Genomic DNA, 489,916 nt, shown 5'->3' with positions numbered 1-489,916 from the left:
AATCTCCTATGATAAACGCATAGTATAGTTATCATTGCCTTCTATGCCTTTTGAGACAGCACCTATCACTGTCTTCAAGTTAGCGCTGAAGAAACAAGCCAAATCCCTTGCTTAGACTCCCACAGAGAGTAACTGCTCTCCGACGTTCCATACCAGGCCTGTCTGAGTCCAGAGCTGGAGCTCTCCTATAACCCTCCACCCAACTGCCGGTTTCTGGTCCTCCTCCCTTTGCTGCTCCTCTAATGGATCTGAAGAGCGATGCGCCCTTGGAGTCCTCAGCGTTTCAGGGTCCAGGGGATGGGTCCAGAGAGCAGAGATGACGGAAAGATAGGGTTCCAGCCCAGGTGGAAAGAAATGAAATATATTTTAAAATGGAAATATCGGGGTTCAGGCTGAGAACTAGTTTTCTACTGTTGCATAACACACTTAATGGCCTAAAGTAACAAATTTATTATCTCACTGTTCTGTATTTCAAAAGTCCAACATGAGTCACGCTGGGCTAAAATCAGGGTGTTGGCCGGTTTGGTTCCTTTCTGGAGGCTTTAGAAGAGAATCCATTTCCTTGCCTTTTTCAGCCTCTAGAGAAAATTACACACATTTCTTGATTCATGCCCCCACCCCATCTTGACCCTCCTTCCCTCATCACAACTCTGTCTCCTCTGCCTTCCACTTTTAAAGGTTCTAACGATTACATTGGTCCCACACAGAGAATCCAGGAAAATCTCCCTGTTTTAAGGTCAGCTGACTAGCAATCTTACTATCATCTACAACCTTAATTCTTCTTTGCTGTGTAACAACATATTCACAGGTTCCAGAGAGTTAGGACGTGGACATCTTGGCCAGGGTTCGGGGGGGTGTGCATTACTCTGCCTACCACAGACCTGGAATTCTGAAACAGGAGCTGAGCTTGCTACTTGCTCTACCTTATATCTATTCTCCACGTTCAGGATTCCTCTGGCCTCCACACCAGGTTAGCCATACCTCCTTCCTACCCACCCCCAGCCCCTTATCACTGTACTGTCACAGCCCTGTACTGTTCTTTAGTGGAACTTATATAGTTTTCTGCAATTATGAGTGGCTTTGCAGACAAAGCCTAGAAGCCTAGCTCTCTTGCAAGCTTCCCTCCCTACCTACCAAAATGGCCACTCCCCATAAAGTTTCTGTCACTTGTCTCCCTGGGCCATTTTTAGCAATGGCAGTGTCCATTTCCAGGCTGGACCTCAAGTTCAGAGAAACGAGATGTTGAGCATCTGCTATGTGGCCAGCTCTGCTCAGAGTACTGTCACTTAATTCAGCTTTAATGAGTCATAACCGGAAACCTGTGAGGTAGGCATATTATTATGATCCCATTTTACAGGGGAAGAAACTAAGGCTCCAAAAAGGTAATCTGCCTGATCCATGGTCACTTATTTAGTAAGTATCAAAGCTAGATTTTGAATTCAAATCCATGTGCTACACAAGAGCTGACTCCCTTGTCATGCATTGTGATTCAGAAGCCACACCAGCTATTCCATGTCAATTCCGTGATCTCCAAACCAAAAGTGACCTTAGTAACAGGAAAAAGGAGTGTAGAGATTGCTGGTTGCACACCCAATATCTGCTGTCCATAGTAACAGAATCACAATTTTATTTGGAGGCAGCAATGTGCCCCATTGACAGGCTCCATTCCCCAACCTCTGTTGCAACTTAGAGGATGCTGATAAGATGTAACTGGAAGTCATTAGCTGGGGCATCCAAAAAAGTTCTCTATAGTGGGCTTAATTCTGCTGCCAGATATCCCTTTTGCCTTTCTCTCTCTCTTTTAGTGCCTTCTTGGAATGTGAATGGATGGATGGCGATCCGACAACCATTTTAGATTTTGAGGTGACCACATGAATGGAAGCCACACACTAAGGGTAGCAGAGAAAAAGATGGGCAGAATCTGATTCCCTACAGACCACGGATGGAGCTTCCATACAAAATTCAGGGTTCCCACCTTCGAATTCTTTTACATGAAAGAGAAATAAATATATCTCTGTCTTGCTAGAGCCATGATAATTTGCATATTCTGCTGTATGTAACCAAACCTAATTCTTTACTGATAGGGGAATGGAAGCTAACATTTACTGAGCATCAACTATAATTCATGAACTTTCTTATGCTATCTCAGTTAAATCCTCACAATAATTCTGAATCACAGATATTATTGCCACTTCAGACAAAAAGAAACTAAGATTCAAAGATGTTAGATAGTTTTTTCAGGGTCATTCAGTAGTTAGTATAACTGATTCAAACCCAACTCAGTCTAAACCCAAAGTCCATGGTCTTTCCATGGCATAATGACATTAGATGACTTCAGAGAGCAAATTAAAACTACTTCCTGAGGACACTTGGGTGCTCTCAAGTGAGGGGTCCCCCTTGAGTCCTTGGCAAGTCAAGTCTCACACAGATGGTACCTTCATTTGTGCATGAAAGCATATCTTGCACGTTTTCTACTTCTTCCTTCTGAGGTGCTGAAGCAGAAAGTTTAGGCAGCTGTGATTAAAAAGTTTAGGGCTTGACCTCATATGCTTTTAGAATGTTAAAGCTGGAAGAGACCCTAAGAGGTCATTATTGGACACAAGTGAAAACTAAGGCCAAGAAAGGCAAAGTGACCTTTCTAATATCACACATTGAGTTGGAGGCAGAACCAGGATTAGAATCCTAGTCTTGATTCTTAGTCTGGTGTTTTTTAGCTATATCCAACCACTTATTTTTTTCCCTATTAGTAAAAGAAAGCAGCTGTAGAAAATTCTTTCCTTAAGCTGATGTTTCAACTTTGTAGTTCTTTCCTATAAATCTACCACAAGCTCCTAGAGGGTTAAACCAACCTTGAATGCCTGGGATAAGCCCCACTTGGTCATGATGTATCATCCTTTTTATATGTTGCCAACTTACTGATACTTTGTTAAGGATTTTTGCATCTGTGTTCATGGAGGACATTGGTCTGTGATGTTCTTTTTTGTAATGTCTTTTGTTAGTTTTTGGTATCAGGATTAATCTGGCCTCATAAAACAAGATTGGAAGTATTCTTTTCGTATCTATTTTCTAATAGAGAACAATTGGTATTATTTCTTTCTTAAACGTTTAATAAAATTAACCACTAAAACTATCCAAGCCTAAATTTTCTTTTGTGGGGTTTTGTTAGCCAGTTCAGTTTCTTCAAAAGACATAGGGCTATTTAGCTTTCACATTTCATCTCATGCCAGTATTGGTAAGTTGTATTTTTCAAAGAATTTGTCCATTTAATCTAAGGTTTTTAAATTTATTGATATGAAATCAGTCATAATATTTCCTTATTATCCTTATAATGTCTGTAGGATTCGTAATGACAGCCCCTCTTTTATTTCTGATATTGGTCATTTGTGTCTTCTCCCTTTCTTTATCTCTCTCAATCTCTCAATCTTGCTCTCTCAATCTCTATCAGTCTAAATAGATGTTTATCAATTTTATTCATCTTTCCAAAGAACCAGCTTTTGGTTTTGTTAATTTTTCTGTCATTTGTTTTCTAGTTCATTGGTTTGGGCTCACTATTATTTCCTTCTTCCATTTACCTTGGGTTCAGTTTGCTCTTATCTAGCTTCCTAAGGTTCAACATTTGGCCATTGTTTTTATTCCATTCTTCTTTAAAAAAAAAAAAAAATACACACACACACATTTGGTCACACCAGGTCTTAGATGCAGCATGTAGCCTCCTTAGTTGAGGCATGTGGGATCTAGTTCCCTGACCAGGGATTGAATGCAGGCCCCCTGCATTGGAAGCATGGAGTCTTAGCCACTGCATAACCAGGGAAGTCCCTCATTCATCTTTTTTTTTTTTTTTTGGCACATGGGCTTAGTTGCTCTGCGGCATGTGGGATCTTCCTGGAGCTGGGATCGAACCCGTGACCTCTGCATTGTCAGGCGGATTCTTAACCACTGCGCCACCTAGGAAGCCCTCCCCCATTCATCTTTTATAATATAAACATTTAAAGCTATAAATTTCCCCCATTCAATGCTTTAGCTGTATCTCCCAAATTTTTATGTGTTCTACCTTCATTATAATTTAGCACAAAATATTTTCTAATGTCCCCTGTAATTTTTACTTTGAGCCATGGGTAATTTAAAAATGAGTTCTTCTCCAAATATTTGGTTGTTTTTTTTTTAAGATATCTTATTGTTGATTCCTAATTTAGATCCATTATGGTCAGAAAGCAGACTCTGCTTGTGACTATACATATTATAAACACGTGGATGTAATCTATATGACAACTGTAGCATAAAGTAAGGGGCTGGGGGAGAGCAGATGGTTCTAAATAGTGGCAAATTTCTTAAATTCTATGAGAAGAAGTAAAATATTAACTCTAAGTAGGCTGTAAAAAATTAAGAACGCACAGTATATTTTTATCCCTAGAACAGCCACTAAAAGTTAATTTTAAAACTTACAGCTTGGGCTTCCCTGGTGGCACAGTGGTTAAGAATCTGCCTGTGATTGCAGGGGACAGGCGTTCAAGCCCTGGTCGGGGAAGATCCCACATGCCATGGAGCAATTAAGCCTATGTGCCACAACTACTGAGCCTGCACTCTAGAGCCTGTGAGCCACAACTGTTGAGCCCATGTGCCAAAACTACTGAAGCCTGCACACCTAGAGCCCTGCTCCACAACAAGAGAAGCCACCTCAATGAGAAGCCTGCGCACCGCAAGGAAGAGTAGCCTCTGCTCCCCGCAACTAACTAAAGAAAGCCTGCGCAGCAGCATGGAAGACCCAACACAGCCAATAAATTAATTAATTAATTAATTATTTTTAAAAAGATCGTTTTTAAAAAAACATGGCTAAATAGTCAATAAATAAATTAAAATGGAATTCTTAAGGATAGCCAATAAATACAAGTAGTTGGGAAAGGAGGAACAGAAGAGCAAAATACAGAGGGGACAAACAGTAAATAAATAGTAAAATGGTAGAACTACATGTTAATAATTGCATGACTATTAATTCCATATTAATAATTACATTAAATAATTACACTTTTCCTCTTTATCTTTGGTTTTCAGCAGCTTGACTACAATAAACTCAGGTGTGGTTTTCTTTGTATTTATTCTGCTTGAGGTCAACTAAGCTTTTTGAGTCTGTGACTTTATGTGTCTCACCATAAAAAAAATCATCTGGGGAAATTTCAGCCGTGATTTCTTTAAATATTTTTTCCGCATCATTCTTTTTTTCTTCTCTTCTAGGATTCCAGTAACACGTGTTAGACCTGTTGATACTATCTCATAGACACTTAAGCCTCTGTTCTTTTTTCTTTTTTTTCCAGTATTTTTTCTTTCTGTTCTTCAGAATGAATAATTCCTATTGATCTATATTCAGTTCACTAACTTTCCGCTGTTGTCACCAAAATGCTTTTAAGTCCAACCAATGAATTTTTCAGTTCTAGAATTTCCATTTGGTTCTTTATTAAAATTTCCATTTCTCTGCTGATAGTTTCTCTTTCTTCAATCACTTTAAGTGTACCTTTCTTTACATCCTTGAATATAATTTTAATAGCTGGTCGAAAACTCCTATCTGCTAATTCCAACATGTAGTATACCTTGGGATTGGCCTTCACCGACTACCTTTTCTCTCCTTTTTTTTTTAAATTTATTTATTGGCTGCATTGGGTCTTCGTTGCTGTGCGGGGGCTTTCTCTAGTTGTGGTGAGTGGGGGCTACTGTTCATTGTGGTGCGTGGTCTCTGTGGTGGCTTCTCTTGTTGCAGAGCACAGGCTCTAGGCGTGTGGGCTTCAGTAGTTGTGTCATGTGGGCTCAATAGTTGTGGCTCACAGGCTCTAGAGCACAGGCTCAATAGTTGTAGCATGTGGGCTTAGTTTCTCCTCAGCATGTGGGATCTTCCTGGAGCAGGAATCGAACCTGTGTCCCCTGCATTGGCAGGTGGATTCTTAAGCACTGCGCCACCTAGGAAGTTCCTAACTACCTTTTCTCTTGATGTGGATCCCATTTTCCTATTTCTTCATGTTCCAAATGATACTGAATGGTACCCTAGACATTGTAAATGATACTTGTAGAGGCTCTGAGTTCCACTCTGCCTTTGGAAAGTGTTTTTCTAAAGCCGGCAGTTATTTTGGCTGGACTCAAACTGCCAGCTCTGTCTTCTCCACTGTGGTGAGCAGCAGCAGAACTCTCTGTCCAGTTCTTTTAGCATTAGCTGGTCTGCACAGACTGCCATATATAGGTATACTTCAAGAGTTAGCAGAACATATCACCCTTCCTGAAATACTCAAGACTGTCGGGTGACTGAGAAGAATCATACCACGAATAGAGAGAGACTGAGCAATGCACCTAAATTTTGTGTTTTCTGGATCAGGACAATTTTTTTATTTCCAACTTTTTAATTTTACCAAGCAAGGACATTGAAAAAAAACCAAAATCTATTAATATTATCACTATCATTTCACAAGAAAGGAAGGGGATTTTAAACACCAAAAATTAGAAACAGTATGATTTAAAAAAAAAAAAACAGTATGATTTCTTTTTAAAAAAGAAATATTAAAAAAATATATTTTAAACTGAATATATGTGGTATTATTAAAAATTCACCACATTATATTATTTTTCTCCCTTTTGTATGACTTGATGAAAACTCCATCCCAGGTGTGTCCCCAACCTAGGAAGGGAAGTTGAGAATTTTTGTGATAAGAGCACAAAGATCTCAGTGTTTGCAAAAACCATTGCTTTAAAGTAAGTTTCAAAATAGAAGTATCAGGACAGTGTTTCCCAAATTTCAATCATGTGAAAACACCATCACAAATATTGTCATGGCTGCATTTCACCTGCTTTATTTACTTTTAATGCTTTATTTGAGTCATTTGTTTACTTAAATAAGTCTATTTGAAAATGAAAGCCTTATATGAATACCATAAATGAAAAACCAGTATCCCTTGCTATAAAATCAAGAAAACACAAATGCTGGAAGGCCCTTCGCCTGCAGCCAACTCTCTGTTGCAAAGGGAGATTAGCAGATATTAGGGGTTCAAGTCACACGCGCACCAGAATGAAACTTTCACTTTGATTTAACTTCAAGGGTGAAAAGAGAATTGAAGGGAATAATTTTCTCATTACATAATTAAATGTCATTTAATGTCATGCCCATGTACTATCTAAAATCATCTCTTGTGCCAACTAATATTGTCTTGGTAGATAGTCTATAGAATCAGAGATGTCATCACATAGTAATTAAGAGCATTGGCTAAATTAAAAAAAAAGTCAGCAGAGGTTTGAGCAGAGTTTGGAGCTTTCCTCTCTTGCTCTTTCCTTTCTGAGATAACCCCCTCCCTTTCCAGCTGCTGTATTCTTCAAAACAGTTCAGCTGTACCTCTACTACCAAATATCAATGAGCTCTATTATGTAGATACTGTTTATTAACAGGCAATTGAAACTGTTGGTATATACTGTACTTATTGATGTAGGTAAGAATTTGAGCTCTTATTTAACAGCAATCTGCCAGTACTTTAATCCATTTCACATACATGCACGATTTGTGACTCTATCCTTAAATATTAAAGCTCTATTTTTAGTACACTTTTCTAAATATTTAATATTCTATCTGAAATCATATCATGGCATTTCTGTTCCCTGATTTTTTATTCTTGACCGGAAGCAGATAGCAAAATATTTGCTACTTATTTAATTCTACTACTAATAAAGCCCATAACTACCCATGACTCCTATAAGGGCTTCTCATAAACAAGTGCTACATAACAGATAAACCAATGCATGCTTGCATCCACCAAAAAGAAGTTGATAGATGAAATAAACTTGTGAATACAGAGCAAGAGTGAAATGCTGCAAACATATTAGCTTAGCTTGTTGATTTGAGGAAAATTAAACAGTCATTTATGCCTATTAAATTAAGCCTATCTAAGCCTCCTTGTAACCATATCTATTATAAATTTTTTTAACTTTATTAAAAAGAAAAACAACAACAGTTCAACTGTGTCCAATCTACCTGAATTTTAGCTGCCTCACAGGGCACAGATTGGGGCCGGCCCTCTAGCAGAAAGCCATAAAACAGAGAGACCCAGTGCTGTTCCCTTCTAACTGTTGACTCCCCTTAGTGTCTGCCTGCTTCTTGCTACTCTCTACAGCATTTAGGTACTTCCTGTTCCTATTTGTTTTGTCCAGAGTTTATTGTGCTACCTGTGGGAGGATTGGTCCAATAGAGATACTCTTCCATTGTCAGATCTAAAATCACTAGCATCTTGGGCCCAATAAAGAGACAAATCAGCTGGACAATTGCCTGAGGTGCCACTCTGTAAGAAATGATAAAACATCACAGGAATAAGTCAGAAATATGGTAAAAGAATGAAATAATGCCACTTGTAGCAACACAGATGGATGTAGAGTTTATCATATTAAGTAAGCCAAACAAAGACAAATATCATATGATATCACTTATATGAGGAATCTAAAAAATGATACAAATGAACTTATTCACAAAACAGGAATAGACTCGCAGACATAGAAAACAAACTTATGATTACCAATGGGGATAGTGGGAAGTTGGGGGGGAGAGACAGATTAGGAGTTTGTGATTAACATATACTCACTACTATATATAAAATGGGTAAACAACAAGGACCTACTACATAGCACAGGGAACTATACTCAATATCTTGTAACAACCTACAATGGAAAAGAATCTGAAAAAGAATGTATATATAAATATATATATATACACACGTATGTATAACTGAATCACTTTTCTGTACACTTGAAACTAACACATTGTAAATTATATTTCAATTTTAAAAGTGAGAAAAAAAAGAACTATGGTGCCAATTAACTCAAGTTTCCACGTTGCTCCTTATGTAATAGATGAAATACAAATTGTTTCTTTTGTTGCTTAAGTAAACACAGTCCTCAAGTAGACATTTAAGAACCTGAAAAGGCCATTGATTGAGATATGCCTCTAGAGTAATACACATATCTAACTCATTCTTTTAAAAGTTGCATAATACTCCATAGTGCTGTAATACATCAGCTCTCTTCTACTGATGGAGTTCATGGTAAGTTCTTATTTTTCTTCAGGTAAAGTGCATCTTTTTGCCTCTACAAAGCCAGGCTACAATAAATTTCCTTGACTGCTAGCTTCAGCAGCACACATACTAAAATTGGAAAGATACAGGGAAGATTAGCATGGCCCCTGCGCAAGAATGACATGCAAATTCATGAAGCGTTCCATATTTTAAAATAAGTAAATAAATTTCCTTTAACACATTTCTTTATGTACTGGTGTTATTCCTTCTGTAGGATAGATTACAAAAAATAGGATTGCTGGGCTGAGGGATATGTGCATTTAAAAATACATATTGTTATAATAATTTCCAGAGAGGCTGTAGAAATTAGCATTACACATCCATATTGATAGTCTCACCACTTTTTTAATTTTGACAATCTAATGGATCAAAATGCTATAGTCTTTATTATACTAATTTGAATTTCTTGGAACACCATTGAGATTGAGAACCTTTTCATACTGCTGATGATTTACACTGTTTTTTTCTGGAATTGCCTGTTGAATGCTTTGTCAAATTTTAATTGGATTGATTGTCTTCTTTCAGTTGGTTTGTAGGAGCCAAGGTACATTAGCAACATTTGTCCTTTGTCATCTGTATTTTAAGTATTTAGTCTACAATTTGTCTTTTGATTTTGTTTATAGTTTCTTTTGCTATACAAAAATATGTTCACTTTTAAGAGGTAATGTATGACTATTGTTTTCAGGTGGTGACCCTTAGGGTTTCTGGATTTTAACTTTTCCTTCAGAAGGTCTCCTTTACTTTGTGATCTTATAAATAATTCCTCACATTTGTATCTAATATTTTTATATTTCACATTTAGACTTTTAATCCATCTGGAGTTTATTTTTGCATATGATGTGGGGTAGAAGTGTAACCATGTTTTCTTCCAGATGGATAGTCAGTTCTGCCAGCACCATATATTAAGTAAACCATCTTTCCCCCTCTAAACAAAATGTCATCTTTATTTATATTGAGTCCCCACTTGAATTTGTTTCTGGACTCTTTATTAGGTTCCACTTGTATTATTTATTCCTATGCTATGTATGGTTTTATTATAATAGCATTACAGTAAGTTATCTTGTATATATGGCAGGAATTGTGCTTAGCTAGTAACGTAGATACAAATAACAGAAGCTTAAACAAGAAATAAGTTTATTTCTTTCATGTAACAGAAGTCTGGTATAATAGGCCAGGGTTGGCATGGTAGCACCATGTTCATCAAGAATCCAGTCTCTTTCTATTACTCTGCTCAGCCATCCTTAGTAGTGGCTTTCCCCCATAGGATTGCCTCATGCTCCAAGATGGCTGCTGAAGCTCCAGCCATATATAGCTTATTCTAGTCAGGAAGCAAGCAGAGAGGGGAAGGGCAAAAAGAGCACATTCAGCTATCTGACTCTTTTTTAGGAGGTTTCTGGAAGTCCCACCTAACAATTTATTTATACCCCTATCTGAAAGGGAAGAAATGAAATCTTCTAGTAGCTGGATATTAAGTGTGAACCTAATTAGTCTCAGCCCTCCCTCCTCCCATATCCTTTTAAATTTTTAAAAATCGTTCTGACATTTATGTTTTTTAGGTAATAGACTTTATTTTTAGAACAGTTTTAGATTTACAGAAAAATTGGGGAGGTGGTACAGAGAGTATGCATATATCCTCTTCCCTTATACTCTACCCTTCTCTCACCACACACACACACACATGCACACAGAATTTCTATTATTAATATCTTGCATTAATATGGTACATTTGTTACAACTAATGAACCAATAGTGATAACATTATCATCAACCAAAGTCCATAGTTTATATTAAAATTCTCTGTGTTGTACATTTCTAAGAGTTTTGGCAAATGCATTATGCCATGTGTCCACCGTTACAATATCACACAGAATCATTTTACCATATTAAAAATCCACTGTGCTCCACTTATTCATTCCTCCCCCAACACCCCTGAACTCATGGCAATCACTTATCTTTTTACAGTCTCTATAGTTGCCTTTTCCCAAATGTCATACCGTATACAGCCTTTTCAGAATGGCTTCTTTAACAGCAATATGCACTTAACTTTCCATCATGTCTTTTTGTGGTTGAGATCTCATTTGTTTTTATCACTAAATAATATTATATTGTATTATATGGATATATCACAATTTATTTATCCATTCATATATTGAAGGACATCTTGGTTGCTTCCAGAATTTAGCAATTATGGTTTAAGTTATAATAAACTTTTGTGTGCATGTTTTTATGTGGACATAATCTCAACTCAATTGGGGAAATATCTAGGAGCACAATTGGACTATATGGTAAGATTATGTTTAGCTTTGTGAGAAACTGCCAAACTGTCTTCAAAGTGGCTGTACCACTTTGCATTCCTATCAGCAACGAATGAGAGTTCCCATTGCCCTGCATCCTCTCTGGTAATAGGTATTGTCAATGTTTGGATTCTAGCCATTCTCATTGTTTTGTGATGGTATTTCATTGTTGCTTTAATTTGCAGTTTCCTAATGACATATGACATTGAATATCTCTTCATATGTTTATTTGCCATCTGTGTATCTCCTTTGGTGAAGTGTTTGTTCAGATCTTTAACCCACTTTTTCAATCAGATTGTTCTCTTATTGTTGGGTTTTAAGAGTCTTTATGTATTTTATATTTTGTATACAAGTTTTTATCAGATATGTGTTTTAAAATATTTTCTCCCCGTCTGTGCCTTGTTTTTTTTTTATTCTCTGAAGTGTCTTTTGCAGAATGTAAGTTTTATTTTAATAGTTTCTGTTATCAATTTTTTTATTTTGTGTATTATGCTTTTGGTGTTGGATCTAAGAAATAATAGCCAATCCTGTGATGACCTAGGTTTTCTCCTATTATTGCCTAGAAATTTTATAGATTTTTATTTTACAGTTAGATCCATGATCCATTTTGAGTTACTTTCTGTGAAATGTGTAAGATCTGTGTCTAAATTCATTTTTTTGCACATGGATGTCCAATTTTCCAGCACAATTTGTTGAAAAGACTATCCTTTTTCCATTGAATTGCCTCTTCCCCTTTGTCAAAGATCAATCGACTATATTTGTGTGAGTCTATGTTTGGACTCTCTAGTCTGTTCTTTTGATCTATTTGTCTTTTCTTTTGTCAATACCACACCATCTTGATTCCGGCAGTATTATAATAAGGCTTGTCAGTTCTCCAACTTTGTTCTTTATCAGCATTGAGTTGGCTATTCTCAGGCTTTTGCCTTTCTATATAAACTTTAAAATAAATTTGTTGATATCCGCAAAAAAAACTTGCTGGGATTTTGATTGGGATTAAATTGAATCTATAGATCAAGTTGGGAAGAATTTATACCTTAACAACATTAAGTCTTCCTATTCATGGAGTATTTCTCCATTTTTAAGCTCTTCTCTGAGTTCTTTCATCAGAGTTTTATAGTTTTCCTCATATAGATTCTGTATATTTTTTGTTAGATTTATACCTAAGAATTTCTCTCTTTTTTTTTAGTACTAAGATAAATGGTATTGTGTTTTTAATTTCAAATTCCAGTTGTTCATTGCTGATATGCAGGAAAGCAACTGACCTTTCATTTTGCAATCTTGCTATCATAGCTTATTAGTTCTAGGAGTTTTTGTGTCAATTCTGTGGGACTTTCTACATAGACAATCACGTCATCTGTGAGTAAAAATAGTTTTATTTCTTCCTTACCAAAGTGTATACCTTTTATTTCCTTTTGTTATCTTTTTGTATTACCTAGGACTTCCAGTAAAATGTTGAATAGGAGTAGTAAGAGGGAACATCCTTGCCTTGTTCCTGGTCATAGAAGGAAAGCATCTATTTTCTCATCATTAAGAATGATGCTAGCTTGGGAATTCCCTGGTAGTCCAGTGGTTAGGACTCTGGGCTCTCACTGCCATGGCCCCAGGGTTAAATCCCTGGTCAGGGAACTAAGATCCTGCAAGCCCCACGGCATAGCCAAAAAAAAAGAAAAAGAATGCTGTAAGTTTCTGTAGATGTTCTTTATTAAGTTGAGGAAGTTCTCCTCTAGTCTCAGTTTGCTGAGAGTTTTTATAATGAATGAGAATTAGATTTTGTTAAATTCTGTTTCTTCTTTAATTGATATGGGCATATGGTTTTTCTTCTTTAGCCTATTGACGTGATGTGTTACATTAATTGATTTTTTTTAAATGTTGAACCAGCCTGATATACTTGGAATAAATCTCACTGTGTTGTGATGTATAATTTTTTATACATTGTTGAGTTTGATTTGCTAATATTTTGTTGAGGACTTTTCCATCTACATTCATAAAAGATATTAGTCCATAATTTTATTTTAATATATTTATCTGGTTTTGGTATTAGGGTTATGCTGGAATCTTAGAATGAGTTAAGAAGTGTCCCCTCTGCTTCTGTTTTATGGAAGAGATTATATAAAAATGGTATCATTTATTTTTTAAATACTTGGTAGAATTCAGCCGTGAACCCATCTGGGTCTGGTGCTTTCTGTTTTGCAAGGTTACTAATTATTAATTCAATTTCTTTAATAGGTATAGGTCTATTTAGATTATCTATTTCTCCTTGTATGAATTTTAGTAGTTTCTGTCTCTCAAAGAATTAGTCCATTTCATCTAAGGTAGCAAATTTGTGAGTACAGAGTTTGTTCATAATATTCTTTTTTTATCCTTTTGATGTTTAGTAGAGATGACTCCTCTTCCATTTCTGATATGTGTTGTTTGTGTCTTCTCTCTTTTTTTTAATTTAACTTGGCAAGAGGTTTATTATTTTTATTGATTTTATTTCAAAGAACCAGATTTTCATTTCATTGATTTTTCTCTATTGTTTTTCTGTCTTCAATTTCATTGATACTAGCTTTAATTTTTTATTTCTTTTTTTCTGGTTGCTTTAGGCTATTATTTCTTTACTTTCTCTAATTTCGTAAAGTGGAAGCTTAGATTATTTGTAGATCTTTCTTCTTTTCTAATATAAACATACAATTTCCCTCTAAGCACTCTTTTTGCTATATTTCACAAATTTTGATAAGTTGCCTTTTCATTCTCATTTAGTTCAAAATGTTTTTTAAATTTCTCCTGAGATTTCTTCTTTGACCCATGTATTATTTAGGAGTATGTTCTTTAATCTCCAAATATTCTTGAATTTTCCAACTACCTTTCTGTTACTGAGTTCTAGTTTAAGTCCATTGTGGTCTGAGAGCATACTTATATATGATTTCTATTCTTTTAAATTTATTAAAAGGTATTTTATAGCCCAGAAATTTATTTTTATTACTAACTTTCCAATCCCTTTGTCCAGTGTACTTTTTTTTCAGATGAAACAAGATTGGCAAAATGTTGATATATGTTAGGTCTGTGCATAAGTGAAAATTTCCAGCATAGAAAGCTTTTTAAAAATGACTTAGAGAAGAAAGATGGCAGCGAAGTAGAAGGAAGTGGAATACATCTCTCTCCACAGATGCATCAGGAATACACCAAAAGATGCAATAATTCCCACAGAGAAGCAGCTGAACACCAGCAAACGATCCTGGACATCAGAAAGGACTGCAAAGATCCCGACATAACTTGGTAGGACAGAGAGAAAAAAAAAAAAACAACAATGGAGAAAGAGGGGGAGAGGAAAGGAAAGGGATGGATCTCACACCCTGGAGTGGGGGGGATCTGAAACAGAGGGGGGATTGCCGAATTCGGGAAACATCCCTTATCTGACTGGGAAACCCATTCTCCAACAGGGAATTTCCCTGGGTCAGAAGAGAGGCATTTGGGACTGTTCAAAGAGGGTGAAGCAGCTGATCTGTGGCAGATGGGAAACAGTGAGAAACACACGGAGGGTCTGCACCACGGCTCAGCGTGTCCTGATTGAGACATTGGTTCACAGCTGAAAAGGGGGTCTGGGAGCTGAAATGTGGGAACCAGAGAACTGGTTTAGGGTGAGAAATGTTGGCAGTGGGGAAACGGACTGAGAGGACAAGAGGGAAGAAATCCGCAGCAGAGAAAGCCTACCATGGAATGCTGGGCAGCAGTGGAAGCAGCTCGATACTGCTCACTCACAAGCAGAGGGGAGGAGCTGTGGGTGTAGCCTCTCTCTCAGCACCTGCAACGGACAAAGGAAGGAACCCTCTGGGCCTGGCTAATGCACTCAGGGATAACAAAGGCCCCTGAGCAGGGCTGGCCTAGAGTGCCTGCAGCCGAGAGCCAAAAGTCCGCAGAGTGGCCCAGCACTGGAGACATTCTGTTTACACCTGAGCCACCAGTGTCCCTCTGCAACAGGCACCACCCAAGCTGCCCGAGCTGCTGCGACTCAGGCAGGGCACCACTGCTCACTCACCCCCAGGGGAAGGAGCCACTATTGTACCCTCTCTCTCCCCACAAACCAGCACTTACAGACGAACAATAAAGGAAGTTCTGCTGGTCACAGAGTAATACAAAAAACCCAAGGTGGGTAGAAGAACACTTATAGCTGAGACCTCAAGGAAACAGAAATATTATTATAAATTCTATTGATCTGGTCTATTCTGGGGACAAGCAACCTCTGAAGTCTGGACTACTCCATGAGAAGTCAAGTAGGAGCCTCTGGGGAGGGAGCACTGAATCCAGGATGCTAGACTACTAGGGAGTCCTCAGACACAGGGACAATTAACTGCAGAGAACTCTCACAGAGCCCTGTATCAAAGTCTAAGACTTGGCTTTGTCCAACTGCCAGTGCTGGACACCTCACACCAAACTAAAACAAGACAGGAACACAAACCTACCCATCAGCACACAGACTACCTAAAGCCATATTAACCTCACAGATACCCTAAAACACACCACCTGACATGGCCTTGTGCATCAGAGAGAAAAGACACAGAGCCACACACTGGAAAGCAGACACAAGTCCCCCCCACCAGGAAGCCTACTCAAGACACTGGACAAACCCCACCACAGGGAGCAGAGGGCAGAAACAAGAGGAATTACTACTAGGCAGCATAGGGAAAGGAGACAGAGAATCCTATAAATTAGACAAAATGAGAAAACAAAGAAACACCATGCAGGCAAAGGAGCAGGAAAAAAACCCACAAGACCAAATAAATGAAGAGGAAATAGGAAAACTGCTTGAAAAAGAATTCAGAATAATGACAGTAAAGATGATCCAACATCTCAATAACAAAATATAGAAAATACAAGAAACAGTTAATAAGGACTCAGAAGAACTAAAGAGCAAACAAACATTAATGGACAACAAAAGAACCAAAATTAAAAATATTCTAGATGGTATAAACAGCAGAATAACTGAGGCAGAAGAACGAATAAGTGAGTTGGAAGATAGAATGGGGGAAATAACTGCCACAGAGCAGGAAAGAGAAAAAAGAATAAAAAGAATGGAAGACAGTCTCAGAGACCTTGGTGACAACATTAAGTGCACCAACATTCGAATCATAGGCATCCCAGAAGAAGAAGGAAAAAAGAAAGGATCTGAGAATATATTTGAAGAGGTTATAGTGGAAAACTTCCCCAGCATGGGAAAGGAAATAATTAATCAAGTTCAAGAATAAACCCAAGGAGAAATACACTGAGGCACATATTAATCAAACTAATGAAAATTAAACACAAAGAAAAATATTAAAAGCAGCAAAGGAAAAGCAACAAATAGCATATAAGGGAAAACCCATAAGGATAACAGCTTTTCTTTCTGTAGGAACGCTGCAGGCCAGAAGGGAATGGCAGGATATACTGACAGTCCTGAAAGAGAAAAACCTATAGCAAAGAATACTCTATCCAGCAAGAATCTCATTCAGATTTGATGGAGAAATCAAAAGCTTTACAGACAAGCAAAAGTTAAGAGAATTCAGCACCACCACACCAGCCTTACAACAATTGCTTAGGGAACTTTTCTAAGTAGGAAACACAAGAGAAGGAAAAGACCTACAAAAACAAACCCAAAACAATTAAGAAAATGGTAATAGGAACACACATGTCAACAATCACCTTAAATGTAAATGGATTAAATGCTCCAACCAAAAGACACAGACTGGCTGAATGGATACAAAAACAAGACCCTTCTATATGCTGCCTACAAGAAACCCACTTCAGACCAAGGGACACATATGGACTGAAAGTAAGGGGGATGGAAAAAGATATTCCATGCAAATGGAAGTCAAAAGAGAGCTGGAGTAGCAATACTCATATCAGACAAATCAGACTTTAAAGTAAAGACTATTACAAGAGACAAGGAAGGACACTACATAATGATCATGGGATCGATCCAAGAAGAACATGTAACAATTGTAAATACCTATGCACCCAACATAGGAGCACCTCAATACATAAGGCAAATGCTAACAGCCATAAAAGGGGAAATCAACAGTAACACAATAATAGTAGGAGACTTGAACACCCCACTTACATCAACGGACAGATCATCCAAACAGAAAATAAATAAGGACACACAAGCTTTAAATGACACATTAGACCATCTCAACTTAATTGATATTTATAGGACATTCCATCCACAAACTACAGAATACACTTTCTTCTCAAGTGCACACAGAACATTCTCCAGGAGAGATGACATTTTGGGTCACAAATCAAGCCTTGGTAAATTCAGGAAAATTGAAATCATATCAAGCATCTTCTCTGACCACAACACCATGAGACTAGATATCAATTACAGGAAAAAAACTGTAAAAAATACAAACACATAGAGACTAAACAATATGCTATTAAACAACCAAGAAATCACTAAGGAAATCAAAGAGGAAATCAAAAAATATCTAGGAACAAATGACAATGAAAACACAACAACCCAAAACTTATGGGACACAGCAAAAGCAGCTCTAAGAGGGAAGTTTACAGCAATACAGTCCTACCTCAAGAAACAAGAAAAATATTGAATAAACAACCTAACCTTACACCTGAAACAATTAGAGAAAGAAGAACAAAAAAAAACCCAAAGTGAGCAGAAGGAAAGAAATCATAAAGATCAGATCAGAAATAAATGAAAAAGAAATGAAGGAAACAATAGCAAAGATCAATGAAACTAAAAGCTGGTTCTTTGAGAAGATAAACAAAATTGATAAACCATTAGCCACTCATCAGGAAAAAAAGGGAGAAGATGCAAATCAACAGAATTACAAATGAAAAAGGAGAAGTAACAACGGACACCGCAGAAATACAAAAGATCATGAGAGACTACTACAAGCAACTATATGCCAATCAATTGGATAACCTGGAAGAAATGGATAAATTCTTAGAAAAATACAATCTTCCAAGACTGAACCAGGAAGAAATAGAAAATATGAACAGACCAATCAGAAGTACGGAAATTGAGACTGTGATTAAAAATCTCCCAACAAGGGCTTCCTAGGTGGCGCAGTGGTTGGGAATCCGCCTGCCAATGCAGGGGACATACGTTCAACCCCTGCTCCAGGAAGATCTCACATGCCACGGAGCAACTAAGCCCGTGCGCCAAAAAAAAAAAAAAAAAAAAAAAAATCTCCTAACAAACAAAAGCCCAGGGTCAGATGGCTTCACAGGTGAATTCTATGAAACATTTCGAGAAGAGCTAACACCTACCCTTCTCAAACTCTTCCAAAATATAGCAGAAGGAGGAACATTCCCAAACTCATTCTACGAGGCCACCATCACCCTGATACCAAAACCAGGCAAAGATGTCACAAAAAAAGAAAATTAAAGGCCAATATCACTGATGAATATAGATGCAAAAATCCTCAACAAAATACTAGCTAACAGAATCCAACAGCACATTAAAAAAATCATACACCATGATCAAGTGGGGTTTATCCCTGGGATGCAAGGATTCTTCAATATACGCAAATCAATCAACAAGATACATCATATCAACAAATTGAAGGATAAAAACCATATGATAATCTCAATAGATGCAGAAACTTTTGACAAAATTCAACATCCATTTCTGATAAAAACTCTCCAGAAAATGGGCATAGAAGGAAATTACCTCAACATAATAAAAGCCATATATGAGAAACCAAAAGCCAACATCGTTCTAAATGGGGAAAAACTGAAAGAATTCCCTTTAAGAACAGGAACAAGACAAGGGTGTCCACTCTCACCATTATAATTCAACATAGTTTTGGAAGTTTGAGCCACAGCAATCAGAGAAGAAAAAGAAATAAAAGGAATACAAATTGGAAAAGAAGAAGTAAAACTGTCACTCTTTGCAGATGACATGATATTATATATAGAAAACCCTAAAGACTCTACCAGAAAACTGCTAGCACTAATTGATGAATTTAGTAAAGTAGCAGGATACAAAATTAATGCACAGAAATCTCTTGCATTCCTATACACTAACAATGAAAAAGCAGAAAGAGAAATTAAGGAAACTCTCCCATTTACCATTGCAACAAAAAGAATAAAATAACTAGGAATAAACCTGCCTAAGGAGGCAAAAGACCTGTATACAGAAAACTATAAGACACTGATAAAAGAAATCAAAGATGACACAAACAGATGGAGGGACATACCATGTTCTTGGATTGGAAGAATCAACACTGTGAAAATGACTGTACTACCCAAAGCAATTTACAGATTCAACGCAATCCCTATCAAATTACCAATGGCATTTTTCACAGAACTAGAACAAGAAATCTTACGATTTGTATGGAAACACAAAAGACCCCAAAGACCCAAAGCAATCTTGAGAAGGAAAGATGGAGTTGGTGGAATCAGGCTTCCTGACTTCAAACTATACTACAAGGCCATAGTGATGAAGACAGTACGGTACTGGCACTAAAATAGAAAGGAAAAACAATGGAACAGAATAGAGAACCCGGAGGTAAACCCATGCACTTATGGGCACCTTATCTTTGACAAAGGAGGCAAGAACATACAATGGAAAAAAGACAGCCTCTTCAATAAGTGATGCTGGGAAAATTGGACAGCAACATGTAAAAGAATGAAATTAGAACACTTCCTAACACCATACACAAAAATAAACTCAAAATGGATTAAAGACCTACATGTAAGGCCAGACACTATAAAACTCCTCGAGGAAAACATAGGCAGAACACTCTATGACATCCATCAAAGCAAGATCCTTTTTGACCCACCTCCTAGAATCAGTGAAATAAAATCAAGAATAAACAAATGGGACCTCATGAAACTTAAAAGCTTTTGCACAGCGAAAGAAACCATAAACAAGACTAGAAGACAACCCTCAGAATGGGAGAAAATACTTGCCAATGAAGCAACGGACAAAGGATTAATCTTCAAAATATACAAGCAGCTCATGCAGCTTCATACCAAAAAAGCAAATAACCCAATCCACAAATGGGTGGAAGACCTAAATAGACATTTCTCCAAAGAAGACATACAGATGGCCAACAAACACATGAAAAGATGCTCAACATCACTAATCATTAGAGAAATGCAAGTCAAAGCCACAATGAGGTATCACCTCACACCAGTCAGAATGGCCATCATCATAAAATCTGGAAACAACAAATGTTGGAGAGGGTGTAGAGAAAAGGGAACTCTCCTGCACTGTTGGTGGGAATGTAAGTTGGTACAGCCACCATGGAAAACAGTTTGGAGGTTCCCTAAAAAACTAAAAATAGAACTACCATATGATCCAGTAATCCCACTCCTGGGCATATACCCAGAGAAAACCATAATCCCAAAAGAAACATGTACCATAATGTTCATTGCAGCACTATTTACAATAGCCAGGACATGGAAGCAACCTAAATGCCCATCAACAAATGAATGGATAAAGAAGATGTGGCATATATATATACAATGGAATATTACTCAGCCATAAAAAGGAATGAAATGGAAAAAAAAAAAAAAAAGGAATGAAATGGAGCTATATGTAATGAGGTGGATGGAGCTAGAGTCTGTCATACAGAGTGAAGTAAGCCAGAAAGAGAAAAACAAATACTGTATGCTAACTCATATATATGGAATATAAAAAAAAAAAATGGTACTGATGAACCCAGTGACAGGGCAAGAATAAGGATGCAGATGCAGAGAATGCACTGGAGGACACGGGGTTGGGGGGTGGTGGGCGAAGGGGAAGCTGGGATGAAGTGAGAGTAGCACAGACATAGATACACTACCAACTGTAAAATAGATAGCTAGTGGGAAGTTGCTGTATAACAAAGGCAGATCAACTTGATGACAGGTGATTCCTTAGAGGGCAAGGACAGAGAGAGTGGGAGGGAGTCATGGGAGGGAGGGGATATGGGGATATATGTATAAATACAGCCAACTCACTTTGGTGTACCTCATAAGCTGGTACAAGAGTGTAAACAATTATATTCCAATAAAAGCTTAAAAAAAAAACACAGGAGAGAAAAAAAAACAGATGTGGTATATATACATGGTGGAATATTAGCCATAAAAAAGTGAAATTTTGCCATTTGTAACAACATGAATGGGCCTAGAGAGTATTATGCTTCCTGAAATAAGTCTGACAGAGAAAGACAAATACTCTATATTATTACTTATATGTGAAATCTAAAAAATAAAACAAATGGTGAATATAGCAAAACAGAAACAAACTCATAGATAAAGAGAAGAAACTAGTCCTTAGTAGTAGGATAGGGGGAAGGAGAGGGGCAAGATAGGAGTAGGGGATTAAGAGGTATCAACTGCTAGGTATAAAATAAAGGATGTAATGTACAGCCCAGGGACTATAGTCAACATTTTATAATAACTTGAAATGGAGTATAATCTGTAAAATATTGAATCACTATATTGCACACTTGAAACTAATATAACATTGTAAATTAGTTATACATCAATTTAAATAAAGAAGTGAATTTTTTTTTTAAAATGACTTAAAAACCATAACAAAGTTTCTGACACATAGTGAGGGATAAGCCATTGGGATAAGCCATCATCATCATTACCATCATTATCAAACAAGTGTGGGTCTTTGTGTCTCCTCCATCTTCAAATTCTTCCTCTCCAGACACCACTCTGTCCCTTTTTTTTTTTTTTTTTTTTGACCATGTCTTTCAGGATCTTAGTTCCCTGACCAGCGATTGAACCAACACCCTCGGCAGTGAAAGCACAGAGTCCTAACCACCAGACCTCCAGGGAATTCCCCACTCTGTCCCATTACTATTTAAACATGCTCATCTCCCTCCAGCTCTCTCTTCCACTTCATAGTTTAGTCATATTTGACTCTACTGATTGATAACTTCTTGTGTCTCTCTCTCCCTATGGCTCGTGGGCCACCATCTCTCCTGGTTTTCCTCCAATATCTCTGATCTCCCATTCTATCTCCAATGTGGACAGTTTTCCTCAGCCTGCTCCATATATATTGGTATTTTCCAGAATCTCATGTCTGCTTCTCTTTCAGTTTTTATTCTGTCATTGGATGATCTCTTCCAGGCAGTCCAAGTTCAATTACCAACCAGATCTAGCTGGCTCCGAAATCTATAACCCCAGTCCAGTTTTCTCTCATATGTTCTGAGACATATCTCCAACTGCTGGCTAGATACTTAAAACCTATGTTTCCAAAACTGAAATTTATAAATTTATAAAAAATTTATAAAGATATAGTGTATATCTTAGCTAAAAATGTAGGCTCCACAGTCAGATCTAGGTTTGAATCCCAGCTTCTTACTTGCTACTGTGTGGCCTTGGACAAATTACTTCTGTGTTCCTCAGTTTCTTTTATCATTAAATAAGAATAAAAGTTTCTGCCTCATAGGGTTATTATGAAAATTGTATGCTTTAATCTTTCTAAAGAACAGTGGTTGGCCCTGGTAAGCAGTCAAGAAATAGTAATTAAATAATATAGTTAAAGCTTTGTTATTAATATAATATTAATAATGTTAACTATTAGTATTAATATATTATAATATACATTATTTTATAATATATATGACATAATATATATTTTATTTATTATTTATTATATAATACATTGTAATTAAATCATTATTGATAATAATTAACTTGTTATTTATAAATCCATCCAATTATACTTTTAAGTATATTATTGATCAGTCTATCCACAGGAAAAGAGCCTGGAAGGAAATATATCTAAATATGTAGAGTTGAGATTATGGATTATTTTTCTTCTTTTAATTTTTCTGATGAAAAAATGTTAATTTTATCATGAGAAATAAGTAATATTTTTTAAAAGAGACCTCATTCTATCTGCAAATGCAGAAGAACGCTGTTTGAACTGTAGATCACCTTGGCCCAGGGTTTCTCACGGCCTAGTTTAAGAATCACTGCTGCTGTGATGCTCCTTACTCGGGCTTGCCCCTTACTCGGGCTTGCCCCTCACGTAGTATGAGGCCATGAAGGGCTGGCCATCCCAGCAGGCCCAGATTCTCAAGTGAGTTATGGTTGGTAACTGGGTAAGAAATCTGCGTGCCCTGTCCTGGGCAGTCTGCAGACTTCGCTGGTAGGGCTGGGGTGGAGATCCTCTGAGAGCTGTGAGAGGGCTGTTGCCTCCTGGAGCTTTCTCTGGAGGGAGGGTCTTCTTCCTCTGAGACTGGTGCTCCTCTCCCTCCCGCCACCAGCAGTTGGACCTGGGTCCTCAGAGCAGGGCTCAGGTCAGGTAGCTTGGGGCCATTAGTTTTGTGGGTACATGATGGCCTCCTCAACTGGCACTTTCTACGGTTCGATGTCTTTGAGGTCTGCGCCATGACTTGCCTGATCAAAAGCTCTGTTTCTGCAAGTCCTTTGCATCCCTCTTCTTCTGTGATTTCCATTGGCTTAGTGCCACTTCCCTTTCCAAGTCTGGCCAAACTTCTGACAGAAGTCCCTCTACAGTCAGCAATCCAATCTTATCATATAATATTATATATTATATAGAAATGATACATATTTAAAATCATATACATATATCTTTTTTCATATTCCTACATTTTCATTCTAAGAAATTCTCAGCCAGTAGGAAATTCTACTTACATTCAATGATTTTGTAATTTCCCTTCTCAAAGTGTTCAAGCGCCCAAGTTGCTGAACAGAAAAGGGCCCCCAGTTCCGCTGCCTGTAGGGCTCAGCAGGGCCTCTGCAGACCTTTTGACATGGACACTTCCCCTTGGGACCTGCCCTCTCCTCAGCTGCAAAGTCAGCCTCCAGCAGCTGCCTCGCCCCACTTCACTCGACCACAGCTTTGCTCAACTACCTACGTCTCCTTCCTGGCTCTTGAAACAGTTTACTCTCCTCTGCTGCTCACTTGCAGTCCCTCTACCTGTTTCCTTGCTCCACTGAACCCCCTCCCACTCCCTTCCTCACCAGGCAGGGAAGAGAACTCTGCCTCACCAGTTCCTTTTTCCTTCCTTCCATCGAAGCTGTCCATACAGACTTCCCCCCTTCCCCCACCCCCACATTCTCATGATTTCTTTTCCAGTTTGTTGTTGCTGTTGCTGTTACTGTTTTTTTACTTTTTAATATATAACAAATACATACTTAGCAGAAGAGAGTAGGTAAGCCCTAGTTAAGTTAAGGTTCTGGAGGGCTTGATGTTCCTAGATATTGACTGTTGGCTGGGACTGGCTTTAAAAAAGAGGATTTGAAAAATCTACCCCATGTCCTGAAGTGTCCCACTTTCACCAGAAAAAATATTTTATTAAGGGCAAAGATGAGAATTGTGAACCTGGTGCTGACTAAGATCCTTTTGAGATCAATGGAGCAATGCATCATTCCTTCTGTATTAAATTTCAAACAGCAACAGCATCATCACAATGCATTGCTTTCAAGCTTTCCTGGTGTGTATGTAGAACATAGGCCCACAGTCCCTCACCAGAATTCCAGAAAGTAAAAGTCTCAGGAAACATGAGGCTGTTTTTGTTTTTGCTTTTGTTTTCTAAGTTTGCAGCAAATTTATTTGGCTGTGCAATCTGATCCAAACTGATGTGATGCTATTTTAGTCTTTAGTTATCCCACTTAGTGTGAATAGTCATGTTTCACAGCAGAAATTTTAATGGGTTTGGTTGTGAATTGCTGCCTCAGACACACTGAATGTGTTCATAATTAGGCACCTCTGTAAAATTTGAAAAATTCTGAATTCCAAAACACCCCAGGGGTCAGAATTATGGACCTGAAAACTTAAAAGAAGTGCTAATGATAATAATCACCTTGTTGTATGACATCTACCCACTTCAGGTACTACCAAGCACTTTGCATATATTAACTAATTAAATTCTTTTTTTTTGGCACACGGGCTTAGTTGCTCCGTGGCATGTGGGATCTTCCTGGAGCTGGGATCAAACCCGTGACCTCTGCATTGGCAGGTGGATTTTTAACCACTGCGTCACCTAGGAAGCCCACTAATTAAATTCTTATAACACCCCCACAACGTGGGTACTATTATCTTCATGTCCATGTTACGCATGAGAAAAGAGATTATATTGTACCTACTGTTTTATCGCTTGCTTTCTGCGCTTATTAATATGTCTTGAACATTTTTCATTTCAGTGACTATTAATCTGCAGCCTTATCTTTAGTGACTGCATTGCGTCCCATTGTGTGACTGTGCTGTCACTTAGCCAGTCCTCTGGTGTTGGACACTTAGGTTGTTTTCACACCCTTTCTTTTAGATGTATTTCTCTGTGAGATCCTTCACTAGAGACCAGTCAGTTGTTTCTCTCAAGCCTTTGAGGAAATCACATGTCGGTACTCACTGGCTCCTTGAAAGGAAGCCCTTCCTGCCTCTTGACTATCTTCTGCTATCTTTTTTATTTTTTATTATTCTAACAGAAGCATGCTCACATCTCTGTATGCCCCTGTCCAATTTCCCCATATTTGGAAAATCCATTCTGCCATCATTGGGGCAGGATTTGAAATGGTGTGTCTCTCACTTCATGAAACACGTCCTCTTCTGTTTTCTGCGCTTAACTCCTGGCAGTTCTGCTGAACTACTTCCTTCTTCATGTGACTTTGTTTCAGAAGGTCAACATGTCATCTACATGAAGTCTGAATCCTATTGCCTAAAGCTAAATATTTCATCAAATGGGTCCTTTTATAGGTGTCTTTTAATCTTGATAATTTTCCCGGAGTTGGCACTAAAACCTTCTCGTGCACTTGGATGTTTTTCTGTGGCTGCTGTGGCAAATCACCCCAAACTGGGGAGCTCAACTCAACAGGAATTTATTCTCAGCATTCAGGAGGCCAAAAGTCCAAAATCAAGGGGTGGGCAGGGTCTGAAATCGAGGTTTTGGCAGAGCTGTGCTCCCCCTGCAGGGCTAGGGGAGAATCCTGCCTCTTCCGACTCCCTGGTGGTTCCACGAGTTGCGTGTTGGCTCTGTCTTCACGTGGACGTTTTGTCCCCATGTCTCTCTTCCATGTCTCTTGTGAGGACACTTAAGATTGGATTTAGGGTCCACTGGATAATCCAAGATGATCTCAACTTGACATTACATCTGCAAAACCCTTTTTCCAAATTAGATCACATTCACAGTCTCCAGGGATCAAGACCTAGGCATACATTTTGGGGGTCGCCATTAGATCCACCACAGCACCACTCTTCCCAAATCCAGAGATTGATTTTTTTGCCTTTGCACTTTTCAGGTGGGATCTTTTGTTCTCCCAGTTCCCATCCAAGGTAGCCTGCCCCCCTTGGAGATCTTTCATTCATGTGGAGTTCGTGGGGTTTAAACAATGGTCATGAGAAAAGTGGTTCCTTTCTTCTGCTGATCCACAAAAGAATTCCAGACCAGTCCTTTGACATACATTAAATATATTTTCTTTAGCAAATTAAGTGTTGTTACTTATGCTAAAACTATGGCCAGTTTTTCTTTACCCTAAGGACCAAAGTTTACATCCCAAGGAGGAGGAAATTATTTCTTGAGTGCCTACAATATATTAAGTGCTATTTAACTCTCATAACAACCCTGAGTCTTACAGTCCATTTTCTCTGCTTTAGAGAATGAAAAACTGAGGTTAAGTAACTTGTTTAAAAATCACATAGTAACTAGCAGGACTCAGCTCTGTCAAACCCAATAGCCCTTAGATCTCATCTCTACACCAAACTGCCTTTTGGATTTTTATAGATAAGTGCAGCACAGAGACAGTAAATGACTCAGAGGTCACTAATGACAGCAGCAAGACTAGAACCCTGGTCTCAACTGCCAGTTCATTGTTCTTTCCATCACACCACACTGTCCACTCAGAATAGAGGGTGTCATCTGAGCTGACAAAAGGACCTGCAGCCTGACTGAGCTCAGAAAGTGCCTGAACTTTGGTGTCAGAGCCTGAGTCTATTCTGTCTCCACTGCTTGGTGACAGATGCTCCTGGACCAGTCATTTGGCACCCTTGCAGCTCAGCTTCCTCATCTGTTAAATGGCATGATAATGACCCCCACCTCTCTGCACTGTTGTGAGGATTAGAGAAGGCATGCTAAGTACAGGGTGTGAAGGTGTTCCCCAAGCCGTAGTTATGACAGCTCTGTATATTGCAATCCGATGTCTCTTTAAAATTAAAGATTTTTTTAATTATAAAAGAAAAAGTAATTCACATTTATAGTAAAGAGTATAAAGTAACACCTCCCCACTCCCCAAAGATCCCAGTCCTTGTCCTTGGAGGTAGCTATTGTTAATAGTATCTTTGGTATGGTTCCACAAATTTTCTATGCATTTGGAAGTGTATGTTCATTTATTCCACAAATAGGTTCATACAAATTCACACCTTACTTTTTACTAAATCATTGTCCCAGATGTGTTCTCCAGGAAGCAGACTCTGAGACAGACTTTAATGTGCAGAATTCTTACCAGGAAGTGCCTCGGAAGTAACATCTGTGGACGAGAAGGAAGGCAGGAGCAAGAGTGGACAGAAGGCGAAGTCAAGATCTTGGACAGCCTCAGCTAAATCCACTGGAGCTCCAGAATTAACTAGACCATCAGAATGGTCCCATGGCATGTTGGTCCCAAAGGCCTGGGCTTCAGCACCACCCCCCACTATCAGTGGGCCAGCCTGGGAAGGCATGCCCTTGAACAAGGCAGCTCTCTGCCACTGAGGCCATCTGTGAGGGGGATGACAGCTGAAGCTGCTGCTGACAGCACTCCCTGCAGCTGGACGAGTCCTTCTGAAGGCGGCTCTGTCAGCACATCCTGGTGTCCACTTCAGTAACATTGAGATGACTTAGCAAGACAGAGCCCACAGCTGCCCACAATGCCACAGGAAAACTGATGAAATAATGGTATACAACTGCCCTGGCCTCCTTGTCTAACAACTGGAAGACCCACATCCTGTAGACCCAGTGACTGTAGCTGCATGGGCTGGGTTAGCTTGAAATTCGTTTTATGTGTGTTTTTACTCTCTGGAGACAGTCACCTCACCTTGTCTTCCCCTTTCAACAGCAGACCTTTGGGTTCCTTTTTGGCTGGGAATATGGTGAAGGGCTGGGGGAGGGGACGCAATCAAGTCTTAAGGTGCATTTCTCCGACAGTGAAAAAGAAAGTGGCTGAGGATTCCCGTTCTATAAAAGACAAGCACAAAGGGCCATTCACATACACAACATTGGGCTCTTTCTATCGACTTCCCCTTTCCACATCCTTTTAATATTTATCTTTGTTCAGCACTTGCTGAATAAAGTGCCACAGTGAGAATCTGGAGCCAGTGCCACATTGTCTGCGAAGATAGATGCCCAGGCTATGCCCACAAATAGGAGTGCTGTGTAACTTGGCATATCCAAATGGTGTCCCCACACCTTCCCCTCCCTTCCCTCCTCCTTCCTCCCTCAATTTTAGGCATCTGCTCATCCATAGAAAGGCAAAGATTGGGAGAGGGTAGACTAGGCTCCACCCTAGGGATGGAGACCTGCTTGAAAGCAAGAGTTCAGCTTTAATCAGTATTACTGGTGGGAATATACCATAGCAAACCATTTTGAAAAACAGTTTAACCGTTTCTGATAAAGTTAACCACCACAGGAGTCAACCATTCTAATCATAGATAAATGAAAAGTCATATTCACATTGGGATTTGTACACGAAAGTTTATAGCAGCTTTATTCATAACAGCTCAATCTGGAGACAACCCAAATGTCCATCAGATAAAAAATTGTGGAATATTAATCATCAGTAGAAAGGAATAAACTATTTATATACACAAAACATGAATGAACCTCAGAAACATGCTGAATGAAAGAAGTCAGACGTAGGGATATATACTGTATGATTCCATTTATTTGAGACTCTAAGAAATCAATTTAATCTATACTGACAGAAAGCAGATCCATAGTCGTCTGGGGCTAAAGGTAGAGGGAAACTGACTATGAAAGGACATAAGGGGAATGATGGAAACATTTTATATACAAACTACGGTGGTGATTACGTGGGTGTGTTAAGTTCGTCAAAATTCATTGAACTGCATACTTTATATAAATGGATTTCATTGTATGCAAATTATACCTCAAAAAGTTGATTTAAAAACATAGTATGTAGTCAAGTATATTAAAGAAAAATATAAAAACTAAATGAAACCAGGGAGTTTTAACTTCCAGCTATTTTAACATATTATAATTTATATTAAAACCATGGGATAGATAATACAAAAGCTGTTAATATAAATCATTCTATTCATAAAGGAGTATAACCCCAAGATCATCTCAATAGGCACTAAGAAAGTATTTAACAAAAGTTAAAACTCACACTCTAGAAGCAAAAAAATGAGTAAAAGCTAGTAATAGAAAACTTCCTTGACCTGATAAAGATTATCCATCAGGAACTAAGATGTAATGGTGAAGCAAGTATTTCAATTACAAGGGCCATTGTATTAGAGGATCATTCTAAAGTCGTCACTGGGACTCAACAAAGGAGGTACATCCATCCTAGGAGACGTGCGGGAAGAATGTGAAAGCATGTTTGATTAACGTAATGATTGAGGGTACAATAATGGTAAACATTGGGTAGGGGCCAAAGATGCTAGATATTTGCAGTACAAGGACAGTTCTATAGACCAAAGAATTGCGCCACGTTCCACACAACTTTCTAATGTCCTACTATTCTGCTTCACATATATATATAAACACAAGAGATGTTTTGCAAGGACTTAACATATAATGAAAATTTTTCCAGGAATAAAACTACAACATAACTCGATGGAGTACTGTACTTTTTTTTCCCCAAATTTTACTGAGTTGACTATTTAGAACAATCTTGTCACCTGTGGCACCACTGTAGATATTTGAACATGACACATCTGTATTAGTCTAAATGTATAATTGTCACGTTCCCAGTGATAATGTTCACAGATAGAGGCATCTGCAACTTTGTTATGATTGTGGGTATGTTTGTGCGGCAAACATTTATGTATTGAAGTAATACTATCTTATTATAAAATACTTTTCCTTTATTTCTCCTTACATTATGGCACTGATGCTTAAAAATCATGAGATTAAGTAGTTTATATTACCTATGAGTTTCATTTTGGATTAGTAAAGATCCAGTTACACAGTTTTTGTTATAAGTATGGTGGAATTGAGAACCATTGTTCTAGTGCAAAGAGCAAAGTGACTGAGGGAAAATATAGGAAAAGAAAATGAGAAGCTGTTTATCAGAGATACAATTGTATTTTTAGAAAACTCAAGAGAGTCAATTAAAATCTATTAGAATTGGTAAGAGAGATTACTACGGTAGCTTTTACGAGATAACTGTGAAAGGTCTGATCGACTGTGATATTATAAATATGCAATGGTTTTATTTTTCTTGATAAATATCATCTTTGCTTTGCAAGCCCCACTCCCTACCCTAACCCGACACTAGCAGGTGTAGGGTGAAGGGTGGTGATGAAGACTAAGCATTGCCCACGAATATCTCTTCTTCTATATGCAATGATTTCACTCCAAGTGGTGTTTATTTCCTATAGAGGTGCAGAGAGGAGCTTGTGAGTGGGGAAGAATGAGGTTCAGGTCCTCCCTCTCATCCTCTCCCTCCTTTGTTCCCTGAACCAAAGCTCTCTGCAAAAGAGGACTAGCCCACAATAACAGATGGCCTTGCAGGGAAGGCTTTGTCCCTGATCCCTGGTTATTCCTCTGTTGAGTCCTCTCCCATTCTTGTTAAAGAAAAGGAGCCAGGGGAAAGGAAAGGAGAAAGAAAAATTTTTAAAAGAGAGAAAAGAAAGTAAGAGAAGAATATTAAAACAAAGAAGAAAAAGAGGTATCTACGTTTAGAAAAAAGAAGGATACGATAGCAAATATTAAAGCACTTGGCTCACTTGGAAGGTGGAGGTGGTTGGGGGGGCATCACAGATGACTTTCACTTTATACAACTCTATATTACAAAAACTTTACAATATCATCCAGCAACTCTACTCTTAGGTATCTTCCCAAGACAAATGAAAACATATGTCCACACACAAAAAAATCCACATATGTTCATAGCAGTATTACTTATAATAGCCAAGAAGTAAGTCAAAGACAAATATCATATGATATAGCTTATATGTGGAATCTAAAAAAAAAATGATGCAAATGAACTTATTTACAAAACACAAATAGAGTCACGGATGCAGAAAACAAACTTATCGTTACCAAGGTGGAAAGTAGGGGAGGATAAATTGGGATATTGGGATTGACATATACACACTACTATATGTATAACATAACTAATAAGAACCTACTGTATAGCACAGAGAACTCTACTCAATACTCTATAATGACCTACACAGGAATAGAATCTAAAAAAGAAGGGATATATGTATACGTATAGATCTGTAGCAGATTGGTAACTTTCTCAACTCTAAATGCAATAAAAAAGTATCATTAAAGCCAGGTATTCCAATACATAATTTTTTTTCATTTTTAAACCTTGACAATTAAACAAATTAAGATTAAAAGGCCATTAGATTTATTTATACACTTATATAGATAAAAATATTTATTACTTATATGGCAAAGGATTAATAGAAAGGTCTCACTCTAGCTATTTAAAGAAAAGAAAAAAAAAAAAACCCCAGTTGGTAAGTAGACAAAGGAAAAGAAGAGATAATTTGTATTAGGGGAATTAATAGTAAATAGACATAAAGAACAAGGCTCATAATTGCCAGCAATCAAAGAAATGCAAATTAAAGCAACTGGATTCTGAACGCTGGCACTACTGTACCAACCTATGTGGTTGCCTTGGATTCTGGACTCTTACTTACTTCAGCAAATAGACCTGCTTTCCCCTTCTCTCACTTTTGCAGAGCTAAATTAGTGCTCAAATACAATAACCTCATGGTCTACATAAGGTTGAAATTACCTCCCATTTTTTTCTCTTTTCCCCACCTTTGCACCCCATATATTTTCTGGGAAAAAAAAGTTATCGAACATGTATACACGTATAAAAACACACTGCCTCCAATTCTCCTCCCCCACCTCCTCTTCTGTCTCCACCTTCTCCTTCTCTTTCTCTCCTTTCCCTTTCCCTTGCCCTTCTCCTTCTCATTCTTCTTCTCTTTCTTTTTGAGTATAAAGTTATAAATCTAGAAAGCATACATAAGTGAACTTTTTAACCTGTGAGCTACCAGATGTCTCATGATCCCTTCAGACTGGCTTTGTTGGGTCTATCAGGTGGCTCCCAACCCTTGTCTTGCACTCTTTCCAAAATCCCTGCGCCTGCTCAGCATCACTCCTCAAACCCTTTCTCCTTCCCTCAACTGTGTGCTTTTCACAAATTTGCCTCTCACAACACGGGCAGTGCCTCTCTGCAAGAGACCTCTCAAGACTCTCATTTGACTCACCTGCAAATTCCCCCTCCCTTTTATATTTAAAAAAAAAGAGGTATTCATTGTTTTGTTTTTTAAGTGATACTGTTAACCAAAAAGCAAAAATAATTTAATTATAATATTTGATGCTAGCACTCTGGTACAATTACATGCTCTTAATGGAAGTAGAAAATGATACAAAGCCATAAAATTATGCATTATTTTTATTCTGTGAACGTGTGTGTATGTGGGAAGATATTCATTATAGTAACATTTGTACTGGCAAAAAAAAATGGTACTTTTCAAATGTACAGCAACAGGGTAAGAGTTACATTGTGAGCCCGCCCTCTTTCAAAGACTGATTGGAATATGGACAGACACCTGACACAATCCATCAATGTGCCAGTGACCTATCATTTGTGTGACATGGTTTTAAAAAAAGATATACTGAGCCTATTAGAGTTTCTCTCTTTTAAATTAAGCAACAACTATTGCCCATTGAGTGTAGGTATTAGAGGTGGAATATCGCCTAGACCAGTGGTTCTCTAACTTTAATGTGCCTGAGAATCTCCCGAAGGGCTTATTAAAATACAGACTGCAGAGCTTCTGATTGACTGGGTCTGGAGTGGGGCCCAAGAATTTGCATTTGTAATAAGCTCCAAGCAATTCTGATGCTGCGGGATCAAGGACCACACTTTTGAGGACCACTGATGAAGACATTGCCAAGGTGCAACTATTTCTGGACCATGGGCAAACATATGTGCAGAAGGGAGAAGGATGGAGAAGACCACAGAGGGAAGCAGAGACCAGCCGTGGTTCCTGACTACTTTCCAGTTCCCATGAGCCCAGCTGTATCTGAGTTCCTGATTTTAGATTCTATTGGACCTTCCTATAATCCTTATACTAAAATCCTCTTCATTTGGCTGAAGTAAGTCTCTTTGCATCATAAAAAGTTTCCCTAGAACACAGTTGAAAGAATATTGTGTCCTCCAATAGAGACAACGTGCATTATCCGCAACTCCATTCCAACCCACTCCCTGGGTTACCAAGGTAACAGGTTGGTATGTATCTTTCCACATCTTTCTCTAGGCTCCATATACACCTATATGCAAAGATTTTACTATTTATTTTACAAAAATTAAATTGTTTCGAGTTAGGATTTGATTCTGCTCCTGTAATAGACCAACATATTTGTGACTTAAACAAGATGGACATTTACTACTCTCTCATAACAGTCCCAAGATGGGTGGTCCAAAACTGGCCAGGTGGTTCTGTTCTCTGAAGTCATCTTGGAATCCAAGCTTCTTCCATCTTGTAGTACCACAATCCTTGGAGGTTGCTTCAACCACATTCTCCAGGATGGTTCACACCATGTCTGTATTCCAGGCAATAGGAAGGGGAAAGGTGGGGGCAGGGAGGGTATTCCTTTCCTTTAAGAACAGATTCTCAAAGATGCAAAGATCGCTTCTAATCATTTCCTCCTGGCCATAATTTGAACCCATGCACACAACTAACTGCAAAGGAGACTTAGAAATAGAGTCTTTAGCTTGTTAGTCATGTGTGTGGTTAAAATTTAGAGATTCTGTTACCAAAGGAAAAGGAAGGGAAAGAATGGGGAACATTTAGCAATCTCTGCCACACAGACTATAAGATAATGCTCTGCAACTTGTTTATTTCATAATGTCCCTCCAAGTCAATAAATATAGAGCCAACTTGCTTTGATAGCTATGAATTTAATATCTCAGTGTACAGTTATAATGTACCATGTTCAACTACTCCTGTATTGGTGGGCCTTCAAGTTAAATCCATTTTTTTGTACCCAGAAAGTTTCTTCAATAAACATACTTGTTCATAGACCTTTGCTTCCTACAGCTTTTGTGTCTGTAAGACGAATTCCCCAAAATGTCAAAGGATATGTGAGATTTTAATCTTTATACATATTGCCAAATTACTCCCCCCAAAGTCTGACTGCTAAATTGTACATTCACCAGCAATGAATGAGTCTTCATTCCCTCATGTTATCGTTAATGATCGTATTTTTTGCCCATGTCACTTAAATTTGAATTTCTCTGAGTATGAGTGAGGTTGCGGGTATTGCAACATCTTTATTGATGATTTTCATTTCCTCTTCTGTGTATTACTGGTTTACATCTGTATCTATTAGGATCGTGGCAGGAAACAGAATTCACCCCAGATGGTTCAGATGAAGGGGTTGTAATGAAGGCACTACTTATAGAGCTGGGGGCAGGACTAAGGGAGTACATAAAAGATGAAGACCTGGTGAGGTACCCAGAAATGAAACAGCGAGAAGCTGTTGCTCCTTCCAAAGCTGAAAGGACAAGGCAGAGAACTGGTGTCACCCAGTAAGCCCAGTGAGTGCTGAACCATGGAGAAAAAGCTGTCCTGTAGAAGCTGCTGAGGTGGAAGCACTTTGCTTCTGCCAGAAACATATCACCAGAAAAGGGAAACATCCCAACTTTTCTCTCCTGAAGCCTTTAAATTTCCTGCTGCTTCTGCCCATTGGCAGAGGGTGGAGAACAGATCTGAGGACCAAACAGAAAATCCAACATAGTGTCCTTTGCCCCTTTTTCTACATGGTGTGTGTCTTCTCCCTATCAATTGATGAGAACTTGTCAAACACCAGGGATGTTAATCATTTGCCTATAATATGTGTGCAAATAATCTCCCCAGTCCATCACCATCTGCTGACTCTTGTCTATAGTTTATTTTTTCATATAAACCATTTTTTATGGTTTTGGATTCTATTTTGCTTAAGACAATTTCCACCATCACCTGTAAGTTTTGATAAATCGTCTCTTATCTTCAAGTTTTCTTTTTTTGACTTTTGCATTTTCAGTCTCTTTAAATTTATTTTTGTATAGAACATGAAGTAGAGAGTCTAGCTTTGTTTTCTTCCAGATGAAGAGCCAATTATGCCAGCCATGTTCATGCTTTCTCCACTGATATAAAGTAACCACTTTGTCTTATAAGCATGGAATATATACTTTACATTCATTTCTGAACTTGCTGTACCACTCCACTGATTTGAGCAGGTGGTGTGATGGGGAATAAGGAATAAAAGCATTTAAGAACATATAAGGAAGAACCAAAGTCTGTAAAGTGAACGAATGGCTAAGAAATTCATGAAAAAAGTATTTAGTAGATTTGACATACTAGATGCTAAAATTTTCTATAATGCTGTTCTTTTCAAAAGAGTATAGTATTTTCCCAGATGAATACCTAAAATCAATTTGAAAACTTACAGTTATATTCTACTACTCTAATATAGCAGCTGTTTTTAGTTCGTTATCTTATCTTCCATGTTTCATCTGTGTCACCCTAAGGTCAACCTCCTGATTATCTCAAATTTATCTGCTTTCTGGGCACAGGTTTTTGTTTTTTGTTTTTTTTCTTTCTTTCTTGTCTTTCTCTAGCTCCTTCCTGCACTTCTGCCTCGTGGTTGTTCCTAGAACATTTTCATGGGCCATTTCTTCTCCCGAAGTCTCCACCCTCCCATCCTTCTGCATGTCTTCCTTTCTCTGATCTCAGTCTTCATCTCCGCCAGCTTCTCCCCACTCCTGCCTTCCCCCTTCACTCATCCCAGGAAATTAAAAATTCATATTTCTTTATTTTGAGGAGCAATACTGTACTATCTCACTCTAACCCAGGCCACCCCTAAGTTCTAGGTGGCTACAACCATGAGGGTCTATTAGAGTATTTGGCAAAGCAAAGAGAGCTCACATTCTGAGGATTTCTGTCTCCAGCTTTTCAAAGGAACAACTTTTTCTCCCTGTTCCTTATGCATGGTGCTCACAGAGCTGTAATCACAGCTTACGTGCATACAAATTTGAGTTCTATTTTCATTTGATGTTATTTCATCAAATTATATACATACAAATTTGTGTTCTACTTTTTCATTTGATGTTTCATAAGTAGTTTTCTCATCATGAGTCTTATCTTTAAAAACTGTACAATTCCATTCTGTAGAGATGACATAATTGACACTCATTTCTCTAATGTTGAACATTGAAGACATTTCCACTTTTTTTTGCTGGGTAAAATTTGTTATAAAACATTTTTAAACAAAGTTCTTTTTCTATCAAATTATTTTTTTTAATATATTTATTTATTTATTGGCTGAGTTGGGTCTTCGTTGCTGCATGCGGGCTTCCTCTAGTTGCAGTGAGTGGGGGCTACTCTTCTTTATGGTACGTGGGCTTCTCATTGCGGTGGCTTCTCTTGTTGTGGCTCACGGGCTCTAGAGCGCAGGCTCAGTAGTTGTGGCACACGGGCTTAGTTGCTCTGTGGCATGTGGGATCTTCCCAGACCAGGGCTCGAACCCATGTCCCTTGAATTGGTAGGTGGATTCTTAACCACTGCGCCACCAGGGAAGTCCCTATCAAATTATTTTCTGAAAGTAAACCTCTGGGAATATGTGAAATGTGGAAAGAGGAGTTTACATTTTTATTACCCTCAATATATATAGTTAAAATTTACACAATTCAAGCCTACCAATTTACAATGCCACCAGTTATGAAAATTTCTCTATAGCCTCATTTATATTGGATTTTGTTTTCAAAAAAGTGTTCCAAGTTTATTGATACAAATTACACTTAATCATTATTTCTATTTTCATGTCCATGGTCACCGGCACTGTTGAAAAGTTTACCACTTATTTAAAATTTGTATTTTCCCTTCTGTATATTGTCTGTGTCCTTGTCCAGTTGTAATTGACTTCTCGATGCTCTCAGTCACACACTTCATAGAGGACAGATGTTAATACTGTATATCTGCTGTAACTATTTCCTCCAATCTCTTTTCCATCTTTATAGATTTTGTATGTAGATATTCTTAACTTTTACTATATCCTAATAGTTCAACTTTTTCCTTATTATTTATTTATATTAAAAGGTAGAAAAAGATGAGTGTATGAATTCAAATTCCACAACTTCTATTCTTGCTCTGCCACTGAGTGACTAATCAGATTACTTAGTCCCTCAAAGTCCTCTTCCCATCTGCAAGGACCTGATATCACTGGCAATGGCACTGAGCTCACAGAGTCTTATGAGGATTAAATGAGATAAGACATAAAAATGTGTCTAGTGCATAGCAATTGATAAAAGTAGTTCATTACTGTTGTTTTTATCATTCTTTTATTTCTTCAATAATTAGAAAAATGGTTTTTTTACCATAGTTGTGATAAACGACCAACTCTTTTTTATTAGTTTTATTTTTAATCTTAATAATTCATATATAGCCTATTTTGATGTGCTGGGTTGGCCAAAAAGTTTGTTCTGGTTTTTCCATAAGATCTTACAGAAATATATACCCAATATGTATAATGGGTGAGTGTGAAGCAAGAGAGGGAGGTGTGATCCAAGCACAGGCCACATCCATCAGGGACTCTAATGGAGGCAGTCATGAGGGGAATGCGGGGGGTGGATTCCCATGGGAGGAGAGGGCTCATATGCTAAGCCAGAGAGACTAGTTAATAAATAGTTTGTCGAAATTAACACATGGCAATAAACAGGAGCCAAAATGGCAGGTGAGGAGCCACAGATGGCAATGCATCTGTAAACCTAAATGGACAATAGCTCAGCATCTGAGCGACAAAATGAGGAAGTGCAGCATTAACCGAAGTAAGCTGACAACCACAGGCACAGTGAAATGGGCCAACATTTAGCTAGTATTTACCACAATGGCCATACAGCAACACACTGAAACACTTTCGCTCTAGCATGTGTATTTCTGGAATGGAATCAGCTCATTCAAGGAGGGAAAATTACAACCATCATCAGGAAAGCAGGAGGCCCTCAGCTCAGCTGCTGCACTGACTGCATGAGCCTTTCAGCTATACTTTAGGAAAAAAATGAGTACTCACACCCAGAGCCCTTTTCCCCAACTGCAGGCTAGGTTGCACTGCCTCCTGGACCCTCCTAAACAGCACTCAGAGCCCACTGCCATCTGCACTATTTCAGCAGCTGCTTGGCCGCTTCTAATTAAAGTATTGCCAGCATTTCCCCACTCTATCATATTGTACATTTGAAATATCCATTGTGACAGCCTCCAGCCACACCGAGAAGTGTGTCTGGGCATCCAAATTATATCCTTACGTGCAAACTACCATTTTTATTAGCATTCCAGTTAAACATTTGGAGGGATCTGCCTCTAATCCTATTTTGCCCATAAGCCCTAATATTCATACTGCTCAGTTTTGCAGAAAACAAGGTTTTTCAAAAATGTATAAGTGTTGGGTCCTAGTGTGCATGGCCTCATATGCCTTTGGTCACACCTTCGATCCCAGCTATTGTTCGGGGACATAATTCCACTCAGACTTCAGCCTGCCTCTTGTGGCCATAGCTCAGCCCAAGCATACACTGCTCATCTCCCCCTGCCACCTGCAGGGCTTTTCTGATGTGGTGGTGTGGGATGCCTGCATGAGTACACTTGGCACTCACGTGCCACCCAGATGTGCAAGGGCATTACAACTCTTTAGGGCAACTTCTGCCAATGCTGAATGGAAATCGATGGATGAAGACTTACAAACACTTCTCCCTTGCTGGTCAGTTTGAGGCACATTCTGTACGGCTCCTCAGAAGTTCCAGTTGGGATCAAAACCCAGTTGCCCACAGCAGTGACAATGCGACTGGCTTGGCTTTCCCTCCTTCCCCAGCCAGCCTCCCAAGTCCCTCACTCCTGCTCTCTGGAATCACCTTCCACAGTAAACCACCTACACACATGTCCTTGTCTCAGGCTTTTCTCTCTAGGGGAACTAAGACAGCACATACTACATTCAAGTCAAAACACCTTTACTTACAGTTAGTCAGTAATTGCAGCCAATCCTTCCAAGGGCCTTTGTCATCCCTTCCTCAGGACCCCCCGGACCTTTCCATGATGTTCCACCTAAAGGAGTAATGTCTGGCAGGGCAGGGGCTGCCAGCACTCCACTCCAACACTGACAGCATGTGTTCTGACTAATCAGTACACCTGCCAAACCAGTGTTAAATATTGGGTTGGCCAAAAAATTCGTTCGGGTTTTTCCATAAGGTGTAACAGAAAAACTCGAATGAACTTTTTGGCCAACCCAATATCTTAGAATCACCCTGCCAGTGAGATATGGGTATAGACGAATGCCAATCAAGTCCCTATGTTCCTTTTACCTGTGTCTTACGTGGCACATCCAATGAAGTGGAGTCTACTTATAAAGGCAAGGTTAGAACACTGGGTAATTTGGACTACCTGTCCACTTAGGATGACCAGGAAAAGTTGAGTAAAATATTAAAAGTAATAAGAAGTCTAACAAGAAAGTAAAAAATTATGAAGCCAATATCTGAGAGAAGATGGAAATCCAGAGAAGAAGAAAGGGCCATATTTCCCCTGGAGGAAACTGGATGAAAGTAGCATCTTGGGACTTCCCTGATGGTCCAGTGGTTAAGAATCCACCCTCCAATGCAGGGGATGTGGGTTTGATCCCTGGTTGGGGAACTAAGATCCCACATGCCGTGGGGCAACTAAGCCAATATGTAACAACTACTGAGCCTGTGAGATGGAGGCCATGCGCCACAACTAGAGAGAAGCCCTCACACTACAACAAAGATCCCGCATGTCGCAACTAAGACCCAATGCTGCCTAATTAATTAATGTAAAAATAAATAAACTGAAAAAAAAAAGAAAGTAGCATCTTATAGGAAGACAAATGCTGTATGATCTCACTTATATGTGGAATCTGAAACAAAAAAAAACAAACAGGCTCATAGATACAGAGGATAGATTGGTCATTGCCAGAGGTGGGGGATGGAGGGTGGGTAAAACGGGTGAAGAAGTTAAAAGGCAAAAGCTTCCAGTTATTAAATAAATAAGTCACGTGGATATAATGTGCAGCATGGTGGTCATAGTTAATAATATTGTATTACATATTAGAAAGTTACTAAGAGAGTAAATCTTACAAATTCTCATCACAAGAAAAAATTGTTTGGTGATAGATGTCAACTAGACTTATTGTGGTGATGGCTTTGCAATATATACAAATATTCAATCATTAAATTGCACACCTGAAACTAACACACTCTGTATGTCAATTATACCTCAATTAAAAAAAAGTCTTAAAAGAAAAAAAAGGTGTCATAAGAGGCTGAAAAATGAAGCTGTGCTTTTGGATGGTCTTTGGAATTTGGAGGATTAAATTAGAGTCAAATGCATGCAATATACTGGGGCATCCCGGTTACTCCCTCCCTCCCTTGTGTTGGGGTTGGGACCCCAAAATGTTACCTAGGAATAAGAACTATCAGATATAGAACAGACCTTGAAGGAGCAGAAACCGAGCTTTGAATCATTTCAGTCACTGAAATTGGATTAGGGCAATTCTGGACTGGCAGTGCCCCCAGCCCTGCCTCTCTGGCGGAAAATAACATTCTCTTAAGCCTCAAGATGTTTCTATATTATTTCAGGTACAACATCCAGTATTAAAAAAAAAAAAAACTAGACATCTGAAAAGACAACATGAACAAAAACCAAAATAAAAAATAGACAGAAATGGACCTATAGGGGATCCAGAGTTTTCAGATTCAGTTATTTATGAACATAGTTAATATGGTTAAGCCCTTAACATGGTTAATATTGTTAACGAGATAAAGACAAAACTCACAATTTTGCCAAATATTGTAAACAATAAAGAAAGAACCAATGGAAAATGTATATAGCAAAAGCATCATAACAGCTAAAATGAGATACCACTTCACACCTGTTAGGATGGCCATTATCGAAAACATAAAAAACAGCAATGTTGGCAAGGATAGGGAGAAATTTGACCCCTTGTGCATTGCTGGTGGAATATAAAACAGTGTTGCTGCTGTGGAAAACAGTACAATGATTTCTCAAAAATTAGGCAGAATTTCTGTATGACCTAGCAATTCCACTTCTGGGTATGTACACAATTGAAAACAGGGATCCAAAAAGATGTTTGTACACCAGTACAACAATGCTTCACAGAAGCATTATTCATAACAGCCAAAGGGTAGAAACAACTGGTGTCCACTGACAGATGAGCAGTTAAAGTGTTATAGGTATATACAATGGAATATTATTCAGCTTTAAAAAGGAAATAAATTCTGACACATGCTGCCACAGGGATGAACCTTGAAGACACTATGCTAAATGAAACAAGCCAGAAACAAAAAGACAAATATCACATGATTCCACTCACACGAGGGTCCTAGAGTAGTCACATTCATAGAGACAAAAAGAAGAATGGTGATTGGCTGGGGGGAGCAGGAAATGGGGAGTTAGTGTTTAATGGGTACAAAATTTCAGTATGGGAAGATGAAGTGTTCTGGAGATGGATGGTGGTAATGGTTGCACAATAATGTGAATGTACTTAATGTCACTGAACTGTACACTTAAAAATGGTTAAAATGGTAACTTTTATGTTACAGATATTTTCCCACAATAAAAAAGTATAACAACAAAAACTTAAAATTCACTGGATGGGTTTAATAGTTTATTAGATGCAGCTGCCTCAAGCTGTGAATGAAGGATGGGGTCAGAAGAAATTTCCAAAATAAAGGACAAAGAAACAGAAGTTATCCCAAAGAATGATACAGAATGTATGCTGTAGTCTTTAGCACTGCTTTCACTGCATCTCTTCTGGAACTTCTCATAGAAGACTTAACATGAGCTGGAATAAGTGCTCATCCAGAGGAAAAGGGATGCCAGCTTTGAGACAGGCACCTGTGGACATTGTTTCATTTAATTCTCCCCAAAAATCTAAGAGGTGGAAGCTGTAACTCCCGTTTACATGATGGACATTCAAGTCAAGAAGCCTGCCCAAGGCCAGACACCCAAAAGCCAAGATTCAACACAGATCAGTCCAGCTCCAAGCCTGTGTTCTTTACTCTACCAGGAAATCTATCCCTGATAAAGGTGACATTTGAGCAGAAAACCTGAAGGAAATGAGGGTGTGAACCTCATGGATATCTTAAGGAAAAGCTTTTGGAAGCAGAGGAGGAATAAATGCAAAGACTTTGAGGAGGTAGCATCCTTGAAGTATTTGAGAAATCAGGGTTGGGGGAGAGTATGGGTACAGGTGGGAGAGGGAGTAGAAATAGATGGAAATAAAGTCAGAGATATGATGTCTTTCTTTTACAAAAGGGCAGCCCATTATCCTAAGATTATGTCCTTTATACTTTTTTAAATTGTTGTTAAAGTTCCTTTTTTTTAATGTAAAGTGATTGTGATAGTAAAGGTTAATTTCTTATTAATCCCTACTTGGCAAACTTGAAATGACTAAATTTATAACAGTTTCTCAGTTTTAAAAATATGTGTTTCTTTTTTTTCCATTAAAAAAAATTATCTTGGGAATCCTCACCCCCTCCCCCCAAAAAAGGAAAAAAGAAAGAAAACTAAAAGGAATGAAACAAAAAATCCTCAAACCTAAAAACCCCTTAATCTCTTGAGGATGGAACTCACATAGCATCGTCAATGGCTGGCTCTTTAATAATTTGGAAATAAAAGGTTCTTTTACTATGTATTTCTTTGGTAGTCATCACTACAAAGTTTTCAGTGTTGGTTACCTATAAGACAATTACCAGATAGACGATCAAGTTACACAGAAATATTTCTTCTGTATTGGTAAGATAAAAATAGTGAGCTCTCAGAGCACAAGTTACCATGCTTTTTCTTGCCTTATTGGGCAAAGTTCATGTCTACCTAACAAAGGGCGATACGTAAAAACACGTGTTTCTTTTAATTTACTGTTCTGTGAAATCCCAAAGTTTGAGTCTAAATGACCTAGATTTTAGGATACAAAGCATGCAGAGAACTCAAAGACAAGATCAGGTGCGCGTGCGTACACACACGAGTCAAAGCCTAAGAAGGGAACGTCCAGGGGAAATCACAAGCCTCAGTAGTGATCTCACTTCTGCCCATCCAAGCTCATCTTGAATGTGACAAGGAGGGAAAAGCTGAGACTCACAAAGCTAGTGTTTACCCCACAGTTTTACTGAACCCTGAAGCACAGTTAAGGGTTAAAGCTGTGAGAGTCCATCCCCGTTTGTGGATTCAGCTCTCAGGATGGAGGAGCCACTTCTGATCAGACACTGGGGTAGATGCTAAAAACTTGGCTCCTTCTGACATCAAACAAAAGGTTCCAAATGGAAGTTATATTCTTCAGTCTGGTTTACTCTGGTAAATGAACAAATGATGGCCTAGGTAATAGAAAACAGGTGAAAAGGGCACCATTGAACTTGAAAATTGGTGCTTAGCTTTAATTAGCACAGTGATGGTCTTATTTGTCTTAACACAATGGCCCCTTTGTACTGCAAGTTTATTGTGCAAATTTGCAAAAAAAGAAAAAAAATCGGCAAACAAGTCTCCTAAGTGTAAAGAAGGTGACTCTGGAGGCTTTTTTGAATTCTTCAAATTCCTAAGATTAGGATACTATTTTGTAAATTACTGCTTTGATTGTCCACTATACCAACAGTCAAAGTAACCCCCCAATGCTTGCATGATCCAATGGCAAAATTCGACATCACGTGTGTCCAATAATCCACTCCAAAGGTAGAATTTAAGTGCAAATCAATCTTCTTGCATTCTAGAAAACATTTCTGGACATGTTTCCAGAAAAGGCTATCAGTTAAAAGCTGTTTAATTTGCCACTAACTAGTAAACTGACATTGATTGTGTAGGATTTAACAGTATATATGACAGCAGTGGTTCTCAAACTAAAGCCTACTTCAGAATCACCTGGAGGAATCATGAAACCACAAAATGATGGGCCCTATCCTCAGAGTTTTGGATTCAGTAGGTCTAGGATGCTATATGAGAACTAGCATTTCCCAGTTGATGCTGAGACTCCTGGGGCACCACACTCTGGCTATATCACAGAGATGTGAAAATACTGGCTGTGAGGCTAACTATAAAGTGAACGTAAATTCTATTTTATTCAGGGACAAAAGCGGCTCAAAATTTAGTTCTGGCCTGGAAAACAACCCAAAGTTATCTATCGGGTCTGCTAAGTTTTGACATACAGGTACACCTGTGAAATCATCACCACAATCAATATAATGAACAGAATCATCACCCACTAAGAGTTTCTTTGTGCCTCGTTTTATTCCCTCCATCCTGTCCCTCTAATTATGAACCCACCCCAATCCCCAGGCAGTCACTGGTTTGCTTTCTGTCACTATGTATTAGTATGCATTTCCTACAATTTTATATAAATTAAATGTATGTACTCTTTTGTCTAGATTAAGTCAGCATAATTATTTAGAGATTCATTCATGAAATAGCGTATATTAATCACTCATACTAAGTAGTATTCCATTGTATGGATATGTCACAGTCTCTCCATATATTTACCTATTGATAGACATTTGGATTGTTTTCAAGTCTTGGCTGTTTCAAATAAAGCTGTATAAACAATCATGTGCAAGTCTGTATGGACATAAGCTTTCATTTGCTTGGGTAAATACCTAGTGACTATTGACAGCACAAGGGCATTCTAAGTTGCTCCACATCCTCATCAAATCTTAGTTTGGTCAGTCTTTTTTAATTTTGGCTATTCTAATGAGAGTATAGTAGTATCTTCCTGTGATTATAACTTGCATTTCCCTGATGACTAATGATGTTGCTCATCTTTTCATGTATTTATTTGTCATCTGTATATCTTCTTTGGGGAAATGTCTTTTACTCTTTTTTAAAATTGAGTTTATTTTTTTATTGACTTTAGAGAGTTCTTTATATATTCTGAACATAAGCCCTTTATCAGATATTTACTTGAAAATATTTCTTCCTAATCTGTGGATTATGTTTTAATTCTCTATCTCTTACTAAGAGCAGAGATTTTATACTTTGATCAAGTCCAGCTTTATCAGTTTGTTCTTTTATGACTTGTGCTTTTGGTGTCATGTCTAAGAAATCTTTGTCTATTCCCAATATTACAAATATTTCTCCTTAGAAATTTTAAAAATAATATAAATTTAAAAAATAAAAAATTTTAAAAACCCAAATATTTCTCCTATTTTTTCTAGAAGTTTAATAGCTGTAGGTTTTACATTTTGATCTAGGATACATTTTGAGTTAATTTTTATCTGGTATGAAATATAATTTGAAGTTCATTTTTTTAAATGTGGATATCCAAGTTGTCCCAGCATCGTTTGTTGGAAAGACTACCCTTTCTCCAGTGAATTGCTTTTGCACCTTTGTCAGTTATTCACATATGTGGAACTCTATTTCTATATTTTCTAGTCTATATTATTAATTTTCTATCTTTAAGCCAATGTCACATTGTCTTTATTACTATAGCTTTATAAGTCAAAATCAGATATGTTACTAGAATCATATTGTGTAAAATTTAACAATATATTTCAAGGCAATAAAAATGTAAATTCCTCTTCCCCATTCTGCACATTTTAGGGAGTTTATTTTCAGGAAAATAATTTGAAAGAAAAATAACTGTATATATTTTAACTTTTCCTCATTCTGCATACTCCCAGGGGTTTACTTTCAGAAAATAATTTGATAGAAAGAGAACTTTATTTTTTTTAATAATTTTATTTTATTTTTATTTTTTAATTAATTAATTAATTAATTTTTTGGCCGTGTTGGATTTTCATTGTTGCATGTGGGCTTTCTCTAGTTGCCTCAAGCGGGGGCTACTCTTTGTTGTGGTGCACAGGCTTTTCATTGCAGTAGTTTCTCTTGTTGCAGAGCACAGGCTCTAGGCACGTGGGCTTCAGTAGTTGTGGGTCGTGGACTCTAGAGCACAGGCTCAGTAGTTGTGGTGCTCAGGCTTAGTTGCTCTGCGGCATGTGGGTTCTTCCAGGACCAGGAACGAACCCGTGTCCCCTGCATTGGCAGGCAGATTCTTAACCACTGCACCACCAGGGAAGGTCCCAGAGACGTTTAATTCTTTAAAAAATGTTTTATAATAAACTTTACCCAGCAAAAAAGTGGAAATGTCTTCAACTTTCAACACTAGAGAAATGAGTGTCAATTATGTCATCTCTACATGATGGAATTATACAGATTTTAAAGATAAGACTTGACAAAACTACTTATGAAACATCAAATGAAAGTAGAACACAAATTTATATGCACATAAACTGTGATTACAGCTCTGTGAGCACCATGCATAAGCAGGGAGAAAAAGTTGTTCCTTTGAAAAGCTGGAGACAGAAATCCTCAGAATGTGAGCTCTCTTTGCTTTGCCAAATACTCTAATAGACCCTCATGGTTGTAGCCACCTAGAACTTAGGGGTGGCCTGGATTAGAGTGAAATAATACAGTATTGCTCCTCAAAATACAGAAATATGAATTTTTAATTTCCTGGGATGAGTGAAGGGGGAAGGCAGAAGTGGGGAGAAGCTGGCGGAGATGAAGACTGAGATCAGAGAAAGGAAGACATGCAGAAGGATGAGAGGGTGGAGACTTTGGGAGAAGAAATGGCCTGTGAAAATGTTCTAGGAACAACCATGAGGCAGAAGTGCAGGAGGGAGCTAGAGAAAGACAAGAAAGAAAAAAAACAAAAAACCAAAAACCTGTGCCCAGAAAGCAGATAAATTTGATATTTCCAGAAGACTGACTTCTGTGTTAAACAGGTAAAGACCAGAAGATAATAAACGAAAATAACTGCTATAATAGAGGAGTGGAACATGACTGAAGACAGCTTTCAAATTGGAGTTGCATCTATTTATTCATCTGTTCCTGGAACCATACCATACTCTGTTGATTAGAACAGCTTCACAGAAATTTTTAGCATCTAGTATATGTCCATTCACAATCTTTTTCATAAATTTATTGGCTATTCTCTGATTTCTCAGACTTTGTTTCTTCCATACAGATTTCTGAATGACTTAATCTAGTTTCCTTTAGTATATCCTCCCAAAGCAAGGAATGAATGGTTTTGCAACATGAAAAACAAATAGAAGCATATATTCTAAAGTTGATGAGAAGTTGGTATTTTAATTCAGTAGAGAAAGTATGGTTTACATGGTTGGCATCACTGGCTCTTCATCTGGAAGAAAGCAAAACTAGACTCCTTACTTCATGCTCCAGGGTTCAAGCCCTGGACCAGAAGGATCCCACATGACTCGGAGAAATTAAGCCCATGCACCACAACTACTGAGCCTGTGCTCTAGAGCCTATAAGCCACAACTACTGAGCCTGGGTGCCACAACTACTGAAGCTTACACACCTAGAAGCCCATGCTCCATAACAAGAGAAGCCACCACAATGAGAAGCCCATGGACCACAATGAAGAGTAGCCCCCGCTTGCTGCAACTAGAGAAAAGCCTGCACACAGCAACAAAGACCCAATACAGCTAATAAATAAATAAAAATAAATAAATAAATAAATTTTAAAAATAAAGACTTGAATGGAAAAATAAACCACAGAAAAAGAATAGATACTTAAGAAAAAATTTAACAAAAGAAGTATAAAACTTACTATGAAAACTATAGAACATTGCTGAAAGAAATTAAAGACCTAAATAAATGGAAAGGAACATGTTCACAGATCAGTTAGAACACAATATTGTGAAGATGGCAATAATCTCCAAATTGATCTGTAGATCTAATGCAATATCCAAGTCCCACCTGGCTTCTTTTTGCAGAAATTAACAAGCTGATCCTAAAATCCATATGAAATTTCAAGAGTCCCCCCTCCTACTTTTTTTCAATATTGAAAAAACAAAGAACAAATTGTGCAGACTCATCCTTTCTGATTTCAAACCTACTACAAAGCTACTATAATCAAGACTGTGTGGTACAGGCATAAGGGTAGCCATATAAATCAAGGGAATAAAATTGGGAGTCCAGAAGAACCCTCACATCTAGGAACAACTGATTTTCAACAAGGGTGCCAAGACCATTCGCTGAGTGCCAAGACCATTCACTGAGGAAAGAACAGTCTTTTCAACAAATGGTGCTGAGACAACTGGACATCCATCAGCAAAAGAATACAGTTAGATCTGTACCTCACATCATATACAAAAATTAACTCAAGGTGGATCAAAAATATAAATGTAAAGTTACAAAACTCTTAGAAGAAAATACAAGTATAAATTTTCATGACTTTGTATTAGGTGATGATTTCTTAGATATGATACCAAGAGCATAAGCAATCAAAGAAAAAATAAATTCACCATCAGAATTGAAAATGTTTGTGCTTCAAAGGAAATCATCATGAAAGTAAAAAGATAACCCACAGAATGGGAGAAAATATTTGAAAATCATACAACTGAAAAGGGTCTAGTATCTGGAATATGTATATATAATTTTGTGAGCATATAGAATACAGTTATAGTAACTGCCTTAATGTCCTTTCTGTTAATTCTAACACCTGTTGCAGTTTGGGTCAGTTTTGACTGATTGATTTATCTCCTCATTATAGGTTGTAACTTCCATGTTTTTTGCATGTCTGGCAACATTTCTGGATGCCAGACACTGTATATTTTACCTTGTTGGGTGCTGAATATTTTTGTATTCCTGTAATTTTTGAGTTTTGTTCTTAGGCACACCTGAATTACCTGGAAATACTTCAGTCCTTTCAGATTTTGCTTTTAAGATTTGTTAGGCATGTCTGGAACACTGCTCAGTCTAGAGCACGGTAGTGTTCCCACTGCTAAGGCAAGACTTCTATGTATACTACTCATGGCACCGTAAATCTTAATGTCCAGTCTGGCTGGTAGAAACAGGCACTATTCCTGGCCTGTGTGATCACCAGTCACTCATTCCTCTAATTGTTTCAGGTTGTTCTTTCGTGGTCTCAGGTAGGAAGGTAGTTTCCTCGACTGTATGCACTGATTAGTATCAACTGAATATTCAAAAGGCCCAGAGCCTGCATTTGCTCAGTTTTCCCTCTGTTTGCAGCTCTTTCCTCCCCAGTACTCTGCTCGTTAGACTCTAGTTGCCTTGGTCTCCCCAGACTCTCAATATCATCTCCTCAACTCAGAGAGTTTGGTGCACTTGTATTCCCCTCCCCATGCGCAATATGGAAATTCTCTCAAAGGTATAAGCTGGGGCACTGGTAGGGCTCATCTCATTTGCTTCTTGTTTCTCAGGGATCACTGTCTTTCATTGCCTGATGTCTTGCAAAATGTTGTTTCCTATCTTTTCACAGTTGAGTATGATGTTAGCTGTGGATTTTTCAAATATAGCCTATATTATGTTGAAGTGCTTTCCTTCCATTCCTACATTCCTAGTTTGTTGGGAGTTTTTATCATGAAACGGTATTGAATTTTATCAAATGCTCTTTCTGCATCTATTGAGATGACCATGTGATTTTTATCTGTTATTATATTAATGTGGTATATCATTAATTTATCTTATGTTGAAACTTTCTTGCATCTCAGGGGTAAATCCTACTTGGTCACGGTGTATGATTCTTTTAATGTGCTGTTAGATTCAGTTTGCTAATATTTTGTTGAGGATTTTTACATCTATGTTCATTAGGGCTATTGGCCTATAGTTTTCTTTTCTTGTGGTATCTTTGTATGGCTTCGGTATCAGGGTAAAGCTGGCTCATAAAATGAGTTTAGAAGTGTTCCCTCCAATTCTATTTTTTGGACGAGATTGAGAAGAATTGGCGTTAATTCTTCTTTAAACATTTGGTAGGATTCATCAGTGAAGTTAACCTGGTACTGAACTTTTCTTTGTTGGGAGGATTTTGATTTCTAATTCAATCTCCATGCTTGTTATAGACCTGTGCATACTTTTTGTTTCTTCATGATTCAGTCTTGCATGTTTCTAGGAATGTATCCATTGCTTCTAGGTTATCCACTCTGTTGGTATATAATTGTTCATATTATGATCCTTTTATTCCTCTGGCATGAGTTGTAACATCTCCTCTTTCATTTCTTATTTTATATATTTGAACCATCTCTCCTTCTTAGTCTAGCTAAGGGGTTGAAAATTTTAATTTTCCTTTAAAAAAATTAATTCTTGGATTTGTTGGGGTTTTTTATCTTAAAGGGTGTGTGCATTTTAAACTTAAGTAGCTCTGGCCAGATTGTTTTCCAGGAGGGCTGTGGCAATTTATACTCTGTCTGGAAAAGGTGGTGGACAATATGATTCTTTATCTGGAAGAAAATTGTTAGAATCTTGCTTCGCACTATAAATAACAATAAATTCCATAGAAAGTAAAGATACAAATGCAAAAAAGAACTATTAAAATAGGAGAAAATAAAAGGTAACATTTGTTTAACCTCCAGATGGGAGTCGGTCCTTTTAAGAAAGACTGAGGACTTTCCTGGTGGCGCAGTGGTTAAGAATCCCCCTGCCAATGCAGGGCACGTGGGATCAATCCCTGGTCCAGGAAGATCCCATATGCCTCAGAGCAACTAAGCCCAAGCGCCACAACTACTGAGCCTGTGCTCTAGAGCCTGCGAGCCACAACTACTAAGCCTGCATGCTGCAACTACTAAGCCCATGTGCCTAGAGCCCATGCTCCGCAATAAGAGAAGCCACCACACTGAGAAGCCCGTGCACTGCAACAAAGAGTAGCCTCTGCTCGCCACAACTAGAGAAAGCCCGTGCACAGCAATGAAGACCCAACAAAGCCAAAAATTAAAAAAGATAAAAAAGTCAGTTAACTTATGAAATGTTCATCCTCAGAGGTAGTACAAGAAAGGCATCCTCAAGCACTAGTTATCACTATTGCCTATGAGATAGGCAAAATGCAAAATATTGCTAATATTTAATGCTGTTGAATAATAGGCACTCTTGGTCACTCCGACAAAGAAAACCATTTTAAGTAATCAATCAGGCAATTGCACTTCCATACCTTACTTTTTCTTTTGCTTGATTGACTATATTTCCTAGCAAATGGTATATCACCAGCTGCCGAAGGTAACACCTGAATGAGGTGTGAAACAACATGAATCAAAAGCTGTAGCACGTAGAAGCCCACTCACAGTGCTGAGTGACAGAAGTGAATCTCCTCCACTTTGCAAATTTTTAATGTGGTTTTCACAATTCAGGAACAAAAATTAGCAAGAAAAAAAATAATGTTCTTATATTCTTTCCTAAGTATGCTGCTTGTTTCGGAACCTCACTACGCAGTTGGTATGCATTTCACTTCTGCCAAATGAATCTTATATCTAAGCGCTCTCTAATAGCATGAACAAAATTCTCATTTCAAAATAAAACGTTTCACTTTATTTTCTCTTTTACCTACAAGTAGGAAAAGAGGAAGTATCAGGGGATGAGTTAGGATGGGATTTTGATCCACACAGAAAAACACGGTCCGGGACTTCCCTGGTGGTCCAGTGGTAAAGAATCCACCTTCCAATCCAGGGCATGTGGGTTCAATCTCTGGTCGGGGAACTAAGATTCCACATGCGGAGGGGAACTAAGCCTGCGCGCCACAACTACTGAGCTCATGTGCCTCAATGAGAGAGCGTGCATGCTGCAAACGACAGAGCCCACGTGCTCCGGAGCCCATGCAACACAGAGACAGAGCTATGCGCCACAACGGAACATCTCGCATGCCTCAAGGAAGATCTCGCGAGCTGTAACTAAGACCTGGCATAGCCAAAAAATAAATAAGTAAGTAAATAAATAAATAAATAAAATATTTAAAAGAAAAAGGATTGTTAAAAAAAAAAGAAACAGTTCAGAAGGGGACTACAGTTAAATTCACTTGGTTGCCCTTATTGTATAGAAGAGGACAGTGTAAGCTAAGGGAGGCAAGACCTCAAAAAACAGAGAGGAGGTAGTCCAGTTGCTGCTGGACTCTGTTATAGATCATTCCAAAGAGGTTTTTACACTCTTGTGATCCAGCCCTCTCGTGACTCTGTGGTCACAGACCTTGCAGAAGGAAGAGCCTTCTGGTGGAGGCTGACCACTAGGTGGCACTGTGCACTGCTAAGCTAGTTCTGGTAAACCATCCCCAGCCCGGCTCCAGACAGGGCTTCAATTTCTATGCACAGGTCCTTCACAGGCCTGCTAAATCATAATTCTTCTTCAAAATCCATAAACTCAGTCAATTTTCAGAACCATCTCATTTTTATCAGAAAAGAAAGAATTTTGGTTTGTGATGTGGAAGGGCCTTCCACTTTAAATAGTTTTTGGAATAAGTCCTTTCCTAATTTGTTCACGTAAAACTTGTCCAGGCTCCGGGACTTCTCAAGGTGCCCTGCAACAGGTGAGCTATGAACTGCAGCTGCAGAACAAGTATGGAGAGTGCATAGTGCATGGAAATGCTTCAAGAGAACTAAGAAAAAACGAAAGCCTCCAGAACAAACCACGTCAAACACCCCAGCCCTTGCTAAACCAGCTCCTCATGAACAACTTGGCTATGGAGCAAGGAACTGCGGTCAGAAGTATTAGAATCTCCAGACATAACTCACCAGAGGTAAGTCTTTGAGACTGTAAGAAACATCAACTCAGTCATCAAGCAGCAGGCCCTGACCTCTTCATCTTGAACCTCCCAGACTCCAAGCAGCCCTCAGGTGGGAATCCTGTCATGTCCAGCTGATCGTCAGCCCATCACCTCCCATCCAACTTCCATGGGAGTGGCCACAGCAGTGTTATCACTGACAATGGTAGCATCCTGAAAACAAGTCTTCCTATATGGGAAATGAGGACCAGAATTTTAAGACAAGAACCCCAGGCATACCTGGGTTCCACAACTTGGAAACCATCCTGAGGAGGCTGTCTGTTTACCAGGAGAATTACCTTTTGGAGAGGAGGTTCTTTGGGCAGGAGCAGGAAATCTAAATCTGGGATCTCGTGGAGAAGGCAAAGCTGCACTGCAATGCTCCAGAAAGCATCCTATGCTTTGGCACACAATCCCATGTCTCTGAAATCACTGATTCTCTGGCATGTCCTTTAGCAGCCTGTTGTCCAACCTGTCTAAAAAATTCCAGAATGTGAAGCCACTGGAAAGTTCTGCTGCCCTCCACCCCTAACAGCAGAGGCCAGCCTCACCTCAGGTCATCCTGGACCTTCATTTAGGTGTGGTCACCAAGGGCTTCTGGAAGCTAAATATTGACCCGGGCCAAACATCCATCCTTTGAAGATGACTGTGCGGTTGAAAACACGAAAAAGCAGCATAGGCGACTACATTGCTCTCCTGAGCCTAGCTTCCTCTGTGCCAGTTTAGCATCCAGAGACATCTGATGAGAGATGCTGGGCTCAGGCAGAAGTTACCTGAGCTGGCCTCAGACTTTCACAAAGGAGATGCAGGAGCCATTGGCTGCCACAGATAAAGATGGTGGTGTGAGGGGTCTTATAAGAGAACCACATCATGTTCCGTAAACCTAGAACCTTCGAGGAGGGTTTTCCAAGATGTGATCCCTAGACTTTCAAGATCAGCATCCTCTGAGAACTTGTTAGAAATGTTAGAAATTGTCAGGCCCTACCCAAAACCTGCTGAATGAGAAACTCTTGGGATTGCCCCCACCCCATGAACTGTTTTAACAAGTCTTTCAGGTGATTCTGATACAAAAGTTCTGAAACACTGCTTTACACAATGCATAATTAAAGGCAGTCTCATCTCCATCCTAGAGGCTATTTGTCTAGCCTGTGGGGATGATGCTTAAAAGAATACTCATTGTCTGGTTTTATTTTTTTATTTTTCTGTGTATAGCATGCAACTCACCCTGGGCATCAGATAGAATACACAATTAGCCACAGCCATCATTGTTCAAGATTGTTGTTATTGCCGTAAAGCCCAGCACACAATAGATACTCAGGGAATATTTGTGGTCAGCAATAAAGCATTTTATATATACAGTGCTATATACATTGAACCTCATGTACATAATATTGAGTGAAAGAATCCAGATACAAAAGATCACATACTCCATGATATCGTCTATATCAGGGGTCCCCAACCCCTGGGCTGTGGACCAGTACCGGTCCACGGCCTGTTAGGAACAAGGCCAAGAAGCAGGAGGTGAGTGGCGGGCAAGCGAGCGAAGCTTCATCTGCTACTCTCCATCGCTCGCTAATATTATCGCCTGAACCATTCCCCCCCAACCCCCGTCTGTGGAAAAATTGTTTTCCACAAAACCCGTGCCCTTTATGAATACCAAGAAAGGGCAAAATTAACAAGGATACAAGTCAGAAAAGTGGTTACCTTTGAAGGGAGAGTACTGACTAACAGAGTGCCTGGGATGCTGGAACATGACCTGGGTGATGGTTACATGGGTGCACGTGTATAAAAAGTCATCAGGTACTACAGTTAAGAAAAGAAGGAAAGAAAAGTAAACACCTGAGATGAGAGCCCAGCTGGCAAGGAAGGCTGGAAAGCAACTGTGAAAATGAAAATAAGATAAAGAAAGAAGAAAAAAGGGGAGAGGTAGAAACAGAAAACGTGCAAAGAACAGTCATTTATATAATTGGAGTCTCAAAGAAGAAAACAAAGCGATAGAACAGAACTAACATTTAAAACTATAATCCAAGAAAAATTGTCAGAAACAAAGAAGACCTCAATCTACATATTGAAAATTACCAAATACCTGAGAAAATTAACCCAGAATGATTAACTCTGAGACACATTTTGGAAAAACGATTAGATTTTAAAGATAAAGAAAAAAGTCCTCAAAGTCTCCAGGCAAAAAAGGACATAAAATTTGCAAGAGCAGAAGAATGAGATTAGCATCAGACTTCTCAAAAGCAACATACCAAGCAAGGCAAAAATGGAGCAGCATTTTCTAGAAAATGAATGAAAAAAAGTGTGATCCAAGCCAGCCAAACTGATACTTTCAAGTATCAAGAAAAACATTTTTTCAGCTTATAAGAACTTAGGACCTTTCTTATAGAATCTCTTAGAGGTAAAGCTTCATCCAACCAAGAGATGACTTGGAAAATATTAGCAAAAGAATGATTGTAAGTATTTTAACATAAATAATTGTAGATCAAAGACTAAAACAAAGGTAAGAATGAGGGTAGAAGACCAATGTACAAATGTAATATGTTGTGACAAAATAGAAATAATGCAACTGAAAAATGGGAGAAAAAAGGAAAGGGGAAAAGGACAGTAGAGAAAGTTGACTTCTTGTTGCATAGGCAACAGGTAGGAGGTAAAGGATGCCATTAAAACTGATGCTCTTACGGATATATGTTAAACTTTTATATGTTACACCTTCTCGTGCATTCAAAAACATTCTTAAAAATTGATCATATATTAGGTCATTAGAAAAACTTTAGTAAGTTCTATCAGGTGGACATTTTGCAAACAATGCTTTCTGATTACAATGCAATAAAACTAGAAATTATTAATTTAAAAATTGTAAAGGATCCTTACACCTGGAAATTTAAAAACTTCGTATTAAACAACTTCTCAGTTTCTGAGGAAATGCAACAGCAAAAAAATTTTGTATCTGTGTGTGGTGATGGATGTTAACAAAACTTATTATGTTGATCATTTCTCAATACATACATATATCAAATCATTATGCAATACACCTAAAACTAATGCAAAGTTATAGGTCAATTATATTTCAATTTTAAAAAAGAGGAAATGCAAACTTAAATTACAGAATCTCTAAAACATAATGATTAATGAAAACACTACATGTCAGAATCAATGGGATACATTTAAACAATATTCAAAGAAAAATTCATAATACTAAATACTTTTGTCAGTTAAAAACAAAAGAATGAAAATAAGTTAATTAAATTCCTAGCTCAAAAAACTAGGGAAACAATAGGAAAAGAACAACAAAGTAAACAAAAAGAAAGCCCAAGGTAGGAAATAATAAAGATATGTGGAAAATTAAGGAAGCAAGGAATATAAAAGCAGAAAATCTGATTAATAAATCATAATCCTGGTTTCCTGAAAAAATTAACAAAACAGACAAAGCACTCAATAACTTGTTCACAAAACAAAGGAGACAGCACAAATACACAAAATAAAAAATGACAAGAGACATAACCATGGAAACAGAAGAAATTTTGTAAATCATGAGATTAATTTGCACAACTCTATGCAAATAAGTTTGAAAACGTAGGTTAAATGTACACTTTCATAGGAAATACAGATTAAATACAGATTTAAATGTTCACATTCCTAGGGAAATACAAAACTGACTAGAAGTATGAAGCTTAAAGTGATCAATTTTAATTGAAATAGAGACAAGTATTGAGGAACTAGCCCCACAAAATGCACCAGACTCAACATTCTGTAAATTTTTTCAGAGCATTGAAAATAAGGAAAACCTCCTAATTCTTATTATGGTGTAAGTATAATCCTGATACCTAAACCTGATACTTAAAGTACAAAAACAGAAAGCTACAAACTGGTATCACTTATGAATACTGACACAAAAGTGCTAAATAAAATACTAGGAAACAGAATCCATCACTACATTAAGAAAATAATGCACCATGACCAAATGGGGATTTATTCCTGGAATGAAAGGTAAGTTCAGTATCAATAAATCCATTAATATCATTTACCATAGTAACAGATCTAAGGGAGAAAGGTCATATGATTATTTCCACAGATGCTAAAACTACTGACAAATTTCAATATCTATTCCTGATAAAAAGGGAGCCAAGAAAATAGAACTGATGGATGTCTTTTAATAGTCCTAAAGGCAGCATCATACTTAGCGGATAAACACCAGAGGCATTTCCACTAAGATTTGGAACAAAGCAATAATGCCTACTATTTCTACTACATTCAACATTGTGTTAGAGGTATTAACCAAAGCAATTAGACAAGAAAAAGTTAATTAGAGACATAAGAATTGGTAAAGAAAAGATACATATGCAGATAATATGATAGCATATGGGTAAACCCTTGAGAATCAATGATAAAACTAACTCAAACAGTAAAAGAATTCTGAAAGATAGCAAGATATAAAATTAACACTCAGAAATTAATAGCCTTCAAATGCATTAACAATAACCTGTTAGAGGATATGATGGTAAAGAAAATACCACTGACAATAGTAACAAATAAGATTAAGTATGTAGAGGTAAATTTAACAACAAATGTAAAAAACAAATGTAAGTAGAACTTTAAAATATTTTTAAAAGATACAAAATAGATGCAATCAAACAAAGACATCCTCTATTTTTGCATAGGACAACTCATCAAAAAGATGTCAGTTCTCCCTAAGTTAATTTGTAAAGTTAAGATAATCCCAATAAAAATACCACCAGTTGATACTAAAATTCATACAGAAAAACAAACATGCAAAAACAGCACCCCCCACAAAAAACCCTGAAAAAGAAATACAATGGGGACATAAACCCACCAGACATTAAAACATGCAATAAAGTCTCTATAATTAAAGCAATTGGTACTATGTGTAAATAGACTGAGAACAGAATTAAATAGAAATTCCAGAAAGAGACCCTAGTAGATGTGGAAACTTGTTTGTATACAACTAAAGTGGCATCTGAAATGACTGGGATAAATAAATGATACTGAGGAAACCCAGCAGCCTTTTGGAAAAATAAAATTTCATCCATACTTCATTTGATGCACAAGAAGAAACTCCAACCTGATCAAAGATCTAAATGAAAAAAAGAAAAAGAAACCCTTTAACTACTAGAAAAAAAAAAAGTTATATTTCTTTTTAACCTGAGTATAGGGGAAAGCTGTCAAACTGTGATTCAAGATCCAAGATTAATAAAAGAAAAGACTGATATATTTGACTACATAAAAATGAACTTCTGAATGGAAAAAAACCCCATAATCAAAGTAAAAAGATAACTGAAGAACTGGGAGAAAATGTTTGCAATATACATTACAGACAAAGGGCTAATATAACCAATATTTTTTAAAACTCTAAAATTGAGGAATAAAGGACCAAAAACTCAATAGAAAAAAATGGAGGGAAAAAGATATGAATAGACAGTTCACAAAAAGATATGAAAATGGTCTTTAAAGTATGTAAAGATGTTCAATCTCACTTATAAATAGAGAAATGCAAATTGAAGCTACACTGAAATACCATTTGTCACCTATTAGACCGGGAAAAATTGGGAAAAAAAAAAACAAACAGAAAAAGACAGCACATTCTGTTGGTAAGGCTGTGGGGAAACTGGTACTCTCATACATCACTGATAGAAATCAAAATTGGTAAAATCCTTTTAGAGGGGAATTTGCCAGTATCTGACAAAATACATGTGTACTTACCTTTTGTCCCAGCAATGCCACTCTAGGAATCTACCCTGAATTTATGTCTCCACCAATATGAAAAAACATGTGGATAATGTTGTTCACTGCAGTATTGTTTGTAATGGCAAGGTATTGGAAACAACCTAAATTCCCCTACATAAGAGAGTATTTGAATAAACTATGATACATCCACACAGTGAAGAACTTTGCCATTGTAAAAAGAATGAGGAAGAACTGATGTGAAGTGATTTCCAGGATATTTCATTAAATGATATAAGCAAAATGCAAAGGAGCATTTATTGAAAAACACTTTTAGAATGGTGGGATGAGGATCTCTGAGGACTTCCTACAAAACAATCATAACTGGTAAAAATCAGCAAAAACAAACACATTTAATTTCTCTGGAAATCACCCTAAGATCATAAAGCAAATGAAAAAACATCCACTAAATGTTGGTAAGATCAGCAAGAGCGTGTGGCACTTGAGTCACAACCCACTCCTTCTCCTGACCAGCTCAGCGTGATGGAAGCTCCTCTCCCTTCCAGCTCCTAGGAAAAAACAAAACTATAGCATTTCTCCAGGAAAAGCAGGTCATCAGCATTTCTTATCTTTCCCAGCAATGTGTTACAAAGGATAAACTCTGGGCAGAGGAGTGTGGATAAGAGATTGGGGATTCTCTTCTTATATCTAGCCCCTACTCACAGGGGTTGGAGGCTCTACCTCAGGGCAGCAAGCTAAGAATACTGGGACTCTGATTGCCCTCACCCCCACAGCTAGTAGGGTGCAGGTTCTACAAGAAGCCAAGGAAACAGAGTCCCTCCTCTGTGTGGGATATATATATCCCACCATCCTTGGAAAGGATTTGCCAAGCAAAAGAGCAATGGAATGTCTCACCACTGAAGAGTTGAATAGATCTGATTATATAAAAATTTAAATCATATACGTTAAAAGGATCTTAAAACCATAACATCATTAAAAATTAAAGATAAACAACCAGATGTGAAAAGAATTTGCAACAAATGCAGTGTGGAAATAAAGACCTATTCAAATAAGGACTCGGAGCTTACTGAGCAAAGGAGTCACCACCATCACATGCTTTTGGCAGAGATTCAAAGTCTATCTGGGGAGTGGGAAAGCCTTATGGTAGAAAAAATAGAAAGCTTAAGGTCTGCTTTGACTGGAGATTTTTAGCACAGAGAAGCTGGAGGCAGACTAAGTAGAAGCAGGGCATCTTATAAGATTAGTTTGGAGAGCATATTTGGCTTTCTCTGGTTGGTCCTGAGTTGGAAATTGGAAAGAGGGAACAACAACAACAACAAAAAAAAATAGGAAAACTAACAGTCATTGACCAAGTCCTGATGGTTCTGGGCCAGTTTCTTCCGAGGTTCTGCTTTGGTGGCCTGGACTGGCTGCTGCAGAGATTGTGGGACAGAATTCTGTTGTCCTACATGGTCTGGCTATGGTCTTATACTGAGAGACTTATACTCAGTCTCACAGTACTTAAAGTGTATAATATGTGAAACACACGAAAGAAATGAGAAAAACTTAGAAGTCCTTAAATTAAATGGTCAGAAGATATAAACATACAATTTCTAGATTTGGAATTAGAATTAACAAATTCAGTAGATTCAAATTATGGTTAAGTTTGATTTATGGAAGTCTGATTGTAAATGCTTAAGAAAAAAGAGAGGAAGGTGATTCCGTTCTATAATACCCCACAAGGAGTGTATGTCACAGGCAATGCAGACCATTATTCAGATGGTCTTACAAAGTGGGTTCGGATGACTCTGTCTTCAATTGGGCTGGCAGAATTAATTATGACCCACAGAGAAACACTGATAAAGAATTAGAGGGGGACTTCCTAGGTGGCACGGTGGCCCATGTGCTGCAACAACTGAAGCCCACGTGCCTAGAGCCCGTGCTCAGCAATAGAACAGAAAGGAATATTGCTTTTTCACATTAGCATGTAACTTTTAGAACCCAACTTTTGGGTAAAATGTTACTCCAGTGTAAACATTAAAATAATTCAACTTCACAGTAGAAGTAAATAGAGATAAAACAAGATACCATTTGTTTTGGGACTACATCAAACTTAAAATTTCTGTGCGCCAAAGGATACAGTCAACAAAGTGAAAAGGCAACCTACAGATTGGGAGAAAATATTTGCAAATCATACATCTGATAAAGTGTTAGTATCCAGAATATAAACAGAACTCCTATAACTCAACAACAGCAACACCAAAAAAACAAATAACCCAACTTTAAAAATGGGCAAAGGACTTGAATAGACATTTCTCCAAAGATGATATACAAATGGTTATCACACATATGAAAAATGCTCAAAATTGCTAATTATTAGAGAAATGCAACTCAAAATCCTCCCCCCCCCCCAAAAAAAAAAAAAACCCAAAAAACAAATTAACAAGCATTGGCAGGGATATGGAGAAACTGAATCTCCTGTGCACTGTTGATAGGATTATAAAATTGTACAGCCACTATGGAAAACAGTTTAATGGTTCCTCAGAAATTTTTTTGAAAAAGAACTACCATTTGATCCAGCAATCCCAGTTCTGGGTATATATCCAAAAAAATTGAAAGTAAGATTCCAAACAGGTGTTTATATACCCATGTTGATAGCAGCATTATTCACAATAGTCCAGAGATAGAAGCAATCCAAATATTCATTGATGGATGAAGGGATAAACAAACTGTGGTATGTATATGCAACAGAATACTGTTCAGGCTTAAAAGGAAAGGAAATCTTCGCATATGCTACAATACCAATGACCCTTAAGGATATTACGCTAAGTGAAATAGGCCAATCACAAAAGGACAAATATTGTACGATTCCACTTTATGAAATATCTAAAGTAGCCAAATTCATAGTAGCAGAAAGTGGAATGATGGTTGCCAGGGGCTGAGAAAGAGGGGAAAATGAGCAGTTGTTGTTCAGTGGGTATAGAGTTTCAGATAACAAGATAAAAAAGGAGATCTGTTGCACAACAACGTGAATATACTTAACTCAGCTGAACTGTACACTTAAAAATGATTAAGATAGTAAATTTTATGTGTTTTTTAACACAATTAAAAATAAATATAAAATAATTATTTTAAACTAAAGCAATATACCATTTGTTATTACCCTCCTAAAGCTTTTAAATGATAATGCTAAATGTTGGTGAGAGTTTAATGAGAAGAATAGTCTCACCATTGCTGGTAGAAGCATCTCTTACCAGAAAGCAGTTTGGCAGCATCTTTCAAGAGACTTAAAAATATTAATACCCTTCAACTCAGTAGTTCTATTCATAGAAATCTATCCTAAGGAAAAAATTTTAAATGTGGCACAAAGGAACATTCTGGTTTTTTTTAAGGGAAAAATCATAAATAATGTAAATATTGAACACATGGAGAATAATACATATAAGAACATTTGAACAGTAGAAAATGAATGATTAAAATGGCATGACAGCATGTCATAGAGCCATATATTCATGAGTTAATTCAGGAATAATTTTTAAAGGAGAAATGTGTATGATATAATGTTAGTTGTGCTAAAGGATAATTTTTTAGAAAGAAAATCATGATTCTCACACAAATATAAAGTGCAACTATACCTCAAGTGAACACCCATCAAAGAGTTAACTCATTAATTAATGAGGCAATCAGTAAGGTATCATAACCAGTTCAAAAGAGAATTCAAATAATCCCACAGGAATATTGATTCTTGATTGATTCAGTCAATCAAGAATACTTTAAAGAATTTACAAATAGATACAAAACTGACTGTATCTACTTGGGAATTTCAGTCATTTGTCCCTCTAACCAACAGAAATAATTTGCATGTCTATGGACCAGAGTCATTTGCCTTGCTACTGGTTAGCAGAGACTTGTGGTAAACAGGACATTAAGTGATCACTTTTTCTTTTCCTTTTTTCCCCCATTTCAAAGTCTTTTACAACTTCTCCTGACTGTTGAACTAATCAGAATATAAAATTAAATATATAGCATTGTCTCAATCAAGGGAAAAAAAAGAAAAAACATATCCCTAATATTAAGTGTGGGTTTTTTCTTAATGGTAGATTTAGTGGTTTAGTTTCTTCCTTAATCTTTTCTATCTTTTCCAAGTTTTCTACAATAAGAACATAGTCCTTTTAGAATAAAAAATAAATTTTTAAAACTATAATTGTAGGTAAAGACAGTTTACTGGAGGCAAAAAGACCTAAACAAATGTACCTGTAAAATTCAATAATAAGCAGGAAAATTTATATCTTGAAATCTAAAGTTAAGAGATTCAATATAAAATGTCTGGGATTAGCTACTTGTGGAAATACTCTCCAAAAGTAATCTTCCTCTAAACAAATTTAAGTGTAAATGTTTTTGAGGAATCAAAATGTTTTCAAATTCCCTAGGGATATCACAATCTGGTTCTAAAATGAAAATAATTAAGGTGAGTATGTTTTGATTAATTGTAACATGAATTAATACTAAGGATGAGATTTAGTAAAGATGGATTTTGGTCTGCACAAATAGTGAGGAAAAGATCTAGACATAAATGATTTGCCAGTGTTTTCTCCATAGTTTTCAGAGGAAAGAATATACTGACTTAGGATGGCTGGTCCTAAATATTTCAGTAAAAAAAATTTGGGGGGGGGGGGGGTGTCATGAAGGACAATTTATCTGTTTACTAAGTTTAGGAGAAATACTTCTAAAAGAACACACTACTCCTTCTGTTCTGTTAAAGTACAATAAAAAATGGAGACCAAATGAAAATTCCCTGAGCCATGTAAGCAAAAGTAAATCTAGCTTGCTTCATTAACATAAGTGAAACATAGGTTATTTCTTGTAAATGTCTTTGATAATCATAATAGAAACAAATCATCTTCCTAAAAATGGTATAAAATAATTACTTTTAACCAATGCCTTACCATTTGGAAACTCCCCGATTGTAGTAACCAATCATTGTAAAGGTTAAGTAAGGTACTTCCTCATTTTCACTTCATAAGCCATCCTGTAAGGTCATGCCTCTGAGCTTCATATCAGTTTTCTATTTAAAAGTTCCTAGTCCGCAAACTTGTTACATGAGCAATAGACTCTTATCAAAAACTATTTTACTGATCTGCTGGTTTTAATTTTACTATTTCTGGATTTTTGAGAGTTCTTATTCTATCTTTACCTTTATGATTTGGTCTCATGTACTCATACTCACTAGAATGATGTCTTAAAGACATGTAATCTCCTATTATAAATACTAACAATTGGCCCCAGGCATGTTGGTCGGTAGAGTCCCCCTTAGAATTTCATTCTGAACTTGCAGTGTCTTTACAAAGAGGTTCAGTCAATCTCGGCAGCACCTACAACAGTGAGATTCTGGGAGGCCAGTGCTCAGAGGGCACCCAGGGGTATAGGTAGTTCTGTATGGGAGAATTGCTTTCTCACTTATTGGGCTTGGGGTTCCTATCAGGTAGCCAAGCCTCCCTCAAGGGACAGCAATTCCTATCAGACCCCTAAGGATGTTTTGGGTAAATTAACCAGAAAAGGAAAACGAATTAAAGGGTAAGAATTCGGGAATCAAGGTTCTTAAGTCATGGTGGTCATTTTTATCTACGACTAGACTTTGATCTACCATCAGACAAATGGCACTGTAAAATAGTTTCTTTCTTTGGATTTATGAGATTATACTGTTGTTTGCATTATTTACATAGTGAAGATTCTTCTTCAAAGCACTCTCACCTTGTCTCAGAGACAATAAAAGGAAAGGGGTTTCTCTGACCTCCCCCAACCTTTTTGAATGTTGAGAAGGACCAGGTATTCCTTTGGCACAATAGTTCTCAGACTTCAGTGACTTTAAGGATCTACTGTATTTATAAACCTTGTCCCCCCAAATGTACACAGGCTCAAAATAATTATATATGATCTTGGAGAGCATGCCCCCAAAGTCTGTTCATGGACCTCCTAAGGGCTCATGGACCCCAGGGTAAGAACCCCTGATTTAATTGAAGCTTTGGAAGTAGATCCAAGGGGATTTCCTGGTGAGAAGCAGAAGTGACACAGCTTCCTCTGAATTGTTCCCTTCCTCCCCATTACCCACTCACTACTTACCCTTGTCCACACCCTTGGTCCACTGTTTTCTAGTCTAGAGAGCACCGGCTCTCATTTATCTTTCTACTCTCCTTCCCTAAAACCTCTGAAGCTTTCTGCCTTCCTCCTTGGGACTTTCATTCTAGCCAAAATTGGGAGGTATGGAATAAAAAGAGTTTATTTAAAAAATATACAACATGGGCTTCCCTGGTCGTGCGCAGTGGTTAAGAATCCGTCTGCCAATGCAGGGGACACAGGTTCGATCCCTGGTCTGGAAAGATAACACATGCTGCAGAGCAACTAAGCCCAAGAGCCACAACTATTGAGCCCACGTGCCACAACTACTGAAGCCTGCAGGCCTAGAGCCCATGCACCACAACAAGAGAAGCCACAGCAATGAGAAGCCCGCACACTGCAACGAAGAGTAGCCCCGCCCCAGCCACAACTAGAGAAAACCTGCACGCAGCAATGAAGACCCAATGCAGCCAATAAATAAATAAATGAAATTTTAAAATAAATAAATAATATACAACATGGATGAACCTTGAAGCCATTAAGTGAAATAAGCCAGACACAAAAATACAAATATTGTGCAGTTTCACTTATATGGGGTACTACATTAGTCAAATTCACAGAGACAGAAAGTACAATAGAATGGTAGTTATTAGGGGCTGGGGAATGGGAGAAAAGGAGTTATAATTTAATGTGTTCAAAGTTTCAGCTTGGGATGATGTGCAATTTGTGGAGATGAAGAGTGGTGATAGATACTCAATAATGTGAATATACTTAATGCCATTGAACTGTACACTGAAAAATGGTTCAAGTGGTAAATGTTATGTATGTTTTACCACAATAAATAAAAATAGTACACAAACATTTACCAAAACAGTTTTCTAAACAGTGTGATAGGTGCTTGACTAAGGAGGTAGATAAGGAAACAAGACAGATATACAACCTCAAAGAGCTCATGATCTTACTGGAAGATAATCCATATGTCAGATGATTAAAATAACACTCTGTAGCTCACTCTAGTTTGGAGGAACAGTCCCTGATACTTTCTTATGTCAGGCCTGTGAGATTGGCAAGGGTGGGAGTATCACTAGCCCTCCCTCACCACATCGTTAACCCATCTAATAGATGAAGAGCCTAGTCCAAAATCAATAATTGATGGTGTGGCCAACAAAGTTCAACTTTACAAATGACTGGTGAAAATTTTTTTCCAGATATTTACATTTCTGAAGAAGAATGAATGGATGGAACTGTGAGCAGCAATAACCTGAGAAGTGTATTTTCTGCTGCTACCCCAAATTTCCTTATTTGATGAGTCTGCAGAACTTTGGGTTGAGCCCACTGACTTATTACTGAGTCCAAAAGGTGCCTTTCAATACCTGTTTTACAAGCTGTTTGTGATTCTTTGGACTGTGTCAGCTCTTAAACTTCCTTGGGATGTAAATATATATATATATATTATATATATATATCAATATATATACATTTTTTCCCCCAACTCAGTCTTTCTTAACTGTTTCACTTTGGTGCCACCACTGCTAACAGGTGGAAGGGGGGGATGCACCTTTACTCATGTCATGAACCCTAGAGCACCCCTCTCAGAAAAGCGAATAAATCCAGTTACAGAACTTACATGGCAGTCGGGAGGGCTGGAAAAGGGGCACAATATATACAAAGACTGAGGGGGATGTTAGAGAAAGTTCTTCAGCAATAGGGCATGGTGGTGCTGAAGAGGGAAAATATAAAATTGTAGTCAATGTAACTAATGCCTTAGGGCTAATTGCTCAGCCACATGAAGATTGAATTTTTTTATATTTAAAGTGAAAGTCCTAACAATACATACTCCATAGTCTGTCAAGAGCATCAGATGAGAATCTGTATATGAAAGTTCTTTGTAAAGTATAAAAAACTACATTAAGGTTAGCTGGGTGTTTATTTACACATGCTTTTGTATGCACATACTTTGTGAGAGTAATAGGATTTCAGATGATCTTTGTAGAACGGGTAGGAGTTAAACTGGCAGAGAAAATATGAGTTAGTATGTGGGAAAAAACAATATGATATGATAAAGAGCAACTAACCGAAACCAAATACAATTAAAAGGGAAATATGACAGGCGCTCTTTTCAAAATAATGATATCCACTATTAATATTATCATCTACTGCTTTGAAAATTCTTCCTAATGCAGTAAGATATGAAATAGAAATAAGAGGAATCAATATCAAAAGGAAGAAAAAAATCATTATTTGTAGATGATGCAGTTTCAGTACTAGAAAACTAAAAAGAGCTGGTTAAGAGTACTGAAATTAATAAATGTATTTGGTAAAATAGAAATTAATATACAAAGAAGCAACAGGAAATTCCCTGGCAGTCCAGTGGTTAGGACTCCGCACTCTCACAGTCGAGAGAAAAAAAAAAGAAAGAAAGAAAGAAAAGGAATAAGAAGCAATATCATTTCTCTCACCAGTTGGAAAAGATAGTGAAATTTTGCCCACATGTGATTCTGAATACCCTTCCTTTGCCTCCCAGTCAAGTGCATTGTCCAAACCAAGTCTCCTCACGGTCCTTATCCTTCCTTCCTACCACAGTGACACTGCCTTGAGGACAGTCTCATGCATTACATATATTTGTGTTAATTAGTATCAAAGAATACATTTTATCTTGAAGATTCTGTGTTAACAATGTGGGTGGATCAGGATTCTCTAAGAAGTGTGCTTAAGAGAGGCCCTTCATATAATGTTTTTGCTGTTTTTGTTAAGGCTTATCTCCCTTTCAATTTCTTTTAGGTCTTGCTTTCCTTTTGCCCCTCCCAATAACTGTTTGTTGTGAAATATAATAACTTGTAGACTTTGCGATAAGCCTGCCATAAACACCAGTGTCTGTCTGCACATGGAAGTAAGTGATTACTCCTCTCTTGTCTCCACCCATTTATCATCTAGACAAAGGCTCTGGGTAGGGTTAGCAGATTTAGACACTCACAGCCTCTCTCAGCCAGAACATTCCTCCCCCAGTCTATCTGCCCTGTCCACCAACACCTGCTAAGGGTTTTATGGCCACAATCTGACTGTCCGCAGCTCTCTGCAGTTAGATGGGTGAGCACACTCAGGTCCTTGGTTTGGAGAAATCTACCCTCTTTGGCCCCAAGGGGACTTTGGCCCTGAATTTTATTTGAATTTGACAATGTTGTAGGGTTTAGGCTGTGACTGCAAGGGCTGAGTAGCCAGACCAGAATGTGGATGAAGAGGGTGAAAAATGCCCCTCCCTTCACTTTTTCCAGGGTCTTCTTCCTGGGTCAAATTCAGTACCAAAAAAGGTACATGGAGGGGCCTCAGCAAGGGTTTAGTGAGGAAATGAGTCTTCTTTCTCTCTCTGCTTAGCCCTTGTACTTTCATGCTGAGCACTGAAAGACCAGGCAGTGGAGTAAGGAATGTTACCAGGTTTGGTGGTAAAACTACATGTCACTAGTTTTAACTAGTATTAACGGAACTCCCAATTAGATTTCACTAGCCTTTTCCAACTAACGTCCTTTTTGTGTTTCAGCATCCAATCCAAGATAGCACATTGCATTTAAGGGCTAATGTGCTTTTAACCATTGTATAAACCTTCTTAAATGACCATTTCTAGTGCTATCCCTGTACTTTGTTCTAAGATTTTTTATCAAACACAGAGGAGAAAGATCCAAAATCCTAAGATGGTCAGCTCTAAAAGCCATCTCAGAATTTCTCATCAGCATTTCCTGAAGTGAAATTTCCAGAGCAAAAGTATAACAAGAGGCTCTGTTAAAGAAAAGAGGGTTGCTATAGTCAAATGAGTTAAAGAAATGTTAGATGCCACATCCCTTCTTGAAGAGGCAAAATGTCTATCAACATGATAAAAACTCTAAGTCCTGCAACAAATAAGCCAGGTTTTTGTTGTTGTTGTTGTTTGTTTTTTTAGTAAAGCACATGGCCTTTAATAAGTATTCGATAAATGGTAGCCATTATTATTTTTTTCTCATCCACACACATTAAGCCAGTTTTATCTGATTTAACAAAAAACTTTTTTCAAATTTCAGTCATTTGTGTACCATATTCACAGTTTTTGCCACATCAGCAGACAATTTGTACTTGATCTTTTTCTTTAAATCCACTCATCTTTTTAAAAGAACATTCTAAAGCACTTTTGATATCACTACTATACATGGAAAATTAGGATCATTTGCCAAAATTAATTAGAATGAAAAAAATATTAATTTCAACCAAGAACCTCCTAAAGTCAACTCATCTAACACCAGTGGGAAATACTGATTAACAGAGAACTCTTTTTTCTGTATCATCTGTTAACATCCTGGAGAGACACTTTGGGAAATTACGATCTAGTTTTTCCACCTCTAAGGCCCAGATCAGAAAACACGCACAGGGAGCTAGTCAAGCCCAGATGAAAACTGAGGGCCCTATCTCCCTCTAGCGCTCCTCTCACAACCTTATTCAGCCTCTGAGTGTCAGACATTTTCTGAGCACAGCTGAAAGAGGTTCCATGAGGGTCGGAGTTTGTAACACAAGAAGTTCAGATTCCATGTGATCAGGTGGTGATCTCACATTTGGGGTTTTAAACAGATGCCCAAACCCAGCTCTGAAGCCTCCCTGTTTTCCTCCACTTCGAGAGGAGGACTTGGATCTGATTCTTTGTCAAAGTAAACAGGTACAAAGTGTTTTCTGATTCCCGACTATCGTTGCTGACTACACCCAGCCAACTCTCGCTCATACACCAGGTACCTGCACTTTGTACAGTTCTTCCTAAAGTTATGTTATTTTAAAATTTAATTGTGTTTGAGGAAAAGGGTGTGGCAAGAGGGGAGCCTAGTGTTAATCAGTAACAGAGAGTGGCAGATAAACAAGGCGCTTTCAGCTGGACTGGACACTGTTTGGTTCTCAATTCTTCCTAACATTTTGTCCCTGAAATGTGAGTACTTGATTCAACTTACTGTGTTCTTAGCTGTCTTCTTATCCCAAGGGGCTAGACCACAGGTGCCCCTCTCTCCTTCTCCACTTGGCCAATTGCTTAATGCCGTGAGTGGATTTGACAGCGAATGTTCACTAATCCCACCCCAGCTGATTTCCAACATTCAGACCAGACATGAGTGCCACTGGGCTTGATCACCTCTTTTCATTGAAAATATTAGACACCTAAAATAAGCCAGTCTGGACTATGTAATCAGTAATAATAGACAATATTTACAGAGCTCTTGTTTGTATGCTAGTTAGTCCTTGCACATTATGCCACTTAATCTAGGATAATTCTGTGAGGAAGATATTCTTTTTCCCATTTTATGATTAAGTAAACCAGGGCTTAGACAACTTAAATATCTTCCCAAATTTTACATACCAATAGTTAACACATGTCATATCTGAGATTTGAAACCAGGCATATACTTAACAGCAAAGTCTATACTCTTAGCTCCTACTCTTCCATGCCTTGGGAGAAGGCATGGTTTTTACCCTCAAGGAGGTCACATATTTATAGTAGCAGTTTTGAGGTCCTTAAGAAATCTCTGTCATCTCTGGATATGTTTCTATTGTTTGTCTTTCCCCTTGGGGATTTACCAAATTCTCCTCCTTCTCACACCTAGTGATGTTTATTGAATGTTGCACACTGTGGATACAATATTGTAGAGCAGCTGGATTTTGTTGTCTTCCTTTAAAAAATGTTAACTTATTATTTTCTTTTCCTGAAAGTAAGTAAGTTAATTTATTTTGGAGTAGCTTGATTTTGTCACAACTTTGTTTTTTACTTTTTTTAGGACCGGTCTAGAGTTCCTTTATCCTGCAGCTAAAATAGCCCTGTTCCTAAGGCATGTAAGTTTGGGGATCCAAACTGAAGGCCCAGAGTTTACATCAAAGACTCTACTTTCTCCAGTCAGAACTCTGATATCTCCCAGCACTCTGAGACTCCAGGGATCTCTGTTCTTACAACCCATTGGTAGCTGTTTTCTCCCATGCCTTGTGGAAATGTTTTCCTGTGTACATGCAGCTTAGCATTCAGCCAAAGACTGGATTTCCATTAAGGGAACCCGTTTGTATATTTCTGAGCTACTTTTTAAAATGCAGATCTCTCCTCTCTTTTACCCTGCCTCACAAATTACAGCCACTACGATAGTCTGCAACTCTGATCTCTGCCTCCTCAGCTCTGCAAGATCTCTGTGCTCTGCTTCAGCCCCACTTTCCCGCACCATGATTTGCAAAATGTGCCCAGACAGAAAGTTAAATATGGAGATCACCTCATGTGTTTCTGAAATTGTGTCCCTCAGATTGGGACTTTTGCCAGGACTCGAACCCGGCCAAAACTCAAGGTCTTCTGACTGAGATCACACATATGGTTTCAGGATTTAATGAAGCTCAGGTTCTTAATGTCTCATCACAGAAAGAATTCAGTGAGAGACCAAGTAATAGGTAAGAAGTGGATTTATTTAGAGAGAAACCCTTCACAGACAGAGCTGGGGCCATTTCAGAAGGTGAGAAAGGCACCAGGGTATGGGGTTGTCTGTTTTTATAGGGGTGAGTAATTTCATAGGCTAATGAGTGGGAGGAGTGTTCAAGCTATTTTGGGAAGGGGCAGGGATTTCCAGGAACTGGGGCTACTGCCCACTATTTGACCCTTATGCTCAGCCTTGGAACTGTCATGGTGCCTAGAAGTTGACTCCTCTGACTTGGCTGCCATCTTGGATCCATTTGGTTTTAATCAGTTTATGTCATGTCCTCAGGCTATGTCATTCTTTCAAAGGTTGTGCCCTACTTCCTTCTCTCCTGTTTCATTTCCATTTTCTCAAAAATTACAGATAAGCACTTGTCTGTTGTTCAGTGCCTAAAAATAGTTGCTTAATGTATTTTGCCAATTTTATAGTTGTATATGGTGGGAGAGTAAGTCTAATGTCTGTTACTCCATTATAGTCAGACCTGGAAAGCTTGAACATTTCTTTTTTTTTATAATCTGACCATCTCTGAATTTTACCTGGAATTTTAGTCTAATTACATTTATTATGATTTTTGATATATCTAAATTTGTTTCTATTGTCTAACTTTTGGTTGCATATGTTTTGCTTTTTCAATTATTTTCTTTCCTCATTTTTTCCTTTAAAAATCATCAAAATATTTTTTGTTTGTTCTTTTCTCATTTCATTTTACCTCTACGAATTTTTAAGGTCTACATTCTATTTCCTTTCTATTACTAGTTATTCTTGAAAAGCTTAACATGCCTACATACTTACATCAACAATTCTATAGTTCATATCTGCTCCTCTGCTGAACAGTACAAAGTCTTTAGAATACCTCTAAATCCTCTACTCCTAATTCATAATTGTTTTCCACTATTTTCATTTAGTCCTTTAAAAAACACAAATTATGCATTATAACAGTTTTACTGCATATAAATGATGCATATGTAATGTTTACCAATCTCTTTGCTCACTATTACCCTTTGGATCTCAGGTCTTTGTACTGAGAAAATTTTTCTTCCTGCTGAAGTCATTTTTTAGAAGTTCTTTTGGTGAAGGTCTGCTGTTGCAGATTCCCTCAGATATCAATCTCAAGATAGTTTTATTCTGCCCTCATTCTTGAATGATAATTTGATTAGGTACTGTGAAAGAACAAAAATTTGAGTAAATTTGAAGACCTAATTGGTTTTATTAGATGATTCATGAATTAGGCAGCATCCCATCTAGCATGTAGAAAAGCATTGCTAGGAGTCATACAAAATGGAAGGTTTTCAAAGACAGGAAGAAGTGGGACAAACAAATTAAAAGAGTAGATTATTTCAGGCAAGGTTACTTTCCCTTAGGGGGAGGCAGATGGTCTTAGGCAGATGATCTCACTAATGCTAACCAGGAAATTCCATACTGCTTGTTTTAAAAGTCTACTCCTGGGAGATGGTGAAACTACCATTAGGTTAGGTATTAAGTCTTGGGGTTTAGCACAAGTGACTCCATTTTGGGCTCATGGTTTCTTTTGTTGAACATAATTTGAAGTGAACATTTATGTTCTAATTCCAGGTTGACAATTATGTTCTTTCAGCACTTTGAAGATATTATCAATAAATACATTTTCTAACCTGAGTTGTTGTGAAATCTGCAGTCAGTCAAACTGAAACAGGAGGGAAGGGGTCAGGGCACAACCTCTGAAAGAAAGACATAGCCCGAGGACATGACATAAACTGATTACAACCAAATGGATCCAAGATGGCAGACACATCAACTTCCACTAGACCTTGAGCCTCAGTGTACGCTCACTGTAACACATCAGCAAGCTAAATGACACACCTGAAGGAGCCATGACAGTTCCAAGGCCAACCATAAGGATCAAACAGTGGGTAGTGGCCCAATTCCTGAAAATCCCTACTCCTTCCTGAAATAGCTGGAATACTCCTCCCACTCATTAGCCTATGATATTACCTGCCCCTATAAAAACCGACAATCCCATACCCTGCTGCCTTTCTCACCTTCTGAAATGGCCCACACTCTGTCTATGGAGTGTGTTTGTCTCTAAATAAATCCACTTGTTACCTATCACTTGGTCTCTCACTGAATTCTTTCTGTGATGAGACATTAAGAACCTGAGCTTCGTTAAGTCCTGAAACCAGATGTGTGATCTCAGCTGGACGACTTTGGGTTTTGGCCAGGTTTGAGTCCTGGCTGAGTGGGTTCAAGTCCCAGTAGGATTTTGGCTGGGTTTGGGTCCCAGCACGTGGGTTCAAGTGCAGGTTCAAGTCCCAATCTAAGGTGCATGGTTTCAAAATTGTCATTCATCTATAGGTAATTCTTTTCTCTTAAGCCGTTTTTAAAATATTTTAAACTTTATGTTCTGGAGTTTTACTATAAAGTATCTAGGTCTAAATTTCGTTTTATTTATCAAGTTTGCTATAAATCATGTTTTGGGTATTTATGGATTCATATCCTTCATCAGAATTGAAAAATTATCATCCATTAATTCATCAAATCTTTCTTCTCTATTCTCAATAATTTATCCCCTAGAAATCCATAAATATATTTATCTTATTTTCCATGTCTCAAAATCCCACTTTCATAATTTCCATCTCCTTGTTTTCCTGTACTACATTCTGGGTAATTTATTTAGATCCAACTTCCATTATATTTTTCTCATCCATATCAAATCTGCTGTTTAATCCATGGCTTTATGAAGTTTTAAAATGTCAAAAATTATATTTTTAATTTTAAAGTATACTCTTTATTTCATAAATTCCCAGTCTCTTGTGATAGTCTCTTTTTTCTTGATTAGTTTTGTGATTTCATCTTAAAATTTTTACAGTATTTTATACAAAGTTGTTTTATATTTTGATTTTATAATTCCAGTATCTGAAGACCATGGAGGTCTAAATCTGTTGTTTGTTGTTCTGGCTCATAGTCATAGTAGCTTTTTTTTCTCTTACGTTTGTTAATCTCTGATTGTCAGATCATATGTATTTATCTTTGGGGATACTACAGGCCTAAATTGGGGATTTTCTGATGCATCTACTAGGAGCCAACAGGACCTACCATTCTGGGATGGTACTTTAACTTTTTAAAAAATATCATTCCTTATTTAGGAATTTCAGTTTCAAGAATCCTATTTGGAACTAGTCCAAGGCTAGGTCTCTGATCATCTTACACACTGATATACATCTACATTTACCCTTAGGGCAATACCAACTTCCTGGCTCCTTGCTACTCACACTCCCATCCCAGTTTCAGCTTACATTTTATTAGGGATTGCTTGAAGATTTTCTTTATTTATTGCAAGTTCTGTGATATACTAAAAAAATTAACCTCTTCCAGAATCTTCTTGTTTTGGAGTAACAGGGTACCTTATAGTATCTAGTCTTCCATATTGACAGAAGCCACAGTCCTGAAAACTGCTTTTTTCTTTTTTTTGAAAAATTATTCATGTGCATTTCGTGGTAGTAACGTAAATAAGGCAAAATACGCATTTGAATATTGATTCAGATATATAGTCTAAAAACAGTAAAATCACAGTAAACAAAGTACACATCTGAGTAAAGATTCAGCTATAAATTTGAAAAGAAAGCATAACACAGTATCTACCAGTAACAGTGGACTGAAACTAAAACAGGTAAGAGTTGATGGCCTTAGAGGGAGTGCTGAATGACACTGAGGATCTATAGATATTTTTGCCCTGGAGATGCTTACTGATTATAGCTGGAGGCTGAGAATCTAGGGTTGGCCCTGGGACAAAAGGTCCTAGGGCAGGAAACAGGGAAATCAGCAGAGATGTTGGTATATACTCGGGGCTGAAGGAGACAAACTGGGTACTTTGGGAGTCAAATGGAGATATAGAGTCTCTGTAAACCCTTAAGAAATGTGCCAAATTTTGAAGCTGCTTGGTGTGGGAGACAGAATACCCAAGCTGAAAACCTTTTAAGGGTAGAACTTAATTTGTAGAAAACCTCAGAGAAAACAAATAAACTCTTGTTTCTCAATTAAAAGCTCTGGAAAGTCTCCCCTAGGAAAGAGAATAAATCAGAGGTAGGCTGAGTCTAAACAAAACTGTAAACCATTTTCACTACCTTCAACACTCAGTTTCAGATTGAAATGAGGTGATCAGCCCCCTCCTCTATCAGCCCAACAAACGAAAGGATGAATTCTCTAGGATGACAGTATCATTAGAGCACAATATGGTCATGGTCTTTTATACACAATATCTGGCAACCATTTCTGGTCATGTAAAGACAAAAACCATAAGACAAATGGACAAATCCATAATTATAATTAAAGACTTCACTACTCTTTCAGGGTATCTCCCACTTAATTCAATAATTAAATAGATTTAATAATTAAGTAGACAGAAAATAAGCAAAAATATAGCAGACTTCAGCAACACTATGAAACTATTTGACTCCATCCATCCTAACTTCAGAATATACATTCTTCTCAGGAGCACACTGGACATTTACCAAGACTAACTATATTCTGGGCCATAAAACAAGTCTCAATAAATTTAAAGGATTCAAATCATACAATATGTTCTCTGGCTACTACAGAATTAAGTTGGAAATCAACAACAGAAAGATCTATAGAAAAACTGTAATTTTTTGGAAACAAGATAACATGCTTCTGAAATAACCCATGGTCAAAGAAGAAATTCAAAGAGAAATTAGAAAGCACTTTGAACTTAATAAAAGTGAAAATACAACATATCAATCTTTGTGGGAAGCCTCCACAACAAATTTCTGTTGTTTAAGCCACCCAGTGTTGTGACAGTTTGTTATGGCAGACCTAGCAAACTAATGCAAGCCTCAAAATGGAAATAACCTGAATGTCCATCAACAGATAAATGACTAAACAAATTTGGCAAATTTCATCTTAATAAAGTGATCAAGATTAGTATCACCCCATGATAAGTCATATTGATATCATTTACAATTGACATGATGCAATGAGAAGAGCACCTCATCTCTGTGGACCTCGTCCCCAAGTCCAATAGCCGTAGTCTAATCCTGAGAACACATCAGGCGAACCCAAACTAAGGGATATTCTACAAAATACCTGACCAGTATTCTTCAAAAGTTTCAAGGTCATGAGGAGCAAGGAAAGACTGAATAACTGTCCTAGACTAGAGGAGACAAAATGACTAATTTCCCTGTGACATTCTTGATTGGACCCTGGAACAGGAAAAGGACATGAGAGGAAAAACTGCTGAAATCTAAATAAAGCCTATAGTTTAGTTAATAGCATTATTATTTTTTTAAATTTATTTATTTATTTATTGGCTGTGTTGGGTCTTCATTACTGCAACCCAGGCTTTTTCTAGTTGTGGTGAGTGGGGGCTCCTCATTTCAGTGGCTTCTCTTGTTGTGGAGCACGGGCTCCAGGCATGTGGGCTTCAGGAGTTCTGGCACACAGGCTCAGTAGTGGCACACGGGCTTAGTTGCTCCGTGGCATGTGGGATCTTCCTGGAGCAGGGATTGAATCCGTGTCCCCTGCATTGGCCTCTTAACCACTGTGCCACCTAGGAAGTCCCACTAATAGTATTATTTTAATATTAATTTCTTAGTTTTGACAAATGTACCATGGTCATGTTAATATTAAGGTAAGCTGGATGAAGGAAATTATCTCTGCAACTTTTATGTAAATCTAAAATTATTCCAAAACAAAAAGGTTATTTTAAAAAATTGTATGTATGTAAGAACATTAAACAAATAAGATCCCACTTGGAATATTATTAAAAATCAAATACTTAGGAACACATCTAATGAAAGATATGTGAAATTTCAACATTGAAAACTACACAATACTATAGAGATCGATTTTTTTTTAAAAAAGCTCTTTATTGGAATATAATTGCTTTACACTGTTGTGCGAATTTTTGAGGTACATCAAAGTGAATCAACTGTATTTATACATATATCCCCATATCCCCTCCCTCCTCTTGACTCCCTCCTACCCTCCCTATCCTGGCCCTCTAAGTCATCACCCATCAAGAGATCAATTTTTTTAAAGAAGTTTTATTGAGATAAAATTGACGTACAGTAAACTGCATGTATTTAAAGTGTACAATTTGATATTTTTTTCTTATTAGTAATGTATATATGGCAATCCCAATCTCCCAATTCATCCCATCCCAACTCCCCCACCCACCTCCGCTTTCCCCACCTGGTGTAGAGATCGATTTTTAAAGACTCAAATAAATAGAAGGATAGATCATGTTTATGGATTGGAAGACTCAATATTGTTAAAATACCAATATCCTCAATTTAATCTGATAATTCAATGCAATCCTAATCAGAACCCCAGCAGGGACTGTGTGTACGTGCATGTGTGTGTGTGTGTGGGGGTGTGTGTGTGTAAATCAAAAAGCTGATTCTAAAATTCACATAGACTTCAAAGGGCCAAGAATAGCCAAGGCAATCTTGAAGAACAAAAACAGCACCAGACAACTTACACTATCTGACATCAAGACCTATTGTAAAAGTGTAGCAATTAGCACAAGAAAGACAACTTGATCAGTGGAATGTAACTGAGAGACTGGGAACAGACCCACACCTGACTTATGACAAAGATAACACTACAGTGAGGAAAAGATAATATTTCAGTAAATAGTGTCTAGGCAATTGGGTAACAACATGGAAAACAATATGTCTTGATCACTACTTCATTCTAGTCACAAAAATCAATTTCATGTGGATTTCAGATCTACATGTGAAAGATAAAACAATAAAATTCTTAGAAGACATCTCCTTCACCTTGGAGTAGGCAAAACTTTTAAAAACAAGACATAAAAGCACTAACCAGGGACTTCCCTGGTGGTGCAGTGGCTAAGAATCCACCTGCCAATGCAGGGAACATGGGTTCAATCCCTAGTCCGGGAAGATCCCACATGCCACGGAGCAACTAAGCCCGTGTGCCACAACTACTGAGCCCATGCACTGCAACTACTGAAGCCTGCTCACCTAGACCCTGTGCTCCACAACAAGCCACCGCAATGAGAAGCCCATGCACCGAAATGAAGAATAGCCCCTGCTCTCTGCAGCTAGAGAAAGCCCGCACAGCAACAAATATCTAATGCAGCCAAAAATAAATAAATAAGGCAAATTTTTTTAAAACAGCACTAACCAAAAAGAAAAAAAAAATTGATATATTAGACTATGTTAAAATTAAGGGCTTCTGTTCAAAAATAAAATACCATTATGAGAATGAAAAAATGCACAAAATGGGAGAAGATATTCACAATATGTCTATTCTACAGAAAACTCATATTCAGAATATATAAAGAACTTGTATGTAAAAAACAACTCTATACATAAGGGATATATGAAGAAATACAAAGACAACTTAATAGAAAAACAAGCAAAAGATGAATAAGCATCTTACCAAAAAAAGGACAGAAATGACCAATAAATATGTGAAAAGGTACTCAATATCCTTAGTTAACTCCAGGATGGCTACAGTGAAAAAGTGAAAAATGCCAGATGTTGCAGCATCCAAAACACTTCTACACTGATGGTGAGAGTGTGAATTGATGCAACTATTTTTGGAAAACTATTTGGCAATACCCACTAAAACTAAACATGCATACTCTATGAACCAGTAATTCCATTCATAGGTATATATGCAACAAAAATGCACACAGATGTTCACCAAAAGATATGTGCCAGAGTATTCATTGGAACACTGCTTGTAATAGTCAAATACCGGAAACTATCCAAATACCCAACAACAGTGAAACACATACAATTTAATGTTCACACAAGGAACAGTACTTACCAATGAGAATGAATGGACTGAAAACCCATGTAGCAATACAGATGAATCTCACAAGCACAATATTCGGCAAAAGAAGAGCCCCCCCGCCCCAAAGTACATATTGTATAATCATAGCTTTTTAAGTATAAGAACAAGTAAAACTAATCTATGCTGTTAGAAGTTGGGATAATAGCTTTTGTTGTAAGAAGGGATATGCAGGGACTGGGCCCAAGCTTGACCTAGATGTTCGGTGTGTGAACAACTGTGTTCAGTTTGTGAAATCAACACACTGCACTTCTACTGAGGTAAGAAACAATCCCAGAATGTCAATATTTTAAGAACAACACTTGCTCACAGTATCTATTCATTGTAGACTAGGGGAGGGGTTCAGCTCATCAGAATCATTCAGAATCATCTAGAATGCTTCTGATTGCCATCCCACAGAAAAAAAGTGCCAGGAGGGTGTTGCATCAACCCTCAAAGGACCCAGCCTATGTATCACTTCTCACAATTAGTTCATTGACTAGAAGGAGTCTCATGGCCCCACCCAACCACAAGGGGACCAGGACATGCAATGCTACCATGTCCAGAAGTGGAGAGAACCAGAAACATGTGGTAAACATACTGTGCCACATTGTCCGCCGATATTTTTCTGGAAAACATTTTCTAGTAGCTATATGGTAACCTAGCAAAGGCAGTCTCATTACATACATAAGCAATTCCCTTGTTGAACGCTAATTTGGTTCTATTTTTTCTATTAATAATTGAATATTAAAATTTTGTTTTTTGTCTACTGCCTTAAGAGTCTTCACATGGGCTCGAATTTCTGCCATTTTGAGCACCTTGTGAAGATCCTGCAAAAGATTTCTCTGTTTTGGTGGTACAACACATGCTAACTGGATACATAGGATTTATTTTACAATTCCCTTGTTTTGAAAATTATTTTGCTAGGTTTTGTTGCTGTTAATTGTTTTGCATTTCCCGATTGGTGTTACCAATTTAGATGGCTTTAGCCAAGAGGTAGGCATATATTTCCTACATATATGATCTTCTTCCTAGAAAACTTCTAATGCCTTAAACTTTGAATGTTATATTATCAAATATTAATTATATTAATATAAAACCAAATATTAATTACTGTAATATTATATCAAATTTAAATGAATGGGTTCATACAAAGCTGAGTTTACTTATTTTACTTAATATACCATAATATGTATTATTGCAATTTTGCAATTCTTATTTTACACACTGTGGTATTTTGTTAAAATCTACCAATACAAAATCACTTGTTTGAAAATTTCAGGTATTTGACATATGAATCCTAATAACTTAAGTTCTAAAAAAACTTTGGAATACCTAAACCAACCTTCTTTTATAAATGTAGAAAACAACCAGAGGATTCAGTGATTTATTGAAGGTCATAAAGCAAATCAGATATCCAACAAATTTCAAAGGTATAATGAGGACTCTGATTCGCAAATTTCTGGAAGAGTTATAGATCAAAGAACTGACCAGTAGAGTTTTCCAGAATTAATAGTGTCAGACAATATGAAACAGCATTTGTGCAGCAACATCTTTATCTGCTTGGAACACCTAGAGTGTACTGGCATCATTAACGCTGCTTCTAGGAGAGCATCTGTCAAGAAGAATCTGACTGAGAGAATAAAAGCTTTCAGAGAGATGTACAGCGTAATTTTCAAGAAGAGTTGTAAGGGGAAATTTTTTATGCTAAGGTGACATCAACTGCAAGCAACTTGTGGAAATTGTTTTCTTTTCTCAAAAAATAAATGCGAGGGAAAGATCGAGATGTCATTCATCACTTTACTGTACTTAGTCTCTTCCTTCTGAATATGAAATGTCATCCATGCCATGAACAGACGAACTGTTCTTTGTTTTATGTTGTACCAGTTCTTTGTTTTATGTTGTACTGTATCTACAGTACTTCAAGTCTTCCATAGTGTGTGCCTTGGAATTTGTTACTTCTACATTTCAGTTGATTTGGGAAGAACTGTTATTGGATCAATAAGACAATGCTTGAGAAGAAATTATAGACCTGTGCTTCATACAAAATAATGAGTCATAGTGTATGTAGCTGTATAAGTCATTCAGCATACCACAGTTTTAGTGATAAATGACAGTGCTCGAACTTTTGAAAAGGCATTTCAGGGAGAAATCCCAAATAAAAGAATAGTAACAGGAATTTATTTTTGAAAAAGAATTATTAGATATATTCTAATGTTTTTATTGTCTCTCAAAACTAACTGCTATTAGTCAACCAAGAGCTTTCATGCTCTGAAGATACAGAAATTCTAATAAAATGATGTAAAACTTCAAAGACTTAGTGGATAAGTATTTGTTAAATGTCAATAGCACAATGTTTAATTTATAAGGACTAAGTAAAAAGGAAGTTTCACAGCTATCTTTTGATACATACAAAGCAAAGCTAGCATTTACCTTGATCTGTGATGCACTACAATGAAAAAGATAAAAACCATATTATTAGAATCTCTTGAGTTCAAATTCCTTAATATACCTGTTGTATGGATTTGAGTAAGGTATTTAAACTCTGTGTGCTTTAATTTCCCTGTTTCTAAAATGAGATAAAAAAAATAGTACCTAACTTGTAGAATTATTTTAAGTGTTAAATGAAATAAGGCAGGTAAAGTGCTTAGCTCAGGACTTAGCTTGGAGTCCTCACTCAATAAATAGTGAGAACTATTAGTCCTTCTATCATTATTAGTGATAATGTAGCTCCTTTCATTATTCTACAAATTCATATAAGTTACTCTGATTTTTTTCCTAAACTGATAGGTACTTAAGATGTCCGTATTGTCTTTTGGCAGTAATAATTACTGTATTGTCTGCAAGGAACATAACTAAGATTCATCCACAATTATGAAACTACTCTTTTTTTTTTTTGACTGCATTGTGCAGCCAAAATGCAGGATCCCATTTCCCCAACCAGGGATCAAACCCATGGAGTGAAAGCATGGAGTCTTAACCACTGGACCTCCAGGGAAGTCCCGAAACTACTCTTTTTGATAACCTAGTATTATATCATATCATATATATCATATATCATGTCATATCATATACTCTTATAGGTCAGCATCAAAAGACCATTGTAAAAGGAATGAGCAGATGTGAATTCTATGCCCAGTTCTATCTGTTCTGCTTCCATCCTTGAAGCTTATCTAAACCTCTAATGACACTGCACCTGCATCTTCAGACCCATGAAAATGACCTGGCCTAGGAGTCATATGCATCACTTCTGCTCACAGTTAGTTCACTGACCAGAACAAGTCACCCATATGTTTGGGTAGCTGGCACATAGCAGGCTCTGAATAACCAATCTTTTAAAAGATTAAATGAAAAAAAATTAGCATGGTTACTCAGTAATGAGTAGTTTTTGTTAGATGGGAAAATTATCAGATATAAACTTTGAAATGCACATTTTGCTAAAATTCAGCAAGGATATTTAAGTACTTTTGTGATTTTACCAAGCTTTCTTTTTCTTATTTAAATTAAACTTTTCTTTGAGGACTTCCTTTGGTTTTATATACTTTTATTTTGCCTAGCTCAGTTGCATTTTATATCTTTTCAATCTTTAAAAATTGTAACATGGAAACAACCTTTGTTTGCTACCTAGTTATAAATAACTTCTTTCTGATGATTCTTTTTTCTTACAATCACCTAACAAAGACAATAGTGAACTGTTTGCTTTTTCCTGAAAAGCAGATGAACATAGTACTATATGTTTAGGTAACTATAGATTAGCATAGTATATGATTCTGAGGGCTCATGGAAAAAAGGCTTACCCACTCCTTAAAAGAAATAAAACATAATGCTAAAGATATTTAATGTTTATCCCTATATCCTCTTGAAACTGCTTATATCTTAGTCAATTAATTCTATTGTCATTTGGAAAAATACCTCATAAACTTACATTTCCACTCAACATTAGTGGCATACATCACTCATGCCCATATTCTGATAGCCAGAATATTACCTGGTGCAGCAAATACTGTTTTAATGCCCCACTCATATGCTCTTGGACTTTACCTTTTGGTATCCAGCTGTCCAAGACTTGTATATACCAGCACCTGCATTTTTGTATCTGAGGGCTTTCTCTGGCTCCTGGAGCCTGTTCTGCCTGTAAACAGTGTAAGCAGAAGTCTAGGAAATTAATCCTTCCCCTGAACTAAGGGGCTTATGTATCCTCCAGCTCCCTCATCCTTCAGGTAGGTTCATCTGAGGCACTGTGTCTAGACTTCTTCAGAGAGATTTATTCCAGGTGCCCACAGTAGCAATTTAAGAATGCATCCTTAACTGGCTTCCTTACTCTTCTGTCTCACCTCCCCACTCCATACAGATGTTTCTTGGAATAATCTCTGAAACAGACTACTCAAATTTAAATTCTTGTCTCAGGCTCTAAGATCCTGCATCATGGGATCTACAGAGATTTGTGTGCCCCGTGTGTTCTCAGGGTAGTTGCACCCATTCCATTCACCCTCTCACATAGGGCTCCTACTTCTCAATAACATTGACAAATTTCAGATTCATCTCATGGTTTTATGTTTCAGTGATTACTAGTGAAACTTAGTGTTTCTTCATATACCTATGGTCCATATGGTGTTCTTACCTTTGGATTTCCCAATTATGCTCTTTTCCATTTTTTCCATTGGGTTACCTATACCTTTCTTGATTTGAAATATTTCCCTGTGTATTTTAGATATTAATTCCTCCTTGTTGGTTTTAGACGTCGCAAATGTCTTCTTCCAGTCTGTCAAGTATCTGTTAAATTCTTGACATAAGTCTGTATGTATGGTGTCCTTTATAGACTGTTAATTTTGATGTAAAAATACTATATATTTATTATATATTAAAATATATAATCCTTTTGGGGGGGTCTGATTTACAAATTTATTCCCACAGCAAAGCTACAAAGATATTATTCTCCATGATCTCCCTCTTCCTATGCTAGAACCACAGTAATGCTAGAACCACTCTAGCAGAATGACTTTCTCCCTGTCACATGTCAGTATGTCTGGAAGCAGAGCTGAGATGGACTTTAGGATGCAAAATGTTTATTAAAGATTAGCACCTGTGACAGGGAAGGGAAGGAAGCAGAACTGGGCAGAGAAAGTAATTGAACTAAAATGCAGGTTGACAAAGCAACCCAGTGAAGCACTTTGGAACAAATACTATTAATCATCAGAGTGTCCTGCATCAGGGTGAAACGGCCAGACTTTTATAGCCCACTTGCCCTCAGCTGCCATATCCTGGCAGCTCTGGAAGGATGTAACTTTGGGCTGGAGAGTTTCCAGCAGCTGAGGCTGACCCTGAAGCAGCTGAGAGCTGGAGGCTGTGTAGTGACTGCCCTCCCTGCAGGTGCGCAGCAAGTTCTTCCTCACAGAAGGATCTAGGCTATACATCTCTATGTCTAACATACTCTTATTTCTTCTTCTTTTTAAAAATTAACATCATAATTATTCATAGATATTTATTTTTCTTTATAAATTTTGGAAGGTCTTTTTGCATTCCTTTTGAAATTTTAGTTGGAATAGCACAGAATGTATGCCATTCGATGTGGGGAGAATTGACATCCACTGGATAGTGGTGTACCAAGTAGATGACATTTGGGTGGAAGTGCTGGATTGGAATCGACTGCATGAGTAAAAACTCATGGTTTTTAAATATATTTAGTGATGAATTTAGAAAGACATAAATATACGCATATACATACATATATTTCCTAGCTCTGACAGGTGAAAGAACCTAGGTGCCACAATACCCCCATAGCAGTAAACACACTGAGAGCCCAGGTCTTGATTTCTGATTCCAGAGCTGAGGCAGGGAAAACACAAAATGAGCCTAGAACAACTAGTTGTACCAGAAAGTAAGGCAAGGTTTATAGAATGATGGGGATATGCTAACAGGACAAAAAGTAAGCTTGAAGGGACTCTCAATGGCCAAACCAGGGACAATTTGAGCATGAAAATAAATAAATATAGCAAAACATTACAACCTATTGAATGAGATAGGAGGCCAGGACTCCATATTGAAGTAAATAAGTAAATGAATGAATGAATGAATAGATAGATAGATAGATAGAAGGGAAAATTCTTCCTTACATTAGAATGTTAACTAGTAAATACAGAAGAAATGATGGCGTAAGAAAATCTCTATTTGATCATCATCATTGTGGTGAATGATTCAGGCAACAATTAATGGATGTTAAGGCTGGTGAGTGAGGTGAGGAACAGAATATTGGCATAATCTCAGAATATCGCCCTACAGAATATTTATCATGTACAAAGGAAATAATGTGATTTTATGGTGGAAAAGACCAATTGGCCAGATGAGCAAAGTTCTCATCATAGTGGTGTTAAGAGTTGACATCAAAAAAAAAAAGAGTTGACATCATGAGCCCTCAAGGAGATGCGAAGAAGAGCCCAGCCTCATTTCTGTGTTTTTTTTGTAAAAATGTATGGCCTGAGTCTAGTCATGAGGAACAGTAGGTGGACCCAGTTGAGGATCATCCTGTGGAATGAAAGGCCTATTCTTTTTAAAACTGTCAAGGCCATAAAAAACAAGGAAAGACAGAGAAATCGTCCAGATTCAAGGAGACTGAAAATACATGACAATTAAATTCAACTTAAGTTCCCAGATGATGTTTTGGGCCAGAAAATGAAAAAAGACATTGTTGGGACAGAGAGTGAAATTTTAATGGAGTTTGTGTTGTTATCAATGTTGATTTCCTGACTTGGAAGGTTATGTAATGGTTTTGAAGGAGTTCACCTATGTTTTGTGGAAACACACACTGGATGTTTAGGGCTGATAGGGTATCAAGTCTATAGATTTTTATAAGATTATTCATAAAAAGACTCAACCAAAACAATGAGACCATATATACAGATGCAAACAGAGTGAAAGCAGATGTGATAAGATATTAACAGTTAGGGAATCTAAGTGAGGAGGATATGGGAGTTCTTGCAATTTCTTTGTAATTTGAAATTATTTCAAAATACATATTCTTATTTATTTGGCCGTGCTGGATGGTTTGTGGGATCCTAGTTCTCCTACCAGGGATCCAACCTGTGTCCCAGCAGTGAAAGTGCTGAGTCCTAACCACTGGACTGCTAGGGAATTGCCATACATACTCATATTTAAAATAAACATAAAAACATATGTACACACAAACGTTTGTGCACAAATATTCATAGCAGCGTTATCTATAATACCCCAAAAGTGAAAACAATCAAAACATCCATCAACTGGAATGGACAGACAAAGCATTGTGTATTCATACAATGAAATATTATTTGGCAATAAAAAGGAAGTAGGTATTGATACATGCTACAACATGGATGAACCTTGAAAATACTGTGTTCAGTGAAAGCAACCAGTCACAAAAGACCACAAGTTGTGTGATTCCATTTATGTGAAATGTCTACAATAAGAAAATTCATAGAAACAGAAAGTATATTAGTTGTTGCCAGGATTTGAGGAGAGTGGGGGTGGAGGAGATGAGGAGTGACTATTACTTATTTGGGCTTCCAATTCTATACCTCAAATTAGAGAATCTATACCTCATTTTAGAGTTGATCTCTGAAGTCCTAGGATCCTCTTAATCTATATGCTGAGACTCTTAAAGAGATTGTGTTGAGGAAGTAATACCCTTGACTTGATGATTTCTGGAAAATATATTAATTATTAACTCATTTTAGAGTCTCATGTTGTTCATTTATTTGAAACTTTATGAAACACTTCCAAAACCATTGAAACTTGGTTAAAATCTACAAAAGACTCAAACACACCACCTAGCGGTGAAGACAGGAAGTTTCAAGTTGGTGATACAAGGTGTCTTGCCATCACACGTGCAGGACGGCAGTCCGCAGCAATCTTTTATCTTGTATTTGTCTTGTCCCTCATCACTCAGGATAGTTTCAAGTACACAGAGATGCAATACTTCCTGACTTAATAGTTTGTTCATGTTCATCTGACGTACTTTAAAGCCAATGAAATATTGTGGACTTCTAAGAAGTGTGGGAAAATCACTGGTTTTAAGATTTGAGCGGCTGAACGTGCCTTTCTATTCATACATCTCAAACCTCTCCTACCCAATAGGCCCACCCAGTCCATCTCTTTATGAATGGACACGCCACTCCACAAGCGCCTGATTCAGAGAACCAGGACCATAGCCTTTGAAAAGACAAAAATCAATACACCAATGGGATCCTTGATGTCAAGTATTTAACGACTTTGTCTTACCTACTACAGTAATTAAAATTAAGTCTTCACATTTAAATTTAAATATCTAAAAGCAGGAATGCGCCATCCTTAATCTTAAACCCCAGAGGGAGGGAAGAGATCAGAATCCTAGGGTACTGGGCCTATTGGTAAAGAGGGATCTATACTGTTTTTCCTTTTAGTTTTGCATTCCGCTCCCGCTCCCCCCGCCCTTTCTCCTTTCCCTTTCCGTTTCATTCTTTTTCTCTTTTCTCTTTTTCTCCCAAATAACAGTCAAGTAATTAAGATCAGCATCACGTTTAAATGGAACAGGTGATTTAATCCAGGTTTCCACCTGAAAATCCCCTTGGCCATCGAAAATATTTCTCTTCGAGTCCTTTCCTGAAATACTGAGCTATTTTCCAACACTGCTTTAATCATTGTTCTATAAGCCTTCTGTAGAAATATCATTCTCACTTCAGCACAAATTTTTGAAACCCCTTTCCACACAACACAGGAGGGGTTCTGAATATTCCAATGTTAGAATTTTGCCTAACAGAAATCTCCTAATTTTTAAATTTTATTTTAAAACGTTTGATTTCAATTTTTTACTGGCTCTACGAATACCGGCTGCCTTTCAATGACTTAATGAAATGTATCCTTCTCACCTCTGAAAACTTTAGGGCTCAGTGCCTCCACGGGCATCCAGGCATTTATTCTTATTTCTGCTTCTTAAACAGGCTCCTGGGACGAACAGTTTCGACCTAGAAGTTCAGAGAAGCAGTTACCACAGGACTTGCAACAGTTGGTGTCAGGCGATAGGCAGGTTGGAAGTGATAAATGGGGCTGGTTTAAGAAACAAAAAGCCTCGGGAAGGGAAACGAAGACAGCCGTGGCCTTGGGGGATAGCGCGGCGGCGGCGCGGGGCCGGAGGGGCCCAGCTCCGGCCGTGGGAAGGCGCCTTCCTGGGCGGCCAGAGGCGGCGGCGGCGGCGGCCAAGGACCGCGGAGATCGCCCGCCTGCGGGTCGCGCGGCACGGTGTGCGGGGCGGGCGCGCGCCCAAGCGGCCCTGGGGCCACGCCGGGGCCACCGCGAGGTGAAGCCGGCCCTGCCCCCGCGCCGCCCCCGGCGGGAGACGCGACGCCCAGGCCGCGGGTGCGTGCGCGGCCCCGGGCGACGCGGCTGGGCGTGCGCGGGGCCGCGGCGGAGGCAGGGCCGGGCGGGCGGCAGAAGATGGCGAGGGTGTGTAGGCGGCAGCAATGCTCCGTTGAGAGACGCGGCTTTCGGCAAGAACTGGACTCGTGGCGCCACAAGCTCATTCACTGTGTAGGTGAGACGCTCCCCCGGCTGCTTCCGGCTCTCGGGCCGCCCCGCCGCCGGCGGCCCGGGGCGAGGGAGGGAGCCGGGACAGGGCAATTGCCGCTCCGGCCCGCCCGCCCTCTTTGGCTTGGGCGTCCCCCTCCCCCACCCCCCGGAGTGCGGGCGCGCGCGACCTCCGGGCGGGCTCTCCCTGCTCGGGCCTGAGCGCGCGCGGGCGCGCGCCGGCAGCTCCCCTCCGCGCGCCCTCCCCGGGGCGGGCTCTCGGGCGGGAGCGCGTGCCCCTCCTCTCCTCGCTCCCTTCTTCTCTCCCTCCCTGCTCGGCGGCCCGGCGCCGCTGCTGGCTTGTTGTGGAGGCTCGCCCCGCGCTGCTGCCGCTGGAGCGGGCCGCCGGTCCTGCAGAGCCCCTACGCGGGGCTGGGGGCGTGCTGGGCCGCGGCTCGGCTCCCGGCTCCGCTCCGGCCGGCGCCGCTCCGGCCGGCGCCTTCCGCATCCCACGCCGCCCCTCCCCCACGCGCGGTGGCGGCGGCGCGCGCCCCAGTCCCCGCGTGCACGGCCGGCGGGCGGGCGGGCGGGCGCCCGGCGCTCGGGCGTGTGCGAGGCGTGAGGTGGAGTTGGGGGCGGAGGGAGCCGGAGCTGTCACAGGCCCCGGGTCCGCCTGACCGAGCCAAGTGGGGTGTCATGGCCGCGGGGGGCAGCGGCTGCACTTCCTCTGCGGGCGGCGGCGGCGGCAGCGGCCGGGGAGTTAATCCTCGACGCTCGGGTCGGTGTGTGTGTATTTGTGTTCGGTGTGTGCGCGGCGGGGGGAAGGGGGTGGGACCGGGTCCGACCGGGAAGCCGGAGCAGGGGTCGCGCTTGTCCCCTCCTGGGGGATTTTCCGGAGCCGCCGCCTTGCGGGGAGCGTCGTCCGCCGCCCGGACTCCGGGCCGCCTCGGGTGGCTTTTTCCCCGCGGGCAGGAGGGAGTATGGACGGGGTCGCCCCGGGAGGAGCCGGGCGGCCGAGCTGCGCCTCTCACACTGTGTGTTTTGTCTGTTTTTCTCTCCCAAGGTCCCGTTTCCCTCTGTGCGGCGGCCGGCGGGACCATAAGGGCTTAACTCATATATTTAACCCCCCTCCAAAAAGTAAGTGGCCCGTGTGGTGTCTCCGCTCCGCCCGCCGCCCCCTAGCCCCAGTCCGTCCTGTGTCTGACTCTCCTGTCCTCCAGCATTGTTATTTCCCCGTCTTTGCTTCGGTGCTGTTGATGTGTGGGGAAATGCTCTCTCGTCGTCCTGCGCCCCCCACGCCCAGTCCTCGGGGAGGCCCAGAATTCCACCCCCCACCCCACCGTGGGGAATAATCTTAGTCTTCCCAGCAGAATCTAGGAGATTGTATCCGTTCGCTTGGGCCCCTCATCCCCTCCTTCCCGACAGGGTTTCGTTGGAAGGAATTATGCAAATCCTGCTTTCTGGTGTCCATTCAGCGGCAATTTCATGCGGTGAGAAGTTCTCTTTGTTGTGCGAAGGGGAGAACAGACACTGATTTAATAGACATATCTGTTGGGGGGAAGGGTAGAGGGGGTGTGGAGAAGCTCAGTTTGGAAGAATTACAGCACTTGGTTAGCTCAGTGTCTTTGTGTTTGAGCTTTCTGGCTTGACAGGAGGGTATGCCCTTTACAATGTCCCATAAGGGATGTTTTCTATAATAGATTAAAAAACAAAACTAAAACTTTAAACAAGTGAAAAATAAGGTAACCTTCAGTTAGAGAATGTGAACCTTTCCATTTCTGCGGTGTTCCGTTATGAAAATGTGTATGAATTTTGTTAAGGATTTAGTCTGTAATATCAAAATTAATATAGGCAACAATGCTTTAAGGTATCTGATATCACTTTGGTTGTCCGCAGGTTAAAAGTACATTTTAAAACATATATTTGTGTAAATAATAAAGGTATTAGTCCTTTTTTTGGTGTAATTTGTGTAATTTGTCTTGTGGATATATTTTAAAATTTCCCTCCTGCCAATCCAAGCCCAGCTCTGCCCTCCAGGAATCAGCCTTTTGGTTATGTTATCATTTACTCTGGTCTGTCTCTGCTTGTTTTATTCTTTGAAACCTATCATACGTTTCCTAAAATGTTACATCAGCTTTAGCACTTTTTGAGTTATATATTACTTGTAACCATCATATGAGAGACCTTGTAAGGCGTGTAGAGGTTTTGAGAATCATGAAATTAATGAGTTTTCAGAATTGTGCGTTAAGGCAAAATCCTGAAATTGTTTTGAAGAATTTTCAATTCTTGTATTTGTTTTACTTTCTTAATGATTTTTTTTCAGTAGGGCTTTTTAGTTTTTAAAAGATTTTGAAATTGACAACTGTAACCCTGTAGATTTCTTAAATTACTATTGCTTTAGTTTAGATGACTGTTTATCTTACTCTGATTCTGTTTGCTTTGAATCCTTGCCTTTTGCCTTAGGCCCCCTTTTTATCAGTCATTGCTTAGTGTTAGTGGTTAGTTACTGCTGCTTGACAAGGTGTTTTTGTTTTTTTGTTTTTGGCGTTTTCGTTTTTGTTTGTTTACTATTAAAAACCTTCTGTATATATCCGAGTTGAATATCAAATTGTGGGTTCGCTTCTTGAGGGAGGATTTTAATCTGGTAATCAGTTTTCTTTAAAAGCATTCTTTTAACTCCAGATCTCCCCTTTCAATGTAGTAAAAAGTTCAGTAGGTTATTTAGAGTCCAGAGTGCAGATCAGCATTTTAATCTGAGCAGTAATATATAGTTGATAGTCTCCCAACTAAAATCAATTGGGTCTCATATTTTCTCTTTTATTGTATGTAATTTTGCTCTTTAGGAAGAGAGTTCCAAGTCAATAGTAGTGTTAACTTTCTATATATAAGAGGTGGCAATGATTCTTATTTATATACAATTCAAAAGGCAACTCTGTCACTAGCAAATGTAATAATTCCCCTTTTATTTTAATGGGATTTTGGTTCTGAACAGTTAACCTTCTATTTGATTCTCTTGACTGATTATCTTAATACTTTATGGTCATTTGGTTCCTAAGTGATATTTATAGCAGCCTTTGGATTAAAAGTGAATTCTCGCTCATTTCCAAAATCTAATACTCCCTTCTACTTTTTTTTTTTGGAGCGGGGTGAGGATCAGGACTGTGGAGGTGGAAGTAAAGGTGTTGGTGTTTCCATTATTAGGTTTTATTTGAATTGGAGGTTCAGACAGTGATTATGATCAAGATGGATATTTGGTAACCAGGTGATTATTGAGTCCTCTGGGACTCAAGATGATCTTCCATTCTGGGAAGATGGAGGTTCACTCTGCTGCCTAATATGATGTAACCTATTGCTTGGCTGCTCCTCATCCTTGCTATATTCTCGGAAAGCTCTTCCTAATGTAGGGAAAGTTGTGATGACTTTAGCTTAGCTCTAAGCTTGGCCGAAAAAGGATATAGCAGGATGAGTCTCTGGCTTAACAGTTATTTCAAATTGTCCTCATTCCCTCAAATATGCTTATAGCTTGGAGCAGTTCTAGGAAGCATCTGAATAATGCCATTTTTTTAGCCTTATGGGGTTACACAGGATGGCATGGAATTTCTTCCAGAGTGAGAATTAGGTATTCAATTTCTGTAGGGACTTGCCATTTCTGAGTACTTGCCTAATCGCTTAGCTACTTGTACTAGTGCTGTTTTTTAGGACTGAAAGGCAGTTAGGTAAGTACATACTTACTTTATTTAAATATTTATTGAGCATCTGTCTTGTATCAGGCACTGTGGGCAAGCAGAGATATTGGGGAAGCTGCCTTAAACTTCAAGAACTTTTAGTTCTTAGAAAAAATATAGTGTATTCAGTACAAGGCAGAATGTACCATATGATGGTGAAGCAAGTGCTGGGGGTGTTTAGAAGTGAAAGAAATCGCTTGAGATGATGAAGGAAGGCTTCATGAAGAAGGTGGTAGATTTTTGCTTCATTTTGATGAAAATGGAGAAGGCATTCCTATCATGTGAAACAAATAAGCAGAAGTACAAAAGGACAAGAACCAGTTGTCTGTTTAAACTGCAGTCCGTGATTCGTGTAAGGGATGTGTAGGTGATAGGTTTGCAGAAAGAGATTGTTGGATTTTCTAATGCAGGTTAAAAAGTGGAGTCTTTTTTGTTAGGCAGCTTGAGGTTTGCAACACACATCTCTCCTTAGCTCAGGGAAGGTATGTTTCCTTTATTTAAGGATTCCATTGTAAAACTCTAGAATAATGATGTTGGTTGTTTAAGTCACCTTGACAGACAGTATTGTCATCCACAGCAGCGTCTCTTCTAAGTAAGCTTATTTGGAGGCTGTATTTATTCCATGGCAGAAAACTTTTTTTTTGTTTTTAAAGTTGCCTAAAATCAGTGGCATATTCATTCTTTAAGTACGCTTAATTTTGGCAATTTTCATCCTTTAGAGGTTGGATTTGGTATTTGGAAACAGTAAAAGAATGTTTTCTACAACAAATAAAGGTATGTATCAAATGACATTGGGTTTTTTTTCCTGCTTTGCAGACTGTCTCTGAAAGCTCAGCAAAGGGGCTTGATTTGTTTTGATGTGCCTCTGAACTTCTCTCTTGATTCGTATTTCTTTTATGTCCGCCCATCTGCTGAATGGAATCTGGATATTGGGTAGATGTGAATAAACAAAGCTGTTATTTTTCTTAGTTTCAAGTTAAAGACTTACCATCACTGCCCTTCAAATTATCTTTTATTGACTGTCTCTTGTATGCAGGAAGTATCCCAAGTCCAGAGGTCCATACCCTGATTTTTTTCTTTTTTTAATTGAGATATAATTTACATACCATAAAATTCACCCTTTTAATATACAATTTAGTGGTTTTTAGTTTATTCACAAGGTTGTGCAAACATCACTATCTAATTCTTGAACACTTTCATACTGAAAAAAGAAACCCTATACCCATTAGAAGTCATTTCCCCTTTCACCTATGACTCAGTCCTTGGCAACCCCTAATCTACCTTCTGTTTCTGTGCATTTGCCTATTCTGGAAAATTCATATAAATGTAATATTATAATATATGACCTTTTGTGTCTGGCTTCTTAGCATGTTTTCAGAATTCATCCATGTAGTAGCATATATCAGCACTTTATTGCTTTTTATGGGTAAATAATGTTGCATTGTATGGACATACTATATTTTGTATATCCATTCATCAGTTGTCAGACATTTGAGTTGAAGTTTCCACTTTTTGCCTATTATGAATAAGCTGCTGTGAACATTAGCAGCATTATTTGTGTGGACATTTGTTTTCACTTTTGGGTATGTACTTCAGAGTGAAATTACTGGGTCATATAGTAACTTAATTTTGAGGAACTGCCAAACTATTTTCTAAAGTGGCTACAGTATTTTACATTCCCACCAGCAGTGTAGGAGAATTTCAGTGTTTCCACACCCTTGCCAACACTTGTTATTGTCTGTCTTTTTGGTCATAGCCCTCCTAGTGGGTAGGTATGATGTGGTATCTCGTGGTTTTGATTTGCATTTCCCTAAGGACCATTGATGTTGAGCATCTTTTCATGTGTTTGTTGGCCATTTGTATATTTCTGTGGAGAAATGTCTGTTCAGATCCCTAGCCCATTTTTAAGTTGAGTTATTTGTCTTTTTATTGTTGAGTTGTAAGGGTATATTCTGGATAGTAGACCCATATCGTTATATAAGTTGCAAACTTTTTTCTTATCCTACTTTCAGTTTGAGGGTAATTAGATCAGAAGATAATCCACAGCATACGTTGTGACAGGAATAATGGATATAGTAATGCAGTGATCAGAATGAACCAGAGTTACTCAGGAAAGGCTTCCTTAAACATCCTTTTCTATGAATTATTGAAGTTGTTTGATGGAGTTTTGTAATAACACAGGTATACTTTGCTATCCAAATCTTCTAAGCTTTTGCCTTTTTTTAGTGAGGGTTCATATTTCAAGTTCATGTAATGTGGTAAACCATGTTATTTGAATCTATTCTATGCCTGAGTTTTGAGTGGTACATAACCAGGGTCTGGGAGGAGGATATCTTTTCTCTATACAGACATTTTGTCTGTATCTGTTCTGCATCTAGTGTTCATGGTATTACCATCTTATATCTGCATAGTACATTTTATATTTTTTCAGAAAACTTTCACATTATTTTATTGTCTTTATTTAGAAATGTAAAGGGGATATGGGGATATATGTATAAATACAGCTGGTTCACTTTGTTGCACAGCAGAAACAGGCACAACAGTGTAAAGCAATTACACTCCAGTAAAGAGCTTAAAAAAAAAAAAATGTAGAAAACTAAAGATGAGTATTAAAAAACTTTGGTCAGTTGGGAAACATTGAGTAATAACGCTTGTTAAAGTAATAAGGGGATTTCCCTTAGCATAAATGCTTCCCTCTTATCCACAGAAATAATTTTATGATATTTCAGTGTTTGAAATAGTTACGTAACTTCTCAGGTAAAAGTGAAACACAGAACTGTACTTTTCCAGAAGCAGACCTTTTTATTTAATTTGTTTCAATTGCTGTATGAAATTACATAGTAGTTTTCTACCTCTATTAATGATGACACACATCAAGACTAACTTTTTGGGTTAGAAGGTGTGAACACCAGTATTATTTCCCATGAGAATTATTGGAAAAACTGTTTTATGATGAGCATTTTCATTCTTGTTAATATTAGATAGTCTCCGTTATTTGATCTCATGGTTAACTTATTTTTCATAAGATCTGAATCATTTTATTATCATTATTAATAAATGATTATTGTATATTTTTCTCTTATTAGTTGGCTTTTTAGAGATTTCCAGAGGATAAAGGTATGTTCTCCCTCTCCTAAACTCCCAGTATAAAGGGGAAGAAAAACTAATTTTAAAAGGATCTAGAGGTTGAATCTTGCTTGATAAAAGAAAATCCCACATCTGAAAATGCAAGTTAACTACAAAAAATGTATTTCATGTTACAACAGAATTCATCTCTGATTTATTATAAGAAACATGCTCCACTAGTACATTTAGAATTATTATTGGTTTATACAGATTTCAAAAATAAGTGTACCATATGTGTAGAGGAAGGAATTGTTGAATTTGTTAAATTGAGACATGCTTATGTTCAGTTTGATGCTTTCTTGTTTTTCACAAATTTTTTATCGTCCCCAATGCATGGGTATTATGAGCTTTTACCTGAATGCTCCCCTTCCTCTCAGTCAATGTAGGCATATTTTCTAAGTCATTTGTAGGTATTTTCCTCTACACCTACCCACAGGATATTCTCCTGTTCTCTTTTACCTGTCTTTCCATCTTTTAGGTACATGATTTATCAAAAGTAGAGGGGATGCTAGAACTTGTTTTCTTGTCCAACCATTTTAAAGGGAAAAGGAGTTTTTTAAAAAAAGAACTTTCATTTTGGAAAGCATCAAACATACACAAAAGTAGAATAGTATAGTGAACACCCAGCTACATCAACTGATGGCTGTTGTTCATTCTCACTAGATTATTTTGAAGCAGATCCAAGACATCATATTTAGTATTGAATCTTTTTGCAACCTTCTTATATAATATCATCTCCTCTCCCCACCTCCCATCTCCATCAGGTGGTTCATAAATTTAAAGAAGTAAGGTGTTTGCTAAATATGGAGAAGACAGGTTTTTGTTTTGTCTTAATGTTCTTTAAGAGCTACCGTATGTTAAATATTTATTATATGCCAGACAAGAGTCCTTTGATGTTAACATCTATTTTACAGGTGGAAAAAGTGAAATTTGGAAAGATTAAGGATTTCATTTATGTTCACTCAACTAAAGAGTGGTAGACCTGGGTTGGGAATTCAAACGTCTGTGTTATAAAACATTAAAGTGTACGCCTTCTTTTAGGCTTTCTTATTTGGTTCTACCAGGTTGCCCTCTCTTTCCTTGTTTTCCCACTGCTGATGGCTTACTCAGTCTATGTTACATTAAAGAATTCTACTTATAATCTTATAAATGATAATTCTTTCAATACCTGGCCTAGAATGTCTTGTCCTTTTCTCTTTAATGTTATGGTCCAGTTTGTGTATCCTTTTTCTTCTCAAATTTTTAGTTTTGTCAGAGCTAAATAGGTTTGAGTTGAATGCTTCCACTGGCTTAGTTTTCCTTCATATGTTGCTAGACTGGCTTTTCTTCCCCATTGGCCGAGATCTGAACATAGGCTTATTAGAAAGAGGAGAGATAGCAAAGGATGTCCAGTTGATCATGGGCCTTAAGCTTGGTGCGCCTTCCACGTGGACCAGCTTTGATCACAGGGCGCTTTGAAGTTTCTAACAAAAGCCTTATAGTAACAGTGTGTAGGTACCGGGCCTTTCCTTCTGTTCATATCCTTCCCAGAGACCTCAGCTGTGGACAGAGGGGTGAACAGGGTAAAACAGATTGAGGTCAAGATTCAGGATTCCTGGATTTTAGTCAAATGCTTTTTTAGTTCTAACCTTTTGTGACTTCAGTTTGGCTCTTGGCTATAAATGTTTCAAGGTGTGTAATGGAACGGGAGTAGTGTATAATTGCTGAGAAGGGGAAGGAGCAATTTGGCAGATTTTTTAAATGATACGCTATTTTGGTAATTCAGGCATCACCAGTTTTAGACTAATGCTATATCACTAGATACAAGAAGACAGGACAAAGGCAAATGGGAGAAATTCCCATCAAAATAAAATGGGAAGCTCCTTGCCTTCACTAAGAATAAAAAGTGAGAGGAACATAAATGTTTGTGAATGTGTGCCTGTGTTGAAATGTGGCTTTTTCATTGCATGATTAATGATATAAATACTTACTAATCTTGTCATATGTGTTAGGTTATGTGAATTTTCATTCAGCTAGTAAGGAAGCTGACAAAGTTTATCTTGTATAAATGGGCATTGATTTAACTTAGCTGATCACAATAAAATGATACTCTAATTATGGGTGGGCTAAGAAGTCCATAAATCTTTGAGAATAGTTATTGAAAAAAACATTTAAGCTGGTCATTTTTCTGTGAGTGTTTAATGTAATTAATACAGCTTTTTTAAAAATGATTTAGTTAATATATCCCCTACATTCAGCAATCAGTGTGTTAAAAAAAGTTGTTTTAAAGTAACTGGTTTTATTTAATTTTTTTATTTTTTATAAATTTATTTATTTATTTATTTATTGGCTGTGTTGGGTCTTCATTGCTGCACACGGGCTTTCTCTAGTTGCAACAAGTGGGGGCTACTCTTCATTGTGGTGCACGGGCTCCTCATTGTGGTGGCTTCTCTTGTTGCGGAGCATGGGCTCTAGGTGCATGGGCTTCAGTAGTTGTGGCAAATGGGCTCAATAGTTGTGGCTCATGGGCTCTAGAGTACAGGCTCAATAGTTGTGGCACGTGGGCTTTGTTGCTCCGCGGCATGTGGGATCTTCCTGGGGCAGGGATCGAACCTGTGTCCCCTGCATTAGCAGGCGTATTCTTAACCACTGCACCACCTAGCACGTCCCAGTGTGTTAAAATTTTGCTTACTGTTTACTTATTGGAAACTTAGCAGTTATCTTTAGCAATATTTTTATAATACTATGTTAGATACCCTATCTAGATCCGATTTTTGTTCTGGGAAGAGAATACATCAAGATAAAAATAATGAAATAATATGGATTAATTTCTAACAATTTTTTGAGAGGTACTAGAATTTTGCTGTATGATTTTTTCAAAAGAAAAGCAGGTATGATTAAAGTGATAAGGTCGTGTTCCATGTGAGACTTGTACAACCAATATTTACTTGTATGTATATCTATTTTCTATGCATAGCTTTTTACTATGTAGTATTTACTAAAATAGATTTTGGCATGTTAAAATAAATAGACATATACAGAGAGTCAAATCCATATAGTCTCTTGATAACCTTTTCAAGACCCATGTCTTATGGCTACCAGCGTACATACAATCTTATCTAAAAGATAACATTCCCTGTGGCCCCTTTCTCCTTAGGCAAAGAACTTCCATTTAATTTTTATATAGCATATCCAAATCAAAGATTGTTTTATTTTATTGGTGATAGGCAAAGGTAAATTCATAAATGGAGTAAAGATAGAGAAAATAAACTAGAATTTTCCACATTAAGTGAGAAAACTTTAGGTAGGAATTATCAGAAGCTGTAAATGTATTTGGGACTTAATTTTTCTAAGAATAAGTAGGCCACATAAGTGATAGTCCAACCTGAATGAGTTGTTTTGGTCAAGACTATTAGACTATTAACAAGGTTGAATTATCCACAGATTTTGATCTTCTGAAAGCAAGAAATATAGATTAATGAGGAAGAGTATTCTCATATAATTACATAGATGACATTGTGGCTTATTTTTCATCTATGTAACCAGAGATGAAACCAGAGATGTTGATGACCCAGACAATTTTTGTCTTTTTTTTCCTTTTCCTGAGGACTTAAACTTTATTTTGAAAAAAGTGGACAGTTCATTATTGTTAAGTGATTAATAAATATTTATGTATTTATGATACTACTTGATAGGAATTATTTCTTAAAGCTATATGAAGATGTCTAGGTAAAATACCATTAGAAATTACTGTACCTAAGTCAGCCAATCCACATTTTGTCAGATACTCTTTAGCAGGTAGTCCAGAGGAAATCAACTGATTTGAGGAATATGAGTATATATCCAGTTATAAGCAGAAAAGAAGGTAAAGAATAAAGGCTATATTAAGAAACAGGAAGGCTCTGTTGTCAGGTCATGCTGCTGCTAGGGTCTAGTTTCTGTGACTCAAGAACAGAAGCATAAGCAATGATAGTAATGATATTTTTGCTGTCGTATATAACTGGATTATGAAATAAGCAGCACACTTTAAAACTTGTTGCTGAAAGGATACTTGCTCTCAGGTGGCAGGAGCTTCAGATGTTTGGTACAGTAATGTAGTCTAGGATTCTGCCTAGAATATTCTTTCAGGAATGAGTAACTTGCTTTTGCATGATGTAGCATTTCATTCATCTTTCTTCCCTACTCTACATATCTCCATTTTTCTTTATACCCATTTCTTTTTCTTTCTTTTTGTGCGTGTAACGCAAGTTGGTATATGTTTGGAATACATCAAATGAGAAGTAAGCTGAATTAATTTAAAAGATAAATATGTATATATTTTAGGGGAAGCAGACATCTTCAGAAGCCCGTGGAGATAAGAATGACTTCAGAAGTAGAAAAATGGTGGTCATAGTTGAAAGAATAAAATTAACTAGACAGAGATAGGTGATGAAATATATTCAGTAAACTTTTTTTAAAGTGAATATTTTTGGCTCTATTTGCATCATTGTTAATTAAGTTCATAAAAGTTTTATTTTGATATAATGCAAATAGTTTTGTCTCTTCTGTGGCTTTTGTGTATTTATGAATTTTAAAAAACTTGAGGTGCAACCTTTCTTGAAGTTAAGCATTAGTTCTTTTTTTTTTGAAGAAATTATTTTTATTTTTTAACTTTTTTTTTAATTGCATGAAAGATTCTTTTTAAAAAAATTTTTATTGGCGTGTAGTTGCTTTACAATGTTGCATTAGTTTCTACTGTATAGCAAAGTGAATCAGCTATACATATACAGATATCCCCTGGTTTTTGAATTTCCTTCCCATTTAGGTTGCCACAGAGCATTGAGTAGAGTTCCTTGTGCTATCCAGTAGGCTATCATTAGTTATCTATTTTATACATAGTATCAATAGTGTATATATGTCAGTCCCAGTCTCCCAAGTCATCCCACTGCCTCCTCAATGAAAGATTCTTTAAATTCTTTAGTGCTTCATAATTTTCAAAAGTTTCACACACAATTTCATATAGTCCCATAATAACCTTTTTTTTAAATCCCTTACTCCTATATTGCCCCTTTGCTCTCCCCACTGGTTTGTTCTCTTTATCTGTGAGACTGCTTCTTTTTTGTTTTATTCACTAGTTTGTTGTATTTTTTAGATTTCACATGTAAGTGATATCATATGGTATTTGTCTTTCTCTGATTTATTTCACTTAGCATAATGCTCTCCAAGTCCATCCATGCTACAAAATGGCAAAATTGTATTCTTTTTTATGACTAATATTCCATTGTAGATATATGCATCTTCTTTATCCATTCATCTGTTGATGGACTCTCTTTTTTTAATGCCAGGTTGTATGAAGAATATTTGAACTTATAGAGAAGACAATTAATGTTAAAAAATAATTTTAGGGCTTCCTAGGTGGCGCAGTGGTTAAGAATCCGCCTGCCAATGCAGAGGTCACGGGTTCGATCCCAGCTCCAGGAAGATCCCACATGCCACGGAGCAACTAAGCCCGTGTGCTAAAAAAAAAAAAATAATAATAATAATTTTAGACATGAATTTAAGTGCATTTCAAATATTAACCGCAGGACTTCCTAGGTGGTGCAGTGGTAAAGAATCCGCCTGCCAATGCAGGGGACATGGGTTCAAGCCCTGCCCTGGGAAGATTCCACGTGCCACGGAGCAACTAAGCCTGTGCGCCACAACTATTGAGCCTGCGCTTTAGAGCCCGTGAGCCACAACTGCTGAGCCCATGTGCCGCAACTGTTGAAGCCCACGCACCTAGGGCCCGTGCTCCACAAGAGAAGCCACTATAGTGAGGAGCCTGCGCACCACAATGGAGAGTAGCCCCCGCTCGCAGCAACTAGAGAAAGCCCATGTGCAGCAACGAAGACCCAACATAGCCAATAAATAAATAAAATAAATACATTTAATTAAAAAAAAATTAACCACAGCCAGCTAACCCTTTAAAGATTGTCTCTTGATAGGATGGAATAGGTGATTAAATGTACTCTACATTCAGAAGTTTAATTCCTCTCATTAGTTCTCCAACTGTTAACCACGTTCAGGGGCCCATTTTGGAAACACTAGCATATTTAAACAATAATAAAAGGTGGCTTTGAGGCAGGCAGACCTGGGTACAAATTTATCCTCACACATGTATCAGCTATGGGACGTAGAAAGAACTGATTTCAGTTTATTCCTATAGTAAATACTGTGTAGGAGGGTTGTGAGAATTGAGAAAGAGGCAAAGAACTTTGTCTTTGCTTAATAAATAATAGATAAAAAAAACTGTTGAAGCTGATCTATAGCATTTGCTCTTCAGATATACTCTTAAAATAACACAATTTAATTTCTTTTAAATATTTTTTGTAATGTAGAACAAAGATTGTTCTCTCTGGATTTTAAGTTGCACTGTGTTTGGTCTATCCAAAACTTTTACATATTTACAACTTCTCTGTAATGGTTTGGGTGATGACGTTTATATATCATTATTACATTTATTGGTATATTTTATAGGATAGAATAGCAAAAAATACTCAATTTTTGTTTTTTGCCAACTAAGAGAACTACTGCATGTTTTTTCTCAGGTTAAAAAGAAATAATAGGTTTTCTTAGGTTAAAAAATAGTTGGATCTTGGGCAATGGAATGGAGTGGGGAAAGCCATGACTACAGCTGTATGATTTTAAACAAATAACATCACTTAATCTCTCTGCATCTTGGTTTCCTTATTTGTAAAATGAGAAGGTCTTGGAGAGCCTGATTACAAAGTTTTGAGGAAAATTACTATGTTGATTTTCACTCTTCAATAGTTTGGGGATGGTTGAGGTGAAATCCCCTAGGAAATAGAATATTCATATTGTATATAACAAGGCAAGAGAGCTAAACTAAATAATGTGCTCAAATATGTTTGTCTTGTAAAATGCTCATGAGAATAGACTGCTCATCTTTAAGTACAAAGCAGGATGTGTAAGGAATGGGCAACAGCTCCTCAAACTCATGCAAAATACGTAACTAACTTTTCTCACTAAGAATATTAGCTAAAGACTCACAAGGTGAGAGAAACTTAGTCTCATTTAGCTAATAATAGTTACATCTGCATTTCATATAAAATGGTGTAACTACATTGTCTTTTGTTTATTCAATTTATATTTGTAAAGAATTCACCCATCTGCTCCCCCCCCCCCCCCCCAACCACAGTCACCAATCTGTCTGTGAGATTGGTTTGTATGTTTGCTTGGTTGCTTCCTTGTTTGTTTATTTCACATCTAACATCATATGGCATTTGTCTTCTTTCTCTGACTTATTTCATTTAGCATAATGCCATCAAAGTCCATCCATGTTATCACAAATGGCAAGATTTCGCTCTTTTTTATGGCTAAATAATATCCCATTTTGTATGTGTATGTACACACACACAATTTTTTTATCCATTCATGCATTAGTGAAAACTCAGATTCTTTCCATATCTTGGGTATTGTAAGTAATGCTGCAGTGAATGCAGGTGCATACATCCCCCCCGCCCCCCCCCCCCCCCATTTGGCTGCACTGCATTGCTTGTGGGATCTTAGTTCTCTGACCAGGGATCACATGTGGGCCTTCAGCAGTGAAAATGTGGCGTCCTAACCACTGGACTGCCAGGGAATTCCCCACATACATCTTTCTGAATTACCACTTTTATTTTCTTTGGGATATACCCAGCAGTGGAATTGCAGGGTCATATGTTAACTCTCTTTTTAATTTTTTGGAGAACCTTCATACTGTTTTCCACAGTGGCTGTACCAATTTACATTGTCACCAGTAGTGCAGAAGGGTTCTTTTGTTTTGTCTTATTTTTTTAACATCCTCAACAACAATTGTTATTTCTTGTGGTTTTGCTGATAGCCCCTCTAACAAATGTGAGGTGATAGCTTATTGTGATTTTGATTTGCATTTCCCTGATGCTTAATGGTGTAGTGCATCTTTTCATGTCCTGCTGGCCATCTGTAATGTCTTGTTTGGAAAAATGTATTCCCATCTTCTGCCCACTCTTTAATCAAATTGTGGGGTTTCTTTTTTTGTTTGTTTGTTTTTGCTGTTGAGTTGTATGAATTCTTTGTGTATTTTGGATATTAGCCCCTTATCAAATACATGATTTGCAAATATTTTCTCCCAGCTGTTGATCTGTGTGTGTTTTTATACCAATACCACACTGTTTTAATTGTTATAGCTTTGTAATGTAATTAGAAATAAGGAAATGTGATGCCTCCAGCCTTGTTCTCCTTTCTCAAGATTGCTTTGGTTCTTTGGGGTCTTTTATGGTTCCATACAAATTTTAGGATTGTTTGTTTTATGTCTGTGAAAAATGGTATTGGAACTTTTAAAAGGATTGCATTGAATCTGTATATTGCCAACTTCTCTTTCTTAGAGCTTATCATTTGTGTATAGAAACACAACAGATTTTTGTGTATTGATTTTGTATCTTACAACTTTACTGAATTTGTTTATTCTAACAGTCTTTTCTTGGAGTCTTTAGGGTTTTCAGTAGTGTGTAATCTGCAAGTGGTGACAGTTTTACTTCTCCTCCTCCAGTTTGGATGCCTTTTATTTCTTTTTCTTGCCTAATTGCTCTAACCAGGGCTTCCAATACTATATTGAGTGAAAGTGGTGACAGTGGTATCCTTGTCTTGTTCCTGATCTTAGAAGCTTTCATCTTTTCACTGTTAGGTATGATGTTACCTGTGGGCTTGTCGTATATGGCCTCTGTTATGTTGAAGTACATTCTCTCTGTACCTGCTTTGTTGGGTTTTAATCATACATGGATGTTGAATTTTGTCAAATGCTTTTTGTGCATTTGTTGAGATGATCATATGATTTTTATCCTTCATTTTGTTAATGTGGTGTATCACATTGACTGGTGGATGATAAACCATCTTTGTATCTCTTGAAAAAATCCCACTTGATCATGGTGTATGTATTTTTTTTTTAAGAACTTTTATTGAGTTACAGTTAACAGACAATAAACAGCATATATTTAGAGTGTACAATTTGGTATCCCAATCTCCCAATTCATTCCCCCCCAACCCTCCCTGCTTTCCCCACTTGATGTCCATATGTTTGTTCTCTACATCTGTGTCTCTGTTTCTGCCTTGCACACTGGTTGATTTGTACCATTTTTCTATATTCCACATATATGTGTTAATATATAATATTTGTTTTTCTCTTTCTGACTCACTTCACTCTGTATGACAGTCTCTAGGTCCATCCATGTCTCTACTAATGTCCCAGTTTCATTGCTTTTTACAGATGAGTAATATTCCATTGTGTATATGTACCACATCTTTTTTATCCATTCATCTGTTGATGGACATTTAGGTTGCTTCCATGTCCTGGCTATTGTAAATAGTGCTGCAATGAACTTTGGAGTGCGTGTGTCTTTTTGAATGATGGTATTCTCTGGGTATATGCCCAGCAGTGGGATTGCTGGGTCATACGGTAACTCTAGTTTTGCAAGGAACCTCCAATGGTGTATGTATTTTTACATATTGTTGTCTTTTAATGTATTGTTGAATTCATGCTGACATTTTGTTGAGGATATTTGCATCTTTGTTCATCAGGGATATTGGCCTGTAGTTTCTTTTCTTGTGTAATTTTTTTTCTGGTTTTGGTATCAGAATAATGCTGGCCTTGTAAAGATGAGTTTGGAAGAGTTCCCTCCTCTCCTGCTTTTGGGAAGAATTTGAGAAGGATTTTTATTATTATTTGAATGTTTGATAGAATTCACTAGTGAAGCTGTCTGGTCCTGAACTTTTGTATTTTGGGAGGTTTTTTGTTTTTCTGGGTTTTTTTTTTTTATTACTGATTCAGTTTCCTTATAGTAATAGGTCTGTGCAGATTTTATTTTTCATCATGATTTCAGTCTGGGTAGGTTACATGTTTCTTGGGATTTATCCATTTTTTATAGGTTGTGCAGTTTGTCAGCGTATAATTGTTCATAGCAGTCTCTTTGCTCTGTATTTCTGTGGTATTGGTTGTAATATCTCCTTTTTCATTTCTGATTTTATTTAAGCCCTCTCTTTTGTCTTGGTGTGGCTAGATAGAGGTTTGTCAGTTTTGTTTACCTTTTCAGAGATACAGCTGTTGATTTCATTCATCTTTTCTATTGTCTTTTTAGTCTGTAATTCATTTATTTCTGCTGTAATTTTTATTTCCTTTCTTCTGCTTACTTTGAGCTTTGTTTGTTCTTTTCTAGTTCCTCGCATGCCAAGTTGGGTGTTTGAGAATTTTTTTTTGTTTTTCGAGATAGGCATTTATTGCTATGAACTTCCCTTTTAGAACTGCTTTTGCAGCTAATTATCATAATCTTAGTGTTTCTTTTTTTGTCTTTTAACCTTCCTAATAGCTTTATAAGTGATTAATCCACTACCATTTCTATATATATTTACCTTTTCAGTGAGATTCATTTTTTCATGTGTGTTCTTGTTACTAATTAGCACCCTTTCTTTTCAGCTTAAAGAAGTCTCTAACATTTCTTGTAGGGCCAGTTTAGTGGTGATGAAAAATTTAGCTTTTGCTTGTCTGGAAAATTCTTCATCTCTCCTTCACTCTGAATGATAACTTTTCTGGGTAGAGTATGATTAGCTGGAAGGTTTTTTCTTTCAGTGCTTTGAATATATTGTTCCACTCTCTTCTGGCTTGCAAAGTTTCTGCTGAAAAAGCTGCTGATAGGCTTATAGGGGTTTCCTTATATGTAACAAGTTGTTTTTCTCTTGCTGCTTTTAATATTCTCTTTTGGCGTTTTAATTATGTGTCTTGGTGTGGGTCTTTTTGGACTCCTGTTACTTGGAACTCTCTGCCCTTTCTGGATCTGGATGTCTGTTTCCTTCCCTGGTTTAGGAAAGTTTTCAGCCATTATTTCTTCAAATAAGATTTCTGTCCCATCTCTCTTCTTTTTCTGGGAGCTGTATAATGTGAATGTTAGTCCATTTGATGATGTTCCATAAATTCTTTAAGCTATTTTCAGTTTTTTTCATTCTTTTTCCTTTTTTGTTACTCTGATTGGGTGACTTCCACTGACATGTCTGAGTTGACTGATCTTTTATTCTGCTTCATTCAGTCTGCTGTTGAACTCTTCTAGTGTATTTTTCAGTTCAGTTATTGTGTTTTTCAGCTCTGTGACTTCTGTTTGGTACTTTCTTATATTTTCCATGTTTTTATTGAAGTTCTCACTGTGTTCATCCATTCTTCTCACCAGTTCAGCAAGCATCTTTATGACCATTACTTTCAATGTTTTATCAGGTAAATTATATATCTGTTTCATTAAAGTGTTTTTCTGAGATTTTAGCTTGTTTTATCATGTAGTCAACTCTGGATTGCTTAGGCAGCATGGCTGGATTTCATGTCTGGGGATGAGCTGGCTGATCTAGGTTGACATAAATTGGGATGACTGCAGTAGCTAGACTCTGTTCCACCTTTCTCAACCTTTAGTAGGCTACCTTGGGTCTGTTATGGCACGGCAGAAGTATATAAAGCAAGCAGAAATAACGAAGCACTTTTTCAAGCCTCTGGTTGTGTAATGTCTGCTGGTATCTCATTGGCTAAAATGAATCACATGATTGAGCCCAGAGTGATGGTAGGAGGGTATTATAAAATTACATAGCAAAGGGCCTGGATATATGAAGGGATGAAGAATTGAAGCCATTTGTAATCTACCTTTGGAAACATCAGTTTCATTTCTTCATGTAAGTATTCATGACAGTAGGTATTCATCAGGCACACAGTATATGCTTAATATGTCACATTTAATCAGTATAGTCAACCTGCAAAGAGTTTGATAGCTTTTTTTTTTTTTATTTAACTGTGAAGAACAGAGAATTAGAATGATTAAATAATAAATGTGATGGAACTGATGTTTTGAATCTGGGAGTGTCTGACTTCAGAGCCTGTAGGCTTTTACATAATTGTAATCATGTAAATTACATTTTTAGTTTTCCCCCTAGGTTTTTTTCTCCTTTATTTTGGGGAATAAGGATGTGTGTGTTTTATCATGTATTCTGTACTGCATATCTTGTTTTTGTCCTCCTAGAGTCTTTTCCCTTCTCTTTTGGTAGCAGTACCTTGGCTTTCCTTTAGGGAGCCACTTTTCCTAACATTCTTGAGTTCAGTGTGGTTTGGATGAGGCTGACTCACTTCTGTGACTTATGCCTGGCCATTGGTCACAGTGAGTGAGTGGTTCAGGAATCAGCCTTGAGACTGGCTGGTGGCGTTCTTGGGAAAGATCTTTTCTTTTTTTTCTAGAGTAGCTAAGCTACTACTAGTCTATGAACAGGAAGCAGCTACCACGTGGGGAGAGCCTGCCTGTGAGTGAAGTGGTGTGCCTCTATGTAAGACAAACACAGCAGTGGGGAGAGAAATACTGCTATGCATTAGATCCAACAGTTTTCATGAAGGGAGCTTTAAAAAGCCTTCTTGAGTCAATAACTATCTTTTTTTGTCTCAAGCCTCTCTAGTTTGGGTTTACTTGCAACCAGAAGTCCTTACTAACACTTATTTTAAGTTCTAAAAAGACTGTATCTCTCTAAGGGGAATAGAAAATTAATAGCTTACTATGGTAAACAGTGTAAAAACCATATTCGCTAGCCTTATGGAAAGGAGGAGGGATGATTTGACTGGGATGATACTGTACCAGAAAGGAACATAACAGGTACAGCATGGGGAGGATTTAATAAGTTGAGAAAATAGACTCAACTACTGTAAGGCATTCACTTCTTTCATTCTTTCTTAGTGAATTCTTCAGTAACCTTCTTGAGTGCCAAAAACAGTTAGTGCCCATTTGGGTGTTAAAGAGTTTATTTTATTTTATTTTATTTCATTTTATTATTTGGTTATTTCTGTTTTACAACACATTTCTCACTAAGAAACAGTGTTATAATTATTGGTTCATGATACCAGGTCAACCCACAAACATGATTTAAGTAAGTTGAAGGGTTTAAGTAATATATTTGTGAAACAAAAAGAACAGACATCTATTGCCAACGTCATCTCCTATACTTTTTTATTATCTGGAAATGTTGAGATCTTGAATTCCAATATGCCATTATCCCTGCATTTTTACATCTGTTATCACTTGTTATTTAATCTTCATAATAACTTCACTAGGTGGATATCATTTTAATTTTATAGATGGAAAAACAACTGTGTGGATTGATGCTACTACAGATTTACAGTGTCCAGCCTCAGCTGGACTCAGTGCTGGGAATTCTTTTGCGTATTCTTTAGTCAGTGGCTCTCTTTTAGCTCCTGTGCACTCCTGCTTCTCACTCAGCTAATTATTGTGTCACCTACAGAACCATGAAATTTGAGGCTATGAATGTGAATATTCCCCCAACGTTGCCCTCACCCCTAGGACTACTTGGGAAACTTGAGACAAATACCTACCTAAAGCATTGTTTCAAAGTATTGACCACATGAGACATCTGTAAAATTTGGGGTCCTACCTCAGATTTGCTGCATTCAAATCTTCTTAGATGGGGCATTAGCATCTATTTTTAACAGCTATCTCAAGTGAGTCTTTTTGTACACGCTGAAGTTTTGAAAACCACAGGCATTTAGAATAAAGTTACCTTAAGGAGCATGTAAGACCCTCATTAATTATCCCAGCCTACTAACCTCTCTCTGTAGATGCTGCCCCAGTCCCTATTCTCTCATTTCTCAAGTCCTGTGACCACAAAATACAGGTCACTCTTTTTCTAGTGTGCAAGCATTATCGTACTACTTTATTTACCTTCTTACCTTTCTTTCTCCAATTCTACTTCTAATTTGCAAGATCCTTGAAGTCAGCAGCCACATCACGTTTTTCTTTGTATTTTGAGTACTTGGCAAAGTGACTGGCACACAGTGGAGGCCCAGTAAATATTTGTGGAAGGGTAGAAAACAGTACTTTGAAATATTACAAACTACACAAATGAAGGAAATTGAGTAGGAGTAGTGTTCTATTTGTATTGACTCAAGTTATTTAAGGAAAAACCAAATTAGTATGAGAGAGAGGGAGTACAGATATTTTGCACACAATCTGTGGTACCTTCAATGACTTTAGCACAGTGATTTTTTTTTTAAACTCTTTATTGGGATATATTTGCTTTTCACTCTTGTACCCGTCTCTGAGGTACACCAAAGTGAATCAGCTGCATCTACACGCATATCCCCATATCCCCTCCCTCCCGCGACTCCCCCGCCCCCCCATCCTGGCCCTCCAAGGCATCTCCCATGAAGTTGATCTCCTTTTGTTATACAGCAACTTCCCACTAGCTATCTGTTTTACAGCTGGTAGTGTAAATATGTCTATGCTACTCTCTCACCTCATCCCAACTTCCCCTTTGCCCCTCACCCCAGCCCCATGTCCTCATGTCCATTCTCTACTTCTGTATCTCCACTCTTGCCTGTCACTGGTTTCATCAGTACCATTTCTTCAGATTCCATATATATGTGTTAGCATACAGTATTTGTTTTTCTCTTTCTGGCTTACTTCACTCTGTATGACAGACTCTAGGTCTATCCACCTCATGACATATAGTTCAATTTCATTCCTTTTTATGGCAGAGTAATATTCCATTGTATATATGTGCCACATCTTCTTTATCCATTCATCTGTTGATGGGCATCTAGGTTGTTTCCATGTCCTGGCTATTGTAAATAGTGCTGCAATGAACATTATGCTGCTTGTTTCTTTTTGGATCATGGTTTTCTCTGGGTATATGCCCAGTAGTGGGATTACTGGGTCATATGGTAGTTCTGTTTTTAGTTTTTTAAGGAACCTCCAAACTGTTTTCCATAGTGGCTGTACCAGCTTACAATCCCACCAACAGTGCAGGAGAGTTCCCTTTTTTCCACACCCTCTCCAACATTTATTGTTTCTAAATTTTTTGATGATGGCCATTCTGACTGGTGTGAGGTGATACCTCATTGTGGCTTTGACCTGCATTTCTCTAATGATTAGTGATATTGAGCATCTTTTCATGTGTTTGTTGGCCATCTATATGTTTTCTTTGGAGAAATGTCTATTTAGGTCTTCTGCCCATTTGTGGATTGGGTTATTTGCTTTTTTGGTATTAAGCTGTATGAGCTGCTTATATATTTTGGAGATTAATCCTTTGTCCCTTGCTTCGTTGGCAAGTATTTTCTCCCATTCTGAGGGTTGCCTTCTAGTCTTGTTTATGGATTCTTTCGCTGTGCAAAAGCTTTTAAATTTCATGAGGTCCCATTTGTTTATTCTTGATTTTATTTCCCTGATTCTAGGAGGTGGGTCAAAAAGGATCTTGCTTTGATGGATGTCATAGAGTGTTCTGCCTGTGTTTTCCTCCAGGAGTTTTATAGTGTCTGGCCTTACATGTAGGTCTTTAATCCATTTTGAGTTTATTTTTGTAGCACAGTGATTTTTAAGGGCAGTTGGGTGGGTGGAGTTGCCCCTTTGAGAACCACTGTATTAATAGATACTAGGGACTAGTTTTCTGTGCATGTGAATTGTGTGGCAACACAAGTAGAATCCGACCTTTAACAGGAGAAACATTATTCCTTTTTTTTTGTCTTGTTTCAATTCAAAATGTAATCTTTTCCTTTTTTTTCAGAATATGTGTATTACTTTGAGTTTTCTGAAGTATCAGCAAAAGGAATAGGAAAGGGCTGGGCATTTTCCAGAGACAAAGAGGTAAAAGTTGGAGGTGGGCAGCAGATAAAGAAGAATGTTTAGATTGTGTAAGAGTAAAAATATTGATGTTCTTTCCAAAAGTCCAGGAACATTTATTAACATACCATGTGTGTGACACAATTTGCTTGAGATAGAAACAAGTGAACTGTGGACAATGATAGCCACATTAAAGGGCAAGACTATTATGAATGTTCTCAAAGTGATGATATGGCAAGACAGAGATACTTCAATATGACTTTGTTACCACTCTAGCCACCATGTAATGTTTTTGATGCTTCAGGGATGGTGGAGATGTGGGATGTCATTGGAGAGGGAAAGATGTTATGAATGCTTTATTTTTAAATATTGATACTTAGGTTTCTTATAACTCTAGAGAGTTCCTTAATACTGTTTATATTTTGCTATCAGGATTTCAGAGACCCATACTTTAACAAGTATGAATGAGTTTGTAACTTTTAGATTCTAAAATCCTTGTGGCAGATGGTGTGATGGACAGAGAATGGACATGGATACAAGCTGTTCTTTTTCTACTGGCTCTTCCCTTCTCTTTGACAAGTTTGAGAAAATGACTGAAGAAAAGTGAGGCACTGTTTTCAATTGTATGGCAGTATTCTGTCAGTATCTATCAGGACTCTTTTCTATTGCAAGTTCAGAAACCCAATTCAAATTAATTTAAGTCAAAAAGGTCATTTCGTAGGTTTATGAACTGGAAGTTAACAGAGTAAAGCTAAAGCTAGGTTCTAATATGACTGGATCCAGAAGTTTTACTTACGTCACCAGGAATCTCTCCTTATCTCCATCTCTAAGAATTCCTTTCTTTTTTTCATTTCCTTTTTGGGCAGGTGTGATGGTAAAGATGATCAAGTGCAGCTCTAGACTTACGTAATATTTTAAATGCACATGTGTCTCTTTCTGTATAACTCCAGCCAAACTGGGAGGATAGAAGGATTCATGGCCAGGCTTGGGTCGTGTGGCCCATCCCTGAACCAGTCACTAAGGCCCGTGGAGTGTGATACTCTGACCCTGCCAGTAACAGTGCCTAGCTTTGGAAAGAGGCTGAAGTTCAGCCCTCCCTTATGGCTTGAAGGGAGGAGCAGTTTGACTCTTCAAAAGAAAATTGGATGCTATTACCTAAGAAAGGGAAATGGATGCTGGTTAGGTAAAATCAAATATTCCATATATGAATCTAGATGGTCTACTTTTGAAGAAATAGACTAATTTGGATAATGATATGAGTTGAATTGGATCCTCCAGAAAGATAATTGAAGTCCTAACTCCCAGTATCTGTGAATGTGACTTTATTTGGAGATAGGGTCTTTGCAGTTGTAATCAAGTTAACACGAGATCATTCTAGATTAGGCTGGGCCCTAATCCAATAACTGGTGTTCTTATAGGAAAAAGGAAATTTGGATACAGACAGGGAAATTGGCTATGTGAAGACAGAGGCACAGATTGGAGTTATACTGCAACAAGCCAAGGAACACCAAGGGCTTACTGGCAACTACCAGACACTACAGAGGCAAGGAAGGATTCTTCCTTAGACCCTTTGGAGAAAACATAGACCTGCCAACACTTTCTAGTCTCCAGAACTATGAGAGAATACATTTCAGCTCTTTTAAGCCACATTGTTTGTGATAATATGTTACAGCAGCTCTAGGAAAGTAACACAGACCATATTTGCTACATAAAAAGTGATGGTCATAGCTTTCCTAATACATGTCTTTTATATTTAGCAATTTGGGTTGTCTTTGGAATTTATGGGTTTGGCATTTTTAAATATTACAAATTCTAAGTATTATTAATAGTGATAATATTAATGTGACATGATAGTTTGTGATTGATTGTATTTATTGAACTCTACATTTTTCAGAGTCTTGTTATAGTTTAGTTGAAGCCATGGTCCTCGTTGATGAACAACTAAACATTATTTCTCAGTGCGCTTGACTCCCAAATAGCACAGTGCCATGGGAGAACCAGTAGCAGAAATAAAGTGAAAAACCATGTTCCTATATGTGTATGTTCCAGTAGCCTAAATAAGAAAGAGTATGTCACTTGGTGTACCCCCCCAAAAATAATAAATAAATAAATAAAAAAAAAAAAAAAAAAAAAAAGTATGTCTAGGGCAACTGGCACTCGAGGTGGGAACCTTAAGCAAACCTTAAGAGCTGTTTGAGCAGTATTTCTGGGCTTTTGTTCATTTTCTGTGAACTGAGAGTTGGACAGTACCTTCAAGTTTTGGTTAAACTTTGAAAAAAATATGGTGTTAATGAATATTCTTCTATCTTCTAATTTAAGGAAGAGGGTATATTCTCTAGCTACTGTAATTCTTACTCAAACATTTGTGGTATGGAAATTCATTTTTAAGGAACTTAAGTATTTATTGGAAAAATAGCTTGAGGAATCCATGCAAGAACTTTTAAATATACATTCCTCCCCATATTCACTAAAATAAAATAGAAGCAATAAGTAAAGAAATGATCATATCTTACATTAATAATGGTGAGCACAGTACAGTTTTCATTATAAATATTTTTGACAGTGGTACTGTTTTTAAGTTTTGTAATATTTTCTCAATTTAAAACTCAAAGTTTTATTTTTAGTATGTGCAGTGAGAAGTCTTGCTCCCACCCATTCCCCGGCCACTCTAGTTTTACTTTCCTCCTGCAACCATTTTTATTATGTGTTCTTTCAGTGTTTCTTTTAAAAATGAAAGCAGATGTTAATATTTTTCTTACTTTTCCCCCTTTCTCACATATGTTACATACAGAATACTTTCTTCTGTACCTTGCTTTTCTCACTTGGTGTATCTTAGCTATCTTTCCATATCAGTATTTAAAGAGCATTCTCATTCTTTTTCGCAGCTGCATTGTATTCCACTGTGTGGCTGTGTACTATAATATATTAAATTAGGTGGTTGTTGAACATCTGAGTTTTCATTTCTCATTTATCACTGTGCTGCAGTGAATAACGTTATATATGTTATTTTGTATGGACTGGTATCTGTAGGATACATTCCCAGAAATGGTATTAACTGAGTTAAGGGTAAAATGTATTTGTAATTATGCTAGATATTGCCAAATTGCCCACTTCATGGGTGATACAATTTTGTATTCCCTCCATCAATGTAAGAGAGCACTATTAGGAGAATGTCTGTATCCCCACAACCTTACCAATATTGTATTGTGTCTGACTTGTGGATTTTAGCAAATCTGCTATGTAAAAAATATTCTCAGTGTAGTTTTCATTACTTTTCCTTTATCAGAGAGATTGAGCCTCTTATTTTTAAGGACATTTCCATTTACATTTGATCTTGAATTGACTTCCTGCAGGGATGATTGTGATACATTGCCAATGGTGAAAGTAATAATATTTGAATAGGGGAGGAAAGGGAGGAGATGATTATTATTAGAAAAAAGATTTCTGGATCCTCTCCCTTCAACTCATGAATTTTCACATAATTCAGAATTGATTCTGAAAGTTCAAATGCTTTGTTATTGCCTTAGGAGGCCTACAGTGTGTGATTGGCACAGCACAGCCATCCAGGTTTGTCTGAGCATGCCTTTTGTACCCTTTCAGGAAAGCATAGATTGGTGTTATGTGTTCTCTTTAAACTGCTTCAAAGGATTGTAGAAAATTGTTCAAATTTTGCTGAAAGGTCTGGTCTTATATTTACAGTAGTTGTTTGCTAAAGTAGACACTTTATCTAGTTGGTGTAAGTTGATTTCTGTAAATGTTTTTGCTTTCATTTAGTGAGTTCTGCAAAATGCTAGATGCCTTCTTTCATGGTGCTGTTTGTCTCCAACTTGACTATTTTATCTGTTCTTTTTGGCACTGCATTCTTTCTGTGTCAGTTAGCATTCTGTTTACTGAATGTTGGGAGAACAATTTTGAGCTTTTTGGTAGTAATGTCACTTTGTTTGCATTCTGAACTGAAACCCTCTTCCCTAAGCAAGTATGTTTCTGCAGCAATTAATGCCATTAAATATTGTCTTGGCATTAGTTTGTGAACATTATTGCTTAATTTCTTAAAATCCAATATATTAGAAATTATGGGAGAAGCATATAATAGAATATACAACAGAGGTTAAAGATAATAAGAAATGTGTCCAGTTAAGGGAACAATAGGTAGAATAAGGGTAGAAACTGATGATTCAGAGAACAATCTTGTATTCTGAGAACCAAGTTGATAAGGAAGTAGATACTCAGTGACTCATAGATACCGATCCACAATATTCTCTGTCAAATAAAGGTATATTGACTTATAAAGGATTTCTCAAGCAAGGACAGCCTCTTTGCTTTGGGAACAATCTTTGTTTAGATAGTTTGGTTGAATTGCATTTTTAATGTATTCATTGAGCCAAATGTTCTGTGAACATTTATACTGACTACTAAACACTATGCTAGTTGCAGGGATACAGTGATGTACATAGCAGACTATTCTTGCTCATATGGTGCTTAGAGTCTAATGGGAGAAATAGGGCTGTTAATCACATGAGAAACTTATAATAACTAACTGCACAATGAGATAGGAGCTCTACAAGGAGATATTGTTCTCTCTGTGTGTGTAATTGTGTTTGTAGAGGGGGACAGCTTAGAGTAATAGAAATTCAGAAGAATCTCTAAGAAATTTTTATTTGAGAAGTGAAAAATGAATGAGTTAACTAATCGGGGGAAGGAAGAGGAGAAGAGTAGTAAGTGGAGAGAATTCTTTCAGACAGGGTATCAGGATGTTTTTAGAACACAGAAAAAAGAGAATAAGACCATGGTTTCCCTCTTAGGATTCTGATTTATATAAATATTTATATTTCCTTTTCACCACTTGGTGGCACTTAACCATGCTTTAATGAGGCTCAGTTTTGGCTGTGGAATATTTGACTATATTTTTAAAATTAGGAAAACTGATATATGTGAAATTGGGGGCGAGGGGAGCACTGGATAAGTTTATTATTAAAATGTTACAGGGAAGAAAAGGCAGTGTACTCTGGCACTGTATATTTCTGTAAATGGACAGCTATATAGTCACTTCCATTAGGGAAGCATGAAGGCATCATTTGGCAGGCACTCCTGCCATACCCTCTTCTCTTTCCAAGTTCTAATAGGAGTGATTTTTTTTTTTTAACCACCTTTTAAAATTGAGAGGTAATTAAAATGCACAGTTTTTAATTTTTGACAGTTATGTATACCCCTGTGACCTCCATCCAACACAAGGAAAAGAACCTCCTGGAAAGTTTACTCCTGTCCTTTTCCAGCCAGTTATTCACCACCACAATAACTAATTTCTATCACCATAAGTTAATTTTGCCTACATCCTAGATTTCATACAAAAGAATCATACAGTATGTACCTTTTTGTGTCTGGCTTCTTCTGCTTAAACAGATATTTGTGTGTGTTGTTACATTAATAGTTCATTCCTTTTTTAAGTGGATTTATTGAGATATAATTCATATAGCAAATAATTCACCCATTTAATATGTACAAGTCAATGATTTTTACCATAATTATAGAGTTTTGCAACCTTTACCACAATTAGATTTTAGAACATTTTTGTCATCCTGGTAGGTATCATTATATTCAGTTTACAGGTGAGAACCCATACCCATTTAGCAGTCACTCCTTATCCTGTCTCCTTTCTAACCCCCCAGCCATAGACACTTATTTACTCTCTCTATAGATTTGCCTATTCTGGACATTATTCATTCTTTTTTATTGCTGAGTAGTATTCCATTGTATGGATATACCACAGTTTATCTGCTTCATTGCTGGTGGACATCTGGGTTGTTTCCAGTTTGGGTTTACTATAAATAAAGTTACTCCATAGACATTTTTGTATAAATCTTTTTATTTCTTTTGGGTGAATACTGGAATTGGAATTGCTGGGTCATAGCGTACAGATGTATGTTTAACTTCCTAAGAAGCCAAATAGCTCTCTGAAGAAGTTAAATCTCCACTCGTCATTCCCCCAACAATGTATGTAGAGATCAGTTAGTCCACATCCTCACAAATATTTGGTGTTTGTCAGTCTTTCCTATTTTGACCATTTAGTGGTTATGAAGTGGTATCTAACTGTTTTAATGTTTTGATTTCCCTGATGACTAATGATGTTAAACACCTTTTCATGTGCTTATTAGACTTTCACATGTGTTCTTTTTTAAAGTGTCTAAGTTTTTTGCCCACTAAAAAAAAGTCTATCTTTTTGTTGATTGTGAGAATTTTTTATATAATTAACATAATTTTATTTATATACAATTGACATTTGCTCTTAAAAATGTAAAGTAGAAATAGATATCTGTGGAGAGCTACTGTAACATGGAGTTTTTTAGTATCCAAAATATTTTTTTTAAAGAATCAGAATAGAAACAATGTACTTTATTTAGACCTTTCTAAGGAGATTGCCATGGTAGTTGGTTCATTGTTGAACCATGAAATGACTCCCTTTAGGCAGGGAAGAATAACTGCTTTTAGGAGTTTATAACTTATAAAACAACAAATTCAGTTGTTTCAAGTCAGCCGAATTCAGTAACTTTCAAGTCACGATACCTGCTGTTTCATAGAGTTCAAGATAGAATCACGGTTCTCAACTCATCTCCTCCCTAGGAAGTTTTGTCACTTTTGGGAAAGTCCCAAATGGACCCAAGTAGTCTGTGCCACACAGAATCAGTCCTTCTTACCAGTAAGACACCTGAAATGAAAACTGCCCCTAAACTAGCTCTATAGTTTGCCCTCCAGAAGTTGTCTCACAATCTGTAGCTAACTCACATTCTGTGTCTGATAGGCCATAGAGCTGGAGTTAGATGTGAACTCTGTTGTTAGGGCACATGTGGCTTACATCATAACTTAAGTGTCAGTAACAAGTATTGCTGAGCCTGCAGAAATTTCAGAGAGGGTGGGCCAGGGCACCATCACATCAGCAGCCATAATTTAGCTTTTATTACATTATGGACTCTTCAGAAAACCGGGGAACATGGGGCATTTCATGACCCTGAAGGAATTTTGTTGAAAATGGTTTACTTTACTGGATGTGAATCTTTACTAAAATGGAAAGCTTTCCAGATAGTCTAGGAATATTTACTAGTAAGCATATATATCTCCCATGTGATAAAACTGTTAAACATCTGGTCCCTTTTAGTAGTAATCAGTATGCTGACATTTTAGATCTTACAAGAGGCTTGCAAATTTTCCTCACTTTATAAAAGTTTTTATCACTTCTTTATACTCCATCATTGAAAATTCTTTATGATTCTTCCCTATCTGTATTCCATCCAGTCTTTGACTCACACTGCCAATGTAATTTTTCTAAAACGTGCCATTATCCTGTCAGAAATCCTTCAGTGGCTCCCCATCATCTTCAGGATAAAATCCGGACTTTAACATGGCTTTCCAGGAGCATCTTAGCCTACTGCTTGCAGTTTCACCTAATTAATTCCTGCGTCCCAATAATCAGCATGGTAATAGCTAATGTTTTCATAGTACTTTATATACCAGGCACTGGCCTAGGCAGTCATAATTAACTGCCTGTAATTCTACAAATAGATCATGTACTCACCTTTCATACCTTTTGCTCCCTCTGTACTCTGGAGTACTCTATCAGGCTCTTCATCTGTGTAATAATACCTACTTGTCCTTTCAGACTCCATTCAGACGTCACTTCTTAGAAGCTAAATGCCCAGACTCATTTTCTGCACCCCACCCCCACTCCTCATCTCTTAAAATTGTTCTGAGATGTCAGGGCAGTACACAAGTAATAGTTAGCATTAAGCAGAACACAGGGTTTTTCCTCCCTGTGCTACATCTTCTCTTTAGGAGCCTGGTTCAGTAGGACTGACTTGCCCTCGCTTAACGGCAGAGAGAACAGAGTTTGTGATATTCATCATCAGCATCACCTTCTCAAACCCTCTGCTTGCAAACACTTGGGTACAGAAGCAAAATTCTTAGTCTGGTAATAAAATAAGTAAGTTAGTCCTTGCCTTTGAAGATCTCAAATTCTAGTGGGAATAGGCAGACTTATAAACAGCTTATTATATCTAGCTACATCAGAGATTTAAATGTTAAAAAAAGAAAAAAGCCATAAAAGAATGAGAAGCAGCATTGGCAGTTTTTTTCTATCACATTGAATTTGGAAAGGCCTTTAGATCTAAACCGAGAATTATAAAGGAAATGATAGCTGGGGCTTCCTAGGTGGCGCAGTGGTTGAGAATCCGCCTGCCAATGCGGGGGACACGGGTTCGATCCCTGCTCCAGGAAGATCCCACATGCCGTGGAGCAGCTAAGCCCTTGTGCCACAACTATTGAGCCTGTGCTTTAGGGCCCATGAGCCACAACTATTGAGCCCGTGTGCTGCAACTACTGAGGCCCATGTGCCTAGAGCCCATGCTCCGCAACAAGAGAAGCCACGGCAATGAGGAGCCTGTGCACTGCAACGGAGAGTAGCCCCCACTCACTGCAACTAAAAAGAAAGCCCATGCACAGCAAAAAAGACCCAACACAGCCAATAAAATAAATAAATAAATTTATTTAAAAAAAATAAATGATAGCTTTATATAAAAATTAAGTACATTTTATATGACAAAAAATGCTGTAAAATCAAAAAGCAGGTAGAGGAATAAGATTGCCGCTTTTATTAATATATAACCTTTACCATATATTAAAATGAACTAGTAAAACCAGAAAGCAAAAAGGATTAACAGCCCACTAAAAAAATGGATAAGAAAATGAATAGGGATTTCACAGAGAATTCCAAGAGATCAATAAACAGGAAAATTGTTCAAGATAATTATAGTTGAGGAATTGCAAATTTAAACTGCAAGTTCAGATCTTTTGCCTATCATATTAAGTCGTGTCAGAATATCACGAAGCCATCTCAGAGGTGCTACCACTGGCCTAAGATGAAAAACGAATGTTAAAAAAAAGTAAGGACTGCAGTAGATTGAACTATATCAAATGAGTAAAATTTCAAGAGTCCATAATGATATTAAAGAAAAAAAAACTATTGATCACCTTTGGTGATTTCATGGCGGTCAAACTCTATGAAAATTTATGCATAGAAAGAAGCATGTATTTTGTTGCAAAATGTATTTCAAAGTAACCAAATAGTTGATAGCAGAAAGCTCTTCTTTATTGAAGAAATCCAGTTAATAAATAAGGAAGGAATGAAAGTATTAGATCTAGGTAGATTATTGATGTATGCTAAAATTATTAGATAAACGGTGATAAGTCACTTTATAATGGTGGGTTCAAGTTAATATCCTGAGTTCGCTGATCAGGCTTAGCATCACTAAAAGTAGAAGAGGCAGACATCATATGTCTCTTGATTTGATTAAATAGGAAGAGCATAGCACTACTTGTGAAGTATTCTACCCTAAAAAAATTAACCTGAATCTAATCATGAAAAGTGACAGAGGGCAGATAGATCATGTGAGGTATATTAGACTGTTGTTTTGAGGACTTTGGCTTTTTGGTGTGGGTGTGGGATATATCCCTAATGGTCTGTTAGCCCCATAGTTTACTTAATCCTTTGAGTAAAGCTCAGCTGCATTTTAGACAGTTAAGCCTGATTTCATTTCCTTTATTTTTTTAGAGCAGTTTAAGGTTCACAGCAAATTCGAGGGGAAAATAGAACTTTGGCTTTTACTGTGAGTGAAAATCAGGAGCATTCTAGGCTTTTGAGCAGGAGATGGACATGATGATCTGGCTTAGTTTTAACAAACCTGACTGCTATGTTGAAAATAGGCCAGGAGTAGGAGGAGCAGGAATATTGGCACAGATACCAAGTTGGAAGATTTTGCATTAGTCCAGGTGAGAGGTGAAGGTTGCTTGCACTGGATACTAGTAGAGGAAGAGAGAGGTGATTAGGACTATAAATATATTAAATTGGCAGAAGATTGGTTAGGATTAGTAGGGGCAACATAATTTCTGATTGGATTAATGTGGGGCATGAGAGAGGTGAGATAAGGAGGACTATAAAGGTTTTGGTTCAAGCAGTTCAAAGTACAGGGTTGCCTTTAACCAAGGTGGGAGAGACTGTGGGTGGAGCAGGTTTGAAAGAGAAGATAGAGAATTCAGTTTTGAGTGTCTTCCACATAGTAGGTATTCATTGTGAATGTAGTGCTGTTGAATATTAAGAACCAACAATACTTTCATTGCCCCAAAAGGCAGTGTAGCTTTTTAGTTCAGATTCCTCTTTAATAATCTCAATGACAGTTTGAAATGATATAATTTTGCTAAGTGTTTTATATTATTTGTTTTTCCTTGAGGGTATAGTCAGTCTCTACAAGGTGATGATGATGGTGGCTGGCCTTTTTGGGTTAATATTCTTGAGGACTACCAAAGTGTAAAACAGTATATGATGTAATTCTGCTTTTCCTTGTTGGCATTAGTGAGCCATCAGTATAGTTTATGGGGAAAAAAAAGTGCCAGTCCATATTTATCCAGATTAGATGTAACACTTGGTATTTTTGTATTGAATGCAGGTGAACCACTGAACACAGATGGTTATTTGAGTGGCTGTCAGTTCTCCCAAAGATTTCATATAATGGATACCATTCTAGATGCATAGAAGAGAAGTAAATTCATTATGTATAAGGATGCCTTAGGGTATTTGGGCTTATTTCTCTCAGGGTACCTGATTGAGAAGGGTGATCTGGGCTGTGGTCTGTTTTTGTAAGGCTCAAGAGCTAAGGATTTTTTTTAAAGAGTTATTAAAAAAGAACAAAAATAAAACCCAGCAGGGACAGAGACTGTATACGGCCTTTTACAGAAAAGGTTTGTCTAGCTGTCCTCTAAGAGGAGAATACTTAAATTTGAATCCCAGTTTCTCCTTTTTGTAGCTGTTTGACCTCAGTATCTGCCTCTGTAAATGGGAGATGGTAACGATACCTGTCTCAGGATTGTTGGGAAGATTACATAAAATAGTGAATGTCAGGTTTTAGAATACAGCTTTAATGAATGTCAGCTGGCATTATTATAATTTTGTAATGTGGTATAAAAGGATAATGTTTATATATTGCATTTAAGAATATGATGTATAGCAAATATCTTCTGCTCTTCTGTTGGGATGTGAAGCAATGGTAAATTGAGAATATTAGCCGGTATTTTTGGTACCATGCTATTTTGTAGATTCTTATAGTGGAACTGTCCTCTTAAAAACCATTAAGTCTGTTACCCACTAAACATTACCGCATTTCAGTGTTTTTATTTCACTGAAAAAATTCAGTATTTCTCACGGTATTTCTCTCTTCTTTGGATAGCACTAATTTCATTTTTTTTATTTGATAATAGCTTCCTCTTATCACTTGAGTTTTGATATCCTAGAGAAACAGTTTTCAAACCTTTTTGGTCCTGATACCCCTTAAAAATTATTGAGCTCTTTGAAGAGCTCTTGTATAAATAATTTATTTTAAAATAACAGTAATAATAATAGCCAAATAATAATTTGAAAATAACCTATTACATGTTAACATTTTAGTGAAAATCATTGTTTTCCAAAAGAAAATTCTTAAGTGGGAAAAGGGGCATTGTTTTTACATTTTGAAAATTTCTTTAAAGTCTGTGTTATTAGAAGATAGCTGAATCTTTATATCTAATTTTTCATTCAGCTTTGTATACGTTATGTTGGTTGAAGCATTTGAAGAAAATCTAGTCTCATACAGAAACCTTGTTGGAAAAGGGAGAAATATTTTAATAGTCTTGCAAATAATTGTGGGTGTTTTTCTTGGATACAAGACCAAAATTTCATGAGTGATGTTTATTTTTTCTTTTTAATTAATAAACTTTATTTTTTAGAGCAGTTTTAGGTTCACAGCAAATGGAGCAGAAAGTACTAAGAGTTCCCATATGCACGTTAAACTCTCCATTATAAACAGCTGGAACCACAGTGGTACATTTATTACAATTAATGAACCTGCATTGACCCATCATTATCACCCAAAGTCTGTAGTTTACATTAGCATTCACTCTTGATGTTGTACATTCTGTGGGTTTAGACACATGTATCCACCATTGTAGTATCATACAGAATAGTTTTATTGCCCTAAAAATCCTCTGTGCTCTGCATATTCATCCCCTCCTTTGTCCCAGTCCTGGCAACCACTGATCTTTTTACTGTTTCCATAGTTTTGCTTTCTCAAAATATTCAGAATATAGGATGTAGCCTTTTCAGGTTGGCCTCTTTCACTTAGTGGTATGCATTTACGTTTCCTCCATGTCTTTTCATGACTTGATAGCTCATTTGTTTTTAGCGCTGAATAATATTCCATGCCTGGATGTACCACAGTTCATTTATCCACTCACCCTCCTGAAGGACATCTTGGTTTCTTCTAAGTTTTAGAAATTATGAATAAAGCTGCTGGAAACATCTTTGTCCAGGTTTTTTTTTTTTGTGCACATAGATTTTCAGATCATTTGAGTAAATACCAAGGAGTGCAGTTGCTGGATCATATGGTAGGAGTATGTTTCATTTGTAAGAAACTGCCAAGTTGTCTCCCAAAGTGGCTATGCATGAGAATTCCTTTTCTTTCAAATCCTCACCAACATTTGGTGTTCTCAGGTGTTTTTTTATTTTGAGAATTTGGGTTGGTTATGTTCTGCTTAAAGTTATAATATGGGGTATTTTGAAATTTGTTCTACATGTTTGTCAATAAGAATGCCTTGCTCTAATATTTCTTGATATATGTTCCCCTTAATGATTTTAAAGACTGTCATATATTATTCCACTTCTTTATATTTGTTGTCCTTAAACTACACACAGAATTTCAAGGATCAATTCATCACTATATTGTAGGGATACTATTTAGTGTATAATACTCTTCCCAAAGATACCCAGCAGTTCTGGTGTCTTCTCTTCACTGTTATGACTTTTTTAGTAATTGCAGATTCGAAGAAGATGATACAGTAGTGTCTAGTACTTACTGATTACTTAGGGTCAGTCATTGTATAGTTTGAGGTTTTTTTCTTAAATGTATTCATTTGTACTTGTTTACACAAGTACAGAGCCTTCAGAGATTTTACTGGACTGTTTAGTCTTTTGTGCCATCTGCTCCTTCTGCACTCTGCATCTCTTTCTGAGCCCTTGTAATAATCAGACTAAATGCTGAAGTATCCTACTGCTTTCACTTCTCTAGTCAAAAAGTACCCACTGGTTTCCTATTACATGTTAACATTTTAGTGAAACATTTTGTTTCCTATCTTTAAACCAGTACTCTCCATATGACCTTATATTCTGTTCCTCAGCAAACAGAACTAAAGAAATGCCACAGTATTCTGAAAATATATCTATTAATTCCAAGTATAATAAACAGGGTATGAAAATTGTGACAAAGATTGATTTGATCATGCAGTGCTCAAAGTGTGGTTCATGGACACCTCCCCCCCCCCCACCCGTGGTTCCTAAGACCCTTTCAGGGATTTGCAAGGTCAAACCTATTTTCATAATGATACTAAGACGTCATTTTTCCTTTGTGCGGTCACATTTGTATTTATTTTGCAAGAATGTAGTGGTTAAAATTGCTGATTCACAAATCAAGGCAGTGGCACCAGACTGTTATAGTGATCATTGCAGTTTTTCACTGCCACACACTTATATTAAAAAATGCCAGTTTAACCTAAGAATGCCCTTGATGAGACAGTAGGAAATACTGCTTTTATTAAAACTTGACCCTTGAGTGCACATCTTGTTAATAGTATATGTAGTGAAATGGAAAGTAAGCATAAAGCACTCATGTGATTGTTTGAGTTTGACCTAAACTAGATGCTTATTTTCATGGAACACCATTTTACTTGGAAGAATGTCTGACAAACTGTGATTATTCAGACTTAAGTATTTGACATTTTCTCAAAAATGAGTGAAGTGAGCCTGTTACATGGGGTGGACAGAGGTGGAAATAACAGTATTTGTTTGCCAATGATAACAGCCCAGCTTTCAAGAAAAAATTAGTATATTGGAAAACATATTATCTACTACTGTGAGCATGACAACTCCCCTTAAAAAACTTTTGTGATGAGATTAGTGGTGATATTAACAAATGTGATTTTTTTTTGGTGGGATATGGTACAGTGAAATATGTCAACATTGGAAGAGCCACATAACTCAGTGAACTAGTACTTTCCAGATGGCAAGTACCTGACATAACAGATCAAGCACTGGTCATGGATCCCTTCAAAGTGCAAAATAGGCCAATGGATTTTTTTTTGCAGCAAAAATTTTGTTTTTAAATTAACATATAGAAAAATTGATCATTTTTGTGTACAGTTCTAAGAATTTTATAAGTTTGTGTACCCACCACCGCAATCAAGATACAGAATAATTCCATTAACCCAAATAACTCCCATCTGCTCTCCTTTTGTAACTACCCCTCCCCAAACCTCTGGCAACCTCTGATCTGTTCTTCATTACTATAGTCTTGTCATTTTGAGAATGTCATACAAATGGAATCGTATGTAGAATGTAACCATTTGATACTTCCTTCATTCACTCAGCATAATGCCTTTGAGAGTCATCCATGTTGCACCTATCAATATTTATTTCTATTTTAAAAAATTAAAGTTCACCATTTTAATCATTTTAAAGTGTATAGTTCAGTAACTTTTACTGCATTCATAATGTACAGATGTCGCCACTGTCAAATTTTATAGCATTTTCATTACCCCAAAAAGATATCCCATACCCATTATAGTTACTCCCTACTTCCTCTCCCCCATCCACTGACAATCACTAATATCCTTTCTGTCTCTATGGATATGCCTATTCTAGACATTCTATATAGTCATATAATATATGGCCTTTTGTGTCTGGCTTCTTTCATTTAGCATATTATTTTTGAGGTTAATTTGTATTATAATACGTATCAGTATTACATTCCTGTATTATTCAGCTCAGGCTGCCATAGTAAAGTGTTGGATGGCTTAAACTGCAGATATTTATTTTCTCACATCCTGGATAAATGTCCAGCATGATTGGTTTCTTGTGAGTACTCTCTTCCTGGCTTGTAGATGCCCACCTTCTCACTATGCCCTCACATGGCCCTTTCTCTGTACTCAAGTGGGAGTGGGGAGCTCTCTCTGGTATCTATTCTTTTTTTATTTTAATTTTTTTATTGAAGTATAGTTGATTTACAACCTTTTGTGTATACAGCAAAGTGATTCAGTTATACATATATGTATATAAATATGTATTCTTTTTCAGATTCTTTTCCATTATAGGTTATTACAAGTTGTATAGTCCCTTGTGCTACACAGTACGTCTGTTTTGTTTTTTTTAATTTTTTTCTTTTTTTTTAAGCTCTTTATTGGAATATAATTGCTTTACACTCTTGTATCAGTTTTTGAGGTACACCAAAGTGAATCAGCTGTATTTATACATATATCCCCATATCCCCTCCCTCCTGCGACTCCCTCCCCACCCTCCCTGTCCTGGCCCTCTAAAGCATCACCCATCATTGAGTTGATCTCCCCTTGTTATACAGCAACTTCCCACTAGCTATTTTACATTTGGTAGTGTATCTATGTCTATTGCTACTCTCTCACTTCATCCCAGCTTCCCCTTCTCCCCCCCCACCCCAACCCCATGTCCTCAAGTCCATTCTCTACATCTGCATCTCCACTCTTGCCCTGTCACTGGGTTCATCAGTACCATTTCTTCAGATTCCATATATATGAGTTAGCATACGGTATTTGTTTTTCTCTTTCTGGCTTACTTCACTCTGTATGACAGTCTCTAGGTCTATCTACCTCATTACATGTAATTCAGTTTCGTTCCTTTTTGTGGCTGAGTAACATATAGTACTTGTGTATCTATTAATCCCAAGTTCCAAATTTATCCCTACCCCTCCCCTTTCCCCTTTGGTAACCGTAAGTTTGTTTTCTGTCTATGAGTCTGTTTCTGTTTTATAAGTTCATTTGTATCAATTTCTTAGATTCCTCATATAAACAGTATTATATGATATTTGTCTTTCTCTGATTTACTTCACTTAGTGTGATAATTGGTAGCTCTTCTTTTAAGGACACTAATCCTGTCAGATCAGCTCCGATTCCCTCTTACGACCTTACCTTAACCTTAATTAAAATAAAGTTACATTGGGGAATTCCCTGGCTGTCCAGTGGTTAGGACTCCAGAGCGCTTTTACTGCTGTAGCCAGGGTTCAATCCCTGGTTGGGGAACTAAGATACCACAAGCAGGACAGCATGCGCGCCCGCCCCCCCCCCCCCAAAAGTTACTTTGCAAGTTAGGACTTAAGCATATATATGGGGAGATATGAACATTCCGTCCATAACAATTCCTTTTTACAGCTGAGTATTATTACATGGTATGCTTAAACCCTGTTTTGTTTATCCTTCATCAGTTGATGGACATTTGGGTATTTCTGCTTTTTAGCTATTATGAATATTGACACTGTGAACATTCCTGTAACAAGGTTTGTTTGAACGTGTATTTTCATTTTTGTTAGCTATACTCTTGGGTGGAATACTTGGTCACGTGGTAATTCTGTATTTAGCTTTTTGAGGAACTATCAAACTTTTCCACAGCATCTGCACCATTTTACATTCCCATCAGCAGCATGTCGCAGTTTCTTCCACATCCTAGCTAACACTTTTTTTTTTCCTTGTTTTGTTTTTTTGTTTTGTTTTGTTTTAATAACCATCCTAGTGTGTATAAAGTGGTATGTCATGGTTTTGATTTGCATTTCCCTAGTGACTAATGAGCATGTTTTTCATGTGCTTGTTGGCCATTTGTAAATCTTTGGGAAAATTTGAATTTAAGTCTTTTGCCTATTTTAAAATTGGGTTATCTGTTTTTTTGTTGTGTTGTAAAAGTTCTTTTTATATTCTGGATGCTAGACTCTTATCAGATATATGACCTGTAAAAATTTTCTCCTATTTTGTGTTTTTTTTTTTTTCACTTTCTTCATAATATTGTTTGATTCATAGAAGTTTTTAATTTTTATGAAGCTTAGTATTTAAAAATTTTGTTGCTTGTGCTTTTGATGTTATATTTAGGAATCCATTGGTACATCCAAAGATACAGATGTACTCCTGTTTCCCTTTAAGAATTTTATGGTTTTCTCCCTTATGTTTAGATCTTTGATACATTTGGGTTAATTTTTATATGGTGTGAGGTCAAGAATCCAGCTTCATTCTTTTGCACATGGTTATCTGGTAGTCCTAGCATCATTTGTTGAAAAGGCGATTCTTTCCCCACTGAACAGTCTTGACATCCTTGCCAAAAATCAATTGACCATTGATGTATGGATTTACTTCTGGATTCTCAGTTCTGTTCTGTTGGTCTATATGTCTATCCTTGTGCCAGTACCACACTCTTGATTATTGTGGCTTGTAATCGTTTTGTAAATCCTCCAGCTTTGTTCTTCTTTTTGTTCAGTTTTCTTCAAAACATGATTGTTCTGGTTATTTGGGCTCCCTTGCAGTAACATATGAATTTTAGGGCCAGTCTGTCAGTTTCAATTTGGGGAGTATTAACATCTTAACAATATTAAGAATTCTGATCTAGGAACATAGGATGTTTTTCCATTTATTTAGGACTTCTTTAATTTCTTTCAGCATTGTTTTGCAGTTTTTAGTGTGCAAGTCTTCCACCTCCTTGGTTAAATTTATTCCAAAGTATTTTATTCATTTTGATACTGTTGTAAATGGAATTATTTCCTTCATTTCAGATTGTTCATTGCTAGTGTATAGATATTCACTGCTAGTGTACAGAAATACAAATGATTTTTGCATGTTCTTGTATTTGGCAACTTTGCTGAACTTGTTTATTAGATGTAATAGTCTTTCTTCAGGATTTCCTATATATAAGATCATGACATTTGTGAAGAGAGGTACTTTTCCTTTTCAATTTGAATGCCTTTTGTTTCTTTTTATTTCACTTAATTGATCTGGCTAGAACTTCCATACAATGTTGAATAGAAATGGTGAGAGTGAATATCCTTATCTTGTTCCTCATCTTAGTGGGAAACTTTAAATCTTTCACCACTGAGTTTTTCATAGATGCTCGTCATCAGGTTGTAAAAGCTTCTTTCTGTTCCTAGGCTGTTGAGTGTTTTTATCATGAAAAGGTGTTGGAATTAGGCAAATGCCTTTTTTTGTGTCTGTTGAGATGATTGTGTTATTTTTTCCCCTTTCATTCTATTATTAAGGTGTTTGATTTTTTTCAGTTGATTGATTTTCATATGTTGAACCACCCTTGTATTTCTGGGATAAATCTATGGTGCATAGTTCTCTTAATATGCTGCTGAATTTGGTTTGCTAGTATTTTGTTGAGGATTCTTGCATATTTATTCATGAGGGATATTGGTCTGTAGTTTTCTTGTGATGTTTCTGTCTTTGGTATCAAGGTAATACCAACCTCATGGAATGAGTTAGGATGTATTCATTCCTATTCCATTTTTTCAAAGAGTTTGAGAAGAATTAATGTTATTTCTTCTTTAAACGTTTAGTGGGATTCATCAGTGAAGCCACTTGACCTTTGACTTTTGTCAGAAGTTTTTTAAATTACTGTTTTAATCTTTTTACTTTTAATAGATCTATTATATTTTTTATTGTTGAGTCAGTTTTGGTAGTTTATTTCTAGAAATATGCCTATTTCATCTATGTTATCTGTTTGTTGGCATACTCTCACTTGTATTTTTTGTAATGCTTTCTATTTCTGTACAGTCAGTAGTGATGGTCCCACTTCGTTTTTGATTTTAGTAAACTGAGTCTTATCTCTTTGATTTATTGGTCAATCTAACTAAAGGTTTGTCATTATTGTTAATCTTTTCAAAGAAGTTTTAGTTTCACTGATTTTCTCTGTTTTTCTGTTCTCTCACTTTAAAAAAATCTCTGCCCAAATCTTTATTATTTCCTTTCTTGTGCTTGCTTTGCATTTAGTTTCTTCTATTTCTAGTCCCTTTAGGGTGGAAGATTAGGTTCTTGGTTAGTGATACTGTTTTTTAAAACACAGGTGTTTACAGCTGTAAATTCCCCTCTGAGCACTGCTTTTGCTGCATCCCATATATTTTGGTATGTTGGTTTATTTGTTTTTTAATTCTTCTCAAAGTATTTTCTAATTTTCTTTTTTTTTATTTTTTATTTTTATTTTTGACCACACCGTGTGGCTTGTGGAATCTTAGTTCCCTGACCAGGGATCGAACTTGTGCCCCCTGCAGTGGAAGCATGGAGTCCTAACCACTGGACTGCCAGGGAATTCCCAAGTATTTTCTAATTTTCATTGTGATTACTTCTTTTACTTGCTGGTTAAAAATGTGTTGTTTGATTTCTGCATATTTCTGAATTTCTCAGTTTTCCTGTTATTGATCCCAGTTTTATTACATTATTTTTGTAGAAGATATTTTTATGGTTACCAGCTTTTTAAACTTGAGACTTTTTTTGTAGTCTCACATGGTCTACCCTGGAGAGTGTTCCATGTGCACTTGAAAAAAATGTATATTCTGCTCTTGGTGGGCTATGTATGTCTTTTAGATCTATTTGGTTTATAGTATGGTTCAAGTTTTCTCTTTCCTTTTTATCTCTTAGTTGCATCTGTTATTGAAAGTGGGGTGTTGAAGTCTACAACTATTATTACTGAGCTTTTCCTCCCTTCCACTCTTGTCAATTTTGCTTCATATGTTTTGAGGCTCGGTTGTTACGTGCATGTATATTTTTAATTGTTAAATCTTCTTTTTTTAATTGTCATATAGGTGATGTACTGTATGAGTTTAAGGTATATGACAGTGATTCACAATTTTTTAAAGTTATATTTCATTTATAGTTATTGTTAAATCTTCTTGGTAGATTGACTTTTAGCATATATTGTGCTTCTTTGTCTATTGTAATAAGTTTTATCTTAACATCTATTTTGTCTGATACTAGTATATCCACTTCATTTTTCTTTCATTTGCTGTTTTCATGGACTTTTTCTTTTCTTTCATTTTCAACCTCTTTATGTTTTTTAATCTAACGTGAATTTCTTGTACACAGCATATAGTTGGATCATGTTTTTTTTTTAATCAATTCTGCCCATCAATTCTGCCCATGGAGAGTTTAATCCATTTATATTTAATGTAATTACTGATAAGGATCTTTACCATTTTGCCATTTGTTTTCTACATATCTCTTGTCACTTTTGTTCTTTAAGTCTTCTGTTATTGTCTTCTGTGTTACATAAATATTTTCTAGTGTACCATTTTGAGTCCTTTCCCACTTCTTTTACTATACAATTTTTAGTTATTTTCTTAGTGTTTTCCCTGAGGGTGTATAATTAACATCTTAATTAATAGCAACTTAGTTTCAATAGTAGTACAAAATACTTCACTCCTATATAGCTGTGTCCCCCTACTTTAGGTTGTTATTGTATTGTCACAATTACATCTTTATATATTTTATGTCCATCAACATAAACTTACGATTATTTTTGTATGTAGCTGCCTTTTAATCACATAGGGGAAAAAAGGAGTTACAAACCAAAATACAGTCCCTCTCCCTTTCTTCCTTTCTCAAACATTTTATAATATAGTGCTTCTGTTACACTGTCAGCTACTGTTCTAAACAGTTTGCAGTTATTTACTTAATATGTTAGTTTTTTTGAAATCAAAACAATTTTGTAGCCGAGGAAGGTGAGGCATAAAGAAGACAAATAACTTGCCCAAGGCCATAGAACTGTTATAACACACAGAAATTTGAACCCAGGTAATCTGGCTTCAGAATCCATGTTCTTAACTACTAGTCTCTTACTTCCTAGAGTACTAATATTCCTTCTATTATATTACAACATTGAGTGTAAAATTCAGTTGGTTACATAAAACACATGCATTAATGTTGAAAATTCAGTGCAGGTAAAGTGAAGGATACTGGGATTCAGTTGGGAGGAAAGATAACTTTTAAGCTATGTCCTTGAGGACCAAGCCAGATCAAGACTCGATTTGCGAGAAGGACATTTTAGGCAGAAGGAACACCGTGAGGTGAGGGATCAAGATAAACAAAAGCAAGGTGTATTTGAGAAACAGAGAACTTTGAGTGTGCTTGAAGGACATTGGAAGAGGATGTTGAAACGGTTCACTTTAGGAAGGATTTAGAAGCTAGACTTCATAGTTTGGAATTTACTCTGTAGGCATTAGGTAATCATTGAACACTTTTGAGCAGAGAGAAACTATTAAGAATTTATATGTAAAGATGTATATAAATCTGAAGGCTAGCTCAAACTTTAATGTAATTTTAAAATTTCTAAAACATGGCAAAGCTTATTCTAGTGGAGACCAGATTGAAGTTTGATCTTTTGTACTGCCATATGGTAAGGTATGTTGGAGATGTGTTATAAAGTAATGATTTTTTAAGTTTGCAGATTAGATATGTTTAAGGAAGTGTGTTTGGTTTTATCAAATGTGTTTTTAAATTTGCAAATTAGATATGTTTACGGAAATGTGTTTGGTTTGCTTCCTTTCAAAATCATCTCTTGTGTAAGAGATAGGGTGGTGTAATATGCATTTAATTACATGCCGTATACTGTAGTTCAGATCAGCAGTGTTTTTTGAGTCCTTACAAAACCAGCGTAGTTTGCCAGGTGCTGGAAGCATAACCATAAATAAGACCTGATAATATTTTCAGTTTCTTTTTCTTCCTAATTGGTAAACATTGGTATGCTCTAGCATTCAGTCTTCTTCCCTCCTTTCCTTCATATTCTTTTCCTTTATAGTTTATTACAAAATACTGAATGTAGTTCCCTATGCCATACAGTAGGACCTTGTTCATTTATATGTAGTAGTTTGTATCTGCTAACCCAAACTCCTAATTTATCCCTCCCCTACCACCTTTCCCCTTTGGTAACCATAAATTTGCTTTGTGTGTCTGAGTCTATTTCTGTTTTGTAAGTCAGTACATTTGTATCTTTTTTTTGTTTTTTGTTTTTTGTTTTTTAGATTTCACATGTAAGTGATATCACGTGATATTTGTCTTTTACTGTCTGCCTTACTTAATATGATAATCTCTAGTTCCATCCATGTTTCTGCAAATTTCATTCCTTTTTTTAGACAACAGAGAGAACTCTTTATTTTTATTTATTTATTGGCCATGCTGCATGGCATACAGGATCTTGGTTCCCTGACCAGGGATTGAACCCATGCCTCCTGAAGTGGAAGTTCAGAGTCCTAACCACTGGACCACCAAGGAATTCCCCAAATTTCATTCTTTTTTATGTCTGAGTAGTATTCCGTTGTATATATATGCCACATCTTCTTTGTTCATTCATCTGTCAGTAGACATTCAGGTTACTCCCATGTCTTGGCTATTGTAAATAGTGTTGCTGTGCACATTGGGGGGCAGTGCATGTATCTTTTCGAATTAGAGTTTTGTCCAGATATATGCCCAAGAGTGGGATTTCTGGATCACATGGCAACTCTGTTTTTAATTTTTTAAGGAAGCTCCATACTGTTCTCCATAGTGTCTGTACCAGTTTACATTCCCACCAACAGTGTAGGAGGGTTCCCTTTTTTCTACACCGTCTCCAGCATTTATTTGTGGACTTTTTGATGATGGCCATTCTGACCACTGTGAGGTGATACCTCATTGTAGTTTTGATTTGCATTTCTCTAATAATTAGCAGTGTTGAGCATCATTTCATGTGCTTATTGACCATCTGTATGTCTTCTCTGGAGAAATGTCTATTTAGGTCTTCTGCACATTTTTTGATAGGGTTTCTTTTCCTTTTTATCTGTCCTCATTGAGTGGATAAGATCTCATCTAGCTCTAAGGCTTTAAATTCTGTCTGTACTTTGATGATTTCCAGTTTTATATCCCTGATCCCAATGTCGCCTACTTCAGACTCACCTATCCAATGGTTTCCTGTATACATCCACTTTGATTTCCAAGAGACAAGTCAGACTTAATGTGTGCAAAACTGAACTAGGTTTGTCTCTGTCCAACCTCTAGTCTTCTCTTAGAAAGTTACATTACCATTCACCCAGTTCTCAGACCAAAAAAAGCCTAAGTGTCCTTTCCCTCATTCTACATCTAGTGCATCATCAAGGCAGGTTGGTTTAATCTTAAGATATCATCTATATCCTGTCACTATTTTCTACCTCCATCACTGCCACTCCAGTTTAAGCCACCATTTTCTCTTGTCAGGGCAGTTGTAATAATACTCTCCTTATAATACTTTACTCATAATCAGTTATCTGTGCAGCCACCTGATAAACAGTATAAATCTGATAACATTACCGCCACCACTACCCAAATGTAAAACTAGTGGATTTCTATTAAATTCAAACCTCGATCTTTTCAACATAGCCTCCATTATCTTGCTTCTAGAGCTCTGATCGCATCTCTTGTTTTCCGTCTTATTCACTTTACTCAGACCACACCAACTTTCTTGCTGTTTCTCAAATATACCATTTACTGCTTCAGTACTGTTCTCTCTGCTTAAAACATTCCTTTGTCTTGGATATCTACATGGCTTGCTCACTCACTTCATTCAGTGCCCCCAAATTCAGCCTCCTAGAGTCTTTTCCTGACCTCTCTAAAAATTCCCCTCCCTGCTCAGTCTCGCCCCAACATTTTTCAGTGTTATCCATCAGGGTTTTTCAGGGCTTCATTGTTACTCCCCTAGTTGCTGTATTCTTCTTGGACCAGTCCTTCTTTTACTTACCTTCACCACATATCATTCCTTATCATCATCTTTATTTATATCATCTGTCTCCTCTGCCGGAATTAAAGTTCCAAGATACGGACTTTTGTCTGTGTTGTTCACAGCTGCATCTCTAGTGACTAACTCATAGTAGACACTCACTAAATAGAAATAAAATAAATAAATATCTATAGCCCACCAAGGATAAGAGGCTCAGAAACAACAGAACTTTTCAAAAAGGCAAAAGAAGTTGCTGACCTCTCATATAATATTTTTGGTATCTTTGAGAAAATATGTAATGACAAAAGGCTATTATTATGAATTCAGTAATGCTTTTTAAAGAAATAAAGCATTTTGTTCACAGCGAAAAATGCGTTTGGAAAAGTAGTGGCTGTATGTGCAAGCACATTTTTATTTAATTTACAAACAGTGCTCATGTGGATGTACTGACCTTGTAATGACTGAGCTCCTCTAAGGAATTGTGGCCCACAGATTGTGAACTCCTGAGGTAATTGACTTATTCCTAATCAACTTCAGATTTGCATTTAAATGGCTTCTTTTTAGCATAATTACTCTACCCAAGACAGTTTGATTTAACAGAAAAAAAATGAACCAAAACTGCCCTTGGATTTCCAAAGAACTAAATTCATCTGACCTAGTTACTTACTACCTTTGTGATTTTGGTTACTTAACATCTTGGAATCTCATTTATGGCATATTGTATGTAAATATAATTATATGAAATTATTCCAGCAATGTTCCATCTACTCAGTATGTATTCCTTTTCCCTCCTTAATGTATGAATACCACTGTTTTTCAGGACTTCATCTCTCTCAGTTCATTTCTGTCTTTGCTGTGATTACAGTTTTGCACAAAAAAAGTGTCCTGTTGTCTCTGTTCATGGGCCAGCAAAGCAGGCCATTAATTATGTTCTGATTTTAGTTCATGGATGCAGGAACCTTTTTCTATTAGATAGCAATTGCCCTTCTGTTTCATTTACTTCTGTTTCTTTGGGTCTTCAACATGCCAAACATAGAAAATAGAGTCATTGTAAAATCTTAAACCACTTAGGTATATAGAAAGAAACAACAATTAGGAAGGGTGTGATTGTATTCATCCAACAAACACTTAACTGCAGTTAAGAAACAGGCAGGCTGATGTTAAGAAAAAGATGAATAGGCTCCAGTCCATTGTACAAAATCTAGGTGAAATGCCAAAAAATTTTACAAAAATTGAAATATAGTTTACTAGTCACACAACATCAGTGCTGATGAGAATGTTCCTAACTTTGCTTGGGGCTTATGGGCTAAGATAAGGGATGCCTTAAAATTAACTAGATTAAAGGTTTCAGGAGAACATTCTGGGCAGAGGGTTTGCTGTGCTTAAATGGCATGGAGGCATTGACATGTACGTAATGACTTGATAAATCAGTCTGGCCAGAGGATAGCATGTGTAGAAAGAAAAAGGCAGAGCAGACTGAAAAGGTAGTTTGGGACTAGACAGACCCTCAGTGATCCTGCATGCCAGCCAGGAATTTGAAGTCTTCAGTATTGTCAGTGGAAAGCCATCAAAGATTTTTAAAACTGAGAAAAGATGGAAGAAGTTTGGTGGCAGTGTGAAGGATGAATTCTGGTGGACTTGATGACATAGGGGATGTTTTAAATAGTCAGATGAATTAAAGTTGAGATGCTGTTAGTAGCTTGTGTGAAGAAGTGAAAAGCCTGAGCTTTAGAATTACCAGCCTGGTTTTAAACCTAGGTTCTGTGTCTTTGTAGTTGTATGAAAAAAATAGCTGCTTTGATTTTCTATTTTCTTACATGTATTAGGTAGTAATAATACCTGTTTTACAGTGTTCCCCTGAAGATTTATCATAATGGGTTTGAAGTACCTGTTACAGTGCTTGCTTGATACCAGCTAAGGGCTCAATTGTTATCTAGTATTATCAACATGAGTGATATGTACTGTAGTTAGTAAGGTAAGAAATGGTGAAGGCCTGAATTTAGGGGTGGAAAAAAGAGACTAGATTTGGATGGATCTTTGCTAATTAAAAGGAATCGAACTGACTGATCTAGGGGAAGAATGGAATCATGACTGACTGAGATTTGTAATGTGAATGACTTGGGGGAAGGGGTTAGTGATGCCATTTTCCTGGTAAGGAATACAGGAGTCATCACTGGTTGAGATGAAGGAAAAGGAGTAGAATGATTTTGATTTGGATTTTTGGAGGTATTTGGAATATCTTGGTGGTGATATGAAGCAGTCAGTTAGAAATAGGGTCTGGAGCAAGAGGTAAGAGATTGGAGAGTTGTCAGTATATGCATGGTAGCAGAAATGTGTAAATCTTAATGGCAGAGCATATATTTTAAACAGTTCCTCTGTATTCCCACACTGCTGAGCTCTGTATAAAATATTTGATTTGTTCTTGTTATAAGTGTGAGAGTTAGGCTTTGTATATAGAAAAGATAATGCATAGTTACTTTGGTTTCTAATTTAATGTTCACTTTATTTAAATTTATAAATTTAAAACCTCATTCTCCTAAAATATAGATCTTACTCCAAACTAATTTTAACACTTATGGTAAGTATTTTAGTTAACTCTTAAAACATTTTAATCTAAAACTATAAATTTAAAAATTTATATTTTCTCTTTAAATGTTGATTTAGCAAGACCTTCATACTTTGAAAAAATCTTATAAATGTAATGTAAACTTATAAGTGTGATTATTCTTAAGTTGTGTGAGTATTCTAATACAGTATACAAACTTAATAAGATTTCAGCCTACAACCAGGCCTAAATCAGCTATTCAGGTCTACATTTCAAATTAAAATTCCAAAGCTGGCTCTCTAACAGGCCAAATTTTCTTAAAACATTATAAATATTTACCAAATATGCATACTTATTTTAACAGCTTTATTGACATATAATTCATACACCTTACAATTCACCCATTATAAGTATACAATTCACTGATTTTTATTATATTTACAAAATTGTACAGCCATCACCAAAATCTTATGTTAGAATAAATCCATCACCTTGGAAAGAAATGTGTTGTCCTTTTTTCAGTCATTCCCATTTTCACTCCCAGCCCTAGGAAATCACTACTTTCTATTGCTGTAGATTTGTCTTTTCTGGACATTTCATATAAATGGGATCATATAGTATGTGATCTTTTATTTCTGGCCTTTTTCACTTAGCATAATGTTTTGAAGTTCATTCATCCTAATTGTAATAATATTCCATTATATGGATATACCACATTTTATTTATCCTAGATTATTTCTTAGTACAAAATAATCAAGGTTTAATTCTCTTAAATCACTCCTATACTTTGTTTAAAAAAAAAAGAGGAAAACTTGAAAATAAGTGAACTAAGCTTCTGTCATAAATTAGAAGAAGAACAGCAGAATAAACCCAAAGAAAATAGATAATGAAACTTAGAGTGAAAATTAATGAACTGGAAACTTAGAGAAGATCAAGAAAAGTCAGGAGTGAATTGGGAGGAGGGGACTAACAAAGCCTGGTAAGATTTAAAATTATTTATTTATCTATTTATTTATCTTATTGGCCGTGTTGGATCTTTTTTGCTGTGCACGGGCTTTCTCTAGTTGCAGTGAGTGAGGTCTACTCTTCGTTGTGGTGTGTGGGCTCCTCATTGCCGCGGCTTCTCTTGTTGTGGAGCACAGGCTCCAGGCGCATGGGCTTCAGTAGTTGCAGCACATGGGCTCAATAGTTGTGGCTCACGGGCTCTAAAGCGTAGGCTCAATAGTTGTGGCGCACGGGCTTAGTTGCTCCGCAGCATGTGGGGTCTTCCTGGAGCAGGGATCGAACCCTTGTCCCCTGCATTGGCAGGCGGATTTTCAACCACTGCACCACCTAGGAAGCCCAAGCCTGGTAAGATTGATCAAGGAATAAAAGACATAAATAAATATAATTACAAAAATGAAGACTACAGATGAAGAGATTTAAAAGATAAGGGATTTATAGCAGCATTATTTTACAGTAGGCAAAAGGTAGAAGCAACTTGTGTCCGTTGATGTATGAATGGATGAACAGAATATGATCTATGTATCAGTGGAGTATTGTTCAGCCTTAAAAGGACAGAAATCATGTCACATGCTGCAGGATGGATGAACCAGGAGGATATTATGCTAAAATGAAGTAAGCCCGTCACTAAATGTGAAATAGGTACTCTGTTATTCCACTTAGGAGGTACTTGCAGTAGTCACATTTGTACAGACAAAAAGTAGAATGGTGGTTGGCAGGACTGCAAGTAGAAAGAAATAGAGAGTTACTGTTTAATGGGTATAGAGTTTCAGTTTTGCAAGATGAAAGAAGTACTGGAGATGGATGATGGTGCAAACAGTGTTAAATATATGCAATGGTAAAGTTAAAAATCATTAAAATTGTAAATTTTATATTATGTATATTTTATCACAACTTTAAAATAGATAAGGAAAAATACTATCAACCACATGCCAATAATTTTGAAATTAAAGAAAAATATAACTTACCAAAAACTGACTCAAGAAGAAATAAAAAGCATGAATTGTTCTATAACTAAGTAAATTTAATAGTTAAAAACTGTTCTATCAAAGAGAATAAGCTCAGAATGCTTTAAATTTGAGTTCTTCCCAACTCTTAAGCAAGAAAGCATCGCAATTTTCTGTCACCTTTTCCAGAAAGTAGGACAAAAGGAAATATATCTCGATTCTTTGTAGGAGGACAGTTGCCAAACCCAAACATATGTGAGAAAAAAAAGTTATAGGTCAATTTCACTCATGAGATAGATTAGCCCTTTATTTTTATTTTTTTAATGACTTTTTTTTAAATTTTATTTTATTTTATTTTGGCTGCATTGGGTCTTTGTTACTGTGCTCGGGCTTTCTCTAGTTGTGGCAAGCAGGGGCTACTCTTCATTGCAGTGCATGGGCTTCTTGTTGCTGTGGCTCCTCTTGCTGCAGAGTACGGGCTCTGGGTGCATGGGCTTCAGTAGTTGTGGCGCATGGCCTTAGTTGCTCTGCGGCATGTGGGATCTTCCTGGACCAGGGCTCAAACCTGTGTCCCCTGCACTGGCAGGTGGATTCTTAACCACTGTGCTACCAGAGAAGCCCTAGCCCTTTAGTAATAGAAAAATTTTTCACTTTTTTATGTTTTTTTTAAAAAATTTATTGGAGTATAGTTGATTTACAGCATTTTGTTAGTTTCATTTTGTTAGTTTGCAGCAAAGTGAATCAGTTATACGGATCTGTATATCCACATTTTTTTTTTTCTTCTTTTTTTGGTTCTTTTCCCATTTAGGCAATTACAGAGTGCTGCATAGAGTTCCCTGTGCTATACAGTAGGTTCTTATTAGTTATCTATGTTTTATGCTTTTATCTTTGAATAATTTTTTTTCTGATTGTTATTGCCATCTTTATTGCTTTCTGTTCGTTTTCCTTGCCTTTTTTTTACATTTTTCTCTTATCTGTGCCTCCCTCTTTAGTTTCACTATATCTATGTCACTTTGAGTCTGTTATGAACTGCATATTGCTGTGCCCTACTTGACACTTTTTTCCTCTTTTACTTAGTTGATTCAGTTGATTAACGTTTATTGTAACATGTACATACTTGATATTCCTGAAATTATTTTTTGTGTTTCTTGTTTAGCATGCTCACTTTTTGTTTAATTTTTAATTTTATTTACTTTTATAGTTGATCTTTTTTTGTTCTTTATTTCCTCTGGTGATTGGAAATTCTTCAGGTTTATCCATACATTTTAAGCAAATTTATTTTAAACCTACATTTTCTTATCAACATCAAAGAATAATGACTTATAAATTGCTCACTCATCCCACATGCACATTTGATCTTACATACTTTACTTAAGTGTATTTTACTTTCCCTTCTTCACCCAAGATTGTATGGTAATAGTTGGGATATTATTCCTAAATCATTAATTAAAAAAATTATATTGTGTTTATCTATTTAAAGAATCCTTTCTTATCTGTTATATTAAACTGAACACCCCCCCGCATGTTAGTAACAACTGTTTATACTTAACTATTTGTTTTACTGGTATATTGCTTAACATTATTTTTTATATAAACAGTGTTTTCCATTTTTAGGAGGTCTTTGTTCTGAAATTTTTTTTTTATTCAGCTACTTTAAATAACTGTTACTAGTCCCCAGAGTAAATGGCTATCCTACTTTCCAAATCAGAACATATCTAGTAATTGCTTTATTTTACTCATATCTGTGAATAACAGATTGGCTAAAAAAAAGTGGGGTTTTTTTACCCCAAGAATTTTTTAAACATTGGTTTTTAGCATTTACTTTTACTGATGAAATGACTGTCATTCTAAATCTCATTCCTCTTATTTTATATAAAATTAAGTAAAAATTTCCCCTTATTTGGAGCTTTTAAACTTTTATTTTTGAAATCCAGTTATTCTGCCAGGAGAGTTGTACATGTATATACACTTTTTTTTCCCTTGACTATTCTGCCCCAGTATCCTCGGAGCACATTAAATATGAAGACTCAAGACACGGCATTCCACATTAGGAAGTTTTTTTTTTTCTCCTTCTCCTCCTCCCCCTTCACCCTACCTCCATTTCTTAATCTTAATTTTTAAAAAGTTATATTCTTTGCTCTTTCTTGTTCTGGAAATCCTATTTCACAGATATTGAATGTCCTGGCCTCCTCCTCATCTCTGATCTTTTTCACATGATTTCTAGGTCTTCAGATTTACTATGCATTATGAGGACATTTCTTAAATTGGTTTTTTAAATCACTAATTTGATGTGTATTTTTCTACTTAATACCTCTGTTTGATTATTTTGGCGGTTTTGTTTTTCTTTTTTCCCCTCTCCAAATACATACTCTCCACTCGTTTTCCAGAACAGCTTGTTTTTTGTTTTAAATGTTATTCTTGCCTGATTTTGATAGAAATGTTATTTATCATTTTTCTTCAACTTATGGTGTTTTTCTTCATTAATTCTGTTTCAGTTTGGGCTATTAGTTTTGACTAGGTTATTGTTTGTCTTCAGTATGTCTGGTCAGGTTTTTTTCATCAATTCTTGTGCTGGATAATTCTCAGGGTGATAAGTGAGCCAGCAAATGGGCTCCTCACAGAGCATGGGCCGGGAGCAGATGCTCAGAGAGAGAGGAAGAACTCTTAATGAGTGTAGTTGTCCAGCAGGGGTGGATTGCCTAGAGTAATGAGAAGAGGAGCCTGGTTTTTGCTCATTACCTGTAGAAGTTCATCCAGACTTCTTTGGTTGTATGACACACTGAAATAGCTGGAACATCAATAAGAAGGGATTAATTACCTTATATTCCTTTGGATTGAATATAAAAGATTGTGTAATCTGGTGCTCTTTAATTATTCATTTTGGCACTCACTTGTAAGGAAGTGTGGTATTCGCAAGTTAAAACTGAGTTTTAAGCAAAGAACTCCAGATACTATCAGTCTCCTCTTTGTTCATTAAGATATTATTTGGTGATTGTTACCAGCCAGCAGCTTTGAACTGATATTTTATAAAATAATAATACTCTGTTGAAGACTGAGCTCTTTTGTACCCGGCACCAAGTTTTGCAAGCTATCCAAGGGACCTTGATGTGATAATTGTAATTTTCTGATATGCTCCTAGTTTTCCTTCAGCCCCACTTTGTCTCTTAGACTGATAATCTCTGTACTGTTATCTCAGAGATGTTCCCAAGACTCATGAACCTTTTTTTCATTCCATCTATAATATTTTTCTTTATTTCAAAAGTACAGGCTGTTGCTTACCTTAGTTAGCTGTATATTTGATAGGTTCTTATCTTGTTACTTTTCATAACCTGCTTTTCCCATTTTGGTTAGAAATAGTGTAGAGATTATGATTTAGATTGAAGAGGGTACTGTGTGAGAAATTTTAATCCTTTGTCTTTTGCTTTTGAGCAGTAGGTTATTAAAATCAGAAACTAAAAACCAGGCACATAGAGCTCTAGTATAAGAGGAACATTGTGGGCAACAGAAAGACCTTCCTTCCTAGCCTTCTTGGAGCATTAAATCTCCTTGAGGAGAAAAGATATAAACATATGGAAAGAAAAACAAAAGCAGGGTTTACATACCTATGACAAATTTTATATTACAGAATACTTACATAGACAGTGCTTTCATTGTGAAAAAATGAGAAAACATAAGGCAGTTGGCATTTATTTAAAAGGGGGGGAATGATATGTGAATTCTGAGAATGAGAAAACTGGAAACACAGGCTCCGTGAGGGCAGGCACCATGTCTGTTCACCATTGCCTGCCTTCTCAGTGCCTGCCACTGTCACTGATGAGTGGTAGGCTTTCAGTTAATGTATGTTGGATAAGTGAATATCTGTTTGTTGAACAAACTGAAGAATGCCTTGAAGGAGATGATTTATTTGGGCAGAGGTGAAACAAAAAGGCTTGAGAAAATATTAGACGGTAGAAATGACAGATGACTGAACACAGAATACCAGCCTGGCTGCAACTGTGACAACGAACAGGAAAGTTCTGAGAAATAAGGCTGTCAGTGGTAGGTTAGGGTCAAATTATAAATAGTTTTGATTGCTGGACTTAGGAATTTCGGATTTGTGTTTTAAACAAAGTGGGGTTTTTCTGAACAGGTGATCACATCGTTAAAGTAGTGTTTTAGGAATACAATCTGAGCACGCAGTGATTGTCTTCAGGTTGCAATGAGAACAAGATTGGAGACCAGCTTTGATTCCAGTTGCAGTGTTGGATAGGAATTCTTTGGCCAGTAGTCATGCTCAATAAAATTATTAATATTTCTTTACGTGTAATAATATATTACATACAGGTGCTTTTTAAGCCCTGGTGATTGAACAGAATGACATAGCTGTCTTTTTCATTATTTATTTAATTTTCCATGGCATTTTGTTATTGATCTTCATGGCTTTTCTGTGAGATCATGGTATAAATTTTGAATACATTTGTTCTTATTTGCCTTTTGTTAATGTCAAGCATAGCACGAGACATTCCTTGTTGCTATGCAACTGCTAAATTCAATATTTAATATTAATAAAACTGAGTGGCATTAAATTCAGTTAACAGAGGGTAGCAAAATATGACTTAATATCTGATCAGTATTTGTATGGTTTAATGTATTGTTGCAGACATGAGCAAAAGAGAAGTGACTTGTTTACAGTTACTGTTTTGATCAAAATTAGTTGTAATTAAATCTTTGCATTTATGACCACATTTTTTTCTTGTTTGATTCTTTTTGATCTTGCCCTTTCACTGCTCTTTGATAATGTGATTCAGTTTTTGTTAATGTTTGTGTGTTAATTGATGAAGTTCTCTGTTATTCTTTCTGATTCTATTATCGTCTGTAATTTTTAAGATTTTATCTCCCAAGGCTTTTGCTTTTTTCTTTCCTAGTATTATTTTTTACTGTATTTTCATTTTTCCTCTTTAAGAATTTATGCTAAGCATGCACATTTAGAATTTGTTATAATTTCATATAAACCCAGGTGAAAGCATATTAGATTTGCTCTTCAGAATAAGGGCCACCTGTAATCCCCTTTAGTTATTTGCAGTGTGTACTTGGTACTTGCCAGATATTGAAACACTTTCATTAATATTTGTGAAGTCAGAAATCCATTTGGGGGGTAAGAGAGCTTTAGAGGCAGCTATAGGATTTTTTTTTTTTTTTCATGTTAGTTTTGGAAATATCTAGTTTGCAGGCTCAAGTTAGGCAGTATCTAGCAGTTTCTTCTCATTCCCTCATCACCGCCTCCTCACCCTCAAAATCCTTAGCACAACACTTTCTCCTCCCTAGTGTAGAGAAGAGAGGACATAGTAATTTAGTGGACAGTGTTTTAATTATACTGGGCAAATAATAAACAGGATAGGTACCTCCCATTTACTTGAATGGGTAGTTTGGTTTTGCTGATGTCCTTGGAATAATTTTGATGGGAAGAATGAAGGAGAGTTGAAAAACAATTAATCCTTAATGATAAATGAAAAATCTAGAATTTAGAAATCATGAAAATAGTTTAGAAAAATCAACTCTCTAACTACCATGTAGATGATACAAACTCTAGGGATTACCCTATTGAAAATACTAAGGACAAAGAAATCCCTTAAGTTACATTGTTACTCTTACATATATAAAGTACTGTTTCTAGGGATCATCTTTTCTACTCCCTTACCTTCCAAACCCTTTATGGTGATTGTATTTGTGATTAGGAAATGTCCGTTTGTGGACCTCATGCATCCACCTGGCTATAGTATTTTAAATTAGTGGTTCCTTCACTTATGAACATGAGTACTTTTTTAACAATTAAAAAAAATTTTAAACCCTTAGGTGATATAGATTATGTGACAAAATACATAGTGCCCCAGACTACTAGGAATTCAGTAACACTTTATATATTTTCTTAATTACAATAATATTTCTATGCACTTGAAAAGCTTTATGTACACTGAATGCACAAGACCTGTTAATTCTTTCTAAAGGTCTTGCTTAAAGGATATGGATTCCTGGACCTCTTATAATTATTTGAACTCCAAATGAGGTCCATGATACATAGTTTGGGAGCTGCTACACTGATGAATTATTTGTTATGTTGTATAAAGGTACAGTTTGATTCTCTTTTGCATTTTCCTCCTTACTCTTAATAACCGGTAGAAAACAGCAAGATGGCAAAGATATTTTTACATTGTTTCTCACTGAATTAATCAGCAATATTTGAGGTAATAAATTAGAAAAGTTTTTTTGTTTTCATTTTCTGCTTTATACTGATAGAAAGTGATAATAGTTTAAATATCTATGTACAGGTATATTTGAATTCTCTCTGCGCATTCATAAAGGAACCAGTGAGTAGTTATTGTCACAGTGTGAACTAATTACGGAAGTCTTTTTCTTTTATAATATTAAAACAGGTTGTGTGTGTGAGAGAGAGAGATACAGAGGTTGTTTTCAGTGAGGATTTTCCTTCTTAAAAAACTGTTAGATTGAAGAATCTATTATCTCAGTTCATATTCAGAAACATGCTATTTAGATTAACCCAGCACATTGTAGAAATTTTGAAGCAGTTTGACTCTTTCATTGGGGAAGGTGCTTTTTAAAATGAAGTTTGGAAGTTTATGTAAAGAGGTATTTGGAATTTTTTAAGATAGTAAAAGATCTCATGAATTTCCCTTCCTTCATTGGTTATTTGTACTGTTATTTTATATTGTCTTTGAATGAGCTCTGAATTTGTATTGAGTGTTAATCATTGACAAAAATGCAAATTCTCCTTTTAGATTGGTCATTGACATTCTCCTTAGCATCCCGTCAGTAATAATCTGGGGGTCCTTGAGAATTGGAAGAAAACACCATCGTTTTTTCATGCAACAAGGTTAAAATTACTGTAGGGAATATTATTGTAATAATGGATTTTTTTTCATCCTTTCAGGGTTTGAAAGTATTCTTGAAGGGCTGTTTGGACCTGCATTATTAAAAGATCTCAGTTTATTTAAAGGTATTCAAAATCTTTTTTTGGTATTTCAAATTCTTCCTGGTGACATAAATGATACCTTGGTGACTTAAGCCCCAGTCTCCTCCTCCTTTTTATTCAGTTTTGTGGGGGTTGAAGCTATATCCATGTAAGCATCTTTTTGTGTGTAGTTGATAATGCAGATATATGTATGAATAAGGTATAGTGAGCAATTATTGCAAATAAGGAATCTGTCTACTACTTAGTGAGGGGTTTTTTGTTGTTGTTAAATAATATTTTTGAAATTAGTTTCTCATTTGTTTCCTGAAAAATCCTCTTGTGACTGTTAATTTGTTGTTCCTACTGTTTTTGCAGACTGTGAACCCGAAAGCATTTCTGATTGGACTTTTGATGAAAATTGTCTGTTCTGTTGCTTGAGAAGAGATAAAGTAAAGGTAACCAAGAAACTCGTGAAACTTGTCTAATGTGGTATTTTACCGTTTTTATTTTTCCAAAATTTGGTCACTTTGAGGATTTTTAGGAGTACAGATTCCATATTTATTCATAAAGAATTTGATAGTAGCTCGGTTTTGCAATTTAGAATGTTTCTAGTCTGTTGATTAGCCTATTGAGAAATCTGTATCCCAAGATGCATTGCTCTATTTATTTAGTTCACTAAGCAGAATAATTAACTAGGTCTCAAACTGTTGTGTTTATTTTAAATATGAAATGTATGCTAATTCACGTAATGGGAGTCATTTGTACAGTAACATGAATCTGGATCAAGTAGTTATTAATTCTTGTAGATTTATGATGGACTGTGGTTTATGCTCTAGTATGTTTCCTCGTAATATTTGAGCATGGATGCTGTCTGTGTTCAGTTGTAGAAATTGGCTGTACCTTTGGGTTTCTGTTGTTTTATTGCTTTGTGTTAAGCATAAAAAGAATTTTGCTTTAGAAACATTTCAATTGTTGGAAACATTTATTAATAATGGTTTACTGTCTTATGTTTATTTTTATGGTATTTCTGTTCCCTGCTTTAAGGTTTTCGAAACATTTTTAATTCCTTCCTCTCCCTTGTACACTTCTAACTTTGAATCATTGACCAGGTTCTATCAGTTCTTCCTCATATTGAATTTCGTTCTTTTTCTTTCCACAATCATCACCATAGTTCAGACCAGTAGCATTATTTCTGGACTATTAAAATAATAAGGTTGGTGTCTTTTAGTTTTCTTCAGTGTGTTAAACACTGCTACATGGTTAAACCCCTCTCCCTACCTCCGCCTGACCCTCACCCCTCAAATGGTGTGGAAATGTTACCCTGTACTCAGTCTCCAGTGACTTTACACAGTTGTCTTTGGGATACATTAGCCTGAAGCTCAGTGTCTCAGAACCCTCCACGGTTCAATCCACTTCTGTTTCTAATGCTACCCCACTTGTCCTCTATACAAAACTGGTCTGATCAATTGTATCAGACAACATGCTTTTAACATTTGGACTACAGCATTGCATACCCGTTGTTCTTTATAGCTTGAAATTCCCCTTGCTCTTACTCTTCCCTTAACTCCCCTTTCTTATTAATGGTATACTTCTGCTCTTATTGCTGTTTCAACCCTTCACACTGTTGTAGTAAATATTATACCAATTATTCATTTGTCAATTAATATTCTGCATTTTGTTGTTTATCCTTTTCTGTGTTTGAATCTTGTGTTCCTGACTACATTGTCAAGCTCTGAAGACCGTGAACCGTGACATATGCTTCTTTGTACCCCTGCATGTGACCACTCTACCATTATTTACCATTGTTGGAAAGTTGCTTTAAAATCAAAGCCAGTTTAAGAGCTTCTTAATGTTCTTCTTTTGTGGCATCTTTTTCTTGCTTAAGTGCATGAAAAAGTTGTTGCTGTTACTATCCAGGATGGTCTGTTTTTATTGAATTAATGAGTAAAGTGTTTTGAAATTTATTGTGGTTTGAAAAAGACCAGGAAATTAAGCAGCTACCAATGAAGTTCATCATTTTAAACTGTGTGTCTTTGTGTGTGTGTGTGCGCACGCAGGCGCATACATGTTGTGACTGTTTATTGAATGAACAAGTTATTTAATAGGCATTTTGGTAGCATAGAAGGAGCCAACAATTAATTGCCTTTTTTTTCAGAATAGGATTGGGATGAAAGCCTTTCTACATTCAATAATTGAGTACAGTATATTCTTGTAATATGATTGTTTTCCATTGCTATATGAGGATAAAATATTGCATAAATATTTTTAGGAGAAAATACAGAAATAGCAAAGCATGCAACCATGTAGTATTTAACCACGTAGCAGCTGTTCTTACTGTTTGTAGTTCTGTTTTTTTTGTTTTGTTTTGTTTTTTTTAATTTGTTGACTGCCTGGGGTCTTTGTTGCTGCGTGCGGGCTTTCTCTAGTTGTAGTGAATGGGGGGCTACTCTTCATTGAGATGTGAGGGCTTCTCATTGCAGTGGCTTCTCTTGTTGTGGAGCTTCGACTCTAGGCATGGGCTTATTTGCTCCATGGCATGTGGAATCTTCCTGGACCAGGGCTCGAACCTGTGTCCCCTGCATTGGCAGACTGATTCTTAACCATTGCGCCACCAGGGAAATCCTATAGTTCTATAATTTTTAGTTAGTATTCTAATTAGAAAGAATATTTCCATTTGAAAGCCCAGCTAGATCTGGGAAAGCTGGTTTTCTCCATTAGACATTTCACTACCTGTCTTTGGCATTTATTTTTTTCAGAGACAGCCATAGTGTCTGTGGTAAATAGGAAGAGAGAGCCTAGAAAATACAACTTATCAGGTATATAGCTTTAATTGTGTTAGATTTAAAGTGATTGTGTTGAAACTCTTTGCAGGCACTTGGAGCATCTTATCTGAAAAGGACTGGAATCTGGAAATTAAATGTATCCACTGGCTGACTTAAGATTCCAAAAATGAAAGAAATATGTGGAGAGAGGTAACAGCCAAGAGATGGCAGTGTAGAGCACAATAATGAAATCTTGAGTTGAGATTGGCTTGGCAAGATGTCTAGGTAATGTTTGGACAAGCTGTTGGAAGTATCGGTCTGATATTTGGGAATAAGATGAAGGTTATGCATATTTTTTAGTTAATTGGAGTTTCATTGGATACTGACTGTTAGAATGGATAAAGTAAATACATTATTTATATTTACTTTTTAAAATATATAGGTGAAAAATATGAAGTTGCCTCTTTGGAAAATATAACAGATTCACCTAAATATTAGTAAAACAATTGTTCATCTACACTTCAGCGGTTAGAAAATATAATTTGTGAGAGAAAGACAACTAACATTTTTTTGAGCATCTACTATATGTCATTTACTTTTATTTGTTCCCATTTAATCCTTACAACAACCCTATAAAGTTGGTTAGAGACATCCCAGTTTTACAAATAAAGACATGAAAAGGGTCACAGAGACTAAGTTATGGGCAAAGTCACATAGCTGGGATTTGATTCATGTTTTTAGAATTCATGCATTTTGATAACAAAACTAGAAACATGAACATGGAAAGTGGTAGAGTAAGAATTAAGTAGCACTTGAAATTACTCAGTTTGAAAGAGGGAGAGAATAAGAGTATAAATGGGCATGAATATATTTGAAATAGCCAATCTCAGATGTGCTTGGAGTCTGTTAATGAGTGATGGCCTGCCTGCCCTGCTTGGTTTCTTCTTTTCTTCCCTTTCAGTTTGTTGGGCATATAGTAGACACTCTAAAATATTTACTAAGTGAGTAACTAAGAAGAAGTCAGTATGCTTAATAAAGTTGGAAAAGTATAATATTAATGGCTGTTTTGAGTGCTTACATGGGCCAAACATATATACAAAGTTCTCTGTGTGTTATTCACTCATGAGGTTTTTTACTTTTTGTTTCTTTTTGAAATAATTTTAGACATATAAAAAAGTTGCAAAAATAATAAGAATTCCTCTATACCCTTTACCCAGGTTTTCCAAATGTTAACATCTTATGTAACCACAGTACAGTTATAAAAATAAGGAAATTAACACTGATACAATACTATAATCTGCAAACCTTTCAAAATTCACCAGTTACCCCAATAATGTCATTTTTTCTATTCCAGGAGCCAGTCTAGGATCACACTTTCTATTTAGTTGCCATGTCTCCTTAGTCTCCTTTAGTATGGAATATGTTCTCAGTTTTTCTTTGCCTTTCATAACATTGACACTTTTGAAAAATGCTGGCAAGTTGATTTGTAGAATGTCCCTCAGTTTGTTTGTCTGATAATTCCTCATGGTTGAATTCATGGTTGAATTTTTGGAAAGAATTCTATAGAATTGTTGTTGTGTCATCCCGAGTGCACCATATTGGGAAGCACATGGTGATGTTTACTTCGATCATTTGGTTGAGATGGTATCTGTGAGTCTTCTCTACTTTAAGGTTTCTATTTTTTTCCCTTTTGTACTTAATAGGTATCTTGTGGAGACATCCTTTGAGATTTTGTAAATATCTTTCTCTCATCATACATTAATTTTAGCATCAGTTGATGAATCTTGCCTGAAAAAATTACTACTGTGGTGTTTACCAGATGATGATTTTCTATTTCTATTATTTCTTCAACCTCTATTAGCTGGAAACCTACTGTAAGGAAGAGATTTCCTTCCTCTATGTTTTGGCTTTTTACCTATCAATATGGACTTATGGATTCTTATTTTGTTCTTTGAATTATAACTTATTACAATCCTTGTTTGTTTTGTAGTTTGAATTGTTCTAGGCATGGCCATTGAGAGCCCATTCCGGTTGGCTCTTCATCTTTTTTTTTTTTTTTAAACATGTTTCTATCACTCCTTCACTTTTTGACACCAAAAAATGTTCTACACTTATCTTTGCTTTCCCTGTCCCAACCCTGGATTTCTCCAAGGAATCCTAGTTTCTTTTATTTGGAAAATTGTGTAAGAAAGCAAAGTACTAGGTATACTCATTGGTACTAGATCATTGCTTCTAGGCCTCTTCAGTTGTCTGAGCTAGGAAATATGTATGTTTACTTAAATATATGTACACATACCTCTGTATTTCTTTCTTTATCTATTAGAAACCATCTTGTGAGGCTTGTATTAATTGTAGGATTGTGTTGATAGTATGAAGAGCTGATCCAATAATAGTGATAGAGTATTGGAGAGATGGGAAGAATTAAAAATTACTTTCACTATTTCATATCCCTAAAAATGGACTTAATTCTAAGTGATGAATCAGTCTGTAGTAATGGCTGTTCTTGTACATGGCTGAGATAGAGTAGAGATAGCTATTTAGAGGTAACTATTGTAAAGAGCTTGGGTGTTTTAGTAACTAAGGATAATGTAAGATGGGATGTTGTACAAAAATTTAAAATGTTTATGCTCTTAAGTTTATTATAAGACTGTTAGTGAATTCAGTATCTGACTAGCATATTAGGAGAATGTTTTAAGAAGTTAGGACTTGAGCTGCATTTTGGAAGAATACATAGGTCTGGATAGGCAGACACAGGTGGGGCACATCCTGGGTGGAGCAGAGCATTTATTTCTGTAAGTAACCAGTGATAAGACTGGAGTCATTATAGATCTCTTTCAATGCCCATCTTACCCTCAGGAATCACGTAACTAGATAGATTTCATGTTTATCATTAGTCTATCATGTTGCGTTTACTCTGAACATTTCATAATTTCCTGTTTTGTGAGTATACATTAATTAGAAGTTTATATATATCCTTCTAATATTTCAATTTTTATTTCTCTTTTAGCACATTGAAATTTATATTAAGAACAGATGCTAAATCTACTTATTATTTTCTCATATTCTGCAGCATGTGTCTATGTTGAATGTATTAGTTTGGGCATATTCAGTGCTGCTTGATAATGACCTGTCTTGTCATTCTTGACCCAGAGTACCACAACTCAATAAGTATTCATAGTACCTATTATATAGAAGGAACTGTGGGAAAAAATGTATCAGTATAGTGCCTGTCTATCAGGACTGAGAAAGAAGAAACAAACATGAGAAGTTTAAGGGTTATTTACTTATGAGACTTAAATAGATACAGGGTAGAGTTAAATGGATACCACAGATTAGTACATCATTCATTACTTGCTCAGTTAATTGTACAAAACTAAATTGTAAGACCTAACCATGTTGTGTTTCCAGAGGCCTTTTATTATAGATTGTTTTAAAAGTTTAAGGAAAACCACTTGACACAGTGAATCAGTGCTCATCCAAGATTAAATATCAAAGAGTTTTTTTAAGGAGGGGGCAGTGTGTGTGTGTGTGTGTGTGTGTGTGTGTGTGTGTGTGTGTGTGTGTGTGTGTGTGTGTGTGTGTGTGTGTGTGTGTGTGTGTGTGTGTGTGTGTGTGTGTGTGTGTGTTTTTAATATATATTCCCGATCTGTGGACTTTTTCCCCCTAAAACAAACACACAGACTTGGAGAAACCATTAACTGGAGATTAACTCTATCCAGTTTTATGTGGTTAACCAATATAGTAATCATTCTGCACATTTATTAAATGTCTGGTTCTGTGATAAACCAGAGAGTATACCAAAGAAGTAAAAAATGGATCCCTCCTTGCTTATGGAGTGTTGATGAGACCATGGTAGCTAATGGAATTAAAGGAGATTTAAATTAGGGAAATTTAAATCCTCCATCCTGCTTGCCCAGAACCAGAGCTCTGATATTGAGAGCAAAATTCCCTCCTTCATTCTCATATGTAATATTTTTAAAGGTAGTAGGTAACACAAGAGAATATAAGTACTGTGGTCATTGAGAGGTGCAGTAGATGACACTGGAATTTGCTTAATCAAGGAGATGGAATTCAACCTGAACCTTAAAAGGATCTGTGTTTTAGAACAGTTAATTTGATAGTTATTTTTAGGATGTAATGGAGAGAAAATTAGAGAAGGTTCTTGTAATCATCCAGACAATGAGCCTGAATTAGGGTTGTGGCTCTGCAGATGCATAAGGAAAGGGATGTATGCAGAAAATCTAGAATAAAGAACGAAGTTTAATGATTACATAAATATATAGATAAGGGAGAGTGAAGTGATACTGATGTTAGGCATTCTAAGCCAGGTTGACTTAGGATGGTGAATTAACAGAGGTGGTTGAGAAGGGAGACAGGAAAAGGTGTAGTGGCCAATTTTTATGGTGAGGATAATGATGTTATTAGTTGCAAGCAGTTTGCAATGAAAGTAAACATTTAGTTGAAAGTGTTCAGTAGACAGAGCTGCAGAAATTGAGTTGAAATAAGAGGCCTGAGCTGAATACGTATTTGGAGTGTTCCTGAATGAATATGGTGATGGGCTTATTTGAGCAGGTGAAGTCTTTGGTAAGAGGTAAAGCACAAAATAGTGAGAACTGAAGAAAACTTTCATTTTAGGAAGTAGGAAGAATTAGATTGAAAGGAAGATAGAATCATAGAATGAATGGCTTGCCCATCTTGAATCAGACGTCTTCCTGGCCCCATCCTTGGTGATAAGTAGGGAGATGGATTGTTGTGTTTGTTGCTCTCATATGGACTTCTATGCCATTTCCCAAAATGGACCCTAAATGGTTGAGTAAGTACCCCCAAATACTCTGTTGGGCTTTGAGAGAATAGCTTCTCAAGAATACTGGTTGTGGGAGCCAGGCTATAAGGCTGACAGGGTTAATGAGTAAGTGAGTGTTGTGGGAGTTAAGAAATGGATAGACTACTAGTTTGAAAAGTTGTAAGTGTCAGGAATGATGAAGAAAACAGGACCATAGAAAGAATGGGCAGTTGGTTTAAGTAAAGATATTTGGGGGAGTAGGGGGAAACACAATGTTTATACTCTTGAAAGAAAAGAAACTGGAGGAGAGGAGGAAATTAGTTATTAAAAGGAGGGAACAGTTGAAGAAGGCAAGAACCAACAAGAATTAGTTACTGAACAGTGATGAGAGATTCTTATTGAAATTAGAATATAGTCAGTGTAGCTGTAGGTGTTAACAGTTGGGAAGAATTCCGTGAGGCAAGAATGCCTAAGTGTAAGAATCCTGGCTAACTGACTTGCTCACACTGAGGGCAAAGAACAGTGAGGAACTCTGGCTAAGAAGGCAGTGTTTAAAAAAAAATAACAAGGGGAAATAGGCTGTAGTAACTTGACTCCTCTCACTTGAATTGCTACTTGGAGTTTTCTGCTTGTACCAGCAACAACAAAAATAGTTTCAAGAAAATCAAAAAGATTGCTTCATCTAGCAATGCATTTTTTAAACCATTTTTGGTTATTATTCTTTATATTTTTCTAATTGAGATATAATTGAAATATAACTTACTGGTTTCAGGTGTATAACATAATGGTCAATAGTTGTGTATATTGCAAAATGATTATCACAATAAGTGTATTTAACATCCATCACCATACATAGTTACACAATTTTTTTTTCTTGTGATGAGGACTTTTAAGATTTACTCTCTTAGCAACTTGCAGATATATAATACAGTATTATTAACTATGGTCACCATGCTGTACATTATTACATCCCTGAAACTTACAGATTTTGTAACTGGAAGTTTGTACCTTTTGGTTACCCTCACCCATTTCTGTTCTCTGTGAGTTCAGGTGTTTTGTTTTGTTTTTAGATTCCACGTATAAGTGAAATCATACAATATTTGTTTTTGTCTGACTTATTTTATTTAGGGCATTATCCTCAAGGTGCATCCATGTTGTCACAAATGGCAAGATTTCTATAAAAAGCTTAGTATTATACCATTGTGTGTGTATGTGTAAATAGATAGGTAGTTGGAGCGACCACATTTTCTTTCTTCACTCGTATATCTATGGACGCTTAGGTCGCTTCCATATCTTGGCTGTTGTAATTAATGCTGCAGTGAACATGAGGATGCATGTATCTTTTTGAGTTGGTGATTTTGTTTCCTTCAGATAAATACTCAAAAGTGGAATTGCTGGATCATATGGTGGTTCTATTTTTTGGAAGGACCACCAAACCTTTTCTACATTGGTTGCACCATTTTACATTCCCCACCAGCAGTGCATAAGGATTTCAGTTTATCCACATCCTTGCCAACATTTGTTATTTTTTGTTTTTATGTGGCCATTTTAATGGATGGGAAGTGGTATCTCATTATGGTTTTAGTTTGCATTCCTTAATAATTTGTGATGTTGAGCATCTTTTCATGTGTTTGTTGGCTATTTGTTAATCATCTTTACAGAAATGTCTGTCAAGTACCTTCCCCTTTTTAAATCAAGTTTTGTTGTTGTTGAGTTGTAGGGATTCTTTGTGAGTATTTACCCCCGTCAAATATATGATTTGCAAATATTTTCCAGTTTGTGGGTTGCCTTTTCACTCTGTTGATTATGTCATTTGATAAACAGAAGTTTTTAAAAATTTTGATGTAGTCCAGTTCATCTGTTTTAACTTTTGTTGCCTGTTCTTTTGGTGTTGTATCCAAAAAATCATTGCCAAATCCAGTGTTATGAAGCTTTCCCCCCTATGTTTTCTTCAAAGGGTTTTATAGTTATAGGTCTTTATCCATTTTGAATTTATTTTTGTATATGATATAAGGTAAAGATCCAAGCTTATGCTTTTTACATATGGATATTCAGTTTTCCCAACATCGTTTGTCTTTTCTCCCATTGAATGATCTTGACACCCTTATCAAAAATCATTTGGCCATATATGGGAGGGTTTATTTCTGGACTCTCTATTTTATTCCGTTATTATATGTGTCTATCTTTATGCCAGTAGGGCTTTTTTTTTAATTTATTGTTAATTGGTTTGTAACATTATATGTAGTTTTATGTGTGCACATTGTATTTCTACTTATATATACAGTACAGCATGCTTACCACCCAAAATCACCATATAGTTGACACCCTTTACCCGCCTCCTGCCCCCCACTCCCCACTGTTTTTCATAGCTACGTGTTCGGTTTCGTTTGTTCATTATTTTGTTCTTTGGGTTTTGTTTGTTATATTACACTAATGAGTAAAGTCACATGGTATTTGTCTTTCTCCATCTGACTTATTTTGCTTAACATACACCCTCAAGTTTTATCCGTGTTGTCACAAATGGCAAGATTTCATCTTTTTATGGCTGAGTAGTATTCCATTGTGTGTGTGTGTATATATATATATACACACCACATCTTCTTTATCCATTCATTGATATGGAGAAAAGGGAACCCTCATACACAGTTGGTGAGAATGTAAATTGGTGCAGCCACTGTGGAACACAGTGTGGATATTCATCAAAAAATTGAGAATAGAACTACCTTATGATCCAGCTATCCCAATTCTGGGTATTTATACAAAGATTACAAAAACTAATTGGAAAAGATATATGCACCCCATGCTCATTGCAATGTTTATAATTGCTAAGATACAGAAACAACTGAAATATCATATTGTTTTGATTACTGTAGCTTTGTAATAAGTTTTAAAATTAGAAAGTGTGGTACCTCCAACTTTTTTTTCTCTTTTTCAAGGTTGTTTTGGCTGTTTAGAGATTCCGTATGAATATTAGCATGGATTTTTGTATTTCTGCAAAAAACCTTATTGAAATTTTGATAAGGGTACATTAAATATGTAGATGATTTGGAGTAGTATTGACATCTTAGCAGTGTTAAGTCTTTGCCCTTTTATTTCTTAGATTTATTTTTTCTTTTAAAAGATTTCTTCAGTTCCATATTTCTAAATTTAAAATTAACAACTGTATATCTCACACTTACTTTGTCAAAAGGCATCAGCCACTGTGTTTGAAGTAAAGGTACTGTGAGTAATTAAAAGTTTTAGCCATGGATGCTATTTTCAAGAAATCTGTAGTCTAGTGGAGGAGGTAAGAAATATTTATTTATATATAAATAAATATAATGCAGGTTATGTAAAACTAGTGCTGTGAAAGCAAAAGTGCTCTAGGAGTTTAGAAAAAGGCAGGATTACCCTCAGCTAGGCTTTGTAATACTGTTACCTCCAATATGCAGTTGGATATCCTTGTGTTTATACTGGTCTTGGGCATCTAGGGAAACCCACAGTTATTATTGAGAGCAGATTAGAAATTCAAGAAGTCTTTTGATTGAGATTGGATTGTGGATGAGAATTGGGATAGTATAAAGTTTTAATATCCAACTAGTGGAAGGCTATAAGAAACCCTTGTTATTGACTGGGGTGGCTTGCGTTTGTCTCTTAATGTTTTAAAAACTATGCATATGTAATGGAAGAAAAACTATAACAGCAAGTGCTAATTATAAATACTGGTGAATTAAGTATAATGGTAATGATAGTCATTTGCTGCTTGTACTTTAGGCTTAATTTCCGTGTACAGTAATAACAATTAAATATACTGATAAGAGTCATTCGTGTTAAGTTTGTTGTACATTTTTTAATACTTTAACTCGATGTGTATTCAGGCTTCAAACTTTGTTGTTTTCCTATTCTTTAACCTGTTGGTCTGCTTAACGAAATTGAAGGTAGCATTAACATACAGTAAACATTGTATTAATAAGCACAACAATTCATATTTGGTTAATGTAAAAAGCAATAAATTACACGAAGTAAGATTTCTTTTTAGGTAACTGACCTTAAAGAGTATAAGCATTTAAAATGGTCGAGCTGTTTTCCCTAAGACTTGCTGGCATTTAAAATAATAAGACATAGGAGAGTGGCATTTAAATCAATGAGTTGCATCTTGTCAGCTCTTTTTAGCTCATTGCTTGAAATGTCAGTAAGCCATGGGTAGCGGACATGGCTCTAGCTATAGGCCCATGTTCTACTCGCGTAGGCCTTTCTAACATAATTTATTACAAAACCTGCATGCATACATACACTTCTAATTCCCAGGTTTTCTATACTATTTATAGTATGAATTTTTTAAAAATACTATTTAAATTTGGAGAATCCCAATACAGTATGGGAATGACCTTGAATTTAGACAGGAACAGCTCTAAAATGGCACCTCTTCAGTTTTGTATCACACTCCTTAAATCTAGGCCATCTTACCTTTCCCAGGTGAAACTTATTTTTTTCTTTCATTTCCTTTCCTGAGGTGTTATCTCTTAAAAAGAAAATCTGCTGCTATGTAAATGACCTCCCCCATTCTTACTCCCCCAACCCAGACTCAAAGGTGACAAACTTTAGAATTACAAAAGAAACTTAAGAAATGTTAATCTTTTTGTTGTTGTTTAAAGTTTAACTTTATTAACTGTTTATTGCCCTGAGAACTAACTACCATGCTGATATAATTTTGTTGCTTTATTTATTCAGTAATGTCCTTGCTATTTTCAGGGATCAGTAGAGTATTTGTGTAGTTCTTAGAGAAATTTAATAATTCTCACTATCAGGGGTCAAAAAACTACAATCTATTTCCAGATCCAGCCCACAGTCTGTTTTTGTAATGCCTGCAAGCTTAAAGAGTTGGTTTTGGAGGGGGAAAAAAGAGGTGTTACAGAGACTGTATGTGGCCTGCAAGGCCTAAAATACTTAACTCTCTGGCCCTTGACAGGAAATGTTTTATTCTGTTTTGAATATCTTCATCAGATTGTTGAGATGAAGAGAATGCTGAAAGTTATTAACTTCCATATCCTACTTACTATTCTCTTTGTTATTCTTCCTGTAACTGTATATCAGAGCAACAACACAAGCAAATATAATTTAATGGCAAGACAGCTAGGATTATAGAGAAGAGGGTGGGAGAGGAACAAGGGAGATTTGGCGTGTGGAAGAAAAGTAGGGTTCAGCATTGTCTACCCTACTTTTTTAAATTTTTAAATTTTAAATAATTTCATATTTATACAAAAGTTAAAAGAAGAGCACAAAAATTTTCATGTGCCCTCACCTAGATTCACTGTTTAACATTTTGCCACATTTGCCTTATTAATTCATTCTCATTCTCTCTCTCATAGATATGACATATAACACACACATTTTCCTGAACCACATGAGAGTAAGTTATGGACATCATACTTCTCATACCTCTTTACTCCTAAATATTTTCATGTTTATTTCTCTGTTTCCTAAGAATAAGGATACCTACTTACTTAACTACACAGTACAGTTACCAAAAATCAGGAAAGTTACTTTGATGTATTATCTAATCTATGAATCTCATTTAAATTTTACCAGTTGTCCCAATGACTTTATAGTTCTTTTACCCACTCCTTTAATCCAAAATCCAATTTAAGATCACTCACTGAATTTGTTTTCACTATGCTTTAGTCTCCTTTGATCTAGAATGGTTCCTCAGTCCTTTATTTCTTTATTTTTAATGACATTTACATTTTTAAAAATTTATTTATTTTATTTATTTATTCACTGCATTGGGTCTTCGTTGCTGCACACAGGCTTTCTCTAGTTGCTGTGTGTGGGGGCTACTCTTCATTGTGGTGCGCAGGCTCCTCATTGTAGCGGCTTCTCTTGTTGTGGAGCATGGGCCCTAGGCGCATGGGCTTCAGTAGTTGCAGCACATGGGCTCAGTAGTTGTGGCTCACGGGCTCTAGAGCACAGGCTCAATAGTTGTGGCACACGGGCTTAGTTGCTCCATGGCATATGGAGTCTTCCCAGGGCAGGGCTCAAACCCATGTTCCCTGCATTGGCAGGCAGATTCTCTGCCACTGTGCCACCTAGGAAGTCCTGACATTTACATTTTTGAATGCAGGTCATTCATTTTGTAGAATGTCTCTCAATTTAGGTTTTCTGATTGTTTCTTCATGATTAAATTCAGGTCCTTTAGCAGGAATATTAAGTAAGTGATGTGTCCATGTCAGTTCATCACATCAGTGAAATGCACACAATGTTAGTTCAGTAGATGATGTTAAACTTTGGCAAGATTGATGTCCACTGGGTTTCTCCACTGAAATGTTACTGTTTTTCCCCCTGTGATTAATAGGTAATTAGTACACAGATAATTTGAGACAATATAAATATTTTTTCCTCATCAAACTTCCATTTCATTTTTAGTATTGATGGTAGTTTCTTGCTGGAATAAGTTATTTTTCCAATGACTTGAAAATAGTGATCTTTCTAACTCCGTTACTTCTTCTACATTGTTTACTTGGCTTTACACTGTGAGGAAGAGCTTCTCTTTTCGCTCTATCAGTTTGGAGTCAAGTTTCTTACTCTATTCAATAGGAAATCACCTAGTGTCCCAGATCTGGTTAGTGGGAGCCCCTTCAAGCTAACCTCCTATGTCATTTTGACATGTCCCCATCATTTTTTGAACCCTTTCTTACTTTGTAGTTCAGGATATTCTAGGTTCATTTTGTCTTTTCTGTTTTTCAATATTGAATCTCATTTTTGTAGGGTGAATCTGGTTCCTTTGGTGAGGAATTGTTAATGTATACACCTACTTTTTTTGTCCAATCTACATACAGCTTCATTAACAAAGACCAGATGTTGGGCAATAATCAACCTCCTTATCTTCATTTATATCTAAGAATAAAGCAAAAAAAAATCAAAATGCCACCAATTCATGGCCACTGACATATCTATTCAGAATGCTATGCAAAGAAGTGGACGGCAAGTAAAAGACACTGTTTTTTAACTTTTTGTATGCTTGCTTGAGGAGAAAGATATTCATGTGAGTTTTTGAAAATGTGTCTCATTTCTTTGTGACTGAAAATGTAAGTAGAGATCATTTCTTTGATTTCAAGTGGTTAGTTCAAGAGTCACAATTCAGTGATATATTCAGTATCAAGCATCTTTAATACCCTGAATCTATTTTTAATGATTTTTATTGAGGTAATATTTATACGCAATAAAATAAATTCATTTTAGAGTACAGATTAATGGATTTTGGTAATTGTATACAGTTGATAATGGCCAGCACAGTTCAAGGTACAGGACAGTTCCCTCACCTTAAAATGTTTTCTCATGCTCCTTTGTAGTCAGTCCCATTATTGGACCCACAGACCCAGGCAATCACTGTAGTTTTACCTTTTCTAGAATTTTATATAATAGGAATCATAGGTATGTAGTCTTTTTTTTTGTTTTACTTCTTTCGCTTAGCATAATTTTTAAGTATTCATTCCTGATTTTGTATGTGACACGTTGTTCCTTTTTATTGCTGAGTAGGTCTCTGTAGCATGGATATGCCACAATTTGTTTATCCATTCTTTTTTTTTTGTAATAGACTTTGAATTGTTTCCAGATGTTGGCTATTAGGCTTATTTACATGTTAAGTCTTTGGGCATATGTTTTCATTTCTCTGGGATAAATACCTAGAATTGCAATTACCAGGTAGTATTGTGATTGCATATTTAACCTTATAAAATACTATCATATGTTTCACCAAAGTAATTGAAACATTTCGCGTTTCTATCAGCAATGTATGGAAATTCCAGCGTTCCACATTCTGCCAACATTTGATATTGCTGTCTTTTAAACTTTAGCCATTCTGGTGGGTTTGTAGTCATATCTCATTATGATTTTAATTTTTATTTCCCTGATGACTACTGATGTTGAGGATCTTTCTCTATATATATATACATGTGAAACATTGTATTAATCTTTTGGTGTTTTAAAAAACATAATTTATTCTGTATAAAACCCCTTGTCAGTTTTTTCTCTTAAAATTCATGTTTTTATGTCCTGTTCAAGAAATCTTTGCCTAAACCAGTGTTAAACACAAGAAAATATCATATTTTTTTCTAGAAGTTTAATGTTAACTCTTACATTTTGATTTACGATCCATTTCTAATTAATTTTTGTATATGGCCTGTTAGTTAAGTGTTGAGGTTTATTATATTCTGTAAGATAATCCAGTTCTAGCACCATTTGTTGAAAAGACCTCTTCCCCCACTCCAAATTGAATTACTTTGGCATATTTAAGTCAGTTGATCATATACATGTAGGCATATTTCTGAACTCTGTCCTGTGCCATTGAACTGTATGTCTATCCTTACATCAGTACCACAGTGTCTTGATTGCTATATCTTTGTATATTGAAGTCAAGTAGTATGAATCCCCTAACTTTTGCTTGCTTTTTCAAACTTGTTTTGCTAATCTAGATCCTTGACCTTTTATGTAAATTTTAATATCAACTTATGAATTCTTTAAAAAAAAACCTTTTAGAATTTTCATTAGAATTGCAGTGTATCTCTAGATCAATTTGCAGAGAATTTTCACATTAACAATATTGAGCCTTCTGGTTTATGATCATGGTTTATCTTGTCTTTATTCACATCATCTCTAATTTCTCTTAGCAGTGTTTTGTAGTGTCATTTCCCTTCAGCCTGAAGACTTTTCTTTGGCATTTCTAATAGTACAGAGAGATAGTACTTTAAGTTGTAGAGAGAAAAGGTATAGAGTAAACTTATTTGGAAACATCTTTTGGTTGTTTATTTCTTTACCACTCCCCCAAAGTAGTAAAAGATAAAAGAACATATTGTATGCATTATGTAGTTTGAGATAACCAAAAGCTTAATAAAGAATTTGAGGTGTTTTCTGTTGAAGATCTCAACTCATTCCGTGTATCTTTTTTTCTGCTTTGGGCGATGAGTCAGTCATTAGACCACAAAGTGTTGATGGCTTGCTGCAGCTCCCTTTTCCTCTACCTCTCCCTACCACTCTCACAGCTCCCATAAAAGAAATTTCCTTAAAAGGATGTTGGAAAATTGACATAAACTCGCGAGGCTACCAGAGAACAACTGAAGATAGCAGCTGAAGATAGATGAGACCTACACTTTCCCCTGAAAGCTGTATACAGAATTAAGTTTTAAGTTTTACATGCATATACATGCACATTCTTCATTTTGCCAGTGCTAACAGAAAATAAACATTCTTTTCATGACAGTAAAAATGTAAACTAATAAATATGTGGGAACTATATGAATAAACAACAGAATTTTGAGAGCCATTAAATTTTAAGATAAATGTAAAGCAGTTCCTAAAAGAGAAAACTGAATATTTTTAAGGATGTTACTTCTTCCTGAATTACTTTCTAAATATAATGCTATTCATATCAAAACACGTCTGCTTTGGAGAGCTGGTGGTGGTGGGAACAGAATTGACTGAGTGACTTTAACACAGTCTGAAAAATGAAGCTAGAATAGCCGGGACATTTTGGAAAATGTAAATAACAAGTGGGGTTTGCCTTCCCATATACAAAGACTTATTATAAATATGTAATATTTTTAAAGTATGATACTGATGATGCTTTTTTCAGTTCCTTATTAAGGAGAGAGCTTTTTTAAAACATAATGACTACTCCCTACCCCAGAGCTACAGAATCAAAAGCTCTGGGAATATATTCTAGGTATGCATGCTTTTAAGAAGCTCACAGTAGATTCTGATATGACAGAATCACCTCTGGCTGTGAACCAGTCTAGGTAGACCAATTTCTGAATTCTGAAGGAAGCAACTCATAGGTGACATAAATTTCAGTTTTAATCTCAAGCTTTATTCCTGTTTAGTTCTGGGTCAATAACTTGTTTAATAAATAGGGATAATAAATGCAAAGAACAGTGGTTTTTTATTTACTGAGGAATATGTCACATCATTTTGTTGTTTTTTACCACACCATACATAATGATTCCTTTTAGAATTCCTGTATGAGGGAGGGGAAGTGACATGAATTGTTTTAACTTCCTATCTCCTGATTATTGTATTCGCTTTTTTAGCTCTATGTCATAGAACTTTTTCGTTCTTGTTGATTCATTTAATTTTGATATACTTACATACAATGAGGGAAGATGAGCTATATTTTGACTTGGTGGCCAGAAGCACTTGAAAAAAGTATATGATTTTGTGCTATATTTTTCATCTTTGGTTATTATTTGCTTAGGACTGTTTTAATCAAAACAGCTGCTTAACTGGGGAAATTATTTTAAAATAATTATTTAAACTTGTGAAATAATTGTTTTAAGAGCATGCAGTAAATGAAGAATCATTTGTTCAAAAAAAAAAGTCTGCTAAAAGTAAGGACAAGAGTCGGTGACGTTTGAGCCATGACCCACTCCCACCCACTTCCCTGAGCTCAGTTTGAGGGATGCTCTACTCTGAACAGGAAGGGCAGACTGTGGGCATCTTTTATACATTCTAGATTCTTGTTGCAGAAACTTTCATCCAGGTAGGTGAGGTCAAAAGGCCTAGGGCCCCCTTCCCACACTCAGCCTTTACTGTGAGTGGAAATCTACCATAGGCATAACAGGCTGAGAATACTAGGCCCCAGTTGCTGGGCCAGGCCTCATTCATAAGGCAGAAGTTCCATGCCAGGAGGGGCAGGTCATCTGGCACCCCCACTCATAGAACACAGATGTCACTCTGAGAGAAGTGGGTCACTGTCCCAGCCCCCAGTTTCTGTGCAGGGTGGCACAAAGTTTCTTCCAAAGGGAGCAGGCCTTAAGAACAGACAACTCTGTAGCTCTCCCAGGGAGACTGACTTTATTTGGAATAGAACTTGCGAAAAGATGTTGAAAATTATGAAGATCTTTGTGGTGAACAGCTCAAAGGAGGCTGGTAGCTCCATGATATGAATAGCAACAAGTGAAATGGCAGACAAATTAGAAGTCTAAAAGAGAGAAGCAGGAAGAAGAGACAGCAAGGAAGTGCCCTCCTGGGGTTGGAGAAAGCCTCAAAGACTGTCAGTCAACACCCTGCCCCAGCAACGAGGTTCTACTTTTATTGGATCAGACTAAGATGCAATTTATGCCCCAGGGTATGGCAAAAACAGTAGAACAATTAGAAACTAACAGCTGGGTTTGTGATACCAATCTAGGCAGATCAGCCAGAAGCTTATAAAGGAGAGACCCAAGAAAAAACTGCCAAAGAGAACCGAGCTAAACCCATAGTTATTCCTGGTGGACAGAGAGACTGTGCATGTTCAAGATAGCGTCCTCTGAGAAGCCGTATCAGAGGCTGCACACTCCCGAGGAACTAGAGATAAAGAGGGACATTTTCTAATGAGAAAAGTGTCATTCTATAACTAAATATATTCTCTTCTAACAACAGAGCCCCAAAATGCCTGAAGCAAAATGCTACAGAATTGAAGGGGGAAATAGACAATTCAGCAATAATAGTTGGATATATCAGTAGCCCACTTTGAATAATGGATGGAACATCTAGGCAGATCAGCAAAGATGGAAGACTTGAATAACACTATGAATCAACTAAACTTAGCAGACATCTATGGAACACTTCATCCAACAAGAGCAAAATACTCATTCTTCTCAAATGCACATGAAACATTCTCCAAGAGAGACCATATGGTGGGCCATAAAAAAAATAAATTTTAAAGAATTGCAATTATACAAAGTATGTTTTCCGATCACAGTGGAATGAAATTAGAAATAGTTACAGAGGAAATGTGAGGAATTCACAAATATGTGGAAATTAAACAAAGCATTTCTAAATAACCAATGGATCAAAGAAGGAATCACAAAGGAAATTAGAAAATAGTTTGAGATGAATAAAAACAAAACCAAAACATACCAAAATTTATAAGATATAGCTAGAGTGCTTAGATGGTAATTTATAGCTACAAATGCCTACATTAAATGAAAAAGATCTCAAATCAATAACCTAACTGTCTACCTTGGAACTAGAGAAAGAAGAGCAAACAAAACCATAAATAAGCAGCAATAGGGACATGAGTAGAACAGAAATAAAATAATAAAGTTGGTTCTGTGAAAAGATTGATAAAGTTGATAAACTTTTACTAGTGCTGATCAAGATAAAAAGAGAAGATTCAAATTACTAAATCACAAGCAATGTAGGAGAGATCACTACTAACCTTACGACAATAAAAAAGATTATAAAGGGAATACTGTTGATAATATGAATGCCAAAATATTAGATAATTTAGATGAAATAGGTGTAAATGCCTAGAAAGACACAAACTACCAAAACTGGCATGAGGAGAAATAGAAAATCTGATCAGACATATGTTGCAGATTGAACTGTGTCCCCCAACAAGATAATGTTGAGGTTCTAACCCCTGGTAGCTGTGAATATGACCTTATTTGGAAACGGGGTCTTTGCAGATGTAATGAAGTCAACGTGAAGTTATTCTGGATTCAAGTGGGCCCTAAATCCAATGACTGGTATCCTTATAAGGAGAGAGAGTTGGAAACACACACACACACACACACACACGAAAGAAGGCCATGTAAAGATGGAGGAAGAAATTGGAGTTAATGCCATCACAAGCCAAGAAAAATCAAGGATTGCTGGAAACCAGCAGAAGCTAGGAAGAGGCAAGGAAGGACTCTTTCCTAGAGCCTTCGGAAGGAGCAGACCCTGGGAACACCTTGATTTTAGGCTTCTAGACTCCAGAGCTTTGAGAGAGTGCATTTCTGCTGTTTTAAGCCACCCAGTTTGTGACCACCCAGTTTGTGATAATAGTTATAGAAGCCCTAGGAAATTAATACGACCTAGAACAAGTAGAGATTGAATTAGTAATTTTAAAACTTTCAAAAAAGAAAAGCCTATGGCTAGATGTCTTCACTGATGATTTCTACCATATATTTTTAAAAGAATTACTGCCACTTCTTCACAGACTTATCTGAGATATAAAGAAGGAAGATTTCCTCATTCTTTGCGACCACTATTATTTGAAAATCAAAACCAGGCAAAGACATCACAAGGAAACAAAACTGCAGACCAGTATCGATAGTCTGTAAAACTACACACCGGTATCACCACAAAAACTCCGTAACAAAATATTAGCAAACCAAATCCAGCAACATAGAAAAACTATTGTACACCATTATTAAGTGAGATTTATCTCAGGAATGCAAGGTTAGTTTAACACCCAAAAGCAATTAATGTAATACAGTATATTAACAGAGTAAGTGTCAGGAATCACATGGTCATCTTAGTAGATGCCTTCCAAAAAGCACTTCACCAAATTCAACACCTTTTCATCATAAAACACTCAACAAACTAGAATAGCAGGAAACTTCCTCAACCTGACCTACAAAAATACATAGCTAACATCGTACTTAATAGTAAAAGACTGAACAGTTTCACCCTAAAATCAGGAACAGAACAAGGACATCTACTTTCACAACTTTTCTGTTAAGTGTTTTGCAAGAGGTTCTAGCTTTGGACGTTAAGCAATAAAAAGAAACCTAAGTTATCCAGATTGTAAAAGCAGTAAAAGTATCTGTGTTTGCAGATGACATGGTACTGTATATAGAAAATCCTAAGGAATCTGCAAAACACTATTAGATTTAATAAGCAAGTTCAGTAGAGTAGTAAAATTCAGCATTTAAAAAAAAATAGCTGTATCTGTATACATTAACAGTGAACAATCTAAATATGAAATTAAGAAAATTCCATTTACAATAGCATTAAAAAATAAAATATTGGGAATAAGTGTAACAGAAAGTGTAAGACTCATACACTGTAAATGATAAAACAACTGTTGAAAGAAATTAAAGATCTAACGTAATGGAAAGTCCCATGTTCATGGACTGGAAGTCTCAATATTATGAGGACAACATTTTCCCCCAGATAATCTGTGCATTTCCCCATCAAGACCTGAGCTGGTGTCTTGGCAGAAATTGACAAGTTGGTCCTAAAATTCATATGAAAATTCAAGGGACCCTGAATAACCAAAACAATCTTATAAAAGAACAAATTGGCAGGACTCACACTTCCCAATTTCAAAACTTACTACAAAACTATAATGATCCACATAGTGATTTACTGGCATAGGACAGACATATCGAGATCAATGGTCTAGAATTGAGGTCTGAAAGTAAAATTTATGGCCAGTGATTTTTCACAAAGGAAGTTGGACCCCTTGCTTATACCATACAGAAACATTTAGTTGAAATGGATTATTGACCCCAAAGTAAGTCCTAAAACAATAAAAATTAAAAAAACAAACAAGCATAGGAGTAAATCTTCACAACCTTGGGTTAACCACTAGTTTTTTAGCTACAATACCAAAAACACAAATGACAAAAAATAGACAAATTGGAATTCATTAAAATTAAAAACCTTTGTACTGCTAAACAGTGGCATCAATGAAGTGTTAAGAAAGCTCATGAAAGGGAGAAAGTATTTGCAAATTATATTTTGATAATGAACTTGTATCCAGAGTATATCAGGAATTCTTACAGCTCAACAATATAAAGATAAATAGCCCAATTAAAAACTGGGCAAACTGTATGAGTATACATTTCTCTAAAGGGGATATTTGGCCAATAAGCACACAAAAAGATGCTTAACATCAGTAGTCATTAGGGAAGTGCAAATCTAAGTCATGAGATACCACTTCTCATATATTAGGATGGGTGTAATCAAAAAAATAGCAAATGTTCACGAGTATGTGGAAAAATTGGAACGCTCATTGCTGTTGGGAATATAAAGTGGTAGAGTTACTTTGGAACATGGTTTGATACTTCCTCAAAATGGTAACATAGTTACTATATGATCCAGAAATTCCACTCCTAAGTATATATCCAAGAGAAATGAAAATATATATCCAAACAAAAACTTGTACAGAGATATTAAAGGCAGCATTATTCATATCATAATAGACAAAAAGTAGGAACAACCCAAAAGTTCGTCACCTGATGAATGGATAAAATGTTGTATATCCTTGTAATTGAATGTTATCAGGCAGTAAAGAGGAATTAAATACCGATATATGCTACAACTTGGATGACCTTGAAAATATTATTCTAGGAAAAAGAAGTCACCAAAAAACCAAATATTGTATAATTCCATTTATGTGAAATTTCTAGAATAGATAAGTCATAACAGAGACAGAAAATAATACAGTGGTTGACTAAGGTTGGGAGAATGGGGAGTGACTGTTATTGGGTGCAGGGTTCCCTTTTAAGGTACAAAAATGTACTAACATTAGATTATGGTGATGGTTCCACACCTCTAAATATACTAGAAAAGCATTGAATTTTACTTTACTTTAAATGGATGGATTGTATGGTGTGTGTATTATATCTCAGTAAAACTGCTTAAAAAGTGATAGATGTGACTGTGATTATTATGAACCAGTTGAAAGTAAGCTGTATATTTCAGAATACAAGTTGATAAAATTGGTAAGTGTTTGATTCAAGAAAGAACATGTAGCAACTGCTTTACTGAATGCTAGGTTAGTCGCTCTGTGTTGATTTAGATTAGAAAGTAGCCTGAATGCTACATTAAAAGTTTAAGTATAGATATTCTGTTGAAAGTCTGACTACACTGACTGAATGTAGGATTAAGGACTTAAGTAGTTATGCCATGTAATGTCTGATTTTTTTAAAAAATCAATAAACAATGAAATGGCATTAAAGTATAATGCAAATAAGGATTTTATCAAACTAATACCTGTTCTTGATACATTTTAAATGTTAAATCTGTATCAAAATTAGATTATTTGTGATTCATTTTTAAAAGTTACTTTCTTAATAATTTCTTTAATCCATAGAAGAGAATGTTGGCACATACAGCAATTATAGAGGTTTTTGTAATGATTCATAACAAAATATTTTGTTTAAAAAATTTTAAACTAATTATGTGGCACACTTAGTATGTCTTATGGAAATGTGAAGGGATCGTTGTTTTAGTTCGAATGTGCAAGAGAATCCTTTGTAGTGAACTATTTGTTTACAATATATAATTGATGCTAAAGATTGCAAATATCATTGGGTGTATTTAAAATTTTTGAGGAAATCATTTGTGAATTGTAACACGACTTCAGTGTCTTGTTTACTTCCTTTTCATTGTGCCAAGGTAGGTCCCATTTTCTTATTTAGAGCACTTTTAAGTTTTTCATGATATAAGTAATTGCAGTGAAGAAAATTATATGCACTTGAACTCTTAAAAGATGTACTTTGTTTTTCTTCATACTCATTTTCTATCATCATAGTTTCTTGTTTATTGATTAGCTAGAAGGGTGGAAGTAAGTGTAAAAAAGCATTGCCAACCTAGTCCAGTGCTCCTGCAGTCTAAGAGCATATTCTGGGAGTTGTCTAGTGCAGCATTTTGAAAGTTTTTGATCAGGATCCACGTTTTTATATTGCAGACATGTTCAGAACTGAAATATTTACCCTTAAGATACTGAAGTGTTTAACTCTTATAATGTAATGCACTGTATTTTTCAGTTTTTTTCTAGTTCTAGTTTTGACCTATTAATTTCACAACCCACTAAAGATTTGAAAGCTACCATTTGTAAAATAGTACTCTAGGGACAAATTTTGAATTCAAGTACATTATTTTTGAGTTTTCCCTTCTAATGACCCTTTTAAAATGTTTGCTTTGTGTCTCGAGAAGTCTCTCATACTAGGAGGGCAAACATGATTCTCAAATGAGATTTGATGTTTAAGATATCTTTTTGTCTCAGTTGGATTGCCTGTAAACTGTTGCTATAGTGTAATAAGAACCAATGTATTTGAATGCTCAAAGAAATTTTCCCTTTAGTAATTATAGTTTAACTAGAGTTATCCTATAAATTTAAACAAAACTCATAATCAGAAAATGTGGATTAAAACACCCAAAGCATATTGTTACATTCATTTTGCTTTTATACTTTTATGGAGATAAGTATTATCCTGACTTGAAGTTTTAAAACATTTTAATTGTATTAAATTGATTTGTCTTATCTGTTATTAACATTTGTCTTTGATTTTGGATCTGTTCTTTTGATATTGAATGGGGAAAGAGTTTTTTGCAAATATTTCACCAAATATTTTTGCAGGGACACTTAGTCGGTCTGGATGAACCAGCTTCGGGAGCTGGGCAAGAAGCTCTGCTTAAACAAGAGCAAGCAAAAATCATTCGATTCGAGAGACAAGCAGAAGAGTTCCTCAATGCAGTCTTTTGTAGAAAAGGTTGGTTCCAGTGAAGAATGACATTTAGCATCTGCTTGTCTTACCTTAGTCTCCTTAATTTCAATGTCATTTTTTTAAAAACTTACTTTTAAAAAACATTTTTCTTTATTGATAGTATACTTTATAATTCTCTATATTCCTTTGGTCATTAGATTAAGAATAGGATGAGGCATCCCCCACCTCCTTTTTGCTCTGCAGTGATGGTGCCATGTAAGATTTAGTTAATTCTTAAAATTATCATGAAAGTGTGAAAATTGTACGGTCTCAGTAGTTCTGTATTTTGTTAGACAAATTTTCTTACATAAATAGTCACTGTTGGGAGTTCCCTGGTGGCCTAGTGGTTAGGATTCTGGGCTTTCACTGCCGTGGCCCAGGTTCATCCCCTTGTCAGGGAACTGAGATCCTGCAAGCCATGCAGAGAGGCCAAATAATAATAATCATCACTGTGTTAGCCACTGATAATCATAAAACAAACAATGTAAAATTTTAGTAATTCCTCACTGAAATTTCATTTGGAGAAAAGAGTATAAAGTTTTATCTTAAAATTAGATTTGCAAACTTTTTTTCTGCTGCATATAGCCTTCTTTTACTAAAAATTTTTAAGTTATTAACATTAGAGAAAGAAATTCTTTCTAAATGAATTTGTATTCCTTGCTAATGCCATCCCTTTAGTTCCAAGATGGAAGTGACTATGATAGGCTCTAAAGAAGTTTTTTACAAACTTCTGATAATGCTAAATATCCTTATTTAATCTTCAGCAGACTCAGTAATTCCATTTTCTTTAATATTTCTTCATATGTTCTAGTTTACACCTTTCATTCCTTTGGAAATTCCCTTCTTCCCTTCCGAAGTTTGAAGGGTGATTTTTGCCTGTACGCTAGTTAAAAGTCTGATAAGTGTAGATTCTAATGGGTTCGTTACACTTGGAGAGCAGCTGAGCTTCTGTTTAATATGATCAGTATTTTCAAAAGGGAGTATGAAGTGAAGTGACATATGAAATTAAGGAATGCATAAGATTTTTGTTTTCAGAGGCACTTTTTTCCTTCTTCCATCAGATCCCTAGGTAAAATTAAATCTTTCAGTACATCCTCACTTCTCTTTTTAACATCCTCTAGTACCCTCTGATATACAGCTCCTAACTGAGGCTTCCATGCTCCCCATATCATTTCCATAAAGTACCCTGATTCCAAAATTATGTTCAAAATGTTAGTTTTATGAACATTTGATTGTTTTATTAAAGTAACTCACATTTAAAGTATAAATGACTGATAGATCAGTTCTTTCAGTTTACTAACTGAATAAAATATCTCTCCAGCTTCTCTGCTACTCCTCTCCTTTAGGATGTGTACTGAGTCATGGGTCCAGTGCTGCAGGAAAATGCATTATCTGAAAAGAGGAACTCTTCTACCTAATTTGCATGGAGGATCCACTTTTCATCCACTCTTTGCTTACAGGGAGCTAATGAGGTTAATCACAAGCAGATTCCTGAAGAGAATGCTAGCCTGCTTCTCTACTAGTCCCATCCCTTTGTCGTATAGGAATAACTTAGGTTAAAGTTCTTATAAGTTTTCTTATTTAGAAATTTAATTTGGGGGCACATACCCTTTAGGAGAGGAATTCATACCTTGGAATCAGTCTTGAGAGATATGAACCCTCTGAAATTGTATGTAAAGTTAAGTTTGTGTATTTGTATACTGGTATTTGATGCTCAGAAAAAGAACTTTTGCTTTGCAGTTAGAAGCTTCCCCTTTATGTATTAATATTGTTATTTTTAGATATTTTGTTAATTCTCTTGGGAATGTCTCAGAGATGGGCATTAGTCTTCAAATTAATACCAAAAATGCTCAGCATCCAGAGATACAACAGTTTAATCTGAGGAGAATATTTTGTTTTTAATAAATAATTCAGATATTTGGATTTAGTCCTTTGTTTCCAAATATTGTAAATTGTGTGTTTTAAATAACTGAGTATGAACAGGTTATATGTAGCTAGGTAGAAATATTAAATGCAAATAAAGGTAGGCTTTTGTGGTATGGACTCTATAATAAATTCCAGTGTAAGAACAGTATACCTTCTACAACTGTCATAATTGTTTCTTTTCAGCTTGCTTTGTCACTTGTCTCAGAAAATTTGATACTTTCCTAAAAGTTAGGTTTGCATTTTAAAAACATATCAGGTGGCTATGCTGTAGCATTCACATTTTCTGTAGATTTAACTTTGACCTAATTTGTTGTTTTTATTTGACTCAATTGTGCATGTTCCCCTAAGCATGTCTAGGTTTATAGATGTTGTGTTTTAAGTAATTGAAGAATGAAATGTGTTCAAGAAATTTTCAAAAGATGTAGAATTCAAATGGCAGCGGTGTCATCAATTCATAAACATGAATTGTTTCATGATTATATTAGTTATTCAACAGAGCGGCAAAATATGCTGCAGGCATTTAAAGCTCAAAGGTAGCAATTTATGATCTTTATCCTAAAGTCTTTGACTCTTTACAAGTCTCTTTAATTAATATTTATTAATCTGGTTAAACACAGAGACATCTCATAAATTACTTCATTTTGCCTCCTATTTGGAAGCTTTCTTCTTTGTGTATTATATATTCTGCAACTTTTCAGAGGGCAAAAAGATACAGTAACATTAAAATTTGATATTATATAGTCATTCAGAGGATTGTATGCTGTGGAAGAAAAAAAATGGATCTTAAATAGAAAGTTAAGTGACTTTCTACTTAACAAGAAATGTTAATAAGAAAGTCCAGTGTGTGGAGAGATTGAAAAAAAAGCAATAGTTGGCTAAAATATTTATTAAAACATTTAAGCAACCACGGTTAGTGATTTTACAAGGGTGAGTCAGAAATTATCTGCACTCCAGTTATATTAGAACTTCTGTAAATGCTACAGCCAGAGTGTGGATAATTTTTGACTCTCTCATAGTTATTTCTGAACCTCAGCTAGTTGAATGCCTTTGTTCTTAAACCGTCTAGCATACTCATAGTCTCTATTTATAGAGAGGAAGCTTAAGGTTAAAAATACTTAATAGAACAGAAATGTTATTGATAGAGCAAAACCTCGTTTAACTCCAGAGAATTAAATAAATATTCTGACTTTATGACTATCTTATGATCCTGAATATTGTCCTTCAGAAAAAATTGTTCTTGGGAGTCCAATGTGATTTTAATGATGTGTTTGTTTTTTGTAGCGCTTAGATATTAATAGCAATTAGTCAGTTTTGCTGACTAAATCAAAGTTCCTTACAGCTCCAAAATATTATAGGTAAAGTAATTGACCTTCTATGGTTAATCTTTAAAAGAGCTAAGGAACTCAAGTTTTCTGAGACCCATCTTCTAAAGCCTAGGAAGTGTGGGGAGGAAGTATAAAGGCCATGGGTGGAACATTTTAATCATGGATCTGCCACTAACCATCTGTACAAATTTGAAAAGGCCACTTACTCTTTAGATCACATTTATTTCATTTATTGTTTTTTTTAAGAGAACTATTTGTTGATTGATTTAATTGATCCATTTATTACTCAACTAATATGAATGCATACTTTACACCAAGATTAGGTGCTGAGTATACAGGGGTAAACGAACATAATCTCTGCTTTTCTCAAAAAACATTAGTCTCCCTGATAGTGTGTTAATGACAGAGATGTGATGATAATATATTTATACAAAGTATTCTCTGTTTTACTTTCAAGGTCCTTTCCAGTGCTGAGAGTTTTATGAATTAATGAATTCATATGGTCTTTATTTTAAAATTAACATTGATTAGAAATTGGTAACTTAGATGTTTATTTTATTACTTCCCTATCTATTGTGTTCAATGCTTGGTAGAGTGTAAAGAATTTACAAAAAGTACATGGTCTTAGGCATTTGAGATTTGGCATTTAAACTCCTAACCCAGAGGTTCTAAAAATGTGGTCCCCTGAGCAGCAGCATCTAGAAACTTGTTAGAAATGCCGTTTCCTGAGCTCACTCTAGAAACTGCTAAATCAGTAACTCTGGAGCTGGGACCTAGCAATCTGTTTTTACAAGCCCTCAAAGTGATTTGGATGAGTATTAAAGTGTGACAACTATTGCCCTAGCCTATCGTGAATCTTAATATTAAGCATCTCCTTTTATAATCTTGATATGCCTTCAGTCTTTTAGCAGAAAGTAAATTAAGCCTCATGAACTGAGCATTCCATTTTTCAACAATATAGGAAAATACAGTTGAGGAAAGATCTAGGGGAAACCAGATGTGATCTGTAGATGGTAAACAGGGGAGTAATTATTTCATTAAAAAAGGGTTTGGGGATTTCTGTATCAGGTAAGTGATTCTTGCCCTAAGATATACTATTCGTTATTCCTTTATTTGACTTCATAATCAGGGGCGGGGGTGGTGTTTAGAAATAATTTTATTAAAATTTTATTTTTAAAAATCTGCAAGTTTTATAGAGATTAAAATATAACTCTAAGAGGGAATACTATTTTTAGGATATTATATTTTAAGAAAAAAAATAAAATGAAATTTTGTTTGCTTTAAAGCTGTCTCTTTTTAGTACATTGTCCCACTTTAAAAGTAAATAAATCTTTGTTTCCAGACAGTCCCTGGGTCTCCGACCCCAATATTCCCCTAGTGGCCCGTGAGATCATGCAGCGAATGATCCAACAATTTGCTGCTGAATATACCTCAAAAAATAGCTCTACTCAGGACCCCAGCCAGCCCAATAGCACAAAGAACCAAAGCCTGCCGAAAGCATCTCCAGTCACCACCTCTCCCACGGCTGCAACTACTCAGAACCCTGTGCTCAGCAAACTTCTCATGGCTGACCAAGACTCACCTCTGGACCTTACTGTCAGAAAGTCTCAGTCAGAACCTAGCGAACAAGGTATGGTTTGATGTCAAGATCTCCTCTGTCCAATTGGAATATTTTTAATTTGGGGAGAAAAAAAAAAGTATTGGCAAGTAGGGCACCAGTAGCAATAATAGGATAAAATCATGTGATTTTTAAATTATTCCTGACTCTGCAGTGATAGAGAAATATAAACTGGCTTACCTTACCCACCAGTAGTTTGTAGTCATGATTGATGTACCACCCAGGAAAGTTAGGTTGTTACACTTGTTGCTTGATATTTGTAGTAGTATTTCACACTTTCCAAAGCATTGTCATATCCAGTTTTTAAAACCCCTTTGAAAAATTAACTTTCCCCCTTTCCATCAGTGTTTAAGATCAGCAACTATCTGAGAAATAAATAGTCTTATTAGATAGAAGTTATACTCTGCAGATGAGATCATGAGGCAAAAATGTGTGTTACTTGCATTTAAAAAAAAAGAAACTCATAGGGTTAGAAATATTGAGAAAACAGTAGATACAATTCAGGTTGTTAACTGTATTCAGTATTTTATAAACACACACATACATATACTATATTATGAACTAATTAGAGTATTTTCAAAAGGTAATCTGTTGGTAAGAACCCTAATTAAGTGAAGAGGTTAAATAGCATATCAGTTTTGCGTAGCAGATTCTTGAGTCTTTGAAAAGTTACTCTCAAGTAGATTGAATATCCCTGTTGCTTTGTGATCTCATTTTACCTTTAATTTCACAAAGATGAAGTGGGCATTTCAACTCTGCCACTGTTTGAACCACTACAAATTGTAAATTGGTAATATCTGTACTACTGAGATTTTATTGCCATAGAAATCTCATAAAGGTTTGGATTTATTGGTGAGAGCTATTTTGCAAAATAAATAAGTTTTACAAAATAAATAAGTTTAGTTCTAAGAACTTTTTTGAAAGAGCTTTATTTTGCTTATTTTAACTACTTTATGAAGGAATGGCACTTAATGCAATGGCTTTAGTTGCTTGTTAAAGGATATTTTTTTGAATAGCTTTCCTTTGCCTTCTTTCTCTTTCTGTGCAGTGAACAGCAATCAGAATCTCCATGTTCTGAGAGATTTCCTAGCAGGAGACCTCCTAGACCTTCTAGTTGTACCTTTGGTTGCCATGTTTATAAAGTTGTTCTTTCCTATTTTATTGAGGATTATTTTCTTTACCACCTATTGGTAGCTTTCATTAAAAATATGTTTGCTCTAAATATTGCATTACAAAATTCAGGTTTACAATAGGAGAATGACAGCATAGAGGTTGTATCTAAAGTATTAATAATGGATATTAACATACAGAAATACAAATTAGTCTAGTTTCTTATAGCTAGTGTTATACTTGAGAGGTATGTTATGTTGGCAGCATGCTGTTACCAAGAGAAATTTGAACTAAATGATAGGATTATAGTATATAAACTTCAAATGAAACAAAATTTTTAAAATTATATTTCCTGATGAACTTTAATGTGTTTTCACCTTAAATCATAATATTTTCAGTAGTAGATTTAAAATATGTTGCCTATAATATGATTAGACAGACTATGAAAATAATACTGTCTTTGGAAATATTTTAAGCAATGCATTTACTTGTTAGGTTTGGGTTAGATGTCTAAGGGGATACTTGGTTCTATAAGATTACAATTATGTTTTTAGAAATATTAGTGGCTCTGAAGGACAACACTTATTTACTGTGTATGATTTGTGGGCTTTTTTTTTTGGTTTATAAAAACTCAGTTGCATATTTATTTCTAACTGCCTGAAATAGGGAGTTACAGTGTCCTCAGATAACAAGTCCCAAGTGGGTTTTCTATTGGGGAGGTTTTTAACATAACTAGATAGCAGGTCTCTCTGCTGGCCAACTGAAAATCAGAGGCATTGAGTATTATCTTCTCTCTTAATTTTGGACAGAATGGCAGCTTTAAAAGTTTTCCAGACTATGAGTTTTCTTTTTTAGACATGTCTGTGAGGGGAAAAAAAGTCTTTTTGGGAGAATAAGGTCTTCTAATTCTATGTTTTAATAATATGAATTTGTGATTTGGTCTGGCATCAAAAAAAGAAAAAAATGGTTATCCGTGAGGCTCCCATCATTATCAAGACTGTTTCATTCTTCTTTCTTTCCTTAAACTTTGCCCATCAATTTATAATAGCTTATTGATTGAAAAACCTTGTCTTTATGAATATCAGCAAGTAAATTTTGAATCTCTACTGATTTTTCCCAAAAGATTGAATTCACATATACAGGTTTTTGCAGATGTGTCCAAAGAGTGATTAGGATACACACAAATTATAAACAGTTAACAACTGGTTCATCTTACATATTATTTTCTACAGTTATATATGTTTAATATAACCATATAAATTTGTTTTTAAAATGACTTCTGTATTTAAATTTTTCTAAATCTAACTTTTATGTACTCCTGGTGTTTCAGGTAGACTTAGCTCTTGAAAAATTTGGTTCTATAATTTGTATGACATTGTGGCATTAAACTCATGCTTTGATCAAGATAAATTTAGAAAATGACATCTCATAGTTCCATTGCAGAACCTCATTCTGTGTAAACTTATTTCTAATATCTCACTATATCTTTACATCTTTAGTTTTAAGATAACCTTTTCTTTTGCCCTATTAATAAAATATTTAACCCTTGGATATATGAAATATAACAAGCTTTGCTAAATTTGTCACTTCAGGAGGACAAATATCCTGATTCTATTAATGAATTGATTTTGTAACTCAAAATATATGGCTAGTTTTATCTGTTTAGTTGACTGAGCCTACTGCTTTGACATTTTTAGCCTATTCAGTTCATATTTGCTCCCAGTTTTTAATATCCTCAGGTGTTTGTTTGTGTCTCTGCAGACGGTGTACTTGATCTATCCACTAAGAAAAGTCCGTGTGCTGGCAGCACTTCCCTGAGCCAATCTCCAGGCTGCTCCAGTACCCAAGGGAACGGGTAAGGGAAAATATTTGTGGCCTTCCACAGTTTTATAGGGGACAATTTACCAAAGATTGATGCCAGCCTCCCCTGTATGTTTTAAACCTTAATCCTTTAGAGTAACACTCTTATAGGTGGGCGTTTAGTAAAATTACTATTAATGTGTGAATCAAGTAAAGGCACGACCTGTGAAATCTAGAATTGGCAAATATAGATCAGTTTTGCCAGTTTAGTACAAATAGTAAATAATCAGGAACACGGCAAGAATGTCTTTGGACTTTTTGTTGTTGAGTGTTTGGGAGTGTAAAACCCAACCTAAATAATTCCAGAGTTCACGTGTAAAGGCAGTATTTTGTGTGCTGAAGTTGCTGAATAAAACTTGGGCTCCAATATTTAACTTGGTATCTCTAATGGAGTATGGGGGCTGTTCGTTTTTTTCTTGTTTGTTTTGGTTTGGTTTGCTTTGTTGATTTGAACTGCAATTTTAACCCTGTGTGGCAGTTCAGAAAATAATTGTGTGTGTTTTTTGTTTTTAATTAGATAAGACCGGTTGTAGATGTTGGTAGATAACCATCTTATGCTGCCAAGATGTTATTAATGCTCAGTTTTGATAACTATTAGCAGACTAAAGTGAATTTCTAATTTATAGTGTAAGAATTGTCTAATTCCTCCTCTGTGTGTACATAGTAGCCATTTAAAACAGTCAGGTATTAATGAAGATGCTTAGATGCCATGTTGGAAAGGCATTTCCATAAAACTGTTGTGACCAAAAATCAGCTTCATCTAGATATGAAACATAACTTTGGTAAGTTAATATTTAGATTTATTTAACTTTTAGAATATCAACATGGGGAAGATGTTTAGTATCAAGGGAGTAAGTAGACACTAAATAGAATAACCTTTTTCAATTTATTCGTAATTACCTTTAAATTGAAGGATTCCTTTCCTGACTTCTAAAATGCTCCCTTTATTTTCTCTAAAATTCCATCATCTTCCTTTTTCTCTCCTTTATTCAGTCTAAAAATAACATATTAATTTAATCCATTTTGCATAGTTTACTAATCATTTTTTCTTAAGCCCTTTTTTCACTATACTTCATACTAAATATAGATCTAAGTCATCGTGGACCCAAATCATTTGGTTCCATTTATATATCAAAAAACTTGAGTTGCGTAATTAAGGATACACGTAGGAGAAGCCTGAGTGCTGTTTGCATAAATGCATCCCTTGCTTAAGATTCACTTTAAACTTAGCCGCTAGGTCTGTGTATTATATGGTTGAAATTGCTGTGTTTGTCCCTCTGAATGGAAAGTAAATGTTTTCATTGTGGTAGTGTTTTCTGGAAAACAAAAGCACCCGCAGTACTGCCCATCTTTTAGTTGAATTATTATCCATATTATGTTGTTTACTGGTAATGGCAGTGTCCCTGTAGACTTTTGGAGAACATAGCTGGTTTACCATTATTTCTGCAAAGTTCCACTTTTGTGCCTAGTTAATGTAATTATTCCCCTTGGGCATGCTTTACTAATGGCCAGTTTTATCACTGATAATCTTTCTCTATTGTAAAAATGAAAACCTTATGAATTAACTTTGTTGTAAATAGTTGATTTTTTTAAGACATTATTTGAAAGCTATCCACTTAAAATTTCAAAATTGATGTTTGGTATTTTAAGGTTTTTTTTTAACTAAAGAAAATTGGTAAAAAAATTCATTTCTATGTCTCTGACAATAATTACTTTGAGTAGACCTTAAGGAACAAAGTTTTGGGGGAAATAAAGGGCAGTTTCTTTAAAGCTTGGATTATTTCAAATGGAAAATCAGTGGTACTCATGTATCTGCAACTAATAGTGTTTTAAAATGAAGAAGTGTGGTAAGTTATAATTCAGTGGGTATTTTGGTTTGTTTTGATTTGGGGTATTTCCCCCCGCATGGGGCTGGTAGCCATGGTTGTTTTTTTTTTCCCAAGTAAAATAAGAAATGTCATTTGGAGTTTGATTTTTGATAAGAACATCAACTTGTTTGTGGGATAAATAAGCAATTATCTGTGGGTTCCACCAATGTAAATTGTTCCAGTTTTATAGCTGGTTGTCATGATTGTTGAATATGTTGCATTAAAATAAATTATTTGGCTTACTCTTTTATTACTGTACTTGTTTAGTGGTAACGTCACGTTGGTAACACAATTCTTTGTAGATCTACGGAGACTTGATGATTACTTTGTAATTAATTAAGGTGCTATTTTCAGACAGTTGCGCGAAACTTTTTCTCCGAATATTTGTGAACCCAACCAGAGACCAGCTGACAGGTTTAATTTTTCTTTGCCCAAAAGCTCCTGGTTTTTTTTCTTTTTCTTTTTTTGTTTTTTGTTTTTGTTTTTGGTTTTGTTTTTGTGAACAAGTTTAAAACTAACTGCTGAGACCATTTTTTTTTAAATTTTAGAGAAAATAAATAAATAACACAAAGTGATGTTACCCAAGCAAGGCCTTCTAATAAAGGAGTGGTCCCCTCACCCATCCCTCCCTACCTGTGCAAGTCCTGCTCACATCAGTTTCCTTCCATCCAATTAGGCGACCTGGGAGACCCAGCCAGTACCGCCCAGACGGACTTCGGAGTGGTGATGGGGTACCTCCAAGAAGCTTACAGGATGGAACCAGGGAAGGTTTTGGACACTCCACATCACTCAAAGTTCCACTGGCTCGATCCCTGCAGATTAGTGAAGAACTACTGAGCAGAAACCAATTGTCCACAGCTGCCAGCCTTGGGCCATCTGGATTACAGAATCATGGACAACACTTAATATTATCCAGGGAAGCCTCTTGGGCAAAACCACATTATGAGTTCAACCTCAGCCGTATGAAGTTCAGGGGAAATGGTGCACTCAGCAACATCAGTGACCTTCCTTTTCTTGCAGAAAACTCTGCCTTTGCAAAAATGGCACTTCAAGCAAAACAAGATGGGAAAAAGGATGTGAGCCATTCATCTCCTGTAGATTTAAAGATACCACAAGTTCGAGGAATGGATCTTTCTTGGGAATCTCGCATTGGTGATCAGTACAGCTATAGCTCTTTGGTAATGGGTTCACAAACGGAGAGCGCGCTTAGTAAAAAATTAAGGGCTATTCTTCCAAAACAAAATAGAAAAAGCATGTTAGATGCTGGACCCGATTCTTGGGGCTCAGATGCTGAGCAGTCTACCTCTGGACAGCCATATCCCACGTCGGATCAAGAAGGAGATCCTGGCTCCAAGCAGCCTCGGAAGAAAAGAGGGCGTTACAGACAGTACAACAGTGAGATACTGGAGGAAGCAATCTCAGTGGTTATGAGTGGAAAAATGAGTGTTTCCAAAGCTCAGAGTATTTATGGGATTCCCCACAGTACACTGGAGTACAAAGTAAAGGAGAGGCTGGGCACTTTGAAAAACCCTCCAAAGAAAAAGATGAAGTTAATGAGGTCGGAGGGGCCAGATGTTTCTGTAAAGATTGAATTAGATCCCCAGGGAGAGGCAGCACAAAGTGCAAATGAATCAAAAAATGAGTAGGAATACTGTAGAGTGCCAATTACTGTACAAACTGGGTGAGCACTACTGCATTGTTCAGCTGTCATTGCTTGCACCTAACTTCATTTACTGTGACACTTGTTTCTTTGCAGATTTTGCATTGACTCGTGTGTACAGGAGTGAAAGGTGCATTCTGAATGTTGCATATTTTAAGATTTTCATGTGCAGTATGGCTCGGGATATTGTTTGGCCTTTTGCATGTTTCTCTACAAAAGAGAATTGAGTTACCTCACAGAGAACAGATACATGGAAGTGGACTCCTTGCCTGTAGAGCCTGCATGCTTTTCTTTCTTTTTTTCTTAAGTTATATTTGCCTTTATTTAAAGAAAAAAAAAAGCCCCCTTTTAGAAACCACCTCTGTCATATTGGGAGCTTTATCATTGCAAATTGGAAAGCCATCTTATAAAATTATTCACATTTTTTTCTTCTGGATTCAACTAATTTAAGGGTTAAACTAAAGAAACTAAAAACAATGAGCCTTTGAATTTAAGAAATTTCACTATTGAATGATAAATAATTATTTGGATCAGTTAACATTTTATGATTTCCTTCTCACTATTAAGTTTACTTAACAAATTAGCAATCTATTTAGTGCTCACCCAGAGGGGAAGGAGGTGGAAAACGTGCACACACTACCTTCAGAAATGCTTCAGTTAATTACGTTGTAACACTACCTTTGCTGTCATTTCATTTGGGATTTTCTAAGGGTAAAATTTGGTCTCACCAACAAGTGAGGATATAGCCTTATCTCATGGAGGACGAGCTCCGTTCTTACTCAGGAGCAGTCAGGGTACATTACATAAAACAATAGAGGATGCCTCATTTTAGCAGATTAAGTTTCTTTGTATTCTTAAATCCTTCTACAGATTTGATCACGTGCTAACTAACAACTGAATGTCAGTTGCAGCAACTATTTTAAAATATTTAAGATCTGTTTATTGAGGGGATGGGAGAAATGGGGGGAAATGTGTGTGAGTAATTATAATATTGCAAAAGTGGTATCTAGATTTTACAGACTCAGTAATCTGCTCAAATGTCCACATAAGTGAAGAATTAATGTTTGTGGTGAGGAAAAAAACACAACCCCAAGGTAACCTAATATGATGTAGGTTGCATTTCAGTTCTGACAATATTTCAATCAGAAATCAAGCTCCTTAGCAATTCTTTTTTAATTAATTCAGATACTAGTACAAGGGGGGCAGGGTTGTTTTTTAGTTTTGATTTAATTTGTTGCTTTGAGCTTTTTTATTTTTTTCTCTTTTTTTTCCTTCTTTTTTTGGCATCCTACATACCATCCCCTTCTTAACTTTTTCTGATATTTAGCTGATTTTTATGGTTGTTTAGCACACAGTTCAGGACCTTTCAGATTGTGTTTTGTATAAGCACTCCGTAAAGAACATCTAATCTTTTTTTTGAGATGGGCTTTTAAAATTGCAGTGATAAGGTTTGGAACATTTATTTGCTACAACTTTTTTGCAAGAATAACAGGTAAATAAGGCCCATGAAATTTAATTTTGCATTGTGACCAAATTGCAATTACTCCTTGTGCAAAACAAAATCCACCCCACATACACCCTGTATTCTAATCTGCTGAGAAAGGTGGTCAGGCCATTCTGAATGCTTAACCAAAAACAAACCAACAGACAAAAATCATTGGAGTTTTTGTGTAAAATAAAATCAAACTTGGAGTGTTAAATTGAGGTTGATGATTTCTGATGAATACTAACAGTTTGAGGAGTAAGTCCAGATATTCCCAAGGCATAAATTCTTGCCTGGAAACTTTGGAGCAGTTAATTAGGTTAAGGATAGTTTTCCCTCAGCAACCTATGTGTTCAAAGGTTAGGCACACCATTGCTGTTATTAAAATACACACATTCTTGACATAGCCTGGGCTTGGATTCCTCTTTTGGTTTGGTTATTTTGTGTAGGAGTTTAATCGGTGGATGACTGAGCTTGTTTCCTCTTAGCTTTCTAGTCTTCTCAACAGAAAAAGCAGGTTCAGAGCAGTGTATGACTCTGCAGTATTTTCTAGCTTAGCTGGAAGTTGCAATAAAAATACTTAATGAAATGTGTATGGTTTCATCTGCAGTTGAAGGAAGTTGTAGAAATTTTGCTGAAAGCAAAGGACTAAGCTTATGAAGGAGCACCTCCTTTGTTCCACACTCGATTTGTCACACACAATTAATTGCAGCCATGGTGCCTTTTTGCGTGATGTTTGGGGGTATTCGGTAGCCCAAGATTGCTGCAAAAAGGTCCTTTGAGCAATTAATTTGTGCTTGTTCTTATCCCCTCAGAAAGGCATCATTAAAGGCCCATTTAAAAATCTGGCCCTAAAAGTTCAACTTTTGTAGAGTTTTACTATTCAGAGAGGTTTTTAATCCTATGTGGTAGTCTCTAAAGTGATGTATGAGTTGAGTTGTAAATTTTGTCATTGTAGTGTACATGGAGTGATCATTTTACTAACATAAATATTTTCTATGTGTGTTTCAGTGGATGACAATCGAGCAGCAGAAGAATGGTGTGCCTACCCTTTAATGCTGCAGTTTAAATAAGAGAACTTGTATTGTGTCATTTCAGATTGTAGGCTGAGAGTTGTAAATAGTGAAAATTTGAGTACTTCTATTATTTGTTTTGGTTAGAAAGTGAATTTAAAAAACAAACCAAACTCTAAACTTTCTCAGATTAAAAGTCCTGAGACCTGAAGATTGTAATATTCATGTCTGTGAAGCTTTTAAACATTACACTTGAGATCAGTCATGACTTGATATTCAGGTAAATTTTCTTTTCCAAGAAGCTTTTGAATAAGCATATTTCCTCCAAAGGTCGGTCGGTCTCTCTTTTTCTTTTTGAGTGTAGATTATTTTAAAGCACTAATTGCATTACATTGGTAACTGCAATATAAAATAGCCATTATTGTTTTGTGAAGCATGGTTGAAATTAGATAGTGGTCCCTTTTAAATTTCATGAGCCTCTCAAAAAAAAAACTTTAAAAAAATACAAAAGCTGCTGAATATTTCAAAAGATATATATTTTACCTTATTGTAGTTTTTGTAAAGTTAGTTTGTAATATTCAGGTGCACTTTTAATGTTAAATTTTGTGTTCAGAGTTCCATTCTAACCATGTGTTTCTTGGACGTGGCTCATCACATGGCTGGCTGTCAGTCTTGGTGCCGCAGTGATCCCATAATATTTGATTTCCCTCTTGATTTGCCACTATTCTGTATTGGCACTTTCAGTGTAGATATTCTAGTTTGGGGACGTCCTCATAAATGTGTAATAGAGGTTGGTCTATTCGCATGCTTAATTTCTGCTAATCAGAGTTTTGCATAACCCAAACAACAGTTGACCATTTTTATGATATGGGAAAGTATAGTTCACAACTATCTTTGTCACAAAAGCCTTTTCTCCTTTCATTTTCTAGTAAGTGGATGATGACATTACTCAAACTAGTATTAGGAGATAATGTATTTAAAATCAAGTCCTGCATTTTTTATGAGAGAACATAGATATAGGGTAGATAAGCTATGGCACTATAAAATCAAAAACACTAATTCCGTGGAAGGATATCCAGTTGGTATTTTTATCATCAGCTTCCTCATTTCTGAAACAGTCATCAAGCTTGACAGTAATGTATTATATTACTTTGTTTAGTAGGCTTACAAGTGACTCTGAACTGTGTTTGTGATGAGCTATACACTTTTTTCTGTTCCCCAAATCCCGTGAAGGACAAAGTCTCTCTTTCAGGAAAAATAATTTATATTTGTGTATAATACTTTTTAATGTTAAGTTTGTTGTTATTCTGAAGTTTAGATGTTGCTTGATAAACCTTTGCTGCAGCAGATCATGGATATGAGTAAGGCTTTGTGTGATAATAGGGGTCCTTATGTGAAGTTTAATTACTGTTCAGTTCTGGTGAGCAAGCTCAACAAGTGTGAAGCGTGTATTAGCTTTATTTGGTACACTTTTCCTTTACAATATTGAAGTGCTTTTAGAACTCTGGTTATCTTATATAAACCATTACCTCAGTCAATTGGCATTTCCATTCCCCAGCATTTTACCTGAGCTGTATATACGATGAGCTATATGGGATCAGATAGTAAAACAGTAAGGCACAATGTTTAGTTCCCAATTTTCTGGAGAGAACTCTAAATTAGACTAAAAATGACTACCTGCAAAGGCCCGTATCATAACTACCTTCTGTCATTAGGCAGTATGTAGCAACCTTGGAGCTGCTAATGAGCTGCATGTTCTCCCCCACCCCAAGTAAGCACATGGTGCTGCGAGGCTTGGTTCTAAGCCTTTGTGATTCTCTTATATTTCATTGACCTGGAATAGTGAAGCTTGGATTCAGTTAGTTATTTTTATAAAACAAATTATTGAGTCAGCCCAATGTCAGAACCTGAAATTATTTTGAGTAGTTATCGTAGATATGACAGCTCAGTGTCATTTTCTTAACAGCTGTTATCCCTGTAGATTTAATTTTGAAACTACATGTTTTTGCTTTTATAATTATTCTTTCTTTAACTAAATTCCAGAGGTTGTTTTCATGTGAACCATCCTTTTCTATACATTCAGGTTGCTGTCATTGGTGATGGAATATGGCAATAGACTGAATTGTTCCACTTAGTCTTTTATAGGAGACATTAAAAGTTATAGGTTAAATTTTGATCTTCATGAAGATATCAGAGATTGATTTCCTTGTTACCTTTCCATTATAATTAGGTCTTCATTAATACTATGGTCAGGCCAGTGTTATTAAACTTAATGGCTTTAACCAAACAGCCCATTTGGAAATTTTATTAAGCTATGTAGGGATTTTCTTTTTTTAATCTAATTGCTTTCAAGTTCTGCTGAAAAGGAAAAAAGTATAATTGTGGTACAAGGAATGCAGACCTCCAAAGTCTTCTTAGGTTTTTTTTGGATACATTCTGTCCTTGAGACTTGAGTAGGATTTGTGAACATGGTGACTGAAGGGAAAATAGAAGAAATTCTTTGCATATTCTCTGTCTCTCATTCCCAAATAAATTCGCAGTTGCCTTTTAAAGAAGCAGACATTAGCCCTGTAGCTGTGTGCCCTAAGTGTCATGAAGGAGATTGGAGGAAGGAGTTGGAAAGTAGGATGGGGAAAGTATGTAAACTTGAGGAAAGGCTAAAGATTCTGCCCTACGATACTAAAAATGAGTCGCAGGATAGATAACATGGTAAAGTTGGGCCACCTTCATTTGATAGTCAGAAAAATCTTTTAGATTGTTTGAAAAGTGAGAATCAAGGCAAATTAATGTTGGTTTGACAAACAATAAAATATAAGTTAATTCTGCAGCTATTAGGGGGGTAATTTTAAGATTTCCAGTTCATTTAGAGCTATATCAATAAAAACTGAAAAGCAAGCACTTTTAGTTAATCATAGATTTATTGGATGTAGCAAATATTATAATCATAATATTTAATCTTTATTGTTTGAATATGGAAATAAACTCTTTACCTCATCTTGAACTGTCATTGAACACGCTCAAGATGACCTTTTCAACACTGGAAATGACCCTACACACATACCAAAAAAATCTAAAGCAGTAAGACATATTTGAAGATCCATACCTCTTAGACTTTTTAGATTTGTCTTGGAAAAGAATTTATGAACCTGTAACCAGTATTAGTGCAGTCTTGGGTTCCTTGTTCTGCATAATTGCACCCTTTCTCAGGTATGTCCTGAAAACATAAATTTTAAAATAATCTCTTTAGAGATTAGATTCTCAGTGGATAGTGTGTAAGGGGACTGGGGGAGGGGGGAGGGAGGGTTGGACACAGGACACGGACACAGTAGAGCAGGGATTTTTAACATACAATAGCCAAATAGAATTTCAATCTAGAATATTTTTACCCCCTCAGAATGAGTTGAACAACATCTGTTATTTGGTAAATACCCGGTGCTACACTCCTAAAAGTCTTTTGTTTCATCCAGTTGACTTTTTTTCCTGCTTGGTGGAAGGGTATATAGTAGACTTTACTGTCACTAGGAAAGCACTTGTCTGAAATGTTTAAAGTACTAGAAAAGGGATAATTCAGCACTTTTTCTGTTACAACACTAAAGTCTTAATTTATCTTCAGAGTCTTAGGTACTGTAAGTTTTAGGGTGATTATTTAAAAATATAAAAAACATACTACATAATATGGGGTCAGATCACATTTATATAAATAATTCTTGTCTTATGTTTTAAAAAGACAGTAACATTTTGTACCTTTCAGGCAATTCCAAGTGATTGCCTAATTTTCCCCATTTCATTAAGCATTTCAGGCTGAGAATTTGGAATTTGAGAGGAGGTGAGGGGGAAATTCCACAAAATGGAAAATTGTGTCAGACGGTTTTAGAAAAATAAATCACTAGGAAAATGGGTAGGGATTCTCTCTCCCTTTTAAGTCTTCAGGGAATGAGCAGTATTTAGAATCTTTGGCTGAAATTCAAGCCTTTTTACTGTGTAAATTTTTAATATTAATTCACTGACATGCTTTTTACATCAGAGGACTGAAAATGGATCTTAATGTTTTTAAGTTGTGGAAGGGTATATTTCTAAAATGGGGGGGGGATAATTAACTAGGTTAGTATACCAGCATTAGTAAGTTTAAGGAATTTTAGTATGTAATAGCAAAGTGTTTGATTAAAAGTCTAATCCTATATTGCTAGTCGAAATTAGTTACATTCTGATCTAGGAAAGATATAGTCATTGGATATTGATATGCTGTGCTGTCAGAAAACCAGACTAAGAAACCTTTATCTGACTCCCACATGTTGCTTGTTCTGATGGGATGTATATTTTACAGCAGCTTATTGCTGCTTTGAGAAGAAATGTATAAACTATACATTTGGAGTGTTTGCGTATAATTCTTTATAACCTCCACTTTAAACTGTCAGACATTGGTATTTTATCAGTCCACACTGTTAAATAAAGCTAATGTTCGTAGGAATCCAACTTGTACACACTGTTTTAAAACCCTCAGGGACAGTTTACACACTATTCTCACTCAATTCAGGTACTTTGATGCTATTCTTAAACCTAACAGTGACTTGTATTTTTCTGTTTTGCTTTTATTTTGACGTGCTGGTAGCACATCCTTGATGAATGTCAACTTAAAAACTCAGTTCAGGTATCCAGGTATAACTCAGCCAAACAGATTTTAAAGCTGCATATAACTCTCCAGCACACGGTGCCTCACACTCTTATAGTGGCATTCTATATATTCAGTTATTACTACTGAGCAGATAATATGGGGGTTCCTGTTAACAGTGTATTTAAAAAGACAAATGTGCATAAATGTATAGCCAGCACATGCAACACACACACACACAAACTATATGTTTTTAAATGCCACTAATAGCCAGCACAATTAAATGACATTCCTTGCTGCTTCTGTAAACTATAACAGATGCAGTTCTTCCTCAATGTGGCTCTTGCTTCTTCACCATACTACTACTAAATTCAAGCACTGGTCCTTGGGTGTCTGACCTCTACATTCTAGTTTATGCAATGTCTTTAGAGAATTCTGTGCACTGGCCACTGTGATGGAACCGTTGGGCCAGGAGTGCTCTGAGTTTATTAGTAGTGATTCTGCCAAAGTTGGTGTTGTAACATGAGTATGTAAATGTCAAAAAATTAGCAGAGGTCTAGGACTACATATCAGCAGACAATTTTGTCAGTGTATTTTGTAGCCTAGAAATCCTCAATGACAAGTTTATTCTGATGTGAAGTTCTAATTCCAGTGTTTTAGCCCTTTGCATCTCTAATGTTAAGACTTGTCTGTTAGAAGTCTTTATTCTTTAAAACTCCTTTTGTTTTCTGCAGTACTACCTGTGGTTAACAAAACAGATTATTCCTCTGCTTTAATATTTGATATCTTACATCTAAAAGGAATTCTCCATATATAAAACCCATAGCCTTTGAAGATACGGAAAATGGCATCTTTCAGATTTCTAGAAGTTCAAGTGTCATGCAACAAAACAGGAACCCCCTTTACTCTTATGGACCTCATTTCAATATACTGTTTACAGTTTGACGGAATTGTATAATTTAATATTTCTCTTGTACTGTAGTTTATATTTATTTACAGATTTTTTTTTTGTACTGTGTGATTTGAACTTTTTGTTCCTTGCTATGATCAATGTTTATGTAGTAGAGCACTTATGATCACAAATTAAGTTTTTTGGTTTGATTGCACTACATTAAATTTTTTAATGCAGTTCTGATTTTTGACTGGACTAAAATAAGCTGTGTCTTAATGTATGTGATGAGTACTTAAAATTTTAATCCATGTGGTCCCCCTTTTTTTTGCATTGTATGTCAAACGCGCTAGTTCTTTCGTGCATGTGTAAGATTTAATGGTTCCATTGTATTATTTGACCATGACATTTTGGAGAAACATTCCCAGCTGTAATGTTGTGTATGGTAGTTCTCACTGGATGCTAGACTTTTCAAAACCACTATTCTTCTAATAAATTTTGTTGTGAAAACTGTTTTAAAAGCTTGGTTTCTACTTCTTAAGATTATAATGCTTTCTTTAAAAAATCCACAAAAGGGGTAAGATTTCACAGTGCACTATAAATGCACATGGTAATCAAAATTTGTAATTTTTTTGATTAATTATTTCTAGATGAAATCTCTTAGGTAACTAAAAGTTGCTGCTTCAAAATTGTGCTTCAGTATTTGGATTCGGTACTGCCTTGTAACTCTGTCTCTTTACTAATTGGATACTCCTCTACCTCCGTTTTCTTCACTGGGTTATTCACGTTAAATACTTTCATATTTTCATAATGTCTGCTTGCAGGACTTTTTCATAATTTTCTTAGAGTAAAACTTTATTCTGAGATTACTTGCTAAAAAGAATAATAATTTACTCAGTTTTGTTTGCTCTTGAGGCATAAGTATGAAAGCAACACTGTCAATTGGTTAAGGTTATTATAGTAATTCTGATTCTTGGGAGGATGCTGGTATTTCCTTTTACGAGGACAAATAACAGCATATATGTTGCTCAACATGTATATTGTGGTTTTTAGAAACTAAGGGTATAAAAAAAGTTTTGTATTACGAAGTGATTTCTGTTATAAAGTAGTTGGGGGGGAACAGCTGAATTACAGCTAAAGATCAGAAAGGATAAGCAGAATGTTTTAGAAGGCTTTTCAAGTTCATGATATTCGTGTAATACAGGATAGTTGAAGTGATTTCCAGTCATTTCTAATGGCATTTTATATTTTTTTAATGATGTTATTGTTGGTAGTTCGTCTAGATTATCTTTTAGTTATTTAATATTTTTTGTCTCATTTCTTTGGCTGCCTAGCTAGCACTTTCTGCCTTTTGGCCTGATGTTTAATTGGAAATCTTGCTGGTAGTACAGGCTTGTTCGTTGGCTTCACTTGTTCCCCTTACTCCATGTGTCTGTGGAACGTTTTTCTAGAAACCTAAGTATTATTTCTTTATACAGAGCTATAACTATGTGTTTCTTGTCATTATCCATTTTAAACTGGTGGTCAGGTCAGTTGTAGTAGGATTATAATCTAGCATCTCATCAGTGAATTTATTTTAGTGACCCTATCTTCATGTTGCTACTTTAGCTCTTCAGTTATGACCTGATTTTTAAAAAGGGCTTATGTTTTCTAATCCAAAATTTTCTTCTCTGAGTCTGCTGATATTTTGGAATTAATTTGAGAACTCTTAGGAATCAGGGAAATTGCATAAGGGAAATGGAGTGGAAAAAAGTGGAAAATGGTATCTGCTTTCTGAGTTGTGGAGTTATTTTTTCCTCAAGGACTGAATTTCTCTCACCAGACACTTCTATTCAAATGTAAAAACATATACCCAAGTCATGTGTTGTTAGATTTTGTAGCTGAAATGAGTGAAAATCCTTTTTTTAATAAACTATTTATTAACATGAGATAACTAGTCTTGTAATCAGAGTATCTGTTTTATCATTATTTGCTCCCAAATGGTAAGCATTTTAACACAGAATTTTAGTCGTTTTAGTCAACTTGTAAGTTGTCAGACTCTTTGCTGTTGAGGGCAAGGGGTAGTGTCAGTATCAAACTGCATTCATGGCTGGGGTAGACAGGATTGTTTTCAGAGAACATTTCAGAAGATTGATGGGTATGTAATGAATGGTTTAAGTCATGATTTGGTTAGAGCCCAGCTTGGAAATTACGCAAAAATACATCGAAATTCATAAGTATGAAATCTTCTTGAGCCTGGAGCTTTTTATAGGCATGTAAGAATACTGTTGTTTGTTGACTGGTAGTTTTAAAATGTTAATTGTACTTTTTTTTTTTGGCCACACCATGTGGTTTGCGGGGAACCTTAGTTTCCCCAACCAGGGATTGAAACCAGGCCTTCGGCAGTGAAAACACCGTGTCCTAACCACTGGACCGCCAGGGAACTCCCTTAATTGTACTTTTCTTGCCAGCTTTATTTGATCAGCAGTATGGAGTAATACGGATTATTTGATAAATTTCTTGCAACTTGGTATATTAGAAAGATCACTTGTTTTTTTCATCTGTAAAGTAAGAATGTTGTCCTGAATGCTTTTTAGGCCTTATTTCAACTCTGCGTCTATCAAAAATGCAATTTTCTATTAAATGTGAGACAGATACACCAGTCCTTTATTGACTAATAAGGTCTTGTAAACCTTAGGTCTTATCCTTGCATTTGCAGCATTTTCTGAAAGGCGGGGATGGGGGAGGGAAGGTCTGGATGTCATTTTAGCTGCCTTTTATTTAAAACAAGTTCAAGTTCTTGTTATGAACTGTATGAACGTGATGATGGTTTTGTAAAAATTAGACTGAACAGTTACTTTTTATTCTGATTAATTGTAAAGTATGTTATTCATAATTTCTGTTTCTGATGTGTGCAAGCTAGTTCTGGTTTGAATGTTAGAGCACAAAGAGTTCTGGGGATCACTGGATATAATCAGTCTCAATCAATATAGACGCCAGGGTCAGTTTATAAGAGCGCGGCTTGAACATGTTACATGTATTTTCAGATTTTAACGTGGGAGGTGTTTTTGTTTTGCCTTGTTTGTTTGCATTTTTTAAGTTCGTTTATTCAACAATAGATTCTTTTTTTTTTCTAATTGTGTCAAAGGACATAAAATGTACAGCTTTAACCATTTTTAAGTGTATGGTTTAGTACTGTTAAGTATATTCACATTGTTGTGACTATAGTGGGTTTATTAACCCACTGATTAAACAGTGTTGGTCCCATCCTGATCTTTCATTTTTAAAATGAAAAACATGGAACGTGCGGCCTTTAAGGGACTTGCCCACCCTCCTCACATAATGAGTTGCCCTTAATATTTGTGATTCCACACCATTATACTTATCTTTATACCACTTTGGCACTCTTGACTCAGAATGAGGGATTTAATCTTAACAATTTTCTTTTAACTAATTAAATCTTAACTATTAATTAATTTCACCCTTGAATAAACTTACATTGCTTTTTAGGAAGAGAATTAAATCTATATTATGAAATTGCCAATGAAGAATTTATATTTGAGGCATTTAAAACTTCTTTGTTAAATAGAAATCAGTATGATTGACTCAGTGCTGAAAGAGGTGAATCTTGAAGAGTAGGTAGGGCATAGAAGAGTTTCAGAGAATTTGATGGGCCTGGTTCAAAAATCCCAGCCCTTCTCCCTTCTTAGTACCTGGTCTTGGACAAGGAATTGAACCTTTTTGAGCCTCAGTTTTCTTATGTGTAAAAGGATTTACTACCCACCTCAGAGATTTGCTGTGAGGCTTAAATGAGATTCTGTATGTAAAATACTTAGCACTATGCCAGGCTCTTTGCAAGTGCTCAATAAATGAAAACTAGGAGTGAAAGCACCTGGCAGGAGTTACTTTAGGAAAGGAGAGAGTGAGAAAATCAGATTGAAAGTTGTGGAGGAAGCTGTTTATATTGATTAGAACTTTGATTCTAATTACACTTTTATGGAATGGGAGTTCTTTGCATTTCAAACAGATCATAGCACAGTTTAGAGGTGTTCATTTCAGCGTCTTATTAAAATGTCTTGAGATGTTTTTCCCAGGAAAACCTAGTAGTGTAATTTTAGCTGGAGACAGACTAAGAAGAAAATAACCAGGATAACAGACTCGCGTGAGGGACTAGAAATTGTTGAGTCTATGTAGACCAGCTTTGCAAACTTAATTAACCAATTATAACTTACTACTAGCAAGTTATAAGATCAGTTCAGGGGGTTCTAACCAACTTTTTAAGAAGATATTAAAAAGAAAAAAGAATCAGAGTACATAGCATGTAATATGTTTTGTTTCGTTGAGTCATATGTGTGTTTACACACATACAAACTAGGATGTGTGTACTGAGTCCCTTTGTAAAAAGTATTTCTTGTTCTTGCGGTCAAAAATTCTAGTGGCTTCTGAAAGCCATTAAATAAACCATACCTTTCCTTCCTTATTTTTTTTGGTACTAGCGAACCTCCTGTGTGCTTAGAGTTAGGAGCCCATGGTCTTACTGTCTGACCTTCAAAATTCCCTTCCTTTCCCTGCCTCGTTGAACTCATTTTCTTTGAAAGCTTTTTCTTTTCTCCACTGATTATGTGTCAAAATGTTTCCTCTGCCCTTTTCAATTTCCTTGAAAAAGTCTGAGGAAAATTATTTTCACTACATAGTAATTTATTTGGTTAGTTTATTCATCACTTACTTATTCCTAAGGTGAACTAAAGCCCCAATTTTTAGGCAGTGAAACTACCACGTTAAAAAGGCCAAAGTCCTGGACTTTGGTTCACAATCCAATAGAGGAGGTAGCCCTGTCAACTGTTACCATGCAGCATAAGTGCAGTTTATAAAAGATAGACACAAACTATGAGAGTATGGTGAGACATAAATAATACGGCCCACAGGGAGAAGGTGCTAAAGGAGGATGGACTATGAACAGTGGGAAGTTGACTGAAATTTTAGGCAGAAAAAGTGATGAGATCATATTTGGGCTTTAGGAGGATGGCAGTTCTGGGTAATGTGCAGCAAACTAAAATGAGGAGAAATAGTGGCAGGGAGCTTAGAATATAGTGTTCAAGGGAAGTCAGATCAGTATAGGTGAACTGGATAGTAAGTATATTGAAGGCGAGAGGAGTGATGAAACTAGGGATAAGGTTTGAGGTAGAATAAGTACCTAAGTTGAGTGTATGTGTGTGCATGTGTGTGGACATATGCATTTACGTTTGCTTATATTTTGTCTTCCAATATTCCTAAATAAAACCTTGAATATACAGATGATTCTGCTTAATTCCACTCACTCCAGTACCTCTCCAACAGTAGCCTTGAGTGTTTCCAGAGAGAGGTGGGGTAAGGGTTGGTTATAAAGGACTGTTAATTCCAAAAGCACCCCAGAGAGAATGATAGACATAAAAATACTTTTTTTTACTATACTTTAAATTCTAAAATATATATACCTCCTCTAACATTCATGAGGTGAACAAGTGAGAAATAATATTACATCTTGTATAAATACCTTAGAAATCCTTTTAAGTTTTAAATCCTTTTACATTTTACTAAGTGGTCTAGGTCCTTTAAATAATTATAGTTAATACAACTCTTAGGAGTGCTGTCCTTGTGTCAATCTGAAGTGATTTATTAGATAACAACAAAAGTAAAAGTTGCCACTTTTAAGGATTATACCACAGATTTGTATGGTTTCAAGAGTGGAAATTAAGAACCTCAAGAGAACATAAGAAAAGTTAAGATATAGAAGATCCTATAAAAATCACAAAAAACTCAGGACACTATTAGATAACTGCTTATTTGGATATTTAAGTAATCTGCCAGCTTCCCCCTCTCCTTTCACCCAGAAAGAAACTGGGAATATATGTCCAAAAACATACCACTTTATTTCTTGAGAGGGAAAAACACTGGTGTTGCAGGGATCTGTCCTGTGAACTGTTAAATGTTCTTTTGGGTGTTGTTTATGTCAGCTTCCCATTAACACTGCCCTGCAAGGTGGCTGTGTGGGTTTTTGGTTGAGGTTATTGTCATTATTATTATTATTATTATTATTATTAATTACAAAAGAGATACATTCCGATTGTGATGGTAATCGTGTCTGGACTGACTCCTCTCAGTTCCACTTCAGGGAAACTGCACAGTCCTTGGCCACTGCTGGGCCTTGACAGATGTTTCTTCCCCCTCACCCCCTTGAGAAGAGCGTCATGATAATGGTGCATTTTCTCTCACTTGGGGAATGAGTGCCTCTGTATTCTGCCTAAGCAGCGGTATTTTTTAGTCTGTCGTTGTCCTGGTCATTTCAAGGGAATTGAAGAGCAGTTTCCCCTAAAGAACAACATTTTAATCCCCTACCTGACAGATACAAAAACAAAAGAAGTAGGCTAGACTCACTGCTTTCTCTTGAGCTCTCATGTATCCTGACCTAAAATGTCAGCTATGTCTTTAAGATCAGATCACTCTTTAATCTGGTTTCAGGAACTCCGTGAGTCTAGGGACAGACATTTTTTTCAGTTCAAATCAGCCCCGGGCAGAGGTCTGTCCTCTTTGTCTGAAATTACTGTATTATTTTCTAAAGTCTGTTTTACAGTGTTTTTGAGAATTTAGGTTTGTGTTCTCATCACATCAGTAGTTATATCATTTAGGGATATTTCTTCCCCCACTTCCAGGAAGTGTCACTTTTAAGACTTGTGCCGTCTAGTCCAGCATCCCCTGTCTTTCTCTCGCTGCATCCTCCTTCCTTTTGTTTACATTAGTTAACACCAGATGTAACGTATTTGGTCTTGCATAGTCTTACCTGGGATGATAGAAACAAAAATCAGTTTGGTAGAGGGAAAAAAAAACTTTTTTCGGAAATAAATAGTTAGAAGTGTCTGTTTTGTGAGGCTCTTACTTGCCTAGAAAGAAGATGGAGGTATTGGACTGTTGTGCTTGATGACCGCTTGCCCTGACTTCTAACTCACCAAGCAACTTTCTGTTTATGTTTTGGCTTCCCAGGTACACTTGTCTGTAGGGTGAAAATATGTTAAAGAGTGAACATAAGGATCTCCTTGATATTGTATTTTTTATTGTAATTTAATAAATTTGACAATTTAGCTAAATTTATGAGAAATAGAAGAGACAGTGGACAAGCCTTAAACTGCTTCTATCATATTTAGATCTACTATAGATAATAGCCTTTTATTAAACCCTGAGATACAGGAAAGGCAAATTATGGCCTCATGTCCAGTAAGCACCCTCTGAAGCACTTCTCCTTTCCCCCAATTTGCAGTATTAATTCATAATTTTTTGAACCTTTGTTCTGCCCTGTTTTTAGTGAACTTGGTTAAGAATACAGTAAATTTAGAAAGCATCACAAAGGGATTGCATGTCTTTGTTTTAAATCAGTAGTTCTCAGCTATTCTTCCACTCCACACCTGAGCAACATGCCATGGTGCCATCAGCAGGAGTGGCTCACCCAGGACTCTTGCAGGGTGAAGAGATACAGATACACCTTGGATTTGAAGCCACCCCACTCCCCACCCCCAGCAGACACGCCATCCCCCACAATTCTGATCTCTAAGGAGTAATAAATTCTGATCTCTCCTTAACCACAGTTTTGAAATCTTTTTCTGTCTAAATCCATCTAAATTCTATCTGAGTCCAAATTTAGATAATTAGGATTTCGACCAGCTGGAAATCAGATATTAAGCTGCCTGATTTTAAGAAGCCACTTTCTATTCTGTGATCTTACCAACTTTATCTCTCACTTTTCTATGTCACCTTTGCCTACCCTGTTACTGTTTCTCCTAGTTCAGTTCCAGGGAAAGAAAACTTGATTTTTCAGTAGTTTACACATACAACTATACATGGCCTTTTCGAGAGTGAAGAAAAACCTCCATTCCCCATGCTTCTCTTCCACTATACATACACTCACAATTTTGTCATAGCCCTAAAAGTGTTTCTGTGTCCAGGTATGGAAGATACACAGATGTGAAATAGCCAAGGGTAGATGCATTTCCCAGTGAAGAGTGAGGACTTGTCAGCAGACTTATCTAGGCCCTTGAACATACTTAATATTTTCTGTGCTTAAAGGACCAGAAGTAAGGAATTAGGGAACGTAATTTCAGTAATTATTATCTGGCAAAAATTACAACTCTTACTGCCTTTAAGCAGTAAGGGCTTATGATGCATTTTTACATTTCTTGTATTTAAAGAGAAGAATCAAGCCAAGTTAATTTACAACTCTTAACTGTTTGGTCCACTCTGTCTAAAGTAGTGTCTCAAGCTTTCTCTCCCCTTCTGTTTTCCTGGAATTATCTTTTTCTCCTTCTAAGGTTAGCTCTCATCCAAACATCATTCACTCTCTCTATTGATCTTTTCCAGTCAAAAAGAATATATTTTGGTCATCAATGATGTTGCATTTGCCATCAGTAGTTACAGAGCAGATACTGAGAGATTACCTGAATCCATCAGTCCCACATTCTAGACTCTTAAAGTTGTCAGTTCATCTCTCTGCCACATCTCTTCTCTATTTGATCTTTTATCCTAAGAGAACATAGGCATTGACCATCCACCATTTATGTTAACCACAGGAATGCTTTCCTTTGGAAATTTAAGTATTGCAGTATTGACAAAGTAGGCGAGTTCAGCTGTGTCTAACCTCTGATCTAGAAAAACATCATTGAGTAAATCATTAAAGATAGGGTGGTGAAACAACACATCATGCTTAAACTGTGCCTTTCAAAGTTTTTATGAATATTATCTTATCCTTTTACCACGCCCTTAAGAATTAGGCATTGAATTGGGGATAGAAAGACAAAGTGGTCAAGGTCATACAGGCCATTTCTCACCAAGGAGACAAACACAGAACTAATTCGGATAGTTTCCCTCTTCTTCTACAGCCCTTCCTCTCATTTACCAGTCCCTAGGTTCTTACGGCTCCTCAGTGGTGGTGGTGAAGTATTTCTGACTGATAAGCAATCGACTTAACTATTAGAGAGTGTCCTGTTAATTGGATGGAAGAAACATGAAATCAAACAAGTGATTTCAAAATCTGTGATGAGTTATTATTCTTTTGAAGATCTAATATAGTCAGATGTGACGGACATATTATGATGCCAACTATAATCACTGAACTAAAAATAAAACATAGTGCTTCTCTTCTAAGGTGGAGTTGAGTAAGTGGTCTGTGGGACAGAAACTCACCTCTCTCTGGTTTCCCTACTTACTGTCTGAGAGTAAATCAGGACAAATGCTGTATTTAGGCTCTTTTAAGGCCTAGGACTATGGGAAGAATCGAATAACTAGAAGCAAATGTAAAGACCAGCTGTTTAAAACTCAGGCAAAGCTGTCTAGCACCCATTTTTTTAAACATGAACAAAAGAGTAATAGAATTAAACTTCGGAAAGTTGATGTTAATTTTTAAAATTAAGTAGTTGAATGATATGAAATTAAAAATCATATAAACATAGGTCTTATTGAAAAAATTTCCAGAGAAAATCAAATAAGGTAGGAAGCTGGGTAATTTAGAAGCACAGTCAAAAGTAATTTTATTACTATAGTTATAAAGTTAGCTATTATAACAGGGCCCATTTAATGACACTTGGGCAAAGGTTGGTATTAATGTGAAGGTTCTCATATTCAGGCGAAGCTGCTGGTGGGCTCATACCTGTGTGTCCAGTTGTCTACCAGGCATCTCAGATTGAGCATCTTATAAACATCTCAACTCAATGTGTACAGAACAGAATATACCCCAACAGTCACCAGCTGCCAGCTTCATTGTCCATGTTCCTATGTCAGTAAATGGTGATGCTCAGGAGAAGCAAACCCCGGAAGCATCCTTGATGCTCCCTTTCCTTCCCCCTCTTTTTTGCTAAGAGGAAATAGCAAAACATGAAATGTAGCCCCTGCCTACACCCAAGTAGCTTACATCTACTTGGAAAGCTAAGACAAATTGTCAGTAAAAGATACAAATTATAGGGTAAATATGCAAGGCCTCTGATCATTGCCAAAGAATTTTATAAACCACCATTGCTTAGGGTTTCAGGAAAGGATCCAGTCACTCCAGGTTGGTAGTTTTGAGGTGGCCAAGGGTGTAACTGCTGAAGACCCCCCTACCGCTTGCTCTGGTGACCTGTGGTTTACCGGGGCATTGTCCCTGATCCTTTCTACCAGGAGAATACACACAAAACAGCCCTTTGTTGATGTCTCTTTCTCTCAAGTAAGGTTGCCATTTGCAGTTTTAATCTTTTCATCTCCTGAGCTTCTCCAAACCACTGCTGTAGATACCTTTTAAGGTTGGCGTAGTCTGTGCCCGCCTCTGTGATGCTGTTTTTCAGCCTCCAAAAGCTGTACTGCATTGTTCCAGGTCAGAGTTCAGTGGGTACTAACAATGTTTCTTCAGTATGCCTTAGTTGTGAAGACACCGCCTCCTCTTGCCATGATGCTGTGAAATAGATAGTACCTACTGGTGGTTGCTCTGTTTTGTCCTTGGGGACTAGCCATATTGCCACAACCGTTGCTTCAGAGCTGATTGCATGGCCATTTGGGAGATCTTACATTCGTTTTGGCGGTGACTAAAATATTAAATCGCTGTTGAATTATTGAAACATGTGGCACAGCAGCAGATCCAAGTTTCACAACCATAAGGGAAGTTAGGTATCATCTGCGGGTTAATCATTATTCAGTGTTTTGTTCTCTGTGAGCATCACTTTAGAAGAAAGTGCTTCCTCAGTTTTTCTTCAGAGCTCTCTGTACTTTTATTGGGCACACACCTTGACTTCATGAATCTCAAGGCATGTTGCTAATTCAAACATCAAAGTCTGCCTCCAGAGCATAGCCATGGCCTCACAGCCATGAAGCAGTGTCCAGAACGTTTTCATAGACTTTGGTAATGAGTGCACTTCTTGAGTTGGGGAGAACTGTTTATCTCTTCAGTCTTTTCTACAATAAGATGCCATGATACTTCTGAATGCTTCTCGTAGATCTTTGTCGACCTTTTTTTCCCTTTTCTTGTATTGCTAAAATAGAGTATATTTTTTGATGCATTGAAAAGGCAGTAATCTTTCACTTATTTGTAGCCACCTATCTCAGAAACATCAGGAACACATCCAAGAACCAAAAACAGAAATAAAGGGCTCTGAGCAGTTGAAGGTGTTGTCAGAAGATCCATGTGATTTACTCACAAAACTCTTCCTCAAGCTTTCATTCAGAGCTTGTTTATTTTCACTTAACAGTCTAGCACTTGAGATTGGGTTTCAGCTAGTGAGCAGAAGTACACCACTAAAGGTGAAAGTGGGACTCCTAAACACAGCTGCTGTTAGGAAGCCAATAAGAAGAAAGATTTTTAACAAAATGCAGACTGCCACGGTGACTTTGTATTTAGGCAATAGATTTACTTTATTGAGTAGCCCCCAAAACTATCAGTATGTTTCAGTTCAGTGTAGTAAAAACAACAGCCAAGCTTCAATGATAGTATGGATGGTAATGACTCTGAGTCACGGAGAAAGAATAAATAGTGTTCAGAGAAGGGTATAAGTTTTTAAAGACTTCCATCAGAAATACTTAAAATTTTTAACTGTTTGGTACTTGAAGGGTAAACTTTATCTAGAAAATCCCCTTTGAGGGTTTGTAAAAAAGTATTAATGTACATTCCTGCTCTGAGTTATTTTTAATGAAGCATGTTTAATGTGGTTGGCTGACAATAATGGTAACTGGTATTTGTGTAAAGTTTGTAGGTTTTCTTTTGCAGCAATCCTAAGGGGAAGGTGCTCTACTAAACCCACAATGGTTCAGTGTTTTGGCCAAGGTCACACAACTAGTAAAGGGTAAAGGACTCTCCACTGCCTCCCAGTGCTATATACTTATGTTGTTAGTAACACCTGAGGGGCGTAGACACAGGGTACCTCCTGGAGGAGGAAGGAGGTCTCCTGATTTCCCCGTGAGCTACAAAGCCTGCAGCTGCAGGAGGAGTTTAAGTTCCCACTTATATATCGAGTCCAAGAGTTGGAAATGACTTTGCAGTCACTCACCCAAGAGTATCGCTGGTGTCTTCCCTGCTCTAAAGGAAGAGAGGAGCTTCTTCCTGTTGACCTTCCAGATATTTCCTTTCCAAAACGTCTTGCTAAAGGACAGTATACAAACAGACGAATATGCATGTCATGAGTATCCTGTGCAGTGAGGTTTTTTTCCCAGTTGCTCTTGGTCTTTCCTTCTCTTTGTTAGATTTTGGCTGTATAGCCAGCATGTACATGTTCACCATCCCCATGCATCTGTGTTAATACTTCTATAATAATCTTTTTTCTTGGTTTATTCATAATTCAGTGATCAGTTTCGCATTGAGGTAGGCATTTTCTAAGACATTTCTAGTTTTTCTGATCCATCGTCTCATGTAGGCCTTTTCAGATACCCATGGCACTGCTAAAGACAACTGCTCTCTTGCCAGTTGTAAAAATAAAAACACAGTGTAAACTTTTTTCTCGCAAAACAATTTAAACAACAGATTTGGTTAATAGTTTCTTGATTTTATTTTGTTTTGTATTTAGACATATTTCAGCTTTATTCACCACTTGGCCTTAAAAATCTCTATGAGTCAGGAACAGAGAAAGTAAACTTGAGCACCTGCTCTTTTGTGCTTTGTGCTTTATGTAATCTAATAAAACAGTCCTTTGAAATATTGATACTCAGATCAACTTACAGATGAGGAAGCCAAGGTTCAGAGAGGTTAACTGATTTGCTTAAGCTCCTATACCTAGTAAATGGCAGAGCTACAAGTAGAATACCGGTTTTTCATATTCCACAGTCTGTGTTCTTTCCACTAAAAACCCAGGGCTTCAGAGGCCAGAAGAGGGTGGGGAGGTAGGAGGCTGATGTATGCTGTGTAGGATACGCCTTCCTATAAAGGCAGCTCGTGCCTGGGAGATAAAGTCAAAGATTGAAGAAAAAAAATAATTAGCTGGAAGATATTATCAAGCAACATCTGTTCAGCACACATTTATTAAGCTGCCCTTGGTGCTTTGTTATGTTACATAAGGAGTCAGATAATAGTCTCCTAAGGAATTGGGGGAGGGGAATGGGTGCAGAGAAAGAGAGAGAGAGAGAAAGTTGTATAAAGCTCCAGAAAATTGGAACACATCAGCTGCATGGGCTTAGTAAAAATCCCGACATCGAGAAACACAAAGCATCTCTTGAAAACACTTGGCTGTCTAAGCAGAAATTGCCTTTAGGCTGTCCTCAATCTAGTGTCATCCTTTTCCTGCCACCCCCACTGTCCTGATTAAGCTGTAAGAGTTGTCCTAGATAATTTATGGAAATGGTTGAAAGGGGGTCTTGAACGTAGAATTGGCTTCCTGTGGACTGTTGTAAAATGTTTATTGAAGGGCTAGGAGAAGGTAATAGGTGAGGCTTTACAAGCCATAATACTGCTGCTACCTTGCACTGACAGAGCCTTATGGTTTACAGTGTGATTTCATATCTGTGCCCTCATTTAGAGGCTAGAAATTAAGAATCGCTTGTCGTTCATCTTTCAGTGTGTCTGACGTGAAATTATTGATATCTATCCTTCCATGCCCCCAAAGGGTTAGAAGGATTCCTGCATCACTATTTGCAGAATTGTAGAGTCCAGCCAATTGGTCAAGCTGAGAAACCACATTAAAACTATAGTTTCTCTAAGTATTTCTAAACCAAGCCTTGTAATACAGTGTGTCTGAGTTTTTGTCAGTGTTGTGGACCTATGAACTAGTGATTATTTAACAGGAATATTCAGGCCTAAAACAAAAGTGTATATTGACGAACTGGAGTTAATACTGCGGCCAGAAGTTTAATTTTTGAAGAAAAATTTCTTCTCAATGATATTTCTTTTCTATAAGATAAAAATTATTTGTGAATAATCACTTTAAAAATACAAGAGTTGTCACTAAATATTGAGAATATAACAGGGCTGGCTTTATATTTCAGTTAAGTAAATGCTCCTCATTTATTGAAAAAAAAAGTGTTCAGGCACAGTTTTGGCCAGAGTGTCAGTCCTCTGTACAACATGAGTAACAGTGATGAATTTCATAATGTGAAAATGGTTCTTTGGAAAATGACCATACTAATTTCTTCTTTCTCTTTGTCTGTCTAGTGAGAACTCAGCAGAGGCAATAGCAGTAGATTCTAACAATCAGTCGAAGTCCCCACTGGAGAAGTTTATGGTCAAACTGTGCACTCATCATCAGAAGCAGTTCATCCGTGTTCTGAACGACCTGTACACTGAATCTCAGCCAGGCACTGAGGACCTGCGACCTTCTGATTCTGGAGCAATGGATGCCTCCACCTGCAGTGCTGGCTGTGCCCAGCTCGGCACCAAACATAAGGAAAAGGATGCTGTGTGTCTCAGTATGAAGTCTTCTACTTCTGTAGATTTGTTCGTAGACTCATCAGGCTCTCACAGCCCTCAACACTTGATAGAGCAGGCCCTAAAGGAGCCTCCTCCTGAAATAAACTCTGTAGATGGAAGAGAGAATACTTTGACTGTTGTCCAAAAAGATTCCTCTGAACTTCCAACCACTAAACCTAATTCAATGGATAGTTCCACTCTGGGATACCTCACTGCTTCTAATTCTTCCTCATTAAACTTCCACCACATCTCTAAGAGCTTGGAGGGGCAGACCACTGGACAGGAGCAAGACACAGATGTGAAAATATGTGAAGATGGTAAAGACCATGTGCAGAGTTCAGCTTTAGTAGAAAATCTAATTGCAGTAAAAGTGGCAGCTGAGAATAGTGAGGAGAGCAACAGCTGTATTGTTTCTCAAAGAAATTCATTCAAAGCTTTATCAGAAGAGGCTTGGGACTCAGGGTTTATGGGGAATTCACCTAGAACTGCTGACAAAGAGAATGCTTTACAGTGTAGCTCAAAAACACCTTTACGCCAGGACTTAGAGGCAAATGAACAAGATCCAAGGCCAAAGCAAGAGAACCATCTTCACCCACTAGGAAGAAATAAAGTGGGTCACCATTTACAGCCCAGCGAGAAGGGCCAGTTTGATCATTCCAAAGATGGTTGGTTAGCCCCCAGCCCCATGCCACCTGTACACAAAGCATCTAATGGACATTCACGAACCAAGATGATATCAACCTCCATTAAGACAGCTCGGAAAAGTAAAAGGGCATCGGGGTTGAGGATAAACGATTATGATAACCAGTGTGATGTCGTTTATATCAGCCAGCCAATTACAGAATGCCACTTTGAGAATCAAAGATCGATATTATCTTCTCGGAAAACAGCCAGGAAGAGTACGCGAGGATACTTTTTCAACGGTGATTGTTGTGAGCTGCCAACCGTTCGCACACTGGCCAGGAATGTACACACCCAAGAAAAAGAAAGCAGCTCCACACCAGCATCAGAGGCAGTGGTCACTCCCAAGCAGACCCTTAACATTTCAGCACCTCGACCTGCAACAGACGTGCAGCAGCCCAGAGAAGACAACCCTGAAGAACCTAGTAAAGAAATAACCTTCCTCAATGAAGGAGACAGAGATGCATCATCTGAAAAGGAATCTCAAGAGCCTGAAGCCTGCCCCATGACGAATAACACAAACCCAAGCAGCTCCCCTAGATCAAAGCAAACAGCAGCCTCCAGCCCGGTGTGGCCTCTTCCTGCTCACCTTCCTGAAGAGGATCTGCCAGAAAGCATCTCCTTGGTCTCAGCTCCCACAGGAAGCGGGATACCTTCCCCTGAAAGAGACCAACAGCCAGTTGAACTGCTGGATACAAAGGAGATGAGTGTACCCCAAGACTGCCCCCTGCCTCCCTCCACAGAGAGCATTTCCGAGAGAGGCAGTGAAGATGTTGTTCCGAGGCCTCGTTCCCCTCCTGAAACAGTAAGTAGAGAGGAAAGTCCTCTGTGCTCAGAAAATCAAAGTTCCCCAGTGGGCTTGGAGCCTCCCACGAGCCTGGGAGAGGCTGAGGAAGACCAAAGCATCGGTACTGAGGCTGAGTCCGAAGACACTCAGGAGCTAGATACTGACCCACTCTTGAAGGAAAGCAGCACTTTGACTAATGAAAACCCCAGTGAAATTGAGGAAAGTGAGGCAGCAGGTGATACAGGAAAATTCGAGGGAGAGGAAGGTGACATAAAACATCCTTCAGAAAAAGATATGTGCGATCAAAACATTGACTCACCTGAAGAGAATCTGGACAAGAAGAAAAAAGGTAAAAAATTCCCTGAGGCCTCTGATAGGTGCCTGAGAAGTCAGCTCTCAGATGCTTCCTCTGCTAATAGGTGCCTAAGAAATCAAAGTTCAGATTCTTCCTCTGCTTGTGCTGAGATCAAGGTTTCTAAAAATCCTGGTGCAAAACGTTCTAAAAAAGAAGGGTATCCTGGTGGGACAACACCTGAGAGCTTCCCGACTGAAGGTTTCCATACAAAAGCTCTGGAGGACACTGAAAACCCAGAAGTCAACGAAAACCCGTCTGAGAAAGATGCTGGGCAGGAGGGCGAAGGAGGTGGGATGATCACCAGGCAGACTTTTAAAAACATGCTGGCAAAAGAAGTCAAAGGGGAAGAAGGAGGTATTTTCCCCAGCAGTGATCCCTTAGCCACAGTTGGCCAGCCCCTGCCTGGAGAGAAACTGGAAATCTATGTTCAGTCTAAGTTAGGTGAGAACAGTACTCAAGACCCCTCTGAAAGCATTCCTTCTACTCTCCCAGAACAGTCAAAAGAGAAGCCAGGACCTGTTCCTGCACAAGGGACAGAGGAGGTTGTAAATGAGATAGATAGTGCGGACAGCCAGCATAAGGATGATGACAGTGACGTGCCGTCTAGCACACTTGGATTGTCAAGCAGTGGAAGTGGTGATGCTGCTGGGCCCCCAAAATGGGGCCCAAGGCTTACAAGACTGACCTCCTCAACCTACAACCTAAGACATGCTCATTCTCTGGACTCCTTGGATACTGTAAAAGTGACTTCCGAAAAGGAAGCAGCACAAGGAAACCCAACCCCAAAGGAAAATGAAGCTTCAGAGAGTGGAGATCCCTTAGACGAGGATGATGTGGACACAGTGGTAGATGACCGGCCAAAGTTTGTAGAATGGTGTGCTGAGGAGGAGAACCAAGAGCTCATCGCCAACTTCAATGCCCAGTACATGAAAATTCAGAAGAGCTGGATCCAGCTGGAGAAAGAAGCCCAGCCAACACCAAGAGCAAGGAACAAGTCGGATAAGCTGAAGGAGATTTGGAAAAGCAAGAAAAGGTCACGGAAATGTCGGGGTTCACTGGAGGTTCAAAAGTTTTCTCCTGTTCAGATGCTGTTTATGACAAACTTTAAATTATCAAATGTTTGTAAGTGGTTCTTGGAGACCACCGAAACCCGATCTCTGGTGATTGTGAAGAAGCTCAATACTCGTCTTCCAGGAGACCTCCCACCTGTCAAGCATCCTCTTCAGAAGTACCCTCCTTCCAGCCTGTACCCCAGTTCATTACAGGCCGAGCGCTTAAAAAAACACTTGAAGAAATTTCCTGGAGCTACTCCTGCTAAGAACAATTGGAAAATGCAGAAGCTCTGGGCTAAATTTCGAGAGAATCCAGACCAAATGGAGCCGGAAGATGGCAGTGACGTTAGCCTCAGCCCCAATCCTGAAGACAGCATAGAGGAAGTCAGTGAAGGTAGAAATAGCCATCCTCCCACAAACTCACCTACCCCCGCCAGTACCCGGATCCTTAGAAAATATTCCAACATTCGAGGAAAGCTCAGAGCCCAGCAGCGTTTGATCAAGAACGAGAAAGTGGAAAGCCCGTGTGGTCCGGCTGTGGAAAGTAAACAGAGTTGTAAGAGTGTATGCATCAACCCTCTGATGTCCCCCAAGCTCGCCCTGCAAGTAGGTGCAGATGGGTTTCCTGTCAAGCCCAAGAGTACCGACGGAATGAAGGGAAGGAAAGGGAAGCAGATGCCTGAAATCTCGCCGAAAGCCGAAGTTCAGGCTAAACGCAGGAGGACAGAAGGCAGCAGCACTCAGGACAGGAAGGACAAGGGACCTGTGATGAAGGCCAGCAGAGAAAAGCATGTTGATGGACCCACCAGAACCCCTGCTGCTAAGAAGCCAGCCACAAGGGACAGAGTCAGCCAACTGCCCAAAAAGACGACTTTGAAAGAGAATAAAGTGAAGATCCCTAAAAAGTCACCTGGGAAGAGCTGCCCTCCCTCCAGGAAAGAAAAAGAGAATACAAACAAAAGACCTACCCAGCCCTCCGCCTCGGAGATGGTGACAAAACCTGCAAAGCAGAAAGGGGCAGGTGAGTCCTCTTCAAGGCCACAGAAAGCCACAAATAGGAGGCAGAGCGGTGGAAAGACTCGGGCCAGACCCTCGACAAAAATCCCAGAGAACAGTGCAGCCCAGAGAAAGCGAAAGCTGAAGGCAAAGCTGGATGCTTCCCACAGCAAACGGAGGCGGTTGGATGCAAAGTGATTGGCAGGGCAGTAGCCAAGAGTTAAAACTGTTCTATAGAAGTAACCCTTTATTTTGCATTAACTAAATCTGCTTTTATAAGCTTATCAAGCCTTTCAAATCTGCAGTTAATGGAGAACACCACAATTTAAGATGTCAGAAATTGCGTCTCAGATGGAGAAGGGAACTTGCAGAGTCTTTCTCTGAGGCTGAGTAAGGGAAGTTATATATTATATTCTGGTTGTTCCTTGGGTTTTAAACTTGGAACCAAGCAGTTTTAGTTTTTAAAAGTACAGTGCCTTATTTATCCTTTTTGTCTTTAAATTTACAAAAGCTAAAAAGCTGATCTATGTGATTAAAGGCTTGTATTTTATACTTGATGCACAAGCACTTGTACTGTAGCCAAGAAGACCACCATCATGCACATAAAAGTAGCTTTTCAGCAGCCACCCCGCAGTGTCTGTACGTGAGCAGATGCTCCTCTTTGCAAACCCCAGCAGCGAACTTCCCTCTGTCTCGTTTGTTTAAATGATATTTGAAAGCTAAACCAAATCATTTTTATGGTATGTGGAGAATGCAGAGGGAATTTATAATTATTATAAAAGATTAATATTTGTTACCCCTTTTAAAAATTCATATTCATTGGTCACTCATCTCTGATCTTTTGTCATTTGAAGAAGTGTATTCTAAATTATGTGCTCATGGAACAAAAGGTGTGTCACAAGGTGTTAATATTGATTTATGAGCTCTAAAAATTATTCGCATCCCCCAAATTATTTGCATTGCTAACTGTTATCATCCTTTTCATTTTTGGCCTTGCAGGCTTGCTAGCACACTAACGAGGTTTTCATCCTACTTTGGGGGAAAAAAAAAAACCAGGATCTTTTTTCCATCTTGTAGCTGTAATTTGACAATTAGGATAAGAGTGACCGTTCTGATTTTTTTTCTTGCCCTGAGTACTTCCATATTCAGAGAAAACCAAAATGTTATTTTCAGTAATAGAAAAGTTTGAAAAGTGTGTGTGTTTGGGTGCATTTGCATGTGGTTATAAGCCACAAATGTCTCCCAATCCCAGTTTCACAGTAAAATTCTTCTCCATGCAGTGTGATAGGGTGTTCATGAGCTGGGTAATTAGCATAGACCAGGTGGCTCCAGTGTAGCCCTGGGTCTCCATGAGCATCCCCCAGATCACTGTGGCACTAGACTCAGAAAAGTGTAAGCAACACAGAGTCACAAAAAGGTCAGAGCAACCTTGCAGGTGGAGAAAGTAGCATCAGCCTCTCATAGTGTGCCCATACACACTGCTGTCCCAGGAGCTAATGTTCAGCTGGTATTCCAGTGTGAAACGTGCATGTTTAGACTAGGTGCCCTTTCTGATTGGTTAGCACCATACTAGTAGTTAATGCTTGTGGTGTCACGCTGGCCTCTATCATGTCAGGCTCTGTTTCATAGCTCAAAAGTGAGAGCTGCAGTATTTGTAACTGATGTCGTTTGAGGCCGAAGATGGGTACATTGACTTTACCTTTGTGCCTATAACATTGCTCCATTGTAACATAGTGTGTCGTCCACATCTCCATTGGGCCACCCCGCAAATAAGGCTTGGTTGCTTAAGCCTCAACCAGCTTCTATAACATGCTCTATCCCCCAGATAGGCTTGTATGGACAGCTGCTACTCTGTCCTTTTTATTAAAAATTTTTCCATTCATATTGCTTCAGATCTGTTTGGAGTAACTCAGATGTACCTTTTTTCATGCATTAGTTCATTCAAATCATGATAAAACAGGTTTTCTACCCATTCTGTTAAAGTTTTTTGCTGTATATATGAAAAGTTCTGCTGATTGGATAGGACTGGAGAAAAGCATTTGATTCATGGGAAATTGAGAATTGTGTTGAATTTTATAGATAGTGAAGTTCACTATCATCAATGAAGCTTTGATTTTTTTCCTAATGTCTCCTCATCCCATGAGTCTTTTTTTTTTTTTTTTCTTTTTAATATCTTTGGCCATTCAAGAGCTACCTATGTTAATGAAACTGCTGAGTGTGTATGTTGGCAACCTTTCTCAGCATTAAGTTGCACAGAAGCATTAACATGTTTTAAGTAGGTTCATTTAATCTATAAAAGTGGTTTTAAAGTTTTTAAAAAATCTTTTCCTAGAGTCGTCACTGGATGTTGTTTTTGTGGTGACCTAAACGGCAGAGGTTTGCCCAGGTCAGGTGTGCTGACCCCTGTACGTACATTCAAGGTGCCCCCTCAGCTGCATGTAGACTACCTTGTCAGGGTGCTGGGTTAAGTTAGGGAGAGATGTGAGGCTATACGTGGATGGAACTTTTCCAGTTGCAGGCTTATAATTCATTCCATTACTTTTCTAAGTTCTTTTTCATTTTTAAAAAGCTTACTTCAGGATAATAGCCTTCTCTCCCATTCTAGGCAGCGTTTGAGAAAAGGTATCCATGTCTTTATGTATTTATTTTATACACCTAACAATGCAATGGATCATCTTTAAAATCAACTTACACTTTGTAGTAGACTACATTTAAATAGATTGGGATTCTAGATAATTAAGACACTTAAAAGTTTAGAATTACTTTTATATTTGTTGAAACTCATTTTTGCTGATTCAGTGAAGTTTACTAATAGAGGAAAGAAAAAAAGCAAACTTGAGGGTCGACTCTGGAGGGCCCTTCTACACTTACAGCAGATGCTGGCACACCTGTCTCCCAGACACCTGCAAGCTTAGGCTTGGTTTTGACTCAGATTTCCCCTTGTTTTCCCTCTCTTGCAAAGACCTTCCTATAGCCATTGTCACAGTGTGGCTTGCCACTTGATGCAAAGGCAGTCTGTCCCACCTTCTGGATTCCAAATTCAAAAAGAATTCTGCTCCTGGGCCTGTACTCAGTGAAGTGACTGTTGGAGCTGGTGATGACCAGAGAACACTGGTATTTCCTCTGAGCTTCTGGAGGAGCTGGAAGATGCCTGGGAAGTGATCACTGAAGCTCTAGCATAGCTCCCCAGAGCTGGGCCCTCTTCAGGAGACCCATTTCTATCTCCCCGAGGCTCCCTGGGTTTGGGAGGACAACATGGAGACTGTGCCCTCAGTCGGGGTCCAGAGCCTCACGCCTGGTACTTCCTCAGATGTGTGGCCATTCTTACAGTGCAGCAGGAAGGCCAGGAACCTTTGTTCTGCTCTTGAGGCCTCTTATATACAAACGTTGTTGATGTCTGTTAACCCGCACTTGCTCGTCCCTTGGCTCCCTTAGGTCGGCCAGTTCTCTTGTGTCTGTACTTCATTAAAGACTTCTACACAAGCCTTATTTAAAAAATAATCTTAGGCTGTGGGTTTCGTGCCTCATTGTTCCTGCGTAGTGTAGATAGAAGAGGTGTAGTTAGTCATCCTTCACAAATGTGGTGCTTCTAATGGGATCCTCTACACATCGCATACTGTGCAGGTAAATTTCTCACTGTTCAGACAGGTCATCAGTAAAACACATCACTTCAAAACAGTCTTTTTTAATTGAAGTTTGGACTGTTTTCTCCCTTGTGATGAATTCTGTAGTGAAGACTGAAGCTGACACTAGCATTTGTGGGCAGCCTACCTAATGATTTGTGGAGCTAAGAGCCAAGTAAGAAAGGGCAACATGCTGTGTGAGGTAAGCTGGAGATGCTGTAGTGTCACCCTCAGTGAGTCTGGTGTCTTGTCACTGCCTCTGAGACTGGGCTGGAGTTTCCCAGGGTGCTGGCCCAGGGTGCCACACCCGCTCCTTTTGATTTTAGGTCAGCCCCTGCAGGCACTCATTTGGCCCACAGATGATCTTGCATGCGTCTGCAAACTGTGGGGTGGTCATTCTTTCATAAATAAAAGTGTGTTGGAGCACAGCCACGCCCATTTGTTTATCTGTGATCTGTGGCTGCTCTCCAGCAGAGCTGAGTATCTGCAACAGAGACCACATAGCCCACAAAGCCTAAAATACATACTACCTGGACCTTTAAGAAAAAGTTTGCTGACCCATGCTTGCGAAAAGAGTCTTTTTTCAGGAAAAAAAAACTTCCCTGGTTTATCTTCTCCTTTCTTCTACCTCTTCTCCTTTCTGTCCTCTTCTTCTCCTTCCTCCTTATCTTACCTCAATTTTGTTCTTTCTACATGTCTTTATTTTTTTCTTGCTATGAAAGAGACACATTGTATTGCCACCGCACACTGGGTAGCATCTCCTGAAACTTGAGCTACCTTAGCCTCACATCCTGTTAGAATCACCCATCACAGTGGCCAAAGTGAAGCCACTTTTAGCCTCTAGAGTCAGAATCCATGAGCAACTAAGAATTCGGAGTTCTAAAATTATGTGTCCTGGGCCTCTCCTTTCATTCAGTTTTTATCATAGACCTGACTCTGGCTTCACTTCTTGTTTATTACTAAAGTAAGCCAAGATTTTATTTCTTTCAAAATTAGTTGAGACTACTTTAGGTGGATGTTAATTTTTCTGAACCTTACATTTAGATATGGAAGAGTCTTGTCACAGAGAGGAAACAGCATCCAATCACAAACCCAAAGCATTGTGTATTATGTAATATTTTTGGCCAGCCTCTAGGAAAATAAAAATGTATTGGCACTGATATTTTTTTCAGTCACACACTCTCCTTTGAAAATAATTTTATTAAAGGCAAGCCAACAACTGAAAAATAGTCTTGAAGTTCTTTAGAAAGAATAATAGAAAATTGGAGCATATTATAACCTGAGTGTGACTGAGAAGTTATGGGTGATGTCTTTAGATTAAATCCAGTCAACTTCCAAGGTGTTGTCTTCCCCCTCCCCCAAAACTCAAGGATCCGTTTCAACGCTGTTTTTCAAAATGAAGGATAAGTGAAAAAATTTTTGTCAGTGGCTCTAAAACAGTGACTGTTTCATTTGCTTTGAAAGAGATAATTATCACTTTGGATTCTTATCTATGAATTTTTATCTTCTTATGGCCTGATATCCACTGACATATTGGAAGTTTTTCTAAGTATGAAATCATGTCCATGTAAGGCCTCAGCAAGGCAGTCCTCACATCCCAGCAGTGAGTGCTCTACCCCAGGCTTGCTCCCAAGTCCTTTTCAGGGAAAAAGAGAAAATAAAAAGATGATTGTATATAACACAAGCAGAATTATGGGAAGCCTTTTGAGACAGCCTTCAAGATAGTTTATCCCTTGAAACATCAGAACAAACTGCTGTATTCTACAATGGACAGATTGGAAGACATGAAGGTCTGACCTCCTTCCCTTGAAGATAGTAAGTCGCACTCAGGCAGAAACCCAGAACTCTCCGATGCTGCTCCCGGCTCAGGCGTTGCCATGCTCTACTGCAGACCCAGGGAGCCACCTGGGGCACTTTGCAGGCATCCTTGCTCATGCTTTTGCCCTTGGAACTGAGCCAAAGCAGGCCAGTTCTTTGCATTACCTTCCCTTTGATCCTTTTCCCAGAGCCCTCATGGTTTACATCAGTGCTCAGAGGGACAGGTGTGCAGCTACACTTGCTGGCCAGCAAAATGACACAGAGGTTTTCTCACCTGCCTGGGACCATTCCATTTAACACAGGGTGCTCAGTACGCAAGCCACGTGGAAGTAGATTGCTCATTAAAAAAGAACCACTTGCCCATGGTTTTATAATTTGCCAGAGATTGGAGGAATGCATTGTACCTTGTTTTTTTAAGGGTTATGTTTTTTAAAAAAAGAGAGAGAGACCCCATGTTGGCCCACACAGCCTAAAATATAAGCTATTTACTACCTGACCCTTTACAGAAAAGATTTACTGACCCTTGGAATATGTCATTTAAGATCAAATTGTGTGGCCAGTTAGTCGCAAACTTATTTTTTCATGTAGTCCAGCATTGCAACATTTGTTTCCTTTTAGATTTTAATGGTTTCCTGCCTGTTCAATCTTAGCACACAGCTGCTGTTCCACATTATTCCTGAGTAATGCTTGTGTATTAAAGAAAAAAATGTCTCTGTTTGTGGATTGAATATTTGTTGAATCGTGGACATTCAATCTGATCTACTAGGATAACTAGTAAAAGCTAAAAGTACAAAGTCTTTTAAACTGAACGTACTACAGTTGTATTCATGTTTATGAGTCAGGGTAAACTTGATTCTTACGGAGATACTCCTCTACAGCAGTGCTCAACGCAGACGGATTTACTCATGAACTTAAAGCCTAGGGTAGTGTCTCTCCCAGCAGGCACAGGGCATGTTAGTTTCACGCCCAGAAGCTACACAGTATATTTGTGTACAGTATATTTGCAAGTTTATCACTCCCCAAGCTTTGGTCATTACTTGTGAACATAAATGGCTGGTCTTTGCCTGTTTGACCCTCTAACCCAGATCACCCATTGTCAGCTCTTAAAAGTACCAACGTGTCGATGGCACCGGTCAGCACACCAGCAGCTTTAGACCGAAGTTCAGAGCTCTCTGGCCTGGCCAGTGAAGCCTGCTCCTGGTCAGGCCCTACTCGCCTCATTTTGAGATCCACCTCTGGCATCTTGCCTCTTCCCTCTTCTGCTTATGCCCTCAGCCCCCTTCTAGGAGGCGTCTTCTCTGGGAAGTCTCCTACCCTTCAAGTGCTTCACTGAACATATATATGTCATGTTAGAAACATTTCTTTTCAAACTATTTTTCTTCTCATAGTTAGCCATTGGGTCCAAATGCTATTCAACTTACCAACTTTCTCACTCAAATTTTCTCTAATCTACACTTTATGTTGTCTTGTAGCTAAAGCTGTAGAATTTGGGAGCTACTTTGTGGAAGAGATGCTATACAAACAAGATTTGCATAATTTTGTATATTTATACCACAGGTAGGGATTAGTTTTAGAGCCACTATAGTTTAAGGTTATTAGTTTCACCAGTGATTTCTGCATTCTTGATAGTTCTAGGAGACTGTGTGACTATGATTTCAAATACATACATATATGTAACACATATTTATACACACCACTGTGAAATTTATTTCACTGTGTAAATAGTGGTATTTTCCTGTTCGAATGCTTCTATAGAAAGTATTTATTTTAACAAACAAAAAAAAATTAACTGTCAAAAGGGCTTTTCAAAAAAAGTGTTCTTTCTAGAGAACCCATCCTCCCCAGCTATCATGCTCAGCCACTGAACCCCCAAACGACATAGTGTAGGCAGAAGGGTGAGGCCTTGAAGCCCTCACTATTTTGGGGCAGATGCAACTGGATTGGGAACCTGAGCACATCCCCCCACTGTCACCCCGTCCCAGAATAAAGTGGGTCTCCCACAGGCACCATGGCTGTGCCGAGCATGACATCGGGGCTTGCCTCAAGCAGCCCACTTTTTTGCATACACAGTTGGTACATTCAACTGTACATTTCAACAGCCTGTGCAGGGAGACGAGCCTTGGTTGTAACCCCAAGGAAATCCAAACCTATACCTGTGGGATATGGAGAAACCACTGGTTGCCTAAAGAAAGCATTAAGATGTATTTTAGTCTTTCTCACCTTTGTGAAAGACATATTCCCCCTCTCGTTTACGGCAGGAGATAAGCATGCTTCCTCCCGCACCTTGACTGAGTACTGAGCGCCTCAGCTCACTGCCTCCTCCTCCTCCTGCCTGTCTCAGCAAGCATCTGTGCATATGTGGGCCAGCCCCACCTAAAACTGATGGTACTGAGTGAGGCCATCTGCTCTAAGATGTGTGCAGCTTTACTTCTCAGGAGTCCTGGTCAGCAATTCAGCACCCGTAGATGTAATGGAACTGATGCTTTCCCATCATGTTCCTCTTCCCTGTGCCCCATTCCTGGGCACCCCTGTCTGAGTCACGATTCTTATTCTGCCTGGCTGGCTGGACTGAGAACTGCAGCTCCAGGACTGCGGAGAGCTTGGGACTGGACACATGGGGATTTGTGTCATCCGTTTGAACCATAATCTGCATATTTACCTATGGCCTCCCTTTGTCTTTTCTAAACAAATGGGGAGGACACTTGAACAGTAATGCTGGAGAATGTTTTTTTCTAAGATACTATTTGTAAGCAAATCTGATTTTAAGGTGAAATGTGAATGCGTAACTAGGTGTCAGGGAATTTAGCACTGAACTAGACAGTCAAAACTTTTTTAACCTTTGCAGGAAGAAATAAACTTTGCTCTCATCTAAATGTTCACAAGAAATAATGTTGTAAATAGTTTTTTTTAAATATTTATTACATGTGCTGTATACAGATTCATGTTCTGAGTGATGTTGGTTTGCGTTGTAGTATTGTAGAAGAATATATTTTGAGCAGTGGACTTCCTCTCATAACAGTTCACACATGGAGAAAGAACAAAAACCAGCAGGTTGAGAGCTGTTTGGGGCATTTGATCTGTAACGTTACATCAAATCCAAGCTTTAATTGCCCCCTCTTCTCATCTGGTTATGTTATATGTTATATATATATAGACGTATGTATGATAAACTGGTCAGTGGTGATTCCCCAGACCTGCAGAGCAGATTTCCAGGTGTTCTTTCTGATGTGTTGCCAGTAAGCAATAAGATTCTAGGTAATAACATTTATTCTGGGCTCTGCGTTAGCCCTTGTCTCAGAGGATAGGGTGGGGGTAGAACAGCTCTTGCTAAGACCTCTTGCCTTTGCTGGAGAGGTTGCTGTACTTGAATTTTTGCTTCTGTTTGTCTGCACGCTCCTTCACATCATACAACTCTAGCAATGGATGAGAAATCTGCCAGCACCAGACACATCAAAAATTGGGCATAGAGATTGAAAAATTATCAATTTTCCATGAATTTGTAGGGTTTACGGAATCTAGTTGAGGCAAAGCTCATTTGGCTGTAGCATAAATGTAAGACCTTTTCACACTAAAAATGAAGATGGCCAATAAGAAGTCCTTTGACTATATCTGACCTATCTTTAAGAGCTAGCCCATTTCCTATACTCCCCCTCTGTGCCTGGGTTTGAAATGTCCGAAGCCCCCTCCGTGTCTGGGGTTAAACAACTTAGGTTCGTGCAAAGAGGGCAGTTGCTCCTCCGAGTATCCCAGCGTGTCCAGTCCAACAGATCTCTAAGCTGTTTAGCAGCCTCTCCTTGTGACCGCCTGAACTTTATGAAAAATACCCCACACCCAGATAACCATTAATAGAAAAATGTAGTTTTTTAGGCTTTTGGAACATGTCTTCTCTTTTGTATTTATGATGGTGTTTGGAATTTTTCACTAGTGTTTTTTTAGATTGAAGTGGGTGCATTAGGATAAAACTTTCCATTGCTCAGCCTGAAAGCAAGCAAAAGGAAAGAAACAGACCTATGTTGTGTCATTGGGAAGGTGACTACTTCTTGTGGTGGGGGGAGGGCGGGGAGGGGGCGCTGTAGATTACGTGGGGGTAAAATAGAATTCCGGCCTGAGGCTCCCTGAGTCTTATTACCTTGTAATAAATAATCCCTGTATTAGCCTCACTTAATCTCAATAGAAGCCTGCTGTTTACCCTCAGGGAACAAGTAGTTTTCAAAATTGAGCTCCTCCAAGGTCATTGGCCAGTGCCTGTGTGCAGGCATTGGTCATCTTTGTGAACGCATGGCATTATTTTCCCATATGCATTGTGATATTAAGAAATTCAACCCCAACCTGTATGAAAAGCACAGCCCAGGGTCCTACTTTTAGGCTAGAGTTAATGCCTTTGAGAGGCCAGGGGGTCATAGGAGGCCCATGCAATTTAACTGAAGCTCAGGTGCCGTGTTGGGTTTTTATTCTTTTTAGGCCACAACCTTCAGAATGAGTTTAGGGCAAGGCTGCTGATCCGGCCGTGGATCCAGGGAGCTCTAAGATGAATCTCTACCGTTCCTTTAAAGGTCTTTCTGGTTCTTCCCAGTGTTGTCATTGCCGAGGTCAGTCTCGTAGTTGTTCAGATGTGCTCCTTTTTGCTGTCTTGTGAGTCTTAGCCAGCGACCCGGATGCCCGAGGACAGAGTCTCCAGAGGGCCTAGCTCCTCCCGGTACCAAGTGTGTGCTCCTGACCTGTGTGAAGGTGGTCTTGTCAAAAGTAGTGAAATGAGAAATTCTGCAAATGGTAATCCGGATGACCAGCATGTATCCCGTGGGCCTGGATTTCCACTATGTTAGTGAGTGTAGGAAAATACTGTGTCTTTTATGGATGAAAATTCAATGTATGCTGTGAATTTGTTGGTTTGAAACATTGAAAATTTTTCATTAGACAATGTTTACATACCTCACCTGAAGAACCTTTGAGAGTGTATATATGAAATTTAAAATATATTAAGTTGCTTTAAAACAATATGTATAGCTATAAAAGTTGGAGTTATTTTAACTTTGAATATGTACCAAGTCTCTTAAATATTGAAATCTTGTGGACTTTTGTGCTTCTGTGTTTTACTTTCCTATTAGACCATGTAGGAAACTGTGTTCTTGTTATTGGTAAAGGGGCCCTCACTGAAATCCAAGCTTGGAAGGATTTCTTTTCTTGTTTCAGATTTTCTTGTTTGGTTTTGAGGGATGGGGTACGGAGCTAGAGGACGTGTGGGAGGGATTTCTCTAACGTTGACATCTATTCCATGAGCTTTTCCTAGGCGCTTATTTTATTGCAGCGTATTAAACTTCTTTGATATTAAAGTGTGTTCGTGTAGTTCCTGGAGAGGGTGCAGAATGCATTGAAGCCCTGGCGTTCAACTTGTAGCCTACGGCAAAATTGGTACGTTGCCAGAAGGAACCAAAAAGCAACACTTCTTACTACTTTTGCCTCAGCCACCAATGTTGGGACTTAAAGGAACATTGTTTGCTAGGTCTATGGCCATTTTGCGAGTTACGCCTAACTTCAGGGAAGAGGAAACACAATGGATGAGCCTTGGGAATGCCCACGGCCAAGTTGGGAAGGTGTCAGTGCTTCATCCCGAGGTGCAGGGAACAATTGGATCCGTGCTCCTGATTTCAGGTACGCCACTGCTAAATTAGGGGGTGATGTGTACAGCACCCCAGCTCTTTGTAGCCCATGTTGAGGTTTGGCAGAAAGTTAGCAGGAAATCCTTCCATTTATTCGCCTCATGACCCATTTCATTATATTCTTTCAACTCTCCTGGAGATGGGTCTATTAGGGATCTAGTGGGCCAGTGATTCCTGTGGAATCAACCACAATTTCATTAACAAGTTCATCTGACAGTGGCCATTGACACGCAGAACTACACCCGATGGAAATAACCCTGCAGCTGGCAGTCAGGCTGCCCTTCCTGATTTGAATTTGGAGAATTATCTTGTTCCAGATTAGGACTTTTCATTGTTAAAAATAGACCTCTTTTCCTCCAATATTCATCCTGTGGTAGAATAACTGGAGTCTGATGTGAGCGGTGCGGACTGCCTTGGGGTAAGGGGACAGCTCTGAAATTAACTCTGAGGGCTCAGGACATAGGGATGGTAGAGATGCATTATCACCAATGTGGGGGAAATGTGGCGGCTCTAGTTGGAAGCCTGGGCATTCCTTCAGTTGCCCCCACCCTCCAGCCAAGCCCTGCTGCGCCCATTCCCTTGGCTGGGCATTTCCTTGTAACTGTGAAATCTCCCACTTACTTTAACTCAGGTTGCAGACTGGTGGCTGACAGTTGTGTTTTATTTAGCCCAGTGTTTAAAACATGGTATTTTAAAACTGAGCATTTACATAAAAATTGATTTCTGGCTTCTCTTTTAAAAAAAGAATGATTGATAAAATTAGTGTGTGGTAAGAATCAGCTGGAGCTGGGTAGATTGGAAAGTGTGCCCTTCAGGGCATCACAGTAACAGTCTCCCTCAGCTACTGTCTGTCCGTTGCTCCTTACCGTGGGGAACCAGGTCTCTGTCCCTGCTGCTTTATCAGAAGTGGCAGTACAGATGATGGACAGGAGGGCATGTGCCCACTTGACTCAGGTAACCTACTGGCCTCTCCAGACTCTTGAGCTTTCAAGCCTATTTTAACCCATTTTCTCTCCTGTACCTGGTTCATTACATTTCCTCCCAAATCCCTAATTGCTTTGAAGGCACTGCAGTTACCATCACTGCCCACTTTCAAGGTGACAGTGTGCTTTTAAGGTGTGGCTTACGTGACCATCACCACGAGTGGGAAATCAGTTTATGGTCCTGCATGAGAGGAGGGCCAGCCAAGTCCCCTTGGTGTCAAGCACCTTGCCCAGCCTGCCTGCCAGGGCCTGGCCTCACCAAGGCACTCAGGTCACACATCCTACAAAACTGCTGAGCGCAGTGTTGTAGTCTGAAATCGTAGTAGAATCACCATAGCAATATGTTTGCCTCCTTTCTCCGCTGATCCCTAAGAACCACTGTTCTGGCACCTGGCAGGTCAACCTTACAGGACAGTTTGAGAAGCCACACTGCCCTAATCTGTTGCCCTAACACTCTGAAACCTTCAGAGCCAGGTTAAACACGAGCATGGCTCTGTACACAAACTTACAAAACATGGGTGTGAGGATGGACAGCCTCCCCAGATCCGTGTGTGCGGTGCCGCGTCAGGCTCTGTTCTCACACTGCCATCCTCAGGGAGCTATGGCCAAGCCATCCCCCAGACCTCCCCTTCTTCAGGAGGAACAGACCTCCTCTGCCACTTCAGGAAGACTGGAGTTGCAAAGGCAGATACCCTACATGTGCTGCATTCATCCCTGGATTGTGACTGGTGTTTGGGCAGCCCAGAAACCCTCACCCATGCGAGAACCTATGTCAGCAGCCCCGGGCTCATCCTTGGTGTGGAAAAAGAGATCAACAAGGCAGAACCTGAGTGAATCAATGTCATGTTCACATGAAGACAACAGACAATATCCAACATGTTCTAAAACAACACTTCTCAGAAAAGGGCAGGTGTGGCCCCCTCACAAGCTTGTTCTAAACCAGTCTCTTTAAAAGGGTGATCCAAACAAGACTACAGAACCACAACCCCCCACCCCCACACACAAAAAAAATGTCACAACTACATAGCATCTGAAAATCAAAACAGGACACTGGATGTTGACTTTAACATATAAAAATACTATAACAAAATGAAATACAAATATATATTAGAATCTGTTAAGTATTCTGTATAAAGAGATACTTTCATGGTTAGGCTAACAGCAGGCAAAGAGGAGACGAAGTCCAGCCTTTTCCATTTCCTGACACCTGCACAGGGAGCCAAGGCCACTGTCACCTGCAGGGCTGCCAAAGCAGTAGCAACCTCGGGACTTGCCCTGCTGTGTCTCTTCAGTGGAATCAGCTGATGACGATGTCAAAGTGAACTGGAGGTCTTTACCAAAGGGGCGGCAAGGCTTGGAAACGATTTCTCAGATGCTTTCACGGTAGCCTTCTGGGACTCGGTGGGCCCAAACGTGAACAGGCAAGGTGTGTGCTGATCCGGTTCCTTAGCGACTTCCAGGCCGGTGGTTCAGTTGAAGAAACGTTGATCCTGGGGCACATGGGTCTCTCGGTCTGTTGCTGCCCTCACCCTGGTAGTGGACCTCAATCTTCTGGTCGACAGAGGGCGAGTGTGGCGCTGGACTGGGGAGCGGGGCATTGTAGAGGGGTGGGCGGGGATGGCGGCAAGCTCACAGCGTGCTTCCTGCAAACCAGCACGCCGTCCTCTGCCCTCCCAAACCCATGGCACTGGGAGGCCAGGACTCCTGGGAGCCATCACCTGTGTGCAGGTGCCCTTTCCACTTCTGCAGAGTGAAGAGGCCCTGGCAGACAGTGCCCCTCAAGCCCGGGGACCAGCTTCTGCAAGTCAGTGGGGAATGGTGGTGGCCAGGGGAAGGTATGTGTCTCAGGGTTGGTGGGTTCCAGAACCCTCTCTTCTGTGGAAGGGTCAAGCTCGCTACACTCAAGCTTTCCTGCCTCCCCAGCCTGGTGCTGGCTGCTGTCCAGGGTCCCACAGTGGCCCAGAAAGTCTAGGTAAGAGAGGGATGCTGTGCAGACCTAGGAGAAGCCCCTCAAGGCCCAGGCTGCTGCCTGTGAGTGTGAGGGGCACTCTGGCCTTGCTCAAAGTTACAATAAAATAGAGCCTGGCCCGTGGTGAGGGGCAGATCCAGCCTGGAGGACATGTCCCCCAGTGGGCAGGGCAGGGTCCTCTTCCCATTATAGGGGGCCCAGGACTCAAACTCACTGGCCTGAGTCCCAGAGTAGTGGAACACACCAGGCTCCCTCAGTCATAGGAGGCGCCAGGGTACTCATTATCAAGGACTCCACCCACTGCCCACAGGCACAAGGCCACCTCAACCCCATCACAACACACTCCCCTGACCCTGCCTTCTGTTTGCAGATGGGAGGAGCCAGGAAAGGGACATGCTCACCCTCTTTGCCCCCCAGTGTGCCCCAGGGGCACACGCTCTTGGGGAGACACTGGGACAGGAGAGCATGACCAATCTTCCTTCCAGCCAGCTCACTACTTAGGCACAAAGATCATCTATCTGTGTTTTCATTCTGCATGGAAGAGAAGCATTTGTAGCACACAGCCTCCTGTTTGATGACTCTTCAGACACTGAGTCTTTCCTTGCAAACACCTGGAGTGAGCAGCTCTGGCCTGGGCTGGTGTCTGTGGTTGGAGCCCTCACTTGGCTCCGATCTCTTCCTGGTCACTAGTGTGATGTTCTGTGATCAGTTCACATCTGTCCGTGAGGGCAGAACACCCACGGCACCCAGCCCCGGTTAGGCACATAAATACTTGTTGATGTGATTAATGAAAACAGATCTCTAACTCCTCCAGCTTCCCTCCTGAAGCCACAGTGGGAGGGTCCTCATTGCTTGCTCCCACCTCCCCATTTGATAGCTGAGGAGACTGAGGCCTGTGGGGACGTTTGCCCAGAGTGACAGAGCCAGTGGAGGTTTCCTGATATCTGGACCACTGCTCCCTACTGGTCTGCGGCGTGAAGTGATCTGAACGCAGTCTGCACAGAAGAAGACCCCTCACTGGCCAAGCAGCCTAGCCCAAGCCCCCGACACCCCCAAGTCCCCCTGCCAATGGCTAGCTAGCAGCTGATGGTTGGCTAATGGCTGGGGAAGCCCAGGACCAATGCCCCCTTGGTGGCTAGTGTCTGGAGGTGGTGATGTTTATTCAGTTGGAACCAAGAACCCCTCTGTCCTCTTTGGTGAGGTCCCCCCCAAGCAATCCAGGTGGTCATTTACTCCACACGAGCAGCCTCCTTGAAATTACAATGCTCATCCCTTAACTTTAGGATTCAGAGGTCTGGTCCTAAGACCTACCTCCACACTCCCTGGCCCCTTCCCAAGCAGTGGCTGCAGCACGGCCAGTCAGCCCAGGGTGCAGGGCCTGGTCCCTTCCTGGCCAGCAGGAGGGGGCCCTCCCCCTCCGCAGCCTGGCCTATGGCCAGCAGATGCTGCGGCAGCAGAAGCTGCCCCAGGGGAGGCTGAGAGTAGTTTAAGGTTATCTGCAGGGGGCAAGGGGCTTCCGGGGCCCCCGCACGGGCCACAGGCGAGAAAGGCTGGTTTGGGCAGGGGCAGCCCCTTCCTCAGTCCCAGGTAGCAGGCAAGGAGCAGGTGTCACTATTCTGCACTTCTTGGCCTGACCTCACGCACACATTCATTCAACATATATTTATTAAGCGCCTACCTGTGCAAGGCACTTCCGGAGAGAGCGGGCTGCAGCCCGGGCCACGCCCCCCCGCCCCGCCCTCAGCGGTGGTGCCCTCGGCCTTAGAACGGTGGTTCTAGTCCCGCCGCCCACTGGAGGGGCGGTCGCCCAGGCGTCGCCGTGCTGATGGCCCGCACCCCAGCCCAGCTGCCGGCCACTAGGTCTCCGCTGCGGCCGCGCCCCCTCGCCCACCCTCTCCCCTCCCCGGCCACGCCGGGCGCTACGCGCACACGGCACAGCCACACTTGGAGGGCTTCTCCACCTCCTCGGCAAAAGAGCTCCCGTCGCTGCACTCAAAGGTGAACTTCCTCCGCTTCAACCGCAGGCCCTGGCAGCAGCCCTGGCCCGGGCATGAGCCCCGGCACTCCACCCACGACAGCGGGCGCGTGGTCTGGCAGATGGCATAGCCCCTCTGGACCTGGTGAAAGTCCCGGACAGGGTCCCCCCGGCACTCGGACTCTGGATGGGACAGACACCAAGAGAAAACCTCAGGGCACACCCACCCGTGGGCCAGCGCTGCCCCTAGGGAGGCAGGAGGAGGAGGAAGAGGAAGAGGAGGAGGGTGGGGCAGCATCCTTGGACCCCACCTCCATCCCCGCATCCTCCTTGCCCGACATGCACATGCGCACACTTCCTCCTGGGCCCACAGTGAGGTCAGTGGGAAGGAAGAACTTTCTAGCTGCCAAGGACCTCCAAGACAGATGAGGCTGCCAGGGAAAGGTGGGCTCAAGAGGAGTACAAGAGGTGGCTGGAAGCCTGGGAGGTAATGACATGAGAGGAGGAATTGGAGCCAGAGGGTATGGCCTAGGGGACCTGAAGGTGCCTGAGTTCTGGACTTCTCAGGCTCCTCCCTGTCCTCTTCAGCAGAAGTCCCTTGACCATCTTGGTCATGTGGTCCAGAAGGGCCTGAGAAGGGTCCCCAACTCTCAGACTTCCTGCTGCTCTCCAAGTCCCTAAGTGATATGGCCAAGATGCTATTACCCTGGTGGTCTCTTCTGTAAGGAGAGACCCCAGCCAGAAAGGGCACTTAGCCCAGATAAAGGGGCTACAGGGCAAGCTGGGCCAGGGAGAGATGGGACATCTGTCTGGGGCTGGGGTTCAGAGCCCAGAAGTTTGGCGGCACTACAGTCCGATAGCAGCCCAGGGTGCAGGAGGGGAGAGGGGGCGCAGAAGGATTGCTGAGGTTGGGAAAAAGAAAAGTCAAGTCACTAAAGCAAGTTGTGGGGAGGGACCGTGGAGAGGGCATGTCAGGAGGGGGGCCCCTGACCTTGCTCACACAGCTCGCCCGAAAAGCCTGGGTCACACACACAGTGTGTCCCCTTGGTGGCTGAGGCCTGGCAGTGGCCGTGTAGGCACTGCAGGCCCCCACAGGGGTCTGCAGGTGTCCCGGCCTGGTTGCACAGGGCCCCCGAGTACCCATCCTGGCACTGGCAGCTGTAGGAAAGAGCATCTAGAGGCACGCATTTCCCGTGGACACACCTGGAAGGGACAGAGAAAAGGCACTCTGAACACAGGCTGAAGCCAATCCAAGCCCACCCAAGGGGACCCCACACTCCCAGCCTTGGGCTTCACAGGATGCTATTCTGTTCCCAGTACTGAAACAAAGGGAGCAAAATGTGATTCTGTTTGTCCCTAGGGTTCTTTTTCTGTTAATACAAACTGAAGACCAGAAAAAATTAATAAAACCTTGTGTTAGGCCACATGTTCCAATTTGGAGGTTTAAAATACAGTCTTTCCTCACCATGGGGAGGTAGAACTTGCAGGGAAGAGGAGGGAACCTGCAGGTGGCCGGGGGGGAGGGGGTCCCTGAGCCCAGCTCAGGCTCACTTGTGGCCATGGCAGGGGCCGTCGGCTGGCTGGTCGCAGTGCAGGCCCTCCCAGCCGGCCTCACAGTGGCACACGGGCCCTGGGGTGGCATTGGGCTGGCAGATGCCGTGCAGGCAGTAGAGCTTCCGGCAGGGCTCGCAGCCTGGCACCACCCCTGGCTTCATCCGCGTCTTGGTGAAGTCCTGCAACTCGTTGTTGATGTACAGGTTTCGGATGCAACCGTGAAAACTGGTGCCGTTGAGAATCTGCCACAGACGGAAGGCGGCCGAATTCACGTCCACCGGCATCCCTGGGGCGGAGGCGGGGGTGGTGGTGCAGAGCTGAGCTGAGTTAGGCTTAACCCCTGCCTGGCCCCCACCTCTGAGGTCCCCTGGGCATCTCTACAGTGTTCCCTCTTTCCCTCGGCATCTGTCTTTCAGTCTCTGCAACGCTGGGCCAATGTCTTTTGACGCCTTGGAGGGTCTAGACTCCTTTCCCAGGAGAAATGGAAAAGCTGCTTCCTCTGGGATCAGAGCCCAGGGGTGTCAGGCCTGGCAGCAGCCAGCTGACAAGTGATGCTCTCTGGGTGCCTACGTCTGACTGCCTCTGCCCAGGGCTCCTGCCCAGAACACCAGCTTTGACCTCTCAGAGACCAAAACAGCAAAGGACGTGGGCCCTGAACTCATGCGTGTGGCACTTTGCCACCCATTTTTGTGGTCATCACTTCACAGCAACCCTCTAACGTCGGAGCTGCTGAAATCCCTTTGATTTCAGTGCTCAGCGACCTGCCCAAAGTTGCACAGCCAGTAAACAGCAGAGCTGGGGTTGGAATCCAGAGCTCCATCCCCCACACGTGCCAGAAGTCTCGGCAAGGCCCTCCACGGCGCTGAGACGGCCCCGTTGCGTCTGGAAACCTGTCTCGTCTGGACTTAGAAAAGTTCTTGGGTGTTGGATGGGGTCATCCAGCCACAAAGCCTGTAAGGCCAGTTGGGAGGTCCCCAGCTGATGCAGGGAGTCCATGTCTGAGCCTCTGAGGGACCCGAGAATGGACCCTGAACAACTGACAAGCCCCTTCTGGCCCAAAGCCAAGAGGAAAGATGCCTGCTGTGCAAAGGATAGCTGGGAAGGTCCAGGCCCCTCCCATGCCAGGCCTGGGACCCAACCCACATCCCCATCCTTCTTGGTCAGTCTGAGCTGGGGAGAGGGCAGCGAGGGCTCCAGGCAAGGAGGACAGCCCACCAGCAGCTTGGCCATTCACTAGTCCCCTCCCCAGCGGCCAGCTCGGAACATCCCGCACAGGGCAGTTCTGATCCTGGCAAGTCTCAGGCCAGTGAGCAACAGAGGCCCCACCTGGAATGGCTGTCACCACCACCTGATGGAGTGGCCCAGGGAGGACCAGCTGTGGCTCCACCAGGGCCAGGTCCTCACCTCCCACATAGAGGGGGGCCTCGCTGTTCAGTGTGTAGTGTTTGCCGAAGTTGTCCATGGTCATGGGGCTGCCGCCGTCGATGGAAAGATTCACCATCTGGTCAAAGGTAACCAGCTCAACGGTGTGGAACTGCCCATCATTGATCGTCTCGGCACTGGAAGAAGATGAGGTGTCCCCACCCCAGGGAATGGCTTTCAGTGTGACCCATCCCTGCCCAGGCACTTCCCCAGAAAGGCCACAGGTCCAGCAGCTGCTTCCCAAGAAAGCAAATCTCTAAGAGAGGGGACTGTGGGGACTCAGTGGCCTCTGACTTGGTCCCTCCTGCCCCCCTTTGGGGACTCTCTTGGGAAAGCTGAGAAGTTTGGGGCAGCTGTTTCCAACTAAACAGCCTCCCCTCCCCCCTAAGGAGCCCCCTGTGAGGCGGTGGTGGGATGGGGAAGGATGAGACCACTGCTCAGGCCCCAGAGAGCCTCAGACCCAGCGTGGGGCTGGACTTAGTGGTTTGAATGCCCTTTCCACTTGGGCAGCCTAGGTCTCTGGTGGTCCTGACAACCACCTGCTCTTGGCCCAGGAGACCCCTCCCCGGCAGTCCCCCAGCCCTTAAGAGCAGCCGGTGGGCCTGAGGAAGCCCTACCTGTAGATGGCAGAGCTGGGGTAGCTGCCCGGGTCGTAGCTGACGCGTACATGGCCCTGGTACAGCTCCACTGCAATGTGGTCGTTGTCTCCGTTGTACAGCAGGATCCCATTGTCCTCTGCTGTGGAGACCTATGGCAACGGCACTTTCTCTCCCACCCCACCCCACGCAGCAGCAGCACAGGCTGGCGGGTGGGGCAGATGGAGGACCCACGATTAAAAGAGAAACGTGTGCAGAACTATCCTCCCCTGCCAACCCAAGTGACACATCCTCCAGGGGGAGCTGACCTAGGCTGGAAGCCCCATCCCCTCCCCCCCCCCACCTCCCCACCCCCCAGCTCAAATTCCATCCATTGCCTGTCTGGCCAGAGCCAGGCAAGGGAGGGCAGGTGGCCCAGCTGAAGCCTGGAAACTCTGTGCCGGAGGTAAGGGAGCCCCAGAGAGGACAGTTAGACTGGATGTGGGGTAACCTGTTCTGTGGGCCTTGGGGAGCTGCCTTGGGATGAGGATGGGACCTACAGACAGGACAAATTCAAGAAGACTCTCTAACAGCCAGAGGCACCCAAACCGGGAAGGTAGCACCTGTCACGAGCCATGCAAGCAAAAGCTGGAGTTGTGCCTCGGGAGGGAGAGTCCTCTAGGATGCTGTAGGAGTCCTGATCTTTTTTTCCTGCTTTGTTCCTCTTCTGGTAAAGACCCTGAGCCCCTGGTCTGTAGAGCTGGCACATGGCCCAGTCTGGACCAATTGTAGCACCCCATCTCCCTGGACTCAGTGGTTGGTCCAGGGATGGGCATGTGACCTGAGGCAGGTCAATCAGAGATCTTCCCTGAGGTTGTTGGTTGTTGTCCAACTAGAGCTGGTGGGGAAGAGCCAGTGGTGGGGATAGTGGGATAAACTGAGCCTCTCCACAGATGTGCCTGAGGCAATGGCTGGGCAGGGTTTTGGTGAGTTTTGTTTTGTTGAGCAGTTAGGCTAGCTGTGGTCTTGCTGTGTGGACAGTACAAATGGATAGGATTTTGGAGAGGTGATCGGGGAAGGAGAGCAGAGTGAGCATGTTTGAGAGGCTGAAGGGTTCTGAGAAAAAAGGTGGAGAAGAGGACAAATAAAGGAGAGACGAAAGATGTGGCAGTTGGGATAGGGAATGGAATTTGGGGAAAAGAAAGAGATGACTGAAGAGGAGTTTACATTTTTTTCATGGGATGTGCAATGCAATCCACTCTCCCTCCCAAGAAATGTTTAGCAAACAAGGCTGTTGAAGTAGGACTTGCTTCTTTTTCCCTCAACATGATGATGCTCTGAGATGGAATTCAAGACATAAAATAGCAAAAGAAGGGCTCCCAGGGTTAGCTGTGGCCATGTGCCAGCCACAGGGAGAAAGCCTGCCTGCAGCCCTGGAGGCTGAGGCTGAGGAGTCTTTGAGATGAGATGGTAGGAGAGGATGCTGGTGAGTCTGGTTTTCTGGACCCAGTCACCCATGAGACCACCTCCGCCCTGCCCTTCTCTGAGACTGGCTTTGTGACCCAACAACCTTTCCAACTGCGCTTAAACTAGCTCAAGCTGAGACCCCAATACCCACATCCAAAGAGTTCTGACTAACATAGGGTCCTCCCAGATGTCCTGACGATCTGACCTGAGGCCAGGGCCCCCTGCTGCCTGACCACCCTCTGTACCAGGCGCTCTGGGTGCGCACCTGCAGTGTGATGTTGGCCCGTGGCCAGTTCTGCAGGTCAGTGAACTGCAGGTAAGTGTCCCGATCCACGAAGTTGACGCTGAGCAGCTTCTCACACTCAGGGCCGCCAAAGCCCGGGAGGCACTGGCACACGGGCCGGCTGCCCTGGTCCACACAGTTGGCCCCGTTCCGGCACTCAGTCCCCTCGCAGGGGCTCCTGGGAGCAGGCAGGTGGGGAGGGGTCTCACAGAGCTGCCCACTGAGAGGGAAAGGACACGGGTCAGAGAGCAGGGCCAAGGAGCAACGGGTCATCTTCCTCTCCCACAGTCCCGAAGAGGAACTCACCAAACATCCTGGGACTTTAACGCAACACAAGATGCTCCTAATGAACACTTTCCCTAAGAGAACTAAGAGCCGGAGGATGCTGAGAAACAAGGTGAGAAACAAGTGTGGTCCCTGGGCCGGCAGCATCAGCATCCCCTGAGCACTTGTCAGAAATGGAAAGTCTATTGAATCTGGTTTTTAACAAGATCCCAGGTGACTTGTGTGCACATTAGTTTTAAGAAGCACTCAGTGCTCATGTCAGCAAACTCTGCTGGCAAGTTTTACTATACCCATTTTACAGAAAAGAAAACTGAGACTTAAGAGACAAACAAAAGAGAGAAGACTCTGCAGCATCAAATATTCACAACAGCCAAAGAGAGGAAACAACCCAAATGTCTATCAATGATGAATGGATAAACAAATGTGGTATATCCATACAATGGAATATGATTCAGCCATAAAAAGGAATGAGGTTCTGATACCTGCTACCACATGGATGAACCTCTAAAACATGATAAGTGAAAGCCAGTCACAAAGGACCACAGATTGTTTGATTCCATTTATATGAAATATTCAGAATAAGCAAATCTACAGACACAGACATTAGGAGGTTAGTGGTTGTCTACAGCTGGGATGGAGGGAGATTGTGGTGACAGAAAAGAGTGTGGAGTTTCTTTGGGATAATGAACGTGTTCTAAAATTGATTGTTGGTAATGGACATACAACTCTGGCAATACAAAAAGCCACTGAATTATATACACTTTAACTGGGTGAATTATATAGTATATGAATTATATCTCAATAAAATTGTTTTTTAAAAGAAGACACAAGCAGAGCATGGAAGACGGGTGACCAGAGGAGGGCAGGTGCCCTCTCTCCACAGCCTCCCAGAAAGGCCAAGATGAAAAAGTAAATGACCTTTAATGCACGGCATGTCTTCAGGGGTTCGCTGGGCAGGTAAGTGATGGGGCACTGCCCAGGAATCTGTATCCACCTCCCACTCCCTCCACCAGTCAGGATAGGGGCCTCTGCCTATGCTCTGAGCCACTGAGTAACCTTCCCCAGACCACACAGATGGTGACCGGGAGAGCCATGGTTAAAGCTCCCAGGCTCTGCCCTTATTCCTTCCCACCAGCCACGCCTGGGAGCTCCTGCCAGCCCCGGAGCTAACAGCTAAGAGGACTCAGTCACTCGTGGTGCGTTCAGGGGCTGCTCACCTGTAACCCTCGGCACAGAGGCAGGAGTAGCCATTGACTTCATCCACACATTGGGCCCCATTCTGGCAGTGGTGGTCCTTACAGTCATCCTGGTTCTCACTGCAGTTGTCACCTCCATAACCTGGTGCACACTCACACCTGGAGCGGGCAGGGGTGGTAGGCCATCAGCCCCACACGCACTCCAGAGCTCAGCCAGGAGCCTGTGGGACCCTGGGGCTATATGTGTGATAGAGAACCTCGCGGCCCTGTGGGTCTGTGAGGTCTCCCAGGAGGTCACACAGAGCCCTATATGTCAAGATGCCCCCACCCATCCTGGGACCCGTTTCTAGTACAGGAAGAGTGCTTGTGTGGGCTGCAGGCAGGGGAGGGGGCTGCTCTGGGCTGGGAGGGTGGACACCCAATAGCTGGAGGAGATGGACACGTCGTGGAGGGCCCACCCTTAGTACCAACAGCACATCCAAGGTCAACCTTCAGCCCCTTCTCAACCTGCCCAGCTCCCCTTCCCCCGACCCCCCCATGCATGGCTCTGAGCCACAAGGGACTCACCCATCCCTCTTGCCCAGCCTCCCAACTGTACCGGCCCAGCCTCTCGTGCCTCAGATGGCTAGTGCCCACCTCTCCACGACCTCCTGACTCCAGGCCCCAGCTTCCCAACTCACACTGTGGCTCACTGCTCGTCTGAGTCAGTCCATTTCTGCCAACTATTTGCCTATCAAATAAAGAGCATGCTCCTCTACCCCGTTCAGTCACAGCCCTACCAGATGCTCCCCTTCCCGCTCCCCCCATAACAAGTCCCCCCGTGGTCAAACCTGTCTCCACAGGCAGCAACCCCCACCCCGCTACACTTCTCTGCCTTCACACTTGATTCTGGGATACGCTCTTCTCTCTCCCTGCCTTGGTCCAACCAGGCCAATACCTCACCTCTTCCAGGAAGCCTTCGGTGAACACCCCTTGCCGGAAACCCTTTCAGACTACAAAGTGCAGACTCTGTGGCTCAGCCACACAATCTGGCAGGTAGGTGCTCCTGCCTGATTTTTTAACTCATTGCCAGTGTTTTTCAAGTGGTAAGAAAGACCGTTGTACCCAGTAAATACACACACACACACACATACACACACAGCCCTCTGAAACCAGTTTCATGCCACAATACTTATCTTTGCTATATAAAAGGGCCTGATGCTCTCTGATATTTTCTGGGTTTTTTTCATGTTCATCTTGATCCACCCAGCTGATCACAACCTACTATTTGGTCTTAAGCTGCAGTCTGAACAATGTTAAGTAGCTAAGCACCCCCAACTCCTTCACTGACATTCACCCATCCATTCATTCAATGAATGTGTACTGAATACTGGCTAGGCTCCAGGTGCAACACCAGGCACAGCTGAGGGTATGTCAGTACCATCCTTCCTCCAAGACAGGAAATTAAGTGAACGTGCACTATACACCCACTGAGTGCTCCTTCTCTATGGTGTGAAGGACTATCCCAGCTGCATCCAACCGGACAATGTGCAGCCCTGCTTTATTCTACCCTCTGAGGTCCAGCCCCTCTGAGAAGTGTGCACACCACTCGCTCTGCCACTGCTCCTTGGTGTGCGGTGCCAACCCCACCCGGCAGCTCAGCCAGCACTGCACCATGCAAACGGTCTGTCCACCATTTGGATGGAGGCTCCTGTGCGGCCCCTTGATCTAAGACCTGGGCCTCAGTGTCCCCCAGCTCTCCCTTCCTGCCCAGGAGGCTCTGGCAGCTCCTGCTGGACTGAGTCCCTGGGGACTCCACCCCCTGCCTTGGCCCAAGCGGCTGAGGTTGGGTCCCTCAGCCACAGACCTGAGGGAGCCCTGACCGCTGTGCTGCCCTGACTGGTGGAACAGGGCCCCAGAAACAGGATTATATTTGCAAAACTGCAGGTGGGAGCAACATCTTTAAAACCCACGAGCTTCACGTCACGGTCTTCTGGTGACAAAGCACTTCCACATGTGCCAGTAACAATGGTGGTGACAATGGTCACCTGAGGCCAGATAGGTTTTGAAATTCAGAACTTTTTGGACTTGAGAAAGGCAGTACAATGCCTATAACTGCATATTATGTAAGCTGCCAATTAGATCTGAGACAGCCCTTTAATTAAACACGTTCACATTCTGCTGCAAAATCTACACATATTCCCACTACATGGGATGAATGGTGACCACAAGTAACCTCATATCAGTGCGGGTCAGCTTTTGATACAAAATACATTGATCGGATCAGATTTTGCTATTAAATGGGCTTTTGGTTTTCAGAGTTTTGTGCATTTTGTAATTGGTGATGAGAAATTGTGGACCTTATGTAGTTATTTGAAAAGTTTATAGCACTTTTCAAATGTCAGACATGGAGGTAAGTACTTTCCATGCATTTGCTTACCTAATCCTTACAACCACGCCAGGAGGAAGCTACTGGTGCACCCAGTTTGCAGATGAGAAAACTGAGGCTCAGAGTGGTCAAGCCACCCTTCCGGGTCATAATATAAACCCAGGTCTGTTGGACCATAACTACCACCACCCTGCCCCTGGTACTGACTGGCAGGAACTGGATGGCCAAAACCAAACCCACCTGACAGGTAAGGAAACAGGCTGGGGAGGACAGAAGAGAGGTGACGTGGTGGCCCGTGCCCTTCCCTGGCCCTGAAAAAGGGCGACACTGACCTGGGCCCGTCTGGGGTGCCCACACACTGGGCCTCGTGCTGACACGGGTTCAAATCTGGAGAGCAGAAGTCCACCAGCTGCTCACAGGCCCTTCCTGGGGGAAGAACGGGGGCGAAGCAGGAGAGAAGCTGCCCCCCGTGCTCTGCCAGGCAGCCGGCCCAGCAGAAACTTCCTGCAGACACTGAGGCGGGGCCCCAGCCCTTCTGCCAACACAGGCAGGGCTCAGGGCACGTGCACCGGCCCCCCCCGCCGCGGACGCTCGACCCCCACCACACTTACCCGAGTACTGCAGGGGGCACTGGCAGGTGTAGGTGCCCAGGCCATCCACACAGGTGCCCCCGTTGGCACATGAGTGCTCCACACAGTCGTCCGTGTTTACCCCACAGGTCGGTCCTTCAAAGCCGGTGGGGCAGGAGCACCTGTGGGGAGCAGGGGAGGAGGGAGAGGCGGGTGGGCCCACGGCCAGGGTGGCAGCCTTCCTGAGGTACTGGTGGAAGCCTGTGGGCGACACTCAATAGCATCATCCCAGAGTTTTGGTCCCTGTTGGGGTCTGGCTCTTGCTAGGTGCTGGGGGTTAGAATGAACAAGACCAGCCCTGTGCTCATGAGATCACTCACAGTCTAGCAGGGGAGACAATGAGGAGACTGGGGACCAAAGGAGAGACCATGAGTATCAGAATGGTGCGCAACTGAGGATGGGGAGGGTGGACAAAGGGGCAGAGGACACCTAGCTGCTCCACAGGGGGAGTGGTCAGGGCAGGCTTCCTGGAGGAGGTGGTGAGTTAGCCAAGGACTCTGACAGGGGAGGACAGGAAGGGGAGGGAAGGCAGTGGAGGTAAAAGCCTTGGGAGGGGAGAGAGCCTAAATAGTTCAGGACTTGGGGAACACAGAGTTCAGGGATGGGGTGAGAACAGGGCTGGGGGGGTAAGCAGGAGTCAGCCCATGGAGAGCCCTGGAGATCAGTGATCTTCAAACTGGGGTATACTTCCGCGTGGGGCAGCTGTGGTTTTCCAAGGGGTTTGTGGGTCAGAGAGGTTGAGAAATTAATTTCCACATCTTCAGGTTCTGCATGAACTCCTCCCTTAACTGACCTGCCCCAGAGCTCCAGAAGGGCTCACAGGCACCTCGCCCAGCCCTAGGCCAAGGGGAGCTGTGCCTGGAGCCTAAATCCTCAGGTGCCAAATAAAGGGACAATTAGGAATATTGATGTTTCCAAAGTGAATGAACATATGCTTTTGCAAATCAAGAGGTTTCCAGTTCTGTGCATTAAAAAGTAATTGAAGGAAGACCTCATGGAACTGTCAGCTGATAGAGCATTAAAAATAATTTTTGGTGACAGTCCACTCGGGGTTTTTGGCATATAAAATTGGAAGGGTTTCAAGTAATTGAGTGACATGGCTATAATAAAACTCCTAATTCCATTGCTTTATCTATGTGAACAAACTTTCTCAGCTTTTATAGCTATACCCACATACACACATATATATTTAAAGGAATAGATTGGCCACTAAGCCCTCTCACATTCTATAATACTCACCTCTGGACACAAAAATCAGTTAGGAGAAGAAAAGAAAACACTCTCACACACAAGCTCCATCTATCTCATTAAGAAATACAGTCCAATAAAATTTTACTTTTATATGTAATAATTATCAATAAAATTTTGGAATACGGTTATGTTGTTCTGATCCATTGTATATTATTGATCTTTGTAATGGTAACTCAATACAAAAGAAACTTTTAATCAAAGGTTTATGATGACGAAATAAGTAAAAAACTTTAAATTTAAATTTATATACCCATGTTGGTGGCAGGAAACAATGGCAGGGTGCTCAAGGAAAGCCTCTCTAGCATGAAAACAGATTCCATTCGAAGAAAAGTGGGGGTGGGGGGAGTAAAATAGAAATTCTAGTCCGAGGAGAAAAGAGCATGACACAAGATGCTGCAGCTGTTACAGAGGAGCTCCTCTGTGTCATTTTAAAGCGATTTTTCACTGGAGAATGATAAAAGAGTGATTGTTTTATTTTAAAATGTTAATAATATGTACAATATCCTGGAAATGACCTTCTCTGCAATGAAAAATTAACCTACCTTGAAAATTTTTAGCTGTCACTTAAGAATGTGTGAAGTCGTTTGTAGTTTTAAAAACTTGTTTGGGGGAGCACGTATGTGAACAAAAAGGTTTGAAGTATGCTGCAGGGTATATCCTGGAGTTTCATCCCCCCTGCAAGGCTGGTGGGCGGTGGGGGTAACAGAGAGGTTTTAAGACAGTTGAGGGGATCTCAGCTAAGTCCCCTCCCGCAGAGCTGGGGGAATGGATAACCGCAGAGGCCCTTGTACGCCTCAGGGTGGACGGGTAACTCAGGGAGGCAGCCCTTTCTACCAAGAGAGTGCTCCCCACGGCTCCCCCCCAACCCCAATCTGTAGGGATGCCAAGTGTGAGGCGGCTACTCCCAGCTGCACCCCCTCCCTGCCTAGCAGGGGGAGTTTCTGGGGGTGTCCTCTCAGCCCCCCGACTCTCCATAGTCACGCCCCCAGTAGCCTAGCCAATGTGGAGGGGGCTCGGATGGAGCTGCTGCCACGCCCAGAGGAGGAAAGAGCCTATTTTAAGGACACCGTTTCCAAGGTGACACCTGCCGAGAGGCCATTTAGTGTTTTCTTTTTTACATCTGGTAATGTGAGTTTGCGGAGACAGGTTTGGCCATTTCTGCCAGTAGACTCAACATCATTTTCTGAAGAGTCAATGTGCTCAGCTGGCAATTTATTTTCAGCAACTAAATACTATGTGCGCCTCAGAAAAGCTCTGGGTGCAGGAGAGCTCTGGGAAGGTGGGGGGCTCTTTGAGAGGCTGCGGGGGGAGCAGGGTGAGTGGGGGGCTTGCGTGGTGATGTCAGCACGGGGAGGACTTCTGAGATGAGTTGTGGAGGACCTGGGTCCTCCACAGGTCCCGGGCAGAGGGGATGGGGGACCAACGCCCCAATTCACGGAGTGGTGGGGGACTGATACCCATGGTGCGACCAGAGTGACCCATGAGCCGGTGGGAGAGGTCCGGAGGGCGTGACCAGGACTTGCTCCCACCTCTGGGCAGAACTCCCCACCCCTGTCCCGGGGGCTCGGGGTGCAGGTTTGATCCCAAGGAGCTGGCTGAGGGCCCAGCCTTCAGGCAACATTGGCCCAACAAGCAGCTGTTTGGCTCCAATTGGAGGCCTTGGGGGCTAATGGAGATCAGAGGAGTTTAAAATGCCCCCAAACTGCCCCTTGGCACGGCCACTGCATATGCCCTAGGCTATGCACTCCTGGTGCCATCGAAAGCCCCTCCTGGGACCTGGCAAGAGCAGCGCGAAGCCTGGAGCAGGAGCTCTAAGCCCAGCCCCAGCCCCGCCTGCTGTGTGCTTTCCCTGCCTCTGGGCAGTGCCAGCGTGGCCTGGGCGGGTGTGGAGAGGCCTCCGGCTGTGAGGTGGAGTGAGCGCGTGCTCCCCCGTGCCTGTCCCCATCCCCCAGAGCACCAGGGGCCTGGGCCACCCCACTCGGAGGAGGAAGGCTCCGAGGCTCGGGTGCTGGACCCCATCAGCACCTTGCCCACCAGGTCCCAGCCCCCGCAGCAACTCACGTGAAGCTGGCCTCCTCGCCCTCCTGCGAGTGGCAGGTCCCGCCGTTCCCACAGGGGCTGCTGGAACAGCTGTCCAGGGACACTTCGCAGTCTCGGCCCTGGGGAGGAAGTCAGTGATGGGGACCCCAGGGAGACCCAGGGACAGTGAGCCAACAGGGACAGCTGGCCCCTCCGTGGCTCGGCCTGCCTGTCCTGGGAGGTACGTGTTCACTCCTCCACGTGTTAGGTCATGGATGAAACAACTCACTCGGGCACCTGCTCTGAGCCAGGCACTGCCCTGGGCCCTGTGGGCAGAGTGGCCAACGAGACAGCCCCAAGCCTGCCCTACCTGCGCCCCCAAGCAGCCCTCCACCTCCCGCCTCAGCCTCCACTCACCTTATAGCCGCTGGGGCAGGCACACCTGTACACCTCTATGGGGTCGTTACGGCAGGTGCCCTGGTTCTGGCACGGGCTGGACAAGCAGGGGTCACACTTGGCCTGGACAGCCAGGGTGGGGGGACCTGAAGCAAGAGCGTGGGGGTGTTAGTGCAGGGAGGAGGGGGGGGACAGGGCTGGGCACAGAGCCCTATGCCCCCTGCCCTGCCATCCAGTGCCGCAGGGATGGGTGGGGGAAGCCCTCTCCCCAAGGAGACTTTTGCCCCTCCCTGGATTCCCTTGTGCTCACCCTCCTTTCACAGTCCACCTCTCCAGTCTCTGGACCCTCCTCCGTAAAATGGAGTTAAAAACAGCCCTGCGGGACTTCCCTGGTGGGACAGTGGTTAAGAATCCCTGTGCAGGGGACACAGGTTCGATCCCTGGCCCGGGAAGATTCCACATGCCACAGAGCAACTAAGCCGGTGCGCCACAACTACTGAGCCTGTGCTCTAGAGCCCATGAGCCACAACTACTGAGCCCATGTGCTGCAACTACTGAAGCCCGTGCACGTAGGGCCTGTGCTCTGCAACAAGAGAAGCCACCGCAATGAGGAGCCCACACACCACAACAAAGAGTAGCCCCCCGATCTCTGCAACTAGAGAAAGCCCGTGTGCAGCAATGAAGACCCAACGTAGCCAATAAAATAAATAAATAAATAAATAAATAAATAAATAACAAAAAACAGCCCCTGCCTCTTGGGGCTGGAAGGACTAAATGAGATAATTCCAAAATCGTGCTTCATGGGCAGGTGCTGGACACTAAGGAGCCCCCACATGGTGGTCAGGGCAGGACCATCCGTGGGAGAGTGCCATGGTCACGGTTACTGAAATCGGCTGATGTTTCCTCCATCCCCTCATACCTTTCCAAGGCAACCACCCCCAGCCCTGTCACCTGCTGGCCTGGACAGCAAGGGTGGCCGCCCTGGTGGAGAGGCGACTTGGCTCTGAGAGAAGGCCACGCTTAGGACTAAAAAGGTCCATTGCCCTGAACTTGTTTCTCTCCGAGGCTGAACGGGGAAGGACCCCTTCCCATCACCTCTCCGGCGACAGGCAGGACCTTCTCCAGCCCCTCCAGGACTCACTGGTGGCCCTTCCTTGAACTTGGAGGTGGGTGAGGAGCTGGCAGCCAGGCTGCCTGGGGTGCCACCTGGGAGGGGCATTAGGACCTCACAAGAATAAATAGTAAGACCAGCCAGTTAACTCAGGTTTCCACTTAAAACTCCTTCTAGAAGCAGAGAAATGTTGGTTCCACTGAAGAGGCATGAGAATGAATAGAAGGAAAAACACTTTCTAGTACTAACTGGAGAGGAACGCAGGGGAGCCCTCGGGTATAGGTGGGGCTCTGTTTCTTGATCTGGGTGCTGGTTACCTGGATGGGTTCAATTTGTGAAAACTCAGTGAGCCATTCATTTACGATCTGTGGACTTTTCTGTTATGCATGTTATATTCCAATAAAAATTCTAAAACACACACACAAACCTCTCACCAGTACCAATCCCACCACATTAAATACATACGGAGCACGTGTTTCAACATAAATTGGCCTGCTCCCAACAGCCAGCAGCCAAGCCAGAGATGGGCCCCTCTGCAGGGTTACTCCTGTGACAGCATCCTGCACACGGGGTGGCCCAGGGCCTCCTCATCAACTCTGCCTGTCAGTTTCATTTCCGCCGGGGGTCTGCGAGCCCGCAGAGGGCAGGCGCCACGCCCCGTGGCCTCCAGTGCCCTCCCACAGCTGTCCCTCTGCACACAAAGCTGGGCCTCGGGCAGACACTCGGCTGCCTCCCTCGGCTCAGCAGGCTTCCCAGAGCTTGGGCCGTCAGTGCATCAGCCAATCAGTCCCTGAACGAGTATTTACAGATGCCCAGGGTGAGGCGCCTCCGATCACTCTCGGCCCCTGTGTTTCCGCAAATGTCAGGAGAGTGGCAGCTGGGTCCAGTGGCTCAGGGGTTTAAGCTCATTGCTGAGCACAATTCCGACCAAAGCGAGGCCTGAGTGCTTGTGCTGCTGAGAGGCTTGGAGCTTCCAGAAACACTGCTGCTATTTTTATTTTCCTTACATAACCCCAGGGAGGGATGAGGGCCCTTACAGCCTGAGATTTTCTGCCTGGCTTTTTTTGTTTGTTTGTTGTTATGTCAGGACGAGAGGGCAGCCGTGCTAACAGGCAGCAGGGGCCTCATTCCCGCCACCTGTCCCCCACCCAGCAGGCCACCTCGGGGACATGGGAGCGTCTGGAAGGCCCTGCCAGGGTTGGTGGGGGAAGCAGGAGGTGGGAGGAAGCAACCCGGTGCCCACCACCCCCTCCCGTGCTCCTGGGCTCACCTTGGCATTCAAACTTCTTGGCAGGCGTGGTGAGGAGCAGCTTGCCCTCCATGTCCGGGGGCCCAGCACAGCGGGCAATGCCCGGTTCCTTGTAGCCTGTCTTCACCCAGCCAGACAACCAGCGCAGCTGGCAGTCACAATACAGGGGGTTGGCACCAATGGCCCTGGGTCAGAGAGTGGAGAGAAGGAGGCATTACGGCTTCGTGGGGTCCCTTGCCCACCGGTGCCTAGGGTGCCAGGCTTTATGCCAGGAGCTGGCAAAACCCTAACAGCCTCCATTACATGAGCACTTACCGCATAGCCAGTACAGTTTTAAGCACTCCATATCTGTTACCTTGCTTAGTCCTCATCACACCCCACTATCCCCATTTTACATGTTGAAACCGAGACTCAAAATGTGGAGGCACTTGCCCAAGATGTACAGAGAAAGTAGGGAGGTGGGATCTGAACTCGTGCTGTTGAGGCCAGAGCCTCTGACTGCACTGCCTCCAGAGGGCACCAGGGAGAAAGGAACCAAGATTTACTGCTGTGGTGAACCAGCTGCTTCTCCCACGTCAGGGCATCCAACCCTCTCATCAGCCCCACAGTGTAAGTTTTCTCTTCTCCATCTCAAAGATGTGGGAACTGAGCCTCACGTGGAATAAATAATTTTCCTGGGGTCACACAACCAGTGAAGGGCAGGCCCCGGATGCAGACCCAGAGCTGTCTGACACTGAAGCCTATATTCTTTCATTTTTCTTTTCATTTTCAATTAAACAAGAAGCACATGAAGGCATTCGCATTGTAAACCATGTTCAGACCTGGCACACAACAGTCTCCACCTTACATAACATTGTGAATATCCTCAATGCCACCGAACTATACACAGTTAAATGCTTAATTTTATATTCCGTGAATTTCACCCCGATTTTTTTTAAAGGTACATTCCTATGCTACTGATGGGAATGCAAGATGGTATAACTCCCACAGAGGGGGATTTTGTGATATCTATCTAAGCAACGCAGCTGCCTTTTGACCCAGCGATTCTGTGTTTCTGGGAGTTTATCTCAGAGATGTGCCTGCACAAGTGTATAAAGGCATCTGTTCAATGGTATTGATCACGGTGTTGCTTGTAAGAGAAAGACTGGAAACCTCCCATGTTCATCAAAGGGGGAGTGGTTAAGTAAACTACAGCACATCCACATTACAGAAAAGTCTACACCACTGTCCTGCCAACCACAGGACCCATGATCGCATGGTCACCACACTCAGTGTGTAGCCTTCCAATCCTTTCCTATATTTACACATATGGGTCTTCGTGAGGAAGAGATTATATCCATCCAGTACACATCGTTTCTGAGCAGCCTGCTTCTTGTCACTGAACGGCACATCTTGGAGACCCTTTCAGGTCAGCTATACGGATTCACCTCATTTTAACAAACTGCTTGCCTCCCAAAGAATGGACACTACATAGTTTTTGCTGCCAGACATTCTGGTTGTTTCCAACGGCAGTGAACACTCTGTTCATGCCTCTTTGTGAGGAGTGAGCATTTCTCTAGAACAGATGCCTAGAAGGAGGATTCAAGTCGCGGAGGAAGTGCATGTAAAATGTTAACAGCCGCCCTCCAAAACAGGCTGCATCGATTTACACTTGCCCACAGTGTGAGGCTCTGCCTGCTCCCTCACGTGCCCGCCCCGACACTGACACTGTGCACCACCAACCACTTGGGCTTTGACCAATTCTGCGGGCAAGCTCATAACCTTCTCACTAAACTACAGTGAGAGATTCAGAGATGAACTAGGCATGGACTTGGGGGAATGAACGGGCCAGCAGTCCTTTAACTAGCAAATAGAAAAACCAGAGCCTCGTGCCTGAAGTTCATTTATATCAACATTATGGTGAAAATATAAGGCTCTATAATGTTCATGAGAATGGGCACTTTAAGTACCAAATAGATGCACTGCCACTTTCCACCTCGTCTGGGCAATACAGGGGAAGTGGTTCCCCCGGAGATGTGTTGGGTCTGTTGAAAGCAGCAGTGACTCTGAGCAGGAATTCCCCCAAATAGCACAGCTGATGACAGCCAATCTTACAAAGCAGTCTCAACAATCTTGGACTCCAGCCCCCGGCGCAGCTGCTCACTGCCCGGGTGACCTTGAGCGGCTCACTTAACATCTCTGGGGCTCACTTTATGATTCGATAAAGAGTCTGCAATCTGGAAGGGGGAGAAAGACAAGCACATCTAACCTGAAATGGGCGCCGAGGGAATAATGCAGCTTGGAAAAGAAAGCCAGTTCAGCCTCCACGTGTATTTCATTTTTTCTGTCCTGATTTGCTGACAGCATCCATCCTGGCTAATGGAACAGGGAGGACACCTTCCTCTTTTACCCAAACATTGCCAGGGCTTCTCAGAGGTAGAAGAAGCTCAGATACTTTGATTTTTTGAAGCTTCATCGTGTTAAAAAAAAAAGACTTTAAAAAAATAACAGGAATACAAAACAGTGGTATATTTAAAATGTCTGCATTCACCAGACTTGCGTTTTTAACATAAACAGCATGAGGCAATGTAACTATGTTATTCAAAAGATAAATACAGAATATTTGAAAGAATTTTTTGCAGCACACTGCAGGAGTGTGGTCTGCAAATGAGCCACAAGTTGAGAGTTTATTATGAAGGGTTTCTTCTCTCTGTCTTGCAGCTCATTTAGAGAAAATGCCAAAAAAGACTAAATCGGAAGCTGTTGTGAATGTGGAGGCCCTTGACACATCTTAGGATGTCACAATTCCCAATTCCTACATAAATTCCCCCCATAAATGGCAACAAAGTTGCACCTCAAATGTAAGCGTCCCTTTCCGACTCAATATAAAAAATAATAATAGAGAATAACAAAAACTACCAAAGTCACATACAAAGCTATTCAAACTATGCATTCTGGCCTGACCAACACACGCTTCACTTGTTGCCGTATAGAGCAGATGGCGAGTGACTCCTGAATTCAACATCCCAAGCTTTAATTTCTCCGAAGGCCAGCTTTTTGTGGCTACTTTATTAGTTCAAGTAGTTCACTTTCACCTGGAGTCCATTTTCCCCAACAAAAACTGCTGTGAACTCAGTGGGGAGTGGAGAGCCACAGGCCGTGCTGAGACCAGTGGTGGCGACGGCAGCCAGGCTGCTGTCCATCCAAAAGGACTGTGGAGTCAGGTTCACCCCCCAACAAAAGTATAAATAACCCTGTGCTGTTGATCTTTAGTATAACTTGGAAACAGTTGAAACAGTAGCTATTCCGTCTGTTCCTGCCAAGGCCCTACTGGGCTTCTCCTATTAACATAACCAGGACAGAAATAGGTCTCCTGTGGCTGTTTCAGAGGCGCCAACTACAGAGTTCAGCATCTACTAAAACTTCAAAAGCTCTTCACCTGAGCTATTCCTCCTCTGCCCAGCCTCCTCCCAGGCCGTTTATTTGTGTGCATCGCCGTCTCCTTCGACGGGAATGAAGCCTCTTGACAGCAGGCATCATGAATCCCTCACCGTGCCTGACACCAGCAGGCATCCTGCGTTTTGAACGAACACCTGCCTAAAAGCACGAGCAACGCACAAATCTCAGTATGAAAGCAGAAGAACCTCAAAAAGAAACGAATCATCTATCATCCCATAAACATAACTAATTTAATTTTCCTTTATTTCCTTCTAGTTCCTGTGTTCACATATACCCGTCACTGAAATCAGAGTGCACTATCTTCTTTATTCTGCGTTCCCATCAAATAATAAAGTCCAGGGCTATAACTATTATAATCAACTGCTTGCTATTCTGTCATATGGGCATACCAAGATTTACCTAATCCTTCTATATTTACTTTTCACACCGAATTCTTAAAGAATTCAGAGATCTAGTTTTCCAGCACGCAGCAGATGAGGGGCAACAAAATGCTGGATTATAGACATGAAGAACGACATTGGGGAGCCTTGGTGCATAGTAAATACTTGCTGATGGATAGATGGATGGACGATTAGACACATGGATGAAAGATGAGCTAACTCTACAATAAATACGAGAGTAAACAGCAGCAGGGAGATGTGCAGGGTATGGAAGCCCAGGGCAGCGATGAGCGCTCACAATGATCACGGCATGCTAGAACTGTACCAGACCTCGGGGATAACCTGTGCACAGCTGAGGAAAGAACCTAAAGAGATGCGTGAACTGTCTGAGATCCCACGGCAAGGTGACAGCAGGACAAAGACCTAACGCCACATGTCCTGATTCCTAGTCTAAAGTTCGAGGGGTTTAAATATGGTGGACCTCACCCCCCTGCACACACCCTCGGCCCACCCACCCATCCTGCGTACTGCCGCTGAAGAGGAAAGGCCCAGGTCAGAGTCTCAGTAGGAACACAGGGCACCTCTGGGAGCCAGGAACACTGGATGCTGACTCTGGGCCAACCCCTGACTTGTTATAGAGCCATGGGCGCCTCCTTCCCTTCAGACCGCATGTGGCCTTCGTGAAGCCCAGAGGGAATGCGGCGGGTCTACGCTATCCTTGTCCCGTTCCTTGACTCCTTGTAAGTGCTCACGGAATCCTTATGGAAGAGTTGCAGCTCTTCATGCAGAGGAAATAATGGCTACATATGTGCACATGCACGTATATTCCATTGGTATTCCCTGTGCACACACCTGAGTACAAGCACATGCACCTCTCCCAGGCTGCTGCCTAGTTCCACTGGAAACCGTGGGTATAAAGGGAAGAATGTACTCACAAGGTTGCTTCATAATAGTGGAAGATTTCTTCCACAGAGATGCCATTTCACAGAGAAATAGGGCTGAGATGCAATTAACAAACACTTTTAATCACTAATGCTGATGCCCTGTTCCGCAATTACTGCTTAACTAATCTCTACTTATTGTTTGTCTGGAGTTTTTTTCTTACACGTTGGATCTGGCTTCTGGCCTGATGTCACTGTTCTCCTAAAGAAAGTCTGAATTTATAGATGGGATAGGCTCAAAATCTGGTTCTGCAGCTCCAGGATTTTGTTCGTACAAAACATACATTGTTTGTACACTTCCCCCTTGAAAAGCAAAACCTCTAGATTTTGAGCTAGAGACAAGATTAGAACATCCTTGGGTATCATTCAGTTTTCACAGGGAAGCCCAAGCATAAGAGATACACGAAGGGGGTACCCAAAGGAGGGAAAGGTGGATCAGATGTTTGAAAAGGCCTTTCCCGGCAAGGGGGGAGGGCTAGAGCAGACGCTTGGCACGGCCCAGGGGTAAGTCAAGGAGCCGAGAGCAGCGTGGGCCCAGAGCTGCAGCAGACCACACAGAAACTCTCTGGAGAGAAGCATCTCCAGTTCTGGTCCTCAGAATTCCTACCATCAGCCAAAAATGAGCTCAAAACCAAAAATTACTAAACACAGATAGAAGCAAGCCCCAGTGAACGGGCGTCATCAAGAACAGTGACCAATACCGTCCCTGCCTGGGCTTCGTCCAGAGCCACCATCTCCAGCCAGGCTCCCTCCCACCTCCTATCCCATCCCATCCAGCCTCCACGTGTCACCACAGCTTTCCAGGAGTTTTGACAACTTGATTCTTCCTCAATTCTCTTATATCTACAGAACAAAGCCCAACTCCTTAGCGCGGCACAAAGGCCCTTCACAATGGAATTCCAGTGTCCCTTTTCAGATTCCTCTCTTCCCACTCCACACTCCTCACCTAACAAAACCCCCTATAGCCTATGCTGGACAACATAGCATCCCTGAGTATGTCATTCACTTTCTTGCCTCTATGCCTTTGCACATCCTATTCCCTCCTCCTGGAACGTCCTTCCCCATCTTCTCCAAATGGCAGATTCCTAGTGCCTTTCCAATGGCAGCAAAGATGGCACCTCCTCTCTGAAGGTCATCAGACTTCCCCAGCGTTAGTCACTGCTATCTTTGAATTTGTTTTATAACATCCCAGGTGGTCACAGAAGGCAGAAGCCTTGCGTCAGTAAATTCTTTAGCATTTGACTCACTGTGGTTACTCATGACATATTTATTGAGGCAATAAAGAGTAAATAAAAAGCTTTGGAATCAGACACACCTAAGTTCAAATCCTGTCTCTGTCATTTCCTAGCTTTATGACCTAGGGAATCTGCTTAACTGAAACTGGCACTGTAAAATGAAAATAAATCCTGCCACCTAGGACGCAGCCCCTTACCCCTTCCACTCCCATGGCAGACATCACTAATTAATCACCAAACTCTGCCCACTGAGTTCTGGAATCTTCAGTGTGGGCTCAAGAGCGTCCCTGTCTTATTTGTGAAGCTGGCTCACAGCACAAAAGCTACTTCCCATTTTGGTCATGGAGTAAACCACAGATAGTAAAGTACTTGTCCCAAGTTAACTCTCAATGATTGGCACTTATTACTATTTTATTTCCTCAAGTCTAAGACTGTTAGACGCCTGCTGTGGGAAGGGTGGAGAAATGTTACCATATTAAATGCATACAAATCATCTGTAAGATACACTCTGATCTCAGAGATTAAAATGTGGAAATGATGAGTCTTAGAGTTGAGAAAAATCCACTGAGGTTGTTGAGTGAATGAACTTCAAGTAGAGATGCTGGGGACCCTAAAAGTCTCCCTGATCTGAGTTTGCCTACCCACTCAGGCCCTGGGCACTTGGCTGTGAGGCAGAGAGCAGGAAGATGCGGTAACACCCAGGGTCCCGGCTGCAGTCTCTCAGGCCTGAACATGACCTCGACTTGCAGCTGAGACGCTAGGAGAGAATGTGTTCGCTCTGTGTCTGGCCCCACCTTCAGAATTAGGATGACCCTGCCGCAGCCCACTGCTTTCACAGGCCTTCGTTTTTTAAATTGTGGTAATATATATTATTTATTATTATTAATATAATTATATTATTATGGTAATATAATTATATATATATAATTTGCCACTTTGACCATTTTAACTGCACAACTCAGTGGCATCAATTACATCAACAATGTTGTGCAACCATCACCACTATCTGGTTCCAAAACTCTTTTTATCACCTTAAACAGAAACTCTGTACCCATTAAACAAAAATCCCCCTTTCCTCCTCCTTCTAGCACATGGCAACCACCATTCTCCTTTCTGTAGCTATGAATTTGACTATTCTGGGTACTTCATTTCAGTAGAAGTGTACAATATTTGTCCTTTTATGTTATTTCACTTAGCATGTTTTAAAGGTTTGTTCATATCGTAGCATGTGTCAGAACGTCATTCCTTTTTATGACTGAATGATATCCCACTACACCATGTTTTGTTTATCCATTCATCTGTCAATGGACCCTTGGGTTGTTTCTGCCTTATAGCTACTGTGTGAATAATGCTGCTGTGGACATGGGTGTACAAGTATCTGTTTGAGTCCCTGCTTTCAATTCTTTGGGGTATATACTTAGGAGTGAAGTTGCTAGGTCATAAGGTAATTCTATATTCAGCCTTTTGAGGAATCGAGCGTACTGTTTTTTAAGAATCCTCTTGGCACTGCCAGCTAAATGGTTTTGGAAGCAATTCTACATCCAATTATACCAATTATACTTCTTGGGGGTAGTAAATTTTCAGAGCTTATCCCCCACCATATGAAGTCAGAGGCACAATACTGACATCGTGCTTCAGAGCACGGGCTTTTGAAACAGAAGACTCCAGCCCCTACCAGCTATGCAACTTTGAGCGAGCTTGTCACATTTTCTGGAAAATGGGAATAACAGTAGCTATGTTGTAGGAGAGCCATGGGGATTAAATTAGCCGATGCAGGTGCAGTGCTTGGCAATCAATACATGGTCATGACTACTTTTATTATTGCTTCTGAAGAATTGTTCTCCAATTCCGTTGTTGTGAGCGATGGTACACTGAATGTGTAAGAGACTGAAACGGAGAGCATTTTTGAAGTACACAGGCTAAATTAAAAGTAATAATATCAGGAGGAGAGGTCTTTCTTGGAGACCAAGTTCCATTTAAATCCAAAGAGGTGCCGAGGATTGGGCCAGAGTTACTTACAGGTGAGACAGGGAGGTCACATCTGCAAAGATGCCCTCTTGGAGGGTGGCAATGTCATTGCCATGCAGGGACCTGAAAAGAGAAGAGGCTGTCAGGACTCCTCTGAAGACAGAAACTTGGGAACTGATGGAGGGAAGTGCTCTGCTAAGAAGGGCATGTCGTGAGGGAGAGGGTCTCTGACCCAGAGACCCTGCCCTGCTGGCCACAGGCAAGGAGAGGGAGCCCCTAATTATTACAGACCATGCTGTCCCTCCATCCCTCTGGAAGACCCTGTTCGTGCCTTTATAACCAACTCACACGCCATGTCTGTTCACAGGACAAATGGGTGTGTGCAGGTAACGCAGCATGTGCTCTCCCTAACTTGGCCAGGGAGCCTGAGGGGGTAGACTTCTTCCTGGCAAGGAAGCTATTAAGTGAACTCTAGGTTGGGGGTGAAGAATACCTCCCTGCCCCAGGTGGGCTGCCAGAGGACTCAGGGCAAGGATATTCCAGAGGCCGTCATAATGGGCACGGCAAAGGGCTGCGAGCACAGACCAAACCTTGCAGTGGGAATTCTTAGAGAAGGTTCAGCATTCACCATTTGACAGGAGACTCACATGCAAATGAGGGGCTACCGTATCCTGGATGCCCCTGGACCTTGCCCCAGCACACACACCGCAAACACAACTTGGGGCAGACAGCAACCCCCATTTCTCAGATGGTTTCCCATTCATTCCTTGGCCTCTTTTAGGAGCCTGAATGAGAGTGGACTGGCCTCGCACTTTGGACACAGTTGGCCCTGCTGGGGCCCCGGACCTGTGGACATTCCTGCCCACCGGGGGGTAAGAAGGGCCCTCAGTGGGGCAGATTTCTCTGGAGGAATGAAGAGCAGGAGGACTCACAGCAGGCGCAGGGAACGGAGCCCCTGGAAGGCCAGAGAAGGGATGCACTGCAAGGCATTGTAGCTGAGGATCCTGCAGGAAGAAGGAGGGCGGGGGTGGGGAGAGAGTGGGAAGGGATTATTAAGGGGTACCACTTCTGGTGGTAATGGAGGTGGTCACCATCTTGACTGTGGTGATCGTTCCATGGGCATGAACATATATCAAAATATACCAAATTCTACACTTTAAGGATGTACTATTATATATTAATTGTACCTCACTAAAGCTATCTTTTAAATAATAACAAGAGAAATGAGACTTTTTTTTTTTTATCACAGGAAAGGGCTGTTTCCCCTTACAGCTGCCAGGATCCCCAGGCCTGGGATCTCTCAGCCTCGGCACCCCGGACAACGGCGTGTTGAGGGGACTGTCCGATGCGTTACAGGGTGCTGAGCAGCACCCCGGGCCTCTGCCCACGAGATGCCAGTAGCTCCCCCTGCCCTCCTCCAGCTGTGACAACCAGAAACGTCTCACACATTGCCAAATGTTCCCGGGAGGGCAGAACTGCCCCTGGTTGAGAACTACCGCCCAAGCCCATGGCAGCTTCACACAGAGGCTTGTAAAGAAAAAAAATGTTGCCTGCTATTCCAGTTCCACAAGGATCCAGCCATCGGCCATTTCAGGTGCCCATCAACTGTGTGCCCTGAGGGGAACTGAGGATGGAGAAAGACAGGAAACATTCTGTGCTTTGAATATACTGGCCTTTAGATAGTTAAGATGCAAATTTAAGGAAAAATTTCAAATGACCCCAGACTCTTGCATCTTCCCATATGTAGAAAAGCACTAAACTCACGAACTTGAGATATCTGTTCCTTGTGATGAGCAGTATCCTTTTGGTGCTTGACTATATGTTTTTCTTAGGAAAAAAGCTCATATGCATTCTGGCTCCTCCCTTACCCCTTCAGAGCAGTTCCTCAGAGCTACCTGAGAGACTGTCTCCACGCTTAACTCACAACTTTTACGTTGTGCATTTTTCTTTCGGTCAACAGGCTGATGAAGGCTTTGAAATGGGACCCAGTTGACTAGTAGACCCGGGGCTGGTTAAGTGCAGCACTTCATGGCCTCAGGCCCACGTTCTGCTCCTGGGGGTCTGGCTGGGTCAGGATCCTGTCTTTTGGGGCACTGGCTCTACTATGTGACCACAGCAGAACCTAAAGGAAAGTTCTTAAGTTCTTGGCACATCATCTGTAAAATGAGGTGTTGGGAAAGTGAATGAAATACATTCTTAAGCTTCAGGCAAATATAAGTGATGCTTGTTAATACTTTCCAATCAATTGCTTGGAATATAATTAAAGCAATCTTTAAAATATTTTAGAATATTTTAGAAGAGAACCCTCAGCATGGGAAAATATTTGCAAATGAAATAACAGACAAAGGATTAATCTCCAAGATATACAAACAGCTCATGCAGCTCAATATCAAAAAAACAAACAACCCAATCCAAAAACTGGCAGAAGACCTAAATAGACATTTCTCCAAAGAATCATACAGATGGTCAAGAGGCACATGAAAAGATGCTCAACATCACTAACTATTAGAGAAGTGCAAATCAAAACCACAACGAGGTATCACCTCACACCCGTTAGAATGGCCATCACCAAAAAATCTGCAAACAATAAATGCTGGAGAGGGTGTAGAGAAAAGGGAACTCTCTTACACTGTTGGTAGGAATGCAAATTGATACAACCCCTGTGGAGAACAGTAGGGAGGTCCCTTAAAAGCTAAAAATAGGGACTTCCCTGGTGGCACAGTGGTTAAGAATCTGCCTGCCAATGCAGGGGACATGGGTTCAATCTCTGGTCCAGAAAGATCCCACACGCTGTGGAGCAACTAAGCCCGAGGGCCACAACTACTGAGCCTGTGCTCTACGGCCAGCGAGCTGCAGCTATTGAGCCCATGTGCCACAACTACTGAAGCCCACATGCCTAGAGCCCATGCTCCATAACAAGAGAAGCCACCACAATGAGAAGCCTGCACACCTCAAAAAAGAGTAGCCCCTGCTCTCTGCAACTAGGGAAAGCCCACACAGCAACAAAGACCCAACACAGCAAATAAACAACTAAATAAACTTATTTTTAAAAAGCCCCCCAAAAATGTAAAAATAGAACTACCATATGACCCAGCAATCCCACTACTGGGCATACACCCAGAGAAAACCATAATTCAAAAAGACACATGCACCCCAATGTTCATTGCAGCACTATTTACAATAGCCAGGTCGTGGAAGCAACCTAAATGTCCATCAACAGACAAATGGATAAAGAAGATGTGGTACATATAGACAATGGAATATTACTCAGCCATAAAGAGGAATGAAAATGGGTCATCTGTAGAGACATGGATGGAACTAGAGAGACTGTCATACAGAGTGAAGTAAGTCAGAAAGAGAAAAACAAATATATATTAACACATATATGTGGAATCTAGAAAAATGGTACAGATGAACCAGTTTGCAAGGCAGAAATAGAGACACTGATGTAGAGAACAAACATATAGACACCAAGGGGAGAAAGTAGGGTGGGGGATGGGATGAATTGGGAGATTGGGATTGACATATATACACTAATATGTATAAAACAGACAACTAATAAGAAAACAAGTTCAATTGTACACCCTCAATATATGCAGTTTATTGTATGTCAATTATATCTCAACAAAACTTAAAAAAAAAAAGAATAAATAAAGCTTGAATTTAGAAAAAAAAAAAAGATACATGTACCCAAATGTTCATTGCAGCACTATTTATAATAGCCAGGTCATGGAAGCAACCTAAATGTCCATCAACAGACAAATAGATAAAGAAGATGTGGTACATATAGACAATGGAATATTACTCAGCCATAAAAAGGAACAAAATTGAGTCCTTTGTAGAGATGTGGATGGACCTAGAGTCTGTCATACAGAATGAAGTAAGTCAGAAAGAGAAAAACAAATATCGTATATTAACACATATATGTGGAATCTAGAAAAATAGTACAGATGAACCTATTTCCAGGGCAGGAACAGAGATGCAGATGTAAAGAATGGATGTGTGAACACAAGGGGGATGGGGAAGGTGGGATGAATTGGGAGATTAGGTGTGACATAAATACGCTACCCACGTGTAAAATAGTCAGTGGGAACCTGGCTGTATTGAAGAGGGAGATCAGCTTGGTGCTCTGTGATGACTTAGATGGGTGGGATGGAGTAGGGGAGGGAGGTCCAAAAAGGAGGGGGTATAGGTGTACATAGAGCTGATTCACTTCACTGTACAGAAGAAAGTTACACAACATTGTAAAGCAATTACACTCCAGTAAAAAAACAATTTTTTTTTTAAATCCTTCAGGTCCATCCATGTTGCGAATGACAAAATTTAATTCTTTTTAATAGCTGAGTAACATCCCATTGTGTGTGTGTGTGTGTGTGTAAACAAAAATCTTACAATACAGGCACAAAAATTTTCAGAGAGTCACTGTTCACAACAGTCCAAACTGGAAACAACCCAAATATCCATCAATAGCAGAATGGAAGGAAAATACAGATATTTCTACAAAAGAATACCATATAGCAGTGAAAATGAAGAGACCACAGCTTCTCACAAACACAATGATAAATAAAAGAAGCCATACAAGATTATATCCTGCATGATTCAACTTCTATAAGGTCCAAAAGTGGGCAAAAGTAAACTTCATGGTGTAGAAATGCACATGCAGATGGCACTATAAAGACCAAAGAAGTTATCATTGTAAACGTCCAGGTAGGGACTGCCTCGGGTCCAGGGGGAGAGAGGAAGAATAACCAGGAAGGGACCAGGAGACTTTCAGGGTGCTAGCTGTGTTCTATTTTTTGCCTTAGGTATTTACACATGTTCTAGCTTTATGATTAATTGTTAAATTGTGCATTTATGTTTTTTGCACTTTTCCATATTCTGTATTTCACAATAAAAATGTCTCTTAAAAGTCTTTTCGGCCGGCAGCCCTGGCACCCTCCCTGGAGGGTGAGGAAGGCTACGTGGGGTACCTGCCGGTGACGGAGGCTTGGGGAGAGTCTCAGTAGCCATGAGCCCTCCCTCCACCTTCCCCCATGGAACTCACAGAGTGGTCAGCTGGCTCATGTTGGTAAAGGAGGAATTGCTTAAGGAACTGATCTTGTTGTTACTCAGGTCCCTGGAAAAGACAAAAGTATCATTATTTAGAAAGAAAGAACTCCTCCCCTCCTCCACTCTGGCCATGGCCATCCCCCAGCCAGGCAGGCAAAATGGCTCTGACTGGCATTCTGCGGGGAGGGAGGGTGTGGAGGGGGCACTTGGTTCACAATTATTCACAGCCCACTGCTCTGCTCCCTGAACCCCCTCTATGTCCCCAGGGTTTCAGGTCTCCATTTCCTCATCTCTCACCCTGGCTCCCAACGCCCCCCCCCCCACAACGAAATGCTCCCACCAAGGGCATCAGCTGCCTGCCAAATGCCAGGTCTAGGCCGCTCTCTCTCCTTTCTCTCGATAGTACTTTACGCGGGTTTGTTCACTCTCCCTCCCCATACTCCTATGAGGGAGAGAGTAAACCCATTTTACAAAAGAAGGTGCAGGGTCTCAGAGTGATGAAGTGACCCACCCAGGGTCACACAGCTGGGAGGGGGTACAGCCAGAGTCAAACACCGGTCTGTTGGCCCCCAAGCCCCAGATCAGGGCGATGTGCTCTCCGAGTAACCCTGCAGTGTTGGCCCAACCAACCACCCTCTTCTCAAATCTCCTCAGACCACTGTCCTCACGCTCCCCCAGCTCTCTGGTGAATGCTTCTTTCTCACCCACCCCTTAGGCACAGGCATCACTAAGCCTGGTCCTTGTTCTTCTTCTTCCTTTAGTCCTTCTGTCCTCAGGGATGCTCCTAACACCCTCACCATCGTGCGCAGATGGTGCCCTGCTCTACGGCCCCAGCCAGACTTCTCACATGAAGTCCCCTCCAGCGATCTGATGTCCCACAGACTCCAACTCGCATCCACATCTTGTGCTTTCTTCCACCCCCGTGGCCCTTGCTGTGCTCTCCATCGCGGTCAACAGCTCTGACAACCCAGAAACACTGTCCTACCCACACACCTCCCTCCCAGACCCTCTCCTTATTGGCTTGTGCCTCTGTTCATGTGTTCCATCTGCCCCCTCCTCCCAAGTTTCCGTTACATCAAGCCACCATCATCTCTCTCCTGGTTTCTGCCTCATCTCTCACTCACAGCTGTGCCCCCTTTTGATCCATCTTCCACAAGGTGGGCACCACGCAATCTTTCTAAGACACAAATCTGATGAGGTCACTTCTCTACCAACAAACCCACAGTGGCTCCCATTTACCTAAAGTGCAACCTCCGGACTCTTTAGCTTCACCACCTGCCAGGTGCTTCAGAGCATGGTCTCCCTTCTCCCTCACTGCTCCCTGCATGCCTTGCATAAATTTGCTACACTTCTTGAAATTCTCTTGCCCCTGGATATCCTGTTCCCTCTGCACCTGGTGAACTCTGACCTCTCCCAGCTCCTACTCTGAGCCCACCACTCCTTCGTTTGAGCCACAGCCCTAATGTTCATTTACTTTTGTTGGAATGCTCTTCACTCCACACGACTTATGTGCTCCTATTTCTCTCCCTTGCATGCCCCAGACTGTGACATTTAGAGGGAGAGTCCATGACTTAGGGGCCTTTGTATCTGCTCACTTCATGCAGTGCTTGACTCAGCAAACGAAACCATGTGCCCTGCCTTCATTTTCTTGTAGTAAATGTTCCTATAATTAATCTCATTCAAAATCATTCCATTGTTCCTAGAGACACATTTAAATACATGACTGAACTTCAAGTACACTTTGTGGTCCTTCCCCATGATAAGGAGGTGCTGGTATTTCAGCCCCTAACAGGCAGCTTCATAGTAAGAATTGCCTTGACATTAGTCCCCTCTCCCTCCCTTCCTCCTCAAGCATATCCGCACCACTAGTGGAGCCGCCTCAAATTAGACCACAGAAAGGCTGTCTCTCTCTGTCACTCTATCACCAGCCACAAATCACTCTAACCACCACCCCTTACCCCCGCCATTGGAACAGTCAGTCAAAACAAATTGGCTGGATCATTAGCAAAGACAAATTGGAGTCTCAAAATTCTGTAAGCCAATGCTACTCAAAGTAGCCAGTCCTTGAAACGAATGTCCCAAAACAAGGGACTTGTGCCAAAATGCAATCACCTATGACACTAAACACACAACTTGGTTTAGTTAACATTTTTTTTCATAGCAATACTTTTTCAATGAAGGAAGAAGCAATATATTGATAAAAATTCTGGTGCGAGTTCCTTATCTAATTGCAGGCACATTACAAAGAGTTTTCAGGCTGCCATTGGTCCACAGACCACACTTTGAATAGCACTGCTCCAAGGCACTTAAGATGAAATGTTCTCTGGACTTCTTTTTGGTGGAATCTGGCCAATTGGCAGTTAAAGACAATTGAAGTCAGGTGTTAATTAAGCTGGAAGGCTAAGAGGAGCTGAACTTATTCTGAGGCTTACTCTGTATATCTGCATGAAGTAGAAAGGTCAAAGGTGCAAGTAACAGAAAAGTAGATGTTAGCCTAAAGAAAAAGTTAGTTACAGATGTGTATTTGAGGCTGCCATATTTCATATTTGGTTTAAGAGCCAAGGTGCGATCAGGACATTTTCCATAATTCTCCGCTTCTGCTCTAGCTCCTACCTTTGCAAGGATAACCCTCATTAATAATAATTATCAGCCTAGAGGGAGGCTTGGTGAGATGGTGTGGGCAGAAGCAGACAGGGTCCAACCCAAGAGAGCCTGCAACCATGCAATTCCCAAGAATGGCCACTAGGTGGCAAAACAGTTCTGTGCATAGATGTTCCCAAAGCGATGGGGTGAAATGAAAAAATGGAGCAGTACCAAACAGGGAATATAGCCAATACTGCATAATAACCATAAATGGAATACAGCCTTTAAAAGTTGTGAATCACTATACTGTACACCTGTAACTTATATAATATTGTACATCAGCTACACTGCAATTAAAAAACAAAACAAAACAAAACAAAAAAATGCATTGGCCAGCGTGGGGTCTGTAGGGAATTGCAGGAAAGCTGGAGCCACGATGGCTGGATTCTAATGGCCCTCCTGTCCGTTGCGACAGGCCTGGATACTCACACAAGCTGCAGGTACTTGAAGGTGGACAGCTGTCCTGGAACCAGAGTGAACTGATTTCCATCCAGGTAGCTACAGGAGAGAACGCAGCAGTTACCGCAGCCGTCTCGGCCTCCGGCAGAGCTCAGAGCTGGGAGAACCTTCCCCTGCAGCCAGAGCCTACTCACTCATTTCCTCTCCTACCTGTAGACTACACAATGGGCCCTGAGGCGCTCATTGGAGGAGAAAATACGGACATTTCTTAGGCCACTTGGGAAGGTGCCACCAAAAAACTTGGTAAAAGCCACTAAGACATGAAGCCTCTAGTGGCTTCCTTCCCGAGAACCCCACCTCACCCGCTCAGCGTCCTCCCCGTCAGTGGGATCCACAGGCTCAATCCTAGACCCTCTGCCCTTTCCTCTCTGCTCTGCAATCTTCCTGGCCAAATAGGTCTCATCGGCATGTTAATACCCACCTGTCAGACCCTCAGCAGCACCCGGAGTCCCCTCTCTAAGTGCTGGCAAGGTGCCTGAGGTTGGCCCCAACCCAAACACGCCCAAACTGGAACTCGGTGTTTCCACTCCCACGTGGGCTTCCCCTGACTCCATCAGCACCACACTCCATGTGGCTAACCATCCGGGCTCAGGACCCTGACGGTGACTCTCCAACTCTCTCTGCAGCCAGTTCCATGACGGACCTGGCTTCTCCCACCCACTGGTTTCTCATCATTCGCTTTTGTTTCGCGTTCACGTCCCCCCAGTGCACACCAGCCCCCGCTCCTGGGCTCCTGTGGCAGTTTCCTATTCTCCCCACCTGGCCTCCCGTCTGGTTCTCACGACATGCGCTGCCACCCAATCACTGTCCTTAAAGCCTAGCCCACCAAACTCCTCCTCAAGTTTCCCAGGGCTTCCCATGTCTACAGGGCAGATCTTGGGATTCAAGATGCTGTGACCTGCCCTCCCTCCTCCATGGCCACCAGCCATCCTTGCTAAGCTGACCCAAGCACCGGGAGCTGTAGCCCCACGGCCGACAGCAGGCCTCAGGACACCTTGCCCACCCCCCAAAGGTCCAGAGAGCGCCAGTCAGGGCTTCACTGCATCCATCAGTGATTCCCTGCCCGTCTCCTTAAATCCTCTCAGCCTCCCTTGTCAATACACCCAGTAGCCCCATTTTACAGCTGAAGAAACTGAGGCTTAAAGCCTCTGAACTTCAGCATCCTCAGTCAAGGGAGCCAGGTTGTCCTGCCTGTCCCATTATTCCTAGGGTGGTGGCTAGGAGGTACCAAGGAGAGAAGGGGACACACGAGGTTTACAGAAAACTGGGTGGGGGACACGGCAGGAGAGTCACAGGACAAGGACTGCAGTGGCTGGTGTGCGTGTGAAGAAATACCAGCCTTGCAGGTAATGAAAGAAATGCAAATGAGAACCTCAGGTGCTCCCCACAGGAAAAAGAAAAGGTCGGCTACAGAGGCCTGAAGGGACCAATCCCAGGGGCAGGAAGCGTCGGGGCTGCCCAAGGCCTGCCCTTGGGAGGGGTCTGTTGAAGAAGCGCCACTCTCCATCTCGCCGTCTGTCATACACATTTATACCCACACCCCCACATGAGCTCAGATACCAAATCCAAATCAACAAAGATTTAGCACCGCAACTACCAGTGTTGATGGGGGATGCTGGGGGAGGGTGGGCAAGAAGGCTCTTTCCACACACAGCTGGCGGGAGTGAAGAGGAAACAGCTTTTCTGGAAGGTCAGCAAGAGTCCCAGCGGTGCACAGCTCTCCGACTAGCAGTTTCACTTAAGGGATGTTCACCTCGGCACCATGTATGAGAGTAAAACACTGGAAGCTTAAATATCCAACAAAGGGGGATTTGTGATATAGGTCACAGTAGATTAGGGTGATGGAATATTATGTGGCCAATAAAAATAGCTTCTGTGAGAGTTCTCATGAGGGAAATGCTCATGAGAAGATGTGAAGTGGGAAAAGCAATGTAATTTCTTATTTTAAAGGCAGAGCTCAGTTTAAAGGGATGAAGCACTTGCCATGGGGGACCCCTGCCATCAGGGGGCTGCAGAGGGGGTCACAGAGGTGCTCAGACCTCCTTGGAACCCGTGTGTCCTGCAGAGCCCTAACTCTAAGCACCTACCGGCTAATGCCTGCTGTGGGTCACCCTCTCCTCCTGCCACCAGGCGGGGGCTACTCACAGCTCTGTGACATTCTTCGGGATGCCCTTGGGCAGGGCCTGGAGGTGCTTGTTGCTGCATCGAACCACGGTGTCCAGGCAGGCGCACTCCTGGGGGCACTGCAGGCGCGGCAGGCAGCCCCCCTCCTCCTGGCCTGGGGAGGAAGGAGTGAAGCCACGTCAGTGAGGGGACAGGGGACAGGGCTCAGGGCCCCCTGCAGCCAGGGCCACACTCCTGGGAGCCTCTGAACGGAAGGCCCTCACTGACACCACTGTGTGCACCAGTAAGTGTCCTCTCAGCTGCACCCCTCCCCCATCACAGGCAAAGCCCCGTGGACCTGTTTTGAGGTTAAAATACGACTTGGGTCCATCTCTTCCACCTCAGATCTGAGGTGGACGCGCACACAGAAGAGAAGGAGGATGGCGGCCACACCATTTCTTCGGCACCTACTATGTGCCGGATCCTGTATCAAATGTAATCCCTTTAGCGATGCAATAAGGGTGGCCACCATCGCTCCTAGAATGGGAGCATCACAAGGATGGAGACCTTTGTCTCTTTCTTCTTCTCTGTTCACTGACGGAGCCCAGCACTGAGAGCAGGGCCTGGCACACAGCAGCCTCCAAGTAGGTCAGCTGAATGAAGGCATGAAGGAACCTCTACCTTACTGAGCTCTGGAGAGGTTACATAGCTTGCTTGGGTCAGAAGGCTGATCAGAGGCAACTCAGGGTCTATCCCCAGGTCTGGCTAGCACAGAATCTGAGCCCCTTCTACTCCACCATCCTTCACAGATTCACTCGTTTATTTAATAAATAGTACTAAGTGCACTCTGTGTGCCTGCCTTCCTTGCCACTGGCTGTAGGAGGGACGATAAGGACACCACAGTCAGAGCTGCTAGGAAGCAGGTAACAGTGACCGTCGGTTATGGAGGGCAGCCGCGTGCAGGTGCCGCGTGATAAGAATGGACTCACTGAATCCTCAAAACATCTCTCTGGTGGATATGCGACTATCAGCCCATTTTCAAGACGAGGAAACTAAGGACAGAGTGATTAAGTAACTTGCCCAAGGTCCCCCTGCCTGGAAGAGGGGCACCAGGACTGGAATCCAAGCCAGATGCCTCCAAAACCTGCCCTCTTGACCACTATGCCCTATTTCCTCTTGCAGCAACATCTCAAAAATATGCACAACCTTTCACTCCTGGGAAGTTATTCTAAGGGGGAAAGCTGAGTATATGTACAGAGAGTTATCTATCAGGATGTTCCCGGCAGCATGAGACGTAACAGCAGAACTTTGGAAGCACATAAGTGCCATGTGATGCCTCCAGACAGGGGACTGTCACGTTGAGAAGGTGCACAGGCGGTACCGCAAGAACTGTGTGTCGCACAGCTGTGTCATACACATGCACACAAACACACGGCAAAGATCCGGGGCAGGGGAGGGGGCACACGGAGGGCTGACAGGAGTCATCCGGGCGGGGAAGCAGGAGGAGGCACTCATCAGGGACCTTTTTTTCCTCCTTCTAGATTGTCCATTGGTTTTGGTTTTGTTTTTAAGGAAATGAAGATGCCTCACTTTGTAATAAGAAAAATAAAAAGAAACTTTCTTGGAAAAAAATAATGCTTTCAAAAAAATACTTAATGGCAACAGAAAATATTCAAAATATATAGTTCAGTTTAAAAAAAAGAAACTGTGATATAAAATATATATGTGAGAAGTATGGAGTTTTGTTTCGCTTATTTTATTTTTCTTTTAATTTTTATTCATTTTTGGCCACATCATGCGGCTGGCAGGATCTCAGCCCCCTGCCCAGGGATTGAACCCATGCCCCCTGCATTGGAAGCCTGGAGTCTTAACCACTGGACCACTAGGGAGGTCCATTTTGCTTATTTTAAAAGCTAGAAGCAAAACTGTTCTTTGAGAATCCATTGATTTTGTTCAGAAAAATACCCTGTCATTCTTGGTGTGAAAGCTGAAGCTACCCACCAAGTACCTCCCTCACTGGCCTGTATGGGCCAGCCTGAGAGCTGAACTGCCCCCTGGAAGCAGACTGGAGAGAGGACAGGAGGGGCTGAGGAAGGAGGGGAACCAGGGCTGGGCTAAGATACAACCTTGCTCTGTCACCTTTGGTAAAAATCTGCTTCCAACAGCTGCCTGTGTGCGTGATGCTGTGAGGGTGGAGTGAGGGTGGAAGGATGGGCTAGATTCTGCACGTGTCGGGAAAGGAAGAAGTGGCCACAGGAGAGATCGAGGATTCAGGGGAAAGAGGACGTTGGCACAAGAAGCGACCCGCATAGGGAGGACAGGTGCCCCCCCGAAAGTGTCCTGTTGCATTTTACGGACAGGCTGAATCCACTGTCTGGAGCGCTTAGGAATAACCAGGAGGTAGGTCTCTGGATTAGATGTTTTAGTGTAATTACACTAAAACGTTAACTATGATTTTCTCTGAGTGAGGGCTAATTGGTAATGTTTATTCCCTTCTTTTATCCACACTTTCCCATTTTTTAAACAATAAGCACACTATTGCTCTTATAATCACACAAAGACCCCACCAGGCAGAAGCAGGCACAGGACTGAGTGAGTCTCTCTACTCCTCGCCCTCCCCCTCCACGGAGCCTCCCCTCCCCAGGGGACCCCTCCTCTCTGGGGCCTGACCACTCCCCATCCCCCTCCCACCCAGGGGGCCCACGCATTACCTTCCTCACATCTGAAGTCGGGGACGGCCACGTCCTGCAGGGGAATCTGCCGCAAGAAGTCCGGGTTCTGGCATCGAGGGTTCCCCGTCACGATCTTCCTCTTGCGCAGCCAGTCGCCCAGCCAAGCCAGCTGGCAGTTGCAGTTGAAAGGGTTGGCCAGAAGGTTTCTGGAAGAAGTGGGTGGTGTGACCATGAAGACACCCGCCAGACTCAGTTGCCCCAGCAAAGCCGGCTCCTGCTGGCCACATGCTGGCCACACAGCCACCCAACGCTCCTCAGACAACCAACAGCTACCAAGAGGCAGCGTTCTACTGTGTAAGGACCCAAACACCCTGAATCTTTTAAAGTGACCCCTGGAGAAGGCCGTGTCCTAAGCTGCTGGATGGGCAGGGCTCTGGGGTCCGCTTCGGGTGGCTGGTGCCCCAGCCCAGGCCTGCCTGCCCTCCGAGGCACACTTACAGCGTGGAGAGGGCCTGCAGGGTGTCGAAGGCTCCGGGGGAGATGGTGGCGATCTGGTTGTCGTAGAGCGAGAGGAGGCGGACGTTGCGCAGGCCCGTGAAGCTGTCGTTGTGGATGCAGCTGATGCGGTTACTCCTCAGCATCCTGGGGGCCGGGAGAGGAGGCGAGAGCCCATGCTGCGCCCTGTGCTCTGGCCACCAGCGGCCAGGTCACAGGCTCTCCTCTGGGGGCACTGAGCCACAGAAACGGGGGCCACAGCTGCAGGATGCTACCCATCGGGGCTCCCCTCCAGGCCTCCCTGCCTCTGAGATGCCTGCCCCTCCACCCGGCTAGCACGGCTGCCACGCCAATGACCATCACCTCCACCCCTGGGATGCCCAGAGCCTCCAGGCCATGCTCCAGAGCAACACCCGAGACATTCCTAAAACTTACCCCCGGCCATGTTGCTCTCCAGCCTAAAGCCCACAGCAGCCCCTAAACTGTCCACGGAATCATGTTTAAACTCGTCACTGTGACCTGCCTTGTACCTGTCCAACCCAGCCCCAGAGCAGCACCTGCCGGCCCCCCCCACCCCGCCCCCGCCCCCGCCCCCGGGGATGGAAACACCCTCCACTCCTCTGTCCTTTAGGCCTGCTGCCCGGGCCTGAATCCCCACACCTTTCCCCAGCTATGATCTCCTTCCAGAATGACGTTCTTCCTCATTTCTAGCTGCAAAAGTCTCTGTTCATCCTCAAACACCTGGCTCAATTCCCTTCCCCAAGCAAAAACAAAAACCACGCCTGACACAGAATAGGCAATTCACAAAAGAAATTAAAATGGTTTAAATCAAAATGAGTGAACTAGGTGAAGGAGATTGAAAGGTACAAACTTCCTTTACAAAATAAATGTCACAGGCATGAAATGCAAAGAAATAAATATACACACAGCTTATGAACATTCACTGAAAAATGTTCAAATCAAGAACATTTAAGTGATATTGAATCTTTGCCTGCCAATTTACAAAATAATTAAAAATATAATAATAATAATAAAGCCCAGGGTTGGCAAGAGTGTGGGAGGATGGACACTGTCATGCACAGCTGGGAGGAAAACAACTTGGGACCTCCCACAGGTGTGCCTGGTGAGATGCACCAAAATCCCTAAGAGGGCCCTTTGTGCTTTTACCCAGCAGGTCTGCCTTCAGGGATTTACCGTTATGGTAATAATCCCGGACGGGTACAGAATTTCTTGATAAAGATACTAATCACAGCATTGCTTATAATAAAATTAGAAATAGCCTAAATCTCTAATAATTATGTAATACATAATCACTCAAAATGATGTTGTAAAAGAAATCATTAAGTGAACGTAAAGACGCTCACTTTATGTTTGAGGAAAAAACAGATTACCAAATAAAATGAATTCTAGAATTCCATTAAGATATATCTGTATGTTAGTATGCATGTATGTGTACACACGTGTGTGTGTGTGTGTAACTGGAAAGATAGTTGTCTATATCAACAAATAACTGTGGGGACTTCCCTGGTGGTGCAGAATCCACCTGCCAATGCAGGGGACACAGGTTTGAGCCCTGGTCCAGAAGGATCCCACATGCCACAAAACAACTAAGCCCATGCACCACAACTACTAAGCCTGTGCTCTAGAGCCCACAAGCCACAACTACTGAGCCCACATGCTGCAGCTACTGAAGCCTGCGTACCTAGAGCCCGTGCTTCGCAACAAGAGAAGCCACCGCAATGGGAAGCCCACACATCGCAACAAAGAGTAGCTCCCACTTGCCACAACTAGGGAAAGCCTGCACGCAGCAGCAACGAAGACCCAACAGTCAATAAATAAATAAATACATAACAATTAACTGTGGTCAGTGGAGGGGTTATGGGCATTCTTTTTCCTGTGCCTGCACCGTCCCTCACACGCTCCTGCAGGCTCTGTCCCAACACGAGCCCTTCCTGTCTCCTCCGTCCACTCCAAGTCTTCCTCAGAAAGAACCCAAGAGACTGGCCGAATAGCCCACAGCACCCCCTTTCAAGGAATACTAGGCATGTATAAAAATGAATGAGGCAGCCCTCTATGAAGAACCTGTCACACTCTCTTCACAAGTGAAAGAAGCAAGCTGCAAAACACAGTGCATAATAAATACCCTTTTGTAAAACAGACAAACAAAAATCCACAGGGAATCCCTTCGTGAATTTGTTTACCTTACACAAATTCCATGATACGTGCTCAGAACACAAATCTATAGCCTTACTGCGGGCAGGGATTTAAATCCAGGCAGGTAGATTCCAGAGGTGTTGTCCACATAGTAGCCACTAGCCACATGTGGTTATCTAGATTTAAATTAATTACAGTGAAATTAAATTCAAAAGTTAGTGCTTCCATAGCACTGACCACATTTCAAGTGCTCCATGGGCACATGTGGCTACCAGACTGGACAGTACAGATGTGGGACGTTTCTGTCCCTGTGGCACATCGGACGGGACAGCACTGTCTATCGGATGCTCTCAAGGTCTACAGGATCATCTGAAGAGCTAGTGCTGCCTGGACAGACAGAGGGGCTCCCTGCAGCATTCCCGGAGGGGAGGGTGACCCCAGGATCCCACTCAGTCCCGACGTCCGGAGAGCTCTGCCTGGGCTCGGAGTCTTGGTGTCCCAGAATCCCGGGGATGGTGGGAATCCCTCCTCCCCCCCCTACACCCACCTGGGTCACCTCTGTGCGGTCCCTGCCACTGCAGCACCGCTCACTCCTGAACTGAACACACGCACTGTGCTCTTGCAGCCTGACCACAGGGCGATGAGAGGGGACCTCCAGAAGGGCCCCCCTCCCCATTCCTTCACCCGCCATCAACCCCGCACGCCGGGGAACAAGACGGCAGGCCTCGCCACAGTGACCAGCATCTGATGACTTGGTGTGCTGCAGCCAGGAGCCTCCGCCAAGGCCCCCCGACTCCCACAAGGTGGGGCCGGGGAAGGCGACTCCCACCCCCGCTCTTCCCTTCCCTTGAACGCAGACACCCACGCTGTGGCTCGGCTTCCGCCCACCCTGCTCCCCGGCCGCACACTCACAGCGTCCTCAGGCCGTCCAGGCCCCGGAACATGCCGCTCCGGATGGACTCCAGCTGGTTGGCGGTCAGGTGCAGCTCGCTCACCGAGGCTGCGCCCTCGAAGGCCCCATCTTCAATCTCCGACACCTTGTTGTTGCTCAGATTTCTGGGAGAGGATTATGGAGTTCGGGACCCCCCTGCCTGCACCCGATCCTCATGCGTGGGAGCCCTGCCCCCCCCCAGGAGCTACCCCACATCCAGAATTTCCCTTCCCCATCCGGACCAGCATCCTGACGGCGCCTCCCTGCCAATGGGTAACTCACATTTTCTTCAGATGGGTGAGTTTTTTAAACATCCCGGTGGCCTCCAAGATGGAAATCTCATTGTTGTTTAATCGTCTGTAAGAGGCAATGAAGGGAACTTGTACATCCATCAATGACAGACATTAAAGTAACTTCCAAACTGAGACTATCTGGGACTTAGACAAAGGGGACGCCCAGAAGAATCTCTCTGGCAAGGAGAGTTGATCCCATTTCAAAGGAAGGTTGGGCCAAGGGCTGGGGGGGGTGAATGGAGATATTTTTAACATGAAAAATGCCATGAAATTTACATACATAAATGACAGGCGTGTGTAGGTATCCATGGACATGCATATACATGTGCACAAATTTATATTTTCAGAGAAAGAAGAAAAATAAAAGAATGGCTTAGGCTACAACTTGAGCTAAAGGTCCCCACAAAGAAGACAAAAGCATGGCTGAGAGCAGCCGCCCTGGTTCAGGCTGATGACCTGCCCTGGGGACCGGAGACTGCCTGGGGGCTTGTGGGGCTGGGAGTTGGAAACAGAAGGGTCACTTCCTGCCGGAGCCAGCTGCTGGAATGGTCCTGGGGTGGGGTCTCCAGCGGTCCCCAAATAGAGCTGCACCAGAGGAGGACCCAGAGGAGGACCCAGAGGAGGCCCAAGAGGGTCCGTGGGAGCTGGGGGCAGGTGAGGGTGTGGGGCGGCAGGAGGCCCTCACAGCTCCGCTGTGGCCTGGGGGATCCGCTCAGGGATCTTGGTGAGCTTCAGGCTGGAGCACTCCACCATGCTGGCCTCACAGCGGCACTTGTGGGGACAGACTGCCTCGCTGCTGCACTCGCTGTTCAGCGGGTAAGCCTCCGTGCCTGCGGTGAGAGGGCGGGGCCGGAGGCTGAGGGGCCCCAAGCGGCCCTGCCCAGCCCAGAGTCTCCCGGGCCCCCCCGGCCTACCGCCCCAGCCCCCTGCCCACCCCCAGCACCATCGCCCCCAGCCTTGGTCCCCCCTCCTACCTGGAATGAAGTACTGCTCTTTGGCTGCGGAGAGAAGCAGAAACACTATGATGCTGGGACCGTCCAGGACGTGCAGGAACAGCCCAGGCCCCAGCCCAGTGAAGCCACCCCAGGCACAAGGCTATGGTGGCAAGTCAAGGCCCCAGAGCCCACCCACCGAGCCCCTGTGTGAAGGTCTTCCTACGGAACACAGATGTTCCTTGCTCAGGCTGACGTGGCGGACAGCACCACACCCAAGTAAGCCTCCTCCAGGGAGCACCAAAACCACGGGAAGGTTAACATGCAACAGCACAGGTGAGGATGGACCAGGATCCGGGCTCAGAAGCCGGCCCGCACGGTCCCCAGTCAGTTGCCATTTCTGCAGCCCCAGAGCCTGGAGGAGGCAACCAGCTCTCTGAGGAGGGTTCCCAGGCCTCCTGAGTGTCTTAAAAGGCTTGAAAGAGAACTGTCATGGGAGTAGAGGGGCGTGGGTCCTGGCTGGTCCTCCCTGGGGTAGGAATCTGTAGATCCAAGTCTACACTCACTGTGGGCCTACACCCTCCCGGGTGGGTCCAGAGTGGTTCCAAGGCCCCCCTGTTGGAACCATCCAGGAAACATCACAGTGTCCCTGAGCACACGGAAGGCGGGCGGGCGGGCGGGCGGGCAGCTACCTGAGCACCGGAACTTCTTGCTCTTGATCTGCCCGATGCGTTTGTTGGCGAGGCGCCGGGGGCTGGCACAGCGGGCGCCGCTGGTCTCAATGGGGTTGGTGCGCAGGAAGTCTGCCAGCCACTTGAGGTTGCAGTCACAGACGAAAGGGTTCTGCGCCAGGTGCCTGTCCAGAGAGGGCAGACGGGGGGGTCAGAGACAAAGCTTCACACTTGTGCCGACCACCACCTGGACGGGGCCTCACTGCTCACTGACGGCCGGAGCCCGCCGGGCCCTGGGGACACCACCTGGAAGTGGCGCCCGCCGCCAGTGGAGTCCCACCAGAGCCTCGCAGTGGGGATGGACCTCCACAGCTTGGAGCTTCCAGCTGTCCCTCAAGCCTCACCCTGTCCCCCCTCCTTCTACTCACCCGCCCGTCCCTCTGCCCTGTGACGAGCAGGAGTGGAGGCAGGAGCGACCCAGAGACCGGCCAGGGCACCCCCGTCCTTCCAAGGGCGTGGTGACGGAAGGGCCGTTAGGACCCAAGCCCTCAGCACCCAGGGGCCTTTGGCCCCCCCGGTGCCATGTGTCCTGGACTGTCCCCTCCCCGTGGCCTCGGGCAGCAGTAGCCTCTCTCCCACAGCCTCTGTCGAGAAGGGCGTGGGGCCGCGGCGGCAAGTCTGGGCCTGCAGCTGGGGTGGGAGGTCTCAAAGGGCCTCAGCTTTCCGTGGGACCTCTGTCCCCACCCCAGGCCATAGGGGCTGCCTCCCCTTGACCATTTTACAGGCCGTCTCTTGACACAGGCAAACTCAGAAGACATCACCGAGTAGCTACTTACGGGGGAACCACTCATATCTCCTTTCTGGCTCCCGTGTTACCAGCAGGATAGAGGTGGGGAGGGGGCAGCTGACCGATGACACCAGCTGAGGGAACCGGGGTCACTGTAAGCCACCACAAGGGTGCCTTTCCCATTGGCCCCGACTGCCCTGCAGGCTCAGACCAGCCACATCTGAGCCACCCAGCAGCCTGTGTGCCCACCTGTGTCTGGGCCAGTGCAGTACGGCACGCCCTGCTTTCCACACCAAGACAGCCAGGGAAAAGAATCCGGCACCTGTCCTGGCTACGGTACCCAAGAGCCAATGCTTCTGCACGGGCCAGCTCAGAGGACTCACCATGCCATAGCCACTCTCCCTCTACCTAATGCCATTAGTTCAACTCATCTACATATTGGCCTCAGCCCAGGCCCCTGCTAGGGCTGCAGAGCTCTCGAAGCAGAGACAGGAGCCCTGGCCTAGAGTCTGTGCCCAGCTCAGCTCAGACCTTGGTCACTCTCTCTCCATCCACCCCTTCCTGGGCTCTGCCCTCGGGCCACTGGTCGGCATGCTTGGTGATAGCCTTCCCTGCCTGGTTGTCCTTGCCACTCCCCCTTTGCAGCGTCCCCCTCCCCTTGTCCTGCCTAGTCCTGGCTCCTCTCAGCTCCACCGGGTGGGCCAGGCCCCTCCCACCCCTTCCGCTTCCCGTTGGATGGTTTGTTTCCCGATTTAAGCTGCCAAAGTGCACAGAGAAGATGTGTTTGCTGACTCTCCAGGGCAGAGTTTGTAGCTAATCTAAAACACACCAGGATTTGGGGATTGCTCTGGGATCCTTCCAGCTGCCCATCTACATCTGTCTCTGCCTTAGTACCCAGGCTCTGCCTGAACTAACTGCTTCACTGTATCACAATCTTGGCAGGAAACTGTTTAAAATCAACTCAATTATGTTGTTCAGGCATGTATTAAAATGTCCAAGGGGTGAAGAGTAGAATACATCCTTTTTAAGAACAGGATGTTTTTGTCAAAAGCAACCTATAAAACTTGAGTCACCCACCAACGCAAGTGGCTTCTGTATAAACTTAAGTATTTGACATAAAGTAGCATTTTCAGCAGGTGTAAAGAGTGGAGAACTGGGGAGAGAAAATGCTCAAGAGAAAGAAAAAAATCTGTTTGGGAAAAGGCAATCGTGCTAAAGGCACGCCCAGAAATAGGCTGCACACGTGGCCAGAAGTTATCTCCATAGACATTTTTGATAGCAGAAGGTAGCAGGGAAGACTGATTCCCATTCTCTCTGGGAATACACCTTAAGAAGGCACAACTAAAAACCTTTTGGGCAGACGCTCAGCATCATTAGTCAAATTAAACCCACAATGAGCTACCACTTCACACCCACTGTGAGAGCTATAATCAAAAAGAAAATCGATACCAAGGGTGGGCAAGGATGTAGAGAAATTAGAACCTTCACAGCATTGCTGGCGGGAAGGTAAAATGTACAGCACTTTGGAAAACAGTGGCAGTTTCTTAAAAAGTTAAACATAAATTTCCCACGTGACCCAGAAATTCCAAGAGAAATGAAACCCTTTGTTCTCACAAAGATGTATAAGCAAATATTCACAGCGGCATTATTCATATTGGCCCCAAAGTGGGGGTGACCGAAAATGTCCATCAATTAGGAAGGATAAACAAAATGTGTGTACAAGGCAAAATTATTTGGCGATAAAAAGGAACAAGTACTGATACATACTTGCAATATGAAGGAATTTCAGAGACTTCCCTGGTGGCGCGGTGATTAGGAATCCACCTGCCAATGCAGGGGACACGGGTTCCAGCCCTGGTCAAGGAGGGTCCCACATGCTGCGGAGCAACTAAGGCCATTCGCCACAACTACTGAGCCTGTGCTCTAGAGTCCACGAGCCACAACTATTGAGCCCACGTACCACAGCTACGGAAGCCAGCATGCCTAGAGCCTGTGCTCCACAACAAAGAGGAATCACTGCAATGAGGAGCCTGCGCACCGCAATGAAGAGGAGCCCCACTCGCCGCGACTAGAGAAAGCCCGTGTGCAGCAACGAAGACCCAATGCAGTTAATAAATAAATAAATAAATAAATTTCTTTTTTTTAAAAGGAACTTCAAAAACATTAAGCTAAGCAAAAGAAGTCAGTCACAAAAGACGGTATATCGTGAGTCCATTTTCATGAAATATCCAGAAGGGGCAAATCTATAGGGACAGAAATTAGATTAGTGGTTGCCTGGGGATGGGCTGGAAATAGGAATTGATTGCAAATAGTCACAAGGGATTTGGGGAGGTAATGGAAATGTCCTAGAATTGAGTTGTAGTGACACTTGAACAGCTGTAAATTTACTAAAAATCACTGAATTGTACACTCAGAACAGGTGAATTTTACAGTATGTAAGTTATACCTCATTCAAGCTTTAAAAAATTTTTTTCTTTAAATCTCTTGGGGCAAGAAAAACTACAAAATCAATACTGTGATACACGGCACTCAGCCACAGGTCTTGGAGCTGTAGACAAAACAAGCAAGATTTGGTGAGTTTAAATCCGCTTGGTTCAGACATACACCTCGGCCAAGGGTTTAGCTATTCGAGGTTGTAGTAAGAAAATCTGATTGTATCTTGGATTTGCGTTTCTTTTATTCTTGTTCTGAATTGTACTTTAGTTGTTCATAGGTAATATTAACAATAATCAATAATTAACAATAATTAATAATTCCATACTATTCATGGAAGTTCAGCTTTGCTTTACAGCCTTTAACAATGAGGTCTATTTTTAGGCAAAAAGCACAAATTAGGGGCAAGCTAACTAATTTCTCAGCGCCCATGAAGAGATGCTTGAGACAAAAATCCCCGCTCTACCAGACGTTACACGACCTTGGGTGAGTCTGCCTCTGCCTCAGTTTCCTTGTAAGTAGGTAGCGATGATAGAACCTTCCCCCATAGGTCACTGTAAGTATTAAGTAAGATAATACACACAAAGAACAGTGGCCTGGCCTTCAGTAATAAACAGTGGTGACTTTTGTTGTCATCAGTATTACTACTCTTACCAGCTTTCCTATGGGAAACCTTCCTGTTCTAACGCTGTGCTCCAGCTTTATGCCCTACTATCGCCCTGGTGGCGGTGGCCAAGATCTCAGGCACGGTGTCTAGGAGGGCAGAAGCGCTCCTGAAATCCAGCCAGGTAAGCGGACACAGACAGAGGCCGCCCGGGTAAGCACAACCCGTTTGATGTGTTAGCTCCTCTTCCACCTTGAAAGTGAAACAGACCCTCACACGAGATGCTCAGCCGCATTCCCCATCCCCAAGCTTTCCGGTGTGTGTTTCCGGCCCTGAAATCGCCTTAGTGCACTTCTCTCAGATGTTCTGCCAGCTTCGTAAAATAATCCACCTCGCCAACATCTCCCCGTGACCTCTAATTTCACATACTTGGCAAGATTTCCCCATGGTGTTCCCTCCCCCCCTCCCTGGCTATAAGTGAATTAATTAGCAGGAGTGGGCTGCCGATGGTTGTGTGGGCTCTAATGAGTTTGTCTTCGTGGCTCACATCCCTGCTGACGTGCAGGGTCCCCAGGGAGCAGCAGCTGTGCCTTCTACTCGATCTGTTTCACACTCACCCCAGCACTCATGCAGGTCTTAGCTGATGGAGAGCACTGCCCAGTGGGTAAACAGTGACGGCAACAACGGCCGCGATAATATCGATGATAAATGCCCATCGGGCACGCATCACAGGACCCACGGGTCAGCATGTCGGGTCAAACTGCAGGCTCAGAACTAAAATGTGGAATGGAGTGCCTCAGTTTAACTGAATAGTAGAAGAGAAGTTTCCCTATACAGAAGCATTCCAGCTAAAAGATGAGGACTCCTTTAAAGTGTAACTGCAACAGCATTATCAAAGGAAGAAGGAATGTTAGAATTCACATATCACCATTTCAGGATCCCTCATGAGAGAGTGGGTCTAGGCATTGAAATCAATGACTGTGTTTGTTACAAAAAGAAAGAAAACCAGCTATTGTGAGCCTCCTGATGAAAGTACACAAGACTATGAAGTCGTCTTGCCAGAAAAAGAGAGAATATCTGAACTTGATCCAAGCTCCCAGATGAAATTTTCTATTTGCAGGACGTAGAGAACCGAAGAACATGTGAAACTACACCACAGGGCGTTCAATCGCAAATCCAGACTGTGGGGAACTCTACAGAGCCAGTAAGGCACTTCAGCAAATAAGTGCAAGGAGAAAGGAAATGGTGAGGACACCCATAGATTAAACACAACTTAAGTGATACATCATCCAACATCACCCAACTGCATTGCAGAAGCCGTATTTACTTATTTACTTATTTATTTGGAAGGGGATTTAAAAATTTTTTTTTATTTTTTAAAAATTAAAAACAATTTGTATAATTTTAAAAGGTTACTTTCCCTTCACAGTTACTACAAAACATTGGCTACATTCCAATGTTGTATCATATACCTTTGAGCCCATCTAATACCCAATAGTTTGTACCTCCCACTCCCCTACTCCTATATTGCCCCTCCCCCCTCCTCCCCACTGGTCACCACTAGCCTGTGCTCTGTGCCTGTGAGGCTGCTTCTTTTCTGTTATATTCACTAGTCTGTTGCATTCTTTAGAGTCCACTTGTAAGTGACATCATACAATATTTGTCTTTGTCTGACCTTATTAACTGACCTATTTCACTTAGCATAATGTCCTCCAAGTCCACCCATGTTGCTTCAAATGCCAAAATTTCATTCTTTTTTATAGCCGAGTAGTATTCCATTGTATGTGTATGGTATCATCTTTAGCTATTCATGTATTCATGGACACTTAGGTTGCTTCAATATCTTGGCAATTGTAAACAGTGCTGCTATGAAAACAGGGTTGCATGTATCTTTTCGAATTAGTGTTTTTGGTTTTTCTGAATATATACCCAGGAGTGAAATTGCTGGGTCATATGGTAGTTCTAGTTTCAGTTTTTTGAGAAACCTCCATACCGCTCTCCACAGTGGCTGCACCAATTTACATTCCCGCCACAGTGCATGCAAAGGCCTTATTTAACTGATTCAAACAATTTTATTTTTAAAATTGTAAAACATGTAGGAGGCATTTGGAAATGTGAACACTAATTAGATGACGATTTTAAAGAACTGTTACATTTTTAGGTATAATAATAGTGCCGTGTGTTTTTAAAGTCCTTGCCTTTATAAATATGTATGAAGTCTGTGTTGATGATAAATGATGTCTGGGATTTACTTCATGATAGTTTGGGAGGCAGGGAAGAAGGGACGTATAGATGAAACAAGACTGACTGGCCGTGAGTTAAAGCTGGGCGATGAGCACTGGGAGGTCCGCTACTTTCATACGCTTTTAATTGTCTATAATAAAAGATTAAAATAAACTTGTAGAATTGTTGCGCTCTCATTTTTAACTTATAATCATCATTGCTGTCACTGTATTAAGACATTATCAACCACAGGATAATGCACTATTATTTTACGTATTATCAAGAAAGAACAAAATGCCCCAACTAAATATGCCATCAATTGTAACATGCATCCCAATTCCTCAGCCATTAATGTGGAGACAATGCATGTCTTAGAATCAATGGGTAATAATAATAACAACAATAATACTAACTGTAGCCAGCATTTAAGAAGTATTTGCAATGAGCTAAGCTCTGTACAAACATCCTTTTTAATTTCATAACAACCCTATGAAGAAGATGATATCCTCATTTTATAAATGAGTAAACTGAGCCTCAGAGAAGCTAATTAATTTGCCCAGGGCCACACAGCCAATAAGAAGCAGAGCTGGAATTTGAACCCAGGATTGTCTAACCCAGAATCTGTCCTTTACCAGAGGCCATTCCCAGTGAGCCAAAGGCACAGGGCAAGACAGCTGCCTGTACCTGGAGGCTGTGACCTCCCCCAGGTCCACCTGCTGGGGCAGGGGGCAAGGTAGGGCAAGAGGGCACTCACAGGGTCTGGATGGCCCGCAGGGAGGTGAAGGTGCCCTTGGCGAGACTCTGGATCTTGTTGTCGTACAAGGAGAGCAGTGAGAGGTTCTGCAGGTCCTGGAAGGCGTCGGGCCGGATGCAGTTGATCTTGTTGGCATTCAGGAGCCTGTGGGCAGAGCCAGGGCTGGACAGTGAGCAGAGAGGCGCAGAACTGGATTCACCATCTCCTGGGCACCTTCCTAAGCACCGAGCATGCACTGTCTCAGGAAGGATCCCAGGGGCTCTGGCCCTCTGGGTGTCCACGGCACACAGAGGAGCCAAGAGCTCCAGCTGCCTTCTCTGTGCACAGGGACCATTCAGTCCCCCACGCTTCTCTCTTTCAAGGAACTGCTAGCGGGGTCCCATGGGATTCCGGGACAGCAGAGAGCGCAGTGGCCAAGCCGCCTCCCAAAGGCATTTGGGGGCAGGGAGCCTTCTCCTCCCCTGCTGCCGGGCTTCCCAGGCAGCTGAGGAGGAGCGTGTGGCTTCTGCGCTCCTTGGGCCCAGGGAGACAATCCTTGCCTGCATGCTCACGGTTCACAGAGGCGGATCTGGACCTGGGTGTGCCCCTGCAGGAGACAGCTCTGTCCCCAGCCATACCGAGCTCCTCAGGCACGCAGGCTGCAACTCGGGAGCCTCTTGGCGCAGGCATCCTAAGCGATCAGCTCTGAGTCCCCCTCTCCCTCCCTCTCTGGGCTCTGCAGAGCCCCCAGCCTCTCACAGCCCTGCCACGCTCCTTGCATCCAGTGAGTCCCACGCCCCAAAGAGGTTGAAAGGGCCAGGCCAAGAGGCCAGAGGAATACTGCCCGGCCCCACCCAAGGCCACTTGCATTCGGGTCCTTACAGGAGCTGTAGGGTAAACAGGCCTCCAAACACTCCCCGGGGGAGGTCCGTGATCTTGTTCCCATAGAGGACCCTGGAGAGAAGGTAGCAGAAAGGGAGAGTTAGAGGACAGCCGGCGCCCAGCTCTGCAAGCCCTGCCCACGCAATGATACCACCCCTAAACCTTTCACACTCACTACAGGTCCCAGTGGTGTGGGCTTGTTATAACAGTGGCCAGCAGATGGCAGTAACGTGTGCCAGGAAAGGGGTCACAGGTCCCTAGTCTGCGCACAGGTACCCTACGTGCTAGAGGCAGCCGTGATCCCCATCACTGCAGCAGCACCCCCTCACTCACTCTCTGCCCACACACACGGACCCCACAGAAGCCTCAAGGGGCCCTTCCAGGGAACCTCATGGGAATTTAACCTGGTTGGAGATCCAAAAAGAAATTGTTCAAACGGAAGAAAATCCCAAGGGCAGGAAAAATTAACATATTTTCAGAGAATTACAGGCAAAAACTGTAATGCCAGACGGCACGATGCGGTATGAGCTCCAGCACATCAAGCGAGTCTTTCCAGCACAGATAAAACACCAGAAGGAAACAAATCAAAGTGTTAGCTGTGCTGAGATCTGGTGGTAGGACTGCAAGAGGGTTGTTTCATGCTTTAGTATTTTCAAAGTTTTCTACAAGGAGCATGTGAATTCCATGTATAATCAGAAAAGAAAGCAAAGGTTCAAAACAGACATGCAGGCAGGAATGGGTTCAGACAGGCGGTGAAAGCATCACAGGGGCTTGGGGAGAGGGGGTGTATTCCATTCCAATCTCACAAGCAGCCCCCAGCCCAGCCACCCCTGGAAACATTCCATCTGAGTAAAAACAGAGTGTGCTATCTCTCCGAGATCATTCTTGGAGGAGGGCACAGAAAGAGCTAAGGAGGATCTGGGTTGGCCCATGTAGAGCGCTCCAGTGTGACTTGGGTGGAGGAAACAAACAGGATAGTAGCTTGGATTTTATCCGGGCTGCACCAGGAAGCCTCTGAGACATGATCAGACTCCCATTTGGAAAGATCCCTCCATCTGCTGTGTGAAGAATTGTGGGGGCTGGAGTTGAAGGGTTGAGGCAGGGAGATCAGGTCAGGGCCTGCCAAAGTGGACACTGTCAGTGGGATCTTTTCGCATGACTTCAGCATGCAGAAAATTCCTATATGGTGAGGGGGCGGCTGCAACCAGATACCCCTGAGCAACAGGAGCCCATTTACATGGGTTATTGGCATGTTCCAGTTTAGGAGGAGATTCATTCACTTTTCAGAGGAAGACCCTGCATTTTGGCAGCCACCTTGAGGATTTGATCTCCTCAACCAATAATAGTGACCCATCACCAGGCTGTCATGTACAGCTGTATAGGTTGCACACTGCACAATTTTAGGGGTGCCATTCACAATGGCCCCACCCACCACCTTGGACTCTATTCCAAGAGAAGAGGGTGCCCACAGAAGGCATTGAGCTAACAGTCTCCTGCACTGCCTCAGGGGGAATTTCATTTTGTTCTGCTTCTCAGGCCCCAAATCAATGCCAAGCATGTGTCCAGTGCTGCCAAGGGACAGGTGAAAACACTCACTCCTAAGAGTAATGAATGGCCCCCAACAACAGGGAGCTCACCTGACTATAGGGCACCCTGAGTTCACCCTGTGGAGACGAAGTACCATGGGACCTCAGAGAGTGAGGGGCTTGGTGAACCTGGGAGTGGGAGCAAGCGTTCTTGGAAAAATAGAGGTGAAGTAATGCTTCTGAGATTAATTTTCAATGCCACACAACATTTTTAGATTGATGGATCCCCAATGAACTGTTGAGGGAAGGGAAATACTGGACAGGGTCGGGGAGCGGGGTAGGCAGGAAACACTGTCTTCACAATCACCCACCATAACTTGAGATCAGAGCACATTTCTGACAAAACATGTAAGATTTTGCAACTGGAGCTGGTGGTTGCTGCTATTATAGGACCCAGGGAAGGCTTAGGAGAAAGGAGTGCTGGGTCTCTGTGGCGAGGTGGGGCCAACATGAAGGCTGGGCTGAGTCAGATGACTGCCACAAAGAATGCTGGGAAAATCCCCATCGAAGAAGGGAGAGCATCACAGCTGCCACGGGCAACAGCTCTGCCTAGATTTTCCATGCACTGAGCCCTTGATTCCCTCCTCCCCCTCCCAGCTGCAGAGAGTCCACAAAGAGGAAGGGAAAGCTGGGCACAGCACCTCTGGTCATAGCACCTAGAGGGAGACCCACTGAAGCTGGGCAGGTGGGGGCTGTGTTCCTCCTCTAACACCCACCAGAGGGGCCCTGGGCTCTGCTGGCCTCTTTGGGGGATGCCCTGGACCACTCCAGAGCCACGGCACTGCTACTCACAGCGAGTTCAGGGACCGGAGGCCCTGGAAGGCGTCGGGCGCAATCTCTGAGATCTGGTTGTTGCTCAAGTCTCTGCAAGGTGAGCAGAGGAGAGAGGGTGGCTGAATCCCTCGGTGGCCACCAAGCCCACCACATACCATGGGAGAGCAGGGGTTTCTTTGAAATGAGGAAAGAGAAGGGCCAGTTCCCGTAGCCATCTGAAAACCCACTACCAGCCACTGTTTCCCTGTGCAACGCAAGGGTTGTGCACATGTGGGCAGCCCAGCTCTCCCTACACACACCCCTCCCAGCCTCAGCTGCTCCAGCTGGCGCCCAAGCTGAAATGGGAGGATGACAGTCAGCTCTGGCCATGTGCTGGGCTCGGACTCAGCATCCTATTCAGGCCTCATAACAACCCTTCAAGGGGATCGCACCACCGCCATCCCCACGTCACAGATGAACCTGGTAGGAAGGCCAGCTGATGGCCTTGCCCGGGGCTCAGCCACTGGAGGCAGAGTCAGGACCTGCCCCGGGGCTGTGGCATGTCTGGTCCAGGCTCCACCCCATGCTGACCGCCAGGAAACAGCAGGAGGCACTCACATTCTCCGCAGCTTTCTGTAGGGAGAGAAGGCTCCCGGGGGAATGGACTTGATCCCGTTGAGCTCCAGGCGGCTGCAGAGAGAGAACACAGAGGAAGCACAAGGTCAAGTCACCCCACTCTGTTGCCCAGACCAGGCCCTCTGCCCGCCAGCCCCTGCCCAGACCAGGCTCTTTGCCAGCCAGCCCCTGCTCCCCTCCTCTGTCTGGAGTAGGAGGGCTGACACGGGCAGAGAAAAGGGACTGGTTTCAAGCTCCATTATCCCAGGCTGCTGTGACTGAAAGGGGCTCACAAATGATGCTAATACTAAGAAACTAATTTTTTTTGGCAGCACTGTGGGACGTGTGGGATCTTAGTTCTCCGACCAGGGATCGAACCCATGGCCCCTGCAGTGGAAGAGAGGCGTCTTCACCACCGGACCACCAGGGAAATCCCTAAGAAACCAATTGTAGTGGACTCACCCAGCTGGGCTGGACAGATGGACCACAGAGGGACACCCCTCCCCAACCTTCCAGAGTTGCCAGTCTTGGGCAGACGGCTCGCCCAGCCGAGGCAAAGCATGTCTTCTCCGTTTGCACTAAGGGGCCTCAGGATGAGCCTTGGGGTAGCGCCTGCACTGGCTCTTCACTGGACCACCACAGCCTGGCCCGGCCCAAGGAGTGCATCCCAGCGCCTGCCCTGCCTGTACTCACATCTCCGTCATGGTCTCGGGCAGGTTGGCAGGGATGGCGGTGAGGCCTTTGCCACGACAATCCACGATACCATTGCTACAGGTGCACATGGCTGGACAGGAGCCGGAGAAGAGGGTGCAGGAGGGCACGCGCCCTGCCTCCCCCTGGCCTGCAGAAACAGTGAGCTGTGACCTCAGGGGGCCCTGGGTCAGCACCTCCCTCCCCAGATAGGGACTGATGGGTGGGGACAGGGTGTGTCTCTGGATGAGGATGAACCAGGGGAGAGCACCGAGGACCATGATATAACTCTGCAGGTGCCTGGCGCATAGCAGGTATTTGTTAGATGTTTGCTGAACTCGAATCTGAACCTAACTATGCTGCACGACAGTGTGATTCGCGTGCTAGGAAATCCTACCCTCAGTTCTGAGGCTCCAGGTTCTAGTCCAAGTCACTCAACACTTCTGGCCTGAGTATGACAAGAACCATGTTTATTGAGCACTTGCTCTCTACCACATGCTGTAATAAGTGTTGTACATGCAGTATCTCATTGAATCCCACTGCAAAGAACATGATATCATTGTGGCCACTTTAGAGGTGAGAAAACTGAGTCGTTGACATTAATTAATTTGTGGAATTCACACAGCTAATAGGTGGTGAGATCAGGGTGAAGCCCAGTGTCTGATGTAAGGACCCACACTTTTTGAAACCGAGGTATCACTTACACCAAGTGCACTATCTTAAGTCTATCGCTGGCTGAATTTCCACATGTGGGCACAGCCCCAGAACTGCCCCCAACATGGAATATCTCTATCACCCAAGACGGTTCCCTCATGCTCCTTCACCAAAAGCAGCCACTATTCTGAGATCTCCAAAGATGTGCTCTGCTTGATCGTGGACTTGGCATAAAGGAAACCAGACAGCAGGCTCTCTTGCACCTGGCGTCTTCCACTCAACATTAAATCTTTGAGATTTGCCCATGTCGTTGTGTGGATCCGTCACTTGCTCACGTTTGTTGCTGAGTCCTAGTCTGTTGTACGGCTATGTCATCCCTGGCTAATCCAGCCTCTTGTTGGTGGACATTTGGGCAATCTTCAACTTTGGGATATTATGAAAAAAATTGCTTGAATGTTCTTGAATATGCGTTTTGCAGAACATATGCACATACCTAGCAGTGGAGCTGCAGAGTCCCGTCTCACACACACCGCAGCCCTGAGCACAGTGGGGCTCGAGCACGGTCTCAGGCGCTGCCAGTGCTGAGCAGCAGGTGACAGCCGCCCCACCCCACCCCACCCCCGAGCCTCACACGGAGGAGAGGAGGCCGAGCTCTGCGTGGCTGGTGGACTCAGGTCCACAGGCTTGGGAGAAATGGGCAGCCCCTAATCCTCTGTCACGAATCTGTGAGCCGGTCATTCACTCAGCAAACATTCCTTGAGCATCTATCTCTCTGTGTCAAGTGTGAGCAAAGTGCTAAGAAATGGCCAGAGAACACAGTACACGTAAGAACATGCTCGTGGACCCTGCTATCAGTGCAGGACCCCTCAGGGGCCAGGGAAGGCTCCCCGGGCTCTGCAGGGTGCGGAGGGGGCAGGGGCAGCAAGGAGGGGAGGATGTACCCAGCTACCCAGCAGGGGAACAGCCTGCCAGAAGGCCCGGGAGCGGGGGCGGGGGGGGGGGCATCCGCTCCCAGGACGGGCAGAGGCGGGCACCACTGGACGCAGAGTGACGAGGCCACCAGGAAGGGGAGGCAGAGACGGCCTTGTCCAGCCTCGCAGAGCTGGAGGGCACTTTGGAATCTCCTAGGAGCATTGAAAGGCCGGGTAAGGACAAAGCAACAGTGACCAGCCCAAACTTGTGGGTCTCTATAGGTATTTCTGGCTGCAGTATGGAGACTGGAAGAGCCAGAAAGGAAGTGGGGTGGCCAGGCAGGCGGCTCTCACAGGACCCCAGGTGGACTCTGGAGTCCATTTCACCTCGAACCAGGGCTAGATGCCCAATTTAATGATTTTTCAAGACAGCAGGGGTGAGACAACGGGGGGAGGGAGAGGTGGTAATAGCAGGGGTATAGGAATAGAGTGGGAGCGTTGGGTAGACGCAAAAGGGGGACACTGGGTAGACAGGACGGGACAGAAGGGGACAATGGATAGGGGACAGGAAAGAAATGATGGGGAGGAGACAGGAGGGGAAACGCAGGGGAGGTGAGACAGGAGAGAGTGGACGGGGCGGGAGGAGGAAGTAAGTGAGGCCAGGAGGCAATGAGCAGGGACAGGAGGGAACGGGTGAGGGGAGGAGACGGCGGGCGGTCCAAGAGGCGTCTATGGATGAGGACAGGAGGTCACGGGTGGGACAGGGGTTAAAGCCTGGTGACAGGAGGTAACAGCAGGGAACAGGAGGTGGGGCAGGAGGCAGGCGATGGGCAGGGCCTGCACCCACCTGAGCAGCTGAACTCACTCTTCTGGACCTCGGCCACATTGAGGCCGCGCAGACCGGCAGGGCCCGCGCACTGGGTGAAGAGCCCGATGGTTGGCCGCTGTCTCAGCCATTGGGAGAGCCAGGCCAGGTGGCAGTCGCAGAACAGGTGGTTGGAGTGCAGGCGGCTGGGGAGGCGGGAGGGGACAGGGCAGCTCACGACCCAACCCACCTGGGCCCCCAGCCCCTGGCCAAACGGCGGGAGCCCCTCCGCCTGGTGGGGGTGGGGGCCGCGCCCCTGGCGCTCCACTCGGTCCAGGGCGCCGTCTACACCCCGTCAGCCGCACAGCAGCTCGGCCCCTGCTTGGGGGTTATGTGCAGGAGCGGGGAACTTCCCGGCAGCTGCCCCTTCCCTCCCAGCGGGCTTGGGGGGTGGGGGGCACCCCTTTGGCTGGCGTGTGCCCAGGGAAGATGCATCTCACCGAGCTCACGTAGACCCACCGCCCAAATCACTTTACTCACCTTCAGACACAAAAACTAATCATTTCTTGTCCAGGGAAAACATCACATACAAATGACATTCAACGTCCTTCCATTTTAGATTACCCCCTTCCCCCGACTCCACTAGGCGCCCACCCCGGGGTGGCCTCTGGGGGTGCAGAGGGGGCCGAGCTCCTTGCCCACCGCCCGTGGTGCCTCCCCTGCTTGGCACTGCGCTCTCGGCCGCCCCGGGCTGACTCACAAGGTCCGGAGCTTGGGCATGTGGTTGAAGCTGGACACGGGGATGGTGGTGATGTTGTTGTTGTTCAGGGTCCTGGACGGGGAAACCAGAGTCACTGAGCATGCGCCCCGCAGGAAGTTGCGTGGGGAGGAGGGCCACGGCTTCTCTCTCACACTGCGGCGCATGGCCCACCCTCGAGGTGACGCGCGCGGGGCTGCACCAGGGGCTATGCCAGAGAGCCCCCCTCGGGGGAAGCCCTGAGCTGGGACAGTGATGAAGAGGCAGCTGCACCACAGACTCCGAGTCTGGTAGGACAGGGGAGGTGCAGCCAGAAGGTGAGGATGGGTGCAGGCTCGGGCTGGCTTGGAAGAAAGTGTGGGGTTTAGACGGACTGAGGGAGAAGGGGGAGGCATTCCAGACTCGTGTGCCAGAAACTCCTGAGACACAGCCACTCGCCCTTGGCTTCATCGCGAGCAGTTTAAGCCTGCGTCACACTGCTACAGGCAGGACCTCAGCAGCACGTGCCCTTCGGTCCTTGGCGACAAGTCTAGGAGAGCAGAGAGCATGGCCTCTGCCCCTGGGCCTGGAGCCCGCCTTCCAGGTCTCCCGCCTCCTGTGCGTCTTCCCAGCCCCGACGCCAGCTGTCTGGGCCTCGGCGCCCGTGTTAGCCGGGCTCTCCTGCCTCTGCTCCCCTGTGTTTTACTTACAGCACCTCCAGCCCCCGCAGAGCCCGGAAAGCTCCTTCCTCGATGCAGCTGATCTGGTTCTTGTCCAGCTGTCTGCGAAGTAAAGGAAAGTTATAGAGAGGATAGCATGTTGCCTATAGCCAGGATGTCCAAACATTTTGATCAATCACTCCATTAGTTTAAAAAAACAAAAGAGGCCTGACCCCAATCATTTGTCCAGTACATACGTGTTGATCTAAATAGTAAATGTTAATAAAAGCTTAAATTCTTTCTTATTTTTAGTTAAAACAGTAAGTATAAATATGTTATATTTATACTTACGTTATATTCCTCTATCCAACCTTGCACATTTCCTGGGGAGCAGGCACCACCCCCACTTTGGAGACCACCTAGAAAGTGCTCGTTGGTGGCTATAAAATCAGAGCCCATGACAGCAGCCACAGCAGCCAGAACTAGCGAACAGACTTCAGCCTGAGTGCCAAGGGAGCCTGACTCGCCGTGGCTACCTGGAGTGCTGCTTCCAGAAAAAACTGAAGCTGTGATTGGGCTCCTCGGGAAAGAATGTGGTGATCGATCACCAATGTCTACTACAGGCACGGGGGTTGTGGAGTGACAAGAATGCCAGGCACCTGCCATCACTACGGCAGTCAGCCCTGGGGTGGGGTGGGGTGCAAGCCTGGACCAGAATGAATTTGAGTAATAGAAATTAACCATTACATTTAAACAGCACTCAACAAAGTGTATTTATTTCCATAGCTCATTTAAACCTCAGAGCAAGCTTGTGAGATAAATATGATGTCCCCATTTTGCAGAATAATATATAGAGGCTCAGTGAAGTTAACTGACTTGCAGCAGCTTATACAATATGGGGCCTGCAAGAAAACATTCAGACCCAGCTCTCCCCACCCACTGGAGGGCAAGGGCACAAAGACTGTCCATTTCAATGGAACAAGAATGTCACCTAAGCACCCCACAGCTCATGACACTGCCTTCAACCTGGTCCCCAAAGGCTGCCTGTTTCCTCCAGCCCCAGATTGTTTCAGAAGACCATTCTGGCATGAGCCATCTCATAGCCCAGACCAGCTCCTTGGCCACCTGGACCACAGGGCTTGGGGAGACCCATAAGGATGCTGCCAGGGGTGGCCCTACAGCCTCCAAACCCCTCTCCCTCCCAAGCCTATACTCACAAATTTTTGAGGTCTGTGGCACCACGAAAAGCCTTTCTGGGGATGGCCTGGATGGTGTTCTCACTCAGGTCCCTGCGAGGACAAAACCAGAGGGAGAAAAAACACTGTCAGAAAAGATTTCTCCAGAGTGCCCTGATGAGTCAGGGAGGTCAAGCGGGCCAGACGATGCCCAGACCAGACGCAGCTGCATCCCAGCACCTGGGACAAGGCTTGGCACACAAAGGTCACTGGGTAAACACTTGTCAAATGAATGAATGAATGAATGAATGAGTTGGAACTTGGTCCCCAGCCACCTCCCCTTCTCTGGGCAGAGGGGCCGCAGCTGGAGGGTGCAGCCTGAGGCAGCGGTGATCAGCTCTGCCAGCCCCCAACCCTGCCTGCCAGACCCACCGGGGTGAGCTCAGCCCCCAAGGCACCGTCCAGGGCTGCAAAGGAGGAGCTCCTTAACAGGGCCCACAGCTGCCCGAGACCTACGGCGAGGCTGCCTACGGCTCACTGTGTTTTACTGATGGGGAATAGGGGCACCAGAAGGAGCCAGAGCTGGATCCCACGTAACCCAGCCAGTAGGTGGCCCACCCAGGTCGTGAACTCCAGGCTAGGTCTGACTCCAGATCCTGCTTGTCTCAGGGACCGCAGGGAGCAGGGCTGCCCCTTGAGCCTGGGTCCACACTGGGGACTGAGCACGCTGGCCCAGAGGCTGAGGTGCTGCATCCCTGTCCTGGGGCTTGGAGGGCAGGGACCTCCGAGGACTCCACCACCTCCCCATTAGTAATGTCCTGAAGTGAGGGAGGAGGCATTGCAGGGACTCAGCAACTCAGCTTCTGCTCCCCAGCAGGACTGGGCCTCAGGCACCTGCCCACCGGCCTCTCCTCCCTCTCTCAATCCTCAGTGCGGACTTTTACGAATGCCCCTTTGCTTCTCACAGTGGTGATAACAACTGCCCCCAACCCCTGCCCCACCCAGGCGTCACAGGTGTGAACAGGTGTGAGCTTCCGACCCTCACACTGACCACGGGCAAATGCGGTCGCCGTCCCATTGCACAAAGGAGGAAAGCAAGGCTCACAGAAGTTACGCAGAGTTTTTGAGGAAACACTGGCAGGTGGGGGCCCCAGAATTTGAACCTGGCGGTCAGGTTCCAGAGCCTCCCCTTGCACAGCAGCCCCGGGAGAGGAACTGCGACCTCAGACGGCCAGGGCTGCCTATCCCCACGCGGGACCCTCCTCCTGGGCCAGGCCCATGGGGATTTGACCATCTCCTCCCTTTCAGCCATTCACCCTCTCAGCCTCAGGGTTCACCTCAACTCTGAGAACACAATCCACCAGGCCCCACAGTGCACTGTCCCCTGAGCTGTGGGAACTGCTCCGCTCTGCCTGGGTTTTTCTGCTGAGACAACGAAACAGAAGCATCGCAGCAAAGTGCACGGGGCCCTGACCTCAGGTGGTTCGAATCCCGGTTCCCCACCTCTTGGCTGTGCATCTGTGGGTCAGCCCCTTTCCCTCCTGAGCCCAATTTCCTTGTGTGCAAAGTAGGGGAATACAAGCCTTGTAAGGCCTGCCCCCCAACCCCTCCCCCACAAAAACCCTGCCGCCTGCACAGAGTGTGACCCAGCCTCTGTGAGCTCCCTCCTCTCCAAACCCCGGTCCCAGGCACCTGCGGTCTGAAGAGGCTTTGTCACCATCACACGCCCCTGTTCCCAGCTCACCCTCTCCATGAAGGAAAGTGTCTCAACCCTGCGACATAGACTCTCCACTCTCCTTCAAAACTACAATCCAGCTGTGTCTGGCTTTGCTGTAACCGACCTGTGTCTGTCCCCTACTGTGACAGCAGCTTCTCCCCCTCTCCCCCCCGTCTCCCGGGTTTCAGAAAGATGGAGGGTGCCCGAGGGTGGGGACCTCTGCTAGCACCCTCATCTCAGTCCCAGCTGGCAGTTCGCCCGTCCGCCAAGCCCGGGAGGAAACTCTGCGCTGACAACTCCCAACCATTATTCTGTCTAATCCTCACAACAATCCTGCAAGGAACGTTTTTCCTTTGTATTGATTAGTTTATTGATTTAGGCCAACCTTATTCCAGAAAGGATTTAAGGGGGCTTAAAGGGATTTATAAAACAGCAAGAGAGCAGGAGTGAAAAGTAGGGCAAAGAGAAGACAGATCGATAGCAGACATCAAGCATGCAGCATCACGTGAGCCACACACCTGACTGGTCAGGACAGAGGGTAGGTTCTAAGCTTTCCGAGACCCAATGTGAAAAGGGAAAACTGGTCAGTTAACTGCATCCCCTATGTATATGTATAAACTGAAAAGAACCAGTTTCTTGGGAGGATAGCTGTTTTAGGCACTGAGATGAGACAAGAATTTCTCCAGGGGTCTTTATAAAAAATGACCGTGTGTCCTAATCAATGACACTAGATCCTTATAATAAATGGGTTTCAAGTGTCTGTTTCTTATAATAGCATCACATCAAAATATGATTCAGGCCGAGCAATTCTATAAGAATGCGCACCAGGAGCTAAGTGGGGAAGGGAGGGCCAGGAATGGTCTATCAAATGCAGGAGGCATGGAGCCTGGCACAATCCAGGAGCAGTTGGGAGCAGGAGGTACTGGGAAGAGGGTGTTGGCAGGAAAAAACCTTGCAGGCTAGAGAAGGTGACAGGTTAGATCAGAGAAGGGTATGATCTGATGGCTTTTTAGACATGGCTCTGGGGCACCAAAGCTTATAGAGAAAAGACACTGGCCCCAGTGGACACCGAGTGCCAATTAGTGAGGTGAGGGTCCAGGGATGGGTGTGGGTGCACCCAGGGGCCGGCCCATAGCAGTGCACTGGTGCTCACACTGTTCAAATGAGTCAAGGAAACTGAATCTGAGACCCTGGAAGAGGCCTCTAGACCAGAGGGAAACAGGTGAGCCTTGGAAGGCCGAGGAAAATGCAGAGCGCTGACAGCACAGAAGGTGGTGGAGAGAGCCCGAACTCTGCAATGGAAGGATCTAAGTTCAATTCCTGCTTCTGCCATTTACAGCCACCTAAGAGCTTCAGTTTCCCTATTTGTAATACGGGGATTAAAATATCTACCACACAGGGCTTTGAGGAAGATTCAGACAGTTCATGTATTTGTGCTTCTGTTCTAGTACCTCCATTTGGCAATATTTAAGAAACGCGGGCTTTTGTCCCCGCCTTAAGCACAGCCTGCCTATCCCTTTGCTAAGGTTCGGGCTGTTGTTTCCAGTTTTCTCACTAGGTCGCGCCAGAAGCCTTCCCTGGACTTGGATGCCTGCTCAGCCCAAACAGCTGATCCCCTTCCTGACTGACAATTGTTTTGTGTTCCCCCAAACCTCTTTGACATTAAGTTTCCCAGCTCCATTTTCACCAAGTTTGCATGCAAACTCTAAAGGTACCACCTACAACTTTCCTCGTCATATTTTCCCAGGCCCGGAGCCTCCTTTTTCTCCCCGGCACTTGGTCGCTCTTGCCCCATTCCCCCCCGCCCCCCGCCGCCGGTGACCTTGTCGGAGACCCTGAAGTGAGGTGCCTGGCCTGGGGTGTGTCAGGGCAGAATGAGATACACTGGGAGAGGCCACCCTGGAAGAGGGAAGGGCCCTGGAGCTGGAAGGACAGCGGGTGGCCCGATTCTGGCCGGGGGGAAGCACGGAGCACAGAGCCGTGGGGTGGACGGCATCTCAGAAGGAAGCCTCAGGCAGGACAGCGAGAAGCAGGTTCCCTGAGCAAGGACGCAGCAACCAGACAAAAGACTTGCTAGGGACAGATTCTGCGGGAAAGGATGAGGTCCTAGATTTCTGACAGGCTGGGTGGCTTCTGACAATACGGGTGCTGCTGGTCCAGGAAGCACACACTGAGAGGCCAGGGCATAGAGGAGAGAGCCCACAGCTGAGTGTCCCCATGCAGACTTGGGTTCAAAGAGCCCAGTCTCACCCACTTAAATCATGTGGTCTTGCGTGAATCGCTTAACCTCTCTGGCCTCAGTTTTCTCACCTGCAAGATGGGGGTGAGAAGTGGCACGTACCTTGCAGGCCCTGATGTGACAGGCACGGGGTGCTTTCACCCTGCCTGCGATTTCACATATGCTGCCGTTCCTTTATTTCCTCAAATCCCTCCTGCCACAGGACCTTTGCACTTCTGTTACCTCTGCAGAGGCTATCCTTCCTCTACGCTTCAGGAGGAATGGTAACTCCTATTCATCCTTCACATGTCAGTCTACAGACACCTCCCCTGACAGCTCCCTCTGCTGCGGGCTCCCAGGGCCCCCATGCTATCTCTTCTCAGCACTAATCCAGGTTTATGTTTGTGTAAATACATGAAATATTTCATGAAATGAAAATATGATAATTTTTATGAAATATGAAATTTATGAAATATGAAAATGGAAAATGTCGTTTTATGAAACATGAAAATATGAGAAAAATTATAAAGTATTTGTGTACTGAATGTAATAAAATACTGATTGTTTGGTTAACATCCATCTCTGCCTCCAGACTGTTGTATCCCTGGACCTGGCTGGTTGCAGGGGCTCAGTAATTTTTAGCTGAACTGAACTAAAGCGGATCCTTCCATGATTCTCTTGCTCTAATACCTCTGCATTTTCCTGAGTAAAACAAGGAGGTAGGACAGGCCATGTCGCTGAGGGGGGAAAGCAAGGGCTAGGACAGGACGGCTGGCTCTGTGTCAACTTCGTGAGACCAAACCTCTTCCCCGTGCATTGAGCACAGTGGTACCTGCTCTGCCTAACGCTACCCCGAGCGAGGGCTCTGAAGGGGGGGGGGGGGGCAGGGTGCTGGAGAAGCACGTGTTGCTGATGGTGTAATAACCACCCTGTCCCTCCCTTCACACATCCTTCCGGAACTTCAATAATCACCCTCCATGGCTCTGAGGCGGTCCCAGCAGCGCGAGCAGAAGGGGTTGGGGAGCCTCCAAGGAAGGTGAGTGACTCTCCTGGGAGCCACAGGAGAAGAGGGAGCTGGAGCCCCTGGAATCCAGCCCAGGGGGCTCAAGGCAAGGGTGCTGCAGGCAAAGATCCCCCCTGCCTGAACCCCACCACCCAAGATCAAGGGCCCTGAGAGGCAAGCTGCTGCCCACACCCCACCCTCGGAGTCTGGGTCCCCTTCCCGGAAGAGAAGGGGGCAGCAGGCCCACACCCTGGCTTGGGTACCGTCCCAGAAGCCCCCGCTCCTGCCGCCCCTCCTCCTGCAGACTCTGCCAATCCCTCCAGCCGCTGCCAGTCTGGGGGAGGCAGGGGCTGGAAAGCCGAGGTCGGGACCCCATGTTCTCGCTGCTAATCCCCCTTCACGCTCTAACCAGATTGGGTCCTGCTGGCAGACCGGCCTCTGAGGGGATCAGTGGGGGAGCCCAGCCGGGGATGCTGGGCCCCAGCCAGAGCCAGACTTGGCCTGGGCTCCGGCCCCTGCTTGCCGGCCCCACTGCAGAGCAGGGGGCCTTCTCTGTCTGCCTCTCAAGCCACACGGAGGCTCTGGGCAACCTGGCTTGTCCCCTTGCCTGACTGGTTACCCTCAGTTCACCCAACATGGGACCCAAAGGAAACCAGGTGGCCCGACTATTCCAGGCCACCTCGCGCAGGGCTCCCTTATCAGATGAAGGACTTGGGCCCTGGAGCAGACCGAGCCGGCCGCGTACTTCCCCACCCAGGGACCTCATGCCAGTTTCCTAACACCTGGAGCCTCAGTCTCCTCCTCTGTAAAGTGGGAATAATCATGGTGTCACGGGGCTTAACTGAGGCTGTGTGTGGTGCTCTCGGCTGGCCGGGGCTGGCAGAGTCGGTGCCACTGCTAACTGTCTTTATGGGCCTCAGGGCTGGGGGGCAGGGGAGAGTCAGGGTGGAAAAATCCAGGACTTGGAATCAGGAGGGTGAGGCTGGAGGCGGCTCTGCCACCAGCCCACCATGTGTCCTCAGGCACAGCCTGCCATTTGTTCCCAGGACCTTGGTCTCCCCTTGCAACAGCACCACCTCCCAGTGAGGTGGGAGGATTAGATCACACGCGGGCGGGCCCAAGCTTCCCTCGCTGCTGCCGCCACTGCTAAGTGCCGCCCAAGAGCCCTCCGCTGGTGACTCAGTACCCATGGCTACGGCACCTGGACCAGCGGCAGAGGAGCTGCCTGGGAGTTTTAGAAAGATGGACTTTCTGGCCCCACCCACTGAATCAGAATCTGCATTTTGGCAAGACCCCCCCCCCCCCAAGTGATGCATACGCATATTAAAGTTTGAAAAGTGCTACATCTGACGAGGGACGCTTAAAACTTCCTGTCCCCAGCTGGGGCTAAAGCGAAGGGGTTGTAGCCCCGGTACCTACCAGCATTTCAAAGGCAGGGGAAGAGGCAAAAACTCCTATTCTTTGGGGGGCGGAGGGGGGAGGCTTGGACACAGACACCCCCACTGGATAGAGAGAGAGGGAAGAGCGGCCTCTGACCTGTCACCTGTGGCATGCCTGCCACTGCCCACCTTCACAGGGAACAGAGGAGGCGCTCACCAGTGGCGGGGCGGTGATGGCCACGGCATTGGTACCACCGCCCTCCCTGCCTTCCTGCTGGGGCTGGGGCATTGGCATGGAGGAGGCAGTCAGCTCCCTTGAGAAGGTTAGGAGCCACCATTCCAGCTCAGGGCCCCAGGCCAGGGGGGCTGTTCTGCACCCCAGGTCCCTGCTGCAGGATACGCTCCAAGGGAGAGGTTGGTGGTGCCCCCAGGTGGGATGCCAGGTGCGCACCCACATCTAAGGTGCTCCTGGGATCTGACAAGACTAATCCTCCTTTGCCTCTGCTTGTCCTTCAAGCCTCCCCTCAAATCCTACCCTTCCCGCCCAGGGGAGAAATCAATTCTGCCATTACCTCTCCCCGCCTAGTCTCCCCAGCCCACGGACAACATTCAGGTGCCCCAGATCTACCCTCCGTGGGTATGTGTGTGCACCTGCCTCCAGGGGACCTTCAAGGTGGGTTCTTGAGAGACATTTGGTGATAAGGACCTGAACCCGTTCTAGCCGGGCTCCAACCTCAAGGCAGGGGCTGGAACTTTGTCATTCATAAATCTCAGGTACTCCTAAGAGAACAAACGGAAAGCTTAACCGGGGCTGATTCTCAGTGTGGATGAGTTTGTTTCATCACCTCCAGAAGTCAAGTTTGGGTTGGAGGAAGGGGGAGAGTGCAAAAGAGACCAAGGAGGGAGTAGTATCAAAGGACACGCTGGTGGTGGGGTGAAGGGGGAACTCGTCCTGCCATCCTCAGCCTAGTTGCCTTTGATCTAGGGCCCTGCCCCACTGCTGTTGTCAAAACAAAGAAAAGACACCCCACTCTACCCCGCCTGGGAGCTGCCCTTACCTCCTCCTAAGAGGCCTGGCTGCACTAAGTGGCCAGTTGCCTGGGCTAATCGCTGTGCTCCCCGATCCCCTCTCCTCTGCTCCCCTGAGGGCCAGAGTCAGGCCAGCTGGGATAAATGGCTGGGGCCATCAGATAAGGCCGTGTCTCCCAAAGGAGCCTCAGCGAGGGGAGGGCAAGGCACTGGTCAGGCCGTAGCTAGTCTGGGAGAGGAGTCAGGTGACCTGGGTTCAAAAGCAAGCTCAGAATCAACTGTCTGCCTCTTTGCACCTCAGTTTCCTCATCTGTAACATGAGCTTAAAAGAGAGGTAAATAGACAAAGGTATGTGAATGAATCCTGAAGACTGTCTGGCACACTGTAGGTGACAATTGTGTTGCCACTAAGGCTTCAACCCCCCCCTACTAATTACTGGGAGGTCCAGCTCTGAGCCCTCTCCTTCTCCACCCCTTCTCCTCCTAAAGTTGGTTATGATATTCACGGAATTAAAGCTCACACTTGCTCTGTGAGGCCTTGAGATTTTAAAAAATGTTAAACATGCAATGTCTTCCCAGGGAACTCCTGATATCCAAACTCCTGTACATGATTTTGGAGGCTGACACCATAGACGGTGGGGTGGGAACTTTGCAGGAAAAATAGGCTGTTCTGAGCTACCAGTGCATGCCAGGCGCTGTCAGCAGGAGAGATGCCCTCCCTCTCCTGCCCATCACACCACCCGAAGCCACACATCCTCCTGTGGCCAGTCCCCCTCCCTCCAGCCCCGCAGAGTTAATGTTGCAGAAACCTCATTAGAAAGAGACATTAAGCAGCCCTGGATCGAGACACCGTAAAACCAGCCTGGGTAACGTTTCTGTGAATTGGGCTGTTTGTTATGCAGCTACCGAGCATCCCTGTAATCAATTCCCACAGTAGAGATATCAGAGGAGATGCGCGCACCCCACAAAGCAAGCACAGAGCTCTGCCAAGGAAAGCTGCTCCGAGGCTGGAGTCCCATTCAGGAGCGAGTGGCTTGAGGACAAACAGGAAACAGACCAGCAGGCACAGGTCCCAGCCACCATGGCAAGAACACAGGAACCGCAATCGGACAAATGAAGGAGGCAGGGGGAGTGCAGGTGCCTCTTAATCTGAGTGCCTGGCAAGGCCCTGCCTGTACTCAACCACCACGCACTGAGCCCCCAAGAAGCCCCAGGCATTTTTCTGAGCCCTGAGCAGGGATGACCTGGGGGAGACAAAGCTCTTGTCCGAGACACCTTTGAGTTGTTAGGACCAATAACTTCAGAGATTCCCAGCCCAGGCACACAATGGGGGAAGGGCAGGGGAGTTTCAGCAGGAGAAAGAATCAAGATATAGAGGGAAAAACATGAGCTTTGGAGCCAGCCAATCCTGGGTTTGAGTCCAAGGTCCACCATTTACTGCCTGTGTGACTTTGGGGAAGTTACTCAAACTCTCTGAATCTAGTTGCTCATGTGTAAAGGAGAGCTCATCACAGCTCCCTCTTGCTGACTTACAGTGAGGATTGGATACCACATGTGCCATTTATATAAAGCAAAAAAAATAGGGAAAATGAGTCTATGCTGTCAGGAATCAGAATCGTGGTTACCCATGTGGAAGGAGGTACAAGAGACTTCCGGGTGCTCACGAGGTTTCCCTTCTTGATCTACTGCTGGTTTTATGGGTGTGTCCACTTTGTGAAAATTCAGTGATTTATATATATGAAAATACATAACACATGTACAGACACTTGCACTTTCCTGAATACGTGATACTTCAGTGAAACGTTTTTAAAAACAACATGTAAAGCACTGATTCCAGCGCGTGGTGCTTCGTAGGCATTCAACAAATGCCAATGTCCTGCCTCCCCGATCATTCCCCAGAGGAGACAAAGGAGGAAAAAATCTTCAATGTGACCAACACCCAAAGAACTGGGGCTCACAATTCTAAGCGGTGGGGAGCTGCCGAGGATGAGGGGACACTGCACAGAGGGCAGTGTGGTGGAAACAATGCCCACCCCAAGTGATGCGGGACAGGGAATCAGCAGCAAACAGACAAGGAGGCAGGGAAAGCAGGCGCCGCGGGCATGTGGCTGTCTTGACTGTGCCGGGTGAGATGCCGTATCCCAGGGTAGGACGGCACCTGTCTCCACTGCGGCAGTGCATGCCTGCCTTCCACATCTCCCTGGAGAGCAGGACAGTGCCCTGCTGCAGGATGAGACCTCAGGGTCCAGCGGGATGGGCTGAGATGCTGGCGCTGGAGGATCGAGGACCTTGGGGAGCCCAGGGCAGGCGTGGGGGAAATGGCCCAGCAGAAGAACTTTCAGAGCAGGTCTGGATTCCTTCTCTGCCTTGTTTCAGGAAGGAATTAAGGCAGTTTTAGGGATACATTATAAATGGAGTAAGATAACAGGAATCAGAGGAAGAATTTTTTAAGAAAAGACAGAAATGAGTAGACATATCAAACAAGAGGGAGAAGTATGCCCTACAAAAGCCTTTGCATCTGCTACACATGGGCCTGGTCTTCTTCCAGCCTAGACGCATGTGGAGACTGCTGTGCATATAATTCACCAAGTCCATAGATGAAAACAAGCTTGGGAGAGGCATGGCCTTTCCTGGTTCTAAAACCAAGCATGGACGCCTCATACAGGTCCCATAAAGAGGCAGCTGCTGAACAGAAAAGTGGGACATTTACCGGCATCCCCAAAGGAGGCGCAAGGACATCAGGTTGCCTCCTTCCGAGTCACTTACCCAGAAGCCAAGTCACAGATCAGCCAGTTCTCCGAAGGGCGAATTAGCTAAATTTCTTTGTTTCCTTTACCAATTTAGTTTTAGTTGAGTTGTTTCCCATTTGTCTCCACAAAGCCCTTTTAGGGCTGTTGCGTTTTCCCTGCCCTAGCTCCCAGGAAGAGACTGGGGTTGGGTTCACCGTAGTTCAAACACCAGGACCAGGGCCAGAGACAAATGGATTAGTCCTTAAAATTCTATCATAAAGACAAAATGCAAACCAGTCAACTCACACCAAGTAGTTAAAGAAAGTCAATTTGATGAATTGGTCATTTGACAAACTGGCTATTCAGTGAATTACTTTTGGCAAATTGGCTTTTAGCAAAGTGACATTTGGTAAATTGGTCTGCTTCTGACGTGGTAATGTGTTTCACAAGGCAATTACTTATACACTGCCAGTCCAGGCTCATGGCCTGGGAGCAGAGCTTGGGAGAAGTCATTCTGCAAACAAGTCAACCCAGTCAACCCCACACTATGCACTGCTCTCCACTGGCCTGCCTTGAGCCAGGGTAGACTTTAGAATACTTTGAGGGATACATGCATGCAGGCGATCCTTCATTCATACCATTTTTCTTAGTTAAGTTTATCCAGACTCTGAGGGCAGACTCTTTGGGTTGTCCCCCATAAGGAGTGGTACGGGCAGGACTCAACGTGGTTTGGGAAGAGAGAAAACCAAGCACAGGGGCAACAGGACTGGGCTAGTAGAATTCAAGCTGTGCTCGGGGAGGGGGCTCTACTCAGGAAAAGTGACCAAGTTGCTAGTTTAAGCTTCCCCAGGGAGAACCTGGGGGCCCTGGCCAGTGCGGCAGGGCAGCTAATACCAGAACAGATGTCTGATTGAAGCCCATGGCAGAAGTGGTCCACCAAGGAGGCCAACAGAATATCATTGAGCGCCTGGGGCATTCCTAGTCCTCTCTTTTCTGGCCCATAAGGGGGAAATGGGGCCCATTTCTTTTTCCAAAGACCTCAGCCACTGTTTCCCCATCCCTTTCAGAGCAGTCCAGGCCCTGTCTGAGTCTTGGCCTTAGGAGTTTCTCAGAAGAAAAGGGAAGTTGGGGGACTGGAATGGTACGAGGTCAGCCTCCCCAGAATAGTTTTCTTTTATAAATTTATTTATTTATTCACTTATTTATTGGCTGTGTTGGGTCTTCGTTGTTGCACATAGGCTTTCTCTAGTTGTGGAGAGCGGGAGCTCCCTTTGTTGTGGTGCACTGGCTTCTCATTGTGGTGGCTTCTCTTGTGGTGGAGCTCGGGCTCTAGGCACGTGGACTTCAGTAGTTGTGGCACATGGGCTCAATAGTTGTGGCTCGCTGGCTCTAGAGTGCAGGCTCAGTAGTTGTGGCGCACAGGCTTAGTTGCTCTGCGGCATGTGGGATCCTCCTTGACCAGGGCTCAAACCCGTGTCCCCTGCATTTGCAGGCAGATTTTCTTTTTCGTTTCAAAATTTTTTTTATTGAGGTACAATTGACATATAATATTAAATTAGTTTCAAGTGTACAAAATAATGGTTTGATATTTGTATACATTGAGAAATAATCACAGAGTCTAGTTAACATCTGTCACCATACATAATTACAAATTTTTTTTCTTATGATAACAACTTTTAAGATCTGTTTTCTTAGCAACTTTCAAATATGGCAGGTAGATTCTTAACCACTGCGCCACCAGAATATTTGCAGCCCCTCACGTCCCCCCCCACATACACTCACAGGGATGCCCAAAGGGCATAAGACCCTTAACTACCTCCCACAAAGGCAGAAAGACAGAGCCTTGTCATGTTACAGGGCAAGGAAGGTGTCTAGTTGGCTGAGTGTGTTCTGCAGGTGGCAACAGCAGCAAGAAAACCCAGAAAAGCCAGGCAGAGAGGCTGGTTGAGGAGCTGTCCGCGGTGCTGAAACATCTCACCAGCTCTTCTGGTCAAAGCTAAAGACAAGATTCTGGTCAAGGCTAAAGACCAGAATCCAAATACCTTGGGTTTTAGCCACCTTCCACTTTACTCAGCTGGCCCACACACAAACCTTGTATACTCAGCTTTTTTTTTTTTTTTTTTCCATAAGCCCACAGAAAGTCTGGCTTACAGCATACACACAGAGGGTCAGGAAAGCACCATTATGAGATTCAAGGGACTCATCCTTAGACTCAGGAGAGGCATGCACTGAGCATGGTCCACACCACTAGGCTGCTCAAGATAGAGGTGAAGCTTGATCCTGCCCCGCTTCTCCAGCAGTAAGACCTCCCACTGCCTGGACATACAGCAAGTGCTCAGAAATCATCTGGCCATGCCAGATACTTGCACAAAAGCTGCTCGTTTTAATCCTTAGGACCTTAATAATCATCACTGACTCTTGTATAGCACACAATTACTATTATTGATGATGAGAGCTACATATATTGAGGATTTATTTTGAGCCTGGCAATGTGCTAGGTATTTTATGTTTTATATCCATTATCTCATTTAATCCTTAAAACAGCTTTCTGAGATAAATACTCCCACCACTCTGGTGTGGATGTTGACAGTGGGAGAGGTTAGGGCATAGGAGGGTGGGATAGAGTATATTGGAACACTCCATGCTTTCCACTCAATCATGCCCTGAACCTAAAACTGCTCTAAAAAATAGCCTATTAAAAACAAAAACTCGGACTTCCCTGGCAGCACAGTGGTTAAGAGTCCACCTGCCAATGCAGGGGACACGGGTTTGATCCCTGGGCTGGGAAGATCCCACATGCCACAGAGCAACTAAGCGCATGCACCACAACCATGAGCTTGTGCTCTAGACCCCATGAGCCACAGCTATTGAGCCCACGTGCCACAACTAATGAAGCCCTCGCACCTACAGCCCATGCTCTGCAGCAAGAGAAGCCATGGCAATGAGAAGCCCGTGCAACACAACACAGAGTAGCCCCCACTCACTGCAACTAGAGAAAGTCCATGTGCAGCAACAAAGACCCAACACAGCCAATAAGTAAATAAATAAATATTTAAATATATATAAAAAAAAAACAAAACACCACACCTGTCTTCCAAATAGCATAATTGAGATGTCATAACTTTTCCAGGCTGTCTGACTGAGGAGCCTACAAGCCAACCCACGATGCTACACTGGCTCAGCACATTAGAATCATCAACGTGATGATCTAGAAGCGTACACATGTCAGCAGTGACATTTGATAGATGAACTCGGAGGGAGGAGGTGAAAGCCTGGAAAGCAGAGTATGATAATGAACATTCATAATGTTGACAGCGAGTCATCAGGAATAGGTTAAACTATGTTCAGGACCCTCTGTTTTAGAACTTAGATAACCGTATAATAAATTTCAGATACATCTCATCAAAAATGGCGGGAGGTTAGCATGTTTACCCTGAGCAGCCAGGCCATGGGGAGAGCAGAATGCCAGTCCCTGCTGGGATGAGCATTGCCCAGGGACTTCTCCTTGCACCTGGATTCCTACAAGTATCCCAGAAACTGTCACTTCTTTCAAACCCCCATAGGTTTGAAAGACAAAGAGGCGAACTTTGGAATCCTGTGGTGAGAGGCTTCAATCATAAGTCAGTACAGACAGGCAGCATCCCCTGGGCCTCTGAGAAGGAAGGGGCTCTGGTAAAGGGGAGCCTGGAGGGAGGATCCAAGGCCACCAGCGACTAGCTTCTCACAGCTTCTGGCACATCCCCTGGGCCACCACCCAAGGGCCCCCAGCAGCATAAATGATCACCAGAGCTTCTGCCCCCAGTCTTCACCTAGGTGTGGAAATAAGGTGAACTCTGCAAATCCTGGAGCACAGAGGGCACCCAGACCTCCTGGTGTGGTGGCTGTGGGCAGCTTCCAGGAGAGTCAGACAGAGGGCGGGAGGGGTGGGGGGGGGGCTCTGACCACCCGTGTGAACACCAGAAACTGATGCTCAGGCTCAGGAGTTTTCATCTCAGCATCCCAGTTTGCCCAATTCCCGGTTCTCTAGGAGAATAAAAACACCCTCCAACTTCTAGGTTGCCAGCTCCAGCAGCCCTGCCCTGCCCCAGGGAATGGCTGGTACAGTTGGGTACCCTGCTGTCCTGCCTCATCCCCCCCACACCCAGACCAGGAGTGCCCACCTGTGGGGCTACAGAGCCTCAAGGGCCATCCAACATCTGGGCATCCGCACTCACCCCAGCACCATCTGCAGACCAAGTGAGAGTTACGTAGGACCCTGGACTCCACCTCTCTAAGCCTGATTTTCCATGTCTGTAAAATGGAGACAGTGAGAGTCCTTATCTCAGAAAAGTGCCATGAGGATTTGGTAGGTGGGTTTGCAGCTTAAAACCCAATAAATGGAAGCTATTGTTATTGTTCTTCTTATTCCTCTCACATAGGTTGTGAAAAATAAGATATAGACTCAATTAAAAGCACTACTGGATTCCCAAGGTCCTTTTCAAAGACATGATGTATTTTCTTAGTTACCTCATAACTGTACCTATGCTTTTTTCTTCTCAGCACTCACCATAGTTTTAACCAATTGATTATTCATGGTAGTTAATTACATTTAGTTAATTACATGAACTAAATGTTAATAAACACTTAGTTAATGTTTATCACCTCAATTAAATTATGCATTCCATGAGGCAAGGGCCATGTCTGTTTACTGCATGTCTAGCAAAGAGATAGGATTCGGTAAATATCTGATGATGATTTTGGCTACCCAAAAGGTCAAATTAGCATTTGGGAGGAGGTCTGTGATGTTTTGACATTAAAAACAGGTCGGCTCCGGGACGGACAGGATGGGGGTGGGGTGGGGGTAGGTATGAGGCCCCCTGCTGTGATCCCACACACGACTATTGTTCCTTTGAGGGGTCTGTTTTCCAGCAAAGGGCAAAGGCTCTGAACTGGATCCACATCACCCTTGTGATAGTTTCAGGTGGGAAGGGCCACAGCCCCCGGGGAGAAAAGCTAAACCGCCTCTCCAGCGCCTACTCCCGCTATGCTCCTGGTCCAGCTCTCTGTTCTGCCCACCCCCCCCCACCTACTCACTGCTCCGTGTCTCACAACACCCTCCACTGTTTCCAACACTGCACTTGTCACATTGCATGTCTGCGAGTCTCTCGCCTCCTGATAATAATAAGGACAGCACAGATGTCGAGAAGGATACATCTGCCCTCTGCCTGCCTCCTGGAGGAACGCTCACTAACGCAAGGGGACACCTGGGCCACATCTACAAGTGGGCACAACCACACCACGACAGAGCAAGCACACAAATGCACCCCCTCCTCGCTCCCCACACGCCTGCCTGAGTTCGCTGTTCACTGCTTTCACTTCCTGCACCAAGTGTCAGGCAGCAGAAGGCGGTAACATTCCAGGTTTGATTCCAGCTTGGACCCAAGGCCTTGGGTCTAACCTTGTGCTCCAACTGAGGATTACCAGAGCTCTGCGCCGAGGTTGAGGGCTAGCGTGTTAGTCAACCTGGCCCATATCTCTGATTTTTCATCTTTCATTGTTTGAGAACTAAGCCAGTTTGGAGAAAGAACAGTGGAAGCCAGAGCCTTTCTTTTCAAAGTGTGATCAGAAGAGGTGCAGAGTGGGCACTGATAGAAATATAGAATCTCAGGCCCCATCCCAAACCTGCAGAAAAAGATCCTACATTTAATAAGGTAATTTGTTTGCACATTCAAGTTGCAAAGCACTGGACAGAGCAGTGGTTCTCTAACTTGGCTGCACACTGGAACCACCTGGGGAAGTTTAAAAAATACTGATGCCAGAGCCCCACCCCAGAGATTCTGACTTCATTAGTTGGGGGCAAAGCCTGGGCATTGGGATTTTTCAAAGCTCCCTGGGAGATTCTTATGTGCGGCCAGGATGGAGAATCCTTCCTACACGTGTGGGTTTTAACACTGTCATCTCTACCCCTCAGGCCCCTCACCTTGTCCTCCCCCACCCAGGACCCCCCTTACAATGCTGCCTCCTTCTCCAATCCTTCCTCTCTCAGTATTTCCAATCCCACTGGATGACTGGTGCTAATCGACGTTGAGGAAAGTGAGCCTGGCAAAGTAGTTCATACTAGATGGTAAATGACCGACAGCCCCAATTTCCACAAAGTATGTATATCTTAAAAGAAGATTCCTGACTCAGCCTTCATCAGTGGTAACATCCTTTCTATTTAAGGAATGTAAAGGAAACACTTTGAGCACAGAGGACCTTTCTGGTCACCCTAAAATGAGCCTTTCTATTCAGCCAAATTTACTATTCAGGAAAAGAGCTATTTATAGCCTGGGTGAAAGTTCACTACTAAATTCAGATGGTTGAGCAAAGATACCTGTGTATTTATCTGTGTGTACGTGACCAACTTTCTTTCTCCTACTGATGCTGGGCTCTCCCAGGACACTTTTGTTTGGAAGGAAAAAGAAAAAAGGGGAGAGAGGAAGAGGGCAACTTAGAAGCCAGGAGCAGGTGCTGGGGGCGACTCTGGGGGTGGCCGCCTCCATGAAAGGAAGGAAGCACCACACCTCACCCCTCCTTGGTGGCTCGGGTTTAATGTCCCTGCACAAGTACACTCCGCTTATCCTCACAGGTGGCCATGGGAAGGCCCCGGAGACCAAGGGAGGAAAAGGCTGGGCCAAGTTTGTTTATCAGATGAGCAATAGAGGCCAGACCAGAGGCTGGGATCCCACAGGCGCTCCTGGAGGGAGAAAGTGCAGGACAGCAACGGGCTGCGGCCCTGAGAAAGCAGCAGCCGGCTCCCAGGCTCAGGTTCCGCGGCAAAGCCACGTGCAGAAAAGCAAGGGAACCAGAGACAAAGGGATGGAGGTGAGAGTTCAGTAAAGAGAAATGGGCAAGAAGAGCATCAAGCAGAGAGAAGCTAGATGAGAAAAAAAGACAAAGAGAGAAGCCGAGACCCCCCATGACTGGGGATGAGGCTCTGAGGCGGGAGACAGACGGGGTGTTCGGCTTTTCACAGCAGTGAGACGTGGCACTGAGTCCAGGTTACGCCTGAAAACCAGCTAAGGTGCAAATGAAAAGAGCTCTGCGTGAGAGCTGCTGGGATCCTCGCGGGCACTGGGCTCTGCCACCCCAGCCTCTCTCAGGCAGGCTGGCGGCCAGGGGATAATTTGCCCACGGCTGGAGGTGTCAGGCTTGGATGATGAGTGTGAAGCCTGCAGGTGACCTGCCCGTGGGGACACATCCTATGTGACTAATCACCAGGCAGAGGTGGGAATGGAGTTCTGGCCACTGCAACCCCTTCCTGGCAGAATCAGATCGGGGTGCGGGGGAGGGCTGGCCTCACTCGTGGCTAAGAAGGGAAGGGTTTGGGAGCAAGAAGGACCTACAGCTTGTGTGGCTGCAGGCTAAGGGACAAGACACAGCAGGCACAGGCTGCCGTCATGGAGGGACAGGGTCACAGGGTGTGCGGGGTGCATGGTTCATGTTCTCTCGTGCACACCATGAATCCAACAAACTCTACGTGTGAGTTAAAAGTAGAAACTCTGCAGCCAGACTGTCTGGATTTGAATCCTAGCTCTGCCTCTTTCTAGCTGGGTGACTCTGGGCTTGCTACCGAACCTCTCTGTGCCTCGCTTTCTTCTTCTGTAGAGTGAGAATAATAAATAATTCATTCTAGCTCATAGGCTGTGGTGAGGGTTTGATGAGTGAATATGTGTAAAGCGTTCTGATCCGTCCCTGCTGGCACGTGGTAAGTGCCGGGTGTGTGAGTTGGCGACATCCTTGCTGCTGATGTGCGGGTAGCCCCTGTGGCTCTGGGCTGGGGGTTCAGGCCGCAGCAACCTGGACAAAAGAGGTCCATGCTTCCGTGGGTTTCTAATCAGGTGGGGGGGAGAGAGACAGTAACTGGTACAACTCTAAATCCCCCAAGCTGATTCCAGAGGTGGATGAGTGCTTTGAAGGAAACAGAACGAGGCACCACGCTGGAGAGCGACTGGGAAGGAAGGAGGCGTCTGTGGCCGGAGTGGCTGGCGGGGCGGGGTGGGGCTGCCCTGTCTGTCCGAGGAGAAGCCAAATGGTGAGAAGGAGGGAGCCATGCAGAGTCCTGGGGAAGAACATTCCAGGCAGAGGAAGCAGCAGGGGAAAGACTGTGCGACGGGAAGGAGTGTGAAGTGTCAGGGAACAGAAGGAAGGCCAGCACAGCCAGTGTGCCAAGCAGGAGGGAGGAGACACAGCTGAGAACGTAGGCAGGGACCAGGGATGAAGACCTCGCGGGCACGGCCAGGCTGGGGGCTGGACTCTACATGAGGTCGAGGGTGTAAAACAGGAGCAAGGCAAGATCTGATGAGTATTTTTCAAAGAGAAGTGGCTGCTGGAAGGTGAATGACGGAGGAGCTGGCAGGGCAGTGACAGCAAGCATTGAGCCCTCTTGACAACCTGGGAGGTAGACTTTTTATGGTGAGGAAACTGAGGCTCAAACAGCTGCTGCAGCATGAAAAGGGCACAAAGAGGGACTAGAGCAGCTGCTATTCATTGAGCACTTACATCTCCCAGCTCCGTGCCTTGGTACTTGCCCTGCTGCCATTTACCGAAGAGGTTAAATTGGGAACCGAGGCCACCCAGATGGTGCTGGGCAAGGTTAGGCCCTCCGGTCAGGCTGACTCCAAAGCCCATGCCCTTGACCATGGAGGCTGCCCTCTGCTGGTGCTGGGGGGTGGGAGAAGGCCCCTGAGGAGGCCTCTGGTTCTGAACACATCCGCAGGGCTCTGTCCTGCTCCAATCCTAGGACACTTCACAGATGGAAACTCCCCACTGTGATCGGAGGAGGGTCATTCAATGTCAGAAGTGGGACTGGAGACGGAAAACCTTTACTATGTGTTTGAGGTCATTGACCTGAGTCGAGAAGACGTGTCCTACCAAATTATGTTCCTACCAAAAGTTCACTCTGCTTTGAGATAATTCTCTCACCTAGCCCCAGAACTCAGAATCTGTCTCTTGCAGAAGACAAGGACTATAGATTCAAAGCACGATTTATTTTGATTTTTTTTCTACTTAACGTTAACTTTGCAGCTACATCAGAAAACCATCACTGTAGGCCTGTGCAGACATGCTCCCTGCATCATTTCTACCAACTTCTCCCTGGAAGGGAGCCTTTCCTGATGTCTCTCCATGAAGCTGGCCAGGTTCCCTAGAGAATTGACCTTGGTTTGTGTCACTACTACTGATGAGGGACTATACGCTGTGAAGCTACCCGTGAACTTGTAGATTTTTGTGTGGTAGAGGAGCAGATTATTACTGTCTGGTAGAAGAGATAACCTCAAGGGTTAGTTACTGCCTGTAGGACATTAGCCAGCTTTATATCTAACTTTATAATTTTATTTAAATGTTCTCTGTCTTTCATTGATTATAAGCTCTCAGTGCCTCAAATTCTCCTTGAAACAAGTTTACCACCCTGCTGGTTTTCTCATTAATGTGTTAAATAATCGCAATCACTTTATGCTTGTATGAGAGTCAGGTTTCTAACTTTTTTACAATCAGACTTTGGCAGTCGTTTTATCTCCATCTTGCAGATGAGGCCACTGGGGCTAAGAGCAGCCAGTGAACTAGCGGGATGCACAGAGCCAGCAGGCGTGGAGGCAGGATTTGGACACCCCTCATTCTGATGTCAAAGTCCCTGCAGGTCTCATAGGTCATCTGAGTTGACAGGGCCTAAGAATGATCTCATCAAACCCCCGTATTTTACAGGAGACCCTGAGACCAAGAGGAGAGAGAAGGCTTGCTCACAACCACACACTGCTAAGGGCAAAGGGTGCCTTCAGCTGAAAAGATGTTTCTCCTTTAATGACTGCCTCGTCTTCTTTCATTTGCTCAATCCTGGCCACCCACAGGGTACAAGAAAGAATGCCTGCCACACGGTGGACTCACCTGCCTGAGGCACCAGTGAGGCATCTCCAGTACAGAGTCACTCCTTAGAGTGTCAGGTAGGGCTCTGACCCAAGTCTATGGAGGCCCTGAGGACCAAAGAGGGGCTGCCAAAGTCTGTGCATCCCTGAAACTGTGTGCAAAATTTGCCTATGTGCACAGTGCATCAGATTCCCAACGGGATAGGACTCTATAAAGATTATGCATCCTGCTTAGAGACTGTCTGTAGCAGCCCCTGTTAGAAGCAAAGGAGCTGCCTGAGAAGAAAAACACATTAATGTCTCAGCACGTGCATAGTTAGCCTGCTGAAATGGGCCTGGAGGCCATGAGAACATTGCAATTCAAAACCCATTTTTGAACTGCGGCATTTCATTGGTCAAACACCTAAAAAGCTCAAAATCTCTAAGATTGAAGGCCTAGAGACACATGAACCCCACTTCTGGTGGCACAAGAGCAGCCAAGGACCAGAGGGTCTCACCCAGCACAGTGGGACATCAGATTCCCGAGACAGGGATTCTGGTCTGTTTTGTTGGCCAATCATCCTGGCATCAAGAAGAGAGTCTGGTATATTGTAGATGCTCCGTACATATTTGCTGACTGAATGAAAACTGTCCAGGAGGAAAGAGACATGACACTGACTGATGATGCCTATAAAAGCCAAGCCAAGTGCAAGACCCCAAAATAGTAAGACAAAGAGCAACTAACACTTACTGAGCCCTTTACCACGTGCCAGGATTTACCTGCCCCTCTCATTCACTCCTCACAATGACTCCCCAAGGTTATTGTCCTGTGGGAAGCTCCACTTCACATATGAGGAGAGTGAAGTTCAAAGAGGTTCAGTGATTTGCCCAAGGTCACATGGTTGGGGAGCCCAATCCACAACCTGAACCAGGTCTGTCTTAATCCAGATCTTAAGCAGCACACAAACACTACGCTTCCTGGATTCACGGGAGAAGCGGCAGAGGAAAGAGCCAGAGCAGAGAGGAAGAAAACTGCTAAGCGGAGTGAGGAGAGGGCGGTGCCACAGTCAGAAGACATGACCTACGTTGCGAAGCTCTGCTGGGACAGTGTTCACGAGACCCTGGAAGGGTGATAGTGGAAAGGGAAAGGGAAGAACCAGCAAGATGTGGCAGAGTTTGTCGTTGTCCCCAGCCAAAATCCATTCTCCCCCTTTTCCTTCTGTTAAAACTGATTTTTTTTTTTTGGCATCAATGGGCCAAGAAAATATATACATTTCCTGCTTCTCTTGCAGGCAGGGGTGGCCAAGAGAGGTAAGCAGAAGTTGCTTAATGAAAAAGCTTCCAGAAAATCTCTGTAAAGGAGGCTGATTCAGTTGGTAGCGGTGCCTTTTTATTCTTCCTTCCTTTTCCCTGCCTACAATCCATATGAGATAACTGGAGCTCCAGCCGCTATCCTGAACCGTGAGGTGGCCGTAAGGATGGAAGACAAAGTCCAAGAACGTTGGCACAAAAGATAAAAGGACCCTAGGACTTTGATTCCTAGCTGATTCTGTACTGCCATACTTTTATGTGAGAAACTCCCATACCTAATTTAATCCATTTTTTCTTTTCTTTCTTTCTGTTTTCTTTCTTTCTTTCTTTTTTAATTTTTCTGTTCTGATGAGCAAAACCCAATCCTCCCAACTGGCACAGAAATCCACTTTGAGGAGAAGAGGTGTGCAACACCCAGCACTACATCTTCAGAAAGATCAGATGGAGGATCTGCAGAGCTGACCACAGCAGAGAAGCAGAGTCCTGAGATGAGGAGAAGATGCCTCCTTCCCACCCCAGACTCTCTCTTAGGAAACAAGGGAGGGTGGGAGGACACACAAAAAAGTGATGTTAAAATGGGAGTGAATGCCAGAGACTGCAGAGATGAAGACTTTCAGAAGGTGACAAAAACCTGGAGTCAGAACGTCCAGGAACACAGCCAGGTCACAGGGGACCCTTATGAGAATTAGAAAAAGATGCCCCTTCTTCAAGACACTTCTATTTACTTGGAAATTGTCAAAATAAATATACAAATTTACAACTACAATGCGAATGTGTCCCTTAGAGATGGTGCCCTTGGACAGTGCACAGCCTGCACAACTGTACACAGTGACTGTACATACATATCCATCTGGTCCCACCACACCTGTGTCGACCAGCTGAATGTTATCTCCCTAAGAATGTCCCAGCCCTACAGAGTGATGATTACATGAGGCCATGTGGACCTGGTTAAGAAGGCAGGAGAGATTTCCAGCCTAAAAAAAAGATATAATGCCAAGTTTGGGCACCTGTGTTAAATGTCATTTATAAGAAAAATGCAGCTGCACAGAACTGGTAACAGCTACACTAAGACCAGAAGTTACCCATATTTCTTGTCCATGACTGTGATAAAGACCAAGCACAGTGCCTAGGCCGAAATCACAGTCGAATGAGAATTCGTGGGCTGCAACAATGAATGATAAAATGAATGGGGGCATGAATATCTTTGAATTTTATTATAACTAATTAAAACCACTTTTTGTCATTTTATTGGTTTTTCTTTTCCCTTGGAGGGAAAATTAAGAACTTTTACAATTTATGGAAATATTTTACATAAATAAATGCAAATTAGTATATCTCAATAAATAAATTATTCGAACCTTAATTCCCTGCCCCGAGTGCCAAAAAAATCCTAATTAAACGGCAACCGTGCTTTCCAGCCAGGGTCCAGATGCTGACATCACCACACCTTAATGCTGTTCTCGCACAACCACTATTCCCCACGGAAGGTCCCTCTGCTTGAGCTCCCTCCACCCCCCCCATACCCCCGTGCTCCCTTGTGTCATCTCACACCTTCAGATGTCAACTATGGGGCCAGAGAGGAGACGTTAGCATATCCCAGATGAAGGAGGGTGAGACCAAATCAAGTGCCACTGAGATTCTTAATGAGCAGCAGAGTTCCCCGAACCTGTGCCGATCACTTCCTGACACCAGCACCTGCAGCAGGAAGAGAAGCCACAGCCATACTTGTTGATCTTGCACTTGTTCCAGGCACTATCCTGGACATGAAGCTGACAGGGAAGAATGCCCCAGACCCTGATTCGGAGGCCTCTGTTAATGCAGAAGCCCGCACTAGCTGTGTGACCTTGAGTGAGTCCCATCGCCACTCTGGACCTCCGTGTCCCCAGCTGCAAAATGAGGGCCCTGACTAACATTTCTAGGCAGTGCTTCTCCAGCTGTAATGTGCACACAGTCCCCTGGGATCTTGTTCACATGCAGATTCTGACCCAGTGGGTGTGGGGTGGGCCTAAAAGTCTGCATTTCTGACAAGCTCAGAGGTCTCTCCTGGACCTGGCCTGGTGCTTTACCTCATTCCCAGAGGCCAAGCTGAGAAAGGATCCCTCGCCCCGAGTGCGGCTGGCAGCTGACCCCTCTGCTGCCTCTACCCTGGTGCCCGTTAGATTTCAGCCCGGCAGACAAAACAGCCAGCTGTGGACAGAGCCCAGGGACCCCACCAGCTGTCTCCTGCTTTTCCCTTTCCAAACAAAATTTGATCGGTCAGTTTTTTTAAATCACAGAACAGCTGAGAAAGAAAACAAGTACTTCCTCCATGTCCATCTCCGCTTCCCACCCCCACTCACCCGCTTGCCAGAAAGCAGCCTTGATGTTTTCCTGCCATCTTCCCCCAGCCCCCGCGCACGTCCCCCGAGGCTGACAGCGTCCCCCCGGCTCCCCCGCCCTCCCCACCGCTCTCGGAGCTCACCTCTGGCAGAGCCAGCTTGCCGGGCTTATTTTTAACAGCTCTGATTGAAGCTGGGATCCCGCTGACATTAACACTCCCTCATCATTATCGGCGCGAAGCTTCCAGCAGCCAAGCTAAAAAGGCTTCAGAGCGCAGAGCGGGAGGGGCCGGGAATGAAATGTCAGCGGCTCGGCGCTGCTGCCTCTTGCAGGGCTGTCCCACCACCGGCCCCCAGCACAGCCCACCCTCCCCAGCTTGACAGGGAGGTGGGGGAGGCGGAGAGCCCCCGCCCCACACCAGCCTGGCACCAAGAGACTAGCGGTCTCTTGTTCTGGTGATCACATTTTCTCTCCCAAGAATCACGACACGTGGTGTGACTTAGAAATGCACGGAAGTGAAAAGATGCATAGAGGCAGAAAAATTAAATCCCATTTAGTTGTGTATTTAATGAGTGCCACCAACAAGCTGGGTGGTTTTATCTTCATTCAGACAAATGCTGAACTTACAGCCTCTCTGTTCTTCTCTTGAGTTCTGGAATACCCAGAGCTCTGTTTTCTCGTCTCTAAAAGGGGATAATCACCCCTGTTCATAGGATTCCTGGGAGGATTAAATGAGAGGCAGGTGCCCATGTGGTGCCCACAGCCGGGCTCCACACCCGCATCCCGCCTTCCATAGCCAGTCGTCTCCCCCAGGAGCCTCCCTCATCCTACACATCAGACATCAAACACTACAACCACATCTCATCCTTCAAGCTACTGAACTGTTGAGCCTCAGAAAGAAGAAATGTGAGAGCAAGGAGCGCCCTGACGCTCCCGTCTCTAAAGAAATTCATGGTCATGTTTTATGTCTGCTCTGCAAGGTCAGAGTTCACGGGAATGTGTCTGACTCACCACTAAATAATTTACTCCTGGGTCATAGAGGCAATAATTTTTACAGAGAAAGCATTTCCAACTCAATGCACTAAAACGTTAGTTCATTAAGATGGTGGGGGTGGGGTGGGGTTAGGAGGTGAGAACCAGGATCATGGCGATGTTTTTGTTGGGAGGAGAAATTAGCTGTTTAAAGCATTGAAAGGACACACACCATTTAGATTTCTTTTTTGTTTGTTTGACAATGATGTCATGCCTCTATGAATACTAATAAAAAAGCAAACAACCTAAACGATTTGGTACTGGATATCCTTAAAAACTACAAAAAACAAAAACAAACAAGAAAAACCTCTGTCCATCTCAAGGAGCCCCCTCCAGGAAGTCTTCCTGGATTTATCCCACTCTGGGCAATCAAGATAACTTCGTAATATTGCAGTACTTTGCTGTATGGTCTGGTCTGCAATCCACTGCACCTCAAGCAAAACATTAAATTTCTCACTGTTTCTACCATTCAAGGAGGGCCTTCCCCAGTCATACACTGTCCATAGGCAGCCACTGGCCTTGTCCCTCACTGCCATTCCTCTGAAGAGAGCTGGCAGGCTGTATCTGGCTTGTTCAGAGCACTGCCTTCCATGCACTTCCACACACAGCTGTTATCACCAGCCTAACAATTTTGTGAACTTGTCATTTTGATATTACTATTTACTTGAAAGTGAATCAGGAAGCCCAGTTTATAGTTCAATTTGCAAAAGTCTGATCACACTGACAGCTACCAAGCATCTGGCAAAGCCGAGAGCCCGGAACTGTCACAGCTGGAACAACTATTCCCAGAGTGCCTTCCACATCAAAAACAGTGTCCTGTGTAAGGGGTGCAAACACACATGCAGGCAAAGGCTTTGTCCTCACAAGCTCACACCAGCACCGAGAAAATGGTGATGATCCTGCGACCTAGGGGTGCAGAAACGCTTGCTGGGTGCTGTACACCATCACCTCGCATCCTCACAGGAGCCCTACAGTTCAGTGCTAGGACTGTCCCCGGTTCAGAGCTGGGGAAAGAGAGGCTGCGAGAGGTGGTAACTTGAACAAAGCACACCACCAGGAGGCAGAGTCACAGAGCAGAAACCCCCGGGCTAGAGCGGCTGGGACAGAGTCGGGAAGTGAGGTGAGCGCTCCCAGGTGAGGATGCGGAAAGGTGGAGGATGAGCCACTGCCCCAGTGCTGAGCGTGTGCTGGGGACACAGCTGAAAGCCTGGTCCCCCGAGTGGTGTGTGGGGAGAAGAAAGCCTGGTGCCAAGGGGCCCTCGAATGCCAGTGTGAGGAAGGTGGACTTGAGCCAACAGCAATGAGGACCGCTGAAGATTCCTGAATAGAAGAGTGACCAGATGGGAGTGACGCCTTAGGAAGGTGATGCCTGGTGCCCTGAAAGGATGGCTGAGGATGGGGGAGGGGAGTGGGGGCTGGGACCACTTGGGAAGCCACAATGGTCCTTAAAGCACGCGCGACAAGGATCCCAAGTCGGAGGACCTGGCTTCTACCGGATGTGCAAACTGTCTGGGGACGCAGATCGCTGCGGCCGTGAGCCTGAGCCCTGGAACTGGCCTCACTGAGCAGCCCTGGGCAAGACACTTGGCCCCTCACGTCCCCAGTTTCCTGAGCACTGAAGCAGCCCCCACGCGGGGCTGCCGAAGGGCTGAATAAGCTCATGTGTGTGCGGTGCTGAGCCCAGCACCTGGCTTGCAGCACCACTGGTTCATCAGCGGTTACACCGCAGGTTAACAGAAACACAGAGGCTGGCAGGCGGTCCCGGGCGTTGCGGTCACTGCCCCTCTGCCAGGCAGTAGGGCGTGGGAGACAGGGCTAAGGAGAGTAGTCAGAGTGCGCCGTCTTGATCTGGGGGTTAGCAGGGGGAAGGAAAGGCCAAAGTCACAGGAGGCCGGGTCCTATGGAGGGAAGCACAGCACGGGTACCACCACACGTGACTTAGGTATTTGGGGAGGGCACTTCCAGCCTGGTCTTTCACTTTTCCGTTCCAAGCAACTTTTAACAGTCCTTGGGCCACTGCCCTGACCCAGGAGCAGGAAAGGCAGTCTCAGAAGGAGAGGGGAGCTCTGGTAACCTCTTGCCTGGAGGAAGCAGCAGACCCTCGGTGGTGGCCCTGCAGTGACTGGTTGCCATGAAATGGAATTTATACATGAAAATCAGGAGAGGAGCGGCCCGGGGCACTCCCGTCATGGCTCTGACGGAACTGACAGCTAATCAGAAAGCTCTGTTTGAGCCTCATGTTGAAAAGCCACTTAATAATTAAATGTCTTATCTGTATTTAAATTCCTTTGACAATATACACTTAGAGTGTGGCCAGAGAACCAATTTTCTCACTTCCATCACCCTACAAGACACAATATTTGAATCCAGGCATCTCCCCCACTGACATTAAGTGACGTTATGTCACTCAGTGTGTATTGAGAGTGTTCCAACATCAGGGGGACTCTTCCTCCAGGCTCTTGGATTTGATGCAGCACAGAGACCCCGACTCAGAAACAAGCGGACATGAACATATCCCTTCACAAGTCACTGAGCCGGGACGGGGCGGGGCAGGGAGTGGGGGAGGAGGCCCTCAGCAAAGTGGGGTCCGGGGAGGGGCAGTGGGATCAGCTCGCCTGAATGTAGCCAAAAGGGGAGCATGGTCTGTAGAGCAAGAATAGCATTTTTTAAATAGGGACTTCCCGGGTGGCGCAGGGGTTAAGAATCCACCTGCCAATGCAGGGGACAGGGTTCAATTCCTGGTCCGGGAAGATCCCACGTGCCGCAGAGCAACTAAGTCCGTGTGCCACAACTACCGAGCCTGCGCTCTAGAGCCCACGAGCCACAGCTGCTGAAGCCCACGCGCCTAGAGCCCACGCTCCGCAACAAGAGAAGCCACCACAATGAGAACCCCAAGTACCGCAAAGAAGAGTAGCCCCTGCTGGCCGCAACTAGAGAAAGCCTGAGTGCAGGAGCAAAGACCCAACACAGCCTAAAAACAAACAAACAAACAAACAAATAAATAAATAAATTTATTTTAAATTTTTTTAATAATAAAGTATGTATTTAAATAATAATAATAAAAGTAATAAGCTTTTCATTACCACCATGCACAGGCAATTCTAAAGAATGCCAGTGACAACATACTGCTCCCAGCTAAGAAGGAGGCTCCTGCCACCACCCCCTCAGCACGCTGGCCTTAGTGACCATGAGTACAAATGGCCTGGAAGCCACAGGGCTCCCGGGCCTGCTCAGGGATGGGAGAGGAGACCACCAGTTTCGAGGGAGGAAAGGAATTGTGCTGCTGCATGTTTAAAGGATGGACAGACACAGGCTGGGTTTGGCCCCATAAGTGTGCTCTGCCCGCCCTGTGAGTAGGAAACTGTAAGGGAGGTGACCTCTGCATAGTCCAACAAAGCTGCACCCCATCCCGCTGGCAGCATGGGCTGTAATGTTACCAGTGTCCCCAAGTGGCCTGTGGGGGCCATGCAGAGCTGAGGGAGGAGGGTAAACCCCAAAGGAACACACAGAAGCCTCCACAAAGAGACCAGATTCAGGTGGGAGGGAGTCATGGACAGCCCCGTTTGGGTCACAGATGGAGCATCTGGAGAAAATAACAGAGAGAGAGGCTTCCCAGGCCCTCCCGCTGTTTGGTTGGAGCTGTCCTCCCGGGACAAGCTCTCAGAGAGCAAAAGACTGTGCTTCTGTCTCCCCTTCTGGAAGTTTCTCTTTCCATCCAAAGGAGCCAATGAAATCCCCAGACAGAGAGTGCACATTCAAAGGAATAAGACCTAGAAGGGAATTTAAACATGACCTAGCTCAACTCTCTCCTGTGACAGATGTAAAAAGCCCAGAAAGGTCAAGGAACTTCTCCAGAGTCACCCAGCTGGTTAGCTGGTGCTCTTCCCACTCCCAGACCAGCCATGCTGCTGGGAAGCATTACGCTATCACAGGGGCTTCGCAGTCAGCGAGCTGTGGGTCTAGATCCTGCTCTCCCCTTACAGCTGTGTGGGATACACCACACGTGCTTCCTGGCCCCAGGCAGCAGCCTAGACTGGCGGCTGGACTACCTGAAGCAGTGCCCCAGCACCTGCTCTGGGGTGGTGCTGTGCCAGCCTTGCTTTGGGGTGGATATGACTTTGCATTTCTGGGATGCTTAAGTCATGATACCCCTTGAGTCACAGCCAATAAGACCAAGTATCTCTCTGGGATGCAGGCAGTCTAATGCCCAGTGGAACTGTCCTGGACTACCATCAAATTCAAGAATATCAAGGGTCTTGGAGAACACTGACTGCACCTGACACAGCTGTGATCCTGCTCTCAAGGTGATCTCTGTTCTATTGGACTTACCTGTTGATTTACTGTGGTTCAACTGTTGCTTCTCAAAGTGTGGTCCTCGGACCAGTAGGGTCCTCATTACCTGGGAGCTTGTTGAGGAAGTGATTCTCAAGCCCTTCCTGGAGCTGCTGGATCAGGATCTGCATTGATGCAAGACCCCCAGGTGACTCAGGTGCACGTTAAAGCTTGGGAGGCACTGGTCTAGGGCACAATAGGGACCCCCAAAGGTGATGACCTGGGAGAATGCCAACACTCTGCACACCATCAGAGCCCGTCACAATTGTCCATCACAGGGCATGTGTGACACAGTACCGCCATCGCTGTGCTCTCGCCCAGGGGTGGGTGTGAGGTTCTGAGTTTCAGAGGATGGCAAGCACAGTGTACGCCAGGATGAGAAGTCTTGATACAGGCAGCTATCAGGTTAGGAAATGTGCTTTGCGCAGTGTCCGGGGAGACCTGGGTCTGCATGCCCGCTTTTCACCAGCTCTGGGACCTGCCACAGCCCGTTAAAGTCTCCGGGACTGGGTTCTGCATCTCCCCTGTGATGCAAAGATGTGAGGAGATCCCCGGATGTAAAAAACTGGCACTGGCCTGTCCCTGAGAGGGGCTCTTGAGTAGTAACAGCTACGGTTATGATCTGGGGGTAGCGGGGAGACTGGATACCTCTTTAAATCGCCAAAGGGGACAGACCCAGGCTGGTGAGCAGGGGTCACAAGTCCTAGGACTGCAGGTTGGGATTAGTACTGCAATACATGGAAGAACCGTGTGCAGTGAGCTCCCCAAAAGCTCAGCAGGGGCAGGGAGCCTGTGGAGAGTTCAGGAGGGGCTGTGGGGGGTGGGGGGCAAGTGAGGTCCTTTCCGCTCCTCATTTCTGCTGCTCTAAGTAGGACACCAGCCTCTGCAAGATTCAAGTGGGATCTCCCTCTCCCTCTCTCCTTTCAGCAGAAGAGACAGGGACAAAGCTGAGCTGGAGTTGTGGTCACAGACCTGCTGACAGCCCCCAACACTCTTTTCCCAGCAGCAGCTTCCAAGCAAGTCCCACCAGGTACCCAGAAAGGAAGGTACCACTGATCTCCTTAGAAACCACTTTCAAGATCCCTCAGTAATCATTTTAACAAGGTTCCAGCTCTCCCTCAAAACTGCTTAAGTTTTACAAAATTCACACTCATTTTCTCCTCTAAACATTCATTTTAGCACATCTGGCCAGAACAGTGTGATCTCCAAACCAAGTTAGACAGCAATTTCTTAACAAAGTGCAATGCTCTCGACTAACGAACCCTCTGGGAATGAAGTTCCTTCTAACAAAGACACCATTAAAAACAAAGCTGAAAAAAATATCACACGGCCCCTAAGTGTTTGTCACCCAGTCATAACCAACGAGGGGGCGCGCATGGTGGGGGTGACATGGACAGCTCAGAGAGGGGCAGGCTCCAGCCTCTTCTGGCTGCTGAAGGAAAGAAAGAAGCAAGCCAGGTGTGAACCTGGAAGAAAGAATATTCTAGGCAGAGGGAACAGCCAGTGCAAGGGTCCTGTGGCAGGAGCATGTATGGTGTTCAAAGAAATGCAAGGAGGTGAGGGTGGCGTGAGCAGGAAAGGGGGAGAGTGGTAGGAGGGTAAAGACTTTGGCTGTCAGGCTAAAGGAAGCAGGAAGCCATCAGACCGTTCTGGACTGAAGAGCAACTTAGATTTAGAAGGTGATGCACTTAAGGCACTAGCAACAGTACCTTGTTCAGAGTGAGTGTTCAATGAACGTGAGCTCTTGTTATACATCACCCCCTAAATTTCTACCTGGTCAACGCACATTTGCAAACACATACACCACTCAAAGCCCTTCTATATCACAACTGTGGCTACTGAGGTGTCCCAGACCCTTCCGTCTGGGACTCAAGCCCCTCAATAAGGCCCAGTGCACATACCAGCCACCACCCCAACACATCTGCCCAGCTGCAGACTCGCTCCCCCTAACCTGCACACCTTCCCTCTTCTTTGCTTTCACCTTTCTGTGCAATTCCCTTCCTCCCAAAGGCCCTCTCCTCTCAGCATCTCCTAGCATCCTCCCCAATGTCACATCCATCTCAAAGGCCACCTCCTCCATGAAGGCTTCCTGCATGCATCCCCAGATGAATGTCATCTCTCCAGCATTAGCCAAGCACACTGTGCCACTCACGGATCTCCTCATCTTTGGTGCTGGTCTCATCCCACCACCGAACTCCACCCCCAGCCCCTGCCACCACCCATGAGAAAGTTACCCACCAAGCTCCCCACAGGGCTCAGCCAAGGCACTGAAGGTGCCATTACAACATCAGCGGGATAACACAAGTGCACAGCCCCTATCAGCCCTTATCCTCTTGACTGAGACATGGCCAAGACTCAGCCAAGCTGTGGAGGGGGTAGAGTCAGCCCTTCCCAGTCTGTCCAAGGGGACCATGTGACTACAAATGGAAAAGGGGAGGTGGGAGGCATTCCCCTTCCTTAACAGACAAAGGCTCAGCAGACAAAATAAACCTAACAACTGCTCGGTTCTGTTCACCAGTCCGGCCTGAAGGCTCTGGCCCCTCTGTGACCACAGATGCAGGTATTTCACAAGATAAAAACAGCCACGATAAAGGGGAGGGGAAGATCAAAAACCCTGCCCAACACCACACACGAACACAAAAGCTTAGCATGGCTCAGCCTCCACGTTCAAGCTCTTGTGTCTGGTGAAGGGGCATCCTTCACACCCAGCAGGTAGCAGAGCCAGCCAGAATCTGCGGCTGTCCTTGCAAGGTCAGCAGGGAGCATTCTGGCCACACCCCAGAGGCCTCCAAGGTGTATGAGGGTGGGGAATATAACTTGCCGCCCCTGTCTGTATAGAAGATTTACTAAAGAGCCCTGAACTCCCATGGGGTTTGGTGAAGCAGGCAGGAGAGATGCCAGATCAAACAGAGGTCAGAATCTTCTAGATGACTGCTTAACCAGAGGCAGATAAATCACAGGACCACAAAGCAATCTCCAGAGGGTCTGAATTAAGGAACTCAAGGTGAAAATGGGGTCAGGATTCATGAACTGTTGTTACCCAGGCCTCTCTGGGAGGCTCCCGCTCCTCTCTCTCAAGCCATATCACCAGGTTAGTTCCTGCCCAGGGCCAAGAACCCAACAGACAACCAGCCAGAGAGGCAACCAGCACCCAGAATCTGACCAAAAGGCCTTTGCTAAGGGCACAGTCAGTTGGATCCCAGGCTCCATAAGTGGCACCTATCGTGGGTTTTTGTTCTGTTCTGGTTTTGTCTATAGCACCGGTTCACTCTACTTCCCAGTGATAACCCCAACTTTTTTGTCTGAGGATCCACCCCTCCTCCATTCTGCTCTCATGGTCACGTGGAGATGACTCCACTCCCAACTCTAGGGCTGCCCCATCATTTCTCTGACCAGGGTGGCTGGTTTGAGATGACTACAGAACCCATCAAAGCCAATAGCATAGATCATATGAGACTTCTGGAACAGAGTCTTTCTTTCCTGGCGGACTTGGAACTAAAGGCTGGAACTTCTGCAGCCACCTTGGAACATAATGGAGAAAGCGCTGAGAACGGGGCCAATGTGGAATAGATTAGGGGAGGGAGGGAGAAAGGCAAAGAGCAAATGAAGGGATAAATGAAGGAATAAATGACCTTAGGCCCTGGACTCATTATTGGGAGTCCCTAACCAGGCCTCATCTGATTTGAACTTGGGTCTTTCTGACTCCAAAGGAAGGAAGGAAGTTAAAAGGTATTGGGTGTTTACTGTTGGGCACAGTGCAAATGTTATTGCACTTGATCTCCACAATAACCCTGTGAGGTAGGCCTTACTTTCCCCTTATCTTTATTTGTAAACAAGTAAACTTGTAGAGTCTGGCAGGGGCAGAGGTGGGGGATGGGGGAAAAAAGTAAACATGTAAAAAGGTTTTTTAACAGGCCAAGGTCAGCCATTCACAAGAAGCAAAACCACAACCACGGGGCACCCTCCCCACCAAAGTTTATGCTCTGGGCTCCACCCTTGGGCCAACAGGCCAGAGCTCAGAGAGGGCTGCAGCCCGGCGGGGGGGGGGAGGTCACATTTTGATACCAGAGCCAGAAGAGGGCTGCCAGTGAAACATCTGCTCCAGGAGCTGACAGGCATGATGCTCTCTGGGAGAGAAATGCCACGTCTGCTGGGATATGCTTCAGAAAGCTCTCTCAGGGCTGTGGAAACCTGCAGAATTGCCGCTGATAAATGCCGGCTGGGGAAACCGTGTAGAGTGGGCAAGAGGCTAAACTTTCTGAACAGCAGCAACTCTGAGCTGTCAGTTATCAGGCAAGGGGGGGCCCTGAGAGCCCTCCAGCGTGACTGCCAAGGACACAGGCCTGAAGCCAGAAAAGGCACAAAGCAGTGACACCGTCCGGAAGGTGTCAGAAACAAAAGACACAGCATGTTATGCTGGCGAGAAAGTACCCCACTGCCCCAGAGATGTGCCTACCTGCCCCGACGGCTGGCACTGTCGCTGTGAGGCTGCATGACACTCACCGGCAATGAGGTCCCACAAGAGTGACCTGTCATAAAATGGGAAGCGGCGGCCGTGTCTTAACTCTATGCCTCGTTTGTGAAGACTCTGTCTCTTTTGTTAAAATGAAACCCTGGGCTTTCCCCAGGGAGGGCAGGGCAGCTCGCTTATCATTTCTATGACTTTTCTTTTGATTAGATTTCTGTCTTTTCAAATAGGACTGAGGTATAGTACACTGGCAAAAATAAAAAGAAGCAAACAAGAGTAGTGCCAAAGTAACAGATACCCAAAACCAAATGCCTTGTCAGAGAAAGTCATATAGTAACCATGTAGCAGATTAGAGCAGCAGGAGAAAGTTACTTCTAAATCATAATCATTTTGGTGGTGTTTGTCAACCTCACCACGGTACTCTGCAACATCATTCTTCATGTGTAAAGTAGTAAAATTCATGTCAAAAAGGAAAAGGGGAATGGAGGAAGCTTCTCGCAGGTGCCTCACATCCTGACGGCACCACGCACACCCCCAAGGTCTGCTGTTTCCCCTGCCATTCCAGCCCCTTCAGTCACGCACCAGTTCCTGTCCTCCGAGACAAGGCTCTTCATGGCCCAGAGAGGAGTATTTGAAGACGGCAGGAAATACTAAAGAAGAAAACAAAGGAAACAGCCAGGAAACGCACAGGCAGCCTCCTCCAAGGTCTGGTGGGGAAAGCTCAGGCCCCCCACCCTGCTGAGGCCCCTCAAAGGCTGGAAGATCCTGCCCTGCCCCACATGCAGACATCCCACCTAAAAGTGGGGAGAGCTGGTGGAGGATGCGGAGCCCACTGGGAGCAGGGAGGTGCCAGCCCACGGCAGAGGGGCCCTTGTGCCCCCCCACCCCGCCCATTTCACCCAGGAAGAGGAAGAGAGTCGCTAGCATGAGGGCAGAGCCAGAGGCCATTATGTGAAGAGAGATCAAAAGGCCAGGCTGTGGTCTGGGCAAAAACAAGAGTCCTAACTGAGGCACAACTTTATCCGGGTCTTTCCTGCCTTGGGCACTGCCCTCCTCCCCCATCTGCCTAGGAAACTCCTCCTTCGGGAAGTCCTCCGTGACTCCTACCCTCCTCCTCTCTCCACCCACTGCTGCCCTCCACAAACAGAGCCGGGCATGCCCTCCCCTGGGGCTACATTGGCCCCCCCTATAGGCACCTGCAGGAAGCACTTTCTAGAAGGTAAGAAGTGGAGTAAGTAAGGTTAAGAGGGTGGGTCTCCTTGGCTGCCTGGCTTTACAACCTGGCTCTGCCACTTTGTCACTTTAACCAAGTCACTTAACCTCCCTGTGCCTCAGTTTCCTCATCTGTAAAATGGGGAGAAGAATAGTGTTGCGGGTTTAAATAAACTAATTCTTGGGAGGTATCTGGCAACTGGCTTGTCCAATAAATGTGAGTTTTCACATTTCTAAGTTGTCCTTTTCCTCCACGGAATCAAGAGCTCCTCCGGGGGCCAGGCTCTGTGTCACCCCTGTCTGTGTCCCCAGCACACACCCAAATTCACCTCCTCAGTGGCAGCAAGGACAGCCACTCCCCAGGGTCATCCCAGAAGGTGTGAAATGGAATGAGGAATGCAGGCAAAGGCTGAGAGCCGTGCTCTAGACTCGGCAGTCCTGGGTTCGAGTGTGGGTCCAAGGTGGGGGGTGCAGTGACAAAGGACAGGTCCCTTTACTTCTCTGAGCCTCAGTTTCCTCATCTGTAAACCCGAGATAAAAATGACTCCTTATTGTAAAGCAGTAAATGAGAAGATATTTCTAAAGAGCTTAGCACAGCCCCAGGAACACATTAAGTCTCAATAAATGTAATGGATTCTGTCATTTTTTGTAATAATAATGCTGGAATTACTATCAATAGACAACAGTGAGTACCCTGAGGCCGTGTGTAGCTGGTGGCTACTCTCTCAAGAGATACTTGAAGGAAGAAAGCAAAACAGAAGCAGGAATACCTCTGAGATGCTGGGGGAGGAGAAGTACCTTCTCACTCAGGGCCCTGATATGAAGAAGGTTCTGAAAACCTCCTGGCAGGGACCCTTCCCAGTGAGACACTGTGTGCCCCTGCTGCTCTCTGCATCTCTTCTCTCTCCAGCTCTGCTGGCCCCCTTCTCACACTGTTAGCCTTGTCACACAGAGAGGAAGGCATGAAAGGATGGAGTCTGGAAATTAACATTTCAAAGTCAGTGTTGGATGAGGGCTGCCCTGAGCTTCCCAAGTGGTCTGTGCGGGAGCCCCCCGCCACAGAGAAGGGCGGGGAGCGGGTTGGGGGCCTGTGATCCCCACAGCTTCTGTACCTGATCAGTCATCTCAAATTTTCCTTCTGCGGCACATTAAAGAGGAACATCGCCGACCAACCTGCCCCAGCCATGCTGAGCCAGTGTTCAAACACAGACAGCCCTGCGTTCTCTGCTCAGAGAGAGAAGCCTTTGCCACCTCTCCTCTGGCAAGACCTCCATCAGACTGGGCGGGCCAGAATCTGAGGGAAGGCAACACTGGATTCAGCCCAATTTAGTCAAGACACCCAGTTAAGCAGCGATCAGGTCAGACAGCTTCTGACCTCCCAGACCCGCCCAGACGAAGCACAGAAAAGCACCAGTCACTTATCACTGATCCACTATCCATCCAACAACTGCTGAAATTAGATTTTACTTGTGAAGTGTCTTCTGGCTCATTCTCTTCCTGTCAGGGAATCACGCCTGACAGGAAGGGGGGAGGGAGGGGACACACAGAGACAGCCTCACGGCTCAGAAACACACAAAGTACCAGCAGCCGCTCTCTCAGCACACAGTCAAAACAGTCACGGTGACAGATTCTCCCGAGACCTTGGGCGTGACACCGGGGAAACCAGCACAACCGTTTTGTGAAACAATTTGCTAAGAGCCAGTAAAGCTGACGATACACGTGTCCGTGACCTAGCAATCCCATCCCCAGGTACTCATTCACCTAAGAAACGCTCCCAAATGTGGAGCCTGCGTGAGGATGTTCTCAGCAGCGCTATTTGACGCTGAAAAACCTAGAAAAAGTCCCAACACCCACGGGCAGGAAAATGGATACACTGTGGGAATTCCAGACAAGTGAAAACGCAAGAGCCACAGCCACCCACATCAGCATGGGCGAATTTCAGAAACATAATGCGCGTTTAAAAATAAACTTTGCAGGAAGATGTACATAGTTTGGTTCCTTTTATAAAAAGTTAAAGAATAAGCAACACTTTAACGCTTGTATACACATGTATATGTAGGAATACTACAAGAAAATCAAGCAAATTACAAACACGAAAATCAGCACAGAGGTTCCCTCTGGCGCTGGGGGCTGGGGGTGGGGGAGGGAGGCGGCACGGCAAGGATTGGGGCGTAAAGTAAGAATAGTGATTCCACGCATGCTCCTTTTATTATTATGCTTTGCCACGCACATATACATTGTTTATAACACATTGTAAATATTCTTTTGTATTACCAAAAATTCACTTAAAAATATTTTCAAAAAGAGGTCTGGCAGTAAAATTGGCAGGGACATCTGAAGGCAAAAAGTGGCTAGAACTCTTGAGGAATGCTGCAGCTGAACCAGACGACCACTAACGTCCTGCCAGCTAAGAGTTCAGGTTATTAAAAACCACAGAGACAGACGAAGAATAATAAAAGCTGCTTTTACTGAGTGCCCGTCATGCCATCGGCGCATACGAGACTCTAGACATGGACTACCCTAATTCTCACCTGTGCAAGATGGGTGTCACTATGGCCTTGGAAAGCACAGCTCTGAGCGGTGAAGGGACAAGGCCAGGGTCACCACACTGGTCCCGCTGCCGAGCGAGAAACCAAACGCAGCCCGTCTGTCTGCGCCTGCAAAGACTGCGTCTTTCCACGATGCCAAGCAGCCTTTCAAATATTTATAGACATAATGGTGAATGAACCAAAGCGCAATGCAATCCAACACATATTTATAAATATTTATAACCAAATGTTTTGCTTTGATAAAGCCTATTCTCTGAAGTGCCTCGCGTCAGACAAACAGGGCTTTTTTTCTGTGGGAGCAGTCTGCGGCTCACCTGGGAATGTTCGCTCGTTTCCAGGAGCGCACGCACGCATCTGCGCTCACATCCGCACCCAGATGGCCCACCGCCCTGTTACTCATTGTCATCCATTTAACACACCATGAAAATAAGACTTGGTGCTCAGGGACCGCAGGATGCTATGTTTGTGAGGGAATTCATGCCTCTCTGCTGCCTAAAATCTGCCAGAGGCTCCCCGCCGCTTTCAGGATGAAATCCAAACCCCTCGGCAGAATGACATGTCCTGGCCAAACCCTCCAAGTTCACATCTGCCCACTCACAGCTCACACCCACACCCTGACCGGCAGGCTGGTCTCCAGGGCAGGCTCTCAAACGCATCGTGCTCCCCGCCGCTGCCTGCCCTGTACAGGCTCACAGGCTGTTCCCTCTGCCCGACCCCGTTCACCTCCCTCCTGGCCTGGCTAATGCCCACGGGATGCTCAGAGCCCAGCAGTGGTGCCTCCTCTTCCAGGGAGCTTGGCCGAGCCTCCCTGATAGGCTCCCATCGCTCCAGCACAGACCGCCCCCCAACCCAATCTCTGCACCAGCTCTCCATTTACTTTTCTGGTCCTCCCCCCAGGAATCTAAGATCCTCTTTCTGCATCTCCAGCCTGTAGGCTGGGGAGACATGAATTCAGAGCTCAGTCTACATAAATGCACATTGTCGCCTGCACCTCCTGTCCCAAGCCCACAGAAAACAACAGTCGGGGGGACAGACGGTCCACGTTAATGTGCATGTGTCAGCCTGTGCTGAGTCTTACCCGACTTAATCCCCATAACCACACTGTGAGGCACTCCTATCCCCATTTCATAAATGAGAAAATTGAGCTTTAGAAAAGTCCAGTGACCAGAACAAACTCATGCAGCCAGTCACCCGGGCCTGTCAGACCCCAAAGCCCATGATCTGTGATTAATTTTTTAAATAAACAATTGAATGCCCTCAGAATCTGGAAATCAGAAGATGCTAAACCTGAAAAGCATCTTGGGAAGCAATAACAGCTTTCAGCGGTCGTTTCTGTGTCCCTGAGAGATTTTTATTTCTTAATCATCTGCAAAGATGCACGAGTGACAACACCTTAGATTCTGTACTGCACGTTGCAGTTTCAAAGGATTTTCCATATGAATCAGCTTTTCTGAATTTTTCCCTTTGACGACTTTAAAGGTGGGTTTAATGGGTAATCCCAAGAATAACCCGACCTGAAATAAAGACCTCCCCACGGACACATGAAGAGGCTCACTGGCGCCCCCCCCAGGCAGGGAGGAGGAGTGAGAGCCTCACCCCACCCAGCTCGGAGGCCCTCAGTGCTGCACAAGGCCATGCCCACCTCTCAGCTCTCACGGGGACCTCCCCAGCAAGGTGGGAGGTGAGGATGGGTGAAGGAGCACTGTCCACCCAGTTGCTGAGCACTGCTCCACAGTGTGACCGTCCACAGCAGCAGCATTATAAGCCAGGGGACCAACGGCAATTCACCCAACACTCAGGCCAGTGTGGGGGCAGCCAAGGGGCCCCGAGTCCCCCCAGAATAAGTGCGGCCGGGCACAGGGTGCATTAGGGCCAAGGAGGTGATGGGGTACCTGGGGGCCGCCCAAGGAGGGCCACCCAGCCTAAATGAGGCCCAAGTGAGCCCAGAAACAGAGAGAGAATCATTACTGCACACCGAATCTTTCCAACAAGGACGTCGAAGGCCCTACGAGTACTATACCCAGACACCTGGAGTCAGGCCGCAGCTCAGGCAGAGTCCCGAGGAGGCTCGTCTTGCCAGCCTCCTCTGAGCTCTCATCAGCTGTGGGTCTTACATAAACCCTCGGTTACTCTGAGGCTCCGTTTTCTCCTCTATAAAATGGAGATGATAATAATTCCAGCCTCATAAGGCTGTTGAGAGGATTGAATAAGACAAGGCGTATAAACCCCTTAGCACATAGGCAGCCCCTGAGAAATGGCAGCTCCTACTGTTCAATGGTTCTGCTGTTACACGCAAGATTCTTAGCTGAGTGTTGCATGGGAACAGGGGCAACGTCTATCTTGTCACCGTGAGAGCCTCGTCACAGAGCAGATGCTCAGCAAACAGTAGCTCACTGAGTGAACCATCTGGGCGTCAGAGGTCATTCGTGCTGGGAGGAAAGGGATGGATCACAGAGTCTGGGGGCCAGCCCAGCTCAGGAGCCCCTTCCTGGCTTCCCCGCGAGGTTAGTTTAGGGGCTGCCCACCCAGGCTCCGCTTGAACACGCCCAGGGCCAAAGGACTCACCATCGCTGGCAGCCCAGCATCCACCCCAGGCCACTCTTCTTTAGAAATGACCTCAACCCGCCTGCCCATGCAGATCCTGCTTCTGGAGAACGTGGAATAAGCACTCCCTCCGTGCTGGCACCCGTTCCCGCACAGGTTCTCAGAGGCTCTGGGGACACCTGCCCCCAGCCGCCTCTTCATTGGCTGAAACCTCTCCAGTTCTTTCACTGACCCTCACAGGTCAATGCTGGGTGCTCGTGGGTTTGGCAAACTTTCTCTCAAGGCCAGGAGTGTGGAGCCCAGCACCACGTTCCAGGGAAGGTTTCCTCAGCAGCCCTCAGCTCCCCGGCTGGCCCCCGGAACCCCCAGTCCCAGGCCGGGAAGAGCTTGGGAATCCTGACTCCTGAGTCCCTCCCACCCTCTGTAAGCACGGAGGTCGTTGCTGAGGGGAGCCTCCTCACTGGGTTCCTGAGTGTGCTCAGTCCTTCTCCCCTAGAAAGCCAATCCCCGCCTCTCACAGCGCACTGTGGAAACAGCACTCCTCTGCCCTCCCTTCTAAGGAGCCAAGGCTCAGAGAGACAGCCTGTGTCCGATTCCAAGTCTTTTGAAAACTAAGGAAACATATACTCCTCCCACAAGGACTGGGGGAAAGGGTGCTTTCCCACAAGGTCAGAGGTCTCTGTCCTTGTCAGGCAGAATACAGGAGGCACTGGCTGTGTCAGTTCACCTGCTGTATGAACTTGGGCAAGTTGCCCGACCTCTCCGCGCTGTAATGTGAAAGGAGAATCAACAAAACAGGACTCACAGGACTGCTGTAAGAACACCAGGAAATAATGTATGGGGAGTCACTGGCTGGCCCGGGTCAGGGCAGGGACTGAATAACAGTCTTCAATGATGAGGATGACGGCGAGCTAGAAAGAGGAGGAGGAGAGGGAGGGGAAACAATCATTCCTCACCCCGCCCCGCCACCTCTTCCCCACCCCCACCCCCCAAGAGAGGATCGCCTTCCTGAACTGTCGAAAACCCACTACGAGCTTCCAAGCTCCTCCTTCCTATGAGGGGTCCTGACGCCTGGGATCCACACCCCGTTCCCACCTTACAGAGCCTGGGACAGTGGAAACCATGGACAACTGGGCGCCCACAGCCCACAAGCCTGGCCTGGCCTCCTGGACCCCTTCCCCAGTGCTGCTGACCAGGAGCTCGTCCTCACTCCCTTACGCGCAGCGGCAATGATGTCTCTCTCCCTGGCCCAGCTCATTTCTGGAGACCGCGAGGCCGGAGGCTGGGCGCCCTGCGCAATTAACACTCTCAAGAATGCCAGAGGAGCAGCTGCAGTGGCAGCCGGACTCCCCAGGGAGAGGGGCCCAGGGGTTCCTGCCTCCTCTCCGGTGCAGGCTGGGGCAGGGGGTGGGGGGAGCCGGGAGCTGCAAAGAGTGCGGGAGGCGGGCTGCCTGCCTGCCAAGGGGCTGCCACCAGACCCAAGCCCCGCCCCAGGGCATCTGGGCTTTCTCCGTAGCGGAAGGCTAGGGGAAAGCATCTGGCCGCCCACAGCCCCTCTGTGACCGACGCCAAGAGGACAGTGGCCTCTGGAACCAGAGATCTGGGACTCACCGCTGGCCCCCAGCTTATTACCTGTCTGTGAAATGACAGCGCACTCTGCCCCGCACTGTCACAAGTAACATGACAGCACGTGGCTTGGAGCTTGGTCCACAGTCAGAACTCAGTAACATGCTGGTTTTCTCTCTCGCCCTCCCATCCCTGTTTAGAGTAGTGAGCAAAAACATGCCAATACCTTGCTTTACAGGCAGAGAAGAAGGTGGAATTGAAACACACACATGAAAGCAATTTTATCTCTGTGCTTCTGAGAGACAGACTTGAAAGAAAGACCTCTGATGTGAAGAAAAGTTAAAGAGGCTCTGACATCGAGGAACGGAACCCAGGAAGATCTGAGAGTAAAGCACATGAATGGGGTGTGCAAAAAATAAAGTAGGTAAAAAAAAAAAAAAAAGAACCAAATACTGGGAGAAAAGAACTTAGAGACAATATCTACTTGAAAATTATAAGGAAAGACAGCTTCTTGCCTCTAATAATTTATTTGCTTATAAAATTTGCTCCAAACGTACTCTCCACTTCAATTGTGATTGATGTTTGCTTACATTTAGCTAGTTTAATATAGCTATTTATCTTTGTGTTTAAAAAAAAATAAAAGGATGTGACTAGTCAAGGTATAAATACATGAGGCTGTGGGTTTCCAGTAACTTAACCCTCAAGGGTCCATGGCACCCTCCTGCCGCCTCGTTACACGGTACCTAAATTGAGGGATAGAATTTGACGCGTACATAAATCTCTTACACTGCTGCATCTGAAAAAGGCCATGGGTCTTTGGCCATATCACCCACATGCAGATCACTCCTCAGTTACCAGCAACTATTTTTAAAAATCAGAGTACGGGACTTCCCTGGCGGTCCGGTGGGTAAGATTCCGCACTTCCAGTGCAGGCTGTGTAGGTTGGATCCCCGGTGGGGGCCTAAGATCCCACATGCCATGCAGTGCGCCACAACAACAGAACAGAGTTCCTTTCTCAGCACTCCTTGAAGGCAACTCATTTCCGAGCTGCAACCTAACCTTTTCCTTTTCTATAAAATGAAGGTAGGGAGCCTAAACGTTCTCTGAGTTCACTGCTGGCGCTGACATTTGAAAGTTCTATGAATGTATTTCAGAACCCCCAGGGGTGTCTGTCAAAGTGCAGACTTCTGGTTCTAGCCTCAGATTCTAAATGAGAATGTCTGGGGAAGGGCTCTGAAGTCCACATTTTTAACAAGCAGGTTTCCATCTCTAGTTTGAGAATGGCTATCTCAAGTCCTTGCATGTAATATTTACGATGCTGCTTTATTACATCCAGAAATTTTGAAGTGTCTGGGGCCACATGGTAACCTAACATTTCCTGAGAGCCTGAATATCACATAATACCCAATGCAGCTTCACAAGGTCCCCATGGTGTAAGAAAGTTTAAGGTCCATTTTGCTGATGGGGAAATGGAGGCTCAGAGAGGTGACACAAACAGCCCAAGAGCACAGGCTGAGTGAGATGGGTCTGAACCTTCATTTTTGAAATATTCATCAGCTTCCCAAAGACCCCGGAGCCTTCCTGACCCCAAGCAAGCTCCCAGCTCTCACGGGCTTTCTTCAGCCTTGTGGGACACACGTCAAACTCCAGCCTAAGCTGACAGAAGATTAGCATCCGTGTCTTCCATCAACGTGCTCCTCTAGCTCCAAAATGGTCACTGTGGGTTTTGACACTCAACCAAGAAAGGTAAGGGTGTAACCACAACCTGTGCTCATCTTGTCTGCCCAGGAGACCACACGTTTCTTAGGGAAGAAGAAAAGCTGGCTAATCTTTCCTACAACTTTAACAGACAAGAACCAACGTGCTTAATGATTCAAACCCCAGCTCTGTCGCACACTAGCTGTGTAACCTTGACAAGTTACTTAACCTCTCTGAGCCAGTTTCCTCATTGGAAAAATGGGGATTAAAAGAAATTCTCACCTCATAGGATTGCTGTGAGGATTAAATGAGATAATACAGGTAAGGTGTTATGACAGCTTTAAATAAAAAGTATTCACACACACTGACAACATATGACTTAGAGACAAATAGAAATCACTCTCTGCTCTGACCTGCCTGTTTCACCCAGACAGGCACAGGACCACCCAGAGGCTGGAGGGGTCCCCACACCCAAAAGCAGTACTCACTGAGGACTGTTCTGGGCAGGCACTGTGCTAGACTCACATCCGTTCTCCTAGAGAGCCAGTTTCCTAGGGTGGGAAAGGGTTTCTGGCTAAAGTTAAAATTTAAAAGAGTTTCCCTTCCCCACTGCCTCTTTCACCTTCTTGTAAACCCACAGGAAACATCTCTGGGGAGCCCAACCCTCAACGTGAAGGCTGGGGTGTAGGCTCGTCTCCATCTTTATTACTACACAAGACAGCAGGCAAATCCCCTTTCCATGATCCTTTGCGGGGGGGGGGGGTGTCTATTTATCTTTTAATGGAAAGGGGAGGGGGGAAATGAGCCTTCCTGGCCAACCTAACGACTGCCTCTGTGTTCTTCAATTACTGGTACAAAATGATTTGATGAGAGGAACCAAGCCGACATCTGGGTTTCAGTTAGCATCTGACATGGGGCCTCGCTAATTAATCTGGAAACATGAATTGACAAAGGCTCAAATCCGAGCGCAGTCAGGGAGAAAGCTGGCTGACGGGCCGTGAACAGAAGGTGGTGCGTGGCGGGCGGCATGGAGGTCACCGGGAGTGTCCGGGAGGACTTGGAGACGGCGCCTTGGGTTCAGCCCTCCTTCCCGGCTTTGTCATCTGACCCCCAGAGGACAGGCAGGAGGTGGCCCAGCGGCAGCTGGGAGGGGCACGGCTGACGCCGGCTCTGTGCCGGCAGCCAGACAGAAAGACAAAGGGACCCAAACATTTCAGCCCCATCAACCAGATCAGTCATGTGTTCCCACCTGGCCCAGAGCTGGCACACTGCTACATCTTCTCGGCTTCAAACCTTCCTCATACAGTCTTCAAAGTAAAAAAAAAAAAAATTGAATTATATATATATACAGAAGTACCTATACGTTTAACAATCATTTATCAGTTGATCACTTACTAGGTATCATGCATGAAGCTAAGAGCTTTACACATTATCACATTTAATCCCTGCACCAACCTGGTGAAGCTTTATTTCCGCTTTACAACTGAGAAAAACGAGGCCCAGAGAGGTTAAGCCGGTTGCCAAGGATTGCACAGCTAGCAAATACAAAGCCAGACTCCAGCCTAGGGTTGGGTAAACAAGGACAGTGTGCCAGGCGCCCTGTTAGCACATATAGCTCTCCATACCCTCCTCTTTCGCCTCCCCCCTCCCTACAACCATCCATGTGACCTTTACAGGGAGGGAGTGCTGAAATCACAGAATCGCTGATGATTAGGACTGAGGAAGCTCCAGAGCATCAGTGCCAATCCAAGCGTACCCCACACAGCTTTGGAGGCAGGCCTGAATCCGAGCGGCAGTGAGCAAGTAGATGGGGCCCCCTACCCTCCCCACAAGATCTGTGCGTTTCATGTGAGATTCATTTTTAATAAACCAGTTGTTGCCTGTAAAATCTGTAGCCTGCTGATTCAAATCCACCACCTACATTTATAGTTAAAGAAATGGAAACCTGAGCAGGTGCAGTGACTGGAGCCAAAACCCAGGTTTCCTGACCCCAACGCTTTGTGCTTCACTGGGTCCAGTGGGCAGCTCTGAATGGAGGCACAGTCCTTCCCTGATACCGAGTTTTCTCGGGCTTTGCATCCTGCTAAGAGCATGGGGCAAGTGCCTCCTGCCTGGGGTGTTTGTGATTCTATGGCATCAACACCTAGGGAGTGCTTGGCGCACAGTAAGTGCTCCACAAATATGAACCAGTATCAACTGGTTTGCTCCATTGCTCCATGATGTTAAGATAAAGGCTCCCATCAGCCACCGGATGCCAGTCCTCCCTCCCCACCTGCCATCCCCACCCAGTGGGGGAAGCTGCCCATCTGAAATGAGAGCTGATCCACACAAGATGCTTAACACAGTCCCTGGCTTGTAGAAGGGCTCCATCAAGGTTGGCCAGTATTGTGGTGACTGTGATTGTATTACCTGTAAGTCTTCTCCCTCCCCTCCTTTCCTCCATGACTACAAGGCACCAAGATCCATCCCACTGGCCTGGAAGTGCCAGCATCTCACACCTTCCTCCAGGCTGACAGTTGGCACTACTCTGCATTCTCTCCTTCTGTAGACCTATTCATCGCTCCCCGGTTTCCTTTGGCTTTTGAAAATTAATTATCAGTGATTTGTTAAGTTCATTAGCTCTGCCTCTCAACAGCATGGAAGGCCTGCCATCTGGACCCGTATTTTCATTTTTATGCGAGTTGTTTCATAATTACACATAAGCGGTGTCACCCTGCGAAGCCATGCAGGACGCACTCAGCTTACCCCTCCTTTCTCCAGACTTACACAATGTTTCCCCAGGACACGTGGATCTGTCCGCCCTGCTCTTGGGCCACGATCCCTTCAAACATGCGCAAGGCCCCACCATCTTTCTCTTCTTAAAGCTTCACTGAGCCCACACCCCGTGCCAGTCTAGTACAGGTGCTATTTGAGGTGACTATCATTAACCCATTTGCAGATGAGGAAACTGAGGCTCAGACAGATGAAGCAACTTACTCAAAATAATGCATCATTTTCAAGCAGTCCAGCCAAGATTTGATCCCACGTCCTAAATCCATACCAAAAGAACCTCAGCCTGATTGTAGTAGGATCCTACAAGCCCACCCACCACCTTTTTGCTGAATCCAGCTTCCCTCCTGCTCTCCACCATAGGACCTGTCAAACGTGTAGCCCTCCCTGACTTCCATTCTGTCCACCCATTCCTGCCTGATCAGCTATGGTCCAGCTCAGCTCCACCACTTTACAGATGACAGATTCTCGACAGTGCAGACACCTGTGAAACAATATGAAGGATGGACTCTATTTATTGAGCACGCACTACATGATAATGTTAAACACCTGGATTACCTCCTTCAACCCACTCAGGAATCTTATAGGCAAGTAAGTACAGGAGTTTTCACACCCATTTGATAGAAGGTAGACCGAGGTATAGAGAGATGAAGCCAGTACCCTTGGTTGCCCAGTTAGTAACTTGTAGATCCAAGATTTGAACCGAGGCACTCTGACCCCAGAGTCTATCATGCCACCCTCCCTCACAAGGGAAGAGCCAACTAGATGTCTGAGAGGTTGCTACCCACAGAAGGACACTGACCGTGAGGAAGACAGGTCTAGCATGTCGTTAGGTGAGTGCAGACTTCCACAACTCCATTTTAAGCAAGTAAAAAACCTTGCTTTCAAGTAAACAATAATCGGTAGGGAAGATGATTCTTAGAACAGTCATTCAACAAACATTTACTGAACACCCGCCTGATAGCCAGGGCCACGTCAGGTGCTGGGGACATGAGAACACAATAGACGTGCACCCCGTCCTCCAGGGACCCCAGACCATGAACGATTAATTGCAATGTCCAAGGGCCTGATGCATGGTACAAAGAGGTGAAGTCAAGGGCATCAAGGGAACACATGGCAGAGGAACTCCATTCAGTCCACGAGGTGATGAGAGAACCTTTGCTGAGGAAGCAGTGTCCCAGCTGAGACCCAGAGGATGACAGAAGTTGTCCCGATGATGTGTGTGTGAGTGTGAGTGTGTATGCACGCACACGCATGTACACACCCGTGTGCACCTCTCCAGGGAGGGGCATGTTCCAGGTCAGGAGAACAGTATGTGCAAGCCCAGAGTGAAGCATGAAGACAGCACATCCAAGGAACGCAGAGAGGCTGGTACCACCTGGAAAGCAGCAGGTGATTCATTCCTTAAACAAATGTTTACTGCCAGCCAGTGATGCTCCCTGGGATTCCCTTGTCTGGCAGCTGCTTTGCTGGGCCAGTACACTTGGTCCAGATTTGGAAGTCAGCCCTTCCCAAATGAGCTGCCTCATTTTCTCCATTTCTTGGACAGTCTCTCAGTCTGTGCCTCACCTGCTCACCAGCTCTCCCTAAAATCTCCCTAAAGTCAAGCAGCTTCTCCCTAAAAACCTGGCATCTTTTATCAGCCTGCCATATTTCAGCAAAACAAATTCCTTCAAAAGTTCCATGGAATATAAAAATGGGAGCCACCGGCAGAGGGGAAGGGGAATGACTGCCTTTCATTTGTCAAAGAATGTAACCCATGCGGAGATTGGATAATTAGATTTCTCCAGAACATCTGGACTGTCTCCGGACAATCCAAAAAAAAAAAACACTCACTATGTGCCAGGCCCAGTTCCAGGCATGTGTGGAGACAGAGGGGAAATCCAGTGCAGGTCCCTGTGCACGAGGAGTGAACAGCTAGCAACGGAAACACAAGACATACTGAAGTGCCAAAGCAAAGCCCTAAAGCTGGGTTCTCAGCCAGAGCTTTGCCAACCCTCAGGCAGCAAGCACAGGATGTATTCCTCAGAATCCTCCATCAGACACTGTCACCTAAACAAAACAGTACGCCTCTCACATGCATATAGACTCAGGGGGATGAGTGAAAAACAAACTCACTTAAAAGCATCACTGCAATGGAAGCCTTAGGGGTGAGGCCACACAGGATTTCACTTTCTAACTGATACGGTTCCAGAATATTTGAATTTGTATAACAAATATGTATACCGTTTATAAATTTAAAATAACCTAAAAAACATGGTATTACACTTGTGGTAGCTGTGTCCCTGTATATTTTCTGAAATGATATCTGCTCAAAAGTCCAATGATGACCTGGCAGGGCAGTGAGGGAGGTCTATGACATCTTCTGACATTCAGAAGGGACCGCTGGCCTTGGGAAGGCTGGGCCCCAGGGGTGGGGGCCTTTCAGCCCTGTGCTCCCCTCACATGGTGCTGCCCTCCCTTGAGCCCTGCTATTCCAAGGCTGAGGCCAGTTCATGCCTTATTAATAATTCACGGCTACCAACAATAACGCCAGCTGGGTACCCTCTGTGGGTGGAGGAGGGGCTTCTGAGGAGGCTGGTGGGATAAAGCTCTAACCTTCTAGAAGCAGAAATTCAGCCAATCAAGTTCTAGCCTGAGAGGGCTTAGCTTTGGAAACACTCTCCAAGCTCCCCCCCAAATTCCTCTCAAGGCCAATGGGATTCCTAGGAATATCCAGCAGGATGTCCATTTACCCCCCAGGAGCACTAGGCATGGCCAGTCCAGCCTTTGTTCAGGGAGACAGTATGGGCACTAGAAGGACCACTAGACCAGGAGTCAGAAGGGTGGATTCTAGTCCCAGCTCTGCCCTTATGCCTGCTTTGTGTCCTGTGTGACCTAAGATAAGTGGCTTAACCTCTCTGAGCTTCAGCATACCTCTATACAAAATGGAGTTGGAATAGAAAAATGGGCAAAGAACTCTGACAGGCAGTCTAACAAATAAGGAATACAAACAAGATTAAAAACTCTGAAATAGGGTGCTCAGGCACACTCATAATTAAAGAAATACAAGTTTGACCCATTATACTTCAAAAACAAACAAAGAAAAAACTCAAAGAAAAAGAGGCAGATTTGTGTACCAGAATCAGGAGTAGGGGGTGGGAGGGGGTACTGGATGAAGTCAGACAAAATGTACCAACTTCCAGTTAAGATAAACCAATTCTAAAAATGTAATGATAACGTAGACACAATAAATATAATTGACACTGATGTATGTTACATTGGAAAGTTGTTAAAGTAAATTCTAAGAGTTCTCATCACAAGAAATTTTTTTCTATTTCTTTTATTTTGAATCTATATGAGATGATGGCTGTTCACTAACTTATTGTGACAGTCACTTCATGATATATATAAATCAAATCATTACACTGTACACCTTAAACTTATACAGTGCTTTATGTTAATTATATCTCAGTAAAACTGGAAGGGAACAAGAAGAAAAGATGAATTTGAAAGAAGTGAAACAAAAAAAGAAATACAAGTTAAAATCTGAAGCTTTTTTTAGCCCATCAAACTGGCAAAAATGAAAAACGTTAACATTGCCAAATCTGAAAACGGTGTGAAAAACAGAGATTTTCATATCTTGTGAAGAGAGTACAGCCTTTCTGGACAGCAATTTGCCAAAAGCCATCATAAAATAAAATGCATCTTGACTCAGCACTTCCACTTGTAGAAATTTGTCTTATTGACCAACTGATATAATTGCAAGAGTCAGATATACAAGGATATTTCTTTGTAGTAGTGTTTTTAAGAACAAAAAACTAAAAACAACTTAATGTCCTTCAATGAAACATTCAATGAAATCCTGTGGCTAAGGAAAGGAACAGGCAGCTCTAAATGTGCTGATATGGAGTGAGAAGAACAGGACATGCTCCCCTTTGGGGAGAGAGACAGGAGTCACAGGAGAAACAGAGAGGATACATCTGAGATTTATTTGCAGAGAATATTTCTGGAAGTGTGGAACACATGAAACTGTTTTAGTAGCTGCATCTGGCAAGAGGACCAGGAGATCTGGAGTGGGACAGAGATTTCTTTTCAGTTTATATGCTTTTGTCCTAACTAATTTTTCAAACCAGGTACTAAATTTTCAATAACTTTTTTTTTTTTTTTTATTTTTGTGTGTGTGTGTGTGTGTGTGTGGCACACGGGCTTAGCTGCTCCGTGGCATGTGGAATCTTCCCAGGGCAGGGCTCGAACCCATGTCCCCTGCATTGGCAGGCAGATTCTTTACCACTGCACCACCTAGGAAGTCCAATTTTCAATAACTTTAAGACACTAGGGTTTTGTTTTGCTTAGATGGGGAACATCCCACCTGTGTGAAAATTACATGCAGTAGATGTGAGAGCATTCTGTACACTGTAGAGGACCACACGTGCAATGTGCTATTAGTTTGCACACATGTACAAATTCCCACAGGCAACGTGGGTGTTTCTTAAAGAAGAAAACCACTTGTAGGTCTAGGGGAGAAATGAACTGGGATGGAGTACTCACCGCTTCCTAGAGTTCACACCACATTCACCCCCAGAGGTGTTGCCAGAGCCATTGAAAAGGACAGGGTCTGAACTGGCCTTTACCTAAGAGGCTCAGGGTGGGCTGGGGGTGAGGACAAACACCTCTTCATGGATCTATTTCATCTGATGATCCCACTTCAAGGCCAGAGGCTGGCTCTCAAAGAGCGGGGCTAAAGGATGCCTGAGGGCTTTGTCTTGCCATCTGACAGATGCCAACACCAGGCTGTCTGTGAGCACCGCCTGACAGCTGGAGCAGCCTTGTCCCCCAGTCTCCCTAAGAGCCAGCTCGATGCCAGGCACACAGGACCCACTCAGGAAACATCTGCAGAGTGGACGAATGTGCGGCCGTGAAGGGGCAACCTGCTAGGAGCCTGCAGACTGCAGGACTTGGAGGGACTTTCTGGAAGCCCACGAGCCCCCTGTGCAGATGGGACTTGCCCAAGACCTACAGCAAGAAGGACAGAGGCAAACTCAAACCCAAGACCTGTGACCTTGCCAGGCGCTCCCTGCCCTGCCCTGAGTGTGCACGGAAGTCACACTCCTCTGGGACCAACAGGCTGACAAACACTCCTTCCATCGGCCCCATTCTCAGGCTGCAAAGGTTTTTGAAGTTGGCCTCCAATCTGACATTTTTGTAAAGTACCAGTCCCGCCAGAGCCATCAACACAGCCTTGTGATTCAAAACAGGAAAGGAAAGGCCCATCCCTGCCACACGCTGCACAGTCTATACTGTCCCTACAAGACACCAGGGGGGTGCAGCTCACTGTCCCCTTAGAAGAGGGACTCAAGGTCTCTCCCCAGTCGGGGTCAGGTCACTTCGGACATACAGAAGCAACGCTGCAAGGGCCTCCTCCTCAGAAACTATGTCCTCTGGGTGCAAAGATGAGCCCAACAGGCTCTCAGGGCTCACCTGTCTGTATTCGAGCTCCACTTTACAAAGAACCATGTGCTGAAGGGAAACCAGGGGGCCAGGGAGTGGCTCCGGCTCTGCTCCCACCCAGCTGGGCGGGGAACTCCTGCCACCTCTCTGGGCCTCAGTTTCCTCATCTGTAAAGTAGGGATGTGTTTTAGCACCTCTCTCAGCTTCTTTCTAGTTCATATGAGACTAAAGACTAAACAGTTCCTTGGGGATGAGAGGTGGAAAGAACCCAAAGACAAAGATTTTCAATGAGCCGACAAGCAACAGCCCTGGACAGACCAGCTCCCACACCAGCCTCCTAGACAAGCCAAACAGAGACACCCTGGGAACCCACCACATGGCATCAGGAAGAGCCGTGCACTCTGCCCCTCCATCCCACCACCTCATACGCGTAAAGCCAGCCTCAGCCCTAGCCCTCCTCTCAATCCTCGGGCCACACTGCCCTCGCTCAGCAGATCTCTACGGTCTCAGGGCTCCGTCCTTCCCCTTCCATGCAAAGCCTGAGCCAGAGTCCCAGGGGGCCCTTCATTGCGTTTGGGAAACAAGCCTTTTGAACAAACATGTGTAATTGTAAAGGTGAGTGCAGCAGGATAAGCAGGAGTGTTTGTCTCTCACTTGGCACAATGCCTGCCTCAGGCAGCCCAGGCCCGCTACACACACACACACACACACACACACACACACGCACGCACGTGCGCGCCTGCTCCCCAATCCTGCTCCCCTTCAGCAGAGTGCATGTCCACCAGCTCACCGCACCCGAAGCTCTTCCCCCTAACTTCCCAGAGTGGGCCCTCTCCTCCTCCCAATACCCACAATCTGCATTGTGTGTGCAGGAGCCACAGAAAGTATTGCAGCAAAGAAAGGCACGCCTGGAGCCCAGAGCCCAAAGCCCCAGGGGCTGATGGCGGTTGCTAAGAGACCGAGGATGCCCAGCTGGAATCGTGACTGAGGTTTCTTGTTTGTGCAAGAGCAAGATGAAGAGGGAAGGAAAGGACGTGTTTGCTGTGATGAATTTCAGCCTCTACTAGATCCTGCCGGAGGGAAAAAAGATCTCACTTAGGATTACATCCAATGATGTTCTGTCTCTCCAGCCTTCCGGCAGCAGAAAATGCTATAAGCTCCATTCCTTAAATACATGCCCTGAAAAACTAAGCCTATACATATACACACACACATCCTAGGAGAGGGTAAAAGTGAGCCATTCTATTTTGTAAGATTCAGTGCTATAAAGGAGCAGTTCAACTTCAATCTGTGGACTCAGCCGGTTTCCATTCAACCCTAGCTTCCCTGCTGTGTGTCTTTGGGCAAATCGCTTCAGTCATCTGTGCCTCAGTTTTCCCATACGTAAAACAGAGTTTGGGACTTCCCTCATGGTCCAGTGGTTGAGAACCCGCCTTCCAATGCAGGGGACTTGGGATCGATCCCTGGTCAGGGGACTTGGGTTCGATCCCTCGTTGGGGAACTAAGATCTCACATGCTGTGGGGCAACTAAGCCTGTGTGTTCTAGAGCCCGCGGGCCACAACTAGAGAGACGCCCTCGCACCGCAACAAAAGACCCAGCGTGCCGCAACTAAGACCTGATGCGGCCAAATTAATTAATTAATTTAAAAAGAAATTGAGTTAGTGTAAGTTCCTCATAATGTATGGTGAGGATTAAGCCCAGTAACCCATGTAAACTACTTGGCGCAGCTCCTGGTTCTCAGTCAGGACCCAAAGATGTTCACAGTTTTACTAAATATGGATTGTCAGAACTAGATCATCCATGGGTCCTTATTCTAAGATGAGGCGTGTGAAATGCAGAACGGTCAAACCAGGAGTCCTGTGACTGCCTCAAATCAGTGAGCGAAGAGAGGGTCATTCCACGCCACTCCACCATCCCTTCTCTCCCCTCCCCTGGGAGAGGCAGCAGCCCATCTCCCCAACCTCTCAAGAAGGTAACCCTGAGCCACTGTCGCTGCAGTCCACTCCTCTCTCTTCACTCCCTCGTCCACGAACATGCAGGTCCTGAGTGCCTCCACCCGGCTGGCACACCGTCAGGCCCTGGGCATGGCATGAGAGCGACGTGACGCAGCCCTGCACCCCACCAGACGCAGACTCAGCCCCTCCAGTCCTCCTTGCAGACCCCTGACTAGGACGAAGGCCCCTTCTCTCCCCCAACCCAAGAACCTCTTCTTCTCTCCCAGGCCCTGTGGCCGAGTCACACACCTTGCCTGGCCCTGGTATGGCCCCTAAATCCCAAAGAGGGTGAGGGCAGCAAGAAGAGGAAAAACAAACTCTCCAATGGGGCAGGAGGCGGGTCCAGGGAAAGGGGACTTGGGGGAAGAAAGAGAGGTTTTGGACAGCACCCGCAGTGGGCAGATGAATAAAGCTTCCAGATCCTAAATCAGGCATGTGCTCTGATGCGTGGATTTGTTTGTGTAAAAATATGGTGTTTCCTCAAAAAAAATTAAACACAGAATTACTATTTGATTCCACAACCCCACTTCTGGGTATACGTACAAAATAAGTGAAAGCAGGGACTCGAGCTGATGTTTGTGCACCCGTGTTCATAGCAGCATTCTTCACCATGGCCAAGAGGTGGAAACACCCAGATGTCCACTGACAGATGAATGGATAACCAAAAGGTGCTATAACCGTACAGTGGAATATTATTCAGTCTTAAAAAGGAAGGAAATCCTGTCACATGCTGCAACATGGATGAACCTTGAGGACATTATGCTAAGTGAAATGTCAGATACAAAAAGATAAATGCTGCATCATTCCCTTTACAGGAGGGAGTCAAATTCCTGGAGACAGAAAAGAGAATGGTGACTGCAAGGAGCTAGGGGCAGGGGGAAATGGAGAGGTGTTATTTCATGGGTACAGAGTTTCCATTTGGAAAGATGAAAAAGTTCTGGAATGGATGGTGGTGATAACTGTACAACATTGTGAATGTATTTAATGCCACCAAACTGTACCCTTAAATGATTAAAACGGTCAGTTTTATATTATATGTATTTACATCCCCCCCCACACACACACAACCTGGCAAAGGTTTCCAACAAAAACACATTTAGCCGCACACTTAGCACAGACCCTCCTTGAAAAGACCAAAGTAACAGGACATTTGGGAGCAGCACAGAAAATCTAAGAGGGTGAGCTGTCACCTGTGAAATGGAAACTTCCAGGAAATAGCATTTTAATAAAGGTCACAAAGCGCCAATCCCAAGCCCCACGTCCCCCAGAGTGGCTGGAGCCAGGGAGCACGCATCCTTGGGCACTGGTGGGTGAGACAAAGAAGCAGGAGGAGATCACAGATCATTCGCTGGGGGAGTGGCATGGGCGCCAGGGACGGGTGCCACCCGGAGGTCCTATGCAGGCAGGCTCCAAATGTCCTGCAGAAGGAGCCGGTGGTAGGGCTCAAATCCCACCCAGCTGGTGACCTCACAGATCTGCTACGCTGTGGGCTTAGTGTTCTCATTAGAAAAACCCAGGGATGTGGACCTAGAGACTGTCATACAGAGTGAAATGAGTCAGACAAAAACAAATATCGTATATTAAGACATATATGCGGACTATAGAAAAATGGTACAAATCAACCAGTTTGCAAGGTAGAAACAGAGACACAGATGTAGAGAACAAACATATGGACACCAAGTGGGGAAAGTGGGGAGGGTTGGGGGGGGGATGAACTGGGAGATTGGGATACCAAATTGTACACTCTAAATATATGCAGTTTATTGTCTGTTAACTGTATCTCAATAAAAGTTCTTAAAAAAATAAAAGAGAGAGAGAATGAGAGAAAACACAACGTAGTGGTGAAGAGCGCAAACTCTGGATCCAGACTGCCTGGGTTTGAACCCTGGCTCTTCTAGTTTCTAGCTATACAACCTCGGGCAAGTTACTCAGCCTCTCTGTGCCTCAGTTTCCCCACCTGCGAAATAAGGATAACTGCACTTACTTTGGAGGGTGATTGGGAGGATTGAGTTGATACAAGTCAAGCACCTGGAAGAACGTGCAGCAGGTGGAAAGAGCAGCTCGGCACTGCTGCTGTGATCGGTGGTAATGGTGGTGTGGTGGCCGTTCAGTCCAGAGTCGGAATGTCTGGCTTCCTCTCTTCTCACTTGGATTTGCTCAGGGAACATGCCCTGTGGTCTGGAGCCTCAGGGAGCCCAAGTTCCTCGAGTGGATGGGACCTGGGCCACGTGGACGAACCTTGTCCTCAAATCGTGGATGGCCGGGACGTTGAGTGGAGCGTGCGGAGGCTGGGCAGACCCTGGGGGGTGACGACGGCAGCCCGGGGCAGGCTAAGCGAGGCCATGGTGAACGATCGTGACCTTCCCCAGCAGTCAGCACCAAAGCCAGGCACTCCCTTCTGCTCCGAGGGCCGCCCTGTGCAGCTGTCCGTCCAGGGCCCATGAGGCACCTCTTCAGGCCCTTTTCAAATCCTGCCAACCTCTCTCACCACACACGCTCTCGTCACAAACAGGCCCACTCAAGCAGCTCATTTAAATAAATTCCGCCTGGGCGCTGGCTGCACGCAAGGCCTCTCCTCGGGCCACGCCCGCCAGCCCCGGGCTGGGCAGGAGGGGTAGATAGCAGCTCTGGGCGCGTAGGCCCAGGCCAGCCTGCCGGCCACGGGCCAACAGCGCAGTCACCACGTCCACCAAGCGCGGCTGACAACCCCTCGAGGGGCCAGGCACTGGAGACCCCCGCCAACCGCAGAGGCGAGTCCTGCCCTCTGGAGCCTGTGACATTTCCCAAAGGGCTCCACCAAAGTATCCTAAAAGCAGAGGACAGCCCCCAAGCACTGAGCTTCTTGGAGGTCTCTTGTTTTATCTGAAACATTCTGGTCCATTTTGCATTCTCCTTAACATCCCAGTTTGGGTTTCGCCAACAGTCATGATAATAACAGCCACTGATACACGCTCAGAACTGCCTTGTTTCAGACTGCGTTCTGAGCCCTTTCTATTCATCACTTCATTTGCTGTAACAAGTCTATGAGGTAGGCCCTATTAGTACCTAAACTAGGGCAAGGAGAGGTCAGGCGACACGGCCAAGGTCACACATCCTGTGAATGGCTGAGCTGGGATCAGGACCCCAGCCTGGGCCCCCAAGTGCTCTCCATTAACTGCTATCTAAATGTAATATAAAAAACTATTTTTAAACACTTAACGGCCCATCCCCCCAAAAGGTTTAAGTAAATCTGAAGCTCCAGGACAACTGCCCCATTTAGCCCTGCGGCTGCAAGCCCAGACTGGCTCACTGACTTGGCACCCAGGGCACCCAAAGGTTTCAAAGTTCAGGTTCTAGGCTCTGGAAACTGAGGTCCTCCTCTGCCAACCACATCCCCTCCTCTGGCTTCCCAGACCCTGTCCTCTGCAGGCTCAGCTAATCCCAGTTCCCAGACTAAGCCCACCTGAGATATCCCTGCAGTATCAGTTCCCCCCCCCCCCATCATGGTGAAAGAATTTAGAATTGTAGCATGCCTGCTTCAGCTGCCCTCTTAGGAATCCTCAAGGTGACCCCTACATTTCCCAGAGTGCCCCAGCCCAGCCCAGACCCCTGGGGGTCCCCTTGGTTCCCTGAGCCACAGGCCACTTCCACAGCCGCCCCCATATAACAGGTGCCTGTGCCCCACACACGGTTCCACAGCCGAGACCTTGGACCCGAATTCCGTCCCTCTGCACTCCACCTTGGCTCCCACCACAGGCTACAAACCCAGGCCATTCCCCCCTCCCTGTCCAAGTTCTGAGTCCTATCTTTAAAATCCAAACTACAATTGGACAGAAACTAAAATGTCAAATGCCCCCTCCCTGTATTTCCAAGGGTCCCATACCCCAAGTTTTCACTGTGCACTCCCCTACCTGATGGGAGCCCAGCTACCACTGGGCTCTCCAGAACCCGCCAGAACGTGCTGGAGAGTCCTGTGCCTCTGAGATGCCGTGCCTTGTCAGCCCACCTACATCTCCAGCATCAGCTGGGCCAGTGCTCCTGGCTCCCAGCCACCCCTTCCCTGCCCGAATTAAGACCTTCATGAGAGAGAATGGCCACATTGTCACGTAGCAGGAAACATCTAAAAATGAGCATCTGTGATGGGTGTGAAATGAATCACGGACAGTCCCACTTCCAGGAGGCTGGATAAGGAGCAAGAAAAACAGTCACCACTTCGTATCTGCAGGTCATGAAGGACATCAGAGTAGGGAGAGGCACATTCATAGCAGCGTTATTCACAATAGCCAAAAGGCGGAAACTCACAAAGACAGACAGTAGAGTGGTAGTTGCCAGGGGCTGGGGGCGGAGAGAATGGGGAGTTGTTTAATGGGTTCAGAGTTTGAGTTTTGTGAGATGAAAAAGTTCTGCAGGTGGGTTGCAAAATAATGTGACTACACTTAATACTCCTGAACTGGGACTTCCCTGGTAGTCCAGTGGTTAAGACTCCATGCTCCCAATGCAAGGGGCCCGGGTTCGATCCCTTGTCAGGGAACTAGATCCTGCATGCCACAACTAAGAGCCTGCAAGCCAAAAACTAAGACCCAGCACAGCCAAATAAATAAACAGTAAAATAAATACTACTGAGCTGTATGCTTAAAAATGGTTGAGATGGTAGCTTTCATCTTATGTACATTGTACCACAATTAAAAATCTAATAAATATAATAAACTAAAAGTGGAAGAGGGACTTCCTAGGTGGCACAGTGGTTAAGAAGCCACTTGCCAATGCAGGGGACATGGGTTCATTCCCTGGTCCAGGAAGATCCCACATGCCACAGAGCAACTAAGCCTGCGCACCACAACTATTGAGCCTGTGCTCTAGAGCCCGTGAGCCACAACTACTGAGCCCATGTGCCGCAGCTACTGAAGCCCACATGCCTAGAGCCCGTGCTCCGCAACAAGAGAAGCCACAGCAATGAGAAGCCTGCACACTGCAACAAAGAGTAGCCCCCGCTCGCCGCAGCTAGAGAAAGCCTGTGTGCAGCAACGAAGACCCAATGCAGCCAATAAATAAATAAATAAACAAAATTTTAAAAAAATAAACAAAAAAATAATTTTAATAAATAAAGAAAAGTGGGAGAGGACTATTTTGCAAGTAGATTACACATAACCTATCTCCTTTGTATTCACTTTAAATCGTATTTATGAGAAGCTGTGCTTCAAGGTTTGGGAAGGGAAAGATCTGGATACACCATGAACCTGATATAAAGTGATAACCCTACTCTGCCCTCGAGTTTCCTGACCTCACCCTCACTGCTGCGTCCCCTGGGTCACTCTGACTTGCCATCATTTTTGGAGAGCCTAGTGTCCTCCCTCTGTTCTGTGGGACAGTCTCTTTGCTCTGACTGTGCCCTCGGGTTATCTGGCCTGGGAGCAGACGCCCCACCAAGCTGTTGAGCATTTCCCAGAGCGTCACAGCTCCATCGAGCCTGGCGGGTCCCCAGCTCCCAGCAGGCGGTCCTAAACTTTGGTCAGCCCCTTCACGGGCCTTCTGAAGTCCCTGAGAGGCTGGGGCGGACTCACTTCCTCTCCCCAAAGGGGCGTGTTTGCTCTGCTCGTGTGGAGGGACCATTAGCCTGTCCCATCGCATGCCCTCACCCCCTCCTGCCCACCCACCTCCTCCCCAAGCCCCCGTGTCTCCACTGTCATTGGGAACCACAGTTGCGTGACAAATGACTGAGGAGGTCCTGGGGATGCCATTTCATTCTGCAGGCATCATTGTGCCTGACCTAAACCCAAATACCCAGGCCCCAGTCTCCCGGGTGACACCTGAAGGCCTCAGTTTCCTGGCAACCAGGAACAATGGCCCCTGGGAAAAGCACACACAGTTTGGGAAAGGGCAGCCTTTTTCTCTGCACCCCTGGGCATGACGGGGAACTCTCCTCCACTGCAGGCAGAGTCTGGAGGAAAATTCAAGCCACGAGGGCATCGGGGCCTCCTGTGCCCAGCTCCCTACCCTAACCCTAAGCTGCAGGAAGTCTCCCAGTGCCCAAAGCTCCCCCACCTGGGGCTTTATGAGCCGCCTCTTAATGGGACAAAAGTCCCTTTGAGTAGAATCGCTGCCCCTCCTTCCCTTCAGCAGCCCTTCACTCCACATTCCTGGAGCTGACTCCGGGCATTCAGACCTCTGTTCTGGTGGCCCCCAGTGTCACATCTGCCTGCAGGAGTGACCTTCTCTTCCCCTTTCGAGCACCCTCGAAGGATGTTGGGAGGATTAGCAAGAGCTCATGTGCACAGCATGTGCTCAGTACGTAGCAGCTGTTATCAAGACCACATTCTGGGTTCCAGAGCATCATCTATTTCCCAGCAGAAGCAGAGAAGCACAGAGACCAGAAAGAGACCGACCAGGTCCCTGGGCTGACCTGTGCCCTTCACCAAACACTCCTGAAACAACAGACATCCAGGAGGGCTGAACTTTCTCAGTGCAGAATCACAGCCCCCAGGCTCCCCACAGACACAACGGGCTCCCCAGGAGGATCTCAGAAGCCTCCTCTCAAGCTCTTGGGACTCCATGTTGTTTCCCATGCCCAAGAGGACACGAAGGGAGGAAGGGCGTGACTCCTATGTGAAAGATGGGATATTGGGGTACAGGAGACTCAAGGCCACACCATCACCAAGGGGTGATGTCACAGCTGGGACCTGGAGGCAGCCTGGCACACAGAGCTTGGCCATCTTTTTGGCCATCCTGTGCCAGGGGCAGAGGCAGGAGCCCAGAGCACAGGTTAGAGGGGACAGAGTGTTGTCCAAGTAACTCGCTAAGAATTTCATTCCCCTCCTCATTCCTCAAGTGTATGCCTATGTCTGCATCTGATAGGAACACATCAGCAGTTAACATGCTGCTCTGAAACACTGAGTCCCAATGGCCAAGCATTGTATCACCCCACCAGCGTCTTCCTGGGGGAGACGGAAGGGGCCCCACGAGTCCATCCTCTTCCCTAGAAGGGAAGCCCCTTAAACAGCAGTGGACCCGAAGAGCCAGGACAACAGAACAGTCCCCACTAAATGGAGCTGACACCGGCAGAGACTCAGACACTGCCAAGCATGCCCGTGCACTCCTGCACTTCACCCCGCCACGGAGGTCCATTATCATCCCCATTTATAGGTGACAAAATAGGCTCAGGGGGTTAAACCTCAGGGCCACAGTCACAAGGCTAGAAGTGGCAGCCGCAGAACTTGACCCCAAAGCCTTCTCTCACAACCCCAGTGCCCTGGGCTTAAAGGTAGGATTTCCTTAGAAGGTGGAGACTGAGAGGCGGAGAGCCTGCGGAAGCGGGAAACAGCAAGAGGGACGGGGTAGGGGTGAGGCTGATGCCTCGGGAACTAGAGCAACAGTGAGGACGCCCAGGTGGCAGTGGCTTCTTGCTGGGCAGCAGTAAAGCCTTGGCAGGCAAAGATCCTAAACCTAAAACCTGAGCAGAAGTAAGTCCAGGCTGGATGCAATTAGTACCTTAGCTCAGGAGGGCCTCCAGCCTCTTGGCAGCTCTGGCTGGACGCTGTGCTCTAGGCCTCGCACTGACAGGCTCCCTCCCCAGAGCAGCTGCTCGTCCAAGCAAGGGGAGGGCTGCAGAAGCACATCTAAACACGCTTGATACATACTGCCTCCTATTTCTGAAAATGGCAATGGCGGGGACCAGGTTGGGGGGTGGGTCTTCAGCTAAAAATGTTTCCCTTAAGCATAAGACACGATCCTGTTTTCCCTGCCCTTAAGAAAAACAACCATGAGCTGACACACCATGCCCTGGGGAGAAGCAAGAAGCAAGGCCCTCCAGACCCCTGGGTGGGCTCCTGAATTTCTGGGGTTCTTTGGATGATCATGAAATTTACCATTGGACGGGGACTCAGGACTGGCTAAACCTCAAGTGTCAGCGTCTGCACTTGGCATTGGTGGTAAAGAATGTAGACACACCAATAAAACCATATTCTGAATAAACAACCCTTCTCCTTAACTGAAAATGAGAACCCTTCCTGCCAGGCTTTTTACAGAGTGCCTGCAGGCATGATTTGTTCACCCTGAAGGGCTGCTAAAACTTTGAAAAGAGCAAAAAGGAGTGATGCTTCCACATTAACAAAGCCCTAATTTGAGAGCTTGAAAGATCTGGAGACACATTCTTGGTGTATAAGAGGCAACACGGCATCTTCGGGATAAGCCGTGACAAGCCGGGGCGCAGTGGCTACATCACAAGGAGGCACCTCACCCCCCTCCCTTCCAGGTGTGAGCTAATATTCACAATAGGGAATGAGAACAGACTGAACAAGGCCAAGTTCTCCCTGTTAGAGTCAAAACAGATGACTATCAGTGTCTACACCTCAACAAAGCCAGATGCTCTCGGAGTTAAATGAGCTGTGAAGTCCAGTATCCTTCTAACCTGGACCAAGTGGATGCCCAGCGAAGTCAAATAAGAGACAAAGGAATCTTTTTTGCTGATTAAGCTCCAGTCCCTTGGTCAGCACTAAAAACAACTGCATTTCTATTTCTTTAAAAATAATGTTTTCTTCCTTCTGAATAATAAAGGGAATTCTTCACAGAACCTGTCCATCAGGAAATAGTAGGTGTTAACGGATGCACTTTGGAAAGAGGCATTGTCTTCGTGACTCAATTCTTTTTTGCTGGAAAGAGAATTTCCAGAATCTCAGAAATAATGTTCAGAATCTCAGCCACATTTGGTTGCCCAATTATCTTTGTTTGAAACAAACAAAAAATCAAACTACAAATCATCAAAAAACACCTTTGGAAAACTCTGCTCTAGTATGTTCTAAGTAGAGAATGAGGATAAAATGCTGGTTGACAGGTAATGGAAATGTAACTGCTTTCTTTTGTTGCCTGCATTTCCTACGGTCAGAAAGACTAGGATTTACCTATCAAGAAAAATACAGGCTTCACATTTCTTGCTGGTTTACCACATGCAAAATGTGGGCCAGAATCCCAGGCCCAGTCACTGGCATCATTTTATTCTATCCCTGCTCAACAATCTTGCATAGGTCTTTATTATGCCCTTTTTCCAGACGAGAAAACTGAGTCTAAGCAAGATTAAGAAACTTGCCCTGGTCAAATAGGTAGTAAGCAGTAGAGCCGCTGGATTCGAGTCCAAACTCTTAACTTCCATGTTATGCCTAATCCCTAACTCCGGTTATTTTGGCAGCACCAGGGAATACGTAGAAAGTCCAAACAGAAAGTGCCCCATGGCTTCCCCAAGTCAGGGCCCAGGGACACCACCTTCAGAAATGCACAACGACACCTGCAAGCACCTCTAACACCAACAGGTGGCGCTTATCAGCAAGGGACATACTCCTGCAGGAAGCCTAGGGGACAGAGCCATTTGCTATCTGTGGTCAACGTTCAAATGACCAGTTGTCCACAACCTTCCCTTAGGGACAACTGAGGTCTCATGCCATCTTCGGCTGCTGTGAAAGATGCTATTAAAAATCATTGAGAAATGAGCTCCAGCCTTTGCTCACACAGTTTACTTTAAGGACCTGCCAAAAATGATTTCTTGTCCTCTGTTTTCAACCAATGGAGTTGATGACTTGTAGGAAACTGGTTTGTTTCTTCCAGTTGCCTTTAGACGAACAAGACATTCACATACCCAGGTGCAGTGACCACATTTCAATGTGTCTGACACAGAACCATGGGGAAGTTTATATTTGAACATTGTAATTGACTATTTACAATAGTGCATTTGTCCCTGTGAAATACAATTGTTCACTTCTATTAGGGTTTTTTTTCCCACATTCCTTTTTTTTTTTTTTCCAATTTCACAGACACTGAGAGGGAAAAAGTCAGGCTACCTACCAGCCATCAAATTCTCATAGCTTACACCCGCCACCCACTTATAAAATTAGCAACCCCACAACCACCAGTCAACACTCCAGCCAAGCCCTAGACCATATCTGATTCATCTGATACTCCCCACACCCGACACACCACGGCAGGCTTGGAATGAGTTGGTTGGGCAATGAATCCATCCACCCATGTAGAGGGGAAGCCAGGCCCGCCAAGCTGGGAAGGAAGCTGCCTCTCAGCCAGGCAGCAAGGCAAGGGGCGGTCTCCAGAATCCCCACGTCCTTCAGGAGGGACGCTCACCGTGGGAAACTGCAAGGACGCAGGCGCCTAAGACCGGCAGCTGCTCTGCAAACATCTCCCGGGAATCACACTAAGGATTCTCGCCCGCAGCAGAAGCCTAGGAGAGGCTCCCAACGTGTCCCCACCTGACATGGCACCCTTTAATACCCCTCTAGACCCACCCCTGGGAACAGATGTGCCTCCTTTCTCTTCTTTCCTAAATAGTTCCTAAAGATTATGGAGACGAGAGCTGGTCACACACACAAATAGATGAAAAGTCATTTTGCTCTTCTGTCTTGTTTTCTAAGAAAAGAGTGTTGATGCGCTTAGCCACTGCTAAGTGGCTTCCTCCAAAAGGCCCTAGGTGATAAACACTGTCTCCTTGGGGAGCTGACATGTCCAAAGGATTCCCCGAGGAAGGGTGGGCAGAGTTCCCACTGGAATGGTGAGTCGGTCTCCGTGTGCTTATGGGGCACCGGGCTCTTGGCTCCCGCTGGTCGGCTGGGGCCTCCCGAGTGTCAGCCTGGGTGTAAAGCCTCTCACAGGTGAGGGCCCCAGGGTACCAAGCACGGGTCTCCGCACTGGGCACACCGCCCCTCTGCCACGCATGGAGAGGGTGGCCGTGATGGAAACCTTCTCCGCTCGCTCCTGGCACTCAGCCTGGGGCTCTGGCTTCCGCAGAGAACAGCTCTCTTCTTCCTCTGCAACCTTTCCGGGGCCCTGCAGGACAACGGAACCCCAGCATGGCTTTTCCCCTTCCAGCCGTCCCTCACCCCGGCCTCATCCCTGGGAGCGGGAACATCTCTGGCCTTGGCTTTGGGGAGGTGATGGAGTGGCCGCTGTCTCCCTGCCAAGGGGGATGTCACACCACCAGAATTTATGCGCCAGCTTTCCTTGTGCCAGCTTTTCCCAGGTTACCTCCCCACCCATTACTACCCCATTAGTTGCCATGTGTTTTCCCGTAACTGTCACCAGCCCACACTGCCTCTTTGTTACCCCACAGCTCTGGGGCCGGCCCCTTCCCAAGCAAGGGGCTGAGCTTCAACTCCACATTGTGAGATATCTCCTCCCTCTCTCCTGTCCCCCCTCGCCAGCCTCCCCTGGGCCCCAGAGCCTTTAGTAAAACAAACCCGCCAGAAGGCATTCCATGCTCTGTTTGCACAGCACGAGTGGGCCCCCCAGTCGCCTGGCGCCCCTCATCTTCCACGAACATACTTCCCCTCCTTATTGGTATTCAGTCAATACCTTCCTTTCCTGACCCTTCCCTGCTTGGCCTCTGAAATCTGCCGACAGAAGGGCCTTTGTTGAAGGAGCAGAGGGGTGCAAACACCAGGGCTTTGAAGACACTGCGTGGACTCCAAAGGGGAAAGGAGTCGTTGCTCAGTGGGGGTGGGGGCCCCAGGAGAGTGGTTCCTCTGAGCACCTCCAGAGCCAGACTCTTCCCGAGAACACACCTTCCATGTCTTGTTACAGATCCGACACCATTTCCAGAGCTATTCGTTGATTTTTATTGTTCCAAATTTGATTCCAAAATGTGGACCAGAATCTGGGGTCTGGTAAATATTTTGTTACACGATTCTCTGGAAGCACTTAGCTATAAAGCATGGCTTCCAACACTGGGGCTCAGGTGAGGGGCCTCCCAGGCTCCCGCTGTCTGCCAGTTTCATGTGTTTGCAAGCAGATGAACCATCCCAAACACCATTTGGACCAGACCTCTCCCCTGCTCACAAGTCCTCCGTGTGTTCCTGGTTAGAGCACTCTGCATCTGTAAACTTATTTATTTATTTATTTATTTATTTATTTATTAGCTGCATTGGGTCTTCTTTGCTGTGCACGGGCTTTCTCTACTTGCAGCGAGCAGAGGCTACTCTTTGTTGCGGTGTGTGGGCTTCTCATTTGTGGTAGATTCTCTCGTTGCAGAGCATGGGCTCTAGGCACACGGGTTTCAGTGGTTGTGACACTCAGGCACAGCAGTTGTGGCTCGCAGGCTCTAGAGCGCAGGCTCAGTAGTTGTGGTGCACGGGCTTAGTTGCTCCACGGCACGTGGGATCTTCCCAGACCAGGGATCGAACCTGTGTCCCCTACGTTGGCAGGCGCATTCTTAACCACTGCACCACCAGGGAAGTCCTAACACTCTGCATCTAAAAGCACCCCAGGGTTATCAAAGCCAGGCTCCCCCAGCGTCTTGGGCAGATATGGCTTCAACCCCTCCTTGAACTCTCTCAGGGATGAGGCAACAGGCAGAGCAGCCCATTCCTCGGCAGCCCGCTCTTCTTGCAGAACAAAATTCACTTCCTCATACCTTCTGCCCACTTCTGGAAGTCATCCTTCTGGAACAAATTGGTCCTCTGTCCTCATGACAGCCCTTCACATAGATTTTTAGACTACTTTCAGGGTTCCTCCATATTTATTTTCATCACACCAAACAGCCTCAGGCCCCTTGACTGTATCTCATATGAAACAGTTTCCAGATGGCTCCTGATGTCAGCCACCCTCCTCCAGAACATGTTTCATGTTCTCCCCACAGCCTCCCACAGTAAAACACAAATAAATAAACAAATTTGCGCAATAAAACACCAATCCTCGTACTGAACACTGTTCTCTGGATGTGTTCAAATCAGCACAGACTAAAACAGGCTTATCCCCTCCCCTGAAGACGACACCTTGCCTCTATTAGTTCAACCTATGAACGCATTCACTCTTTCAACCACTTTACCGCACTTCTGACTCATCCCCAGCTTGAAGTTGCAGGCCCTTTCATAACAAGTGGTGCTCTTCAACGCTTTCACAGTCATCTTCATGTTTATCAGCACTTCACTTTACCTCATTGATTCCCACCTAGTTAATGGAGATCTTTTTAGTCTTACTTCCATCATCTTGAGTACAATGGCCATCCCTTTGCAGCTTTGTGCCTCCTGCAAATCCGTTGAGCATCCCTTCCATATGCTCAGCCAATTCATGAATAAGAATGATAGAGCAGGGTCCAGAGATAGTAATGACTTGTCTAAGGTGTCACAGCCAGATAGGGACAGAGCCAGATCTAGAACACAAGCGTCCTGGCTCCCAGTCCACTGCTCATTTCAATTACACTCTGCCCCCAAAAGTCCGCAGGATGCCTCAGACGGCTCTCTCTCCAGCCATCTACCATACCTACCTACTTACTGGTCCATTCCCAAGAGGCCCTGATTATAGACAGGAAAGTCTGGTAAGGGCTAGATTCCTAGGAGGAAGATGGGGAAACTGCCACCTGGCTGAAGGATGGTACTTTGTTAAATCATACAGCTTCTTGCAAGAAGCCTCTGGAGTAGCCCACCCAGCAGACCAGGCCAAGCAGAGCTGGACAGGCAAGGAGGTCTTGGGGTACTCCTTCACGAAGATGCCTGGGATAAATGGAATAGAGCAAGGGGGACTACAGAGATTCTGGGAATAGCTCTGAACCTTGGAAAGAATCTGTACAATGGACAGTCACTTGTAGATAGCTTCCACCCTCGTACAAACAATTCTCACAGGTTTGTCCTAGAAACATGAATTCTCCCTTGAAGAATCTGCCAAAGATAATGGCCAGTTAAAGGGCTGACCCTTGGCTCACATCTTTGCTCTGAGTATAACCCTGGAAAGCACACCAAGATCAAGCATGCCAAGAAAACAGGCCAAGGTCAGTACAAAGATTCTAATGATCTGAACTACACCCATACACTCGCTGTCTTGTGAAGTAGTAAGCTCCCCATCACCGATGTGTTTAAGTGAAGTCTGGAGTAGATTACTTTTATCCCACTTGAATCCAAAGATCTAAGCTCCCATACCCTCTTTTCTGCCATGACAGGTCCCTCATGATTCCAAATAAAAAGCCATCACTGGACCCAAATAGCCAAAGCAATTTTGGAAAAGAAGAGTAAAGTTAGAGGACTCACACTTCCTGATTTCAAAACGGACTTAAAAAGAGGCAGTATTCAAAACACTGTGGTACTAGAATAAAGACAGACAAAAGGACCATTGGCATAGAATAGAAAAGCCAGGAATAAACCCTTACCTATGTGGTCAAATGATCTCTGACAAGGGTGCCAAGACCATCCAATGGTAAAAAGACAGTCTCTTCAACAACTGGTATTCAGAAAACTGGATATCCACATGCAAGAGAATGAAGTTGGACCTTCATCTCAAACCATATTTTAAAATTAGCTCAAAATAGATCAAAGACCTAAACGGAAGACCCAAAACTATAAAACTCCTGGAAGAAAACATAGGAAAAGTTTCATGAGATTGAATGTGGCAATGATTTCTTGGATATGACATGGGCAACAAAAGCACAGGCTACAAAAGCAAAAATAGACAAATGGGACTACACCAAATTTTAAACTTCTGATCATCAAAGGACATAATCAGTAGAACGAAAAGGCAAACTGTGGAATAAGAGAAAATATTTGCAAATCATATATCTAATAAAGAGTTAATACCCAGAATGTTTAAAGAACTCCTACAACTCAATAACCAAAAAAAAAAAAAAAAACAAATAACCTGATTTAAAAATGGACAAAGAACTTACCCAAAAACTTTGGTCATTTTTCCAAAGATGATATACAAATGGCCAACAAGCATATGAAAAGATGCCTGACATCACTAATCATCAGAGAATGCAATCAAAACCACAATATGTCACCTCACATCCATTGGGATGACTGCTATCAAAAAAACATAAAATAGCAAGTGTTGCTGAAATGGTGTAACCACTGTGGAAAAGAGTATGATGATTCCTCAGAAAATTAAAACTAGAACTACTATATGATCCAGTTATCCCACTTCTGGTGATATATTCAAAAGAACTGAAAGCAGGATCTTAAGGAGATATTTGCACACTCATGTTCATAGCAGCACTATTCACCATAGCCAAGAGGTGGAAGCAACCCAAATGTCCATCAATGGATGAGTGGCTAAGCAAAAATGTGGTATACACATACAACGGAATATTATTCAGCCTTAAAGAGGAAAGAAACACTGATGTGCTATAACATAGATGAATCTTGAGGACATTATGCTAGGAGAAATAAGTCAGCACAAAAAGAGAAATACTGTTTGCTCCCACTTATGAGGCACCTAGAGTAGTCAAATTCATAGAAAGTGGAACAGTGGTTACCAGGGGCTGGGGGCGGGGAGAATGGAAGTTGTTTAATGTGTACAGACTTTCAGATCTGCAAGATGAAAATGTTCTGGAGATCTGTTTCACAGTGTAAATCTATTTAACACTAGTGAAAGGTACACTTCAGTGTATTGTTAAGATGGTAAATTTTATGTTATGTGTTTTTAATCACAATTTTTTAAATAGCTATCGCTGACAAGTGGCAGGACAGCCTAAAACGGGAAAGGACGAATGGGAATCTGGGTTTCAAAGAAGCAGAACTGAGCTGCAGGTGTATCAGTGAAAACTGAGGAGCCTTTTGGAATACCAATACCAACCCTTTATATTACAATCTCTGCTGCCTCTGTGGACGTCTGATGCCTACGTATAAAGTCCCAAAGTAATAAAGTACATGTGTATGTTTTAGGAAAGACTTTTGATGTTGAGTCTCAATGGTAAAGTTTAAATTAAGATTGAGATTGATACAGTCAAGAATTAATGGAAAAGGTAATGCACTGTCTCCAAGTGTTTATTTCTTTCAATCTTGCATTATTACAGATCATGGATTTAAATGTAATGAGTTATAATTTGTGTTAATACTCATGCCAAGTTAACCTCAGCTCTACATTACAGTCAACTCCTGGGGAGTGTGTTCAGAGAAAGGGTCTACTCCTGCCAGGCCACTGTCAGCACCAACAACTGGCCAGATAGAAGCCTGCACCTCCTCTGCAAAGGACCAGACCCCACAGAACTATGTGAAAAAGAGCCAGGGATTTGAAAAAGACAAGGGGTTGGGTTTATCAGCTCCTTGTCTGCCCTTCACCCACCCCACTCCAAGGCTCCCTGCAAGAGCAGGAGACCCACGGGGCTGCCCTGCGACAAAGATCAGGCTTCTGCCAAGAGTCTCCACATAACACTGGGGCCAAAGCCAGACTGAGCATAGGGGTGAACATCCAGGAACAGCCTTTTATGTTTGGACCCATTCCTCCTTGCCCTCCAGCACATGGATGGGGTCGGGAAGGAGGAATGGGTCCAAACATAAAAGGCAATGGTTCCCAGCCATTTCACCAAAAGAATGCCTTTTAATAGCTCTCCCAGCACACCCTCCAAACCCAATATTTGAAAGATCTGAGCCATTAAAATATCTTTATTAATACAATGTCTTTTCATATTTTTACTATTAACCAAGAGTCAATTACCCAACTGCCAGTGAGGGCTTCCCATCAGCATCCAACAAACAGTTGCACCACCAAACCAATATATCAAAACATAAAAAAACACTGAGTTTGTACATTTGGCCCTACTGCACACACTGCAAAGAGCTTGAGGAGCCCTGTCATTTCTTCTTCGAGCTTCTCAAGCCCCACAGACACTTGGCTAGGAATCCCAAGTAGAAAACAGAACCACCTGGGCCACAGTGGTTCAGCTTAAGGAGAGGGTCTGACTAGGAGATGCCAGCTCCTGGCCCAGCATCATCCAAGACTGAGTGAATAAAACCCCATCGCATGCAAGCTACCATTGCATCACCCGAGTCCAGCCCTTGCCGACGCACGTCCGTCTCCACAGCTAAAGGGTCCATGTTTCCTCCTTGATTCCCTCCTCTCTCCACTGCCAGCTCAAGCTCTTCCTGCCTCCGAGGAAGCAGGGGTTCCCTGTGACGACCCTCCATACCCCATTTCAAGCAGAGGGTACCCCGCCTGCTTCTCCAGAGACTCCATTCAACCCACCCCCAGTAGACTATACTCATCTTCTGAGCCAGCACGGACGGAGCTCTTGAACAATTGGCTTCATGTTTCTAGACCACAAGTTAAGGCCAACTACAGGTCAAGCAGAACAAGGGTCAGTTGGCAAGTCCTGAGTCCATGAAGCCGGGGCCCAACACAGACCCGCAATGCCCCAAGATATCAGAGAAGGGAGGCAAGAACCCGTGGGCCCAACACAAACAATGGAAGCTGTTTGCTCTCCTCCTGCCGCCTTCGGGACAACGTCTGCCACCAGAAAGACACCACGGCTTGCCGGCCCTGCCAAACCCACTCGTGTTGGGGAAACAAGGATGGGTAGGCCCGGGTCCCTGCCCAGTCTGGTAGGGGAAGCAGGGAAAAGGGTTATAAGGACCATTGTGGGGACTCTGACCAAGATATGAGCAGCTGCTAAGAGGGTACCTAGAGGGTACCTAGAGGTGGAAACAACCCAAGTGTCCATCAACAGCTGAATGGATAAACAAATGCGGTATATCCGCAATGGAATATTACTCAGTCGTGAAAAAGAATGAAACTTTGATATATGCTACAACATGAATGGACCTTGAAAACACTATGCTAAGTGAAATAAGCCAGTCACGATGGCAAATATTGCATGATTTCTCTTATACGAGGCAAATTAGAAGAGGCAAATCCATAGAAACAGAAAGTAGACTAGAGGTTACCAGGGCTGGGGGGAGAGGGAGAAATGGGGACTTACAGTTTAGTGCGTACAGAGTTTCTGTTGTGGATAATGAGAGCTTTTGGGTATAGACAGTGGTGATGGTTACCCAACACTGTGAATGGAGTTAATGTCACTGAATTGTACACTTACAAATGGTTAAAATGATAAGTATTAGGTTGTGTATATTTTACCACCAAAAAAAAAAGTTATAAAGGGAAAAAACAAAAAGAGAGCATTAAAGAGGCAACAGTCAGTTTTGCCAGGGGAAGGAGGAACTGAGGAACTGCGACAGGGAGGTGACATTTCAGACAAGCTAAGGGAGAGGCAGTGGGAGAGGGGGAGGAACACCCTTTGTGGCCCCCTGGCTCTCACTCATTCCAGACTCCTCATGCTAGAAGACAGAGCCCGTCTACACCTCCTTCCAGGCTGAGACCCACACAATATACCTGTGGGGCCCCTGCTCACAGGGAACTGCACCCTCTCCATCCACCTGTGTCTCCCACATCCTTCAACACCTAACTTTAAACCTACTTCCCCAGAAGACTCCTGAGCAATCCCTTTCTTATTCCTGTTTCTCTATTTTCTAAAATTTCCTGTAACAAAAGGCAGTACAGCACGGGGGATGAGAGCATGCCGTGCGTTCACAGCCGACAACTGGCTATGTGACGAATTTACTTAACCCCTCCATGCCTCAATTCTCCCAACTGTAAAATGGGGATAATAATAGCCTAGGACTGTAACAATTAAAATGAGAAAATGCACAGAAATTGTTTGGTACATAAGTGCTTAACAATTGTATTAAACTTTCTTTTTTAAAAACACTGGAATGATCGTTCAAGCATTTCTAAATGCCTTATTTAACTTAAAAAAAAAGAAAGAAACCTCTTATCTTTCCTTGCTTTTCTCTATTTTCCAAATGTTCACTAACATAGCAAAATTATTTATATAATGTTTGAAATGGGATTTTAAAAATCCTCACTTTCCTAGGAGTTATTCGCCACAGCCCGCCTCTGCGTGCACTCCTCTGTTCAGAATCTTCTCGATGCTTACGAGTTGTTTATTCTGTACTGGTTTCATCAAGCTGCAGTAGAGAACTGGTGGCTTTTCACTCCTTTGAGCCCCTGTAAAAGGTCCCCAAGCAGGACGTGATCCCCTGGGGATGACTGACCCATCCGCAGCTCTCGCCTCCAGCCCTCCCCAAGGCCTGGGTTCCCTGGCTGTCCTCCTTGGTGAAGACCCACAAAAGTGTGGCTGCGAGGGAGTGGGGGGCAGAGCCGTGGCCGGAGCTGGGCTCGGGACACCCACCCGTGCTGGGCGACGTCAGCCGCCCCGGCGCGCGGGCCGTCAGCCTCGGGCTGGCCGCCCTCTTCCACAGAGGCTCCGGGGCCGGCCCAGCAGGACGCGTGCATTTTCACTTGAGCCTTGACAGCAGGCACAGATTTAATGATTGGAAAGCACTTTGAGAGCCCAGAGTGCTCCATAATCGCCAACTCATAATCCCCAAAGCGCTCTCCACGCCGCGGCACGAGGCGAAGCGCCTGCCCTTGGGAGGGTCTTTGTCCGTGTGGCTCTCGCACCACAGCCAGGTCGGGCAGAGACGGACGGGGCTCTGCCCAAACACGGGTCCCTGTCGAACACTCAGCAGGCAGGCTGGGGAGCAAGGCTTCGCAACGTGTGAACCAGATGGGGCTTGACAAGAATGCAGATTCCCGGGGCCCTTCCACACCTATGAACGCGGGGTCTCCGATGACAGTGCCCTGGCGATCCGCATTTTAAAATCTCCTAAATGGCTCCCACACTATTTTAAGTGCTACTGATGATTTAGAGATAGGTGCGTGGGTCTGGGATCAGGGGGACCTGAATTCAAGTCTCAGCTCTGATCTTTTTTGTCTGAGGCCTCAGCAAGTTACCTGACACTAGACCCACATGACCTAGGTATTCCCTAGAAATAAAGTTTTCAAGAATTTCACAGTCACATCAATTTGGCAATACCCTACATGTCCCCTGGGGCTTACAGTGAGCATGAGTGAGCACAGTCAAAGGGTCTGAAAGTCACTCCACAGAGGACCTCGTTTGACCCCGAACTTCCCTAAACCGTCTATCCTATGCCAGAAACACCTCACAGGCTTAATATCTCACAGCAGGGGGGAGTCTCGGGAGTGGGGGATGACATCTTAGGCGGTTCTGGCAGGAAGAAGCCCCATTCCTCACACGCAGGGTCCTCGGTGGGCAGCTCAGCAGGTTCAGTTTGGCAGATCTGCTGCCTGGAGTGGACGTGTCACAAAAGCGAGGTCACCCCCCTGCTTTGGGTGATCTCCCTCGGAGGCAAGGCAGATCCATTCTTAACAGCTCTTCATTTCAGCAGAGAATGCCCCCTGCCTCTGATGGGGGCTGGGGACCAGGACGGGAAGGGAGGCTTTGTTCTTCTGACCAGTGCTGACAGTTTAATTAAACCCAGCTAGAGACAAGGTCGGCGGGGTCAGGCATTCTTCAAGAGGGCTCCGGCAGAATATCACATCCGTGCCTCTCCAGCCACCGCAGCCCTGGTAATGAGTTACCTTGGTCCTTACAGCAGGGATATAAATAAGGGGGAATAAATGTCCTAGGCTGCCCTTCATCACCCACCCCCAACCCCTCCCAGGCCCAGCAGGGGCAGAAAAGGTCGATCTTGTCAGGACACATATTAGTTTCAAGGCTAAGAAGAAGCCCAGAGGAACTGGGTTTCCAGAAGCGGCTTCTGGATGAGGAAGGGAATGCAACCAGCAAGAGGGGGGGATGCAAGGCAGCGGGAGAGACTCCTCCCCAAATCTGGGAGGACAGAGGCACAGGTGGCTGACACGCACAGTGCTCCCCACCCAAACGTGCGTGAAGACTCAGTTTTGCTGCTGTAAGAGAAGGAGGCAGATGCAAATCCATCCCTCTAACCCTAATCTTAACCCCTGTGTACATCCGTGAAACAACATCTCCACAACCTCCCATGGGTGGTTGTCAGCGATGAAGCTGATCTTAAACCCAGGTCACCTGCCACCAGGGTATAACCACCCCAGGCAGGAGACATAGGTCCAGCCAGTCAAGCATCTGCCCTCCCCCCACTACAAACTGCTGGTACGTCAGAGATGCAGACTGCTTGCAAAGAGCACTAGTGATAAACCCTCACCTCCTGGAGAGACAGTGCCCCACTGAGCTGCCTTACACAGCCATCAAGTGCTCTCAGCACCGGCAACGGTGCCTGGCCCGTAGGAGGCCCTCTTGTAAATGTTGGGTGAGTGGGCGGGTGGGTGGATGGGCAGGCAGATGGAATGTGAAGGGGGAGTTGGATGTGGTACGGGGAGGAGAAGGGAGGATGGATGAGGTGTGGGGGGACAGATGGGTGTATGGTAGGTTTATGGGTATGTTGGTAGATGCATAAGTGGAGGGTGAACAGGTGGGTTTGGTGGGTAAATGAGTAAAAGACTGGATGGAAAAAAAAAAAAGACTGGATGGGCAGGCAAATGGATAGGTGGGTGAGAGGGTGTTAGATGGGAGGACCAGTGGAAGGAGATGGAGGAACGAGGGATGGGCGGATTGACTGATGGATTGGTAGATGGGTAAATGGGAGCACAGATGAGAAGGAGGCTGGCTGGGTGGTGAGTAGACGATAGGTGGATGGCATGGGGGATAGGTAGGTAGATGGGTAGATGAGTAGGTAGATGATTGAGTAGGTAGATGGGTGTAGGCGGTGCGTAGAAGGTGGATGGGGGGGTGAGTGGATGATATGGAATGATGAGCTTTAGCATCAGACAGACCGGGGTTCAAATTCACCTCGACCCCTTGAGCAGGTCACAAATCTTCTGAGCTTGCATTTCTTCATCTGTAAAAGGGAAAATTCACCGATTTCCTGAGCACTTACTATGTGCTACCGAGCTTACACCTGACATGAGAGGGAGTTACACCTCTCTTTAATCCCCACAACAGCCTGTGAGGCAGACATTATTATCTTTATCTGATAGAAGAACAAATGGGGCTCAACGGGGTTCAAGGAAGTGCCCCAACATCATTTATCTAGTTTAAACAGAGGTTTTCCACTGCATATAAAAACTGGGAGGTCTCATACCATAAAAATAATATATGCTATATATGGAATCTAGAAAAATGGTACTGATGAACCTAGTGGCAGGGTAAGAATAGAGATGCAGACGTAGAGAACAGACTTGAGGACACCGGGGGAAGGGGAAGCTGGGACGTAGTGAGAGAGTAGCATTGACATATACATACTACCAAATGTAAGATAGATGGCCAGTGGTAAGCTACTACAGAGCACAGGGAGACCAGCTTGATGCTTTGTGAAGACCTAAAGGGGTGGGATAGGGAGACTGGGAGGGAGGCTCAAGAAGGAAGGGATATGGGGATATATGTATACATGAGGCTCTTTTACTTTGTTGTACAGCAGAAACTGACACAATACTGTAAAGCAATTATACTCCAATAAAGATTTTTTTAAAATAATAATAAAAAATAAAAACAAAACAAAAATAATACATGCTTTTAATAGAATACCTGGGAAATATAAAAAGAGTCACCCAGAGATAACCCCTGTTAGCATTCTGTAGTCATTTTCCTGTGCACTCTTCAGAGTGATTTGTTTAGTGATCATATTGTCAAGACAATTCTGCATCCTGGCTTTGGCAGCACAAACATTTATCTGTGTCAATTCACGTCTTTCATAAAGGCCATTTTTGATGATCATACAAATATTCCATCCAGTGGATATGCCAAAATTTACTTAACCATTCCCCCAAGGTTGGACATTTGGTTGTTTCCACATTGTTTTCAATATTCTATATTTCAAGATTCTAAATTATGCTGCAATGAACATGTTTATAGTCATATTTTATTGATCTTGGGGCCAATCCCCAAATGTGAGATTTCTAGGTCAAGGTTTAAGCCCATTTTCAGACCTTGTATGGTCCCTTGAAGGCCGGGTGTCTAATTCCAACCCTATTACCAAACTGCTCTGTGGTCCAAGCCAAATCACCTCTTTGGACCGCAGGTCCCAAACATGGAAAGGAATGGACTGACTAACCCAACACCTGGAGAAACATTGGTGAGGAATAATCAGCAACAGGATTTTAACTGCTGGAAGCTAAAATCTGTACCAAAATCAGTTGAAACGTGGGCCACACACCTGACGTGCTTTGTGGGCACACCTTACCCTGCACATTAGGTCTCTCTCAAACTCATTTTCATGCTGATTTAGCATAACGGCCTCTGGTGAAAAATCCATGATTTGCTCCAGGTGGAAAGGATTAGTAACGGATCCCTCAAAGCAGAAGAAAGGTCAGCAGATGAGAAGACCAGACACACCGAACCCTGCCTCCCCTCTTGCCCTCCTCCTGAGGGGGGGCCCCAGAGTGTGACCACACCAGGAGGGCCCACAGCCTCCAGCACAGCTCCTTGGCCCAGGAGTGAACTCCTGACTGAAGATGGGCCAAGCAGATTCTTTCCCCAGAAATCTGGGCTGGGACCAGAGACACATGGGGATCTGAGCTCCAAGATCACAGGAAGTAGGAGAGGAGTGAGCACGGTGACTAACCAAAGTTATGGTAGAACTGAGTGTTGCTGGTAAACCCAGGACACTGGTTTGCAGAGAGAAGTGGGACAATAAGGTAGATATTCAGAAAGAACTAGGAGCATCCCTCACACCCCTGGTCCCAGCTGGGCCTCACTTCCTGTCATGGGGAGCCCATGAGTCTGCTACTTGTGCCTTTACAATACCCCAGCCCACCCCACTCCACCAGCCTGCAGGGGTCCTGTTTCTGGGAACAAGAGTGCCCAACTGCTCCTCAGCCCGACCACTGGGAGTTAAGAGAAATGTTTTGGAAGCCAGATGCTCAGGTCAATGGATTGGGGATGAAGGGAAGGCAAAGAAGAAGCAAATAAGTCTTTAAGCACTTGCTCCTGTATCTTTCCCCATAATCATCACCAAGGTGAAAAATTTAGGGCCCAGACACCAGGGACAAACAACCAGATCAATAAAAAGTTTTGTTTAACCATTTCCCCCCAGAATGTGCCCTTTTTAAAAAATTTTCTTTTAACTGGGGTATAGTTGTTTTACAATGTTGTGTTAGTTTCTACTGTACAGCACAGGGAACTGGAGTTCCCTGTGCTGTACAGCAGGTTCTTATTAGTTGTCTATTTTATACATATTAGTGTGTATATGTCAATCCCAACTTCCTAATTCCCCCCGCCCCCCACCACAAATGTGCCCTTTTTGAGATGACCTGAACTGGAGAGGCAACAGAAAGTACTGTCCTTGGTCATGAATTCAAGTCCTAGGCTGATCTAAGCAGGTCATGCTGCATGGGAGTCCTCCCCAAAGTGCCATCAGCTTGCACACCTGTGCTTACAAGTGGGCTTAAGAAATATCAAGAAGAAACAAAAAGACAACCTACAGACTGGAAGAAAATATTTGCAAATGATGCTACTGAAAGAGATTAATTTCCAAAATATGCAAACAATTCATACAGCTTAATATCAAAAAAAAAAAACAAAACACCAGATCAAAAAATGGGCACAATACCTAAATGGACATTTCATCAAAGAAGACATGCAGATGGCCAACAGGCACATGAAAAGATGCTCAATATCACTAATTATTAGAGAAATGCAAATCAAAACTACAAAGAGGTATCACTTCACACCAGTGACAAGCCATCATTAAAAAGTCTACAAATAATAAATGTTGGAAAGGGTGTGGAGAAAAAGGAACCCTCCTACACTGTTGGTGGGAATGTAAATTGGTGCAGTCACTGTGGAGAACAGTATGGAGGTTCCTTAAAAAATAGAGTTACCATATGATCCAGCAATCCATTTCTGGGCATGTATCCAGAGAAAACTCTAATTCAAAAAGACACATGCACCCCAATGTTCATAGCAGAACTATTTACAATAGCCAAGACATGGAAGCAACCTAAATGTCCATCAACAGATGAATGGATAAAGATGTGGTGCATATATACAATGGAATACTACTCAGCCATAAAAAAGAATGAAATAATGCCATTTGCAGCAACATGGATGGACCTAGAGATTATCATACTATGTGAAGTAAGACAGAAAGAGAAAGACAAATATCCTATGATATCACTTTACATGGAATCTAAAAAAATGATATAAATGAACTTATTTACAAAACAGAAATGGACTCACAGACATAGAAGGCACACTTATGGTTACCAAAGAGGATGGTGGTGGGTGGGAGAGAGAGAAATTTGGAATTAACATATACACACTACTATATATAAAACAGATAAACAACAAGGACCTACTGTATAGCACAGGGAACTATATTCAGTATCTTGTAATAACCTATAAGGGAAAAGAATCTGAAAAGGAATGTATATATATGTATAACTGAATCACTTTGCTGTATACCTGAAACTAACCCAACACTGTAAATTAACTACACTTGAATTTTTTTTAATGGTTTCAAAAAAAACTATCAAGAGGAGGGCTAAAGAAAATAGTCTCCCTTTACCCAGACCCATCTGTGTTCTTGGATAAGGAATGGCTTAGAGTTAGGGACCAGATGCCTGGGAAGAAAAGGCAGTAAGTGTTAGGGAAAGGTTCTGGCTCTAGAGCCTGGAACCACCAAAGGGCAACCAAGCCTTCCATCAGAGGGTACTTCCTCTGGAAGTCCCTCAAGTGACTGCTGACTCTCCCTGTCCCCAAGGCAGCCAGCCCTGGGCCACTGGGGAGAGAACATCCAACGTTTCTGGAGGCTACTGCCTGCCCTGGATCCCAGCCCTGCAGGGTCCCAGGAGCAGGGGTCAGGCAGGCTCCTGTCCTCTTCAGTGGCTCTTCTACTCCTTGAATAAAGTGCACTGTGCCAGCATTTTGCTATAGAATCTGGGTATTTAATATGCGTTAAAGCACAGAACTTCTTTTCTCTGGGACTCCTTTTAAAATATAAAGCCATGAAGAGCACTGGGCAGGGAGTCCAAAGGGGCTTCAGTACTGACCCTGTGGAGGTCGCTTCACCTCCCCAACCTTGACAGCAGTAAAACCAGAGGCACTGCCTGCCCTGCGGGGTCACAGGGTCAGACAGGATGGCAGGCACAGGAGGACCAGCTCCACTAGAGGGCCGTTCACTCACCCACACGTCAGGGACAAAAGGAACACCTGCTGCAGACAGCTGTGGGCCTGGATGCTGTATGTGCTCCATCTCAGTTCGGCCCCAGGAGAGCCCAAGAGTGCACAGGTAACAGCAACTCCACCTGAGTTACACCAAGAAAACCCAGGACTATCTGACCCTTGATTTCCTACTCGCCCAGACTACCTCCCGCTGCACTAGGGATCCAAGTTCCCCAGACACAGGCCAAGAAGGCAGCCACCTTGGTCACACAGTGTTCCCACTCTCAGGAGGAGGCCCAGGGACATGCAGGGCACTGATGCCCCTGGGAAAAGGTGGACTCAGGTGCTGGAGGGAGAGACCCCTGCAGAGCTGTCCTCTCCCCTTCAGCCCCACCAGCTGGTGAAGGGTGTGGCTAAAGATGTTGGCCCCACAAAATGTGAATAGGGCTGGAGGTGATCGCAAACAAAAGGCTGGAGGTTTGTGGATTTAGAGTCACATGACAGGGTCCTGGATATTTTAAAACAAATGAGGGATGGATGGAAACAACCTAAGTGTCCATCAGCGGATGAATGGATAAAGAGGATGTGTTATATATATAAAATGGAATATAATTCAGCCATGAGAAAGGAGGAAATCCTGCCATTTGTGACAACACGGGTAGACCCTGAGGGACTATGTTAAGTAAAATAAGCCGGACAAAGACAAATACTGAATGGTATCACTTATATGTGGAATCTAAAAAAAAAAATGTCAGATTCATAGAAACAGAGAGTAGAAAAGTGATTGCCAGAGGCTTTGGGATGGGGAAATAGAGACAGGTTGGTAACACTGTACAATCTAACATGTAACATGATGGCTATTGTTGATAACACCGTCTTAATATAATGGAAATTAGATCAGAGAGTAGAACTTCAATGTTCCCCCAAACAAGATAAACACGTGGGGTGATGGATATGTTAGTGAACTAGATGGGGGGGGTCCCTTCACAATGTGTATGTATATCAAATCATCACCGTGTACATTTTAAGTATATTTCAGTTCTATTTTTCAATTATACCTTAGTAGATCTGAAATTTTAAAAACATTTTAAATTTTTTTTAAATAAAATAAATGGAGGAGGATCAAAGCAGTGCCCAGAACTTGACAGCAACTAGGCACCTGCTCTGGCCCTGGATGGTGAAGGGCGTCCACACGGCCGAGGGGAAGGAAACCCAAGCAGGCAATAACGCTGGGGGGGCAGGGGGGTGGCCAAAGCTTGAAAGGCTAAGAGGGCGTAAGAGAAGGAAATACAAAGTGCAGGAGCAGACCAAGAGAAAAGATGTTCAGGATGAATTTCTGCAGACAGGCAGAGCTGTGATACACCTGGCAGAGGCCAACTCTGAGAAAAGACAGGGCAGCGAAAACAGGAGCTGCTGGGGCCAAGCCATGGCAAGGCCAGCTGCCCACATGGGACCAGTAACAGCGTGGACCTTGTGGGCCAACGCGGCTCCACAGGTTAAAGGCATGTTAGGGTGGCAGCAGAACTGGCCACTACCTTTTAAACCTGAAAGAAGTACAGTTACAGCAAATAAAAGTATGACTTTATGCCATGGTTAATAAGCTCACAAAACTCATTACTCTGAGTTGAAAATAGAAATAGATCCAAGAATGGCTTACTTGAATGAATAAATATTCCACCCAAGGCAGGTTACCAAAGGCAGCTAGAGATTCATGAGAACGGTCCTCCCTATGAAGTTCGGCATCACGGCTGACAAGCGTGCCCACCCCGAGAACATCCCCACACCACACTGGCAGGGGCAGCGCACAGAATCGGATAGACTGTAGGTTCTGTCAAGTGCTTGCCGTGGAGAAGTGCCCCGCAAAGCACCTTCCTACAGTAAGATGGCCTTTGCTGCCCTGAGCGATGCCTGCCAGGTGAGAGCATAGGAGTCACAGTCATGGCAGAGTCCAAGCCCCACCGACCACACATCGCCCCCTGCCCCCAACAGGGTGAGGGATAAGACCACAGAGAGAGCTTGCTTCCATGAAGCGTCACTCACAGCCTGGACAGAGCCTGGTTGTTCTGGAACAGCAGCTCTGGTAACGTGTGCAGCTGATTCCGGTTGAGTCGTCTGAAAAAGAGAAGAGCGGAGGAGTTGGAAATGGCCAAGCTGTTCAGGAAATCCGAAGAACTTTTCAGAAAGCACTGGATTCAGGGTTCAAATTCTAACATGTCACTGTGTAACCCCAGGGAATCACCTTCTCTGAGCCTCTGCTTCTCCATCTATAAAGGAGGAATTCTGCCATCCAACACTTGGGGAGGATAAGAACAGAACATTCTGAAAGCCCCTCAACCGAGGACCTGACGTATCTTGGGCAGCCAGTAAATAGACCCTCTTTCCTTCCGTTAGGCCCTCCCATGCCCACCATCATCATCACCACCTTACCCTTGCAAGACCCTGTGTACTTTATCAGGCACTGATTCAAATATTATCTCAGTCTGTGAGCTGGATACTGACTACCCTTGAAATGTGAGCCTTACCCTAATGGGAGAGGATGGCCACGGAGTTCTGATTCTTTATTGCTTTCATCCACATTTGGCTCAGTGATGACTCAACATTTGTATTGTTTGCATGAGGTCTTTTTTCAAAATGAAAATACCTTTATTGATTTTTTTATTTATGAAAATGCATGCTTAATATTTTTAAAAGCCTCAAACAATAGAAGAAAAAGCATTTGGCCACCTGCATTTTTCTCACGCAACAATGTGTGGCTATCTTTCCATGTCAAACAATAGAGGATGACACTTCAGTTTTAATCATTTTATTTTTAGTATGTCCATCCTTTTTAATTCCTCTATGGGTAGACAGACAACTATTTAGTATTACAGATACAGACGGGAGTGAGAAGTCTGGTTCTGGAATGTGGCCTAACAAGACGACGCAGAAAGGACTCAGACTTGTCCGGGGAAGGCGGTGAAGTTTAACCAGACTCATCTCACCACCTTAGGCAACCAATTCTCTGACACTGGAGCGTAGCGCTCTGGCCCAACTGGGGCGGGGGCAGGCAGTGACACCTGCAGAGTATGGAACCTTGGTACTCACACTGGACCACCTGCAGGGGCGACACCAGGAGCTGGCAAGAGCTGCGCTACCCCAGGCTACCCACACCTGTTGACTCAGATCTGCATCTCAACCAGGCCCCCAGGTGATCTGGGTGCGTGTCAAGGCTGGAAAAGCACTGGTGTAGCATGCAGCCCCCGCCCTCCAGTCTACCACATACTTTGAATTTCCCATAACCGTCTCCTTTAACAGTTCTAGAGGACGAGAAACCAACGGGGCAAAAGCTTTCTTTTGCTGGGAGGGAGGAAGAGATATAATTTGATGTGGCCAGGAGTAACTGGTCTGTGGTTACCTCCTGAGAGGTCATCTTTCTTCTGATGTGAGAAAGGCACCATTTTCTAACACGATACAATTAGGGTTGCAATTTTAGACCCGCTGGAAGAAGTTTACTGTAAAGGGCAGGCTCCTAGGGAAACACATCACTGCCTTGGAAAAAAAAAAAGGGACCACCGATGTAATCCTTAAAGCAACAGGAGTAGACATCAGATCGCTCCAAGTTCCTTAACCTCGTCTAATAAGTTAATCCTGTATCTACACTGCCTGGTAATCACTGGGTTTGGTTTGGTTTGGTTTGGTTTTCCCCCAAGACTTTCTCATTTTTCTGGCTTTGATTTCTGAGAAACACTTAAGAGGAACAGAGATTCAATAGCTAGTTTACAGTGGGAAATCAAATGACACCAAAGGAGGGACCCAGCGTGGTGAGGGACCTACAGGAAGCTAAGAATAACAACAGCAGTGGTGAGTTCCAGCCCCGACGAGCCTCACTCTGTGCCAGGCACCGGGATGAGTGCGTCACGGGCATCACCTCACACTCAGAGGGAAAGCAGAGTGAAAAGGTGCGTTTCCCTCTCCTGAGTACCAAGCATCAGTGTCACGCACGTACCCTCCCGTCGCCTCCCAGCAACAACCCCAGGGGGAAGGTTCGACCACCACCATCTGGCCATGTGGCTGGGCTCCTGCGCTCTCAGGTTCTCAGAATATGTTCGCAGACTTCGCTGAGCTGTCTCTCTGATAGCTGAGGGGACTGGGATGCCCAGAGGTGAGCTGCCCACCCAAGTCACCACCGAGTGGGAGGGGCGGGTTCTGAAGCCTACCTTTCCCCAGCTCCCCCCTCGGCCGCCCCTCAGACAGCTCAGGGTGACGGAGCGCTGCCCCCTCAACATCAGACAATCGATGCCCGTGACACACCAGTCCTCACGGCCAGCAGCACCGCACGCTTCTGCTTCTGGGCTCAAGCTTGTAACTGCGTACAAGAACCAACCACATCTGTTCCCAAACCTGTTTGTGCCAGAAGTACTTATAATTATAATTACATAACTGAACTGATGATTACCTAAACGAACAAAATACTAGCGTCAAAAGAGAGTCGTCTCTACGAAAATTGGTTGAATTCCTTGGTAAGAGTCAATAAAAGGAAAGTTGCTAATTAAAGAGTTGTTGAATTAAGTAAACGACTGTGGCGGGAACAGGGCAGTGGGGTCATAAAAGAAATTCAGAATTCTCCAGCCAGATTGCTTCCAAGGGCCTCCTAAAAATCTCATTCCAGCTTAAAGAAACCAAAACCAAAATTCGTAAGCAAGGTATATGTGTGTGCTTTAGGCGAGGAAAATAATACAGAACTCCAATCAGCATCTCACACTAAAAAGTAAGACCCTGGCAAAAAGAAAGGGGGCGTGGGTGTCAATAAACGCACATTTATATATTTTAACATAAAATGAAATGTTTAGAGTATGTATGGGGTTTATGACTCCCCACTGTATCCAGCTTTTCTGGCTGACTGGTCCACCCCTGGTCCCTGACAAGTCAGAGCAGAGGGTGCCGGCCATCCACGGCCGGCAGTGGACGCCCCCACGGACAGAGCCGTCACACCCCCCAGTAACTGCCCACCCTGCAGGTGCTGGTGATCCACCCCGGGAGAAAGGAACTGGCAAGGACAGAAGGGACAACAGGTGCAGTGACACGTTATGACTCAAAAAGAAGGGCCCTGTCCAGCCAGCCTTGGGTGGCAGCAGCAGATGTGACAGGGGCCACCAGTCACGTCTAGACTCCCTCCCACCTTTCCTCCTCCCTCAGGGCATGGCAGCCTCGGAGATGGAGCCAGAATGGGTTGGGAGCAAATCAGCCCCTCATAACCAGGTCATGGACATGTACTTTGTTCTGAGCCTTTTAAAGAAAACAAACACAGGACGAACTATCTCTTCTAGCTATGGGCTCCTTATGGCTCAGTTTCAGGCCTGGATGAGGAAAAGTTCACCTTGGTTTTTCTCCAGGCTACAGGAAGGCAATGAGACAACCATATTCTCTCCACTTAGTGAGTACTTTATTTTCTTTGAAGTAATAGAGAAAAGTGAGGTATTAGGTTACAGCCATTAAGAGCTTGGGCTTTGGAGGCAAAGTGATCCAGGTTCTAATCCCCTCTTCTGTACTTAATCACTTCATAATCATTTAATAAGGCAAGTACCTTAACTTCTGTGCACCTCTGTTTCTCATCTGTAAGATTCCACTGACCACAATGTTGTTTTAAGGATTAAATGAGATATTGGAGGATAAAGCATTTATCTTGCTGCCTGGCATAGAATAAGGCAATGAATAATAGCTATAATTATCATCATAAACTCATTGGAAAAAAATCCACAAAAAAGAAAAGCCAAAGAACGAAGTTAGCTGTGATCCCACCACTCGATGCAATGAGAGTTAATAGTCTCAGTTATTTTCTTCCTTCTGTATTCTATACACATACAAGTTGATTTTATTTACACAATCGTCACTTCCTGCCTTTTCCACTTAACGTAATATTGTAGACACATTCCCATGACCTTAATAATTCTTCAAAAATGTGATTTTATATCCTATGTTTCCAACTTTTTATTGTATTTAAATAACGTGCAGTGAATATCCTGATATATACATTTTTAGCCATGTCTCTGATTGTTTCCTTAAAATAAAATGGACTTTCTGGTCAAAAGGCATGAACCTTAGAACTCTTGACAAATACAGCCAAACCAAAGCAGAAAAATGAGGCCAGTGACCACCATGAACGTGAACGGCCATCGCCCACCTCACCCATACAACATTCCTATTTTTCTTTTCATTATTGCCAATCTGAAATGCAAAAATTGATCAAGACCTATTTTCAAACTCAAAAGCCCCCTAAGGAACAAACGATGCAAATCAGAAAACACCACTTTCAGTTCAGTGCTGTGGCCCCAAGCACCCAAGACACCGCTCCCGGGGCTTCCCTGCAGTTGGCCGCCCGGGAGCACCAGTGCTTCCTTTAAAGCCACACAAATCAATAACTGCGGTCATGCCTGGGGTATACGATTATAGGAAGAAATTTCACTTCCTCTGCGCTGCGGATTTTTTGCCACGATGTCTTTTCAGGGAAAAACAACAAAGATAGCTGTGTTTAGAATACGCGGTGAGGACCTCTCCAGCTGTCTCTCTGCCATCATCTCACAACGACGCTGCGACCCTTTCCACAGCTGCAGCTGCGCATGGGCCCCATGAGCAGGTGGGAGGCAGGCTGGGCGTGCGGGCCTGTCCCTGAGCACCCCTCCTGCTGCCAGGCTCAGCCTGCCCGCGTCCCCTGGGCGCCAGCCCCCACCGCTCTCCAGAGCCTGTGCCCACAGATACTCACAGCCGCTCCAGCTCCTTCATGTCGTCAAAAGCCCCCCGTTCCACCACTCCAACCTGGTTCTCCATCAGCTGCCTGGGGAAGCAAAGAGACAAGGACAGCTCCAGGATGGTGGACAAGGACTCCTGGAAACAGCTGGCACAAAGGAGTGAAACAGGAGTGGTGCCCGAGACCACACAGACCTGAGCCCTGGTCTGAGCCGACAAAACTTCCTCCCAGCTTTGCAAATTCCCAACACAGGCTCTTCAACGCACCCAGCCCGGACAGCAAGATGTGCTTCCGGCCCTACCCCTCGCGGACACTCCGAAGCCGCCTGCATGGCAGAAGGCCATGGGGCACCAGAGCACCGGGCCATCGCTCCAAAGGCACGCTCGGGGAAGCTCGTACCCAGGCAGCAGGGGCTGGCTCCGTGCTGCTGGCACACGTGCCCTTCTCCGGCCCAGAGGGCGTGGCCAGGGGGCGGAGCCGGGGGAATCGGCCAGTAGTGGGGGGAGGGGAGCTCGTGCCAACTGGGCACAGCCCACACGCAGCAAACACACTCTGCAGTTGGCAGACGACACGCCCTCTGCCCGCAACCCCCCTCCGCCTGGCCACATCTGCTGCCAACGGAACCACCTGGCTCTGGGGGACTCTGCCCCTCCTTACCACCAACGCACCCTGACACCCAGAGCATCCGGCTGGCAGGGCAGCATTTTCCACCAGCAGATCACTTGCTGCGTGGTAGTTTTTGAGCTCATCAAGTATGTCTTTCTCCCGTGTTTTCCCCTCCCTACTCTCAAGCAGGTGGCTTATGTGCTCCCGCAAGGGCCTCCAATGAAGTTTGCAGCTTGGCAGGGGGACAAAGGCTGCCACCAGACACTTCTCTTCCTCTGCTTTGTTTCCAAAAACCTGTGCTGTTGAGTTTACCCTGGTGGACGCTGCGGGGGGTGAGGAGGGGGCAGGGGTAACGCCAGGACAGAGGGAGGGCTTCCTCAGACTCTTCCTCCTGGAGAAGCAGAGACCCCTTCCCCAGCAACTGACAGCTACGATCCCAGAGAGGATCAACCACGGGGTCCCCAGCTCCTCCAAAGAACTTCCAAGCTGTAAAGTCCATAGTTCTGAAAGAACTGGGGCCCCAGGACCCCTTCATTACCCTCGGAGTAGGGAAGGAGGGGTCCTATAACTGTCTGCTAATGAATTTCCTGCCAGCCAGGTGGGATGGGGGCTCAGCGTTGAAACTGAGTTGATGCAGAGAAAATTCAAACATGCAATTGTTCCCTGCACACCTGAGTTTGTGCGCTGAGACATTCCCACATCAGAATATATGCACGTGGGGCTGCCTCTGCAGCCCAAGGTCAGCAGAGCAGGAAGGGGTGCGGGCTCCACCCCTTCCCCTCGCCCCTCACCCCTGCCCAGCCTGACAAGGCCGGTGCCATGGACGACGCCTTTGCTGGCTGGCGGCCAAGCCCGACAGAGCCATGCCTGCCACCTCCAACGTCTGCCACCGTCAGGCACCCGAGGGGAGTCACCTCTGTCCTCAACTGCTCCCAGTCACTCCCTCCTCAAGTCGGGGGGGGGGCTGTGGCCTTACTGGGAAGTCTTTCTGGGGCACAAGTTGAAAAGAGCTGTGGAGACTGTTATAGACTGAATTGGGTAATTCCCCTCCTCCCCAAAATTCATACACCGAAGTTCTTACCCCCAGTGTGACTGTGTTTGCAGATAAGGTCTTTAGGCACGTCATTACGGCTAAATGAGATCATAAGAGCGGGGCCCTCATCTGACAAGACTGGTGTCCTTATAAGAAGAAGAGACACCAGAGCTCTCTCCGCACGCACACAGAGGAAAGGCCACATGAGGACACAGCAAGCAGGTGGCCAGGAACAGAGGCCTCCCACAAACCAACCCTGACAGCACCTCGACCTTGGACTTCTAGCCTCCAGGACTGTGAGAAAATGAATTTAAGCCACCCAGTCTGTGGCCTTTTGTTATGGCATCCTGAGCAGACCCGGTCTCCCCTCACCCCAGGAGTCAGCCCATGGACAAGGCAGCCCCATCTGCCCAGGTCCTGCCAGGCAAGGACTCCATGCCCAATTTTCTCAGCCATGCGGGAGGCAGCGGCCACTCCGCGTCAGGACTTAGCGCCACCTCCACCCACCTGCTCACGGCCTCCCAAGACTGACGGCACAGGGGAGGGGCCCAGCTGGCCTACAGCCCTACGACCCACAGCCAGGGCTCTGCCGTAAGACCACGGCTGAGGAAGGAGGGCAGGAGAGAGGTTCCGAGCGGCGGCAGCATCCCATACTCACAGCACCCGCAGCTGCTTGAGTCCCGCGAAGTCATTCTTATGGATCCGAGTGATGTTGTTGCCGTTGAGTTCCCTGGTGGAGGAAAGGAGAGAAGGAGATGGGGAGCTGCCCAGGGTGGGCCCCAGGCCGGGGCTCAGCTCCAGGCTCCCTCTCCACGTGGCTCAAGTCAATCATCTCATCCACAGGGCTGGGTGCTTCCGAGCCAAGCCCTGGGACCCCCAAGTCTGTGTCGTCCTGACAAGCTGGGACCTCTTTGCAGATGTTCAACCAACAGGAACACGCAGGGCATGGCTCACTGCGGGGAGTGCTGTGGAACCCCAAAACCTGGCTTTTGCCCTGAAAGAGCTCAGTCTCATTGGAGAGACAAGACATTCACAAAGGAAAGAATCTAGAAACTAGCCAATTAAAGAGACTATTCAGGTAGAAACCTCACTGAGCCTCAGTTTCCTCACCTATAAAATGGGGATAATAACTGTCTACCTCATAGGATTAACACAAGGCATAAACAAGTAAAGAGCATGGCCTGCACTTGGAAAGGGGCCCCTTGGGGATATCCCATGTCATCAGCTGGTGGCACTGGCTTCCACGAGCTGTCCATATTCCAAGCAGGAGAGAGCAGGGAGGGCCATGCCATTTAAGGGGACTGAGGAAGTGAGACTCAAGCTGAGCTCCAAAAGACAAGGCAGATCTGAAGCAAGAGGATGGAGTGGACATATCAGGGGAGGCGTGTCTGGGGGACAGAGGAGCAGACAGGCTGAAGGTTGGGAGCCATGGGAAGTAGGGTTGGGGGAAGGTGTGTCCACATCACTGAGGGCCTGAGAAAGCAAGCAGAGCAAAGACAGGGAGTCAATGAGGCCTCCGGGCAGGAGCTGCTATGAGGCCTGTCCCGCAGCAGGGACAGGAAGGCAGGACCCAGGAAGGGAGCCCCGATCCCACGGCTGCAGTGGCTCCTCCCCCCACACCACCCAGGCCTCCAGTCCTTCCTCCCTCCCAAGGCCACAAGCTCCTCCCTCAACCCTCCCCATCACGCCCTGGGCACCTTGGACTTGGACACCACTTCAGAGGCCTTCTGGCCCCACCTCCCACCCCCTCCTACCCAGCCTCCCAGGAAAGCTCACTCGGCCTCTACTGGCCACTCCTCTTAACAGCGGGCTGGCCCAGCCTCGGAAAGGCAGGCCCCTCCAGGGGTCAGACACTCCACTCCCCAGAAAGTTCTTCTACTGAGCCACACACAGCGGAATCTCACTCAGGCCCAGCTCCAAATCCAGCCGTTCCCTCCACGTCTAACGTGTCTTCCTGTGCAGCCCTGTGCTCACAGCCACACAGCCTCCCCTCTTCCTCACCACCATCACAGTCCCCCACACGCTTCGCAGCAACCTAACTGTGCACACGCGCGTGCGCGTGCACGCACACACACACACACACACACACACACACACTATACCTGTAGCCAGTCTCCTCACTTACCAACTTTGGTCAAAGGTTCCAGGTGTAGCCACCACCCTAACCCAAGTCCAAGCTGCTCTGAAAAATAGCAAGTTCCCTTTCCTAACAGTGTTTCAGAAGTATGATATTTTAGAGTTGCTTCCACTAAAAACATGTTATTGGTTTCCACACACTTTGGGAGTTGGGCTTTACACACGTCATCAAGAGATGCTGGAAGGTAGTCATGAGCCCATCTTACAGATGAGGAAAGTGTGTCTCAAAGAGCTGTGGTGCCTTCCCGAGGTCACCACCTGGTAAACGACAGAGCAGGGATCTGGACCTGTGGTCATCTGATCCTAGGGCCCAGGCTCCTTCCACCAGGCCAGGCTCACTCCCCAAACTGACACACTGACAATGCATCCAACTCATCACTCTCGCTGCCCTTCCCCTGGGCCGGGCTCCTGATCCTTCGGAGCAGCTGGAAAAACGCATCCCCTGCTTCGCATGCCTTTTCTAACAGGATCTCTCCGGGGGGCTTTCGGCCTCTCCAAGGTAACAGGGCCATTAGTGAGGGCCCCAGCCTGAGCCCCTTCCCACCCTACATGCTAGGGATGCCTTCTCCACGTGAGATGCGCTCTTCTCAATGCAAGGGTCTTTTCCTGTTGAACCAGATATTCTTCCCTGAAACAGCCACCTCTGAGCCTCTCTTCGCTGCTCCTTCTCAACACGATCGCTCTTCAGACAATAAGAATTTCATCTCAAAGCCCTGAAAACTGGTTCCCTCCACAAGCAGTTTTCCTCTGTGCCATCCTGCTCAAACGTTCACCCCAAAACCCAAAACGGCAAAGAATTTGGCGTGGTTTTATGTTTTCGATTATAAATATACGTCAGCCTCGATTACAAGAGCAAAAATATTAAATTTAAATAGACATCAACAGAGCAACACTTAGTTAAATTTCAGTGCATCTATGAGACTACAGCCATTTAAAATGGTACAGACCCGTTTGTATTGACAAGGGAAGATGTCCCTGATGCAGCCCATGGGAAAAGGGTTCAAGACAGCTTGCATGCCCTGAGCCCCCTTATGTAAAAACTCACAGGTGTATCAGTAGAGGTACATGCACAGAACGAGTTCACTGGGGGCTGTTCCCCTCATGTGAATGCCTATAACGGCTGAGTGGTGGGACTTGAGGAGACTTTAGTTTCCTTTTTATATTTTTCTGCATTGCTTGAATTTTTTAAAGAGACGCCTCTGTTTTTAAAGCCAACAAAATAGGCAAGTTATGGCACTGAAAAATACAAGTAATAAATGTACATTATTAAATTTTTTCAATTTCCTGAAAAATAAAGAAAAAAACTTCAAATCACACATAAGCTCATCACCCAGAAAGAACCCCCTGTTAATATTCTGGAATATTTTCTCTCAAGCCTGTTACCTTTGGATACACGTTTTATATTGTGAAGGTAATTCGACAAATATTTATTGAAGACTTGCTATCTGCAGTGTTTGGCAAGGTTCTGAAGATACAAGGGTGAATGAGACAAACGGTGTGCACGCCTTGTGCAATGGCATTCCCTGCTCACTCTCCACGTACGATTTTGATTGGCATAAAGGATCCCTTCCATTGGATGTATCAGGTTACTGGGTATGCCCTGATTCCCTGTCACTGGAGCATCTGGGCTGACTGGATATCGTTCAAATATAAATAATACCGCATAAAGCTCAGTGGGCATTTGGGAGGAATACATTCCTAGAAACAAAATTACGCAGTCAAAGGTCATGAGAAGTCTGTTGAATTTTACAATCATTCACTCACTCCTTCTCATGGCGACCATGGGGCACCAGGCAACTGACTACAATAATCATTCAACTCACAGACAGCAAAACTGAGGCAGAGACAGACACTGAGCCTTATCCGAACAAGGCAGGGCCCCGATGGAACTCGGGAATCCCTGAGCATGGAATTCCCATAAGGTGGGCGGGGGGGCCCTCGCAGGGACTTCTGATGGCACTCTCATTTACCTGCCTCTCTTCTCACCTTTGGCACCAGGCTCCACCATGCAGACTCTGGGGCGCACTGCTTAGCCATCAATGGAGTCCAGGCCCTCCTCCACACTTCCTGCACCCCACTGCACCCCCACTCAAGAAAAGACCTGGCACAGGCAGGCAGAGGAGGACAGCGATGCAGACAGCAGAGCAAACGCAGCCCCTCACGCGGGAAGTCCTGCTGGTGGCTTCCAGGCAAGAATGCGGATGGAGGCCCACGCCCCCCCAGCCCCCAGCCTCCCCCATCAGCCTTGCTCTCTAACCCAGAGCTAAGCTAAGCGCCTCCTCCCAGGGGAGAGCCCTCGAGAAGGCAGCCTGTGAGGCGGAGGCAGCTCTCGTCAGGCTCCCAGGTCCAGGGCTGCAGCTTAAGGAGTCATTAACAGCACTTAGGCTGAGAGAATGGCCTCCGCTGTCCCCACCCTCTCCCCTCAGCCAGGCGGCCCACCAGGATCAAGTTTCCAACCTGGCCCGGTCACTTCCGCTCGAACCCTCAGCACAGGCTGCTGGAATGAGGCAAGGAGGTCATTTTTCTCCAGTGCCTGATTCCTCCAACAGGTGGTCCTTGAGGTTGCCATGGAGACCCCTCCCCAGCAAGCCTCCTGGGAAAACTAGAGACGCTGCTGGGACCTTCAGACCTTTGCATCCAGAGCAGCCAAGTGGCGTGGACCCTCTGGGCCAATTCCTGGCCTCGCTTCTCAGGAAGAAGCCAGGATCCAGAGCTACCCTGGGTTCCCTGAGGTTCTTACCACCAGGGCCCACATCCACCACGTCTCCTCATTGCGCACCTCTGTGAATAGGCTCTGAGCCCACCTCCAAGCCTGCTTCATCTCATTTCACCCTCACAGTAGCCTACGAGATGAGTCACGTTCTCTTCACTTTGCTGATGAGGAAACCGAGGCAGAGACTGGGGAAGCAATTTGCCCAGTGTCACACAGCTCCTAAGTGATGGGGCCAGGACCAAATCACACCCTGGCCAGTGTGAGCCCATGTTCTTTCCCCTTCCTCACGATGCCTCATGTTGTTGGATTCTGTCGACCCCTCCCCTCACCCTGAGCAATCATGCCTTGGTCAGAACTGAGAACAACTTAGATAGTACATCCTGGGGCCCTACAATAAGACCATGTGCTCTGCCCAAGCAATGATATCAGGGCAGTTCCCCAGCCAGCCAAGCTAAGACTGTTCTTAGTGGCTAAGAGCTTAGGCTCTAGAGCTGGACTATCCATCTTCAAATTCCTGCTCTACCATCACTAGCTGTGTGACCCTGGGCACAAAGTTTAACTTCTCTGAGCCTCAGGTTTCCCATTTGTAAAATGAAGATAAAGATAACAGCCACCTCTTAGAGATGTGGTGAGGTTTAAATGACTTAAATATTTCTAAAGCACCAAGAGCAGGGCCTGGCATCCACAAATGCTCTCTATATCAATACTGCCAGCGCGATTATTTGTACTACTATTGCTGTTGTTGTTGTTGTTTTGTTTCCCTCAAAGACCACAGCCCCGCTAGAAGGGTGGTGTCCCAGGCTCAGCTCAGGCTGGTGCTGGGCTGCGTGGGCCACACTGAGCAGGGAGGAGCCAGCTGCTCCTGCCCTGCAGGCCCCAGGATGCCGAGGCCCAGGGAAGATGCCCTGAGACGGTTCTCGCTCTTCCAAAAGGGATGCGTCTGCATCCATCCTTCTCCCCAGAAAGAAATTCACTCCAGTGGCAAATGGCCCTGATTCCCGTCCATTCCTGTGTGGTCCTAACCTGAAAGGAAAACCTCGGTGGTAAAAGATTTAGGAGAAAATCCTCTGAAGCAAAATTACCGAGAAAAAAACAAAAACACACAGGATTCCTTGAATCCTCTCAGGAAACGAGAATCTGATCCGCAGCATCGGGGTGTTTGTGATAAACCAAAAGAAGCCCTCGGGCGTCCTGAAGCTGCAGGGAGAATCATCCTGGGCCCCTCCTGGGGTGTTCTGGGGGCTCCGCACGCGTCACAAGCATGTCTCACGTTTGGGGGCGGGGCCGCCACGCCTGCTGCTGGTTCCTGCCGCGACATGGGGAGGCTCAGCCATCCTCTAAATTCCCTTCCTGCCCGCTCGCCAAAAAATAAACACACACACTCTGACTGTGAATGAGACAGGCCTCTGGGCTGGGGAACTGTATTCCTCAGCGCTGTCCTTTGAAACCTTGCCCTGGCCAAATCCACAGCACTCAGTGTCTGCAGAGTCAGACAAGAGAACCAAAGGAATGAGGAATGTCCCTACCCAGCTGCCACCCCACAGCAGTAGAGGGGCCCACACCCCAACCTGCAGGGGGGCCGGCTGCAGGGAGCGCCCCGAGCCACCTATGCAGGCTCCCCATGTTCCCTCTGGCTCCCCTTCAATCTGTTCTCCAGGCCACAGCCAGAGGACTCTTCAAGATGCAAATCTGACCATGTCACTCCCCACTTAAGCCCTTCAATGAACCCCCATCGCTCTTGGAATCAAGACAAAAACCTCCTTAACACCGACCACACACCCCGCGTGCGTGCCCTGCGCGCCCTGCTCCGATTTGCTCCCTCAGGTGGCAGGGCCTTTGAGCTTGCTCCTCCCTCTGCCTGCACTGCGCCCTCCTTCCTCTTTGCCTAACTCACGCCCACTTTTCCTCCCAGCTGGTCCAGCCTCCCTCTGCCGGGCCCACAGAGCGCTCCAGCCCGCTCTTCTGCAGCACAAATCAGGGGCAGTTTGATATGGAGGTGGGGCTTCCTCGACGGGTGTCTCGAGCCCCCCGTGAAAGTATAAGCTCTTTGAGGACACGGACTGTGCAGTGTTTTCTCATTGTTGTATCTCCAGGGCCTGACGCAGTACACGGCACAGGATACCTGATGGCTGTTCCGGTAAGTATGTCTTGCATGCAAGAATAAATTTGCAGACTGGAGAACTCGAGGTTTGGGAGGGGGCGGGGGGTGAAGGGGAAGCTGAGACGAAGCGAGAGGGTAGCACAGACATATATATACTACCAACTGTAAAACAGATAGCCAGTGGGAAGTTGTCGTATAACAAAGGGAGTTCAACTCGAGGATGGAAGATGCCTTAGAGGACTGGGACGGGGAGGGTGGGGGGGACTCGAGGGAGGGTGGGGGGGGGACTCGAGGGAGGGTGGGGGGGGGACTCGAGGGAGGGAGGGAATACGGGGATATGTGTATAAAAACATGATTGAACTTGGTGTACCCCCAAAAAAATAATAAATAAATAAATAAAATTTAAAAAAAAAAGAATACATTTGCATTAAAATGGACATATTCCAAATAGCACTGAGTTGGGGGCGATTTCCATGTTTCCCTGCTCCCTGACTCAAAAAAAGAAAAAAGCCCACGCCAATTAAGAAATGCTCTCCCCAAATGGACACCAGCCAAGGAAAGCCTCACGCACAGAGCACACTGCTGTTCTACCAATAACCATTCCACAGCCCACAGGTTAAAAGGCTGATTTTCCCTCAGCCCCCTTGTTAGGAAAACACCAGCCCCCAGGGCTTCGGCTGCCCGGCTCCTCCACCTTCAACAACCAGCGTGTCCGCCTCAGGGCCTTTGCCTGTGCTGCCCCCTCCCCTCCCCCCGCCAACACCCACGGCTGGCTCCCCCAGCATCCTTCAGGCCTCAGTTTAAATGTGCCCTCACCTAAGCCAGCCTCCTCACAGGGGCTCACTTAGCTCCCCCTCCAGAGCTGGGATTTTGATGTGGAGGAGTGTTCAGTATGAGATCCTTTGTTAAAGGCCAGTCTCCCCTGCCAGGCTGTGAGAGGCAGAGACCACATCCCTAAGGCAGCAGGTGTGAGGGTGCCTGGCACACAGTAGCTGCTCACTAAACACAAGCTGAACAAACAATCCTGCCCACGGAGCCTGGCTGCTGCCAGCACACCGTGGCTGAGGCCTGACACGCACTCCCGTCAGCCCCAAGCCTTCCCCACAGTCCTCAAGCCTCAGTGGGTCATGGTCCGGGGGCTCCCCCGCCCCCTCAGCGGGGCCCACAGGCCTGGCACCAACCCCGGGGCTGGGCCCCCGCCCCCCATGTGATGACTCAAGAAACCCCGGGGATGAGCAGTCAGGGCCCCACATGGGGGCAGATTTGGTCCAGATCCTGCTCTGCCCCGGGCTCCCGGGCTCCCGGGCTCCCGGGCTCCCACCTTGTCTCCTTGGCTTGAGTACTAGCCACATCTCTACTGCCACAACCACGTCAGCTCACTGAAGCCTCATAATAGCACCTGGCTCCAAGGTTTGCTACCAGTCTTGATTTACAGATGAGGAAACTGAGGCATAAAGAATTTAAGTAACTGGCTCAAGATCAGCCAGCTGGTAAGTAGGTTCAGAAGGCAAGACTTGAACCCTAGCATGTCTGACTCCAGGGCCCAGGTCTTTTTTTTTTTTTTTTTTGCTATAAAATACACAGAACAAAATTCACTATTTTAACCATTTTTAAGTGCATGGTTCAGTAGCATTAAGCACATTCACACTGCTGTATAGCAGATCTCCAGAACTTTTTCGTTCTGCAAAACTGAAACTCGGTACCTGTTAAACACTAACTTCCCATTCCTCCCTCCCCCAGACCCTAGTAACCACCATCCTACTTTCTGTCTCTACAAATTTGACTCCTCTAGGTACCTCAGATATGAGGACTGGTTTATTTCACAGTGTCCTCAAGGTTCATCCATGGAATAGTGTCAGAATTTCTTTCCTTTTTAAGGCTGAAAAATATTCCATTGTACGTCTACGCGTTTTGTTTATCCATTCACCCATCCATGGGACACTTGGGTTGCTTCTACCCTTTAGCTATTGTGAGTAATCCAGCTATGAACATGGATGTACAAATATCTTTGAGACACTGCTTTCAATTCTTTGGGGTATATACCCAGAAGTGAACTTGCTGGATCATATGGTAATTCCATGTTTAATTTTTTGAGGAATCATCATACTCTTTTCCACAGCAGCTGCACCACTTTACGTTCCCAGAAACAACACACAAGGGTTCCAACTTCACATCCTTGCCAGCATTTCCCAGCTTGTTTACAGTAGCCATCCTAACGGGTGAGAGGTGATCAGAGCCCAGCTCTTCACCCCAACGCCATGGTGCATTCTGTTCCGCGGTGCACACTGCACCCCAGTTCCTTCACTACCGCGGCCTGGCCTGGCTCCTGCCAATGCCATTCTCAGGTCTGGGGCCTGCCCCAAAACCACATCCCTACAGCCAGACCCCACTGCCACCCACCAAGCCTCCATCTCCAGTGCCTGCCAGGCCCCTCTCCATCCACTGCCCACCGCAGGCCCCTGAGAGGCCACCCACCAGCTAACTCCCTGAACCTGACCTCCACCCACAACACCACCTCCTGGATCCACCGACTCTGCTCACCAACCCCCACGCTTAGGCTGGACATCCCTCCCTGTGCCAGCCTACAACCTGGGTCCACCCTGTAAACACACGGAGGCAGGAATCAATCTTGGCCAATTCCCCTTTATGCCCTAGTGCTAAGCCCTAACAGAGGTTTTATAGGTGCTAAATGAATGTCTGATGAATGAATTAATGAATGAAGCCAGGCCTTGTTAAGATGTGTGGAGTGGTAGTCTAATCTAAAAAATTACACACAAACACATCTCAGCGCCTGGAAACTCAGAGCAACACTTGCCAGCTGGCTGACCTGGGGCAGGTGGCCCCACCTCTCTCATCTTCTCCTCATCTACAAAGCAGTGGTCAGTACCATAGACTCTTATCCCCCTTACCTGGAGGTTCCACCTCCACAGATTCAACCAACCGCAGATTGAAAATATTAAAAAAAAAAAAAAATTCCAGAAAGTTTCAAAAAGCAAAACTTGAATTTGCCCTGCACTGGCAACTATTTCCATATCGTCTACACTGTATTTACAACTATTTACATAGTATTTACCTTGTATTAGGTATTATAAGTAATCTAGAGATGATTTAAAGTATAGGAAAGAGACTTCCTTGGTGGTGCAGTGGTTAAGAATCCACCTGCCAATGCAGGGGACACGGGTTTGAGCCCTGGTCCAGGAAGATTCCACATGCCATGGAGCAACTAAGCCTGCGAGCCACAACTACTGAAGCCCATGTACCTAGTGCCTGTGCTCCACAACAAGAGAAGCCACCACAATGAGAAGCCCGCACACTGCAACGAAGAGTAGCCCCTGCTTGCCACAACTAGAGAAAGCCCGTGCACAACAATGAACTCAGCCAATAAAAAATAAATTAATTAATTTAAAAAAAAGTATAGGAGAGGATGTGAGTGGGTTATATGCAAACGGCACACCATTTTACATAAGGGACCTGAGCCTCGGGGATTTTGGAGCCTTGCTTGGTGGCGGGTAGGTGGATGTCCTGGAGCCCGTCCCTCAGGGATCTGCGGGAGAACTGCAATGCCTTCCTCCCAGGACTGTTATGCAGAGGGAAAGAGTGGACGTGTGTAAAGCATCTGGCTCGGAGCCTGGGAACAAAGTAAGGGCTCTGAATGGTGACCACCAACACCCACAGCTGTCATAGGTCCTCCGCTCCCCAACCCCCCAGGGCTCTGGCTCTTCCTTTCCACAGCCGCCTCCCACTCCCTCTCCCTGCAGTGGGACTCCAGTCCACCTGCCCCTCTGCAAACAATCTCTGAGCGGCTCCCCTTGGAGCTCCTGTGCTTGTTCTCTCCTCCCGCAAACTTCCTCACCACCTACTCTCTCCCCGACCATCTGCTTCCGCCTTCCACTTCTCCCAGGAAACCGCTCTGCCCAGCTTTGCCAGTGACCCCCAATCGCAGTTCCAGAAGCGTTCCTTGGCCCTCATCCTCAGACTGATTGGCTGCTCTCCACGCTGTTAACCCTCCCCCCACCATCTCCAAACGCCTTCCGCCTTCCTCAGCTTGGCAGTACCTGCATCACCCAGGTTGGAATCCACAGACATTGGGCCCGGGCTCTCCTGTGTTAAATACAGGACTAGGGCTCCTCCTGCCCCTCTCCCAGCTCCTCCCTGGTGGCCCTCCCTTCCTGCTGCCCTCTTAATGTGAATGGAAGCCAAAGGCAGTCCTCCTGCATCTTCAAAGCATGTACTTTCTTCACCAGGAAACCCCAGCACAAAGTCGTGTTTCTCAGGCTGTCCTGGGCACCTCCCACATCCAAATCACCTGAATGCCCTTTGCCAAAGACCTGCTGACTCAGTATCTCTGGGATGCACCTGGGAATCTGCTTTTTATACCAGCTTCCCAGGAGATTCTTATTCCCACTGAAGTCTCTGCTCCACGGCCCTCGTGGGTCCCACCACTTCCTCAGGAGACCCTCTCAACCATCTCTCCAGTCTGAACACTCGACAGAGTGATCATCCCCTATTCCCACCTCTAGGGTCATTTTTGCGCATAGTTCTTTATTGGCAATTCAAACAAAAGAGGCAGAAGCCAACTTCACGGCCTCTCCTCCAGGATCAGCCAGCCTCCCAATTTTACTCTGCAAGATCAGTCTCCCAGGCTCGGGCCACAGGGTCCTCCATGATGTTCCCATTTGCTCTCTCTGCATCCTCTGCCTCGGTCCAGGCCTGCTTCCTCTCATGCCTTGGCCTCTTCTGTACCCTCTAAACCCTAAGAGGACTGTAGTAGTTGTCTGCTGCTGCTCTAACAAATAACCACATACTTAGTGGCTTAAAACAACACAAAGTATCTTACAGTTCTGGAGATCAGAAGTCCAAAATCAGTCTCGCCGGGTTTACAATCAAGATGTTCCCAGGGCTGCATTCCTTTCTGGAGGCTCTAGGGAAGAATCCACCTCCTTGCCTCTTTCATCTAGAGGCTGCCTGCATTCCTCGGCTCATGGCCCCTTCTTGGCATCACTCCAATCTCTTGCTTCCAGCATCACATTTCTCCTACTACTGACTCTGACCCTCCTGCCTCTCTCTCCCGAGGGAGCCTGATGATTATGTTGAGCCCACCCACAGAATCCGAAATCATCTCCCATCTCAAGATCCTTAACTTAATCACACCTGAGAAGTTCCTTTGGCCCTGTAAGGTAACACATTCACAGGTTCCAGGGATTAGAATGTGGACATCATTGAGGACCATTATTCAGCCTACCACAATGATCGTATTTTCTAAAGCAAAGATGAGAATCATGAAATGTCTTACCACAGGTTTAAAAAAAAAAAAACAACTCATCAAACACACATTTTTTTGAGCACCTACCATGTACTAGGTGATGGAAATACAAAGATACATGAGACACAGTCCCTGCCCTCAGGAAACTCAAAACCCAAGGTACCCATCAAACAAACCATCTTCTTAAAAAGAAATAAGATTTTCTTCCCTACAGAAGAATTCCAATTAATAAATGCAGAAGGAATGAGGGAAATAGAAAAGCAAAATTGGATAATAATGGTTGCAGGCAAGATCCATTAATGGATGCTAAAATTAGTAGGTGAGAATTTGAGGACAAAAAGGATATCACATACTCTCAAAGTATCTCCCCCTGAATATTTATTAATCACAAATGGAAAGATAATGTTATAGTGGAGAAACCTGGCAGACACCATCTTAACCAGGAGATCAAGGTTAACATCGCCAGCAAAGACACATAATCAATGTCATCTACCCTCTGATAGGATGCTCTGGGATCCTATCCTATGCTCTGGATCACCTCTGCGGCATTCTTGTCAAAAATGCATAACCTCAATCCAATCATGGAAACACACCGGAGAAACACAAACCAAAGAGCAGTCCACAAAATAACTAACTCGTACTTTTTACAAATGTCAAGGTCACAAAGAACAGGAAAGACTAAGGAACTGTCACAGATTGAAAGAGACTAAGAAGAAACGACAAGCAAATGCAATGTGGGATCCTAAATTGGATCCTGTAATAGAAAAAGGACATTGGTGGAAAAACTGGTCAAATGCAAATCACGTCTATAGCTTAGCTAACAGTACTGAACCAATGTTAATTTCTTTGTTTTGATCATTGTACTATGATTAAGAAAGATGTTAATTAACATTAGGGGAAGCTGGGTGAAGGATGTACGGGAATTCTCTTTGTACTATTTTTGCAACTTTTCTCTAAGTCTAAAATTGTTTTAAAATAAAAGTTTTGTTTTTTTAATTTTTAAAGAATAAAAATACAGCAGTGATAGAAAAACTGCTGTCAGAAATCACAGTCACCATAACCAACTGGTCTCCCCACCACCAGTTGGTCTCTCCCTCCATCTGTTGTCCACACCAAAGCCAGGAAACAATATCTTAAAACACCATTTTGTACTTGTCACTCTCCACTCAAAAACTCTGGGGGCAAGTGCTTAAAGGGTCTCGTCGACAGGTCACCGGAGCAGCTTGAAGGGGCTGCCATTGGCCAAAGGCAGAACACTCTGGACATCAAAATAATGTAGTAACATTATTACAAATTATAACCCGATGAATAATCCACGAGTCCATATAATCAGACAAACAAAAAACAGATGGAGGAGGTCAAGTTCTTTCTTACAGTAGAATGCCCACTAGCAAACAGAGAAGAAATGATGGAGTTAGAAATTTCTCATTAGCGGTACTAAAACTAGTGAAGGAAAGCTTGATAAATAGGATATTTACACAGCCTCAAAGTATCTTCCTGCAAATTAATTATTAACAACAAAGGGGAAAATAGTAACTTTTCAGCAGAAAAGTCTGGCAGACACCAAAGTACTGAGTAATCAAAGCTAAAATCACCAATATTGGGACAAACTGACATCATGTATCTTCTGACGTGACCCACTTCTGAGAAGGGCAGAACATTGCTTATTTAGCATTCCTGCCAAAAATGCATAACCTGAATGCAACCATGAGAAAAGAGCAGATGAAGCCAAATTGAGGGACATTCTGCAAAATAACTGGCCAGTGTTCTTCAAAAATGTCAAGGTCAAGAAAAACAAAGAAAGGCTAAGGAACTAGTCCAAATGAAAAGAGACTAAAGAGCCATGACCAGCAGAGGCCATGTGTGATCCTGGACAGGATTCTGAACCTGGACAAAATATAGCTACAAAAGACATTATTCGGACGATTGATGAAATTCTAACATGAACCATGGAGTAGATAATAGTATTGTACCAATGTTAAATTTTCTGATTTTTTCATAGCCTTATTGTCTTTTGAAAAATACACACCAAAGTATTTTGAGGAAAAACGTTATGCCTCCAATCTATTCTTAAATGGTTCAGGAAAAAAAAAAAAGTTTGTGTGTGTGTGTAATATATGATAAAGCAAAGGGGGCAAAATATAAACAATTAAATCTGGATAAAGGATATACTTTTGTTGCAACTTTTCTGTAAGTTTGAAATTATAACAAAATTAAAAATTACAATGAACACAAGGAATCTTCTGGGATGATGAAAATATTCTAAAATTGGACTATGGTGATGTTTGCACAACTCTGTAGATTTGTTAAACATCATTGAACAGTAAAAAAAAATAATATAAAATCTTGTGTGCACACCCACACACACATACACACCCTCTGATGGCTCCCCATTTCCCAGCCCCATGGCCTGCACCCACCCATTACTTTCATCTCCACTCTCAGAATTCACCAAGGAGGAGGGTCTGCTCCTCACTCTCCTTCCCAAACATTCAGCACTCACCTCTGGATGGCCCCAGATTCCCTTGCCCTGGCTTCACCACTCACTCACCTAATCCCTGCCCAACCTTCAAGGCTCAGTTCAAATCCCACCTCCAGTCACTGCAGGGATCCAACTCCTCCTCCCTCCGTGTCTCACTCCCATCTCCTCATCTCTAACACTGATGGAGTGCTTTCTACTGTGCCAACATTATTCTAACTACTTTACGTGGACTATTTCATTTGAACTCACAGCCCTACAAAGGTACGTGCTATGTTGCTCCCATTTTACAGATGAGGAAATTGAGTCACTTGTGAGCCGGCCAAGATCTCTCAGGTGGTAGTTGATGAAGGCAGGATTCAAACTGGGCCATTCTCACAGCAAAGGCTGCGCTAGGAGCCGTGGTGTTCTACGTCCCTACCGGCATCCTTACACTTTTGTTCTTCCACAGGCAGACCTTTCTCCCCGCCAGGCCACAAGCTCCCAAAGGAGCGAGTCCATACCCTGGACCTCTCCAGACCCTCTGCACACGGCAGGTGCCCAACAGCTGTTTGTCCACCGCAGGCTGGGATCCAGCAAGAAGGGGAGGGGGTCTCAAGCTCAAAAAGAGGAGCCAATTCTCCACCCCGAGCACAGCCCAGCTCCCTGGCTACTGTCCAAGGCCCGGCCGTCATCTGCTCTGGGTAATAAGTATTTGTATGGCGATAATTACAGCATTTGGGAAGAAAATCCCATTAAGCAAGAGCCCCGCCGAGCTGCTAATGCCGGCACAGAACTGGAGGCGGCGACTCCGCCAAGGCTCCCGTCTGCTCCCAATGATGCCAGGGCTGCCTGTCCCCACCGCCCCTCAGCCAGCCCCCAAAGAGCACGGCCGCCCCTGCTGGCAGCCTCGGGCAGCCTGGGCCACCGCAGCAGCCCCCCGCCTCGGAGAGGGGCTCCAGGGTTCCCTGGGGATCCACAGCGCCTGGTGGCTGCCTAATGAGGGAAGAGAGCGCAGGGCTGGGCTGGGATCCAGCCTTGAGTGGCGCCCAAGTGCCTTTCATGGCCCTGCAATTCTCTGTCACCTTAATAACAACAATAATACTACCATTTATTGGGCACTTGCTGTGTGCCAGGCCCGTTGCAAAGTGCTTCTCCCAGCATCACCGCATTTAACCCTCAGGACCACCCTCTGAAGCAGGTCCTGTCATCATCCCCATTTTATGGGCAAGGAAACAGGGGTCTGAGAAGTCACACTTTCCTCCAGAGCACTTATCCCAGCTTGCAATTACGTGATTCTTCTCATATTGTGTCATTCATCTCCATCTCCCCCGCTGGACTCAAATTCAGAGAGAGTGACGTGCGGTTTCCATTTCTGCCCAGGACTATTCATTCGGCACCACGCAGACATTCAAGAGACAGCGATCTGTTGAATGAGTGAATTAAACCCCATAACTTGCTCAAGGTTCCCCCCAGCTGCTGAACGGCAGAGAGGGGCTAAAAAGCCAAGCAGTCTGGCTCCAAAGCCATCCACCCTGCAGAGCGGCCCCGCATGACACTGCCCTGCTCCCCGTCTCCAAACCCTAAGGGACGCGGGACCGTCCAGGGAAGGAGCACTGTGACAGCCGGACCCCAGCTTGCAGTCCGGCCAACACTCAAACGCTTGCCCCCCACCCCCCATGCTCTCTCCTGCCCCACCTGAACCCTCAAGCCTTTAGCCTGAGATTCTCAAATAATAAAAATAATAATCACGTCACCTAATGTCTGAGTCACAAAGCATTTTCACACACACAGAATGAGTGAATCCTAGCAAAAACCCTATGAGGTAGTAGGTATCACTCTCCCCGGAGGTAGAAAGACGGTAGAACACCCACCACTGCAGGCCTTCTTCACGCACGTGCTCACTTTATCCTCACCATCAACCTACAGCCATCATCCCCTTTCACAGGTGGGGAAACCACCAGGCTGCGCCACCAGTCACTCAGAGCCCAGCGATAAGCCCAGTGTACCTGCTACTGGAGACACGAGCCTCACCAGGAGGCAACGGCCCTGCACAACGTGGGTCTCTACGGCAGGAGACCATAGAGTCCTGCTCAGAAAGCCCAGGCCGGCAGACCCCAGCGGCAGACTTGCCTTCTGTCTGGCCCTCTGACCCCTCTCATCACAGCCACCATCCAATCATCATTTGGAATTCCAAACAGGCTCCCAGACAAGCAGCCTGGGGGTGCCCTGGGCCGTATTCCTTGGCCACAACCACCACCCCCTTGAATGGGGCCTCAAGATTCAGGTGGCTAATCTGGGAGAAGGTATGGGCCTCCCGGGCCTCGGCAGCAGGCAGGGAGCTAGGGCAGTGGACACACTGACCAGGAGGCAAGGGGACATATCAAGGGAGGCAGGAGCGTAGGACCCCATGGCCCAAAGAGCAGCAGAAAGTACTGGACCTGGAGGCAAATAGAAGCCGGCAGGCCTTCCAAGGGCCCTGTCTCCATCCTCAGGCCTCTCTCCTCTCCGCATCCTACACCCACAGGGGGCATCCGCGGCAAGCCTGGAATACAAGTGTCCAGGGTGGAGGGGAGAAGTGATGTCCACACATGCTGCACCCTCTCATCACATCCTCCTAAACACTCTAGTCCAAAATATTTTTTAAATTAAAAAAAAAAAAATCCAACTGAAAGTCGAGGTCCTTGAGCAGAAGAAAAAACAACAGCAGCCGTAGCTGGGTCACTCTGAGCCTGAGCCCTACAAAGAGACAAGCTCCCAGGCCTCCTGCATCACACCCCCAGCCTTGCCCTGGGTTTCAGTTGTTCCACTGCAGTGACTTATTCAGCATGGCCTTCCCCACCCGGCCCACCGGCCCCACAGCCCCTCTGGCTGAACCAGTTTCCTCAGCAGCTCTGGGGCCTGCACAGCCTCTTCCCAGAAGTCCCCGCAGCAAACCAATGACAATTTCTTCCCCCTTGGGGAGATGGGCTGGACCCGGAGTTATGGAATATATGATCACAAAGTTGCTGGGCCTCACAGGCTGCCGGAGAAACTGCCCAGAGGACAAAAGGCAAACGAATGCACAGCTGCGGTCTATAAAAATTTCACAGCCTCGGAAGAAGCCGCTGTTTCAGGCTCTGATACTGCACGACACCCATATTGATTAGAGAGAGCATTTGCCACAGTTATTTTGAGCCTGCCCAAGGCCTCTTTTCAGGATGTTCTTTTTCTCTTCAAATGGCTCTTTCACGGCCTGCCTGTTGAAAAGGCAGGCTCCCTCTGCTTTCTACAGCCTTTCCCAATTGGAGAAGTTCTGCACACAGCAAAGATCAGACCTGATAACTCATCCCTGGGTCCCAACCCTGAAGTCTCCAAAGGAAAAATCCAGATAGAGAAAGGCCTTCCTGACCCTTTCCAACCTTCCTGGCCTCAAGTCCCATCACATCCCACTACACAGCACGTTTCAGCCCCGAGACAAATCTGGTCCGCTCGCCCAGCAGGCTGGCCACACTCACATCTACAGGCCTTTTGCTCCTGCATTCCCTGTGTGGGCTGCCTGCCCTCTCTACTTGGCAAAATCTGGCCCTACTACTGTTGGGTCCCAAAGTACCCTCATAAAATGGTCCATCCTCTGGAAGCTCCTTCAACCCAGCAAAGGGCTTCTAATCCCAAAGCTTCCCCCTACGGCCCCATTACACTGCCGGAGCTTACAGTTAGGTGTCCCCTGCCTGATCCTCTCAACTGTACATCCCTTGCTCACTCCCAGCTGGAGCCTCAGCACCCAGGGCAGTGACTGGCTCCACAAACATTTGCTGAATTAAGCAACAAGACTCTTCTCCTGATCCTATTATAATAATGGCTCTCATTTAGCAAACATCATAATGTACCAAGAACTTCCCATTCATTATCTTCAGTTCTCACAAGAACCAGACACCTTGTTATGCATCAGCAGCCTCATTTTTCTAATAGAAAGCAACTAAGGCTCAGAGAAGGTAAGTAACTTGCCCAAGGTCACACAGCAAATAACTGACTTTACACCAGGAAATTTCACTTCCATCCCACTCTGATTGCAAAAGAGCTCAAGAGTTCATCAAAGTCAAAACAGACACTCTCCTCAGAACTAAAGGTGGAGAGATGGCAAGAAATGAAATGACTTCAAAATTCAGATCCAAAGGCAGAGGAGAGGGGTTAAAATTCTCAGACCTAGGCTGCTACGAGGGTAACAGCTGCAGGAGAAATGCCCTGAGGACAAGGCAAAGGACCAGAGAGGAGGTCCAGAGGGAACAGGTATGAAGGGTGACCCTGCAGCTTCAGGGGTCCTTTAGACAGATTTCTGACCCTCCGTCCCTCACCAGGGCTGCACAGGATCCCCAAGGAATCTCAGTTCGTTCCAACCTCTCCCCATGCAGCATCTTTCCCCAGCACCTCAACACACACACACACACACACACACACACACACACACATACACACACACACACATCGATTCCCGTCTAGATTGCATCTAGACTGCAAATTCTCTGAAACCTCCACACGAATTTTTCAGTCTCAGCCAAGAAGAGTCTGGGGCAAACGTGCTAATGGCTGACCTCGGTACAGAGTTCGATCTAAGAGACAGTTCTCCCCAGGGTCAGATTTCTGCCTCTGACCCGCTGAGAGTCATGAAAATATGCTCAAAAGTTCTCAAAATAGGTACACCTTTCCTGAGAGCCACTGCCGGGACCCAGGAGCATGAGAAGGAGGAGAAGGCAGATTTGAAAGGGGCCAGCAGCCTCCGCCAAAGTCCACTTCAGAAACCTCCCAAGGCAGCCACCTCTGCCAGCAGCACAAAGGCCCTGCATGAAGACCAAAAATCTACACGCACAGCCCATGCACAGGGACTCTCCCAGCCTCGCACGACTGAGGTGACACCACAGACACCAGGAATTCACACACACACACACTCTGCAAGAGAATCTGGGAAAACAAATTATATATGTCTATAAACACACACACACACGCTAACACCCCCCCCAACACACACACACACACACTCTCTCTCTCTCTCTCTCTCTCTCTCCAAAGCTTGGCGAGTCTAGAAAGGGCCGAGTTTTCTCAAGAATCTAGAAGTGAGTGACAACAGGGTAAGAGATACAATGTTTTTTATGACTCGTCATGGTCAACATCTTTAACCTCGTATCTCCTACTCCAAGCTCCTGACCTCTCGGCAGTACTCATGGGGCTCCTTGTCCAGGTCACATCTACCACTCTCTGGGTGCTGAATGTAACATACCCCAAGCCTCAAAACCAAATCCCTCAGGTCCATTGTCTGCCTGGGTTGGGGATGACTGGATGTGCAGTGAGGGACCAATGCCTCGCACCTGCAAGGGGAAAATTCTTAAGGCTCTGGGGCAAACAATGGGGAGACAGGGGATACTAGGAACTTCAACTCCATCCCGTCCTGCTGCCCATCACCAGCCTGCAAGCCCTCAGAACCCAAATGCACACCTCCTGCTCAGAACACAGCCCAAGCCCCATGTGCCCACAAGGAGGCACGGTGCCTGGCGCGTGTGAGGCGCTTCCCTCCTGGGTGCCAGGAAGGCTTTCTAGCACCAATTCACAGGCACCCTGGAGAAATAAAGTGCTGGCGTAGAGGGAAGGCCTGTCGTGCTGAGCGCAGGGTGCAGGTGTGAGGATGGGAGCTGACAGCCCCGAGAGGGCCCTTTGAATCCCAAGAAAGGGAAACAGTGGTGCTCCTGGCTCCTGGCTCAGGAGGGACCCTGGCAGGCACTGACTCCTTTACTGGCTGCAGAGCCCCGGCCCCAGCGGTCCTGCCCCCACCTTTAGCCCTGAATTGCGTCGGGGTGGGAGGGCAACCTCGAGGCTCCCCATGGGCTGGGGATGGGGGCCATACTCACAGGCGCTCCGTGTTCCGTGGGATGTTCTTGGGGATGACCTGCAGCCCCGTGCCGTGGCAGTCCACCGTGGTGCCGGTGCAGGTGCAGAGGGCGGGGCACGCCGCGGCACCCAGGCGCCACGCGGCTGCCCACAGCAGCAGCCAGAGCTCGGGCCGGACAAGCCCCGCCGAGGGCCCCCGCCGGGGCGTCAGCGCCATGGTGCCCTCACCGCGTCCCGCTTGCGTGCCAGACGGCGGCAGCCCCTTACCATCCCCGTCCGGGGTGGCCTCCAGGTGCAGTCCCGGGGCAGAGCCACCGAAAAGACCGCGGGCTTGTACGCTGCGCCCTTGAGGGCTCGGTGGCACCTTGCTCCTCCAAGCGACGGCGCCTGTGCGCGGACCGAGGGAGGGCGCCTTGGGCGGAGGGCGCTCGGCTCCTCTCGGGTTTCTCGCTGGCTGCGTCTCCCTCCCTCCCTCCCTCCAGCTCCCAACTGACTGCTGCAAGCAGGAAAATGGGCAGGCCCCGCGCGCGCACGCACCCCGCGCACACACACACACACACGCACTCACACTCACACCCGCACGCTCACTCCCACCCGGCAATCATCCATCAATCGAAAAGCACACATCGAGAGCCAGACTCCTCCCCACCCTCCCCCACACTCCCTCCCCGCCCCCGCCTCCCGACGACCCCTCGGCGGCCGCTGCGAGCAGCGTGCAGTTTCAAAGGTGGAATCTCCGAGAGCTTTCAGGGGCTGCGGGGGAGGAGGGCCCACAGTCCGACCGGTCACGTCCCGACCCTCTCCAGCTACACACACACACACACACACACACACACACACACACACACACACACACAGAGAGAGAGAGAGAGAGAGGATGCGCACACTTAGACGCAAGCACCCGGCACCCACCCGCAGTCCCAGCTGCTGGTCCAGAGAGGGGGGAGGGGATCTTATTTTGCCGCCTGGACCCCTTCCCCAGGCCACAGACACGCTTTCCCCGACGGCGGAACAGGTTCAAGGGCGCCACCAGACTTGCTTTGTCAATTCTTGGTGAAAGGAAGCTCCGAGCCCCAGGTGACTTCTCCAAGACACCTACCTCACTTAACCGGGGACCCTGAGGGTGGAACACGAGCACAGCAAGAGATGGCGGGGCTGGGGGGGATGGGCGGTGCACAAAAGCCCTAGGCCAAGCAGGGCTCCCCCTTCCCTCAACACCGTCTCTGATCAGATGGCAGCCCCCCCCACACACACCCCGGGGAGTGCGGGAGTTAACACCCCCCAGAATGACAGTGACCCTGATTTGGACAGTTGCACATCCAGGAGATGTTATTTCTGCCTATCGGGCTACATTGGCTTCCCAGCATATCAGTAGGGTTGGAAATCCAGCAAATATCTTAGCGCGCTCACACCAGGATTCCTCCATTTCTGACAGATAAAATCGAATATTCAGTCCTGTCATCAAAGGACCCTGGAGAAGGCCAGAAAAGGGCTGGGCGGCCTGCTTAGAGAGAAGCAGCACAGGCCACTCACGTCACAGCCCTCTGGGCAGGCACTTGGCCCACGGTGAGCCCGACGTGGACAGGGGTGTGAACAAGAAATCCAGGTGGAGGGAAAATTCACCTCAACCCAGAAAAGAGAAGGACCTTCGCCCCATCAAGGAGCGCTGTGGACTGTTGGTCCTCCACAGGGCCCATACATTGTGTGTCCATCGGCTGCGGCCCCTGACTCAAGGCTGCCTAGAGCCCAGCAAGAAGAGCAGCTGAGCAGGTCTAGAAGCTCTTCCCCTCACAGGAGTTGGCTGCCTGGGTTTCTCCTTGGGAGAAACCAGAAAGAAAAGGTGGCTGGTCCAGGAGGTGCTGGGGGTAGGCACAGTACGGTACAGTTTGTCAGAGCCAGTGGTGTGGTATTGATAGACTCCACAAGAGTGAAGCTTCAGGACCCACCGAGTACCAAAAGGCTCAGGGGTTTTCTTTGTTTTTCTTTTCCATCTTGATGAAAAATTTGCAGTATCTCTACTGTGATAGACAGATAGTACTGGGGCCAGTACGTCATAACTAATATGGCTGATTTTATGGGCTTTTGACAGTCCTTTTGAAAGTTTTCAGTCCTACCCCTGACCTCTAACTAGGGCTGTGAGTCCTAGAGCACCAATTCAATAACAGTTCAGGGGGAGGGGGCTTTCTCAGGGGTCCCTGCGTGGCGTGATCTTAGGGAACCTTTCTACAAGTCTGCAAGGGCCTCCTCTGCCCTCTCCTTCCCAAATTCCTTCTCCTTCTCCACAGGGCGCTCAGCCCCTTTCCTTTCCCCAGCCCTCCCCAGCTGCCTCAGGCAGCGTTAAAGCCTCATTCCTCTGAGCCTGCTGCTTTGTTTATGCCCTCTTAGCTGGAGCTCTGTGTACACATGTGGCTCCTTCCCTGACACTCCTCCTGGAGCAGAGCCTTCTTCCCCCACCCACCATCACCACCCACGGCTTCCTCGATTCCTCACTTTGGCGCTTAACCCAGCACCTGGCACTTAGTAGGGCTGTTACGGACAACACTGAGACTGTCGGAGACGTCTGGTCTTCACCCTTCTGCTCCAGCGTTGCTTCCCCGGCCTCGTGACCTCAGAGGGCTCCTCGGAAGCCAGGACCCACGTGGGGAGGACGAGAGTGTCAGTTAATGGGCAACGTGCCCTGGGGGCTTCAGAGGGGCAGGGTGGAGTGGAAAGAGGGGTGGGAGCAGGTAGGGGGCTGCAAGATGAGCCCTGCCGGTGGCTCCTGAGAGCCAGCCGCTGCCCTAGAAGCTTCCAGACGAGGAGGGACAGCGAGTCCCAAGCAGGCCTTGAGCCAAATTGTCACCACCTGGCAAGGCCTGGCCTTACCTTTAAAGGGGAGAAGGAAGCAGGGCCCCTCAGACCCAGGACAAAGACTCCCCCTGCCAGCCCATCATGGGAGGCCCTGCACCAGCAGCCCCAGCAGGCGGGCAGCTCCCCAACTTGGCTCCCATGCCCGGTTCCTCCACCCCAGAACCTGGCCGGCTCCCCGATTCGATTCGGGAAGCAGCTCGCCATGAATGAACGCAGCTCATTAACGTTCCCAGCACACTTACTCGTTAAACAACCGCCTGGCCAGCCGCACACCCCTTGCTTTTTCAGCTTCCTCTCCCATGCCCCTCCCTCTGTTGGATCTCCCTACCCCCTCCCCACAGCCGGGCCACCTGCTCCCTCTGCACGGGTGGAGAGGAGGCAGGCCTGTCACACTGCTTCCGCCAGGAAGGCTCCTCCAAGCCCCGCTCTGCCCACCACCGGCCACCAGCAGGGCAACCCCCCAGGGGAAACTTGGGGCTGGGTCTCCCTGGCCCAGTGGTGTGAGCCTCCTCTGCACCCCCTCAGCCTCACATGCTCAGGACTTGAGGGCCACCTCTTGTCTGTGACTCAGGGAGAAAATGCCCTCCTTCCAGCTTTCTGCACCACCAGCCCCTCTGGAGCACAAGAAGGCAGAGAGCCTGGGTGAGGCTTGGATTTGGATTTGGATTTCCAAACTGCAAAAGGCAAGAATGAGACAGAATGCCTGCTATTTAGGCATTCTTTAAATACCATTTATTGCCTATCTATGTACTATGTACACTGTACTGGAACACAGCAATTCAACAGGGAATATGAATGGCTCTGGTCCACAGTGAGCTGACGGTCCAGCAGCGGAACAGAAAGAAAAACCCACTCGGCGTGGTAAGTTTGGTAACAGTGAGTGTGGAATTGCAGAGAAGCCAGAGTGTAGGACACGGGGTAAGACTGGAAGACTTCCTGGAAGAAGAGGCAGCTGAGCTTAGTCTTGAAGTATAAATACACACTGGTAGGCAGCAAAGAGGAAGAAAGGCTTTCTTCAAAGAGAACTGCATGAGGTAAGGCACACAAACAGCAGCAGCATCCTCAATGGCTGAGCTGCGGTACATTCCATAAGGCTGGTGCATGGCCGGGGGTTCAGGTGGGGAATGCTGGCAGAGGTCAGAGAGGTGATAAGGGCACATCCCAGAGGCCCTGGTGCAGCCGTTCTCTGGTTTATTGGGCTTTCAGAATCTCCTGGCCTGTCCCCATGCCCAAGCACATGCCTATATATGTGTGTGCTTGGAATGCACTGTCCCTCGAACGAGAGACAGTGGCTTCCAGGGAGGGGACTGGGTAGTGGCAGGGGGACAGTTTCAGCACATGTTGTTGTTGTTGTTTTCCTAATGTTTGGATTTATTTACCTGTGTAGTATGTCCTAACCCCCCATTACCACCTATACAATTTTTTTAATCTCCAGGGATGCTTATTATAAATGCCTTTTCCTAGAACCCACCCAAGACTGTAGTCAGAATCTTCTCTGTTAGCAAGCTGGAGAGTGAGGCAGTGCGATTCTGATGCAGGTGGTTTCAGAAACCATGCTCGAAGAATCGAGGCCTAGTGTGCTGAGTTAATGAGTTTGAACTTGGACCTGAAAACTCTGGGGAGCCATTGAAGGAAGGGGCCTGGCAGGAACAAAGGGTCTGAGGCCTGCCTGCCTCCCTCCTCTCCAGTTTCCACACGCTTTTAGCCAGGATGAGACACATCAAAGAGAAAGATAGCCACAGGGGAACAGAGAGGGGCGATGGGAGGGGAGGGGACAGGAACCATGTGACCCTGGTCACAGTAGCTTCAATCGTAAGATGCCAGAGCCGGAAAGGGATTAATAAATGATCAAATCCAAACACCACTGACCAGTTGGTGGCCCGGAGAAGAAAAGCAACCAGCCTAACCTCACAAAGGAGTTGCAGAGGTGAGCCATGAATGAGGCTGGATCTTGCTCCGCTAGGCCCACACCTGGGTAGAACCCAGCATCCACTCCACCCCCGCGCTCTCCTCCTGACCCTGCCACCCCCACAGCAACTGAGGAAGCAGGAGTCCCTGGAAGGTCATAGCAGCAGAACTCAAGATATTTTAGCTTTAATCTCTAACTCCCTTGATGTACTCAAGTTTGAAGGGGGCTGGACCACTTGAGGCTGTCAATGATAAACCCTGAAGCTGGGACACACTCCTAGACTTAAGATCCGTGGCTTTTATAGAAGCCACCATATGCATCCAGGACAGTTCTGGCAGATGAGAAGCACTGGGAGCAAGAGAGAAGTGAAGCAAGGAGGGGAAGAAGGAAGAGGAGATGAAAAGGGGAAAGCAGGGTGAGAGTCTGTGCAGGCAGCAGTTTGCGCATTCATTCATCAAACATTGACTGCGTGCCAACTCGGAGCCAGGCATCGGGAATATAAGAGATTTCTGCTTGGGGTTCATTGGGCTTCTTGCATCTGGTTCATAGTTTTTATCAAATGTTAAAATTTTTAACCATTGTTTCTTCAAAAGTTTTTATGTTCCCCTCCTCTCTTTCCTCTCCTTTGGGAACCCCACTGACACACATATTAGGCCACTTGAAGTTGTCCAATAGCTCACTGATGCTATGGTCGTTTTTTTAAGCCGCCTTTCTCTCTGTGTTTCATCTTGGTGACTTTCCATTGCTGTGTTTTCACGTTCATTATCTTTTCTTTGGCAATGACTGATCTGTTAATCCCATCTAGTACAATTTTTATCCTTGACACTGTGGTCTTCATCCCTAGAAGCTCTCTTTGGGTCTTTATGTTATCATGCATGTATCTTCTCATGTTTCCCTCTGCTTTCTCAAACATGTGGAATACAGTCATAATAGCTGTGTCTATGAATTCTGTTATCTGTATCATTTCTGGGACAGTTTCGATTGATTGCTTTTTCTCTTCATTTTGGCTCATATTTTCCTACTACTGTGTATCCGGAGAATTGCAGGTTGGATGCCAGACATTGCAGATTTTACCTTGTTGCATGCTGAATAGTCTTGTATTTTTTAAAAATAGTGTTGGACTGCCCTGGTGGTCCAGTGGTTAAGACTCCAAGCTCCCAATGCAGGGGCCACGTGTTCAAACCCTGGTTGGGGGACTAAGATCCCACATGCTGCACAGCATGGCCAAAAAAAATACAAATAAATGAAAAATAAAGTTAATTAATTAATGAAAATTTTAAAAAATAGTGTTGGTCTTTTTTCCGAAACAGAGTCAATTTACTTGGAAACAATCTGATCTTTTGAGGCTTGCTTTGAAGCTTCCAAAGGCAAGACCAGAGTAGCCTTTAGTCTAGGGCTGATTTCCCCACTACTGAGGTAACACGCTCTGAATACTCTACCCAATGCCCTGTGAATTTGGCGGCTTTCTACTCTGGCTGGTGTGAACACCAGCTCTGTGGGAACTCCAAGGATGGTTCTGCACTGGGGGTGGGATGGGGCACCGCAGGCAGGAACCATCTGGAAATCACTGGCTGCTCTCTGTCTCTCTGTCTCTCTCTGTGCAGCAATTTCCTCTCCCGTCTCCCCTGAGAACTCTAGCCCCCTTGGCCTCGGGAACTATCCTGTTCAACTCTGCAGCTCAGCTCCATGCCAGCTTCCACCCGGGTGCCCCTCTTGCTTTGTAGCCTGGAAACTCTCTCTGGGCTGTGAGGTGGGGACAATTACAGTGCTCACCACCCTCTTTTTCCCTCCTAAAGGAATCATCGTCCCATATGACCAGTTGTCCGATGTCCAAAAACAGTTGTTTCATGTGTTTTTTTCTGGCTTTTTAGTTGTTTAAGGTGGGACAGTAAATTTGGCCCATTGCTCCCTCTTGACTAGACACAGAAGTCTGTGAGAGATTTTTAGCAATCCTCTGCACCCTCCAAACACTCGCGGCGTGCTTCGGAGAGAGAAGCAAACAAACGATTACGTGATTCTGACAAGTGCCCCGAACTGGCCAGAGAGGAAGTGACTTCAGCCTCGCGGGGCTTCTCTCCGTTGAGGAAGCACCTCCCGCTGTCTGTGTGTGACAGTCCGTAGGCTGGATGCCCTTCCTGTCATTCTCCGCCTGGCTGGGTCCTCCTCACTACTAAGCAGCACCTCCTCAGGGAAGCCTTCCCTGACCCAGTTAGGGGTTAGGTCATCCCCCTGCCCTGTCGTATGATCTCTCGGCTCCCTGCACCTCTCCTCAGAGCACAAAATTGTCGTTTGTCATTATCTGTTTATCTGTCTCTCCTCCTGCCTAAGCTGAAGCGTCAGGTTTGCATCTATCTTGTTCCTAAGGCCTGGCACATGGAAAATGGAGGGAATAAGTATTTTTTACTGAAGTGTAGGGAGGTCATTCCGGACAGGGGGAGATCTTGAGAATAAAGGTGCAGAAAAGGCAGGCCTCCAAGCAAAGTCAGAGCAATGAAGAGGCACATTTGTTCTCCGGGGAACAATGAGGTGGGGTGGTGGGGAGAGAGCAGGATGTTAAGGGACTAGAGGCCAGGCTGAGACCCAGGGATATTATCCTGGGGGCATTCATGAGCCAGTGGGTGGCTGCAAATGGTCAGCACATGGCACAGGTTGGGCTCCCTGCAAAGAGCCTCTGGGTTGGAGGGGAACTTGCAGAGTATTTACTAGGGAATGCTCTCAGGGTCACTGCCAGTGGCAGAGGGGTGGGGGGGTAGGGCGTGGTTGGGCAGAGAGTGATGCTGAGCTGTGATGCTGTTTCAGTGGCAGCTTCCCAGGAAGTTCTTAAGACGAGATGACCCCCTGGAACTGTTCCAAGTTGTGGCAAGTGTGCTGGGCCTTTATCCAACGGCACTGACCAGACGCTGGACAAGGGCTGCCCCTGGAAGGAGGTGTAACCTTGGGTAAAGCAGTATTCTTCAGCTAAGGGCAACCCCCAGTGAGGGCTGACAGCTGACGGCCATCCTCGGACAACTCCTCCAGCAGCTGGGGGATAAGTCCTTCATTCCCAGAGGCAGATCCAGACACTGCATCACAGCATCCACCACACCACCTGTACAAATAGAATTTATGGGGCAGTAGGGGGCCAAGGGGAGTCCACAGGAGGGACAGTTAACTTAAGAGACCCAGAAAGGCTTCCAGTACTGAATTAAAGCTAAGATCTAAAGGATGACTAGGAATTAGCCAGGTGAGCAGAAGTAAGGGAAGAGTGTTCCAGGCCTAGGAAACAGAGTAGGAGAAGGCCCAGAGGCAAGAAGAGACACAGGGCCTTTTGGCATGATTGGAAGTAGATTTTTCAAGAGGAAGTAGATTTTCAAGAGCCCCTAAAGGGCTGAGTAAATCTTTTAAGGAATTGGGTTGAATCCTGAGGGGACTTGGAAGCCACCAGTGGGGGGAACAGAGGATTGAGATACAATTGCTTTTCTATCCTCTGCTTGTCCTCCGATTCAGCCCCTTCTGCTTCCTGTGGCATATGGGAGAGAGAGGCCCCTGTTTGGAAGCACATCATAAACTCAAAACCCACACGTGAGAAGGAGGAGGCAGCTTTCTCCATTGGATCCAGGCTGCAGTCCTCCAAAGTCCAAGAAAATGACAAAAATTGGCATCTAGGAGGTCATTAATCCCCTTGTATCTTGGGGACCTCCTCTGTAAAGAATAATCTTAACAGCTAACACTTCCATCGTCCCCATAAATTCTAAGGGCTTATACTATTTCAAGAGCTTCGCATACTAAATCATTAATTCTCCCAACAAACTTATGAGGTAGGTACTATTTTTACAAATGAGGATGTGGGAAGCACAGAGAGGTCTAGTAATTTACCCAAGGTCACACAGCACATGGATGGGAGAGGTGCAATATAAAATGGGGATAAGATCTACCTCCTAAAGATGGTGTAGGATTGAATGCAAAGTACCTATAAAAGTGTCTTATGCTGGGCATATACCCAGAGAATACCATAATTCAAAAAGACACATGCACTTCAATGTTCATTGCAGCACTATTTACAATAGCCAGGACATAGAAGCAACCTAAATCAACAGATGAATGGATAAAGAAGACGTGGTACATATATACAATGGAATATTACTGAGCTGTAAAAAGCAATGAAACTGGGACATTTGTAGAGACATGGATGGACCTAGAGACTGTCATACAGAGTGAAGTGAGTCAGAAAGAGAAAAACAAATATCATATATTAACACATATATGTGGAATATAGAAAAATGGTACAAATCAACCGGTTTGCAAGGCAGAAACAGAGACACAGATGTAGAGAACAAGCATATGGACACCAAGTGGGGTAAGCGGGGAGGGTTGGGGGGGAATGAATTGGGAGACTGGGATACCAAATTGTACACTCTAAATATATGCAGTTTATTGTCTGTTAACGGTATCTCAATAAAAGTTTTTTAAAAAAGAAAAGAAAAGAAAAAGAAAACGGCTTATCAACTTGGGAAAAAAGAAAAGTGTCTTATGCTGTCCTGTCACGTGGAAAGTGTGTTCATCCCAAAAACATCCCAAACTGGTAAGGTTTAGGTTAGGGAAAAGGTCTATCTAGCAAAAACTCCTTCTGACAAACACTATATAATTAATTTTGCAGGACTGCTTTCTCTCCTTTTTCCTCAACTCCTTCTACAAATGATGATTTCTGGGTCTGCCTAGCAATGTAAATAATACAAAGTCCAGATATTCTTCAAGTTTTCCTTGTCCTCGTAGACCGTGGGCAGGGTCTTCTAATGTCAAATGTAGTAATCCTTCTCAAACTGAACAAAAACCTAAGTTCAGCAGCTCATAACCTAAAAACGTTAAATTCATTTCATTGTAAATCTACTTTCTTTTTTAAAAAACACCAAAATGGTAATATCATTAGAATTATAGGTGGTTTTTAACCTTTTATACTCTATTTCCCGTATTTTCTACAATAAACAGGCTATAACCAAAAATCTTAAACATTATTTTAGAAATAAAAATGTAATTACTAAATCTGTAATTATTGCCTGAATAAAATCGCCATTAAATTTAATATACCAAATCTAATGATTTTATGAGCAAATAAATGCTAAACACATTTTACATTTCTGCGTTGACAGAGCTGCTATAGATCTGCAGAGGGTGCTTAAAAAATAAGCAATAGCTTGTATGAAATATATAGAACAGGCAAAATCATAGAAACAGAGACCAGACTAGAGGTTACCAGGGACCAGAGGGAGATGGGATGGGAAGTTACCGCTTACTGGGTAGAGTTTCCATTTGGAGTGATGGGAAGTTTTGGAACGAGTGGTGATAGGTGTGCAGCATTGTGACTATAATTAATACCACTGAATTGTACACTTTAAAAAATGGTTAGGGACTTCCCTGGTGGTGCAGTGGTTAAGAATCTGCCTGCCACTGCAGGGGACATGGGTTCAGTCCCTGGTCCGGAAGGATCCCACATGCTGGGGAGCAAATAAGCCTGTGCACCACAACTGCTGAGCCTGCGCTCTAGAGCCCTCGAACCACAACTACTGAGCCCGTGAGCCACAGCTACTAATGGCCACATGCCTAGAACCTGTGCTCCACAACAAAAGAAGCCACCACAATGAAGAGTAGCCTCCCCGCTCGCTGCAACTAGAGAAAGCCCACACCAGCAACAAAGACCCAACACAGCCAATAAAAATAAATTTATTTTTTTAAATGGTTAAAATGGCATTTAAAATTTTTTATATATATACTTACCACAACAAAAAAGTGATGGCTTTTTTTTAGTAAGTGATGGCTCAGTTAAGGGAGAAGATGTGGCCCAGAATGCCCTGTCCTCCCACTGGTCCTTGTCTCCTGCTGCCCAGGATGGGCCCAATAAATGATAAAAACAGTAGTGATCACTGACAAGGGCTGCTGCCCAGAGATTAAATAACTTGCTCACCCTGGATCACCCACAGGGACAGGGGACTTGGACTTGAACGCAGGCAGTCTGACTCCAGATGTCACAGCTTTAACCACTTCACTGCCCTCCACCATGACAGCACTGTCAGTAGATTTCCTAAATGACATGAATCACCTGCAGGTAACTCTGCAAGGGAGGTGCTGTTATCCCCATGTACAGAGAGAGTCTGAGGCTTAGAGTGAGCTGCTTGCCAGGTTATCCAGCCAGGTGGGGAGTGGGGGGAAAGCTTCATTCTCAGACCCAGGCAAGTAGGTAGGTAGACCCTGTCTGCAAAGGCCAGACAAGGACACAGTAAAGGACCCTTTGCGACTGGAAACAATACGTACAATATTTAAATTGGCAGGGACCAGGGGAGGGGGAGTAGGAAAGGCTTGAAGGGGTTTCCAGGGAGGGCAGGAAGAATTCTTTAAATTGATCGTTAGGCTGCTTTGGGCTTCTGCCAAGCCAGTTTGGGTCCTTGGAGGACCTCTCAGCGTCTTCAGTGAAGACTCATCAACTGGCCTGGGCTGGCCGGGGCAACGGCCTGGAACCTAGGGTCCTGGTAGGGTTCACAGACACGAGACACTTTCGGGAGGGAGGCGGATGGGGCGCTGCTGCAGCTCCCCAGGAGAGAGATCAGGGCGAGGGCGGCGGGACGCGGGAGGGGGGATGGGGCCATCTGGACCCGCCGCTTGCCGTTGGGGGCGTGTGCTGAGAGGGGCTCGGAGCAAAGGGAAACCAACGCGCTTTTGTTGGATCCGTCAGAACAGCGCCTCTGGACAAATGGGGTGGGAGCAGGCGGCACAGAGCCCCCCGGAGGTTTCAGGCACCATCTGCGTGGGGCTGAGGACAGACTTGCACCCAGGCAAGCGCCGGGTTGGTCCAGCTTTGTGAATAAGTCTAGTAGCCCAGCCATTCTGTCCTGTTTCCCTCGGTGGGGACAGATGCATAGCGCTCCAGCATAGCACAGTATAACACTTCTCTAGAGATAAGCATTGCAATGCCCCCCATTTTACAGATAAGGAAGTAGAGCCCCTAGAGGAGAAATAAGGGACCCAGGGTCAAGAGCTGATGGGGACAGAGCAGAATGCCCTCTCCTTACCTCATCACCATCATTTGTGCACTGAGATGGTGTCTGCCTTCCCGCCTATGTAATCAGCTTCCCTGCCGTTCATGTTTACAGTCTAGCACCCACCCCAGTACTTGGAACTTAGTAAATGCTAAGTAAATGTTTGTAAAATGGAGATGAACTGGGATAGGAAATTCAGGTCCTCAATCTTTGAGGAAAGACAAAATTTAGAAATCCAGGAATAATAACAGTCTTTCCTGGCGAGAGCAGCTAAAGTCTGGATAAATAGACCCAACCCAGCGGTCTGGAGAGGGTTCCCCAGGAAGCTCCACCCTTTTTCAGTGACAGTAAGTTCTGCTGCTTACCCTCCTCTCCAGCTGCCCACCCCCAGGGGCTTAGGGTGAGGAAATCACCTGAGAGCTTTGCCTTAAAACCTTGGAGTTGAGAGGAAACTTCCATAGCCTCTCTTTCAGTCTATGTAATGTTTCCTTAAATGATTTTCATTAGGTTCATTCAATTCATATTTACTGTGCATCCACCATGAACAAGGCCCTGCATCACTGAAGCAAGAAGTGTGATCCTTGTTAAAATTAGAAGCAAGTTTACACATCAGGAGTTTTCTACAGCCGGAAGTATTTAGTCAGCAAACACGAGCATTCAATACATTATTTCAAAAAAGCAACGAGCTAAGGTTAAAGATGTCATTTTTTTAGAGGAATTATTCGCTTCTGAATGGGAAAAAAACAATTTCTAGGCATAGAGAAGTGATCAGTGGAGCAGGGAGGTATCCCAAGGCTTTTTCCAAAAGATACAGACAAGGTCAGCTCTAGGACAAGTAAAGGGAGCTGAAGAGTTGACATGTGGCAAAACAAGCCTAGACAAGCCCCTGAAAAATCAGGAAAGAATTAGAGAGAATTCAAGAATTATTCAAGCCTGCAGAAAACCAAACTTCAATTAATTGCAAATAGGAAATATTGCAAAAATATGAAAAGTGAAAGCTTAGAGGATGAGCTGCCTGGTCGTATAGGTATTTGCTTTTCTTTAAGTCTTGCTCTAAGTTGATATCATATCTCAGAGTCAGAGTTCAATAGCTCCCTGTGGGAGACTCTGTTCATATTTGATGCAATTCAGTGCTATGTGAGTGGAAATCCAGCTAAACATTCATGTACCCTATGACACAGCAAGTTCTTTGCTGGAGATGATATAGATATAGATATAGATATAGATATAGATATAGATATAGATATAGATGATATAGATATAGATGACTGTCTTAGCTTTGGCAGCTAGAACAACATGCCATAGACTGGTGGCTTAAACAAGACATTTTTTCTCACAGTTCTGGAGGCTGTGAAGTCCAAGTACAAGTGGCAGAAGGGCAGGTCCCTCTTCCTGGCTTGCAGACAGCAGCCTTCCTGCAGTAACTTCACATGGCAAACAAAAAGGTCCGGTGTCTCTTCCTCTTCTCATAAGGACACTACTCCCATCTTGGGGGCTCCACCCTTATGACCTCATCTAAACCTAATCACCTTCCAAAGGCTCTACCTCCTAATACCATCACATTAGGGGTTAGGTCCTCAACACATGAATCTGGGGGGACACAAACATTCAGTCCATAACAATACCCAACAGAAATCAGGGGTTTAGACCACCAAACAACGTATACGAGAAGATTTATAGTAGCCTCTTTCATAATAGCCCAAGCTTGGAAATGACTTACGTTCAGCAACAGAACGGATATGCACATTGTGGTGGACCTGTACAATGGAATAATGAGCAAGAACACACCACACAGCAACGTGAAGGAATCACACAGGCGTTCTGCTGAGTGAATGAAGCTAGAGACATGAATACAGAATGTTTAATTCCATTTACATGAAGTAAAACGCAAGCAAAGCTAATCTATGGTGATAGAAATCAAAATGATGGTTGCATTTGAAAGAACAGTGGTGAAAAGGGGCACAACAGAGACTCTGGGCTTCCAGAAATATTCTGTATTTTGATCTAGGTGGTGGTGGTAGTGTGTGTGTGTGTAAAACGACACCAAGTTATACACTTAAAGTTGTGCTCTTTCCAGGTTGGTGATTTTCCTACTTGAAAGACATCATGTTTTCCAAACTAGCACGTTTGCAGACCATTGCTGTCCTCTGTCGTGGAGTTCATTCTTCAGTGGCTTCTGCTACATCTGTTGCAACTAAAAAAAACAGTCCAGGGCCCTCCATCCCCTGATTAGATTTTTGAACGGAAATCTAAATATGGTGCCCACAACTACCATCCTTTACCTGTAGCCCTGGAGAGCGGAAAAGGTATTTACGTATGGGATGTGGAAGGCAGAAAATATTTTGACTTTCTGAGTGCTTACAGTGCTGTAGACCAAGGCCATTGTCATCCGAAGATTGTGAACACTTTGAAAAGTCAGGTGGGCAAACTGACCTTAACATCTAGGGCTTTCTACAACAACACGCTCGGTGAATACAAAGAGTATGTTACTAAACTTTCCAACCACCACGAAGTTCTTGCTGTGAATACAGGAGTGGAGGCTGGAGAGACTGCTTGCAAACTTGCTCAGAGATGGCGCTGTACTGTGAAGGGGATCCTGAAATACAAAGCAAAGATTGTTTCTGCAGCTGGAAACTTCTGGGGTAGAACATTGTCTGCTATCTTCAGTTCCACAGACCCAACCAGTTATGATGGTTTTGGACTATTTTGAAATCATTCCATACAATGATCTGCCTGCCCTTGGGCGTGAACTTCAGGACCCGAGCGTTGCCGCGCTCCTGGTGGAACCAACTCAGGGTGAAGGGGGCGTTGCTGTTCCGAATCCTGGCTACCTTGTGGGAGTGCGCGTGCTCAGCGCTCAGCACCAGGTTCTGTTTATTGCTGTTGAAATACAGGCAGGATTGGCCAGAACTGCTAGATGGCTGGCTGCTGATCACGAAAATGTCAGACCTGATAGAGTCCTTCTAGGAAAGGCACTTTCTGGTGGTTTATACCCTGTGTCCACAGTGCTGTGTGATGAGGAAATCATGCTGACCATCAAACCAGGGGAACATTGTTCAGCGTTTGGAGACGACCCACTCAGCTGCCAAGTGGCCATTGCGGTCCTGGAGGTTTCAGAAGAACACCTCGCTGAAAATGCAGACAAAATGGGTATCGTCTTGAGAAATGAACTCATGAAGCCACCTTCTGATATCGTAACGGCTGTAAGAGGAAAAGGATTATTAAATGCTACTGTCATTAGAGAAGCCAAAGATTATGATGCTCGGAAGGTGTGTCTGTGACTTCGAGATAATGGACTTCTGGCCAAGCTGACCCACAGTGATATCATCAGGTTTGCACCTCCGCTTGTGATCAAGGAGGATGAGATTCTGGAGGCCTTGGAAATCATTAACAAGACCATCTTGTCTTTCTGAGGGTGGTGACAGTTTTCAGTTGTGCCTGGGAGCCAGCTGGAGACAGGCAGTTCATAAAGCTCTGCGTTTCTCTGCTTAATGCAGGCATGTTCCACTCCCCCGTGTCAAGGGCTTTTTAAAAAATACATGTTTTTCAGTTCATGCATAATAGAGTGACATTTATAAATGTGCGGTTTGCTGTGTAACATAACTAAGAGAATGTCCTGGCATCTTATATTCGATTAAGTGTTTTTGTGTGCGTGTGTGCTTTCTAAGCTGAGATGCATCTTTACATAGACAGGCTTTTGATCAAGTCCCTCAGCATAATTTATATATGTTTTAATAATTTCCTTGCTGGTATAAATGTTTCTATTTGAAAAAGTTACATGAAAGTATTGTGTAGAAGATTTGCTTAACTTTATTAAGTTGAATCATAATCATTGAATTTCAGAAAGGATTAATGGTTGAGCTTATATAAAATCCTAGATTTAAGTAAACTCCATATTGGCTAGCACCAAGATGTATTCTGTGAAAGTCATTGCTCTGAATTAAGAATTAATGTTTAACATTCCTAGATTATATTTTAAGTGTTTGCTATCGTTTGTAAAAAGTGTTTATTTTCAGAGTTTCTTTAAATTTAAAATAAAGCTAGCGTTTAAAATGAAAAAAAAAAGTGCTCTTTATGAAGGTTATACCCTAATAAAATAAGAAAAAAATCATTTCTATCAGGGATGACAAGTACCTGGTGGGCTTGCCACCAAGGTCCCCTCCCTTGCCCATTAATGTTAATTCACCACCACACTCCTTTTCGTTGAGTTCATAGAACCATGCTCAGCCCAGCATTCCAGCCAGTTTGCTTTGAGACAAAAACCATTGATGTTCCTTCATGTATACACAAGTATCTTAATTAAGAGAGAAAGTGTGATGCTATTATCTTCAATTTGTTTCTCCACGCTTTGGGGAAGCCTGGTGGCAGGCTCCCTGAATTTCAGGTTCGGTTCCCGGGAGAAAGTGGCTTCGGAAGCGCACACTTGGAAGCTGGAGAATGAGGGCACGAGGGGCGCACACCGGGGGCCCAGCAAAGGCTAGAGTTTGGCTGGGGCCCACTTTCTACTGTGCAGAACAAATTAGTCTTTCTCTACTAGCAGAGAATGAAGGAGGAAGAGGAGGAAGGGAAAGGCTGGACTGTAGGAAATGACACCCTCTTGATTTACCCAAGGTCCTCTGGCAGCTGGAAACACAGACACCACATCAGCAGTCACCCCAGCTTCTCTATGAATTTTCAGGGATGCTAACTCACAGCTTACAAAATCTTCTACATCCTCTATCACACAACCACATGATCTGGATAAAGTGGACATACCCACCCTCCCATTTGAAATTTTAAAACTGAGGTTCAGGGACGTCCTAGGTGGCGCAGTGGTAAAGAATCCGCCTGCCAATGCAGGGGACACGGGTTTGAGCCCTGCCCTGGGACGATTCCACACGCCACGGAGCAACTAAGCCCGTGTGCCACAACTATTGAGCCTGTGCTCTAGAGCCCGTGAGCCACAACTATTGAGCCCGTGTGCCGCAACTATTGAAGCCCACACACCTAGGGCCCGTGCTCCACACAAGAGAAGCCACTACAATGAGGAGCCGGCACACCACAATGAAGGGTAGCCCCCGCACGCAGCAACTAAAGAAAGCCTGTGTGCAGCAACGAAGACCCAATGCAGCCAGTAAATAAAATAAATAAATAAATAAATTTATTAAAAAACAAACAAACAAAACTGAGGTTCAAAGTGGTGGAGAGGATGTGGAGAAAAGGGAACCCTCCTACATAGTTGGTGAGAATGTAAATTGGTGCAGCCACTATGGAGAATAGTGTAGAGGTTTCTTAAAAAAACTAAAAATAGCACCTGTCACACACAGCATGTTCGTGGGGAACCTAGTGCTAAACCATTCGTAGATGACCTGCTTCTGGGTCAGTGTTTTGTACATAGCAGAGCAGCTCCCTCGCTGCAAGCTGTTGAAAGTCAGCCCTCGGGACTTTCCTGGTAGTGCAGTGGTTAAGACTCTGCCCTTTCAATGCAGGGGGCACGGGTTCAATCCCTGGTCTGGGAACAAAGTTCCTGCATGCCACAAGGTACAGCCAAAAAAACAAAAAACAAACAAACAACAAAAAAAGTCAGACCTCAACACAAGGTTTTGTAAAAAAAAAAAAAAGAAGGGGGTGGTGGGGATTTTTTAAAAAAGCTAAAAAGAGTTACCATATAATCCCAGCAATCCCACTTCTGGGCATATATTCAGAAAAAAACTATAATTCAAAGAGATACATGCACCCCAATGTTCACAGCAGCATTATTTACAACAGGCAAGACATAGAAACAACATAATTGTCCACCAACAGATAAATGGATAAAGATGATATGATATATATACACAATGGAATATTACTCAGCCATAAAAAAGAGTGAAATAATGCCATTTTCAGCAACATGGATGGACCTAGAGGTTATCATACGAAGTGAAATAACTCAGAAAGAGAAAGATAAATGTCATATGATATCACATATGTGGAATCTAAAATATGACACAAACGAATTTATGTATGAAACAAAAAAAGACTCACAGACATAGAAAACAAACTTACAGTTACCAAAGGGGAAAGGGGGTAGGGGAGGGATAAATTAGGAGTTTGGGGTTAGCAGATACAAACTACTATATATAAAATAAATGAACAACAAGGTCCTACTGTATAGCACAGGGAACTATAATATCCTATAGTAAACCATAATGGAAAAGAATATGAAAAAGAATATATATATATATATATATATATATACACATACACATATAACTGAATCACTTTGCTGTATACCAGAAACTAACACAACATTGCAAATCAACTAAACTTCAATCTTTTAACTAATTAATTAAAAGGACAATGGTAAAGATAAAAAAAAAATACTGGAGTTCAGAGATATTGTGTAACTCATAGACACCTTGTTAACCAAGTTACGGATTCAAGATTGAAACCCAGGCCTGCCTTACTCCCAACCCAGTCTCCTTCAGTTTGACTTTTTATTTTTACATCAAAGTTATACATGCACAAAAATGGTCAAATCGTTCTATAAGATTTGTTATGAAAATAGCAGGTCCCCCCCCCCCCCGCCCCGCCTGCCCTGTTTGTCTTCCTTAGAGCCAACAACTTTAACCTCTTTAAAATGATTGATTTGGAATTGATCGCCACAACGTATGGAAAATATACGCTCACCAAGTTGAATCACAGTGGGGTTTCAGCATACAGAGAGCACAAAGAAGATCCTACAAGCTTCCGGAAAGAGTAGAAATAATGTCACCTACAGAGAGCTGGAAATACGAATGGGCTTGATCCTCTGCCATTTAAATGACAGATTAGAGAAGGTGCCCTTGGTTGATGACATTATACAGGAATGCGAGGGGATGATTACCATAAAAGTTGGGATGAGAGCCACTGCAGGGAGAGGAAAGGAGTCACGTGTTGGGACGGGGTGTGACGAGGCTTCTCGAGCTCTTGACCTAGGTGCTAACTGACCAGAGTGGTCACCTGATAGCCATTCATTCGCTCTGCACACATGTGTCTCCTGCAGTTTTCTGTGTCAGTTTCAAATGCAATTAAAAAGCAAGACCAAAACACTGAAAAGAAAGAAAGCTGCCGCCATCCTGACTGTCAGCACATTCTGGCCGAACAACCCTTTCATCTGAATTAACAGAGGGGAATTTGGGAGCGAGGTGGCGGGAAACTGGGCCCACCTCACCTCTCCCTCGCTGAGTACTTTTACAAGCCCCTGTGCTGCCCCGTGCCTTGGAAGCCCAGGTCCTGCACCAGCCAGCCTCCACCCACAGGGATGTTCTCACAGAGCTACAACAGCTGAGCTCTGCCTGGCGTCACAGAGGGAAACAGGCCTGGGCAGCGTGACAAGCCAAGGTCTCACCCACATGAGTGCAGAAAATGAGACTGGGACGCCTTTGTTGTCGGCTGTCAAATTTCATTTTCTGGTTCCCAAATCCTCTAATGTGAATTCTGCTAAAATCCTTGTGCCACCATAATGTGCTGTCACAGGGTCAGGACTGCAACAGCTTTCTGTCAGTCTACGCCATGAGTGTCCCAGCACGGAGCCCTGATGCTTACACAGCAAGCAGCGCGCACGGGAGGCTGCTGGGGGATCGTGGTTAAGAGTACAGCTCTGGTCCAGGCCTCCTGGCTTCAAACCTGCGCTCTGCCCCCTGACCTAGGATGACAGCTGCTTACGGTCTCGGGGCCTCTGTCTCCTCACGTGTAAAGTCAGGCTTGCAGGTGTTTATTTCATAGGGTTGTCATGGGACCTCAAGCTGAAATATGTCATCTTCAAAAAGGCTTAGGGTAAGGAATCAGTGCTTATTATTGTTGTTTTTATTCCATTTAAAGGCTGCAGCCGCAGGCTCACAATACCGGAGAGGGAAAACAGAGAGGGGAGGAAGTTCTCCCCCAAACTTGCCTTACATCCTGGGAAGTTTTGCTGCCTCCATGCCTGTCCATCCTGCTGCCTGCTTGACACCCCAGACTCAACATGACTGCACCCTAATTCGTGAGCTTCCCCTCTCCCTCCCTCCAACCCCGATGTCTTCTGGTGTTTTCTCTCTCTCTGAGCATCCGCACTGTTCATCCAGGTAGATGAGCCAGAAACCTAAGCAGCACCCTTTACGCCTCCCCCTTCCTCAGCTGCTGGCCCATCGTCATGACACGTGGACATCACCCTCTAACTAGGTCACGAAGCCATTCACTGGTCTCCATCTCCCTGCCATCTGCCCCCTGGGTGGGAACTGCTGTGGGAGTGGCACTCCCTGGGGTTGCCCCACACACGCCTTCCCTTCTTGTCACGACCACAGTCACCATTTAAATTTGCTTCTGTGGTGCTCTGATTAATATCTGCCTCCTCCACTGGGCTTTGAGCTCCGAGAGCGCAGGGGCCCTGCCTGTGTTACTTACCATTGTATGTCCTGGACTTAGCACATGCCTGGCACTTCACAGGTGCTCAGTGAAGATACACCAAATGGACTAAATACTAGATTGAAAGGGCGCTTGGGGGAGTTCCCGGGCGGTCCAGTGGTTAGGACTCAGCAGTTTCCCTGCTGGGGCCCAGGTTCCATCCCTGGTTGGAGAACTAAGTTCCCACCAGCTGTGTACAGTGCAGCCAAAAAAAAGAGAAAGAAAAAAAGAAAAGAAAAGGGAGCGTGGTTCCCCCATTTGCATGCTGTGACCCAAGCGAACCTTCTGCAGCGCTTGAGGCCCTCCCTATAGGAGCCGCAAGACCTCTCTCCACCCACTCCCCTCCCCTCCGCCCTCCTTGCCTGCTTCTCAGGCCAGCGGGGGTGGACCTGGACCAGGACTGTTTCCTTGAACTGGCACAGCCGTGGAAAGCTGGCCCCTCCTGGCCCCACTCAGCCAAAACCCCGGCTGCAGGTCCCCACCTCCATTCCTAACGAGCCTGTGAGTCTGAGTGCTTCCCCCACTTCTGGAGCAGTTCTTAAAGAGACGTAGCCCATCATCTGAGGAATCTCCTCCAGTGGCCCTACTCCGAGGCTAGCGCAGAGGGTCACCGCACAGTCGCTTGGCCGGTGAGTGCTTATTGAGCACCTGCTACTGACCAGCCACCGGGAGAAGCTGTTAGGCCACCTCAGTGAACACACATAGTAGACACAGCCCAACAGCCATTCTCCCCTCCTCCTTTCCAGCGAAATCAATTTTGTTCAAACCCCCTTGGAGTATCTCTTAATCGCTCAGACCCCATCATGGTACTTTACTCCCCTTGTTGATGCCTGGTTTAACGATGGGCGTTTCTAGCCAACGGAACTGGAGGGGAAATCTACTGGGGCACTTCTGGAAAGGTTTTCCTCGCTCTCCTCAAAGAAAGATAAGGAAGAAATACCTACATTGGGCAATGCCTGGAGCTGGGGCAGCCATCCTGTGGCCTTGAGGGAAATAGGTGACATTCTGAGGAGGGCAGAGCTGAAAGATAAAAAAAACCTATGGACTTCCTACATGGTGCAGTGGGTAAGAATCTGCCTGCCAATGCAGGGGACACAGGTTCGATCCCTGCCCCAGGAAGATACCACATGCCGCGGAGCAACTAAGCCCGTGAACCACAACTATTGAGCCTGCGCTCTGGAGCCCGTGAGCTACAACTACTGAAGCCCATGTGCCTAGAGCCCGTGCTCTGCAACAAGAGGCCACTGCAATGAGAAGCCCGCGCACCACAATGAAGAGTAGCCCCTGCTCGATGCAACTAGAGAAAGCCCGTGTGCAGCAACGAAGACCGAACACAGCCAACTAACTAAATAAATAAATAAAATTAATAAAAAAACAAAAACAAAAAAAACAAAAAACCTAGATCCTTGATAACACGGTTGAGTTTCTGAACGCACCACCCTGGAAGTGCCCTGCCCTGGTCTTCTTGTGGAATGCAGTGATAAAGGCCCTCATTGTTATGATTTGTTTTTTGAGGTATAATTGACATATAGCATTATATTAGTTTCAGGAGTACAATGGAATGATCCAATATTTGTACACACTGTGAAATGATGGCAATGTCTAGTTAACATCTGTCACCTACACATAGTTACAAAATTTTTTTCTTGTGATGAGAACTTTTAAGATTTACTTTCTTACTTTCAAAATATGCAATACAGTATTATTAACTATAGTCACCACACCATATATTACATCCCCGTGATTTATTTCTTTTATAACTGAAAGTTGGTACCTTTTGATCTCCTTCACCCATTTCACCCTACTCCCCTACTCCTACCCACCCCGCCATCCCTACCCCTCACCCCCATCTCAATCTGTTCTCTGTATCTACGAGATTGAGGTCTTGGGGTTTTTTAGATTCCACACATAAGAGAGATCATGTGATATTTGTCTTTCTCTGTCTTATTTCACTTATCATAAAGCCCTCAAGGTCCATGCATGTAGTCACAAATGGCAAGTTTTCTTTTTTTTTATGGCTGAATAATACTCCATTGTATATACATACCACATCTTCTTTGTCCACTCATCCACTGATGGACACTTAGGTTGTTTCCATATCTTGGCTATTGTAAACTCTGCTGCAAGGAACATGGGGGTGCATTTATCTTTTCAAGTCAGTGTTTTTGTTTTCTTCAGATAAATATCCAAAAGTGGAATTGTAGAATCACATGGTAGTTCTATTTTAATTTTTTTGATGAAACTCCGTACTGTTTTCCACAGTGGATGTTCCATAAGCCCTCATTGTTTAAGCTCATCCTGGATGAGTTTTCTGTTCCATGCAGCCAAAAGCTACCTACAAGGGTGAGGCAGGCAGCTAACACTTCCGAGCAATTGCCAGATACCAGGCACCAAATCCCAAACCTTAAACCTCACTCAGTACCCCACTCCCACCCTAAGCGCTAGAAACGATTATGCCGCATTCACTGCTGAGGAAGCTGAGACCCAGAAATGGAGAGGAACTTGCTGTGTCACACACTGAATGCCTGGTAGAGTTGGAACCAACACCCAAGTAGTCTTTGGCTCTCTTTCCACGACAGCAACAGCGGGGATGGGTCTGAGCTTCACGTTCATAGAGACTCTCCGTCACGAGCTCAAGGGATGTGAGCCAGGCCAGCCTAGCTTCACAGGGCATGTATCGCTTCTCATTTCCCTCTCGCTCTCATCACTGCTGCTCTCTGACACTGTGCCCTCAGACCAGCTGCACTAGCAGGCTAGAATCACAGCCACCAGCAGCCTTCGTCTCGCATCCCGACAGCCAAGGTCCAAACAGCACAAGGGTCTCACTTTCCCCAGGCTGAGTTTAATTGGCCAAACTTGAGCCACATGCCCACCCTTGGGTTGCTCACTGTATGTGTCTGAATCCTGGGTGCCACCTCCTGGGTCTGTGGCTTGAACGATCCAACCTCACTTTGCCTCAGTTTGCCCATCCTGAAATGAGGAAAATAATAGCACTTGCTTCGCTGGGCTGCTATGACGATGATTCACCCATCCAAAAAATACTGAATGCATGCCAGCTACCTGCCGGGCAGTGTGCTTGGCGCTGGAGCGACAGGAGAGGACAAAGAGACCCCTTCCTGCCCCAGTGGAGTGTATAGTCTAGCAGGAGAACAAACAAACGCACGAATGAATATCTCTATTACGATGCTACGTCTTGTGCTGGACAAGAACAGAGCTCTGTGGGAGAGAAAGAAAGGGGACCCAGCTCTGATTAAATGAGGAACATTCACAGGGCCGGGCACTGTGCACGGTGCGGAGTAAGCATTGTCTTCAGCAGCTGTTACATAGGTTTTTACTCGGCATCTTCCCAACCTTCTGGCCTCCCCACAGCGACTTCCCACAAGGAGAAGAGCTGGTGACTTGGCTACCCTGCTCTCCATCTCTGCGACCAATTACAAGCCTCCTAGGGGACGCAGAGCAAGTATGACGCACGTGCTGGGACAGCAGAAGTGTGGCAGGTCCCAGGGCGGTCGGTTCCTGGTGGGCGGCACACACTCAGCTCTCGCCACCTCTGCTCATTCGGAGCGGCGGCCCCTTCCAGTTCCAGCTGGGGCCCCCGCCAGGAGGCCTGCAGAGGCCCGAGCGGCTTCTCAGGCTCCGGGGTCTCCCAGGCTCCTTTCCCTGGCCCCAAGTCAAGCCCTAAATGAAGACATGCTGGAGAGAGATTTCCTGCATAACAAGCCAACTTTCCACTCACCAATGCCAGGCTCTGCTATCACCACACCTCCTGGCCAGAGGGACGAGGGCCCTGCCCGGCCCCCAGCCACGGGGCTGTTTCCTGGTGACCGCCTCTGGAGGGACCATTTGCAAAACTCCTTATGATCCAAGATGTGTCTGTGGAACACACTGTGTCCCCACCAGGCCCCTCTGGGGCTCTCTTCCCATCTCTCTTGTGCAGATGTGCTGTTTCTTCAGGGAAGAAGGGCCAAGAGCTGCTGGGTTGGATTAATTGCTGCAGACTCTGACTCCATTCCTGTGCCCCCATCGCCACCACCCTTGACCTCAGCTCAAGGCCTCATGACCCTATTCAGGACCCCAGTGCTAGCCCATCCAGTCTGCAGGCCCCCCGGCTCTCCCTTCCCACCACAGGCGGCCAAAGGGGCTTCCAGGAGCACTCGTCACGCCTCCATTTGCCACCTCCCATGGCGCCTGGATCTGAACAATCGAAACCAGTCCCCTTGATGTGGCCAGCAGGCCCCCTGCGCTCCGGCCCCCGCCTTACGTTTCCAGCTGCGCGTTCTCAGCAAGCCAAAAGTATCATGCAGGGTTTGCCTAGAATGTCATACACTCATTCATCCAAGACTTTCCCAATACATGCCCTCCTCATGCATTAATTTATCTATTAAATAATGAATGCCTAGGGCTTCCCTGGTGGCGCAGTGCTTAAGAATCCACCTGCCAATGCAGAGGACACGGGTTCAAGCCCTGGTCCCGGAAGATCCCACATGCCACATAGCAACTAAGCTTGTGAGCCACAACTACTGAGCCTGCATGCTGCAACTACTGAAGCCCAAGTGCCAAAGAGCCCATGCTCCACAACAGGAGAAGCCACTGCAATGGGGAGCCCGCACACTGCAATGAAGAGTAGCCCCCACTCTCCTCAACTACAGAAAGCCCACGCAGCAACAAAAACCCAATGCAGCCAATAAATAAAAAATAAAATAAATGTTTAAAATAAGCCAAAAATCATTAAAAAATTATAATTAAAATTAAAAAACATAATGAATGCCTGCATTTGCCGGCCCCTGTACTTGGTTCTGGGATGCGATGGTGAGCCACACAGCCAGTCCCCAGGAGTTTGTAGTCCAGTGAGGGAGGCAGACATCACTGAAGAACCAAGAATCATCAGAGTTGATAATCATAACCCAGAGTAGTGAGGGCTGCGAAGGAACCACGTGGATGCTGAGGGATTAACAGGGAAGTGTGACTCTCCGGGAGTCCGAGACGGCATCCCTGCTCACCCTGACACCCGATACTACCAACTGTAAAATAGATAGCCAGTGGGAAGTTGTTGTATAACAAAGGGAGTTCAACTCGAGGATGGAAGATGCCTTAGAGGACTGGGACAGGGAGGGTGGGAGGACTCGAGGGAGGGTGGGGGGGGAGTCAAGGGAGGGAGGGAATACGGGGATATGTGTATAAAAACAGATGATTGAACTTGGTGTACCCCCCCAAAAATAAAAAATAAAAAAAAAAAGAGTAGGTGCCGTGGGGGCAAGGGCTTGGGGGAGGGGGAGAGCTTCCAGACAAAGCCCCAAGGCCAGAGGGCACCTGCAGGCTCTGGGATCTGAGAGCATGGGTGGCGGGTGCGCAGAGAGCACAGAGATGGGCTGGAGAAGGCAGTGGGTACAGCCAGCCGGGCACATCAGGAGATTGCCCTTGACCCAGAGGGCCTGGGAGAGCCCTGAGGGCTTTGAGGAACTCAAACAGGGCTTGAGCCCTCTGGACCAGGAAGGGTAAGAATGAAAACGTAAAAGCCGGGTGATATATGATACAGGCTGGACTGACGTTGCCACAGCAGAAATGCTGGGTCAAAGGGGACTTTATTTTTTAACTTTGTATTATGGAAAAAGTTTTAAATATATAAATGTAGAGATTACAGGGTCACAAACCACCCTGAACGCCTCACCTGGCAGCTTCAGCTGCACCGCACCCCTGCCCCTCACCCCCACTGGATTATGTTGAAGCAAATCCCAGGTGCTGTGTATGTCACCCACAAATATTTCAGAATGCATCTCTGCCACAAAGGATTCTTTTTGATTCATAACCACATCATCACACCTAAAAACAACTAATGATAATACAAAGGGAAATTTTAAGGCTTGATACTTATTGCCAAACTACCATTCAGAAAGAGTCACCCCCCCATTTCCCTGCACCTTTGCCAGCACTGGGTGTTAGAAGAAATGGATTTCCACAAGTGGCTCATCCTGAAACCTGAGAGCTAAGCCTTAAATTCCAGGTTCATTTCATGGAAGGAGGCAGCTACAGTAACAAGTTTGCGAAAATCTAATGCACACCTCCAGCTGATATCCATGTGTGGCCAGCAAAGCAGGGGTTCTCGGGACAGGAGGTGGTGAGCTCCCACAGCCCCTGCTGGTTTCCCAGGGCAGGCCCCCTGCACAGCCTTCCTCTCCCACGTTTGCCCACGTGGCCCTGAGCCAATGGGGCAGGTTGAGAAAGGGCTTCCTTAGAAGTAAGAGATTCCAGAAACAGCCCAAAGGAAACAGAGAGGGAAGGATCGTCAGGCACTTCCTTCCATGGTCAGGTCTGCCCGCCGACACCTCCACCCAAGGTTTTCCTGTTTGAGCTGAAACCCGGGGACTCCCTGTCTTGTCCATCCTCAGGTCTGTTCTCCCTCATCACAGTGAATCACTGGCCTCACGTTCACTCAAATGCACAAAATATACAACCTGCACAGATGGGTTTCCCGGTTCAGAGAGCGGTCCCGTCTTCTGCAGTGAAAGGGCAGAGTCCACAGTTCCAGAACTCTCTGCCTAGTTCCCTGAGCTACCTGAGCCCTGGCATTATCCCGTCAGGGTGGACCTCATAATACAGCCATCTGTCCTCAACCCCCAATAGAAGCAGCTTTCCTTCGTCAGTGCCCTCCATCATTTACTGAGCCCTGCTGTGTTCCAGGCATTGCGCCAAGCCTGGGAGACGCAAACGTGAATTAGACCCAGGCCCTTCGCAAAAGCAGCTCACCATCTCCGAGAGAGACGGTCATATAAACACCGTACAATTTGATCAGAGAGAGAGAGATGCATTCAAGGTGCTGTGGGAATTTGGCCCGTGGAGCAAAGAGCTCTGTCTGTGAGAGGAAGACTTCTTGGGGGACGTATCTTTCAAGCTGAGTCTTGAAGAATAAGTCATGGTAGGGGAACTTGCCCAATGGATCCAAAGTAAATTAATACTCTTTGGACACGAGCAGCAGAACTAAATCACGAACAAGAACATCATATGTCTCTGATCCTGCAATTCCACTTCTACAATTTATCTAATAGATTTACTCACTCACATGTGAAATGACATATGTTCAAAGGCAACTTACTACAGCATTGTTTGCAAAGCGAAAGATTAGAAAGAATCTAAATATCCATCAGTGTGAAGATTCGTTTCCTGTGGCTGCTGGCTGTACGAAAAATGACCAACTTGGTGACTTAACAGAGATGTATTCTCATGGTTCTGGAGGCCAGAAGTCTGCAACTAGTATCACTGGACTGAAATCAACACAATGGCAGGGTTGTGATCCCTACAGAGGCTCTAAGAGAGAATCCTTCCCTCAACTCTTTCCAGTTTCTGGTGGGGTAGCTGCTGGCATTCCTTGGTTTGTGGCCACATCACTCCAGTCTCTGCCTCCGTGATCACACTGCCTTCTCCTCTTCCTTGTGTCAAATCTTCCATCTCCCTCTTAACAAGGAGACATGTGACTGCATTTGGGGCCCACACGGATAATCCTGGACAATCTCCCCAACCAAGAGCCTTAATTTAATCACATCTGCAAAGTTTTTGCCATAAAAGTAACATCCACAGGTTCCAGGGATTAGGACGTGGCTATCTTCTCGGGCACCAATACTCAGCCAACCATGGGATGCAGCCACACAATGGAATATTGTGCAGACATTTAAAAGAATGAGGTATCTCTCTGTGTGCTCGTATGAAATGGACTCCAAGGTATATTAAAAACAAATTAAAATGTATATAATTTAAATATAAAAATTCAAATAACTTTTTTAATTATGTGAGAAAAGCAATGAATTCAAAGGATTGTGAGTAGCTCATAGAACCGAGAAAAGAAAAGCAAGTACAGAATATTTTGTATGGTACACTACCAATCAAAATAAAAACTATACTGTATGTGTGTGTTTGTGTGTCATCTCCAGAAGCACACACAATAAATTGATAACAATGGATCCTGCTGGGGAAGGGAACGGGGAAGTGGGGGAGCAAAGGCTGGGAGAAGAGTTTTCTCTGAATATCTTTATTTTTAAACCAGCTTTATTGAGATATAATTTATATACCATACAGTCCACCCATTTAAAGTGTACAACTCAATGGCTTTTAGTATATTTGCACAATATGCAACCCTCACCACAATCAATTCTAGAACATTTTCATCAGCCCGAAAAGAAATCCCTGACCCATCGGCACCCACTCCCCATTTCCCCCAATTCCCTGCCTCCAGCCCTAGGAAAGGACTAATCTACTTTCTGTGGATTCTCTTGATTATAGATTTGCCTCTTCTAGACATGTCACATAAATTGAATCATACAACATATGGACAAAGTCCCAAGAGCCAAGAGCCACTGTGTCCATACCTGGCCAACAGTTCCATCCCTGAAAGGTTTTGACTGCTCCCCAGATTCAGCGCCAGTGCCCTTTCAGTACATTTGTAAAGTTAATGTACAATAATATCCATATGTAAAATAAGAAGAAAAGAGGACAACAAAGAAATGAGTTAATACACTGACACACAGAGCAAGTAAAGGGAAAAAAATGTGCATGGCTGCTACACGGAGTCCCCAGTCTATGACTGGTCACAAGTTCATAGTTGATATTCATAACTTCCATTCATTCCATGTTCCCTTCACTGTCCACCAGTACCTCAGCTGGTCAGGGTCCTTTACGCGGTGGAGTGGCCCAAACCTTCATTGCTGAAAAATCTGGATCCTCAGCGGCCCCATCTTTTGTTGGTTGCTATAGGTTTCCATTAACTTTTGCTACTTACCTAGGAGTACTAAGAGGTGCCCCAACGTGGCAGATATAGGTCTTCTGCCCTGTTGTGTAGCAGCACCCCAATTTTCCCAATTTTTTGGTTTGAGGAGCCCAAAAGGGCCAAGTGGCGGTCTCAGTTCAACGGATTCATTGTGATTTCCCCTCATGGAAGCATTTTGCCATCAGAAAAGAACTAAGGCCTTCAAACGAGCAGAGCTCAGAGTTACACAGATGCGGGAACCAATTCTGCAGGTAAGTTATTAGATGTAATAGTGAAAGGAAACCCTCCCATTTCCACTCCTTGATTACTGCAGGAGAAACAGCCACAGATTCAAAACACATAGCGCATCCTGTAAGAACCGCAGGCTTTCAAGTCAACTGGTAACATAAGCAAGTCTTCAGTGGGCCATCCCATCGTTCCACCAGGCCAGCTGCTTCCAGGTTACATGGCATGTGGTGGGACTAGTGAACTCCTATGAGTACAGATCTGTCGCTGCACTTACACTGCTCTGAATGCATTCCCTGGTCAGAAGCATTACTATGTAGAAGGAATACCAGGACAGTGAATGAGGTTTGCTGTGAGCACACAGATGGTTGGGCTGGCAGAAGTATTTCAGGAAGGGGTGGCAAATACATATCCAGAATAAGTGTCTATTCCAACGAGGACCAAATCGATGCCCCGCCGTGATGGAAGAGTTCCAATGTAATCAATCTGCCACCAGACGGCTGGCTGACTGGTCCCCCTGCCTCCAGGAATGGTAAGCTCCCAAAATGTCTGGAGGCCATTTCTTCCCTTCTTTTCCTCATTCACTCAACAATTTTCTGAGGCCCCCTGGGTCCAACCTATAAGTGGCACTGCAGGGGCTGGGCTCTTGGCCACTGGGTCAAGCTCAGGGTTTTGTACACAGGGACATGAGAAACAGTATGACTGCAACTGCCACCACGATTCAAATAGAATAGTGCAGCGAAAAGAGCACTGAACAGGGAGTCCAGAGCACCTGACTTCTAGCTCTAGGTTGGCCATCAGCACCCGTGGGATGTGAATAGCAGGAAGTTGCCTCACTGGGCTCAGTTTGCCCATCCTTGAAAGAGAATGGATGCCCCAGGATAGCAGTGTGGACCAAGGGTGGGATGGTTGGACCAGCTCCCCTTGGGTACAGGCAACAAGGAAGTCACTTGTCCATGGAGGATTTTTTAAATAATCAACTAATAGTTGACCTGCTTTTTATTATCACCATATACCTGCAGTTCTAAAAAATGTCAGTGAGAGAATACGCCTCACCAAAAAAATCTTTTGTTTCCCTAAGTTCTAAACAATTGCTACCATTACTATTCATTTACTAACATATGTTTAAGCTTTAAGTTAGTATGCTTTTACTACTTACCTTTAATAAACTTTATAATTTACATGGATATTAACTTGGAGAATTCCCAGTTATTCAATTGGCCCCAGACACACATGGACCCAGCTACGTCTTTATTTCTAGAGTAAGTTTATAATGGAATCTTTTAAGCTTACTTCTGGCTAAAATTTAAACAAGTAAATCAAAGACAGAGATAGAAGAGAGGTCCACATCCACCCAATCGCTCCTAATGCATTAACCGGGAGGTCACCTCCACCATCTAGTGGCCAAAGTAGTGATTACAGACACATGTATCTGGAAGTTCTTATCCCCTAAGGCAGCTCAAAGGAATAGGGTGCTGAAATGTGGTGGCTATTGAGTGCTTGAAATGTGGCTTATCTGAATTGAGATGTGCTGTAGGTGTAAACTGCATACTGGATCTTGAAGATAATGCAAAAAATGTAAAATGTTTCACAACTGTTTATAACGATTAAATATTGGTTTTATATTGATTGTATGTTGAAATGATAGTATTGGAGAAGAGGGAGCAGCAGCGAGGTTTAATTAGACAAGCCAGGCCCAGGGCTGATTGCATCCTTGGTCTATCTAGACAACAATGAGTGTGTCCCTTCACTTCTCAGGGCCTTAGTTTCCTCCTCCTTAAAATGGATTAATGATACCGGTATTATGGGATTTTGATGATTAAGTGTGATAAGGCATATAAAACTCCTTAGGCACAGTGGGTGCCCAATAGAAGTTGATTTTCTTCTTGGAGCTGATCAAAGGGCCAGGAAAACTAGAGGAGGTGACCTCCCCTGGGCATCTTCAAAGGCGCTTGACTTGCTTCTCTTTTCCCATATTACTGCTAAGTTGCAGGTGTCTTCGCGGAGCAGTCAGTCTCCCTAATTGTGGAGGACCAGCTCCAGCTGTGGCCTTCCAGGCACCCCCCCCCCCCCCACCACCACCACCACCCCCGACCCCTGGCACCAACTGTGCACCCAGCACCAGGCACCAGCTCACTCTATACCCTGCCAGGCGAGGCCGAATCTGCCTTTCTGCCTAGGTATCTCCCAGTCCACACACCTGCTCCTCCCTTCCCCTCCCCTTCCTGCCCCTCCCCTCCAGCCCCTGTATCCCACACCACGACTGGGCATGGACTGCTCACCCACTGACACCTCTACATCATCAGCAGGTCTCAGTGTTGTCCCTGGTCCAGCAGCATCGGCATCACCTGGGAACTAGTTAGAAATTAAATTCCTGGGCCTCAGACCAGCTGAATCAGAAACTCCAGGGGAAAGACCATGCTGCAACATGTCCTCCAGGTGGTTCTGATGGTCATGTTTAGAGCCACTGCTCTATAAAACCCCACTCAGCCACCAGGCTGGTTCCTCTCAGCTGCTACAGTCAGGTCTCACCTTCTCCCCTGCCACCCCCTCCATTCTGGGACCCCCTATTCTATTGTGGAGAAGCTCTCCCAGTACCAAAGCTATCCTCTTCTCTTCCCCTTCACCATCTTGCCCACCCACAGTAACGCTGACCAAACCTCAGACATGGCAAACCTCCGTATTTCTGTCACACAGGCTGGCCACGTTTCTATTTCTTACTCAACAGTTTTAAATTTGACACTAGTTCAAATACACACTTTAGCCTGGCCCTAAAAAATCTATAAATTCAGACAATATACAAGTTATATTTCTCTGTTACACATTAAAATAAACTATAAGAATTTGAAGAGTTCATCCAAAGCACCACCCAGAAGTCGTTTTGGGGATACAGTGCCTTAAGTGTGGACTGGCTCTCCCAGAAAACACTCCACCTATCCTGCCCATCCCCCAGAGCTTCAATTTCTCCTTTGTCTCTCATCTGACGCCATGCTTCCATCAGCACTACCTTCCTGGACCACTTAGTCCCATCCTTACATCCACCTGCCCATGACTTTGACCTCCCTGAGGACTCCCCGTGAAATATCTCCAGCCCAATAAATACATACGGGATGACTGGACTCTGGGGCACCAGATCCACATCTGCTCCACAGCAGCCCAGAGCCCCATCCTTACATACTCTGCTCTATGCAGTACCTCCAGGAAGTGTCCCTCGGCCTCCCCGCCCCAGTCTTTTCACCTTCTCTTCAAGAGCTAAACCCTTAAATCATCAGTACCCAGTTAAAAATAACCTCCTTCATCCGTCAAAATCTAGTCCAGGCTGATCTGGACTACACACGCACACACACACAGACTTTTTTTTTTAAGTATCAGTTACTCTTTTTTTTTCAATAAATGTATTTATTGGCCGTGTTGGGTCTTCGTGGCTGCATGCGGGCTTTCTCTAGTTGTGGCGAGCGGGGGCTACTCTTGTTGCAGAGCATGGGCTCTAGGCACATGGGCTTCAGTAGTTGTGGCACGTGGGCTCAAAGGCTTTAGAGCACAGGCTCAGTAGTTGTGGTGCACGGGCTTAGTTGCTCCATGGCATGTGGGATCTTCCCGGACCAGGGCTCAAACCCATATCCCCTGCATTGGCAGGTGGATTCTTAACCACTGCGCCACCAGGGAAGTCCCACACATAGACTTTCTATTAGGGTATATAACATGTATCCAGAAAAGTACACATAAGTGTACAGTTCAATGAGTTTTCACAAACTGAATATACTTCTGTAACCAGCACCTCAGAACTTCCTCTTGCCCACTTGCCATTAATTACTGCCCACTGTCCACCCCCACCCAAGAGTAAGCACTCTATTTTCTAGTAGCATAGATTTGTTTTGCCCATTTTTGTATTTATATAAATGAAATTGTATGATATGCACTTTTATGTCTGGCTTTCAGCTATACATAATTATACATAATTATAGATCATTTGTTCTCATGGCTGTGTAGTATTCAAAATTCCACTGTATTACTTTCCTATTCCTGCTGTAAATTACCACAAATTTAGTGGCTTAAAACAACACAGACTTATTATCTTACGGTTCTGGTGGTCAGAGGTCAGAAATGGGTCTCCTTGGGCTAAAATCGAGGTGTTAGCAGGGCTACATTCTTTCTGGAGGCTTGAGGGAAGGATCTGTTTCCCTGCCTTTTCCAGCTTCCAGAGGCCACCCGTATTCCTTGGTTCAAGGCCCCTTCCATCTCCAAAGCCAGCAAAGGCTGGTTGACTCTTTCTCATATCACATCACCCTAACTCTGACCCTTCTGCCTCCCTCTTCCCTATTTAAGGAATCTTATGACATTTGGCCCACCCTAGTAATCCAGGATAATCTCTTTAAGGTCAGCTGATTAAACCTTTAATCCATCTACCTTAACTCCACCTTGCTATGTAAGGTAACATATTCACAGGATGTGAACATCTGGGTCGTGGTCTTATTCTGCCTACCACATCCACCACACCTCTGTCCACTGTACTGCGGATGGACACTTGGGTGGTTCCAGTACAAGACTGTTGGTGAGCATACTGCTGCTGGGTATAGACATCTCAGTGGAGTAACTGACTTAGAGGCTAGGTGGTGAGCTTTAGCAGACACTGCCAATTTTTCCCAAAGTGGTTGAACCAATAAAGCACTCCCACCAGCCACATACACATCTTACCTGCGCTCTGTGTTGCAACACTTGGTATTTTTCATGGCTCTCACGGACACCAGATGCCTCCTTGCCCCTCTACCTTTCTTTGTGTCTGCAGGGCCCACCATGTTTCCCCCCAACCATCCACTCATTTCCACTGCTGTTCCCAGGAAGCAAAATGTTGTTGGAGAAAATCAGGCCATTTTCTAACCCAAATCACAAATTTGTATGGCTACCTGTGGGCACTTATGGCCGTTCAACAAGCCTATTACTCATAGAATCTTATGATGACAGAAACTTAAGGGGCCACACATACTCCATCCTCCCACTCGGAGCAGTGATGTCACATGCACCATGGTTGGTCTCTCATGTGCCCTCCAGAAAAGTTTCCCCAAATCTCTCAGTTGGACTCTGTGCTCCCCTCTCTGCTTCGACAGCACTCAGCTCTACCTGGCCATCTCCCACATCATATTAGAATCCACTGTCTTTCCCACTGCACTGTGTCACGGGGACAGAACCAACATGATCGGACACCTTGCATCTATCACTCAAGGCAGGATAGCTCAACTTCTCCTGTGTTCCTTAGTGACAGACACCACCACTCTCAGAACAGTTTCATCCAGGAAGGAACCAAACAGCTTCCCTGACAGCTGATCCTTCTATTATTGGAAGGTCTGATTCAGTTCATTGACTAAGAACCTCCTCTGTGACAGGCGCTATATGAGGCATCATGGAAACGGAATATGAAGAACAGCTCCTGCCTTCAAGGAACTCAGGTATCCAAAAGCCAGAATCACTCTTCTCATTTCCTGCCATGGGTCCCAGAAACAAGGGTCTTCCCTCCTCCACCTTGAAACAGATACAGTCAGCCAGGCAGTGGATGGAGGCATAGTCTGCACACTAACTACAATTTAGGAGATGAGATTACTGACAAAAATAATCTCCAGTGATAGGGACGAGATGGTAGCCTGGGGCAGGCACAGGGGGATTGACTGTAAAGTGGCGGGAGAGAACTTCCTGGAGTGATGGGGATGTCACACATCTTAATTGGGTGTGAGCTACAGGCACGTATACATCTGTCAAAACTTATCAAACAGCACGCTTAGTAGAGTCGATTTTAAGAGGGAGATGGTTTCAAGTCTGCACACTGCCTCTCACTCCACTCACTGGGTGGCTCATCTCGGTCCCCTGTCATCATCTTTCCAAATCTGTTTCCGTCTGTAAAGCATCGTTTATGAGCTAGTTCAATGATTTTCAGGCCTGATTTTTAAAAATCTTACTCTAAGCCTGAGACAAGGGAGCTCCCTGGCTGAAGCGGGCTTGGAGAATCTGGGGTCCTCAGACCCCCTCCCCTCCTCACAAGGACCCCGAGGGGGCACCATTACTGCTAAGTCCCAAACAGTTCTGACTGGCTCTGATTCAATGTCTGTCTCTGCTTCAGACTAAATATATCCCCTTTTCCGCCAAACCAGATGGTTTCTAGATTCCTCTGGAAAGAGGAGGCTTGGGAGAGGGAAGCAGAGACCAGCCATGCCTCTCCCCTCCGCTCTCCTCCTCTTCCTGGTTCATTCAACGCAATACACACAGCGAGTGGTTCAAGAAGTGGCTGCAGTACAAGAACCCTCATTAATGGTCAATTTCAGCTACATTCAAGTACTTAATAAAGCCTGGATTACTGGGGCAAGAGCGTTCCACTAAATCCCAGGGGCTTTTCATCAGGGAGAGGCAAAAGGCCCTGGCCCTGGGCCTCCAAGCTGAACAGAATGACTAATGGGTCCTTATGCCCAGGACAGTGGGTCATGGGGGAGGTAGGTTACATTTTTAATGTTTTCTCTCCTCTGACCAGCACAGCTTCCCTTTCTGCTTTTAGTAGTTCCCTGCATCTAGGAATAGGAACAGCCTTCTTAATACCCACAAATTTCCGTTTCCATACTTTATAGCTACATTTATCCGTATGGAAAATACAGGCCACACACACTACCTATTGTGAATTCATCAATAATATCTTGAACGGGACTTCCCTGGTGGCACAGTGGTTAAGAATCCACCTGCCAATGCAGGGGACACCGGTTCGATCCCTGGGCCGGGAAGATCCCACATGCCACGGAGCAACTAAGCCCATGCACACAACTACTGAGCCTGCGCTCTAGAGCCCACGAGCCACAAGTATTGAGCCCACGTGCCACAACTACTGAAGCCTGCATGCCTAGAGCCCGTGCTCCGCAACAAAAGAAGCCACCACAATGAGAAGCCTGCGCACCACAACAAAGAGTAGCCCCCACTCGCCGCAACTAGAAAAAGCCCGCATGCAGCAGTGAAGACCCAACACAGTCAAAAAAAAATAAAAATCTTGATGGATCGCAACATAGCAAACACTAAAGTGCAGCACCCCCTCTGGGAGAGACAGGCAGTGCTTGGCACACACCCTGACAAAGTCCCCTTGCAGGAAGCCCCCCCTGCCCCCAGGCCTGCAACCCACCAGTGAGCTCAATCTCGCCAAGGAGTCCCAAAACAAGCCATGAATGGCAGGAGCCAATCCCAGAGAAGCCAAAGGATAACCCTGTCACTGCTTTTCCTCTGCCCTCCCCTCTCCTCTCCAGGGTGGTCTCAGGACTAAAAGAAAAGAGGAAATGTGGCCACAGAACCCAACGGAGTTGAGGAATAGGTTCTGGGGAAGAAAGCACAGCCTAGGATTAGAGCCTCAGGGGTTGTGGAAAATAGTAATATAAGTCATATATGTAACAATATTTTCACATTAAAAAGATAAAAAAACAGGTAAAATTAATTTTAATGATATAATTTTATTAATCAAATATATCCAAAATATCAAGTGATCAATATAAAAACTATTGAGACATTTTTATATTCTCTTTTTCTTACTAAGTCTTTGAATTCTGAGGTGCATTTCACACTTAGATAACATCTCAGTTTAGACCAGTCACTTTTCAAGTGCTCAATATCCACATGTGGCCAGAAGCTACCATATTGGGCCGTGCATACGGGAGAGCAAAGAAATGAGGATAGACTCTCCTAAGTAGTGCCCAGCAGTCAGGGGGGCGAAGGGAGGTGTGTTTCAGTGGATGCCCACCCTCCTGTGTCTGAACACCATCCCTGGAAGGCACACAGCTGCTGTCATCCCGGAGCCAGCACTGAGCAGCTCTGGAGAATGTGCTGTGCAGACCTGGCACCCAGCCAGGAGCAGGGCAGCATGGTGCGGAAGATGCCACGTGGAGCTCGTGGGCCAGATGCAGACTGTGGAAGACTTGTGTTTGGCCCCCAAGGTGTTTTTATATCTCTTGAAGTGGTTGCTGTTCTCATGACTTTACATTTCCTTCCTGTCTCCTGTAGACACTGGGGTGTGTAACCCCTAATTAAGACCACAGTTCCTAAAGTCGGGCAGCCCTGGATGTTAACCTTGACTCTACCACTTTTTAGCTGACAATGGATATGTTAAACTCTTCATGTGTCTTTTACTACAAAATTGGAAATAATACTTCTCAGAGATGTGTGACTTTAATGAGACAAGGAATTAACCGGCTAGCACAAAGGTAAGTACTCAATAAATTGTGGTATTAATTTTTCATTCACAGATGTGAATTCCTCAGAGCCCCTACTATGTTCCTCTTCCAATATTGGAAAACTGGGAAGTATGTGGTCAGGAGGAGCTCTTAAAAGCATCCCCCATTTCTGTACATTGGTGTTGAGGAATGGCTTCTGCACTCACAATTTTAAGACAGTCTGTTTCCCTTCTCTGTTGCCCACAGGCATGGCTCTACTGAATTAAGCATTCCTCAGCACCAAGGCACTGACAATTTTAAAAGACTGATTCCCTGGAACAAAAGGGGAAAGCTAACAACGACACCAAGTGCTCCTGCTAACCCCAGGTGGAAGACTCTCGAGATCTGGGCACTAGATGCTGCCCGTAAAGGATAAGATATTAATGATCAACTTGGATCAAGACTTGCCCATTGCTCAAACCCAATTTTTGTCTTTTGTTTTTGTGTTTTATGGGGAAATTAAGAGGCTGGGACTTAAAAGAAGCATCTAAACAAGCCGGATGGTCCCATCGTGACTCTCTGGGCTGGGGCTGAGGCTTCTTCACCATTCCCACCCCCATGTGCTTCTAATTCAGGAATGTAAGTGGGAGCAAAAGTGGGCAGCCTGCCACAGGGCACAAAGGCCCTGGAAGGGGGAGACCAAGGAAGGCTCTTCCCAGTTCTCTTTTCCCACCCCACCTGCCTGCAGTTTAGTGCACGTCTGCTTCTTCATTCCTGTCTGTGATTCAGTGATTAATGATTATGTGCTCAGCAGTATACTAGACATTTTGATGCTCTTCCTATTTTTCCTGTCCCTCCATCCCTTTTTCTTTAGCATTACTTGGTTTCCTATGTGCTATCTGTAAGAGTCACTCCACATTTCACTCTAAAGGAACAGAATTGGCTCCTTTTTCTACAGTAAATAATACAAGCTGGTCCTTGGAGTATAAGGAGAGAGGGACAGACAGTCTGAGCAGCACCTTGGGAGCTAATACAGCTCAAGAGTAGCACATGGGCAGGTAATGAAGCAAAGACAGCAGCAGAGCTTTTATTTCTATTTCTGATTTAAGTAATTCCTTTGTTATCAAAAATAACTATGTCAGCATCAATAAGCTGCTGATTATAAACTGTATCCTTGGCAGAGAGAGAGAAAGAATTAACATTTAATGAATACTTGCCATCTGCCAGGCACTGTGTAAGACTTAGGGGTTCTCAGTATTTAGTGGTCAAGGACTCCTCTGGGATTCTTGTGGAAGCTCTGAAATCTCTCCCTTAGAAAAATTCAAACGTACACAAAATTTTACATAGAATTACAGGAGCACAAGATTCCTGAAGCACAATCACAGACTCCAGATTAAAACCTTTTGTGCTAAGCCCTTATCATTGAGAGGATATCGTTATCCCCACCTTACAGAGGAGGGAACATGACCAAGCCCATATACATAAGTGGCAGAAACAACATTTCAACCACAGTTGTCTAAACACTACAACTTGCTGGCCTAGATGAAAATGTCACTTGGTTTCTACCGTTACTATAACTATCACTTCTTATTTTTAAATGAGGAAATAAAGATTATGTGAGAAACTGAAATCTGTGCAAAGCATTCTAGACTCAGCCAAGGGGAATCAGGAAGCTCAAAATACCTGGAGGTTCCAATCCCATTTTCTACCAGCCAAAAGCCCTACTCTCCTGAACCCACCCACCCAGTTGGAAAACAAGCCAAAGACGAACTTTTCTTAGGTTTCATATTCCTCAGAACAAGAGGCAACCTCTGTCATAACAGCGCAATAAAACTTGGGGAAAAAAAATCTTTAAGAGGCAATCTCTAAAATAATCCATCAGTCAAATATGAATTAAGAGACCAGTCAAAGCCTATAGATATGAAACAAAAGAAATTTAATTTCAGAATATTTCACGAACATAAAAGAAAAACAATGCATATATTTCTTTACAGTTACATATATATATATAGCATATAGTCAAATAAGAATGAAAAATAAAAAATGGTTAAACAGTTAAGAAACATTGTTTCTCTTGTTGAGCGAGCTTGGGGATAGTGCAAAGGCACTCCTTGCTATGAAGAAAGGACCCTGGGGCAGGAGTGGTTTTCCCAACCAGTTCTGCTTGTCCCCAGACATGTCTGGGGTAGTGCTCAATAGCTCTTTAGCACCTGCTATGGCCTCACACACTCCAGTTTCCATGGTAACCCAAGCACTCAGGCTATTAAGTACTTACTCCACCTCCTCGCTAGCCCTCCCACCCACTCTCCATTACCTATCTAGGAAAGCCAGCTCTCCTATAGTGAGTCTTAGATTGGATTAATTACCACTGGGACTGAAAAGCTTATGCATGTTAGAAACCCAAATCTTCCCCAGATTCTAGAGCAATCCTGCCAATTGCTGGTATCCAGATTTGGATCAAGGTCCTGTCTTCAGTACCAAGGATTCCAGATGGAGGAGGGCAGGGATGAGGTTCTCTCCTGGGGAAAGGAGTTCTACTTAGAAAAGACTTCAGAATGAGAGCCATCAGTTTTAAGTATCTGTGCAAGGCCCTGTATAAAGTAAGGAAGAAGATAAAGTCCAGAGAAGTCGTTCCCAAGATGGCTTCCCCAGTTACGCAGGGCCACACAGCTAGTCACTCTGGGACCACAGGTTCTCCTAAAAGCAGTGTTTCAAACCGTACCCTCACATAGGTTTCTGTGAGAAAAGTTGACAGAAACACTGCTGTTCCGGAGGAGAGAATGGCTCTGCTTTGGCACTCTGGAACCACTGGCTTTCTTACAAGCCAACAAAACAGCCACCTCTGGAATACCCAGTGGTCACCGCAGTTAACCCTATACTACTCCATTTCCCAAGGGTACCCCCTTGTCATTCCTGACTCTGGAAAGACATTCAGGGTAATGAGCTTGCAGATCAACTGCAGTTTCAGTTATGATTCATTAGGTACCACTTCCTTTAATATGTTTTGGCACTCAGGTACCATCAGTATCACCTAATTCTCTTTCACTGCTGCCAAGGAGTCTTTCAAACCAGATTCATTGGTTCCAGTGCAAAAGTCCACCATTGTAAATGTTAGAAATTCCAGTGCCCATGGTTTTCAGGGATTCAGCTAGTATAGTTCACCCAGTTCAGCTCTGAATCATGGAGGTGGGCTGCTTGAGCCCTCTGGCACAAATACGCGGCCCCATATTGACATCACATCAAAACCCATTGCCACAGACCTCAGAAGGAAATGAAACTTTAAAAGCAACAAGAGGCATATCCAAAGAGATTGTTTCAACATGAAAAATAAACATAACAAGACAGATTAAAAAATATTATAGATTTAAAAAATTGTTAAATATTGGCTCAAAAATACCTGCCCACCAAGTCAGAAGAGCTAACAGTACCCTCCTGTAGCAAATGCTAAAGGCTTTTTGTTTTTTTCTCCATAAGATTCCACAGGATTAGAACAGTTTTAGAACAGTTACATATTATAAGGCAGAAGGTTATGCTGTTTATTTCTCAAATCTGGATTCCAACTAGATCACAGCTTCTGTTAAAAACAAACAAACAAACAAACAAACAAACAAAACCTACCTATCCACCTATCACACCCTTACAGCCAGGGAAATCATATTTAATAAATACTTTAATGAAATACACATACCCAAGTACACACATCAACTGCCCAAGCACGTGACAGACATCTCTCACCACCCCAGCCCCAGAACACTATCCTGGACTACCAATTGCATTCAACCAGAGAACGTCCCCTAAATCTCAGCTACCTCCTTCAAACAGAACCACAGAATGAACTTGATGACAAGGAGGTATCAGGTCACTGCTCTGCTCTCTCCACCTATGCCAGACCATGTTTAACAGACCATACCACTCCAGAATGAGACACTTAGACAAATAAAGCAAGTATCAAGTTAAGGTAAAACATTGCTTTGGTCTGGTCATACCAAAAGGGGTCTCTGAACTCACTGACAGCTGGTGCAAGGAATTTTATAAGAAAAAAAGTCAAACAGAACTCCACACAAGTGGACTTGCTAATAAGCATTTTTAAGAATGATATAAAACTGCTCTAGAGAAAAGGGCTTCTGAGCAGTTTTATACTCCTAACCATCTATTGTTCACAACCTATCAAGTTGGATGGCCAAATTTTACATTTTTCTCCACTACTGCTGTTACAGCAGCAGAAGAAACAGAAAGTATGGAAGACAGGACTGATATTCGGATGCAAAACCAGGCTGTGCTCCCCAGAGTCATCTTTTGCTTCAGCAATAACACAGCATTTCAACTGTTTAAAACTAGGACAGCAAGTCATAGTTTGATGGACAACTGCCTCCCCACTGAGGCCTGACTCAGCTCTGGCACACAGGGTGATAACAGATACACACCTAACAGAGCAGGCACAAACCAACATTCCCACCTGCCCCTGCTGCTCTCTGGGCAGTGAGTTCTCACACTAGATCAGAGCCATGCCACTGCTCACCTCAACACATGTGAACATCCCCAACCCAGTCAAAGCTCCAGCCCATCTCCAAACTACTCCCCAGGCCCATTGTGACAAGGAGAGGGGTGGGCCAGCAGACGCTCTTGAACACTGGTGATAAACCACAACTGCTTCCAAATGAGAACATCTCTCCTTTAAGTCTCTCGGCCCTGCAGAGAGTGACGCTCACTTCCTTCCTCTGACTCCAGCTTGATCTCAGGAGACAGTCCAGCCTGCACACCTGACCCCTTAGAAGGATGGAACATAATCCCACCCATCAGGAGTCGTCCCGGCCATGAAGCCAGCCCCATCCAAGTCCTGCTCCAGAGCGTCCACTACATACAGGTATTTCAACAAGCCTCAAGTAAGCTGGTGGTGACATTCCTTGAGTCACAGTGATTTGGCACAGAAGTACTGGCACCACACTGGCTCCGGAGACACTTTAGGCGAGAGGAAACTGAATAAAGGAAAGGAGTTTAGCAACCACACAACTACTTTGACATCACTGAGGAAAGGGAAAGGGAGGGAAGGAGAGAAAACGGAGGGAAGGAAGAAGGGACACAGTTTAATATTACTTGTTAAAATATTATATCATTCTGAATTCTGCTTTTTCGATACTGCAGGCCAAATACCTACAATCTCAGGCCCAAGAAATAATAAAAAATTTCCAGGAAAGCTATAAATTCTTTGGACACAAATAGGTATTGAGGAGTAAAGCCTCATAAGATAGCTTTCCCAAAGCTTAAGGTGGAAAAGAGAGGAAAGACATTTGGCTTAGAGCCCATTTCAATTACCTATCCAAAAGAATGGCTTTTAAAAAAATAAATAAACAACATATAAACAAGAAACAATAACCAAAATATCCCCCAACACTATCAAAACAGAGAAAAGCCCAAACTATCAGTTAAAAATAACATTAATCCACTAGGATTGATAGCACTTTTTAAAAAAATCACTGGCAGTTGAGCACAAATTTTAAATTTTTAAAAAACAGAATCTGCCTAAACAAACACATGGAATGAGCACAGGGGTGAGCCTGCTTCCACTAATTTACTGTGCTGTGTAAGCTGCTTTGGCTGGTTAGTGGTTTCCTCATTACATTTTTTTTAAAAGAGAAAGAGTCACTAGCACTGGTTCAGCAGGCAGAGTCTGCAGACATCACCCACTGAGCAGGGTTAGAGGTATCAGTCAAGTCACAGGATTAGTTGGCTTTCACAATTCAACCTGCAGCAAGGAAGCTGCAAGTCCAAGCTTCTCTGTGAGCGGCAACGGCACCTGGCCCACAAAAGAGAAAATTCTGGGTGGACAACAGGAAACCTCTGGATCCTTCAGAGGAATCCTAGGCTAAAAGAGAAAAAAGAGCATTAAATATATTTATAAATATTTTTTTGCAAATATCCCACCTAAAAGCTAGAGAACTCTATACTTATTATTTTCTACAAACTGAGGGTTAAAGAGTTTAATTGAGAATCGTTTACTCTCCACCAAGTAAACATCACTTTGTGCTCTTGCTCTAACCTCAGTTCATTAAATCATCTTAATGGCAATAACAGCTACCTTTACTAAGTGCATATTTTATGCCAGATGTTGCTCTCAGTTCTTTATGTACATTGTCTCGTTGACCTCACAACAGCCTGTGCATGAGGTAATGCTCTTATTTAACTAGTGAAGAATCTGAAGCCCACACAAATGAACCTGCCCTAAGATATATAGCTACTCAGGCTAGGAACTGAACCCAAGCCTAACTGAATGCAAAGCTCTTGTTCTTACCACCACTACACCTCTCACCAGCAAATGTTTACTAAATGCCTACAGGATGCAAGGCAGTCATTCATGGGGGTAAGAGAAGAAGGCGGGGGTCAAAAACATATTAAGACTAGCCTTTGTCTTCCAGAAGAGAAACCAGCTACAGAGGTAAGACAATACATGTGAAGTAAACAACTATGATAAATCACATTAAATGTCAACATTTTAGCAATGTCAGTAAGAGTTCAAAGGAAAAAGTATATCTGTCTGGGTTAGCCACAGAAGGTTTCGAAGAGGAGGTGTAGGGTTTAGGCTGGGCTTTGAAAAACGGGTAAGTTTCTGACTGCTGAAAATTATGCCCATTAATACGTAGGTGCTGAATCAGCAGTTCTCATCAGGGAGTAATTCTGCCCCCTCCTCTGAAGGGGACATGTGGCAATGCCTGGAGGCATTTTTGGTTGTCATAACTGGGGGGAGGGTGCTACTGGCATCTAGTGGGTAGAGACAAGGGGTGCTACTAAATATCATACAATGCACAGAACAGCTCGCCACAACAAAGAATGATCTGATCTAAAATGTCAATAGTGCCAACTGAGACACCCCATGCTAAACAAAGGTCTTGGGGAGTGCACTGCTGATGATGACAGTGAAACCGCATTAGCTTCCTCAAAAAATGTTTGTTACTTTTACAAAATCACCATCAAAAAAATCCAGGATCGTATTCACTGCGTAAAAGAAATAGATGGCACTTCGATCTGTGGGCTTGAAGACTGAACAGAGTTCAGCTCTGGAGATGCAGGCTTGGGAGTGGGTACCAAACAGAGAACAGAACTGAGCCGCAGAAGTAGACCAAGCTGCTAGGAGGGTGGAAAGCTAGAGCAGGAACAGGCAGAGAACTTAAGACAGAGCACTGAAGAACATGAAGAGGTGGAGAGGGAGGCAGATGATAGTAAAGCACTGCAGAGATGGGAAAAAATTAAAGAGGAAGGAGAAGAAGAAGAGCGTGAAGTCATGACAGCCATAGGTGTTCCCAGACAGAGGAAGTGAGCAGGGAGAGGTAAAGTGAAAATGCCACCGCTTAATACAGTGGGAGGTCATGCAATATCTGTGGGCCTCCACTTTTCTGAATCCCTAACATTTTTGAGAATCTTATAAAAACTATATAATCTCTCCTCTGGAAAAATGTACATATGCACCTACACATAAAATTCCATCAACAATACCAGGAACTTTATTTGAGCTCTTAGGAAGTCCAGTTAACAGGAAGAATCTCTGCTCTAAAACTTCTTGGTAAAATATTAAACTTGCTTATTTTTTTAATGCATTTCTTTCTTCCAAAAGTAGAGCTGTTGACATAGAAAGACAGTATTTCTTGATTATCTTCAAAAATGAAAGCAAGACAAGGTGTAACTGATACAAACAATGCATCCTTCAAAAATAACTTATGCTTGGTTTCGACTTATGAAGATACAGGTAGAAATATTTAGACACACACAATCCAAACACTGAACTTGCCTCAATCAGACAGCCCAGGCTAGAAGTCAGAGGCAATGAGGAAAGAAAAGAGAGTTCAGATAATTCATTCCAGAGAAAGAAGACCATACTGAAATCTAATTTCCTAGAAAAGAATAAAGACTTATCTATAAGGATTGGGCTTTTTGTTCTCTTTCTATTGCTGATGTCTCAAATAGTTATTATGTTCACATCTCAGTGGTAAAATGAGCATATCAGACCAGAGATCGCTTCATCCACCGCATAAGCCTTATAAAACAAGACCAAGCATCACCCAGTTTTCTTTAGTAACAACTACTACAACTTGTTAATGCTTTAACAATCACCATGTACTTCCAAAACTTTATTTCAACTGAGCCTCATAAGAAATTTGGGAAGTAGATATAACTACTATCCCCATTTTCGGAGGAGGAAGTAGGCTGAGAATGAGTGGTTTTCCTAGGCCGGAAGAATGATGACTCAAACTAGGCCTAACTACAAATCCCCTAGCCTTTCCAGTGAGCCACATGGCTTCCTCAGAGGAACGCACAGCAGCCACTGCCCTTCACCAGCTGAGCCTGAGGCAATCAGAAGTCCCAGCACTAAATAATCCTTTCTACCCTAAATATGATATGATTTCCAGGGTCCTTCAGCATGAGCTGTTTATATGGAAGGCTTTATTAAATAAACAAAGCTAAAGTCTACACAGAAAAGGAACATAACTATTCCATGTTTACTGAGCATCTTCTCAGCACTCCCGTAACTTGTTTCACAAGTTAATTTACACTTGCTTTTAATTTGCTTAACAAGTATTCTTAAGATATTTTTCACATGTGTCCCATCTGTCCAAGAATGCAGGGACCATGTGGGTCTGTGTTCACAGCTCTGCCTCTCAGCACCTGGGACAGTGCTGAGTAGCTGCTCAATAACCATCTGCTAAATGAACTCAAGGGCAAGGACCCAGTCTTATAATTTTTACATCACTTCTAACTACAACCATACCACACTGGGAATTCAAAAAATGCTACTAACTAGTTATACAAAGGAACTACATTCACTAAGACACACAGAATAAATACAATTAGTACCTTTTTTCCCCTCTTTCTTCCCCTCAGACCATTTCAGTCTTGTTGGTGTCATCATGACAGCTGGAGAGTCAGAAAATAACTGCAACAAGAAAATTTTATAATGGCTTAAATGTCCTAATGTCATTCCTGTAGACAGACTTTACTAACAGAGGAATTATTTACTTGTTCCATTTCAATATGAAATTTTACCAACGTATTTATATCTCATTAATCTTAACTGTTCTATTGCTGCCTTAATGAAGTAACTTTTCCTGGGATATTTTGAAAGACTACTGCACGGGTAATGCTGTGCCAAGCAGGCCTGGCTCAAATATTACCCACCCTGTGGAATCTCCCAGTAAGAAGTGCTCCGTCCAACACTTTGAGTGTGGAGCTATTTCACTGCATTTACCATTTCTGTTTATGACTGGCTATATCCTCCTTGAACTCAAAATGTGTTTGCTCAATGAATCAGTGAAAACCTACAGAAGGAAGACAGTATAAATGAAAAGACTGGGAAAAAGGTATAGTTGAATGGCCCAAAGAAACACAGTAAGACAGATGGCAGTATATTAATTTTCTTCCTTTCTACAAATGAACACATACAAAGAGAAAGTGCAAAGAATAGTATCTTACTAAGTTCATATTTTCTTTGCTGGCTCTCTTCAATTCACCAGTGGCTACAGATTCCGGAGTAGAGTACTTGTTTTTCTTTTCTGACATCATCTGATTTCCCAGGACCTTCCGCTGATTTAGGAAGAGAAAATATTTGATTTATAAACATCTACTATATCTATATTATATCTATACTGGCCGTCAAAACTACAGTTTCTTAGGTTAAAAAATCTTGGCTTTCTGATAAATTCCCCCAGGCATCTTACACAAGAGAGGTCAAAGCACGTTACTAAAAAAACCTGAGATCCTTGCCTTTCTTTAGATGATCGCTATTCCTCTTTAAACCATTTAAAGGGCTGAAATGTTAAAAGCAACTTTATAGTTGATTTAAGCCAACTAATACAGGCCAATTACAGTGCTTCTCAGGCCATAAAAGAAATGCCAGTTACCTACCAGTATAATTTTTTCCCCAAAGACATATTGTCTCTGGCAGTTTTTAAGAGTCCCCTCCTCCCCCTCCCCACTAAAAGACACTTACACTGGGTCCACTCTAAGATTTTGCTTCCCTGTCATCTCCTCCTTATACAGGATTAGAAAATTTGGAGTTTCTGGGGCTTCCTAGGTGGCGCAGTGGTTGAGAATCCGCCTGCCAATGCAGGGGACACAGGTTCGATCCCTGCTCCAGGAAGATCCCACATGCTGCGAAGCAGCTAAGCCCGTGCACCACAACTATTGAGCCTGAGCTTTAGAGCCCGTGAGCCACAACTATTGAGCCCATGTGCTGCAACTACTGAAGCCCACGCACCTAGAGCCCGTGCTCCGCAATGAGAGAAGCCACAGTAATGCGGAGCCTGCACACCACAACAAAGAGTAGCCCCCACTCACCGCAACTAAAAAGAAAGCCCACGTACAGCAAAAAAGACCCAACACAGCCAATAAAATAAATTAATTAATTTAAAAAAGAAAAAGAAAAAGAAAATTTGGAGTTTCTAGTATAGCCATTAGAGGGTATGAGCCTTCTTAAAAGGGTCACATGACTATACTGACATTCAGAGCAAGACCAAAAGCCCTTTCATCCCTGAACAGCTTTAAAGCTGATGTAACCTACTGTAAGAGCTGACAGTGACAATTCTACCATCTTTGAAGAAATCTTCTCTTTTTTTCTCCTTAGAGAATAAATCTGAATTCCAAAAATATATGTGTGTGTGTGTATATCAAAACTAGAACATTAAACTTTGTAATAAAAGTATTAGTAGGAATATTCTGATGTAATAAATCATTTACACGAGGGGAATTTGGGAGAAAAAAAGTCTAGCCAAAAAAAGGTATCAAAGCAGGACAGAAATCAAATAGCTAAAACAGAGGTGCTGGGAAAATAAGGCCAGTATATCTTCCTTTCAGAAGTCAGATATAACCTCAGAGTAAGCTGAACTGGGGATGCCAAGAGCCACAGGACTACCTATAAAGTTTCCAGTGAATTTTTTAACAGACATTTCATTACTCCTTTGTTATCAAGCAGAAACCTACATCTATTATTAGCTTGAAAGTCTCTTCATTTATAATGAAAATACTTTACCCTTCTGTCCTATAAAACTTGCTAACATTGTGTTTAAAATTATTGTTCTAAAATGTCTTCTCCTGATAGAATTATAAGCTCTTCTATAATTCTAAAGTTCTAAATTCTCTCTCAGTAAAGAAGAGGGCAGCTGCCAAGAGGACACTATATTTTTACATTTCAAGCAACAATTAGCAGTACTTCTAGAACCAGCTACAGAAGAAAAAACTATACCCATCTAACTTCAATTACAGGAACATGTTTGAATAACACGTAGAGAAACATTTATTTGACTATAAATTTTCTAGTTACCAGTCATCTCTATGATGGGAAGTCAGAGGCAATGAGACTTTCAAGTAAAATGAACCAAGGATGCTCATTTTACTTGCCACATCTAAGCAGGTGAAAACATTTCCAGGGTTCTCGCAAAGGGAATTTTTTCTAATTATGGTAAAATACACATAACAAAATTTATCATTTTAACCATTTTTAGGTGTACAGTTCAGTAGTACAAAGTATAGTCACATTGTTGTCCAACCATCACCACATTCCAGAAATTTTTCATCTTCCCAAGACAGAAACTCTGTACCCATTAAACATTAACTCCCAATTTCCCCCAGACCCTTAGTCCCTGACAACCACCATTCTACTTTCTGTTTCTATGAATTTGACTACTGTTGATACCTCATATAGGTGGAATAACACAATATTTGTTCTTTTATGACTGGCTTATTTCACTTAGCATAATGTTTTCAAGCTTAATCTATGTTATGGCCTCTGTCAGAACTTCCTTCCTTTTTAAGGTTGAGTACTGTTCCACTGTACGTATATACCACATTTTGTTTATCCATTCATCCATCAGTGAATACTTGGGTGGCTTCCACCTCTTGATTATTGTAAATAATGCCACTACAAACATGTATACAAATATCTGTTCATATCCCTACTTTCAATTTTTCAGGGTATATATCCAGAAGTGGAATTGCTTGATCATATGGTAGTTCTATTTTTAGTTTTTTGAGGAACCGCCATACTGTTTTCCATAGTGATTACACCATCCTACACTCCCAACCAACAGTACACAAGGGTTCCAATTTTTTTGCATCCTTATCAACACTTGTTATTTTCTGTTTTGTTGATAATAGCCATCCTAGTAGGTGCAAATTGTTATCTCATTGTGGTTTTGATTTGCATTCCTTAATGATAAGGGATACTGAGCATTTTTTTATTTTTTTCAGAAAAATGTCTAAGTCCTTTGCTTTTTTTTTTTTTCCTTTTTTTGGCTATGCCACGCAGCATGCAGGATCTTACTTCCCCAACCAGGGATGATCGAACCTGTGCCCCTGCAGTGGAAGCATGGAGTCTTAACCACTGGCCTGCCAGGGAAGTCCCTGCCCATTTTTTAATATGGATTGATTTTCTTTGTTGTTGTTGTAAGAGTCCTTTTTATATTCTAGATATTAACCTCTCATAAGATATATATTTTGCAAATATTTCCTCCCATTCTGTGGGTTGCCTTTTCACTCTGTTGATAGCAAATGAATTTTTTTTCTTTAGTATTTATTTATTTGGCTGCATTAGTTCTTAGTTGCGGCTCATGGGCTCTCTAGTTGTGGTACACAGGCTCTAGAGCATGCAGGCTTAGTGGGATCTTAATTCCCTGACCAGGGATCTAACCCGAGTCCCCTGCATTGGAAGGTGGATTCTTAACCACTGGACCACCAGGGAAATCCCAACAGCAAATGAAATTTTGATGTCAGGCAAACCTAACGTCCCAAGGCTACTGGCCCCAGTGGATCAGGATTGAGAGTGAATTCTTAACTTCTATTAATGGTAACAACTACAACCAAAATTAGAGTCAGATGAAGTTGCAACTGCTAACAACTACAGTTTAAAGAAAATACAAATATATATACACATATATATATATATATATACATACACACACACACATATATGAAACAAGGGGTTTTTTTTAGAGCACAACTTCTAAGCGAAGATCTCCTTAATGTTTCTGGCTTTATTAATTTTAATAATGTTAAAACATTATTTAAACTTTAAAAAGAAAACCTGTAGAAACACAGAACAGTGCTAATATCCCTCCAAGTTAGCTAAACAGCACCTTGCCTTAGTTTGTTTATGCCTGGAAATTTGAACGCCATAATCAGCTGTCTACTGCCACCTGCTGGCAATATCCCTTACCTACAAGTTCAGATCATCAAAGAAGACTCAAGAAAACTGAATCTACGGGGATGGTAGCAACGGCACAGAAGTATACATTGTATTTGTTTTAAAAAGATTTTTAATGAATATGAGACAAAGGAAGAGAATAAAACAAATGATCAAAATATTAAGCACACAAAATTTTAGTTTCCTAAAACTCCCCAGCCTATTAGAAAATCCATTTCAAGTCTCTGTCAATTTTCTCATTTCTCTATAGCTTTAGCAAATTGCACAATGAAGTATGTAGCACAAAGCAGGTCATGAAGCAAAACAGACTCTCTACTCAGGAATGAGGACTCTGTCCTCAGCCCCAGAAGAGAAAAAAGGACCTTTATTTCTTTTACCCCTTACTTCTCCAATCATAGAGCCCCTTCTCTGATTTGAAACAAAGCAAAATGCTTTGGAAAATAAAAGCTTTTCCAAATTCTACCCTTTTCCCCTTATAAGTGAACCTTTCATAGAATCCCAAAGAACAGAAGAAAACTGTTTATGCATAAGAAGAGTCAGACTGTTAAATTCTCTCACAATCAACACTGAAAATGACAGCACGGCGTGCCTACCTTAATAAGGCCACTGAAGGACCGTGAACGGGCCCTCTTCTTCACGTGGAGAGTAGGAGGTTCTCGTCCTGGTGTTTGGGTCCCAGAATGCTTATTAAACTAGAAGAAAACATAGAGAACATTTTGTTAGTAGTCTCCCATCAAGAGATAGCATTCTGTGACAATCAACAGCTAAGTGTAAATACCCAGAAAAATCCAGGAATAAGTGAATCTGAATCACAAAGGCAGAAATCATGCCACCAAGAAGTCAAAATTTATTAAATTAGCCTGAGGGTAAGTTAAATTAATTTAAATAGTACACATCCCAAAACAATCAAATTGGAATCAGATCAAGCTTCTAGAATTAGATCTAACTACCAGTTTATAGCAAATACAGAGGACTAAGAAACATCTTAAATAATACCACAGGAATGCAATCAGCAAAATCCAGACTGTGGGGGACAAATAATTTGGTTTCTTTCACAAATAAAGTGCAAAGAGAGAGAGAGGATGTGTGTATGTGTGTTTGAATGCAATGTGATATCTGGATTGGATCCTAGAACAGAAAAATGATATTAGTGTTAAAACTGGTAAAATCTGAAGAAAGTCAGTAATATTAACAGTGATGTACTAATGTGAATTTCTTAGTTTTGACAACGTTAACATTAGGAGGAACTAGGTGAAGGATATGTGCGAATTCTATACCCTCTTTGCAATTTTTCTCCAAATCTAAATTATTTCAAATTTGAAAGTTTATTCAAAACAACTTCAGCAACTTTTAGGGAGCAAAAACATAGGGAGGGGAAAGGAGGGACTTATATATTAATAGAAACCTAGTAGCTATATGAGCTCCCCCCAGAAAATGCATATACTTTGGTCATGCCACTTTTAGGAAATAATCTGCAATAAGAATACTTATGAAATGTATAAACTAAAAACTGAACTAATTTCCCCAATATGTCCAGTAGAGGACAAACTGTATATACATCAGGGTATATACAATAAAATATAATGCAACCATTAAAAATGTTTAATGATACAGAAAATGTTCTGATATAATGTTATATGAAAAGGGTAGGATATTTTAAAAACTGAATGTACATTATGATCTCAATTAAACAAAAAAAAAAATAGGATCATGGAAAGAAATACAAGAAGGAAATACTCCAAAATGTTATCAGTAGTTATCTATGGATGATTATAGGTGATTTTTAATTTCTTCTTGACACTCTTCTGGAGGTTTCAATGTTTCTGTAGTGAGTATTCATTATTTTTATAATCATGGGAATAAATTATATAAAATCATGGAGAATAGTAAAATTATAGTTTCTTCAAAAGTAAATGGCAATATTTTAAATGTATACAAGGAATTTGCAAGCATGAGAAAATGCTTAGGCTGTAATGTTTAATGAAAAAGGGAGAAATAAAAGAAAGTATATGGTATGATCATAACTATGGCAAAATATATCCACAGGAAAAAGACTATACCAATAGTCTTTTTCCCAATATGTAAAGAAATACCCAATATGTAAACACTTGTAGGATGAGTGATTTATTTTCTTTTAATCCTTCTCTATAATTTCCTATTTTTCTAAAAAGAGCAAAAGTAATGCTAGTTTTTTCCTTTGTATTATCTTTAACCCTCAGTGTTCTTGGTGAGAGAAGTCATTTATACCTGTCCTACTTGAATTACTGGACTAGTTTCTACCAAGAATGAAATCACTACACTGCTTTAAATCTATACTACTACTCAGCCAACACCCTCTAAAACTCCAGTCATAGCACAATTTGCTAGATCTCAAAGTAACTTCAAAGAAAGTGACAGAATATTTCTCTTAAAGGACTTTGTCAATTGTTAAGAACAGCTCAGTTCAACATTTTCTGAGCACTTGTTTTTGTCTGGCCCCATGCTTAAGATTAGGTATAAAAAAAAATAAAAACACAGACTCATCCCTCAAGAAGGTCCCAGTCAAATAAGAAGGGGCTGAGACAAAACAAATTTCCTGAGAAAGAAACTAACCAAGTCATCAGTATTTACTCAAGTTATACTTTGAGTCTCAACATGGCAAATGTGAGACCTAATTTTGCTCCCACAGCCCCAAAACAAACAAACTCACCCACTAGAATTCCTATTTCTAGTATCACACTAGGCCCTTGATCTAGTGTTTTCTAACTGCAAACTCACTAGTAAGAGCTATCACGTGTTCTCTGCTATGCCAGCCACTTGACATAGATTCTTTCTAATCTTTACAACCATGAAACATGGACATTGCAATTACCATTTTACAAACAATAAAACTGAAATTCAGAAAGATTAAGTTATTTGCCAATAAAATATGAAGGGTTTAAATGTTATACATGACCAAATTAGACAAACTAACCACAATGGATCCTTCCGTTTACTCTAGAAATCCAAGCACCTCCATCCCTTTCTCTAGTGGGGCAGTAGTATAAAAATCACCACTGAGATTCCATAGACAAGTTCACTTTCTTGGCTATACCAAAGCTTGGGCCAGTAAGAGATAAAAGTTAAATGAAATTCTTAATAACATTCCCTAGTGATTCTACAAGCAAAAATCACATTCCAAAGCCCCATCACTGTCTCCCTGCCTTTAGCACCTGTCTGATAAGCTGTTTCTTCTTTGCCGATTCTGGCATATTGTGAACGTGTTGGAACAATTCCCTTAGTGCTTCTTCCGTACGCTGCTGGGTCTCCTCCTGATGAGGGCAGGAATCTTCTCGGTTCCATTTCTGAGATCTTGCCAGTTGGAAGGACCTGGTGTGACACGAAGCTATCAGATCAAGATCATCCTATGGAAAATTTAAAAGAAATGTGAATTAATACATCCTGCCAGCTTTGTTTCCAGATTCCCACAACCCTGGAATAAAAAAAAGGGGACACGTGGGAAACATGGTATACTCTTACACGTAGGAAAAGAAAAATCTAGATACTATCACCACATAAAGAGAAACCTAGAATTATAGACTATATCCACAGTCCACTCCCAATGACCTACAAAGAAAACCTAAATTCATTTAGAATATTGTCATCAAAAATTATATCTATATAATTGTCCAGTTTTCAAAGCATCTTTTAATCTCATATAACTCTCATTGCTATCCTATGAGTTAAGCAGTGAAAGTATCATTATTCCCATTTCATTGAAGAAAAAATTGAAGTTAAGCTATAAGTTTAAAGTCATCTAGATACTAAAGTGACAGACCCAGGGACTTCCCTGGTGGCACAGTGGTTAAGACTCCACGCTCCCAATGCAGGGGGCCCAGGTTCGATCCCTGGTCAGGGAACTAGATCCCACATGCATGCCACAACTAAGAGTTCACATGCCACAATGAAGGAGCCCTCCTGCTGCAACGAAGACCTGGCTCAACCAAACAAATAAATAAATATTTATAAAAAAGAAAAATAAATAAATAAATAAAGTGACAGACCCATCTTAGACTCCAAGTACACTGGTTGTTGGTTGGTGCTCTTTCCCACACGCGACAATATGTAATTACACACCAGTGGTAGAGGAACAAAAACAACTCTCTAAGAAAAACCACACTCCAGTTAAACTAGTTGAAATAAAATACTGTTTTCCTGGTCACACCAAGTATTTGCTGAATGAGAGGTTTCAACACGAGCAGGAAAAAAGCATAAGATGACAGCTTAAGTTTCTAATCAAGATGGACTAAACAGAAATCATCAAAAAGTGCTTATGATGTTTTTTTAAACATCTCACTTTTAAAGTTCAATATCATGTGTAATCTTGTTAATAAGAATCACACATTTGCTTTCTAAGCTCATATGGTCTCAAGTCTTTTAGACATTTCAGAGTGTTACCTTACCACCAAACTTGAAAGAAGAATTATTACATAAAACTGTATCTTTATAAATAAAAATATTTAATACATTTGCTATTTACAGACTGTTTTTTTCAAACTATAACATATTTTATTTTCCTATGTCTTTACTTTGATTTCAGAGCAATTTCCTATTCTTACCTTTGATGCTTGAGTTCTGGAACCCAAATAGTGCAATCTGGCACACTCCCGAATATAAGCAGGAGCCTGGGCAGGATATAAAAGAAAACCAAGAACAAATGGTTAGCAGTATCTAAAATTCTTTCAGGTCCTAAGGACAGTGGTTCTTAAAACGATCTGACAGGCAGATTACTCTAGAAAAATAAAAGATCCTCAAAATGCCCTATTTCATAGCTTCCTTTCTCTTGCCACCAAAAAGACAGCTCAACAAATCTAACAGGAACACTGTGAGAAGACACTACCATAGTTTTAAAAATCATATATGGCATATACATGTGTATATACATAATTTTTTTCAAATGAGCCAGAACAGACATTTGTAGTAATGTTTATATTTGACAAAAACTACCCTCAAATCCTTACACATTTCAAGTGGTCCCTAAATCACATTTTAGAATCACTATATAGAAAATATTATTTAAAATTACTATGGAGTAAAAACAGACAAGGGGGGATTTAGCTTACGGATTTTTGCCCAGAGTCCTGGGATAAGCACCCTGATACAGTCCCAGTAAAAGGTAAATAATACAACCACTATGAAAGAGAATTTGGCGGCATCTAAAAAAAGTTACAGTTTCATTTACCCTTTAAACCAGAAATTTCACTTCTGAAAATCTATCCTGAAGATATAACTCCAGAAATACAAAACATACTTGGATAAGATTAATCAAAATATTAGACACAACTGAAGTATCTATTAATAAGAGAATGGTTGAGTAAACTTTTATATATCCATACAACAGTACTATGCAGTCATTAAAAATGAGAAAAAAGAGGGAGGGAAGAAACACTTTATGAACTGATATGAGTGATTTCCAGGATCTGCTATTGAGTGAGAAAAGTTACAGAGCAGTGTGTAAAGTACTTGTGTAATGCACTTCCCTGGTGCTGCAGTGGTTAAGAATCTGCCTGCCAATGCAGGGGACACAGGTTCAATCCCAGGTCCAGGAAGATCTCACATGCCACAGAGCAACTAAGCCCGTGCACCACAACTACTGAAGCCCACGAGCCTAGAGCCCATGCTCCGCAATAAGAGAAGCCACTGCAATGAGAAGTCCGTGCACTGCAAAGAAGAGCAGCCCCCTCTCACCACAACTAGAGAAAGCCCGCATGCAGTAACGAAGACCCAACACAGCCAATAAGTAAATGAGCAAATAAATTAATTAATTAATTAAATTAAAATAAAGTACTTGTGTAAGAAAGAAGAAATAAGAATATACACACATATACACAATAATTTGTTTTTACAAAAACAAACACAAAGGAAACACTAAGAGAATAAACCACAAAATAATGAAAATGGTTAGGGAAAAGACTGAAATTTCTGTAAGTATACCTTTTTTGTGTAGTTTTGACTTCTGAATCCTACAAATATACCACAGGTTCAAAAAATAAAATTAAATCCAAAAGGAAAAATAGGTAAACATTAAACCTGTACAACAACAAAAAACTGAACATATCTGTATACCAAATTGATAACATAGAGCTTCCCTGGTAGCGCAGTGATTAAGAATCGCCTGCCAATGCAGGGCACACAGGTTCAAGCTCTGGTCCAGGAAGAGCCCACATGCCGCAGAGCAACTAAGCCTGTGTGCCACAACTACCGAGCCCATGCGCTGCAACTACTGAAGCCCGAGTGCCTAGAGCCCGAGTGCCTAGAGTAGCCCCCGTTCTCTACAACTACTGAAAGCCTGGGCACAGCAACAAAGACCCAACACAGCCAATAAATACAAACACATAAATTAATTAATTTTAAAAATTGATAACGTAAGTACAAAGAAAGGAATTATTCCACCTAACTTTTGAAAACTGTATTCTGACTATACAGCCTTAGTGAGATATAGTCAAGGGAAAAGGAAGTGTTAAGGAAATCTTAAACTTCCATCAGATTTTTTTTTTAAATTTATTATTTATTTTTGGCTGTGTTGGGTCTTCGTTGCTGTGCGAGGACCTTCTCTAGTTGTGGCCAGCAGGGGCCACTCTTCATTGCAGTGCACAGGCTTCTCAGTGCGAGGGCTTCTCTTGTTGCAGAATACAGGCTCTAGGCTCTCGGGCTTCAGTAGTTGTGGTACATGGGCTCAGTAGTTGTGGTGCACGGGCTTAGCTGCTCTGTGGCATGTAGGATCTTCCCCCAGACCAGGGATCTAACCTGTGTCCCCTGCACTGGCAGGCAGATTCTTAACCACTGTGCCACCAGGGAAGACCCCCATCAGCAGATTTACAGAAATTTACTGTTAGTAGTAATAGTTGTATTATATTGAAATTAATTTATTATATTGTAGGATAAAACAAATAATATATATAAATGCTATTAAAATATGGAATTTGCAATGTAAAAATTTACATTTATACAAAGTAAAGGAAGTCAAGAAAAAGCTCTGTAGTGTTAAAATCTGAATTGGAAATACTAAAATTAACTAATGATTTCTTTTTAAAAAAATTTTAATTCTACTTCCTTACCCTCAAAGAGCCTAGAAGCAGTGACACCCAATAAACAATGAGTATGTATACCCAATGTCAGTGGAAGAAACTAGGGCTCCTAGTTTCTGGAATCAAATAATTGATTCCAGGCCCAGGGCAGAGCAAGTACAAAGTAAGCTGGGGACATTTATGCCAAGATGGAAATACTCAGAGACTAATGGAGTGCTATCAAAAAGACACAGCAGGAAGCAGCCTGCAAGGGCTATCACGGGCCAAATTTTGTACAATTTGAATATCAGAATTAACAACTGAAATTGACTAACACTTTGAATAACTAAAAATCCGAGTCTACAGAGATTCATAATAAAAGAGAATAAGAGAGAGAGAAGGAAAGCTCTTCTCAAAGAAGAAAGTCAGCTAATAAAGATTAAATAATAGAATTAGAAAATTACTATTTTGTAATACCCAATAATATAGTTATAGATTCCAGCAGGATTATCAATGGATGCTAAAACCATTATATTAGGTAATCACCCTGCAGGTTACTTACTAATTGCAAAGGGAAAAATGCACCTTTATAATTGAGAGATGTGGCAATTAGCAAGATTAGCATCACTGAGAGTAAGAAAATCTACAATCCTAATGTGATGCAATATGATGCAACGTGATGTACACAAACATCACCTACGAATCTTTGCCAAAAATGTTTAACCTGAATCTAATCAAGCCTCTAGACCTAACTTGTAGTTTATAGGAACTACATAGAAAGGGACAAAGGAACAAGTTAAATAACCTTGAGAAAACAATAAGACAAATTTAGAATGTGGAATTTTCTATAACACAATAGACCTGAATGCTTCAACAAATCAATGACATAAAGAAAAAGGATAGTGAGTATTCCAGATTAAAAGTGACATAATAATCAAAAGCAATACATAGGTCTTGATCAGTTTATGTCTTTTAAAAAAGCAGCTATGAAATACATTCTTAGGACAGCTGGGGAAATTTGAATATGAACTGAATATTAGCTAATACGAAATTCTTGTAAATTTTGTTGGATGTGATAAAGATATCGTGACTATTCTTAGGATATGTATGCTTAAGTATTAAAGGATGAAATATCATGATGCCAGTGGTTCAGGAAAAAAAAAAAAGCATGAAAATATATAGAGAGATAAAGCAAATACGGCAAATGGTGACATTTGTTGAATCTGAGAATTATGTTTCACTCTTTCAACTTTTCTCCGTATTCGAAAAACTTCATAATGAGGTTTTCAAAGAACAGTCTCATGACAGAGACCTTCTGCTATCTATAGTTTAATTTTTACCTTGGTAAACTATAAAACAGAGCCAAAGGAAATTTCCTCCAAACAAGAATATGACAGCCCACATCACCTATTCTATAACTTCATTTAAAAACAAAACAAAGCAAAAAACCTCTGCCCCAGAAAATACTATAAGCTGAAGGAATATTCATAAAGGGAGCCAGAGCACATGGTTTAAACAAAAATCTGAGGGTCCAAGGTATTTTACACTATTTATAGCACTTCCCAGATAAAATAGGAATTGGCCTTAACTGTATATACGTTATAATTCCCTAGGAAAAGATGTGGTGACTTCTATTGAGAAGAGAGAAAACCAGACTGGGTCAGATGGACTGATAATAGTAGAGGATAGAACTATAAATAGTTAGGAATAATTTTAGGGAAAAAAATTCAGGGAACACAGAATGAGGCAACATAGAGTCTGAGGATTAGGAGGTAACAGTCCACCCAAGGAAGCCTGAGAATAAGACGACAATATAGCACAAGAAGAACAAATCTGGGGTAAAGTAGGACCTCAGAACAAGCACAGAGCACACAGAACAATCAACCATTTTTCATTCAGGGAACAGCTCAGGGAAGAATCTACTCAGCCAGAGTGGTGAAAGCGGACACCCACAAGGACAATGGTTCTGACTCAAATCCAAAGAGAAAAGTCCTAAGACCAAAATAAATCTAAAAAAAAAAAGACATTCTTCGTCTCCTTTAGAGATCAACAGAGGCCCAAAGAGTGCTCATACTAGCCTGGAAACAAAGGTAAATAGCAAGTAAGAACCAAAACCCCAAGGATGAGGAGCTAAAAGAGGGATCTATAGAAGAGAAAGGAAGAGTAAAAACAGGGAATGTTTGAAAGAATCTAATAATTAGAACTTGTACCAAGCCAAATTACATCTAGGAGACTGTACCCATGTTTTATCTCTAAGGTTTGTACAATCTGTATTCTCAAGATCCTCCACAGTGATATATTATCTGACATAGTAAAAGGGACTTTGGTGGTATGATTCAATTAAAGACCTTGCAAAGGGGAGAGTATCCTAGGTTACCCAGGCAGGTCCACCATAATCACATGGGTCCTTAGAAGCAGAGAATCTTTCCTAGCTGTGGTTAGAAGGAAACATGACTAAGGAAGAAGGATCAGAGAGATACAACATTGCTAGCCTTGAAGATGGAGGAAGGGGCCTATGAGCCAAGCAATGTGGGCAACCTCTAGAAGTTGGAAAAGGCAAGTAAACAGATTTTTGCCTAGTATATCCAGAAAGGAACGCATCCCTGCCAACACCTTAATTTTAGCCCAGTGAGACTCATGTCAGACTTCTGGCCTACAGAACTGTAAGATAACAAATCTGTGTTGTTTTAAGCCACTTTAAAAAAATCCTTCACAGTGAAGTACAACTTCATTGTATACTTGAATTGTGTACACTGAACAATGGGCAAGAGAGAATGGGCTCCTCAGGTAAACAGATCAGAAGGTGGAAAAGCTAGAAACTGAGATGCAATGAGATCTCTGAGATCCCACCTCTCTTTCAATTTTTGAGTGATGGGCTATAAAAACTTAACCCCATATCAATGGTAACAAAAGAGCTCAACAGAAGGAGAGTTCTGTTAGGAATTGCACCTAGAAATTCCCCATTTTGATTCACAGCTACTGTCAGTTAACTGCCTTACTCTCCATACTCACAACTCCTCTCAACTTATTCCCATAAATCCATGCCTGGGAACTAGTTCTTCCCCTAAATGGGAAGTATATAAAGAACTGGTTTGAAAGATCTTTGCTCATTATTAAAAACCACTCTTTCTCCCGTTGTCCTATGTCTACTGCTCTAATTCACTTGCCTAGATCGTGATTTCTTTTTTTTTTTTTTTTTTTTTTTTATTATTATTTTATTTTATTTTTTTGGGGGGTACACCAGGTTCAATCAACTGTTTTTATACACATATCCCCATATTCCCTCCCTTCCTTGACGCCCCCCCCTCGAGTCCCCCCCACCCTCCCTGCCCCATTCCTCTAAGGCATCTTCCATCCTCGAGTTGGACTCCCTTTGTTATACAACAACTTCCCACTGACTATTTTACAGTTGGTAGTATATATATGTCTGTACTACTCTCCCGCTTCTTCTCAGTTTCCCCTTCACCCCCCGCCCCCTCCCATACCTCGAGTTCTCCAGTCCATTCTCTGTATCTGCTTCCCTGTTCTTGTCACTGAGTTCATCAGTACCATTTTTAGATTCCGTATATGTGAGTTAGCATACAATATTTGTCCTTCTCTTTCTGACTTACTTCACTCTGTATGACAGATTGTAGTTCTATCCACCTCATTACATATAGCTCCATCTCATCCCTTTTTAGAGCTGAGTAATATTCCATTGTATATATATGCCACATCTTCTGTATCCATTCATTTGTTGATGGGCATTTCGGTTGCTTCCATGTCCTGGCTATTGTAAAGAGTGCTGCAATAAACATTATGGTACAAGTTTCTTTTGGGATTATGGTTTTCTTTGGGTATATGCCCAGGAGTGGGATTACTGGATCATATGGTAGTTCTATTTGTAGTTTTTTAAGGAACCTCCAAATTGTTTTCCATAGTGGCTGTACCAACTTACAGTCCCACCAACAGTGCAGGAGAGTTCCCTTTTCTCCACACCCTCTCCAACATTTGTGGTTTCCAGACTTTGTGATGATGGCCATTCTGATTGGTGTGAGGTGATACCTCATTGTGGCTTTGACTTGCATTTCTCTGATGATTAGTGATGTTGAGCATCTTTTCATGTGTTTGTTGGCCATCTGGATGTCTTCTTTGGAGAAATGTCTATTTAGGTCTTCTGCCCATTTGTGGATTGGGTTATTTGCTTTTTTGGTATGAAGCTGCATGAGCTGCTTGTATATTTTGGAGGTTAATCCTTTGTCCGTTGTTTCATAGGCAATTATTTTTTCCCATTCTGAGGGTTGCCTTTTAGTCTTGTTTATGGTTTCTTTTGCTGTGCAAAAGCTTTTAAGTTTCATGAGGTCCCATTCGTTTATTCTTGATTTTATTTCCATGATTCTAGGAGGTGGGTCAAAAAGGATGTTGCTTTGATGTATGTCAAAGAGTGTTCTGCCTATGTTTTCCTCTAGGAGTTTGATAGTGTCTGGCCTTATATGTAGGTCTTTAATCCATTTGGAGTTTATTTTTGTGTATGGTGTTAGGAAGTGTTCTAATTTCATTCTTTTACATGTTGCTGTCCAATTTTCCCAGCACCACTTATTGAAGAGGCTGTCTTTTTTCCATTGTATACTCGTGCCTCCTTTGTCAAAGATAAGGTGCCCATATGTGTTTGGGCTTACTTCTGAGTTCTCTATTCTGTTCCATTGATCTTCCTTTCTATTTTTGTGCCAGTACCATACTGTCTTGATCACTATGGCCTTGTAGTATAGTTTGAAGTCAGGAAGCCTGATTCCACCAACTCCATTTTTCCTTCTCAAGATTGCTTTGGCTATTCGGGGTCTTTTGCGTTTCCATACAAATCGTAAGATTTCTTGCTCTAGTTCTGTGAAAAATGCCATTGGTAATCTGATCGGGATTGCGTTAAATCTGTAAATTGCTTTGGGTAGTACAGTCATTTTCACGATGTTGATTCTTCCAATCCAGGAACATGGTATATCCCTCCATCTGTTTATGTCATCTTTGATTTCTTTCATCAATGTCTTAAAGTTTTCTGCATACAGATCTTTTGCCTCCTTAGGCAGGTTTATTCCTAGGTATTTTATTCTTTTGGTTGCAATGGTGAATGGGAGAGTTTCCTTAATTTCTCTTTCTGCTCTTCCGTTGTTAGTGTATAGGAATGCAAGAGATTTCTGTGCATTAATTTTGTATCCTGCTACTTTACTAAACTCATCAATGAGTGCTAGCAGTTTTCTGGTAGAGTCTTTAGGGTTTTCTATATATAGTATCATGTCATCTGCAAAGAGTGATAATTTTACTTCTTCTTTTCCAATTTGGATTCCTTTAATTTCTTTTTCTTCTCTGATTGCTGTGGCTAACACTTCCAAAACTATGTTGAATAACAGTGGTGAGAGTGGACACCCTTGTCTTGTTCCTGTTCTTAGAAGGAATTCTTCCAGTTTTTCTCCATTGAGAACAATGTTGGCTTTTGGTTTGTCATATATGGCTTTTATGATGTTGAGGTAATTTCCTTCTATGCCCATTTTCTGGAGAGCTTTTATCATAAATGGATGTTGAACTTTGTCAAAAGCTTTTTCTGCATCTATTGAAATGATCATATGGTTTTTATCCTTCAATTTGTTGATATGATGTATCACGTTGATTGATTTGCGTATATTGAAGAATCCTTGCATCCCAGGGATAAACCCCACTTGATCGTGGTGTATGATTTTTTTAATGTGCTGTTGCAGTCTGTTAGCTAGTATTTTGTTGAGGATTTTTGCATCTATATTCATCAGTGATATTGGTCTGTAGTTTTCTTTTTTTGTGACATCTTTGCCTGGTTTTGGTATCAGGGTGATGGTAGCCTCATAGAATGAGTTTGGGAGTGCTCCGCCTTCTGCAATATTTTGGAAGAGTTTGAGAAGGATAGGTGTTAACTCTTCTCGAAATGTTTGATAGAATTCGCCTGTGAATCCATCTGGTCCTGGGCTTTTGTGTGTTGGGAGATTTTTAATCACTGCCTCAATTTCTGTACTTGTGATTGGTCTGTTCATGGTTTCTATTTCTTCCTGGTTCAGTCTTGGAAGATTGTATTTTTCTAAGAATGTATCCATTTCTTCCAGGTTATCCAATTGATTGGCATATAGTTGCTTGTAGTAGTCTCTCATGATGTTTTGTATTTCTGAGGTGTCCGTTGTGACTTCTCCTTTTTCATTTCTAATTCTGTTGATTTGCATCTTCTCCCTTTTTTTCTTGATGAGTCTGGCTAATGGTTTATCAATTTTGTTAATCTTCTCAAAGAACCAGCTTTCAGTTTTATTTATTTTTCTTATGGTTTCTTTCCTTTCTTTTTCATTTATTTCTGCTCTGATCTTTATGATTTCTTTCCTTCTGCTCACTTTGGGGTTTCTTTGTTCTTCTTTCTCTAGTTGTTTGAGGTGTAAGGTTAGGTTGTTTATTCGATCATTTTCTTGTTTCTTAAGGTAGGACTGTATTGCTATAAACTTCCCTCTTAGAACTGCTTTTGCTGCGTCCCATAGGTTTTGGGTTGTTGTGTTTTCGTTGTCATTTGTTTCTAGATACTTTTTGATTTCCTCTTTGATTTCTGTAGTGATTCCTTGGTTGTTTAATAGTGAATTGTTTAGCCTCCATGTGTTTGTATTTTTTGCAGTTTTTTTCCTGTAATTGATATCTAGTCTCATGGCGTTGTGGTCTGAGAAGATGCTTGATATGATTTCAATTTTCTTGAATTTGCTGAGGTTTGATTTGTGACCCAGGATGTGATCTATCCTGGAAAATGTTCCGTGTGCACTTGAGAAGAAAGTGTAGTCTGTCGTTTTTGGATGGAATGTCCTATAAATATCAATTAAGTCGAGATGGTCTAATGTGTCATTTAAAGCTTGTGTGTCTTTATTTATTTTCTGTTTGGATGATCTGTCCATTGATGTAAGTGGGGTGTTCAAGTCTCCCACTATAATTGTGTTACTGTCGATGTCCCCTTTTATAGCTGTTAGCATTTGCCTTATGTATTGAGGTGCTCCTATATTGGGGGCATAGATATTTACCATTGTGATATGTTCTTCTTGGATGGATCCCTTGATTATTATGTAGTGCCCTTCCTTGTCTCTTTTAATAGTCTTTACTTTCAAGTCTAATTTGTCTGATATGAGTATTGCTACTCCAGCTTTCTTTTGACTTCCATTGGCATGGAATATCTTTTTCCATCCCTTCACTTTCAGTCTATATGTATCCCTTGGTCTGAAGTGGGTTTCTTGTAGGCAGCATATAGAAGGGTCTTGTTTTTGTATCCATTCAGCCAGTCTGTGTCTTTTGGTTGGAGCATTTAATCCATTTACATTTAAAGTGATTATTGACATGTGTGTTCCAATTACCATTTTCTGAATTGTTTTGGCTTTGTATTTGTAGGTGTTTTCCTTTTCTTGTGTTTCCTACTTAGAGAAGTTCCTTTAGCACTTGTTGTAAGGCTGGTTTGGTGGTGCTGAATTCTCTTAACTTTTGCTTGTCTGGAAAGCTTTTGATTTCTCCCTCAAATCTGAATGAGATTCTTGCTGGGTAAAGTATTCTTGGCTGTAGGTTTCTCTCTTTCAGGACTTTCAGTATATCCTGCCATTCCCTTCTGGCCTGCAGAGTTTCTGTAGAAAGGTCAGCTGTTATCCTGATGGGTTTTCCCTTATATGTTGTTTGTTGCTTTTCTCTTGCTGCTTTTAATATTTTTTCTTTGTGTTGAATTGTCGTTAGTTTGATTAATATGTGTCTTGGTGTATTTCTCCTTGGGTTTATTCTGTATGGGACTCTCTGTGCTTCTTGGACTTGGTTCATTATTTCCTTTCCCATGTTGGGGAAGTTTTCCACTAGAACCTCTTCAAATATTTTCACAGACCCTTTCTTGTTTTCTTCTTCTTCTGGGATGCCTATAATTCGAATGTTGGTACGTTTAAGGTTATCACTGAGGTCTCTGAGGCTGTCTTCTAGTCTTTTTATTTTTTTATCTTTTTCCTGCTCTGTGGCGTTTATTTCTTCCACTCTATCTTCCAACTCACTTATTCGTTCTTCTGCCTCAGTCATTCTGCTGGTTAGAGCATCTAGAGTATTTTTAATTTCAGTTATTTTGTTATCCATTGCTGTTTGTTTTTCTGAGTTCTTATGAACTGTTTCTTGTACTTTCTCTAATTTGTTATCGAGATTTTGTATCATTTTTACTATCATTACTCTAAATTCTTTTTCAGGCATTTTTCCTATTTCCTCCTCATTTATTTGGTCTTGTGGGTTTTTTTCCTGCTCCTTTGCCTGCATGGTGTTTCTTTGTTTCCTCATGGTTGTCCAAGCTTTTGGGGTTGCTTGTCCTGGTGATAGAGGTGTTTATAGAAGACTGTCCAAGCCTCAGACTAATGTCCAAGTATTGGATTAGACGAATATTCAGTCGGCTATGTCAGGTTCTCCGCAGCGCTTTCCGGTGTCCGAGGCCGTCTGCTGGTGTTCAGCTGGTTCTCTGTGGGAATGACTGTGCCCTTCCGTGCATTCCCAATGCATCTGTGGAGAGGGATGCACTCCACGTCTCTCTACTTCGCCGCCATCTTTTTCTCCCCCTAGATCGTGATTTCTAATTGACCATAATCTTTGACTTTGGGCACCTAAGCCCCTGATACAGCCCTGACCTTTTGTTTCCAGAACTACTAAGCCAAAGATTCTGATCTGTCATTTCTAAAACTCTGGACTTTGGATCACCTACCACCCTGTAGTGGGAAAATCCTAAGGTAGCCTCCATGTTCACATTCTGCATAATTCCCTCTTCCTGAGTGTGAATGGACTTGTGATTTGTTTCTAACCAATAGAATATTGGTGACTGAATGTTGCTCCTGTGATGATCAGGTTACATTATATGGCTAAAGTGATGGGATGGCACAACTGTGATTAAATTATGATATATATATTTATAATACATTATACTTAATACATATTATATATAAAATACATCTTCATCCCCATCTTGTTAGCACACACTAGAGAGACTCTCCTATTGGCCTTGCAGAATTAAGCTACTTTAAAGTAAGAAGAGAGACAAATTGAAGGAAAAACTGTTAAACAAAAAGGAAAGAAAACTAGCCAGAGCAGCAAGGCAAGAAAAAGAAAAAGAAATAAAATACAGCCAAGTTGGAAAGGAGTGACATTATCTCTGTTCATAGATGATACGATCTCATATATAGAAAACTCTAAAGATTTCATAGAAAAATTGTTAGAACTGATAAACAAATTCAGCAAAGCAGCAGGATAGAAGAATCAGCTGTATTTCTACACACTAACAAAGAACAATCCAAAGAGGAAATTAAGAAAACAATTCCATGTACAATAGCATCAAAAAGAATAAAATACTTAGGAATTAACCAAGGAGGAGAAAGATTTGTACAATGAAAACTACGAAACACTGCTGAAAAAAATTAAAGTCAACATAAATAAACGGAAAGACATCCCAGGTTCATGGATGTCAAATGTCAATACTGTTAAATGTCAATACAATACTATTAAAATGTCAATACTACCCAAAATAATCTACCACAATCCCTATCAAATCCCGACAGTTTTTATAGAAATAGAAAAATCCATCCTAAAATTCACATGGAGGGACTTCCCTGGTGGCACAGCGGTTAAGAATCCACCTGCCAATGCAGGGGACATGGGTCCGATGCCTGGTCCAAAAAGATCCCACATGCCATGGAGCAACTAAGCCCGTGCACCACAACTACTGAGCCTACGCTCTAGGGCCTGCGAGCCACAACTACTGAGCCTGTGTGCCACAACTACTGAAGCCTGCACCTAAAGCCCATGCTCCACAACAAGAGAAGCCACCACAATGAGAAGCCCACACACCACAATGAAGAGTAGCCCCCACTCACCACAACTAGAGAAAGGCCACGCACAACAATGAAGATCCAACGCAGCCAATAAATTAATTTTTTTAAAATAGGCAGGAATTCCCTGGTGGTCCAGGGACTTGGTGCTTTCACTGCCATGGCCCAGGTTCAGTCTCTGGTCAGGGAACTAAGATCCCACAAGCCGCACAGTACAACCACAGAAAAAAAAAGGGGGGGGGGGGGGCAAAGGACTTGACTAGACATTTTTTCAAAGGAGTTATGCAAATAATCAATAAACACATGAAAAGATGTTCAACATCACTAATCATTACAAAAATGCAAATCAAAAGTATAATGAGTTACCATCTGATACCTGTTAACACAGCTATAATCAAGAAAATCCCCAAAACAATAAGTGTTGGCGAGGATGCAAAGTAATAGGAACCCTTGTGCATTGTTGGCGAGAAACCACAACAACCCTTGTGGTTGTTGTGCATTGTTGGTTTCCATGGTACAGCAACCATGGAAAACAGTATGGCAGTTCTGTTAGAATTACCATATGATCCAGTAATTCCACTTCTGGGTATAGAGTAATACCTCAGGATCCAAGGCGCATTGGTTCCAGGATATCCCCGTGGATACCAAAATCCACAGATACTCAAGTCCCTTATATAAAATGGCGTAGTATTTGCATATAACCTACACACATCTTCCTGTATACTTTAAATCATCTGTAGATTACTTATAATACTTAATAAAATGTAAATGCTATGTAAATAGTTGTAAACACAATGTAAATGATATGTAAATAGTTGCTGGTGTGCAGAAAATATAAGTTTTGCTTTTTGGAACTTTCTAGAATTTTTTTTTCCAAATATTTTCAATCTGCTATTGGTTGAATCTGTGGATGGGGAACCCACAGATACAGAGAGCCAACTATACACCCAGAAGAATTAAAAAGAGTCTAGAAGAGATATTTGTATGCCCGTATTCAGAGATGCATTACTCACAAGAGCTAAGTGTGGAGGCAACCCAAGCGTCCTCAACAGATGAATGGATAAGCAAAATGTGGTATACACAATGAATGAAAAGTCAGCCTTAAAAAGGAAGGAAATTCTGACAAACGCTACAACATAGATGAACCCTGAAGACATTATGCTAAAGGAAATAAACCAATCACTAAAACATAAATACTGTATGATTGATTCCACTTTTATGACGTACTTAAAGTGGTCAAAATCATAGACAAAAAGTAAAATGGTGGTTGCCAGGGCCAAGGAGAAGGGGTGAATGGGGAGTTATTGTTTAATGGGTATAGCGTTTCACTTTTGCAAGATGAAGAGAGTTCTGGAGACAGATGTTGGTGATGGTTTGCATAACAATATGAAGGTAATTAATGCCACTGGCCTGCACACATATAGTAAATATTGCCATACGTATTTTACCACAATTTTTTTTTAATTGAAGAAAGACAAAAAAAGGAACCAGAACTGAGTGGTCTTAACAATTCTCAGCCTTTCCAGATGGCAAAAGACGCTAAAATTAAGAAATTCACCATCAGGAAAGTGCACTCTAAAGAAAAGGCCAAGGAAGCGACTGCAACTTTTTGCTAAAATCTTAGAAAGGTCAAAAGGTCAGAATATTCAGTTACACAAAGGGCCCTTTCAAAAGTAAAGGTGTGCCTCCTAGATCCTCTCAATCCAACCAGAGGGCCTCTAGGAAGCTTAAAGGTATTATCCCTCAGCCTTCTCAGCAGGAGTCCAAGGAAGGGAAGGGTTTATCTTCAAATTTATCTTCTGAGTGAATCCCACTAAAATCCGCAGAGACCCACAAAGTTATTGAGAAAATTATGTTGGCAAAAACTGCTAGTTTATACTAAAAAGGACAATGAACACAAGATGAAAGGAGGTTGTCAAAATTCTACTGGCAGGAAGCAGGTAGGATAAAACTACTCTGCTTCCAATATCTGCTGTCTTTCATGAAAAAAGAAGGATGACTCAGAGGGTAGAGCCAATTGCCCAGGGGGGCAGAGTTTCCAAGTACCTTCATATTCTTCCCCACCGTGGTTGTTCCCTCTGAGTTTTGCCACTGTCCAATCTGGTTTTCAGTCCCAGTCAGGGCCTTTCTTATTTAGTCATCTTTATAGCTCTCTCAGGATCCCACCTTGCTCCATCCTCATTGTCTTGTCACTACTGAAATCCCATTTGTTACCTACCTTAAAAAGTTTCTGAGAGTGTTTAATCATAAAAGCCATCCCATTGTTTAATTTTGTGATATTCTCTTGGAGGTCATTTGCAGTGACCTATTCAGAGCAAAAGAAACCAAAAAAGGGAGATGAACAGGTGGGAAGTAGAAGGCAGATACTCCCATTTACTTATCAATAAGCTAATTCTTTCAAACGAATGATAGTTTCCATCCCTAAGAAAGCTGACTCTAATACAATGTTTAATTCTGGAAAGGTTTTCTGGTTCAGCAGTTTTCCACTGGAGATGATATAATCTAGGAAGAACCATGTGTCCCTGAAGTGACCAGGAAATTCTTGAGAACCAATCTTCATTTCCTAATTCTGCCTGAGAATCAGACATGCATGCAGAATTGCTAAAGAAAACCTACCCTGGCATATACCCAAAGAAAACCATAATCCCAAAAGAAACTTGTACCATAATGTTTATTGCAGCACTATTTACAATAGCCAGGACATGGAAGCAACCGAAATGCCCATCAACAAATGAATGGATACAGAAGATGTGGCATATATATACAATGGAATATTACTCAGCTATAAAAAGGGATGAGATGGAGCTATGTGTAATGAGGTGGATAGAACTACAATCTGTCATACAGAGTGAAGTAAGTCAGAAAGAGAAGGACAAATATTGTATGCTAACTCACATATACGGAATCTAAAAATGGTACTGTTGAACTCAGTGACAAGAACAAGGATGCAGATACAGAGAATGGACTGGAGAACTCGAGGTATGGGAGGGGGCGGGGGGTGAAGGGGAAACTGAGACGAAGCGAGAGATTGGCACAGACATATATATATTACCAACTGTAAAATAGTCAGTGGGAAGTTGTTGTATAACAAAGGGAGTCCAACTCGAGGATGGAAGATGCCTTTGAGGACTGGGGCGGGGAGGGTGGGGGGGACTTGGGGAGGGGGGAGTCAAGGAAGGGAGGGAAGATGGGGATATGTGTATAAAAACGGATGATTGAACCTGTGTACCCCCCCAAAAAATAAATTAAAAAAAAAAAAAAAAAGAAAGAAAACCTACCCTGGGAAAGGGGGCAAGAAGAACAGAATCTCTACCAATCACCAAGGACATTGCTCTCTAGAGAAACTAGAGTTTCTCCAAAGACAAAAGAGAACTGTCACTACTCATTGATACCAGAAGTGACCTCTGTTTCTTAAAAACACAGTCAAATGGTCACTGATTCCCTTCTCTTTGTTTCCCCTGCCTCTTTTTAAGCACTTCAGCATCTCTACTATCCCAAAGCCCGCATCCTCAACATGTATCTTTGTTACTTAATGTTTGCTTGTACTAAGACCTCTTACATGTTTCTCTTTATGGTCGTGGATCACATGCTCCTTTTCAGTCTCAGTGAGCTGGTTCTAAAATTCTTTCACTATGAGGCTTTATCTCCTTAACATGGACAAATGTTCCTGTGTCTTTTTCTTCTCACACCCCTTTCCTGCCCCCTCCCCCATCAACTTTCCTCTGGGCAGAAGCTCTTCCTGGCCCAGAGCTTTATATTATTTTTTCACTAGTTACTTGTTAGGCAAAACGTTTCATACCACATCTCTCCTTTACCTTCCTGTTCTCATTTCCTATAATCCCCCAAATCTTTTATAAGTCACCATATCCTATCTATTTCTATTTTCTTCCCAACAACCTTGTCAGGTAAGTGGGAAGGGTGCTATTATGACCAGTTTACAGAGGAGGAGCCTAAGCATAGAAAGAGTAAAGGACACAGGTAACAGCTGGTTTGCAGCTTCCAACCCAGGTATCCTGACTCCCAATTTCATCATACAGTAAAACCTATTTTATGAATGGACAGGAATATGAAGCCATGTGCTTCCAGGCCAAGAATTACTTCAAAACACTTTAGATAATTTACTTCTCATGTAAGTCACTAAGAAGGTCTCAGTAATAAGAAGCATATTCAGATTTATCTAAGGAGAGTATATCTACAGGATATGGAAAAGTTATGACAAGGCAGGATTGCTCTCTGTGTCATCTTATCTAAAAGCTCAGTGACACTATCCTGTAAGATCATACGGCTCTATTTTAAATTTATACCATTGCCAGTCTTCAGAAATCAATTTCATTTCCCAAGAAGGCTTTCATGTTAAGGAATTTACACTGATCAGCCAAAATCAGTATTCTAGTTTATTTAGTAGCTATATTTTCCACTAAGATTTTCTGCTAACAAACTGTCATTCAGGTTTATCAGAGATTGATTTATAAGCAAGATTAACAGGAATTGGCCCCCTCAAGTTTGATAACTCTTAAATGAACTAATAAAGGAAGTTCCTAACTTTGTAAAGCTGAAGACTAGACCTTGGACCCTTGATAACCTCACCAAGGTACAGCCACAGGATGAGGCCCAGCCACAGGATGAGGCCCAGCCCAAGAAAACCAAGCAGTCTTTCCTCTTCCCCTCAACACTTACATTTTTTGGCCACAAGACATGGGGAGCAAACATAAGGGCAAGGTTATAGGCAGACATCTTATTCTTGTCTTGTTTCTTTGCTGTCTGGTACAGGAGATCAAGCAATAACTTCAGCAAGTTACGATTGGGTGGAGGGAGAATGAGGAAGAGCAACTGAAGAGCCTCAATTTGCCGCTCCTTATCTGGTACACTGGTCTTGTTTCCTTTATCATCAAACTGCATCAAATCTTGAAGACAAAATAGGTGATTGCAAAGAAGGGAGAAAATACAAGCAAGAAAAAAAAAAATGAATGCTCCTACTATTTATTATAATCAAAGAAAGAAAAAAAAAGAAGCATAAACAGAGATTATAGCAAAATAACAAAATAATGTCAATACAACTCAATAATAAAAAGACAAAAACTCAATCAAAAATGAGCAAAAGACTTAAATAAACATTCCTCCAAAGAAGATATACAAATGGCCAATAAGCGTTTGTATACTCAACATCATTAGCTATCAGGGAAATGTAAATCAAAACCACAATGAGATACTACTTCATAACCAGTAGTGTGGCTACAGTCAAAAAGACTGACAATAACAAGTGTTGGCAAGAATGCTGAGAAAATTACACTCTCCTACATTGCTGGTGGGAATGTAAAATGGAGTGACCACTTTGGAAAACAGTTTGGCAGTTCCTCAAAAGGTTAAACATAGAGTTACCATATGACTCAGCAATCCCATTCCTAGGTATGTACTCCAGAGAAATGAAAACACGTCCACACATATCTTTAATAATGCCACCCCCATCACATTTCCTCACCAAGATATTTTACTGCTAAAAAAAAATACAAGAATGAATTATGCCCCAATAACAGGATGATCCAGGCAGCTCCTTATGGAGTCAGAATCATTATTTCTGCCCTAACAGGCTACACAGGTTATCAATAAAAACAGTCCCCTGGATAATAAGAGTTTCAAAAGACACTGAAAACCATTTGGGTACAATTCATATAGACCTGAAAGTGATAACAGTGTGTTGTTGAAGCTGTTTAACTTCAATAATAATTCCAGGTTTAGGAAAGGCAGATAATATTTCTAGAAATTGTTCCCTGTTAATACGAAATTGAAAACAAAAATTCCTCCCAGTTATCAGCAAGGCATATGAAATGCTACACCTGTGAACTTCATTCAGTCCAGTGGGTAAGAGTCCATGCTCCCAATGCAGGGGGCCCAGGTTTGATCTCTGGTCAGGGAACTAGATCCCACATGCATGCCGCAACTATGAGTCCACATGCTGCAACTAAGACCCGGCGCAGCCATGAATGGATGAATGAATGAATGAATAAATAAATACTTTAAAATGCTACACCTGTGCCACACCTCAGTATGATATCAAAGAACAGTGAGTGAATCTGGGGTGGTGGAGGGGAAGTTTCAGATATCACACTAAATTAACTCAACAGGAAAGCAAACAGAATAAGCATGCTTCGTGTTAACCCTTATAAAAAGAACTTAATATTTCCCATATCTTTTTCAAAGCTCCAACAACTTTATTTCTCCCCCCAAATAACTGTAAAGTTATATAACATTCTAGCACTATTTTCTCATTTGTATCATCAAAACTGTTCCTGAAAGTGCTAAAAAAAATCTAATCTTCTTAGATTTTAGAAATTCAAAACTAGTTTTTTTAAGTAGTGAAAATTATTCAAAAGAAAAAAATCTTCTATTTATTTTCCTTAAAATTAGAAGCAAGAGGAAAAGACTCGAGGGCAGAAAGCTAAGTAAATATAGTATGGATGCTGATGCTGTGTGCACTTAGCGCCTACAGCAGCATAACAGCCGTGCAATTTAAGAATGAATTCCCTACCACACAGGCAGAAAGGAGAAACAGGAAACTGTTTATGAGCTGAAAATGGAACATTTTCCAAGATACATTAAATGAAAAAAGAAAACCACAGAACCATGTGTATAACAACCTACTATTACATAAAAAGAGAGAAAAGGAGTATATGTAAGTGTTTATAAGTGCCTAAAATACCTCTGTAAGGATACATGAGAAATCAATAGCATTGGTTCCCTCTGGGAAGAAAAACTGAGTTCTGGGAACAGGGGTGGGAAAGAGGGTTTTCACAGTGTATTCTTTGAAGCTTTTGAATTGTAATTCAGGTGAATGTATTGCTTATTTAGAAAACAAGTAAAATTATTTTTAAAAAGCAAATTTCCAAGAGTAGAGATGATCTCAATTGAGGCATATAATACTTAGCAAAAGCCTCAAACCAAGGCAAATATACCAAAACTGTGACCATTGATTTGGGTGATTGATTTGGGTGTGTCAATCAATCCAGTGAAAAGCGTACATTAATTAGGCAACTAAAATGTTCAAAGCACAATGCTAGGGCCCATTAGGAATACAAAATAAGTAAAACCCAGACTTTATCTTCAAAGAAGTTTATTCAACAACAAAAAAAAATTTGACTAAATCAAACATAACTAACCAATGCTTATGAGTATTCAGAGAGCCCAGAAATATCATGAAGTCTTAACCAATATTAGCAGAAGCATTGCCATGGGTTACAAACAACAGAATATTCCAGATGACTTTACTAAATTAAAAGAAAAGTATTCACATCTCCTTCTCACCTCCTGTACTCACCCGCAATTTTGAGGTGTGCATGGAAATGTTTATGTGTCAGCAAGGGCTCAGGTAACTCTCCTAGAAACATCTTCAGCAAGGTGGCAACATCATTTGAGTGAAACTCCCCTGATTCCAAGTCGATATCAGTTCCATTATTGAGAGCATCCCTTAAAACCTGCTGTCGGATACTATTCCCTGGTACTCTAAACAAACCCTCTACTCGCAAGTCTGTTCAGCATGGAAGAGAAACAGAGGACATGAAAAAGGAAATAAAAAGAGGAATTACGATTAAAATAAGTCATCTAAAAGACTACTTTATACTTGAAAGACCCTTTACAAAGACCTTGAAAGAGGTTTTTGCCTTTCTTCTCAGAGTAGTTTAGAACCTACTGGCCTCTGAGGAAACAATTCTGAACATCCCTGAGCACCCAGAGATCTCCCAGACTGAGAGATGGTCCACCCGGGAGTCACTGAATCTCCTTAGGCACATCTGGAAACTGAATTTAACCTTTTTTTTTTCTTTTAATTTTCTGTTGAAATATAGTTGATTTACAATGTTGTGTTAGTTTTAGGTGTACAGCAAAGTAAGATATACATACTCTTTTTTAGATTCTTTTCCATTATAGGTTATCACAAGATATTGAGCCTATGCTATACAATAGGTCCTTGCTGGTTATCTATTTTATAGATAGCAGTGTGTATATGTTAACCCCAAACTCCTAATTTATCTCTCCCCCCTCCCTGAATTTAACCTTAATGGTCAGAATGAGCTTGAAAAATAAGTTGGAAGAAAGCCAAATCTCCCTGAAGTCCCCTTCCTGGGGGTAATCCCAGACTTTGTTGGAGGGGCTGAGTTCATCTGTGGAGGTTTGCTCCTCCTGTAAACAGTTTCCCAGCCTAAAATGAATCTAGAGTCTCTATGCTGCCCTGAGAATTATAACTAAAGCTGTCAGATCACCTGTCAGTCTAAGAGATTCCCAGAAGCTCAGGGTCATCCCAACTAAACGATTCTTCCCTCCCACCCAGATCCTAAACTAATCCAAGTGGATAAAAAAGATGAGACATATTGTTTTGGTTTGATCTGTAAGAAGCGTGAGAGTTCCTCTTCTCAGCTTAGGTCCATGTTTCTTTGTATAGCCCCCTAATTCAGGGGTCTAAGTTCAAATGCCTACAAGGCCAGGTTGGCAACAGTAAATGAATGAACAGGAACCCTAATAAACTGAGGAGCACCTACCTATGCTCCAGCTGACTGTGTCCAAGTGGCAACAGGGCCCAAGGATGCTAGATCTTCCTATTACCCAAAGAAGTTGAAAACCTGGACTTTTTCCATTTTAAAAGACTGATAACTAATTTTATTTCTAATTTAATCCTTTGCCAAACAAACAAAATGTGAATATAGATGACTTAAGCCCTTAGGCTGTCAGTTTGCAACCTCTGCTCTAACTCCTAGCTCAATGCCCCACGTGAAATAAGGCATAGGGCTTCCTAGGTGGTGCAGTGGTGGAGAATCCGCCTCCCAATGCAGCGGACACAGGTTCGATCCCCGCTCCAAGAAGATCCCACATGCTGCGAAGCAACTAAGCCCATGCACCACAACTATTGAGCCTGCGCTTTAGAGCCCATGAGCCACAACTATTGAGCCCATGTGCTGCAACTACTGAAGCCCATGCGCCTAGAGCCCGAGCTCCACAACAGGAGAAGCCACGGCAATGAGGAGCCCACGCACCACAACGAAGAGTAGCCCCCACTCACGGCAACTAAAGAAAGCCCACGCATAGCAAAAAAGACCCAACACAGCCAATAAAATAAATAAATAAATAAATATTTTTTAAAAAGGCATAAATAAGTGTTAGTGTCGAATTTATCAAGACATCACATAAAGCCACACATTTCATATACACTCAGCTCTGCCAGGCACTTAGAGCAATGACATAATTAGTGTCACTACTAAAAAAGTGAAAAAGGAATTAAGTGAAGAATGTATTTTAATCAGAGAATTCTAGAGATGAAAAGTATCTTTGGTGATAAATTATGCTCCCTGGAGTAGATGTTATGATTCTTTAGGAGAAATGTATTTTCCCAGAAGAAATTTCTCTCTCAGTCAAGGAGAAATTGTGATTTCATACACACTATCTAATGTATATATATCTTTGAGAATATAAAACAAATCAATACATGAGATGAAATTTAAAAGGAAATATATTTAGAAACATACCACCTGAAATTATCATTGACTAGTGTCTTTGTTGATGGTTAACTGGCACCTGCTAACTCAAGGATGTTATCTCCCAATAGAAAGCTGACAATTCTTCATTAACAAAGAATGACAAAATTTCAAGTAGTCTTACTTTTGTGTAGATATTCAATCAGTTGGTATATCTGGGCAATGCCTTCCTCTGTCAGTGGGGATCCAAATATTACTCCTTTTTCTGAAAAAAACCATACAACAGAACTAGGCTATATTTTCCATGAATAGTACAAAATCAGTATACTTAAAATCAGCATACCCCTCAAGCATCCTAAGTTACACTCCAGCAAGTATTTTCACAGGGTTAGTAAACAAAAACTTAGAGCTGGAAGTGTACCAGAAAATGTAATCAGAACAACTCCCAATCAACTCTCTGCAAGTTTAATCTTAGATGGTAGGGTCCTTGAAGTCAAACACCATTTTCTTATTTAAGTAACAATACTTAGAATATTGAAATTTAATTTAAAAACAAACAAAAAATAGAACTTAGACCCATGATTGTCAGAGCATGACAGATTATCCACTAGAGTTGGTATGGGGTCTGATCTGTTATAATATTTAAACTTTTTTGCTGCCCTCAGGATTTCCTTATAGTTAACAAAACAAAATAGTATTTTTTTAATATCTTATCAAAAGCAGTGCTAATAATCATAGTTTATTATATATATATATATCACTAATAACTTATTTCTGAGGCTTTTTTGGGGTGATTCATAGGTATTTGCCTTATCAAAGTATTCCATGGAAGGAAATTATTTAAGAACTACTGCAATAAAAAAATGTTCAGACTTTCTTTACTGTACTCACCCAGCTGTGTAACTTTGTTTTTTTAGTATTATTTTAGTATAGTATTAATAGGGCATGAAAATCAAGGTGCCCCTGATAACTACCTAAACTAATTACACTATCTCTTAGGGACTGACACATATGCTTTAATTTATCTAGATCATTTTTATAATTTTTTTAATATTACTTAAGGTTTTACTACTCATGTAAATGAAAAAATGGCAAAAAATGCTTTACAATAATAGGAACTCCTCCATGAACATGCAAATGTTCAGAGTGAAGCCCAGGGAGCAGCTGAGACCTGCCCCCTTCGCAGACACATTTCCTACCCTTTCGCTTGAGAGACATTAGAGACCGGAAGAATCCTGATGCCGGGCCAGCCCCACCAGGCAACTTAAGGTCCACTTCTCCCATCAGCTGCGCCAACTCAGTTCCAGGTAAATCGATAAGCCTTGTGATATTGCTGACCACCAACTCAGTGAACACCTCAGGTTTCTCATGTCGGAGTTTCTCCACAAAAAAGTCAGGATTGAAGATAATGGGCTGACTTCGAAGGGAAGAGTCATTGCAGATAACAAAATTGCAGATGGCATCACTGAAAACAATGAAACAGAAGAATCTTGGGGGGGACCATTTTTAATATGTGTTTCTCATTCCCTCTCAACCATACAATTATTCATTCTTTCTGTGGGCTGATCTACATACTAGTCTTTTGAAAACCTAATCCTTAATCTGCTGACTACACAAAAGAAGACAATTTGGGCTTGTTGATGTTTAGGTTATACCCACCTAGATACTCAGAATTTTAGTTTAAAGAAAAGACACCAGTTAGGCTCTATGATATGACCTGAATTTGTCTCTTAATTTTAGGCATTCACTGCAAGAAGATATAGATCCCAACATGGATGGACCTAGAGACTGTCATACAGAGTGAAGTGAGTCAGAAAGAGAAAAACAAATATTGTATATTAACACATACATGCAGAATATAGAAAAAAGGTACAAATCAACCAGTTTGCAAGGCAAAAATAGAGACACAGATGTAGAGAACAAATATATGGACACCAAGTGGGGAAAGTGGGGAGGGTTGGGGGGGAATGAATTGGGAGATTGGGATACCAAATTGTACACTCTAAATATATGCAGTTTATTGTCTGTTAACTGTATCTCAATAAAAGTTCTTTAAAAAGAAAAAAGAAAGAAGATATAGATCCCTACAACCTCCCGAGTCTAAGAGTATATTAGAATTGGCAGTCACATAGACCACGTTTTCTTATTAAAACAATCAAACCCTAAACTACTACCATTAACTACTTGTAAAACATCAGACCTGTAGCTGTTCCCCCAACACAGCAATGGGTAATCATTAAATTAAAGTCTTCTTGGGAGTACAGCCAGCACTATATGGTATTACCCATCCAGAGATCAAATGCTGACAGTACCACAGTCAGGTTAGTAGCAAATGCCACAGAAACCACGTGACAGTGAGCATGAGACTACTGAAGAGCTAAAACTATATCTAAATAGTAGGGCAGACATTTTGAAGACATTTATTCTACCCTTAGGGTTCTTTGGTTCCTGGGTCCCTACACAGGCAGAGCTGTTCCTTTATAATCAGTCCCCTTCAATTGAGCCAGGGGCTTTGAATCTGTTTCTCATAACCAAAAAGGCTTCACTAGAATGGAAGGCACTTACAGGTACACAAAATAGATATTAATTCAGCCTTGCCTAGGTTCAGAAATAGGTTTTATTTTAAAATCCTTCATTCTGGATGGCTCTGGCCTGTCGTCTAAGTTCAAACTTTGCTCAGACAGGTTCTTCCTCTTTAAGGAACTTGAAAAGATTCTGTATTCTGCTCCTATTTTCACTCTTCTATCACTGAGTAACATTCAGCAGATATGTTCTGCTGGCCCCTGATCTTAGCTGGTTTTCTACTCCTACATCATTTGGGCTATACTTCTGGAAAAGCTCCTTTGACTCTCAGAAATATTTTCTTCCCTATTGTTTTCTAATGCCTAACTGCTATACTCCTTTTTACTTTTACCATGTTACCTATAAGAACTGTATTATTTCATCTCTGTAGCGGACACATCGCCACTTGTTTGTATTCATTATCAGTTACCTCTAATGGACTGTTCTAATTCTTATTACACAAACATCCATCTATTATACAACCAATGAGTAGATATAACGCAAGCCAGAAAGGCAAGTCATCACATCTGTCAGGCAAAGGTGAAATTCACCTGACTCTATCAAACACAGACATATATATACTACCAACTGTAAAATAGTCAGTGGGAAGTTGTTGTATAACAAAGGGAGTCCAACTCGAGGATGGAAGATGCCTTTGAGGACTGGGGCGGGGAGGGTGGGGGGGGCTTGGGGGGGCGTCAAGGAAGGGAGGGAAGATGGGGATATGTGTATAAAAACGGATGATTGAACCTGGTGTACCCCCCCAAAAAATAAATAAATAAATAAATTTAAAAAAAAAAACAAAAAAACATTCCCACAATAAAAACAATCACAACTTAAAATTTTCCACAACACCCTAAGTACCAAAGCAGTGTTCCAGGAAAAACGATACCTTGAAACATTAAATATAACTAATTTTAACACACTTTACCAACACTACATGGATCTTGTTTTTTTTGGCCACACTGCGTGGCATGTGGGATCTTAGTTTCCCTGCAGTGGAAGCGTGGAGTCTTAACCACTGGACCATCAGGGAAGTCCTACATGGATTATTTTTAATATGGCTTAATGAAAACAAGGCAAACTTCAAAGTTCATCTCTACTTCCTTGAAAAGTTATGACATAATTTCAATCAACAGCCCAAATCTTCAGTTAGTGGCTACTAAACTCTTTCTTTTCTCTAAAATGATAATATAAGAATTTACATGAAAATTAAAAATTATGAATGTGTGTTCTCAAGCCAGAGAGTCATTAAAGAAAGAAAACTAAAAATGCCATCTCCTCAATCTTTTTACACAGTAAGGTTATTTTTCCTGTATAAATTTAAAGATGCCAATGATTATAAAACAAGCCAAATAAAATCGAAAACAACTTCACCCTAAGCCATTGACAAAGCCCCCCTTTTTTTTAATGCCAGCTTATTTCAGTCAAGAAATAAGAGTCAATAGACAACAATTATTTATAATCACTGCCAATGAGAAATTACTACTCTACTGAGAGAGCCAGAAAATCATGAAATGGGTTAGCACCAAAGAGTCTTATAATTTATCAGATCTAAGCTTTTATGGATGTCACATCCCTTTTAATTCTGAAAAACAGAATTCAGATGAAATTAATTCTAACATAAATGTACATGAATAACATCCATTATATTCCTGAAGTAGAAACACATACATGCATATAACCTCCAGATCTTTAGTTTATTAATATCCAGAGTAAGACTCAGTTGAGATTCCAGAATCTCACAATTGACCTTCAGGCACTAAACTGGATCAAATACACAAGTGGAAAGGAGCCAGAAGTACAACAAAACCCTACTACATTGTTTCTCAACATAATCCTTTCTACCTTGCTGTCTGCTCCCTCCTAAATAGATAGAATAGGTAGGAGAATAAATAAGTTCAAGGCTGCCCTGCCTCTTCACAAGGAATACACGGAGAATATACCTTAGGAGTCCTAAAACACAAGTAACAAATAAGCAATCTCAGTTTCTTTTCTCCTTCCGCTTTTTCTCCCCTTCCTTCCCATAATCATTTACTTTTGTTTTGTCTCACTTTAATTTCTTTAACCTAGTTCTTTTTTTTTTCCCCCTCTTCTTCACTTTTTCTGAGTGGAGCATGTGGTAAGACAAGAAGTAAGGGAGAGAAATGGTTAAAAAAAAGAAGTAAAATGGAAGATAAGAGGTGGAAAAGACAGATTTAGTAAGTTATGCTTTTAAATTATCCCCATATCACAAAGTCTGCTAATCTCTTTCCACGGAATACATAGTACACAATATAAAGCTAAGAATATCAGGGAGCATGGTCAAGAACTTAAGAGAAGGACTAAAGAAAAAAAATATAATAATAATACTATTTTTAAGCAAAAACAACTTCCTCCTCTACAGTATCTAATTTTAAAACGAACTCTAAATTTGTTCAAGTTTAAGAAAAAAATAAATTTCTTACATAAGTGCTGAAAGCTTCTGATGAGGCATTGGTAAATCGAAGAGACAGGAGAAAAGCTTTCTCCTTGTTTGTTGTAACAAAGAAACGCTCCTTTCCCTGCCCCATGACAGCCTACACAAATTCCAGACATGTTACAGGACACAAGGGCACATTATGGGGCCTGAAAGGCAGTACTTATTAGGACTCTAAGCACTCATCTGCAAGAAGGAACAACACAGAAATTTAAAACTGGACCAGTTAATTGTATTTGCCAACAATACAATTTGAGAGACTACTAATGAAACTCAACAGTAGTCTCCCAACACACTGAAAGTTGTATTAGACAAAACAATCACACAATATAAGAGTATAAGGACAAGCAGTTTTATAATAAAAGGGAAGGGTGATCCCTACCTCACGTCATACACAAAAAATAAATTCCAGACAGAAAAAAGACCTAAATATGAAAAGCCAAACTTTTTTAAAATTAATTTTACTGGAGTATAGTTACTTTACAATGTTGCATTAGTTTCTGCTGTACAGCAAAGTGAATCAGTTATACATCTACATATGGCCACTCTTTTTTAGATTCCCTTCAGAAAAGCCAAAGTTTAAAAAGGATAAATTAATGAGGCAGAGAAAAGCTTTCTTAAACATGACATAAAAAGTATAATCCACAAAGAAAAGAGTGAAACATTTAGCTACATTAAAATTTTAAATGTCTGTTCAACAAATGACATTATAAACAAAGTTATTAAAAAATGAAGTCACAGTGCCTCTGGAGAGAGGAACTGGATGAAAGAACACGAGTGGGAGAGAAATTTTTCACTGTATGCTTTTTTGTATTTTCTGGATTTTTAACTCATGTGAACATAGTGCCCATTCATAACAAATAAATAAATAACAAATAAATCTAAAATTTTTTAAAGTAATAATAAGACAAGCCATAATCTGAAAAAAAAAATTGTTATACATATAAAAGGATTAGTATTCAGAATTTATCAATATACCTAAAATTTATAAGAAAAATACACTCAAAGAAAATTAGTCAAAAGACATATCCAAGTAATTCATAGAAGAGGGGACTAAATGACTAATAAACATGAAAAGAATCTTAACTTCAAAAGTTATCAGGGTAAAGCAAATTGAAAAATGGTATCTTTCCCATCTATCATTTTGGTATAAACTATCAGATTCAGCTGATATCTTCTTATTCTTAGTTTTCTAAGGGTTATTTATTTATTATCATGAGTCTGTGCTTAATTTTATCAAAATTTTTTGATAATCATATAATTTTTCTCCTTGATTTTGTTTATGTAGTGAATGACACTAATATTAAATCAACTGAGCATTTCTAGAATAAACCCAATATTGTAATGATATATTATCACTTTCATATATTGCTGAATTTGGTTTGCTAATAGTTTGTTTAGGTTTCTCCACATATGTTCATAAGTGAGATTACCATGGAATTGTCCTTTCTTATACTATCTTCATTAGGTTTTATATCAAGGTTGTGTTGGCCTTACAAAGTGAGTTGAGGACTGTGTCCTATTTTTCTGTTTTCCAGAAAAGTTTATGTGTTATTTCTTCTTTAAATGTTTGATGGAATTGGCTGATGAAGCCATCTGGACTTAAAGAGTTTTCTCTGTAAGGTTTTTAATTATATATATTCAATTTATTTTGTGTTACAGAACTATTCAAATTTTCCATTTCTTCTTGTATTAATTTTGGCAAGTTGTATATTTCTAGAGAGTTGTCTACTTCACATAAATTTTCAAACTTTACTGGCATAAACTTGTTTATGATATCCTCTTAGGAACTGTTTAATGTGTCCAGGTTCCATAGTGATGTCTTCCTCCTTGTTCCTGATACTTGTAATTTATGTTGTCTCTCTTTTTTTAGTTTATGAATCTTATTAGAGGTTTATCAATTTTTATTAGCTGTGTCAAGGTTCTAGCTTTTGGTTTTGCTGAATTCCTCTGTTACATGTTTGTTGTTTATTTCACTAACTTCTGCTCTTATCTTTATTACTTCCTTTCTTCTTTACTGGATTCAGGATAAGGTGGCTCTGCAAATCAGTGGGGAACGAATGACCTTTTCACTAAATGGTGCTGGGACACATGGACATATATGGGGGAAAAATGAAAACTGACACATGTCACTATACACAAATCAACTCCAGGTGAATTATAGATCTAAAGGTGAACAACATACAATGAGCCTATTAGAAGGTAATACAGAAGAATATATTATTGAACTCAGGGTGGGGAAATAATTTTTAAATAACACATAAAAATATTAACCACAAAGAAAAAGACCAATACATTTGACTTCATTAAAATAAGAACTTGTGTTGGACTTCCGCAGTGGCACAGTGGTTAAGAATCCACGCACCAATGCACGTGGTTCAATCCCTGGTCCGGGAAGATCCCACATGCTACCAAGCAACTAAGCCTGTGCGTCACAATTACTGAGCCTGCAGTCTAGAGCCCGAGAGCCACAACAACTGAGTCTGTGTGCCACAACTACTGAAGCCCACGCGCCTACAGCCCATGCTCCACAACAAGAGAAGCCTCCACAACAAAGAGTAGCCCCTCTTGCTGCAAACTAGAGAAAGCCCATGAGCAGCAATGAAGACCCAATGCAGCCAATAAATAAATTAATTAATTATTTTTTTTAAATAGGAGCTTGTGTTAATCAAAAGACACTATTAAGAAAGTGAAAAAGACAGGCACAGAGTGGGAAAATATATCTACAATATATATGGCAAAAAAAGGCTCATATTCTGAATATATGTAGACGTCATACAAATCAATAAGAAAAAATAAACAACCCAATAGAAAAACAAGCATAAGATTTCAATAAAATCGCATCTAAAAAACTATTCAATATCATTAGACATCAAGGAACTGCAAATTAAAAAACAATAACATACTATTATCCAACAGAATGGCTAAAATTAAAGAGATGGACAATACCAAGGATTAGAGAAAATAAAGTAACTCTTTTATATAGATAGTGGGGCTGTAAATTTGTACAACCATTTTGGAAAACTGTTTGGTCTTATCTACTAAAGTTGAACCAGTATACTCCATGAGTAGCAATTCTAAAACATGCCTAACATGTGTAGCCACGTGTGCACCAAAAACCCCAAACAAGGATGTTCATTGATACATTAACTTCTAAACAGCCAAAACTGGAAGCAAAATGTCCAGCAGAATGGTTTAAAAAATGTGACATATATAACGCAGATTTTACAGCAAAGAAAATGGACAAACTCCAGTTACAGACGCCATCATGAATGAATCTCACAGACAATGTTGAGCAAAAGATGCCTCTCTGTCTCTCTCTCACCCATACACACACAACTACTTACTCTATAATGCTATTTATATCAAATTTTAAAAACAGACAAAAAATATAGTGTTTAGAGATACAGTCTCCGACTTACAATGGTTCAGCTTAAGATTTTTCAGCTTTATGATGGTGTGGAAGCAATATGCATTCAGTAGAAACCATACTTCAAATTCTGAATTTTGATCTTTCTGGGCTAGCGATATGTAGTACCATACCCTCTCCTGATGCTGGGCAGCAACCATTCTGCACCCATACAACCATTCCGCTTTTTCACTTTCATTGAAGTATTCAGTAAACTACATGAGATATTCAACACTTTATTACAAAATAGGTTTGGATTAAGTGATTCTGACCAATTACAAGCTAATGTAAGTGGTCTGAGCATGTTTAAGGTAGGCTAGGCTAAGCTATCATGTTCAGTAGGTTAGGTGTGTTAAATGCATTTTTGACTCCATCAACGGGGATATGTGTATAAAAACAGATGATTGAACTTGGTGTACCCCCCAAAAAATAATTAATTAATTAATTAATTTAAAAAAATGCATTTTTGACTCCATCATAAATCAAGGAAGATCTGTACTTGCTTAAGTGGCAAAATTGTAAAGAGAAGCAAAGATGTATTTACCATTTAGGATAATGGTTACCTTTGGGGTTAGTGATTATGAGGAGGCCAGAGGGCATAAGGGGAGTTTCTAGGGTGCAAGCACTGTTTTCGTGATAAAGCATTAAGCTGTGGAGAAAGGGGAGTGATTCATTTGAAGTAAATATGGAAAATGTTTAGATTTGTTGAAGCTGGTGTTGAAAGAGTATTGATTATATTATTATTTGTATGTATAACCAAAATCCATCATGGCAAATTTTTTTAAGAAACCAAGTAGTTTTGACCTAAATCTTGCTACAACTTGATGAAAATATCATAGAAAATCAAACACAGTATATACTAAAGGTTAAATTCCTCATCATAAAGGTATTTGAACAGATGTCTAGAACCAGGAGAAATAGTAGTAAAGTATACAGGCATGCAGAGATAGAAGGACTCCAGTAGGTAAATGCATATACTAAGCAACTATCCGGATGAGTAACACAGGCAATACCTACCGCTCAAAAAGGATATTTTTTATTACCTATAGTCTGCAATGATTACTTTTACCACTAGATGGACCTCTACATGTAAAGTGATATGCTTAGTGAAAGGACTGGAAACAAAATCCACAGCTGAAAAATCAACTACATAAAAATGCAATGCAAGTGCTTTTGAGGCATTTTGAACCCATGAATCTGCAAAATTCCGGGGGGGGGACCTGTATCCTGCAGGTGTATCTTTTGGCTGACTACTACCAAAACTGCATACCCACAAAACTAAATGCTTCCTCCCTAGTGAATTGCTTAACTTGATTTGTTTGTTCTCCAAGAACCACAATCTTGGCAACATCTATCAAAACATGAGCTATATTTAAAGTTGTCTAAACCTGATTTACCACCGCGAGAGAAGTATGCACTTTCTTACTACTTTTTCAACCTCTGGCTCTGAAACATGGCTTTAAATGTATCACTTTATTGGAGAGCTGTTAGATATGAATACATACAAATATTAAAGAAGAAGCTATTATTCTTCCCTTTTTCCACATGCCAAAGTTAAATTGGTATTATGAAAGCTGCACATAAAAAGAAAGAATAAAAACAGGCCCCATGTGTCCAAGGTGGCAGGTTTTTTATAGCAGAAACAAAGTTGATAAGTAGTACCACAGTTTTTCAGGAAATAATATCCAATTTCTTAACAAAAACTTTGAAACACTTACATCCCAAGGTCTGCCCTTATGAGTAGCTGTCGAAGGTTTTGTAATATGGACCTCTTATCACTAATTTAGACCCCAATCTTCTACAAAAATATATTTGGCCCCTATATTTGATCCCAACTTGAACTAATTTCAGACCAGTAGAAAACTTGATCTGAATTAAAGTGGCAGATGAAGGAACTCCTGATTGCTTACCCTCTTAACCTAAACATTCTGGAAACGAGATCAAGATTTTGCCCTATGAAATGACAATGGAAAGTTCTCAGTCTAGAAGTCTAATTATTCTTCCTCCAAGCACCAATAACACAAGGTTATTAATATATAATTAACTTGTCAATTTTTATGCCTTTGGGTGTCACAAGAATTGTTATTAATTCTGTTGCTGCCATCTCCCTTATTTTTTCTCCCCCAGGCTGGAGTACAATTGGAAGAAGGTTTACTTGTATTAGAAAAGTAACATCAAAATTCCCAATTTATTTTGAGAAAATTCTACAGAATGCTTCACGGACAATACAGTGTCTCTCTTATCATTGTCTAAAAGCTGTTTACCCCTCAAAAAAGTATAGTCAAAGCTTCAGGAGACTCTCTTCCTACAGACTTAATGCCATGAGCCTCGGGCAATTAAAACCAAAGTATTTCTACCTATGATCAGATTAGGTTCCAAAAGGCTACTTCTAAATCCACTTGTTCCAAAGTCCAGAGTGATATTAATACTATCCAAGAGACAACTAATGCTTTTGCTATGGCATATGACCTGTTCATATCTATACAACTTCACATATTAAAAATTCTTCAGAGCTTTAATCTCTTAGTCAGTGTTCTACAAACCTAATCGTAAATCTCTTCATCAACTAGCTTAAGAGGGTGAATTGCTTTTCTGAGGCAGATGTTATCCAAACAAGATATCACAGTCACTCACATGTCATTTAAATTCAAACTAACTGTGACCTACTGAGTGCTTTATAATTTTAAGAAATTGTAAAGTTTCATGTAACAGGAACAAGAAACTAAACTAAGTCTCTGGCGTCCAGAAGCTTAAAATTCACTAAACACTACAAGATGCTATTTTATTTTCCACTATCTCTATTTTCAAAAATACAAGTGGTCAATTACAGGTGCAATTAGCACATGGGCACCTAGAAGTCCCCATGAGATGACTCTGACAACTAGTTTGCAAAGAATTTTTCCTTTTTTTTTTTTTGAATGGTGGATTTTATTTATTTATTTATTTATACTTGGCTGCATTTTGGGTCTTTGTTGCTGTGCGTGGGCTTTTTTCTAGTTGTGGTGAGCACGAGCTACTCGTTGTTTCAGTGTGCGAGCTTCCCAGTGCAGTGGCTTCTCTTGTTGCGGGCCACAGGCTCTAGGCACGCAGGCTTCAGCAACTGCAGCATGCAGGCTCAGTAGTTGTGGCACATGGGCCCTACAGCACTCGGGCTACAGTAATTGCAGTGTGTAGGTTCAGTAGTTGTGGCACACAGGCTTATTTGCTCCACAGCATGTGGGATCTTCCCGGCCCAGGTATGGAACCCACGTCCCTTGCATTGGCAGGTGGATTCTTAACCACTACGCCACCAGGGAAGTCCCTGCAAACAATTTTTCTTTTATTGCATTTACACATACATTTAAGTCTTTTAAGTGTCATTATTTTCAAGAGATCTTTGAGCATTTGCTAAAACTCCTTTGAAATTAGTAGCAATTATGAGACTTTTTTCACTGTAGTAAATCTTAAGCAAGCACCACTTTAGGGAAACTCAATACACTTTCCCACTCAGCACCCTGAATGACACCAACTGTTGAGATGATGTGATATTGAAATGAAATTTTTAAAATTTAAATATTCCAATTTCTTTTGAAAATTTATTTCTTAACATCTAAAAAGAACCTATTGTGTCAGTTAAAATATGTATACTTTAATAAATTTAGGCTTTATCCTCTGTACAATCTTGATACACATACCCTGGATTCAAATTTTCAATGAAAGTTTAACACAATGACATAAGTGTATGTTTGACATTGGTGTACTTATTTTTAATATTTAAAAGCCATGTTTATTTGATGAAAAACACAGATTGAAAAATGACTGATCTCTTGCTTAGGGTCATCCTAACAAATGAAGCAGATTGAACAGCAGATCTAATTAAGGAGAGCCTGGTCACAAGGAAAGCTGCCATAAAATGAACTGAACGAAAGAAAAAAAATAATGTAGACCTTGTTACTTGAGTGAAGAAACTATTATTGCAACCAATGGAGGGATTGCAGGGACTCCAAAATTCAGAAAACTTTAAAATGATAAATGGACTTAAGCATACAAAAGCTAGCCATATTCCAAAGGGCTTATTATAGTGCATGTAGTGTTCTCTGATTAAAGTTTGATTTTCTTAGAGAGAAGAAAGTATTTGATGATAACATCAAGAATATTACTAAATAATATTGCTGTACACTTTCCTGGTTTCTCATAGTCCCCTTATTGTTAGTTTCCTGTTATTTGGTGAGTTTTTCTTTAGTGTCATTGTTGTTACTTACTTGGTTTTATCTTTGTAATTGTGTTCAGCATAAACACAGCATAAAGTGAAGAACTTCATTATATAATCCCAATGTCATTCTTTAGTTACAGTTCCTAAATTAATAAGGTTCTCTCCCTCCCCAAACGTACAATTAAAACACACATAACAATTGTAGCTGTCATAGGGCATGTGACTACAAATTTAATATTAAGAACTATGTGGTTTCTATATTTCATTCATAAATTTTTTTTCTCTTTTCATTGATACCGATAGAACCCAACTGAGACATCTTTATCTCTAGTCAGATGACATATTATTTTAAAGCATGTCAAACAATGTTCTACTTCTTTACTATAACACATTTCAGAGACTTGGACAAAGATCAACCAAACCATTTTAATTTTCTATGGTGAAAAATGAGCAGAGCAAAAAAAGAAAATTGGGATCATAAATCAGGAACATTTTTGAAATGGATGTAGCTTTATATGGTATGTTGGACAATATTTTCTGTTGAAGTGGGGAAAGTTTATCTGTTATAGCTTGGCTCAGATTATTACTGTATTTTGCAACCTTACTGAGTCCCAAGAAACTTGTTTCATGCTATGTAATATACCCTGGTCAGTAAGCAAAAGAAATAAGGCCCAAACTTAATCAAATTTATATGCCTAATTTATATACCTTTAAAGGAAACATCTCATTTTCATACTCATGAGTATACACAATATTTTAATTACACATTAACTTTTCAAAAGCTTAAGGGTTAATAAATAGTACAGAATAACAAAACTCATTTGACAGGAGACTGAATTTTCTTGATTCTGTTTTATTCTTGCAATAACAAAAAACTGGTGTCTAGCTTTCAGGTAATAGTTCAGCTCGACAAATCATCTATATTTAATTTCATAAGTGATGTTGTTATTTATGTTTTCATCTGATTATCTTAAAAGCTATGGCTTTATACAGTGTTATAGTTTGATACTAACACATTTCCTATTATAAAATGTACCGTCATTAACTTGCTCCATATTTAACTAATTATTTATAAGGTAGATCACAAAACTTGTGAGCTTCTGCCAAACTCGCATTTTTTTTACCCATCATTATAATTTTATACTTAATTACAGAAAAGAACAATTTTTCTTGTTTTCCTACAAGATTTTAAGTAGTAGCTAAAGACTAACACAAAAGATGACATGAGATCATTAACTGCCAAATGCATGGTACAGACAATGAAGGCTCTAAGAATAGATTTAGGAGAGAATCTTTCACCCTTATACAAGAGTTGAGATTGAAGGTAGGTCTTAAAGATGAGAAGGGTTTGACAGTGGAAAGAAAAAACAAAAAAGAAAAGTAGTACTTACTTAAAAGGCTTTTTTTTTTTTTTTTTTTTTAGTAGGTTTTCGTTTGTTTGGTTTGTATATTTTTGGGTTTTTTTTTTCTTTTTGGCTGTGAGCGGGCTCTCTCCAGTTGCAGCAAGCAGAGGGCCACTCTTCGTTGCAGTGTGCAGGCTTCTCATTGCAGTGGCATTTCGTGTTGCGGAGCAGGGACTCCAGGCACGCAGGCCCAACAGTTGTGGCTCACGGGCTCTAGCGCATAGGCTCAGCAGTTTTGACACACGGGCTCAGCTGCTCCGCGGTATGTGGGATCCTCCCGGACCAGGGATGGAATCCATGTCCCCTGCACTGGCAGGCGGACTCGCAACCACTGCGCCACCAGGGAAGTCCCTAGTAGGTTTTTAAGAAACATAAAATGCTTTCTCCACACAGTAGTGGCAAGACCTTTTCAAAACACAGCTTTAAACAAAGGAGGGTGTACAGAAAAGTTATGAAATTGGGTATAGTGGACAACAGTTGTTCAAGCGACCCAACATCTGTTTTCCCCTATTTTCCTTTGACCAATAACCTCTTCCGATCTTTCAATCTATGTGGTTTGGTGGGCTGACCCTACGCCTTGGCCACCAGAGTGAGCATATGACCCAAGCTTACCTCATCAAAACATTCTATCCTCATTGATTCAAACAAAGGCCTGCAAGTCAAATCTGGACAAAAAGACTCAATTCCAAGATTCTTTCTAGATGCTAAGATTGCTAAATGGATAGAAGACAGAAGCTGTTGATGGTCCATTACTGCTGCCTTTTGTGAAGAATCTGCTCTCTTATTAAGCAAATACAAGTTCAGATCTAAGCAAAAAGCTGATGCCTAGGACATTGTTTGAGATTTGAGATCTTCAATACAGATTAAGCTGTGCTTGATCTATCCCCTGAACTTTTTTTCTTGAGCTAATCATTTTGCTTAAGCTAGTTTGTTTCCGTCACATATAACTGAAAGAATCCTAATATAAATGTGTAAAACTGTCTACCCATAATATGAATCTGAGCCCTCCTTTCCGTAACTCCACCTCCAGGGGACTGAACAGTCATCTTGAGTACTCTGCCTCCCTACCTCCTCCTTTGGGAAGCCTCTGTTCTCCAAGATCACGTCTTGCAGGGTTCATCACCACTGCCTCCAAAGCCTGCCCCTGTGGCTGAGGCTGGCAGCCTCTACTAGTAGTCACCCTCTCTTCTCCATATTTTCCTTTTTACATTTTTGTCTTTTCTCTTGCTTTTCTCCCTTCCATACCATTCTTCCAATGCTTCCTAGATTTTCACAAGCCAGTCTTGGTTTTTCTTACAAATTTGAACTTCTGTTCAGCCAAATCACAGCACACCGTGTGCAGCCTTTGGTTCTTCAACTGAACTCATTTCAGCCATTTTCACTGTTCCACATTATTCAAAGATTCTTTAAAAAAAAATCATAAAACTTCCAACCTGGGGACTTCCTAGTTGGTGCGGTGGATAAGAATCCGCCTGCCAATGCAGGGGACACGGGTTCAATCCCTGCTCCAGGAAGATACCACATGCCACGGAGCAACTAAGCCTGTGTGCCACTACTATTGAGCCTGTGCTCTAGAGCCCGTGAGCCACAGCTATTGAACCCATGTGCCTCAACTACTGAAGCCCACACACCTAGAGCCCATGCTCTGCAACAGAAGCCAACGCAATGAGAAGCCCACACACTGCAGTGAAGAGAAGCCCCACTCACCACAACTAGAGAAAGCCTGTGTGCAGCAATGAAGACCCAATGCAGCTAATAAATAAATAAATTTATTAAAAAAAAAAAAACTTCCAAGCTTAATGCTGTGTTATGCCAAATTTAAAGCTAAATTCTGGGTAAGAGGGTATTACTCTAACTGATAATTATAACTAAACACTATCCTAGTTCAAAAGATTCATGTGTAATACCCAATCCTAGAACAAGACCCCCCCCAAAAAAAATTACAGTACATTAGACCTTGGCAGAAATGTAGTAACTCTTTTAAAATTGTATATGAGGGTGAGTCAAAAATTATCCGCACTCTGGCTGTAGAATTTATTTTAACTAACTTTTAGAAAAGACAAATACAAAATTTTTCGACATAATCTCCTTGCTTTTCAATACACTTCATCCATCTGTCAACAATCTTTCATATTCCCTCATTAAAAAATGTTTTAGGCTGAGCTGCAAGCCACAAATGCACCGCTGTCTTTACTTCTTCATCAGAATGCATATAGACTTTTACAAGCTTACACACAAATAAGTTTGTCAGAGCAAATTTAAGCACCAGTCGCCTTCCTGTCCTCTGACTTTGTTTCTGTCCCTCCTTATTCATTCAGATCCTACACACCACCTCATACTTTTCTATAGAATAGACTTCTGTAGTGTTACAGTAAGGGAAGCTAGGAACTTGGAGATAAGATGATTCTCCACGTGCCAGTTATCAGTTTACTGCCTCTCACCCATCATTGCCTCTGCAAAAATGGAGCGGGAGCCTTTTAAGTGTATTTCCTTTTCCAGCTGGCACAATGTTAGGCATTATGAATTAAGAACACTGCAGAGGGGCTTCCTAGGTGGCACAATGGTTAAGAACCCGCCTGCCAATGCAGGGGACACGGATTCGAGCCCTGTTCCAGGAAGGTACCACATGCCACAGAGCAACTAAGCCCATGTGCCACAACTATTGAGCCTGTGCTTTAGAGCCTGTGAGCCACAACTATTGATCCCATGTGCCGCAACTACTGAAGCCCACATGCCTAGAGCCCGTGCTCCGCAACAAGAGAAGCCACGGCAGTGAGGAGTCTGCACATCGCAACAAAGAGTAGCCCCTGCTCGCCACAACTAGAGAAAGCCCGCGTGCAGCAACAAAGACCCAACACAGCCAATAAATAAATAAACAAACAAACAAATAAATTTATAAAAAAAAAAGAATACTGCAGAGACAGTGTAGGAGGCAGGGCTTTTCCCTTCCAGGTTCCAGGCTGCTCATCTAAGGCAAGCTCCTACAGCGTGCACAGCTTCTCCTGATGGACTCCAGTTTACAGCAGTCAACAGCACCCACAAGCCAGTTGCTTCCCCCCAAGACACCTCCCTATGAACAGCTTTCCACAGTATCCTAAAGAGTGGATTTCTGGCAGTTTCCATAAGGTGAATTTCCAACAAGTTCCATTACAATAATTTCTGTGCCATTCTGTGAGCCACAGCCATGCCTTCTCCAACAAGGTGGGAACTCTGCCCCAGGGTACCTCTTCTTAGCACATTCTATCTCAGCCTTAAGGATTATAGTGGATTCTTTTCTTTTTTTCAGTTTTATCAAGCTATAATTTGCAGACAAAATTATAAGATATTTAAAGTGTACAATAAGATGACTTGATATACATATGATATATATAGCTGATTCTGATTTCTCCTATTTGTATATACTTTAGAGATTTGTTTACTTCTTATTAGCCAATCCCTTGTTACTCCAATCCCCTGTTATAATCAATAATTCTTTATATTAAACTTTCTTTGTTCAAATTACTGTATAGTTACTGTGTCCTAGTTGAACCCTGACTGATACATCAGGTAAAACTAGCAAAACATAAGCACAAAATAGATGGGCTCTGGCATTTTTAGAAACAACCCATTCTAAAAGATGGTTAATTAAAATGTAATTAAAAGGTAATTAAAAGGTAGCCAGAGGGTATCTTCAGGAAGAAAGTAATGATAAGTGCTAATTTAAAAAAAAGAAGAAGAAAGCAATAATCTAACCAATCAACTGTAATGTGTCTCTTTCAAGGATAAAATGGGACAACCTGACATATGTATCTGGTATATTCTTTTTTTTTTTTAATTGAAGTATACAGTACTTGATTTACAATGCTTCAGGTATACAGCAAAGTGATTTAGTTATACAGACACACACACACACACACATACACTCTTTTTCAGATTCTTCTCCATTACAGGTTATTAGAAGATATTGAAGATAGTTCCCTGTGTTATACAGTAGGTCCTTGTTGTTTATCTACTTTATTTATATTAGTGTGTATCTGTTAATCCCAAACTCCTAATTTATCTCTCCCCCCATCTTGTCCCCACCTTTCCCCTTTGGTAACCATAAGTTTGTTTTCTGTCTATGAGTCTATTTCTGTTCTGTAAATAAGTTTATTTATATTCTTCATGCAAATTACCTAATTGCCTTTATTAACTGGCTTGTGAGACTGAACAGAGTCAGTCCCCAAACCCATCTAACAGATAAAATAGTTTCTGGACTTGCAATAACAAAAAAGACTGCCACTCTCTGAGGACCTGCCACACAACCACCCAGCAACCTCCTTCTTAAACACTGTTTAATCTCACAAACTCTACAGCTAAAGATTAGAGGCAAAGAAAGGTAGGCCACTGACCAGTTTATACAGATTAACTTTAAAATTCTATTTTCTTCTTCCCCTCTCCACCAAGATTGGCCTTGTCTACAAATATAATGGTCAAACTCTCTAAGCCAGATAACTGATAAAAAAGTAAAAAAAAAAAAGATTCAGATTCAAGAAAGACCCCTGAATAATCTATTCCTCATTACTGTTCATAGAATTTGACAGCACAAATAAAAAACTCGATTCAGGGAGTTCCCTGGTGGTCCAGTGGTTAGGACTCAGCGCTCTCACGGCCATGGTCCCAGGTTCAATCCCTGGTTAGGGAACAAGATCCTGCAAGCCTCACAGTTCGGCCAAAAACAAACAAACAAAACAAAACAAAAACCTGGATTCAGACATTTAAACCATGTTTCCCACTTGTACAAGTGAGAACAGACAATTCTTCCTAAGATCAATAGGTTCCATCTATCACTTAGTTTCTCTTTTACAATATGAACAGTTTCAGGTTCAGATAAGATTCTGTGAATACCTATTGATCACGTAACTAATACTATCGCCCAAAATTTAAATTCAGACAGCAACATCCTTTAAAGAAATTAAAACTATTCCTGCTACAGAATGGTATTTTGTCTTCAGATTTTCATAACAATTCAAGATTTTAGAGCAGGCTGAGGGATGCTCTAATCAATCTTATCAATCCCCTGTATGGTTTCTGGGCAAAAAAAACGATCAACCATTTATAGGCAGCTCCAAGAGGGGAAAAGCCTTCCCTATAAAATATTAAATAACACATTCAACCACTCCCATCTCTGCTAAGGAAGGAGTCCAGTGCCCACTCACAAACCTATCTTTCCAAGATTTGGAATCTCCTATTCAGTACAAACAGCACCAACAGACACCAACCCAAAATGTTTTACTGATTTACACTGGGGGAAATGTAAATAAGCTCAGTCCACTGGATTCTAATATACATTTACTCAAGACAACTAAGGTCTCAAAGCTGGGGTAAGACCACCTGGAAATTCTTTCTAGGAAAAGCTAAATTTCACTCTGCCTGCTTAGGAGAAAACACTGTAAAAATAATGATTTCCTAAACTGCACATCCGTCTGATCTGTTCTCTAGTTGTTCTACTAGTAAAAAGAAAACCTACTACATATGGAGTGGTTATTATCTACTAGGCTCAGCGCTAAGAGCTTTAAAAGGATTGTCTGATTTAATCCTGATATTCTCTGGAATAGACATCATTATGTCCATTTACAGATGAAGACACTGAAACTGAGAAAATTTTAAAATCGGCCCAATGAGACTTTCCTGGTGCCGCAGTGGTTAAGAATCCACCTGCCAATGCAAGGGACAAAGGTTCAATTTCTGGTCCAGAAAGATCTCACATACCAAGGAGCAACTAAGCCCATTCGCCACAACTACTGAAGCCTGCATGCCTAGAGCCCCTCCACAACAAGAGAAGCCACCGCTTGCCACAACTAGAGAAAGCCTGCGCACAGCAACGAAGACCCAACACAGCCAAAATATACATAAAATTAAAATAAAGGATAAAAATAAACATTGGCCCAAGTATTTTATTCTTTTTGATGCTACTGTAAATATGACTCTTTTCCTAATTTCCTTTTCAGATAGGTCATTCTTAGTGTATAGAAACACAACTGACTTTTGTATGTTGATTTTGTATCCTGCAACTTAAACTTGTTTATTCGTTCTAACAGTTTTTTTGTTAGCATCTTAAGGGTTTTCTATATATAAAATCATGTTGTCTGCAAACAGGGATAATTTTACTTCTTCCTTTTTTACTTAGATACCTCTTTATTTCTTTTTCTTGCCTAATTGCTCTGGCTAGGCTTCCACTACTATGTTGAACAGAAGTGGCAAGAGTGGGCGTCCTTGCCTTGTTCCTGATCACAGTGGATATCACCTCACACCTGTCAGGATGGCTATGACAAAAAGCAAAAAATAAGAACAAAAGACAAGTGTTGGTGAGGATGGGGAGAAATTGGGATGTTGTACACTGTTGGTAGGAAAGCAAAATAGGGCAGTGCTATAGCAAATAGTATGGAGGTTCCTCAGAAAAATTAAAAATAGAATCACCATATGATCCAGCAATCTCACTTCTGTGTATTTACCCAAAAGCGTTGAAATTAAGATCTCAAAGAATTATTAGCACTCTCGTGTTCACTGAGGCACGATTAACAATAGCCAAGATGTGGAAACAACGTAAATGTCCATTGACAGATAAGCAAAATGTAGTATATACACAGAATGGAATATTACTCGCCTTTAAAAAAGAAAATTATGCAATATGTGACAGCATGGATGAAGGACATTATACTAACTGAAATAAGCCAGTTACAAAAAGACAAATGATTCCATTTACATGAGGTATTCACTTACATGAGGTATCTAGAATAGTCAAATTCACAAAAATTAAAGAGTGGAATGGGGGTTGTCAGCGGCTGGAAGAGGAGGAACAGGGAGTTACTAATTAACTGTTAAGCAAAATGAATAAGCTCTGGAGATCTGCTGTACAGCACTGTACCTAGGAGTCAACAGTAATTACTGCACTCTTAAAATTGTACCAACGGAGTAGATCTCATGTTAAGTGTTTTCACTACAAAAAAAATTTTTAAATATTTAACTGACCCAAGGACTCAAATCCATTTCTAACTGACACTCAAATCTGTGCTCGGACTTAACCACATAAACTGCCTCGGAAGAGATTAAAGAGTACTGACAGCGTTCTCTCCCAGCGCTGCGCGACGCTGGGGAGTTCGCGTAACTGCTCTGGGTTTGAGTTTCCTCACCATCAAGATGAGTCTCAGCGCAAAGGCAGGCAGCGCTGCCAGCACCAACTGGTCGGTTTGCAGCCAACGCTGCTAGTGGACCTCCCATGGGCATCAGCAGGACCAAGCGGGTGCCCGGCTGGAGCCCAGCGCCAGAGCCGGGCCACCGAGCCTCAGCCCCCGCAGGCGAGAAGGCGAGAAACGCCGTGGGAGAGAGGAACAAAGCCCGGCCCCGCTGGGTCACCGTGACCCAAGGGAAAGGCATCAGTATGACCAGCCCACAGTCTCGTTTCCTAAGCAGCTGGACCAAGAACTCGGCTCACCTCCGGCCAGATTCGCGGGCTGGCACCTCCCCTTCACTCTGCGCCTCAGCCGCCATCTTAGTCAGCAATCTTCTTTCACCGCCCCCAACCCCGCCCCCGTCCCCGCCCCTTGCCTTTGGATTGGCTAAAGTGTTCCCCCCTCTTTTATACGATTGGATGACTTGCCCGGCCGGCCTCAACCTAAACAGCTTCCTGATATTATTGGTCTATTCAAATAACTAACCGTCATTGGTTGCCCCCCGCCGTGGCGGAAAAGAAAGGGGTGGAGGGTGCGGCAAACCCAGCCCCGAGGCCTGCCGGGAGTTGTAGTTTCTCATTTTTATTAACCCTTCGGATTCCACCGACTTTTAGGTTCCAGTCAGAAATAACCAGTCAATGCTCAAATTTTGTCCTGGTGGATAAAACTCCGAATTACAGAACTGTTGAACTTGAAAGTGACTTTAAGAGTCACTCTCTAAAATGCAAGATTCATTTTCTGTCCTGAAACAGATTGAGATACCTAGAAATGTAGGTACAGAGGAGCAGCCAAGAAGTACTTATTAAATGTAGTTCACAACCTGCTTTCTTCAGAGAGCGTGTGTGTGTGTGTGTGCGTGTGTGTGTGTGTGTGTGTGTGTGTGTGTGTGTGTGTGTGTGTGTCGGGGGGGGGGGTCACTTCTTCATTCCACCCCTCCCTTCCAGCTTCCCAAAGAACCCACAGAGTTTGCCTCCCTGATCTGAATCAGGGAGCCAAAACCTGCATAATTTTGTCCTTGGCTGAGCTTTAATCCTCAATGGGAGAAATAACCATAATCATGCTTGCCCCTCCCTGCCTCACGGGCTTCTGGTGAGGATTAACTGAGGCAACAGATGAGAGAACATTGTAAACTTAAAGCATTAATTTTTTTTTTCTCTATATTATTTTTCTCTGCTGGATTTTTCTAG

The 489,916-nt window shown here is 42.9% G+C and overlaps 3 protein-coding genes, 1 non-coding gene and 1 pseudogene across 16 annotated transcripts; 3 read left to right on the top strand and 2 right to left on the bottom strand.

The window, feature by feature from the left end:
• Positions 1-9,131: 9,131 nt before the first annotated feature.
• LOC130854659 (U6 spliceosomal RNA) lies at positions 9,132-9,238 on the top strand. Its single transcript, XR_009054108.1, has one exon. It is a non-coding gene; the product is annotated as a U6 spliceosomal RNA (small nuclear RNA).
• A 79,274-nt stretch (positions 9,239-88,512) lies between these two features.
• On the top strand, positions 88,513-219,264 carry LCOR (ligand dependent nuclear receptor corepressor). Of its 11 annotated transcripts, none has more exons than XM_057734418.1 (10): positions 88,513-88,637; positions 89,677-89,750; positions 146,121-146,186; positions 146,517-146,596; positions 159,035-159,075; positions 160,502-160,750; positions 170,779-170,911; positions 175,499-175,786; positions 178,646-178,739; positions 204,368-219,264. In XM_057734418.1, the coding sequence occupies exons 8-10, from the start codon at positions 175,549-175,551 to the stop codon at positions 208,689-208,691; spliced, it is 4,656 nt and encodes a 1,551-aa protein (XP_057590401.1). In that variant the 5' UTR covers positions 88,513-88,637; positions 89,677-89,750; positions 146,121-146,186; positions 146,517-146,596; positions 159,035-159,075; positions 160,502-160,750; positions 170,779-170,911; positions 175,499-175,548; the 3' UTR covers positions 208,692-219,264. The 11 variants fall into 11 exon arrangements, with proteins under 11 accessions (XP_057590401.1, XP_057590402.1, XP_057590398.1 ...); XM_057734415.1 differs by having other exon boundaries at positions 88,526-88,641; XM_057734416.1 differs by lacking the exon at positions 88,513-88,637 and adding an exon at positions 89,240-89,391.
• Positions 219,265-221,479: 2,215 nt separating this feature from the next.
• SLIT1 (slit guidance ligand 1) lies at positions 221,480-390,925 on the bottom strand. The gene is given in 36 exon segments (XM_057736947.1): positions 221,480-224,701; positions 225,510-225,721; positions 226,070-226,358; positions 227,477-227,631; positions 228,112-228,242; positions 229,802-230,039; positions 231,322-231,459; positions 234,001-234,094; positions 234,280-234,419; positions 237,610-237,707; positions 237,985-238,109; positions 240,345-240,508; positions 248,337-248,408; positions 249,218-249,289; positions 256,407-256,475; positions 258,582-258,714; positions 261,251-261,417; positions 261,710-261,853; positions 264,773-264,916; positions 265,074-265,148; positions 265,770-265,914; positions 266,059-266,082; positions 266,709-266,872; positions 273,489-273,632; positions 274,350-274,421; positions 276,728-276,828; positions 277,303-277,378; positions 277,997-278,144; positions 280,406-280,569; positions 281,124-281,195; positions 281,810-281,881; positions 282,976-283,047; positions 363,856-363,927; positions 368,555-368,626; positions 370,837-370,908; positions 390,729-390,925. Coding segments are annotated over 36 exon segments (4,566 nt in total). The 3' UTR covers positions 221,480-224,462.
• A 13,655-nt stretch (positions 390,926-404,580) lies between these two features.
• On the top strand, positions 404,581-405,887 carry LOC130853506 (ornithine aminotransferase, mitochondrial-like; annotated as a pseudogene).
• Positions 405,888-433,475: 27,588 nt separating this feature from the next.
• ARHGAP19 (Rho GTPase activating protein 19) lies at positions 433,476-489,079 on the bottom strand. Of its 3 annotated transcripts, none has more exons than XM_057735497.1 (12): positions 488,993-489,079; positions 468,715-468,980; positions 467,700-467,780; positions 465,370-465,579; positions 462,735-462,961; positions 460,276-460,362; positions 445,765-445,830; positions 444,379-444,570; positions 441,781-441,879; positions 437,464-437,574; positions 436,849-436,927; positions 433,476-433,867 (listed from the first exon to the last, which is right to left on the bottom strand). In XM_057735497.1, exons 1-12 carry the CDS (start codon positions 489,046-489,048, stop codon positions 433,863-433,865), a joined length of 1,479 nt encoding a protein of 492 aa, XP_057591480.1. In that variant the 5' UTR covers positions 489,049-489,079; the 3' UTR covers positions 433,476-433,862. The 3 variants fall into 3 exon arrangements, with proteins under 3 accessions (XP_057591480.1, XP_057591478.1, XP_057591479.1); XM_057735495.1 differs by having other exon boundaries at positions 433,476-433,798; XM_057735496.1 differs by lacking the exon at positions 488,993-489,079 and adding an exon at positions 472,525-472,595 and having other exon boundaries at positions 433,476-433,798.
• Between the last annotated feature and the right edge of the window lie 837 nt (positions 489,080-489,916).

Source organism: Hippopotamus amphibius, chromosome 5 (assembly GCF_030028045.1).
Source record: "Hippopotamus amphibius kiboko isolate mHipAmp2 chromosome 5, mHipAmp2.hap2, whole genome shotgun sequence".
Taxonomy (NCBI): Eukaryota; Metazoa; Chordata; class Mammalia; order Artiodactyla; family Hippopotamidae; genus Hippopotamus; species Hippopotamus amphibius.
The sequence above is the reverse complement of the archived record's forward strand: the minus strand, read 5'-3'. Positions and strand labels throughout refer to the sequence as shown.

Excerpts from the sequence above, each read along its gene's own strand:
- ARHGAP19 (XM_057735495.1), bottom strand. The coding sequence starts at position 489,048 with ATGGCGGCTGAGGCGCAGAGTGAAGGGGAGGTGCCAGCCCGCGAATCT. Across the intron at positions 468,981-488,992 it reads GCCCGCGAATCTGGCCGGAG|TGATGCCATCTGCAATTTTG; the intron begins GTGAGCCGAGTT and ends CATTGTTTTCAG. Across the intron at positions 436,928-437,463 it reads GCAAAGAAAATATGAACTTA|TTATTTTCTGACTCTCCAGC; the intron begins GTAAGATACTAT and ends TTCTTGTTGCAG.
- LCOR (XM_057734414.1), top strand. The coding sequence starts at position 171,076 with ATGAGGCATCCCCCACCTCCTTTTTGCTCTGCAGTGATGGTGCCAT. Across the intron at positions 171,122-175,498 it reads CTCTGCAGTGATGGTGCCAT|ACAGTCCCTGGGTCTCCGAC; the intron begins GTAAGATTTAGT and ends CTTTGTTTCCAG. Across the intron at positions 175,787-178,645 it reads GTCAGAACCTAGCGAACAAG|ACGGTGTACTTGATCTATCC; the intron begins GTATGGTTTGAT and ends GTGTCTCTGCAG.